The 576,716-nt window shown below is 39.0% G+C and overlaps 9 protein-coding genes and 1 long non-coding RNA gene across 27 annotated transcripts; 4 read left to right on the forward strand and 6 right to left on the reverse strand.

Moving 5' to 3' along the window:
- Positions 1-39,240: 39,240 nt before the first annotated feature.
- On the reverse strand, positions 39,241-175,991 carry LOC126069996 (uncharacterized). Its single transcript, XR_007516102.1, has 3 exons — positions 175,810-175,991; positions 149,298-149,397; positions 39,241-39,302 (listed from the first exon to the last, which is right to left on the reverse strand). It is a non-coding gene; the product is annotated as an uncharacterized LOC126069996 (long non-coding RNA).
- MYOT (myotilin) lies at positions 157,667-174,306 on the forward strand. 2 transcript variants are annotated; one of them, XM_049873723.1, is made up of 9 exons: positions 157,667-157,790; positions 165,166-165,301; positions 166,201-166,305; positions 169,030-169,079; positions 169,947-170,079; positions 171,237-171,444; positions 172,934-173,099; positions 173,416-173,549; positions 173,895-174,306. In XM_049873723.1, exons 3-9 carry the CDS (start codon positions 166,222-166,224, stop codon positions 174,065-174,067), a joined length of 948 nt encoding a protein of 315 aa, XP_049729680.1. In that variant the 5' UTR covers positions 157,667-157,790; positions 165,166-165,301; positions 166,201-166,221; the 3' UTR covers positions 174,068-174,306. The 2 variants fall into 2 exon arrangements, with proteins under 2 accessions (XP_049729680.1, XP_049729679.1); XM_049873722.1 differs by lacking the exon at positions 157,667-157,790 and adding an exon at positions 160,349-160,903.
- A 166-nt stretch (positions 175,992-176,157) lies between the features above and the next one.
- On the forward strand, positions 176,158-231,395 carry PKD2L2 (polycystin 2 like 2, transient receptor potential cation channel). 5 transcript variants are annotated; one of them, XM_049873717.1, is made up of 15 exons: positions 176,158-176,188; positions 176,890-176,991; positions 178,858-178,991; positions 180,447-180,703; positions 192,311-192,532; positions 196,645-196,873; positions 198,154-198,324; positions 198,593-198,774; positions 207,496-207,616; positions 208,610-208,711; positions 210,106-210,170; positions 211,170-211,224; positions 227,046-227,158; positions 227,592-227,699; positions 228,996-229,021. In XM_049873717.1, the coding sequence occupies exons 1-14, from the start codon at positions 176,158-176,160 to the stop codon at positions 227,686-227,688; spliced, it is 1,881 nt and encodes a 626-aa protein (XP_049729674.1). In that variant the 3' UTR covers positions 227,689-227,699; positions 228,996-229,021. The 5 variants fall into 5 exon arrangements, with proteins under 5 accessions (XP_049729674.1, XP_049729676.1, XP_049729673.1 ...); XM_049873719.1 differs by lacking the exons at positions 227,592-227,699; positions 228,996-229,021 and adding an exon at positions 231,344-231,395; XM_049873716.1 differs by lacking the exon at positions 228,996-229,021 and having other exon boundaries at positions 227,592-227,708.
- Positions 229,259-347,196, reverse strand: FAM13B (family with sequence similarity 13 member B). Of its 5 annotated transcripts, none has more exons than XM_049873712.1 (24): positions 347,018-347,196; positions 306,538-306,704; positions 305,050-305,241; positions 304,393-304,605; positions 296,858-297,035; positions 296,444-296,585; positions 291,083-291,243; positions 272,771-272,812; positions 271,934-272,089; positions 269,081-269,213; positions 255,717-255,781; positions 253,508-253,556; positions 252,977-253,124; positions 250,368-250,433; positions 248,747-248,957; positions 247,950-248,079; positions 247,238-247,319; positions 241,245-241,474; positions 239,690-239,773; positions 239,367-239,462; positions 235,030-235,113; positions 234,764-234,936; positions 233,767-233,868; positions 229,259-231,594 (listed from the first exon to the last, which is right to left on the reverse strand). In XM_049873712.1, exons 3-24 carry the CDS (start codon positions 305,204-305,206, stop codon positions 231,471-231,473), a joined length of 2,826 nt encoding a protein of 941 aa, XP_049729669.1. In that variant the 5' UTR covers positions 305,207-305,241; positions 306,538-306,704; positions 347,018-347,196; the 3' UTR covers positions 229,259-231,470. The 5 variants fall into 5 exon arrangements, with proteins under 5 accessions (XP_049729669.1, XP_049729668.1, XP_049729670.1 ...); XM_049873711.1 differs by lacking the exon at positions 347,018-347,196 and adding an exon at positions 339,147-339,473; XM_049873713.1 differs by lacking the exons at positions 250,368-250,433; positions 347,018-347,196 and adding an exon at positions 339,147-339,473.
- Positions 347,197-390,060: 42,864 nt separating this feature from the next.
- Positions 390,061-394,558, forward strand: WNT8A (Wnt family member 8A). Its single transcript, XM_049868674.1, has 6 exons — positions 390,061-390,128; positions 390,220-390,253; positions 390,459-390,597; positions 391,840-391,965; positions 392,686-392,828; positions 394,010-394,558. The coding sequence occupies exons 1-6, from the start codon at positions 390,061-390,063 to the stop codon at positions 394,556-394,558; spliced, it is 1,059 nt and encodes a 352-aa protein (XP_049724631.1).
- A 20,685-nt stretch (positions 394,559-415,243) lies between these two features.
- NME5 (NME/NM23 family member 5) lies at positions 415,244-436,530 on the reverse strand. 2 transcript variants are annotated; one of them, XM_049873736.1, is made up of 6 exons: positions 436,507-436,530; positions 435,919-436,091; positions 430,323-430,528; positions 429,588-429,688; positions 418,554-418,672; positions 415,244-415,431 (listed from the first exon to the last, which is right to left on the reverse strand). In XM_049873736.1, exons 2-6 carry the CDS (start codon positions 436,045-436,047, stop codon positions 415,348-415,350), a joined length of 639 nt encoding a protein of 212 aa, XP_049729693.1. In that variant the 5' UTR covers positions 436,048-436,091; positions 436,507-436,530; the 3' UTR covers positions 415,244-415,347. The 2 variants fall into 2 exon arrangements, with proteins under 2 accessions (XP_049729693.1, XP_049729692.1); XM_049873735.1 differs by lacking the exon at positions 436,507-436,530 and having other exon boundaries at positions 435,919-436,461.
- Positions 436,531-437,477: 947 nt separating this feature from the next.
- On the reverse strand, positions 437,478-446,633 carry LOC126070000 (bromodomain-containing protein 8-like). Its single transcript, XM_049873734.1, has 7 exons — positions 446,353-446,633; positions 445,076-445,345; positions 444,277-444,434; positions 441,327-441,416; positions 440,666-440,734; positions 438,406-438,583; positions 437,478-437,836 (listed from the first exon to the last, which is right to left on the reverse strand). The coding sequence occupies exons 1-7, from the start codon at positions 446,626-446,628 to the stop codon at positions 437,786-437,788; spliced, it is 1,092 nt and encodes a 363-aa protein (XP_049729691.1). The 5' UTR covers positions 446,629-446,633; the 3' UTR covers positions 437,478-437,785.
- Positions 446,634-450,104: 3,471 nt separating this feature from the next.
- On the reverse strand, positions 450,105-484,468 carry LOC126069997 (bromodomain-containing protein 8). 7 transcript variants are annotated; one of them, XM_049873724.1, is made up of 22 exons: positions 484,285-484,468; positions 482,873-482,969; positions 465,222-465,291; positions 464,219-464,268; positions 463,473-463,595; positions 463,270-463,350; positions 462,772-462,836; positions 460,667-460,803; positions 459,902-460,120; positions 459,375-459,519; positions 458,071-458,280; positions 457,395-457,675; positions 456,586-457,035; positions 456,198-456,291; positions 455,946-455,992; positions 454,955-455,169; positions 454,686-454,778; positions 454,422-454,490; positions 453,891-454,068; positions 453,062-453,166; positions 452,424-452,468; positions 450,106-450,814 (listed from the first exon to the last, which is right to left on the reverse strand). In XM_049873724.1, the coding sequence occupies exons 1-22, from the start codon at positions 484,301-484,303 to the stop codon at positions 450,755-450,757; spliced, it is 2,853 nt and encodes a 950-aa protein (XP_049729681.1). In that variant the 5' UTR covers positions 484,304-484,468; the 3' UTR covers positions 450,106-450,754. The 7 variants fall into 7 exon arrangements, with proteins under 7 accessions (XP_049729686.1, XP_049729682.1, XP_049729687.1 ...); XM_049873726.1 differs by having other exon boundaries at positions 484,279-484,354; XM_049873727.1 differs by lacking the exon at positions 484,285-484,468 and adding an exon at positions 484,226-484,244.
- A 108-nt stretch (positions 484,469-484,576) lies between these two features.
- KIF20A (kinesin family member 20A) lies at positions 484,577-494,027 on the forward strand. Of its 2 annotated transcripts, none has more exons than XM_049873732.1 (19): positions 484,577-484,883; positions 485,720-485,905; positions 487,391-487,480; positions 487,583-487,702; positions 488,317-488,455; positions 488,580-488,767; positions 488,854-488,983; positions 489,160-489,354; positions 489,463-489,574; positions 489,669-489,737; positions 489,944-490,087; positions 490,233-490,398; positions 490,505-490,669; positions 490,798-490,937; positions 491,068-491,170; positions 491,483-491,678; positions 492,522-492,613; positions 492,986-493,123; positions 493,462-494,027. In XM_049873732.1, exons 2-19 carry the CDS (start codon positions 485,741-485,743, stop codon positions 493,780-493,782), a joined length of 2,673 nt encoding a protein of 890 aa, XP_049729689.1. In that variant the 5' UTR covers positions 484,577-484,883; positions 485,720-485,740; the 3' UTR covers positions 493,783-494,027. The 2 variants fall into 2 exon arrangements, with proteins under 2 accessions (XP_049729689.1, XP_049729690.1); XM_049873733.1 differs by having other exon boundaries at positions 491,483-491,631; positions 492,520-492,613.
- Positions 494,028-494,498: 471 nt separating this feature from the next.
- On the reverse strand, positions 494,499-537,312 carry CDC23 (cell division cycle 23). Its single transcript, XM_049873737.1, has 16 exons — positions 537,146-537,312; positions 536,986-537,058; positions 521,106-521,243; positions 516,269-516,311; positions 515,630-515,735; positions 515,382-515,514; positions 513,688-513,865; positions 513,506-513,603; positions 513,280-513,361; positions 497,878-498,031; positions 497,637-497,756; positions 497,263-497,338; positions 496,675-496,736; positions 495,890-495,968; positions 495,695-495,814; positions 494,499-495,499 (listed from the first exon to the last, which is right to left on the reverse strand). Exons 1-16 carry the CDS (start codon positions 537,304-537,306, stop codon positions 495,329-495,331), a joined length of 1,794 nt encoding a protein of 597 aa, XP_049729694.1. The 5' UTR covers positions 537,307-537,312; the 3' UTR covers positions 494,499-495,328.
- Between the last annotated feature and the right edge of the window lie 39,404 nt (positions 537,313-576,716).

Raw genomic sequence — 576,716 nt, forward strand, 5'->3', positions numbered from 1 at the left:
ATGGACTGCCAAAAGAATAAACAAACCTGCCTTGGAAGAAGTGCGGCCAGAATGCTCCTTAGAGGCAAGGATGGCGAGACTGCGTCTTACATACTTTGGACATGTTGTCAGGAGGGATCAGTCCCTGGAGAAGGATATCATGCTTGGCAGAGTACAGGGTCAGCGGAAAAGAGGAAGACCCTCAACAAGGTGGACTGACACAGTGGTTGCAACAATGAGCTCAAGCATAACAACAATTGTAAGGATGGCTCAGGACCAGGCAGCGTTTCATTCTGTTGTGCATAGGGTCGCTATGAGTCAGAACCGACTCGACGGCACCTAACAACAACAACACAACAATGGCTAATGATCGTGAGCATTTCCTCATGTTTCTGTTAGCTGCCTGAATGTCTTCTTTGGTGGAGTGCCTGTTCATATCCTTTGCCCATTTTCTAATTGGGTTATTTGTCTTTTTCTTGTTGAGGTTTTGCAGTATCTTACAGATTTCAGAGATTAGATGCTGATTGGATTTCTCATAGCCAAAAATTTTTTGCCAGTCTGTAGGTTATCTTTTTACTCTTTTGGTGAAGTCTTTGATTTTTAGGAGCTCCCAGTTATCTAGTTTCTCTTCTAGTGTTTGTGCATTGTTAGTTATATTTTGTATACTGTTTATGCCATATATTAGGGCTCCTAGTGTTGTCCCTATTTTTTCTTCCATGATCTTTATTGTTTTAGATTTTATGTTTAGGTCTTCGATCCATTTTGATTTAGTTTTTGTGCATTGTTTGAGGTATGGGTCTTGTTTCATTTTTTACAGAAGGATATTCAGTTATGCCAGCACCATTTGTTAAATAGACTGTCTTTTCCTCATTTAACGGACTTTGGGCCTTTGTCAAATACCAGCTGCTCATAGGTGGATGAATTTATGTCTGGATGCTTAATTCTGTTCCATTGGTCTATGTATCTGTTGTACCAGTACCAGGCTGTTTTGACTACTGTGGTGGTAAAATAGGACCTAAAATCAGGTAAAGTCAGACCTCCCACTTTGTTCTTCTTTTTCAGTAATGCTTTACTTATCCAGGGCCTCTTCCGTTTCCATATGAAGTTGGTGATTTGTTTCTCCATCTCATTAAAAAATGTCATTGGAATTTGGATTGGAATTGCATCCTATCTGTTGATTGCTTTGGGTAGAATAAACATTTTCACAATATGTTGAGTCTTCCCATCCATGAGCAAGGTATTTTTTCCACTTATGTAGGTCTCTTTTGGTTTCTTGCAGTAGTGTCTTGTAGTTTTCTTTGTATAGGTCTTTTACATCTCTGGTTAGATCTATTCCTAAGTATTTTATCTTCTTGGAGGCTACTGTAAATGGTATTGATTTGGTGATTTCTTCTTCAACATTCTCTTTGTTGGTGAAGAGGAATGTAACTGATTTTTGTATGTTTATCTTGTATCCTGATACTTTGCTGAAATCTTCTATTAGTTCCAGTAGTTTTCTTGAGGATTCTTTAGGGTTTTCAGTGTATAAGATCCTATCATCTGCAAATAGACACTTGTACTTCTTCTTTACCAGTTCTTTCTTTTTCTAACCTAATAGCTCTGGCTAGGACCTCCAGCACAATGTTGAATGAAAGTGGTGACAAAGGGCATCCTTGTCTGGTTCTCGTTCTCAAGGGGAATGCTTTCAGACTCTCTCCATTTAGGATGATGCTGGCTGTTGGCTTTGCATAAATGCCCTTTATTATGTTGAGGAATTTCCCTTCTATTCCTATTTTGCTGAGTTTTTATCATGAACAGGTGTGTTGGACTTTGTCAAATGCCTTTTCTGCATCAATTGATAAGATCATGTGGTTGTTGTCTTTTGTTTTATTTATGTGATGGATTACATTGTTTGTTTTTCTAATGTTGAACCATCCCTGCATACCTGGTATGAATCCCACTTGGTAACAGTGAATTATTTTTTTTTTTTTTGATATGTTCTTGAATTCTACTGGTTAGAATTTTGCTGAGGATTTTTGCATCTAAGTTCATGAGGGATATTGGTCTGTAGTTTTCTTTTTTTTATTTTTTATGATGTCTTTACCTAATTTTTGTATCAGGGTTATGTTGGCTTCACAGAATGAGTTTGGGAATATTCCATCCTTTTCTAAGCTTTGAAACACCTTTAGTAGTAGTGGCGTTAAACTCATCTCTGAAAGTTTGGTTGAATTCTCCAGTGAAACTGTCAGGGACAGAGCTTTTTTTTTGTTATTGGAAGTTTTTTAATTACCTTTTCAATCTCTTCGTTTGTTATTGGTTTATTTGGTTATTCTACCTCTGTTTATGTTAGTTTAGGAAGGTAGTGTGTTTCTAGAAATTTGTCCACTTCCTCTAGGTTTTCGAATTTGTTGCAGTACATTTTTTCATAGTATTCTGTTATTATTCTTTTAATTTCAGTTGGGTCTGTTGTGGTATCACCCATCTCAGTTCTTATTGGGGTTATCCACTTCCTTTCCTATTTTCCTTTTGTCAGTTTGGCCAATAGTTTATTGATTTTATTGATCTTTTCAAGGAACCAGCTTTTGGTCTTGTTGATTCTTTTGATTGTTTTTCTATTCTCTATTTCATTTAATTGTGCTCTAATTTTTATTATTTGCTTTCTTTTGGTGCCTAAGGGTTTCTTTTGCTGTTCTCTTCCTATTTGTTTGAGGTGCAGGGTTAATTATTTTATTTTGGCCCTTTCTTCTTTTTAGATGTATGCTATAAATTGACCTCTCAGCACTGCTTATGCTGTGTCTCGAAGGTTCTGGTAGATTGTGTGTTCATTCTCATTTGATTCTATGAATTTCTTTATTCCATCCTTAATTTCTTCTATAACCTAATAATTTTTGAGCAATGTGTTTTTCAGTTTCCATGTGGTTGATTTTTTTTTCCTTGCTTTTTCTGTTATTGATTTCTACTTTTAAGGTTTTATTGTCAGAAAAGATGCTTCGCAGTATTTCACTGTTTTGGATTCTGTTAAGGCTTGCTCTATGGCCTAATACATTGCCTATTCTGGAGAATGTTCCATGTGCGGTGGAAAAGAAAGTATACATGGCTGCTGTTGGGTGGAGTGTTCTCTATATGTCTATGAGGTCAAGTTGGTTGATTGTGGCATTGAGATCTTCCATGTCTTTATTGAGCTTCTTTCTGGATGTTCTGTCCTTCACCAAAAATGGTGTGTTGAAGTCTCCTACTATTATTGTGGAGCCGTCTATCTCTCTTTTCAATGCTGTTAGAGTTTACGTATTTTGGAACTCTGCTGTTGGGTGCATAAATATTTATTATGGTTATGTCCTCCTGGTGTATTGACCCTTTAATCATTATATAGTGTCCATGCTTATCCTTTGTGGTGGATTTTACTTTAAAGTCTATTTTGTCAGAAATTAATATTCCACTCCAGCTCATTTTTTATTGTTGTTTGCTTGATATACTTTTTTCTTCCTTTGGGTTTTAGTTTGTTTATGTCTTTAAGGTGTGTTTTTTGTAGGCAGCATATAGACGGATCGTGTTTTTTTATCCATTCTGCCACTCTCTGTCTCTTTATTGGTGCATTTAGTCCATTTACATTCAGCGTAATTATGGATAGGCATGAGTTTAGTGCTGTGATTTTGATGTCTTTTTGTGTGTGTGTTGTTGACAGTTTCTTTGTTCCATTTAATTTTCTGTGCTGAGTCGTTTTCCTTTATTTTCTTTTCCTTTTTTCATTGTTGTTGATTTTGTATTTGCTCAGTCTTTATGTTTTTCTTGTTTTTTATTTTGATGTGTAGGATTGTTTCCTTTGTGAATTACCTTTTTACCCTATTTTTCTAAGTTTAAACCAATCTTTTATTTCTTTATATTGCCTTGACATCCTCTCGACATAAAAGATCTATGACTACATTTTTTAGTCCCTCTTTTTTGTTTTAATGTTTCCATCTTTTACAAAAAGACGCCTCTGTTTCCCTGTTTTGAGTGTTTTAGCTTTGATTTATTTTTGCGATTTCTCTGTCTGGGTTGATATCTGGTTGCTCTGTCCTGTGTTCTAGTTTGGGGTTGTTATCTGAAGTTACTGACTTTCTAACAGGACGACTCCCTTTAGCATTTCTTGTAATTTTGGTTTGGTTTTCTGCAAATTCCCTAAACTTCTGTTTGTCTGGAAATATCCTAATTTTGCCATCATATTTGAGAGACAGTTTTGCTGACAATTTGTTTTCTTCAAGGTTTTATATACGTCATGCCATTGCCTTCTTGCCTGCATGGTTTCTGTTGAGTAGTCCAAGCTTAGTTTTATTGTCTCTCCTTTTTGGTGACTTTTCATTTATCCCTAGACGCTCTTAAAATTCTCTTTATCTTTGTTTTTCGGAAGTTGAATATGTCTTGGTGACTTTCTTTTGGGATCTACCTTGTGTGGAGTTCACTGAGCATCTTGGATATGTATCTTCTCATCTTTCATGATATCAGGAAAATTTTCTACCAACAAATCTTCAACAATTCTCTCATTATTTTCTTTTATCCCTCCCTGCTCTGCTACTCCAATCATTCAAAGGTTATTCCTCTTGATAGAGTCCCACATAATTCTTAGGGTTTCTTCATTTTTGTAAATTCTTTTATCTGATATTTCTTCAAATTTGTTGGTGCCAAGTGCTTTGTCTTCAGTCTCACTAATTCTGACTTCCATTGCCTCAATTCTGCTCTTATGACATTCTATTGAACTAATTCTGAAACTTTATTTTTAATCTTCTGAATTTCTGCTTGCTATCTCTCCATGGATTCTTGCAGCCTATTAAATTTGTCATTATACTCTTGTCTGATCTGTTTAAGTTCCTCTAATGCTTTGTCTGTGTCCTGATTGGCTTGTTCTGCATTTTGCCTGATCTCTTGAAGAGTTCGGTATATTAATCTTCTGTATTCTATCTCCGGTAATTCCAGAAAGTTCTCTTCATCGGGGAGATTTCCTGATTCTTCTTTTTTTTTTTTTTTTTTTTTTGGAGGTTGCTGAAGCCATCATGGTCTGCCTCTTTATGTGATTTGATATTGACTGTTGTCTCTGAGCCATCAATAAGTTATTGTATTTCTTTATTGAATGTTTGTTTACTGTGTTCTAACTTCTTATTTTGTTTTGATATGCCCAAATAGGCTGCTTGAGTGAGCTAGTTTGATTATTGGTGCCTTTGAACCTCTAACGTCCTGTCACCAGGTGGTTAGAGCTGTTACTAGCTAGGTATGTGAACCCAGGAGTCCATTCACTTTTCTTGTATGGATTCAGCTCATGTGTCCAGGTAGTCAGTCACCAATTGTGTGGTGCAGGGCTCTCACCTACAGTCCTAGATGAGCAGAGGTGATTGGCTAGACACAGATAGGGGGTCACACTCTGAGCAAGGCAGGGGGCTGACAGCTGCCCCTGAGTGTCTGTGAGGAAAGCATTTCCCTGTTCCCTAGAGTGGGTAGATGGGTGAGTTTTGCAGCTGGGCTATGGACACCCAGTGCTGTTGGCTGTAAGAACTGGGAGGCACCACATATTCTTGGGCCCCTGTGGCAGGTGGCTAGGTGTCATGGATGGAGCCACCAGTCCTCAGTCCCCTTATGTGGGTCAGTGAGGACCCTGCTTAATAGGCAGAGCAATGTCAAATGTCACAAACCTGCCTCTCCACCATGTTGCTGAAACAGTTAAAGTTAGACTTCAGGTATATACCCTGTTGTACTGTGCTAATGAGGGCCTACACTGTTGACATGGGCTCACACGGGTCTATGCAGGGGTAAAAGGGGCCCATGGACCCCTTATGCCTGTGCCTAGGCAAAGGAGCTGTTTCTGCCCTGAGTTCTTGGCTTAGGGGAGCCAGCAAACTATTTTTCCCTGTTTGTTATTTTCTTCCCTCTCCAGGGCCAGGAGAATTGCTCAGGGCAAGCGCAGTGTCTTTCTTCTAGCCCAGGGGATGCAGCCCAGTGCACAGTGGGAAGAGACCAGGTATGAGGGACAGTTTTGGATCGCAGTAGGTTAAATGCAGGTACTTATCTTTTGCCGATTGAGGGACACTTCTCAATTGTTCTGGAGGGTTGAGCAGAATCTCCACTGCTCATTCTCTCCCGATGTGGAAAATGCATCCTGAAGGCCACTGCTTGCCTCACCGCACTCGCAGCAGCAGAATCAGACTGCAGGGTGGAAATTCCCGCTGGGTCAGGTCTGGCAACTACTCACTGCTTCTGAACCGTTTCTCCCTCCTCCTGCCACTCAGTCCGATTCCTCAAATTTGCCTTTGATGTTCAGGGCTCCTAGCTTGTCACATATAATCAATTCACTTGTTTTTACAGGTCTTTGTTGTAAGAGGGACCACTGGAAGCATCTGACCACTCTGCCATTTTGGCCCCACCCCATCTTCATTCTTGAATGATATTTTTGTTTAGTACAAGATCTAGACTGGCAACTATTTTATACCAGCCCTTTAAAGATACCATTCCACTGTTTTCTGCTGTCTGATTCTACTAAGAAGTCAACTGTCAATATAACCGTTGCTCTTTTGAAAGTAATCCACTTTTTTTTCTCTAGTGCTTCTACATGTTTTTCTTTGCCTGTTGTTTTCTGTAGTTTCTAGGATGTGTATTGTGGTAGATTTCTTTTATTTATCCCACTTGGGATTGTTGGACTTCTTTAATTTGTGTATTGGGGTCTCTCATTGATTGTGAAACATTTCCAGTCATTATATCTTCAAGTATTGCCTCTGCTCATTCTTTCTTGCCTTTCCGTATGCCTTATCCCAACTATATAAAAGATAAATCCTCTTATTCTATTCTCCACATATCCTAATTACTTTTTTTTGTCTCTTTTTGCTGCATTCTGGATAGTATCTTCTGATCTATACTTTAGGTTACTAATTCTCTTTTCAGCTTGCTCGATCTCTGTCAAGCCCTTCCACTGTGAAGTAGTGGGAGGAAGGACTTTCTTTTCAATAAACGGTGCTGAAACAATCAGATATCTCTAAGTACAAAATGAAATCGTACCTCTACCTTCCACCACCACCAGCTGCTGTTGAGTCAACTCTGACTCAAGGCAACCCCATGTGTATCACAGTAGAATTGTGCTCCATAGGGTTTTCAATGGCTTATTTCTTGCAAGTAGATCCCCAGGCCTTTCTTCCAAGTTTATTCAGGGTAGAGCCAGACTTCCAACCTTTCTACCTTACACCATACTAAAAGATAAATTTCAAGTAAAAGTCAAAACTCAAAAGCTTTTAGGGAGCCAACATGGTGCTACAGACAGAAGCATCATGCTGTCCCTCTGCAGAAAAGACCCTAAGTAAAACAGATACAAACATCAGTCCTGGAATCCTAAGCATCAAATGAAGTGAAACAGAACTTGATCAAGCACCGAATGGAAGAAGAAACTGATCGAGAATGAGGAGAGCTATGGAGTGGAAGTTCCCTGCCAGCTAACAGGGCATGGATTTGACATCTTGGACCATAGCCACCAAGGACCCTGAACTGGGAGAACGTCAAGGCAACTTCACAGAGCTCCCAACAGGAGGCAGAGCACCTGTTCTGCACATTACATCCTCTCCCTTCTCTCCTGTCTATCCGCACCATGCACCAAGCACCATGCCCCTGAGCAGCACCAGGGCAGACTCCCTGAACCCCGGACCCTGCCCTGAGCTCCCCCCACCCTTGTACCCCCCAGCCCCATTTTGAGCTTCTAATGACCCGCTCACCCCCTTGAACCTGCCCTGCTGCACCACAGTTCAGTGACTGGCTCTGCCCACCTGGACAAAGTGGTGAGAAGTATCATGCCCGCAGACAAGCAAGCAACAAAACATGCCCAGCCCACCTGTCCAGACATAATCAAATACAACAAAAAAACAAGAAGAAATAAACAAGCCTACAATCAACAAATGAAAAGAATAATTCCTGAACATCCCAGAGACAGCAGAAAATATCAAAACATTAAAAAAAAACACGACAGGATGGCTCCAGGAAGCGACCAAAATAAAACACCAGATGACCTTCTGGTAGAAGAAAAGGCAGTAGAATTACCTGATAGGGAATTCGAAAGTCTGATATTGAGGGCTCTCCAACAGATTAGGAAAGAGATGAAGTAAAACACAGACAAAACTAAAATCATGGAAATTACAGACAAAATCGGAAAACACAGACAAAGAAATGGAAGAATTCAGGAAAATAATACAGAAACAAAATGTCAAAATAAATAAGCAATTGTTGTTGTTAGGTGCTGTCAAGTCGGTTCCGACTCATAGTAACCCTGTGTACAACAGAACAAAACACTGCCCGGTCCTGAGCCATCCTTACAATCATTGCTATGCTTGAGCTCACTGTTGTAGCCACTGTGTCAGTCCACCTCATTGACAGTCCTCCTCTTTTCCGCTGACCCTCTACTCTGCCAAGTATGATGCCCTTCTCCAGGGACTGCTCCCTCCTGACAACGTGTCCAAAATATGTAAGACGCAGTCTCGCCATCCTTGCCTCTAAGGAGCATGCTGGCTGTGCTTCTTCTAAGACAGATTTATTTGTTCTTTTGGCAGTCTGTGGTACATTCAATATTCTCCGCCAACACCACAATTCAAAGGCGTCAATTCTTCTTTGGTCTTCCTTATTCATTGGCCAGGTTTCACATGCATATGATGTGATTGAAAATACCATGGCTTGGGTCAGGTGCACCTTAGTCTTCAGGGTGACATCTTTGCTCTTCAACACTTTAAAGAGGTCCTTTGCAGCAGATTTACCCAGTGCAATGCGTCTTTTGATTTCTTGACTGCTGCTTCCATGGCTGTGCATTGTGGATCCAAGTAAAACGAAATCCTTGACAACTTCAATCTTTTCTCCGTTTATCATGATGTTGCTCATTGGTCCAGTTGTGAGAATTTTTATTTTCTTTATGTCGTGCTGCAATTCATACCAAAGGCTGTGGTCCTTGAACTTCATTGGTAAGTGCTTCAAGTCCTCTTCATGTTCACCAAGCAAGGTTGTGTCATCCACATAATGCAGGTTGTTAATGAGTCTTCCCCCAATCCTGATGTCCCGTTCTTCTTCATATACTCCAGCTTCTCATAGTATCTGCTCAGCGTACAGATTGAATAGGTATGATGAAAGAATACAACCCTGATGCACACCTTTTCTGACTTTAAACCAATCGGTATCTCCTTGTTCTGTCCAAACAACTGCCTCTTGATCTATGTAAAGGTTCTTCATGAGCACAATTCAGTGTTCTGGAATTCCCATTCTTCACAAAGTTATCCGTCATTTGCTATGATCCACACAGTCAATTGCCTTTGCAGAGTCAATAAAACACAGGTAAACTTCCTTCTGGTATTTTCTGCTTTCAGCCAGGATCCATCTGACATCAGCAATGATATCCCTGGCTCCACGTCCTCTTCTGAAACCGGCCTGAATTTCTGGCAGTTCCCTGTCAATATACTGCTGCAGCCGTTTCTGAATGATCTTCAGCAAAATTTTGCTTGTGTCTGATACTAATGATATTGTTCTATAATTTCCACATTTGGTTGGATCACCTTTCTTGGGAATAGGCATAAATATGGATCTCTTCCAGTCAGTTGGCCAGGAAGCTGTCTTCCATATTTCTTGGCATAGGCCAGTGAGCACCTCCAGCACTGCATCTGTCTGTTGAACCATCTCAATTGATATTCCATCAATTCCTGGAGCCTTGTTTTTCACCAATGCCTTCAGAGCAGCTTGGACTTCTTCCTTCGATACCATCGGTTCCTGATCATATGCCACCTCTTGATATGGTTGAATATTGACTAATTCTTTTTGGTATAATGACTGTGTATTCCTTCCATCTTCTTTTTTTTTTTTTTTCTAATAACTTTTATTAAGCTTCAAGTGAACGTTTACAAATCCAATCAGTCTGTCACATATAAGTTTACATACATCTCACTCCCTACTCCCACTTGCTCTCCCTGTCTTGAGTCAGCCCTTTCAGTCTCTCCTTTCTTGACAATTTTGCCGGCTTCCCTCTCTCTCTATCCTCCCATCCCCCCTCAAGAGTTGCCAACACAATCTCAAGTGTCCACCTGATATAATTAGCTCACTCTTCATCAGCGTCTCTCTCCCACCCGCTGACCAGTCCCTTTCATGTCTGATGAGTTGTCTTCGGGGATGGTTCCTGTCCTGTGTCAACTGAAGGTCTGGGGAGCATGGCCGCCGGGATTCCTCCAGTCTCAGTCAGACCATTGGTCTTTTTATGAGAATTTGGGGTCTGTATCCCACTGATCTCCTGCTCCCTCAGGGGTCCTCTGCTGTGCTCCCTGTCAGGGCAGTCATCGGTTGTGGCCGGGCACCAACTAGTTCTTCTGGTCTCAGGATGACGTAGGTCTCTGGTTCATGTGGCCCTTTCTGTCTGTTGGGCTCTTAGTTGTCGTGTGGCCTTGATGTTCTTCATTTTCCTTTGCTCCAGGTGGGTTGAGACCAATTGCTGCATCTTAGATGGCCGCTTGTTAGCATTTAAGACCCCAGACGCCACATTTCAAAGTGGGATGCAGAATGATTTCATAATAGAATTATTTTCCCAATTGACTTAGAAGTCCCCGCAAACCATGTTCCCCAGACCCCCGCACTTGCTCCCCTGACCTTTGAAGCATTCATTTTATCCCGGAAACTTCTTTGCTTTTGGTCCAGTCCAATTGAGCTGACCTTCCATGTATTGAGTGTTGTCTTTCCCTTCACCTAAAGCAGTTCTTATCTACTGATTAATCAATAAAAAACCCTTTCCCACCCTCCCTCCCTCCCCCCCTCGTAACCACAAAAGTATGTGTTCTTCTCAGGTTTACTATTTCTCAAGATCTTATAATAGTGGTCTTATACAATATTTGTCCTTTTGCCTCTGACTAATTTCGCTCAGCATAATGTCTCCCAGGTTCCTCCATGTTATGAAATGTTTCAGAGATTCGTCACTGTTCTTTATCGATGCGTAGTATTCCATTGTGTGAATATACCACAATTTATTTACCCATTCATCCGTTGATGGACACCTTGGTTGCTTCCAGCTTTTTGCTATTGTAAACAGAGCTGCAATAAACATGAGTGTGCATATATCTGTTTGTGTGAAGGCTCTTATTTCTCTAGGGTATGTTCTGAGGAGTGGGATTTCTGGGTTGTATGGTAGTTCTATTTCTAACTGTTTAAGATAACGCCAGATAGATTTCCAAAGTGGTTGTACCATTTTACATTCCCACCAGCAGTGTATGAGAGTTCCAATCTCTCCGCAGCCTCTCCAACATTTATTATTTTGTGTTTTTTGGATTAATGCCAGCCTTGCTGGTGTGAGATGGAATCTCATCGTAGTTTTAATTTGCATTTCTCTAATGGCTAATGATCGAGAGCATTTTCTCATGTATCTGTTGGCTGCCTGAATATCTTCTTTAGTGAAATGTGTGTTCATATCCTTTGCCCACTTCTTGATTGGGTTGTTTGTCTTTTTGTGGTTGAGTTTTGACAGAATCATGTAGATTTTAGAGATCAGGCGCTGGTCGGAGATGTCATAGCTGAAAATTCTTTCCCAGTCTGTAGGTGGTCTTTTTACTCTTTTGGAGAAGTCTTTAGATGAGCATAGGTGTTTGATTTTTAGGAGCTCCCAGTTATCTGGTTTCTCTTCGTCATTTTTGGTAATGTTTTGTATTCTGTTTATACCTTGTATTAGGGCTCCTAGGGTTGTCCCAATTTTTTCTTCCATGATCTTTATCGTTTTAGTCTTTATGTTTAGGTCTTTGATCCACTTGGAGTTAGTTTTTGTGCATGGTGTGAGGTATGGGTCCTGTTTCATTTTTTTGCAAATGGATATCCAGTTATGCCAGCACCATTTGTTAAAAAGGCTATCTTTTCCCCAGTTAATTGACACTGGTCCTTTGTCAAATATCAACTGCTCATACGTGGATGGATCTATGTCTGGGTTCTCAATTCTGTTCCATTGGTCTCTGTGTCTGTTGTACCAATACCAGGCTGTTTTGACTACTGTGGCTGTATAATAGGTTCTGAAGTCAGGTAAGGTGAGGCCTCCCACTTTCTTCTTCTTTTTCAGTAATGCTTTGCTTATCTGGGGCTTCTTTCCCTTCCATATGAAATTGGTGATTTGTTTCTCTATCCCCTTAAAATATGACATTGGAATTTGGATCGGAAGTGCGTTAAATGTATAGATGGCTTTTGGTAGGATAGACATTTTTACTATGTTAAGTCTTCCTATCCATGAGCAGGGTATGTTTTTCCACTTAAGTATGTCCTTTTGAATTTCTTGTAGTAGAGCTTTGTAGTTTTCTTTGTATAGGTCTTTTACATCCTTGGTAAGATTTATTCCTAAGTATCTTATCTTCTTGGGGGCTACTGTGAATGGTATTGATTTGGTTATTTCCTCTTCAGTGTTCTTTTTGTTGATGTAGAGGAATCCAAGTGATTTTTGTATGTTTATTTTATAACCTGAGACTCTGCCAAACTCTTCTATTAGTTTCAGTAGTTTTCTGGAGGATTCCTTAGGGTTTTCTGTGTATATAATCATGTCATCTGCAAATAGTGATAACTTTACTTCTTCCTTGCCAATCTTTCCATCTTCTTTTGATGCTTCCTGCGTCATTCAATATTTTCCCTATGGAATCCTTCACTATTGCAACTCGAGGCTTGAATTTTTTCTTCAGTTCTTTCAGTTTGAGAAACGCCGAGCGTGTTCTTCTCTTTTGGTTTTCCATCTCCAGCTCTTTGCACATGTCATTATAATACTTAACTTTGTCCTCTGGAGATGCGCTTTGAAATCTTCTGTTTGGTTCTTTTACTTCATCAATTCTTCCTTTTGCTCTAGCTGCTCGACGTTCGAGAGCAAGTTTCAGAGCCTCCTCTGACATCCATCTTGGTCTTTTCTTTCTCTCCTCTCTTTTCAATGACCTCTTGCTTTCTTCATGTATGGTGACCTTGATGTCATTCCACAACTCGTCTGGTCTTCGGTCACTAGTGTTCAATGCATCAAATCTATTCTTCAGATGGTCTCTAAATTCAGGTGGGATGTACTCAAGGTCATATTTTGGCTCTCGTGGACTTGCTCTGATATTCTTCATTTTCAGCTTGAACTTGCATATGAGCAATTGATGGTCTGTCCCACAGTCGGTCCCTGGCCTTGTTCTGACTGATGATATTGAGCTTTTCCATTGTCTCTTTTCACAGATGTATTCAATTTGATCTCTGTGTGTTCCATCTGGCGAGGTCCATGTGTACAGTCGCTGTTTATGTTGGTGAAAGAAGGTATTTGCAATGAAGAAGTCGTTGGACTTGCAAACTTCTATCATTCGGTCTCTGGCATTGTTTCTATCACCAAGGCCATATTTTCCAACTACTGATCCTTCTTCTCTGTTTCCAACTTTCGCATTCCAATCACCAGTAATTATCAATGCATCTTGATTGCATGTTTGATCAATTTCAGACTGCAGCAGCTGATAAAAATCTTCGATTTCTTCATCTTTGGCCCTAGTGCTTGGTGCATAAATTTGCATAATAGTCGTATTAACTGGTCTTCCTTGTAGGCGTATGGATATTACCCTATCACTGACAGCATTGTACTTCAGGATAGATCTTGAAATGTTCTTTTTGATGATGAACGCAACACCATTCCTCTTCAAGTTGTCATTCCCAGCATAGTAGACTATATGATTGTCCGATTCAAAATGGCCAATGCCAGTCCATTTCAGCTCAGTAATGCTTAGGGTAAATAAACAATTAGAAATCATATAAAACAGCAATTAGAAATCCACAAGATAAACAACAAGATTTCAGAAATGAATAATGCAATAGAAGGTTTTAGGAGCAAATCTGAAACAACGGAAGAAAGAGATCAGTGTAGTTGAAGATGAATCCTTCAATAACACTTTGAGGAAAAATCGGAAAATAATGAAGAAAGTCTGAGAACTATGTGGGATACCATCAAGAGCAAAAATTTACACTATTGGATTTCCAGAACAGGGGAGAAACTGGAAAACACAGAGAGGATCACTGAAGATTTGCGGACAGAAAATTTCCCTAATATCATGGAAGATGGAAAGCTGATGATCCAAAAAGCTCAACAAACCCCATATAGGATATGGGAACGTTTCAAGATCTATCCTGAAGTACAATGCTGTCTGTGATAGCATAATATCCACATACCTACAAGGAAGACCAGTTAATATGACTATTATGCAAATTTATGCACCAAGCACTAGGGCCAAAGATGAAGAAATCGAAGATTTTTATCAGCTGCTGCAGTCTGAAATTGATCAAACATGCAATCAAGATGCATTGATAATTACTGGCGATTGGAATGCGAAAATTGGAAACAGAGAAGAAGGATCAGTAGTTGGAAAATATGGCCTTGGTGATAGAAACAATGCCGGAGATCGAATGATGGACATTTGCAAGTCTAACAACTCCTTCATTGCAAATACCTTCTTTCACGAACATAAACGGTGACTGTACACATGGACCTCGCCAGATGGAACATACAGAAATCAAGTTGACTACAACTGTGGAAAGAGACAATGGAAAAGCTCAATATCATCAGTCAGAACAAGGCCAAGGGCCGACTGTGGGACAGGCCATCAATTGCTCATACGCAAGTTCAAGCTGAAAATGAAGAAAATCAGAGCAAGTCCATGACAGCCAAAATATGACCTTGAGTATATCTCACTTGAATTTAGAGACCATCTGAAGAATAGATTTGATGCATTGAACACTAGTGACTGAAGACCAGAAGAGTTGTGGAATGACATCAAGGTCATCAGACATGAAGAAAGCAAGAGGTCACTGAAAAGAGAGAAAAGACCAAGACGGATGTCAGAGGAGACTCTGAAACTTGCTCTCGAATGTTGAGCAGCTAAAGCAAAAGGAAGAATTGATGAAGTAAAACAGCTGAACAGAAGATTTCAAAGGGCGTCTCAAGAGGACAAAGTTAAGTATTATAATGACATGTGCAAAGAGCTGGAGATGGAAAACCAAAAGAGAAGAACACGCTCGGTATTTCCCAAGCTGATAGAACTGAAGAAAAAAGTCAAGCCTCGAGTTGGAACAGTGAAGGGTTCTATGGGGAAAATATTGAATGATGCAGGAAGCATCAAAAGAAGATGGAAGGAATACACAGAGTCATTATACCAAAAAGAATTAGTTGATGTTCAACCATTTGAAGACGTGGCATATGATCTAGAACTGGTGGTACTGAAGGAAGAAGTCCGAGCTACTCTGAAGGCACTGGGGAAAAACAAGGCTCCAGGAATTGATGGAATACCAACTGAGATGTTTCAACAGACAGATGCAGTGCTGGAGGTGCTCACTGGCCTATGCCAAGAAATATGGAAGACAGCTTCCTGGCCAACTGACTGGAAGAGATCCATATTTATGCCTATTCCCAAGAAAGGTGATCCAACCAAATGTGGAAATTATAGAACAATATCATTAGTATCAGACGCAAGCAAAATTTTGCTGAAGATCATTCAGAAACGGCTGCAGCAGTGTATCGACAGGGAACTGCCAGAAATTCAGGCTGGTTTCAGAAGAAGACGTGGAGCCAGGGATATCATTGCTGATGTCAGATGGATCCTGGCTGAAAGCAGAGAATACCAGAAGGATGTTTACCTGTGTTTTATTGACTCTGCAAAGGCATTTGACTGTGGATCATAACGAATTACGGATAACACTGTGAAGAATGGGAATTCCAGAACACTGAATTGTGCTCATGAGGAACCTTTACATAGATCAAGGGGCAGTTGTTTGGACTGAGCAATGGGATACTGACTGGTTTAAAGTCAGAAAAGGTGTGCATCAGGGTTGTATTCTTTCACCATGCCTATTTAATCTGTATGCTGAACACATAATACAAGAAGCTGGACTATATGAAGAAGAACGGGGCATCGGGATTGGAGGAAGACTCATTAACAACCTGCATTATGTGGATGACACAACTTTGCTTACTGAAAGTGAAGAGGACTTGAAGTACTTACTAATGAAGATCAAAGACCACAGCTTTCAGTACAGATTACACCTAAACGTAAAAAAAAAAAAAAAAAAAAAATGCTCACAACTGGACCAATGAGCAACATCGTGATAAACAGAGAAAAGATTGAATTTATCAAGGATTTCATTTTACTTGGATCCACAATGAATAGCCATGGAAGCAGCAGTCCAGAAATCAAAAGACGCGTTGCATTGGGTAAATCTGCTGCAAAGGACCTCTTTAAAGTGTTGAAGAGCAAAGATGTCACCCTGAAGACTAAGGTGCACCTGACCCAAGCCATGGTATTTTCAATCACATCATATGCATGTGAAACCTGGCCAATGAAAAAGGAAGACCAAAGAAGAATTGACACCTTTGAATTGCGCTGTTGGCCAACAATATTGAATATACCATGGACTGCCAAAAGAATAAACAAATTTGTCTTGGAAGAAGTACAACCAGAAAGCTCCTTAGAAGCAAGGATGGCGAGACTGCGTCTTACATACTGTGGACGTGTTGTCAGGAGGGATCAGTCCCTGGAGAAGGACATCATACTTGGCAGAGTACAGGGTCAGCGGAAATGAAAAAGACCCTCAACGAGGTGGATTGACACAGTGGCTGCAACAATGAGCTCAAGATTTAACAAGGATTTTAAGGATGGCTCAGGCCTGGGCAGTGTTTCATTCTGTTGTGCACAGGGTCACTATGAGTCAGAACCAACTCAACGGCATCTAACAACAACAACTAAGAGAAACTCACCAAAACATATCATAATCACACTCACCAAAACCAAACACAAGGAAAGAATCCTGAGAGCAGCTCAAGAAAATTGAAAAGTCACATACAAAGGGGAAACAATAAGACTAAGCTCTGATTACTTGGCAGAAACTGTCTTAGTTATCTAGTGCTGCTGTAACAGAAATACTACAGGTGGATGGCTTTAACAAAGAGAATTTTATTCTCTCACAGTCCAGTAGGCTAGAAGTCTGAATTCAGGGCTGGCTCCAGGGGAATTCTTTCTTTCTCTATCACCTCTGGAGGAAGGTCCTTATCATCCGTCTTCCCTTGGTGTGGGGGCATCTCAGTGCACGAACCTCAGGTCCAAAGACGCACTCTGCTCCCGGCACTGATACTTGGCGGTAAGAGGTTCCCAACTCTCTACTTGCTTCCCTTTCCTTCTATCTCTTAAGAGATAAAATGTGGTGCAGGCTACACCTCAGGGAAATTCCCTTTACACTGGATCAGGGATGTGGCCTGAGTAAGGGCGTTACATCCCACCCTAATCCTTTTTAACTACAGGCAGAGATTATGATTTATAACACATAGGAAAATCACAAAATGGAGGACAACCACACATGGACTAACAAAGTTGATGCATATTTTGGGGGAACAAATTTCAATCCATTACAGAAACCATGCAAGCAAGCAATTGATGGGATGACATACATAAAACCTTGAAAGAAAAAAAATTGCCAAACAAGAATAATATATCCTGCAAAACTCTCTCTCAATATGATGGCAAAATTAGGACATTTCCAGTGAAACAGAAATTAAAGGAATATGTAAAAACCACACCAAACTTACAAGAATTATTAAAGGGAGTCCTTTGGTTTTTTTTTTTTTTTTTTTTTGTTTAGAGAACCAACAACATTAGACAGCAACCTGAATCTAGGACACAAGACAGCATCAGCCAGATACCAACCTAGGCAGTAAACTCTCAAGGATAAAACAGAACTAAAAGATTTACAATAGGAAACCAGAGATGTCTATCTGTAAGTGACAACAATGTCAGAACAATAAAAGAGGGAATAAATGGTGTAGGTATAGAACCTTCAAATGGAGAGCAAGTCAAGGTGATATCAAGTAATAAAAGACTGGTTTAAGCTTAGGAAGACAGGGGTAAATTTCAAGGTAACCACAAAGAAAATTAACAAACCTACTCATCAAAATAAAGAAGAAAAACATAAAGTCTCAGTAAACACAAAATCTACAAAAATGAAATAAATGGAAAAAAAAAATTTTTTTTTCCACGAACAAAAGGAATTCAGCACAGGAGACTAACTGGGAGAAAGAAAATGTCATGTCAACACTTACAAAAAAAAAAAAAAAAAAACACTACAAAATGACAGCAATAAACTCACACCTATTGGTAATCACACTGAACATAAATGGCTTAAACGCACCCATAAAGAAACAGAGAGTGACAGAATGGAAAAAAAAAAAAAAAAAAAAACAGGACCCATCAAGATGCTGTCTATAAGAGACACACCTTAGAAACAAACACATAAATATACTGAAAATCAAAGGATGGAAAAAACACCTCAAGCAAACAGTAAGAAAAAAGAGCAGGAGTGGCAATACTAATCTCAGATAAAATAGACTTTAAGACAAAATCCACCTTAAAAGACAAGGAAGGACATTTTATAACAATTAAAGGAACAAGGCACCAGGAGGACATAAGAAATATTTTTGCACCTAATGACAGAGCTCCAAAATAAATAAAACAAACTCTAATGGCACAGAAAAGAGAAATTCACAGTTCCACAATAATAGTAGAAGACTTCAACACACCACTCTTGGTAATGGACAGAACATCCAGAAAGAAACTCAACAAAGATACAGAAGATCTAAAGGCCACAATCAACAAACTTGACCTCATAGACATATACAGAACACTCCACCCAATAGCAGCAAAGCATACACTCTTTTCTGAAGCACATGGAACGTTTTCCAGAATAGACCACATCCTAAGCCACAAAGCAACCCTCAACAAACTCCAAAACACTGAGATAACACGAAGCATCTTCTCTGATCACAACACCATAAAAGTAGAAATTAATAACAAGAAGAGCAAGGAAAAAAAAAAATCAAATCCATGGAAAATGAATAATACCTTTCTTAAAAACCACTAGGTAATAGAAGAAATCAAAGATAGAATAAAAAAATTCCTAGAATCAAACGAGAATGAAAACACATCATACCAAAAGCTTTAGGACACAGCAAAGGCAGTGCTCAGAAGTCAATTTATAGCAATAGATTCACTGATCAAAAAAGAAGAAAGGGACAAAATCAAAATGTTAGCTATACCACTCAAACAAATAGACAACTGCAAAAGAAGCCCACAGCCACTACAAGAAAGGAAATAATGAAGATCAGGGCAAAAATAAATGAAATTGAGAATAGAAAACTAACAGAAAAAATCATCAAAACCAAAAGTAGGTTCTTTGAAAGGATCAACAAACCAGTGGTGAAAGTGAGAAAAGAAAAACAGGAGAGGAAGCAAAGAACCCAAATAAGAAATGAAATGGAGGACATCATAATAGATCCAACTGAAATAAAAAGGATCATAACAAAGTACTATGAAAAACTGTACTCCAACAAATTGGAAAACCTAGAGGAAATGACAAATTTATAGAAAAACAATACCTAGTTTAACATAAACTGAGGTAAAAATCTGAACAGACCTATAACAACAGAAGAGATTGAAAAGGTAATAAAAAAAAAAAAAAAACTCCCAACCAAAAAAGTCCAGACCCAGATGGTTTGAGGTTTCACTGGAGAATTGCACCAAACATTCACAGAAGAGCTTGTGCCAGTATTACTCAAACTATTTCAGAACATAGAAAAGGAAGGGATACATCCCAGTTCATTCTATGAAGCCAGCATAACCCTGATACCAAAAGCAGGCAAAGAACACAAAAAAAGAAAATTACATACCAATATCTCTCATGAATATAGATGCAAAAATTCTCAACAAAATTCTAGCCAATCAGCTCCATATTAAAAAAAATAATAAATCAAGACCACGTGGGATTCATATCAGGTGTGCAAAGTTGGTACAACATTAGAAAATCAATCAATGTAATCCACTAAGGAAACAAAACAGAAGAATCACAAAGCCAACAAACAGCCAACATCATTCTCAATGGAGAGAGGTTGAAAACATTCCGCTTAAGAACAGAAACAAGACAAGGATGCCCTTTATCATCACTGCAGTTTAACACTGTGCTGGAAGTCCAAGCTAGACCAATTAGAAAAAGAAATAAAGAGCATCCAAATTGGTAAGGAAAAAGTAAAACTATCCCTATTCACAGATGATATACTATACATAGACAAATCAAAAGACTCCAAAAGAAAACTACTGGAACTAACAGATTCGGCAGCGTGGCAGACACAAGATAAACGCACAAAAATCAGTTGGATCCCAATGCACCAATAAAAAGAACTATGAAAAGGAAATCAGGAAAGCAATACTATTTATAATAGCCCTAGAAAAATAAAATACTTAGGAATAAACCTAACCAGGGACATAAAACACCTATGCAAAGAAAACTACAAAATGCGACTGCAAGAAACCAAAAGGGACTTACATAAATGGAAAAACATAACCATGCTCATAGATAGGTAGACTCAACATTGTGAAAATGTCAATGATACCCAAAGCAATCTACAAATACAATGCAATCCCAATTCAAATACCAATGGCATTCTTTAACAAGGTGGAAAAACTAACCATTAACTTTATATGAAAAGGAAAGAGTCCCCAGATAAGTAAAGCATTACTGAAGAAAAACCTCAGAACCTACTATACATCTGTGGTAGTCAAACAGCCTGGTACAACGACAGACATATTGACCAAGGGAACACAATCGAGAACCCAGAAGTAAATCCATCCACTAGGGTCACCTGATCTTTGACAAAGTCCCAAAGTTCATTAAATGGGGAAAAGAGTCTTTTCAACAAATGTTGCCAGCAAAATTGGATGCCCATCTATAAAAAATGAAACAGGACCCATACTTCACATCATACACAAAAAATAATTCAAAACGGATCAAAGACCTAAATATAAAACCAAAAACTGTAAAGATCATACAAGGATAAATACAGTCCACACTAAAAAACTAGAGGCCCTAAATACACAGCATACACTGGATACAAACCATAACTAACAATACATAAACACCAGAAGATAAGCTACATAACTTGGATTTTCTAAAAATTAAACACACTCATCAAAAGACTTCATCAAAAGAGTAAAAAGAGAACCTACAGACTGGGAAAAAATTTTGGGGCTATGACATATCCAACAAAGGTATAATCTCTAAAATCTATAGGAAAATCCAACACCTCTACAACAAAAAGAGAAATAATCCAATTAAAAAATGGGCAAAGGATATGAACAGACACTTCACCAAGAAGATATTCAGACTGCTAAAAGATACATGAGGAAATGCTCGAGATCACCAGCCATTAGAGAGATGCAAATCAAAACTACAATGAGATACCATCTCACCCCAACATTACTGGCACGAATCAAAAAAACAGAAAATAACAAATGTTAGAGAGGCTGCAGGGAGATCGGAACTCTTATGCACTGCTGGTGAAAATGCAAAACGGTACAACCATCGTGGAAAACGATATGGCACTTCCTTAAAAAGCTAGGAATACAAATACCATACAATCCAGCAATCCCACTCCTAGGACTATATCCTAGAGAAATAAGAGCAATCACACGAAAAGACATATGCACACCCATGTTCGCTGCAGCATTATTCATAATAACAAAGAGATGGAAACAACCTAAGTGCCCATCGACAGACAAATGGATAAACAAACTATGGTACATACACACAATGGAATACTCTACAACTATAAAGAACAATGATAAATCTGTGAAACATCTCACAACATGGATGAAACGAGACGTCATTATGCTGAGTGAAATAAGTCAATCACAAAACGACAAACACTGTATTAGACCACTATTATAAAAACTCATGAAAAATTTTATACACAGAAAAAAATTTTGATGGTTACAAGGGAGGGGAGGGATGGGGAGAGAAAAATATTCACTAGACAATAGATGGTGGTGCAGTGGTCAAGAGTTTGGCTGCTAACCATAAAGCCAGCAGTTCAAATCCTTCAGCCGCTCCTTGGAAACTCCATGGTGCAGCTCTCCTCTGTCCTACATGGACAGTGTGAGTCAGAATCGACTTGACAGCAATGGGTTTAGTTTGGTTTTAGACAATAGACAAGTGGTAACTTTGGTGAAGGGTAAGACAGTACACAATACTGGGGAAGCCAGCACAGCTTAACCAAGGCAAAGTCATAGAAGCTTCACAGACACATCTAAACTCCCATAGGGATTGAGTTACTGGGCTGCTAAGGGCTGGGGACCATGGTCAGGAGGGACATCTAGCTCAATTGGCATAACATTGTTTATAAAGAAAATGTTTCACATCCTACTTTGGTAACTAGCATCTGAGGTCTTAAAATCTTGTAAGCGGCCATCTAAAATACTCCACTGGTTCCACCCCATCTGGAGCAGGGGAGAATGAAGAAAACCAAAGAAACAAGGGAAAGATTAGTCCATAGGACTAATGGACCACAACTACCACAGCTTCCACCAGACTGAGTCCAGCACAACTAGATGGTGCTCGGCTACCACCATTGACTGCTCTGGCAGGAATCACAATAAACGGTCCTGGACAGAGATGGAGGAAAATGTAGAACAAAATTCTAACTCACAAAAAATGACCAAACTTACTGGTCTGGCGGAGACTGGAGAATGTCCGAGAGTATGGCCCCCAAACACCCTTTTAACACAGTACTGGAGTCATTCCATGGATGTTGACTGTGAATTGAAAACACCATGGCTTGCATCAGGCACACCTTAGACTTCAAGGTGACGTCGTTGCTTTTCAACACTTTAAAGAGGTCTTTTGCAGCAGATTTGTCCAATGCAACGCGTCTTTTGATTTCTTGACTGCTGCTACCATGGCCGTTGATTGTGGATCCAAGTAAAATGAAATCCTTGATAACCCCAATCTTTTCTCCATTTATTATGATGTTGCTTATTGGTCCAGTTGTGAGGATTTTTGTTTTCTTTATGTTGAGGTGTAATCCATACTGAAGTCTGTGGTCTTTGATCTTCCTCAGTAAGTGCTTCAAGTCTTCCTCACTTTCAGCAAGCAAGGTTGTGTCACCTGCACAACACAGGTTGTAAATTAGTCCTTCTCCAATCCTGATGCCCATTCTTCATATAGGCCAGCTTCTTGTATTATTTGCTCAGCATACAGACTGAATAAATACAGTGAAAGGACACAACCCTGACACACACCTTTCCTGTTTTTTGCCAAAGCCTTCAGCGCTGCATGGACCCCTTCCTTCAGTGCCATTGGTCCCTAATCATATGTTACCTCCTTTTTGGTACAGTGACTCTGTCTATTCCTTGCATTTTCTTTTGATGTTTCCTCTATCATTTAATATTTTCTTCATAACTATATTGCTACTCAAGGCTTGAGTTTTTTCTTCAGTTCTTTCAGCTTAGAAATACTGAGAGTGTTCTTCCCTTTTGGTTTTCTATCTCCTGGTCTTTGCACATTTCATTATAATACTTTGTCTTCTCCAGCCACCCTTTGAAATCTTCTCAGCTCTTTTCCTTCATTATTTCTACCTTTTGCTTTAGCTACTCGAGTTCAAGAGCAAGTTTCAGAGTCTCTTCTGACATCTATATTGGTCTTTTCTTTCTTTCCTTTCTTTTTAATGACCTCTTGCTTTCTTCATGTATGATGTCCATGATGTCATTCCACAACTCATCTGGTCTTCAGTCATTAGTGTTCAGTGCATCAAATCTATTCTTGAGATCATCTGTAAATTCATTTGGGATATACTCAAGGCCGTACTTTTGCTCTCGTGGACTTGTTCTAATTTTCTTCAATTTCAACTTGAACTTGCATGTGAGCAATTGATGGTCTGTTCCACAACTGGCCTCTGGCCTTGTTCTGACTGATGATGTTGAGCTTTTCCATTGTCTCTTTCCAAAGGTGTAGTGGATCTGATTCCTGCGTATTCCATCTGGCAAGGTCCACAAGTATAGTTGCCGTTTGTGTTGGTGAAAAAAGGTTGAAGGAATCATTGGCATTGCAATATTCTATCACACAATCTCCAGTGTCATTTCTGTCACCAAGGCCATATTTTCCAATTGCTGTTCCTTCTTTGTTTCCAACTTTTGCATTCCAATCGCCAGTAATTATCAATGCATCTTGATTGCATGTTTGATCAACTTCAGACTGCAGAAGTTGGTAAAAATCTTCAATTTCTTCATTTTGGCCTTAGTGGTTGGTGTATAAATTTGAATGACAGTCATATTAACTGGTCTTCCTTGTAGGCATATGGATATTACGGCATTGTACTTTAGGATAGATCTTGAAATATTCTTTTTGACAATGAATGCAATGCCATTCCTCTTCAATTTGTCATTCCTGGCATAGCAGACCATATGATTATTTGATTCAAAATGGCCCATACCAGTCCATTTCAGCTCACTAATGCCTAGGATATCAATGTTTATGCATCCCATTCCATTTTTGACAACTTCCAAATTTCCTAGATTCATACTTCACACTCTCCACAGTCCAATTATTAATGGATGCTTGCAGCTGTTTCTTCTCATTTTAAATTGTGCCATGTCAGCAAATCATTAAGTCCCAAAAGTTTGACTCCATCCACATCATTAGGGTAGACTCTACTTTGAGGAGGCAGCTATTCCCCAGTAGTGTTTTGAGTATATTCCTACCCAAGAGGTACATTTTCAGGCAATTATCAAACAATGTTTGGCTGTTATTCATAAGATTTTCACTAGCCAATTTTTCAGAAGTAGACTGCCAGGTCCTCGTTTCTAGTCTATCTTGGTCTGTAAGTTCAACTGAAACCTGTCCACCAAGGGTGACCTTGCTGGTATTTGAAATACCAGTGGCAAAGCTTGCAATATCACAGCAACATGCAAGCCACCACAGTAAGACAAACTGACAGGCAGGTGGTGGTTTCTTGCCTTCATTTCCTCTAAATCACTGTGTGTTATAAACAAATTTTTCTCATAATTTGTGTCATATGGCCAGTAAGGACCTAAAAGTGTTAAAATGTAATTGTATTCCAAGTGTATAAAAATTGAATATATTTTCATCAAAAATGAATATTGAAGTGAAAAATCAAAAATTAAAGTTATTGTCATATTCACTTCCAAATACTACTTTTTTCTAAAATATCCAGTTATCTATAAAAATTAAAATGCAAAATACTAATCATAATTAACAAATACCAAATTTCAATATTATAATGAAGTTGAAATTTTACATAATTTTAAGAAAATTTAATTAAATTCTGTTATATATTTTTTTCCTAAGAGCATTGTTGGCACAGTGGTTAAAGCACTTGGCTGCTAACCAGAAGGTCACAGGTTCAAAACCACCAGAAGCTCCTCAGGAGAAAGATGTGGCAGTCTGCTTTCGTAAAGATTTATAGCCTTGGAAACCATATGGCACAGTTCTACTCTGTCCTGTAGCATTGCTGTGATTCAGAGTCGACTCGATGACAGCTGGTTTTGGACATATTTTTTAAAATAAAGAAATACAACTATAGGGTTTGACATTGGCAGTGTCAACAACTGGTATCACACATTATGTGTGGACCTTCATATGTAATTTTAAGAGTAGTATGAACTGTTCAGTATTGCAAAATGTTCCTCTGCTGAATGAGCAGCTATTGCAAATTTCACACTTATTTGTGAGCATCTCCAGAATCACAACTTGGAATACAAAGAGAAACAAGGAAATGAATGCTCAGCTGTACTGAAAAATGATACCTCATTATCCAAGAATCTATTGCATTTGTGCTAAGTTAATTAATTTGTCTTTTCTCTCTGCTAAGAACTCCTACCACTCAAATCCTCCCCACACTCCAAGGTAGTCTCCATTACCAACACTAACAGCCCATAACCTTCATGACATTCAGACATAACTACCTTTTGTTTCAAGGACATAGTGCAAGAAAGAGATGGGGTGAAGAGTGTCTGGGGCCTGAATGGTGTTATTCATTAGAGTGGATGTTTAGGGTTACAAGTTGCATTCTGCCAGTGCCGAGTTCAAAATCCCAAGTGACACTTTTTATTTTTTAATTGTGGTAAAATATATACAGTGAAACCTGTGGGAACCGGAACTTGATGGGGCTGCCTTGTTTTTCTGGGTCTTGCTAGTTTTTTGCCTTTGACAGGGTGCAGTCTTAACACTTTTCTGTTGCTCTCTATTAATGGAAAATATTTGAGTTTTCCTTCTCTGACAGTTTTCTGCTTTACCCCAGCTCCAGCTTTCGCAGGTTTTACTACATAACAAACAAGTTTGCTATTTTAACTATCTTTAAATATACATTCACTGACATTAATTACATTCACCCTGGTGGCGTAGTGGTTAAGAGTTCAGCTGTTAACCAAAAGGTCAGCAGTTTGAATCTACCAGGCGCTCCTTGGAAACTCCTATGAGGCAGTTCTAGTCTGTCCTATAGGGTCACTATGAGTCGGAATTGACTCGATAGCAACTTTTTTTTTTTAAGGTTGTATTATCACATCACTATCAATTTTCCAAGGTTTTACATCACCCCAAACAGAAACTCAGTACCCCTTCGACAATTACTCCCATTCCCTCCTCCCCCCAACCACTAATAAACTTTCGTCTCTATGCATTTGCTTATTCTAGATATTTCATGTATGTCATGGACTGAAGTCTGTTTCCCAAAAATATGTGTATCAATTTGGCTAGTCCATGATTCCCAGTACTGTGCTATTATCCACAATTTTTTCATCTGATGTGATTTTCTGGTGAGTTGTAAATTCTGTCTCTATGATGTTGATGAGATGGGATCAGTGGCAGTTATGTTAATGAGGAAGGACTCAACCTACAAGATTAGATTGTGTCTTAAACCGATCTCTTTTGAGATATGAGAGACAGAAGCAAGACGGGGACTTCATACCACCAAGAAAGCAGAGCCGGAAGTAGATTGCATCATTTGGACCTAGGGTCCCTGCGCTGAGAAGCTCTTCGACCAGGGATGATTGATGACAAGGACCTTCCCCTAGCGCCAATAGAGAAGGAAAGCCTTCCCAGGGAGCTGGCACCCTGAATTCGGACTTCTAGCCTCCTAGGCTGTGAGAGAATAAATTTTTCTTTGTTAAAGCTATCAACTTGTGGTATTTCTGTTATAGCAGCACTAGATAACTAAGAATATATAAATGAGGTCATACAATACTTGTCCTTTTTTGTCTGACTTATTTCCCTCAACATAATGTTTCCAAGGTTCATCTATGCCATAGCATGTATCAGGATTTCATTTCTCTTTGTGGCTGAATAATATTCCACTGTATGTATATACCACATTTGTTTTTTTACCACATTTTGTTTATCCATTCATCTCTTAATAGACACTTGATTGTTTCCACCTTTTGGCTACTGTCAATAATACTGCAATGAACATTGTACAGGTATCTGTCTGAGTTCCTGCTTTCAAGTCTCTTTGGTATATACCTACGAGTGGAATTGCTGGGTCATATGGTAATTGTATATTTAACTTTTTGAGGAATCACTAAACTTTTCCATAGTGGCTGCACCATTTTACATTCCCACAGGCAATGCACAAAGGATCCAATTTCTCCACATCCTCGTCAACACTTGCTGTTTTCTGTTTTTCTGATAATAGCATCCTAGTGGGTTTGAGGTGACAACACTTATTTTTTCAATACCTGTGATACATGGTCTCTCTAAATACAAGATCCAGGTGGGGATCCCTTTTGCTCAAGTCTTAAAGTGGCATGCCAAGCTTGAGTGAGTAAATAGGTCTACTGAAAACTAAGGGAAAAAACACTTAACTCAAGCAGATTAATAACATTTTTTCTTTTCAAAAATTACGTATAATGAGCGCTGTTAACAGAGTCAAGAGAGTCCTTGAAAGAGGTAAGCAGCTGCCATAGGTAAGGAAAACAGGAAGCCTTTCTTTGACAAGCTTCTGGCGTAACATAATACATGACTGGGACTTTCTGAGTTTTGAACATACTACTTGTATAGGGTCGCTATGAGTCGGAATCGACTCGACGGCAACAGGTTTGGTTTTATATGGGTTCAAGAATTACCTAACGCTTTAATTTAAGCTTCTTATGTTAAAGACAATAAAATGTGTTTTCTAACTAAAAATAAAGCATAATAAGAAGGCAGATATCTAAGCTGTAAGGGCTCTGGAGAGATGGGAAAAATGAGGGGGGCTTACTTCTTTCTGTGGATACTTTTATCAACTACATTCCCTGTTACCCACGGCTGTTAACCTATAAACTAATTTTTGCAATTAAAACGAAAGTGAGTATTAACTGGAGGCAAACAATACCCTAATGTTCACTAAGTTTTATGACCAACAAGGACAACACAGAGACACCTGTGCTTCAAACACTGTAAGTTTAAAAAACAAAACAAACCCATATTTTTCCAGCTATGGAAGACTGGGAAAAATTACAGGAAAGTATACAGTATAAAAATCACTCATAATTCTAACTTCAGAGATAAATCATTGTTAACATTTTGGTAAATTTTCCTTATTCTGTGTACTGCCTTGCATACTTGAGACCATACCGTATCCATGATTTTATATCATTTCATATTTTCATTTATATCATAAGAATTTCTCACATTTTATATTCTTCCTAAATAACATTTTCAAAAGCTGCATAATCGTCTACATATGGGTATGCTCTAGTTTACTTAACCATTCTCTTACTGTTGGAAATTTAGGTTGATGTTTGTTTCTATTATAATAACACTGCAAGAACACGTTTGGTATTAACTCTTTACCTCCATTTCCTAATATTCCGTTAGGATAGATTTCTAGAATTGAGAATTACTGGGACCAAGAAAATAAATATCTTTTTAAGGTACTTAGATGCCTGTCCTCAGTTTGTTTCTAAAAAGGTGTTCCATGCTATACATCCACGAATAGTGTTTAAAGTACCCTTTCACTCTCCATAATCAGTATAGGCTATTTTTCTTTTTTACTTTTTTCAATGTTTAATGGTTTGGTAGATGAAAATGATAATTCATTGCTGTTTTGTTTCCATTTTTCCCAAATATTTATTAGTCTTTTATATTTTCTTTTCTGTTAATTTTTCAGATCATTTGCCTATATATCTATTGGGAATTTAGTGTTTTTCTTATCAGTTCAAATATATGCTTCATAAAGAAAATATTAAGTCTTTTGCATCACAGTTGTTACAAACATTTTCCCCATATTTTTGTGTCTTAATTTAGATGATATTGGGTTTTTTTTTTTTTTAATTGTGCTTTAGATGAAGGTTTACAGAGCAAATTAGTTTCTCAGTAAATGATACGTATATTGTTTTGTGACATTGGTTGCCAACCTCACGACGGGTTGACACTCTCCCCTTCTTGACCTTGTGTTCTCCATTACCAGCTTTCCTGTCCCCTCCTGCCTTTCTGTCCTTGCCCGTGGGCTGGTGTGCCCATTTAGTCTTGTTTTGTTTTATGGGCCTGTCTAATCTTTGTCTGAAGGGTGAACCTCAGGAGTGACTTCAGCACTGAGTTAAAACGGTGTCCGTGGAGACACTGGGTTTTTAAAGGAAGACGTTAAAATTTTTTTTTTACTTCAGAAAAAGTTGAATCTATTTTTTAAAAATTTCTTTTTATTGTGCTTTTTGTGAAAGTTTACAGAGTAAATTAGTTTCCCGTTCAATAGTTTGTAAATAAAGTGTTCCATGACATTGGCTGCATTCCCCACAATGTGTCAGCACTCTTCCCATTTCCACCCTGGGTTCCCCATTTCCTTTTGTCTGGATTTTTTACCCCTTCCTGCCTTTTCATCTTTGCTTTGGGCAACTGTTGCCCTTTTGATCTCATATAATCGATTGTTCTAAACAGCATGTTCCCCTTGGGTATTATTGTTTATATTATGGGCTTGTCTATTGCTTGAAAGGTGGTCTCCAGGGATGGCTTCAGTTCCAGGTCAGAAGGGTGTCCTAGGGCCATAGTCTTGAGGGTTCTTCCAGTCTCTGTCAAACCAGTAAGTGCGGTCTTTTTTGTGAACCTGATCTTTTGTTCTACACTTTTCTCCCGCTCTGTCTGGGACCCTCTGTTGTGATTCCAGTCAGAACATTTGGTAGTGGTCGCCAGGCACCATCTATTTCTTCTGGTCTTGGGGTTGTGTACATTGTGGTTCATGTGATCCATTAGTCCTTTGGACTAACTGCTCCCTTGAGTCTTTGCTTTTCTTCACTCTCTTTTGCTCTGAACAGGAGGAGATCAGTAGTTGTATTTTAGATGGCTGCCCACAAGCTTTTAAGGCCCCGGATACTTCTCACCAAAGTAGGATGCAGAACATTGTCTTTTTGAACTATGTTGTGCCAATTGATGTAGATGTCCCCCAAGTCTATGGTCCTTTGCCTTCGAGCCTAGTAACTTCATCCCAAGATGTTTCATTACGTCTAAGAAGTTTCCATGACTGTGCCCTTTGTGTGCTCTATTGTCTATATCAATATACATGCAGCACCTACAATTGTGTAGAAATATCCACAACCAAACGTATATCTGCAAGTGGGTGTGCTCCCTTACACCCTCCCACACCTCTTTAGCATACCTATCTACTAATTGTTGGCTGCAAACACGGGCTCAAGCATAACAATGATTGTGAGCAAGTGCAGGACCAGGCAGTGTTTCATCCTGCTGTAGAGTCACTATGGGTCGGAATCAACTCAATAGCACCTAACAACAACATCTACCTATGTATCCTTTCATAAATTACTGTTCATTAATATTATTGTTGCAGGATTGTCTATGTTGTACATAGTTGCCCTTTATTCTTGCGTTCCTTTGCCTTGGCCATGTTTTGCTGATACCCTCATACTGTGTACTGCCTTTCTCTTCATCAGTATTAACACGTGTCTTCTATCTAGTAATTTTCCCCACCTCCCATCCCAACCCATCAAAGCATTTTTTTTTCTGTGTGTAAACCTTTCCTTGTTTTTTTAATAATAATGGTCATATACACTATTCGTCCTTTTGAGATTGACTCATTTCTCTCAGCCTAATGTCCTCCAAATTTATCCATGTTGTGAGATGTTTTGCAGATTTGTTATTCTTTATCATTACGTAGTATTCCACTGTATGTATGTACCACAGTTTGTTTATTCTTTCATCTGTTGATGGGGGCTTAGGTTGTTTCCATCTTTTTGCTATTGTGAATAATGCCGCAATGAACACAGCTGTGCATATGTATATTCGTGTCCCATCTCATTTCTTTAGGGTATATACCTAGGAGTGGGATGGCTGGATCATATGGTATTTCTATTTCTAGCTTTTTAAGGAAGCACCATACCATTTTCCATAGTAGTTGTACCATTGTACGTTCCCACTAGCGGTGTCTAAGAGTTCCAATTGCCCCACAATCGCGAATATTTGTTATTTTCTGTTTTTTTGATTAGTGCCATTATTGTCAGGATGACAGGGTATCTCACTGTAGTTTTGATTTACATCTCTCTAATGGCTAATGATCACAAGCACTTTTTCATGTGTTAGATAGTCACCCGAATGTCTTCTTTGGAGAAGTGTCTGTTCATAACCTTTGCTCATTTTTTAATTGGATTGTTCATTTTTTTGTTGTAGAGGTGCTGAAGTTTTCTATAAATTTTAGAGTTCCTAGACCCTTGTTGGATATATCACAGCCAAAAACTTTTTCCCAGTCTGTAGGTTCTCTTATTGCTTTTTTGAAGAAGTCTCTTGATGAGTGTGTTTAATTTTTAGGAGGTCCCATTTTTATCTAGCTCATCTTTTGCCGTTTGTGCATTTTTAGTTATGTTGGATATTCTATTTATGCCATATATTAGGACCCCTAGCATTGTCCCTATTTTTTCTTCCATGATCTTTATCATTTTAGGTTTTGTATTTAGGTCTTTGATCCATTTTGAGTTAGTTTTTGTGAATGGTGTAAGGAATGGGTCCTGTTTCATTTTTCTACAGATAGACATCCAGTTTTGCCAGCACTATTTGTAAAGAGGCTGTATGCTCCCCATTTAATGGACTTTGGTCCTTTGTCAAAGATCAGTTGTCCATAGGTTCTCAATTCTGTTCCACTGGTCTGTATGTCTGTTGTTGTACCAGTACCAGGCTGTTTTGACTATTATGGCTGTATAGTAGGTTCTGAGATCAGGTAGTGTGAAGCCTTCTACTTTGTTCTTCTTCAATAATGCTTTACTTATCCACCTTGACTTCCTCTCCATGTGAAAGTTCTATAACTACACCTTTTATTCCCTCTTTTTGTTTTAATTATCATCATTTACAGATAGACATCTCTGGTTCCCCGTTTTCAGTCTTTTAGCTTTGTTTTTACTCTGTCATGTAGGGTTGCTATTAGCCAAAATTGACACAACAGCAACAGGTTTTTTCAGTGTCTATTTCTATCTATGGAAACCCTGGTGGCATAGTGGTTAACTGCTACAGCTGCTAGCCAAAAGGTCAGCAGTTCGAGTCCACCAGGCGCTCCTTGGAAACTCTATAGGGCAGTTCTACTCTGTCCTATAAGGTCCGTATGAGTTGGAATCGACTTCACAGCAGTGGGTTTTTTTTTTTCTACCTATTGTATTTGATTATCCATCTGCCTTTTCTTGACTCAGTATTACATTGATTTAATTATTGCCACTTAATAATATGTTTTAATATTTAGCAGGGTTAATCCTGATCTTCATTTTAATTTCTCCCTTTTTCAAAGCTATTGTGATGGTTAAGGTTGTGTGTCAACTTGGCTGGGCCATGGTTCTCAGTGGTTTGGCAGTTGTATGTGATCACTTCCACGATGAGATTTGACATAATGTGATCACTTCCATGATGGGACCTGCTGTGAATAGCCAATCAGCTGAAAGGGAGTTTCCCTGGGTGTGTGGTCTGCATCAAATATAAGTGGACATTCTGGCAGGGCTCATGGGCTTTTGCTCGCTCTGGATCCTGTTTGTCTGACCTCTGGTTCTTGGGACTTGAGCTAGCAGCTTACCTGCGATCTTGCCTGCCGATCTTGGGATTCCTTGATTTTTTCAGCCTGTGAGCAAGGGCCCTTCTCTCTGACCTGCCGATCTTGGGTTTGCTAGCTCCTGCTGCTACATTAATCAGGAGAAACCTCCAGCCTTACCCACAGACTTGGGATAGTCCAGCCTCTACAACTGCATAAGCCATTTGCTTGATGTAAATCTCTGTCTATATATATTTATATGCTTTACTGGTTTTACTTCTCTAGAGAACCCAGCCTAAGACATTTGGTACCAAGACTGGTTCTAGAGAGACAAAATTGTAAGGATGAGTTTTCTAAATCAGTTCTCAAGTCTGGTTAGTCTTAAAGATATTGATGACTCTGCTTCCACCAGTAAGGAGGGTACTGCTAATCCATGGCATGAGGTGACAATACAAATATGCAAAATATCCCCATCAGCAGATCAGGAATTGGTGAAAGACAAGGCTATGGGTGATTGCATGTGTGATACCTCTCTACAATTTTGACATAATGAGAAGTATATGGAAGCTGATTGGTTGATCCTACTTTCACTAGACAAACTGGTAAAAGAAAGGTGAGCCCAGGGCTTCAGAGTCAAAGCTCAAGTGATGCATAAACAACCTCAAAGTTCCCACTTGTGCCTTGAAAGAAAACCTTATTTCTTGTAGCAACAGAGCTGATACTGCCGAAAACCAAACCCAGAGTCTTATTGTAGGAGTGGCTGAATTACAAGGCCAACTCAGTTGCCAACCATGAGAGTGTCTGCGATTAAAGTGACAGCATTGATTAGGAAGAAATGGGATCCTGAAACTTGGGGTGGAGACATATGGGCAGATAATCAGGAAGCTGGAGATACTGAGCCCCTAAATTCCATTGAATCACTCCTGCCAACTGAACCAGCCCTCCCACTCTCATCAGAAGAGATTATTTTATGATTGTCTACTAAACCACCTACCCCAGTAAAACCATTAGCCCATGTACTCCCATCTAATGAGACTAACCTAGTTGTCTCTGAAGAGCCTGTGTCTGAATCATTGCCTGGGGCATTGCCTGATGCAGCTGCTTTACAAGACAATGCAGAATGTTTTCAAAACACTTCCCCAGCACAGATTTTGGCTTCTACACCTATAACTAGACTTATGTCCCACCAAGCCCCAAAAGGTGTATGCTATACTCCAAAAGAACTGCTTGACTTTTCTAATATGTACAACTGGGGAATATGTGTGGGAATGGCTATTAAGGGTGTGGGATAATGATGCAAGAAACATAAAGATGGATCAGTTTGAATTTATTGATATGGGCCCACTAAGCACAGATTCTTCATGCAATGTTTCAGCTCAAGAAGTCAGGAAAGGATCTAATAGTTTATTTGGTTGGGTTGCTGAAGCATGGATTCCAAGGTGGCCTACACTAAATCAAGTTGAAGTACCAGACCTGCCTTAGTATACTGTAGAGGAAGGTATCCAAAGGCTTAGGGAAACTGGCATGGTAGAGTGGATTTATCAGGTTAGACCCACAGATCCACAATGGAGTGCCCAGAGGACACACCTTTTACCACAACCATGAGGAACAAATTTGTGAAGGGAACTCCAGCACCCCTGAAGAATGCTGTGCCCACTCCTGTCACATTACCTTCCATTTCCCAGTCTGCACCTATGGCTTCATGGGGAGTTCCTATTTTATGTAAGCCAAATTTGACAGTGGAAACTGCCCTAACTGAATTAAGACACCTAACTACAACTACAATGGAGCTGCTTGTACCCTGCAGTAGTAGGAGCCAAGTGGTGGCATTTAATCGATAAAGACAAGGTGGGCATGGTTACTATAATGAACAGCGGGGTCAATGCAGTAAATTGGAACAGTCTGACTCATATGGACTTAAGGTTTTGGCTACTTGGTCATGGTGTCCCTAGGAGTGAAACCAATAGGAAATCTACTATTTACTTGATCTCTACAAGCAGATGAATTCTAGGTCAAATGAACAGCAGTCTTAAATCTCCAGAATAGGCAGTCACGGCCTCTCAATCAATTCCCAGACTTGAGTGAGTTTAAAGACCCACAACTTCTTGAATGAAAGGGAGGTGGAGCCCCTTTGAGGAAGGACTCCAACACACTGCTAAAAATTTATACTGTTAATCTTTCTCCTAGCCTTTCCCAAAAGGATCTATGGCATTTTACTAGAGTGACTGTTGAGTATCGACAAGGAAATAACCAGACATTTTGGGGATTACTGGATACTGGCTGTGAACTGACACTAATTCCAGGAGACATGACTGTGGCCCACCAGTCCAAGTGGTGGCATATGGAGGTCAAGTTATTAATGGAGTCGTAGCTCATGTCTGTCTCACAGTAGGTCCAGTGGGTCCCCAAGCCCATTTTGTAGTGATTTCCCCAGTACCAGAATGCATAATTGGAATAGATGTACCCAGCAACTGGCAGAACCCCCACACTGGATCCCAGACAAATGGAATAAGGACTATTATGGTAGGAAAAGCCAAGTGGAAGCCGTTAGAACTGCCGCTACCTAGGAAAATAGTACACCAAAAGCAATACCACATTCTTGGAGGGATCGCGGAGATTACTGCCACCAACAAGGACTTGAAGGAGGCAAGGGTGGTGATTTCCATCACATCCCCATTCAACTCGCCTATCTGACCTGTGCAAAAAACAGATGGATCTTGAAGAATGGCAGTGGATTACTGAAAACTTAACCATGTGGTGACTCCAATTGCAGCTGTTGTTCCAGATGTAGCTTCATTGCTTGAACAAATTAATACATATCCTGGTACCTGGTACGCAGCTATTGATCTGACTAATGTCTTTGTCTCCATACCTGTTTCAAATGACCGTTAGAAGCAGTTTGCCTTCAGCTGGCAAGGCCAGCAATACACCTTCAGTTGCCTATCTCAGAGCATCATCAACTCTCCAGCCCTGTGTCATAATTTAGTCCACAGGAATCTTGGTCACCTCTCCCTTCCACAAGATGTCACACTGGTCCATTACATTGATGACATTATGCTGATTGGACCTAGGAAGGAGTGTCAATGTCTCTGGACTTACTGGTAAACCACTTGCATGCTAGAGGGTACAAAATAAATCCCACAAAAATACAGGCACCTTCCACCTCAGTAAAATTTCTAAGAGTCCAGTGGTGTGGGGCATGTCAAGATATTCCTTCTAACGTGAAGGACAAGTTATTGTATCTGGCTCCTCCCACAACTAAAAAGGAGGCACAATGCCTAGTGGATTTTAGAGGCAACATATTCCTCATTTGGGTGTGCTACTCCAGCCTATTTATCAAGTGACTAGAAAAGCTGCTAGTTTTGAGTGGGACCCAGACAAGAGGTGGCTTTGGAACAGGTTCAGGCTGCCATGCAAACCGCCCTACCCCTTGGTCCGTATGATCCAACTGATCCAATGGTGCTTGAAGTCTCAGTGACAGATAGAGGTACTATTTGTAGTCTTTGGCAGGCCCTTATTGGTGAATCACAGCAAAGACCCTTAGGATTTTGGAGCAAAACCCTGCCATCCTCTGTAGATAACTACTCTCCTTTTGAGAAACAGCTTTTGGCTTGTTACTTGGCCTTAGGAGAGACTGAATGCTTAACCTTGGGCCACCATGTCACCATGTGGCCTGAGCTGCCCATCATGAACTGGGTGTTGTCTGACCCACAGAGCTATAAAGTTGGATATGCACAGCAGCACTCCATCATTAAATGGAAGTGGTATATATGAAATCAGGCCCAAGCAAAACCTGAAGGCACAGGTAAGTTGTATGAGGAAGTGGCCCAAATGCCCATGGTCTCCGCTCCTGTCACATTACCTTCCAACTCCTGGTCTGCACCTATGGCCATGGGGATTCCTTACGATCAGGTGACTGAGGAAGAGAAAACTTGTGCCTGGTTTACAGATGTTTCTGCGTGATATGCAGGTACACTCTGAAGTGGACAGCAGCAGCACTATAGCACTTTTCTGGGACTTCTCGGAAGGACAGTGGTAAAGGGAAATCCTTCCAATGGGCAGAATTTCAAGCGGTGCACCTGGTTTTTCACTTAGCTTGGAAGAAGAAACAGCCAGATGTGCTACTGTATACTGACTTATGGGCTGTGCCCAATGGTTTGGCTGGATGGTCAAAGACTTGGAAGGAACATGATTAGAAAACTGGAGACAAGGAGGTATGGGGAAGAGGTATGTGGACAGACCTCTCTGAATGGGCCAAAGAAGGGAACATATTTGTGTCTCACATGAATGCTCACCAAACGGTGACCTCAGCGGAGGATGATTTTAACTATCAAGTGGATAGAATGATGGGTTCTGTGGTAACCACTCATCCTCTTTCCCCAGCTACTCCCGTCATTGCTCACGAGGCTCGTGAACAAAGTAGCCACAGTGGCAGGGATGGAGATTATGCATGGGCTCAGCATCATGGACTTCCACACACTGACTTGGCTACAGCCACTGCTGATACCCAATCTGCCAGGAGCAGAGACCAATGCTGAGTCCCCAGTAGGGCACCATCCCTCAAGGTGATCAGCCAGCAACCTGTGGCGCTTTGATTACATTGGACCACTTCCATCATGGAAAGGGCAGCGTTCTGTTCCTGAAGGGTATGGATTTGCCTTCCCACGCAGATGCTTCTGCCAAAACTACCATCTGTGGACTTACAGAATGCTTTATCCACTGTCATGGTAACCCACACAGCATTGCCTCGGATCAAGGGACTCACTTCACAGCAGATGAAGTGAGGCAGTGGGCCCATGCTCGTGGAATTCACTGGTCTTACTATGTTCCCCATCATCTTGAAGCAGCTGGCTTGAGAGAACAATGGAATGGCCTCCTAAAGACACAATTATAGCGCCAACTAGTGGTAATACCTTGCAGGGTTGGGATAATATTCTCCAGGAGGCTGTACATGCTCTAAACCAGCATACAATATATGGTGTTGTTTCTCCCATAGCCAGGATTCATGGGTCTAGGAATCAAAGGGTGGAAATGGGAGTGGCATCACTCACTTTACCCCTAGTGACTCACTTGAAAGATTTTTGCTTTCTATCCCTGAAACCTTGTGCTCTGTGGGTCTAGAGGTCTTAGTTCCAAAGGGAGGAATGCTCCAACCTGGAGTCACATAACTGATTTCACTGAACTGGAGACTAAGAATGCCACCTGGCCACTTTGGGCTCTTTATGACTCTGAATGAACAGGCAAACAGGGAGTTCTCATATTGGTGGTGTGACTGACCCTGAGTACCAAGAGGAAATCAGATTGATATTTCACAATGGAGGTAAAGAAGGGTATGTCTGGAATGCAGGAGATCCCGTAGGGCATCTCTTAGTACTACCATGCCCTGTGATTAAAGTCAAAGGAAATCTATAGCAACCAAATTCTGACATGACTACAAATGGCCCAGACCTTTCAGGAATGAATGTTTCAGTCACCCCACCAGGCAAAGAACTACAACCAGCTGAGGTGATTGCTGAGGGCAAAGGGAATATGGGATGGGTGGTGGAAGAAGGTAGTTCTAAATACCAGTTATGACCAAGTGACCAGTTGCAGAAATGAGGCCTGTAACTGTTATGAGTACTTACGATTTGTATGTGTGCATCAAATATTTTTGTTTTCTTCACTTATAAAATATAAGATGTAAACAGGACTATTGCATTTTCGGTTGTATGTGTGTTTGTTTTATCACGTTAGGCACAAGTATGACTTCAAAGATTATGGATGGTTTAAGGAAATGTGTACAGGTGCCAAGTTGACAAGGGGTGGACGGTGATGGTTAAGATTGTGTGTCAAGTTGGCTGGGCCATGATTCTCAGTGGTTTGGCAGTCATATGATGACGCTGTGATCACTTCGATGATGAGATTTGATATAATGTGATCACCTCCATGATGGGATGTGCTGTGAGTAGCCGCTCGGTTGAAAGAGAGTTTTTTGGGGGTGTGGCCTGTATCATATACAGGTGGATATTCTGCAGGGCTTGTGGGCTTTTGCTCACTCTGGATCCTGCAGCTGGATCCTGTTTGTGTGACCTCCCGTTCCTGGGACTTGACTTAGCAGCTTACCTGTGGTATTGCCTACTGATCTTGGGATTCGCCAATTTTTGCAGCCTGTGAGCAAGAGCCCTGCTCTCTGACCTGCCGATCTTGGGTTTGCTAGCTCCTGTGGCTACATGAATCAGGAGAAGCCTCTATCCTGACTGACAGACTTGGGATGTTCCAGCCTCTACAACTGCATAAGCCATTTCCTTGATATAAACCTCTGTATATATATTTACAGGTTTTACTTCTCCAGACAACCCAGCCTAAGACCACTATTATCACTTATTTATTCTTTTCTAAGTTATTTGTTTAAATCTCCTTTGAGATTTTCATTGGAATTGAACTATTGCTACAATTTTACTGGAAAAAGAAATGAAACCTTAACAATATTTAATCTTTACATCCAAACATGCCTTTTTGTTTTTCAATCTTTCTTGAAGACATTCATATGTGCCAGGTGATTCTGGAAAAAATGAAAGAAATAATAATCAATAGGCACCATTTGCACACTTCCCTTAGTTCTTAAACACACCCAGCCTTGAAGTCAAAGAGGTGTCCTTGGGGAAGAGGAAATAAAAGAGGTATTTTATCACCCCTTCAATATTTGTTTATACCAAATTGTAATAATTTTCTGTTGGCACCTGGGTGATGAAAATGATAAGAATGACCTTTAACCCCAGAACACACGATTGCACCAAACATCCCCTTAAATAAGAAATAACTCTGATTTCTCAAGTTCTGACATTTATTCTAGACTTTCTTTGGGAAGGGAAGCAGGAACAAAATAATAAACTATGCCCTTAACCTGCATTATATACTTTTACCAAGGGAAATTCTAAAAATACAACAATAATGTTGTTGTGTTGTGCACCGTCAAGTTGATTCTGACTCAAAGTGACCCTACAGGCTGGAGTAGAACTGCCCAATAGGGTGTTCTAGGCTGTATACTTTATGGAAGCAGATCACCAGGTCTTTTCTCCCACAGAATGGCTGGTGGGTTCGAAATGCCAACCTTTCTGTTAGCAGCTGAGAGCTTAACCACTGTGCGGTCAGGGCTTCTTACAACAATAATTACTACTACTTATTTAATGTAGTCCTAGTTATACAGTGGTTAAGAGCTACAGCTGCTAACCAAAAGGTCAGTAGTTTGAATCCAGCAGTCACTCCTAGGAAACCCTATGGGACAGTTCTACTCTATCCTATAGAGTTGCTATGAGTCAGAATCAACTCAAAGGTAACGGGTTTGGTTTTCTTTTTTGGTACTTATTTAATGTCTACTTTGGAGATTACACCCAAGAAAAACCTGTGGGGAAGTTCTACTCTGTCACATGAGGTCTCTGTGAGTTGAAATCAACTCAATGACACACAACAACAAAATACTTCATGTACAAACAAGTAAATAAGTAATTAAGGCACTGCTGAAAGGTGACTGGAAAAAGCACAGGTAAAGGCTAATAATCTTAATTACTACTTCAATCACACCTACTCTTTTAAGTTCCTACTGAGAAGGAATTGGCTTCTACTCCTGTGCTACATGCCCCCAACTCACCTACCTTCTACTGCACCCAGCCAGTAATTTGTGAATATGTGTTTCATGGGTCCAAAGTAACTTGGTAGGCACATACACAATTTCAATGTTGTTGACTACCTGAGAATTTTGAGTTTTCACTCGTAAGTTTGATGTATTGGATGGGAGAACAAAATTAGTTTGCTTGGCTTACTTCTAAAATTTGGGTGTGGCTCCATCACTGAATATTCTACAACCTTGTTTCTTAAGTCCTTCAAACACTCTCACTATAAGGAAATATTCCTTATATTTAATCTAAATCTTACTTGTTCAGTCTTTTGTAACAATAAGTACTTTTTAGACAAAGAAAGAGAGCTCATCAGTCCCCGCTTCTTCATTTATAGTCTATAACCAACTCAGTTGTGAGTAGTTTCAGAGTGGTTGATAAAAGTCTTATAGTTCTCTGGGGATTATGGTCTCAGGAGACATCTAGCTCAAATGGCATAACATGGTTCATAAGGAAGATGTTCTACATTCTACTATGGTGAGTAGCATCTGGAGTCTTAAAAGCTTGCAAGTGGCCACCTAAAATATGTCCATTGGCTCCATCAAGTTTGGATCAAATGAGAATGAAGAAAACCAAAGACACAAGGAGAATATTAGTCCAGAGGACTAACAGACCATATGAACCACAGCTTCCACTAGCCTGAGCCCAGAAAAACTAGATGGTACCTGGCTACCACCACCAACCACTCTGATAGGGATCATAATAGAGGGTTCCAGACGGAGTGGGAGAAAAATGTAGAACAAAACTCAAATTCACAAAAAAAGATCAGGGAGGGGGCCAAGATGGCTGACTAGGTAGACGCTACCTCGGATCCCTCTTGCAACAAAGACTCGGAAAAACAAGTGAATCAATCACATACATGACAATCTACAAACCCTGACCAACAAACACAGATTTAAAGAGTTGACCTGAGTGACAGACACCTAGAACGAACAACTACGGGGAAGCAACGACTGTTTTCGGAGCCTGGAGCCAGCATCCCACTCAGGAAACCTTGGCGCTGGGCTTTGGACTGGGTGCAGGGGAGCTGGGCATGGCATGCTGTGACGGCGCAAACACAGGGCGCAGCCCTACCCCCCTGAACTGACCTCGGGAGGGGGCCCAGCCAGTCCGCGCGGGCAGCGTGGCGACGGGGCTGGCAGGAGGAGAAGTCGCCGGGAGGCAGCGAATGGTTTTGGAGCCGGGAGTGCAGCGTCCCAGCCGGGAACCTTGGAGCGGGGCTTTGGACTGTGCGCAGGGGAGCTGAGCACGACATCCTGTGACGGTGCAAACACGGGGCACAGCCACAGCCCCCTGAACTGACCTGGGGGGGGCCCAGCCAGTCCGCACGGGCGGCGTGGCGATGCGGCTGGCGGGAGAAGTCACCGGGAGGCAGCGACTGTTTTTGGAGCTGGGAGTGCAGCGTTCCAGCCGGGGAACCTTGACACTGGGCTTTAGACTGGCAGCAGAGGAACTGACCGCGGCTTCTGAGACAGCGCAAGCACGGGACACAGGCCTGACCCTCAGGGGCAATCTCTACGCAGCCAGCGCACACGGGCAACGCGCCCCTCGGGAATCTCAGATGAAACAGTCATCGCAAGCAAGATAAGTAACTTTGTCTATATTCCGGGGTGCTACTCTCTTCTGTTTTTCTGAACCCTCCCCTCCCCTTCCCAGGCAGCTTCATTAACATTGGAATTTCCTGAGCCAGAGGGAGAACTGCTCCCCGGTTTTTCTTTTCCTTTTTGTTTTTTTTGGTCTTTTCCTAACCCATTCTTCTGGCCTGAGAGAAGCAACCACAAAAAACCCAGGGACCAAAAATCCTTCCCTAATTGGACTAAAAACACAGAACCAGCTCCAGCCAAGCATATGTGATCCACAGTGATCCACAGTCTCGGGCTTTCATCCCTACAGGGAACAAGGTGGCTATTATAATGCAAAGGCATTTCTGATAGGGATCTGACTGCATTTGTTTTAGCGGATTTACTGGAAAGACAAGTTTCCCAGGTCTGATATCTCTGCGTATTCAACAGAGCCCTCACTGACCCACAACGGGGAACTGAGGGCTGAAGCTCCCCCAAGACCACCTAGCCTCCTGCCTTAGGGGTCTAAGGAGGGTGACACCTACCAATCTGTAGAGGTACTTGCATTGGGGGCCTAAGGTACAGCTGCAGAGCCCACCCACCAAGGTGCTTTAGGAATAGAGACACACCCACCTCACTAACACTTGAGGGAAGACTGTCAGCATCCTGCCCCCCTGGAGTGTGAACCCCAGCTGCTACTAGAATCTGGTGCACACAGCTGTTACCACTACTTCTTAAGGTGGATAGGTGACAGTGTGCATCACACACTTGATGACCCAAAATCAGATTCTACTCAAGAATAGTGAATGGACTCAGGCATATATATCTGGTAACAGCCCAAACCAGCTGGTAATAGGTCATAAGTGAGTCAAGGGCTACAACAATCAAGACAGCGCAATCTAGTAGCCCATCTATGTATATTGAAAGAAAACAAAACAAGATAAGACTCAGTGAGCAAATATAGAATAAATCACTACAATATCTTAGTGATGGCTCGGAGACAGCAGTCCATATCAAACCACATAAAGAAGCACACCATGACTGCTTCTACAACTCCCCAAACTAAAGAATCAAAATCTTTCCCAAATGAAGATACAATCCTGGAATTACCAGATGCAAAATATAAAAAAACTAATTTACAGAATGTTTTCAAGACATCAGGGATGACCTCAGAAATGAAATAAGGCAAGCTACAGAAAAAGCCAAGGAACACACTGATAAAGCAGCTGAAGAAGTAAAAAAGATTATTCAAGAACATAGTGTAAAAATTAATAAGTTGCAAGAATCCATAGAGAGACAGCATTCAGATATCCAAAAGATTAACAATAAAATTACAGAATTAGACAACGCAATAGGAAGTCAGAGGAGCAGACTTGAGCAATTAGAATGCAGAGTGGGAAATGTGGAGGACCAGGGAATTAATACCAATATAGCTGGAAAAAAAATCAGATAAAAGAATTAAAAAAAATGAAGAAACCCTAAGAATCATGTGGGACTCTATCAAGAAGGATAACTTGCGTGTGATTGGAGTCCCAGAAAACGGAGGGATGACAGAAAACACAGAGAAAATAGTTGAAGATCTGCTGGCAGAAAACTTCCCTGACATCACGAAAGATATCTAACCAAGATGCTCATCGAACCCCATTTAAGACTGATCCAAAAAGAAAAACACCAAGACATATTATCATCAAACTTGCCAAAACCAAAGATAAAGAGAAAATTTTAAAAGCAGCCAGGGATAAAAGAAAGGTCTCCTACAAGGGAGAATCAATAAGAATAAGTTCAGACTACTCGGCAGAAACCATGCAGGCAAGAAGGCAATGGGATCACATATACAGAGAACTGAAGGAGAAAAACTGCCAGCCAAGGATCATATATCCAGCAAAACTCTGAAATATGAAGGCAAAATTAAGATATTTACAGATAAACACAAGCTTAGAGAATTTGCAAAAAACCAAACCGAAGCTACAAGAAATACTAAAGGAAATTGTTTGGTCAGAAAACCAATAATATCAGATACCAGCACAACACAAGGTCACAAAACAGAACATCCTGATATCAACTCAAATAGGGAAATCACAAAAACAAATTAAGATTAATTTTTAAAGAACGCTCAAAACAGGGAATCATTGAAGTCAATATGTAAAAGATCACAATAATCAAAAAGAGGGACTAAATACAGGTGGCATAGAACAGCCATATGGAGAGGGATACAAGGCGATATAGGACAATACAAGTTAGGTTTTTACTTAGAAAAATAGGGGTAAATATTAAGGTAACCACAAAGAGGTATAACAACTCCATAACTCAAAATAAAAACCAAGAAAAACGTAACGACTCAGCAAACATAAAGTCAAATACCATGAAAATGAGGAACACACAATTTGCAAAGAAAAACGTCTCAGCACAAAAAGTAAGCGCAAAAATGAAATTGTCAACAACACACATAAAAAGGCATCAAAATGAAAACACTAAACACATACTTACTATAATTACGCTGAATGTAAATGGACTAAACGCACCAATAAAGAGACAGAGAGTCTCAGACTGGATAAAGAAACATGATCCGTCTATATGCTGCCTACAAGAGACACACCTTAGACTTAGAGACACAAACAAACTAAAAATCAAAGGATGGAAAAAAATATATCAAGCAAACAATAAGCAAAAAAGAGCAGGAGTAGCAATATTGATTTCTGACAAAATAGACTTTAAACTTAAATCCACCACAAAGGATAAAGAACGACGCTACATAATGATAAAAGGGACAATTGACCAGGAAGATATAACCATATTAAATATTTATGCACCCAATGACAGGGCTGCAAGATACATAAAACAAATTTTAACAGAACTGAAAAATGAGATAGACACCTCCACAATTATAGTAGGAGACTTCAACACACCACTTTCAGAGAAGGACAGGACATCCAGTAAGAAGCTCAATAGAGACACGGAAGACCTAATTACTACAATCAACCAACTTGACCTCATTGACTTATACAGAACTCTCCACCCAACTGCTGCAAAATATACTTTTTTTTCTAGCGCACATGGAACATTCTCTAGCATAGACCACATATCAGGTCATAAAACATCTTCTCAGACCACAAGGCCATAAAAGTGGAAATCAATAACAGAAAAATTAGGGAAAAGAAATCAAATACTTGGAAAATTAACAATACCCTCCTGAAAAAAGACTGGGTTATAGAAGACATTAAGGACGGAATAAAGAAATTCATAGAATGCAACGAGAATGAAAATACTTCCTATCAAAACCTCTGGGACACAGCAAAAGCAGTGCTCAGAGGCCAATTTATATCGATAAATGCACACATACAAAAAGAAGAAAGAGCCAAAAGCAGAGAACTGTCCCTACAACTTGAACAAATAGAAAGTGAGCAACAAAAGAATCCATCAGGCACCAGAAGAAAACAAACAATAAAAATTAGAGCTGAACTAAATGAATTAGAGAACAGAAAAAACAATTGAAAGAATTAACAAAGCTAAAAGCTCGTTCTTTGAAAAAATTAACAAAATCAATAAACCATTGGCTAGACTAACTAAAGAAATACAGGAAAGGAAACAAATAACCCGAATAAGAAACGAGAAGGGCCACATCACAACAGACCCAACTGAAATTAAAACAATCATATCAGATTATTACGAAATATTGTACTCTAACAAATCTGCAAACCTAGAAGAAATGGATGAATTCCTGGAAAAACACTACCTACCTAAACTAACCCAATCAGAAGTAGAACAACTAAATAGACCCATAACAAAAAAAGAGATTGAAACGGTAATCAAAAAACTCCCAACAAAAAAAAGCCCTGGCCCGGATGGCTTTACTGCAGAGTTCTACCAAACTTTCAGAGAGGAGTTAACACCACTACTACTAAAGGTATTTCAAAGCATAGAAAATGACGGAATACTGCCTAACTCATTCTATGAAGCCACCATTTCCCTGATACCAAAACCAGGTAAAGACATCACAAAAAAAGAAAATTACAGACCTATATCCCTCATGAACATAGATGCAAAAATCCTCAACAAAATTCTAGCCAACAGAATTCAACAACATATCAAAAAAATAATTCACCACGACCAAGTGGGATTTATACCAGGTATGCAAGGCTGGTTTAGTATTAGAAAAACCATTAATGTAATCCACCATATAAATAAAACAAAAGACAAAAACCACATGATCTTATCAATTGATGCAGAAAAGGCATTTGACAAAGTCCAACACCCATTTATGATAAAAACTCTCACCAAAATAGGAATTGAAGGAAAATTCCTCAACATAATAAAGGGCATCTATACAAAGCCAACAGCCAACATCACTCTAAATGGAGAGAGCCTGAAAGCATTTCCCTTAAGAACGGGAACCAGACAAGGATGCCCTTTATCACCGCTCTTATTCAACATTGTGCTAGAGGTCCTAGCCAGAGCAATTAGGCTAGACAAAGAAATAAAGGGCATCCGGATTGGCAAGGAGGAAGTAAAATTATCTCTATTTGCAGATGACATGATCTTATACACAGAAACCCTAAGGAATCCTCCAGAAAACTACTGAAACTAATAGAAGAGTTTGGCAGAGTCTCGGGTTATAACATAAACATACGAAAATCACTTGGATTCCTCTACGTCAACAAAAAGAACATCGAAGAGGAAATCACCAAATCAATACCATTCACAGTAGCCCCCAAGAATATAAAATACTTAGGAATAAATCTTACCAAGGATGTAAAAGACCTATACAAAGAAAACTACAAAGTACTACTACAAGAAACTAAAAAGGACCTACTTAAGTGGAAAAACATACCTTGCTCATGGATAGGAAGACTTAACATAGTAAAAATGTCTATTCTACCAAAAGCCATCTATACATACAATGCACTTCCGATACAAATTCCAATGTCATTTTTTAATGTGATGGAGAAACAAATCACCAACTTCATATGGAAGGGAAAGAAGCCTCGGATAAGTAAAGCATTACTGAAAAAGAAGAAGAAAGTGGGAGGCCTCACTCTAACTGATTTTAGAACCTATTATACCGCCACAGTAGTCAAAACAGCCTGGTACTCGTACAACAACAGGCACATAGACCAATGGAACAGAATTGAGAACCCAGATACAAACCCATCCACATACGAGCAGCTGATATTTGACAAAGGCCCAGTGTCAGTTAATTGGGGAAAAGATAGTCTTTTTAACAAATGGTGCTGGCATAACTGGATATCCATTTGCAAAAAAATGAAACAGGACCCATACCTCACACCATGCACAAAAACTAACTCCAAGTGGATCAAAGACCTAAACATAAAGACTAAAATGATAAAGATCATGGAAGAAAAAATAGGGACAACATTAGAAGCCCTAATACAAGGTATAAACAGAATACAAAACATTACCAAAAATGACGAAGAGAAACCAGATAACTGGGAGCTCCTAAAAATCAAACACCTATGCTCATCTAAAGACTTCACCAAAAGAGTAAAAAGACCAACTACAGACTGGGAAAGAATTTTCAGCTATGACATCTCCGACCAGCGCCTGATCTCTAAAATCTATATGATTCTGTCAAAACTCAACCACAAAAAGCAAACAACCCAATCAAGAAGTGGGCAAAGGATATGAACATGCACTTCACTAAAGAAGATATTCAGGCAGCTAACAGATACATGAGAAAATGCTCTCGATTATTAGCCATTAGAAAAATGCAAATTAAAACTACGATGAGGTTCCATCTCACTCCAACAAGGCTGGCATTAATCCAAAAAACACAAAATAATAAATGTTGGAGAGGCTGCGGAGAGACTGGAACTCTTATACACTGCTGGTGGGAATGTAAAATGGTACAACCACTTTGGAAATCTATCTGGCGTTACCTTAAACAGTTAGAAATAGAACTACCATACAACCCAGAAATCCCACTCCTCAGAACATACCCTAGAGAAATAAGAGCCTTCACACAAACAGATATATGCACACTCATGTTTATTGCAGCTCTGTTTACAATAGCAAAAAGCTGGAAGCAACCAAGGCGTCCATTAACGGACGAATGGTTAAATAAATTGTGGTATATTCACACAATGGAATACTACGCATCGATAAAGAACAGTGACGAATCTGTGAAACATTTCATAACATGGAGGAACCTGGAAGGTATTATGCTGAGCGAAATTAGTCAGAGGCAAAAGGACAAATATTGTATAAGACCACTATTATAAGATCTTGAGAAATAGTATAAACTGAGAAGAACACATACTTTTGTGGTTGGGGGGGAGGGAGGGAGGATGGGAGAGGGTTATTTACCGATTAGTTAGTAGATAAGAACTACTTTAAGTGAAGGGAAGGACAATACTCAATACATGAAAGGTCAGCTCAACTGGACTGGACCAAAAGCAAAGAAGTTTCCAGGATAAACTGAATGCTTCAAAGGTCAGCGGAGCAAGGGCAGGGGTCTGGGAACTATGGCTTAGGGGGACTTCTAAGTCAATTGGCAAAATAATTCTATTATGAAAACATTCTGCATCCCACTTTGAAATGTGGTGTCTGGGGTCTTAAATGCTAACAAGCGGCCATCTAAGATGCATCAATAGGTCTCAACCCATCTGGATCAAAGAAGAATGAAGAACACCAAGGTCATATGATAACTACGAGCCCAAGAGACAGAAAGGGCCACATGAACCAGAGACCTACGTCATCCTGAGACCAGAAGAACTAGATGGTGCCCGGCCACAACCAATGACTGCCCTGACAGGGAGCACAACAGAGAACCCCTGAGGGTGCAGAAGATCAGTGGGATGCAGACCCCAAATTCTCATAAAAAGACCAGACTTAATGGTCTGACTGAGACTAGAGGAATCCTGGAGGTCATGGTCCCCAGACTTTCTGTTGGCCCAGGACAGGAACCATTCCCGAAGACAACTCATCAGACATGGAAGGGTTTGGACAGTGGGTAGGAGAGAGATGCTGATGAAGAGTGAGCTATTTGTATCAGGTGGACACTTGAGACTGTCTTGGCATCTCCTGTCTGGAGGGGGCATGGGAGGGTAGAGAGGGTTGGAAGCTGGCAAAATTGTCATTAAAGGAGAGACTGGAAGGGCTGACTCATTAGGGGGAGAGAAAGTGGGAGTATGGAGTAAGGTGTATATAAACTTATATGTGACAGACTGACTTGATTTGTAAACGTTCACTTGAAGCTCAATAAAAATTAAAAAAAAAAAAAAAAGATCAGACTTACTAGTCTGAGAGAGACTGGAGGAACCCCTAAGACTATGGCCCCCAGATACCCTGCTAACTTGGAACAGAAGCCACTCCCAAAGTCCACCCTTCGGCCAAAGATTAGACAGGCCTATAAAACAAACAATAACGCACTAGAAAAAAATAAATAAATAAATAAATAAAACAATAACACACATGAGGAATGTGCTTCTTAGTTCAATCAAGGATACAAGGCCAAATGGACAACATCTGCCCAAAGGTAAAAAACAAGAAGGCAGGAAGGGAAAGGAAAACTGGACAAATGAACATAGAGAACCCAGGGCGGAAAGGGCAAAGGTGAGAGTGCTGACACATTGCGGGGATTGCAACCAATGTCACAAAACAATTTCTACATAAATTTTTGAACGAGAAAGTAATTTGTTCTATAAAATTTCACCTAAAACACAATAATTCTTTTTTTCAATCTTACAGTTCTAGTCCATATGTTGCTTGGGTTTAATTTTTTATTTTAAAAGCATTTTATTAATCTTATAGCAAAATCGGGAATAAAATCCATCTCTTAACATTCTCTAAGAACAACGATTAGTAAACCATTAATGTTTACTAACATAAGTTTCCAGGATTATTTAAATCAAATGTCTAATTTTGGCATAGCTAATTTTTTTTTAAGTATAAATATGTTTATACCAGAAAGTGACACATATTTTCAAGACTTACTTTCATTATGATCTCTACAAGATGTTTGAAAGTGACATTTTGAAAACTTTTTTTTTAAACAGCTCTATCAAATATCATTGCTGCTGAGCTTTCTGACTCCTCCCTTCTAGCTCTTCAGTGGCCTTCAGAGCCTACTGGATTCCAGAGCTTAATCATCTGTATGATGAATCAAACTTTGGGGAGCAGTTTCTAAAATTAAGCTATATATTCTTTGGTGGATAAATAAGCTAAGAAGGAAGGGGAGATATTGTGACTTGGGGAGGTAGCTAACATGTCATCCTTTGACAGAGAAATAAATTTAAAAAATAAAATAAATGAAGATGAAAAGAATAGCCCTGGACTGTGACATTTCCAACAGGTAAGATACTGGAAAACAAACCTCTAAAACGGTAAAGAAAAATTTTGCAAATGTGTTTTTAAACGTGCGTTTCATGTTAAAATATTTCAGTTTTAAAATATGTGAAGAACATTAGAAACTGAAACTGTATACAGTGTTCTCACGCCTAATTATACCAGAGGTCTTCTTGCTTATATGATCTGAAAAAATAATTCACAACTTTAGAATGCACCGTTGTAAGAAAATTGTCAAAAGAAACCACCAAAAACCAGTATTGGCACACTGGGGTTTTAATTCTTGTTGGTCTGTTTGTAAGTAAACTTCAAAACCAGGTACATTCATTTTCATTAGAAGAAATGAGCTCTTCTTTCTGGATGCATTTAATGCATTTTTTTTTTTTTTTAAGAATTAAAAATCTCAACGTTGCTAAAATGAAAAGCTGTGTTATTAAACTTTAAAGAAAATTAAATTCAGACAATCTGTGGTGGCTTGATTTTAAAAGTGACTTATTAGGCTTTGAAAATGAAACATGTACATTTTCCACTAACACATTATAGAGGAGCAGGAAATTGTCAAATTCAAGGAAAAACTTATGAAGCATCTCCAGCAGAGAAAATCAAAGTATATGTAAGAATAGGTGGGTCAAATGTTATTCCCAAATCTTAAAAGACAGCACACTTCTGCATTAGACAGAAGGGAAGTTTGATATTTTGGAATAGGTAAATATTTGACTAGGATAAGGAGTTTACATGATGTTGAATAACCAGGCCAATTTCACGTTTTAATAAGGCTATGAGAGAGTTTTTTATGAGAGAGTAGGCATTTGTTTCTTGATGCTTCTTGTGGTTACTTAACATAGTTCTTTGTTCTTAGGGAAAGCTCTAAGCCGTGTCTTTACAGATAGTCTAGCTCCATTTGTTTTCATAGAATGTAAATAGTTAATTTGACCAGTATATTAAAAAATTAAATGACCAAATAAATAAGAAATATTGCTTTGTGTATGGTTTAGAACATACATGTCTCCTTTCCCTGCTATTAACTATGCAACTATGAGCAAGTCACTGAGTCTTAGTTCCCATGTTTGTAAAATCAGAATTAAAGAATCAGGAGGCCAGGCCAAGATGGTGGAGTAGTCAGAAGCTGCCGGTGATCCCTCTCACAACAAAGGCCCGAAAAAACAAGTGAAATGATTATATACATGACAAGCTAGGAGCCCTGAACATAAAAGGCTAAGTTAGGAAATCAGACTGAGCAGCAGGGGGAGGGAGAGATGGTTCAGAAGCAGCAAGGAGCTGCCCGACCTGACTCAGTGGGAACCCATACCCCTCAGGAACAATCCCCTGGAGTGACCGCGGCAGGGCTGGCAATAGTGTTCAGGACGTGATTTCCTCAGGGAGAGACAGCAAGCCACACAATCTACTCATACCTCTGGAATCGGAGAAGAAAGGTACTCTCAGCAAAAGCTAAGTACATGTGTTTATTTTACCATGCCCCCAGCCCCCAAGCTGGCTTCAGTGGCTGTTGATTTCCATGGGCCTGAGATAGGTCCTGCTGCATGCCCTAAGCCATTCTCCCGGGCTTGGAGAAGGAATAAATTAACAACTGGGGGAAAAGATAACCTGCCAGCTCCACTAAGCTGGAGAGCTTAGGACAGAAGCGGCTCCTGTCCAGGCATGAAAAGTCCATGGACTTTGAATACCTTTCACACCTGCAAGAACCTGTGTGGACCCATTTCAGGGGATTAGGCCCTTGTTGGCAGACTGCAATGCTGTGTATGTGCTTGAGATCTGACTTCAACTGTTTCAGCTGTGCGGTGAAGAGGTGGGTTTTTGAAGTTTGATACCTCTTTGCCTATTGAACAGGGTAGTCACCTACCCACATCAGGGGCCTGAGGACTGGTGGCTCCATCCAGCTAGCCACCGGCGACAGGGGTCTAAGGATAAGTGATGCCTCCGGGCCTAACAACCAAAAGCACTGGATGCCCATGGTCCAGCTGCAGAACGCACCTACCTGTGCATTCTAGGGAACAGGGACGTGCTTTCCTCACAGACACTCAGGGGACAGTTGTCAGCCCCCTGCCTTGTTCAGAGCGTGACCCCCTGCTGCAACCAGATAGCTGTGCCTATACCAATCACCTCTACCCCTCTGAGACTTTAGGACAGCGCCTGTGCCACACACTTGTTGACTAACTACTGGGACACCTGAGCTGAATCCATACAAGCAAAGTGAACAGACGCCTAGGCTCCTATACCTGGTAACAGCTATAGCCATCTGGAGATAGGACGTTAGAGCTTCAAAGACAAAAATAATCAAGCTAGCTCACTCAAGTAGCCTATTTGGGCTTATCAAAACAAAAGAAAGCAAGAAGTTAGGATACAGTAAGCAAACATAAAATAAATTAATACAATAACTTATAGACAGCTAGGAGACAATAGTCAATATCGAGTCACATAAAGAAGCAGACCATGATTGCTTCAACGAGCTCTCAGAACAAACAATCAAGGAATCTTCCAGATGAAGGTGTCTTCCTGGAATTACCAGATGTAGAATACAAAAGATTAATATACAGAACTCTTCAAGAGATCAGGAAAAACACAGAACAAGCCAAGGAATACATAGATAAAGCAGCTGAAGAAATTAAAATGGTTATTCAAGAACATAATGAAAAATTTAATAGGCTGGAAGAATCCATAGAGAGACAGCAATCAGAAATTTAGAAGATTAACAATAAAATTACAGAATTAGACAACTCCATAGAAAGTCAAAGGAGCAGAATTGAGGATATGCAAGGCAGAATTACTGAGACTGAAGACAAAGCACTTGGCAGCAATATATTAAAGAAAAATAAGCTAGAAAAAAATTTTTTAAATGAAGAAACCCTAAGAATCATGTGGGACTCTATCAAGAGAAATAACCTACGAATGATTGGAGTAACAGAACAGGGAGGGTAACAGAAAATACAGAGAGAACTGTTGAAGCTTTGTTGGCAGAAAACTTCCCTGATATCATGAAAGATGAGAAGATATCCATCCAAAATTCTCACTGAACTCCACATAAGGTAGATCTCAAAAGAAAGTCACCAAGACATGTTATAATCAAACTTGCCAAAACCAAAGATAAAGAGAACATTTTAAGAGTGGCTAGGGATAAATAAAAAGTTACCTACAAAGGAGAGTCAATAAGAATAAACTTGGACTACTTGGCAGAGACCATGCAGGTAAGAAAGCAATGGGATGACTTACATAAAGCATTGAAGGAAAAAAATTATCAGCCAAGAATCATATATCCAGCAAAACTGTCTCTCAAATGTGAAGGTGAAATTAGGACATTTCCAGATAAACAGAAGTTTAAGGAATTTGTAAAAACCAAACCAAAACTACAAGAAATACTAAAGGGAGTTCTCTGGTTAGAAAATCAACAACATCAGGTATCAAACCAAGACTAGAACACAGGACAGAGCAACCAGATATCAACCCAGACAGGGAAATCACAAAAATAAATCAAGATTAAAAAAACACTCAAAACAGGGAACCAGCAACGTCATTATGTAAAAGATGGCAACATTAAAAACAATGAAGAGGGACTAAAAAATGTAGTCACAGGTCTTTCAAATGGAGAAGACGTCAAGGTGATATAAAGAAATAAAATTTAGGTTTAAATTTAGTAAATTAAGGTAACCACAAAGGTGACTAACAATCCTACATATCAAAATAAAATAGAAGAAAAACATAAAGACTCAGTAAAACCAAAATCAACCACAATAAATAAGAGGAAAAGACAATATATAAACAACTCACCACAAAAAATTAAGTGGAAAAAGAAACTGTCAACAATACACAAAAAAAGACATCAAAATGACAGCACTAAGCTCATACCTATCCATAATTATGCTGAATGTAAATGGACTAAATGCACCAATAAACAGACAGAGAGTGGCAGAATGGATTTAAAAAAAAAAAAAACATGATCTGACTACGTACTGCCTACAGGAGACGGAATTAATCATTCCTCAAAAAAAAAAATTTTTTTTTCATCTACAGTACAGGACTGCTGGAGAGATCAAGTAAGACAGTCCACCAAGCAAAAGAATTTTTGATAAGTGAATTAATAAATGGGCCAACACTTTAAAAATCAGTAAGCCCTAAACAAGTGTGAGCTGTTACTTGCATCAACAAAACCAAAGAAGCTGTATTCCTAGAAGTTTTAAGGAAAGAGAGAAAGAGCGTTCTATGTGGTCCTACCCAGAAAGAGGAGAGCAAACCAGGGAACCTGGAAAGGAACCCTTCCAACCCCAGGGTTCTTCAGCTACAAAAAGGCAAACTTTGGGGTCTCTTACACACATATCACAATGGGTGGGGGAAAGGAGAACTTTACTCTACCCAAAGTCAAACTGCTTCAATTTACATAAGGAATTTTTTTTTTAATAGAAAAGAAATACAAATTTTTTCTACTTACTTGCTTTTAAAATTAAGAACTTTATTCAAGGAACATAGAACAAGGAGGAGAAGAAAACAGTGGAAAGAGCATGAAACTCTCTGAGAGAGTCGGGAGACTTGGGTTCTGATACCTGTTCTGTAATTAACTGCAAAGCTGCAACATCTGTCAAATGAGAGGGGTATATTAGAAGGCCTCTAGAATCTCTTCCAGCTCCAAACACTACAGAACCAAAGGAAACATAACAAACTAAAATATGTTTTAGTTTTTTTTGTGTGACTGTCAATTAAGGGAAACAAAAGAGGAGAATGGAGAGATGAACAGAGAGAGAGGAAGACAATGAAAGTTGTGATGGTTAAGATTTTGTGTCAACTCTGCTGGGCCATGATTCTCGCTGTTTATATGTGATCATTGTCATGATTGAATCTGCTGTGAGTAGCCAATCAAGTTGAAAGGAAGTTTCCTTGGGGGTGTTGCCTGCATCCAGATACAAGCAGACGACATTCTGGCTTTTTTACTCACTCTGGATCCGGTGCTGCCTCCTGTTCATCTGACCTCTGGCTCTTGGGACTTGAGCTATCAGCTTACCTGCAGATCTTGAAATTCATCGATCTACAGCCTGAGAGCGGGAGCCCCACTCTCAGACCTACCAATCTTGGGTTCACCAGCCCCTGCGGCTACATGTTGAGAGAAGCCTCTATCCTTATACACAGACTTTGGATGTTTCAGCCTCTACAATCACCTGAGCTGTTTCCTTAGTAAAAATCTCTCTCTATATATATTTATATGCTTTACTGATTTTGCTTCTCTAGAGAATCCAGCCTAAGACAAAAAGGAGGAAAAAAATAGAAAGACCAAGGGGTAGGCGTGTACAGAATCTTTCATCCACTCCCCCCTAAATTTTTTTTTTGTATGAATAAAAAGACTCAAATAAAGACACACACTAACAAAAATACATTCATATACAGAAGAAGCATTCACCTAAAGACTTTGGTAGAATAATGCTCTTATTTTATCTTGAAGCTTTTAAACACAAAACCACTGAAACAATTTTAACGTTGATGTACTTTTGCCTTAAAAGGCATAAATGGAGCCAGTTTAAGGCCTCTATCTCATGAGCTAGATACAATCAAGTTGAAGGCTGAAGATAACCTATCTCTGCCATGTGCTACTCACAATTTTGAGCAAAGTATCACTTGGTAAATTGAAGTCTCATACCTTGGGTCATTTCCAACCAAACAAGCCAAAGATGAACTTTCCTAAAATAGAAATGAATCCCAAGAATTTTTTTTATGAATCAGGGATTAACATTATTTTGTTTATAGACAGGCAGGATTTAAATATTTTAATAGTTACCACATATTTAAATTACAAATCCACATTCTCATTTAAAGTCCATATTTGGAGATTTTCACATTAATCTTATCTTGAACGTGTCCAGGGCACGAGACAATGTAACTCCTACACTCCCCTTTGATTCCCTCCAGATGAGGCTCATTTGACCTTTTGGTTTTTCTGAGCTCCACGCCTCTGTGGAATTTCTAGACTATGGAGCTAATTTCTACCATGCCAGTGGTGCAGTGGTTAAGAGCTTGGCCACTAACCAAAACGTCAGCAGTTCAAATCCACCAACTGCTCCTTAGAAACACTACAAGACAGTTCTGCTCTGTCCTATGGGGCCACTATGGATTGGAATCTACTCGACGGCAATGGGATTGTGTTGTTGTTTAGGAACCAGCACAGAGGAGTGTAGAGGGGTCTCTACCCAGTTTCAGACCTACCGTTGCAGGAAGAACTTCTACATTGTGTTCTTGGGGGCTTTATAGTAGACAAAGTTACATGGGAATAATTCCTCATCCACTATAAAAGGCAGCCCAGATTGACAAGAATGGCCAACACAAGGGTTCCCTATCTTTATTCATATCTCTGTTAACAAACTGCTAGGAACTGTGCAAAACTGTGTGAATTTTCATCTCTGTAAAGTGAAAACTTATTCAGACCTATCTTTGCAGCATTATAGGAAGCTCTTCTTTTCTGTAGACAGTAATAGCTAAAAAAAAAAAAGACTTTGCTGGTTTTGTTTGGCTTTAGCTAACATCTTGAACATTTCTGTACTTGGTTTCTCCAACTATGAAATGGAAATATAACAGTCCCACCCCTTTCCACAAAACTTTACACTGGATAAATACAGCACTCATAGCTCAGACCCATTGCCATAAAGTCAATTTCGACCTATAATGACCCTATAGGACAAGCAGAACTGCCCTATAAGTTTCCAAGGAGTGCCTGGTGGATTCCAACTGCTGACCTTTTGGTTAGCAGCTGTAGCTCTTAACCACTACGCCACCAGGGTTTCCAAGGGAACTAAGGGTGAGAGTAAAGGACTTATGTCAAAGTCATACAAACAACAAGTAGTGATGCTCTAAATGGAACCCAACTCCAAGTATAGTACTCTGGCCTCCACAGCACAATCCCCGCCCGTATGACTTTTACAGTCCATTGGAATAAAAACCCATAAACAAACCCATTGCCGTCGAGTCGATTCCTACTCTAACGACCCTATAGGACAGAGTAGCACGACCCCATAGGGTTTCCAAGGAGCGCCTGGTGGATTCAAACTGCTGACCAGACAGGTGGGTGCACATCCAGATGAATGTGAACTGGAAGACAGAAGGTGATGGTGATGGAAACTTATGTTTGAGTTACCCTGTCCAGTTAACAGGTTGCTGTCACGTTTCATGTTTCACTGGTTCTAAAGACTAAACTGATGGGCAAATAAAGCACCTGAAATGAGAGGAGGGCAAGGATACAGAGAAACTCTCTGGCTAATTTAACACTACTAAACTTCAGGTGTTAAAATCGGTATATCTAGCCATTGCTCCCAGGGACACCATTTGACTTGCAGCATCCAAATTTTTAAAAACTCGCATTAAAATTTGAGTTCTGCTTAATTTTTTAGGGTCTCCAGAGCATACTCAAGGCACTCATGTTTACATCAAGCACAGACAGAGATCAAAGAAGATTAAACTCGACTAATTACTCATTGGAAGCCTCAGAACAAAGTGCTTCCCAAAAACTAATGGCCAAAATATCCACCCATAATGCATATGAGTTAAGAAAAGCTCTTCCAACAGCACTGACATAATGGAACTTCCCCTAAACTATTCAGCATCTAACAAAACCATTGCAAAGAGCAAAAACTCTGCATTTTTCTACTTTAAATTCTGTCAACCCCCTTCTCTAGCATTACTCTTATTACTCATAACCTGTACTGTGGCCTTCTGGAAACCTCTCCCTTATCATTATCATCTTTAAGAAGCAGAGAGAAACTCAGAATGTCACCAGTACACTGACTGCTAATCTCCTCCTCTCTGACATCTTGGTGTGCATCATGTGCATTGCTTTTACTGTCATCTATATGCTCATGGACCACTGGGTATTTGGGGATACCATGTGTAAACTGACCTCCTATATGCACAGCGTCTCCATCTCTGTGCCAATATTCTCACTTGTGTTAATTGCTGTAGAAAGATACCAGCTGGTTGTGAATCCCCGAGGCTGGAAACCCAATATATCTCATGTCTACTGGGGCATCACACTGATTTTGCTGTTTTCCCTTTCGTTGTCCATTCCCTTCTTCCTGTCTTACCATCTCAGCGATGAGCCCTTCCACAACCACTCTCCCCGCTGACCTCTACATCCACTGGGTGGCATGTGTAAAGAATTGGCCCTCCAAAATGAGTCAGCTCCTCTTTACCACCTCCATGTTTATGCTACAGTATTGTGTCCCTCTGGGCTTCATCCTCATCTGTTACCTGAAGGTTGTTATCTGCCTCCATAGGAGAAATGGGAAGGTAGACAGGGAGAGGGAAAATGAGACCCAGCTCAGTGAGAACAAAATAATTAACATGACATTGACTTCCATCATGGTGAGCTTAGGGGCCTGCTGGCTGTCCTTAAATATCTTCAACATCATCTTTGACTGGAATCATGAAGTGCTGTTGAGCTGCAACTATAACGTCGTATTCGTAGCTTGTCACTTAGTTGACAGTTTCTACATGTATACACCCTCTCTTTTATGGATTTCTCAACAAAAATTTCCAGAAGGACCTGCTGGTACTTATTAACCACTGCTGGAGCTTTACACCTCTAGAGAAATACGAAAATATCGCTATCTCCACTATGCGCACAGATGAATCCAAAGGATTTTTAAGATTGATTCACATACCAACAGGTACATAATAACTGATGACAATTAATGCTTAAGCTGGTCTTGAAAGTGAGACGAAAGGGTAAGGATGGCTGGGGATAGGAGAAGATACAAAAAGAAGAAACAAGAACCAAAAAAGAGCAACTTTATACTACCCAATTTAGGCCAGGCCTGTCTTTCTTAGCTGTTCGTCTACCATACTTCCCAACACACACACACATACACACCATCCCTTTTCTCCTTTCTTAAGAGAGTAACTCTAAGAACTCAAATCTTCAGTCATTTGTGGCAAAGAGTGCAAGAAAGCAGAGTAGGGAGTGTCATCAAATAGCACTGATGGCTGGGAAGCAAAGTCCTCAGATCCTGTTACTCAACGGCCTATCCACAAAAGTTATCACTAATGATATGCCTGGTAAAAACAATGCTATACCTCATAGTATTGAAGGGATTCCACTTTCAGATACGAAACCTATAACTTTGAACCATGTATTCAATTAATTAGCAAAGTCAGAAAGGCCCCCATCATAATTTATTAATTAGTTAACAAACTGATTAAGTTTGGGTTGGAAGTTGAAGGCACGGTTTTAACTTAATGTTTAAACTAAGCATCATAATTATGGAGCCCTGGTGGCACAATGGTTAAGAGCTTAACTGCTAACCAAAAGATCAACAGTTGGAATCCACCAGCTGTTCCTTGGAAACCCTGTGGGGCAGTTCTACTCTGTCCAATAGGGTCGCTATAAGTCAGAATTGACTTGATGACAACAGGCTTTCTATTGTAATTATAATTAATCTCCATGCCTGAATCAGATTATTCAGTAAAAGGTAACAGTACATTTTCTTCACTGGCATTGCTAGAACTAGCTAAAAACTCTTCAGCGCTCCAATTAGGCTAGAAATCATTTTAAGTAACTTGTTAATGGCTAAAACACAGATGGAGCTTTCAATAAAAAAACAATTTTTTATTCGTAATTCTCTATGTATATTAAATAGGGGTCATTATGACTCTATCATTGAATCTGAGGAACCTTATCAGTAGCACTTCTATAATTAGTTCCAGACTTTTTTAAAACCTCTTGTATATGTTATAACTTAAACATTTAAAAAGTATCCCTCATCCCCAGAGAGTCACTTAGGTAAGGGAATTAACTAGATTATTTTCAAATAGCCATTAGCTCAGTGACTTTTACTAAATCACAACTAGCTTTATTATTTTCTTGGGTAAATCTCTTTGATTCTTATTAATTTCAACTATAGCTTATTTGTATGCTAAAAGTGTAACTGTATCTTATTTCTTTTGAATAAAAGGTAATGTTTCTCTGAATACCTGTGATTTTACTATTGCACTTTTTTCTTGCACATTAGTCTTCGTGTTTTCCCCTCCTGAAATCTTTTCTCTCTCTCCCTTTTCTTTTCAGGATTTCTATTATTTTGGGATAAACGAACAACAAAAGCACTACAGGACACTCAAATGAAATAAAGTGTAACAGCCTGACGGTATCTGCTGCAAATAAAAGCTCTTATCTAAAAACCATCTTCAAATGGTGTCAACTTAGAATCTTAAAGGGCTACAACCCCCTAGCCCAGGGAACAATCACATTCTCCCCTAGATAGACCTTTCTATCTGACAGTGGTTAGTCCTAAAATACTACCAGTTCTATAATTAAGATCCAACATGATATTTTATTTACTTGGTAAAGATATACTGATTCTAGTTTCCATTACCAAAATGATTCTGATCAAACTACTGAAAGCAGGAAGAAGCATCAAACTCTGATATCACCTCCTTCCTCCCCCACTCCCCACACGTATACCCAATATTCTTTGGCTCCCACCCTGAGCATTCAGAAGAGAGTGCCAATATATGATTAAATATTACAGTGTTCTTTCTGAAAACAAGAGCTATTTCCATTGCCTATAAAATTATTTTCTTTTCTTTTAAACTCTTCTTGAACTCTAATGAGACATCACTAATTATTTAACTATCTGTAATAGTTTTTCTTATGTCTACTTTTATCTCAAAAAAGTAGTGAATTAAATGTATATTTTAATGTATGCCTCTACTCTTAAGGGCAGGAGAACCTGTCTGATAGGCAACAGAACACAATTCTACAAGTAGCTACTTAAGAAGGTATAATGGGAATATAAATCCAGTGTTGTGAGGGTCCAGAGGAGTAAAACTCATATGCATGGAAATATCTCAGGATATTTCCCTTTTAGGAATCTGCCTTAGACTGAAACTTCCTGATGTCTGCCAGACATTCCTGGAAACACAAATTCCTCTCACTAGTGCTCCAGAGAGGTGCTCATCTATCTCCTGCATTCAAATCACTTTGGGTTAAGAGAAATTTCTCATATCTTTAAAAGTTTCCAGAAAAGAAGACTATTAATTGGATGAATAACTGTTTATCTAGTCCCTCAAAGAATTAACTGTTCTGAACGTGTCTGTTCAGTGACCCAGAGCTAAATGAGAAAATGCTAAAACATTTTTTTCTCTGCCTACTCCTAAAAGATTCCCAGAAGTAATTCCCAGATAATTTTTAACAGAGAGTCAGCAACACGAATGATTCAAAATAAGCAATACCCAAATGTGGCTTAAATCTGTATAAAAACATATTTTTCTGCAATGGAATATGTGATATTCTGAAAACAACATAAATAACTGATGAAGCAGCAATGCATGAAACTTCAACTCGACAAGGAGATGGGAAGTTGTCTACCTTTCATATTATGCTCCCCACTCTGTACTGAGGATGAACAGCATCCTCTCTCAATCTAATGAAGTCATTCCCTCCTCCGGCAAGCTTTGTTTTTTGGTAAAATAATAAATCAAGAAAAATATATTAAGCACTTGTTAGCACTGTGTTATGTACAGTTTACAATACAGCAGAGGGGTAATTCAATGCCTTGGTTTTGAAGGCCTTACTTCCGGCTGGATTGAAAGCAGGGCTTCAAACCAGTTCATCCCGGTTCGAACCCCTGCTGAGAATCTGCACTTCCATCCCAGATATACTGAATCAGAATCTACATTTTAACAAGATCCCCAGGTGATTCTTATGTATAATAAATTTTGAGAACCACTGCCCTACTAGTGGTTCTCAGAATTGGTCCCTAACCAGCAGCATTAGCATTGCCTGGGAACTTGTTAGAAACGCAAATTCTCAGCAAGGATTCAGACTGAACAAACCAGTTTGAAGCCTAGGTTGAAAGCTGCCTAAAAGAAAATTGACAGTAGCTGAAGAAAGAGTTAATTTCAAAGGAGGACTCAATTTGTCTTTATACCCATAAGTGAGAATATACTGGGGAAGAAAAGATGAAGCATCCTGGATCAGAGGGAAAAAGCAGAATATTTCAACACTGATATGTCCAGCAATTCCTAAAATCCTCTCTGAAATTCCCCAGTGGAAGTGTACCGCTTGTGACAATAAATTGGAGAAAAAAGAAGACGAATATTGCCAGTGAGCTAAGGAAAGCAAGGCAGGTCTCTTTCCCCTGTTTTCTGTGCCCAAATAAAAATGCTTGGTGAACCTAGGATGGTGTGTTTCCTCTGAGGGAGAAGTGAAAAGATACGTGATGCTGATGATAGAAACGCATCAGTCCTGCATCTGGTCATTGATTGCATCCCACTAGTCTCTATTTTAGGTAAATGAATCTGTTCTTCTCAACTGGATTGTTAGCTCTCAGAGACCTTGACCTACATTTTATATTGCTCCATACCAGCCCCCACCCACTCCCAGTGTTTAAGAAAGAACTAGGCAAGGAAGGAGCCCTGGTGGCCTAGTGGTTAAGAGCTATATAGCTACAAACCAAAAGGTTGGCAGTTCAAATGTTCCAGCCGCTCCTTGGAAATCCTATGGGGCAGTTCTATTTTGTCCTATAGGGTCACTATGAGTCGGAATCAACTCTATGGCAACGGTTTAGTTTGGTTCCAGTTTAAAAATATATATATATACAAGGAAAAAGTATTTAATACATGCAGAATTTTTTTTAATGCCAGTTGAATTCAATCCACTTCAAATTTGAAAGCTGTGAATTTCAACTCAATAAGAAAAAACTGAAAGCAAGTTACTTCTTTAAAAACAAGATAGGCAGTACTTAGTAAATGTCTGAATGTTTTCAAGCTTGTGTTTTACTAATTATCCAATGAGAGTACAAGGAGATAATCCTAATCGCATAGAGACTATATCGATGTCAATAAACCACGAAATCCTGAGTCTTTCAGGACTCAAATGTTTTTCAAAAACATTCTCTAACACTCCTCCCCCCAAAGGCTATTAGGATCCCCTAGTCACTGCTCCCATAGCACCTTGTGTATGTCTAACCTTGTTGTACCATAAAGGCCTGTTTACATGTATGCCTCCCACACCAGACATGAGCTCACTGAAGGCAGGGACTGTGTCTTATTCACCAAGTACAGAATCTGGCACAAAGTAGAGGCTTAATAAATATTTGTAGAATACGGATATAGAATAATATCTGGGGATAACAAATCTTTGGAAATGGTATATGGATCTGAATGGTAAATGGAGTCTATACTCCTGTACTCCATATCTGAAGAAGTAGAATGTCAAACTTCCATTTGAAATTTTAGACTTATACCTTATGCCAAATTGAGACTTAAAAAAAAATGAAAATACATGATACATTTTAAAGTAATTTGAGATATGAATTTAAGTTCATTTAATGAGGATCCCATGTATAAGAGCCAGTACTCAGAAAACCTGCACTGGCAGAAGGACAAACAAAAACACACCTTGGTCCCAGGAACACTCAGGGGAAAGCTGCACTTTCATGGCTCAAATGTCATTTGCCATTTGTGCCAATAAGAGCTGTCTAACTAAGCAGGTCCTGGAAGTGGACGAAAATGCTCTATTAACTTCTAATTAACTGAACTGACAGGTTCTTGGAAGAAACAGCTTTTAGAAATGAAATGCCAGTCTTTCAGGGCAACCAGCCTCCAAGAGAGTGGGCCCCGTTACGACTCTTATTACAGAAGAAACCAGACCAAGGCAGGGTGGAACTTTATGTTTTTCAGTGAGTCAAATTCTTCATCTTTGAAGGGAGAACATAAAGCCTAAAAGCAAAAGCTATTGATTTGGAGGAAGTTGTCCTTATCCTGGGATCCCAGAAGACATTTGCTTTTTTACAGTAGCAGTGCCCCTGACTCCTAGACACTGTCACCAGCTAGCCTATCTCCTGATGAGTCAAGTTACACACCTTTCTATCTTCTACGAAGTTTATCAACTTAAAAACAAAGACAAATATCATAATCTTTGTGTGTGTGTGTGTGTACATAGTGCCTAGGAAAATGTCTGAAAGGAAATATCCCAAAATGGTAACAGTGCTTATCTTCACATGCCAGGACTCAGGTAACCTGTCTTTATTTCTTTCTTCCTTGTTCCATCTTCCCTTGGAACCTCCCTCCCCCATCTTTCTTTTTGTCTATTTGCATATCTATATTTTTAATTTTTCTACTAGAAACACGTGTTATTCATATAATTTTTAAATGGATAAGAAAAAGACAAAAACTTAAAATAACTAAGATTCCAAAGTTTCTGTCTATGAGGCAGCTGTGGTATAAGCAATCAAAAGACAAGGGCCTAGTGCCTGGGCCTTGGGAAAACTGCTTATTCTTTCAAAGCTTCAGATTCTTCATCTGTGAAATCCATCCATTCTTCCACTTATTAATCCAGTTGATATTTCAAAAGTACCTATTACATGCTTAAGTACAAGAGTGAGCAAGATTGGCCTGGTCCTGCCCTCCCTTGAGGAGTTTACAGTCAATCAGAGATGATAACTTAAAAAAAAAAAAAGTAACAATAAATTATGATAAGTGCTATTAAAGAGAAAATGCAATATCTTGAATGCACCTAGTGGGAGGAACTAACCTATCCTGGGGAAAGTGAGGACAGGAAGTAGATAAAACTTCCTAGAAGAAATAACTTTTAAACTGAGATCCAAAGAATGATTAGGACATAATCAGGCAGATATGAAGCTAGTTGCTCTCTTAACTCCTTTGTAGTTCTGCATACCAGAATGTGTTACTGAATCACAGCACCCAAAGAGCCATCTGCACTCACCCTGTCCCTCCATTCATTAACTCACTTAATCCTAAAAACACTCTTGTGAGATAGGTGATGTTACTCTACTTTACAGATGAGGAAGTTGAAGCACGATTAGGTAAGCAAGTTGTCTGAAGTTGCAGGAGCAAATCCTGGCCTGTCTAGCTCCAAATCTTATTCTTGTTCATTCATTCATTCAACTATCATTGACCAGGTGCCTGCCAAGTTCTATGCTAAACACTGGGGTTAAAGAGAACAGTAAACTGGGTCCCTGTTTTTGAGGAATGCACTACTTGATGGAGGACTGTCAATAATCCAGATAAATTACAACATGGTTAGGTGTTCAGAAAGAGACAGAGTGGAACTGGGCCTCTCCATCAGAAGCCAATTCCCTAGCTCCCCCAGGAAATTCAGGGAGTACATCATTACTAAAAAAGACTATAAAATTGGTAAATTTGAAAAAAAAAAATTTGAAAAGCTGTAGCTAAAGCCCAGCAACCCTGGCTGGCAGTGACCAACAACTCTGCCTGCTATATCATTAAGCCCTGCCAGTCTATTCAGATGAAGACATTCCAGGGGAATGGTTGCCCAGATGGTACCCATTCATCTTGCTACACAGAATAAGCATGCTCTCAGCCACCCCTAGCTGAAAAATTTCAGTAGTAGCATCATGTACTGATAGACACAGATCTAGGTCATCATGCCTGCCATAATCATGGGCTTGTTTTTGTAAAAATTTTCACATAAAGTCCTTATCACTCCTGTGTCTTCTGAAAAACTCCCTGTTTCTGATTTCAGGGAATTGAGAGAAGAAATACAAACCAGGATTTCAGAATTGCTCCTGGAAGAGCTTCAGCCAGGAGCCCTCAGAGCAGATGTTAAATCTAATTTCAAAGCCTAATGAAAATTCTGGGCATCCAGCTTGGTGGAATGAGTCTGGGACATGGCTCATAAGCGAATAATTCTGTGGAACCTATACCTACAGTATTGTATAAAAAAAATTTGTACGGAGGGACCTAAATTCCTCTCCAGAGCAACTAGTGAGTAACAGTTCATAGATTTCAAATGTTTACTCGCCCTTCTGAAAGGCCACAAGGGTCATCCACTTGCTCATACATTCAGAACTACAACTGTCTCTGGTATTGATGAGACATAGACTGTCACCCAATATCCTGGAAACCCCTGGGATTCTACTTCTATTTCTTCCGTGGACTTATTTTGCATCTCTAAACATGTCATTTAACACCTCTGTGCCTCAGTTCTGCCATCAATGGAAGAGGGATTCCTGCTGTCTCCCTTTCTGAAAGAGACTGTACAGATGACATTGGAATAGCCTTCCCTATTCACCCCACGCTCCAGTAGTTACCTGATGATATTGCTTCTAGGTGGTGAGAAATGAACAGGGAAGTGGAAACAAATTATCAAAACATAGTGGAAAAAGCTCAGGTTTTGAACCATAGAGCACTGGGTTTTAGTCTTGGCTGTGCCACTTACTATGTGAACCAAGGCAAGCTTCTTTAACTTCTTTGGCTCTTGGTAATAATTCCTGCTTTGCTGGAGAGTTGTGAGGACTTGAGCTACTGCATGTACAGAGGCCTAGCACATAGAAAAGACTCAAGAAATAGTGACTTTATCAAAAATATCCGATGCCTACATAAGTCCTAAGAGGCTGCTCTTCTATATGGGTCAGATCCAGCCCACAGATGACAGTTAGACTGAAAATCTATGGAGGGCTCTAATTTCAAGCTGTTTTCAGCAGCATGCTTCCTCAACCCTGATCATGTAGAAAAAGACTCTCCACCTTCACTCATTCATGGCCTTAGTATCTCTCTGAGAATCGCCTCCAGCCATGGGACCAGGCTTCACGGCCTGATTACAAAATACTGCTGGGAAAGGGATGCAGGTTGTTGGAGGGTGTTGCAATTTTAAATGTGTAGCTGGGAAAGGTTTCACGGAGGTGATGTTTGAGCAAAGACCTAAAGGACGTGAGGAAGAAGACAAGCAAATGGCTGAGAGAAGAATGTTCAGGGGGAGAATAGAGCAAGCTCAAGGGCTCTGAGACAGGAGCATACCTGGTGGATTCACGGAACAGCAAGGAGACTGAAGTAGAAACAGCAAGGGGAGAACAGAGGATAAGGTCAGAGAGGCGAGGGTCTCTGAAGTGATAGTTCCCTCTTGGGCCTAGTGTTCTCTTTTAAAACATGGACAGAATGATAACACTGAAGAACAGGAAACTTGCAAGGGTATATATAAAAAAACAACGTAACAGTGAACAACTAATGGACTTGGAATCAAAAGACCTAGGTTCTAGGCTTATACTAAGCTAATTAGCTATATTACCTTGGGCAAGTTACTTCTCTAAGCTTGTTTCCTTAGCTGTAACATGAAAGGATCTGGTCTAAATGACCTCTATGACCACTTCAAATGCTAGCAATCTTTGATTTCATATTTTTTTCCTACAATCTGAAAAATTATACACAAAGTATTTTTCAACAAATGGCTACAACAATTGGATACCCATATGCAAAAAAAAAAAAAGAACTTTGATTCATACCTTACACCATATTAAAAACTTAATTCATAATGGATCACAGACCTAAATGTAAAACTGAATACTATAAAACTTAAAGAAAACATAGGAAAAAACATTGTGACCTGGGGTTAGACAAAGATCTCTTAACACAACACCACAAACACAGTCCTTTAAAGAACACACTGATAAACTGGACTTCACCAAAATTAAAAACTTTTGTTCTCAAAAGACACTGCTAAGAGAATGAGAAGACAAGCCAGACTGGAAGAAAATATTTGCTTGTATCCAAAATATATAAAGAACTCTTGAAATTCAATACAAAAAAAAAATTTTTTAGGGTCCTTAGAGCTTGCAGGAACCCTGGTGGTACAGTGGTTAAGAGCTTGGCTGTTAACCAAAAGGCCAGCAGCTTGAATCCACCAGCCACTCCTTGGAAACTCTATGGGGCAGTTCTACTCTGTCCTATAGGGTTGCTATGAGTTGGAATCGACTTGACAGCAATGGGTAAGAACTTACAAGTGGCTATCTAACATACATCCATTGGACCCAGCACGTCCAGAGCAAAGGAGAGAGAGAAAAAAAAAAAAAGGACACGAAGAAAATATTAGTCCAAAGGACTAATGGACCACATGAACCACAGACTCCACCAGCCTGTGCCCAGAAGAAATAGATGGTGTTCAGCTACCACCACTACCAACTCTGACAGGGATCACAATAAAGGGTCCCAGACAATGTGGGAGAAAAATGTACAACAAAATTCAAATTCACAAAAGAAGATCAGTTACTAGCCTACTGGCGACTGGAGGAACCCCTGAGACTATGGGCTCCAGACACTCTGCTAACTCAGAACTGAAGCCACTCCAGAAGTCCACCTTTCAGCCAAAGATCAGATGGGCCTATAAAACAAACAATAACACACATGAGGAATGTGCATCTTAGTTCAATCAAGTACATGAGACCAAATGGGCAACACCTGCCCAAAAGCAACAAAGAGAAGGCAGTAAAGGGCAGGAAAACTAGACAAACAGATGTGGAAAATCCAGAGTGGAAAGGGAAAGGGAGAGAGTGCAGACACATTTCAGGGATTGCAACTAATGTCACAAAACAAATTATGTATAAATTTTTTTTAATGAGAAACTAATTTGTGCTGTAAATTTTCACCTAAAACACAACAAAATTTTTAAAAATAATTTTAATGGGCATTAAGGGGTTCTGGGTTTCTGTTTAGAATGATTTAAAAAATTGGAAATGGATAGCGATGATGGTTGCACAGCACAGTGAATGTGATTAATGTCATTGAATTGTAACTGCAAATTTTTGTGACATATATTTTACCACAATTTAAAAAATGGGCAAAAAATTTGAACAGACATTTCACCAAAGAAAATACACAGATAGGAAATAAGCACATGAAAAGATGCTCAATATCATTAGATGCTCAAAACTTGTCATCTTTTCTGTTGTTGTTAGTTGCTATGCAGTCAATTCTGACTCATGGCATTAGTTTTAAATTAAAACTACTAAAAACCACTACATGCTTATTAGAATGACTAAGATTTAAAAGTCTGACCCATAACAAGAATTGGTGAGGACATGGAGGAATTGGAACTCATATATTAGCTGCTGGTAGGATATAAACTGACCCCACCACTTTAGAAAACAAGTCAAAGTTTCTTAAAAAGTTAAACATACACCTACCAATTGACCCAGCCATTCCACTCCTAGATATTTACACAAGAGAAATGAAAGCATACACCATACAAAGATTCATACACAAATGTTGATAGCAGCCTTATTTACGATAGCCAAGAGCCAGAAACAAATCAGTCCAATGGAATACTACTCCACAATAAAATGAATGAACTATTGATACACACTACAACATGAATGAATCTCAAAATAATTGTAATGAGTAAAGGAAGCCAGGCCAAAAAAATAAGTACATGCTGTATGATTCCATTTATACAAAACTTGAGAAAATGCAAACTATAGTGACAGAGCAAATCAGTGATTCTTTGGAAATAAGGGAAGGAGAAGAAGAGAGAGATTTATAGGAGCATGAGGAAACTTTTAGGGGTTATGGATATGTTAATTACCTTGATTGTGGTGATGGTTTCATGGATAATGTATGTCTAAACCTACCAAGCTACAACTTTAAATATGTGCAGTTTATTATATATTAATTACATGTCAATAAAGCTATTAAAAAATTTTTTTAAATACATACAAAGTATTCAAGTCAGCAAATATTTATTAAGCATCTATTTTGTGGCAAGAACAGGAGATGCAGAGACAAAAGAAACTAGGTCCTTGACCTCAAGGCTCTTATAGCCTCTAGGAAGAAAGCCTTTAAAGCAATACCGTGTGCACGCTGCACTGTCTCCATCCTCTGAGGGAGAAAATAAGCATAGCCTCTGACAGTGGGGGAAACCAAAAGGTAAAGAATAGATCAGAGACAGCTTTCTTCCCTTTGTTCCTTTAGAATCCTCAACCCCCAAAATGAGAACATTCTTCCACATTCGCTCATCTCAGAACTCTAGAATATCAGGCCTGGAACACTTTATAGGGCAGAACTGAGATTCAGAGGGGAAAGTGACTTAATACCAAGGTCGTCAGTGTCAGAAATGAATCAAATAGTTGGTCTTCTGACTCTCACTGAAAAATATTTTGGGAGTAAATCACATTAAAACAATATTTGTTCTCTAACTGAGCTGACTATAGTGATTAATGATCGAAGGACTCTCAAATTCACACAGAATCTTTACATGATATGTAGCTGGGTAAGCTAAGTTTTCTCTCCATAGCAAACCTTCAATGCAATTCTATGAATATCCAAGATCTGAGCCATTGGAACTTCAATCTCTATAGCTGACCAGGGATTTATCTATTAAGCTTTCTAGATCAGTTTTCTTTCTGCTCAGTAACCACTCAAGGCCTTTTCAGGGAAAAACCTCTCTATGTAGGCCAAGGGGTGGGGATGGGGAAATCTGTAAAGACAGCAACATTTGTAGTTCATGACTTCCCAAGATAGACCATAGCACCCACAAAAATGATAAATAAACTGTACATATTTCAGTTTTCTCTGTTTATCCCTTCTTCTTCCCTCTCCTGCCCTCACCACACATACTCACTTTGCAGCAATTCTATACTCGCTAATGCTGACCAGTTCTACCCTCCCTCCAAAATGTACCTCTGCAACTCATTCATCCCACTCCCTCGAAGTGAACACATGCTTTCTCTAAGTCTCAAAAAAAGAAAGAAGGATAAAGAGAGAAATGAGCAGAACGGATATATTAGTCAGGATAGGCTAGTAAGTATATGCTAATAGTAACAAGCAACATCAAGTTTCTCAGATTAGCCAGGGTCTGAGTCACTCGGGAACCCATGCTAGCTGAGGGTCCACAATCTTGCAGCTGTGCCTTGTGGAATATATGACTTTCTTGGTTATGAAGGCAAAGGGAGAGTTGAAGGATCTAATAACTAGCAATTAAATGCTGTGACTAGAAGTAACATGCATATCACCTTCACTCACAGCTCATTGGCTAGAACCAGTCACACAGCTCCGCCTAACTGCAAAGAGTAGGGAAAAGTATACTCCTGTGTGCCCAGAAAGAGAAGAGAACTACATATAGCTGAGCACCAGAAGTCTCCACAACATTGGGTACTGGATTGAGATGGATCAGCTGACAACCCTTAAAAAGGATCCTGAAGGATTTCCTAATATTGCCTGATTATCATTCTATTTCTAGAATTCTTCATTTTAAAAATCTGAGAATGACAAGTTTGCAGTTGGCCCTTATGCCTTGACTCTTCTCATGAATACCGTTTGTTCCAGGTGACTCCCATTCTGGTGCTCATTTGTTGCTGTTGTGTGTTGTAGAGTTGATTCCGACTCACAGAGACCCTATACGACAGAGTAGAACTGCCCCATTGGGTTTCCTAGGCTGTAATCTTTATGGAAGGGTATCACGTGGTCATTTCCCCCCTCGGAACTGCTGAGGGGGTTCAAACCACCAACCTTCAGGTTAGTAGCCGAGTGCTTAACCACTATGCCGCCAGAGCTCCTTCTGGTGCTTACAGAAGCGCTAATTAATTTACAAAGTATTCTATTGCAGCCTCTGCCCATTATGATGAAAAGGCTTCCTTCCATTCCAACAAAGTTATTTCTTTCTGTTCTCTTACCTTCTTGGCACAACACCCATCTCAAACACACACCCCAAAAGGCAGGCTAGAAAAAGATAACTGAAAATAAAATTCACAATCCTCGAGTCTGGAACAGAAATCCAGAAGAGGACCAGCCACTATGTGTGTTTTTAATGATCTACATTATGTGTGTGTAAAAACGACACAGAGGCAGTGTCTGACTTCCTCCCACCTCACAAGTGGGAAGGAGAACCAGTATCAACAGCATGAGGCTGACTCCCATGAGGTGGAAGCCAGACAAGCCCCTCCTCTCTCCACTATCTTTACTAATTCTGACACCAACCGTCCCGCACACAGCACTCTCTAGTTCTCCCTTGGGTTCGATAATTCACTGCAATAGCTACACGGAACTCACGGACTATACTCACAATTATGGGGTTTATTATAAGGGAAGTAACAGTTACAATTCAGGCTTAGGAACACATAGGATACAGTTCTTTCATCAGACAGCCTCTCTCCAGCTGTGCTCCCAGGCACACCTCTCGCTGGCCCTTGGCCTCTGCCCTAAGGCACTCAGCTTTCTTTATCCGTGGGCCAAGAAGGCCACCACGCTGTCTCCTGCTGCCAGATCTCTGCTGTCGAGTCTCTCCCACCACCACTTCTCACTGTCTTCAAGGTTACAGCTTACTCTCTCTTTCCTGGTTCCCTGCTTCCAGGAGCTTCTCAGCTCAGGGATCCCGGGTCCAAAGGACGTACTCTCCACTCTTGGCTGTTCTTCCTTAGTGGTGGTAAGATCTTCCTCTCTGCTCTGGAATTGGCTCTCTTAAGGCAAAACTGACCAATCCCCTTGGTGGGTCACATTTGGCCCATCACACAGTCCAGCCCGATCACCTGGGTGGGAGTTACAAGACCATGGCTAGAAAGGCCACACAGAAGTAATCGATCTCACCACAGTGTGTTCTAAAATCTTATATTATTAAAAATCAAAGCAATATGGCCCTTCCATTCCAGTTAAGACAATCATTTCTTTTGTCCACAGCATATGGTCATTTCAGTCTTTGGACCTTTGTCCATGATGTTTTTCCTCTGGCCTAGAAAGCAACAACTTTTGATCCATGATTTTCTTCAAGGCCCAGTTGCACAGAAGACACTACAAAGTGCAACTGCACTATAAAAGGGGAGAGGTAGGCAAACCCCACCTTTATCACTAACTGTGTGGCAAAGGTCAGTGTGAATCAAATTCCCAGCTGGAAATGAATCCAGGCCTCACCTTCCCACATCTCTATACCTCATTGCCAGCCACTTTCATGGCAATTCCTCTCTCCCTCTCCCAACCCCTTTTTCAGTTCCCTGGGACTAGGTTACAAGCTAGAAGGATTCTATCCTCCTTCTTCAACTGCCTGCACAGTCTTTCTCTAACACCCAGCCACCCAGAGCTGGCTTTACACAAATCAACCCTGTACTGCTTAGCCTATGTTGGCTCATTGCCCCTGTGGGTCTGTTAATTCTTTATAATGGCTCACAAAATTCACAGAGACTATTACCTATACCTACAGTTACCCACTTATTATAATCACAAAGGATATAAGCAAAGAAACACATCAGGCAAGACCTGGGATAGGTCCCAGCACAAGGATTCCATTGTTCCCAGAGAAATGCCACACCCTTTCCTATACATGGAAGTTCTCACCAATCCCGGAAGCCCCAGAGAGAGAGCTCCAAGGTCCAGAGTCCCCTAGTCACTGGGACCTCAATGAATATGCGTGACTGGGACCTTGATGCATAGTTATGATAGATCCAGTCAATGACTATGCACGACTGCATCATGTACCCCTTCCTTCCTGAAGTTAGTTCACTAGGCATGGGGCTTGTATAGCCCCTACTTGCCTAACTATTTTCAAAAGACAAAAAAAAAAAAAAAAAAACTAGATACAAAAGGCTAAACTTAGTTTTTCATTTCACACCAGTCCAAGACTCAACTCACCTAAAAAGCCTTTCCTTAGCAGACCTACCTCATACTGTCTGTCAAGTCCTTGGGTCCCCTCAGCGTGTATATACAAAGTCAGCATTCTAGCTGCCACCTTCTTCTCCTTTTCTAATTCTACATGTAAGACTCTTCTTCCAGACTACCAACCTAACCCTAACAAGACTATGAGCACCTCACCTGCAGATTCAGGCCTTTAAAATTCAACACTCTCTCTGAGTATCTGGCACAGGACCAGATCTATTTGTTGAGTGAAGAAAAGATTCCCTTGAGATTTCTGATTGGCTAGAGAAGAATCAACCTTTATCAATTACCCAAGTTCCTCAAATCCTACTACACAACAAGATTGAGAATCCCTTTGCCTGGGCTAGGCGTCCTGATCTTCAACAAAGGTCCAAAGTCCACCAAATGGGGAAAAGACAGTCTTTTTAACAAATGGTGCTAGCAAAACTGGCTGTCCATCTGTTAAAAAAAAAAAAAAACAGGACCCATACCTCCCACCATACACAAAAAACTAATTCAAAATGGATAAAAGACCTAAATATAAAACCCAAAACTACAAAGATCATGGAAGAAAAAATAGGATCAATAATAGGAGCCCTAATATAGGGCATACAGGATACAAACCATAATTAACAATATACAAATAATGGAAGATAAGCTAGATAACTGGGATCTTCTAGAAATTAAACACACTCATCAAAAGACCTATGGACTGGGAAAAAATTTTGGCTATGACATATCCAATAAAGGCCTAATCTCTAAAATCTATAGGAAAATCCAACACCTCTACAATAAAAAGACAAATAATCCAATTAAAAAATGGGCAAAGGATATGAACAAACACTTCACCAAAGAAGACATTCAGGCAACTAACAGACACACGAGGAAATGCTCGAGATCACTAGCCATTAAAGAAACGCAAATCAAAACTACAATGAGATGCCATCACACCCTGATATTACTGGCACGAATCAGAAAAAAAAAAAAAAAACAGAAAATAACAAATATTGGAGAGGTTGCAGGGAGATTGGAATTCTTATGATGTACTCTGCTGGGAATGCAAAATGGCACAACCATTTTGGAAAACGATATGGCACTTCCTTAAAAAGCTAGAAATAGAAATACCATATGATCTAGCAATCCCACTCCTAGGAATATATTCTAGAGATGTAAGAGCTCTCCATGAATAGATATATGCACACACATGTTCATGGCAGCATTATTCACAATAACAAAAAGATGGAAAAAACCTAAGTGCCCTGAACAGATGAATGGATAAACAAACTATGGTTCATATACACAATGGAATACTACGCAATGATAAAGAACAATGATGAATCTGTGAAATATCTCACAACATGGATGAATCTGGAGGGCATTATGCTGAGTAAAATAAGTCAATCACAAAAGGACAAATACTATATGAGACCACTATTACAAACACACATGAAAATGTTTCCACACAGAAAGAAATAATCTTTGATGGTTACAAGGGAAGGGAAGGATGGGGAGGGGAAAAAACACTAACTAGATAGTAGATAAGTGGTAACGTTAGTGAAGGGTAAGACAACACACAATCCTGGGCAAGTGAGCACCACTTGACCAGGGCAAAGTCATAGAAGCTTCACAGACACATCCAGATGCTCTCAGGGACCAAGATACTGGGCTGATGGCTGGAGACAATGGTCTTGGGGGACATCTAGCTCAACTGGCATAACACAGTTTATAAAGAAAATGTTCTACATCTGACTGTGGTGAGTAGCATCTGGGGTCTTAAAAACCTGAGAGTGCCCATCTAAGATACATCTACTGGTCCCATCCTGGCTGGAGCAAAGGAGTGTGAAGAAAACCAAAGACACAAGGGAAAGATGAGTCCAAAGAATTAACAGACCACAACTACCACAACCTCCGCCGGAGTGAGCCTAGAACGACTAGATAGTGCCTGGTTACCACCACCAACTGCTCTAGCAAGGATCACAATAGACAGTCCTAGGCAAAAAAAAAAAAAAAAAAAATGTAGAACGAAATTCAAATTTACCAAAAAAAAAAAAAAAAAGATCAAGCTTCCTGATCTGACAGACACTGAAGAAACCCTGAGTGTATGGCCCCCGGACACCCTTTTAAATCAGTACTGAAGTCACTCCAAAGTTCACCCTTCAGCCTAAGATTAGACAGGTCTACAGGGTCAACATCACAAGTGAGGAACATGCTTTGTAGTTCAATCATATATATGAGACCAGTGGGCACACTGGAAACCCTGGTGGTGTAGTGGTTAAGAACTATGGCTGCTAACCAAAAGGTCGGCAGTTTGAATCCACCAAGCACTCCTTGGAAACCATATGGGGCAATTCTACTCTGTCCTTTAGGGTCACTATGAGTTGGAATCGACTCGATGGCAACGGGGTTGGTATTTTTTAATGGGCACTGCAGCCCAAAAGCAAAGACGAGAAGGCAGGAAGGGACAGGAAAACTGGACGAATGGAAACACAGAACGCAGGTGGTGAAGGGGAGAGTGTTAACACACTGCAGAGTTGGCAAACAATGTCACAAAATAATTTGGGTATTAACTGTTTAATGAGAAAAGAATTTACGCTGCAAACTTTCACCTAAAGCAAATACAAAAAGAAAGAAAGAAAATCCCTTTGCCCTACTCATCTTGCTGAGGCAAGAAAATAAAGGATTAATATCCAAGAAGGAAAAAGAAAATATTTATTATTTATTCATCTTCTCTAGAATTTATATACACCATCTTTTCCTTATGAAGGTCCCTCCAGCATCACTGCTTATAATTACTAACAGCTACATAATAATCCACCTAGTAAATATACAATATTTTGCTAACCATTTCTGTGGTTAGATGTTTAGACTACTTTAAAATTCTTCCATATTATAAATAACATTGTGATGAACATCTTTAGGCATAAAATTGACTGTATTTTGGGTTATTTCCTTAGGATTGTTCCCAAAAGTGGATCTGTCAGTTCAAAGTTATGAACATTTTTATTATGTCTAATATATATTGTAAAATCCATGATGAATTCTTAAATACCTTGTAGCTTTACGATATTATAATTTTACTGCTAAGAAATGAAATTTCCTTATATTAAATTTTTTTAGGCAGGCAGGATAGTGTAATTGTTAAGAAAGCAGACTCTAGAATCAGACTGCCTGGGCTCAAACTCCAATTACATAATTTGCTAGCTGTATGGTCTTAAACAAGCTACTTTACCTTTTTGAGACAATATACATAAAGCATAGGTCTGGCACACAGTGAGAGCCCAATAAATGTTAATCATTGTTATTACCTTTGTTGTTGTTGTTAGGTGTCACTGAGTTGGTTCTAACTCATAGCAACCCCGTGGAGAATAGAACGAAACACTGCCCCATCCTTACAATCGCTGTTATGCTTGAGCCTATTGTTGTAGCCACTGTGTCAATCTATCTGCTTAAGGGTCTTCCTCTTTTTCGCTGACCCTCTACTTTACCAAGCATGATGTCCTTCTCCAGGGACTGGTCCCTCCTGATAACGTGTCCAAAGTATGTGAGACAAAGTCTCACCATCCTCGCTTCTAAAAGAGCATTTTGGCTGTACTTCTTCCAGGATGAATCTGTGCATTCTTCTGGGAGTCCATGGTATATTCAATATTCTTCACCAACACCACAATTCAAAGGCATCAATTCTTCTTTGGTCTTCCTTATTCATTGTCCAGCTTTCCCATGCATATGAGGCAACTGAAAACACCAAGTCTTGGGTCAGGAGCACCTTAGTCCTTAAAGTGATATCCTTGCCTTTTAACACTTTAAAGAGGTCTTTTTGCAGCAGATTTGCCCAATACATTCTTTGATTTCTTGACTGCTGCTTCCATGGGTGTTGATTGTGGACCCAAGTAAAACGAAATCCCTTACAACTTCAATCTCTTCTTCGTTTATCAAGATGTTGATTATTGGTCCAGTTGTGAGGATTTTTGTTTTCTATGTGTTGAGTTGTAATCCATACTGAAGGCTGTGGTCTTTGATCTTCATCAGTTAAGTGCTTCAAGTCCTCTTCACTTTCAGCAAGCAAGGTTCTGTCATCTGCATACCACAGGTTATTAATGAGTCCTCCTCCAAACCTGATGCCTTGTTCTTCTTTATATAACCAAGCTTCTTGGATTAGTTGCTCAACATAGAGATTGAGCAAGTATGGTGAAAGGATACAACCCTGACACACATGTTTCCTGACTTTAAACCATGCAGTAACCCCTTGTTCTATTCAAACAACTGCCTCTTGGTCTAAACACAGGTTCCTCATGAGTACATTTAAGTGTGCTGGAATTCCTACTCTTCACAATGTTATCCATGATTTGTTATGATCCACACAGTCTAATGCCTTTGTACAGTCAATAAAACACAGGTAAATATCTTTCAGGTAGTCCGTGCTTTCAGCCATGATCCATCTGACGTCAGCAATGATATCCCTCGTTCCACATCCTCTTCTGGCTTGAATATCTGGAAGCTCCCTATTGACGTACTGCTGCAACTGCTTTTGAATGATCTTCAGCAAAATTTTACTTGTGCGTGATATTAATATTAACAAATGCAGTGCTAACTAATGTTAACAGTACTCACTCATCTATGCCAAGAAATTTGGAAAACTGTAACCTGGCCAATCAACTGGAAGAAATCCATATCTGTATACATTCCAAAGAAAATGATCCAAGAGAATGTGAAAATTATTACCTCTAGATTACCAAAGACAAGATAAATTTATAATTTGAAACGCCAAGAACTGTCCTCAAATAATACAGTATGAATAAACATAAAACAAATGACCTAACAGTCCTCCTGTGATGGCAGTGGGTACCTAGAACACAAGTAAGCAGGTTCATTTACTGCGATACTATTAACATTACTGTGGTTATTAACGACATGCAACTAAAAATAAACACCATTTTATTAAGTGCCTATTATCTTTAGAAACTTTACATATGCTTTCTAATCTAATCCTCACAACAACCCTCTATGGTGGCAACAGTAATCATCATCATTATCATCAGGGGAGGATTAACCAGTAAGCAAGGTATGCACAAGCTTACAGTAAGCAGGTACGAACATCCTTAATTGTGTTTACTTTCTAATCTGTGCACAGTTTCACATGAATTTCACCAAAGATGTGGTGAGCAGCAGGTGAAACTGCACTACGGATTCGTAAGTAAATACAAGTAAACCTGTGCATACCTTGCTTATGGAATAATCTGTCCCTGATTAATCAATAGCAAATTATTCATCATCATCATAGCTTATATTTACCAAGTACATATAATGAATTATACTTGGCTATAGGTATTAATTTATTAATCATTATAAAACCCTATGAATAAGGCCTTTCATTTTATTACCCTCACTTTACAGGCAAGATAGTCGGTACCCAAAGATTAAATGACTTTTCCAAAGTTACATAGCTAACAAGGTAGATCTTATTAGGTAGATTTTATTATCCCCATTTTATAGAGAAGAAAATTGGAACTATAAAAATTGCCTATAAACCTAAGTAACTGCACCAGGCTTTAAGCCAACACCTGTTGGACTCTCAAGCTCACATTCTTTTATTCTGCCATTCTGCCACCTTTATGTGGATTATCGATTGTTGTTGTCAGTGGCCTGTGAGTAGACTGTCGCTCATGGTGACTCCATGTGTGCAGGGCAGAACTGCTCCAGAGTGTCTTCAAAGCGGTGACCTTTCAGAAGGAGACTGTCAGGCCTGTCTTCCCAAGCACTTCTGGATGTGTTTGAACCACCAAACTTTTGGCTAGTAGTTGAACACTTAACCATTTGCACTCCCCAGGGACTCTGGATTAGCAACAGCAAATGTTTAATTTAAGGCTAGTTTTCTTCATTCTTAGGTTGCCTTCCTTTGCCAAAAGCCAAGGAACACTGGGAACGGCCTCATTTTAACATGGACTTCTCTGAAAAGAATATAATTGGGAAGGCAAGCCTAATGCACAAGACCCATCTATTGAAATGTATCCCTTACAATGACGTACCATGGATTATCTTTCCTGAGGAGTTATCTGTTGCAGCCCTTTAGCAAGCATACCTGATAGAGTTTCTAAGGTCTACCTTTCAAATGATCTGCAGGTGCTTCTGGCAGCACCTCTTCAAAAGATTTTTCAAATGGATGCTAAAAAGAGGGTCTTCTCTGCCTTTCCCGCTGCCACAGAAAGTCCTCAAAATTCTCACCGATGAGAGGAACAAAGCTGCTTTAAGCTTCTTGAAACACCTTGAAAACAGTCACATTTGCCAAGGGACCGAACTCATAGGAATAAACCCAGATTGGAGTCTTAATTCATGAATGACCTGATTATTTAATCTTGGATAAATTAAATCCCTTCTCTGTGCCTCTACTTCTTCAGTAAAATGAGCCATTGGAGTAGAGAGTTTTAAAGATCCACTAGAGCTCTGATTCAAGGATGAACATGCAAGTGGGTTTGTAGCAGTGAAATTCCAGGAGGACAATAGTTGTGTGAAAGTCCAAAGCCCAAAACAGGTTTGCGACCACTAAGTGAAAGCCGAAAGGTCTAGTTTAACTTTAGCAGTGAGGGAAGGGTTTACCTGCTCTGGAAGTCTGGTTTAAGAATGTGGGTCCTTTGAGAAACTACTTAATACTGAGCTGAGAGATTTGGTGAAGTGAGAGATGTAGGTAGCGGTAAAAGGAATAGATCTTCTCCACCTTTGCAGAATAGAGCAAAGCAGCATCCAGAGTCCTCTCCCTCCTATTTTCTCCCTGCTCCCACCCAGACTAAAAGACAGTAGCAAAGATAGGATCCTGCTGCCACCTTGTGGCAAATTGGGTGGCCTAGAAAAGAACGGCTTACTTGGTCTAGGTCTCACAGTCCAAACTGCCCAAGGAAACCACATCCTCCTCCTCCTCCTCCTCCTCCTCCTCCTTTACACCTGCAGAGAGCTTGATAACTCACAAAACACTTTCAACTCTGTTATCTCATTTCATTCTCAAGACAACTCTCTGGGAGTAGCAGGACAGGAGGTGTGACTCCATCTTATCGTGGGAATGAATAACTACGCTCAGAAGGACTGGATGATTGGCCTACAGTTATAGTTAGTAACTGGCAGTCAGGAGTCACCTCTAAATCAGGTGACTCATTCACTTTACTATGTAAGGAATGGGGTGAAACTGAGATTTAGGTATGCTCCAGACTTAGAAATTTGGAGGGAGTCTTAAGACAAGGAAAGCTCAATTTCTTCTGCAGATTCAACTGGCCACAGCCCACAGCCAGGCTACATAGCTATAGAAAAAGGCATCCAGATAAGCCTGGATTCCCGCCTTCCTTCCTGGTTTGCACATTCTTGGTTAACATCATAGGCCTCTCCAGCTGTTCTCCCTCCTTCTGCTCCCAACCCCAACCTACCCATCGGGACTCAAGACTTATTTATAGCTAGATGCTGAACACCAAATGGATCCCAGCCAAGGGACCCACAACATCTAGAAACCAGCAGTAACTACTGTGAGAGCTGCTCTGTCCCTGGATTACACCTCATAATATTTGTGGCTCAGCCCAAATTTTCTTACAAGTTTTCGTGCAAAATCCAGTTGGCTAGTCCCATAATGATGTCATGCCCACTAAAACCTGGGAGGGGGGCAATTCTGGGGTTACAAAATTTACCAACTGGCAAATAAGAATGGCCTAAGAATTAATCTGAGTTGCCAGTGTCTCCAGGGCAACTGTAACTTCTTAGGTACAGAAACACAATGTTCAAAGAGGGCCTGAAAGGTCTTTTAGAACTTACTCCTGGCTCTAGACAAGATTCCACCTAAATTACCCTTGACCAGAATATACATGGTGAAGAGTTCTCAAAGACATTTCTTCCCACCCCCACCCCCCACTACCTGCCCTCTCCACCCTCTACCAAAGGTCACTTTTAGCCAGTCCAGCTGCCTAAATTTCTACCACCATAGTATTTTTATTTTCATTTGTTCATTCATTCACAAAATGAGTTGCATACTATGGGGGCTATAGATGATGAACAAGAAATAATCCCTTTGATCAAGACTTTCCAACCTAGTGGTAAACAGAGGGGAAAAAAAAAAGAAAAAAACACAAAAATTATATGTGAGACATAAGTATTAAGGGCTTTGGGGTTAAGAGGAGGAAAAAAAAGATTCCTCTGGCTTGGGGATTGGGAAATTGGGACAGGAAGTAGATGAAAAACAACTTCATGCATGTACAACACATAAAACCCTTTACAAACCTTCCTTGCCTTTTCTCCTGCTACTACCCTGCTCTCACCCTACCACATCCTGAACATAAATTTTCTTCAGTAGTTTAAGTATTAAGGCTTTTGAATCGGATAAATTTTGGTTCTAATTCCAGTTCTGTCACATTAGACAACCTGGGGCAAGTTACAGAAGCTCCCCAAGGCAGTTTCCTGATTTGTAAAGTGGAGATATTAATAATATCCATTTTAAAAGGCTGTTGTGAGAATCAAGTAATGTGTATGTAATGGCATATATGTAAAGCACCTAGCTTTGTGCTTGACACATAGTAAACAGTAAATAGCAACTGAGATTATTGCTAATTACCCTGTGCCTTTGATCGTGTTGTTTTTCTTCATCAGATTCTTTCCACCTTCTCAAACTCTTCCACTCCTATTTCTCCTTCAGACCTGTCACAAGAGTCTCTTTTCTTAAGGGCCGCAGGTCCTGCTAGCTGGTCCCCACTGAGTGCTCAAAACCGTTGTTCATACTTCCTTTATTATATTTGTCTGACATCAACTTCTGTTTGTAAGTCTGTCTTCCAGGTCTGTGACGCTCCAGAGAGCAGAAACCAGGTCTTACTCATTCTGCCCCAGCACCTAGCACAGTATATGACTCATAGTATATGACTCACTAGAGAAATGACTGTGAAATAATTAAGACTGTTTTTGAGCAGGGCCTTAAAGAATTAAACAGTAATGAAAGCATATCTCTGGATGTCCTTTTAAACATGAATGTAAACCTATTAATGTCATACATTAATCCATTGGGACCCACTAGAATCAATTAGCAAGGATTAGCCTTTAAAATGAGCAGATGGACTGGACAAAAGTTGGTCAAAATTTAATAAGTGGAGGTTGTTGGTGGACGGATGGATGAATGGATGGAGCCTGGAGCCGAGGCAGCGCCTCATGAAACAGGTGCAGGCCTTCCTTGGGTAGCCAGGAGTGTCTTGGGAGTATCGGTAGGTGAAAGAACAGAATTGCTTTAAAAGGAAGTAACAGATTCAAATATAGAAAAAAGAGTAAGGCAAAAAGTCAAACATCACAATTTTTCCAAGCTGGGCCTAAGCAGAGGGCAACACAACTAGTCAGGTAGAAGGTCATCATGTAGTCTAAAAAGGTCAGTCTATAAGTTTTCGTTTTCTGCCTGCTTATCACAAAACCATACTCTTTACTTCTGTGGAGAAGCAATCCTGTCTTTCATTACAATAGAAAAGAGCTCTCCAGAGTCTCTTAAAGTGCTTGGAAAGAAATTTCAGCCTTTGTTTCTTCAAATATTTGTCTAGTTTTCCATGCTTCTCAAACTCCACTTACATGTATGTTAGGTCACTTGATGTTGTCCCACAGCTCACTGATGCTCTGTTAATTTTTTTCAGTCTTTTCTCTGTGCTTTATTATGGGTAGTTTCTATTGTTATTGCTTCAAGAGTATTCATTTTTTCTTCTACTGTATCTAAGATGCTATTAATCTCATCCAATGTACTTTTCATCTCAAATAATGTATTTTTCATCTCTAGAAGTTGGATTTAGGTCTTTTTTTTATGTCTTCCGTTTCCCTCCCTGTTATGCTTTCCTCTACCTTTTAAATATACAAAGAATATTTGTAATAGCTATTTTAATATGTTTGCCTACTAATTCTATCATGCGTGTCATTGCTGGTTCTGTTTTTATTAGTAGAATTTTCTCCATGTTATAGGTTGTATTCTCCTTTCCTTTGCATGTCTGATAATTCTTCATTGGACACCAGACATTGTGAATTTGGGTGCTCGATTTTTTTTTCCTTTTCTTTTTTCCTTTTGCATTCCATTAAATATTTTGGGACTTTTTTTCTGGGATGCAGGTAAGTTACATAGAAACAGTTTGATCTGCTTGATGCTTACTTTTAGGCTTTTTTAGGCAGGTCTAGAATTGCTACTGAGGTACCATCCTTCTTAGGGCTCTACTCTAATCAGGCTTTCCACTCTGGCTAGTGGGTACCCAAACTGTTCTCAGCCCTATGGGAAGTCCAGTGATTGTTCCTTCTGCTCCTTTCCAGTGATTCTTTCCCAGCCTCAGTAGTTTCCTTACAAACATATGCTGATCAGTACTCAGTCAAAGAACTGAAAAGACACCCTCTCCAGAACTTCAGTTCTTTCTGTGTGCAGTTCTCTCTGACCTGCAATTCCAGTTACCTTGGCCTTCCCAAACTCCAAACTACCTCAACTCATTAAGACCACTGGGCTTTATTTGGGCTCCCTCTCCCTGCACTGCAGCCTAGAAACTTTCTCCAGGCAGTAATCTGGGGCACCCATAGGACTCATTTATTTCCTTTCTCTTAGGATTGCAGTCCTGTGCTGCTTGTTGCCCAATGTCTGAAAACCATTGTTTCATGTATCTTATTAGGTGTTTTACTTTTTTAAGATGGGAGAGCAAATCCTATTCCTGATATTTCATCATAGCTGGAAATGAAAAGTCTTGAAACCCTTAATAAATTAATGTATCTAGCTAGGCACTGGCACTCCAGTGGCACAGTGGTTAAGAGCTCAGCTGCTAACCAAAAGGTTGGCAGTTTGAATCCACCAGCCACTCTCTGGAAACCCTATGGGGTGGTTCTACTCTGTGCTACAGGATTGCTATGAGTCAGAATCAACCCAATGGTAACTGTTTTATTTGTCTGTTTGTTTAGCTAGGCATTAGGCATCAATGATTGCTAGTATCATAAAAAACAGAGATAATCAGACATTATATGCCTTCTGATGGAGAAACACAACATAACCTGTGAAGCAGTCTTGCAAAAAAATTAAACCTGAATGTGATCAGGTTTCTAGATCCAACTACACAGGAAATACATAAGACAGGAACATCTTAAACTAATAAGATGTTATAATCAAGAAATCCAAACTACAAGGCAACTCGAGGACAAACAACTAGTTTCTTCAAATAAATTACAAGAACAATATGGAAGGAAAGCTATAGATTAAGAGACTTAAAAGCTATATCAATCTACTGTAATGTCTGGAACTTATCTGGATCCTGATTCAAGCAAAAAAAAAAAAAGCTGTAAGAAAAAATTATGGCATTTATGAGACAATTGGGAATTTGAACACAGGCTGTATAGTAAATACATTAAGGAATTTTTATTAATTTTAAGCGTGATAATGATTTTATTACTATATTAAAAAGGATCATTTCTAGAGAGACATTTTGATATATTATAGATAAAATAATAAAATGTTTAGTGTTTCCTTCAAAATAATATGGTAGGTGGGCAAGTGATGGGGTATATATGAAATAATACTGGCCACTAATACATAATTGTGAAAACTGGGCTTTTGAAATTTTCTGTTATAAGAAGTTAAGAATTTTTGTTAAGGGTCATAAAATTGACATGTGGTTCTAAATCTGGCTCTGACACCACTGTATTATATGCCTATGGACCAATCACTCTGTTTAAGCCTAATTTTCTCTATAAAGCTTCCGATTCTTCATCTGTAAAATCTGATGAAAACAGCAGCTAACTTTTAGGACTACTTCATGGATTAAATTGGGTGATGTATGCTAAAACCCTCATCAAAGTGAACATTTAATAAATATTATTATTACATCTTGTTGAAGTAAAACCAAAAGAATGATGAAATACGAAAAGAATATATATATATTTTTTTTTTACGTGAAAGGCCTCTACAGTTTATTGATCCTCATATCCTTTCCTTCCTCCACATCTCTTTTCTTTAGGATAAAGGCAAAAAAAAAAAAAAAAATTCTGAAACTTCCCTTCTAAAATTCTCTGAAACAATGTGCCCAATACCACAAGCCAGAAGAGAAAGAGCTTGGCTCTCCTTCCCAGTGAAAGTCATGCTATGGGTCTGGAAAACCAGGCGCCACTTTGGTCATTTTCAGAATATAGTATGCAGCTGTTCTGTTGGTATGCCACACATCCTGAGGTTGCTCCCAAGGGCTAAAAACAGAGCTCAGGCAATCAGATTAGTGCAGCCAAGCTTAGTCTCCTTCAAGGTGGCCCCATTTCAAATAAAATGACCACTCTTTACATACCCTTTTTCTAACCAAGAGAGTGGTCTTCTCCGTCAGACTGGGAGCTCCTTGAGAGCAAGAACTGCTCCTACCAAAACACTTAGAACAGAGGAGGCACTTAACAAAGTTTATTGAATGAAGGAGTTAACTTTTTCTTTTGTTTTATTTTACATTATTTGGGGTGGGGTGGGGTGGGATTGGGGAAGGAACATTCATAGGTACACAAAGATCCAAGAGTTGGGGGATTTGTCTAGTAATGTTAGAGTACAAACTTGTTCACAACTCCAATTTATTTCTTCTCCTTTTTATAACTTATGCTCCACACTCACGAACTATTTACAGTTCCCCAAATATGCCTGAATAATCTTTCTTCTGTGTTTGTGTTCATTCTATCCCATCCTCCCATTAATGTCAATCCCTGAATCTCTCACTCTCATGCTCTCTCTCTTGCTCACACACACACACTCTCTCTCTGTTTATACATCCTTGAAGATTTGGTCCCAGCGCTTCCTCCTCCATAAAGCTTTTTTCAACCACTATGGCTAATAATTTCTTTTATGGCTAAAGTTGCAACATTGAAGTATTCTACAGGGAAAATACTGAACGACGCAGGAAGCATTAAGATGGAAGAAATACACAAAGTCACTGTACTGAAAAGAACTGGTCGATGTTCAACCATTTTAGGAGGTAGCATATAATCAAGAACTGATGGTACTGAAGAAAGAAGTCCAAGCTGCACTGAAGAGAACGGTGAAAAACAAAGCTCCAGGAGTTGATGGAATACCAACTGAGATGTTTCAACAAACAGATGCGGTGCTGGAGGTGCTCACTCCTTTGTGCCAAGAAATTTGGAAGACAGATTACTGGCCAACCAACTGTAAGAGATCCATATTTGTGCCCTTTCCAAAGAAAGGTTATCCAACAGAATGTGGAATCTATCAAATAGTATCATTAATATCACACACAAGTAAAATTTTGCTGAAGATCATTCAAAAGCGGCTGCAGCAGTATATCGACAGGGAACTGCCAGAAATTCAAGCCGGATTCAGAAGAGGATGTGGAACCAGAGATATCATCGCTGATGTCAGACGGATCCTGGCTGAAAGCGGAGAATACCAGAAAGATGTTTACCTGCGCTTTATTGACTATGCAAAGGCATTCAACCGTGTGGATCATAACAAATTATGGATAACATTGTGAAGAATGGGAATTTCAGAACAATTAATTGTGTTCATGAGGAACCTGTACATAGATCAAGAGACAGTCGTTCAAATAGAACAAGGAGATACTATGTGGTTTAAAGGTAGGAAAAGTGTGTGTCAGGGTTGTATCCTTTCACCATATTTATTCAATCTGTATGCTGAGCAAATAATCCAAGAAGCTGGACTATATGAAGAAGAACAGGGCATAGGGATTGGAGGAAAACTCATTAACAGCTTGCCATATGCAGATGACACAACCTTGCTTGCTGAAGCTGAAGAGGACTTGAAGCACTTACTGATGAAGATCAAACACTATAGCATTCAGTATGGGCTACATGTCAGCATAAAGAAAACAAAAATCCTCACAACTGGACCAACAAGTAACATCATGATAAATGGAGAAAATATTGAAGTTGTCAAAGATTTCATTTTATTTGGATCCACAGTCAATAGTCATGGAAGTAGCCGTCAAGAAACCAAACAATGTCTTTTACAGCATATTTGCATTAGGCAAATATGCTGTAAAAGACCTCTTTAAAGTGTTAAAAAGCAAACATGTCACCTTGAACACTAAGGTTCGCCTGACCCAAACCATGATGTTTTCAATCACTTCATATGAATGTGAAAGCTGGACAATGAATAAAGAAGACATAAGAAGAATTGATGCCTTCAAATTATTGATGTTGGCAAAGAATATCGAATATACCATGGACTGCTAGAATAATGAACAGATCCGTTTTGGAAGAAGTACAGCCACGATGTTCCTTAGAAGCAAGGACAGCAAGACTTCGTCTCATATACTTTGGACATGTTATCAGGAGGGACCAGCAGTCCCTGGAGAAAGACATCATGCTTGGTAAAGTAGAGGGTCAACAAAAAAGAGGAAGACCCTCAATGAGAGGGATTGACACAGTGGCTGTAACAATGGGCTCAAGCATAAACAACAATTGTGAGGATGGTGCAGGATGGAGCAGTGTTCATTCTGTTGTACATAGGGTCGCTATGAGTTGGAACTGACTTGAAGGCAACTAACAACAACAACAACAAGGGCAGGAGGGAAGGGGAAATGGGACGTTACTGGTGATGGAAATATTGCACTGATTAAGGGTAGGGTTGCACAGACAATTATTATAATTGCTGTCGATAAGTTGTACACCTGTAAAAAGTTGAATTGGCACAAGTTGTGTGACAGATACATTTAAAATGACAACAAAAAAAAAGTAGCTGCTGAAGCTGCTTATGCACAATCAAAATCCTCATGCGATTTGGTTCCTTTGTTCGGAGGTTTAGGGCCATTGTTTCATGGGACATCACAGTTAACTGGCCTAATAAGATGTTTAGTACCTCTGTTCTACCTCCTATTTTGCTGTGCAGTGTGTCGGTCTTAAAAGCTTGCAAGTGGCCATCCAAGGTACAATAATTGGTCTCTATTTGCCTGGAGCAACAGAGGAAGAAGAAGAGTTAGGAACAGAAGGAGGATATGGAATGTGTAGCTAACTGCCTCCATAAACAACTGCCTCCTTTGCAATGAGACCAGAAGAACTTGATGGTGGCCGGCTACCATTAGTGAACATCTTGATCAAAGATTCTATAGAAGAATTCTGATCAAAGGGAGAAAATGCACAGCAGAATTTCAAATTCTCATAAACTCCAGACTTTCTGGAGCCATGGAGGCTGGATGAACCCCTGAAACTATTGCCCTGAGATAATCTTTAAACCTTAAACCAAAAATATCCCCTGAAATCTTAAAACCGAATAATAGTTTAGCTTAACTAGTAAAAAAAATCCCTTGAGCATTACGCTCTTTTAAGAACTATCTATATGGGATCAAGTTGATAACAGCAACTCATAAGATTAGACAGGAACCTTAGGGGGCAGTGAATTTACATTAATGGGCCAGGAACAACTCAGAAAAGGAGAATGAATATACAACTCAAAGAATGTAATCAATGTCACTAAATAGTACATGCAGAAACTGTTGAACTGGTATATTTTTTGCTGTGTGTGTTCTTAAGAACAACAACAAAATAAATAAAAACTTTTTAAAAAATCATCTGTATGAGACCAAATGGTCAACAACTGCTCTAAAGCAAAGATGAAAGGGTAGGCAACAAGGAAACCAGATCGCTGGAAACAAAACATCCAGAAGGGAATTAAGGACAATGTTAACACATTGTGAAAAATGTAACCAATGTTTCTGAACAATTAAAAAAAAAAAAAAACCTTTATCAGATACCTAGTTCCCTCAGATTTTCTCCTAATATGTAGACTGTTGCTATACTTCGTTAATAAAGTACTTTGATGCACAACATTTTTTTTTGTTTTGATGAGGTCCAATTTATGTTTGTTTTTTTTTTCTTTTGCTGCTTGTGTTTTTGGTGCCATATCTAATAACCCATTGATAAAAAGTAAGTCCTGAAGCATTATGGTTTTAGCTCTCACATTTAGGTACTTGATCCATTTTGAGTTAACTTTCCTATATGGTGTAAAGTATGGGTCCAGCTTCATTCTTTTGTACATGGAAACCCAGTTTTTCCAGTACCAATCATTAAAAAGGCTATTATTTCCACTGTTGAAAGGGCTTAACACTCTTGTCTAAAATCAACTGACCAGAAATGTATGGGTTTATATCTGGATTCTCAATTCTATTCCACTGGTCTGTATGTCTATCATTATTTACACACCTGGCTTTTTTGATTACTGTAGCTTTATAGCATGTTTTGATATCAGGGAGTGTGAATGCTTCTTTTTTCTTCTTCTTTTTCAGTATTGCTTTGGCTATGTGGGTCCCATTATCATTTTATATAAATTTTAGTATTGGCTTTGCCATTTATGCAAAAAAGACTTAAAATTTTGATGCAGGTTGTGTTGAATCTATGGATTGCTTTGGGTAGTACTTACTACTCTTAACAATATTAAGACTTCCAATCCATGAACCCTTCTATTTGTAGGTCTTCTTTAATTTGTTTTAGTAATTTTATAGTTTTCACCTCACTTATTAACTTTATTCCTGGGTATTTTACCCTTTTAGAATCTATTGTAAATGAAGTTATTTTGTTAATTTCTTTTTCAGAATGCTCCTTGCTGATACATAAACCTGACTGATTTTTCTGTGTTGACCTTGTGCCCTGCCAATTTGCTGAATTCATGTATTAGCTCTAGTAGCTTTCTCCACCCATGTGTCTGTCAGTTTGTCATACTGTGGGGGCTTGGGTGTTGCTGCGATACTGGAAGATTTCCCATCGGTATTTCAAATACCAACATGGTCCCCTGGGTTGACAGGTTTCTGTGGAGCTTCCAAACTAAGTCAGACTAGGAAGAAGGACCTGGCAGTCTACTTCTGAAAAAACTGACCAGTGAAAACATTATGAATAGCAGCAGAACAATCTCTGGTATAGTGCCAGAAGATGAGCGCCTCAGGTTGGAAGGCACTCAAAGTACGACTGAGGAAAAGGTGCCTCCTCAAAGTAAAGTCAACCTGAATGACATGGATGGAGGCTAACTTTCGGTACCTTCATGTACTGATGTGGCATGACTCAAAATGAGAAGAAACAGCTGCAAACATCCATTAATAATCAGAACGCGGAGTGTATGAAGTATGAAACTCAGAAAATTGGAAATTGTCAAAAAAGAAATTGAACACATAAAAACCATATCCTAGGCATTAGTGAGCTGAAGTGGACTGGTATTGGCCATTATGAATCATGAATCAGACAATCATATGGCCTACTAAGCCGGGATTGACAAATTGAAGAGGAATGGTGTCGCGTTCATTGTCAAAAAGAATACTTCAAGATCAATCCTTAAGTACAATTCTGTTAGTGATAGGATAATACCCATACCCCTACAAGGAAGATCAGCTCATACAACTATTTTTCAAATTTACACACCAACCACTAAGGCCAAAGATGAAGAAATTGAAGATTTTTACCAACTTTTGCAGTCTGAAATTGATCGAACATGCAATTACTGGTGACTGGAATGAAAAAGTTGGAAACCAAGAATGACTGGTAGTTGGAAAATATGGCCTTGGTGATAGAAATGATGCCAGAGATCACATGACAGAATTTTCCAAGACCAACGACTTCTTCATTGCAAATACTTTTTTCAACAACATAAACAGCAACTATACACGTGGACCTCACCAGATGGAATACACAGGAATCAAATCAACTACATCTATGGAAAGAGATGACGAAAAAGCTCAAAACCATCAGTGAGAACAAGGCCGGGGGTGACTACGAAACAAAACCATCACTCGCTCTTATGCAAGTTCAAGCTGAAGTTGAAGAAAATTAGAACAAGTCCACAAAAGCAAATGTAAAACTTGCAGTATATATATCTCACCTGAATTTAAAGACCATCTCAAGCATAGATTTGATGCATTGAACACTAATGATCGAAGACCAGATGAGTTGTGGGATGACATCCAGGACTTCATACATGAAGAAAGCAAAAGGTTATTAAAAAGACAGGAAAGAAAGAAAAGACCAAAATCAATATCAGAAGAGACTCTGAAACTTACTCTTGAACGTCAAGCAAAAGGAAGATATAATGGAGTAAAAGAGCTGAACAGAAGATTTCAAAGGACAGCTTGAGAAGACAAAGGAAAGTGTTAGAATGACATCTGCAAAGACCTGGAGGTAGAAAGCCAAAGAGGAAGAAAACACTCAGAATTTCTCAAGCTGAAAGAACTGAAGAAAAAATTCAAGCTTCGAGTTGCAATACTGAAGAACTGTATGGGGAAAATATTAAATGACACAGGAAGCATCAAAAGAAGATGCAAGGAATATACAGAGACACTATACCAAAAAGAATTGGTTGATGTTCAATCATTTCAGGAGATAGCATATGATCAGGAACCAACGGTACTGAAGGAAGAAGTCCATGCTGCACTGAAGGCACTGGTGAAAAATAAGGGTCCAGGAATCGATGGAATTCCAACTGAGATGTTTGAACACACAAATGCAGTGCTGGAAGCGCTAACTTGTTTATGCCAAGAAATCTGGAAGACAGCTACCTGACCAACCGACTGGAAGACATCTCTGTTTGTACCCATTCCAAAGAAAGGTGATCCAGCAGAATGTGGAAATTATCACACAGTATCATCATTACTATCACATACAAGTAAAATTTTGCTGACGATCAATCAAAAGTGGTTGCAGCAGTATCCACAGGGAACTGCCAGAAACTCAAGCCACACTCCAAAGATGACATGGAACCAGGGATACCACCACTGATGTCAGATAGATCTTGGCTGAAGGCAGAGAATACCAGAAAGAGGTTTACCTGTGTTTTATTGACTATGCAAAGGCATTAGACTGTGTGGATCATAACAAATTATGGATAATATTGCAAAGAATGGGAATTCCAGAACACTTACATCTATAAATGTTTGGTAAAATCTACCAGTTGAAGTCATCTGGTCCAGGACTTTTCTTTGTTGGGAGGTTTTTAACTACTGATATAATCTCTTCACTTTTTATGAGTCTGTTGAGGCCTTCTATTTCTTCCTGAGTCAATGCAAGAACTTTATGTTTCTAGGTATTTCCCCACTTCCTCTAAGTTATCTAATTTGTTTGCATACAATTATTCATAGTATTCTCTGATGATTCTTTTTATTTATGTATGGTCAGTGGTAATGTCCCCACCTTCATTTCTGACATTAGATATTTCCATTTTCTCTCTCTTTTTCTTTGTCAGTCTAGCTAATGGTTTGTCAATTTTATTGAACTTTCCAAAGAACCAACTTCTTCTTTCATTGATTCTATTTTTAAATTCTCTATTTCATTTATCTCTGCTCTGATCTTTGTTATTTCCTTCCATCTGGTAGCTTTAGATTTGATTTCCTCTTCTTTTTTTAGTTTCTCATATTGTAAAGTTAGGTTATTGATTTGTGATATTCCTTGTTTTTTAAAGTAGGTATTTACTGATATAAATTTCCCTCTGAGCAATGCTTTTGCTTCGTCCCGTAAGTTTTGGTACATTATGCTTTCATTTTTATTCAATTCTAAGTATTTTCTGATTTCCCTCTTGATTTCTTCCTTGACCCACTGGTTATTCACTCACGTGTTGTTTCATTTCCATGCATTTGTATATTTTTCAGTTTTCCTTCAGTTATCAATTTCTAGTTTCATTCTATTGTGGTCAGAGGATACACTTTGTATTTTTTTTTTTTTATGTTTTTAAATTAAGAGAGGCTTGCTTTGTGACCTAATATATGGTCCATCCTGGAGAATGATCCATGTACACTGGAGAAGAATGTATATTGTGTTATTGTTGGGTTGTTGTCATTGTTGTCAGGCGCCATCAAGTCAGTTCTGACTTATAGTGACCCTATGTACAACAGAATGAAACACTGACCAATCCTGCACCATTCTCACAATTGTTGTTATGCTTGAGCCCACTGTTGCAGCCACTGTGTCAGTCCACCTCATTGAGAGTTTCCCTCTTTTTCACTGACCCTCTACCAAGCATGATGTCTTTCTCCAGGAACAGATCCCTCCTAATAACACATCAAAAGCATGTGTGATGTAGTCTCCCCATCCTTGTTTCTTTCTTCTTCTTCTACTATGCTTTAGGCGAAAGTTTAGAGCTCAGGTTAATTTCTCATACAAAAATTTATACACACAAGGCGGGGCCAAGGAGGCAGAATAGCCAGACACTTCCTGCGAGTCCTCTTACAATAAAGACCAAAAAAAACAAGTGAAATAATTATATTTATGACACATTAGGAGCCCTGAACATCAAAGGCAAAGTTAGAAAACAGGCCGAGTGGCAGGGGAAAAGACAGTTCAGAAGTGGAAAGGAGTTGCTGGACCTGAATTGCCAGGATCCCTCAGGCACCATTCCCAGGAGTGGCTGTGGTAGTCTGGTACCAGTGTTCAGCCGCAGGTTCCAGAGGGAGAAGGAGCCAGCCACACAGCGTACTCACACCTCCGGACCCAGAGAAGAAAGGCGCTCTCAGCAAAAGCTAAGTACTTGCATATATTTTATTGCTCCTCCTGCCCCCTAGCCAGCTTCAGTAGCTGTTGATTTCCCTGGGCCTGAGATAGGCCCCACTGAGCGCCTGGAGCCATCCTCCCGGCCTTGGAGAAGGAATAAATTTGCAACTGGGGGAAAGGATAGTTTGCCAGCTCCATTAACCAGGGGAGCTCAGGACAGAAGCGGCTCCTTTCCAGGCATAAATGGTCCGTGGACTTTGAATAACTTTCCCCACTGCATGGACCTGTGTGGGCCTATTTCAGGAGAATAGGCTCTTGTTGGCAGACTACAACTGTTTCAGTTGTATGGTGGAGAGGTGGGTATTTGATGTTTCACACTGCTTTGCCAGTTAAACAGAGACCTCACCTACCCACACCAGAGGCCTAAGGGCTGGTGGCTCTACTCAGGTCACCCAGCCACCTGCAACAGGGGTCCAAGGATAACTGGTACCTCACAGTCCTTACAACCAAAAACACTGGGTGACCATGGTCCGTCTGCAGAACCCACCCACCTGTACGCTCTAGGGAAGAGGGAAGCACTTTCCTCAGAGATCCTTGGGGGACGATTCTCAGCCCCCAGCATTGTTCAGAGCATGACTCCCTGCTGCAACCAGATACCTACACCAATCACCCCCGCCCCTCTGAGACTGTAGGACAGAGCTTGTACCACACACTTGATGATCAGCTACCTGGATACCTGACCTGAATTCATACAAGAACAGCGAATGGATTCCTAGACTTATATACTTGGTAACAGCTCTAGCCACCTGGTGACAGGATGTCAGAGCTCCAAAGGTAAAAATAATTAAGCTAGCTCACTGAAGCAACACACCTGGGCATATCAAAACAAAGCAAGAAGCTAGGATACAATAAGCAAACATAAAATAACCTAATTCAATAACTTATAGATGGCTCGGAGACAACAGTCAATATCAAGTCACATAAAGAAACATACTATGATCACATCAACAAGCTCTCAAAACAAAGAATCAACAAATCTTCTAGATGAAGGTAACTTCCTGGAATTATCAGATGCAGAATTCAAAAGATTAATATACAGAACTATTCATCAGGAATGAAATTAGGAGGAGATCAGGCAAGACGCAGAACAAGCCAACGAACACACAGAAAAAGTAGTTGAAGAAATTAAAAAGATTATTTGAGACTATAATGAAAAATTTAATAAGCTGCAAGGATCCAAAGAGAGACAGCAATCAGAAATTCAAAAGATTAACAATAAAATTACAGAATTAGATAACTCAGTAGAAAGTCAGAAGAGCAGAACTGAGCAAGTGCAAGGCAGACTTGCTGAACTTAAAGCACTTGGCATCAATATATTTGAAGAAAAATCAGATAAAAGAATTTTCAAAAAATGAAGAAACCTTAAGAATCATGTGGAATTCTATCAAGAGAAATAACCTTCAAGTGATTGGAGTGCCAGAACAGGGAGGGATAACAGAAAATACAGAGAGAATTGCTGAAGATTTGTTGGCAGAAAAATTTCACGAGGAAGATTTTAAAACAAAGTCACCAAGACAAATTATAATCAAACTTGCCAAAACCAAAGATAAAGAGAGAATTTTAAGAGTAGCTAAGGATAAACAACAAGTCACCTACAAAGGAGAGTGAATAAGAGTAAGCTCCGACTACTCGGCAGAAACCAAGGAGGCAAGAAGGCAATGGGGTGACTTGTATAAAGTATCGAAGGAAAAAAGCTGCCAGCCAAGAATCATATATCCAGCAAAGTTGTCTCTCAAATATGAGGGGGAAATTAGGACATTTCCCAATAAACAGAAGTTTAGGGAATTCATAAAAACCAAACCAAAACTACAAGAAATACTAAAGGGAGTTCTTTGGTTAGGAAATCAATAATATCAGGTATCAACCAAAGACTAGAACACTGGGCAGAGCAATCAGATGTCAGTGCACACAGGGAAATCACAAAAATAAATGAAGACAAAGAAATGCTCAAACAGGGAAACAGCGATGTTATTATGTAAAAGAAAACAACATTAAAACAATGAAGAGGGACTAAGAAATGTAGTCATAGATCTCTCATATGGAGAGGAAGACAAGGCGATACAAAGAAATAAAAGTTAGGTTTAAATTTTGAAAAATACGGGTAAATATTAAGGTAACCACAAAGAAGATAAACTATCCTACACATCAAAATAAAATACAAGAAAAAAAATAAAGACTCAGCAGAAACAAAATCAACAACAACAAATATGAGGAAAAGACAATATATAAACTACTCAGCACAAAAAACTAAGTGGGAAGAAAAACACTGTAAACAACACACAAAAAAAGACATCAAAATGACAGAACTAAATTCATAAAGAATTCATACCTATCCATAATTACACACAATGTAAATGGACTGAATGCACCAATAAAGAGACAGAGTGGCAGAATTGATTTAAAAACATGATCCATCTATATGCTGCCTACAAGAGACACACCTTAGAGACACAAACAAACTAAAACTGAAAGGATGGAAAAAATATATATCAAGCAAACAACAATCAAAAGAGAGCAGGAGTAGCAATATTAATTTCTGACAAAATAGACTTTAAAGTTAAATCTACCACAAAGAAAAAGGAAGGACACTAATGATTAAAGGGACAATATAGCAAGAGGATATAACCATATTAAATATTTATGCATCCAATGACAAGGCTGCAAGATACATAAAACAAACTCTAACAGCATTGAAAAGTGAGATAGACAGCTCCACAATAACAGTAGGAGACTTCAACACACCACTTTCGATGAAGGACAGGACATCCAGAAAGAAGCTCAATAAAGACATGGAAGATCTAAATGCCACAATCAACCAACCTGACCTTTTAGACATATACAGAACACTCCATGCAACAGCAGTCAAGTATACTTTCTTTTCTAGTGAACATGGAACACTCTCTAGAAAAGACCACACATTAGGTCATAAAGCAAGCCTCAGCAGAATCCAAAACATTGAAAACTTACAAAGCATCTTCTCTGACCATAAGTCCATAAAAGTGGAAATCAATAACAGAAAAAGCAGGGAAAAGAAATCAAACACTTTGAAACTGAACAATACCCTGCTCAAAAAAGACTGGGTTATAGAAGACATTAAGGATAGAATAAAAAAATTCATAGAATCCAATGAGAATGAAAACACTTCCTATCACAACCTTCGGGACACAGCGAAAGCAGTGCTCAGAGGTCAATTTCTATCAATAAATGCACACATACAAAAAGAAGAAAGGGTGAAAATTAAATTATCCCTACAATTTCAACAAATAGAAAGAGGGCAACAAAAGAAACCCTCAGGCACCAGAAGAAAGCAAATAATAAAAATTAGAGCAGAACTAAATGAAATAGAAAAACAATTGAAAGAATTTACAAGACCAAAAGTTGCTTCTTTGAAAAACTAAACAAAATTGATAAACCATTGGCCAAAGTGACAAAAGAAAAACAGGAGAGGAAGCAAATAACCCGAATAAGAAATGAGAGGGGCGATATTACAACAGACCCAACTGAAACTAAAAGAATCATATCAGATTACTTTGAAAAATTGAACTCTAACAAATTTGAAAACCTACAAGAAATGGATGAATTCCTAGAAACACACCACCTACTTAAACTAAAACAAACAGAGGCAGAACAACTAAATATACCCGTTAACAAAAGAAGAGATTGAAAAGGGAATCAAAAAACACCCAACAAAAAAAAAAGCCCTGGCCCGGACGGCTTCACTGCAGAGTTCTACCAAACTTTCAGAGAAGAGTTAACACGACTACTACTAAAGAGCATACAAAAGGACGGAATACTCCCAAACTCATTCTATGACGTAAGCATAACCCTGATACCAAAACCAGGTAAAGACACCACAAAAAAAGAGGATTACAGCCCTATACCGACGGCACTGGGTATCCCTCATGAACTTAGGCAGAAAAGTCCTCAACAAAACTCTAGCCAGTAGAGGAGGCGGAGCCAAGACGGCGGAACAGACAGATGTTACTGGCGAGCCCTCTTTACAACAAAGACCAAAAAAAACAAGTGAAACGAATATATTTGTGGCAAGCTGGGAGCCCAGAGCTTCAAAGGCAAGCTTAGACAACAAACTGAGAAGCAGGGGGAAGAAGAGACTATTCAGAAGCGGAAAGGAGTTACCAGACCTGAATCACAGGGAGCCCTCATGCACCATTCCCGGAGTGGTGGCGGCAGCGAGCTAGTACTAGCATTTGGCAGCAGTTTCCTCAGGGAGGAGCAACCAGCCACACAGCCCACTCGGACGTTCGGAACCTGAGGAGAATGGTGCTCTCAGCAAAAGCTAACTACTTGCGTACACTTTAATGCCACCCCCCTCCCACACACACACAAACCAGCTTCAGCAGCTGACTTCCCTGGGCCTCAGATAGGCCCTGTTGAGTACCTAGAGCCATCCTCCTGGCCTTCGGGAAGGAAAAAATTTGCACTTGGGGGAAAAGATAATTTGCTACCTCCACTAACTGGGGGAGCTCAGGAGAGAAGAAGCTCCTGTCCAGGCATAAAACGTCCGTGGACTTTGAGTACCTTTCCCTTCTGCATGGACCTGTGTGGGCCTATTTCAGGAGAACAGGCCCTTGTGGGCAGACTCCAACCATTTCAGTTGTGTGGTGGAGAGGTGGGTGTTTGATGTCTGACATTGCTTTCCTATTAAACAAGGTCCCCACCTACCCACATCAGGGACCTAAGGACTGGTAGCTCCACTCAGGTCACCCAGCCACCCAAGACAGGGGTCCAAAGATAACTGGTACCTCCCAGTCCTTACAACGAAAAACTGTGGGTGCCCATGATCCATCTGCAGAACTCACCCACCAGCATGCTCTAGAGAACAGAGACGTGTTTTCCTCAGAGACACTTGGGGGTCAGTTCTCAGCCCCCTGGCTTGTTCAGAGTGTGACCCCCCTGCGGCAATCAGATACCGGTATATATGCCAATCGCCCCTGCCCCTCTAAGACTGTAGGACAGAGCCTGTACCACACACTTGATGATCAGCTACCTGGACACTGGAGCAGAATTCATACAAGAAAACTGAATGGACTCCTAGACCGATATACCTGATAACAGCTCTAGCCAGCTGGGGACAGGATGTGAGAGCTCCAAAGGTGAAAATAATCAAGCTAGCTCACTCAAGCAACCCACAGGGGTATGCCAAAACAATGCAAAGCGAGAAGCTATGACATAGTAAGCAAGCATAAACTAATACAATAACTTATGGCTTGGCAACAGTCAGTATCAAGTCACAAAAAGAAACAGATGATGAGCACCTCAACAGGCTTTCAAAACAAAGAATCCAGGGATGCTCTAGATGAAAGTGCATTCCTGGAATTACCAGATGCAGAATACAGAAGTTTAATATACAGAACCCTTCATGACATCAGGAAGGAAATGAGGTAATACGCAGAACAAGCCAAGGAACACACAGATAAACCAATTGAAGAAATTAGAAAGATTATTCAGGAGCATAATGAAAAGTTTAATAAGCTAGAAAAATCCATAGACAGGCAGCAATCAGAAATTTAGAAGATTAACAATAAGATTACAGAAGTAGACAACTCAAAAGAAAGTCAGAGGAGCAGAATTGAGCAAGTAGAAGCTAGAATTTTGGAACTCGATAAATCACTTGGCACTAATACATTTGAAGAAAAATCAGATAAAAGAATTTTAAAAAATGAAGAAACCTTAAGAATCATGTGGGACTCTATGAAGAGAAATAACCTATGAGTGATTGGAGTACCAGAACAAGGAGGGATAAGAGAAAATACAGAGAGAATTGTTGAAGATTTGTTGGCAGAAAACTTCCCTGATATTGAGAAAGATGAGAAGATATCTATCCAAGACGCTCATCGAACTACACATAAGGTAGATCTGAAAAGAAAGTCACCAAGACATATTATACTCAAACTTGTCAAAACCAAAGATAAAGAGAGAATTATAAGAACAGTGAGGGATAAAAGAAAAGTTACCTACAAAGGAGAATGAATAAGAATAAGCTCAGACTACTCGGCAGAAACAATGCAGGCAAGAAGGCAATGGGATGACATATTTAAAAAATTGAAGGAAAAAAATTGCCTACCAAGAATCATAAACCCAACCCAGTGCTGTCGAGTCAATTCCAACTCATAGCGACCCTATACATATCCAGCAAAACTGTCTCTTAAATATGATGGTGAAATTAAGACATTTCCAGATAAACACAAGTTGAGCAAATTCGTGAAAACCAAACCAAAACTGCAAGAAATACTAAAGGAAGTTCTTTGGTTAGAAAATTAATAATATCAGGTATCAACCCAAGACTAGAACACAGGGCAGAGCAACCAGAAGTCAACCCAGACAGGGAAATCCAAAAAAACAAAGCAAGATTATATATAAAAAAAAAAAAGCTCAAAACAGGGTAACAGCAATGTTACTGTATAAAAGAAGACAACATTAGAATAACAAAGACTATGAAATGTAATCATACACCTTCCATATGGAAAGGAAGATACGGCCATACAAAGAAATAAAAGTTAGGTCTAAATATAGAAAAATAGGGGTAAATAATAAGGTAACCACAAAGGAGACAAACTATCCTATACATCAAAATAAAATGCAAGAAAAAAATAGAGACTCAGCAAAAACAAAATCAACAATAACAAATACGAGGAAAGGACAATATATAAAGATAATCTACTCAGCACATAAAATTAAGTGGGAAAAAGAAACTGTCAACAACACACAAAAAAGACATCAAAATGATAGCACTAAATTCATACCTATCCATAATTACCCTGAATGTAAATGGACTAAATGCACCAATAAAGAGACAGACAGTGGCAGAATAGATTAAAAAACAAGATCTGTCTATATGGTGCCCACAAGAGACACACCTTAGGCTTAGAGACATAAAACAAACTAAACCTTAAAGGATGGAAAAAAATATATCAAGCAAACAACACTCAAAACAAAGCAGGAGTGGCAATATTAATTTCTGACAAAATAGACTTTAAAGTTAAATCCATCAGAAAGGATAAGGAAGGACACTATATAATGACTAAAGGGACAATATACCAAGAAGATATAACCATATTAAATATTTATGCACCCAGAAGGGAAAGACAGCACACAATACAGGTGAGGTCAGCACAACTGGACTAAACCAAAAGCAAAGAAGTTTCCTGAATAAACTGAATGCTTCAAAGTCCAGCGTAGCAGGGGCAGATGTCTGGGGACCATGGTTTCAGGGAACATCTAAGTCAATTGGCATAATAAAATCTATTCAGAAAACATTCTGCATCCCACTTTGAAGAGTGGCATCTGGGGTCTTAAATGTTAGCAAGTGGCCATCTAAGATGCATCAATTGGTCTCAACCCACTGGATCAAAAGAGAATAAAGAACACTAAGGACACAAGGCGATTACGAGCCCAAGAGACAGAAAGGGCCACATGAACCAGCGATTACATCATCCTGAGCCCGGCTACAACTGATGACTGCCCTGACAGGGAACACAACAGAAAACCCCTGAGGGAGCAGGAGAGCAGTGGGATGCAGACCCCAAATTCTCATAAGACCAGACATAATGGTCTGACTGAGACTAGAAGGACCCCGGTGGTCATGGCCCCTAGGCCTTCTGTTGGCCCAGGACAGGAACCATTCCCAAAGCCACGTCTTCAGACATGGATTGGACTGGACAATGCGTTGGAGAGGGGTGCTGGTGAGGAGTGAGCTTCTCGGATCAGGTGGACACTTGAGACTATGTTGGCATCTCCTGCCTGGAGAGGAGATGAGAGGGTGGAGGGGGTTAGAAGCTGGAGAAATGGTCATGAAAACACAGAGTGGAGGAAGAGAGCAGGCTGTCTCATTAGGAGGAGAGTAATTGGGAGTGTGTAGCAAGGTGTATATGGGTTTTTGTGTGAGACTGACTTGATTTGTAAACTTTCACTTAAAGCACAATAAAAATTATAAAAAAAAAAAAAAAAACTTTGGTACAAATCTTACCAGAGATGTAAAAGGCTTATACAAAGAAAACTACAGTACACTTCTGCAAGAAACCAAAAAAGACTTACATAAGTGGAAAAACATACCTTCTTCATGGATAGGAAGACTTAACATTATAAAAATGCCTATTCTACCAAAAGCGATCTATACATTTAATGCAATTCCAATCCACATCCCAAGGACATTCTTTAATGAGATGAAAAAACAAATCACCAACTTCATATGGAAGGGAAAGAGGCCCTGGATAAATAAGGCATTACTGAAAAAAAGAAGAACAAAGTGGGAGGCCTTACTTTAGCTGATTTTAGAACCTATTATAATGCCACAGTAGTCAAAACACCCTGGTACTGGTACAACAACAGATACATACACCAATGGAACAGAATTGAGAATCCAGACATAAATCCATCCATATATGAGCAGTTGATATTTGACAAAGGCCCCAAAACAGTTAAATGGGGAAAAGACAGTCTTATTAACAAATGGTCCTGGCATAATTGGATATCCATCTGCAAAAAAATGAAACGAGACCCATACCTCACTCCATGCACAAAAACGAGCTCAAAATGGATCGAAGACCTAAATATAAAATTTAAAATGATAAAGATCATGGAAGAAAAAATAGGTACAACGTTAGGAGCCCTAATACATGGCATAAACAGTGCACAAAACATTACTAACAATGCAGAAGACAAACTGGATAACTGGGAGCTCCTAAATTCAAACACCTCTGCTCATCAAAATATGTCACTAAAAGAGTAAAAAGATGACCTACTGACTGGGAAAAGGTTTTTAGCTATGACATTTCTGATCAGCATCTGATCTCTAAAATCTACATGATACTGCAAAAACTCAACTACAAAAAGACAAATAACCCAATAAAAAAATGGGCAAAGGATATGAACAGGTACTTCACTAAAGAAGACATTCAGGTAGCTAACAGGTACATGAGGAAATGCTCACAATCATTAGCCATTAGAGAAATGCAAATCAAAACTACGATGAGATTCCATCTCACTCCAGCAAGGCTGGCATTAATCCAAAAAACACAAAATAATAAGTGTTGGAGAGGTTGTGGAGAGACTGGAACACTTATACACTGCTGGTGGGAATGTAAAATGGTACAACTACTTTAGAAATCGATTTGGCGCTTCCTTTAAAAGCTAGAGATGGAACTACCATACGATCCAGCAATCCCGCTACTTGGAATATATGCTAGAGAAATAAGAGCCTTTACACAAACAGATATGTGCACACCCATGTTCACTGCAGCACTATTTATGATAGCAAAAAGATGGAAGCAACCAAGGTGCCCATCAACAGATGAATGGATAAATAAATGATGGTATATTCACACAATGGACTACTACAAATTGATAAAGAACAGTGATGAATCTGTGAAACATTTCGTAACATGGAGGAATCTGGAAGGCGTTATGCTGAGTGAAATTACTCAGCTGCAAAAGGACAAATATTGTATAAGACCACTATTACAAGAACTTGAGAAACAGTTTAAACAGAGAAGAATAATATATTCTTTCATGGTTACAAGATGGAGAGAGAGGGAGGAAGAGAGGGAGAAAGGTATTCACTAATTAGATAGTAGATTAGAACTACTTTAGGTGATGGGAAAGACAACACACAATACAGGAGAGGTCAGCACAGCTGGACTAAACCAAAAGCAAAGAGGTTTCTGGAATAAACTGAATGCTTTGAAGGCCAGCGTAGCAGGGGCAGGGGTTTGGGGACCATGGTCTCAGGGGACATCTAAGTCAACTGGCATAATAAAATCTATAAAGCATTCTGCATCCCACTTTGGTGAGTGGTGTCTGGGGTCTTAAATGTTAGCACGCGGCCATCTAAGATGCATCAATTTGTCTCAACCCACGTGGAGCAAAGGAGAATGAAGAACACCAAAGACACAAGGTAATTATGAGGCCAAGAGACAGAAAGGGCCACATAAGCCAGACACTACATCAGCCTGAGACCAAAAGAACTAGATGGTGCCCTGCTACAACTGATGACTGTCCTGACAGGCAACACAACAAATAACTCCTGAGGGAGCAGGAAAACAGTGGGATGCAGACCCCAAATTCTCGTACAAAGACCGGACTTAATGTTCTGACTGAGACTAGAAGGACTCCAGGGGTCATGGTCCCCCGACCTTCTGTTAGCCCAAGCCAGGAACCATTCCCAAAGCCAACTCTTCAGACAGGGATTGGACTGGACAATGGAATAGAAAATGATGCTGGTGAAGAATGAGCTTCTTGGTCAAGCAGACTATGAGACTATATTCGGCAGAAGCTGGCCGAATGGACACGAAAATAGAGAGTGGAGGGAAGGAGTGTACTGTCTCATTAGGGAGAGAGCAACTAGGAGTATATAGCAAGGTGTATATAAATTTTTGTATGACAGACTGACTTGATTTGTAAACTTTCACTTAAAGCACAAAAAAATAAAAAAAAATTTTATACACACATTGTTATGTGACCCTAGTTGCCATCCCCACGATGTACCAACACACTCCCCCTCCTTTCCACCCTTGGTTTCCCGTATCCATTCACCCAATTTCTATCCCTTTCTGCCCTCCCATCCAGCCTCCAAACAGGAGCCATCCACTTAGTCTCATGTATTTACTTGAATTAAGAAGCACACTCCTCACGAGTATTATTTTATGTTTTATAGTCCAGTCTAGTCTTTGTCCGAAGAGTTGGCTTTGGGAATGGTCTCACTTCTGGGTTACCAGAGAGCCCGGGGTCCACGTCTTCTGGGATTCCTCTAGTCTCAGTCAGACCATTAAGTCTGGTCTTTTTATGAGAATTTGAGTTCTGCACCACACTTTTCTCCTGGTCCATCAGGGACTCTGTTGTGTTCCCTGTCAGGGCAGTCATTTGCGGTAGCCAGGCAACATCTAGTTCTTCTGGTCTCGGATGGTGAAGTCCCTGGTTTATGTTGCCCTTTTGTCTCTTGGGCTAGTATTTCCTTGTGTCTTTGGTGTTCTTCATTCTCCTTTGCTCCAGGTGGGTTGGCACCAATTGATGCATCTTAGATGGCCACTCGTAAGCGTCTAAGCGCCCAGAAGCCACTCACCTAAGTGGGATGCAGAAGATTTTCCTAATAATCTTTGTTATGCCAATTGACCTGGATGTCCCCCAAAACCGTGGTCCCCTGCTACTCTGTCCCGTGAAGTGTTTGCTTGTGTTCAGGAAACTTCTTAGCTTTTGGTTTAGTTCAGTTGTGCTGACTTCCCCTGTATTGCGTGTTGTCCTTCCCTTCATCTAAGATAATTCTTGTCTACTATCTGGTTTTTTTTTATCTGGTTAGTCAATTCCCCTCTCCCTCCCTCCCCAACCTCGTAATCATCAAGAACGTTTTCTTCTGTGTTTAAATCTTTTCTTGAGTTCTTATAATAGTGGTATCATACATATTTTTCCTTTTGCGACTGATTAATTTCATTCAGCAAAATGCCTTCCAGATTCATCCATGCTGTGAGATCTTTTGAGGAGTCATTGTTATCATTGCTTAATATTCCATTGTGTGAATATACCATAATTTGTTTATCCATTCATCTGCTGATGAGCACCTAGGTTGTTTTCATCTTTTTGCTGTTGTGAACAATGCTGCAAATGAACATGGGCGTGCATATATCTATTCATATGATGGCTCTTTTTCTCTAGGATATATTTCAAGGAGTGGGATTGCTGGATCGTATGGTACTTCTATTTCTAGCTTTTTAAGGAAGCGCCAAATCGATTTCCAAAATGGTTGTACCACTTTACATTCCTTCCAGCAGTGTATAAGTGTTCTAGACTCTCTACAATCTCTCCAACATTTATTATTTTGTGTTTTTTGGATTAATGCTAGCCTTGTTGGGGTGAGATGGTATCTCATTGTAGTTTTAATCTGCATTTCTCCAATGGCTAATGATCCTGAGCATTTCCTCATGTATCTGCTAGCCGCCTGAATGTCTTCTTTAGTGAAGTGCCTGTTCGCAGCCTTTGCCCATTTTTTTAATTGGGTTATTTGTCTTTTTGTTGTTGAGGTTTTGTGGTATCTTGTAGATTTTAGAGAGTTGACCCTGATTAGACTGTGACCGGATATGTTGGAGCCCAAATTTTTTTCCCAGTCTGTAGATTGTCTTTTTACTCTTTTGGTGAGATCTTTGACTTTTAGGAGCTCCCAGTTATCTAGTTTCTCTTCTGGTGTTTGTGCATTGTTAGTTATGTTTTTTATTCTGTTTATGCCATGTATTAGGGCTCCTAGTATTGTCCCTAATTTTTCCTCCATGATCTTTATCATTTTTTGTTTTATATTTAGGTCTTTGATCCATTTTGACTTAGTTTTTGTAAATGGTGTGAGGAATGGGTCTTGTTTCATTTTTTTGCAGACAGATATATAGTTATGCCTGCACCATTTGTTAAAGAGACTGTATTCTCCCATTTAATGAACTTTGGGCCTTTGTCAAATATCTGCTGCTTATACAAAAACCCATTGCGTAGAGTCGATTCCAACTCATAGCAACCCTGTAGGGCAGAGGAGAAGCTACACAGGGTTTCCAAGGAGCACCTGGTCAATCTAAACTGCCGATCTTTTGGCTGGCAGCCAAACTCTTAACCACTGTGCCACCAGAGTTTCCTCAGCTGCTCATACGTAGATGAGTTTATATCTGGACTCTCAATTCTGTTCCACTGGTCTATGTTTCTGTTGTTGTAGCAGTACCAGGCTGTTTTGACTACTGTGGCAGTATAATAGGTTCTAAAACCAGGTCGTGTTAGGCCTCCCACTTTGCCATTCTTCAGTAATACTCTACTTATCCAGGGACTCTTCCATTTCCATATGAAGTTGGTGATTTCTTTCACCATCTCATTAAAAAAATGTCATTGGAATTTGGATTGGGACTGCATTGTATCTGTAAATCACTTTGCATATAATAGACATTTTCACAATGTTGAGTCTTCCCATCCATGAGCAAGGTGTGTTTTTCCACTTATGTAGGTCTCTTTTGGTTTCTTGCAGTAGTGTCTTATAGTTTTCTTTGTATAGGTCTTTTACATCTCTGGTTAGATCTATTACTGAGTATTTTATCTCTTGGGGGCTATTGATTTGGTGAATTCATCTTCAAAGTTCCTTTGTTGGTGTATAGAAATCCAACTGATTTATGTATGCTTATCTTATATCCTGATACTTTGCTGAAATCTTCTATTAGTTCCAGTAGTTTTCTTATGGATTCTTTGTGGTTTTCTGTATATAAGATCATATCATCTGCACATAGAGATACTTTTACTTCTTCCCTACCAATCTGGATGCCCTTTATTTCTTTTTCTTGCCTTGCTGCTCTGGCTAGGACCTCCAGCACAATGTTGAATAAGAATGGTGACAAACGGCATCCTTGTCTGGTTCCTGTTCTCAAGGGGAATGCTTTCAGGCTGTCTTCATTTAGAGTGATGTTGGCTGTTGGCTTTGTATAGATGCCCTTTATTATGTTGAGGAATTTTCCTTTTATTCCTATTTTGCTGAGAGTTTTTATCATGAATAGTAGTTGGACTTTGTCAAATGCCTTTTCTGCATCAATTGATAAGATCATGTGGTTCTTATCTTTTTTTTATTTATATGGTGCATTACATTGATTGTTTTTCTCATGTTGAGCCATCCCTGCATACCTGGTAAGAATCCCACTTGGTCATGGTTTTTTTTTTTTTTTTTGGTATATTGTTGAATTCTATTGGCTAGAATTTTGTTGAGGATTTTTGCATATACATTCCTGAGGAATACTGGTCTATAATTTTCTCTTTTTTTTTTTGTGGTGTCTTTACCTGGTTTTGGTATCCGGGTTATGCTGGCTTCATAGAATGAGTTTGAGAGTATTCCATCTTTTTCTATGCTCTGAAATACCTTTAGTAGTACTGGTGTTAACGCTCCTCTCACCGTCTGGTAGAATTCTCCAGTGAAGCCATCAGGGCCAGGGCTTTTTTTTTGTTGGGAGCTTTTTAATTACCTCTTCAATCTCTTCTTTGTCAGTTTATTTAGCTGTTCTACCCCTGTTTGTGTTAGTTTAGGTAGGTGGTGTGCTTCTAGAAATTTGTCCATTTTGTCTACATTTAAAAATTTGTTGGAGTACAATTTTTCATACTATTCTGTTATGATTCTTTTAATTTCAGTTGGGTCTATTGTGATATCACCCATCTCATTTCTTATTTGAGTTATTTGCTTCCTCTCCTGTTTCTCTCTTTTTTAGTTTGGCTAATAGTTTATTGATTTTGGTGATATTGTCAAAGAATCAGCTTTTGGTTTGTTAGCTCTTACAACTGTTTTTCCGTTCTCTATTTCATTTACTTCTGCTCTATTTTTTATTATTTCCTTTCTTTTGGTGCCCATGGGCTTCTTTTGCTGCTCCTTTTCTCTTTGTTCAAATTGTAGGGTTACTGTTTTGATTTTGGCCCCTTCTTCTTTTTGGATGTGTGCATTTATTGCTATAAATTGGCCTCTGAGCACTGCTTTTGCTGTGTCCCAAAGGTTCGGGTAGGATGTGTTTTCATTCTCATTCAATTCTGTGAATTTATTCCAACCTTGGATTCTTCTATAGCCCAGTAAGTTCTGAGCAAGATGTTGTTCAGTTTCCATGTATTTGATTTTTTTTTCCTTGCTTATTCCATTATAGATTTCTGCTTTTATGACTGTATGGTCAGAAAAGATGCTTTGTAATATTTTGATGTTTTGGATTCTATTAAGGCTTGTTTTGTGGTCTTATATGGTCTATTCTGGAAAACGTTCAGTGTACACTGGAAAAGAAAGTATACTTGGCTGCTGTTAGGTGGAGTGTTCTGTATATGTCTATAAGGTCAAGTTGGTTGACTGTGGCATTTAGATCTTCTGTGTCTTTATTGTGCTTCTTTCTGGCTGTTTTGTCCTTCACCAAAAGTGGTGTGTTGAAGTCTCCTACTATTATTTTGGCGCTATTTCTCTTTTCAATGCTGTTAGCATTTATTTTATGTATTTTGGATCCCTATCATTGAGAGCGTAAATATTTATTATGGTTATGTCCTCCTAGTATATTGTCCCTTTAACCATTATATAGTGTCCTTCCTTATTCTTTGTGGTGAATTTTGCTGTAAAGTCTATTTTGTCAGAGATTACTATTGCCACGTCTGTTCTTTTTTGATTGTTATTTGCTTGATATGTTTTGTCCACCTTTGGGTTTTAGTTTGTTTGTGTTTTTGAGCCTAAAGTGTTTCTCTTGTAGGCAGCATACAGACGGATTGTTTTTTAACCTGTTCCACCACTCTTTGTCGCTTTATTGGTGCATTTAGTCCATTTACATTCAGCATAATTATTGATAGGTATGAGTTTTTTTTTCTTTATGAGTTTAGTGCTGTCATTTTGATGTCTTTTTTTTCTGTGTTGTTGACAGTTTCTTTTTTCCACTTAATTTTCTGTGCTGAGTCATTTTTCTTTACGAATTTTCTTTTCATTGTTGCTGATTTTGTATTTGCTGAGCCTTTATGTTTTCATTCTTTTTATTTCAATGTGTAGGTCTGTTAGTTTCCTTTATGGTTACCTTAATATTTACCCCCTTTTTTCTAAGTTTAAAACAATCTTTTATTTCTTGATATCACCTTGACTTCCTCTCCATATGAAAGTTCTATGACCACATTATTTATTCCCTCTTTTTTGTTTTAATATTGTTATCTTTTACATATTGATGTCTCTGTTTCCCTTTTTTCAGTGTTCTAGCTTTGGTTTGTGACCTCACTATCTGGGTTGCTATCTGGTTGTTCTGTCCTGTGTTCTAGCCTTGGGTTGTTATCTGATGTTATTGATTTTCTAACTGAAGGACTCCCTTTAGTATTTCTTGTAATTTTGGTTTGCTTTTTATGAATTCTCTTAACTTCAGTTTATCTGGAAATGCCTTAATTTTGCCACCATATTTGAGAGACAGTTTTGCTGGATATAGAATTCTTGGCTGACAATTTTTTTTCCTTCAAGGCTTTATATATGTCATCCCATTGTCTTCTTGCCCACATGGTTTCTGATGAGTACCCAGACCTTAGTCTTATTGACTCTCCTTTGTAGATGACTTTTCATTTATCCCTAAAAAATATTCGCTCTTAAAATTCTCCATCTTTGGTTTTGGCAATTTTGATTATGTCTTGGTGACTTTCTTTTGGGATCTAACCTCAGTGGGGTTCAATGAGCTTCTTGGATAGATATCTTCTCAGCTTTCATGATACCAGGGAAGTTTTCTGCCAAAAAATCTTCAACAATTTCCTCTGTATTTTCTGTTATCCCCCTGTTCTGGTACTCCAATCATTTGTAGATTATTCCTTTTGATAGAGTCCCACACAATTCTTAGGGTTTCTTCATCTTTTTTAATTCTTTTATCTGATTTGTCCTCAAATAAATTGATGTCAAGGGCTTTACCTTCAATCACACTAATTCTGACTTTCATTGCCTCAATTCTGCTCCTATGACTTTCTATTGAGTTGTCTAATTCTGAAATTTTATTGTTAATCTTTTGGATTTCTGTTTGTCTCTCTATGGATTCTTGCAGCCTGTTAAATTTGTCATTATGCTCCTGTATACTCTTCTTAAGTTCCTCTGTTGCTTTGTCTGTGTGTTCCTTGGCTTGGTCTGTGTTTTATCTGACCTCTTGAAGAACTCTGTGTACTAATCATTTGAACTCTACCTCCGGTAATTCCAAGCATTTTTCTTTCTCCAGGAGGTTTCTTGGTTCTCTGTTTTGGTCACTTGCTGAAGCCATCACGGTCTACCTTTTTATGTGATTTGATATTGAGTGTTGTCTCTGAGCCATCAATAAATACTTATTTTATGTTTGCCTACTATGTCCTAGTTTCTTGTTTTGTTTTGTTTTGTTTTGTTTTGATATACCCAAATAGGCTGGTCATGTGAGCTACTTTGATTATAGGCATCTCTGAAGCTCTGACATCCTGTCACCAGGTGGTTAGAGCTGTCACTAGGTATGTGAGGCCAGAAGTCTGTTTACTTTTCTTGTGTGGATTCAGCTCAGGTGTCCAGGTTGTCGCTCACCAGCGTGTAATGCAGGCTCTCACCTACAGTCCTAGACAGGCAGGGCTATGTAGGGCTGACTGGAGCAGGCACAGGTATAAGGCTGCAGTAGGGGGTTATGTCCCAAGGAAGGTAGGGGGCTGATGGCTGCCCTGAGCACCTGGGTGGAAGGCAGGTCCCTGTTCCCTAGAGCATGTAGGTGGGTAGGTTTTGTAGCCAGACTTTGGGCACCCAATGCTGTTGGCTCTAAGGGATAGGAGGAACCACTTACTCTCAGGCCCCTGTCACAGGTAGCTAAGTGGTGTGGGTAGAGCCACTGGTCCTCAGGCCCCTGACGTGGGTAGGTAAGGACCCTGCTTAACAGGCAGGGTGGTGTCAAATGTCACGAATCTGCCAATCCCCCTTAGCGGTTGCAGTTGAGAACAGGCTTCAGGTATATACCCTATTGTACTGAGCTAATGAGAGTTCACGCTGTTGAAATGGGCCCACACAGTATAGGCAGGGGTGAAAAGTATTCAAAGTTCATGGGCCCCTTAAGCCTGTGCCTGCGCTGAGTTCCCTCCTTAGGGGGGCTGATAGATTATTTTTTCCTGCTTGTTATTTTGTTCCCTCTCCGAAGCTGAGAGAATGGCTCAGGGCTTGCGAGAGTCCCACTTTTGGGAAGTCATTAATAAGTCTTTCTACAATCCTGATGCCCAGTTCTTCTGCTTGTAGTTCAGCTTCTCAGATTATTTGCTCAGCATACAGACTGAAAAAGTATGGTGAAAGAATACAATCCTGACGCACATCTTCCTGACTGTAAACCACACAGTATCTCCTTGCTCTGTTCAAATAACTGCCTCTTGATCTATGTACAGGTTCCTCATGAGCACAATTAAGTGTTCTGCAATTCCCATTCTTTGCAACGTTATCCATGATTTGTTATGATCCATACAGTCGAATGCATTTGCATGATATATAAAACACAGGTAAACATCTTTCTGGTATTCTCTGCTTTCAGCCAGGATCCATCTGACATCAGCAATGATATCCCTGGTTCCAGTTTGAAATTCTAGCAGTTTCCTGTCAATATACTGCTGCAGCTGCTTTTGAATGATCTTCAGCAAAATTTTATTTGTGCGTGATATTAATGATATTATTTGATAAATTCCACATTCTCTTGGATTACCTTTCTTGGAACAGGCATAAATATGGATCTCTTCATCCAAATTTCTTGGCACAGACTAGTGATCACTTCCAGTGCTGCAACTGTTTGTTGAAACATCTAAATTGGTATTCAGTCAATTCCCGGAGCCTTGTTTTTCACCAATGCCTTCACTGCAGCTTGGACCTCTTCCTTCCATACCATAGGTTCCTAACCATATGCTATCTCCTGAAATGGCTGAACGTCAACCAATTATTTTTGGTATAGTGACTCTGTGTATTCCTTCCATCTTTTTTTGATGCTTCCTGTGTCATTTAATATTTTCCCCATACAGTCCTTCAATACTGCAACTGCAGGCTTGAATTTTTTCTTCAGTTCTTTCAGCTTGAGAAATGCTGAGCATGTTCTTTCCCTTTGGTTTTCCATCTCCAGCTCTTTGCAGATGTCATTCTAGTACTTTCCTTTGTCTTCTCGAGCTGTCCTTTGAAATCTTCTGTTCCGCTCTTTTACTTCATCATTTCTTCTTTTTGCTTTAGCTACTTGACATTCAAGAGCAAGTTTCAGAGTCTCTTCTGACACCCATTTTGGTCTTTTCTTTCTTTCCTGTCTTTTTAATGACCTTTTGCTTTCTTCATGTATGACGCCCTTGAGGTCATTCCACAACTCATCTGATCTTCGCTCATTAGTGTTCAATGAGTCAAATCTATTTTTGAGATGGTCTCTAAATTCAGGTGAGATATATTCAAGGTCGTACTTTGGCTCTCATGGACTTGTTCTACGTTTCTTCAGTTTCAATTTGAACTTGCATATGAGCAATTGATGGGTTGTTCCCCAGTCGACCCCTGGCCTTGTTCTGACTGATGATATCGAGCTTTTTCATTGTCTCTTTCCATAGATGTTTCAATTTCATTCCTGTTGCATCTGGCGAGGTCCACGTGTAATGTAATCACTTAGTTGCTGACAAAAGGTATTTGCAATGAAGAAGTCACTGGTCTTGCAAAATTCTATCATGCAATCTCCAGCGTCATTTCTGTTACCAAGGCCATATTTTCCAACTACTAACCCTTCTTTTTAGTCTTCAACTTCTGCATTCCAATCATCGGTAATTACTAATGCATCCTCATTGCATGTTTGATTAGTTTCAGACTGCAGAAGCTGGTAAAAATCTTCAATTTCTTCATCTTTGGCTGGTGGTTGGTGTGTAAATTTGAATAACAGTCATATTAACTGGTCTTCCTTGTAGGTGTATAGATATTATCCTATCACTGACAGCACTGAACTTCAGGATAGATCTTGAAATGTTCTTTTTGATGATGAATGCGACATCATTCCTCTTCAAGTTGTCATTCCCGGCATAGTAGACCATATGATTCTCCGATTCAAAATGGCCAATACCAGTCCACTTCAGCTCACTAATATGGAGGATATTGATGTTTATGCATTTCATTTTTGATGATTTCCAATTTTTCTAGATTCATACTTTGTACTTTCCATGTTCTGATTATTAGTGGATGTTTGCAGGTGTTTTTTTCTCATTTTTAGTCATGCCACATCAGCAAATGAAGGTCACAAAACCTTGCCTCCATCCATGTCATTAAGGTCGACTCTACTTTGAGGAGGCAGCTCTTCCCTAGTCATATTTTCAGTGTCTTCCAACCTGAGGGGCTCATGTTCTGGCACTATATCAGACAACATTCTTCTACTATTCAAAAGATTTTCACTAGCTAATTATTTTCAGAAGCAGACCGTCAGGTCCTTCTTCCTAGTCTGTCTTAATCTGGAACCTCAGCTGAAACCTGTCTGCCACAGGTGACTCTGCTGGTATTTGAATAGTGGTGGCATAGCTTCCAGCATCACAGCAACACGCAAGTCCCATAGTAAGACAAAACGATAGACACGTGGGTGTTCTATATATGTCTGTTAGATCTAGTTGGTTTATAATGTTGTTCAAATCCTCTATGTCTTTATTGATCTTCTTTCTAGATTCTCTATTCATTATTGAAAGTGGTACACCAAAGTCTTTATTATTGTAGGACTGTCTAATTCTCCTTTCAGTTCTGTCAATGTTTCCTTCTTTACATATCCAGAACCCTGAAATTGCTGTATATATATTTATATTTATTTGTTATATCTTTTTAATGAATTGGTCTTTTTAGCATTATATAATGTCCTTCTTTGTGTCTTATAATAGATTTAGACCTAAAGTCTATACTGTCTGATATTAAAAGTGCTACCCCAGCTTACTCTTGGTTAGAGGAATATTTTTTAAAAAACATCAAATGAATATAAAAGAAAAATTCATATTAAAAAAACAAATTCACATCTTTGGGACCTTCATTTGCTGATATGGCACGACTCAAAATGAGAACAAATGGCTGCAAACATCATTAACAATCAGAACTTGGAATGTATGAAGTATGAATATTGGAAATCATCAGAAATGAAACGGAATGCATAAACATCACTATCCTAGGCATTAGTGAGCCGAAGTGCACAAGAATTGGCCATTTTGAATCAGACAATCAAATGGTCTACTATGCCAGGAATGACAACTTGAAAAGGAATGGCGTTGCATTCATAGCCAAAAAGAACATTACAAAATCTATCCTCAAGTACAACACTGTAATAGGATAATATCATCCGCCTACAAGAAAGACCAGTTAATACAACTATTATTCAAATTTATGCACCAAACACTAAGGCCAAAGATGATGACATTGAAGATTTTTACCAGCTTCTCTAGTCTGAAATTGATTGAACATGCAATCAGGATGCATCGATAACTACTGGTGATTGGAATGAGAAAGCTGGAAACAAAGAAGGAGGGCTGGTAGTTGGAAAATGGCTCAAAGAGAATAAAAGGTGAAGATCACTGTATAATCAGATAACCCGGAAGGCCGGGTGCACTGGTCAATGCCTAGCATTCTAAAGAACATCTAGTAATTTTTTTTTCAAGTCTTTCGCAATGGTTCTTCACATGACTCTTGCACTAACTCATTAGCTTAGCAAAAGGCCTCTTCTGTCTCGGCTTGAGGGTCTCATTTGCTTCAAAGGAGGAGTTCTCATAGCCTTCAAAACCGGAGTTGGCCTAGATGACCTGAAAGTCGTCTTCAGCTTCAAACAATTGGCTGAAACTAGAGAGAGAAGTTGTTTGGAACTATGAAACAAAACAAAATAGTTGGCCTACATGAGATGCTCAAGAAAATACTGACTGAGTTGAATAGCTTTTGCATTTTTAAAATTGTATTTTAAGTTAAAGTTTACATATCAACTCAGTATCTCATACAAAAAATTTATATACACCTTGCTATGTACTCCTAGTTGCTTTCCCTCTAATGAGACAGCACACTCCTTCTCTCCACCCTGTATTCCCGTGTCCATTCAGCTAGCTTCTGTCCCTCTCTGCCTTCTCATCTCCTCTCCAGACAGGAGCTGCCCAAACAGTCTCATTTGTCTATTTTAGCCAAAAAGCTGACTCCTCACCAGTATCGTTTTCTATCTCATAGTTCAGTCCAGTCCCTATCTAAAGAGTTGGCTGTGAGAATGGTTCCAGTCTTAGGCTAACAGAAAGTCTGGAGACCATGACCTCTGGGGTCCTTCTAGTCTCAGTCAGACCATTAAGTCTGGTCTTTATAAGAAAATTTGAGGTCTGCATCCCACTGCTCTCCTGTTCCCTCAGGGGTTCTCTGTTGTGTTCTCTGTCAGGACAGTCATCAGTTGTAGCCGGGCACCATCCAGTTCTTGTCTTAGACCGATGTAGTATCTGATTTATGTGGCTCCTTCTGTCTCTTGGGCTCATAATTACCTTGTGTCTTTGGTGTTCTTCATTCTCCTTTGTTCTAGGTGGACTGAGACCAATTGATGCCTCTTAAATGGCCACGTGCTAGCATTTAAGACCCCAGACACCACTCACCAAAGTGGGATGCAGAATGTTTTCTTAATAGATTTTATTATACCAATTGACCAAGATGTCCCCCAAAACCATGGTCCTAAAACCCCTGCCCCTGCCCCTGCTCCTCTGGCCTTCGAAGCATTCGGTTTGCTCAGGAAACTACTTTGCTTTTGGTTTAGTCCAGTTGTGCTGACCTCTCCTGTATTGTATGTTGTCTTCCCTTCACCTAAACTAGTTCTTGTTTACTATCTAATTAGTGATCCCCTCTCCTTCCCCACCCTCATAACCATCAAAGAATATTTTCTTCTGTGTTTAAGCTATTTCTTGAATTCTTATAATACTGGTCTCAGACAGTATTTGTCCCCTTGCAACTGATTAATTTCACTCAGCATAATGCCTTCCAGATTCCTCCATGTTATGAAATGTTTCATGGATCCATCATTGTTTTTTATCGATGCGTAGTATTCCATTGTGTGAATATACCATAATTTGTTTATCTACTCATCCGGTGATGGGCAGCTTGGTTGCTTCCATCTTTTTGCTATTGTAAACAATGCTGCAATGAACATGGGTGTGCATGTACCTGTTTGTGTAAATAGGATATATTCCAAGAAGTGGGACTGCTGGATCGTATGGTAGTTCTATTCCTGCCTTTTAAAGAAAGTGTCAAATCAATTTCCAAAGTGGTTGTACCATTTTACATTCCCACCAGCAGTGTGTAAGTTTCCTGTCTCTCCAGAACCTCTCCAACATTTATTATTTTGTGTTGTTTGGATTAATGCCTGCCTTGCTGGAGTGAGATGGTATCTCACTGTAGTTTTGATTTGCATTTCTCTAATGGCTAATGATCGCAAGCATTTCCTCATGTATCTGTTAGCTGCCGAAATGTCTTCCTTGATGAAGTGCCTGTTCATATCCTTTGCCCATTTTTTAATTGGGTGATTTGTCTTTTTGTTGTTGAGCTTTTGCAGTATCATGTAGGTTTTAGAGATCAGATGCTGATTGGAAATGTCATAGCTAAAAGCTTTTTCCCAGTCTGTAATCTTTTACTCTTTTGGTGAAGTATTTGGATGAGCATAGGTGTCTTATTTTTAGGAGCTCCCAGTTATGTAGTTTCTCTTCTGGTGTTTGTGTATTGTTACTAATGTTTTGTATACTGTTCACACCATGTATTAGGGCTCCTAGTGTTGCTCCTATTTTTTTGTCCATAGTCTTTATCATTTTAGATTTTATATTTAGGTCTTTGATCCATTTTGAGTTGGTTTTTGTGTATGGTGTGAGTTCTGGGTCTTGTTTCATTTTTGTGCATATGGATATCCAGTTAGGCCAGCACCATTTGTTAAACAGACTGTCTTTTCTCCATGTCTTTGTCAAATATCACCTCCTCATACGTGGATGGATTTATGTCTGGATTCTCAATTCTGTTCCATTGGTCTACATATCTGTTGTTGTAACACTACCAAGCTGTTTTGACTACTGTGGTGGCAGAACATGTTATAAAGTCAGATAGTGTGAGGCCTCCTACTTTGCTCTTCTTTTTCAGAAATGCTTTACTTATCTGGGGCCTCCGTCCGTTCCATATGAAGTTGGTGATTTGTTTCTCCATCTCATTAAAAAATGTCGTTGGAATCTGGATCGGAATTGCATTGTATCTATAGGCTGCTTTGGGTAGAAGAGACATTTTTACAATGTTGAGTCTTCCTATCCATGAACACATTATGTTTTTCCACTAATGTAGTCTCTGTTGGTTTCTTGCAGTAGTGTCTTCTAGTTTTCTTTGTACAGGTCTTTATGTCTCTGGTCAGATTTATTCCTAAGAATTTTATCTTCTTGGGGCTACCGTAAATGGTATTGATTTGGTGATTTCCTCTTTGACATTCTCTTTGTTGGTGTAGAGGAATCCAACTGATTTTTGTATGCTTATCTTGTATCCTGATACTCTGCTGAATTCTTCTATTAGTTTCAATAGTTTTCTTGAGGATTCCTAGGGTTTTCTGTGTATAAGATCAAGTCATCTGTAAATACAGACACTTTTAATTCTTTCTTATCTATCTGGGTGCCCTTTATTTCTTTATCTAGCCTAATTCCTCCGGATAGGACCTCCGGCACAATACTGAATAACAGTGGTGATAAAGGGCATTCTTGTCTGTTTCCCGTTCTCAAAGGGAATGGTTTCAGACTCTCTCCATTTAGGACGATGTTGGCTATTGGCTTTGTATAAATGCCCTTTATTATGTTGAGGGGATCTTCTTTCTATTCCTATTTTGCTGAGAGTTTTTATCATGAATGGGTGTTGGATTTTGTCAAATGCCTTTTTTGCAACAATTGATAAGATCATGTGGTTCTTGTCTTTTGTATTATTTACATGATGGATTACATTGATTGTTTTTCTCATGTTAAAGCATCCCTGCCTGCCTGGTACGAATCCCACTTGGTGAATTATTTTTTTGATGTGTTGTTGAATTCTATTGGTTAGAATTTTGTTGAGGATTTTTGAGTCTGAGTTCATGAGGGACATAGGTCTGTAATTTTCTTTTTTTGTGATGTCTTTACCCGGTTTTGGTATCAGGGATATGCTGGCTTCATAAGATAAGTGTGGGAATATTCCACCCTTTTCTATGCTCAGAAACACCTTTAATAGTAGTGGTATTAACCCTTTTCTGAAAGTTTGGGAGAACTCTCCAGTGAAGCTCCCAGGGCCAGGGCTTTTTTTTTGGGGGGGGGGATTTTTTTAATTTCCTTTCAATCTCTTCTTTTGTTATGAGTTTATTTTGTTGTCCTATCTCTTTTTGTGCTAGTTTAGGTAGGTACTGTGATTCTAGAAATTCATCTACTTTCTTCTAGGTTTTCAAATTTGTTAGAGTACAATTTTTCTAAGTAATCTGATATGATTCTTTTAGTTTCAGTTGGGTCTCTTGGGATGCTGCTCATCTCATTTCTTGTTCAGGTTATTTGCTTCATCTCATTTCTCTTTTGTCACTTTGGCCAATGGTTTATCAATTTTGTGAATTTTTTCAAAGAACCAGATTTTGGTCTTGTTAATTCTTTCACTTGTTCTTCTGTTCTTTATTTCATTTAATTCCACTCTAATTTTTATTATTTGCTTTCTTCTGGTACCTGAAGTTTTCTTTTGTTGCTCTCTATTTGTTCAAATTGTAGGGGTAATTCTTTGATTTTCGCCCTTTCTTCTTTTCGGATGTGTGCATTTATTGTTATAAATTGACCTCTGAGCACTGCTTTAGCTGTGTCCCGAAGGCTCTGATAGGAAGTGTTTTCATTCTCATTGGAGTCTATGAATTTCTTTATTCCATCCTGAATGTCTTCTATAACCCAGTCTTTTTTGAGCAGTGTGTTATTCAGTTTCCAAGTGTTTGATTTCCTTTCCCTGCTTTTTCTGTTATTCATTTCTACTTTTATGGCTTTATGGTCAGAGAAGATGCTTTGTAGTATTTCGATGTTTTAAATTCTGCTAAGGCTTGCTTTATGACCTAATATGTAGTCTATTCTAGAGAATGTTCCATGTGCATTGGAAAAGAAAGTATACTTGGATGCTTGTGGATGGAGTGTTCTGTATATGTCTATGACGTCAAGTTGGTTGATTGTGGCATTGAGATCTTCAATGTCTTCATCGAGCTTCATTCGGAATGTTCTGTCCTTCACTGAAAATGGTGTGTTGAAGTCTCCTAGTATTATTGTGGAGCTGCATATCTCACTTCTCACTGCTGCTAGAGTTTGTTTTACGTACCTTGAAGCCCTGCCATTGGGTGCATAAATATTTAATATGGTTATATCCTCCTGGTATATTGTCCCTTTGATCATTATATAGTGTCCTTCCTTATCCTTTGTGGTGGATTTAACTTTAAAGTCTATTTTGTAAGAAATTAATATTGCTGCTGTTCCCGCTCTTTTTTGATTGTTGTTTGCTTGATATATTTTTTTCCTTCCTTTACGTTTTAGTTTGTTTGTGTCTCTAAGCCTAAGGTGTGTCTCTTGAAGGCATCATACATACGGCTTGTGTTTTTTTATCCATTCTGCCACTCTCTGTCTCTTCATTGGTGCATTTAGTCCATTTATATTCATTGTAATTACGGATAGGTACGAGTTTAGTGCTATCATTTTTATGCCTTTTTTTTGGGGGGTTGTTGACAGTTTCTTTTTTCCACTTAATTTTTTGTGCTGAGTAGTTGTCTTAGTCATCTAGTACCGCTGTAGCTGAAATACCACAAGTGGATGGCTTTAACAAAGAGAAATTTATTTTCTCACAGTCTAATTTTTTTTTTTAGTAGGTTATAAGTCCAAATTCAGGTGTCGGCTCCAGGGGAAGGTTTTCTCACTGTGTCAGCTCTGGAGGAAAGTCCTTGTCTTCAAGCTTCCTGTGGTTGAGGAGCTTCTCAGGTGCAGGGACGCCGTGTACGAAGGACACGCTCTGCTCTCGGTGCTGCATTCTTGGTATGAGGTCCCCAACTCTCTGCTTGCTTCTGTTTCCTTTTATTTCTTGAGAGATAAAAGGGGGTACAGGACACATACCAGCGAAACTCCCTTTACCTTGGATCAGGGAGATCATCTGAGTGAGGGTGGTGTTACAATTCCACCCTAACCCTCTCAACATAAAATTACAATCACAAAATGGAGGACAACCATACAATACCAGGAATCAAGTTGAAACACACATTTTTGGAGGGACATAATTCAATCCATGACAGTAGCTCATCTTCACATATTATCTTGTCCTCTTGTTATTGATGATTTTGTTTGTGTTGATTCTTTATGTTTTTCTTGTATTTTACTGTGATGTGTAAAATTGTTAGTCTTTGTGGTCACCTGAATATTTACCCCTATTTTTCTAAGTTTAAACCTAACTTGTATTTCTTTATATTGCATTGACTCCCTCTCCATATGAAAGATCTATGACTATATTAAAAAAAAAAAAATTTTTTTTTTTTGTCCTTCTTTATTGTTTTAATGTAGTCATCTTTTACATAACGACATGGCTGTTTCCCTGTTTTGAGCATTTTTTTATCTTATTTTTGTGATTTCCCTATTTGGGTTGGTATCTGGTTGCTCTGTCCCGTGTTCTAGTCTTGGATTGATATTATTGATTTTCTAACCAGGGAAATCCCTTTAGTATTTCTTGTAGTTTTGTTTGGTTTTTACGAATTCCCTAAACTTCTTTTATCTGGAAATGTTCTAATTTCACCATCATATTTGAGAGACAGTTTTGCTGGATATATGATTCCTGGATGGCAATTTTCTTCCTTCAATGCTTTATATAAGTCATCCCATTGCCTTCTTGCCTGCATGGTTTCTGCCAAGTAGTCTGAGCTTATTCTTACCAATTCTCCTTTGTAGGTGACTTTTCATTTATCTCTAGCCACTCTTCAAATTGTCTCTTTATCTTTGGTTTTGGCAAGTTTGATTATGTCTTGGTGACTTTCTTTTGAGATCTACCTTATGTGGGGTTCAATGAGCATCTTGGATAGGTATCTTCTCATCTTTCATGATATCAGGGAAGTTTTCTGCCAACAAATCTTCAACAATTCTCTCTGTATTTTCTGTTATCTCTGCCTGTTCTGGTACTCCAAACACTCACAGGTTATTTCTCTTGATAGAGTTCCACATGATTCTTGGGGGTTCTTCTTTTTCTTTAATTCTGTTTGAATATATTGGTGCCAAGTGTTTTATCTTCAATCTCATTAATCCTGCCTTCCATTTCCTCTATTGAGTTTTCTAATTCTGTAATTTTATTGTTAATCTTCTGAATTTCTTCAGATTGCTGTCTCTCTATGGATTCTTGCAACCTACTAAATTTTTCATTATGTTCTTGAATAACATTTTTATTTTCTTCAACTGCTTTATCTGTGAGTTCCTTGGCTTGTTCTGCATTTTGCCTGATCTTCTTCCTTATCTCTTGAAGAGTTCTGTATATTAATCTTTTGTATTCTACATTTGGTAATTCCAGGAAGACACCTTCATCCAGGAGATTCCTTGATTGTTTGTTTGAGAGCTTCTTAAAGAGCTTATGGTCTGCTTCTTTATGTGATTTGATATTGACTGTTGCCTCCAAGCCATCTATTAGTTATACTATTTTATGTTTACTATATCCTAGCTTCTTGCTTTATTTTGTTTTGATATGTCCAAATAGGCTGCTTGAGTGAGCTAGCTTATTTTTGCCTTTGAAGCACATGGCTAGAGCTGTTACCAGGTATATGAGCCTAGGAGTCCATTAACTTTTATTGTATGGATTCAGCTCAGGTGTCCAGGTAGTCATCACTAAGTGTGTGGTACAGGCTCTTAGATGGGCAGGGGTGATTGGTATAGGCACAGGTATCTGGTTTCAGTAGGGGGTCTTGCTCTGAACACGGCAGGGGGCTGACGACCATCCCGAGTGTCTGTGAGGAAAGCACATCCCTGTTCCCTAGAGTGCACGGGTAGGTGTGTTCTGCAGCCAGACCATGGGCACCCAATGCTCTTGGTGGTAAGGTCTGGGGAGGCACAACTTACTTTTGGACCCCTGTCACAGGTGGCTAGGTGACACAGGTGGAGCCACCAGTCCTCAGGCCCCTGATGTGGGTAGGTGAGTACTCTGTTTAATAGGCAAAGCAGTGTCAAATATCAAAAATCCACTTCTCCACCACACAGCTGAAACAGCTGAGGACAGGTCTCCAGTACATACACCATTGCATTCTACCAACAAGGGCCTAATCTTCTGAGATGGACCCACAGAGGTCCATACAGGGGTGAAAGGTATTCAAAGTCTGTGGACTGTTTGTGCCTGGACAGGAGCCACTTCTGTCCTGAGCTCCCCAGCTTAGTGGAGCTGGAAGATTATATTTTCCCCCAGTTGTTAATTTATTCCTTCTCAAAGGCCAGGAGAATGGCTCAGGAGATGCAGCAGGACCTATCTGAGGCCCAGGGAAATCGACAACAACTGAAGCTGGCAGCTGGGGTTGGTGGTGTTGTCAAATAAATGCAAGTACTCAGCTTTTGCCAAGAGCACTGTTCTTCTCTGGTTCCGAGCTGTGAGTAGACTGTGAGGCTCACTGTCTCTCCTTGAGGAAACTGGGTCCTAAGCACTGCCGCCAGCCCCACCACAGTAGCTCCAGGGGATCGTGCCTGAGGGGGTCAGTTCCCACAAGTCAGGTCCAGCAACTCCTCACTGCTTCTGAACCGTCTCTCCCTTCCTCTACTGCTCCACCCGATTTCCTGACTTTGCCTTTGATGTTCAGGGCTCCTAGCTTGTCATATATATAATAATTTCACTTCTTTTTTCAGGTCTTTGTTATAAAAGGGATCACTGGGAGCATCTGACTACTCTACCATCTTGGCTCCGCCTCACTTGTGTATTTTTTATAACATGTTCTATACACTTGACTATATATATAGTATGATATTTATGTTTCTCCCTTTTTTTTTTTCAATATTCCATAGCACTCTCCAGCTACTCAGTTCTGGGCATATATTAGATCATCATCCAAAGCTTACTATTTAATCATATAACTTATTACAGAGAGTTGAAGTCTACTTGTCCCAGAAATTTTCAGGTAGGACTTAGCTCATGATAACTAAATTACTGCATTTTAAGTGTATTGATCAATTCTACACAATCAAAACCACATCCCTTCTCTTACTGCATCAGCAAACAGAGGCCTTAACCTTCCAAGAAAAACATACGATGCTTCACAATTAAAAATACCTCTCAGTAAAGATCTACGGCCTTCCATACATCCTCCACTAATAATTAATATTAAGACCTAAGATTAATATTAAAAAAAAAAAACTCTGAAATCAGTAAAGTTGTAATCCTGATCCAAACAACTGTTCACTATCTCCTATCTTGTGTATTGACAGAAGGGGCAGCTTGGATTTCCTTTAAATGCCAAGATCAAAATTCTTTACATTCCAGCTAAAAATGCATTGCTCACCATAATCCTTTGGCTTCCGCCCTGCCTTTTAATTCCTGGTTCCCATTTAAATTTGATGTAAATTATTAGTGGTTAACTCAGGGACACATATTTTCTGTCCTTCTGTGGGGAAAATGGGCACACCCCAAGTGTGGTAAATTGAAGGCTGGGCTGCATCAAATAGAGTGAAATAGTAAGCCCCTTCCCCACCCCTTCGAGTTAATAACTAACCTTCCTGTACACAGCTGTCATTCCAGTTTATGCCCCTGTTTGCCAGACAGCAGAGATCTACCTCAAACAAACTACCCTCAGGGGCTCTTTCTGTGGGGACAACAGGAGCAGGAAACCAGGCAGACAACGTGGAGGCTGTGAGTACCTTTGAAACCAAGGCTGTTGGTTGGCTGGGTTTTTCTCATGTCATACTCACCCTAATAAGAAAAATCAAATGTTCCCAATTCCTTGGAAGCAGGACAGAGAATGCTAATGCTTTTAATTTACAGGAAGTCAGAACCGTGGCTTGCCACCTCTACTCTCAGGCAAACATGTTCACTCACACACTTATTAATAAACACTTAGGAATGTCTATTATTTAAAGCACTAAGAAAAATGCAGCAGGAGGTTAAAAAATATACTGAAACTCATTATCCCTGGCTCCAAAGCTCTGAGGTTGCTAAAATCCCTGTACTCCCCCAGCACACCTCTCTGGTCAGATGTACTTTCTGAGAAGCCAGTGTCAAACTCCTTAAAGTGGGAGACTAGAGAAAGTAGCGATTTGCATATTTGTCCTCTTGTTCTCTTCATGTTATCTGGGCCCTTGATTCTGTCCTGGGGAGGCCAGACAGAACTTAAAGACCTATAAAAGTGCTGCTAATGACTTTAAGGCTGAAAATGACAAAAACCAGGGAAAGATGAAGAGAAAGTGTATTGATATAGCCAGAGCAAAGGAAGATGGTTGTGAGAAAAGAAGAAGCAGAACAGTAATAAAAGGAGAACAGTAAACAGCTGATTTTTGCCAGAAATGGCAATGGAAATTGGGCTCACCTTTTAGACCTTGGCTCTGAAGGTATAGAACCAGTATCTACCATGAACGGTCCCTAGTGAAGAGGCTGGATGAAAACTGTCATGTACATTATGCTAAAATGCAGGGAACAGGGTAAACACAGAATAACTATTATTAAATACCCATTTGATTTTTCCTTCCATCCCATAGATTCAGTCAAAAAACTAGAAGCAAAAAGAAAATCCAAAGAGTTTGCTTGTGTGTAGTGGGTCTATGGTTGATTTGTTTCTTTCTTCTCTCCAATATTTTCCAAGTTTTCAATAATGAGAATGCACTTTTTGTAGAAACATTTAAATAAATAGTTTTATAAAAATAGAACAAACCTCTAGACTTAGAGAGAGTCCCTGGATCAGACTGGACACTGCTGAGTTGACCAAGAAATCCTAGTGGTCCCAAGGCTGTTCTTTGCACCAACTTCTGCCAAGGTCTGTACCTGTTGGCTTTTCTCAGTCTAGCAGTTAACAAACAGGTAATAATATCTACCTTCCCTACAGACTTGTGCTGAAGATCACAAGATAAAGGGTGAGGTATTATTATTCCAGTTAAACTCAACTTATATATTAAAACAGGGTAGGGATATATATAAAGAAAGCAGAGATTTACATGGATTTCCTCCCATTTTAGTTCAAGTGAGATTCACAGATTTCTTCTGACTGGCAAAGGCTCTCTGCTCAGGACATCTGAAGCAACAACAGAAACAGAAACTCAGCAGTAAGAATCCTTACTCAATGGCAGGTGACCTGGATCATTGTGACATCTTCAGGTCCTAGAACTGAGCTCCTGAGAGGACTTCCCACATTTCCAACTCTGGTAGAAACTGATCCCTTAGGGGGAAAACTGAAACCTAACTAACATGGAAGAGACCTACCAAATATATATTCGAAACTAGAAAGATCAAGTGATATCCCCTAAGACTGGTCCTGAGTTTGATTTTGACTACTCACTTTGATGTACTTAGCTATTTCCTAGAGGAGTGAGGGAAACTGATTGAGTCTGGCAAGAAACAATAGGTATATGGTGACAAGGGCTCAATAGGTATATGGTGACAAGGGCTAAGGACTTTTACTGACACTAGTCCATGGCCAAATCTTTTCCTCATTCTGGTTCCTATTTGCACAGAGCAAGGAGAATAGATGATGTCAACCCCAACCAGGAAGACAAGTTATCTCCATACGCAACCCCTGGCAGGAGAACGTGTGTCCTGATTTATTTTTAGTGCTTTTCTACCTTAGCAATTCAGTCAGCTGAGGAAAAGCCAGCAATCTGACTATTCTCTGAGCTCACCACCCTTATTTATCCCTTAGCACTTAGCAAGACATTTAGTCACCTGGGAGGAGAATCTACTAGAAGTTTGGGGTCCTATCATTTGCAAACTTTTAGAGGCCCCATAGAATTATTATCCCAAACCAAGTGGAAGTGTGGGCCCCACTATTTCACTGGTAGCAACTTTTTACTCAAAGGAGAAAGAAAGACAGAGATTGCTAACAAAAACAGGTATCTATAGGCTATCATTCTATCAGCAGGGTGGAGGATGGGGTGAAAAGCAAGACATCTGCTTAACCTTTTATGAAATGTTAGACTTTGGTTAGAGCAGATATTCTGCTTATTTTAAGCTTCAAACTGGACTAGAAGTCTGCAATGAATAGTGCCTTTTCACCAAGATGCCAAAAGAGAAGTCAAAAGATTAATCAGTCACTTCCACATCTTTGCATTTAGATTTAACCCCAAATATTTAATTTTATTTCAATCTCATACAGCTTGTGAGGACAGATTTATCCAACACCAGCTGTCTTCATATTTAAAAGCTGCACTGCAAAGATAAAATTAGAATCTAGTGAGGATCATGTTCCTCAGCAGGAATTTTTGCTCTACGTCCCACTGAGCCATAACTGATAAACCAAATGCCAGCATTATTGTTCTTTTTCTTGGACACTTCCTAAGCAGCCACAGTGTGACAGAAACTGTATAGATCACAAAAAAGACATAGTCCTAAACTCATGGAATTATACCCATGGGTACAAATTTATTTCTGAGGTTATTCCTCACCAGAATGAATGTATGTACAGAATAGGGAGTGAATGAAGTCAGCTTTCACAGACCCACTTTTTTTGGAGCTTACACTTCAGGAATTTACTAACTTGCATGAGGTTCAAATTAGGCTGAAGTCTGGGTAAGGTACAACTGTTTATTAAATCAAACAGGAAAAAACAAATGTCATCATGTCAATGTTAGATATTTGGTGTGGCAACACAGTGTGTAAAAAAATTCCAAAATATTATTTTCCAAAAGATTAAATTAATATTATTCCAAAAGATTCCAAAATATTATTTGCTAAGTATTCACCCTGAATGGGGTCTAATTATAAAAGTGTAGCTATAAAAACACATTGTTAATGTTCATGTTTAGTTTGGGGGACCACATTTCTAAACAGGTATTTTACAAGAAGGAAATCAAAAGTGACCAATATACAAATGAAAAGATTCCCAATCTCATTTATAAGTAAAGAAATGCAAGCCCACAAAATAACGAAATATTGTTTTTCACCTATTAGATTGGCAAATATTAAAAGTATGTCAGGGAGAGCAAGATCATGAATAAAGAAAATGGGGACTTAAACATGTAACTGTTGAGAATACCCCATTTTAGAGGGCAACTGGCCTTCACTATTAAAATTCAAAATTTATATGCTTTTTCTCCCTATAATTCCATTGCTGTAGATATATTTGCACAAGTACGCAAAGAGGTATTTACGAAGATGTTCACTTAAATGTTGTTTGCAAAAACCCACATATTCTTCAACAGGGAACTGATTAAACAAACTCTAGTATACCATATAAAAAACACTATGTAGGAATTTAGGTGAAGTACATTTTTATGTGCTGTTATCAAATGATGACCCAGATACATATTAAGTAGAAAAACAAGGTGTAGAATTACATGTATAGCATGATTCCACTTTAGAAAAAATAAAACTATGAACATAGCTATACGTGCAGATAAATTTTCTGAAAGGATGTACAAGAAAATGTTAACAATGGAAACAGAGAGTAGAAATTGGGGTCAGAATGGCTCAACATATACTTTTCACATTATACTCTCTGAATTTTTAGAATTTTTTCTTTAAGCATCTACTACTTTTATGTTAAAAAATATTTTGGCGCTCACAAGTTTGTCTCAATTTTCTGGAAAATCCATTTGTGTGGAACCCCAAAGTCCCTAAAAATACCTTATGAATCAACAGAATTAAATTATACTCAGAGTAATTTTACTGCATTCTAATTCTCAGAAATGGGTCATTCCTGTATGTTATGTAGAATTGACCAGAATTCCATTTACTTACTAGGACAGATAACAAAAAGGGAACTGTCTTCATAGGCCACCTTTATTTTGAAAGTGGATTTGACCTTTCAGGACACATACATTCATGCCTTGGTGTGATTTAAATGATTAAAAAAAAGAACTGTCCATAAGAGGTAATGTCAGGAGAATATTAAGTATGACAATACTCTGAGCACACTGAATTCCTCCAAGACATTCATGTAAAGGGACCTCTGACCTCAGGTTCAAGAACCCAAGGAACTAACACTGAGTAAAGAGCAGGCAAGTGTGTTCTGATTATTTATGAAAGCGTTACGTAAATTATTACATAAAACAGTAATTTAGATAGTAGAATATTAGTATATTTTGTTGGGGCTACTGCATTACCTGATCTCATCAAACCTCAGGATGGACCTAAGACAACTTAAATTATCTGCATTTTGACATTTTATTGCAGAGAAAAGCTCTCTACAAGTATAGGCTGAGATGAATTTCCTTCTCTTACTGTTGGCAGATCCTCTAGAAAGGATGGATTCTCCATGTTACTTTTGAGAGAGGCTGTGTGTGTGCGTGTGCGTATGTGTGTGGTTCTGGGTTTTTTTTAATGGACCTCAAATGCATAACACATATAATAATTCATATTATGAATTATAAATTGACGTGCATGGCATTTTTCTACTTTATTTTATTTACTAGCTCCTTATTTATTTTTAATGATATAAGGAATCCTCTGAACCCATTACCTGACCCAAGAACTAGAACAATACTAATTATTTTATCTATGTCCTCCTCCCTTATGTCTCCCACTGCCTCCCCCTAGTTGTAACCACAATCCTATATTTTGTATTCATCATGTCCTTGCTTTTTCTAACAGTCTTATAAAAAGTATAGTATTACATCTTAAAATAAGTTAATTAAATAGAACGAATTTTTTCATTCATCCATCAATGTTCATAGAACTAGTTTAAGGGTAGAACCCTGCACTGAACACTTTGGGAAACAAACAGATGCCTAAGATCACAGAGCACTGTACCTGGCACTCAATACATTTTTGTTGAATTTGGATCTAGCAGAGAAATTTATCAAGTATATATTTTATTATTGCATCCTTAAATAAGAGATTGGAAGGGATCTTTTGGAATCTGGGCAGACTACAGAGACTTATGAGCCAAACAGCTCCCCAACCCCTGATCCATGGCCAATCTAATGAATGCACCATTCTAGGGGGCAATTGGCCTTCACTATTAAAGTTCAAAATTCATATTTTTCCCCTATAATTCCATTGCTGTAGATATATTTACACAAGTATGCAAAGATGTTCACTTAAGTGTTGTTTGCAAAAAACCCACATATTCTTCAACAGGGAACTGAGTAAATAAACTCTAGTATACCATATAAAAAATATGTAATTTAGATGAAGTACCTACCATTCATCCCCTCCTCTCTCCTTTCTGCAATCTTTTCTTTCTTTCTTTTAAATAATATTTTATTATGTTTAAAGTGAAAGTTTACATAGCAAATTAGGTTCCCATTTAACATTTTCTACACAAATTATTCAGTGATATTGGTTATATTTTTCACAATGTGTCATCATCCTCATTCACTCCATTCTGGCAGTACCATTTCCAGTATTCTGGTTTCCCTGCCCTCTTACCTTCTTTGTTTTAGAGTAATTTTTGACCATTTGGTCCCATATAGGTGATTTTTTAAAGGAGCTCATTACTCACGGATAATATTCTTTATTTTATGAACTAATCTGTTATTTAGCTAAAAGCCTGTAATCTTTTCTCATTTGGCATTAAGAGCAAGGAGTTGAATTTCTGCTACAAAAGAATATGAAACTTCTAGCCCATTTGCTCTATACAGGATGACAGATAAATCTTCCCTAAGTATAGTTCCTATCAAGTCTCTCTCTGTTATCGTTAGGTGCCATCAAGTCATTCCTGACTCATAGCGACCCTCTGTACAAAAGAACAAAACACTGCCTGGTCCTGCGTTATTTTCATAATTGTTGCTATGTTTGAGTCCATTGTTGCAGTCACTGTGTCAATCCATCTCATTGAGGGACTTCCTCTTTTTTGCTGACCCTCTATTTTACCAAGCATGATGTCCTTTTCCAGGGACTGGTCTCTCCTGACAACATGTCCAAAGTACGTGAGAAAATTCTCACTATCCTCACTTCTAAGGAATATTCTGGTTGTACTTCTTCCAAGACAGATTTGTTCATTCTTCTAAGTCCATGGTATATTCAATATTCTTCTCTAACACCATAATTCAAAGGCATCAATTCTTCAGTCTTCCTTATTCATTGTCCAGCTTTTGCATGCATATGAGGCCACTGAAAATATCATGGATTGGGTAAGGCGCACCTTATTTCTCAAGGTGATATCTTTGCTTTTTAACTTTTTAAAGAGGTCTTTTTCAGCAGATTTGCCAATGCAATATATTGTCTGATTTCCTGACTGCTGCTTCCATGGGCATTGATTATGGATCCAAATAAAATGAAATCCTTGACAACTTCAATTTTTTCTCCATTTATCATGATGTTGCTTATCGGTCCGGTTGTGAGGATTTCTGTTTTATGTTGAGGTGTAGTCCACACTGAAGGCCATAGTCTTTGATCTTCATCAGTAAGTGCTTCAAGTCCTCTTCACTTTCTGCAAGCAAGGTTGTGTCATCTGCATATGGCAAGTTGTTAATGAGTCTTTCTCCAATCCTGATGCCCCATTCTTCTTCACATAGTCCAGGTTTTCCAATTATTTCCTCAGCATACAGACTGAATAAGTATGGTGAAAGGATAAAACCCTGACGCACACCTTGCTAATTTTAAACCACACAGTATCCCCTTGTTTTGCTGGAACAACTGCCTCTTGGTCTATGTAGTGTTCTGGAATTCTCATTCTTCACAATGTTATTTGTAATTGGTTAACGATCAACACAGTAGAATGCCTTTGCGTAGTCAATAAAACACAGGTAAACATCTTTCTGGTATTGTCTGCTTTCAGCCAAGATCCATCTGACATCAGCAATGATATCCTTTATCCCATGTCCTCTTCTGAAACCAGCTTGAATTTCTGGCAGCTCATTCAGCATCATTCAATATTTTTCCCATAAGGTTCTTCAATACAGCAACTTGAGGCTTGAATTTTTTTCTTCAGTTCCCTCATCTTGAGAAATGCTGAGTATGTTCTTCCCTTTTGGTTTCCTAACTCCAGGTCTTTGCACATTTCCTTATATACTTTACTTTGTCTTCTTGTGCTGCCCTTTGAAATCTTCTGTTCAGCTCTTTTACTTCATCATTGCCTCCATTCGCTTTAGCTACTCTACATTCAAGAACAAGTTTCAGAGACTCTTCTGACATTGATTTTGGTATTTTCTTTCTTTCCTGTCTTTTTAAGGACCTCTTGCGTTCTTCAGTGTATGATGTCCTTGATGTCATCCCACAACTCATCTGGTCTTTGGTCATTAGTGTTCAATTTATCAAATCTATTCTTGAGTTGATCTCTAAACTCAGGTGGGATATACTCAAGGTTGTACTTTGGCTCTCATGGACTTAATTTTCTCCAGCTTCAACTTGAACTTGCATATAAGCAACTGATGGTCTGTTCCACAGTCAGCCCCTAGCCTTGTTCTGATTTATGATATTGAGCTTCTCCATCGTCTCTTCTCACACATCTAGTCAATTTTATTCCTGTGTATCCTATTAAAAAAAAATTTTTTTTTCTATATAGTAAGGTCCACGTGTGTAGTCATTGTTTATGTTGTTGAAATAAAGGTATTTCCAGTGAATAGGTTGTTGGCCTTGGAAAATTCTATCATGCGATCTCCTGCATAACTTCTATCTCCAAGGTCATATTTTTTAACTACTGATCCTTCTTCTTTGTTTCCAACTTTCACATTCCAATCACCAGTAATTATCAATACATCTTGATTGCATGTTTGATCAACTTCAGACTGCAGAAGTTGGTAAAAATCTTTTATTTCTTCATCTTTGGCATTAGTGGTTGGTGTATAAATTTGAGTAACAGTCATATTAACTGGTCTTCTTTGTTGTTAAGTGCCAGCGAGTAGGTTCTGACTCATAGCAACTCTATGTACAGCAAAACAAAACACTGCCTAGTCCTGTGCCATCCTACAATCATTGCTATACTTGAGTCCACTGTTGCAGGCACTGTGTCAATCCATCTTGTTGAGGGACTTCCTCTTTTTTGCTAACCCTCTACTTTACCAAGCATGATGTCCTCCAGGGACTGGTCCCTCCTGATAACATGTCCAAAGTACGTGAGAAATAATCTGGCCATCCTTACTCCTAAGGAACATGCTAGCTGTACTTCTTTCAAGACAGATTAGTTTGTTCTTTTGGCAGTCTATGACACTTTTAATATTCTTCACCAATACCATAATTCCATAATTCAAAGGTGTCAATTCTTCTTCAATCTTCCTTATTCAATGTCCAGCTTTTGCATGCATATGAGGCAACTGAAAACATCATGGCTTGGATTGGAAGTACCTTAATCCTCAAAGTGAGAACTTTTTAGCACCTTAAAGAGGTCTTTTGTAGCAGATTTGCCCATTGCAGTATGTCATTTGATTTCTTGACTGCTGCTTCCATGGACATTGACTGCAGGTCCAAGCAGGCATATGATATTATCCTATCACTGACAGCATTGTACTTCAGGATAGATCTTGAAATGTCCTTTTTGATGATGAATGCAACACCATTTGTCTTCAATTTGTCATTCTCAGGATAGTGGATCATATGACTGTCCAATTCAAAATGCCCAATCCCAGTCCATTTCAGCTCACTAATTCCTATGACACCTATCTCCAAGTACTCCATTTCACTTTTTGATGACTTCAAATTTTCCTAGATTCATACTTTATATATTCCATGTTCCGATTATTAATGGATGTCACTCTCTACCCATACAGAAACTCTGTAATGATTCTTTAACACATAATAGCATCTAAATCGTCACCCTTGCATTCAAGGCTCTCTAATATCTGGTCTTAAACAATATTTCCAACTGTGGCTCCTGTCAAACTGACTTACTTGCTATTTCCTATGCATGCCTCATGTTTTAATTAATCAGTGTTAGGACGTGGCTCATGCTATTTGTCAAAGTGTGATCTATGAACCAGCAGCATCAGTTTTACCTGGGAGCTTATGAGAAATGTAGGATCTCAGATCCTGGCTTAGGCTGAGTTCTCTAGAGAAGTAAAAACCAATAAAGTGTATCAATACATATAGACAGAGAGAGATTTATATTAAGGAAATAGCTCATGCGGTTTTTAGAGGCTGTAACGTCTCAAGTTCATGGGGCAGAAGAGAGGCTTCTCCTGACTCACATAGCCACAGAGGCTGGCGAACTCAAGATCGGCAGGCTGGAAAGCCGGCCTGTTGCAGGCTTCTCCAGACTCACATAGCAGCCAAGGCTGGCAAACCCAATACTGGCAAGCCAGAGAGCAGGGATGTTGTTTACAGGCTGTGAAGATCGATGAATCCCAATATCAGCAGGCAAGACCACAGGTAAGCTGCTAGCTCAAGTCCCAAGACCCAGAGGTCAGATGAACAGGAGCCAACTGCAGGATCCAGAACAAGCAAAAGCCCCAGCAGGGAGAGCAGGAAGGACCAGGAGGCAGAGGGCAGAGAGGAGAAGGCTGAGGGGGCAGTGAGCCACCACAGGCCCCCCGCCTCCAGCCAGTAACACAGCAGATTCCATCGTGGAGGTGATCACGTACCAAATCTCTACAGGGAAGTAATCACAACATTATACGACTGCCAAAACACTGAGAATCACAGTCCAACCATCACAGGCCCTATCCCAGACTTTCTGAATCAGAATTTGCATTTTAGGAAAATTTCCAGGTGATGCACATGCACATTAAATTTTGAGAAATACTATAAAACTATCAAGCATTCGTTATCATTACGTATTTCCCTACAAAACGTGGGAGCACCTAGAAAGCAAAGGGTTACCTGAATTTTGTGCATAAAATATGTTGTCCAGCTCTTAGAAACAAAAATATACATAGACACTCAATATCTGTAGACTGACTAATTTATTCCCAGCTCTGCAGCTGAAAAGGTAACAAAAACTGAAATCTTTTACTCTATTGTCTAACAAACCAGGCCTAATACAGACATCACACCCATACAAACACACAGGGGCATATAAACATTGAGTCTTTTGTAGACAGAATTTTTTGCAGGAAAGCAAATTTCAAGAGAGAGTGATGTTAAACCCTTACATGCAAATCACAGCCATTTCTGTATCAACTGGACAATCACTTTGAGTGTTACCTTTAAATGAAAATTGAAGGGCTGAATTTACTTGATGGGCTCCAGAGTCATTGTAGACTCTACTATTCAATGATCCTATGATTCTGCCCTGTCCCAAAAGTGACTATAGGGAGTAAGAACAGTGCTGAACCAGAAGAGCTAGATGGGTCCAGCTACCACTACCAACTACTCTGACTGGGATCACAACAGAGGGTCCCAGACAGAGTGGGAGAAAAAGGCAGAACAAAAAATCAAATTCACGAAAAAGACCAGACTTACTGGTCTGAGAGAGACTGGAGGAACCTCTGAGACTATGGCCCTAAGACACCCTTCTGTCCTGGAACTGAAGCCATTCCTGGAGACCACCTTCCAGCCAAACAATAGACAATCCCATAAAATAAACAGTAACACCCAAGAGGAGCATGCTCCTTAGAACAATCAATTATATGAGATCAAATGGGCAGTATTTGCCCAAAAGCAAGGATGAGAAGGCAGGAAGGGGTAGAAAATCAGGACACAAGGAAATGGAGAACCCAGGGCAGAAACGGCAAGAGTGTTGATACATCATGGGGAATGAAACCAAGGCCATGACACTTCATGTGCAAACTACTGAAATGGAATGTAATTTGCTCTATAAACTTTGACCTAACGAACTATTAAAAGGACGAAGAGTCCTGAGATTAAGTGTGACGTTGCAAAGTCTGACTTCCCCTCTCAATTCTCTCTAACCTACAGCTTCTCTAAAACCTCCTGTCCTGTATGTGTCTACTATTAAGACCTTTCTCCATTTCCTGGCACTTCAAACTGCCCTTTGCCTCATGAACTTGTCATGGTCACACTTTTCTCCCCAACTCTGTACCTCAGCTTCTCAGTCTCCCACAGAATTCAGTGTTGCCAAGGTGACGATTTCATTTTACCTGGATCCACAATCAACACCCATGGAAGCAGCAATCAAGAAACCAAAAGACTCATTGCCTTGGGCAAATCTGTTGTAAAAGACCTCTTTAAAGTGTTAAAAAGCAAACACGCCACTTTGAAGACTAAGGTGCGCCTGACCCAAGCTATGGTGTTTTCAATCACCTCATATGCATGTGAAAGCTAGACAGTGAATAAAGAAGACTGAAGAAGAGTAGATGCTTTTGAATTCTGGTGTTTGTGAAGAATACTAAATATACCATGGAATGCCAAAAGAATGAACAAATCTGTCATGGAATTAGTATAACCAGAATGCCCCTTAGAAGCAACGGTAGGTAGCAAGACTATATCTCATACACATTGCACATGTTATCAGGAGCGATCAGTCCCTGGAGAAGGACATCATGCTTGGTAAAGTCGAGGGTCAGCAAAAAGAGGAAGGCCCTCAATGAGATGCACTGACACAGTGGCTGCAACAATGTGCTCAAGTATAACGATTGTGAGGATGGTACAGGACCGGGCAGTGTTTCATTCTGTTGTGCATAGGGTCGGTATAAGTTGGAACTGACTCAATGGCACCTAACAACAACAACAACAAGGTGACAGTGAGCTAAACTAAACTGTGTTAATGGAAGAAAGAGAAGAAAGATATCCTGCTAACCTCTCCTAATCACCCTCTTCCTCTCCTGTTGTATAATTCCTTAGTGGCTTTCTTAAAAGAACTGAAGTGGGGTATCATTATGTCATCTAGTAAGACTTTGCCCTTTGGGCTTCTCAGATATCTTTATTTACTAAACACACTTTTAGCTCTGGCTCTGCCAAGGTCTCTGGTGCAGAGCTTTGGGGCTTTGACCCAAACCAATTTCACATGCAAAAAATGCAATCAGCACAGTTACCCACACATTTCTCATCCATTTTGCAATCAGTTTTACACATTGTCCAGTTCAATTCATCCCAACATCATATAGATTATTTTATACACCTGAGCAATAAACAGACTGTTGTCAGAGTTGACTTTCTGCCTCAGTGCCCTGTGTATGAGAAGATTATTGGTGAACATCTCTGTTCATATTCTTATAAGGGCCCTCCTTAATCCAAAGGTTAGTTAAAAAGTAGAATTCCAGGCTTTTTGTTAGCACCTACATCCCCTTTCCCTATTTCCCAAGAAGTCCACACAGTGAGATTTACTCTCACAGATCAAGAAAGTACATTTTTTTATAGTAGAGGTTGAGAGCTCTCTGCTCAAGAGACAGGCTGCGTGGATTTTATTCTTGGTTGTACCACTTAGTAGCTGTGTTAGTTTAGGCAATTTGTATAATCTCTCTAAGCTTATGTTCCCTTATTTATAAATGGCAGTAATAATATCCCTACACCTAAGGTTTTTGTAAAGGGTCAATGAAATACAGCATGTAAAGAGCTTACACAGAGTCTGGGTGATTAACCTCATTTTACAGTTTACAAGCTCAGGGAGGATTATTGTGCACAGTGTTTCTTTCTAATTTTTTTTTTTTTAATTTGCAAAGTCTGTTAATGCTACACAGATTCTCCTCTCTAGGACTCTTCTAGTTACACATACATAGTTCTAGCACATGCCGCTGTCCATGTGGTGGGTAATCTGACTCCTGGCTAAAGACAGTATGTGGTCTTAGCTGTCCTTATACAAACAGTATTCCTCTTGGCAATAGCTCTGCAAGTAAGTGTAAGAAAACAGAAATGGATCAGCCTCTTTTAAAAATCAGGCATGATCTTATAACATAAAAACTAACGTGCTAAAACCAAATCAAAGCCTAACCCACTGCCATCGAGTGGATTCCAACTCACAGCAACCCTTCAGGACAGAGTAGAACTGCCCCATAAGGTTTCCAAGGCTGTAAATCTTTATGGAAGCAGACTACCACATCTTTCTCCCAAGGAGCAGCTGGTGGATTCGAACAGCCGGACTTCTGGATAGCAGCCAAGTGCTTTAACCACTGTTCCACCAGGGCTCCTTGTACTAAAGCCAGTGGCATCAAAAAGGATGAACAACCTCTTTCTATTTTAGATTAAATATCAATGGAAATAAAGCTTTTAGGATAAAATCTCAAAGTCATTTCTAAATTTAGTAAGGTGTGAAAGATATTAAAAAGAATCTAATTTCCTTCACCCTCAAGGTGATGCAACAATTGGCTTGTCTGCTTGAGAATGCTACCACTGGATTGAATGTGGCTTGGGGTAAAGGAATGGCTCTCCCTGTTTAAGGATAAATGGAGGGGTGAAAAATATTCATGAAGAAATTTGTGTCTTTGTCTGAGCAAGTCTATCAGGGGAAAAGCATAAAACAAGTCAGTTTTGATGTAGCCTTGGAGAGCTAAGCATCAAAGAACAAAACACTATAGTATGGGAGAGGGTTACCAGAGATGGGACAGACAAAAGAGGTGGGGAGAGCTTGCAAAATACACACTGTCGATTTCGCAATTCTGCCAAAAGTTGAGTTCAAAGTTGTTTATTGGCTCCAAGAGAGTAAGGCTCTTAACTCTAGGCAACTTTTCTCCTGACATTTCTCAGCAGCATGGTCAATGCAGGTGTTGGAAAATGAGGTCCAGGAAGAAATGTAGATTATTCTTCCGGAGTCTGGGTCTTTGCCACTGCTTTTCCTTTGCCCCAAGGCTGGTTCAATTTCAATATTTCACTCAAAAAAAAAAAAACCCTCAAGCCCAATCTCTAGCTAAATTAGAAAGTTCCTTAATAAAACAAAGTAAAAAGTGCCTTGCATATTATTCAACCCAAACATGTTTCCCTTAATATTTGAGCCCTAAGGCCTTTCTTTTTAATATAGAATTCTACAAATGCAGCCTTTTAAACTAGTTCCTTTATTGCCATAAAAGAAGTCATAACAAAATAAACTGAGGAAGTTTTTCTTTAAAAGGGAGTGATAGCTTTTCAAACACTTGCTCTGGCAGCCCTAAGCCTCCATGTGAGAAATCCAACTACCCTGAGTTCACCATGCACTGAGAAACCCAAGCCACATGGAGAGGCCCTGAGGATGAGACATCATGTAGAGAGAGAGAGAAAAAAAAAAAAAAAAGCACCACAGTGCCAGATATGTGAGTAAAGAAGCCATTCGGAAGTACACGCTCTAGCCCCAGTTGACCACACATGGATCAGAGATAAAATGCCCAGCCAGTCCTTCTTGAATTTCTAACCTAAAACATCAAGCCCAAACTCAGCAATTCCACTCCTAGGTATACACCCAAAAGAACTGAGAGCAGGGATTTAAACCGATACTTGTACACCGATGTTCACTGCAGCATTATTCACAAAAGCCAAAAGGTGGAAACACTACAAGTGTTCATCAAAATAAATAAATAAACAAAATGTGGTATATACACATGATGGAATATTATTCAGTCATAAAGAGAAATGAAGTCCTAACACATGCTATGACATGGGTGAACCTTGAAAACATTATGCTGAGTGAACTAAGTCAGCCACAAAAGGACATATATTGTATGGTCCCACTTACATGAAATATCTAGACTAGGCAAGTATATAGAGACCAAAGTTTATTAGTAGTTACCAGGGATTGGGTGGAGAAAGGAGCAAGAAAGGCTCAATGCTTAGAGGACACTGAGCCTCTGTTAAAGAGTGATGAAAAAATTTAGAAATGGATAAGGGTGATGGTTGAATAACATGATGAGCATAATTAATGTCATTGAACTGTACGCGTGAAGACTATTGAAAAGGCAAATATTTTGTTACATATATATTTACTACAAAAGAAAAAAGAGAAATGAGGTTTTGATAATGCTATCACATGGATAAAACTTGAAAACACTATGCTAAGTGAAATAAGCCAGATGCAAAAGAACAAATATTGTATGGTCCCACTTAAATGAAATATCTAGAATAGGTAAATGCATAGAGGGAACAGTAGATTAGTGGTTAGCTGGGACTGGGGGTTGGAGAGACAGGAGTTATTGCTTAATAAATAGTGAGTTCCTGTTAGGAGTGATGAAAAAGTTCTGGAAATATATAAGTGGTGATGGTTGCACAACACTGTGAATGAATTAGCATCACCGAATTATACACTTAAAAATGGTTAAAATGGCAAATATTATGTTATACATATTCTACCACAATTTTTATAAAAATCAATCCATGGGAGAACAGCCCCAGGAGAGTCCCTTAATGAGCAAGAATTTCAAGATATGTCCCAGTTGTTTCCAAGCCCGCTATGATCTCAGCATCAGCGGGAGGAAGTGGTGACATTCATAGCTCATAACCAGGCATCATATCCTTTGATGGAGCACCAGTCTGAGAAAGACCACGAACAATATGGATCTTGACAAAAGGAGAACAAGTGCTGTAGATATCCAAATAGAAATCTGTACGCTACCTAGAGTATAGTAGCTTTTATAATCATTTCATAAAGTAAATGGTTTTATATCAAAACACAATATAGTTACTGGAGGAATCAGGTAACCATGACAGCAAGTATTTTACTCTAACATGAAAAGACAAATGATTGAAAATACCAGGGCAGATTTTCTCCTTGGCACTGGGTAAAATCAAGAAATTTGACAAAATACTGCAGAAGATGCAAAACTCTAGGTGTAACCAAGTAAAATTTCTGGTCATCTAGAAAACAACAGTTCATCCTTGGCATCAATGTGTTGAAAGTAAAAAGAGGTGATTTCTTTTTCTGGAAGAAAAGAAAGGCAAGATAGAAGAGAGAACAAAAACCCAAGACAAGGATGAATGTAGTATAATAAAAAATGAAGAAGCCTCAAAAAATAAAAATCCTCTCTTGCCTGAATGGTCTAGGTGAGAGGAGAAGTGACGTGGAAAAGAAATGCTGAGATGCCTCTTTGGAATTTCCCACGTACCAAAGCTTCGTTAAGAACTTTTCAATATCATTATTAAAATACTCAGTTAATGTTAAATATCATGACCTCGTCTTTTCCAGTAGCTTAAGTATGTTCACAAATCAAATTCGTTCATTTTTTGCAGAGACTGACACCAGCAGGCCACAGACAAGAGCAGAAGCTCACAGACACACTCTGGACTTGTTCAACAAGTGATCATAATCATCACACATATATACAACACAAAACAAAACTCCTTTTCTGACTTAATTCATGTACCGCCTTCCTCAACTGTCTTCTCTCTCCTCTTGCTCTGATACAATATAAAATTTAAAAATGTCTTCCAGTGTCTGTTGTTCTGTGGACACTTCAAATTAATCATCTTTATGTGAATAAAGGTTGCTTAGCATGGCAACTGTCACCAAATAGGAGATAAACAAATATTTAAAATAAATACTAAATCATAAAATAGGCAAGCAAAAGAAAATAAATTAGAGCAGCCCAATAAACTTCTCTATCAAATCAAACAAATAACATTATAAAAGAATGCACTGGGAGAGGAAGCTGGGGAGTTAAAAAAGAAAGGAAGGAAGGAAAGGTCCCTGTATAGTTTGTGTGAATTGTAAGTATTCTCACTAATGTGACATTTTAAAACATTTAAAATATCATACATTGCTAAAACTGCCTTACCTCGCCTCTCTTTTCCCAATTTTTTTCTAATGAGCTACTGTCAGATTCTTCAGTCATTCATTTTTAAAAAGATCTATTTTTCAGGCTAATGAACCTAACGCCTATGTTATATCTATGAAGCTAGTATAAGTCTGCAGACATCCTAGTTACTTAGGCAGTGTCATAAGGGCATCATCATTTTTCATTTGTGTGATCTTTGTGTATCTTGTCATTCTTCCAGGGTAAGACTGCCAAAGTCTTGGACTCTTCATTTGGTAGAGTCTAATTTTGTTCTCTTCACAAAGAGCTAGGGTTACACTCAGCAAAGGTTACCATTTACGTGAGACATGAAGCCTGCTAGCATACATCATCACCAAAGTAAAATCCTCAGCTATTTTTTCTCTCAAGGACATCCATGATGCTACCTAAAAGTAAGAAGGAACACTTCAGGACAGGTCACATGTAGGGCCCGCATGGACTCTGAGTCCACATTTTTACTTTGCTACTCTGGAGTGTGGTATTACTTCTTATCAGTCAAGCAGAAGGGTTTTGTTTGGTTGTTTTCCTTTTGAAAAACTGCTTTTCTGTCCCCTAGAGGAAAATACATGGGAATCAAATATAAAGACTACAGTGGCTTTATAGCAAGAGAGGCAGTATTTAAGGGTGAGCTTTCTTTCGGAAATTATTCCTTTTCTGGAAGTGGGAGGGGGGATTTTTTTACATTTGGTTTTATTTTATCACTTACCCAAATGAGTTCTGTAAAGTTTTACTTCTATAAGCAAATTACATTTTTAACTGTTTAAGTAGTTTCTAAGGCTCAGACCATCATCTTTCAAACCTCTGCCTTCCAGAGTAGCATTCAAAGCCAACGCCCTAAGTGCTGACTGCTTTTGCTTTTAGCTCCAACATTCATTTTCTTTCTCTTATCCTCTGATGGAATTTCATTTATTTTGCTAATTCTGAAAATTAGAGATTTGAAAGCATTATCAAACCCTGAAGTTAAAAAAGAGAGCAAATATTAGAACTAGAAGAAATCTTAGAGACTCTCTCATTTCTCATTAGATATAACTGAGACCTCAAAGGGTCTTGCCCAAGGTCATATAACTAATTAATGACAGATTTAAAACCAGAATCCAGATTTCCTTAATCATGGGCTAGTGTTCTCTCTCTCCTACACTACCTGACCTCTCTATATTTTTATCCATTTCTGTACTATCTTCGGACAGAGATTATTTAAATCATGCATATCCCAAAGTAAGACTCAGGGCATTTCTTGGTTCCTGAACCAAGTTATCACCGTTTCCGTTCATGGTTGGAAGATCAGGGACAGGATATATAAAGTCCTGTCTGCCCCCTACACCCCATGAATTAAATGATAGCATGGACTGTTTTGTGCCTTGCCCACGAAGCTTGATGGTTCATGCTTAGAACAGGAAACACCTGGAACGTCAGGAAGCCCAGTATTACCTTTTCTTTATAAGGGTTCAATTTTTCTCTGTTTTGTTCTCATTAGTCTAGAGACATGGGACAATTTCAAAGTGGGCAAAAACCTGAATCATACCCACCACCGAAACTATTCTGATGATTTCTAGCTTCTCCTTTGATAAGTGCCAAGGCACTTACAGGAAATTTATCTTCTTGCACTTACTGGCCTTGTATTTACTTATAACACATGTTTCTTCCAAGAAGTTCCAAAAGTTTCATACTTATTCTCTCACTTAATTCTTCTCTTCCTATGCGGGGAAATATTTCATTTTTATCCTCCTGCCATGGTCAGAGCTTCCCTGCTGTTTATAGGGCTTCTCCCAGGCTTTGATACTTAGAGGTTAGACTCTCTAGAAGCCATAAACATTCTCAACCAAAGTCCCAGCCAGTATAGTTAGCAAAGCAAATTTATTAATTTAGCAAATATTTACTGAGCATGTCCTATGTGCTCGGCATTATTATAAGCACTAGGGATACAGGAATGAACAAAACAGACCAAGTCTCTGCCCTCATGGAGCTTACATACAGAGTAAAAGGATTGTTGTTTCATTACTCAGTGAGTTCAGAGCCATAAATACACTGTTCTATTCCCCACTGAATTCAGAACCATAGTGCACTCTATCTTGATTAAAAATATATATATATACATATATATATATATATCACTAGAGTCTCAACTACTCAGACATAATTTCAAATTTATCTGGTAATAGAGAGTCCATTTGCTATAGGACTGTATTAGAAGACAGGAGATTTTAATTCTAATCCTGACTCTTCCACCAACAGACTGTATGACCTTGGGCAAATGATATAACTTCTCTGAACCTTAGTTTTGTTCTCTAAAGATGTTAGACAAGAATGTTTCTCATGGCTTCTATTGCTCTCCAATTCTATGATTGTTTAACCTCACCTACCCTGGTAGCATAGGGGTTAAAAGCTATGGCTGCTAACCAAAAGGTTGGCAGTTCGAATCCACCAGGCATTCCTCAGAAACTCTATGGGGCAGTTCTGCTCTGTCCTGTAGGGTCACTATGAGTTGGAATCGATTCAATGGCAATGGTTTTTGGGTTTTTTAAGATGGCTAGTGTGGTGTGAGGACTTACTGCCAGTGAGAGAAGAGAGCTCTTTTTATAGTAATCACTTTTGTTTGTGGGGTAGGATTGAGGGAAACAGCACAAAGTAACACAGTGCATTTCTCTATACAATAATCTGCAGCCCTGGTGGCACAGTGGTTAAGGGCTACAGTTGCAAACCAAAAGGTCAGCAGTTCGAATCCACCATCGCTCCTTGGAAACCCTATGAGGTAGTTCTACTCTGTCCTATAGGGTCACTATGAGTCAGAATCAACTCAACGGCAACAGTTTTGGTTTACGTTTACGTTTATGTAATAATCTACATAATCAATCAGAGGGTATATACCCCACACCTATTGTGTGTTCAACACTGGGCTAAACACTTTGGGGATAGGAGACATATGACAAGATGCCTGATCTTAAGGAGCTTCCAAATGAAAGTCCATGATAGTAAATGATTAAAAACAAAAGTGTATTAAAGGGGTTCTAAGTTCACAAGAGAAGAAAACCAAGGAAGGCTAGATTAGGAACTACTATGGAAAGATGGAATTTCACTTTGGCCTACAAGTAAGAACCACCACTACAATAATAAAAGCAGCTAATATTTATTAAGTACTTGATATGTAGCAGGAACTGGGTTACACGCTTTGTGGAATATCTCATTTAATCTTCAAAACAACCCAAGCAAAAAAACACTATTATTGTGCCTGTTTTACACACAGGAAAGCCGAGGCTTAGAAGGTAATCCCTACATACCTAATAAATGTAAATCCAGGCAATCTGACTTCACAGAGTCCCACACCATGTAATGGTCATGGAATGCTTTCCCCACAAATGAGATAAACGGACAGGCACAGTACATGGCACACAATTTAGGGTTCCATAAATGTTACTTCCTTCTCTACCCATCCCTCACTACCATCCACCACCAAGCCCACCCCATCCCACCCCCTACACACCTCACCTTTTCAAGTTTTAAACACTTGAAGCTCCACCCTATGTAAGAAGTCTTCCTAAACCAGTCAAACTCTGCCTCTTTTGAATTCATAGTACACACTTCTAACAGCCTGAAAGGTGATCAGGTGCTACCTTGTGATGTCACTGGCACTATTTAACATCTTATAACATTAGTATTAAAAGGATATTTACAATATTATTATGAATCTTTTGCACTGCTAAGCCTTTCGTATAATTTAATTGCATCAGCTAACTCCAAATTCCTTTGTATTGGTGGGAAGCTTCGTGAAGTATTCGCTAATTTGTTTGAATATTTATGAAGTTATTATTTGCTCATTGGAAAAATGATCCAAGTTCAAGAAACAAAGCCAACACTTTAAGGTTTGATTCCATCCTGTTAGAAGAGTCTGTGGGTATAGGTTCTTCCTGTTTATACCCAATTTTGGACATAATGGTAATCTGAGCATTTTTTGCAATCCCTTTAGCCCATATAAACACAAACAACTGAAACCATCTTCTTCTGAAAGACTAAAGAGTAATTCTATTTACCTGTTTTTTGAAAATGAAAAACAACCAAAAAACCAGATTTTATTTTAAACATTAATCATGTTGTGTAACCATCACTCATATCCACTCCCAAATTTTCCATCAACATTACCAGATACTCAATGCTTCCTAAACAATGACTCTCCCTCTCTCTCTCCCCTTCCCCCTCCCCGCCCCCAGGCTCTGATAACCACTAATAAACTCTGGTCTGTATACATTTGACTATTCTAGATATTTCATATAAAAGTGATCATATGATGTTTGTCCTTTTGTGACAGACTTACTTCACTATGCACAATGTTTTAAGGTTCATCTATGCTGTAGCACGTACCAGGACTTCATTTCTCTTTACGGCTAGGTAATTCAAAGATATATTTTAATCTTACAAATTTATTATAAAATGTTGTATACACAGAAAAAATTAAATATATGTATACATGTTATAAAGAATAATAAAATCTATACTCTGTAGCCACTAATCATCTTAAAAAATAAAACATGAAGTAGTATTAGTTAATCTTTTACATCACCTAAATTTTAATCTCAATCAAATTAAGCCAAGTACGGTTATCAAGCATCAAGATGGTAAAAAGAATTTTTAAAAAATAGAAAAAGACACAAAGTATTAAAAAAAAAAAAGGGAGATTACATATTGAGATTAGAAGATTAGACAAAGCTCCCCCAATGATGGTATTAAACACTGTATTTAAGGCTTTTAAATGGGAACTTTTTTTTTTCATTAAAGCATTATAGTATATTTAAATAGACCTTAAGACCTGGATTTTCTGTAATTGTTCTGATTTCAAATATGCTACTTCAGAAACCAATGGCTTTCTGGAAATTATATTTTATTATTCAGTCTAGTTTACATCTTCCAGTCTATTTCCTCTACTTCAAAATAACATAAAAAATTCTCTGTGGGGCTATGTGACCTAAACGTTGGTTTAGGGAAATAAATCATCATAGATAATCTGAAAAAAAAAAATCAGGTTTAAGGTTTGATCCTGACTCTAACCTCTGCTGAACTATTGGCTATGAACTAAGCACTAAACTTTCAAGGAGCTAACACAGAGGAAAACATAACCAATACTAAGATTTCCAGGGTCTATAAGGGGGGAAAAAAAAAACTAGTAGCACAGGAGAAACCCAATTATTACTGATAATAAGAACTAAGATACATCTTTTTAGTAAATCATTATAGAAATTACATAAACATTGACAACATCCTTCGTTATAATAAACACAGTAATATGCTTCAATGGATTTCTTATTATAACAAATATGCTGAAGGCTTCAGACCAAAACACATATGTACAGACACCGATCTATGCCCCTTGAAATGACATTTTTAGAAAACGGCTCAGTATCTTTTCTGGGTCCAAGTGCTAAAGCTTTGTAAAGGTAAACAACTGGAGTTTTACAACTGAGAATACTAAGAGAATGTAGTTCCATCCTTAGCCAGCAGGTCACAAGTTCTGGTTGACCTGCTGTCTGTATTTAACTAATTTACTGGTCCTAGTATAAATCCGGAATCGACTCGACGGCACTGGGTTTGTGTTTTTAGTGTAAATCTAGTGTAGTGTAAATACAGAAACCCTGGTGGCATAGTGGTTAAGAGCTACAGCTGCTAAACAAAAGGTCAGCAGTTTGAATCAACCAGGTGCTCCCTGGAAACCCTATGGGGCAGTTCTACTCTGTCCTTTAGGGTCACTATGAGTCAGAATCAAGTGTGAATGCAATATACTTGACTAAACTTTATTAAATCCCAGTAAGATTTGGACAGAATTTCTTTTTCCTGTTTCTTGTAGGTAACCAGTTTTCTCTCCGGGATTGTGCTTGGAATATGCTACAGAAATGTCAGAGTAAGTGCAGAAGAGCTTGGGATATACATTTGTTGTGTATGAATATAGAGGAATTCCATGTAAAAAAAAACAAAGCATCTAGAACAGGATAGGCAGCCGGGGTAGATGGAAGGGAGAGGGAAAGGAAGACTCAGTGCTTAGGGAACAGTGAGCTTCTGTTAAGGGTGATGGAAAATTCTGGGAATGGGTAAGGGTGATGGCTGAACAAAATGATGAACATAAGTTAATATCACTGAACTGTACACGTGAAGAATGTTGTAATGGCAAATATTTTGTTACATATATATTCACCACAAAAAAAAAAAAACTTAAAGTGATTATTTGCTTTATAAATCATTTCTTCTGGACAATTTAAGTGTTTTTTTTAACAGTCCATTGGTTACCTAAGACAAAGGAAATATAAAGTGAAAGTATTCTGAACTATAATCCACTAATAATTAGTCAAAATGGGAAAAAAAACACTAAAATTATTATGTAAATCCAACAGGAAAATAAATATTATAGGCAAAAACATATGATACTTTCAAATGTATACAGTAAGGCATTTTCATAAAAGTCACCTCTTTCTTTCACTGTATTGTATGTGGTTTTGTTTCCCTCACAGGATAAAGAAGAAAACCACTAGAGTTTCTCTTACCATCAGTTCCCCAGTTAATGAAACCACCAACATCAGATCAAGTTATTCTACCTTAGTTCAACCACTGTGTATTGACCCCCAGAGGGTAGGTTCAGTTTTAAGCCTTCAGAGAGTCCCTGTAATAGAGACACAGACCCAGACAGGAAAGAATCAACACAGCTTTCTTGAAAAGTACACATGAGAAAAGCCTCCAGCTGCATGAACTCAGAACAAGAAAAAAATCCATGGGTCTCAGAAATAACTCCATGATAGCTCTTTGGCTTGGCCATTTGTTTCTGTGTGCCCAGACCATAAGAGACAGTTGGTTTCTAGGAGCTCAGTCCCATAACAGAGTATTCCAACTATCCAAGGAATGAATTCTCTTTTAATTAAAAAAAAAAAAATGGAGAGGGGGGAAGCTTTTTTGAAAACCTCAAAGATCCAACTAGAGCAACTGTATAGAGGAGGAAACAAAATCTGGCCAGTAAAATTTAGAAGTTATTTAAACTTTCAATATGCAGCCTCTAAATACTTGCCAATACCCATTTCTCAAATGTAATTGCCCAGTGTTGCATTTCACCATCTCTGCTGGTGGAATGCTTAAGTAAAGAAAGACTGGCATTAGAGCAGACATCCAAACTGGCATTTAAATTAGAAGCATGACACTTTTCAAAAAGTAAACTTAGGGTGTAGTTGGTAGTACTAAAACTGGGTCAGTTAGTTCATGGCCACCATGTACTTGGGTTTCAGAGCCTTAACAATATGGATGACAGTGTCATGTTCTCTTTTATTCCTTAAACCAGATGCAAAGTCCCTGTAGCAGCCTGTCAGGATCCACTTGTGTTGCAGCCCCTGTGTTTACCAAGGTAACCCACCCATACTACACAATGCAGTTTGTATTTTATAAACTATAGATATTATCAAAAGGATAATGAGAAGGAAAGGAAAAACTAGAAAAGGCCTCATTTTATACATAAGAAAACTTAGGCCCAGAAAGGGCAAAACAATTTGCTCAAGTCTATAAAGCAATTCATGGTTTATTCTGTTCTCTCTTGACTTTTGATCTGTGTCAATCCCCCAGCCCTGGCAATGCTTCCAATGTTCTCTCCAAGCAGACTATGCTCTGCCTGAACTCAAAGCTCAGTGAATCCCCCTAACTAGCCATAAGATTCCTTTTTAAAGAAGCCAATGAGCAAAACAATATCTGTTTCCTGCTCAGATCACAGTTAGAGATCAGGATTGCCTGCTCCCTACTGGAAACAACAAGATTCAATCACCTAGGTCAAACCAAACTAGGGTTGAAACCTTCTCTGGTGTCTCTTCCAGCTACTAAACCTAAGGGATTTGGATCCACTGCCCATTGCTGGTCCAAGGCATGAAAAGCAGGGCAAGCACTTAAGGTGTGCCAGACACAGGGGCCAGACACAGGATGGGAGACAGAGAAAATGTTATTAAGTAGTAAAAAGCACTGCTTCCAGTTCAGGAAGCTTGCTTTCAGCAGATATTATCAGACATACATGTCTGTTGTTTCCACATGTCTCTTTTCCTGTTGTATGTCTTCCCTGTGATATGTATTTCTGGGCATCAGGGTTCAGGGGCTGAGCTGGACATTAGGTCTCACCTGATAACAAGGACATCAGCTACTTCTTCAGTCCCGAGGCCAAGTTGTAATTTGAAACGAAATTCTAAATTGTAGAGGATCTTGGAGATGGAGAGGAAGCCTAGGATTTAAGGGGGAAATTTTACCACAAATGCTACCATTTATTTATGCATTTTGAAACTAGTCTAGCTATTGTTAATAAATACTTTTCATATTATCAATGTAACTTCATTCTTTACAAAAAGCTTTCAAATTACTTACCTGAAATGACCCCAACAACCTCAGGGTAGGCTGAGCATTTTATTAGTCCTCTTTAACAGGAGGGGGGAAAAAAACCCTGGGTTCCAGAGAGGTTAAAAGTCTTTTCCACGTTTCTACAACCATCTTTAACCAGCTAATGCCAGAGCTGAGATTTTGGCCCTAACTAAGTCATATTTCAGGGCTCTTAACAAATTACAACACTGCCCATGCTACTGGGACCAATAATAAAAACTAAGTCTATGGCTATGTATGTACTCAATAATCAAATACAACAGAATGAAGTCTTTTCAACTAATTTGTTTCTAATCTAAAAAATGGCTCTAGAAAAACGCATAGCAACTTTCTCATGAAACACAACTGTATGAAGTTCAGATAAAAATAACTTACACCTGACTGTAAAGCATGCTATAAAGTCCAGAAGAATACCCAGCACCTCCATGTTTTGATTAAGTTACAGTCAGCAGTCAATACTCATGATGAAAACACATGCACACTTAACTGAAATTGGCATCTCAAATCATTGTATATAGTACCATCATTTCTTCCGTTCTGTAAATTCTGTGTTTATTCCTCAGCATCTGCAAGACATCTCTACAACCAGAGGTCGGTTTGTCGTGTTTGAGTGCCAAGTCCAGGCCACAGCCACAGTTCAAGTTCACTGGTACAGAGAGCAAGAGCAGATAGCAGACTCAGATGACTTCCGGATTCTGAGGAAAAGTATTATGAAAAGCTTTCCTATTTGCCTTTTATTCCAATTAACCTTGACATCTAATTCATTTTTTAAAGCTTAATAGGTGATTTGTTATAGGCTTAGAGATCTCTATTGTTAAATAATTGTTATTTCAAATCCCAAATGATTTCAACAAAAACAATCAAAAAAGAAAAAAGAGTCTTTTTGTTTTGATGAAACCATAGTTTTAATAGCTGTGAAAACGGTTTATTAATCATACAAACAAAAAAGAAACGGAATGATACACATTTTTTAAAAGAGTAAAACAAATGAAAACTGACGCAAAATTTTCTAAATACTTTATTTAGTAACTTTCTTACCAACTAATCAGTTTAGGGAAGAGTAACAAGTATGATTTATCTACCTCACGCTAAACACTAAGTGATTTATAAACAATTCCTCATGACAATCTTTTGAGGTATGTATTATTATCCCCATTTTCTACGTAAGGAAACTGAGACCCAGAAATGCTAAACACGTTGCTCAAGGACACACAGCTAGTAAATGCAGAAGCCAGGGTTTAAGGCTACGTGTAACTGGCTCCAAAGTCTGTATTTTCCAAAGTTACGCTATGTCATCTCGCTGCTTAGTAAGATAAGTTCCTGTACCGAATGCTAATGTACTCATTAAAATATTAATTCAAGATGGCGAGAACATTTGTATATCACGTTTAGGAAGAAACATCTCTTGTGTTAAAAAAATATGGTATTTTCTTTTAAAAAAACATTTATTACATTTTCTAAAAATAAAGTAATACAAGCTTATTATATTAAATCTGGAAAATATATAAAAACACAAAGAAAAATTAAAAATTGCCCATACTCTCGCCACCAAGACAAAACTACTATTAACATTTTTGTGTATTTTTCCACAGCATTTTTGTAATGTAATATTTACTTTTATTTTAATCGGACAGATTAAGAGAAAGGGATTCTCGGGAGAAAAAGGCTACTTCCGGATTAGAACCACCTCAGGATGGGTAACATTCAGAAAAGAGATACTATCTTATCTAACCTTCAAGGTCCAGAGAAGTAAAGGAACATAAAGTAATATAGCAGTAAAAAAAAAAAAACCAGTACTAAAATCCAGTTTTTCTAGCACCCTGCTAAGCATTCATTCTATTTTACAACTTTTCTGAGTTTCTACAGAAGTTATAATCTGTAACTCCAGAATATAGTCAACTTTCTACTTATTGTAAGTTATTTCTCATATGTACATGGCCCCTTTTGCCAACTAAATCAGTTAAATCATCATTTAAATTATCTCTCTTTTCTCTTGTTTGATCTTTCAGAAGCTTGTTTATCAACTATTCCCGGTAAGTGCAAACTTTCAACATCTTGATGATAAATGATTAAAGCAAATTTAGCATCAGAAGACTTTGTCTCCTAAATTACTTTTGCCTTCTAGAGTTCTTTTGAGGCTGCCCTAGGCCAACTCTTGAACTGACTCAACAGAAGCAGGATAACTAGGATTTATCAATGTATTCAATCATCCATTAATTAATTCAACAAATGTTTACTGAGTATATGCTATGGCCAGGCTGTGTTCACGGCACTGAAGAGACAGCAGAGAACCATATGGTCAAGGTCCCTGCCCTCACTGATGATGCATTATCCCTCTAATTCCCTTTGGCTTAGTATTTGTGACTCATGAGCTATACAAAGAGGCAGTAGAAAGAGATATCCTGACATCAACATCCAAACTGTCGGCTGCCCAGGAAGTAAGCGTGCTGGACATCACACAGTGGTCATCTCTGTACTAAATGTTAGGTCTAAGTACCATGGCAATGGTAGCTTTTAGTTTAGTTCAGAAAAATGTTTTATAGGACCTTTCTGCTAAGCATTATAGCTATGGAAATCCCGAAGCTAGGAAATAAGGTATAATCCCTGCTCTCAAGAGAACTCAGTCTAGTAAAGACATATTTGAGAGGCAGGTGATAAGAACCACGCTGGGATTGTTTTAGGTTGTATTTTTAAGATTTATCTCCATGAGCCCATTCAGAAGGCAAAAAAAAAAAAATTAATCAGACAGCTTTTTAAAAAACTCTCAGGAATATTTATTCCTGGTACCTACTCTTTCCTAGGAGTCCCTGGGTAGCACAAATGGTTAAGTGGTTGACTACTAGCTGAAAGGTTGGTAGTCCAAACACACTCAGAGGTGCCTCAAAAGACAGGCCTGGTGATCTGCTTCCGAAAAGGTCATAGCCTTTAAAACCCTACGGTGCAGTTCTACTCTGCACACATGGGGCTGCCGCCATGAGTCAGAACTGACTACGGCAACTAACAACAGTAACTTCTCCTAACATTCCCTTGTAGTACGGTTGCTGTAGTGGTTAAGAGCTTGGCCGCTAACCAAAAGGTCAGCAGTTCGAATCTACCAACCACTCCCTGGCAACTCTATGGGGCAGTTCTACTCTGTCCTATAGGGTCACTAGGAATCAACGTGACAGCAACAGGCTTGGGGTTTTTTGGTTTAACATCCCCTCCCTCAACTATTTGTTCGTTTGCTTTTTAAATTTTGGGCATCCAAATATGCTGACCAAGTGAACCTCTTCCCTTTCCAGAGGAAGTCTGCACCTTGATCATCACAGAAGTATATCCTGAAGACTCTGGGGAGTTCAGGTGCATTGTAGAAAATGAGGCTGGGACTGCAGTCTCTGCAGCAAGGCTCTCTGTTTCCCCAGGTAATTACTCTTTAGGATTCAGCCCTGAACCGAGAAGAAGATTCTCTGCTTCTATCTGAACCACTAATTGTATTTTTCAGAAGGAAAAGTGGACCAATCAGAGAATTCTCCAAAGTTACCCATGAGGAAATTTTCTCCAAAACTGACCTCCTTTCCCTGGAGCAGTGAAAGCTACACAAAGGACAGAAAGCAAGCCACTACCCCAATAAATCCTATGCCAGCTATTCCTGAACCAGTCAATCACACTGAACATGAGATCCAGGTTCCAAAGGAGGATTTCTGCACCATCCATGAAAATTCTTCTGAGCTACAACAACAATGGTAAGGGGAGACAGACCTAATATTCACTCATTCAACAAGTCTTCTTGGTTCTGTACATGCAAAAAAGAACATGACAAAGCTCTAGCCCTCAGTGAGTTTACATTGAGACAAATCACTTTAACGTCATCACTTCTCCCTTACCTTCCATCATGCGTTTCACCACTGGACTGGAATAGTAATTTATGTGCTTAGGTCCACATTTAAGGGTTTGTTACAGAGACATTAAAGAAAAATCACTAATGCTGAAATAGCACAAGATTTTGAAGAAATAGAGTCTTTTCCCCAAATAGAATTCAGTGTTCTGTCTCAATGTAAATACATAAATTTGGTAATACTGGTTTCTTCATGGTCAGCCTTAAAATACAGATAGAATTGTCCTTATGTTTAAAGGACAAAGTAAAAATGGAAAGATAATTCAGTAAGTGAATTTGCCAACCAGTTACGACAATCTGCCTTCCCTTCACTCACTCCCCCAAACACAAATCTCAAACCAAAATATTGATTACCAAAAAAAAACTACAACTTGGTGCTAAAAGTCATTTAAAAATTTTTGTTCTAACAATATCTAACATAGCCCACTAAATATTTTACCATCCTAAACTGTACCTTTAATAAAACTTAATAAATTAGCATTCTTGACTGCTTACCGAATATAACTAAATGTAACCTCTGTTAATTACACAGTAAAAAGATCTTGGAATTCTTTTTAAGAAGGGATTTCTTCAGTAATATTTAGGCCTATGAAGTGAGAGAAATAGATCATGTTAGCAATGGAAGGAATCAGAGGTCATCTACTTCAAGCTTCTCATTCTACAAATAACTAAAATCGTAGAAGACTGAATCATATTGTTGAGGGATGGTTCCTCATACCTCCATAATCCTGGCATAGGTACTTCTGCAAATCTTTTTTGCAATGAAGACAGTAAAAGAAAGAGTTTAGACTTTGGAGACCAACAGACTTGGAACAATGTATGTGAAGTATACAGTAAGTGTTCAATAAATGGTAGCTATTCATTATTTCATGGAATGCCCTATACACTGCATTGTATTTCATCAGCATCACTATCTCTCCAATAACAGCCTGACTGTGATTTCTGCATCAGTCTTCTGGAACCCCTTTAACTTCTGGGCTCTCTTGTTGCCTGGCAAGTAGCTACTCCTGTAAACAGAGATTCCTAATGTGGTTAATAAAAAATGCATGTTTGGGACAATAGATAAGACTGCAACTTATTCAGCAAACATTTATTAAGCACATTGCACGTATCTGTCAGTTTCCAGGCTAGGCTTGCCTTGGGAAGATAGCCAATATTGATTGCTAAAACCTTTATTTGTCGGTACCTTTAAATGGGCTGTGTTTAGCACTGAGCCTTTTAAGACTTAAAAAGATCTTAATTAAGTTTATAATACAGTATCTTCTATGAGGGAGTCCCATCTTCTTTAATAAAATCATCTGTGGGGAAAACTATTTGGTAAAGTTCCATTAAAGTTAAGTTTTTACCACGTGTCTACAATTAACAACAACAACAACAAAAACCCGAACCTGCTGCCGTCAAGTCAATTCAGCCTCATAGCAACCCTACAGGACAGAGGAGAGCTGCCCCATGGGGTTTCCAAGAAGCAGCTGGTGGATTTGAACTGCTGACTTTTTGGTTAGTAGCCAGCTCTTAACCCATATTATGCAAGGTAAATAAATAGTAAACAGTCTCTCCTCCAGAAAAAATTTTAATCTAGTTGAGGAGATACACTCATATAACAGTTCATTATATGAATTCCCATCTCATTTGAGCCTCTCAGAAACCCTGTGACTTAGGTTGGTAAACCAGGTACTACCTTCATTTTTTCAATATATTAAACTAAAGCACAGAGATATTAAGCAACTCGTCTAAGGTTAACACCAAGTATGTGGCAGAGCGGACACTCACATCAGGTCTCTAAAGTAAGTAATAAGAAAGTTAATGAGTCTAGAGAGTTGCAGAGCATTAGACAAATTAATATTATCATTTTACTGTTTGACTCCAAATCCAGTGGAGTCCATTATTATTATTTCCTACTTGAGAAAATAAAATCACATTAAATTGTATGTAACCTGAAAAAAAAACTTTCTTTGACCTTTAGCTCTTTTATCCTCAATGTGACCTTTTTTTCAATTGACAAAGCAGAAATGAGAGATGACATGCATCTGACCTCTGACTTTAGGAGAAATTCAGAGTACAATTTTTATAGTAGCATATATACTTTACATTTTAAAAAACAAGAGTTATATAGGCATAGGGAATGAATGAGTGACAGTAAAACAGCTACCCTGTTTCCAGCCATGACAGGACAAGAAGGAATTCCCTTAACATGTAACAGGAAAGGTTTTAGTCAGATAGTACATTTTGTGGGGTATTAAAAAGACTTACGAAAGGACCTTACCGATAATTTAGAGACAAAAATCTTTTAGTTTTAGGGTTCTATGATTTTTCTCAAATAAGCAACTAAACCAATCAAATAGCCACATTTGTGAACAAAACATCACTTAAAAAAGCAAGACAAATATTAAAAAGCAGAAAAAGATTCATAATAGATTATTAAATACTGACCATTAACAACTGGGAATAGGGTCATAAAAGAGAACCTACTTAGCTTTCCTAAGTTATCCTATGATCCCCTTATTGTAGTGAAAACCTCGTCTTGATGCACCATGGAGCTATCACACTGCAACTGATGCTATGTCTTAAAAAAGCCTAGGGAAAAGAAGAGGCAAAGCTTAAAGGACAAAGAATAAATGGAACTAAAATTCTTCCTCAACTGTGGTACCTTTAGAACCTGTTCTAGGGAAAACTGGAGATTTACCAGTTTGTCCTGGACATCTTCCCTACTTGGCCAGTGGGGCATATCTGAAACTTTCACGTACAAAGGGACCTCAAATCTAATCTTCCCTCTTCCTTGCCTTAATTAAACCCTGTTCTCGGAAAAGAACCAAATATCAGTCACATATATCACATCTAAAATGCTTAGAATAGTGTCTTGCTCACAGTAAGTGCTATATGTGTTGGCTATTCTTTTTATTTTTAATTATGTCCTTTGCATTTGCATTTTAAGTCTATAAGGAATTCTAATTTGGATAGAAAGGTTTTGTTCCTATTAATGGAATTTGAGATATCAGTGAGCAGATGTGGAGAAATATTTTGGGGGACTCCTGAAATAAGATTTTGTCAGCAACCACCTACTCACCAAGTCTAGTACACTTTTTCTACTACGTACGTAATGGCTGTGTGCCCAGTGGGCAGCTGTCAAATTTTCTCTGAACACCAACGGATGGCACAGCTACAAAGTCGGTTGTGAAGAATTTGATATGGCTCAGATGTGTTCAAACATCTACATTTTGGAGCCTAATGTATGTGGTAATTCAATCAAAATTGGGGTACCCATGAGGGAGGGGAAAAAATAGATACACTTTACACAACAGAATCATACCAAAATTGAAGCCACTAAATGCGGATAATTCCACTCATTTGGCCTGACTCTCACACCACCCACTCCACTCCACCACTTCTTTTGTTCTTTGAAGGTTTCTTCCTCTGTAATTATTTATCTCCCTACACAAAAGTGAAAACCTAAATACCAAGGTGGTCTCCATGGCAAAAAGAGAAAGGAAACTGTACAACTGTTAGGAGTGAAAGGAGACGAAAGCTCTTTGACAGACAGAGCCCTAATTGTATAGATTGCTCATTTAGTTGGTTGTTTTTTAAGTGTTTCAAAGCTCCTTTAGAGTAAAAGTACTGAGTCGAGGGGGCATATGTGATACAGAGTCAGAAAACTCGCTAAAATGAAACAAATCATGTGTTTCCACCTCCCTACCTTTCCAATGACATATCAATATGACACTGCTCTCTTGCCTTTGTCCAGACCACACATCATTTCTTGGAACAAACTACTTAAATTCCACTCTGCCCCCACTCTTATTTGGCAAGACACACAAAAAAAAAATCATCAGATGAAGGGTTATTCAATACAATCAATTTGGAGCTCATTCATTACCGGCCTTATCTCTGGAAGAGTCTTTCTAGATAGAAGCACTTCAGTCTTAGAACACTGATAATTTCTCTTTTAGTTCTTCTCTCTTCAACAGGGACAATTCAAAGCACCCACCACAATAAGGAAATTGAAAGTTTTCTTTTTACTTTTCCCCGCTTCCCAATTCACTACACTTCCCCCTACATAAGCTCACTAAAGCTCATAGTCAAATTCATGCCTAAAATAAAGAGGCCTGGAAAAGAAGCCCGTGTAATCCCACTCCCTAAATATCACTAAGACATCTGAGATATTGTTTAGATTGTGGACTCTTACTTTGACATGCCAGCATAGGTAGATGGACAAGCAAGCACATCAGATGTCACCGTCTGGCAGCTGATAAAAGTCAGTGGTGCTATAATACTAAGCACAGAGCCACTAGATTAGGCTGTGAGGGAAGGGGATGCCTTTTCCTTCCCTTTGATAGTGGGTAAAACCCAGCTGGCACCCTCTGGAACTACGGGTAAGTGTCTTCTTTATTCTTACTACAGTTTTGGGTTTGGGTTGTTTTTTTCACCCCCAAATCAGAGGGGTGTATTCAAAGGTGATCTTCCGATAAACAGTTTGAAAGCCACAACATCGTAATATTATACAAAGATCTGAAGAGAAAATGACTTATTCATTCCACTGAAACTTGAAATCATTATAGAAAGGGTAGAGGAAAAGGTAGCTGTGTGTCATTATTTTTAAATCATCATTTTTCCTTGCAAATGATCTCACGCAATGTGGTGATGCCCTATGGCTTCAAAATATCCTCTCAGTTTTTTTGTAAGTCTGTGTTATATTAGAGATAGGAAAAAAAAAAAAGTCTAAGATTTTTTTAATAGCAGACTGGGTAGTCCTTTATAAAACCTTTGAAATTTATGCAATATAATTTGGAATAAAATGATACTGCCATATTATAGAATCTATTACAGAATTGAGTTGTTGTACAGTACTAAGCATAAAGAAAAGCCTTTTAAAGTTACCTATGTAAATGTCTGTATAAAATTTCATTGAAATATGAATGAAATGAAATGTTGAAAGACTGTGCTTTTAATTGGCTTTAAAATATATTAGTAATTGTTAATTATAGAGGCCAATACCAAAATGTACAAGATAGTTGACATTCTGAACATATATATAAAGAAAAAATGGGAAATCATTCTGGAAAATATTTAATATTTCTTAAACAGATTATTTTTTGCCATTTGAAATAGTCTGAATAATTCACCTGCCCAGAAAGGAATTTAAGAACCAAACTCCAGATTTACTTCTGCAATGGAATGAATACAACTCATGGTTATAAAATTACCTGTCTTGAAATATAGTCTTTTTTGAGAAGATCTCGTTAAAGCCCCCTTCTGGATGTTTTTCCCCAACAATTTAAAAGCCTAATGTAGGTCATTACTGAAATGCACTCTGGTTCAAGGTACTTATATCAATAAACTTGAAATTAGGGAATACATAACTTTTTAAGCATGCTTTTTTTCTCTCCCATTGGAGTTTTTCTCTTGGCTGTTTGTACTTTTGTTCTTTCCTGTAAGTGCTAGTTTTAATTTGACTCAAAAATACATACACAACCCTAGGATGAAGTTGTTTGGATCTGGAAAAGTTCTATTAACAATGATATTTTCTTCGAGATAGAACCCTTAAAGATTACAAGACTTGATTAAAACAATTTGGTTAATTTTATTAGTTAAAATTTTGATTTATCATTAACTCAGTGTTGATTTATATTGTACAAAACAAACTAAATGTATTTTTAACCAAATTACTTGATATTTTGAATGAAGACAGGACCAGTGTTACAATAATTTATATGGCTAGTCTTTGTGTGTAAGTCTATACATACATAGTCCTACTTAGGTTTACCATGGAGCCCTGGCAATACTAATGAAAGAAATCAGGGGCGAACATAATCCTTAAAGGCTGATTTTAGTGGCAAATTATTCATGTAAGGAATGACAGGGATCCCCTGTAGGAAGGCAGGAAGGCCACTGCAGAGTTCACTGAGAGACAAATGTCACCCTCCCTTTCTTGGTAAGGTATGGGTTAACTTCAGGGTTACCTTGCTTCTGTACTTCCCATTTGCCATTTCAAAAGTAAAAGAGGAGCTAATAATAATCTTGAAATTAGTCTAAACTACATACTAAGTAGGTAAAATAATAAAAAATAAAACTAAGTAAGAGAACATCAAAACTTATAACTAGAAAGTATAATCTAAAAATTTCAGAATAAGTTTACAAATGGCTCTGGAATACAGTCAGTAACACAGACACATACATGCTCACACTCCTAATTTATCATCTAGCTTGGTACTATGGTCGATCTGGAATTCAGGCACAATAAAGAGACAGTGAATTGTATAATAAAAAGATTCCACTCGAAGCTGACGACAGTAAATTGTAGTCGTTCACTCTATTTTGCGAAACTGTGAAAAAGTGAAGGAATAAATATGGACATTAAAGCAATGTTCTTTACAGAAGAATATTGCTTTCCTTGTTTTACCAAGATTTTATTCAACACAGATCATCAAGACGTGAATTAATTGATATATCAGGTCTATTAACCTGTTTTGATGAGTGGAAAAGTTCAGACTGAATGAAAACTGAAATGTTATTTAACTGCTATTAATTTTAAATCATAAAATTTCTCTGGCTAATGAAACTACGGCCTCTGGGCAAAAGCTAATCATGAGACTATTAAACTATCAAACTGAGTAACATCACAGAATTTCTTTTCATAATAATCACTTGGAAAATTCCACTTTGCATTCCTACACCTTGAAGTCCCTGAGCATGCTTTCTTAAGAATCACACGGGGACAAACATTACTGAATCCTTTTTCTTATTCTAAGGGAAAAAGTCATTTTGTGCAAAGACAGAGATAAAGGAAGGAGAAGCCTAGAAGCCAAGAAAGTTCCACCTTAAGGCTACCTTAAAAGCATATAAGCTCCAAAAGATGATAAACAGTATTGTTGTTTAAACAAATATCGTGGCTTACATTAATCATATTCTCCTTTTGAAGGAACAATATTCTTCAAGAGAAGCCCAATCCATCAAAGCCAGAATCAAAGTATTCCCAGGATCTCAACAAGGAGGGGCAGACCAAGGTTGCTTCTGATTCCTTGCGACCTTCCGTAATTCCAGGCTTGCAGCCCCAAATTCAGGACCTCACCCCTCCAGGAGCAAATCTCTATACTAATAACTTGCCTTCATCTTCCATATACCAGCTAAACATGTTTAACTATGAACGTCCAAAACACTTCATCCAGTCCCAAAACCCATGTGGCTCCAGACTGCAGCCTCCTGGATCAGAAACTGCCAGCTTCTCTAGCCAGACCAAACAGTCTTCCATTACCATCCAACCCCGCCAGTGCACAGAGCAAAGATATTCTACTTCCTCAACAGTGAGCTCTCACATCACCATGTCCTCCTCAGCCTTCCCTGCTTCTTCCCAGCAGCTCACTAGCTCTAACCCAGGCCAAAGGGTTGCAGCCACCTATAACCAGTCCCCAGCCAGCTTCCTCAGCTCCGTATTACCATCACAGCCTGATTACAGTAGCAGAAAAATACCTTCCACTGTGGACTCCAAGTAAGTGAGTTTCTAAAAATATATATGTGGATATACACTTGCATGTATAGTGAGCTTATATCTGAGTTTTGGTGGTATGCTGCAGTTCATTCTTCACTATCTAAAAAGGCAATGTGACCTCACGGTCTCATTCTGTAATTCTCCAAGAACACCTTGAATGAGGGTACTGGCAGTGAAGGGCCATTTGACTCATTGTTCCAGTGTTCAGGCTGAGTTGAACTCAAATAACTTCTTACTACATCCAATTACTTATTATTTTTCATCTTAAAAAAAATGATTTCTAACACATTCAAGAATAGAGAACTGGTTCTAAGCTAAGTTCCTTATGCTACAAATTTAATTCCTCTGGTTCTGGGCTCAGCTGAGATGAAGAACACCTGTTTGCTCTTCTTCAGCTAGGATTTCCTCTCACATAAGTAGAGACTATTGAGTTTCTTCTGTGTTAGTCTTTTCTTCCTATCCATTTTCCCCTCTGATCCACTTGACTAAAAAAAAAAAATCTGGGATTCAGGCATTAAAGTGTATGAATGTTCCTCACTATGATAAGCAGACTTGAGTAGATGAAGACTCATGACCTTAAGGTTTCCTTTGGTAATTAAAACCACACTGTTCACACTGGCTGGGCTGATCTAAACACAGGGAAGAATACCTGCAGTCTTATGCAAGCTTGTACTATTTCCACAACTCTAAAACTGTCCTAGGAGAACCTGATATGAAGGACATAGTGGTTGTGCTTTTTTTAAAACATGGACTGAATACTTTGTACTTACGCAAACTTAGGGCTATCAGTTTTCCTATTCCTTGGCTTGGCTAGAACATCAGAGAATTAAATCAGAGGCACCTCACAAACTGATGAAATATGTTTTGTTGCAGGATTGACAGATTCCCCGAAATTCTTGATAATTTCTTGGTCTTCTTTAAGTTAATTTTTCTAAAAATTCTACTGGCAACAACTCTGGACACTTAGCTGGCGTTAACAATTCAACTTGCAAAGAAACTTCGCCAATATTTTTAAAAATCAGGAAAGCCAAAAACATTTGTCAGAATTCTATAGATAGTAGGTTGAACCATTTAAAGTGGCTGAGAGTCAACTGACTACAAAAATGGCAATCTCATAGGTTTGACCTAATATTTTAAAAGAATGCCTTAAAGGATTTAGAACCCATTCTCTCTTCTCTTCCAAATCCGCATTATACCATTATTACACATCAGAGATTTTTCCAGGTACACTCTACCTAGATGACCACTTTCCATCAAGCTTCCTATTATTTCCAAGTTTCCTATAATGAGCTTTTTTCCATTTAAAACGACCTTTTCTGATTATAATATTTTTATTAGCAAAGTCTTTCAATTCTATTCTAAATACCTACCCAGAAAATAAAGCTATCAAACAAGTATTTAGTGAGCCTCAAACACATACCTAGCTTTGTGCACAGACCTAAGAAGAAAGAAAAAGTAGAGAGGATAAGAAATAAAGCATAGGAGGTCCCCAAACCAGAGATCAAAGATTCAGCTTTAGCTGTTCCATTTTCAGCAACTATAGATAACTTTTTTAATCTTCCCATAGCCACTTGATACCCGTTCCATGTCCAGCTGTACAGGGTGAAAAGCTCTGGCCCTTTGAACATTTGTGCACAACTCCTTCATTGTAATGATGGGCTTAACTTTGCCCTGTCTTCTAAAATAATCCTTTGATCCCGACCTAGAGAAGTTTGAAAGCTTTATTTAGCTTTTCCTCGGTAGAAAGCCCTTAGACAAGCATTTATTCAACTGATCGAACCAAAGACTGGAAATTGAGGGAAACTCTTTTAATGCTAATTATTCCTTTTCCAAAAGCTTGTTGTGTGGCATTCAGTAAGTACCGTACCTGCTCAGTGATTCAGTTTTCTATCTGTAACAAAATCAAGGATTTGGATAATTAATGACAGAAAAAATAAAGACCTGTAAAGCAATGTGCAAGTAAAATAGGCTTGGTTATGATAATCTTTCAGAACTTCTCATATTATGACCGTCTGAAAAAATTATTTAATGCTAATTTACTTTAACAAATGCGTAACTTTCATAAAGATGGCAGCCTGGTGTGGGGAAAAAAAAAACAATAAGGCTATTATAACTTCATACAGTTGGAGAAATACGAGATACATAAGCCCAAAGGAATTTTGCCACTTTGACCTGAGAATTCAATGTTAGGAAGGAAAAAAAAAAAAAAAAAGCTCACTACTTAAACACTTGGTTTAATTGTTTACTTAATTGGACAAATCAAACTTTAATTAAGGATTAACATAGAGAAACTTGCAGACCTAATGCAGGAGCCCTGGTAGTGCAGTGGTTAAGCACTCGGTTGATAATTGAAAATCTGAGGTTTGAACCCACCAGCGGCTCCTTGAGAGTAAGATGTGGCAGTCTGCTTCTGTAAAGATTTAGAGCCTTGGAAACCCTATGGGGCAGTTCTACTCTGTTCTGTAAAATTGGTATGAGTTGGAATGGACTTGATGGTAATGGATTTGGGTTTTTTGCAGACCTAAAGAGCCCTAAGAAACCCTGGTGGCACAGTATTTAATCACTCAGCTGCTAACTGAAAGGTTGGTGGCTCAAACCCACCAGTCGCTCAGCAGGAGAAAGATGTGGCACTCTGCTTTTGTAAAAATCATAGCCTTGGAAACCCTATGGGACAGTTCTACTCTGTCCTATAGGGTCACTATGAGTCAAATTGACTCGACAGCAATAGGTTTGGCCTTGGTTTGGCAGACCTAAAACGGTAGGAGGGGAAATGTGTATCATCAACTTCTAATACGGAGCATCTTGAATACAATGAAAAAACATTCATTCATTTATACTTAACATATAGTGAGTATCTCCTATCACCAGGCTTTGTGTTAGTGGATATAGAAAATACAACAATGAGTAATAAGACATCCTTTTTCTTTTGGCATATTTACAATCTAGTGATTACTAACCAAGTTCCCAAAACAAGCAAAAACATCTGACTCCACTCAGAGAAGATACATTTCCACTTAGCTCACAAGTCCTTTCAATGATCATGGAGAATATTTGAATAGGAACACGTCAAAGACCAGATGAAGGCTGCCTTGTCTGGATAACTGGAGAACATTTATTATGATAATGGTAACACATTCATTGAGGGCAGTGTCCAAGTTTCTCACATTAAACTGATTGATATAAGCTAGCACCTTCAGGGCCCCAGAATAAACTAGGTAGAAACTGAACAAAGCACTGTGAAAAGTGTGAGTCGCCTAACAGATCTAAAAATACAGGGCTCATTAATACCATCCCTGCTCTCTATCAGAATAAAGATGGGAATGCTGGGAAGGGCAAGAACACTTTAGAAGAAAATTTAGGATCAGAATTTAGAATAAAGACTTGAACCAAACTCTCCGATTACTATTCAAATTTGCCTTCTTTTTGTTCCAAATCCCCTTTTGCAGTTTACATTTTTTTTCTCCTTCCCCCTCTAATCATTCCTTTCTTTCCCTTAAAATCAATTCAGCAATATTGAAGAAACTGTAATTACTTTAGAAGTTATTTGTTATTTAACTTATTTATGATGTACAATTCTTGAATTTTCTAGAATAACATGAAATTAATAGGAAAACCACAGACTGTGTAAACTGTAGACTCCATTCAAAGCAACAGAATATTCACTAAGTACCACTGGTGGGGTGATAAAATTTTAGCAATCAGCTCTGGAGGAAGGAGCCATGATTTGTGGCATTTACTGACTTTCCTGGTATAAATGCCTCTACCACTGCCAATTTCAAGCTGTCAACATGAGATCACAGGGAGCTGAGAAGAAATGCTAAAAATTAACTCTCTAAAGCCCATGTGAGCTCCAGCACACCTATAAATCAAATTTATGACATTCATCTGTAAGATTGGAAGAGTTCTCAAACTGCCATTAGGTAGACTATCATTTACTCTCACATTCTTTAGGGAAGATCTTCAAAGGACATTCTACTTATGCCTAACCTAAATTCTTCCTCCTGCCACTTAATTTTCATTTGCCGAGATTTAGAAGAGAAAAAAAGCTGGTAATCATTCCTATAAAATCCTTCTTGGCTGCTATCAGGGCAATTTTTTTTTTTTTTTTTTTTTAATAACACTAGTAAACTAGTAGTAACTAATAACTAAAATCTATCTAAAAATGATATACAAAATGAGGCCAATGCTATTTTACATACCATATCTTACTTTAAAGACATTCCTTTAAAAAAAAAAAAATCTTTTCTTTCTCGTTTTTAAAGCTATCAACAACCTGTAAATGCTAAGCCCACACCAAGGACTCCTGACCACGAAATACAAGGATCAAAAGAAGCTTTGATTCAAGATTTGGAAAGAAAGCTGAAATGCAAGGACAGCCTTCTTCACAATGGAAATCAAGTGCGCAAGATATCTATTTTGTACAAAAAGCCAATTAAGCTATAAAATCTATTCTGAATAAGAATGTTCTGTCTCACAGATCTACGGTCCATATAATCAACAAGGGATAGGATTATCTAAAAAAGAGGAAATATTTGGGTCTTATTCTACATTTCTCTACATGAAATCACCTCTTGGTTTTCAGTAGTAAAAGAGTGAAGCAAATCAATCTGAATGATTTGATTTTTTGGTTTTAAACATTACCCTTGTATAAATACGTCTGATAGCCAAATACTAATGGGAAATACTAACAACTCAGCTTCTTTTTATACTTTGGTATATAATATTGACAGAAAAATAATAATAGCTGTCATTCTTACTATGCAAAACTTACTGCACAGTCACTTATCTTTGAAAATCCCAACAGTACTACATGCCTTTAATCCAAATACTGTTATATTTGTTGCCAGATTTTCCTATATATTAATATTTCACTGCTTTCAATTAGAAATTAATACAAATATTCAGTCTTCATTTAGTAAAATTACTTCTAAATGTTAGAACACGCAGTATTATATTTAAAGACACAGTAGACTGGAACATGCAGAAAAAGGAGGGAGAATTTCCCTTTACTTGGGAGACCCTTCTTTAAGAGCGACTATACCTGACTTTCCTAGAAGCGAAAAGAAAGCCTAAGTGAATCTTTATTATAGGTGAGGGAAGTGGCACTAGAAGGAAAGGAAAATGCTGTATCACTAAAAAAAATGTTGTTTGTTTTTTTTTTTAATATCTGTAATTCAGTAGATAGAATTATACTTCTTTGGAGTTCTGATTTAGAGTGGTACTTTTAAGATAGAGCTGTACAAAACAACTTTTACTAGATCTCATAACTACCTCCTTAATAACTCATTTCTTTAAAGCGGCTAACATATGAGGAGAAGATGGCTCGCAGATTGCTAGGACCACAGAACGCAGCTGCTGTATTTCAAGCTCAAAATGACAATGAGGCACAAGATTCACTACAGGTAAATTAAATAATCTTTATCTAGTTGGAGCACTTTTCTTTATTCAATTTTCTAAATGTGTATAAGCAGCATTTAAATTTAGTCAATTCCTTCCATGCTCTATTAGATATATAAGGGCCAGGACAGGGTGCAGTATGTAGACAAATAAAAAAAATTACCCCATTTTCTGGTATTTTTTAGATATGAAGTATCAAAAAGTCAAATCACCAGAAGGCTACTAATCTAGACATTTAGGAGTGCATTAGCCCTAGGACTCTCCACTATGTCTGGATTAAAAGAGTTGCAGTTGGGAATCTTTAACAGAAGATGAAACTCTAAACCATAGTAATCAAACCTTTTCTTACAAGCTGTTTATCATTTTAATGTTTTAAAATATACTTGTAGTATTAATGAAATATCCAATTCCTTTTGCCATGTTCCTGTATCCAAAATTGCTTTTTATTAAAAAAAAAAAAAACTCTATTGAGTACTGGTTCTAAGAATGACTGTAAAATTAACAAAAGCATTCTTTCTAAGAAGGGATTAACTTTAAGCAAGGCATAAAGTGAGTATCCCACAGGCTTGTACCTAATCAAGTCAATTTTAACACGTAAACTTAACCCCAAAGAGAAATGTACAGTTGCACAGGCAGACCAAAGTGTTATCGCTCTATCTTTCTGTCTCCCTTTTCTGGATACCTTTCATCCCCTCCCAACAAGCCTACAAGAAACTAGGAACCAGAGGGAAGAAGCAAGTATGGGAAGCTCAAAATAGTTCTTGTTTCTGTTCAATGGGACTAAACCCAGCGCCGTTGAGTCGAGTCGATTCCGACTCATAGCGACCCTATAGGACAGAGTAGAACTGCCCCGTAGTTTCCAAGGAGCGCCTGGCGGATTTGAACTGCCAACTCTTTGGTTAGCAGCCGTAGCACAGGGTTTCCTAAATGGGACTAAAACCCAGTGCCCTAATGGGACTAGACCTTCTAAAAATGATGGAGCAGGGTCTATCAGAATAAGTAACCAGAAACTGAAAACAGAACTTTAATCTACTTGGTTACTGATTATCTCATGTATTCATTTACTCATTCAACTAATTTATATGAATATGAAGCACCCTACTATGTGCTGGGCTCTGGACTCGTATGGAGATTACAAGAAGAATAAGACACAAATCTAACTCTATTGACAGAAATAACACAAAGCAACATTCTATTAATGATGGCTTATAAGTGCACAATATATGATTCCAAGGGAAAGGTTGTATTGTTTTCCTCATTCATTTTTTTAATACCTTTAAAATGAAGGTTACAGTACCAAGAAAAAAGACAGCAACCATATCACTATGAAATCAGAAAAGACAAATCTTACATTTTAATGTACATTTCAAACGCTATACTCAAATAATACAAAAAATGTCAACAAACTATGGTATAACTGAAATATCACCTCCACTATGGAAAAAAGTAAAACACTTAATTAGCATATTTTGAGTTTTCATTGGATTAATTTTATTTTTTAACCAAAAAATTAGTTGATTTGATCACCGAACTGTCCAGTTGTTCTGATATTTTGCTTAACTAGCTGCTGTTGAGTCAATTCCAACTCACGGCGACCCCCTGTGTGTCACAGGAGAGCTATGCTGCACAGCATTATCAGTGGTTGATGTTTCAGAAGTACACTGCCAGGCTTTTCTTACAAGGTACCTCTGGATGGACTTGAACCTCCAACCTTTTGGCTAGCAGCTTAAGCATGTTAACCACTTGCACCACCAGGGACTCCTAAAGAACTTTAAGGCTAGCAAAAATTGTTGTTAAAGAGTTATAAGATTCTGTTTTAAAATGACAAAATACATTAGCTAAATAGATATATCTCAAAATAAATAATTTGTACTCAGATATTCTATGTTCCTATACAGACATATTTCAGTTGTTTGGGAGACAGAGACTATATTTTCCACTTCTTCATATCTCCCATTATGCCAAGTGCAGTGAAATATACAAAATAGTCATTGAATAAATACTTAATCAATTAATTCCATGACGGTTTTCATTAATTTCTGATTTGATTCTCAAATAAAATTTTCTGGTGCTCAGATATAAACCCTAAAAGATGTTTGCTGAAACCTGATATACCTTTATTAAGCAGAAAGTAATTAATACTGTTTTCCCAAGCTTTTTCATAGCTCTACACATATCTTCCATGGTGTCCATCAGTTTTGTGTCATGAGCTAAAAAGGGAAGTATTTTCCAATCCAATGTGTGTTTACTGCTGTCGGTGCCACTTTTGAGCAGTAGGCATAATACCCTGAATCTACTGCCAACGCTAGTGACTTCATGTCTATTCCTGTTTTACTAAAGGACAATCTGTACTCTGTGCTCCCATTTCAAATATACCATGGGGCACGTCACCCTTTGTCATGAAGTCATCATCTGAAAAATGAACCACCATCAATTCAAATTCTGGCTAATTTTCATAAATAATCAATACCCAAAGATTAGTCCCTATTACTCCTGAGACTTTCTTGCTAGAGCAGTAGGATAGTATACTGTACTTTAAGTGCTTAAAAGCTAAATATACAGAACTAACCATAACTATCAAGTACAGCCCAAATGCATCTTTTACTACATATGCAGAAGCAGATCACAGAACAAAACAGAAATGTTCCTTTATACTACAACTACTTAATTCGGCTATATTTCAAGCCAACAACTGCATGTTAACGTTTTCACTTTGTTTTAATTTCAAGCCGCACATCTCAGAACACGCACGACTGCAAGTTCCGACATCACAAGTAAGGTAAAAATAAAATTTTTGTGTACTTAAAATGTTTTCAGTTTAAAAATGTAATATTTACAAAGCCCTCAAGCTTACTTTTAAAACAACATGAATTTTCTAATATCCAAGATGACAACAAAATTTTTATGTTAATTACCAGAACTATCTCAGGGGAAGTTTTCAAACGTTTTGGTCAAATTAACCAGGACCACATTTCTGTGTTTAACAACTTTCCCATGGCCATGGAAACCCAATTCTAATTATACAATCTTTGCACACGTGATAAGAACAGATCACAAGAACAGTGCTCTGCGTTTGAATAGATTGTTTTCTTCGTCTATTTGTGACACTTTTAAAAAGAAATCTAGGTGCATTAATTTGTACCAGATGTTTCTATATTACTATAATTTCTAACAATCATCAAATATCCCACAGCTAAATACAGCCCTAAGGTCTTTTCTCCATTGTTATTATACTACCAGATCAAACAGTAGACTCTGGAGGTTCTTTTTTTTTTTTTTTTTAATGGTACTTTAAGTGAAGGTTTACAAAGCAAATTCGTTTCTGGTTAAACATATTGTTTTGTGACACTCATTGCCAACTCCACAACATGTCAACACTCTCTCCCTGCCCTTTTAGTCTCATTTTGTTTTATGGGCCTAACTCTTTGGCTGAAGGGTGAACCTCAGGAGTGACTTCAGTACTGAGTTAAAAGAGTGTGAAAGAGCCATACTCTCAGGGTTTCTCCAGTATCTGTTATACCAGTAAGTCTGGTCTTTTTTTGGGTGTTAGAACTGGAGGTTCAAATTTGATGGCTAAATTATATTTGTATGAAAGGAAGAACAATGACAACTTTTATGCACAGTTATTGTTAAAATCATTTTGTAGAAGTAGATCATCCTCAAGGGGAGACGTGAATGATCAGGATGCAATCCAGGAGAAATTTTACCCACCACGTTTCATTCAAGTGCCAGAGAATATGTCAATTGAAGAAGGAAGATTCTGCAGAATGGACTTTAAAGTAAGAGAAGATTTCAAAAATATTGGGAGAAAATTAACAACGGGATACTAAGTTTTGCAAAATTTCATCTTCCTACTTCATAGCTTGAGAAGCAGTATGTACAGTAGATAAGAACACAAATTCTGGAGCCAAGTCAAACTCTGGGTTTGAATCCTGACTCTGCCACTTCCCAGCTCTGCAACCTTAAGTTACTAACCTCTCTGTGATTTTGTCTCCTCATCTGTAAATGGGAATAATAAATGTACCCACTTTATAAAGTCATGAAGATTAACTGAGTAAATAGGTACAAGGTACTCACAATAGTGCCTAAACCAAAAAACCTGTTGCCATCAAGTCTATTCTGACCCACAGCGACCCAGGGAACAGAGTAGAACCTCCCCATAAGGTTTCCAAGGGAGGAGCTGGTGGATTTGAACTGCCAACCTTTTTGTTAGCAGCCATATCACTTAACCACTGCACCACCAGGGCTCCCACAATAGTGCCTACGATCTAATAATACTCCATAGAAGTGAAGCTGTTATAACAACAGGATTTCCAATTCTCCTCCATCAAAAAATCCAAGCTGCCCTGCTTTCTCTTGGCCTAGAAGAATTCTTCAAGCTAGAAGAGCACTTTAGGAGAGCCTCTGTTTTTATTATCCTCATTTGGGGAAGGACTTTTTTTTTGTAAAATGTTTTTCCAGATTCCTTATAAATAAAAGTCAGTTTATGGACTTAATTGTTACAGCTTATGTGAAGACATTTAACAAACTGCCATTTATAAACCAGAATTAGATCAGCAAGCCTCACATATGTGTGCCTCTGGGACTTCATTTGCAGTCAGTATTAGCAAGAAAAGCCATATGACCGCCATAGTCCTTGCAGAGACCAATATAACATATATTAATGTTCTAAATACAGTAATTAAAAGATCGTAAATAGCCTGAGGTTGTATGAGAAAGAGCTAGATGTGGTGTGAAATAGTATGAAAATACTATATTAACTTCAAGGGTTTTAATTTCCTTCTGTTCTGTTAAAAATTATTTTTGAGCTCCAACTTTGCGTTTTTAATCACAAACCCACTCAGATACTGAACTGCTAAAATTCATAAACGGAGAAACGGGTTCTAGTAATGTTATAATTTAAAATTCTGTCATTTACTTCTGTTTTTGTTTCTAGGTAAGTGGACTTCCAGCTCCTGATGTGTCATGGTATCTAAATGGAAGACCAGTTCAATCAGATGATTTTCACAAAATGATAGTGTCTGAGAAGGGTTTTCATTCACTCCTCTTTGAAGTGGTCAGAACCTCAGACACAGGGGATTATGTATGTGTTGCCAAGAATAGAGCAGGAGAGGCCACCTTTACTGTGCAGCTGGATGTCATTGGTAAGCCTTCAGAGAGATTCTTGAGAGTTCTTTAAAATCTAGTAGCATTAAAAAATAAAACCTTAAAAAGCTCAGAAGACTCAGTATTTAAGGTTAATGTCTATGCAACCCTGAAAAGCACCAATTTTTATCTATAAACCACATAACAAAAACAAATAAATAAAAAACATGTTTTTGAGGGAAACTCAATGAAACTACAATGACAGATCTCCCACCAAAGTCTTTCTTGAAAGGAAATAAAGAAATGGTACAACATAAGACAGACCTAATAAGGTAGTATAAGCATTTCTAGGCATAACTGTAAGGTTCCAAAGTGAAAAATTCAGTTGAGTCATTCCTCTAGTCTACAGCCTAAAATAACAAATCTGACTCATGTTTTTATAGAACTGTCATAATCTATGCATAGCTTAAAACTGAAGAGTAAATGTCAACTTTTAGCCTTAGACTGTGTTCTCTTCACTAGGAAACCAACCTCTAATTAAAAAAAACTCATGTCTCAAATTTTTCTTGAATAGGGTAGTTCTTATAAACTGACATCTTATTTTAAAATTTCCCAATTTAAGTACTTTAAATATATCACATCTATAATGGTTTAAATCAGAGAGTATTGCATAAGAGATATTTTGCTATAATTCATTGTTTATTATATAAATCTTTATCGAGTTAAAGAACGGACAATTTTCTTGAGTTTGTATTCTACCAAAATCAGTGAAAAATCTTTACAATTACTCTGTGATATACTGAGGGGCCTCAATTTAAGGGAAAAGCAATTGAGCTGGGAATCAGAAAAAGTTTTGGACAAGACCTTCTTGCGCCAACAGCTCCATAAATACTATAATGTTAGAGCTGAAAGAGATCTTGGCAGGTACGTGTCCAACCTCATCATTTCTCCTTTAGAAAAGCTAGATATACAGTACTATAGTATCATTTCCTCTTCTCCCTGAGGTATCTGAAGTAAAATCATAGTAACTACTGACATTTACATATTACTTTACAGTTTACAAAATGCCTCTTCATTCCTATCTCAATTGATCCTCACAATAATCTTGTGTGGTAGATACAGTAGTCACTACTACTGAGATATTATTTTACAATAGATAAAACTGAGGCTCAAATAAGTTACATTTTTCCCAATTTGGCATACCTGGTAGGGCAAACAGGGAACTTAAACCAAGTCATCTGGTGCTCTTTCTACCACTCATACTGTATCTCTGTGAGATGATAACTGAAGATATCAAATTCTTTGCATGAAACATGATTATACATGCAGTGTATCACTGCATTACTGTTTTAGAACTCTGAATGGTATAATAATAGCTTTGTATGTTATTTTACCTGAATCTAAAGCATAAAGTTTTGAAATAGATTTTTAATCTTGTTACTTTCAAAACATTTTTATCAGTGTACAAACTTCCTAATACTCTGGTTTGATTAAATGCTTTTTTTTCCCAATATTTCAAATACTTGCAATCTTTTTCTTAATATGTAGCAAAAGAACACAGAAGAGCACCAATGTTTATCTACAAACCGCAGAGCAAAAAAGTTTTTGAGGGAGATACGGTGAAACTAGAATGCCAGATCTCAGCTGTACCTCCACCAAAGCTTTTCTGGAAAAGAAATAATGAAATGGTACAATTTAACACTGACCGAATAAGGTAGGATGAGTATTTCTAGACTTACATAGAGTTTATTTGGGTCAATCCAGATATACTTCAAAACGCATTAAAAATGGCATGCATTTATAAATTCGTCTAGTTTTACTAACAATAAAGAAAGATGGCTAAGAAAATAAATGACATAAACAAGATTAAAGGAGGACATTTAATTCAAGAAAACCATAGTTGTTTGTCTAGATACAGGCTCAGAATTTTCAAACTTTTTTTTTCTTTTTTCTGTAGATCAGAGACATAACAAACTTTCGTAAGAAAATAAATTCCTGAAATTTCTTTTTTTTTTAATGTTTCTTTTCAGCTTGTATCACGATAACTCTGGAAGAGTTACTTTACTGATAAAAGATGTAAACAAGAAAGATGCTGGATGGTATACCGTGTCTGCAGTTAATGAAGCTGGAGTGACCACGTGCAACACAAGATTAGATGTTACAGGTATGTCATTATAACAAACTAAACCAAATCCACTGTGTGGAGTAGATACCTACTCACAGAGGGGCTGGTAAGTTCAAACTGGTGACCTTTTGGCTAGCAGCCAAGCGTTTTAACCACTGCACGACTAGGGCTCCTTGTCATTCAAACAACCAAGGTGTTATGAAGGACTTAACCAGGAAGATTATCAAGAACTGCAAATCTCAGCTTAGTGTGAAATCTGAGGAATTTTTCCCACACAGAATCAGTTTTGATTCTTTTCTTTTTCCAGTCTGATAATAAATATCTAGTGCAACCAATTTGTTTAGTATGGGTTTTCTGAATTAACTTTTATTTTATCTATTTCAGCCCATCCAAAACAAACTCTTCCAGCTCCTAAGCAGTTACGTGTTCGACCAACTTTCAGCAAATATTTAGCACTCAATGGGAGAGGTTTGAATGTGAAACAAGCTTTTAACCCAGAAGGAGAGTTTCAGCGTCTAGCAGCTCAATCTGGACTCTATGAAAGTGAAGAACTTTAACAACTTTACCAACATTGGAAAACATAACTATATCAATAATAATATAGTCAATTAAATTTCTGAAATAAACCCATAGCTGTATTAACAGATTATTGCTTTAATTAGGTAATATAACTAATATATACTGATAACATTATTTATCCTTTGACTCTTGCACATTCTATATACTTCCTTCTTTAGTTCGTAAAGCCTATAAAAAATCTGGGTGTATGGGTTTGTAATTGTAGATTATCTAAAAATGTGGGATTTTAACATCTAAATCATATACATCTGACAATTACAAGTTATGAACTATTACCAACCTTTTCAACACTCTAATGCTTGTAATGAAATAAGGTTTACTGGTACTGCTTTCTAAATACTATTTTACCTGTTTTTGTTATAGGAATACTAACGTGGTATAGATTATCTGACTGTTCCACAGTTTTATGTCAAAAGAGAATAAAATTTAAAATACTTAAAAACACTGTTTCCTCTTCGCAGAAATCCAAATCTTTAAAATAAAACCTGTTTTATATATATGTATATATACTAGGCAACACTCGGCAAACCTATGAATAACAAATTCCAAAAGTGCGACAATGTATTTTCTAGAACCATATCTTCTTGAAGCTCACTTACAGCTTGGTCAATTCCTCCTGAAACTAGGCTATCGTTTCTTTCCATGGTTTGCACTTCAAAGACAACCCCAATAACTTAAAGCATGACTGAATTGTTTCTGAAACTGTAATTTTGTTTTAACCAAACAGGTCTATAATTCTTCAAGATCTTTGAGTCTATGGAGCTCAAGGGAATAGGTATACAAGAACAGTCTCTAGAGGTTATCTGTATAAACTCCTATATTTAATGCCAATTCAAATACCTATATTTTGGGTACTTCTTTCTACAATTTCAAGTTCAGTGTGCACAAATATCTGTCACATCGGAAAGCATAATTTAGTGAGCATCTAAGAGTCCAAGTGCAGGAAAGAGCAAATCCTTTATAAACTATTCTTAAGCTAGCACAGTAGCCCTTTCTTCTTCTCAGGCCACTTCACCAATGGCTGTTAGCCTTTTGCTAGGCCTCTCCTGTTCCTTTTATCATTGCTAGTTTTTGACTCTCACTACTGTGAGGCCTTGTTTGTTTTTTATCTGCACATGAAACAGCATTTATCAACATCACTCTACATCCCTTCCAGGGAAATAACAAAAGTGTCTATTTTGTACTTTCAAAACAGGTTGGCAGTGTTCCTTGCTGGCAGCCTCCTGGGGTCTTTGAATTGAATTCCGTATTATTTCTCATTTTACCAACATGAGAATCCCTCCTGTCATATCGTGGTGGACTTTTGGCTGTCTTAATTTACAAGCAAATTTGTTTGGCCTTTTCTATAGCTGGTATACAACCTTCTTACCATCTTTGCAAAATTTCTGCACTAGATATGGGTCTGGGTTCCCAAGGACTACTGCTTTAGCCTGACCTTTTACATGATCACGGCAAAGGCAATTTTTTTATTAGTTTTCAGTCTATTTTAACTTTTTTTTTTTAGCCATATTGGGGGAAAAGGGAGTAGGAGCTATTTCCAGCAACAGCTCTCGATTAATAATAACCAGTTTCTGCAAGTAGAAGCTGCAGCCTGGGTTACAGTCTGAAATTCCGGCTTTAGCGTCCAGCAGATCTTGCCTGCCCTGGACTTCAGGTAAGTTATCTAACCTCTCAAAGCTTTGGTTTCTTCAGGCCTGAAAACGGATACAAACCTACCTACCTTTCAAACAGGTGGAAGTGAAGACTAAAAAAAAAAAAAAAAAAAGAGGCAGTAAATGTTAAAGGCAGTCAATGACTGTAATTACTACGATTTTTATGATTAACCCCAGGCCCAAAGCCTGGTTTGTCCCAGAGCTGAGCCCGTGTAGGAAGCAAACACCGCAGTTCAATCCCCATCTCAGGTGAAGTGCTTCCCGAAGAGTCCTCTGTGCGCACGCGCGCCTGCAACTACTCCGGGGAGCTGGAGGGCTCGCTCAGGCGCTTGAGCTCGAGAGAGCGCGCCGGTAGACCACCGCGCAGGCGCAGCAGAGCTGAGCTGGTCGAACGGGAGGCGTTGTCTAGGTCCGCCATGGCTGAGGCCTCCCGGTGGCACCAAGGCGGTGAGGGGTGCTTTTAGGGAGTGGGTGGGACGAGTCTGATTTGGCAATTTCAAATACCCTGGAAGGAACTCTGTAGCTCCAAATTTCTATTCATGTGAAAGAGATGACCACCAGCACATTCAGCCTCCTCTTGAGAAGCGAGCAGGGACAAGTGATCGCGTTTCACTGACAGGGAAACTGAAGCCCTGAGAAAAAACGGCGCTCGTCCCTTGCCGGAAACTCGAGCTTGGGCGCTGTTGTCTGCTGTGCAGTGACCGTCGCTAGGCCGGTCTCCGAAGCCCTTTTTGAGCTAAAGGTGTTGTGGCCTTGACAGAACCCCATTCAGAGTGCTTCTCCCCAATCTGGCAGAAAGAAGCCAGCCTTCCCAAGAAGCAGTCCTGAAAGGCTGAGAAGATTGGGAATAGATGAGGTTTTTATTTGGTTGTTTTGTGTTTTGCCTTTTCAAGACAGCACTGATGAGGAAACACCCGTGTTATAAAGTCTAGTAGTATACAATCATAAAACTACTGCCCATTTGCCCCCAGTGGGAAAACCCTAATTATCCCTGCTTCATAAAAGTGAGAATCAAAAATAGAAGCTATTGGAGCTTTCCTTGGCACAGTGTAACAACTAAAAGTGACTGTCCCTTTCCATCATTGTAAATTAAATACATTATAAATTACATAATAACATAAAAAAAGTTTTTGTTTTGTTTCTCACAGGAACTCCGAAACATAAGCTGAAATACAGGAGGGAAGTAGAAATTAGAACCACACTTCAGGAGTTGTTAGTCTACTTTATTTTTTTAATAAACCTATGTATATGTAAGTACACAGATGTAGGTGAAGATGCTAATTGAGCTACGAAGTAAAAATGAGATGAAAAACAGTGTATAGGCTATAAAAGCATAGGTTGTCAGACTACTAAAACCTCTCAAAAAGTAGTGACACATTTTAGATACGATTATATTCATTTAGATTGATGCAATTTCTGGTTCTTACAGGGCAAAACTTAAAGTCACAAAAATAATGAGAAGCTTCCATAGTAAGCATTGACTGAATATACTTACACCTTTGGGTTGGCAGTTCTAACTTGGTTTCTTTTAGAGGCAATTTAGACAGAAGGCCTGGTGATGTAGTGGTTCAGGGCTATGGCTGTTAACCAAAAGGTCAGCAGTTCAAATTCACCAAGCGCTCCTTGGAAACCCTATGGGCAGTTCTTCTCTGTCCTATATGGTTGCTATGAGTCGGAATCCACTGGACGGCAACGGGTTTTTATAGACAGATTGGCTCAGTTGTGTAGATCAAAGTATGAATAAGGCCAAAGAAAAGTTAGTCTTGGGTCTGCTATTAGCTTTGTTTTTAACAAGTAGCACAGTTAATAGTAAAATATGTTTGTGCTGAGTAACAGAATGTATGGATCGATGGAAATCTTTAAGGAGACCCAGGAAAATGTCACAACCTACATTCCTTCTATCTGTGGGTCAACATCATTGACTTAATATGTGAACCAAACCAGCTGCCTTCGTGTCCACTCTGATTCATGGTGACCCTGTGTGTGTCAGAATAGAACTGTGCTCCATAGGGTTTTCAATGGCTGATTTTTTGGAAGTAGATCATCAGGCCTTTCTTCCAAAGTGCCTCTGGGTGGACTTGAACCCCCAGCCTTTCAGTTAGCAACCAGGTATTTTAACCATTTCCACTACCCAAGGACTCCTTAATATATGAAGGGCAGTATTAAAGAGCATTTTGTTTTGAGTGCCCAACATACATGCAAGTTCACTCACTGGCAGGACTTACATTTGTATGTGCTACATAGTGACAATTAACTAGTTAATTGGTATTGTAGAAGTAAGTCTGAGTCGTATCTTGATAAAAATTACAACTGTAGCCAACCTTATAAATTAAGATCTCTTAGACTGTTGTTTAAAAGCTTCATTATAAAAATAATACATGCTTATTATAAAATATTTGGGAATGGGAAAATATAAGATAACTTATACTCCCACCATTTAGGGAAATAAAAATAAACACTTTTTGTAATAAGGAAGAATTAAATACTATGCAATTATTAAAGAATGGCATAGATATATATGTGCCATGAAATGATGTTGAAGATACATAGTTTTTAAAAACTAAAGAGTTTCTGACCAAAAAAAGTAAAATATTTGGTCTACACCTCTCTCTAAACCCCAACCCACAGCACCCCCAAAAAAGAGCAAAAATGAATAATTTTTTTTTTAACCACCATGCATGTGCCAAACACAGTTGCTTTTCACACCAAAGCTATGCAGTAGGAGGTATTATCCCCGATGGGACTTAAACTCATATCTGTCTGAATTAAAAATAGCTTAACCACTCACCATATTATATCGACTACTCTCAAAGTAGAGAAAAAAAGTCATGTTTCAGAATAGCATGTACAACATGATCTCATTCTTGTAAAAAAAAAAATCTTTATAAATGTATGTATAAAGAAAAATCTGGAAGAATATATGCCAAACCTAACTCTAGGGGTGGGATTACAGAAGACTTCCTCCTGCTTTGTATATTTCTGTTTTTTACTTTAGAAAAAAAGTTATTACTTTTATAATTAGAAAAAACAATAAAATAAAACATAATTGGGAACAAATTGTGAATACATTTATAATCCTGACAAACAATTTTTAAACAAAAAATTCTTCTCTTTAGTGACTTTTGGGATGGTAAACCCACATATGTATTACTTAAACAAAGTTATGTCATCTCTATTTTTGGACACTTCTGTGCCTGGTGATGAAAGAACCAACTTTAAGTCTGTTCGCAGCATAACTGATTTTTGGAAGGTAAGTTATGTGACTGTGAATGATGCAGCTTTAAGTATTCCTTACCAAACCCTTGGCACATAGTAGACACTTAATAAATATTTATTGAAAGCATGAGTAAAAATATCTCTTCAAACTATAAGAATCAACCAGCCAGATAAGTGTTTATTGATAATTTATGTTCTCAGTGTGATAGAGTTTTTGTAACTTGAAAATATTGATAGTTATTTTTTTAACACTCTTATTTGTAAATTAGAAGACTTGCTTCTTATGTGGTGGTTAGGATCTAAATTCAGTCTGTGTATAGTGAAAATTATCCTTAAAGATTTCTTAAGTTGCCCATAAAGTGTAATATACATGGTTTTGGTATACGTCGTGTGTGTGTGAGTGTGTATTACAGTAATGTACAGTATGTAAAGTATATATACAGAATATAATTTTATAATGTTTTTAAGTTCATAAGAGAATTTCTCCTTCAGCATTGGAACAGACTTGTTTTATCCATCACACTTAACATAGCAAGATGATCACATTGTGAGGAAAGAACGTTTGAGGGAACAGCAGGTTCGTGTATCCCATGTCATAAGCATTGGCGCATACAGGGAAGATGCAGTTAGAGGAGGTTTTCCAGAGGTTATGACAATTCAGTTGAGTGTCAGAGGATTAGTAAGGGGAGGGCATTCTAGGAAGAAGAAATAATAGGTGCTTTAAGTAATCTTATATATGGAGCATATGGAGCTATGGTTGGCATTATAGGCATATGGAAGATGAGATGGAAAAGGACAGAGGTCAATCATGAATGCCATGCTAGGAATTTCAAATTTATCAGGAAGACAAAGTCATTTCCTGAGAATGAGAGGGCAAGTATGAGATGAGGGCTAGGTAATCATAGGTCATTTGTTCAGGCCTGGTAAAATATGAAAGAATGAGATGAGATTTTCCCTGAGGCAAAAAGTGGGGTTCACTCTGCCTTTTTTTTTTTTCTTCTTCTTCTTGAGGCAGGTACATGGCCAATGGCAAAGGCAAAGGGAGGGGGGAGAAAAAAAAAAAAAACGATGAACCCTGAGCTTGGAACCTTTAGAATAAGCATTTAGGGGTAGAGTCAGGAGTAGCAGTCACTATGGCCAGAGTTGGGGTGGGAGGACTCGTAACTTTGGGGTGAAGTACTGATATGCAGCTATGACCAGCTTTAAAATTCATGTGTTGGGGGACAATTTTCAGTATACACCTCATATAAGAAATGGAGAAGAAGGGTTATGGAATTAAATGAGATAATATTTATAAATTTCTTAAGCAGTGCCCAGTACCTAGTAAATGCTCAGTAAGTGGTAGCCATCATCATCATTACCATTAATATTAATTTTCATCTTTTTCCCAAAATCTCTGATTTTTATACTCTTGAAGATAGCATTATGAGCGTAGATTCTGTTGACATGAAAATATTTTTCCCATGACATGTATCTTTATTATATAAAGTTTATGGAAGGACCCCTTTTGGAAGGTCTGTACTGGGACTCATGGTATAATAACAAACGACCATATAATTTAAAGAACAGCAGCCGCATCTACTATGAGAACATACTTCTAGGAGTCCCAAGAGTCCGTCAACTAAAAGTCCGCAACAACACATGCAAAGTCTATTCATCTTTTCAGTCTGTGATGAGTGAATGTTACGACAAATATACTTTTAAAAACGAAGACCTGTCTGATTTTGGCCTTAAACGTGACACTGAGTAAGTAGTTTAAGAATTATACATTAACTTTTTCTTGCAGGTTATCACTGTATCTTAATAAAATTGTGAAAATATGTGTATTTTCCAACTAATACCAATAGGGTCTGGCTGGTAAGGAGACTTTCAATAATAGTATAAAAGGAAGGTTCAGAAGTAGAAGCATGTAGAAAGGGAAATTAAAAGTTTACTCACAAAGGCTAGAGGGATCCTGGAGGTCGTGGTCCCCAGACCTTCCGTTAGCCCAGGACAGGAACCATTCCCAAAGCCAACTCTTCAGACAGGGATTAGACTGGACTGTGGGACAGAAAATGATACTGGTGAGGAGTGAGCTTCTTGGATCAAGTAGACACATGAAACTATGTGGGCAGCTCCTGTCTGGTGGGGAAATGGGAGGGCAGAGAGGGCAGAAGCTGACTGAATGGACACGAAAATAGAGAGTGGAGAGAAGAGTGTGCTGTCTCATTGGGGGCAGAGCAACTAGGAGTATATAACAGGTGTATACAAATTTTTGTATGAGAGACTGACTTGATTCGTAAACTTTCACTTAAAACAGTAAAAAAAAAAGTTTACTAACAATGCAAGAGTGCAAGGACTTCGGAAGGTTTGGCTTGCCAAATAAAAGTACTTTTAAAGGGAAAAATGCTGTTACCAAGATTATCAACTTGACATTAGTCTGTTCATGACGGAAAAACAGCTTTCTCACATGATTATCATATTCACATAGATCATGCAATATTTTCAAATATCAATATAGCAAAATTCAGGGAAAAATGTGTTTACTAGAGAGGTCAGGTTTATGGGAAATATGTAAGGTTTTATATTCTTTTGGGGACTAGAACCAGTAAGAGTGACCCTGTTGGGTTTTTTTGTTTACCTTAGGATGCAAAGTGTTTTTTTTTTTTTTTGACTGTGATATGTGCAGTGCTGGGTTATATTAGACATAGGATGAATGTCCAGTTTTGCTTCCACAATAGTCAAATAATCAGCTTTTTTTCTGGCTCTGGCCGTACTCCCTCAAGCACATCCCAAATGCATCTTGGGATTCCTAAGGAATGGTTTAGGTGTACTGTGCCACTTTCCTCCTTTCTTACTGTCTTACTTTAGTGACTTACTCTATTGCTGAAATACTAAACAGGGGCAGTTATACTGTACATGCACTGCGTCTGATGCCTGCCAATGATGCTGTGGCCATTGTTCTCCAAAGTGGCTGAGGGTAATGCTGGTATAGTCATGTATATACTTAATAATGTGGAAGCCCAAAGATACTGGCACACCTCCCCCGACACATAAACTGCTGGTATCAGCGATATCAACACTCTGTGCTTTTAGAGTCCTATGAAAATTGTAGGAGAGGAGAGAATAAATTTTTTAATTTAATTTTTATCAAAGTGATCCAAATATTTACAAAGTTCTACTCCTTCATACTCATAATTTCCACTCTCCAAAAGCAGCCACTTTAGCTCTCTTAGTTGTTTCTTCTTGTATATACTTCCTATTTCTAAATAACATGCTTTTACTGCTATTTCTTGATTTTTACAGTTTTATGTATCTATTGTTTTTTGGTCATAGAAGGTGATCTACCATGTAGCTATCTTCTGCACTCCCTCTACACACACTTCCTATTAGCCTTTCAATATAGATACACCAGAATTTTTGTTAACTCATTAGTCAATGTTTACATTACAAATATGAACTATGGTTGCATTTCCTTTCTTGAACAAACTCCCCTGTACCCTCAGGATTAATAATTGTGTTTTTTTGTTTGTTTTTTCCCCCTTTTTTCCACTTATTTTTTCCTTAAATGAGCTTTTGGGTGTTCTTGAGGAAAACATTTCTGCACAGAAAAGACTATTTACAGTTGATTTGGTTTTTAAGTTAATATTTGGCTTACTAAGCTCAATTTTTTCTTAAGCTTTTAATATCAATGAATCTATTTCTACTAAATTTTAACAGTCACTTCACAGAGGATCTTTGAGAAATGTTTAGAAGCATTTACAACAGTTAATTAAATTTACTTAAACTAAGTTTTAGGTAAACTTTTAAATTGATAATAATAATTAATTAATAATAAGTTAATAATCCAATTTTAATTTTAGAGATTTCAGCTGTCTCACCAAAGTAAAACTTTCCAAAATGCTTGTGTAATTCTTATAACTTTAAAAAATTAAATTCATAAATATAGTGACATATTCTCTTAAATATTATAATACTATTCACTCTTTCCCTCTCAACCTAAAAATTAGAAGATAAGTCAATCAGTTACACATTTTAAATTGGAATCTCTAGATTATTAGATATTCTCATATTCTAAATTCTCATAACTAATACAAATACTTTAAATATCAAAGTTAACAGTATGGGTTTGGTTTATTTTACCATCTCTAAATACTTAATTGGAAGCCCTGGTTGCATAATGGTTAAGAGCTATGGCTCATAACCAAAAGGTTGGCAGTTTGAATCCACAAGGCACTCCTTGGAACCTCTATGGGGCAGTTCTACACTGTCCTTATAGGGTTACTATGAGTTGGAGTCAACTGGACAGCAGCGGGTTTTTTTGGTTTTATACTTAGCTGCTACAGCTGCTAACCAAGAGGCTGGCAGTTCAAATCTGCCAGGCGCTCCTTGGAAACTCTATGGGGCAGTTCTACTCTGTCCTATAGGGTCGCTATGAGTCAGAATTGACTCGATGGCAGTGGGGTTTTTTTAATACTTAATTGGAAGGAACCTGGTGGCACAGTGGTTAAAGCACTCGACTGCTAACAAAAAGGTTGGCAATTTGAACCCACCAGCCACTCTGCAGGAGAAAGATGTGGTAGTCTACTTCTGTAAAGATTTACAGCCTTGGAAACTCTATGGGGCAGTACTACTCTATCCTATGGGGTTGCTATGAGTCGGAATCAACTCCACAGCGGTGGGTTTGGTTTGGTATATTTAATTAGAATTGTAATTCCTATCGACCTAGCAACCAAAATAAGAATCAATGGAGAGAGGTGGAGCCAAGATGGCGGAATAGACAGACACTTCTGTCAAGCCCTCTTTACAACAAAACCAAAAGACCAAAAAAAAAAAAGTGAAAGGAGCATATTTGTGACAAGCTGGGAGCCCTGAGCATCAAAGGCAAGCTTAGACAATGAACTATGGGGCGGGGGAGGAAGAGGTCCTTCAGAAGTGGAGAGGAATTCCCTGACCTGAATCAGGCACCATTCCCGGAGCGGTGGCGGTGCTCTTGGCAAAAGCTAAGCACTTGCGTACATTTCACTGCGACCCCACCCCCACCCCCAAGCTGGCTTCAGTGGCTGAATCCCTGGGCCTGAGATAGACCCTGGTGAGCACTTAGAGCCATACTCCTGGCCTTGGGAAAGGAAAAAATTTGCAACTGGGGGAAAAGATAATTTTCTAGCTCCATTAACCCGGGGAACTCAGGACAGAAGCGGCTCCTGTCCAGGCATAAAATGTCCATGGACCTTGAGCAGCTTTCCCTTCTGCATGGACCTGTGTGGGCCTATTTCAGGAGAATAGGCCCTTGTTGCCAAACTCCAACCCTTTCAGCTGTGTGGTGGAGAGGTGGGTGTTTGATGTTTGACATTGCTTTGCCTCTTAAACAAGATCCTCACCTACCCACATCAGGGACCTAAGGACTGGTAGCTCCACTCAGGTCACCCAGCCACCCGCGACAGGAGTCCAAAGATAACTGGTACCTCCCAGTCCTTACGACCAAAAACTCTGGGTGCCCATGGTCCCTCTGCAGAACCCACCCACCAGCACGCTCTAGGGAACAGAGACGCGTTTTCCTCAAAGACACTTGGGTGTTGGTTCTCAGCCCCCTGCCTTGTTCAGAGTGTGACCCCCTGCTGCAATCAGATACCATTATATCTGCCAATCACCCCTGCCCCTCTAAGACTGTAGGACAGAGCCTGTACCACACACTTGATATCAGCTACCTGGAAACCTGTGCTGAATTCATGCAAGAAAACTGAATGGACTCCTAGACTGATATACCTGATAATAGCTCTAGCCAGCTGGGGACAGGATACCAGAGCTCCAAAGGCGAAAATAATCAAGCTAGCTCACTCAAACAACCCGTAGGGGTACACCAAAACAAAACAAAGCAAGAAGCTAAGACACAGTAAACAAGCATAAACTAATACAATAACTTATAGATGGCTCAGAGACAACAGTCAATATCAAGTCACATAAAGAAACAGACCATGATCACTTCAACAGGCTCTCAAAACAAAGAATCCAGGGATCTTCTAGGTGAAAGTGCATTCCTGGAATTACCAGGTGCAGAATATAGAAGTTTAACATACAGAACCCTTCAAGACATCAGGAAGGAAATGAGGCAATATGCAGAACAAGCCAAGGAACATAGAGATAAAGCAACTGAAGAAATCAGAAAGATTATTCAGGAACATAATGAAAAGTTTAATAAGCTAGAGAAATCCATAGAAAGACAGCAATCAGAAATTCAGAAGATTAACAATAAAATTACAGAATTAGATAACTCAATAGAAAGAGGAGCAGAATTGAGCAAGTCGAAGATAGAATTTCTGAACTTGAAGATAAATCACTTGGTACTTATATACTTGAAGAAAAATCAGATAAAAGAATTTTAAAAAATGAAGAAACCTTAAGAATCATGTGGGACTCTGTCAAGAGAAATAACCTACGAGCGAATGGAGTACCAGAACAAGGAGGGATATAGAAAATACAGAGAAAATTGTTGAAGATTTGTTGGCAGAAAACTTCCCTGATATTGTGAAAGATGAGAAGATACCTATGCAAGATGCTCATCAAACTCCACATAAGGTATATCTTAAAAGAAAGTCACCAAGACATATTACAATCAAGCTTTCCAAAACCGAACATAAAGAGACAATTATAAGAGCAGTGAGGGATAAACGAAAAGTCACCTACAAAGGAGAGCCCATAAGAATAAGCTCGGACTACTCGGCAGAAACCATGCAGGCAAGAAGGCAATGGGATGACATATTTAAAAAATTAAAGGAAAAAATTGCCCACCAAGAATCATATATCCAGCAAAACAGTCTCTTAAATATGAAGGTGAAATTAAGACATTTCAAGATAAACACGAGTTGAGGGAATTCGTAAAAACCAAACCAAAACTACAAGAAACACTACAGGGAGTTCTTTGGTTAGAAAATCAATAATATCAGGTATTGACTCAAGACCAGAACACTGGGCAGAGCAACCAGAAGTCAACCCAGCAGGGAAATGCAAAAAAAAAAAAGCAAAATTAAAAAAAAAAAAAAAAAAGCCCAACACAGAGTAATGGCAATGTTATTATATAAAAGAAGACAACATTAAAGTAATAAAGAGGGACTAAGAAATGTAATCATACACCTTCCATATGGAGAGGAAGATATGGCGATACAAAGAAATGAAAGTTAGTTATAAATTTAGAAAAATAGGGAATAACAAGGTAACCACAAAGGAGACAAACCATCCTACTCATCAAAAAAAAATAAAATACAAGGGAAAAATACAGACTCAGCAGAAACAAAATCAACAACAAATATGAGGAAAGGAAAATATATAAAGAAAATCTCAGCACATAAAATCAAGTGGGAAAAAAAAGCTGTCAACACACAAAAAAAGACATCAAAATGATAGCACTAAATTCATACCTATCCATAATTACCCTGAATGTAAATGGACTAAATGCACCGATAAAGAGACAAAGAGTGGCGGAATGGATTAAAAAACAAGATCCATCTATATGCTGCCTACAAGAGACACACCTTAGACTTAGAGACACAAACAAATTAAAACTCAAAGGATGGAAAAAAATATATCAAGCAAACAACAATCAAAAAAGAGCAGGAGTGGCAATATTAATTTCTGACAAAATAGACTTTAAAGTTAAATCCATCAGAAAGGATAAGGAAGGACATTATATAATGATTAAAGGGACAATACACCAAGAAGATATAAAGATATAACCATATTAAATATTTATGCACCCAATGACAGGGCTGCAAGATACATAAAACAAACTCTATCAGCATTGAAAAGTGAGATAGCTCCACAATAATCGTAGGAGACTTCAACACACTACTTTCGGTGAAGGACAGGATATCCAGAAAGAAGCTCAATAAAGACACAGAAGATCTAAATGCCACAGTCAACCAAATTGACCTCGTAGACATATACAGAACACTCCACCCAACAGCAACCAAGTATGCTTTCTTTTCTAGTGCACATGAAACATTCTCTAGAACAGACCACATATTAGGTCACAAAGCAAGCCTTAGCAGAATCCAAAACATTGAAATGTTACAAAGGATCTTCTCTGACCATAGGCCATAAAAGTGGAAATCAATAACGGGAAAAGAAATCAAACACTTGGAAACCAAACAATACCCTGCTCAAAAGCTGGATTATAGAAGACATTAAGGATGGAATACAGAAATTCATAGAATCCAACTAGAACAAAAACACTTCTTATCAGAACTTTTGGGACACAGCAAAAGCGGTGCTCAGAGGCCAGTTTATATCAATAAATGCCCACATCCAAAAAGAAGAAAGGGCCAAAATCAAAGAACTATCCGTACAACTTGAATAAATAGAAAGAGAGCAACAAAAGAAACCCACAGGCACCAGAAGAAAACAAATAATAAAAATTAGAGCTGAACTAAATGAAATAGAAAACAGAAAAAAAAATTGAAAGAATTAACAAGACCAAAAGTTGGTTTTTTGATAAACTCAACAAAATTGATAAACCATTGGCCAAACTGACAAAAGAAAAACAGGAGAGGAAGCAAATAACCCAAATAAGAAATGAGATGGGCGATATTAAAAATACCCAACTGAAATTAAAAGAATCATATCAGATTACTGTGAAAAACTATACTCAAACAACTTTGAAAACCTAGAAGAAATGGATGAATTCCCAGAAACACACTACCTACCTAAACTAACACAAACAGAAGTAGAACAACTAAATAGGCCCATAACAAAAGAAGAGATTGAAAAGGTAATCAAAAAACTCCCAACAACAAAAAAGCCCTGGTCCAGACGGCTTCACTGCAGAGTTCTACCAAACTTTCAGAGAACAGTTAACACCACTACTACTAAAGGTATTTCAGAGCATAGAAAAGGATGGAATACTCCCAAACTCATTCTATGAAGCCACCATATCCCTGATACCAAAACCAGGTAGAGACACCACAAGAAAAGAAAATTACAGACCTATATCCCTCATGAATGTAGATGCAAAAATCCTCACCAAAATTCTAGCCAATAGAATTCAACAACATATCAAAAATATAATTCACCATGACCAAGTGGGTTTCATACCAGGTGTGCAGGGATGGTTCAACATTAGAAAAACAATTAATGTAATCCACCACAAAAATAAAACAAAAGACAAGAATCACATGATTTTATCAATTGACGCAGAAAAGGCATTTGACAAAGTTCAACACTCATTCATGATAAAAGCTCTCAGCAAAATAGGAATAGAAGGAAAATTTCTCAACATAATAAAGGGCATTTATACAAAGGCAACAGCCAACATCACCCTAAATGGAGAGAGCCTGAAAACATTCCCACTGAGATCATGAACCAGACAAAGATGCCCTTTATCACCACTCTTATTCAACATTGTGCTGGAAGTCCTAGCCAGAGCAATTAGGCTAGATAAAGAAATAAAGGGCATCCAGATTGGCAAGGAAGAAGTCAAAGTATTTCTATTTGCAGATGACATGATCTTATACACAGAAGACCCTAAAGAATCCTCCGGAAAACTACTGAAACTAATAGTTCAGCAGAGTATCGGGATACAAGATAAACATACAAAAATCAGTTGGATTCCTCTACACCAACAAAAAGAACATCGAAGAGGAAATCACCAAATCAATGCCATTTACAGTAGCCCCCAAGAAGATAAAATACTTAGGAATAAATCTTACCAGAGATGTAAAAGACTTATACAAAGAAAACTACAGTATACATCTGCAAGAAACCAAAAGAGACTTACATACGTGGAAGAACATACCTTGCTCATGGATGGGAAGACTTAACATTATAAAAACATCTATTCTACCAAAAGCAATCTATGCATTTAATGTAATTCTGATCCAAATCCCAAGGACATTCTTTAATAAGATGGAGAAACAAATCACCAATTTCATATGGAAGGGAAAGAGGCCCCAGATAAATAGGGCATTACTGAAAAAGAAGAACAAAGTGGGAGGCCTTACTTTAGCTGATTTTAGAACCTATTATACCGCCACAGTAGTCAAAACAGCCTGGTACTGGTGCAACAACAGATACATGGACCAATGGAACTGATTTGAGAATCCAGACGTAAATCCATCCACATACGAGCAGTTGATATTCGACAAAGGCCCCAAAACAGTTAAATGGGGAAAAGACAGTCTTTTTAACAAGTGGTGCTGGCATAACTGGATATTCATCTGCAAAAAAATGAAACAAGACCCATACCTCCCTCCCTGCACAAAAACTAACTCAAAATGGATCAAATATAAATATAAAATATAAAATGATAAAGACCATGGAAGAAAAAATAGAGACAACATTAGAGCCCTAATACATGGCATAAAAAGTATACAAAACATTGTAAGGAACGTAGAAGAAAAACTAGATAACTGGAAGCTCCTAAAAATCAAACACCTATGCTCATCCAAAGACATCACCAAAAGAGTAAAAAGACTACCTACAGACTGGGAAAAAGTTTTTAGCTATGACATTTCTCATCAGCGCCTGATCTCTAAAATCTACATGATACTGCAAAAACTCAACTGCAAAAAGACAAATAACCCAATTAAAAAATGGGCAGAAGATATGAATAAACACTTCACTAAAGAAGACTTTCAGGTAGCTAACAGATACATGAGGAAATGTTCACAATCATTAGCCATTAGAGAAATGCAGATCAAAACTACAATGAGATTTCATCTCACTCCAACAAGGCTGGCATTAATCCAAAAAACACAAAATAATAAATGTTGGTGAGGCTGTGGAGAGATTGGATCACTCCTACACTGCTGGTGGGAATGTCAAATAGTACAACCACTTTGGAAATCGATTTGGCGCTCCCTTAAAAAGCTAGAAATAGAACTACCATATGATCCAGCAATCCCACTCCTTGGAATATATCCTAGAGAAATAAGAGCCTTTACACGAACAGATATATGCACACCCATGTTTATTGGAGCACAGTTTACAATAGCAAAAACATGGAAGCAACCAAGGTGCCCATCAACGGATGAATACCCACTGCCGTCGAGTTGAAACTCATAGCGACCCTAGAGGACAGAGTAGAACTGCCCCATAGAGTTTCCAAGGAGCACCTGGCGGATTCCAACTGCCGACCTTTTGGTTGGCAGCCATAGCACTTAACCACTATGCCGCCGGGGTTTCCAATGGATGAATAGATAAATAAATTATGGTATATTCACACAATGGAATACTTCGCATCCATAAAGAACAGTGAGGAATCTGTGAAACATTTCATAACATGGAGGAACCTGGAAGGCATTATGCTGAGTGAAATTAGTCAGTTGCAAAAGGACAAATATTGTATAAGACCACTATTATAAGAACTTGAGAAATAGTTTAAACTGAGAAGAAAACATTATTTTGTGGTTACAAGAGAGGGAAGGGGGGGAGGGTAGGAAGGGGTATTAACTAATTTGATAGTAGATAAGAACTACTTTAGGTGAAGGGAAAGACAGCACCCAATACAGGGGAGGTCAGCACAGTTGGACTAAACCAAAAGCAAAGAAGTTTCCTGAATAAACTGAATGCTTCGAAGGCCAGTGTAGCAGGGGCAGGGGTCTGGGGACCATGGTTTCAGGGGACATCTAAGTCAGTTGGCATAATAAAATATATTAACAAAACATTCTGCATCCCACTTTGAAGAGTGGCATCTGGGGTCTTAAACGCTAGCAAGCAGCCATCTAAGATGCATCAATTGGTCTCAACCCACCTGGATCAAAGGAGATTGAAGAACACCAAGGACACAAGGCGATTACGAGCCCAAGAGACAGAAAGGGCCACATGAACCAGAGACTACATCGTCCTGAGACCAGGAGAACTAGATGGTGCCTGGCTGCAAATGATAACTGCCCTGACAGGGAACACAACAGAGAGCCCCTGAGGGAGCAGGAGAGCAGTGGGATGCAGACCCCAAATTCTCATAGAAAGACCAGACTTAACGGTCTGACCGAGACTAGAAAGACCCCAGGGGTCGTGGCCCCCAGACCTTCTGTTGGCCCAGGACAGGAACCATTCCCGAAGCCAACTCTTCAGACGTGGATTGGACTGGACAATGGATGTAGTTGAGGAGTGAGCTTCTTGGATCAGGTGGACACTTGAGACGATGTTGGCATCTCCTGCCTGGAGGGGAGATGAGAGGGTGGAGGGGGTTAGAAGCTGGCGAAAAGGACACGAGAAGAGAGAGTGGAGGGAAAGAGCGGGCTGTCTCATTAGGGGGAAAGTAATTGGAATCGTGTAACAAGGTGTATATGGTTTTTTGTGAGAGACTGACTTGATTTGTAAACTTTCACTTAAAGCACAATAAAAATTATTGAAAAAAAAAATCAGTGGGTGCTTGCCTGTCTAAAACGTAAAATTCATTGATTAAAGCCGTTTTAAAATATTGGAAGTTAGGAGAGGGTTGGTGTAGCACATTTTCCAGTTTCAGTCTAACAATCATCTAAGGAAAACACTCAAAAATACAACTATGGTATTGTTATTAAAATAGTCTTTAGTGGTTTCACTGTTTTTTCCTTCTGCTGAAAACAAGCATCCTCTTATTCATAGAAAAACACGTTTAAGCAGTGCATTTTTTAATCACCTTTCCAATTTGTTTTTGGGGTACTAAATAGGGACTGAAATGAGGAATCAAGGCTTTCCTTTTTTTTTTGGTGTCAGAACTTGGGAAGGCTTTTCTTTTTTGAGATCCTGTAATTGAAAGTAAAAGGAATGGAAATAAAATTTAATTATACACATTTTACTTTGATTCATGTACTTTCATTACATTAAAAAGCCAAAAAACACTTGATTTGTAAATGTTCACTTGAAGCTCAATAAAAGTTAATTAAAAAAAAAAAAGCCAAAAAACAATATAGACATTGTCACAGTTTTTATTTACAGAACATTTATAGCTGGTATGTGACCATTAGAAGATAGACTATGAAGCAACAATTCTCCTATACTGAGATAGGTATTTCTGCACCAAAACCCTTGATACTCTTGTCCTACTCAAAGATTAAACATCTCAAAAGACAAGAGTGACAGCATGTTAATAATAGCAGTCACCACGTTCTAGATTTTAAGTTTCCTGAGGCAACAGATGGATTTTTTTTTAATTTTCTCATAGCACCTAGTGTAATTTGTTGCCCACGATAAGCACTAAAAAATAAAAATATATTAAATATTAACCCTTTTAACTTAATCCTTAACTCAATGTCTCGCTTCAAAATTACTGTAACACCTATGAATTTATTACTTTTTTTTTTTAACTACAACATTTGAACCAACAGTTTGTTTTAGATTCTTAGAGTACTTCTCAGTTAGGCTTTCTCATCTCTCGGTTATTCTTTTTATGTCTAACAGATGGAAGTACTCTACTTCTAATTCCAACTCCCCTTGGCATTGGGGATTCATTGGTGTGTACGGAAATGGGGGATATATTTTCACTTTATCAAAATCAAAATATAAAACCAAAGACAAGTTCATTGACCTTCGACTGAACAGCTGGATTACAAGAGGGACCAGAGTTATTTTTATTGATTTTTCATTATACAATGCTAATGTAAATCTGTTTTGCATCATCAGGTGAGTGACTCAAAACCTCTTTATAAGTATAACCAGTTGCCATCAAGTCGATTCCAACTCATGGCGCCCCCATGTATGTCAGAGCAGAACTGTGCTCCATGCGGTTTCCAGTGGATGATTTTTCAGAAGTAGATTGCCAAGCTTTTCTTCCCAAGCACCTCTGAGTGGACTCAAACCTCCAGCCTTTTTGGTCAGCAGCTGAGCAAGTTAACCGTTTGTACCACCCAAGGCCTCCCTTTATTAGTATATTGAATTCAAAAAACATCCAGAGCCCTCATTAGGGTTTTCAGTTTGTGCATACTTGTGCTGAGATTAAAATCATAAGCTTTTAAATAAATGTATTTCTACTGCTAATAATGAAAAAGGTAAAGCAACATCCTGTTTTTTTATTATTGTTTCAGACTATATTCGGGAGCATGAATTACATACAGTATGTTAATTTTGTATTACGTTAAAGATTTGTAGCCTTTTATTGTCATTCTGGAGTTACAGAGATTAAACATTTAGTCTTGATGATTTCTTCCTCTAAATCAGATCATTCAGATTTGTTGGTCTCCTTTCAGAATGGGCTTCTTAAGTTATTCATTTTGTCTCAAGAGTGACCAATTTAAATTTCAAACAATATATAACAGTAGCCAGCATCCCAGAAGTGATTACAGTCTGTGCCTGTGTTATATTGCAAAAATGGCCTCAATTCATGACATTTTTGCCATGTAACTTTGCAGTGTCCTACTACCAAGGGCAGGGTGCACTGCCCCAACCCTTGATACTGGACTCTACCATGTGACTTGCTTTGGTCAATGGGGTATGTTACAGATTGAATTGTGTTCACAAAAAAAAATGTGTGTCAACCTGGCTAGGCCATGACTCCTAGTATTGTGTGATTGTCCACCATTTTGTCATCTGGTGTGATTTTCCTATGTGTTGTAAATCCTATCTCTATGATGTTAATGAGGCAGGATTAGAGGTATTTATGTCAATGAGGCAGGACTCAATCTACAAGATTAGGTTGTATCAAATGCATCTCATTTGAGATATTAAAGATAAAAGCAAGCATAGAGACAGGGGGACCTTATATCACCAAGAAAGAATTACCAGGACTAGGACATGTCCATTGGACTTGGGGTCCCTGTGCTGAGAAGCTCCTAGACTAGGGGAAGATTGATGACAAGGACCTTCCCTCAAAACCGACATAGAGAGAAAGCTTTCCCCTAGAACCGGCACCCTGAATTTGGACTTCTAGCCTCCTAAACTGTGAGAGAATAAGTTTCTCTTTGTTAAAGCCATCCACTTGTGGTATTTCTGTTATAGCAGCAGTAGATAACTAAGACAGTAACCCAATCAGACTAAGGGAAAGAACCCTTTCTCTTTGGTTGGCACTCTCTCCTTACAGATATTAAAGACATATAACCCTAGTTGCTGCTCATTCACAACCATTTTGAGGAAGCTGAAGACATGGCTGAGACAAAGGAGGGCAGAAGACAAAGCCATTTCAAAGAAATGGAGCTAGAGCGCTGTACTTATTGCTATCTCTGGAATTGCTGCTATGTGACAATAATACGTATCTTATTTAAGCCACTTAATTTGGGGTTTTCTGCTACAACAAAAGCCTCCTAACTAATTCAAAGATAAAGAGGTGAGACCCAAGTTAGGCTTTGTATCAATTAAGTTTTGCTAGGTAACAAACCACCCCCAAATGCAGTGGCTTATAATAGATAATTCTTATGTTTTGTACAGTTCAGCTGATCCAGTTGGGCTTGACTTAGCTAGGCTTGCTAATGTATCTGTCATTTGGCTGGACCCACTCATGTGTCTTTGAGTTGGTACCTGTCTCTCATCCTCCTCCTGCATCCAGCAAGGAAGCCCAGGCGTGTCGTTCTCATGGAGATGGCAGAGACGCAAGAGAGCAAGTTCTAATGTGCAAACTCAGTTCAAGCTTCTGCTTGCACCATATTGATAACATCCAGCTCTAGGGGAAGGCTTTCTCTCTCTGTCAGTACTGGAGGAAGGTCCTAGTCATCAGTCTTCCCTTGGTCTAGGAGTTTCTCTGTGCGGGAACCTCAGGCCTGTAGGACTACTCTGCTCCCGGTGCTGCTTTCTTGGTGGTATGAGGTCCGCACTCTCTGCTCACTTCCCTTTTATCTCTTGTAAGATAAAAGGTGGTGCAGGCCATACCCCAGGGAAGCTCCCTTTACATTGGATCCGGGATGTGACCAGAGCAAGGGTGTTACATCCAACCCTAACCCTCTTTAACGTAATCTAATCTTGCCTCATTCACCACAGACAGAGATTAGCAATTATAACACATAGAAAATTATATCAATCACAAAATGGAGGACAACCACACAATACTGGGGATCATGGCCTAACCAAGTTGACACATATTTTTGGAGGACATAATTCAATCCATGACAGTTACCTTACATCACATGCCTACCCTGGACCATGCTAATTGGCTTAGGCCTGGGTTCTTGAACCAAACAGGGCAAGGGAAATAGGATTACCATGATTGGATCCACCTGGGGATCCCTAACTATAATTAGGGTTCTGTTAGAAAGGAGTAATGGGATAATGGCTGCTAGGAAGGCAAACAATAGTTTCTACTAAATTCTCAGTGATCCACTTTTCTTGCACAAGTCTTATTCTGAATGGAATATGGACTTGGGGTTTACTCTAACTAGGGGATTTTGCCCTTGTGCAACAGTAACAGTGAAACACAACCATGGCCTTTAAAATTTGTAAAAATGAATAAAACAAATGAACTACCTTAAGCAGCTAACAGAACTATACCTTTTATAGTTCTTACTTTTCTGTCAGGGAATCAGAGCTTCTTACCAGCATCATTCATCCATCACAATAGTTTTGATCAGGATAAAATGAAGAGTACAAAATCATTCTTATGTCCTAAATAAGAATGGAAGCACTGGGGTAACTGCTTCAAAGGCATATGAAGAACTCCTGGTAATACCAGGTTAGGTCCATGTTTCCTGTCTCTAGGTTTTATGCTTATTCTGTGTTACCTATTAAAATGTTATTTTTTAGAAACTTCAGATTTTGAAACTGTTACCTGGTTAGTATATCAAATCAGTAGTTGTACACTAAGACCTTACCAATTCATTTTTCTTTTTGTGTACAGGTCTGGCGAATTAAACAGAATACTTTTTTTTCTCTCCTTTTTTTTATTAGTCTACAATTCAAGTCATAATACTGAATTTGTTTCACTTCACTCACTCATCTGATATTGAACACCTACTATGTAGGACATCAACAGCTCTGGGTTCTATTTGTTAACTGGGTTTGAGTTTTTCGTTGTTGTTTTTCAGCACCTTATTCCAGTACCAATAATATTTGCTAATATCTTTAAAAATTAGGTAGGAATAATTATATTGTGGTCAAGATGGCTGGTTCCTTAAATTACTACCAATTCTTACTTACCTCAGGTTGTAGAGAATACCAGAAATACAGATTAAACCAGTAAACAACCTCAAAATGATTTTCTGTTTAGTGTTGAAATTAATTTTTATACTTATATTTGCATATCGATCTTTGTATCCACTGTCCAGTGGCTAAAGTAAGCAGAAAATGTTTGCTTTAGTGTAATATGTGGCCTTGACATTTAGAAGCAAGAAGTATCCGTGATAAGCTATAGAGGAGAGTGTATCCCCCCCTGAAATACTCAAGAATTTTTTTTTTTTTGGGGGGGGTGTCCTGACTAATAACAGTAATTAACAGTATAGAATTTTCTTGAACATGATTTCATTTTCCTGTGGAGATAAATTGGTATTCCCAGTTGAATGAGCAATCTGAACACAGAATAGAATGACTGTCTGGCTAAAATCACATCTTACTTCCTCATTTACATTGGTCTTTGACCACTTTGAATACTCAGAGACTTAAATTAAAAAAAAAAAAAAAAAAAGGCTCCATTAAGAAATAAGAGAATCCACCAGAAAATTTTTAAACAAACCCATAACTCCACAGAAACATTTTGTGCAAAATAACTATTACTAAAATATGTATCATCACTGATTAGAAAATTTACTTATATTTAAAAAGTACCAAAAAATAAATGCTTGAAATACACAGTTAATTTTACAAAGCTAATTTTACAGATTGGTGGCAGAATTCCCTGCAACTGGAGGAATACTTACTTCATGGCAATTTTACTCTGTGAAGCTCCTCAGATACGTTAGCTACTATGATTATTTTATTGCTTCCTGTGAAATCACATTTTGTATTTTTCTCATTGTCTTCACGACACAAGAAGTAAAAAAAGTGAAAGAATTTAAGTCTGCCTATTTCAAAAGTATTTGGAACTGGATAGAATTACTACTTTTGGTGGTGAGTATATCTTCATGTACGTGGTGGAAGGGAATCGCATCTGAACTCACCAGTGATTTTCTACTCACCCAAGACTTACTTTAAAAGCTACAAGCATGAATCATAAAATGAACTTCTGTCACAGTACATACTTATCGTGTGCTTCCAAAACGGAGAAGTCTTTTTTTTTTTTGTCTTTGGGAGAACAAGGATAAACCTAGATGACTAGGTGATTCCATAGGCATTATTTTTTAATATGAACAGTAGGCCTCCCCACCCCTATTCAAAAAATATTTTCCTCACAGGACCTCATGTTTCACCAGTCTTAGGTCTTTGGGGGCAAGGTCCTTTAAAATGTGGTCTACTGTGTTGCCTAAATCTGCATTTCTCCTCACACTGAATTTTCAAAGAATAGGCAAAGGACAAGCCCAGGCAGAATACTGAAGGGGGTGGGGAGTTTGAGCATCCACAGGATACCTTGTAGTAACAGAAAGCACCAAACTAATGAATAGTCTCTGAAAGAAACCAAAGACTGACAGTTCTAGTCAATGGAACATATTAAACATAGAGATGTAAGCAGGCTGTGACAAATGGTAAAAGCTTGCTCTTAGGAACAGTCAATAAAGGAACTTTCTGGCTCATGCAATATGATCTTTTACCGTTGTTAATTAGCCCTTAGTTGTAGCCAATCCAGTATTTAAGCCTTATTTCCCCAAACCAGATTAAAGGTTTATCAGAGTCAAAAGTGTGCAACTTACCTCTGTTATCCCCAGCAAAGTCTAAAATAAGGCATAGAATTAAATGTTTACCTGAGTATTTCCAGCAAGGGAAGTCAAAGAAAAAAATTCATGACAGTTTTTTAACTGATACCTGATTCTGAAATTCTCTTCTAAAAGGGTTATTAAAGGGTTCTAAAAAGGTTTGTTTTTTGTAACTGTAAATTAATTTTTTTGTAGTGTTATGTAACATATGAATCTTTTAGGTGTCAAGTGTTTACATGGTGCAGAAACCCTTACAGCCTAGCCAGAGTTATATATAACCATTTAATACATTTGTGATTTGTGACTGAAAGAAACAAACAGGCAGATAGAATATGGTGGCCAGGCAATCAATACTTTTCTACTTTTATAATTATAAAACTTCTGTAAATTGAGGGTTACTTGCATTTGTGTAAAAGCCTGGTATCTCCCTCCCTTTTTGTGAAAATTCTGATAAGCTTTTTTATGTGTTTATTCATAGGCTGCAAGAGATTTGGAAGTAGAAACAGTTTCTAATTTCACCCTTCTTATTTTCTCATTTAGTTATGTTTTATGGCCATTTGCTTCAACATATACTGTAATATGCAGATTTTTCTTTCACTTGGACAGCTTTTGGAAAATACTGAAAAATATTCAGACTTCTATTCTCTTGCATACTGGCACATTTATTACAATAATATAATTGCTATTACCATCTTCTTTGCATGGATAAAGGTATTTATAATGTTTATTACATAATACAACAGTATAATGAGATAATGTGAAACTAAATTACAAAGTTAGGGAAAACCAAAAGGTTTTTTTCAACTATAAAGTAATTTTTGAAGTAGCTTGGCCTTATAATGATTTCTGGCAAATCCTCAAACATCCCATGGCTACCATTAAACACCTCCTTTAATTTGAAGCACATTTCTTCTGAAATTAATTTACCTTACACTAAAATATTCTCTCTTCTATTTCATTTAACTTTGTTCTTTTTCAGATATTCAAATTCATAAGCTTTAATAAGACAATGTCTCAGCTATCATCAACTTTGTCCCGCTGTATCAAAGACATAGTAGGATTTGCCATCATGTTTTTTATAATATTCTTTGCTTATGCCCAGTTAGGATTTCTTGTTTTTGGATCACAAGTTGACGACTTTTCTACTTTTCAAAATTCCATGTAAGCTTTTAGTATAAACGTAATTACAACTTTTAGTTTATAACAAAAAAAATTATGGTAAAGCCTATGATAAGTAGTAACAAGCTTTAATAAATATAAACTTGGCTTAATATTGTCATTGATGACTAAATCTGTCTCACTCATAAAGTAGGGTTTGATGCCGAAAAATCCAAATGGATAGTGGTATCCATTTTTTAAATGCTATTAGGTCAAGTTAGAAAAAATAATTTTTCATTGGAAGTAAGAATTTTATCTAAGATAATGGAAATTGACCACTATGCCTCTGCAATATTTAGTCTGTGAGCAAAAAAAATCCTAAATGTTTTCCTTAGAAGGCTCCATCTTTAGAATCCTTTTATTGATATTCACCTGATTGTCTTTTGCTGATCTGGCAAAGATGTATTTTAAAAATAGCTTTATATCATAAAGCAACAAGAAATAAACTTACAGAACCGATTAGTCTAGAATCCTGAGAAAACTATTCTGGCATTTCTTTAAAAGTGAAATGTTTTCATAAATGTACTATCTTTTTGGAGCAGGTAAAGCAAACTTTACCTGTATAAGAAAAATCATGATAGTCTAAAACATTAATTTTCAAAATATGTTCTCTATAAGGTCCCTGGGTGGCACAAATGGTTTGCACTCATTTGGTAACCAGAAGGTTGGCGGTTCTAATCAACCCAACAGTGCTGTGGAAGAAACAGCTGGTAATCTGCTTCCTTAAGGAAGCCAATTCAACTCTCAAACACACGGGGTCTCTCTAAAGGAACACTTCAACAACACAACAAAAAAATCAACAGCAAAATATGTTCTGTGCAATTCTAGACCAAGATTGTCTAGAGGGGAATAGCTTTATATTTAAATGTTCGGGCAACTTTGCGTCACTCTAATGGAAATGAGGAAGACCGAAGAAGAACTGACGCATTTGAATTATGGTTTTGGCAAAGAATACCGAATATACCATGGACTGCCAAAAGAACAAACAAGTCTGTCTTGGAAGAAGTACAGCCAGAATGCTCCTTAGAAGTGGGGACGGTGAGACTTTGTCTCACATACTTTGAACATGTTGTCAGGACATGTAACCTGGAGAAAGACATCATGCTTGGTAAAGTAGTTGTTAGGTGCTGTCGAGTTCGTTCCAACTAATAGTGACCCTTTGTGCAACAGAAGAAAACACTGCCTGGTTCTGCACCATCCTCACAATCCTTATGTTTGAGCCCATTGTTGCAAACACTGTGTCAGTCCATCTCACTGAAGGTTTTCTCTTTTTCGATGGCCCTCTATTTTACCAAGCATGATGTCCTTCTCCAGGGACTGGTCCCTCCTGATAACATGTCCAAAGTGTATGAGACAAAGTCTCACTGTCCTTGCTTCTAAGTAGCATTCTGGATGGACTTCTTCCAAAATAGATTTGTTTATCCTTCTGGCAGTCCATGGTACATTCAGTATTCTGCACCAACGCCATAATTCAAAGGCATCAATTCTTCTGCGGTTTTCCTTATTCATTGTCCACCTTTCACATGCATATGAGGTGATTGAAAATACCATGGCTTGAGTCAGGTGCACCTTAGTCCTTAAAGTGACATCTTTGCTTTTTAACACTTTAAAGAGGTCTTTTGCAGCAGATTTGCCCAATATAACACATCATTTGATTTCTGGACTGCTGCTTCCATGAGTGTTGATTGTGGATCCAAGTAGAATGAAATCCTTGACAGCTTCAATATTTTCTCTGTTTATGATGATGTTGCTTATTGGCCTAGTTGTGAGGATTTTTGTTTTCTTTATGTCAAGGTGTAATCCATACTGAAGGCTGTGGTCTTAGATCTTCATCAGTAAGTGCTTGAAGTCCTCTTCACTTTCAGCAAGCAAGGTTACGCTATCTGCATATCGCAGGTTGTTCATGAGTCTTCCTTCAATCCTGATGTCGAGTTTGTCTTCATATAGTCCAGTTTCTCGGATTATTTGCTCAGCATACAGACTGAATAAGCATGATGAAAGGATACAACCTTGACGCACACCTTTCCTGACTTTAATCACACTCTATCCCCTTGTTCTGTTCAAATAACTGCCTCTTAAACTAAGTACAGGTTCCTCATGAGCACAATTAAGTGTTCTGGAATTCCCATTCTTTGCCATGTTATCCATAATTTGTCATGGTTCATAGTCAAAAGCCTTTGCATAGTCAATAAAACACAGATAAACATCTTTCTGGTTTTCTCTGCCTTGAGCCAGGATCCACCTGACATCACCAGTAATATCCCTTGTTCTACGTCCTCTTCTGAACCAGCTTGAATTTCGGGCAGCTCCCTGTTGATGTACTGCTGCAGCTGCTTTTGAATGATCTTCAGCAAAGTTTTACTTGTGTGTGATATTAATAATATTGTTTGACAATTTCCCTATTTTGTTGGATAACTTTTCTTTGGAATGGGTGAAAATATGGGTCTCTTCCAGTTGGTTGGCTAGGTAGCTATCTTCCAAATTTCTTGGCATAGATGAGTGAACACTTACAGTGCTGTATCCATTGTTGAAACATCTCAATCGATATTCCATCAATTCCTGGACCCCTGTTTTTCACCAATGCTTTCAGTGTAGCTTGGACCTCTTCCCTTAGTACCATTGGTTCTTGATCATATACTACTTCCTGACATGGCTGACTGTCGACCAATTTTTTTTGGTTCACTGACTCTGTGTTGTCCTTCCATCTTCTTTTGATGCTTCCTGCCTTGTTTAGTATTTTCCCTGTAGAGTCCCTCAATACTGCAACTTGAGGCTTGTATTTTTTCTTCAGCTCTTTCAGTTTGAGAAATGCCTAGCGTGCTCTTCCCTTTTGGTTTTCTATCTCCAGGTCTTTGCACATTTCATTTTAATACTTTCCTTTGTCTTCTCAAGCCGCCCTTTGAAATCTTTTCAACTCTTCATCATTTCTTCCATTTGCTTTAGCTGCCCAACGTTAAAGAGCAAGTTTTAGAGTCTTCTCTGACATCCATTTTGGTCTTTCTTTCCCGTCTTTTTAGTGACCTCTTGCTTTCTTCATGTATGATGTCCTTGATGTCATTCCACAACTCATCTGGTCTTTGGTCTTACTGTTCAATGCATCAAATCTATTCTTGAGATGGTGTGTTAGTTATCTAGTGCTGCTATAACAGAAATACCACAAGTGGGTGGCTTTAACAAAGAGAAGTTTATTCTCTCACAGTCCAGTAAGCTAGAAGTCTGAATTTAGGGCACCAGCTCCTGAGGAAATCTTTCTCTGTCACCTCTGGAGGAAGGTCCTCATCATCAGTCTTCCTTTGGTCTGGGAGCATCTCGGCACAGGAACCTCAGGTCCAAAGGATGTACTCTACTCTTGGCACTACTTTCTTGGTGGTATGAGGTCCCCATGTCTCTGCTCACTTCTCCCTTTTATATCTTAAAAGAGATTGGCTTTACGACACTATCTAATCTTGTAGACCTCATCAATATAATTGCCACTAATCTATCTTATTATATCATAGTGATAGGATTTACAACACATAGGGAAATCACGTCAGATGATAAAATGGTAGACAGTCCTACAATACTGGTAATCATGACCTAGCCAAGTTGACAGATATTTTGGGGAGACACAATTCAACCCATGACAGATGGTTTCTAAATTCAGGTGAGATATACTCAAGGTCATACTTTGGTTCTTGTGGACTTGTTCTAATTTTCTTCAAGTTCAACTTGAACTTGCATAGGAGCAAGTGATGATCTTTTCCACAGTTAGCCTCTGGCCTTGTTCTGACTGATATTGAGCTTTTCCATTGTCTCTTTCCATAGATGTAGTCGATTTGATTCCTGTGTATTCCATCTGGCAAAGTCCACGTGTATTCTCGCTGTTGATGTTGTTGAAAAAAGGTATTTGCAATGAAAAAGTCTTTGGTCTCCCAAAGTTCTATCATGCAATCTCCAGCAATATTTCTATCACCAAAGCCATGTTTTCAAACTACCAATTCTTGTTTCCAACTTTTGCATTCCAATCACCAGTAATTATCAGTGCATCTTGATTGCATGTTTGATCAATTTCAGACCTAGAATTTGGTAAAAAATCTTCAGTTTCTTCATCTTTGGCGTTAGTGGTTTGTGTGTAAGTTTGAATAATAGTCATATTAACTGGTCTTCCTTGTAGGCATATGGATATTTTCCTATCACTGACAGTGTTGTGTTTCAGGATACATCTTGAAATGTTCTTTTTAGCAATGAATGTGACACCATTCGTCTTCAACTTGTTATTCCCAGCATAGTAAACCATGTGATTGATTCAAAATGGCCAATACCAGTATATTTCAGCTCACTAAATGCCTAGGATATCCATGTTTATGCATTCCATCTCATCAATGATTTCCAATTTTCCTATATTCATACTTCTTACAGTCCACGTTCTGATTATTAATGGATGTTTGCAGGTTTTTCTTCTCATTTTTAGTCGTGCCACATTGGCAAATGAAGGTCCTGAAAGCTTGACTCTGTTCATGTCATTATGTCGACTCAACATTAAGGAGGCAGCTCTTCCCCAGTCATCTTTTGAGTGTCTTCCAACCCGAGGGGCTCATCTTTTGGCTCTGTATCAGACAATGTTCTGCTGCTATTCATAAAGTTTTCACTGGCTAATTTTTTTTCAGAAGTAGACTGCCAGATTCTACTTCCTAGTCTGTCTTAGTCTGAAAGCTCAGCTGAAACCTGTCCACCAAGGGTAACCCTGCTGGTATTTCAATGCCAGTAGCATAACTTCCAGTATCATAGCAACATCCAAGCCCCCATAGTATGACAAACTGACAGACATGTGGGGGTGGTAAAATAGAGGGTCAGTTAAAAGGAGGAAGATCCTCAACAAGATGGATTGACACAGTGGCTACAACAATGGGCTCAAGCATAACAATGATCATGAGAATGGTGCAGGACCAGGCAGTGTTTCATTCTGTTGTACATAGGGTCAGTTTGAGTCAGAACCAACTCGACAGCACCTAACAACAACAATGGAAATTTGCAGTGCACTTTAACGTATCTTTTTTATAGAAACCCTGCAATAAATGAACTGTTCAACTTCAGTTCAAAATTCCCCAAACTTATTTGTCAATGAACATTTTACTTGATTTTTAGGAAACTTTGGTCTAAGGAAATGTCTTAGGTCACTCCTCTTTTTTACATCCAAACCCATAAAAACCCATTGCTACCAAATCAATTCTGACTCATAGTGACCCTGTAGGGCAGAGTAGAACTGACCCATAGGTTTTCCAAGGGGTGGGTGGTACATTCGGAATGCTGACCTTTTGTTTAGCAGCCAAGCTCTTAACCATTGTGCCATCAGGGCTCCCATTTTACATCCACATGTAAATAATTTAATCAAAGTGCTGGTTGTATAAAATTTAGAACATTTTTATAACATAACCCTTCACTGGAACAGCAGTAGAAAGGAGTGGACTAGGAACCACAAAGATCTGTATCTACTTTCAGCTCTAGCATCAGCTGCTTAGCTTTTCTAGACCTTGGTTTTCTTATCTGTAAATTGAAGGAGCTGGACTAAATCAACCCCAGATGCCCCTTCCAACTTTAAATGATTATAGTTTGAGAAATCTAATGAGTTCATCCAGAAGTGTGTAATAGATGCAATTCCAGTATCTTCTTGGTCCTTTCCTAGGATCTTAATTCTTTAAAGTGTGATTTAATAATAAAACTTTTCGTAGACTTGAGCACTGGATATAAATGTAATAATTTACAGATCCGTGGAAACTTGTTCTACTTGGGCAGTGGGAAGGAAAGGAAGATATAAGGCAACAGAATAAACAGGTAGAGAATTTTGGAATGGATTAATGAGAGGACCTCTGCTTTTAGTAATAGTGTCCTAGATCATTCAGACCAACCTTCTCTTGAAGACAATTTAAAAAACTAGATGAAATATATGTAACACTGAAGAATGAACAAGAAAGTGAATAACAACTGGGTAAAAGTCAAAAGGCAAGAACCCAGAGAGATAAGTCCAGTACCCAAAGCTACTTTTACCCCAAGGGCATTTTTGCTGATCTAGAAGAAATAGCTGAGAAACTGTTTTTTGGCCACCTCTCAGGGAGAATGACACATAAGGCAAAGCCCAGCACCTGCCCAAGGTGTGTGTGTTTGTGGAGGGAGTGGAGAGGGTGTCTGATAACCTCTCCACATGTAAAACAGTGACTCTGATGTGCTACAGCCTCAAGTTAAAGGTGAATCTTTCACAGTGACTTGAAGCCTGGGTTCAATGGCCTAAAGTGTCCAGGGAACCTCAAGTCTTGAACTCAGATTAAGATGGTGCCAGGCTGGAATGTTGCATACACCTGGTTGACACAAACAAAACATTTCTGGAGGAAGGTATATTCATTCTAGGCCTCAAATTATTTCTACAAGTAATTTTTCAAATATAATGTATTGCTTGCAGTCAAAGATAATCTAGTACATAAAGAGGAAAAAAATCACAGGCAAGAACCAGCATATACAACAGACATGAGAAACAGACTAATACTGGAATAACCTGACAATAATTACTGTATATAGAGAAATAAAGCACAAGTCAGAAAATATCTTCAGAGAACAGGAAACTATAAAAAGTGACATCTTTGAAAAAGAATCAAATAGAATTCTGGGCTGAAAATTATAGTAACTGGGATTAAAAACCCAGTGAACAGGTGTAACAACATGTAAGTCACAGACGAAGAGAGAATAAGTGAAGTGGAAGATAAGTCAGAAGAAATTATCGAAATTGTGGCATGGAGAGACAAAATGTTGGGGAAAGGTATAAGACAAAGGATAGAATGAGAAAGCCTAATATTAACCTGAGTTACAGAAGATGACAGAGTGGTACAGAACAGAAGTAATACTTGGAGAATGCTTAGAAATAGTGGCCATCCAGGCGATGCACCCAAGAGAAAAACTGAGAAGTCATATTAACCACAAATAGCACATTATCATCAGACAGATTTATTTTAATAAGGGAGAGCTCTAGAAAGTTAGCAGGGGTTTCAAGACGTTACAAAACAGCAATTTCATTTGATGTAACTTTTTATGTTGAAGGGTCATAGTGCTCCTTTTAGTTTGCAGTTTAAAAAAAAAAAAGTTCGGATAAATTTAGCTCCAGTCAGGAAAAGAAAGGGGGGACAATCCCATTTACATTATATTTGGAATCTCCAGTCCCTATGTGATTGTAACATTCAGTAAACTGCTTATGTTTTTGTCATTCTCGTTATTATTTACAGAGGAGAGGTAGCTGGACACTTTCCTGATGGAAAGGGGCTAAATAGAAGCATAAATTAATAATTTCTGGAGAGGAGAAAACGATGAGAAAGCAATGCCTTTAACCTACCTTTTCTTTTATAAACACAACTCAAGGATAAAAGATCATGTTAGTAACAAAACAGAATCTCTTTTTTTCTGTGCCAGAGAGGAGAAATTATTTGCTTTGTGTTGAAACTTCTTGTCTCTTTCCAATTCACCTTTTCTCTATCTTTTGTAGAAGAGCATTAAAACCAGTACTGAAGGCAGGATAAGTACTTTTGTTTAATTATGATTTAGTCAGATATCAGGTAGGTTCCAGGGATGAAATTCCAGACAGCTCTGAGTCCTAGAACCAAATAGTCTATTTCCCTGAATACTTTCTTCATTGTAGATAGCCTATGGCCCCTTTATGATTGACGAAAGCAACAGGAGGACAAGAAACCTTCTTCTTTTTTTTGACTGACTGACTGATCAACCATGCTGAGTATCAGCATATTATTACAAATTCCTTCCCAGGTTCCCCTTAAAGAACTCACACACATAACTTATACCTGATATTCCTGATGTGTCTGGTAATGCCACTGCAAATTAATGATGAGAAAAGCGAGATTTCCTACCTCTCCTGCTGCTACATACACTAAATAATACAAGGACGTTAATGTAATTTCTTAGTTTTCTATCTGTAAAACTAGAAAAATAAAGATTTGCAATATTTTAAATGCCATTTCACATCAAAACAAAGCTTTTACAGTTATTGATGAGAATAAATTTCAAAACTATGTTTGTGGGATCATTGCCACCACTTATTTGAGACTAGTTAGTGACAAATTGTTAGTGCCCTGATTTTAGCAGAAGTTAAGAGATGGTTAAAACAAAAATTAAAAACTTCATTGACATTAAAAAGTTTAGGACTCCTGTGTCTAGTACAGTTGAAAAACAGTTGCTGGGCCAAGACAAAGTATTCTGAATCTTAGAAGGGTTCAAGAATGAAACAAGGAGGCCACTGCCAAGACCAGCTAGTAAACAGGTACCTCAAGATTCAAATGTTGTTGGTGAACATAGGGTTCATACTGGTTAAGTAAATTGAAGCCCATAATATCCTGGACTACCTGTTCAGCTACAAAGTACCTCAAGTCTTGCCTTTAGGGCAATTTTCTATATCCAACCCTGGTGGGGTAGTGGTTAAGAGCTAGAGCTACTAACCAAAAGGCTGGCAGTTCAAATCCACCAGGTGCTCACTGGAAACTCTACAGGGCAGTTCTACTCTGTCCTATAGGGTCGCTGAGTTGAAACTGACTTGAGGGCAACAGGTTTTATACTAACATAACTAAAGCCAGAGAACATAACTAGCAAGATAACTTTCTTAGAGACTTTCCATCAGTTGCCAGGTATGATATGAAGAGGTACGATATGAAGAGATATAATTTTTTCTAATGCTTTTCTTTCCGCCCATCAAAGATTTGCACAATTTCGAATTGTTCTTGGAGATTTTAATTTTGCTGGTATTCAGCAGGCCAATCGGATCTTGGGACCTATTTATTTCATCACTTTCATCTTTTTTGTGTTCTTTGTCCTGCTGGTAAGAATGACCATATGTGCATCCTTTAATCATTTTGCTTACACTTTTTAGAATAAAAAATGAAATTACTCATTGAGAAGAAATCGTAATACCACTACTTAGCTATAAGAATACTTCAAATTAGAGTGGCATGGATTCCTACTAATTCAGGTTCTCTAGTCTAGTGTCTAATGTTTTCAAGCTGTCCAATGGACAATGTGATCACAGTAGTTCCCATCTGGGTATTTATTTGGTGTGCCAGGAATGTGCTAAATCCTTTACACATGTAACTTGAGCATCCCAGGTCTCTCCAGGCTATAGGTATAAGTAGGTCATTAATATTCTGCCCATATTGCAATCACTTTTGGCTCTTAAAGGGTGAAAGTGCACGCTTTTATGATTTCTAGGAACCCTCAGGATGGGTATCTCACATGTGCTCAGGACAAGTCTATTTGGTGCCTACTTAAGGCACTGCTACTGTCCTTCATGAAAACATTTTTTGTCATGCACAGCAGTTATCCCCTGGAGGAGGCCCAGAGCCCTCAGAGTAACAAAGCTGGGCTACAGGGAAAAGTGGACTGCCTACCCTCTCCACCCTCCACAATTTTGTTTGTGTTTTCTGGACATTAGTAGTCATAGGAGCCATAGTATGAATGCAAAATATACGGCTTTCTAGAACTAAAAGAAACAGCCCTGTGAACACGTGATTACATTATCCTAAGTTCTTTTCTGATGTATAATATTGATAAATTAATGTATATATATTAGTAACCAGCTCGTCATATATACTACTTTATTTATATTCTGCTTTTCTCATTTATCACAAACATATTTGCCATATCCATCCACACACTACACATTTTCTATTTTATAAAATGGTAGTCTGTATTGTCATTTCCCTGTTATTAAGCATATGAGTTACTTTTAAAAGTAATTTTACAAATCCCAGCACTTGTCAAAGTCACAGTTAAACTAAATTTTTATTGGAATAATTATTTGAATATTTTTCCCCAGAACATGTTCTTGGCAATAATTAATGATACCTATTCTGAAGTGAAGGCTGATTACTCAATAGGCAGAAGGCCAGATTTTGAACTTGGTAAAATGATTAAAGAGGTAAGTCAAGCTTTTCTCAATTGGAATTGTAAGAGAATTTTTGTTCAATTTACATCACTGTAGTTTGAGTAACACTTAAACCCCAAATGATATTTTTTCCAGTGTTCCTCATATTTTCATTATTTCACTACTAGGGAAGTGAGATATGCTCTCTGGCTTTCAAAATGTACTCAAAATTATTTGAGTTCAATATATCAATCAGTAATTGAGCTATTTACTAAGTGCAAAGCAACATTTTAGGTGTTATTAAAAAAACAAACTCGTTACTCCAAAAGCTTTCAATTTAGATGCTGGTAAGCTTCTACAACAATATAAACTCAGAGCTCAGTGTGCCTCTTCTTTCTTAGATTCCTGCTAATGGCAACACTATTCTGTTAAACACCTCTGGCTCAAAAACATTAGGAAGACTTTTTTCCTTAGTTTGTTCCTTACATAGTTCCTTGTTTAGTTTGTTATGAAGGCTTGTGTGTAAAGTGTATCACATTTGTGGAATCCAAGGCAACTTTGAGCTCTCACTGCTAGATTATTACCTAGCCTTCTGTGTAGTTAACATCTTAAACTGCTCTAGCTTGCTCCCCATGCCAGTTCAACTCTGATCACATCACTTCCTCAAAAATCTTTAGTTTCCCTGGGCCTGTCAAAATAAGTTCAAATTGTTTAAGTCTCACAGTCCCAACCTATCTTTATTGACTATCATTTAACTATATATAGTATTTCTCCCTTCTCTGGCTCCATTTACAACACTATATATCCCAGCTGCTCATGCCATTCCCTGCTCCCTGGAATATTCCCACAGCTCTCTCCTCTCTTGCTGACATCCTAGTCTCTTTGACAAGAGTGGACTCTGTCCTGTCTTCCTCTGGACACCTACCTCACTCTGAGTTGTAGCAGAGTCATGCATGTGCCTGTCTCATCTCTTCCTCCGTCTTGCCCATTTCTGTATACTCCATGACTCTGCAAATAGCACTTCACATAGAAAAAGTTCTAGTAGCTGAGGCTTTAGATGGGCTTTAAGAACTTTGTCCAAGAACTTATCTGTAAAAGGAAACTATTAGGATGTTCCTCAATGAGTATTTTTTTTAAATCATTTATCTCATGATTATGTTGGCTACATGCTTTAAAAGTGTTAACATCTTTAATGTAGTAAATGTTAAGAAATGCTTTTTAAATATTTTTACTTTTTTAAAACTCAAGTGTGATGCCCCCAAGAGAACCGCTATTCCTTTTTCACCAGCAGGCAGAAACAATAACCAGAAAAACCATAGCAGCTTGCTTTCACATTTCCTTAGGGTAGCAGTCCCTACAGGCAAGCATTCCATATTTCCTTTATCTTGATCAAAAACTAACACTACAGGATATATTTCTGATGAATTTTCCAACTATTTTTATTACAGAGTTACAAAAATGCTCTTGAGAAACTTAAACTGAAGAAAGACCAAAAGGATAAAGACAAGGAAAAGTAAGATGATTTTTCTTAAATTTTTAACTTACCACATTAAAGTTCTATATTATACAACAATAAACACCATGGAGTGAGGTTTTGAGTATAAAGCCACCACCATCCAATGTCATAGATTGGTGATTCTAAATATGTTGTCAATATATCCAGTGCTTCCTACTTTCTGAGGGTGTCATGAAACTCTAAGCTAATTTTAAATTATTAATATGCTAATTTAAAATTGTTAACATAATGCATGCCATGCTACTTAGAAATAGTTTTAAGAGAAAGCTGGAGGGAGACTATCACAAAGTAACCCATTGCTGTTGAGTTGATTCTGACTCATAGTGACCCTATAGGACAGGGCAGAACTGCCCCATAGATAGGGTTTCCAAGAAGCAGCTGGTGGATTCCAAGTGCCAACCTTTTGGTTAGGGGCCAAGCTCTTAACCACTGCACCACCAGGGCTCCATCACAAAGTAAACCCGCTGCTGTCAAGTCGATTCCGACTCATAGTGATCCAATAAGACAGAGTAGAACTGCCCCATAGCGTTTCCAAGGAGCACCTGGTGGATTCAAACTGTTGATCTTTGGTTAGCACCCATAGCTCTCAACCACTATACCACCAGGGTTTCCATCACAAAGTACCTCTAAAAAGGTAGGAAGCACTTTAGTCTACATTAGTGCATTTATTTAACTATGAAAATAAAAATATTTTTACAGATTATGTTGTTGTTGTTAGGTGTCATCAGAGTCAGTTCTGGCTGGATATACATATTTATTGAATCATTCAGTGTCAAAATGCTTCCGAAACCCAGACCTCTGGCAGTGGGATATAAAATAAATACTACCTACAGGTGATACTCTGGAGAACCTATTAATGGTCACATTTTCCAAATAATTAGCATTTATTATCAGAAATGCAATACATATCCTTACTACAGATCTGATTGTATTCTGTGGTGGTTTTCCCTTTTTACTGTCATATGCCTCTGAATTTTTATTTTATATTCTCAATAGGAAAAGAAGCAGAGATCTGGTTGAACAAGCCAGAAGAGAAGGCTTTGATGAAAACGTAAGATTTTTATTTTTTCATAAACACAAGTGGTGGCTTTAATATTAGTATGCTTATAAAAAAAAGTCCTGATTAACAATTGAAAACATTTCCTTTTTTCAGAGCATAGTGGCCCCCACACCCAGATAAATTTCCCATATCTAGATTCTTTCTTGTTGAGGACAAACTACTTGGATTCCAGATGCTCTCTCTCCAATTGGTACTCCATAAAAACGGCGTGGGGGCAATGTCTGACCTCCTCCAATCCCACAAACGGGAAGGAGAACCAAGATCAACAGCACAAGTCTGATTCCCCTGGAGGCCAGACAAGCCTCCTCTCTCTGCCATCTTTACCAATTCTGACACCAACTGTCTGTCCCTCACACAGTGCACTCTACTTCTCTGCTGGGTTCGATAATTCATTGCAATGGCCACAGGAACTTAAAGACCATACTCACAATTATGGGGTTTATTATAAGGGAAGTAACAGTTGCAATTCAGGCTCTGGAACATTCAGGATACAGTTCTTTCATCAGGACAGCCTCTCCCCAGCTGGGCTCACAAGCTTCTGCCCAGAGGCACTCAGCTTTCTCTCTCCATGGGCAGGGAAGACCACCACACTGTCTCCTGCTGCCAGGTCTCTGCTGTAGGGTCTCTCCTGCTGGTCTCTCCTTCCTTGGCGGTGGGCTTCTCCTTCCTGCTCTGGAACTGGCTCTCTTTTAAGGCAAAACTGACCAATCCCCTTGGTAGACCTTATTATCCTATCACACAATCACTGGGTGGGAGTTACAAGACCATGGCTAGAAAGGCCACACGCAATAGCGATCGCCCCGCATACTCTCAACCAGATATCCTGGTCCTATAGGTGTACACTCCCTGTGGAGTTATCACACTAGGTTATAGTGAGTATACTCTATTGAGATGATCATAAAATTTTTGTCTTGTAACCCACTGTCATGAATTACTTTAATGTCTTTATTTTTTGTAATTTAAAAATTGTGACATATATATTGAACAAATGATTTAAAAACATTTACGTAGAGTTTAAAAAATAATTACAAGGTAAACACCACATACCACTACCACCCAAACACAAAAGTAGAACACTGCTCTACTCCTGGCCAGAAAGAGGCCAAGCAGGGTTGGGAGAATGGAGAAAGCAAGCAAGAAAATACATTAGAGCAAAGTTTCTCATTGCCAAATAAGGGAGTCATAAAAATGGAAAGGTTGAAGGTTAAAATGAACCTTGTGGTGTTGAACTAGAATTGGAGGTGTCAGTCATGGTTTTTAAGGCAGACAGGTAGGTAGGGCGGGAGGTAGATAGATGAGGTAGGTAGTTAAGTAGGGAGACAGGCAGGTTGGAAGGCAGGTAGACAGAAAATTAATAAATACGTGTATGTGTTTGTATATATGTATGTATGTGTATGTACGTACTATGTGTGTGTGCGTGTGTGTGTATACATATGTATATAGTTTTTGTTTCCTAGCCCTGTCTACTGAGAGGGAGGAGCCTTGGTGGCATACTTGTTAAGTGCTCGGCAGCTAACCTAAAGGTTGGAGGTTCAAACCTTTCAGCCACTCCATGAGACAAATACGTGGCAGTGAGCTTCCATAAAGATGTACAGCCTTGGAAACCCTATGGGGGAGTTCTACCCTGTCCTATAGGGTCGCTATGAGTCAGAATCAACTCAACCACAGTGGGTTTAGTTAATGCCAGCTCTTGGCTTCCAAATACATCTCCATCTCTCCATCTCTCAGGGAAACCAGAGCTTCTTGGAGATATGGCTAATTCCAGGGCTGGAAAGTACAAGATGATCCTGGAATATCTTGTTGAGACAGAAGTGCTCAAAGAATGATGGAAATCTGTTAAAAAAAAAAAAAAAAAAAAAAGAGCTAACATGAAGGGGCTCCTACTGGCCAAATCTGGAAATATTTAAGCACCACAATAATGATAGTAACAGATTATAATAAACTGAATAAAATAGGAATCTATGAGTCCATACTGATCTCAACATGTAAAGGAATAAATTAAAAGTCTTATGAGGACATGGAGGAACCTGGAAGGCATTATGCTGAGTAAAATTAGTCAGATGCAAAAGGACAAATACTGTATAAGACCACTATTATAAGATCTTGAGAAATAGTATAAACTGAGAACACATACTTTTGTGGTTACGAGGGGAGGAGGGAGGGAGGGTGGGAGAGGGTTATTTACTGATTAGTTAGTAGATAAGAACTACTTTAGGTGAAGGGAAGGACAATACTCAATACACGGAAAGTCAGCTCAACTGGACTGGACCAAAAGCAAAGAAGTTTCCAGGTTAAACTGAATGCTTCGAAGATCAGCGGAGCAAGGGCGGGGGTTTGGGGACTATGGCTTAAGGGGACTTCTAAGTCAATTGGCAAAATAATTCTATTATGAAAACATTCTGCACCCCACTTTGAAGTGTGGCATCTGGGGTCTTAAATGCTAACAAGCGGCCATCTAAGATGCACCAATTGGTCTCAACCCACCTGGATCAAAGGAGAATGAAGAACACCAAGGTCACATGATAACTATGAGCCCAAGAGACAGAAAGGGCCACATGAACCAGAGACTTACATCATCCTGAGACCTGAAGAACTAGATGGTGCCCGGCCACAACTGATGACTGCCCTGACAGGGAACACAACAGAGAACCCCTGAGGGAGCAGGAGAACAGTGGGATGCAGACCCCAAATTCTCATAAAAAGACCAGACGTAATGGTCTGACTCAGACTAGAAGAATCCCAGCGGTCATGGTCCCCAAACCTTCTGTTGGCCCAGGACAGGAACCATTCCCGAAGACAACTCATCAGACATGGAAGGGACTGGACAATGGGTTGGAGAGAGATGCTGATGAAGAGTGAGCTACTTGTATCAGGTGGACACTTGAGACTGTGTTGGTATCTCCTGTCTGGAGGGGAGATGGGAGGGTAGAGAGGGTTAGAAACTGGCAAAACCGGCATGAAAGGAAAGACTGGAAGGAGGGAGCAGGCTCACCCATTAGGGGGAGAGTAAGCGGGAGAATGGAGTAAGGTGTATATAAGCTTATATGTGACAGACTGACTTGATTTGTAAACTTTCACTTAAAGCACAATAAAAAGTATTAAAAAAAAAAAAAAGGCTTATGAGGAATGGGATGTTTACATACCTCTCCACAAAATACTTATTAACTACAAAAAGGAAAGCAGTAACTTCAAGGTGAAAAAGTCTGACACATATCACCTTAATCAAATACTCAAAGTGGCCATCATCACTACTGGGACAAACTGAAATCACATCTCACCTGATAGGATGCTGTGAGAACACAGTTTCCCTTCTGTGACTTTCCTGCCAAAGATGAATAACCTCAATCTAATCATGACAAAGCATCACACAAAACTAACTTAAGGGACATTCTACAAAATTCTGGCCTGTATTCTTCCAAAGTGTCAAAATCATGAAAATCAAAGTAAAACTGACAAATATTCCAGACTGGATGAGACTAAAATGACATTACAAGTAAATACGATGCATAATCCTGGACTGGATCTTTTTCCTATAAGGACATTATTGGCACAGCTAATAAACCTGAATGGGGGACTGAGGATTAGATGGTAATAATCTATCAATGTTAATTTTCTGATTTTGAGATAAAGAGGAAGAGATTACAAGCTAATCCTGTACTGTGATCATTTATAGGATATGCATACAGACGTAATGGGGGATGATGAGGCATGCCTGTTGGCAAAACTTGTTGCCATCAAGTTGATTCTGACTCATAGCAACCCTACAGGATGGAGTAGAACTGCCCCCATTGGATTTCCAAGGCTGTAAATCTTTACAGAAGCAGACTGCACACCTTTCTCCCTCGGAGCAGCCAGAGGGTTTGAACCACTGATCTTTCAATTAGCAGCTGGGTGCTTTAAACACTGTACCACTAGGGCCCCTCTCATGTTGGCAACTTACTCTGAAATGCTTCAGGGGAAAAAGCAGTATTTGTATTATTATTGTAACCTTTCTGTAATTTTGAGATTCTTAAAACAAGGCAAAACAAAACCCCCCAAAAATCTCAACTATAATCTTTCCTGAAATAAAAGATGTGAACTGAAAAGACACATTGGATACCTGGGCGAAATTACCTAGAACGGTCAACAAGAGACCAATCCAGGTAAAATTTGGATTCACTTAGAAGGAAAAGAAAATAAAGTTAGCATGACAACATTCAACACCATTAATTGATAGAAGAACATCCATAAGATATTCAAGGGAAAAAATAAAATAAACCAAGGATTTTTATATCGAGCCAAGCTGTGCTTCAAATATAAAGCCTACAGTTTTGAGCATGCAAGAAATCAGGGAATACTGTTGCCATAAATTCTCCTGAAGACTGTACTACACAATGACCTTCAGTCAACAAAGAGTTGACTAGAGAAACTTAGTAAAAAGGAAGAAGAGGGAGAGAAGGAATAAATAAGAAAAAGCTGATTTATATATAGCTGAAAGTTAAGAATGCCATCTAGAGTTCATAAACCAAGAAGTAACTTCAGCATATTTAAGAATACAATGGTAAATAAGAAAGATATTGTTTTATTGATTTTAAAACATTTTTTTTTTTGCATGTTAACATCTCTGAAATTAGAATGTGTCATATCAGTTGATAGTTCAACTGGCAGCATTTTTATCCTAAGTGATACATAAAATAATGATGTGTCTTACAACAGACAGTCTAAATATAATGAAATATGGTAATGTTATTAAATATAATTGGGTGGTAGAGGAGAAGGAGGTAAGGAGGAAGAGATTACAAGCTAATTTTATTGTTGATCACAGTAGGGAACCAAAGCAAGAAAGGCAGGACTAAGGGCATATAAAAAGATACACTAAGAAAGGCAAAACAAAAACAAAGCCCCAAACCTGTTGCTTTTAAGTTGATTCCAATTCACGGCAACCCCACGTATTACAGAGTGGAACTGCTCCATAGGGTTTTCTTGGCTGTAATCCATTCTAACAAAAATACATTCCTAAACAGCAAAAGTAACAAAACAAGAGAACAGAAAACAGACCACACGGTAAGAGACTTAAAACAGAATAAAACAATATGACATGGCTGAAAGCAGACATATGTCATATCAATAAATGTAAACGAGCTTAGCTTGCTTAAAAAAATATTTTCAGACTGAATCACAAAGCAAAAACCCAATTCTATGCTGTATGCTAAAATACATACCTAAAACAAAATGATTCAGAAAAGTTAAATATAAAAGCATGGGCAAAAGTACAATAGCAAAACAAAAAGATCAGAGACATAGTTTCAATATAACAGAATATTAGGCAAAAATCTCTAAATGAGACAAAGGGCACTTTATAGTTTAAGTTATTAATATCTATGTACCAAATAATATGGCATCAATGTTCATAAAGTAAAAACTACTGGATTTTAAAAGGAGAAATATATAGGAACACACCAAAAATCAAGAAAAATAAAAGGATTAAAAAGTATAATGAATAATATCTTAAAATTATGTATTAAACTCAGTACTCTCAGAAGATACACTTTCTTTTCAAAAGCTCATTCATAAAAATTGACTATATATTGGGCCACAAAGAAAATCTCAACAAATTCCAAAAGTTAATGTAGAAAACATTCTCTGAAAACAACATAATAAGAAATGTTAATAACAAAATTAGAGAACAAAAGGATTCTCTGACCAAGAAATTTTAACTAATAACAACTCTTGAATCCAAGGAGAAACACAAAATTGTAGAACTCCTAGAAAACAAAATAACAAAAACACTAAATAACAGAATCTATGGGATAAAGCCAAAGAATACTCAAAGGAAAATTAATAACCTTAAATTTACCAATAAAAATCAAAGAATGAGGCATCCAATGTCACAAATTTATGTATTCTTCAATGAGAAACTAATTTGCTCTGTAAACTTTCACCAAAAGCACCAAAAAAAAAAAAACCAAAGAATGAAAATAAATTTTAGCACATGACTCAAAAAGTTACAAAAGAACAATAGTAGAAAACAAATATGGAATTTAATAAAGATAAAGGCAGATATAATGAGTTACAAACAAAAAAAAATACAGTATAAATGAATCAAGAGGCTGGTTCTTTGAAAAAGATCAATGAAAAGAAAATACTAGCTAACTAGTGGAATAAAGCGGAGAAACCATAAATACACAAAGTAAGAAATTACAATGGGGAAAATAATCAAGAAACAGACACCTCTGCATAGCTTTATGCAAATAACATTTGAAAATCAATGAAATGGATAATTTTTCTATGAAAATAAAATTATTAAAACTGAACCCAGGTACAGTCACCATGTTAAACAGTTTTGTGGTTTCTCAAAAAGCTGAACACAGAACTACCAAATGACCCAGCAATACCTATCCTAGTTACATACCCAGGAGAAGTGAAGGCAGGAACACAAACAGAATCCTGTCACCAATGTTCACTGTAGCAGTATTCACAATAGCCAAAAGGTGGAAACAAATGTCCATCAACAGATGAATGAATAAACAAAGTGTGGTATATACACACAATGCAATACTACTCAGCCATAAAGAAAAATGAAGTCCTAATGCATGCCACAACATGGATGAACCTTGACAACATCACGCTGAGCGCAGTCAGTCGCAAAAGGACAAGTATTCTATGCTCTCTTATATGAAATAAGCAAATATATAGAAGTCAAAAATTACTAGTGGTTACCAGGGGTGGGAGGGAAGAGGAAAAGGGCAAGCTTTTGCTTAGCGAGTGTTGAGTTTATGTTAATGGTGGTGGAATGATTTGGAAAAAAAACAAGAATGGTTGCATAACTTGAAGAATGTAATCAATATTACTGAATTGTACATGGGGAAATTGTTGGGATGGTGTGTTTTATGTATATTATCACCACACACACACACACACACACACAAAACTGAACCCAGAAGATATAAAAAGCTTAAACAAAGCTATTCTGAAGAAGAAATAAAATCATCAAGACCTACCTCCAAAATGAATTGGGCCCAGATGGTTTCACAAGGATAATTTTACCACATCTTATAAGAGTAAATAATTTTAAGCTATTTAAGCTATTCCAGAGCAAAAAGAAAATGGGAAACTTCCAAATTATTTGTATAAAGTGGGTATGCATTGATTCTAAAAGACTGTACCAAAAAAAATACAAAACAAATTTCACTTATAAATCTTGATGTAAAAATTCTAAGTAAAATATTAATAAATTTTCTTTTCTTTTTTTTAACATGGTCAGATAGGGTTTATTCTCAGAATGAAAAGATGGTTCAAAATTGAGAGGTTAATTAACATAATTCATTGTATCAATAAATCCAAGGAGGAAAAGTTTCATCTTCTACAGACGCTGGATATTTGATAAGATTCAACACACGCTCTTGAAGGGGAAAACAAAACAAAACAGGAATCAATGGTCGCTTCCTTGATATGATAAAAACATTTTCTCACCTCCTCAGCTAGCATCTTACTTAACAGAAAACACTGGACATGTCAGGGACAAGACTAGGATGTATTGGAGGTATCAGCCAAAGCAATTAGGTAAGAGAAATAAATTAGAGGTAAAAGAATTAAAAAGGAAAAGGTAAAACTACCTCTATTTGAGAAATGATTCCCTTTTTCTAAGCATACAATGAACTGAAGAATTACTACAAAAAGAGAATTCAGTGAAGTAGTAGGAAAAAATTTACATAAATATGCAAACATCAACCAGTTTGTTAAAAATTATGACTATAATAGCAACAAAGTAGAAAATCCCCATAAATTAGCAAAACTGTTCAAAACTAAGAAAAGGTAAAATATTCCTTAAAGACACAAAACTACATTTGACCAAATGAAAAGACATACTACATCTATCAGTCAGGGCCTAGTTGAGAAAACAGAAACCACATTACATGTTTCAAGCAGAGAGAATTTACCACAAGGAATTGGTTACACAGGTGTTAGGAAACAGAAAAGGCAAAAAGAGAACCCTGGGAAACTCATAAATAATAACTCTAAGAAGTGGCTACCACTCTCAGGGATAAGGTTATAAAAGGTGGAGTTATCAGAAACTAGAATCTTGGAGAAGGGGCTTGTGGAGCTTTTGCTCAGTCCTCTGTAGCTGCCTCATACTTCTGAGAGAATGTGATGAGTCTGGTCTAGGTATGCCAAACGCAGCTGTACGCTGCACGTTGGAGCCAACCATTGTCGTTTGAGATAACTAATGCTGATAGAAATCTTAAAACAAGACTTTCTCCTTTACCCCCAATACTGGCAGAATCTAACAGAAATCCAGCTGGCAAAGGAATCTGGACAATGTGGTTTGCAAAGCCTGACACTCAGCATCATACCAAAAAAACCAAACTCTGCAATTAAGTGGATTCTGACTCATGGCGAACTTATAGGAGAGGACAGAACTGCCCCACAGGGTTTCCAAACAGCGCCTAGTGGATTCCAACTGCCGACCTTTTGATTAGCAGCCATAGCTCTTAACTACTACACCACCAGGGTTTCCAAAACTCACTGCCATTGTGTTGATTTGGTCTGAACAGAGTATAAAAAGATAAATTTTTAGAGACATTAGGTAAATAGGCTGCCCAATTAATCTTTTTGGCTATTTAGCACACATTTGAGTGTCCATAAAATATTTCAAACTTCCACCTAATAAGATGAAACTATTCTTTATACAAATAAAGGAACTCTTATCCTATCCCCAAAAAGGGAGAAGCAAAGTCTCAATAGTATCTATCTCTGGGTGATGTTCATACTTCTAGTTGAATCACAATTCCTTAAGATTATTTTGTAATTTAATGCCTAAACTTCAAAGTTCATCACCACCACCATTCCTTAGACAAAATGAGAATGAAGGAATAATACAAATATGCACAGCTGTTAGGCTTTGTTTCTATAATAGGCTGTTGTTGTTAGGTGCTGCTGAGTGGGTTCCAACCCATAGTGACCCTATGCACAACAGAATGAAAACACTGCCCGGTCCTGCGCCATCCTTACAATTGTTGCTATGCTTGAGCCCATTGTTGCAGCCACTGTGTCAGTCCATCTGATTGAGGGTCTTCCTCTTTTCCGCTGACCCTCTTTGCCAAGCATGATGTCCTTCTCCAGAGAACTGATCCCTCCTGATAACATGTCCAAAGTATGTGAGACATAGTCTCGCCATCCTTGCTTCTAAGGAGCATTCTGGTTGTAGTTCTTCCAAGACAGATTTGCTCATTCTTTTGGCAGTCCACAGTATATTCAATATTCTTCACCAACATCCCATTTCAAAGGCATCAATTCTTCTTCTGTCTTCCTTATTCATTGTTCAGCTTTCACATGGATATGAGGCAACTGAAAACACCATGGCTTGAGTCAGATGCACCTTAGTCTTCAAGGTGACATCTTTGCTTTTCAACACTTTAAAGAGGTCTTTTGCAGCCGATTTGCCTAATGCAATTTGTTTTTTGATTTCTTGACTGCTGCTTCCACAGGTGTTGATTGTGGATCCAAGTAAAACAAAATTCTTGATAACTTCAATCTTTTCTCCATTCATTATGATGTTGCTTATTGGTCCAGTTGTGAGGATTTTTGTTTTCTTTGAGGTGTAATCCATGCTAAAGGCTGTGGTCTTTGATCTTCATCAGTAAGTGCTTCAAGTCCTCTTCACTTTCAGCAAACAAGGTTGTGTCATCTGCATAATGAAAGTTGTTAATGAGTCTTCCTCCAATCCTGATGCCCTGTTCTTCATATAGTCCAGCTTCTCAGAATATTTGCTCAGCATACAGATTGAATAGGTGTGGTGGAAGGATCCAACCCTGATGCACACCTTTCCTGACTTTAAACCATCAGACTAGTTGATATTTATAACTTCCTTCTTCTACCCATTCCACATCATTCCCTTTCCCCACAGCCAAGATCTCGACTGGCTGCTTTTGGGTTACCTGAACCTTCATTAACCCAAAAGCAACCAGCTGAGGTCTTGGCTGTGGGAAAAGGGGGTGATGTGGAATGGGTAGAAGAGGAAGTTCTTCATTGGAACTAATGAACCTTCACTCGTTCAAAATCTGAATCCTCAGTGGTCCTGCCTTTAACAGGATATTACGGTTTCCCATTAATTTTTGGACATGGAACTATTAGAGGCACACCAGAGAATCTTCTGAGTTCCAAATATGGTCCTCCCTGGTCCCATTTTGTAGCAGCAATCCAATTTCCCCTCGGTAATTGGGATCAATCACCCCAATCAGTTGAGTAATGATTACAAGCTAATTTTAAATTTATATGCTATCCTAGAATAGCCACATGTTCTCTTACCTCATGCAATATCACTTGACCACTGATGCTTAGCAGTACCTCGATTGTAAAACTCACATAGGCTTTTTTTTTTAACCACCATCCACCTTCAACAGGCCAAGCTCCTGTCTTAGACTGCACATCAGGCATTCTTTCCCCACTGGTTCAGTAGCATGAAGAATCCCCAATAGCCAAGTGGTAGCCTCAAATTTCCATGACACATCTGTCAGTTTGTTGTACTGCGGTGGCTTGCGCGTTGCTGTGATGCTGAAAGCTATGCCTCTAGTATTTCACATACCAGGAGGGTCACCCATGGTAGACAGGTTTCAGTGGAGTTTCTAGACTAAGACAACAAACAAGAATCTGGCGATCTACGTCAAAGAAAATTGGCCAGTGGAAACCTTAAGGATAGCAGCAGAACATTATCTGATATAATGCTGCAAGATGAGCCCCTCAGGTTGGAAGGCACTCAAAATTGGACTGGGGAAGAGCTGCCTCCTCAAAATAGAGTCGACCTTAATGACATTGATGGAGTAAAGCTTTTGGGACCTTCATTTGCTGACGTGGCATGACTCAAAATGAGAAGAAACACCCGCAAAAGCCCATTAGTAATCGGAACGTGGAATGTACGAAGCATGAATCAAGGAAAATTAAAAGTTGTCAAAAATGAAATGGAACACTTAAAGATCGATATCCTAGGTAGGCATTAGTGAGCTGAAATGTAGTGGTATTGGCATTTTGACTGGGATAATCATATGGTCTACTACGCCAGGAATGACAAATTGAAGAGGAATGGCATCGCATTTATTGTCAAAAAGAACATTTCAAGATCTATCCTGAAGTACAACACTGTCGGTGACAGGACAATGTCTATACACTACAAAGAAAACCAGTTAATATGGCTATTAAATTTAGGCACCAACCACTAATGCCCAAGATGAAGAAACTAAAGATTTTTACCAACTTCTGCAGTCTGTGATTGATCAAACATGTAATCAAGATACATTGATAGTTACTGGTGATTGGAATGTAAAAGTTGGGGTCATGGACTGAATTGTCTCCCCCATAAATATCTGTAAATTTAGCTGGGCCATGAGTTCCAGTATTGTGTGATCGTCCACCATTTTATGTGATTTCCGTGTGTTGTAAATCCTATCACTATGGCCAAATAAGATGGATTAGTGACAGTTATATTGATGAGATATACAAGATTAGACTGTGTCTTAAGCCAATCTCTTTGAGATATAAAAGAGAGAAGCCAACAGAGAGACAGGGGAACCACATACCACTAAGAAAGCAGCACCAGGAGCAGAGCACAACCTTTGGACTTGAGGTTCCTGAGCTAAGATGCTCCCAGACCAAGGTAAGACTGATGCCTCCGACCTTCCTTCAAAGCCGACAGAGACAGAAAGCCTACCCCTGGAGCTGGCACCCTGAATTCAGACTTCTAACCTACTGAACTGTTAGAGAATAAACTTCTCTTTGTTAAAGCCATCCACTTGTGGTATTTGTTACAGCAGCACAAGATGACTAGGACAGTTGGAAACACAGAAGGATCAGTAACTGGAAAATATGGCCTTAGAGATAGAAACAATCCTGGAGATCACATGATAGAGTTTTGCAAGATCAACAACTTATTCATCGGAAATACCTTCTTTCAACAACATAAACGGCAACTACACATGTGGACCTCACAGGATGGAATACACACGAATCAAACTGACTACATCTGCAGAAAGAGATGATGAAAAAGCTCAATATTATCAGAATAAGGCCAGGGGCTGACTGTGGAACAGACCATCAATTGCTCATATGCAAGTTTGAGTTGAAACTGAGCCAAAATACAACCTTGAGTATATCCCACCCAAACTTAGAGACCACTTTAAGAATAGATTTGATGCATTGAACACTAATGCCCGAAGACCAGATGAGTTGTGGGATGACACCAAGGACATCATACATGAAGCAAGCAAGAGGTCATTGAAAAGACAGGAAAGAAAAGACCACATTGGATGTCAGAAGATCCTGTGAAACTTGCTCTTCAACATAAAGTAGCAAAAGGAAAGGGAGAAATGATGAAGTACAAGAGCTGAACAGAAGGTTTCAAAGGGCAGCTCAAGAAGACAAAGTATTATAATGAAATGTGCAAAGACCTGGAGTTAGAAAACATTCAGCATTTCTCAAGCTGAAAGAAATGAAGGAAAAATTCAAGCCTTCAGTTGCAATGTTAAAGGAGTCTATGGGCAAAAAAAAGGCATGACACAGGAAGCATCAAAAATGGAAGGAATATACAGTTACTGTACCAGAAAGAATTGGCTGATGTTCAACCATTTCAAGAGGTAGTATATGATCAAGAACCAATTATTCTGAAGGAAGAAGTCCAAGTTGCACTGAAGGCACTGGCAAAAAACAAGGCACAAGGAATTGACAGCATACCATATAAGATGCTTCAACAAACAGAGGCAATGCCAGAAGTGCTCACTTGTCTATGCCAAGAAACGTGGAAGACAGCTACTTGGTCAACTGACTGGAAGAGATCCATATTCATGCCCATTCCAAAGAAAGGTGATCCAACAGAATGTGGAGATTATTGAACAATATCACATGCAAGAAAAATTTTGCTGAAGATAATTCAAAAACTTTTGCAGCAGAACACTGGCAGGGAACTGCCAGAAATTCAAGTCAGATTCAGAAGAGGATGTGGAACGAGGGATATCACTGCTGATATCAGATGGACCTTGGCTGACAGCAGACAATACTAGAAAGATGTTTACCTGTGTTTTATTGACTACATAAAGGCAATCAACTCCATTGATCATAATAAATTACAGGTAACACTGCAAAGAACGGGAATTCCAGAACACTTAATTGTGCTTATGCAGACCAAGAAGCAGTTGTTCTAACAGAACAAAGGGATACTGAGTGGTTTAAAATCAGAAAAGGTGTACACCAGGTCATATTCTTTCACCATACCTATTCAATCTGTATGCTGAACAAATAATCCAAGAAGCTGGACTATGTTAAGAAGAACACAGTATCAGGATTGGTGGAAGACTCATTAACAACTTGTAATATGCAGATGGCACAACCTTGCTTGCTCAAAGTCAAGAGGACTTGAAGCACTTACCGATGAAGATCAAAGACTACCGCCTTCAATATGGATTATACCTCAACATAAAGAAAACAAAAATCCTCACAACTGGACCAATAAGCAACATCATGATAAATGGAGAAAACACTGGAGTTGTCAAGGATTTCCTTCTACTTGGATCCACAATCAATGCCTGTGGAAGCAGCAGTCAAGAAATCAAACGTCACATTGCATTGGGCAAATCTGCTGCTGCTGCAAAAAAAAAATCCATTAAAGTGTTAAAAAGCAAAGATGTCACTTTGAGGACTAAGGTGTACCTGACCCAAGCCATCGTATTTTCAATTGCCTCATATGCATGTGAAAGCTGAACAATGAATAAGGAAGATTGAAGAATTGATACATTTGAAATATGGTGTTGGCAAAGAATATACCATGGACTGCCAGAACAAACAAATCTGTCTCAGAAGAAGTACAGCCAGAATGCTTCTTAGAAGTGAAGATGGCGAGACTTCATCTCAGTTATTTTGGACATGTTATCAGGAGGGACCAGTCCCTGGAGGACATCACACTTGGTAAAGCAAAGGGTCAGCGAAAAAGAGGAAACCCTCAAGGAGATGGACTGACATAGTGGCTGCTAAAAATGGGCTCAAACATAATAACAACTGTGATGACAAAGCAGGACTGGGCAGCGTTTGGTTCTGTTGTACACAGGGTAGCTACGAATCAGAATTGACTCGACAGGTACCTAACAACAACAGTCTCAAATTCTTAGTCGATGGAACTACTATTGTGCCCATTGGTGGAAGCATGTTTAATGTAAGGGTCTGTTTCTTTGGACCTCCCCTACCACCAAGTATTCCATCAAGGTTCAGTCAGAAAAACAGAAATCACTCTAGGTAGTGCAAAAGAGAGATTTACTACGGAGAACTAGTTTCTGAGGCATTGGAGGGCTAAAAGAGCCAGTGTGTAACACAAGGTAATCCAGAGACAACTGCAGAAGGCAACTACCATCTCTAAGGTTAGGGTTAGGGAAAAGTTGGGGGTGACCAGAAGCTACTAGCTTGGAGGAAGTGCCCCTACGGAGTTGATGCTCTGCCTATGAGGAAAGGTATGATTTTCCTATGAATATCAGGAAAGCTTCACAGAGAAAGTGATGCTTGAGATGAGTCTTTTGAAGGATAAGTAAACTTCGCCAGTCTGTACAGCCCATATTAATACCTTCGCATTAGAAGTCATTTAGAAACAGTTTTGGAGTCTACCACTTTTTTAACACTACATTAAATTAGTAAATCTGTCAAAACAAGAGTGCTGTAATATGTCCAAAATAAAATTAGGAAGAGTGAAAGCCACTCTTTCCTGCTTCAGGTATGTTGGTTTAAAGAAAGGTATGATACAACACAATTGGTTTCTCTGACCAGAACAGTACACATTTATCAAGCAAACACAATGTCTTAACTCAGGCATCACTGTTTTCTCTTAGGAAGGTGATCAGAACCCTTATACACAGGGCTTCACTTTGCTACCTGCATTATTGCTGAAGCAGGGCAGTATCATACCCTGACTTACCAAGATGCTTTTGGGTGCACTGCCTTCTCTTTCCCTCTTTTTCTAGGGCTGTCCCTATTAACTTCCACAATGTGCAGGGCTTTTTTCTGAAGTTGGGAGAAAGGTATTTGGACACTGTGAGTGAGTGGTAGTGAGGACAACGCATGGCAAGGACTATTTAGGATCAGAAAAGGCTGCAGCAATAAGAATATTCGTATGTGAGGAGCTTATTTTTGGGTATGTGGACAGATTGAGGAAACCCTGGTGGCATGTGGTTAAGAGCTACTGCTGCTGACCAAGAGGTCAGAAGTTTGAATCTGTCATATAGGGCGCTTCCTTGGAAACTCTATGGGGCAGTTCTATTCTGTCCTATAGGGTCACTATGAATTAGAATCAACTCGACAGCAATGGGTTTGGTTTGGTTTGGACAGGTTGGAGTACACAGGTTCAATAACCAAAGGCAGGAGTAACTAAAGACAGGAGGTACAGGGTTGTCAGGTAGAACAGCAGTAGTCTGACTAAGCAGCAGCTGGGAAGGCAAAGAATAGCTACAGGTTTACTTTGAAGCCTATTTGCTTTATTAAAGTGCAGAGGTATGAAAAGATGTCTCCACCTTGGCAAAGTGAATTGACAAAATTAGGAATAAATTCAGCCAGACATGGAGAAATGAAGAGGCAATGAAATAAGCTGGCATTAGGCGAAACGGTTCTGACACCAAGTCTTCTGAAGTGACTTTGCTAATGCATAGACCTAAAAACCAGGCAGAGCCAAAAGCCAGTAGAGCTCAAAATCAGAGGCCTGGAAAGTAGAGTAGTTTAAAATACTCAACCCTGTGATGCTTGTATGCCAAAGACTTGAGATAAAGAAATTATTTAAAGTCACAGCCTATTTTTTTCTTCTAACTTGACAGGAGATTCAAAGTGCAGAACAGATGAAAAAATGGAAAGAGAGACTTGAGAAAAAGTATTATTCTACAGAAACTGAAGATGACTACCAGCCTGTCACTCAACAAGAATTTCGAGAGTAAGCACTTGTCCTAACCAGGGTATTATACCATAATATAGAGGTTGGGGAAATGAGTCACACATTATTTTCCTGAACCCAGAACCTTATTCTGTTGAGATACCACTTTTTTTTTTTCTCTTTTTTACCCAATTTTAAAACTGAACAGAAAGCAGAAGATTGCATTTGATTAAATGTTAAGGCAACAGTGAGACCAATTTTATTCTTCTCCAAGGAACTGCAATTTATATTTGATACGTACAGCAGATATTCTTCTCCATAGCTTTAGAATATTAGATCCATAATTGGCCACACTAAGCATGTCAGAGGAGCTTACAACACTATCTTCATGCTTAAGGCATTTAACAATAGGCACCAATAACATGCTGTCCCTCTTTAAACAAGAAAGAATATTACTGATTCATTCTCTACGTCCTTCTAAATTACCTTCTAGACTCTTCTTATATGCTGTGGAACTGGAGAAGGAATTACACCATGTCAGTTTAAAACTAAACCGAATGATGAGAAAGTTTTCAGCTCTACAAAACTGAAACAAGTGGAGGTGAGAATCTGCAATGCAATCATTGAACATCTCTACAAAGATATATTCATGTATTGAACTATTCATCCTCATTTTAGGCACACTTTAAGGCACTATCCTCAGGGTCAATGTTAATCATCAAATGATTTCCAGGGATGAAGCACCCCTGAGTGGGACCCACTATACAATCCATACATATTACAACATACTTCCAGGGTATGCACACACTGACACACAAAGAATACTATAATGAGATTTATTATTAAATTCTAGGAATGTGAAGGGAAAGTACAAAATAATGTTGCTTATAGTTCACAGGACAGCTCTCTTGCTAATTAATCGTTCAATAAGTAGGGAAAGAAAAACAGTTTCCTCATAGTTACACAGGATGTAAAAGATCTGCTAGTACTCTCAAGTGCATCATGTTCTGCATTCCTTTGGCAAAAGATAAATTAATAAATGCTTAAGATTCTGGAAAACCAATATATACAACCTCCAAGAAATAATCTCACCTCCAATGTTCCCAATTTTAAGTCTCCTGGAAAAAGAGTGTAGAACAAACTCCCCAACCACCTATAGAAACTTAACCAATATCTTTAAAATGGAAATTCATCTATACAGTTTTTATAGCAGTGCATTTAAAATTTCCCAAGTGTGCTTTCTAAACAAACTACTTTAAAAGCAAAATATATTAAAAAAAAAAAAAATCAGGAGTATCAGGGCATAAGAAGTTATATTTGAAAAGTGTAAAGGAGGATGCTGCAAGCATCCTGCTTGGCTAGTTGGAAAGCTGTTTTTGGAAATTGGAAGGAAACTTGTATTATTTCTACAGGCTACATATGCCCTCTTACAATAGTCACATGAAAGCTGGTAATAGGGAACCCAAGGTCAAGAAGGGACAGTGCCGACATGCTGTGGGGTTGCTAACCATTGTCAGCAAGTAGTATGTGTACTGTTTAAGGAGAAACTAGTGTGTGTTCTGTAACCTTCACCTAAAGTACAATTAAAAAAAAAAAAAAAACTACAATGAGATACCATTGCACCCCAACAAGGCTACCATATTTAATCCCTTCGCCCCCTAAAAAAGAACAGTCACATGTTCTCTGAGCCCAAGCAACATTACTTGACCATGGCCCTCAACTTCCACATTAATGCTTAATATTACCTAGATTTTAAAACTCAAATAGAGGAATTTTTTAATCACTAGCCACCTTCAATAGGCCAAACTCCTGCCTTGGAGATTGCACATCAAGTTTTCTTAGTAGGATAATCCCCCCCAACAAGAAATGCTGACTGTCCTTTAAATCTTCTCCCTAGATGGCCGCAAAGGAATCAACAAGGTGGCCTTTCCCTGCCTTACCACTCTCCAGAGCTGCAGCCAGTCCCCAAGTGGTTTAGTAACCCTGGTCCCCCACCCATGGTCCCTGGTTGAGGTAATTCAAATAAACCTTAAGAATATTAAGGCAAGGGAACACTTGAGGTCTCCATTTTTTTTCTTTTTAACATCTAGGGGAAAAACAAAAACAAAAAAACATTTACAATGACTTAGAACATTAAAGATTAAGTTTTTTATTATAAAAGTCTATACAATGAAGTGCCAGACACAGCAATGCAATTACACTGGTGGACATATATATCTATATATTATTTGTATATAGATATACAGTTTTGACTTGTACTAAAGTAAAACTACCACAAGTCGCCTAATTCTACCACCTACTGCTCAACTATGACACACAATACTGTCACATAGCATAAGTGCTGCCATGCCACTTTTATCTATTCTACTTAACAGTCAAACATTAACATTGAATAACAAACATCATGAAGCAGCTGTTAATTTTAAAATGAAACCAGTCAGGTCACTGACTTATAAAAATATGGTACTCATATAGATTTAAGCATTATAAAGAAGGAATATATTATTTAAAACATTTAAATAGTGCATATGGACATTTCTGCATGTGGTATATAAAACACATTCATAGAAAACAATACACAGTGCACATTAAATCTGATGTCTGAATACACTTCTGTCAAGAGACTGAAAGAGATTAACTGAAATGTACACTGCATGATGGATTCAAATCAAAGTGATACATCTTCTGGTGTTTTCAGTTTTACTTTTCCAGGTATATACTGTGAATAACCTAGCTATATCAAAGGAAACCATGCAAAAAGGGCTGGATTTAGTGCTTGTTTTATTCCCCAACTACCCATTGACTACCACTGGATTTTCCCTCCCCCCCAAAACGGCATTGCACACACGGGTGAAATGTGAATTACTAAAAACACTATTTATTATCAAGCTACTTCATGTGCTTACTATGTAATAGTGCCAGAAATCTGAGGTTCATGCTTCCCTCACGTTATTAGAGGATGTTGCAAAAGTCTGTTTTTATGTGGAACAAATTGTTAATATCAATTAGTAAGAAAATCGTGCATAAGTCACTGCATGCAAAACATGGCCACAGTCAAAATGGGACACTCATCAAAGAAGCACCAGGAAAAAAAAAAAATAACACTTAGATTAAGCCTGACCAAAATCTGCTATTAATGACTACTAGCACAAATAAAGTCACCATTCTGTGAAAGCAATTAGCAGAATACTAGTAGAGTACCTGAAGAAAAGCCATGCAAAGCCAACGAAAAAAAGATATGCTTAAAGTACATGTCAAGGGGCATACCACTACACGTCCTGTAACCAGCTGCTCTGAACAGTATGTGACTTGAGCAAAAGGGTGTTTTTGCATGGATTTTGCTGATTAAAAGGAAAACAACAACAATGCAACCCCCCTGAAGGTACATGTAAAAAATGTAGTGGTATTAGCCCTTGTTAAGAATAAATTTACTTTAGGCATAATGATTATTTTGCCGATTCAGGCCCAGTTGATTGATCATACAAATCTGAGCACCAACACACTTCCTATATACTGACATGGCTATTTTCTCACTTATCTGGAGGTGGATGGGGGGAACAATGCAGATCTGATCCAGACAAATCACATCACCACCAGCTGATACACAGTAACTGAGAAAACAAACAGTAACTTAAGTTCCATAGGCAGCATGTGATATGATTCAGTTCTGTGTGTGATGTGTGGTATATATTTTCAATACACTAAACAAGGTCACTTTTTGGTCTACCCACTGTTATCTTCATCCAGAAGATGTGTGACCACTGAATTATGAAATTTTGCTAACATACTACCTGTGACAAAGTGTCATTTTGGGAATTGAACAGAAAGGTGGTTCCATAGTAGGACTTGAAATTTCAGTCTGATTTTGGTTTTCTAGGAAAAGATAGAACACAGTTGCATATGCGCACTTTTATAGGCTTTTCTTTCAAATTTTCAGTCATTCTGTAAGGAAAAGGCAACCGAAGACTTCAGTATGATGTGAAGATTTTCCTCTCAATTTTCTTCAGTAATGAAAAGAACATAATAAAGTTGGTAATAACAACAAAAAAAAAAACTTGTATTTCCAAAGTTCTTGAAGTTGAAAGGATGAAATTCTAGTCTTTTGGGAATAGGATGTATCTGTAGTACAAAACAACGAAAGAAACTGCATTTTTACTAAAGGTGGAGAGGACAGTCTGTGGTTAATATGGAACATCACTTACGCTCCCTTGAGAGGGCCTACTTACTCTCCCATCATTTCTTTAGTCGCACCACAACTAAGTACAAAATGAAATTCTCTGAGTGTCTGACAAAATGAAATCAAGTACTAGCCAAGAACACATGATGGTAGCTTCAGGGAATAAACTGATTTGATGATGTTTTAAAAGATGTTTTATATGGATTTTGAAGAATCTTGTTTGCTGATAAGAACTTCAAGAAGCCTAAGTTTGGCTTTAATTTTCTTGTATTCCCTGTACTCCTCAAGCACTGGAACACGATCCTCTTTCTGGGCATTCCTAAAGGAAAAAAAGAAAATGTTTAACATTCTAGATTATCTGGAAAATAAAGACCCACAAGTCGTCCAAATGTAAGACACAAAGTTATCAAATACAAGTTCAAATAAAAAGCTGCTCCACAAAAAAAAAAGACCAGGGTTCACTGATGTGGGTGCCACAGTGTTAGGGTGTGGATGGAACAACAGGAAAAGAGGGGGAAAAAAAAAAAGATTATTGGATTAATATCCCCACCCTCAAGGAAGATTCTTAAGATACTGTTTTTGATGGATTCTTCTATAGATAAAGATTAAATAGTATTATACTTCTTATCAGTGATCAAGGTAGATAACTGGAGATAACCAAAATATTTTAATAAGACATCCACTGCTAGGCCCAGCCACGTTTGTCAGTATATATTAGATGCTGGAGGTCTGCAACTGGTCATTTCATAGATTTAGTTAATTGAAATGTAGAAGTAAAACATCTTGTTTTACTCAAGCAAAGAGTTTTCCCATCTTATAATAATAATGACCCAATACAATCCAATTTAATCACTGAGTAAAGCATCAAATCATTGTAACTATGAGTAAAATTTTCTTACAATAAGACAGAAGGTACTCGGAAAATGCAATCCTGCTCTTGAGATTTCTGAAACATATATGCCAGCCTACATAGGAGACTCTCAAAGTAGAGGAAATTATATTACTATTTTTAAATTGGCTTGGTAAAACCACCCAGTTTTGAAAAAAGTTTCTGAGTCCTGAGATCATTTAACCCTCATTTCTGAACTGGAATGTATTCTTCTTACTTTTAAAAGAGCCTAGCATTTTGTAATAGCCATTGTGATGTGAAGATTTTCCTCTCAATTCTCTTCAGTAATGAAAAAATAATAATAAAGTTGGTAATAACAGAAAAAAAAAAACTTTTATTTCCAAAGTTCTTGAAGTTAAAAGGATGAAATTCTAGTTTTCTTGGAACAGGCTGTATCTGCATCCTATCCCAAGGGTCCATCACCAGATGAATGAATAAATAAAATGTGGCACATACATATAATGGAATACTACTCAGCTATGAAGAGAAGTGAAGTTCTGATATGTGCTAAGACATGGATGAACCTTGAAAACATTATGCTAAGTGAAATAAGTCAGATACAATAGGACAAATACTTGTATGATACCATTTATATGAAATATGTAAAATAGGCAAATGCATAGAGATGGAAGTTTATTAGCAGTTATCAGGGGCAGGAGGAAGGAGGAAAGAGGGAGTTATTGCTCAAAGGGCACTGAGTTTCTGTTGAGGATGATGAATAAATTTTGGAAATGTTTATGTGATGGTTGCACATCATGGTGAATGTAATTAATGTCACTGAGTTATACACATAAAAATGGTTGAAACGGCAAATGTTTTGTTATATATATTTTACCACAATAAAAAAATAAATAAAGTTTATTAGTAATTACCAGGGGCTGAGGTAAGGGAGGAATGGAGAGTTATTACGTAGGGTATGGAGTTTCTGTTTGGGGTATAATGAAAAACTTTTGGAAATAGTGGTAATTGCTGCACAACATGGTGAAATGTAATTAATGTCACTGAATTGTACACATAAAAATGATTAAAATGTCAAATGTTTCATTATATATATCCTACCACACACACACAAAAAAGAGCTCAGCTGGGTCAACCAGTTACTAGATAAAGGCACATGCCAAAGTATATTATGAGGCCACAAGGACTGCCACACTCTTACTACACACCTTGGAAACGGGCAGCCTGGAATGACCCAAAATGCAGCCCAAGCAGCAAAGATATCAGTATAAAAATTAAGAATCCAAAGTAGCTGAAGATTTCATTCCTATTATGGAGGCCTTTCTAAAAGGGAGAAATATCTTGTTTTGCAACCTTCCTACAAGATGAGGATGTAGAATTAAAAAAAAAAAAATCACTGTCACTCAACTAGGCTTCCCCTAAAACAGCCCTGAAATATTTTATAAGATATTTTTACTCCAGCTCTGACTTTTTCTTGACATTAATAGCAGGGCTTCAGCACACAGAGGAATTTTTTTTTTTTTCAATGCTAACATCCTTATATGCAGAATTTATGCCTAATCCTCTGTGTTCCATTATTTTAACATATGGGCACCTGTAAACTAAGAGAGAATGACAACTCAATTTTGGAAATGTCCAACAAACCTTCCATTTTGTTGATAAAATGCTTCTTCAAATTCCCGTAATGTTTTACGCAGTTTCTTTTTCTCAGCTCTGGCTTTCCAAAGTTGTTCCAATAATTCAGGCCTAAAAGTAAAATGGGGAGGAAAACATTGAAAGCTCACTACTGATTCTTTATATTCTAGCTACAAATTAAAAGCAGCTTGGGAGCTCTTAGAACATATCAGTGCCTATGCTCTACCACAGACCAATTAAATTAAGAGCTAAAAGTAGCACTCAGCATCAGAACTTTAAAAAAAAAAAAAAAAACTTCCCTCCTGATTGCATAATGCAGCCAGGGTTGTGAACCACTGTCATAGACCACACAGTCCACAGGTAAAGAAGCTGATATAGAGCAAACTAGTAAGTAAACTTTCAGCTGGTTCCTGCACTTTGTCAGGCACCAAATGTAGAACTTTAGATTAAAAAAAAATTTTTAAACACTAACTAAAAAGGAAATGGGAATGAAAACAGGTATTTGAAAATCACATTTTTAAAAAAGGGTATATCTCTTGAGCATTGTATTAATTTCCCTCAAGTGCTCAATTATTTAACATAGAATCTCTTGTTATAATAAACTTTATTATACTATATAGGTATATATGTATATATATATGTATGCATATGTATATGTCTGTGTATATACACACACACATATACATATATATACATACATACATATATATAGATATCTATATATAGGTTAAGACCTTGGCTGCTGACTAAAAGGTTGGCAGTTTAAATCCACCAGTCACTCCTGGTGAAAATCCTATGGGGACAGTTCTACTCTGTCCTAAAGGGTCACTGTGAGTTAGAATGCGCTTGGTTTCTTTTATATATATATATATGTATGTATGTATGTATGTATGTATATGTATATATGTATTTTATATATACATATATAAAAACCCAACCCAATGCATAAAATACAAAATGTAATACATTTTATTATACAAATAAAATCCTAAACCAGCAAACATACATAGAAGCCGCTCGAGTACTTGACAGTCGGAGATCCAGAGCCAATTTTTCCTGGTTTTCTTCAACATCAGATTCTGAGTTTTCCAATGAACTTGAAAAAGACTGTGCCTGAACAGCAGTTTTCAAGATATCGCTTAACTCAGATGACAGACTGACACCATCTTCTTCTTCTTCCTAAAAAGATATCCATGCAGAGAATCAAACAGGCCATGACTTTCAATTTTCCCTTAGGAAAGAGATCAGAGAATGACTTATTTAAATGATTACCTTGATTTCTTCAAAAAAATGTGCAGTTTCTCCTTCTATGATTGGCTGTAACATCTGTCCCCTTCGCTTGGTGGATGGAGATCCCTGTAACAACCAACAAGACAAATGGCTTACATTGTTAAGTATTTCAAGGGTTCAGTGGGAAAACTTAATAAATTTTTGCTTTTATTTCCCTTTCTATGTTTGCACAGAGTAACATATGATAATTTATGTCTAAATAAGTCTTAAATAACTAGTTCAATGAATATTTTTAAAAGTCTAAATGATATAAAGCATTATATACAGTTTAACCGCAAGCATTTTTCTTTTTATCAGCAGCTTTCAACTTTTTTTGGTCTAAGGACCTCTTATACTTTTTTTTTTTTTTTTAATTACAGCCTTATTGGCATAACTCACACACTATAAAATTTATCCACTGAAATTAAAGCACGCACTTTGGTAGTTTTTAGTATATTCACAAGGCTGTGCAAACCATCACCACTATCTAATTCCATAACATTTTCATCACTTCAAAAAGAAGCCCCATACCGATTAGCAGTCACTCTCCATCTGTCTTCTCCCCTCAGCCCTTGGCAAATACTATTTTCTATCTTTTGGGGTTTCTCTATTCTGGACATTTCATATAAATGGAATTATAGAATATGAGGCCTTTTGTTTCTGGCTTCTTTCTTTTAGCACAATGTTTTCAAAGTTCACTCACAGCATTCATCAGTACTTCATTCCTTTATTTTTTTCCCCTTCATTTCTTTTTATGGCTGAATAATATTCCACTGCATGGCTATACCACATTTTGCTTATCCATTCATCAGCTGAGGGACATTTGAGTTGTTTCCCACTTTTTTGGCTATTATGAATGATGCTACTATGAAAATCTGTGTACCAGTTTTCGTGTGGGCATATATTTTTAATTCTCTTGGGCATATGCCTAGGAGTAGGAATTGCTGCTCATATGATAACTCTATGCTTAGCCTTTCGAGGAAATGAGGAACTGCTCTTCCAAGTGGCTGCCCCATTTTACATTCCCACCAGCAGTGTATGAGGGTTCCAATTTCTCCACATCCTCCCCCCCATTTGTTACCGTCTGTCTTCTAACACACATGGGGTCATGGTGAGTCGAAGCTAACTGACACCAACTGTCTAGTGGGTATGAAGTGGCCTCTCAATGTGGTTTTGATCTGCAGTGCCCTAACGCGTGATGATGTTGAGCATCTTTTCCTGTGCTTATTGACCATTTGCATACCTTCTTTGGAAAAATATCTACTGGAAACCTTTTCCCACATTTTAATCGGGTTGTCTTTTTTTTGCTGTCACAGTCCTTTACAAATTCTGGATACAAGTCCCTTATCAGATATATAATTTGCAAATATTTTCTCCCATTCTGTGGCTTGTCATTTCACTTTCTCAGTTTTAATGAAGTCCAATTTATTTTTTCATTTGTTGCTTGTGCTTTTGATGTCATATCTAAGAAACTATTGCCTAATCCAGGACCAAGATCACAGAGATTTACTCCTATGTATTCTCAGAAGGGTTTTGTAATTTTAGCTCTTATATTTAGGTTTATGACCCGTTTTTACTTAATTTTTGTATGTTATGAGGTAGAGGTATGTGGAGTTTACATTAACTTGATTTCTGAGATAATGCCTTAAAAAAAAAAAAAAAAAGACTTGGAATTTCTCTAATGGTTTAAGTGTCCTCTGTAAGGACTCCAGACCTGACAGGTTATGCCAGAGAGGAAACTCTGGGGTAGAGGACTGGCCAGGCCAGAAGGACGTACCTCGTGATGATTACCTCATGGTGGCCAGGCCAGAGATGCCTGCCTCACCATGCCTCATGGTCATCTCGTGATAGCCACTGACTTCAGGGGAATGGGGCTGGAATTTGTGTTACATAACGAGACTCCCAATAAACACTCTGAACACAGAAGCTCTATATTCGGAACGCTCCCAGACGTCACACTGTGTGTCTCTTCCTTATACTGATCCTGCTTCATATACTCTATTGTTGTCGTTGTTAAGTGCTGTCAAGTTGGTTCCAACTCATACCAACCCTATGTACAACAGAACAAAACATAGCCCAATCCTGTGCCATTTCCACAATCATTGTTGTGCTTGAGCTCACTGTTGTATCCACTGTGTCAATCCATCACTTCGAAGGCCTGTCTCTTTTTCACTGACCCTCTACCAAGTCCCTTCTCCAGGGACTGATCCCTCCTGATAACATGTCCAAAGTACGTGAGATGAAGTCCTGCCATCATGCTTCTAAGGAGCATTCTGGTTCTACTTCTTCCAAGACAGATTCGTGCGTTCTTTTGGCAGTCCATGGTATATTCAATATTCTTCGCCCACACCATAATTCAAAGGCATCAATCCTTATTTAGTCTTCCTTATTCATTGTCCAGCTTTCACATGCATATGAGACAATTGAAAACACCACAGCTTGGGTCAGGCACACCTTGGTCTTCAAGGAGACATCTTGGCTTTTTAATGTTTCGGGAGATTTGCCCAATGCAACGCGTCATTTCATTTCTTGACTGCTGCTTCCATGGATGTTGACCATGGATCCAAGTAAAATGAAATCCTTGACAACTTCAATCTTTTCCCCATTTATCATGATGTTGCTTACTGGTCCAGTTGTGAGGATTTTTGTTTTCTTTACGTTCAGATGTAATCCATACTGAAAGCTATAATAGTCTTTTGATCTTTATCAGTAAGTGCTTCAAGTCCTCTTCACTTTCAGCAAGTAAGGCTGTGTCATCTGCATAACGCAAATTGTTAATGACTCTTCCTCCAATCCTGATACCATGTTCTTCTTCATATAGTACAGCTTATTGGATTATTTACTCAGCATACAGACTGATTAAGAATGGTGAAAGGATATTATTAGATTTATTAGAAAGCTGCAATTGTTAAGTACAGCACCTTCCATGAGCTCTGTAGTCATTCTAGCAAATTATCAAATCTGAGGGAGTAGTATGAACCAGCAGGTCAGAGGTGACGGAACTGGGAACCCCTGAGCTTACAGCTGGTATCCTGAGAGGCTAGAGGAAACCCTCAAATTTGTAGCCAGAAGGTCAGGCGTGAGACAGGCTAGGAGATCCCCACCAAGCTTGTGACAGTGGGAAAATCCCAAACTTGTAGCCAGCAGGTCAGAAGGGTGGTGTAACGGGATCACCCAAGTTTGCAGCTGGTGTCTGAAGTCTTAGGCCTATTTGGCAGTCTGCAAGACTGTGTCTTTTAGCTTGTGAGATGTGGCCTAGCTTTGGGTGGCCAGGGTCAGAGAAAGAAGTCGTACATGGGCAGCCGGTGTCAGAACTAAAGAGAAGGAGTGGAAACATGAGGATTTGATTTATGTTGGTTATAATCCAACTTCATTTTTTGCATGTGGATATCCAGTTGTCCCAGCACGATCTGTTAAAAAGACTATTTACTCTTTCCTGACTGAACCATCTTGGCTTAACAATAACCTTCTGAACTCCAAATATATCCCTAAGGTAGATGGTCATATTTAAGAATCCATAGAAAAGCTTCCTAGAGACTCAGTTTTCAAAGACAAACTTGTGGGATTCTAAAATGGTTTTCATAAAGAACTTCAAAGACTATTTACACTACTATGGAATTATGAAAATGGCAATGATGCCCCAAAGTACCTTGCAATCAAAAGGATAATATTTGTATTAAATAAACTGTCTTGTGTGAGAAGAATACATTATTGCACAGGATTCCTTTCAAAGAAAACTGATTCTATCTACATAAAATAGTTATGTAGATAAAATCCTATCTACATAAAATTGCTCTAAATTCTAGGAGCAATATGAAGCTTTTTAGCATTTCAGATTTGTCCTATAAAGGCAAAGACATATAGAAGTATCAGCTTATGTTATTCTGCAATTAAAGGAACATCTTTATGATGGCCATCACAAATTGATGGATTTTTAAAGACATGAAGTTAAATAGAAATAGGCAACAAGTCTGAAAAATGGGGTTTTAAAATTCTTCTGCCACATACAAACTAGGTGACCTTGGGTACATCACCACCTATCTGAACCTCAGTTTCATCATCTGTGAAACAAAGCTATCATCTTCCACCTCTTGTAACTTAACCTGGCAGACTTTAACGATAAAATGATACATAAAAATGCTTATAATGGTGCCTAGAATATAGGAGGCACTTACTATTAGTTTACTGTTCTTTTAAGATCAGTAACTTGATCTTACACATACAATTTTTTCTACCTTGGCTATATATTTCTCCAATATACCACCATAATTTCCTTTTTTTTTTTTTAAAGAGCACTCCTTGGTAAACAAACTAGATAAATACATGTTTGTTTTACTTACAAGGACAGGAGTGATGCTAGCTCTTGTTAGCATCTGCTTTACAAGTCTGTATCTATCATAGAGAGGTTTAACAATGTGCCTTTCTTCCCTGGTCACCTGGGACAAGAAAAAAGGAAACCAACTAGTCATTAGAAATCTAAAATGTCCAAAACATCAAGCAAGATGAATTTTCCCCCAATTTCTAAATATCTATTTTAAGTAAGTAGGAAATCTCCAAGTGTAGAAAACAATGCTTTATGTAACAGCTCTGAAGAACAGCACAGAAATAATTCATGTTCTTTTTTGTGATAGCAATTCAAATCTCTTTAGAAGACAGGCATTACCGGCCTTCCATGTTGACTCTCATAGTATAGAAGACTTTTCTGGAGAGACGTTTTCTCTTCTACCAAATGGTCTTTTGTCATTTTCTGGAATTAAAAAAAAAAAAAAAACTCCCATTGGCACCATTATTATTAACCTCACTCCCACAATGTAAATAATCAGGTCGAAAGGGTAGCACCTTACCAGCCCAGCCCAGGTTAATACAAATGTATCCTTTGCTTATGAATTTGTAGGTGACATTTTCTGGAGTCCTGTAGAATCCATCCTTCTACTATGTAGGAACCAACCCCCTCTGGTGGCTAGATTATTTTATCTGAATACATTATGAATACTGGCTTTGTGAATACTGGCAAGTTACTTAACTTCCTTGTGTTCAATATCTTAATCTGTAAAATGAGGGTATTACATTCTCTGTCACAGGGCTCTAATGAGGACTAAATCAGTTCATAAATGCAAAATATTTAAAACTTAGCACACATAAATAAATGCTTGTTATTCTATTTAATCCTGTCTTTTCTTAGCACCAAGACTAATGGACACACACATACACAGAAAATATACATGCATACACACCACAGGTTTTATAATCTAATGTTTCTCCTAAACTACCAAGAAAACCTGGCAGCAGTACAGTGGATAGATCCCGGAAAAAGCCCAACAATGTTTATTTGTGACCTTGAACTGTGAGGTGGGAAAAGGAGCTGTTCTAACATGAAATTTAGAAACAAAAGAAATGTCAAGGGCAGGGGATTCTATGACTTCAGTTTCCCTTCATCTGGGTTGGCACTTTCTTTACACTATAAAACTCTTCTCAAATATTTTCATATTCTAAATGGTAGAGTAGGGAGGACTTCACAAACTTACTTGCTTATAGAACCTTCCCACTTTGTTCCATAGGATCACCTATTAGGATGCCAATGAACCACTACACCAAATCAACTCTCTACGTAGTCCCAGGAATTTAATATCATCCTGTCTCTCACCAGAATGAAATTATGGGTAAAAAAAATTCAATGGATAATATCCTTCTATAACAAATATCATTTTAGATTATACACATTCAGTAGAGGGTAGCTGAGTATAGTGTCTGTAAAAAAAAAAAAAAATGTGATTTCAACAACCTCAAGCTTGAATCAAACTTTCAATAAGGAATCTGAATAAAGCTAATCCAATCAAAATTATTTACAGGAGAAAAAGGACTGTGAGATGGGAAAAATTGTTCTCACAAGAAATTTGAAAACAAAACAAAACAAAATGTCAAGGGTAGGAGACTAGAATTAGTAATTGGAGAAAGACTCTAATACATAGATCATAAGAGAAGTATACTCTGTTGTCAAGACAGGAATGTACACTAGGCCTCATCACTATGTGGACAAAAGTTCACTTGAGATCACCTACTTCTCTGCTCTCCCAGCAAATTTCATCTGATAAATGATTTAGGTTGCCAAGTGCTTTGACCACAACTGTAGCAGACATGGACTTTACTGAATAACTGAAAAGGTATGTAGCAGGGTTGTTCTACAACTACTACAGGCAAAAACCATAGCTCAAGATTACTTTGATATCTTCTGGAAGACGCCTCTCAACACGTTTTTCTTTCAGTCTTTTCAGAATAAGTTCAAGTGTTGCTTCCTTAGATGGCTTCTTCTCCTTCTGAATGACCCTGGATTCATCTTCATTCTCTTCATCTTCGTGGTCTAGAGAAGAGCCAAAGCTTTTTGGAAGAGTGTTACTACGTGGACGTGTCTGGGGTACAAATTCTCCGTCAGAGCTTTTGTGTTTTGCATCTACATTTCAGAACCAAGAGAAGAGATCAATAATTATGATTTTAGCTAAAATGTGATTAGATTAAAAGTGAAAAAGATTCACAACACAAAACTATACAGTAATAGCACACAGCCTTGGGTATTTCAAAGTCACAATGGATATTTAAATTTTATAAACAGCAAGGGAGATATACTATTCATTCTTTCAACCGATATTCACAGAAAGTCTACTATAAAGCAAGATGCTCTGCTACGGACAACCTGGAAGGTCCAGGAGCCGTTGAAAGTCCAGCCTGCCAGCGACACTGGGTTGCAAAACACCTGGAAAACCACTAAAGGCTTTGTGAGGGTCAGGGTTACTGTTATTTTTAACACAATGCAAAATCACTGTGCTTTTGCCTGGGCCTCGGGTAGAATACAAGACAAGGAAGGGCTTCTTCAATTGCATCCTTATATGACTTAAAATTGTCACTGCTCTACGCTCTTAAAATCTCCAACTACATTTACCTGAAAAAATAAACAGGAAAAGTCTTGAAATGGAGAGGATTTACTAAAAGGCCAATCAACATTTAAGCTGGTCTGGAATGGCAATGAGCCCCTTTTGAATGAAAGCAAACCTGTGATGAATATCTCAACATCAAATGCCTAGTGAAAATACCCAGACAGGTATTATGACTTCAGGGTAACTTACCACAGCAAACCAGATGTAAAACGCACAGAAGGAAAAGAGACACAGATAGGAACAAGGCAGAGACACAGATAGAAACAAGGCAGGCATCTTTCAAAAGCAATAATTCTCTCTAAAACCTCAACTAGCTCTTGCATATTTTAAATGGAAGAGTGATGTAAACTTAGGAAATAATTTAAAAAGGGCAGACACTAATAAGCAATTCATCACTAATTGAGAGAGGCCCCAATCCAAAGCAAAGATTTAAGACAGGATTTTGGCCTAATTCTTCTGAGCAACAACCTGCTACTATTAGTCCGTAAAACAACTCCACATCTGTTTCAGAGATAACAAATGACCTGAGCATTTATTAAGTGCTTGTCATGAATCAAGGTCCCTGGGTGATGCAAATGATTTGTGTTCAATTACTAATCTAAAGGTTGGCAGTTTGGACCCACCCAGAGCTACCATGGACGAAGATCTGGAGATATGCTTCTATTAAGATTCCAACCAAAGGGCGGAGCCAAGATGGCGGACTAGGCAGACGCTACCTCGGATCCCTCTTACAACAAAGACACGGAAAAACAAGTGAATCGATCACATACATAACAATCTACGAACCCTGAACAACAAACACAGATTTAGAGACGGAGAACGAACTAATACGGGGAAGCAACGATTGTTTCCAGAGCCTGGAGCCAGCGTACCAGTCAGGCACGGCACAAGCACAGAGAGCTACTCCACCCCCCTGAACTAACTCCGGGAGGGGAACCAGCTGGTTCCACGGGCGGCGGGGGACGCAGCCGGTAGGAGAAGTCCCCGGGAGGCAGTGACTGGTCTTGGAGCAGAAAGAGCAGCGTCCGAGCCGGGGAACCATCCCACAGGGATTTGGACTGGACGCAGGTACAGCATAAACACGGAGAGTTGCTCCACCCCCCTGAACTAACCCCGGGAAGGGGACCAGCCGGGTCGCGAGGGCGGCGTGGGAAGCAGCCGGTAGGAGAAGTCCCCGGGAGGCAGCGACTGGTATTGGAGCGGGGAGAACAGCGTCCCAGCCGGGACACTCGGTCACGGCACAAGCACGGGGAGCTGCTCCACCCATCTGAACTAACCCCGGGAGGAGGCCCAACTGGCTCTCGGATGTGGCACGGCCACGCGGCTGGAGGGACGAGAAGTCCCCAGGAGGCAGCGACTGATTTTGGAGTCGAGAGCGCACCGTCCCAGTAGGGGAGCCTTGACGCTGGGCGTGGGGCTGGAAGCGGAGGATCTGACCGTGACTCCAGCAGGCCAGACCCCCCGGGGGCAATCTCCACACAGCCAGCACACATAGGCGACCCGCCCCGCGGGAATCTCAGATATAATAGTCATTCCAAGCAAGACAAGCAACTCTGGCTATATTCTGAGGTGCTACTCTCCTATCTCTCCGTTCCCTCCCCCACCCTCCCCAGGCGGCTTCATTAACATCTGAATAGCCTGAGCCAGAGGGAGAACTCTGATAGGGATCTGACTGCATTTTTTTTTAGCGGATTTTCTGGAAAAACTAGTTTCCCAGTGATGGCTCGGAGACAACAATCCATATCAAACCACTTAAAGAAGCAGACCATGACAGCTTCTCCAACCTCCCAAACAAAAGAATCAAAATCTTTCCCAAATGAAGATACAATCTTGGAATTATCAGATACAGAATATAAAAAACTAATTTACAGAATGCTTAATGATATCACAAATGAAATTAGGATAACTGCAGAAAAAGCCAAGGAACACACTGATAAAACTGTTGAAGAACTCAAAAAGATTATTCAAGAACATAGTGGAAAAATTAATAAGTTGCAAGAATCCATAGACAACATGTAGAAATCCAAAAGATTAACAATAAAATTACAGAATTAGACAACGCACTAGGAAGTCAGAGGAGCAGACTCGAGCAATTAGAATGCAGACTGGGACATCTGGAGGACCAGGGAATCAACACCAACATAGCTGAAAAAAAATCAGATAAAAGAATTTAAAAAAATGAAGAAACCCTAAGAATTACGTGGGACTCTATCAAGAAGGATAACCTGCGGGTGACTGGAGTCCCAGAACAGGGAGGGGGGACAGAAAACACAGAGAAAATAGTTGAAGAACTCCTGACACAAAACTTCCCTTACATCATGAAAGACGAAAGGATATCTATCCAAGATGCTCATCGAACCCCATTTAAGATTGATCCAAAAAGAAAAACACCAAGACACATTATCATCAAACTCACCAAAACCAAAGATAAACAGAAAATTTTAAAAGCAGCCAGGGAGAAAAGAAAGGTTTCCTTCAAGGGAGAATCAATAAGAATATGTTCTGACTACTCAGCTGAAACCATGCAGGCAAGAAGGGAATGGGACGACATATACAGAACACTGAAGGAGAAAAACTGCCAGCCAAGGATCATATATCCAGCAAAACTCTCTCTGAAATATGAAGGCGAAATTAAGATATTTACAGACAAACACAAGTTTAGAGAATTTGCAAAAACCAAACCAAAGCTACAAGAAATACTAAAGGATATTGTTTGGTCAGAGAACCAATAATATCAGATATCAGCACAACACAAGGTCACAAAACAGAACGTCCTGATATCAACTCAAATAGGGAAATCACAAAAACAAATTAAGATTAATTAAAAAAAAAAAATACACATAACAGGGAATCATGGAAGTCAATAGGTAAAAGATCACAATAATCAAAAAGAGGGACTAAATACAGGAGGCATTGAACTGCCATATGGAGAGTGATACAAGGCGATATAGAACAATACAAGTTAGGTTTTTACTTAGAAAAATAGGGGTAAATAATAAGGTAACCACAAAAACGTATAACAACTCTATAACTCAAGATAAAAACCAAGAAAAACGTAACGACTCAACTAACATAAAGTCAAGCACTATGAAAATGAGGATCTCACAATTTTCTAAGATTCCAACCAAAACCAACAGTTCAGCTTAACTAGTAGAGAATGTCTGCTTTGAGCACTGTGCTTTTTCAAGAACTATCTATATGAGATGAAACTGACAACAGCAACTTGAAAGATAGGAAACTTAGGACGCGGTGAGTTTATGTTAATTGGGGAGGAACAACTTGGAAAACGAGGGTGAGAATGGTTGCAAAACTTGAGGAATGTGATGAATTACACAAGCAGAAATTGTTGAGATGGTATATGTCGTGCTGTGCATAGTCTTGGCAACAACAAATAAAATAAATTAGTTTTAAAAAATGCTCTACTGAGCATTATAGACACAGTAGTAAATAAAACAGACATGGCATCTTTTCTCATGGAGGGTATATTCAGGGAAAGAAAAATAATAAACAAGTGATCAGGCTAATAAAAGAATTTCAAAGAGTAATAAGTGCTGTAAAGCAGATAAAACTGGATGATGTCAGAGTGGTGAAAGGAGTGTGCCTTGTGAAGGAGCAACTGCAATGCATGGGCTTGAGAGAGAAGGTTTTCCGAGATGGTAACATCTGAGTTGAGCATGAAATGATGATAAGAAGGCACTAACCTAGCACAGACGGTATCAGGGAAGAACATTCCTCCCCAAATGAGGCAAAAGCCTATGTAAAGGCCCTAAGGATTGGCATGTTTGAGGAACAGAAAAAGAGAAGAAAGTGATATAAAATGTGCTAAGGGCCAGAGTGTGCAGAGTCTTAAAGTTCATACTAAGGAATTCAGACTTTATGCTAAGCAGAAAGGGAAGCCCACTAAGGCAATATAATTTTTTAAAAGATAATTCTGGCTGCTATGCAGAGAACGGACTGTAGTACAGTTACAGTAGAAGAAAACTGAGAAATTAAGAGGCTAATGCTAGTCAATTTAATGACCATGTTTAGTAACACAGTCAAGGTAGTGATTTTAACTAATGGTTGGAAACTGACATTAAAACAAGGAAATGCTTAACAGAATTATGGGGGGAAATAAACTAATATCCTAAAGAAGAGTTAAGAGAATTTAGTGTAACCACAGAAATGTAAACTCCATGACAGTAAGAACTATGTTTGTCTTGCTTACAGCTATATCCCCAGTTTACAAAGTACATGAATAGTACCCCAAACCCAAAACCAAACCCACTGCTGTCAAGTTGATTCTGAATCACAGGGCCCTAGAGGACGGGGAAGAACTCCCCCAGAGGGTTTCCAAAGCTGTAAAATCTTTACAGAAGCAGACTGCCACATCTTTCTCCCATAGAGTGGCTGGTGGATTTGAACCACCGACCTTTCACTTAGCAGCCAAGTTTTTTAACGACTGCACCACCAGGGCTTCTTCATGGTACTCATAAGACACTAAAAATATTGTTGAACAAATTCAAATGAGTAAGTTAAAATGTGTTGCTCCATATCATAAACCCATACCTGGCACAGATAATTTTTCAAGTATTAAAAATTATTAAAAAGCATACTTGCTAAACACCCACAAAGTAAATATATGTTAACAACTCTGTACTAAGTTGGAAACCCTGGTGGTGTAGTGGTTAAGTACTACGGCTATTAACCAAGAGGTCAGCAGTTCGAATCCACCAGGCGCTCCTTGGAAACTCTATGGGGCAGTTCTACCCTGTCCTATAGGGTCGCTATGAGTCGGAATCAACTCGACGGCACTGGGTTTGGTTTTGGTTATATTAGGTTAACATACAGAAATATAAGTCCTAGTTTTTGACTCAAGAAGACTTAACAGTCAGTCTTTTAGTACAAACAATTAATTCTGATTAGATATCATCAGTCTTAGATGAAATACCCACCAAAAAATCTTAATGAAATACCTACCAAAAACCGAAACAGCTTAATATTTAAAATAGATTTCAGATAAATGTTATGAAAGTTAATCTACAAATGTACATTGCAGGACATCTTTCAAAAGAATATTACTAATAATACACAGGAAATACTTTGAAGAATACAGTATAATAAATTTCCCATCTCTTAGTATACAACTTTTATTCTAACAAAAGAACAAAAAGAAACTTTATTTTTGCCAAACAACGCCAAAGATGAAAAATCATCAAAAAATTATAACTGTAATTTTCATAGACTGTTATATGGAACATTTTTAAAATGAAAATATATTACAAAAATGGCACATTTTATACCTTTAATTTGCTTCCGCAGTTTGGTAAGCTCTGTCATCCATTTTACCACCTTGGGATTGGCTGTGATATCACTGTAGGAGGGCTGAAAATTTAAGGAAAGGAATCACTGACACCTGTGTGTGGTAAGCAATGCCTATGTTAATTTATGTCCAAAGAGCATTTTACAATTTCCACATCATAGATTTCACTCAATCCTCACTTCATCTTAACTTATTTTAAGTGGGAAGGTTGGAATATTACATAAAGCTCTCCCAGGGTAGGGTCTAAGTAACTGGCAGAACACAGATTTGAACAGGACTCCTTCTACTTCACATGTTCTAATTACTAAACACACATACACATGCCTGCATGCACATGCTCCTCTTAGTATTTGCGGCTTTTGAGAGAATGGAAATAGCATTAACATGATCTGTCAATGTAAAGTATCTGCTTTAAAAATTCTAAAAGTTGTTTTGCCAACGGAAATAAAAAGATGCATGGTGCAAAGGCAAGAATACAAAAAAAAAAAAAAAAAAGCCAAACTCATTGCTACTGGCCTGAAAATCAGGAGGCTAAGGATCTATATGATCTGAGATCCATATGACATTAATTCCCTCAGCATCTCAGATTCCTTATCTCTCTCAGGGCAGAGCTAGACTAATGCTCTCCAAAGACCCTCCTCCCAGTTCGAGTTTTATATATATAGCTCATGCTGGGCAATGTCTGAACTTACCTTGCTATTTCTTTCCCTTTCAAACTGTTCCTCAAATTGTCTGATTTTTTTCTGAAGTTTCTTGACCAACTGATATGGTGTTCTGTCTTCTCTTTTTTCATCTTTTGAACTAAAGGATGATCTTCGAATTCTGAATTAAAATAAGAGGTCAACACTGTGTTACAGTCATATTCTAAAGTATCAGCATCTCTCATGGTCCTGATATAACCTGACACCGTTACCAAGAAGCTTACCTTTAAAGTGAAATTAAGTCCCTAACACTGGGGGAAAGGAAGTAAAAAGAAACTTAGACTATACTGCTAAGAGACCACAAAATTAACTAACACAAAGGTCATGAAAGGAATTTAAAATCATTCAAAAGTTGTTCGGACAAAGGCAGAAAAGAGAGAATGATACCTAGCAACTCAGAGGTGTTTTGATGTTCAAACTGCAAGACAAAGTTCCTGACATTCAGAGTCAATTTAAAGTTTTGATAATAAAGATATTAAAGACTGGTGATATTAAGGACTGGTGAACTCCAACTTTCAGGGTTTGGTAACTTTAGTCATGAATGAATGAATGAGTGAATAAGTACATTATGAGAAGATGTCTTTCTATTAGATAGCAAACCCCAAAAAACTACCCCTCATCAAACTGAGAATTTAATAGAGAGTGGCCAAAAAGCATGAAAGTTACAAAAATATGCTTCATGAAATAGGGGAGAAAGTGTTGAACTGTAGGTGTGGAGGACTATGACTCCCAGAGGGCCTGGGTACTTAATAGGAGCTGGCTCTCATAAGTACCTAAAATTCATATACCTAGCAAAAGAAAGTGCTTTAGATGAGGAATCCAACGTTTCTGGATCATGCAGGAAACGCTGGCTTTGCCCAAAATCTAAACTTCGGTGTGATAATACTGGAGGACAGTCCTCTTCCAAGGGATGATGATTCATTCTTCCAGCTTGTGGAGAGAGCTGAGCTTCTCCAGACTCAGAGTCCTCCTGCCAAGACTTAAAAGCAGGAAATGGATCTGCAAAACAAACACAAAGAACAGTACCGTGAGTCTCTTGATTCCACATGGAAAAAGTCAGAAAGTATCAGCTGTATATTTTCTAAATCATCTTACATGAAGTAGTTCATATAATATTTATATATATATATATATATTTTTTTTTTTAAATAAAGGCTATTAGGATTTTCATAAAGCCTAGTATAATTTAAAATTATCTAAGCTTTATTTTTTAGCCTGGAGATCTATTTTCAAATAAGGAGTTATACTTTAAATTTCTGAACCCAGTGACAAAACAAGTAAAGACACTGTCAAGCTTTTCAGAATTATGTTATTTTTCAAGTAAGGAAAAGTCTTCATTTAGAAACAGTAGACACTCAAGAATTAAACTTAAGAACCAAATCCTGCCAGGTGAGTATATTGTCCCTCACTGTCAAGTAGCATGTTAAAAGGATGCAGAAGCTCTTCTGCACTCAAGAGGCTACGCAGTTCACCAAATGGAGCTCTCTGACTCTAGAATGATTTGAACACTTCCAAATGAGCAGCTAATTCAGCTGACGACACCTGGCCTCTAACATTACACTGGGGTGGTTATCTTCTGTTATGGGATTCCTATGTAATGCCTATGCAACTGAATACTCAACAGTATTATCAAGACAAAACTTAACAGAACTAGTCCTTTTTAAGCACATTTATTTTATGGGAGTTATCCTGTATGTTCTCAAATGAAGTCAAGCTGACATATTTGAAGTCTTTGCACACATAAGGTTTAATTACATATAGAACACATATAGATAATATCCACGATTTATAACATATCCCAAACACAAAATTAAATTCAAGCATCACTGGAGACCAGGATGGGGGGAGGAATTTTATACATAAATGCAATTTAAAAATTTGATGCTATGGCTATTAACAATAGAAAAATGAATTTTTAAGTATTTTTTAATGTAAAGATAGCTTGACAGTGTCAAAATTCAAGAGCGATGTTTTCTTTTTCTTGACAAAATAGCTAAGGACTGTGGTTTTAGTAATTTAGCATTTGTGCATTAGCAATTTAAAACATTACTTTTTTTCGGGGTAATAACATAATTTGGTTAGTTTTTGAAGCCCAGATCAATCTGATAACTAAAAACTGTATACAAAGCGTGCAACCCCACAATAAACCCAGCAATAAAGTGATTTTCAAAGCAACCCTTGTACCTGCTTCCCAGCAAATAAGCAACTGGTAACAAATATTTTATGGGAAATCTCCTGTTTTAAGAAAAGAGGGAAATCACAAAAACAATTTTCTCTGGGTATCATTTTAAACCTGGAACAATGTTCCTAGGATATAGGGGCAGCAGGAGAAGGGCTAATAATAAGGCAAACAAAGTGAACCATAAAAAGGAAAAAAAAAAAAACTAAACTATGGTGAACCATACTTACCCTCCCCATCTCTCTGCAGATGCATTGTTTTGAAATCAATGAGGGGAAAAGTGATAGGGCATGACGCTAATAAAATGGAAAAAAATGGCAAAAAATACTAAAGTGAACACACAGCACAGTCAGAACAAACCATACACATAACTAACACAAAGCCAAAGATACCAAAAACATTTCCCTAAAACCAGTTAAGCATTCTCCTCAAAAACTTTATTCAAAGAAATTACTACTAACCAAACTTTTAAAACACACGCAACATACGTCATTTCCATTTCAGCAAGCAAGGCAAAGAAATCAAAGTAGTGCTGTTTTATTAAAACTCAAGCATGAAACTGAAGAAATGGAAACTCTTAACCAGATACTGTTTGAAGCTTTTCAGTACTCTTGATTTGACTGGGGGCGGGGGGGGGGGGGGGGGACAGGGACTTTTATTTGGTATTTGAAAAGATTCTACTGTATTTCATTCCAGAGTAAGCCGAAGAAAATCTGAAGAAAAGGTGGTGTCCATTTCCGTTAAAAGTCAAGATCTTTTGAACAGCTGCTACCAATTCATGCCGGTGGTAGTAGCCATGTGCTACCTGCTTTTCTATTTAGAATATCCTAACCCCTACATGTGGAAAAATGACTCCTTGTATAGGTGGCGAAGTTGGAAAGAGCTGTCTACTAATAGCTACTCTTCTGAGTACATGGAGGGCTCATGGCTGAAAAGTTCACTCAGTTGTCTACTATCTTTGACTTTCTGAGAGTCACTGACTCTAATTCCTGGAAGAGCCAGCAGGAAGCCTACGTGGACTTGTCACTGCTGTTGAATCAGGTGGATAACAGGAGGGCCCAGCCACTGAAAATTAGGGATCAGTAGTCCATACGTTACCTCTTTTCTCTATCACAAGATGTAGAGGTGGTTTAACAGGGATGCAAAAGAAAGCCCAGTGTCAGGCTCCCTTTCAGGGGCAGCCACCGCCAGAAAGCTAAAGCTACACAGATAACGTCCAATCTCCCTTAGACAATGAAACATAATTGCTCTTCTATGCTTAAAGCTTAAGATCAGGACCTCCAAAGATTGTAAAGGTCTATTTATTATCTGCATCCTCTAAGGGGAAGAAGTATAAGGGCTTTATCAGAATCCCAGCTTCATCTTTCAGTGATTACTCTCCTGCTGAGGCTCCAGGGATGTGCTGTTGGCCACCACCCCTTCTCAGTGAAAATGCTAGGATAAATAACTAAAAAGACATTTGATCTTCACCACCATCAGTACACTAACATATTCCCTAAATCTGGGAAGTATCTTCACGAATTCCAAAAACCCTGAATAAGCCAGAACAAGGCAAAGACAACTTTCCAATTTAGTAAGAGTTAACACACATAATATGCAACTGGGTATACCAAACATCAAGACCAAAAAAAGGGGTGAGGAGAGTAAACAGCAATAAAGATTGGCACAGACAAAGACTTGGTTGGGGGGGTTTAAAAAAACTGACTAAAACTTAAAAGGAAGAAGAAAAACTCCACATGTGACCAGGTAAGTAGACTTAAGGTGGTAAAAGGAGCCCATGGCACTGCAGTTTCTCTTGCTATGGCCACCGCATGTCATCAGACAACTGGTAGAAGAAGAGACAACCCAGGGATTCTCATCCAATCTGCTTAAGATTCCTCAGTTGACTCTTCGTCACTTTACTTAGGAAAGTGAGTGATCCAGGAGGACTACTGGGTCCATGTTTGCTGCTTGTTTTTTCCCCCAACATTTTGAAGTTTACAAATATACAGCAAAGTTGAATTTTACAGTAAGCATCCATACGCCAATCACCCAGATGCTATATTAATATTTTACTGTACTTGTTTCATAACATTTATCCATCCCATTAAGCACCTTATTTTTTTCATGGATTTCAAAGTAAACTGCATATATCAGTATACTTCCCCCTAAACACTGCAGCATGCCAATCATTCACTGGAGTCTAGTATTGTTTACAGAGTTTTTTTCTTTTTTTCCTATTGAGGTAAAAAAAAAAATTATAGACAATGAAATGTAAAATTCTTAGTGTATATTTGTTGAGTTTTGACAAATGCATATACTTATGTTGCTTGCTTCTGAAATTTAAACCTTTCCTCTCCTCTGATTAAACTGTTAGCACCCCTGACCTTCATACCCTAATATGGGGATAAGGAACATGGTACAATATTTGCTTAGAAGTACTCCTGAAGATCATTAAAAAAAAAAAAGAGTACCACTGATGATCGTAACGGTAGCTATAAACTCTCTGTTTAAAATGGTAAAGTCCAAGGCCTTAACAAAGACTGGGAGATGTCTCTAGCATGTGATTTCACAATTAACAAAAGCCTTTCCTAGGGTGATTTTACTTTTTAATTAATCAGTTCCAACATTCATCTTCAAATCCACTGATCAAACAGGAACTTCTAGTTCATACAAGATAGTTGCCCCATAATCTCATTAATATATCTGAATATAAGTAAACACTCATTCATGTTATATGAAAGGAAGAACAGAGATCAAGACAAATAAAGTTGTCCAGAAAAGGCCAATAATTTCATTGCTTTGGATAGCTTGTTACAAACAGCACATTAGGAAAAATAATGTGTGTGGGTAAAATTACCTTCCCATTTATCACCATCAGAAACATTCTTCAGATCTAAATGTGGAATTTGGACACATGCTGCTTCCCCTTGAACACCAACACTTTGACCTCCTGGCACTTCTGGTTCAGTGTTGGCATTCAAATCACATATCTTGCTACTAGACTCCTGTATTTTAAAATAAAGAACACATTTCACGACCACAAGGCTTTTCACAACCAGGTTAAATGACAGCCCACACATATACACGTGCCTGCAGAGCCAACTGTCCCGCACCTATCATCCAAACTATTTTCAAATATAAACTTGCAGTTTTGTAATATGTCTTAGTGGAGGCAAACAAATTTTGGATTCCAAATCGAGGACAGTATTTTCATAACCAACTATCTTATAACCAAAAGGCTGCTGCTTAATGTAAAACATTTGGTAAGAGTAACTATATTTAAATCTCTTTTAAGGCAATTCAACTCAAGAGTTAAGTCTAGATATAATAATTGATATTTTAAATACAGTCAACTTTTTAAGAACCACAAGATAAAAGTAATTCTTACCAGAATCAAATGTGACAATGTATCACTGTCAAATGACAAATATTCTTTCCTAAAAATATAAGTAAAATTATTAGTGTTTTAAGAATAAAATGGTTACTATCATTGCATACTTCTTACCTAGACTCCTCTCTTCCCCAATATAGTTAGCATTTACAACGTCAGAGGAGAAAATGACAATTGGACGTATGCCCATTCTTTGGAGCTCTTTATCTGAAAATCACACAATACTGAAAAGATCCACAGAATTACTTCAAGTTTAAAAAAATTAAGTAATGTTCACCGCAACCACCAGCCAAAAAACAAAAGTTTTTAAAAAGAAAAACAAAATTCGCAATAGAAACCAAAAAGAATGAATGTACAATAGAAAAAAAATTGTAAAAATAAATGTTATTTTTAACCAAACAGCTTTACTCTCCCCTACTATAAAACATTCTTTGTAGTTTAAAGAAGAGTTTTTAGAGACATAGCTATGTCTCTTATTTAAAATCTAAATCCAATTGTGTTCTGTCACAATGAAACACAGGTAATTCTAAACCTCTCCTTTCTCCAAACACTGTCATATAAAAGGAAATTTTTAAGGATTTCAGTTCACCTTTCATTCTCCCACAAAAACTAAACCCAATTTAAAACAAGTATTACAGCAAATTGTCACAAACAGTCCCTACCTATTTTATAAATCAACAGAGCATCTGGTATTACAGTAGGTTATCAATCAATATGCCTACTGTGGGAAATTTCTTTTTCCCAAAGACACTGTGGCAATTTACAATGATACATGCAGGTACAGCTTCTACCTGGCCATACAAAGTGTGAACTCAGAACAGAGACCTTGATCTAAATATGGCAAGTTATCTCCTCATATACTTAACTACCTTATTCTTGCTGAGCGTAAGAAACGAACTAAATTCCCTGACAAGCTCAAAGGCCTTCCTTTGCTTAGAACGGGAGCAAAATGGTGGGCTGAGTTAAATTATACCCTAATAAATGAAAAGACCTAGTCACTTCAATCTGAGAAACATGAGTGCTGAACATGCAAAACGAAATCCACCTTATCAATGTACTCTTTGGATCTAAAAACAAGTTTGCTAACCTACACACAAGCTGAAGAGGAAAGAGTTTTTTCCAAAAAGACTGGGTCCTCACTAAATGGATCCTTATTGTTCTACCAAATCCAGATGTCATCATTCTGGGAATGCCTGTTAATGCTGTTAAATCTTATATCTTCAGCCCATAGCTCCAATACTCCCTGGGCTGGAAGAGGACCATGCCTGCCTCCTGAAAGGAAGCACAAGGAACTGCTGTAAGCAGAAAATCTGTGGACCTTCAGAGTATGGGGAAGCTCCAGAGACATGGCTCCAAAGAATTTACTTACCCTCAGAGAATAGGTTTCCTGCTCGTAATTAAGGGAGACAATGGCATTAACGCAAAGTTTACCCTTGCCAACAGGCTATCATCAATTTAGTAATACCGTTTGGGATTTCTTGATACTTAGAGCAGTTTAGGCCACAACTTCACTACTGATGTGTTTTCAGAATAGGAAATCATTTTTTCTAAGGAAGTTATATTTTTTAACAGAGTCCTAAAGAATGATACAAAGGGTAAATGACCTAAATCCTATTCAGTGAATTTAAATTTTCTAGAAAGCTTCTATTCAAAGGACAGGTAGGTACTGAGATTCTACATATGGTTCCCAGTTGAAATACTCATTGCCTCAGGTATCTCCTTCCCATTACAACTGGCCAAGGAGGTAAACAAGAACCAGGTATATAATGCTGTACTGGGACACACCAACGGTGAGTTCAAAGGGGCTGGAAACATTCTGTACGTTATTTGTTGAAGCAAATGCTACCCATTATCTTCCAGCTAAGCATCAATATTTCCAAGACTATGAATTAACTCACTGAAACATGTATTCGGAATATCAACAAATTCTCAAATCTTCTACAAATCAATTGAAAGTTTGAGTTGTCTCCAAGAAAAGTATTCTTCTTTCTGAAAAGTTTTCCAAGTTATAACTGGTGTTTTTGTCTGAACCTACATTTCTCTGAATATTTAATATTTTCTATGCCTAGGATTAACAAGAAGCTTGATTTTGAGATGATCTAAACTGCATGTTATAATGGATTCATTTAAAATTTTCACTCCAAAATCTGTGAATAGTTCCAATTCTCAAAATCATTTATTAATTAACAGCAAAGAAAATGCTTACCTCTCAAGACAGCCATCTTCACTATCACCACAGTCACTGCATGGCTCTAAGAGTATACCTACAGACTGACAAAAAGAAGGCCACCATTGTATTAATGGAGCTTCCAACAATGACATACGAGAGGAAATTTCCAATCTAAAGTAGGAATATTAGATTACATTTTACAAATGCCCCTCTTTAGCTACCTCTAACTGAAATATTTCTGATTTGGAAAATAATTGCTTCTTATTAAAAACAAAAAAAACACCTTATTTATGTTACCATGAGTTTATTATTTTAAATGAATTAATAATTTTTTTAATTTATCAATTTTAATTTCTAATATGGTAAATACTGAGACATACCTTATAGAAACCAAAGCTCTTTGTAATCCTCATTACTTTTTTTAAGAATATAAAGAAGTGTTAAGACCAAAAGTTTGAGAACCACTGATTTAGAAATCAAGACACCAACAAACTTTATCCTCTAGAGCACTGCTTTACATTTACAAGTATGAAGGTTTCTGAGCACATGAAATAACCATTACCGAGACCCAATATTTAAAATGAGCCTTGGGGTCTTTAATCAAAGAAGTCTCAGCTCTTTCTTCATCACAAAAATGAAAATAACAATCACTTATTTGCCCACCTTACATTATTATGACAGAATCAAAAGAATTAGCTTACAAGAAAAACTATAAAGCAGTATTATAAAAGCATACTATTATACTGCCAACTCTTACTTAACCTACAATTCTTTTTACTATGAAATAATTAAAATAAAGATTAATATAATTAGTATCATACCCGCCAGTCAGAGTTAGGCAACGCATAATTCTTAAACTGAGTTTTCTAATAATGAAAATTAAAATTAGTAAACAAAAGGGTAATTGGAGGCATTATAAAACAAAGATCCAGTGACAGAAAAGCTAACAGTCCAGCAGGGAAGGACACAGATGAAATTCAGAGCCAGGTGCAGAACTGGGCTCTGTATTATGACCCAGGACAAAAACAAAAGTCATTACAGCGAGGTTAGAATATGGGCAGACTTCAATACGACAGGCAGAGAAACATACACAATGCTTTCTTTATAAGTAAGCTAAAATATGTTTCATCACTTAAAGAAATGTTACTTCCTCAGAATTCATTCTAGAGAAAACATTCCTTTGTGTATGGGTAGAGAGGAGCTTGGCTTTTTCTAAAATACCAGCTGGCAATATAACCCATACCTTCTCCCCTACCTCCTCCCAAATTGCCTCTCCACAAATATCAGGGTCTTCAAAAAGAGGCTGAAGGCACTCGGGTCTCAATTCAGGTGGGCTAGGAGAGCTTTGGTGGTGGTGGTGGCAGTGCCGGTACTAGCAGCAGCACTCACAGCACTAAGTAATATCACCGGTATCTTAAGGCCTGTTGGGCTTACTGCCAGGAGCTACTTAAACTCTGGTGGGCATCTGTAGTAATTTCTCTGGTTTCCACCCATTCTTTAGCCACCCAACATAATTGGGGCTTCCACAGCGTTTAATCCTGCATCTTCTCACCTAGTTTGTTGAAGCATGCTAGCTACGTGTTTTCAATAGGCTAAATATCCCCCCCTTCATTTTGCACTTTTGTTTAGCAAACTCTTACCGTTGTTGTTAGCTGCCGTCAAGTCAATTCCAACTCATGGTGACCCTATGTGTGCAGGGTAGAACTACTCCACAGGGTTGTCAAAGCTGTGACCTTTCAGAAGCAGATTGGTAGGTCTCTATCTCAAGGCACCGCCATCTTTGGGCTAGTAGCCTAACACTTAACCGTTTGTGCCACCCAATACAGATCACTCTCTTCCACTGAATTCCTATGGTCAAAATTGATGAGGTCTCATGACAGTGCTTTAGAGTTTCTCAAATACTTCTGGCCTTCTGAGAGGAAGTGACTACACTCTAGCAGTTTCTCAGTATTTAAAAGATATGAATAATTTTAAGTTTGGGGGCACCACCAGTGAAGGCCTGTTAAACCCTGAAATGGATAGATTTTATGGCACGTTTACTGGTAAGTCCAGGTATTTTGATGTGAACTCTTAAAATTAAGCTACTGATCTTCACAGTTTTCCAGCCCCCAAAATAGTCCAAATTATTATACAACATTGTACTTATTTAAAATTTATACAGACCAATCTCTTTTTATTAATACAAAAATCCTAAATAAAATATTTACTACAGAATCCATCAACACATAAAAGTACTATGACCAAGTGGGATTTAATTTAGAAATGAAAGGACAGTTGAATAAGAAAATCTATGAATAGAATTCACCATATTAATAAAGAGAAATAGATTATGATTATGTTCATAGATGCTGAAAAGGCATTTGATTAAAATTCATTGGTCATTCTTGATACAAACACTAATGTGTATCTCAACCAAAAAGCCAGCATCAAAATTAACATGAAAAGATTAGAAATATACATATTTAAAGACAGAACTAAGAAAAGAACGTCCACTATCACGAGGACTATTAAATGTGGTTCTGGAGGTACTAGTCAGCCAATGCAAGCAAACAAGAATAATAAATTAGAGATATGAAAATCAAAAGATGAGAAGGTAAAATATCAATATTTACAGACCACATAATTGTATTCCTAGAAAACCCAATGGAAGAATCAACCGAAAAACTATTAAAGTATGAAGAAAATTCCACTGATAAAACGTTAATAAACAGATGTTAACAGCTTTCACATATACTAGTAAGAACCAACCAGAACCACTACATGCCTACCAGGTTGGCTATAATAACAAAGATTATAAAAAAGAAAATAACAAGAGTTGGCAAGAATGTGGAGAAAGTGGAACTGTAAAATGGTGAAGCAGCTTTGGAAAAGAGTTTGGTAGTTTCTCAAAGGATTAAACGGAGAATTACCATAAGACCCAAACTCTACTTGATCTATACCCAAGAAGGAGCCTTGGTGGTACAACGGTTAAGTGCTCAGCAGCTAACCAGAAGTTGGTGGTTCGAACCCACCAGCCAGTCCATGGGAGAAATACATGGCAGTCTGTTTCTGTAAAGATTAGAGTCTCAGAGACTCTATGAAATAGGTCTACTCTGTTGTCATAGGGTCGCGATGAGATGAAATAAATTCAATGGCAACAGGATTTTTATATACCCAAGAGAACTGAAAATACATGTCTACACAAAACCTTGTATATGAGTGTTCATAACAGCATTTTTCATAATAGTCAAAAGGTGGAAACAGCCCAAATGTCCATCAATTAATGAATGGATAAACAGAATGTGGTATATCCATACAATGGAACATAATTCAGCAAAAAGGAATGGTGTATTGATACATGCTATGACATAGATGAAACCTGAAAACATTATGCTAAGTGAAACAGGCCAGTCCAAAAAGACCACATATTATGTGATTCCATTTATGTGAAATGTCCAGAATAGGTAAATAAACGGAGACAAAGTAGACTGATGATTGCCTAGGGCTGGGGACATTAGGAGAATATGTGGAACGGCAGTTAATGACAGTTTTCTTTTGGGGGAGATGAAAATGTTCTAAAAATTGATTGTGGCAATGGCTGCACAATCTATGAATATACTAAAAAACCATCAAATTGTACACTAGAAATAGCTGAATTTTATGGTATTGTGAATTAAATCTCAGTAAAGCTGTTTTTTAAAAAAAAAAATCCATCAGGAGAATGAAAGAAAAAATACCATTCACCACAATAACAAAACACATCAAATGTCTAGGAATAAATTTAAGAAATTTGCAAGACATATGAAGTGAAAGTTTAAAATGCCCCTAAAAGATATTTTAAAAAATAAATACTTAAACAAATGGTAACCATACCATGCTCTTGGAGAGAAAGACTCAAAATCATAAATATAGTAATCCAAAAATTAACCTATAAATGTAAAGTAATTCCAATAAAACCAATTAACAGGATTTTGTTTCATTTTTAATGAGGCAAAAGTTCATATAAAAAAAAGGGGGGGAACATCCAATAAAATTTTGAAAAAGAGTAATGAGGGAGTACTAGCTCTGCCAGAGACTAAAGTATATTATAAAGCTATTGGTACTGGTACAGGAACAAAAGACAGGTCAACGGAACAGAATAGAAAAACCAGAAACACACCCAAATTTATGTGGTCATTTAGTTTTTAATAAAGGTGACATTTCATCTCAGTGGAGAAACGATAGCTTATTCAATAAATTCATGTATTGGGACAATTAGGTAAACATCTAGAAAAAAAAGCTGGATACATTCATTCTTCATACCTTACACCATGATAAATTCCAAATGGATCAAATATTTAAATGTGGAAATGAAACTAAAGAAGTATTTAAAAAAAAGAAGAAAATTAGTTTCTAATCTCAGAGCGGGGAAGGCCTTTTTAACTATGACTTAAAACCTAAAATCCGTAACAAGAAAAAAAAAAAACTGATAAAATTAAATACGATCAAAATGACCTTAAGCAAAGCCAAAAAACAAATAACTGAAGTCAAATATTTGCAACTCATCACCCAAAACAACAATACATTCCTTAATAAATAAAAAGTGCCTATAAATCAATAAGAAAAAAGCCAACAACCCAATAGATGCACAAAGGATATAGACAACTAGAAATAGAAACAACTCAACGTTCTGGAGCAGTGAAGTTAAAGGCTAGAAAGAACATTTCTGTGGAAATTAAAATTTACAAGTCTCACTTACTAGACTATAATGAAAATTTTGCTATTAGTAAGGGCATAGTGAAACAGGTACTCCTATATATTGCTTAACCATCTGCGATATGCAGATGACACAACCTTGCTCACTTAAAGAGAAGAAGACTTGAAGCACTTACTGATGAAGATCAAAAAATACAGCCTTCAGTATGGATAACATCGCAACATAAAGAAAACAAAAATCCTTACAACTGGACCAATAAGCCAACATCATGACAAACGACGAAAATATCGAAGTTGTCAAGGATTTCATTTTACTTGAATCCACAATTAACGTCCATGGAAGCAGCAGTGAAGAAATCAAACAACGCATTGCACTGGGCAAACCTGCTGCAACAGACCTCTTTAAAGTGTTAAATAGCAAGGACATCACTTTGAGGACTAAGGTGCACCTGACCCAAGCCATGGTCTTTTCAATCACCTCACATGCATGTGAAAGCTGGACAATGAATAAGAAAGACTGAAGAAAAAATGATGCCTTTGAACTATGGTGCTGGTAAAGAGTACTGAATATACCATGGACTGCCAGAACAATGAACAAATCTGTCTTGGAAAAAGTCTAGCCAGAAGGCTCCTTAGAAGTAAGGATGGTGAGACTCCATCTTCCATACTTTAGACACATCATGAGGAGTGACCAGTCCCTGGAGAAAGGCATCATGCTTGGTAAAGTAGACAGTCAGCAAAAAAGAGGAAGGACCTGGATGAGATGGACAAACACAGTGGCTGCAGCAACGGGCTCAAGCATAATAACAATGGTGAGGATGATGAAGGACTGGGCAGTGTTTCGTTCTGTTGTACAAACGGTCGCTATGAGTTGGGACCAACTCAAAGACGCCTAACAACATATATTGCTAGTGACAGTGTAATTTGGTTCGATGGAAGGCAATTCAGCGATACATAATAAAATTACAAAGACATATATACACTTTATGTCCCAAAATCTATTTTTATAAATCATTCCTACAGATAGGTTTATACAACATGAAATGGTGTATGTACAAGGCTATTTACTACAGCATTGTTTCAGAGAAACAACCTAAGGTTTTATCATTGGGAGTCCAGCTAAGTAAAAAGTATGGTTCATCCGTACAATAGTTTACTAAGTAGCAAATAAAAGAGGATAATGAAACTCTTTATGAACTGATATGGAAAGGAAAGATCACAAAGATATAGTAAATGAAAAAAAAAAAAAGGAAGATTCAGAACACTTTTATTATATGCCATCATGGAGAAAGAGAATTAATATGGGTGAACAGAGATGGGAAGAGTGACACTTTTCTATATATCCTTTTGTAATTAAACTTTCATTTATATGAATCTACCTTTTTTCAAAAATAAATATATAAAATCATAGTTTAAAAATCTGTAGAACACCCAGTCAACAATTATTTTAAAACAAAGATGAGAATGTAAGAGGACAGAGAAACTGGAAGCAGAATGAAAATAATGAGAATGCTCACACATTCGAATGTTATCAATGTCACTGAACAACTTCTGTAGAAACTGCTGAATGGGGAACCTAAGCTGTCATGTAAACCCTCACTGAAAACACAATAAAATATTATTTTTTAAAAAATCTGCAGAACAAAAATCAATTATCTATACATAAAGCATTTAGTCACTAAAGATCCCTTAGATTAATCTCTCATTGGCTACACAACTATTGGGGAACAACTATTAAGTGCAAGCAACCAGGCCTCCTTAAATTTCAAAGAAATAATCTTTAAAATTATTTTTGGTAGCTAAAACCTTGACCTCCTTACAATATTTCTAGACCAGGCGCTGGCAAACTACAGCCTCCTGGTCAAATTCAGCTTGCTGCCAATTTCTGTATGACCAATAAGCTAAGAATGGTTTTTGTATTTGTAAATGGTTGGCGGGGGGGGGGGGGGAGGGGGTAAAAAAAAAAAGATATTTTGTGACATGTGAAAGTTATAGGAAATTCAAATTTCAGGGTCCATAAATCAAAACAAACCACACTCGTTGCTGTCAAGTCAATTCTGACTCATAGTAGCCCTACAGGACAGAGTAGAACCGCCCCATAGAGCTTCCAAGGAACGCCTGGTAGATTCGAGCTGTTAACCTTTTGGTTAACAGCCGTAGCACTTAACCACTATGCTACTGGAGTCTATAAGTAGTTTTACTGTAACACTATCAAGATCACTCATTTACATATTTTCTTTAGCATGAAATGCTATATAACAATAGAGTTAAGTAGTTGTGACAAAGGATGGCCCACAAAGCCTAAAATACTTTACAGGAGTATTGACCTCTACGCTATCTAGCCTTAAACAACCCTGGACTCCAGTTACTTTCTATTTAAGCCACATGAATCATGTGTGCCACATTACGTTTGAAACTCATTAATCCTGTCCAACTCATATCCCCTCTTCTGGCAACTTCGTCACCTTGCTCACTTCTACTTAATAGCTTAAAAGCCTCACTTCATGTTTCTAACGCACTGAATACGTACTCTGTACCGCTGAGCAACTACCTTAAAGCTATTTTATCAATTCCCTTACCACTGCAGAACCAGTTTACGATCAGTTTCTGTTATTCAGGCAAACAAATGCTACAAGAAAATGTCACATGTATAACCTCACATATGCAACTCACTATAAACTCATGCCTTCAAAATTCAGCTAGACCTCCACCGGTACTCGAGTACCTGCTGACTCGCTTCTACTTGATTTCTGGTGTACCCATTTTCTCTCCATGAAGGCTCTTACAAAACTTTACCAACTTCTTCAATATCAAACCCTATTCCTATTCCCTCATCCTCTGGAGATGACCTAAGCATCAAAACTCCTCCCACTTCAAAAATATTCTGTATCTCCTCTTTAACTCAAGATTAGCTTTAATCATCTTCCCTCTATACCCCATAATCCCACCCCAGGATCCAGTGTTCCATTAATTATCCTGTTCTTCTGACAATTGTCAATCTCTCCCTATCTAGTGACAGAGTCTTGCTTCTCTATCAAAATGCTCAAATCTTCATCCTATGAGGAAAAAAAAAAAAAAAACTCTTCCACAGCCAGGCTCCCTTCAACTGTTCTCTCTCCATTTATTTTCAATGCAAAACTTGTCCAAAAGGCATTCTATACTTTGCTGCCTCTACCTACTCATTTAATACTCATTCCTCAACCCTTAACCTCTGTTCCTTGAAATCCACACCAAAGCTCCCTTCTCTGAAGTTAACAGCAGTCACTATTGCTAAATCCAATGGTTTTTCCTAATTGAAATTAAGCTTTTATGTTTAGATTATTTGATTATAAATCAACAGGCATTCACTGTCAGAAACCTAAATATAAAAAAAGATATGAAGAAAAGTAAAGCCACCCATAATCCTATCATCCAGAAATGGCCACTGTAAATATTGTTTCATTTCTTCTCAGCCTTTTAACTATGTGCCAGTATCTATTTATTCATACCCCACACCCCCACCACACACACAAACTGGGATTGCATTAGTTCTAGTTTTCTATATATTTTTTTTTCAATATAACTTTACATCGTATTACTCAGGCCTTTAAAGTATAATTTCAAATGACTCGACAATACTGAATGGATATGAACATTTCTCAGTTACTGAAGATTCTGAATGGTTCCCATTTTTTCTTCTGTAAATAAAACCCCAATAATAATTATAGTACACAAACCTTTCCATGTATCTCTGATTTGAGTGTATTTCCTTAGGAAGTAGTTCTGGATTTTAAAATTTCTGGGTAGAAGGCTTCAAGTTTTTTTTTTTTTTTTTAGGCTTAAAGTTTTTTGCTCTTACTGTCAATACGTTTTCCAGGAAGTCTGTAGAAATTTATACTCCCAATATCTGTATATGAGACTGCCTATCTCAACCTTATCCTCACCGACATTAAATATATTGTTGCTGGGTATTTTTTGTTCAACAGTAAGGCAAAGGGAAAAAAAAAAAAAAAAACTACCTCATTAGACTTTTAACCTCACTAGCAAGCAAATAAATGAAAATTAAACATATTCTTCCTACTTTACTTCTGCACATTTGCTTCTCTTTTTTCTTTTAACTTTTTGATATAATTTCAGGTTTACAGAAAACTCACTCTTTTTGACATTCCCAGCTTCTATGGCTGCTTTTTCCTTCAAAGCCCTAGAATATGGAGGCTCCCCAGGGCTTTCTTTGACTCCCTTTTCTTCCCTTACTGAAGCCACTTCTTTGCCAATTCCATTCACTCAGAGCTAAACTGAGCCCTCCACTACGCAACAAAGCATAAGAACCAAATTTCTGCAGTCATATCCATCTTGATATCCCAGTAATGCAAAACTGACCTTCCTTTTTCCAATCTTGTGGTTTCTGTCTGTCTTATCTGAATTAACAGCTAAAGATTAATCATTTTCACCTTTGGAATTTTCTTTCTCTTCCTCCCTCTCCTAGTGCCCATAGTTCAGGCACTTATAACCTCTCACCAAAGCCAGTGCAAAGGCCTTCTGATTATTGTCCTTAACTTCGATCTTCTCTACAATCTGCTTTGTACAAGACTGCTGCCACAGCCTTCTTCCTAAAATACAGATCTGGATACATCATTCCCTTTGTTTCTAAGTCTTCCATAATTTCCTTCCACTAAGAAAATCCACATTCTTTAAGATGGTGTTCTAGTCTTTCCACATGACCCAAACCCACAACTGTCTCCAGAATTATCTTCTACAATTTACCTTTTCAAAACATCCTGCACTCTACAACTAGTGCTGATTCACTACCTCCAACACTGTCCTGTAATCTTTACTCATACTGTTCTCTGAGTTCCACAAATCCTTAACAAAATCTAACCGAGTAAAAGGCCAAATTCAAAAGCCCCCTCCCTCCCTCCCGCCCTCCCAGAAGCCTTCCATAACTTCCCTAGCCCGAAGGTCTTTCCTCTGTTCTGCAGGATCGAAGTGCTTCATTTGTACCTCTAACAGCTTTAGTTACATTCTGTATTATAAACTGAGGGCATGTAATGTAGATTACAAGTCACTACAAATTTATATCACATGTTTTTTTGTTTGTGTTTTCCAAATAACCAGCATAAAGTACATGTATGCTCAAAGGAACTGACTTATTCAAACAGTAAGTAAAAAATGAGTCTTCACCTTAGCTGGAAACAAAAGGGAAATACTGGCTTTCTTTTTAAGAACAAGAACACATCATCCATAAATGTTTCCTAAAACCAGTTTTTGGAAGAGTTAATTCCTGCTCTCTTCAACACAGCAACTAATAACTTAATTCACTGCAAATTACTTACTGACTTGACTAGTATGCTCTTGGTCATACGTGCAATAAATATTTGGTGAATACCTATCACGTGTTCTAGATACTAGGGATACAACAGTGAAAAAAACAGATAAAAATCTCATCCCTCATGAAGTCTATAGTCTAATGGTAGGTGAAACACAATAAATAAATCGGTAATTTACAAGATACGTGCAATTGTGATAACACTATATAAGGGAGGAACAGGGAAGAGGGGAAAAAAAATTCAGGGACTGGAGTGGGGTGGGTTAACAGGAGGGCCTGCTAATACATACAAGATGATGAGGAAACCTGGTCTCATTGAGCAGGTAAAAATACAGAATCAGGTCATATGGATACCTGAGCCAACATCATTTAAGACAGACCTTAAGATTTAGCTGTTTGGAATCACAACAGAGGGTCCCAGACAGAGCTGGAGAAAAATGCAGAACAAAACTCTAACTCACCAAAAAAGGCCAGGCTTACTGGTCCGACAGAGACTGAAGACACCCTGAGAGTATGGCCCCCGGGCACCCTTCTAGCTCAGTAATGAAGTAACTCCTAAGGTTCTCCCTTCAGCCAAAGATTAGACAGACCCATAAAAAACAAAATGAGACTAAATGGGCACAGCAGCCCAGCGGCAAGGACAAGAAGGAAGGAGGGGATAGGAAAGCTGGTAAGAGGGAACCCAAGGTCAAGAAGGGGGAAGTGTTGACACATTGTGGGGTTGGCAACCAATGTCCCAAAACAATATGTGTATTAATTGTTTAATGAAAAACTAATTTGCTCTGTAAACCTTCATCTAAAGCATGATAAAAAGAAAAGAGAGGAGGGAAAAAAAGATTTAGCTGTCTCAGTCATAACTGCCTATCAGTCAGTGTTTCCATTGTGCCTACTGCTATATTTTGATACCTAGACAGTACTGAAAGGTTCTGACAACTGACATCTAATTTTCATTTTAAAAGGATAGCTCTGGTTGCTGTGTTGAGAAAAGATGGTACGGGGGTCCTGCAAGAAGTGGAATCACCTTGCAGAAAGCCATGTGGCCTTTGTTCTGGGTTCGTTCTAGCTTATCAACACCTGAGGCTAGTTAATGCGGCTGACCAGATAAGAAGGAACACCTGATGGCCCAATGCTGACTAAGCCTCACGAGGCATGTGGTGAGGCTGCTAAAGAGCCCTGAACATGGAGACTCAGATGGAGCTTCTCAGCTGATAACCATGCACAGGAGAAGGCAGCATGTCCCTTCTTGGGACATGGAAGCTCTGCGCCATGACCCCTCCCCAACTTCACTCTGTATGTCGCTTCATTTGTATCCTTTGGGTTGTGATAAATCTGTAGTAAGTATTGTATTAAAAAAAAAAAAACTAAACCTGTTACCATCAAGCCAATTCCGACTCACAGTGACCCTATATGACAGAGTAGAACTACCCCCATGGTGGATTCGAACTGCTGAACTTTTGGTTAGCAGCTGTAGCTCTTAACCACTATGCCACCAGGGTACTCTCCATAAATTCTGTGAGTCATTCTAGCGAATTAACAAGGCCACCAGAGTAGTGAGAGCCAGCAGGGGCTGGCATCTGCCTAGCTGGCAGTGTGAAGGAAGGTGGCCTTCTAAGGTATGAGCCCTGACCTAGCTCTGGGTGGCTGGGACTTAAAGACATTATCTAACTTGTGGGCTCTTACCCAGTTCTGGGTGGCCAGGATGAGGGAGAGTACCACGTAAGTGGCTGGTGACAAGGACAGAGAAGTGGTAAGGTGAGAACTGGGTCCATTCCCACACTTTCAGAATTGGATTCATGGTGATCCTTACCACACAGTTAGCAATGAAGGTGGGATTTGCCCACTGTGCCCCTGGCTTAGTGCAGATGCAAAGATGGGGACATCAGACTATAATAATCCAGGTGAGATAACAGTGACTTGGATCTTCATGGTGACAGTGGAGACAATAAAAAGTAGATTTCACATATACTTTGAAGGTACAGCCAATAGGACCTTGTGAAGGACTGGATGTCCACTGTGAAAGGAATCATGGATTAGCCTATGCATATGAAGAAGAAACTGCCCTTTACTGAGATTTTAAAGACAAAGGGAAGAGCAGATGTGTTGAGAAGATTAGGAGTTCGGTTTGGTGCAAGGTAAGTTTGAAATTTTTATAAGATATTCAAGTGGAAATCTTGAGTAGAGCAGCTGGATATAGAAATCTAGAGTTCAAGAGAGAGGTCTAGACTGGAGATATAAGCTAAGTGAAGAAAAAGTATATCAATGTAGTAGGAATGACCAATTGGATCAAGTTCTGCTATTAGGTCAATAGCTGTTTCAGAAAAATGGCAGCAGCTAAAGGCTGCCTTATATGTCAAGAAAGAATGACTGGAGAAGAATTAAAAAAAACAGAGATAGACAATTCCTTCAAGTAATTTCATTATAAAGGGAAGCAGAGAAATGGGAGAGTGGCTAGAGTGAGATGAAGGGTCAAAAAGAGGGTTTTCCCTAAATATGGGAGAAGTAAAAGTATGTTGGTAGGAATGATCCAACAGACAAAGAGGATAATCTAATAATCTGGGATTGAGCAAGTAGACAACTACCGAAGCAGTAACCCTGAATAGGTGAAAAGGAATTAATTTGATATACACAACTAAGAGTCCAGTGAAAGTAAGCGTAGTAGTAAACTGAAATGTTTTCTAGTTTATAAAGTAATTTTTGATATTTTTACTTCTTTTGATCTTTATAATAATCCCCTAATGTATCACCCCATTTATTTATAAAAAAGCAGACACTTGGTAACTTAGCCAAAGTCATATGCTATTAAGCAGCAAAGCCAGAACACAAACCTAAGTCTTCAGACTCTAAATTCCTTTTTTAGGTTTACTTTAGTACAGAAACATGCTGAAGAAAGCTTCCTTATCCATTAATTATAGTATCTTACTTTTTTAAAGTATTATCAAAAATACACTTTGAAATATCTAAGAAAGATGTAGCTTTGTACAATTAATTGTAATTATTTAAAAAAAAAGTTAACATTAACAATGTAACAGTAAAAATAATTTAGTTATTTTTAGAACAATGTTCATGGGCTTTCTCTAATTATGAAAAGATTACATATTCTTCAGAAAAAACCTAGGAAATACAGAAAAGTTTTAAAAAGGAACAAAATTTATTCATAATACCACAAATTCCTCAGTTGACATCATAGTTTACTTCCTTCCAGGAAAACAGTACTTTAAAGTAAGGTGCTTCTTCTACCCAACTTCTTGGTGGTTCCTGACCTCTACTGAGAGAATGTATATCCTTTGATCTATAATCAAGACAAATCTGTCATCAAAGACACTCAACTGTGGTTTCTGGTATCAAAGGAACACATGAAGCAATCAGAGTGGTACATCGAACACATCTACACAAAGATTTTTTTGGTCTTTGCATTTCTTACCTGGTTATTTTCTTCATCCTCAAATACAAAATCTTGCTGCATAACTTCATTGTCTAAATTAGCGCTAGCCATAGGTTCTGAACATTCTCTGTTACTCTCACTGGCATTAATAATATCATCAGCAATATCAACCCTAGTAACAAAGATTAAAAAATCAGATCAGGCCAAATGTTGAATATGTAATGCCTTTAAAATAAATAAATATCAATAATGATCTGAAACTTTCACTTGGTAAAGAAAATGTGCCCTTTTCATAAAAACCCACACTTCGTTTGCTAAGTTAGATTATTACGTTTGCTAAGCTTTTTTTTTTTTTTTTTTAACTCTCTTTGAGATGTTGTGAAGGATCTTGTCTGTTACCCCTGCGAAATTTTCCAAAAGCAAACGAATGGCTTTGAAAGTATTTTATGTGCCAAAATGATTGCCCTTACAAATGCACTCTCCCAACCATACACTTGTTTGTTCTGATTGAAATACAAGTCTAGTGTTATACACCATAGCATTCAACTCCTTATCAGGTACAACAGGAACAGCTTCCTACTGCACACTTTTTATTTTAAATTTCTAGAATACGCATCTTTGCTTACAAAGATGACACCACCTCTGGTGATAGAACGCAAGGTATTTCCCCAGTGATGAGAACACTGTCTCAGCACGAGCATAGGTTTACATGATCCCTAGCTAAGCTAAAGGCCGAGAGGATAAACTCCCAAGGAATATGCTACTATTATATTCTTTGAAACATTTTCCCACTATTTCCACCTTTTAGAGTCTACCTTCTATCCTTCATATTTAGCTGAAATACTCCTCATGGAGTATAGTTGTATCAGTTCTAATCATGGCTTCAAAGCATACAAACCAGGGCCATCACATATAGTTGCACAGGCTGGCAATGCCATCCATGGACACTATGGTGTCTACATGGCACTCCTGCAGTTGTACAATATGGTATTCCTAAAATAAACACAGTCTGATCATTGGTTTTTACATCTGTTAATATTTTTCAGTTTCATTCCATATAAATAGCTATTTTAGTGCACTAGATATATTTAAGGAGTTCCTGGGTGGCACAAACAGTTAGGTGCTGGGCTACTAATCAAAAAGCTGTTGGTTCGAACCTACCCAGAGGCACCTCAGAAGACATATTTAGCTCTTTTAAAATCTTCTTTAAAAAAATCACTCTACTGCTGGGCTGAGGGGCCATGGTCTCAGGGAACACCTAGCTCAATTGGCATATCACAGTTTATAAAGAAAATGTCCTACATCCTGCTTTGGTGAGTAGCATCTGGGGTCTTAAAAGCCTATGAGCGGCCATCTAAGATACCCCACTGGTCTCACCCCTTCGGGAGCAAGGTAGAATGAAGAAAATAAGGATTAGTCCAAAGGACTAATGGATCACAACTACCATGGCTTCCACCAGACTGAGTCTAGTACAACTAGATGGTACCCGGCTACCATCACTGACTGCCCTTACAGGGATCACAACACAGGGTCCCAGACAGAGCTGGAGAAAAATACAGAACAAAATTGTAACTCACAAAAAAAGATCAGACTCACTGGCCTGACAGAGACTGGAGAAACCCCAAGAGTATGGCCCCCGGGTACCCTTTTAGCTCAGAAATGAAGTCACTCCTGAGGTTCACCCTTCAGCCAAAGATCACACAGGGCTATAAAACAAAACGAGGCACACAGCCTAGGGACAAGGACAAGAAGGGGACAGGAAAGCTGGTAATATGGAACCTAAAGTCGAGAAGGGAGAGTGCTGACATGTCGTGGGGTTGTTAACCAATGTCATAAAATAATATGTGTACTAACTGTTTAATGAGAAGCTAGTTTGTTCTGTAAACCTTCATGTAAAGTACAATAAAAAGGAAAAAAAAAAATCACTCCACCCAATCCTATTGCCCCCCTCCTTTCCTTTCAGGTCCATCTTACTCATCTGTCTGTAAAATGAAAGCTGATATATGAAAAATATTAAATCATTACATTGTGGTCTCTGAGGGAATCACACATACATCTTAAAATGTAGGGCTGAAATAACAGGAAAGGAGGTTGAGGCCTTCCTTCATGTAATAGTTAATAGGTCAGAGGAACAGTGAAAGAACCTCACTCATCACAGGTGCATTTAAATTATACAAATTCATCTATTAACAGCTAACCAAAAAAAGGGGGTTGGGGAGTCTAGTGGTAGGGGGATAACAATTTAAATAACAAAAGATGATTCTGCTCACCATTTTACTCAATGATCACATGCCCTAGAGTGGTATCAACCTGTCGTCCCTGTACCTATCTGTCTAGATCAACTGTGTACCTTTCACTGTGTGACTATATCTTACACTAAGTATGAATCTAATTTTTAAAAATTAAGTATTTTTCATATAACATAGTCCCTAAAGGTAAGCTGGAAATCCTGGTGGCACAGTGGTTAAGAGCTACAGCTGCTAACTAAAAAGGTCAGCAGTCTGAATCTACCAGGTGCTCCTTGGAAACTCTATGGGGCAGTTCTAGTTCTATTTTTTCCTATAGGGTCGCTATGAGTTGGAATCGACTCTATGGCAATAGCTGTTTTATGCTAAGTTCAATACTTCACCTGGTGTTTAGAGAGGAAAAACTAGCTGGGTTAGACTCAATAAAAGGTATTATTCACGCTACCTTAATGGAAGATTTACGAGATTTTCAACGTTAATCAGGTATATATAATTTATATACAAAGTCACTTTTCACACTGACTTTCAGAAACCCAGAAGTAAGATGAGACCCCATTATTTAAGTAAACGTACAGTTTTTTTAAGATACCAAAACAATTTTAAAACCCTTAATACATAACAGTAAAATGTTTGAAAAGTTTCTTACTGGTTATCAGATCCTTCCCCATCACAATTAATACTTCCTGCTTCATTATTACACACCAGACTTTGCTGTTGTAAATTCTTAAGATCATGATCTAGGCTGCTCTGCAGATCAAAAAGGTGCTGTTCCACAGCTGCTCTAATTGTTCTTTCTAAAATGCTACAACAGAAAACATTTGAGAAGTAGTCACCTTTATTAGGTATTTGGCCACATAAACATAAATTTAAAAATCAGTACTATTATGGTGATTAAATGGGTAAACTAAAACATAAAAAGAAATATATAAAAGGATACATGATACTGGCTCACATTTTAAAATTAAATTTGCCCAAATAGATGATCCTATACAAATCAATCACAGTGTCACTATTGTTGCTGGGGGTGAGGAGGATCAGTTGTTCCAATAATTCATTCCTCACTACTATTTGGAAACCCATTTAAAGAGATAGACTTTTCAAGGCTACATTTACAAAGCGATGTAATTCACCAACACTCAGCTAAATAATAGAACTATAAAGCTACTCTCCATATATTTTACATGAAGTCTACTTTTTTTTTTTTAAAGAAAACTTAATAAAGAAGGCTCTACCAACATTCTTCAATTATTTCACAGGATCAAAAAAATCATCTTAAAAAAGCTCATCTTTATTTTGTATATTACTTCAATGGGCTTCTTCTTTATTTGTCCCTATTTCCGTACATAAAATACTGCAAACTAGTTTCACTGTCTTACAAACAGTATTTCCTCTAAAATGAGCACAATGAATATACAACTTACTTCTACAACTAAGGAACATTTTAAAAATGAAAAAATGTGTCTTCTTAGAGTATACTACTTACTCTGCAGAAGCTGGTAAGATGCTGATGGGAGACATATGGGCACTGCAATCAAAGAAAGATATCAGCTATAAAATTTTTCAATCTAAATGGCTACAAAATGCGCTGAAAACTGCCACATCCCTATTACCCTGGCACAACCAGGAGAGCATGCACTAAATTTCATGTTTTCTATTACAAACCAGGCTGAAAATATTTTCTGAATCTGATTGTGAAAGGTTCCAAATATTAACCAAAGAAAATAAATGAGATAACGTTATCACTAACAAGATCAAAAAAACAAGTTAATATTTACCGAGTATTTACTATGGGCAAGAAGCTTGATATGCATTTATCTCATTTACTAGTTTTCAATACTCTAGGAATTACAATTATTTTCCCCTTTCCACAAAACTGAAGCTCAGAGATGTTAATTAACCTGCCCAAATGTACACAGCTCCAAGGATGAGAACTGGGACCTGACTCAGGCTGGGGACTCTAAGGCCCCTGCTAACAACTATGCTGTACTGCCTTCTAAAACCAAAAAAAAAGTTACTAAAAACAAAAATACTTACAGCATAGCATGAGCATCTCTAACAGGGTGTGATTCTAATTTTCTAAGGAAACTATTTTCATACAAACCTCCCCCCTTCCACCCCCCCACCCTACCCCCCAACCCCCCCCCCACCCACCCCCCGCCTTCAAGTCAATTCCAACTCATAGCAATCCTACCGGACAGAGCAGAATTAGCCCATAGGGTTTCCAAGGCTGGAACCTTTACGGAAGCAGAGAGCCACATCTTTCCCTCGTGGAGCGGCTGGTGGGGGTGGGTTTAAACTGCTGACCTTTCAGTTAGCAGCCAAGTGCTTAACCACTGTGCCACCAGGGCATCTTCATACAAAAAGACCCTTAAATATACACATTTTATGTATCTATACAGATATCTATTAAAACAAAACCCATTGCTTTTGAGTCAATTCCCACTCATGGCACTCTCACGTGTCACAGAGTAGAACCGCTCCATAGGGTTTTTTTGGTTATAATCTTCATGGATGCAGATCACCACACCTTTCTTACACGGCATCGCTGGGCGATTTTGAACTACCAACCTATAGGTTAGTGGTCAAGCACAAACCATTTGTGCTACCCAGCGACCTTTACAGAGATCTATACAACTGTCTGTATCTATTTCTCTATATATAAATAGCCAAATGTTTGTCTACACCTCTGTCTGCCTTTGGATATACAGATGTTGTTAGGGGCCATGGCGTACATTTCGATGCACAGCAATCCCATGTGACAAAGGAGAACTGCCCCATAGAATTTTCCAGGACGTAATCTTTATTTTTTAATTTTTTATTTTTTTAATCTTTATGGGAGCAGATCACCATGTCTTTCTCCCACAAAGCCACTGCGGGATTCGAACTGCCAACCTTTCACTTAATAGCTGAAGACTTAACTGTGGAGCCACCAGGGTTCCTCGATATAGAGATATACATAAATAGATGAAGCCAACTACATCATCTGGTGCTCACTTGGAGAAATAATGACTTGCTCAAATGCAGGGAAAAAAATCAGTTGTACTGAATTTAATTGAAAAGTAATATTAATGGATACAGGTGATTATTTAAAAAACCATCTATCAGATAAGAGACTAACGTATGTCTAAATGACACCGTATGCCTAAGCACATCTGACACCAGTGCCATCACACAGCCATAAAGAGTGACTCTCATGACAGTGCTGCTTGACCTGTACAGTGACACCACACAACTGTAGAGCCTCCTGTCTCAAAAAACTACTAGCCCAACAAAAGTACTCCATCCCAGACAGTATAAAGACCTCAATGCTGGCCCTATATTCCTCACTAGATACAAAAGCATATGCCACTGGAAAGAGGATGTTCTCAAGCTACAAAGAGAAACATCAAAATGGGTACCATAAAATTCAGACTAACTCATTCACTATGCTGGTAACAGATTTTCCTTGGCAAATTTTGTGCCACAGTATCTACTGATGCTTATAAAAACATAGATCAATCTTAATTTTTACCCAGTTATCAGGGAAATGCAACTTAAATCCACATCTACTTCAAATTAAATTATTTTCAATCTGTTTAAGCAGATTGAAAACAAGTGTTGGTGAGAATGTGAACCAATTAGGATTTTCATATAATGCTGGTGGGAATATAAAATGTTACAAAAACTCTGGAAACCAGATTGGCAGTTTTTTATAAAACTGAACATATACTTAGCCAACAACCTAGAACACCAGTCCTAGGATTTACCCAAAAGAAATGAAATCAGAAGTCAACAGGAAGACTTGTACGAGCACAGCAACTTTATCCATAACAGCCGAAAACTGATAACAACCCAAACAGGAGAATAAATAAAGTGTGGTATATCCATACAATGGAATATTACCAAGCAGTTTTTTATAAAATGAGCAAACAACCGACACAAGCAACAACACAGGTAAATCTCAAAAATACTATGCTGAGCAAAAGAAGCCAGATACGAATGAGCACATACTACGTGAGATTCCATTTATACGAAATTCCAGAACAGACAAAGCTAATCTATAGTGACAGAAAACAGATCAGCGGTTGCCTGAGACCAGCGGCGGGGGGAGATTTACTGCAAAGGAACGTAGGTGAATTTTATGAGGTAATGAAAATGGTCTGTATCTTTTATTTTTAAATTTTTCTAACAGTGCATTAGGTGCAAGTTTACAGAACAAATTAGTTCCCCATTCAATAGTTTATATGCTCCATGACATTGTTTTCATTCCCTCCATGTCAGCACTCCCCCATTTCTGTCCTAGCTTCCCCGTTTCCTTTCATCCTGAATTGCTACCCCTTCCTGCCTTCTTACCTTTGCTTTTGGGCAAATGTTGCCCTTTTGATCTCATATAATTGCTCGTTCTAAGCAGCATGTTCCTCTCAGGTGTTACTGTTTATTTCATAGCCCCGTCTATGGTTTGGCTGAAGGGCTGTCTCTGGCAATGGCTTCAGTTCCAGTTCAGAAGGGTGTGGTCTATATCTTGACTATGGTGTGTTTGTGTGTCTGTGTGTGGGTGTCTGGATGTGTATGGTGTATATCTGTCAAAAACTATCAAAGTGTATACTTAAAATGGATGCATGAAAATTATACTTCAATAAAGTTGATTTTAAAAGGAAAAAAAATTCAGAAATAGAAAAACCTAATTTATGGGTATTGGAAGTCAGGAGGGTGGCTACCTTTGAGAAGAGGGAGGGGGGAGTAGCATTTGAGAAAGAAAAGGAGGGGTTTTTGACCCATGTGGTGGTTATACCAGTTCACTTTGTGATAATCCACTGAGTTCATGGTTTGTAAACTTTTCTGTATCTGTGTTATCCTTCAATAAAACTAGCCATTTTTAAAAAGTAAATTTAAATTAGCTTTTTGAAGATCTTCTCTAGAATGTGCCAGCACAAACTCTAACCAACATGCAGAACAGGATTTACCAGGTCACTAGTCTCAGGGTTCACCGTGGGAAACCAAACGAACATCATTTACCATTCATCCAGCAGCCTTCCGATCTCCCTTACAGCAAGAACGTCGGTAGCAATTTGCAGAACTGTTTTATCAGACAACAATAAACCACCTTGGCTTGGCACATATAAACCCTCCTTGCTTAAAAGAAAAATTAACAAACTGCCAATATTAGTTTTAGAACACTAGATTATTGTTAGCTCTAAAGGCCTTCAAACTAATCTCCTCAAGGAGAGCGCTTAAGATGTTTTCATCTTTATGAAGTTTAGGAGGACCTCTTTTCTGAAATAAGGAATATGTGGGGAGAAACCACATATTCACGCACACAGAATACTGCAGTCGCCAGGCTATTTCAGGTAATTCCATGTGAGCTAAGAGTTAAACAGTGATCCTTGGAGGAAAAGACAAAAACAAAAACAAACAAAAAATGGCTTTCCCTAAAGAGTCCTTATATGTTAGCTAAGATATTAGATCTTTTTCTGATATTTTGCTGTAATAACCTCTTGTTTATATTTTTAATTTCAGTTAAGTTGGTGTTGAATTATAAAATTAAATCTTTATGTGCTCTAATATTATACTTTCCTCAGTAGTATTTGTAATCTTTACTAAACTTAGAAAACTCCTTCCCTATTGAGAAATATTTTTTGTTTTTAATATCTAACTGCAATCCATTGGCAATGTAGTATACTGAATGGTGTGAGGAACATTTATAGATCCAACACTCTTCTCTGCACCATTTAATTTGTGATTTCTAGTGGGCTTTTATCTTTACACCAAATTCTCAAAAAGTTCTAATTCTCAACTACTTATTCCATCAGTCTGTTATAAAAGCTTAACATCATGTTTTAATTTTTGGTAGAGCTTGTATCCTCTCCGAGTTATTCTTTTTCAAATCCACCACAGTTAATCTATTTATTCTCCCACAGGGATTTTTTCACCTTTTTTTGGCAGATTAGATTATTACTAAAATGCTAGTAAATAAACAGACACAAGAAATCTCACAAAAGAAAAATCAAATGAACAAAAGGAAAAATAACCTAACTTGAAATGCAATCAAATATAGGATTAAAAAATTTTTTTTTCTTTAGCTGATGTTAATATACCATGCTGATAAAGGCTATGAAACTCAAACTCCTAAACTGACAGGGGGTAGGAAAATTAAATTAGTAAAACCCTTATGGAAATCAATCTGGCAATGTGTTTTAAAGAACCCTAAAAATGTGCAAGCTCTTTGACTCTATAATTCCACATCTGAGTTTCTACCTACAGGATCTATCAAATCTACCAAAATCTATCCTAAATACAACAACAACAAAAAAACACTTTATACTATAAAGAGTTCTATGTAGTATTTTTTAAAATATTTTATTATAAAAATTTTCAAAACTTTAATATTTTATTATAAAAATTTTCAAAAACACAGTAAAGTTGAAAGAATTATACATGAACACCTACAGATCCTTCATCTAGATTCAAAATTAACATTTTACTATACTTGCAACATTATTTTTTTTTAATAATTTTTATTGCACTTTAAGTGAAAGTTTACAAATCAAGTCAGTCTCTCACATAAAAACCCATATACACCTTGCTACACACTCCCAATTACTCTCCCACTAATGAGACAGCCCGCTCTCTCCCTCCACTCTCTCTTTTCATGTCCATTTCACCAGCTACTAACCCCCTCCACCCTCTCATCTCCCCTCCAGGCAGGAGATGCCAACATAGTCTCAAGAGTCCACCTGATCCAAGAAGCTCACTCCTCACCACCATCCCTCTCCAACCCACTGTCCAGTCCAATCCCTGTCTGAAGAGTCAGCTTCAGGAATGGTTCCTGTCCTGGGCCAACAGAAGGTCTGGGGGCCATGACCACCGGGGTCCATCCAGTTTCAGTCAGACCACTAAGTCTGGTCTTATGAGAATTTGGGGTCTGCATCCCACTGCTTCCCTGCTCCCTCAGGGGTTCTCTGTTGTGTTCCCTGTCAGGGCAGTCATCGGTTGTAGCCAGGCACCATCTAGTTCATCTGGTCTCAGAATGATGTAGTCTCTGGTTCATGTGGCCCTTTCTGTCTCTTGGGCTCGTAATCACCTTGTGTCCTTGGTGTTCTTCATTCTCCTTTGATGCAGGTGGGTTGAGACCAATTGATGCATCTTAGATGGCTGCTTGCTAGCGTTTAAGATCCCAGACGCCACTCTTCAAAGTGGGATGCAGACTGTTTTCTTAATAGATTTTATTATGCCAATTGACTTAGATGTCCCCCTGAAACCATGGTCCCCAGAACCCTGCCCCTGCTACGCTGGCCTTCGAAGCATTCAGTTTATTCAGGAAACTTCTTTGCTTTTGGTTTAGTCCAATTGTGCTGACCTCCCCTGTATTGTGTGTTGTCTTTCCCTTCACCTAAAGTAGTTCTTATCTACCAACTAATTAGTGAATGCCCCTCTCCCACCCTCCCTCCCTCCCCCCTCTCATAACCACAAAAGAATATTTTCTTCTCAGTTTAAACTGTTTCTCAACTTCTTATAATAGTGGTCTCACGATATTTGGCCTTTTGCAACTGACTAATTTCACTCAGCATAATGCCTTCCGAGTTCCTCCACGTTATGAAATGCTTCACAGCTTTGTCACTGTTCTTTATCGATGTGTAGTATTCCATTGTCTGAATATACCATAATTTATTTATCCATTCATCCGTTGATGGGCACCTTGGTTGCTTCCATCTTTTTGCAATTGTAAACCCTGCTGCAATAAACATGGGTGTGCATATATCTGTTTGTGTAAAGGCTCTTATTTCTCTAGGATATATTCCAAGGAGTGGGACTGCTGGATCGTATGGTAGTTCTATTTCCAGCTTTTTAAGGAAGCGCCAAATCGATTTCCAAAGTGGTTGTACCATTTGACATTCCCACCAGCAGTGTATAAGTGTTCCAATCTCTCCACAGCCTCTCCAACATTTATTATTTTGTGTTTTTTGGATTAATGCCAGCCTTGTTGGAGTGAGATGAAATCTCATCGTAGTTTTGATCTGCATTTTTCTAATGGCTAATGATCGTGAACATTTCCTCAAATATCTGTTAGCTACCTGAACGTCTTCTTTAGTGAAGTGTCTATTCATATCTTTTGCCCATTTTTTAATTGGGTTATTTGCCTTTTTGCAGTTGAGTTTCTGCAGTATCATGTAGATTTTAGAGATCAGGCGCTGATCAGAAATGTCATAGCTAAAAACTTTTTCCCTGTCTGTAGGCAGTCTTTTCACTCTTTTGGTGAAGTCTTTGGATGAGCATAGGTGTTTGATTTTTAGAAGCTCCCAGTTATCTAGTTTTCCTTCTGCATTCTTAATAATGTTTTGTATACTGTTTATGCCATGTATTAGGGCTCCTAACGTTGTCCCTATTTTTTCTTCCAAATCTTTATCGTTTTAGATTTTATATTTGGGTCTTTGATCCATTTTGAGTTAGTTTTTGTGCAGGGAGTGAGGTATGGGTCTTATTTCATTTTTTTGCAGATGGATATCCAGTTATGCCAGCACCATTTGTTAAAAAGACTGTCTTTTCCCCATTTAGCTGTTTCGGGGCCTTTGTCAAATATCAACTGCTCATATGTGGATGGATTTATGTCTGGATTCTCAATTCTGTTCCATTGGTCCACATATCTGCTGTTGTACCAGTACCAGGCTGTTTTGACTACTGTGGCGGCAACATTATTTTTAAGAAATATCGGCAAAGATAAAAGTGGACTAGGGTACACACAGTCAATGGATTGTTTTGAAATAATGAAAATGATGTTCATAAAGATAAGGAAGTAACACAGACTTCATGGACCGAACTGTGTCCCTCCAAAATATCTGTCAACTTGGTTAGGTCATGATTCCCAGTATTGTATGACTGCCTACCATTTTGTCATCTGATGAGATTTTCCTATGAGTTGTAAATCCTATCACCATGATGTTAATAAGATGGGTTAGCGGCAGTTATATCAATAAGATCTACGAGATCAGATAGTGTCTTGAGCCAGTCTCTTTTGAGATATAAAAGAGAGAGGTGAGCGGAGAAACAGGGGGACCTCATACCACCAAGAGAGCAGTGCTGGGAGCAGGGAGTGTCTTTTGGACCCGTTGTTCCTGCACGGAGAACCTCCCAGATCAAGGGAAGACTGATGACAAGGATCCTCCTCCCAAGTCAACAGAGAGAAAAAGCGTTCCCCGAATTTGGACTTCTAGCCTACTGGGCTCTGAGAGAATACACTTCTCTTTGTTAAAGCCATCCACTTGTGGTGTTTCTGTTATAGCAGCACTAGATGACTATGACAATGGAAAAGTGCTTTTATACGTACATAAATAATGTGTGCAATTACGTGTCAAGATTGCTATATTTAATAAATGTGGGTTTTTTAATAATTATTTTCACACGGGCTAATGTAGACTAAGCCAGAATATGGGCGCTCTCTTGCTATTCCTAGAGCTGGGTGTCATCCATAGACTACCTGTATTAGGATCTCCTGGAGTGAGAGCATTGTATTATTGGAGGTCTGGATCCTGCCCCAGACCTCAAATACCATAAAAAAAAAAGCCAAAGAAAATCAGACAGTATGGTACTGGCACAAGGAAAGACAAACAACACAAAAGAACTCATGCATATACACTTGATTTAGAATAAAAATGGCACTATAGAGAGCAAAGACAGGACAGTCTTTCAAAAATTGGTGCTGGAACAATAGGATATCCATATGGAAAAAACTCGGCCCCAGCTCACACACCACAGACAAAATCAATTCCAGGTAGACTGTAGACTTAACTGATACAGCTTATAGAAAATAGTACAGGAATGTATATTCTTGACCTCACTTTAGGAAAAGATGTCTTAAACAGGACATAAAAACCATGAAGTGCATTAAACCGCAAAAGCGTTAACCACAGAGGGAAAACAATGATAAATTTCATTAACTTAAAATTAGGAACTATTCATCAGAAGATACAATATGGGAATAAAAAGGCATACCACACAGTGGGAAAATAATATCTGCAACAAACATAAGGGCTTCCAAAGAATATACAAAAAAAAAAAAAACTCCTACAAATCAGTAAGAAAAAGATAATAGAAAAACAGGCAACAGACTTGAATAGACATTTCACAAAACAAGGAATTGACCAATACACATATGAAAAGGGGCTGAACCTTATTAAAACAACAACAAAATATTATTATATACCACCAGAATAGTTAATACTAAGTTAATACACTCAGAGTTGATACACTAAGGTGTGCAGCGAAGGGAACTCTCACATTCTCCTAAAGGGTGTATAAACTGAAACAAGCACTTTGGAAAATAATTTAGCAAAACTTATAAAGTTGAAGACATGTGTATGTCTTCGTATGCACATATATGTGCACCATAAGATGTGGACAAGAACCTACATAGCAATATTATCCAAAAAGTAAAAACAGTCTAATTGTCCATCAACAGTAAAAATGGTAATTGTGGTGTGATCATATAATGGTATACTTTATAGCAATGAAATGAACAAACCATAGTGACATCCAACAATATGGATAAATCTTTCATACGGTGCTTAGCAAAAGACGCCAGACCAAAAATATATAGTCTGATTTCATTTTTGTAAAGCCCCAAAACAGAAAAGGAAGCGATTCCCATAAAAGTCAGCAGAGTGGTTGGGGAGGAAGGGAATCAGGATTATGAAAGCTACTGGGGTGGTAATCGGTCATTATTTCTAGGTCTGGATAATGGTTACATGGATATTTGTTTTTTACTATCTTATTTTGCTCTGTACATTTGTCTTATGCCCATTTCTGTATGTTTTATTTCCTACTTTTAAAAAAAGCTTCATTGACGATTCTTATCCATACTAACAAGTTTGAGAAATGGTAGTCTAGATCTATCTTTATCTAGTCTCCAAAAAGACTAAACTTTAACAGGATTTTCCAGTTATCCTAAGAAGCCAAAAAGAGGCAAAAGTTCTGAGGGTCTTAAATGGGATGGGTGGGCAGGACAGTTGATCTCTTTGCTCCCTAAAACCCATTGCCGTTGAGTCGACTACAACTGATGGCAACCCTACAGGACAGAGCGCAACTGCCCCATTGGGTTTCCAAGGCTGTGAATCTTTATGGAAGCAGACTGCCACATTTTTTCTCACAAGGCAACTAGTGGGTTTGAACCACTGACCTTTTGGTTAGCAGCCAAGCACTTAACCACTGCACTACAATGGCTCTTGGAATATTCAAGTATATATAAAAGTAGTGATCGGCAAGCTAGGTTATTAGTGTAACGGTAAATATTCTTTATCCCTGAAGAATATGCTGGGACAATCAAATAAACAGCTACTTTTTTTAATAAGGACACCGCCACCACTATATGACAAATAATTTCTAACAAACAACTACTCATGAAAAGTTTTGGTGTATTGCCAAAGAACATGCACAACTATCTGAAAAAGCTGTTAAAATTCTCCTTTTTCCAACAATATTTTAATGTGATGCTAGATTTTCTTTACATACTTCAAAATAACACAACGGATTAAGTGCAGAAAGACACGCAATAATCCAGTTGTCTTCTATTAAGCCATACATTAAGAGATTTGCAAAAACGTAAAACAATATCACTTTCTTCACTAAAAATTTTTTCGAGGTGTGGAAAATGTAGCTATTTTTCATTAAAAACATTTACAGTAACAGGTTTATTAAAAACATTTATATTAACATAACAGGTTTATGGCAACTCAACAACAAAGTATTATTGTTATTTTAAAATAAACTAATAAATAAATTTCTCGGTTTTACTTCTAATATAGTAAATAACGACAGATATAACCCAGTGGGGGGAAAATGTCTTTGCAGTTCTCAATGATTTTTAAACATATAAGGGGGTTGTAAGACCAAAAAGTTTGAGAACCACTGATTTAAAACTAATAAGGGAGGAAGTTATCAATAAAAAAACACTAAGTCATAAAGTATATTTTAGCTACAAACATCTTTTAAAGTACAGCTCAATGAAGAAATACTCCCAGTGGTTTAAATATGCTCAGTTTTAATTTCTAATATGATTAAAGGACAACAGATATAAACTTACATTAACAAAACTCTTTGGGGTCCTCAATAATTTAAATATATTTTTTCATACTGTAGATGAAGATTTACAGAACTAGCTTCTCATTAAACAGTTAGTACACATATTGTTTCATAACATTGGTTACCAACCATGACATGTCGACACTCTCCCTTATCGACTCTGGGTGCCCTATTACCAGCTTTCCTTTCCCCTCCCTTCTAGTCCTTGCCCCTAGTCCTTGCCTTCTAGTCCTTGCCCCTGGGTTGGTGTACCCCTTTAGTCTCGTTTTGTTTTATGGGCCTGTCTAATCTTTGGCTGAAGGATGAACCTCAGGAGTGACTTCATTACTGAGCCAAAAGGGTGTCTGGGCCATATTCTCGGGGTTCCTCCAGTCTCTATCAGGCCAGTATGTCTGGTCTTTTTTTGTGTGAGTTAGAATTTTGTTCTACGTTTTTCTCCAGCTCTGTTCGGGACCCTCTATTGTGATCCCTTGTCAAAGCAGTCAGTGGAGACAGCCAGGCACCATCTAATTGTACTGGACTCAGTCTGGTGGAGGCTAGGGTAGTTGTGGTCCACTAGTCCTTTGGACTAATCTTTCCCTTGTGTCTTTAGTTTTCTTCATTCTTCCTTGCTCCTGATCGGGTGAGACCAGTAAAGTATCTTAGATGGCTGCTCACAAGCTTTTAAGAGCCCAGACACTACTAACCAAAGTAGAATGTAGAACATTTTCTTTATAAATTACATTATGCCAGTTGAGCTAGATGTTCCCCCAAGGCCACAGTCCCCACAGCCGTCAGCCCAGTAATTGGTCCCTCAAGGAGTTTGGATGTGTCTATGGTGCTTACCTGACCTTGCCTCAGACAAGTTGTGCTGACTTCCCCAGCACTATGCACTGTCTTACACTTCACCAAAGTCACTACTTATCTACTATCTATTTAGTGCTTTTCCTTTCCCACCCCTCCTCCATAACCATCAAAGTTTGCTTCTTCTTGTGTGTAAACCTTTTCACGAGTTTTCACAGTAGTGGTCTCATACAATATCTGTCTCTTTGTGACTGACTTATTTCACTCTGTAGAATGCCCTCTAGATTCATCCACGTTGTGAGATGCTTTGCAGATTCATCACTGTTCTCTATTGTTGAGTAGTACTCTATTGTGTGTATGTACCACAGTTTGTTTATCCATTCATCTGTTGATGGGCATTTAAGCTGTTTCCATCTTTTTTGCTATTGTGAACAATGCTGCAATGAACACGGGTGCTCATAAATCTATTCATGTGAAGGCTCTTATTTCTCTAGAATATATTCCAAGGAGTGGGACTGCTGGATCATATGGTATTTCTATTTCTAGCTTTCTAAGGAAGTGCCATGTCGTTTTCCAAAACGGTTGTACCATTTTGCATTCCCTCCAGCAGTGCCTAAGAGTTCCAATCTCCCTTCAGCCTCTCCAACATTTGTTATTTTCTGTTTTTTTTATTATTATTATTATTATTATTCATGCCAGTAATGTCAGGGTGAGATGGTATCTCATTGTGGTTTTGATTTACATTTCTCTAATGGCTAGTGATCTCAAGTATTTCCTCCTGGGTCTGTTAGCCTCTTGAATGTCTTCTTCCATGAAGTGTCTGTTCATTTCCTTTGTCCATTTTTAACTGGATTATTTGTCTGTTTGTTGTAGAGGTGTTGGATTTTTCTGCAGATTTTACAGATGAGACCTTTGTCGGATGTGTCATAGCCAAAAATTTTTTTCCAGCTGTAGGTTCTCTTTTTACTCTTTTGGTAAAGTCTTATGCTCAAGTGTTTAATTTTTAGAAGATCCCAATTTTCTAGCTTATCCTTTGGAGTTTGTGTGTTGTTAGTTAAGGTCTGTATCCCGTTAATGCCATATATTAGGGGTCCTCAATGATTTTAATGAGTATAAAGTTTGAGGCCAAAAGTTGATTTAAACCTTCACTCACGGGTGGTTCAATGGTAGAATTCTCACTTTCCTCACAGGAAACCCAGCACCTCATGCGCAGCCACCATCCACCTGTCAGTAGAGGCTTGCATGTTGTTATGAAGCTGAACAAGTTTCAGCAGAGCTTCCAGACTAAGACAGACTAGGAAGGCCTGACAATCTACTTCCAAAGAATGAGTCAATGAGAATTTGTTAGGTCACAACCGTCTGATCCCCAGCTGATCAGGAGATGGCACAGGTCCAGGCAGCATTTCCTTCCGTTGTGCCCGGGGTCACCGTGAGTCAGGGGCTGACTCAACAAGAAAGCATGATCTTAGCATCTAACCTAATCATTTGCATAGGTTTCTGTGTTACTTCTTAATAGAAAATCCAAAGCAGGCAACCTAATACTTTCGGTAGATGTTTGGAAACTAGCTCATAGAAATACTCAAAAAGATGACACATCAACAACAAAAAGACAAACAATAAAATAAAAAAATTAAAGCAAAGGGCTTTAATATATTTCACCAAAGAATATATACAAACGGCCAATGAAAAGATGCTCGAGGTCATTAGTCATCAGAGAAATGCAAATCAAAACCACAATGAGATACCACCTCACCCCCACTAGAATGGCCATGATCAAAAAAATGGAAAATAACAGGTGTTGGTAGGATGCGGAGAAACTGGATCCCTCATTCACTGCGGGTGGGAATGTAAAATAATGCAGCCACTGTGGAAAACACTTTGGAAGTTCCTCAAAATTAAATATAGAAATACTGTACCAAAAAAAAACAAACAAATCCGTTGCTATTCCCACTCACAGCAACCCTGACAGAGTAGAACTGCCCCACAGGGTTTCCAAGGAGCAGCCAGTGGATTTGAACTGTCGACTTTATAGTTAGCAGCCGAGTTCTTAAGCACTGCACCACCAGGGCTCCACAGAACTACCATATGACCCAGCAATTCCATTCCTGTGTATATATCCAAAAGAACTGAAAGCAGGGACTCAGACAGATAGTAGCATATCAATGTTCATTGCAGCATTATTCACAATAGCTCAAGGCTAGAAACAACACAAGTGTCCATCAACAGATGAATGGATAAACGAAACGTGGTATATCCATACAAAACCAAACCCAGTGCAGTCGAGTCGATTCCGACTCATAGCGACCCTACAGGACAGAGTAGAACCGCCCCATATAGTTTCCAAGGAGCACCTGGTGGATTTGAACTGCCGACCCATTGGTTAGCAGCCGTAGCACTTAACCACTACGTCATCAGAATTTCCATTATCCATACAATGGAATATTATTCAGCCATAAAGAGAAATGAAGTTATGATACACGCTACAACATGAAGCTTGAACAATGCTAAGTGGAATAAGTCAAACACAAAACAACAAATATTATGACTTCATTTATATGAAATACCCAGAACGGACACAAAAGTTTATTAGTGGTTACCACGGGCTGGAGGGAAAGGGGGATAGGGAGTTATTACTTGAGGGGTACTGAGTTAATGTTGGTGTAATGAAAATCTTCTAGAACTAGACAGAGGTTTATGGTTGCACAACATGGTCAATGTAATTAATGTCACTGAATTCTACACTTAAAAATGGTTAAAGTGGCAAATTTTCTGTCACATATGTTTACCACAGTAGATTAAAAAAAAAAGTTATCAAAAGTTCCATCTTTCATTTCAAGCAATACAGTATCAACTAATTCATTAAAACAAATTTATTAAGAACTTCCTAGATGCTAGGACCTATGCATTCTGCACATTTTCTTTCACCCAAGGTAGATATACATTTTCTTTTACCCATGGTAGATAATCTAAGAATCTATATTACATTTCTTCTGTCTTAAAAAACTAACATATTTTGCTATATTGTATAATTAAGTTGAGGTCAAGAAAATACTGTCTTAATTCTAAATCCCAATTTATTCAACATTCAGTACTTATTGAACATCTGTTCTATGGCAGACACTAGTTTAAGTGTTGTAAACATGAGTGAACAAAATCCTATTGTCATGTGGCTCAAATTCGAGTGCTAGAAGATAGACGATAACATAATAAACATGTTATAAGGTCATAACTGTTATGGATAAAATAGAACAGGACAAGTGATACCAGGAATGGAGGACATGGAAGCATCATTAAGGAAGTGATATTTGAGCAAAGAAGTGAAAGAGGTGAGAGAACTGCGTAGACATATTGGGTGGCAGGGGAGGGTACATCTACTCAGACAGAGGAAACAGTCAATGCAAAGGCTCTAAGGTAGAACATGCCTAGAGAATTTGCGGATTCGGTCATGCAAGAGGAGAAATTACCAAAAGGAAAGCATTGAAGAGATAAAGTCAGAAAAGTAAGGAAATGTGGAGGAAGCCAGATTGTGTAGACAGAACCTTGGAGGCCATTTTAAGAACTCTGGCATTTAGTTTGAGTAAAACGGGGAGACACTGAAGGGTTTTAAGCAAAGAAGAGACATGATTTGACTTAATTTTTTAAAACATGAACATATAGCCCTTATCAAATCAAATAGATTCAATGAGGTATTTTTGTAAAAAAACTAAAATAAGAAACCTAAGTAATTGCTTAGGATCAGGAATAAAATAGTTTTAAAAAGGTATCTTTAAAAAAAAAAAAAGATCCTAGCATCTAAACCTAATCATTCTTTCTAAAAGGCCATCTGTTCCCTCTAACTGGCTGTATACTTCATTCCATTTTATTTTTTCATCTGTTCCCTCTAACTGACTGTATACTTCATTCCATTTTATTTTTTCATTTGTTCAGCTAAGTTTTGTTAAAAATTTATGAAATGGCATGCATTTTGTTTCTTTTTACTTAAACAGGAGACTCAGCAATAAACAAACCTAATCTTTAGTCCCTAACTCAAGCTGCCGTGGAAAGATAATTTTTGTAAGTTTTTAATACATACATATTTAATAACAAATTGGAGTAAAAACTGAAAAGGTTTAAAAGCAGTACATGCCATGGTTGTTCTTACTTCAAACAGAAAGTTAAAAAACTTAAAACTTGCGTAAGTAAATTTCAACTAAAAACTGAGTAGTTATCGCAACTATGAGATATTTTATATATCTAAAAAGTACTACGCTAAATATGATGTTTTAATTATTGAAGCAACAAGGCAGTTGCCATGGAGTCGATTCCAGTTCATGGCGACTCCATGTGCACCACAGATTTTTCAATAGCTGTAAATTACCAGGCCTTTCTTCTGAGGCAACTCTGGGTAGATTCAAACCTCCAACCTTTCAGTTAGCAGCCAAGTGTGTTAATAACCATTTGCACCATCCAGGGACTACTGAAGCAAGAAGAAAAAAAAAAAAAAAACCAACGACGGCTACCAAAAAAGTAGTCATATATATTTTCAATCTTTATACAATCAATCAGCCAAAACTAAAATAAAAATGTATAAATGTTAACTGAAATATATAAGGATCTTCACTAAATCTAGAAGACCACTGTGGTAAACATTTCTTCCTGCTGCTCAACATTCCTAACCCCTTCTTTTGGAGGTAGGGAAACTAACTCCTGTGGGAAAATAACTCCTCCCGTTTCCACATGGTCGTGGTAGACACGCAAATTATAATGACCAGCCCCACCCTAGCCAAGGGGGTGAACATTTGATCCAATTTAGGCCAGCCTCTCCACGCCTCTCTCAGAAATCCGTTCTTAAGCAGAATCACACACTAAGGGAGACAGTTGGAGCTGTCACAGCAAAAGCCACATGCCAAAGACGTTTCCATGACCTTCTGTTACTAAATTCTCCAGAGCTGCCCATATTCTTATCTTTGCCAAGGCCTGCTTATTCAGCTTTTCCTTTTGACTTTTCAACCTACCCAGCATCCTTCTAATAAACTGCCTTCATTCTTTACTTTAACTAGGGTCTGTTTCTATGACTTGCAGTTAAAGAATCCTGTCAACCACCAAAACTGTAACGAATCAATCCATTGAAAAACGATTGTGTTGGAGGGGAAGAGGATCCTCTACAAAACTAGACAGATATCAAAGAGAATAAACTATCAGTCATTTGAAACACTAATCTTGCTGATAATTAAATAATTAAAAATTCTTAAAGAAATTACCCTCTAGATCAGTGCTGTTCTACAGACATTTCTGCAATGATGGAAATGTGCTACACCTGCACTGCTCAATACGGTAGTCACATACAGCTACAGAGCATGTAAAAAGTGTGGCTAGTTCAATCATGGAAGTGAATTGTGAATTTTATTTAATTTTAATTAAAGTTTACATTTAAATAGCCACATGTAGCTAGTGACTATTAGTAGTACAGCTCAAAATTAACAAAATAAAAAACACCCATGTAAATCTAGTATTGTCAGGTCTTCAAGAAAATATTGCTGATGGCAACGTAAATTGGGTCAAGTCTTTTACATAGTCTAGAAGTGGTTATCAAAAGCCATAGGGAAATTCAATCTTTGGGCCCAAAAAAATTTATACCTGGAAATTTCTCCAAAGCAAATAATTCAAAAGAAGGAAAAAAAGGGCCTAAAAACAAAGATTCTTTAGTAGCAACGTAATACTGACATGCTAGCTGGGAACAACTCAAAGTGTTCAGAAAAAAGAATGATTGGGCAAACTATGTTGTTGTTGTGTGCCGTCGAGTCAATTCCAACTCATAGAGACCCTATATGACAGGGCAGAACTGCCCCATAGGACTTCCTAGGTTGTAATCTTTATGGGAACAGATTGCCAAGTCTTCTATCCAACAAGGCCATTGATGGGTTCGAATTGCCAACCTTTCAGTTAGCAGCCAAACGCTAACCCATCGTGCCATACAGCTAAATATCTTAATACACAGCTAACAAATACCTTAATTATTATATAAAATATAGTTTAACAGGTCATCAAAAAATTGTAAGGTCATGTAAAAACACAGAAAACCATAAACAAAATGCTGAAGGGCAAGATTAAATAAAGGTGTTAATAAACCATTATCAAAAATGTTTGAAAAAACCATGTATAACACGAAGATCTATAGGCCCACAGAGAAATACAATAGTTGTATTTAGCAATATATATTTTAAACTATTCTGTAATTTTTTTAAAGGCTAGTGGAGAGCTCCTCCTTTTGATATTATCAGTAATTTTTTAAAAACATTTTGCTTTCTGACTCTTATTATTTCCTGAGCTTTTTGCCCACCATTCAACTGAATACAAGTTTAATGAAAAATATCTAGTCGATTAAATATATAGCTATGTCCCCCTAATTAGAAAGGCTTAATAAATTCTGGAGTTTTACAAAGAATTAGCACAAAATTGAGCATGCCTAGAGCTATGGGGAATTTTCAAATTCTTCAGAGCTTCCTAAATAGTGTTCCCAATGGTCCCAGATATGTGCTGGGATAGTGCCTACAGCCTACCACATTCATCGAACTGGCCCAGTATTCTATGTAAATATTGTCATTTTATACATGAAAAGGATTGGAAAGCACTACTTTAATGGATCACAGAGTCTTTCTTTACAACTTAGTTCCCACCTAGAAGCTGGCAATACACATCAATTCAGCCACTATATCCTTCTCTAATAATTCTATTTCCCCAGGTTCTGAAATAGCAAGTTAATACAAAAACAAAATGAATAGATTTTAAAAAGAAATGTATGTAAGAAGCTATGAGGGAAGATACAAATACTAAACTAATAACTGAAAATTCCTTAGCAGGGCTGCTCCTTTAAAATTTTCTTCTCCCTCTTTTTCACATACAAATGTCAATCCTTCACATACAGCTATAATTTATACCGTATTACTAGTGGAATGAGTCTACATCGAAAATGAAATAGTACCTTGTTGATGCTGTAACACCATTTGGTTCTAGGATGTTTTCAGTCATTCTTAATTGTACCACCTCTGGCATGTCATTTGATTTTTCTGCACCCTCTTCTGGAAGCTCTTCTATATGTTCTAGCTTTTCATCTTCCTCTTCTTCCTCGGAAAGTTCATTAACCTATATAAATAAAAAGGAACTAAGAATAAGAATTTAATAAAACTTTTGACATATTAAATCATACTACTCTAATAAATTTTTAAACACAAACAACTCCTTTTTTTCCCTCCCTCATTTCCCAGGACCAACTCTCATAGAGTAATTCTCAAATTTTCCATATCAAAATACAATTGCAAACCAGACAAAAAATACTTGGAAGCAAGAAGTGATGCTTACGTTAATGCAACACTAGGAATGTTAACAAGGCTGCAAACTATGAAAAAGCCTGCACGCCTTAATTTGCATTAAGAAAGTTCCATTTTCTAACCAATTAGTTCTGTAAATCTTAACAGTTAACAAAAGACTTCTAATTGATCCCTCCGGTTTCTTGGTGCGTTACAGAAGTCATTTTAATATAGAGTAAGTGTGAAAATAGGCAGAAGGGTATAAAAATTTTGCCTTAAGCTGTTAGCTTTGTTTTAGAAAACATCAGCTATTTTCTAAATGATTCAGACTAAATTTTTCATGAAGAGATGGGACCCTACACCAAGAGAGAAGTCACTGTTTTGACCATTAAGCACAACTCAAGGTTACAATTATTTTTCTGGCAGGGTTATAAACTGTCTCTATTATCAAAGTAGATGAGAACTCTTAAGTAGATAATCACTCCAATAAACAGACCCTGAAATATAAGAGCAAAAGCCAATAAAATATTTTCAAGAGAGAAATATCTTTTGTTACCCCAAGAAGAAACTGCCCACATACGGCCTTAACATTTTATAAATTAATACTAGTACTTAAAAACAGGTAGCAGTGAAAATATACTCCTGTCCATTCTGGCCAAATACACTGGCAATACCTAGAATCAGTTAGTTTGCCACTGTCACGTAGCAGTGGTAGTGTTTTTCCTGATGGACTTGCAAATATAGTTGCTAGAATACTATCAGAAAGTAAAACTGCAACCAAAAGAAAGGTAATCACAATATTATATTCATCAGATTCTTAATCAACAGGTACAGGTTGCCTGCTCTCAAGAATAACGCAGTAGTTAATAACTAGGCTTTGAAGTCAGAAAGATCTCTGGCATCTTCTCCAAAACTTTTGTGTAAATGGAGCTGGTTGAAAGTATTAAAAATTACATAAAATTCCTCAGCAGTATCTATACATAATAAGCAATAGCTATTATTTTAACTAGAACTAGAGTATAGATCCTAGTTTCTACACATAATGTTGCTATTTACAAAAATGAACTCATTATCTGCCATCCAAACTACCTGAAGCAAGGGGCTGTCAACAACTGATGTAGCAAGAAAAAAACTGGCTAGAAAATACTGCTTTCAGAAGTATAAAATGGGAATTATTGTGAATGATTACTAAAAGCTTGGGCACCACAGCAAAATATTTTAAAAATTTTAAATACGGTTATTTAAACTGAAAATAAATGAATATTTACTCAGTCCACAAATTTTAGGTATAGGGGTACTATTTTAACATGTTATATCAAATGTTTTAAAATCAGTTTGTATCTACAGTCAATAGCTCCTAGGAACTATGAAAGTCTTATACTCATATTCAATATTTTATATTCAATTCAATAAGCTTTATGAAAATTAACTGACTTTTTCTAGTATTTTCACCAATGATCACCAACAAAGATGTGACATCAACTACTAGTAGCCTGTGGGCTGTTCTCCCTTCTTCCAACTCCCAGGCCTCCCATATGTAACTTCCTGCAGTTAAGAGTTGACTCAATTACTTGGGCAAGAGTAAACATTAAAGGCTTAGATAAAAATGCTCTCTCGCCCCATACTAATCTCTAAGAGTTCCTCTTGATCCTCTACTTGTTAACCCGCTTTTCTTATCAACAGTCTATTCTGTTCAGAAGTTATTCTGAACCTGCCCTACGTATGCAGCTTCCTCAACTCCACTTATTGAAAACCGTCATCCATACTTAAATCTCTTTGACTGCTGTAATTCCCTTCTCTACACCCTCATGAAATGCCTACTTTCCAGACTCCAGCTTGCGGAGAACACTGCTACCTGCCTTCTCAAATGTATAAGAAACATAATTATCACCTCCATCTTCAAGCCACTCCACTGGATTCTCACTCATTTAAGGATCCTAGACAAAGAATCTATCCACTTGATTCTGGGTCATTTCTCATACACTTCCTAGTCATCATCTCCATCCATCTCTCTCATACTATTAGTAGGAATATCCACTACCTTGAAAAGGTTTTAACAGCCAAATACCTGCATTAATGGGATGAGACTCCAAAAGAAGAGAGAGCTGAATAAAGTTTGCTTCTTTTAAATACCAAAATCAGGAGAAAAATCAAAGCACTGCCATGATTATACCTTTGCGAACAAATATCTTTAAATATGTGGATAAGAAATCAGCAACACTTAAATTAGGCCAACCTTAAAATACCACCAAAGTGTGCTGAGCTTGAGAAAATTTTACTTGTATTCAAATACCTTATCAATTCTGCCTCATAAATCAAACTGAAGTTATCAAATGTTTATAAAAAAAAAAAAAAACTTCCAGAAACCTGTTCTTCTATTACTTGCAATCTACTTATAATTCAGAAATATAATTAAAGCAGATAAAATAGATTCAAATAATTAGTAACATGGATCAAGATAATTAAATATACATCATTGTCTCTTTGGACCCACTGCACCACTCCATTTACTGAGCATATTTTGCTCAATAAACTAGTATCCTTACTTCCATCGGCAAATCAGCAGAATTCAGTATTACCTCCTGGTGTTGCTTAATTTAATTACCATTCTGTTTAATGTAAAGCACAATATATATTAACTCAATTTTTCTAGTGCTTAAAAAAAATACAAAAACACTAATGCAATACAGGTAAGACATGGCTATATTTTAGCATACATAAGGAATCCATAGGATAACAGAAATTTCACAGGATCACAGATGTAACAAAAGCATATCCTGCAGACTTTAAAGGAGTCAAAGTCCAAATTCAAATATTAGGTGAAGCTAGTTTCATCAGTTTCTTACAAGTCAAATCATCTTAGAAATATAGAAAATGGATGACATAAATGTATTCTATTTTACTTTGGACAGTAATTGGTTTTATTTTTAAAAAGTACTGGACTAAAACATAATTTAGGGAAAAGAAAGAAGGTACACAGAATTCCCCAACAGATGAGATTTCTTATGGGCATCAAAAGTCATTAACAGTTTAAGATGTATCTAACTACTTGTCCTCTTCTTGTCATTTACCTTTAAGCAAGAATAAGTTTGAAGAGATGTATCAGTTCTTTATTTTAACTAAATTTTTAAGTCAGCAACTATATATGACAATTGGAAAACTTCAAAAAACATATCAAAAGTTCCATATGTCACTAACTCAGGCTACGAATTCTACCCATTTGATTTATTTCACATATATATGCACACTGACTTCATCCTCAGTTCGACACTGCAAGCTGCCATCTGGTATCTACTGCTGTTTCTTTAAAGTCCCTGATATATGAAAAAAGAGACAAAGGGAGAGAAGGAGGAAGAGAGGAAAGAAGATCCAGTCCATCTTTTAAGCAAGATGCAGGAAAACAGACAAAGATAAAAATGCTTATTTGAAGAAAACATTGAACACTGAGGAAGGCACAAACCCCAAATATTAAACAGTTGTATTCATAAAAGTTTACAACAGTATAGAAACCCTTTTAAATAAAGGTTAGCCTACCCAGAAAATAGAACTCTAAATTCACATCATCAGAGCCAAGGCCTATCAGAGCTGGAGAAAATCTGTGTGGTAAACTACCTTTTAAGAGATGCTGCTTTATAATGTAATAGGAAAAGAAAGGTAACAATCCAAATGTCCATCGACGAACAGTATGACAATATAATTTACCATCCCAAACTGGATACATTTGAAAGGGGAACTATTCGTAATTATACCAGAAAGCAGACAAACTAGGACTGTTCTGAGAAAACCAGGATATACCTTTCAATTGGAAACTGGTACTACAAATCAAATAAATTATAAGGTTACACATTCATCCAGTAGGGAACTATGCAGATGGAAAAACAGAAGAATATGCTCTCTACAGTCTGATAAGAAAATATCTCTAAAATACAATATTAGTTGATACAAAACAAGGTATAAAAACAGTGTGCATGGTATGCTACTTTTCCTACTAAAAACTGTGAGAAAATACATACTTGCATTTGCATTAAAAAAAAAATAAAACCCCTCTGGAAAAACATATAAGAAACCAATAAGGGAGGGAAAGGGCTGGATACGGAAGAAAGGGGTATAGGTGAGAGGCAAGACTTTTTTTTTTTTTTAAAGGCAAGACCTTTTACTGCACATTTTATTTTTTTTTAAAAAAAGGGGGGGTGAATTATTACCCATTAAAAGAAAAGTTGTAGCCCCACCCCATGCCCAAATCAAATAAACTTACCCCTTAATCAAATAACAAGTTTGCTCAGCAAACCACTTTACTCAAGGGCAAAGGCAAAACCTCCACACAGACCTACATCACAAATTCTAAACCTGAGTTATCTGGATTAATGTAGCTTTACAATAAATTTCACAACGGAGAATGTAACTAGGATCTTTGTACAGTCTCAACCATGAAGCATAGCAGTAACAATAAAATATCATAAAGTATCCTGAGAAATGGGTTTTAATATTCAGGAGTCACCTGCAACCTCAGCTATGACTTCTCCAGGTACTCCTCATTTAGGACAATGACTGCACTGCTGTATTAGCTAGCTATTTTAATCAAGAAACTCTCTAAGAATGAAATTATTACTAATAACAATCCACATGCAAAAATTCATTTTCTCTTATATCAGCTGCTGAACATTTTCATCTTTATTTTTCCATACTACATATATTTTAAGAATCTTGGGGGTGGGACGGATACAACAAACAAACAAAAAAAAGCACGCTATTCTTATAAAACAAACCATGCCTGAGTTAACAGAAGGAAAAAAACCTCTACCATATATTCTGGTTTCAATATCTTTTCCATATTATCCAAATTAAGGACAAGAAGTGATTCAGAAAAAATAGAACATTCATATACTATATGGGTAAGTCATTTACTGATTATATATAATAACCAGGAGAATTATTTCCAGTTAAATTCCACATAAATTTATGTCAATCTCTTAATTAATATATTTAAAAACAAAAAAACATTTTCCCTCCAAGTAGAATATTTAAAATATTCTCACCTGTTCAGTAATTGAACTCAAATCATTAGATGAAAACTCTTCCTCTTCATTCTCAAAAAACTCATAGTAATTTTCCAGAAGCCCGGCCATTATCCTGCTTACTATTTCTTGCTCTTTCAGATCTTCCACATCTGTGTAAATGCTAAGAACAAAAGTCCACATTGAACTGACAACCAATGAGTCACTTTATGAATCTGAGCAATTTATGTCATCATTCTATGCCTCAGTTTTCCCATCTGTAAATTCTACCTCATTTGTACCCTGCTCACAAAAATGCTGGATTAATCAGATCTATTATAATAAAAATAATGGTTCACCAAGGAGCCTATGATTCTTAGGAGACAATATGATTCTATTTCACCAATCCTGTTTGTTTTCTTTTTTCATTAAACAAAAATTTATGAAACAACTTACTGGAAGACATCTGGACCAAAGACAGCAGCCAAAGAATTAGCAGACCAGATTTCTTCATGATGTGATGCTACGTTGGCTAAAAATTTACACAGAAACTTTAACAAACTGTAATTAACAGGTGGGAGCTGTTGCAAGAGGAACCTCAACTTTCTTCCAAATTCATCTTCATTATTATAATCTATAAAACATAATGACAGGCTTTTTTAACGAAGTAAAAACAGAGCTCAGATATTTTGCCAGGTTCACATTACTCCACCCACATCATCTTTTTACTATAACAATTCAAAACCCCTCCACTTCCTCTACAAGAGGTCAAATACCTTAAGGCTTTGCATTTCACTTATTAAGTGGGGGAGAAAAGCTAGAGACAGGAAGGTGAAGAAAAAGAATTCAAACCCTCTTAAGTCCATTCGATGGGGGAAAGAAAAGTCTCTTCAACAAATGGTGCCGGGAAAACTGGAATTCCACACGTAGAAAAATCAAACAGAACCCATGCCTCACATCATCCACAAAAACAAACTCAAAATGGATTAAGGACCTAAATGTGCAAACTAAAACCATAAAATTCTTAGAAGAACAAGCAAGGGCAATGCTGTCAGGTCTAGCTTTCAACAATGGATTATCTAATATAGTAACACAAGCACAAACAGCAAAAGACAAAATAAATAAGTGGGGCCTCACAAATATTTAAAACTTTTGTTCATCAGAAGACTTTGCCAAAAAAGTGAAAATAAAAGCTACAGACTGGGAGAATATCCTCAAAAACTATATCCAAAAACAATCTAATAACCAAAATACATATAAAACTTCAACAGCTTAACAAGAAAGACAACCCAATCATAAAATGGGCAAAGGACTTGCAAAGACATTTCACCAAAGAGGACATTCAAATGGCCACAAAACACATGAAAAGATGCTCAGTATCATTAGCCATCAGACAGGTGCAAATCAAAACCACACTGAGATACCATTTTACTCCCACTAGGACGGCTAAGATAAAAAAACAAACAGAAAGTAAAATTGTTGACAAGAGGTGGGGAAACTGGAATCCGTATCCACTGCAGGTAGAATTGCAAAATGCGGCAGCGCTTGTGGAAAATAGTGTGGCAGTTCCCCAAAAAACTAAAAATAGAACTACCATATGACCCAGCAATTCCACTCATAGGTATATACCCAAAAGACTTGAAAGCAGTGACTCAGAGACTTGTACACCAGTGTTCATTGCAGCACTATTCACAATAGCCAAAAGGTGGAAACAATCTAAATGCTTATTAACAGATGAATGGATAAACAAAATGTGGAATATATGTACAACGGAATACTACTCAGCCAGGAGGAAAAATGAAGTCTTAATACATGCTACAGTATGGATGGAGCTGGAAGACATTATGGTTAGTGAAATAAATCAATCACAAACGGGAAATGTTGTTACAACCTCATTTATATAAAAAGACAAGAGAACAAACCAAAGTTTATTAGTGGTTACCAAGGGTAGAAGGGAGGGGGAAAAGAGGGGTTAACGGTGATGGAAAAATCACATTGATTAAGGTTTGCAAAGCTAATCAATATAATTGCTGTCAATAAGTTGCACACCTGTAAACAGTTGAATTGGCCAAAAAAAAAAAAAGGAATTCAATCCCTCAATTGCTGGAGGATGTTTCCTCATCTGTTTCTCACTGGCCCCAGTTTATATTTTCTATGTATATAGGAGTCTTCGTGGTGCAGCAGTTAAGCAGCTTGGCTGCTAACCAAAACGTCGGCAGTTCAAACCCACCAGCCTCTCCCCAGAAGAAAAGACGTGGCAGTGTGCTCCCATAAGGATTTAGAACCTTGGAAACTTTATGGGGCAGTTCTACCCTGTCCTATAGGATTGCTGTGTGTCAGAATCAACTCAACAGCAACGGGTTTGGTTTTGGTCTTTCAGTCTTTACAAAAACAGATCACAGGCCTTTCTTCTAAAGTACTGCTGAGTGGGTTTAAACCAGTAACCTTTAGATCACTAGTTCTGTATAAACCCACACTGACTGGTGAGGCCGGCATTTATTAGAAGTAATTTCTCACAAGTAGCCTCAAAATGGGATGCAAACAGTTAAGCACTGAATTACTAACCAAAAGGTTGGCGGTTCAAACCCACCTACAGTCACTTCAGAAAACAGGCCCGGCAATCTGCTTCCAAAAGGTCACAACCTTAAAAATCCTATTAAGTGCAGTTTACTCTGCACAAAATGGGGTCACCATGAATCGGAATCAACTTGACAGCAACCAACAACAAGCCTCAAAATGAAGTAATTATTACTTTAATAGTGAAAATCAACCCCATTATATTTCATTTTATATTTTTCTGCAGTCTCAAAATTAATTTACAGAAAAATTATGGCAAAAAGATATGGTCATAATATTGGCTATCTCTGCAAAATAACACAAGTCTACTAAGTTTATCAGGAAAGGCTAAATAGTCACATGAGTTTTACTTAAAATTTACAATGCAGCCAATAACAACTCTTCCATACTTTGTAGTTTTACCAAGTGTCCATTCGAATGTACCAGTACTTTGATTTTATAATTGGCATGGAACAGTCCCTGGGTTAACTTTTTTTTAATCACTGTGCCTATAACTGGTAGAAATTTTTTTAACAACCTAAGCATTCCAGAGAAAAGAACTGTTTAAGAAAATCATGTATACCAACTCAACTGTAAGCAATTATCATCACTGTGATGCCTAAATCAACACTGACAAATTCTACGTTATAGCCTTTCTAGCTTCATCATCATTTAACAAGATCATTTATCTGCTCATTTATCATCCGTTTCTCTGTCTCCCATCCCTGCAGAATTCTACTCTGTAAGGACAGGGATTTTTATTTAGTTTTGTTCGCTGCTGCATTCTCAGCATCTAGAACAGCACCTAGCATACAGCAGGTGCTCAATAAATATTAGTCAAACAGTTGAATGAATATACAAAAATCAAAAAAAGATGCTAGTCTACTAAAACGTTCCATCTGATGAAGTAGTAAGATTGTGGGCAATACTGTATTTATTTGAAATATTGTTAACGTTGCTTACCTTTGTGTACATAATTTCTACTGCGTAAAAATGTTTATATCTACACCAGGCTGCTTCTGAAGTCTCTTCAAAAAAGGCATTTCAAAAAATACAAACATATAATAGACACTGTCTTACATTTTTCTTTGAGTCTACTTCCTAGTTAAATCATATCTAGGGAGATTATATGTATATATCAAAGAATTTCCCCGACTGGCAATTTTTTCAAGCACTGCAACTTTTTTTTGGAAATGTTAAAAACAATTCCACAAAACTGGGAATTATGTTTTCTACCAAAACATAATGTATAAGTAGTCAGACAAACTACTATGATCTAAACCAGAGGTTCTCAACCATAGGCAATTTTGCTCCCAGACATTTGACAAATGAGTGGAAGCTTTCTTTTTATTGTCATGACTCGGGTGAGGAGATACTACTGGCATTTAGCAAGCAGAGTGCTGCTCAACATCCCACAATTCACAGGACAGCTCCCACAACAATTATCCAGTCCAAAATGTGAGTAGTGCCAAGGTGGTGAAATCCCGGTCTAAATAAAAGGTCTAATCACACCAGTGAATGGCACATTCAAGCATCCTCCTACCACAGAAGAATGAAAAACCACTTTTAAAAAAACACAAGCTCAAATGCAACTTCAATAATGCTATCCAGCCTCCATAATCTTAAAAGCAGTAACTTTCTCACGTGTTTGTGAATATCAATTAAAATGCTGACATAATATTTATCTACAATAAGTAGAAAGGGGACTGTTCGTCCAAAGACCTAGACACCTTCCCAAAAGAAGGACTAAAGAATGAACAGGTTATATTACAACAGAAAGGCAAATATCACCTCAAGTGCCATGACATCTATCTGTATAGCTTCTAAAGAAATGTGTGTATGTGTGTGTATATGCATGCATAACAACAACGAATGCTAATATTACAATAGTGAATTAATAAGATACATACTGTACTCCCACGAATGTCTACACAGTGCATGATGCTGTCATCATTTTAAATGAACACCAATCAAAATGACAATCCTGGTGACAAAGGAAATAGTTTCTGATAATCCACTGCCGTCAAGTCAGTTTCAACTGATTGCGACCCTACAAGACAGAGTATAACTGCCCCACAGGGTTTCCAAGGAACAGCTGATGGATTCAAACTATCAATCCCTTGGTTAGCAGCCAAGCTCTTAACCACTGTGCCACAAGGGCTTCTATCAATGAGATTCAATGACTTTAAACCAAACCAAACCTGTTGCCCTCCAGTCGATTTTGACTCACAGTAACTCTACAGGACAAAGTAGAACTGCCCCACAGGGTTTTCAAGGAGCAACTGGTAGATTCGAACTGCTGACCTTTTTTGGTTAGCAGCCAAGCTATTAACCACTTTGTCATGAGGGCTCCTTCAATGAGTTTACTACCATTAAATCCTTTTTTTGCTTTTTATAATTTTTATTGTGCTTTAAGTGAAAGTTTACAAATCAAGTCAGTCTCTCACACAAAAACTTATATACACCTTGCTACATACTCCCAATTACTCTCCCCCTAATGAGATAGCCCGCTCTCTCCCTCCACTCTCTTCATGTCTATTTCGCCAGCTTCTAACTCCCTACTACCCTCTCATCTCCTCTCCAGGCAGGAGATACCAACATAGTCTCAAGTGTCCAACTGATCCAAGAGGCTCACTCCTCACCAGCATCCCTCTCCGACCCACTGTCCAGTCCAATCCATATCTAAGAGTTGGCTTCGGGAATGATTCCTGTCCTGGGCCAACAGAGGGTCTGGGGGCCGTGACCACGGGGGTCCTTCTAGTCTCAGTCAAACCATTAAGTCTGGTCTTTTTATAAGAATTTGGGGTCTGCATCCCACTGCTCTCCTGCTCCCTCAGGGGTTCTCTGTTGTGTTCCCTTACTACCGTTAAATCTTATTCCAATTATCAATTTATAAATTTCCATTCACGCTTGAAAGATCATCTGATCCTTGTAGCTTTAAAGGCTTATCTGCAATTCAGCTAATACAGGGAACATGGAAACATCACTATAAAAACAAAAAAGAATAGCTCTACAAAAAAACCCAGAGAACTCTAATATATCAGTTCCACCAAAAAAACCAAACTCACTGCCATCGAGTCAATTCCGACTCATAGCGACCCTATAGGACAGAGGAGAGCTGCCCCATAGAGTTTCCAAGGAAAGCCTGGAGGATTCTAACTGCCTAACTCTTGGTTAGCAGCCATAGCACTTAACCACTACACCACCAGGGTTTCTGTATCAGTTCCAATACATACTTAATGGATGCAAAATGCTTCCTAGGTGACTCAGTATAAACACTTGAAAAAACTCCTACAAGAAAAAGAAGAACTGGATTTAGAAATTCAGAACTAAAAATGTTTGTTAGGCAGAGAACACAACAGAGTCCCTGACGGAGCAGGAGAAAAGTATGGTGTAGAACTCAAATTCACATAAAAAGACCAGACTTAATGGTCTAAGTCTAGAGGAACCTCAGAAGACATGGCCCCTGGACTCTCTGTTAACCCAGAACTAAAACCATTCCCAAAGCTAACTCTTCAAAGACTAGACTGGACTATAAAACATACTGCTCATGAAGAGTGTGTTTTTTAGTTCAAGCAGATACACGAGACTAAATGGGTGGCTCCTGTCTGGAGGAGAGATGAGAAGGCAGAATGGGACAGGAGCTGGTTGGATGCACACAGGAAACCCGGGGTTGAAAGGGAGAGTATGCTGTCACATTATAGGGATTGCAACTAGTGTCACACAACAATATGCGTATAAATTTTTGTACAAGAAATTAATTTGAGCTGTAAATCTGCACCTAAAGCATGAGAAAAAAAAATTTTTAATGTCAGGAGAGAAAAAATAAAGTGACACTTTGAAAAAAGGTGACATTATTTATGACACTTTGTTTTGAAACCTGTTTTTCCATCCAGAAGCCTCAATAGAGGAAAAAAGTTCAATCAGGCTAATCATTCCTGAATATAACAGCAAGTTCAAAGTGAGCCCTACCATCTGTCATAATAGAAAACATATGTAAAAGGGGTACAAAATGTTTTTGTATTGACCTTTAACACATAAATCAGAGACACTCAATAATTTAAGCTAATCGTTGTTTCTAAAATTTAAGGCAAATAGGATAAATAAAACCAAAAACCAAATCTGTTGCCAATGAGTCGATTCTGACTCATAGCAATCCCATAAGACAGAGCAGAACTGCCCCACAGAGTTTCCGGGAGCACCGGCTGGAGTCGAAATGCTGACCTCTTGGTTACCAGCCATAGCACTTAACTGCTATGCTACCAGGGTTTCTGCAAGGTGAATATACACTCTCAAAAGGAAATATTCTTTCTCTGACTACATACAGCCTTAAGGATACACACACACAAATTCTAAAATGCCCAGTTATGACAGTGATAGGCATAAAGGAAGTAGTTATAATTTCTTAACATCTCTGAATTTCCCCAGAAGCCCAAATTCAAAAAACAAATGTACCCCATAATACCAAGAAAACTCAGAAAAAATACAGACATTCAAGAGAGAAATAACGCTATGTGCCAACTTTATAAAAAAAACTATCCTATGTAATGGAACATGTCACCTCCATTACATACCCATGAATACCATTATCTAGGAACAGAACATTTCCTCACTTCTTGGTTCCTTTATCTCTCTGTCTTCCTCTATTTATTTTCCTGCCCATGTTCTATTCCAGATAAGCCTTACCAAAAGAGTAAAAACCAAAAAACTCACCAAAAAACTAAACCAGCGAGGACCAGTCAATTTTTTCTTTCTTTCTTTGGCTTGGAGTCTATTTTTATTTCCTTTAGGCAAGTGTCCAAGAATAAGCTTTAGGTATACTCCAAGTCCAGAATCAAAACTTGCCTTCTGACTTTTGCTAGGAAGTTCTATCAAACCAAGGATAAGCATCCTATAGTAATATCACCATTAAGCAACACCTCTGGCTATCAGTGGACATCCTGCTGCACATGGCCCTTTATATATATTTTTCTTCCTACTTTCACTACCTTCCTGCTCCTACCGTTCTATTCCTTGTTCTTGTCTCCTCCCTCTTGTCCCTCTCCTTTCACCCTCATCTTAGGCATAGAACGACCAATCACAAAAAGTAAATAGGACTACAGGGGTTTAAGAAGTTGCCATTCCCTAGACTAGACCCTACAGGCTCTAAGAGTAATTGATAACATAAATTAATATCAGAACCATTATAATTACATTTTACATGTCAAGATTTCTAAATGGTTGTTACTGTTGTTGTGTGCCGCTGAGTTGGTTTCAACTCATAGCAACCCTATAGGACAGAGTAGAACTGCCCCATAGGGTTTCCAAGAAGCGGCTGGTGGATTTGAACTGCTAACCTTTTGGTTAGCAGCTGAGCTCTTAATCACTACGCCACCAGGTAAGGACTTTGAAATTAATAATAATGACTGACTGATTTAAGAGTCAAATTATATTACCTTGAGAAAGCTGCATCAAGTGAATATGCAAACTGCCAGGGATAACAGGTTCAGGAAGTTCTTGAAGGAAAAACCTAAGAAGACTAATAGCTGAGGGAACATCTGCTTCCTTAACCAAATCCACCTCTTCTCCATTGTCGTATCTCTGCCGAAGCCACTCCACTGTCTCAGCGTTTCCATTGACTTGAAAAAGTCCTTGTTGCTCCAGACCTCCTACATTAGTTCAAGGCAAAAATTAAACAAGCTACAATTTCCACTATTTGGCCATATACATTCATTCTCCAATCAATTTAAAATTCTCAGACTTTTGGAAAGCCATTCTTGGCTCCCCTTGTTTGGTTAAAAACCTTCAAATTACACATCTAGAAATATACTCTCTCTATTATCCTGGGGGATATTCTATTTTATCCCACCCCCTATATCCATTAAAAATATTCCTATCACCCCCACTAAAAAATGTTCTAGGCTTAGCAACTATCATTTTAAGTATACTGAGTAAAAAACAAACTAAAATCTTTTAAAAAAAAAAATCTTTTTCTATTGTTTTTTTCTCATTATATTTTGGACTTTTGATACTAAAAAAAAAATCCAAAGTCAAAAAGGGAAAGTTGTGTTTATTAAAACAAAGGCTAGCCTTCGAAGTAAGGAAATGTATACCATGTTCCTCAATATAGTCCACAACGTGGCGGACTATGAACGGAACCTCATTGTCTGGATGTCCTCCCTGCTGCAGCTCATCAAGTGGAATTCCAAATATTTTGTTAGCAAGAACGGAGTTGCAGTTACTCAAGGAAGGGGAGGAGCTCTTCCTCATATCTTTTTTGCAGCCAGAAATCAAAGCTGTCTTTTCTGCCAAATGAAAGACAAAAAAAAAAGACTACAATGATTAACAGGTGGCAATATGACTAAATACATTAAAGATAGACGCTTTACACCTGAATGTGTTGTCATCTATTAAAATATTTTCCAGTTATCAGGCCCATAGCGTATTCTACAAATAAAGCTCTATACCATTATCTAAGTATTTCTATACTACAAAGAGTTAGTTGTGAATGCTTTCTTGAGTGTTTGCATATTTATCAAAGAACACAGGTAAAACTGATTTTTCAAAACTTAGCAAGAGGCATTAAAGTGCCAAGGACATATTAAGGGATAAATCCAGCCCCAAGAGGGTCTTTCTGACCAAGTTATTAACATAGGTAAATAGCCAAACACAATCTATCTCTGGACTCTGCTACATGAAGCTCATCTAACCCCTCAATTCATAAGCATCCAAACAGGAGAGAATTACGTCTTATAAAGTGATGGGTTAACAATCACTTTTTATAAACGATGGTCTAATAAGAACAGGATTAACTGGTTCTTACTTCTGCATGACAGAACAGCCAAATACGTTCTTATAAACAAGGCATTTTTCCAGTTCTGGACATCAACTTTCAAGCAGAATGCCTTTTATCAACACTGCTGTTTCATAATTATTCTAAAGAAAAATTTCCATAGCCAGTGTAGTTCAGAAAAAATAGGTTCTTTGTCTTAGTTTCGTAGGAAATTGTGATCAGTAAAGAAAAGCAGTGGGAAGAAACAATGTCTCAGATGACTGTTTCCAATATCTGAAGCATCAGAGAACAAACAATCCCAAGAAAAATCCATTTTCTAAAATAAACACTTATTACCTTTTTATCTAGGAAAGGAGCATTTTTAAAAGAAAAAAAAAACTACTTTTCAAAAGTTGAGAATGGACAAAATGACACCAACTGGGCTTTTTTTTTTAAATCACCCCAGAGAAACAATTCCTTTTGCACTGCAAGAGAAAGATAACAGAGCACCAAGAAAAATCTACTCAAGAGTCTAAACAAGGCCCACATGTAGTTATAATAGGTGGGCCCAATGGTTCAAGGGAGTATCATAACGTGTGACTGGGAAACAACCCAGCCAACTCACAGAAACGGTAAAAATTAACTTAGGGGCAGTCATAAATTTACATAGTCTTAGACAAGCAACAGCCATTACTAAACAGATCGGATACCAGCTAATAACTACAAAATCTCAGGTTAATAATTAAGCAGCAGCTACAATAAGAGGGGGCCACACTCCAAAATCTCTATAGATTTACAGCATTGGATAGTTACCATTTTGAAAACTTACCTTTGAGTACTTAAACACCTAAGTTTAAAAAATGGTTTCTGCACCAGCTACCCTCACTGAGCAAGCATTCATTTGTCATTTATGGCTGTTTGAGGTTATGGCAGAAGATCAGCCTGTAGTTCCTCATTGAAGAAACGCAGAACTCGATCAGTACTTCAGCAGTTAATCTACAAAGAAAAAAAAAAAAACACTATTTCAATTTCCCACAATATCTTCAACTGTCAGAAGAGACTAGAATAAGCAGTGAAATCCATTAAAGAGGTTACCTATACTGAAAGGCACTCTTCTGCCTCAAAAATCTGTATGTGACCTCGTTAGAGGCAAAATCCTATATAAGGTTTCAAGTTCTTATGATGGCTAAACTGGATAAGAATCTCTCAGCTAAAAAATAAATAGATATGTACAGCAATTACAAAGGAGAATCTTTGACAGTACACATCTTCAAGAACTACACCACTGAAATAATCCATTTCCCTTAATGGACACTCAATTTGCCTTTCTCTCATTCTTTCCTCATTTCCTCAAATGCTCAGAACTAAACATGGAAGTATTTTCAGAAGATGAGAGAATCAAAGACATGATTTAAACTTGGAACTGCATTTATGTAATTTATTCTTTTCTGTGTATACAAGAGCGCTTGTCTGATCTTTCTCATTTGGAGAGGCATTAGCACATGTTGGAAAAGAGCAGTTACCAATCCAGAAAAGCTTGGTTTCAAATAACAACTCTACCATTTTGTATGTATCTAGGTTTCCTTATATAAAATAGGTTATATACAATAAGAATAATAAATTCAACTGAGATAGTAGATGCATAGAGTGGACCAGTTTTCTTTCACCTCTTTCCGTGTTAAAAGACCAGAAAGCAGAGGGAAAAAACCTGTTTGGCAATGTGTTTAATATTTGGTCTCATGATCCTCTGTGAGTTCCAAGAATCTATTAACAAATCTTTCAATAAGCTATACTGCAGCACTCTGCTCAAGAGGGTTCAGGTAAGCAGAACCCATTCAATAGTTTTTAAAAAACTCTTATTAGTAACATATACCTAAGGGAGGAACATTAAAAACTGAGAAGGAAAACCACATTCCCACATCAAATCTTTTAGGAGATGATCACTCCCACAACATCCTTAAATGCCTGCCAAAATATGGAGTCTGTTCTTCTGAAGGAGCCTTGGTGGTACAGTGGTTAAGAGCTACGACAAGCTATGGCTGCTAACCAAAAGGTCGGCAGTTCAAATCCATCAGCTGCTCCTTAGAAACCCTAGTGGATGGTTCTACTCTGTCCCACATGGTCTCTATGAGTCAGAATCGACTCGTCAGCAATGGGTTTAATAGGTTTCAGGTTCATCTGAAGAATATCTGCAAAGGTAAGTTATATTAAAGATCCTCTGGAGAGTTTAACTTCTCGGGTAAGATGCTTAAAGAAATTAAAAGCCAGGTGATACCCAGGAAGGGGGATTTGCTTGATATATACTAAATGAGGACTCATTAGAAGAATCTGTCAGAGGTTAAGTTCTACATACATCACTAAAATGGCTAGCTCAGTGTTTAGTGAGCCTTGTTAATAAAACCTGGAACCAGTTATCTCATCCTGTGTCCTCTGCTACCCCCAACCACTAACTAGACAACCTGAAAAGCATATCTTTCCTAACATGAGGCTGGGTAGGACTCTCTGAATTCATCAGTATAAATTCATCCTCACTATGAGGAAAGCAATCAAAGGATACATCTTTCAAGTGATGAGTTTCTCTCCCTCCTGAAGAACAGCATCGATGAGGATGAAAACAGCAATTAAATGAGCAGTTATTATGTGTCAGGCACAGTTCTAAACATGTTACATGTATTAAGGTATTATTACATGTCATAAGATATTATTACTATAATCCCTATTTCAAGGAGATACTCCATAGAGATCCACCAATTTACCCACAGTCCACTCAGCTAATTAAGGTCAGAGCCAGAATTTGAACCCAGGCAGTATGACCCCCAAAGTCCTTGCTCTTAATCACTATATTATCTATGTAAATTCTCACAACTTTATTATCAAAGAATCTCACATTCTATGACTCAAGCTGACCAGAGTCTTGTATACATTTTAAAAAGTCACTTATTCCTAGCCTGTTAACAGGTACATAAAGAGGGTAGGTCTATGCTCCAAATCCTATTAGGTAACAATTATTCACTTGGAGTCTCTAACTAGAGCACACTGCTGAGAGCATTCTGACTGGAGAGTGACCCAAAATTACATTTCTGCTAATCGCAAAGTAGTTTTTGACATCACTGACTTAGTTTTATTTCATACCGCTTTTCAGAGCTTAAATCATGTAAACACTCCCTTCACATCTGTAGGCTGAATACCAAAAAACCAAACCCATTGCCATCAATTCTGACTCACAGTGTCCCCAAAATATTACATCCCCCCGAAAATCTCAGAATGTGACCTTATTTAGAAATAGGGTCTTTGCAGATGTAGTAGTTAGGATCTCAAGGTGAAATCATCCTAGATTTAGGATGGGCCCTTAACCCCAATGACTGGTGTCCTTATACGAGGACAGAACACAAACAGAAACAGAAGGCCATGTGAAGACCAGGCAGAGAGAGAAGTTTTGCTGCTACAAGCCAAGGAATAGAGGAGTCACCAGAAGCTCGAAGAAGGAAAGATTCTCCCACATAGCCTTCAGAGAAAGTACGGCACTGCCAAAACCTTGATTTTGGACTTCTGCCTCATGAACAATGAGAGAATAAATTTCTATTGTTTTAGCGCCAGTTTATGACAATTTGTTACGGCAGCCCTAGGCAACGAAAGCAACATGTAAAATACGATATTTGATTATCAAAAAAGCAGAAAAGAAAACAGCAGCAGGTACCACAGAAAGATGTGCCAAAGAGGTCTCATGAAAAGTCTTAGCATACAAAACCAAAAAATACAAAGAAAGCCAATAACAAATAAAGGACTTGACACAAGAAAACACAATGTATAGGCTTTCAAACCAACCCAGGACTTGTAAAAGCATAATTTTATTATAAATCAAAACAGCAAAATCATTTTAAATACAAGTGACAGTGCTTAGCATGGTGGTATTGACAATGAAGAAGAAATCATTTTGAAATTAACATCACATACTTCACAATAAGACAAGAGTGATAAAAATAATACAAGTAAATCCCTGTTATCAATGATGCTGGCTGACAGGTACATTAAGAAAAGTGTACTTTCATGCGCCAGCTATTAGTCTGGGTCTGCTAAGGCTCCAGGTACTTTTGCACTTCATTCTGCTTTATTAACAATACATATACATTACAGCAACAAACACATTTCTCAATAGGATAGAATCTTTAAATTTTAAAAGCTTAAAAAGGGATAAAACCTCAACATCAATACTATTAGATAATAATAGTAGATAACATTAACTGAGCTCTTACACTATGCCAGGAACTATTTTAAGAACTTCAACTGTACTAACTCATTTAATACTTACAACAACCCTATGGAGGTAGAGTGTTTCATTACACCATTTCACTGATGAGCAGAAAGCGAAACTGAAAAGCAGAAACTATTAGTAACCTACCTAAAGTTACACAACTAATAAGAGGCAGTACTGGAAAAAAAACAAAAAAAACCATTGCCATCAAGTCAATTCCGACTCATAGCAACTCTATACAACAGAACAGAACTGCCCCACAGGGTTCCCAAGGAGCAGCTGGTGGATTTGACTGTCGACTTTTTGGTTAGCAGCGAAGCTCTTAACCACTGTGCAACCAGGGCTCCTTATGTAGTATATGGATACACTATTGAGTTATGAATTCATTTATCACAGTGAGAAGCTAAGATATATTTAATGTTGTTAAATCAAGAAACAGCAGTATGAATATGAAATCTCTACAACAGGCAAAGGCACACAGACAGAAGTCTATTAGATGTTACAGGGGTGGGGGAGAGGAAAGTGGGCTTATTGTTTAAAGGGTTACTGAGTTTCTGTTTGAGGTGATGAAAAACTTTTGGAAATAGTGGTGATGGTTGCAAAACATGGTGGATATAATTAATGTCACTGAATTGTACACTTAATGCTTAAAATGGCAATTTCTGTTATATATATATATATATATATATATATATATAAAACTTTTCCAGCGGGACAGTTCTACTGTGTCCTATAGAGTCATTGTGAGTCGAAATTGACTTGACAGCAATGGGTTTTAAAAGTAAACCAGCCCTCATAGAGACTGGAGTCAAGCTTTACCACAGCTAGACAAAATGGAGCAAAAAAGTCCTGGGCTGCTAACACTCCCAAACACCTAACACAACCAAAAATCCTCTCTGGAAATAGGTAACATATCTAAAAAGGAGACACATCAAATTTGAAAAAAGAACCAAACAGATCAGTACTACTTAACAATAGAATAACTGAAATTAAAAACTCAGTAATAGATGGACTGAACAGAAGACTAAACAGATGAAAAAATAATGAACAGAACGACAGGTGAGATGAAACTTTGGAGCCATGGAAATCTTTTACATAACTGTGCAACAAAATTAATTTTTAAAAAGCTAAAAATCACACACACCAAAAAAATAATAATTTATGCACCTCCTCAAGGAATTACAAAATACCACCTTTCAATTAGACTCACCACAAAAAAAAAACCTGAATCTGATCAAGTCTCTAGTTATAACTATCAATTTATAGAAAATAAGTACAGAAAATAAAAGAACATGTTAAATGACATCATAGGGATCCAATCAGCCAGGATCAGACAGCCAAAAACAAAGATACAGAACAAAAACCCAATTTCTTCCACAAACTGCAAAAAAAAAAAAAAAAAAATGGAGAAGGAATCTACAAATTTAGAGGCTTAAAAAACAAATTAACTGCAGTATATAGACCTTTCTTGGATTCTAAGGACCCCTGGCAGTGTAACAGTTAATCGCTCCACTGCTAAATGACAGGCTAGCAGTTCAAACCCACCCAGGCACTCCGTGGGAAAAAGACCTGGTGATCCGATCCCATAAAGATTACAGCCTAGAAAACCCTATGAGCAGTTCTTCTCTGTCACAGAGGGTCATTATGAGCTGAAAATCAACTCGACAGCACCTAAGTACAACATTTGGATTCTAATTCAAACAAGCAAAAAAAGAGAGAAATTACATCTTGAATATTCACTAGATATTTAATCATATTAAGAAATTATATTGCATTAGGGGGAAGTGAGTTTATATTAATGAGGGAGGAACAACTAAGAAAAGGAGGGTGAGAACGGTCATACAACTTGAATGTAATCAATGTCACTGAATTGTCTATACAAAAACTACTGAATTGGCGTATGTTTTGCTGTGTATATTCTCAACAACAAAATAAATAAATGAAATTAAAAAAAAATTTACATTGTGTTAATTCTGATTATGGCAGTGCAGTTATGTTTAAAAAAAGTTATTACGTCTACATAGTGAAAAAAATGTAGAAAAGAAGAAAATGAACATTACCCTTGAGAATCGGGAACTAGACAAGAATGCCCTTTATCACCACTTTTACCCGACCCTGTGCTGCAGGTCCTAGCCACAGCAATTAGGCTAGATAAACAAAATAAAGTGTACCCAGATTGGTAAGAAAGAAGTAAAAGTATCTCTATTTGCAGATCACATGAACTTATACACAGAAAACCCTAAGGATTCCTCAAAAAAACTACTGAAACTAGTTTGAAGAGTTCAGCAGAGTACCAGGATACAAGATAAACAGAAAAATCAGATGGATTCCTCTACACCAACAAAAGAACATTGAAGAGGAAATCACAAAATCAATACCATTTACAGTAGCCCCCCAAGAAGATGAAATACTTAGGAATGTATCTTACCAGAGACGTAAAAGACCTATACAAAGAAAACTACAAAGCACTACCGTGAGAAACCAAAAGAGACCTATGTAAGTGGAAAAACATACCTTGCTCATGGATAGAAAGACTTATATTGTAAAAATGTCTATTCCCCAAAAGCCATCTATAGCTACGATGCAATTCCGATCCAAATTCCAATGACATTTTTCAATGAGATGGAAAAACAAATCACCAACTTCATATGGAAGGGAAAGAGGCCCAGGATAAGTAAAGAATTACTGAAAAAGAAAAACAAAGTAGGAGGCCTCACTCTACCTGATTTTAGAATCTATAATACCGCCACAGTAGTTGAAACAGCCTGGTACTGGTAAAACAACAGACACATAGACCAATGGAACAGAATTCAGAGTCCAGACAAAAATCCATCCATATATGACCAGCTGACATTTGACTAAGGTCCAAAGTCAGTTAATTGGGGAAAAGACACTCTTTTTAACAAATGGTGGTGACATAACTGGATATCCATTTGCAAAAAAATGAAACAAGACCCATACCTCACAGTATGCACAAAAACTAACTCAAAATGCATCAAAGACCTAAACATAAAGTCTAAAACAATAAAGATCATGGAACAAAAAATAGGGACAACGTTAGGAGCCCTAATACATGGCATAAACAGAATACAAAACATTACTAAAAATGCAGAAGAGAAACCAGATAACTGGGAGCTCATAAAAATCAAACTCCTATGCTCATCCAAAGACTTCACCAGAAGAGTAAAAAGACTACCTACAGACTGGGAAAAAGTTTTTAGCTATGATATTTCCGATCAACATCTGATCTCTAAAATCTACATGATTCTGCTAAATCTCAACCACAGAAAGACAAATAACACAATTAAAAACTGGGCAAAGGACATGAACAGGCACTTCACTAAAGAAGACATTGAGGCAGCTAACAGATACATGAGGAAATGCTCATGATCATTAGCCATAGAGAAATGCAAATCCAAACTACAATGAGATTCCATCTCACTCCAACAAGGGTGGCATTAATCCAAAAAGCACAAAATAATAAATGTTGGAGAGGTTATGGAGAGACTGGAACACTTATATACTGCTGGTGGGAATGTAAAATGGTATAATCACTTTGGAAATCAATCTGGGGCTTCCTTAAAAACCTAGAAATAGAACAACCATACGATCCAGCAACCCCACTCCTTGGAATATATCCTAGAGAATTAAGAGCCTTTATACAAACAGATGTATGCGCACCCATGTTCACTGCAGCACTGTTTACAACAGCAAAAAGATGGAAGCAACCAAGGAGCCCATCAACAGATGAATGGATAAATAAATTATGGTATATTCACACAGTGGAATACTACACATCGCTAAAGAACAATGATGGATCTGTGAAACATTTCATAACATGGAGGAATCTGGTGAAATTAGCTGAGTGAAATTAGTCACATGCAGAAGAACAAACATTGTATCAGACCACTATTATAAGAACTTGAAAAATAGTTTAAACAGAAAAGAAAATATTCTTTGATGGTTATGGGGGGGAGGCAGGGAGCGAGAGGGGTTTTCACTAATTACATAGCAGATAAGAAGTATTTTAGGTTAAGAGAAAGACAATACAGGAGAGGTCAACACAACTGGACTAAGCCAAAAGCAAGGAAGTTTCCTGAATAAACTGAATGCTTCAAAGGCCAGCAGAGCAGGGGCAAGGGTTTGGGGACCATGGTTTCAGGGGGCATCTAGGTCAACTGGCATAATAAAATCTTCTAACAAAATATTCTGCACCCCACTTGGAGAGTGGTGTCTGGGGTCTTAAATGCTAGCAAGTGGCCATCTAAGATGTATCAAATGGTCTCAACCCACCTGGAGCAAAGGAGAATGAAGAACACCAAAGACACAAGGGAATTATGAGCCCAAGAGACAGAATGGGCCACATAAACCAAAGACTACATCAGCCTGAGGCCAGAAGAACTAGGTGGTGCCCAGCTACAACCAATGACTGCCCTGACAGGGAACACAACAGACAACCCCTGAGGGAGCAAGAGAGCAGTGGGATGCAGACCTCAAATTCCTGTAAAAAGACCAGACTTAATGGTCTGACTGAGACTGGAAGAACCCTGGAGATCATGGCCCCCAGATCTTCTGTTAGCCCAAGCTACGAACCATTCCCAAAGCCAACTCTTCAGACAGGGATTGGACTGGACTATGGGATAGAAAATGGTACCAATGAAGAGTGTGCTTCTTGGATCAAGTAGACACATGACACTATGTGGGCAGCTCCTGTCTGGAGAAGAGATGACAGGGCAGAGGGGGTCAGAAGCTAGCCAAATGGACATGAAAATAGAGAGCGAAGGGAAGGAGTGTGCTGTTTCATTAGAGGAAGAGTAATAGGAGTATACAGCAAGGTGGATATAAGTTTCTGTATGAGAGACTGACTTGGTTTGTATACTTTTACTCAAAGCACAATTTAAAAAAAAAGATTAGATAGGAAACTTAGAGGCAGTGAGTTTATGTTAATGGGGAGGAGCAACTCAGAAAAGGAGGATGAGAATGGTTGTACAACTCAGAGAATGTAAAAAATGTCACTGAATTGTACATGTAGAAATTGTTGGGTTGGAGTATGTTCTACCATCTATACTCTCAACAACAATAAAAACAAAATAAATTAAGTATTAAAAAAAGAAGAAAATGAAGAGAAATCCCATACTTAAAACTTCATTAATCAAACAGAATCAAGTGTGGTAAAAAGGATCAATAAACCCAAGAGCTGGTTCTTTAAAAATGCTAATAACTTGAGGTGGGGCCAAGACGGCGGAATAGCCAGATGCTTCCTGCAAACCCTCTTACAACAAAGACTTGCTAAAACAAGTGAAATGATTACATTTATGACAACCTAGGAGCCCTGAACATCAAAGGCAAAGTTAGAAAACAGACTGAGCGGCAGGGGGAGAGATGGTTCAGAAGCAAAGAGTTGCCAGGCCTGATTCACCAGGATCCCTCAGGCAACATTCCCGGTAGCAGCTGCGGTGGGCTGGTGGTAGCATTCAGCCCCAGCTTTCTCAGGGAGAAGCCGCCAGCTGCACAGCCTACTCACAGCACCGCAATCAGAGAAGAACAGCGCTCTCAGCAAAAGGTAAGTACTTGCATATACCTTACAACACCCCCTCCCCCCGCCCCCAAGCCAGCTTCAGTGGCTGTTGATTTCCCTGGACCTGAGTTAGGCCCTGTTGTGCTCCTGGAGGCATCCTCCCAGCCTTGGAAAAGGAATAAATTCATAATTGGGGGAAAAGATAATTTCCCAGCTCCACTAACCTGGGGAGCTCAGCACAGAAGTGGCTCCTGTCCAGGCATAAATGGTCCATGGACTTTGAATACCTTTCTCCACTACATGGACCTCTCTGGGTCTATTTCACAAGAATAGGCCCTTGTTGGCAGACTACAACTGTTTCAGTTGTGCAGTGGAGAGGTGGGTGTTTGATGTTTGACACCGCTTTGCCTATTAAACAAGGTCCTCACCTACCCACATAAGGGCCTAAGGACTGAGGGCTCCTCTCAAGTCACCCAGCCACCCGCAACAGGGGTCTAAGGATAACTGGTACCTCCCAGTCCTTACAACCAAAATCACTGGGTGCCCATAATCCGTCTGCAGAACACACCCACCTGTAGGCTCTAGGGAAAAGGGACGCACTTTCCTCAGAGACACTTGGGGGACGATTCTCAGCCCTCTGCCTTGTTCAGAGGATGACTCCCTACTGCAACCAGATACCAGTACCTACACCAATCACCCCTGCCACTCTAAGACTGTTGGACAGAACCTGTACCACACACTTTATCAGCTTCCTGGACACCTGAGCTGAATTCATACAAGTGAACAGATTCCTAGACTGATATACCTGGTTACAGCTCTAGCCATCTGGGGACAGGATGTCAGAGCATCAAAGGCAAAAATAATCAAGCTAGATCACTGGAACAATCCACTTGGGCGTATCAAAACAAAACAAAGCAAGAAGCTAAGATACAGTAAGCAAACATAAAATAAACTAATACAATAACTTATAGATGGCTCGGAGACAACAGTCAATATCAAGTCACATAAAGAAACAGTCAATGATCGCCTCAACGAGCTCTCAAAACAAAGAATCAACGAATCTTCTGGATGAAGGTGCCTTCCTGGAACTACCAGATGCAGAATTCGAAAGATTAACATACAGAACTATTCAAGACATCAGGAATGAAATTAGGAAGTAGATCAGGCAATACGCAGAACAAGCCAAGGAACACACAGATAAAGTAGTTGAAATTAAAAAGGTTATTCAAGAACATAAAGAAAAATTTAATAAGCTGCAAGGATCCATAGAGAGACAGCAATCAGAAATTCAGAAGATTAACAATAACATTACAGAAACAGACAACTCAATAGAAAGTCAAAGCAGAACCAAGCAAGTGTAAAATAGAATTGGTGAACTTAAAGATAAAGCACTTAGCACCAATATATCTGAAGAAAAATCATAAAAAAGAATTTTAAAAAATGAAGAAACCTTATTAAGAATCATGTGGGACTCTATCAAGAGGAACAACCCATGAGTGACTGGAGTACTAGAATAGGGAGGGACAACAGAAAATAGAGAGAGAATTGTTGAAGATTTGTTGGGAGAAAATTTCCCTGATATCGTGGAAGATGGGAAGATATCTATCCAAGATGCTCATCGAACTCCACATAACGTAGATTTTAAAACAAACTCACCAAGACATATTATAATCAAACTTGCCAAAACCAAAGATAAAGCAAGAATTTTAAGAGCAGCTAGCGATAAAGGAAACGTCACCTACAAAGGACGGTCAATAAGAATAAGTTCCAACTACTCGTCAGAAATCATGCAGACAAGAAGGCAATGGGATGCCTTATATAAAGTACTGAAGGAAAAAACTGCCAGCCAAGAATCATATATCCAACAAAACTATCTCTCAAATATGAAGGTGAAATTAGGACATTTCCAGATAAACAGAAGTTTAGGGAATTCATAAAAATCAAACCAAAACTACAAGAAACACTAAAGGGAGTTCTTTGGTTAGAAAATCAATAATATCAAGTATCAACCCAAGACTAGAACACTGGACAGAGCAATCAGAGCTCAACCCAGGCAGGGAAATCATAAAAATAAATCAAGATAAAAAAGTTCAAAACAGGCAAACAGTGATGTTATTATGTAAAAGAAGACAACATTAAAACAAGAAAGGGGGACTAAGAAATGTAGTCATAGATCTTTCACATGGAGAGGAAGACAAGGCAATACAAAGAAATAAAAGTTAGGTTTAAATTAAAAAAAAAGGGGGGGTAAATATTAAGGCAACCACAAAGGGGACAAACTATCCTACACATCAAAATAAAACACCCTGGAGGTCATGGTCCCCAGACCCTTTGTTAGCCCAAGACTGGAACCATTCCCAAAGCCAACTCTTCAGACAGGGATTAAACTGGACTATAAGACAGAAAATGATACTGGTGAGGGGTGAGCTTCTTGGCTCAAGCAGACACAAGACTACATGGGCAACTCCTGTCTGGGGTGACATGCAAAGGAAGAGGGGGGACAGGAGCTGGCTGAATGGACTTGGGGAAAACAGGGAGGAGAGGAAGAATGTGCTGTCTCACTGTGGGGAGAGCAGCTAGGAGTACATAGCAAGGTGTATGTAAGTTTTTGTATGAGAGCCTGACTTGATTTGTAAACTTTCACTTAAAGCACAATAAATTTAAAAGAAAAAAAAAAACTGGGCAAAGGACCTGAATAGACTTTCTCCAAAGACGACACATAAATGGCAATAAGCACATGAAAAGGTGATCTCAACATCAGGGAAATGCAAATCAAAACCACAGAGGGATACTACTTCACACCTATTAGGATAGCGACAATAAAAAACAAAACAGAAAATAATAAGTATTAAAGAGGGGGATGTGGAGAAACTGGGACCCTCATACACTGCTGGTGGGAATATAAAATAGTACAGCCACTTTGGAAGTTTGGCAGTTCCTCAAAAGGTTAAACACTGAGCTACCACATGGCCCAGCAATTCCACTCCTAGGTATATGCCTGTCTTACTTATCTACCACTGCTGTAACAGAAACACTACAAGTGGATGGCTTTAACAAAGAGAAATTTATTCTCTCACAATCTAGAAGGAAGTTTGAATTCAGGGTGCCAGCTCCAGGGTAAGACTTTCTGTCGGCTCTGGGAAAAAGTCCTTCTCATCAATCTTCCCGTCAAGGAGCTTCTCAGCACAGGGACCCCAAGTCCAAAGGACAGTATTCTCTTGGCTCTTGTTTCTTGGTGATATGAAGTCCCCCTGTCTCTCTGCTGGATTCTTTTATTTCTCAAAAGAGGATGACTTAAGACACAATCTCATCTTGTAGACTGAGTCCTGCCTCATCAACATAACTGCTACTAACCCCACCTCATTAACATCATAGAAGTAGGATTTATAACACATAGGAAAATCATATGAGATGACAAAATGGTGGACAATTATACAATACTGAGAATCATAGACTAGCTAAGTTGACACACATTTTTTTGGGGGGGGGACACAAGTCAATCCATAACAATACCCTAAGAACTCTGTTGCCATCGAGTCGATTTCGACTCATAGCGACCCTATAGGAAATACCCTAGAGAACTGAAAATATATGTCCACACAAAAACTTGTACAGGAATATTCGTAGCAACATTAATAATAATAGCCAAAAAGCTAAAACAACCTAAATGTCCACCAACTTATGAACTGATAAACAAAACGTATATATCCATAGAACAGATTATCATTTAGACATAAAAGAAATAAAGTACTGATAATGCTACAACATGGGTGAACCCTGAAAACATTATACTAAATGAAAAAAGCCAGACACCAAAAAGCCACATATTTATGATCCCACTTATATGAAATGTCCAGAAAAGGCTAGAGCCCTAATGCACAGTGGTAAGAGCTCAGGCTGCTAACCAAAAAGGTCGGCAGTTCAAATCCACCAGCTGCTCCCTGGAAACCCTATGGGGCAGCTCTACTCTGTCCTATAGGGTTGCTATGAATCGGAATCTACTCAATGGCAACAGGTATGGGTTTTTTTTTTTGGGGGGGGGGCAATAGGTACAGGATGTCTTCTCTTAAGGGGAATGAAAATGTTCTAAAATTGGATGAAAATGCACAAACCTGTGAATAACACTAAAAACCACTGAATTTTATACTTTAATTGGGTAAATTGTACAGTATGTGAATTATAGCTCAACAAAGTTGATAAATTAAAGAAAAAAAAAAAGATACTTGTCTCCACGGCCATGGCAAGAACTAAGAGAGAAAATATTGTTTTCCTTCAACATTAAAAAATTTCTGTGGAAGGATCAATTTGGGAAGATTATATTTTAAAAACAATGAAATCCAGTTATTGGTGGCCCATACCTCAAAATTAGATGTGACTAAAATGTGACATGGAAGGAAAACAGAAACTCATCTAAAAGCTCTACAGAGATTTGCTGACTACCAAACACTGAGGCAAAAGAGATCTAACAAAAGTGAAGGAATGTAAACTAGAATACCTTGCAGTCTAGTAGAAAAGCCAATCCTTAAAGGAAATTTCAGTAAAATGTATTAAATTCAATAAGGAATCTGAATGTACACGTGGGAGCAAATATATCTTAAAACCTCTCAGAAGAAATGTGTTTATAGAAGAGGAATGGTCTAAAAGACGACAGTGAAGAGAAAAAATGACTCTACACATCATCAGCACTGTTCAAAGAACATGGACCCTGAGCCAGGCACAAATACCAAAAGGTAGGTACATTCATGCAACTATTTCCTTTTTAATTACTACGTGGCAAGGTACTATACTAGATGCTGGGAATATAGGAGAGAATAAAACAAACAAACAAACAAAAACCTGCCTTTGACTCAGTTTATATTCTAGAAGGTTGGTGACAGAGGGACATTTAACAAAATAAACGTTTACATTAGATATTAAGTGCAATTGAGAAAAGGCAAGATGGGGCTAGGAAGTGAAATGGCAAAATAAGTGGGGAAAGGATAATCTTTTCGATAAATGGTGCTAGAACAATAAATGTCCATATGCAAAAATAAATAAACATCAATTACCACCTCAGAGCTTACCTACAATTAACTCAACATGAATTACACGCCTAAATAATATTATAATTAACACAATGATCTTACAGCTAAGATTATAAAACTTCTAGAAAAAAAATAAGAGAAAATCACTAAGAATTCTTCGAAAGCGAAGCATGAATTACACACACAAAAAACGATTGGACTTCGTAAGAATTAAAATCTTTTGCTCTTCAAAACACCCTTTTAAGAGAACAAAAAGACAAAACACAACTGGGAGAAAATATTGGCTAAACATAACTAATAAAGGTTTTGTATTCAGAACATATAAAGAAAGAACTTTACAACTCAAAAATATGACAAACAATAAAAAAGCAGGGCAAAAGACTTAAACAAACATTTCATCCAAGAAGCTATATGGCAAATAAGCATATGAAAAGTCGCTCGACATTATTAGTCACTGTTGTTCTTAGGTGCCATGGAACAGATTCTCACTCACGAGAACCCCATGTACAACAATACAATACCTTGCCCTATTTCTGTGTCATCTTCGTGATCATTAATACACTCAAGTTCATTGCTGAAGCAACTGTATATTTTGACTGCCTTCCAACCTATGAGGATCATCTTCCAATACTGTATCAAACAATATTCTGCTGTGATCCATACAGTTTTCATCGGCTACTTTTCAGAAGTAGATCACCAGCCCTTTCTTCCTACTCTTAGTCTAGAAGCTCCACTGAAACCCGTCCACCATTGGTGACCCTGCTGGTATTTAAAATTCAGATAGCATAGCTTCCAGCATAAGAGCAACAAGCAAGCCAGCCACAGTAGTTGACAAGCTGAGAGATGATCATTAGTCATTGAGGAAATAGAAATTAAAACAACAATGAGGTACCACTTCACATTCAATACAATTACTGAAATTAAAAAGGCAGGTAAGAACAAGTATTGACAAGGATGGAAAACAACTAGAAATCTCACACACTGCTGGTGGGAATACAAAACGGTACAGCCACTTGGCAAAATTGTTCGGTAGTTTCTTATAAAGTTAAAAAAACATATACTTACTATATGATCTAGCAATTTCACCCCTAGGTATTTAACCAAGAAAAGTAAAAATTTATGTTCACAGGAATATTCACAGCACCTTTATGCGTAATAGCCAAAAACTTAAATCAACCCAAATGAGCACTAACTGATGAAAAGAAAAACAAACTGTATAATGGAATATCACTCGGCAACAAAAATGAATTAACTACTGATGCGTCCATAACATGGATGAATCTCAAAAGCATTCTGCTAAAGGAAAGAAGCCAGATACAAGCAATTACGTATTGTATAATTCCATTTATATGAAATTCTAGACAAGGCGAAACCACAGTGACACAAATCTGACTGGTGATTGTCAAGGGCCAGGGATGAGGGAAGGAAATTAAACATAAAACAACAGTAGGAAACTCTGGAATGTTATGAATGTTCTATACTGTGACTGTGGTAGTGGTGGTTATACTATAAACATTTGTCAAAACTTACTGAGCTGCACATTTAAAACTGGTCAATGTTAAAACATTCTGCATCCCACTTTGAAATGTGGTGTCTGGGGTCTTAAATGCTAACAAGCGGCCATGTAAGATGCATAAATTTGGTCTCAACCCACCTGGATCAAAGGAGAATGAAGAACATCAAGGTCACACGATAACTATGAGCCCAAGAGACAGAAAGGGCCACAGGAACCAGAGACTTACGTCATCCTGAGACCAGAAGAACTAGATGGTACCCGGCCACAACTGATGACTGCCCTGACAGGGAGCACAACGGGGAACCCCTGAGGGAGCAGGAGAACAGTGGGATGCAGACCCCAAATTCTCATAAAAAGACCAGACTTAATGGTCTGACTGAGACTAGAGGAATCCTGGCGGTCATGGTCCCCAAACCTTCTGTTGGCCCAGGACAGGAACCATTCCCGAAGACAACTCATCAGACATGGAAGGGACTGGACAATGGGTTGGAGAGAGATGCTGATGAAGAGTGAGCTACTTGTATCAGGTGAACACTTGAGACTGTGTTGGCATCTCCTGTCTGGAGGGGAGATGGGAGGGTAGAGAGGGTTAGAAACTGGCAAAACCGGCATGAAAGGAGAGACTGGAAGGAGGGAGAGGGCTGACCCATTAGGGGGAGAGTAAGTGGGAGTATGGAGTAAGGTGTATATAAGCTTACATGTGACAGACTGACTTGATTTGTAAACGTTCACTTAAAGCTCAATAAAAATTATTAAAAAAAAAATTGGCGAAATGTTATTGTATGTAAGCTATACTTCAATAAAAACGAAAATTTTAAAAATAAAGAAAACTGCATTAATAACTGATTCATAAAGGTATAGTGTCACTTTAATAAAATATTTAATATCAAACTGCATTTATTATGGATTGGCTTTTAAAATACACTTTTCCACCCACAAAAGGAAAATAAAAGATTTCTTTTAACCATGTTTCAAGAACTCATGCTCTTTGGCCCTACTATGCTATCCGGCACATCCATTTATCTGTACATATACATTTTTTTCCTGTATAGCATAACTAAAAAAAAATTAAAGTTGCAGTGAAAACATTATAAATTTGAGACATCAGGATAAAGACTTTCAAAGCAAACAATTGATCAAAGCACTATAATTGTAATAAGATTAGATCTGCAATATACTTTAAAAAGTCTTATTTTACAAATAAGGCAGTCTGCTGTAAAAGCAGCATCTACCAAAATGGTCACTGTCATGTGAAAAAGTTCTCTCTTCAAGTGCAACAGAAAGTAACAACAAAACTCACTTTTGCCCAAAATGCTCTGACAAAAAAGATTTTAAAAAAGAATTGAGAGTCATCTTATCAGCTGTTTAAGCCAAAAAAAAGCGCATTTTACTAATACACAAAGAGAAAAACCAGCAGATAACTGGGTCTCAATGAAGATAATAAACACTGGCAACAGACTTGTTTTTAGACTACTGCTGTGTCTGACTCTAAGTTAATGAACCAAAGCTTAAGAAAATAAATTTACCCTTGCTCCCCATACATTCAGCTTTTCATTAGCTCTAAACAATTCACCGAGGCAAAGTAAAACACGCCTCTTTCATTCTAATTGAACAAGGATGGTCTTAAAAAGTTGCCCATATGCTAAATCAATGGTTCCTACCTGACCTGAGTAATTCGAACAAAATTTCAAGGGTCTGAAATCCTCAACAGCACCAAACAAACTGTTAGAAAGACTGAGCAAATGTCTTAACAGCATTTAAACTTATGTGTCAAAATCTACTTTGATCAGGAAAACACCAAGACATTAAATCTATTATTAAATTCACACTGACCTTGTCATTAAGTAATTCATTGGCTACAACAGCTAACTAAAACAGAATTCAGAACGAAAATTTTAAAACTGTAGTTTTTAAATTAAAGAGGACTCTCACACTCAAAAGTTTTTAGTAACTTTTTGCCTTAAAAAATAAAACAAGAGTATAAAGTATTTCTTGCAACAATGAGGGAATAATCCTCCTCCACGGTGATTCCACAAAACTACAATTAACAATGGAATCCAGCACATTTTGTAGGACTACAGTAGCCGAACTGTGGTACTAGATATAGTATATATACTTCACTATTTTTTTGCCTTAAGGTACCTCATTATTCCTCTCATTCAAAGTGTTCAGGTAAAAACTAGTTATCACTAATCTACTGGTCCATCCTGTGTCTGTAAGTTTATCATACTGCGGTGGCTTGCATGTTGCTGTGATACTAGAAGCTTTGCCACCAGTATTTCAAATACCAGCAGGGTCACCCTTAGTGGACAGATTTCAGCTAAGCTTCCAGTCTAAGACAGACAAGGAAGAAGGACCTGGCGGTCTACCTCTGAAAAAACTGGCCAGTAAAAACCTTATGAAGAGCAGTTGAACACTGATATAGTGCTAGAAGATGAGCCCCTCAGGTTCAAAGGCACTCAAAAGACCGCCGGGGAAAAGGTGCCTCCTGAAAGTAAAGTCGACCTCAATAACGTGGATGGAGTCACGTTTTTGAGATCCTCATTTGCTGATATGGCACGACTTAAAATAAGAAGAAACAGCTGCAAACATCCATTAATAATCAGAATCTGGAGCGCACAAAGTATGAATCTAGGAAAATTAGAAGTCATCAAAAATGAAATGGAACATATAAACATTGATATCCTAGGCATTAGTAAGCTGAAATAGACTGGTATTGGCCATTTTGAATCAGACAATCATATGGTTTACTATGCCGGGAACAACAAAATGAAGAGGAACGGCGTAACATTCATCATCAAAAAGAACATTTCAAGATCTATCCTCAAGTACAATGCTGTCGGTGACAGGATAATATCCACACGCCCACAGAGAAGACCAGCTAATGCTACCATTATTCAAATTTACCCACCAATCACTAAGGCCAAAAACGAAGAAATTAAAGACGTTTACCAACTTCTACAGTCCGAAACTGATCAAATATGCAGTCGGGATGCATTGATAATTAGTGTCAACTGGAATGCAAAAGTTGGAAACAAAAAAGAAGAATAGGTAGTTAGAAAATACAGCCTTGCTGACAGAAATAATGCCGGAGAGCACATGACCGAATTCTGCAAGACCAACGACTTATTCCTGGAAATACCTTTTTTTCAACAACATAAATAGTGACTATACATGTGGACCTCACCGGGTGTGGAATACACAGGAATCAAATCGACTACATCTGTGGAAAGAGACAACAGAAAAGCGCAATATTACCAGTTAGAACAAGGCCAGGGGCCGACTGTGAAACAGACCATCAATTGCTCATATGCAAGTTCAAGTTGAAGTTAAAGAAAATGAGAACAAGTTCACAAGAGCCAAAGTATGACCTTGAGTATATCACACCTGAATTTGTAGAGCATCTCAAGAAAAGATTTGACGCGCTGAATGATAATGACCAAAAACTAGACGAGTTGTGGAAGGACATCACAAATGAAGAAAGCAAGAAGTCATTAAAAAGGCAGGAAAGAAAGAAAAGACCAAAATGGATATCACAGAAGACTCTGAAACTTGCTCTTGAACACAGAATAACTAAAGCAAAAGGAAGAAATGAAGTAAAAGAACGGAAGATTTCGAAGGGTGGCTCGAGAAAACAAAGTATTATAATGAAATGTGCAAAGACTGGGAGATGGAAAACCAAAAGGGAAGAACATGCTCAGCATTTCTCAAACTGAAAAAATTGAAGCCTCAAGTTGCAGTACTGAAGGATTCTTAGGGGAAAATACTAAACAACACAGGAAGCATCAAAAGAACACGGAAGGAATACACCACGGTATCACTATACCAAAAAGAATTGGTTGACGTTCAACCATTTCAGCAGGTAGTATATGAGCAAGAAAGACGGTGCTGAAGGAAAAGGTCCAAGCTGCACTGAAGGCATTAGTGAAAAAAAAAAAAAAGGTTCCAGGAATTGACGGAATACCAATTGAGTTGTTTCAACAAATGGGTGCAGTGCTGGAAGTGCTCACTTGTCTATGCCAAGAAATTTGGAAGACAACTACATGGACAACTGACTGAAGAGATCCATATCCATACCCATTCCAAACAAAGATGATCCAACAGAATGCAGAAATTATCAAACAATATTATTAATATCATACACAAGTAAAATTTTGCTGAAGATCATTCAAAAGGGACTGCAGCAGTACATCCACAGGGAACTGCCAGAAATTCAAACCGGATTCAGAAGAGGACATGGAACAAGAGATATCATTGCTGGTGTCAGGAGGATCATGGCTGAAAGCAGAGAAAGACATTTACCTGTATTTTACTGACTACACAATAAAAAACAAGACTGGTTGTATCAAAATTAAGCAAGGACACCACCTTAAGTAACAAAACTAAATATTTAAACCATCAATAGTGACTGTCACATCTATTTCCAACAATAACCAAAGGATAATCAAATCAAGGAATGGGAAAGCAACTATCATTTATGGAATATCTATAAGCACTTTGGTTAGCAGTTCGAATCCACCAACGGCTCCCTGGAAACCCTACAGGGCAGTTCCACTCTGTCCTTTAGGGTCTCAGTGAGTTGGCATCAACTCAACAGCAACAGGTTTGGTTTTGGGGGTTTTTGGATAAGCACCTTTTAAGTTATAAGGCACTGTTCCCCTTTTACATATGTAAAAACTGAAAGTATTTTCAGCCTCAAGTTACAAAGCTATACATCAGAATTTGTAAATGGTTATGTTAAAATTTGCAGCTGAATCTAACTGCAAATCTTTCTAATGAAAGCAATCTAAGTCTCAAAAAACCAAAGTATATAGAATGAGCATTACTACAAGGGCAAAAGATTTACTCTCACATTCAACTGGAGACAAGCACCAATTTTAATTCAGAAAGCCAAAGAGACAATAAGGTACCTGGATTTAGTCTCTCAGGCTAGCTGAAGAAATCTGCCCAACGTATGACCTCTTGAGATATCTGCCAACAGTCAGATCTAGAGTTCTACATGGTTCACACCATCAATCAATGCATGAAAACAGAAAACAATGGTAGACAGATGTATGGGCATCAAAAAAAAATCAATTTATTATTTATTTTGTCCCCCTCTTTTCTACTTCTGTCCAACACCAGCTGCACATGCAGCACTTCCTATGACCCTAACCACCCAGAGCTAGGTCAGATCTCACAAGTTAAAGGGCACAGTATTCCAGATTGTGAAGCCCGCCAAAGAACTCAGATGCCAGCTACAAGCTTGGGAGTCCCCACAACACCCTCATTTCTGACCTGCTGGCTATAATTTCAGCATTTTCTCACTACCCCTTCAGCTATAAACTCAAGTGGTCACCAGAGCCCCCTCATTCTGACCTACTGGCTTCCAGTACTCCCCTATGTTAGATAATCCACTAAACAATTCACAGAACTCGAGGAAAGCGCTACACTTACACTTAGTTTTATTATAGCAAAAAGGATACAAATGAAAAGTCAGGAAGGGTGAGGTCTGGGAGGGTTCCCTACATCCCAAGGCAGAGCTTCCATGTACCAAAAAAGGATACACTACCTTCCTACATGCATCCATGTCTTTTACTAACCAGGAAGCCCATGGAGCTTCAGTGTCCAGAGCCTTTACTGGGTCTCGTTACAGGGGCATGATTGACTGAATCAACCTCCTTCCCCTGAAGTCCAAGGCTATCAGGCCATGGTGGTCCTTTACTGGTTCTTTCGGGCCAGCACCTACCCAAGAGTCATCTGATTAACATAACCTGTTTAGTTTGCTCTGGCAGCCTCATCAAAGACACTTCAATCAATGGGGAAATTCCAAGGACAAAGACCAAATTCTTTGGGTAAAGTTAACTCCACAGGGGCATTTAATCCTACTTCTGAAGGTGTAAGGAAAATCTGAAAGGCCTGTCTCCTGATTAAAAGCCTGTAATGTGCTAGATAAATGATGACTCCCAACAGGTTCCCTTCCCCCACATACATTCCAATGTCACTGGTCCACCAATTTAGCATATTAAGTCAAAGTGAATATCTTCTAAATTAGCTCTTCTCTCTCAAAATCAGCACACTGACTGATCCCTCTTAAAAAGCTCTATGGTTTTCACATTAAGGGTAAATGCTGCATAGCTGATTAATGTAACTCACGTCAATAAGCTTTACACCTGTAAAAAGTTGAATTGGCAAATGCCGTGTGAGAGATATATTTAAACAACAAAAAAAGAGCAGCTGCTAAGGCTGCTTATGTACATCTAGATACCTCGTGTGGTTTGGTTGCTGGATTTGAAGGTTTAGGGTCATGGTTTCAGGGGACATCCCAGCTAACTGACTTAATATTGTGTTTAGTGCTTCTGTTCTACCACCTGGTTCACAGTGTAGTGCCTGGGGTCTCAAAAGCTTGCAAGTGGCCACCCAAGGCACAACAAGTGGTCTCTATTTGCCTGGAGCAACAGAGAAAAGAAGGAGACTCAGGAATAAGAGGAGGAAATGATGTGTGGCTAACTGCCTCCGTGAACAACTGCCTCCTTTGCCATGAGACCAGAAGAACTGGATGATGGCTGGCTACCATTACCGAACATTTTAATCAAAGATTTTATAGAAGGATCCTGATCAAAAGGGGGAGATGCTGGACAGAATTTAAAATTATGATGGAATCCAAACTATCTGAAGCTATGGAGCCTGGATGATCCCCCAAAATTATTGCCCTGAGATAATCTTTAAACCCGAAACCAAAAATATCCACTGTAAGTCTTCTTTAAACCAAACAACAGCTTAATCAGTAAAGAATGCCTGCCTTGAACATTGCACTCTCTTTAAGATCTATATGGAATCAAATTGACAACAACAACTCAAAAGGTTAGGAAACTTAGAGGCAGTGAGTTTATGTTAATTGGGAACGAACAATTGGGAAAAGGAGGGTGCGAATGGTTGCACAACTTGAAGGGTGTGATCAATGTCACTGAATTGTACATGTAGAAATTGTTTAATTGCTGTATGTTCTACAATGTATATTCTCAACAAGAAAAATAAATTATTTTTAAAAAGCACTATGATTTAGAAGATGACACAAAATATCTGAGAAGGTACATTTGCATAATAAAGACCAAATATTCTAATTTGTCATGTGTGCAGATAATTTCAATTTTTACAAATTTTGACTCTTTAAAATTCTCCATTCTAGTAACCTTTCACCTCTTCTCTATTTAAAACATGTAAGAAACAAAGTGACAGGAGCAGAACCCTAAGAAGACTAGCTTACCATTTCTTATGGCTCACTAATACAAACTAAGGTGCCCTGGTGGGTCACTGGTTAAATGCTCAGCTGCTATCTGAAAGGTCGGCAGTTCAAACCCACTAGACGCTCCACAAAAGAAAGATGTGGCAGTCTGCTTCCGTAAAGATTACAGCATTGCTGTATGTAAATTTTCGTATGAGAGGCTGACCTGATTTGTAATCTTTCACTTAAAGCACAACAAAATTAATTTAAAAAAAAAAAAGATTACAGCCTTGGAAACCCTATGGGGGCAGTTCTACTCTGTCCTATAGAGTCACTATGAGCTGGAATCAACAGTGACGGGTTTAATACAAAACTACAACACACTTCATTTTTTTCAGCTAAGGAGTGTTGTGTGCTGTCAAGTTGACTCCAACTAACAGCAACCATATAGGACAGAGCAGAACTGCCCACACGGTTTCCTAGGCTGTAATCTTTACAGGAGCAGTTCATCAGGTTTTTCTCCTGCAGAGCTGGGTTTGAACCAACAACCGCTGGGTTAACAGCTAAGTGCTTAACCACTGTGCCACAAGGACTCTTAGGTAAGGAATACAGTGGGTAATTCCACAACTTCTTCCATCAAATGGTTCCCCTGAGATCAGAACTTTTTTTTTTAAGAGGCCCTGTAAAGGCTGCTCTGAAGACAGGAAGCTGACAAATCACATAAAAATAGCACTGATTATACTTATTGTCCTTGTTTTTCCCACTAGATTGTGAACTTTGAGAGCAAAGAATACGACTTCATCTTTGCTTCCCAAGTTCTGAATACTAAACAATAGCATAATCCCAATATTTGAACTGATGTTATCACTTCCAGTGTACTTGCCAGTTCACTATCCAACTGAATCCTCACAATAATTCCCTGAGATAATATGCTAGGCTGATTATCATTCCCTTCCTCAAAAAGGAAAGCAAAAGCTGAGAGAGCTGAAGAACCTGGTTCAAAGTCATGGAAAGAGTATCAGAGCCAGGAGTAGAATAAGGTTGCTGTCTTTCAGGGGGATGCTCTTTCCAAACAATGACCACGGTTATAACTGAAAATGTTAAATTTCATTGAAATGTATAAAGCCATACACAGGGTAATTCATGAAGTGCTTAAAATATTTTATAGTTGCTGATCAAATTTCATTATTCAAACACTAGAATACCCCTTCTCATCAACATCAACAAATACATATATGAGATTAACAGCTTCAAAGTGATTCTAAAACCAACCATAAATAGTCTGCTTTTCTTATTAAAAAAAAAAAAAAAAACTCTGATCTTACCTGATCCTAAATTTGAGCTCCTTTACATCTCCAATTTTTTAATCCAGTAAAACTGGTGTTTATTCTAATTAAGGACCACAAAGGACCTCCCCCCAAAATTAAGTACCTATTATACCAATCAGTAATTGATTTTTCAGTTTTATTTTTACTTTTACTTTTCAACTATACAGAATAACAGCTTGATATACAAACGCAGAAACACAGAAATATTTTAAGAATAGATAAAATGAACTTAACTTTTCCTCCTATTTTTCTGTTCCTGAAAAGGACAATACAAAAAGATGATAGACATCTCTCTAAAAACTGTTTGAAATGCAAAGAGATAAGAATCATTACACATCATATACACAAAAAAAAAAATGTATACATACTAGAAGCTAGATAATAACCTAGCATAAAACACTTGCAAAATTTCCTTCTCTAATAGAAATCCAGTAAATTCTACTAAATTATCTCGTCAACCCAGCACATTTTCCTCAATCTAAGGCTTTTTTATTCAAATAGGCTCATCTACCTAAAACACTCTCCCCTGCTGCCTCCTACTCTGTGGCTCTCACTCAAGTCTCATCCTTGGAGGGACCTTTTCCATCCACTCAATCTAATGATCTTCCCCCGTTAATCTCTCCCGGAGTGTATCATTCCTTTGCTCCAAAACATGCACCACAAGTTTTATTATATATTCATTTATAAATCTGTTTAATGTCTGTTTCTCCCAGAGTATAAACTCCTTGAAGTCCACTGGTGATTTTTTTTTGCTTTATTAAGGTATAATTTACATACCATAAAATCTACTGGTTTCAAGTGTACATTTCAATGATTTCAAGTAAATTTAGAGTTATGCAACCATCACCACATGATCACTTGTGTTTTGTTCCTCAATGTATCTCTGACACAAACCAAAAAAATCCACTGCCGTCGAATCGATTCTGACGCACAGAGACACTACAGGGCAGAGCAGAACCACCTCCACAGGATTTCCAAAGCCATGATTTTCACAGAAGCAGACTGCCACATCTTTCTCCAGAAGAGAGGCTGGCAGGCTCAAACCGCCAATTTTCACTTAGCAGCCAAGCGCTTAAGCACTGCACCACCAGGGCTCCTTCTCTGGCACTTAGTAGGAGCTAAATAAATATCTGGTGAATGAACGAACCAATCTAATAATGAGTCAATCTTGTAATCCCATTACTACTAATATCTAGTGTACCATCTGAAATGAGTTGATGCATAAAAACAGCTTTATTCCATTCAATTCCAAATATCCATTATTTCTATTTGCAAAGCCAGCTCTCCTGTGAGGCTCCAAAATGAGCCTAGCCAAAAAAACAATTGTCATCAAGTACATTCCAACTCATGGTGACCCCATAGAACACAGGAGAACTGCCCACAGGGTTTACAAGGCTGTAAATCTTCACAGAAGCAGACTGTCACATCTTTCACCCCGCAGAACAGCTGGTGGGTTAGAACCGCCAACCTTTCGGTTATTAGCCGAGTTGCTTAACCACTGTGCCGCCAGGCTCCTCAAAATGAGGGTACACACCTATTAACCCACTGCCTCTCTTGAGGAAGCTCCCACTCCTCTTACAGTTGAGGAACACTGACTAGCCAAATTCATGTGGGCAGACTACACTTCCTTTTTATCAAGTAATCCACTCCTCTGCCTCTAGCCAAGTTGACACTTTATAAACAAAACAAAGTTCTTTCAGGAACTGCAATCTTATTCAATGGTGAGGATAGTGTCTTTGTTTAATACATGAGCCTTTGTAATATCAAAATAATGCAAATAAGTTCTTGATCCTGCTATATGTCTAACTGAGACCTAAATATAGCGTTACCTACTAATTGGAAACTTTTTTCGAATAGAAAAATCATAGCTTCTTTGCTGTTTATCCATCTTTAAAATAGGAATTTTCTGTTTCTATAACAGGAAAAAAAATTTTCAGTATGTCACTCATTTTGCAGAATTGTTAGGTTTTCTGGTAAAAGATTCAACTCATGTACAAAATGACTTTAAAAACTGTAACTACAGAACTTTCTATTTATATATTCCCCAATATTAAAATTAGTGTCCAACAAATGGGGACCCACGCACAGACTGAGGTTATTCATAAAATGATAATAAAAGTAGTTGTTGTACCCAAACTGACTCAAGAAGAAAGAGAAAAGTCTCAATAAACCCATAACAAGTGAAGAGATCAAATAAGTGATCAAAAAACCTCCTGACCAAAAAAAAAAAAAAAAGTCGTGGACCAGATGGCTTCACTGGGAAATTCTACCAAACATTTAGAGAAGAACTGATGCCAATACTGTTTAAACTATTCCAAAAGATAGAGAAGGAAGGAATACTCCCTAATTCATTCAATGAAGCAAACACAGCCCTGATACCAAGCCAGACAAAGACCACAAGAAAACTAAAGACCAATATCTCTTATAAACACAGATGCAAAAATCCTCAACAAAATACTAGCGAACAGAATCCAACAGCATATTAAGAGAGTCAGAGACCATGACCAAGTGGGATTTATTCCAGGGATGCAAGGATAGCTTAACGTTAGAAAATTAATCAACATAATACACCACATCAATAGAACAAAGGAAAAGAGCTACATGATCATCTCTATGGATGCAGAAAAAGCATTTGATAAAATCCAACACCGTTTCTTGATGAAAACCCTAAAAGAAGAATGGAATATGAAAGAAACTCCTCAATATGACTCAGGGCATATACAAAAAGCCAACAACCAACATCACACTTAATGCAGAAAAAGTGAGAGCTTTGCCCTTGAAACTGGCAACAAGAAAAGGGTGCCCGCTCTCACCACTTTTATTCAATATTGTGTTTGAAGTCCTAGCAGAGCAATAAGACAACGAAAGAAGCAAAAGGTATCTGGATTGGGAAAGAAATAAAATTCTTCCTCTTCAAGGATGATATGATCCTATATATATAAAGTCCCAAAGAGTCCACAAGAAAACTTCTAGAGCTAACAGAGGAATTTAGAAAAGGTGCAGGGTACAAGGCTGTCTTAGTTATCTAATACAGAAATGCCACAAGTGGATGACTTTAACAAACAGAAATTTATTTTCTCACAGTTTAGGAGGCTAGAATTCAGGGCACCAGCTTTGGGGGAAGACTTTCTCTGTGAGCTCTGAAGAAAGATCCTTGCCTCTTCAGCTTCTGCTTCCTTGGAAATCTCCATGTGTCTTGGAATCAATCTTACCTGTTCTCTGCTCTGATGGCTTTTTTAATCACTTTTATATCTGGAAAGAGATTGATTCAAGATACACCCTACATTATCCCACCTCATTAACATAACAAAGTCAACCCATTCCCAAATGGGATTATAACCACAGGCACTGAGGTTAGGATTTACAACACACAGGGGACATAATTCAATCTGTAACAAAAATCAACAAACAAAAATCAGTTGGGTTTTTACACATCAGCAATGAAAAATCTGAAAGGGAAATTAGGGAAACAATTCCATTTACAATAGCATCTAAGAGAATAAAATACCTAGGAATAAATCTAACCAGGGACATGAAGGACTTACACAATGAAAACTATTAAAATACTGATGAAAAGATTAAACAAGACTTAAGTGGAAAGACGTCCCATGTTCATGGATTGGAAGACTTAATACTGTTGTCAATACTACTCAAAGCCATCTACAAGTTCAACACAATCCCAATAAACAGCATTCTTTACCGAAATAGAAAAACCAATCCTCAACTTTATATGGAATAGCAAGAGGCCTGAAATAGCTAAAGCAATGCTGAAAGAGAAGAACAAAGTAGGAGAACTCACCCTTCCTGATTTTAAAACACACTATACAGCCACAGTAATCAATACAGCCTGGTACTAGTTTAACAACAGATACAAAGAACAATGGAGTTGTACTGAGGGTCCAGAAGTAAACCCACACATCTACAGCCAACTGGTTTTTGACAAGGATGCTAGGTCCATCTGATGGGGAAAGAAGAATCTCTTCAATAAATGGTGCTAGGAAAACTGGATTTCCACATGCAGAAAAACCAAACAGGATCCATGCCTCACACTACACACACAAACAAATTCAAAATGGGCTAAGGACCTAAATGTGTAAACTAAAATCATAAAATTCTTAGAAGAAAAAGCCAGGGCAATAGTGTCAAGCCTAGCTTTTACCAATGGATTATCTAATATAATAGCAAAAGCACAAACAGCAAAAGACAAAATAAATAAGTGGGACCTCATAATAATTTAAAACTTTTTTCATCAAAAGACTTTACCAAAAAATTGAAAAGAAAAGCTACCAACTGGGAGAATATCCTTGAAAACCATATATTCAACAACAATCTAATAACCAAAATACAGATAAAACTTCAACAACTTAATAACAAAAAGACAACCCAATCCTAAAATGAGCAAAGGACTTGAATAGACATTTCACCAAAGAAGACATTCAAATGTCCACCAAACACATGAAAAGACGCTCAGCATCATTAGCCATTACCCCACCCCATTTAGAGAGATGCAAATCAAAATCACAATGAGATACCATTTCACTCCCACTAGGATAGTTAAAACAAAAACAGAAAATAACAAACATCAGCAAGGATGTGGGAAAATTGGAATCCTTATCCATCGCTAGAGGGAATGCCAAATGGTACAGCCCTCATGGAAAAGAGTGTGGCAGTTCCTCAAAACACTAAAAACAGAACTACCATATGACCCAGCAATTCCAATTTTAGGTATATACCCAAAAGCTTGAAACCAGAGACTCAAAAAGAGACTTGTACACCAATGTTCACTGTAGCACTGTTTACAACAGTCAAAAAGAAGAAACAACCTAAATGCCATCAGCAGATGGATAAACAAAATGTGGTACATATATACAATGGAATACTACTCACCCAGTACGAGAAATGAAGTCTTGATACATGCTACAATATGGATGGATCTGGAAGAAATTATGCTGAGTGAAATAAATCAATCACAAAAGGAAAATATTGTGTGACCTCACTTATATAAAAAGACAAGAAAAAGCAAATGTATAGAAACCAAAGCTTATTAGTGGCTACCAGGGGCGGGAGGGAGGGGAAAGGAGGGGAGGTTAACGGTGATGGAAATATCACACTGATAAAGGGTACGATTGCACAGCCGATTACTTCAACTGCAGTAAATAAACTCTATGCCTGTAAAAGGCTGAATTGGCAAACATTGTGTGACATATTTAGAAGACCAAAAAAAAAAAGAGTAGCTGCTGAGGCTGCTTATATACCACCAAAAACCTCATGGGATTTGGTTCCTTTGTTTGGAGGTTTAGGGTCATGGTTTCATGGGACATTCCAGGTAACTGGCTTAATAACATGTTTAGTGCTTCTGTTCTACCTCCTAGTTTGTTGCATAGTGCCTGGGGTCTTAAAAGCTTGCAAGTGACCATTCAAGGCACAACAATTGGTGTCTCTTCACCTGGAGCAACACAGGAAAAAGGAGACTCAGGAACAAGAGGAAGATATGGAATGTGTGGCTAACTGCCTCCATGAACAGCTGCCTCCTTTGCCATGAGACCAGAAGAACTTGATGATGCCCAGCTACCATTACCGAACATTTTGATCAAAGATTCTATAGAAGAATTCTGATCAAAAGGGGCAAATGCAGAACAGAATTTAAAATTCTCATAGACTCCAGACTCCTGGGAGCCATGAAGGTTGGAAGAACCCCTGAAACTACTGCCCTTAAATAATCTTTTAAACCTTAAACCAAAAATATCCCCTGAAGTCTTCTTAAAACCAAACAGCAGGTTAGCTTAACTAGTAAAAAATGTCTGCCTTCAACATTATGCTCTTTTAAGAACTATCTATGTGGGACCAAATTGGTAACAACAACTCTAAAGGTTAGGTAGGAAACTTAGGGGGCAGTGAATTTATGTTAATAAGTGGAGGAATAACTCAGAAAAGGCAGGTGAGAATGGTTGTGCACCTTGAAGAATTAATCAATGTCACTAAATGGTACACGTAGAAACTGTTGAACTGCTGTATTTTTGCTGTGTATATTCTCAACATCAACAAAATAATTAAAAAAAAAAAAAGCACTAACCACAAAAGAAAAAAAAAAGTAGCTGGCATTTTATTGGTGGGAGAAAAACTGACAAGTCACTATGTATTTATTCCAGCTGCTTTCTCTGTCCTAAAACAGCATTCTAACAAAAAATACAATGTAATAGTTACTTCATCCCATGAAGAATTTTATGCCATTGTGATGTGCCCTTCTACTCCTTTCCAAGGATTTATGCTGTGTCACAGAAATCCCTAATTGGTAACGGACAATTAAACTGTGAAAATACCACCACAATTTTAAGAGGCACAGCTTAAGAAAGAAGGGGCTCCAGATGGATATGCAAATATGTCGAGTTCATTCAATTCCATTCAACAAGTGTACCAAAACCGTTTGCTACTGAGTAGATTCCGACTCACACAGACCCTAGAGGACAGATTAGAACTGCCCCTAGGTCTTAAATGCTAGCAAGCGGCCATCTAAGATGCATCAATTGTTCTCAACCCACCTGGGACAAAGAAGAATGAAGAACACCAAAGACACAAGGGAATTATGAGCCTAAGAGACAGAAAGGGCCACATAAACCAGAAACTACATCAGCCTGAGCCCAGAAGAACTAGATGGTGCCCAGCCACAACCGATGGCTGCCCTGACAGGGAAGCAACACAGAACCCCTGAGGGAGCAGGAGAGCAGTGGGATGCAGACCCCAAATTCTCGTAAAAAGACCAGACTTAATGGTCAGACTGGGACTAGAAGGACCCTGGAGGCCATGGTCCCCAGACCTTATGTTAGCCCAAGACAGGAACCATTCCCAAAGCCAACTCTTCAGACAGGGTCTAGACTGGAATAGGGGACAGAAAATGATACAGGTGAAGAAAAAGCTTCTTGGATCAAGCAGACACATGAGACTACGATGGCATCTCTTTTCTGGAGGGGAGATGAGAGGGCAGAGGGGGGCCAGAAGCTACCCAAATGGACATGAGGAAATTAGAGGGAGAGCAATTAGGAGTGTACAGCAAGGTTTACATAAATTTTTGTATGAGAGACTGACCTGACTTGCAAACCTTCACTTAAAGCACAATAAAAATTAACTAAAAAAAAAAAAAAAAGAACTGCCCCCTAGGATTTCCAAAGAGTGGCTGGTGGATTCGAACTGCCCAGTTTTGGTTAGCAGCCAAGCTCTTAACCACTGAGTGCATGACTAAGCCTCCACTTCTAAATGCACCAAAAAAACAAACACGTTGCTGTCCAGTCATTTCTAACTCACAGCGACCCTATAGGACAGAGAACTGCTCCACAAGGAGTGGCTGGTGGATTCCAACTGCCAACCTTTTAGCTGCCGCCAAAGCTCCCTCTAGGTGCACCAAACCAAAACCAAACCCGTTGCCGCAGAGGCAATTCCGACTCATAGTGACCCTAAAGGACAGAGCAGAACTGCTCCATTGGGTTTCCAGGGAGCAGCTGGTTGATTCCAACCGCCGACCTTTTCCAGCCACAGCTCGCTGTAACTCTTAACCACCGTGCCACCAGGGCCCCTCTAAAGTGCACAGTACCTGTGAAAAACTCAGGTCAAAAGTATTGCAGGGTTGCAAAAAGGAATTAAAGACATAGCCTCACATTAACCCAGCCACAGAAATTCAGTAATACCTAAATTATCCTATAATGGCTGCCTCTAAAAGCAAGCAAGTGAACCCCAGTTATTTAATGTTCATAGTCTGCCTTACCGTGATTCCGGCTGCCATTTTTAGACTATCTGCCCAACTCTGGGTACTTTTTTCACTGATTAAAAGGTGTGTGTGGAAACCGAATAAAATTATGCAACTGCTCTGTAAAAGTCAGTCTGGTTTCTAATTGATTATAGCCAGAAGGAGTTTACCAATTCCCCTGGGCAAATGTGCCAACCGATTCAATTTCCTATAATCTTATTTTGGAAACCAGGCGCCCCATCTGAAACTTAACGCTATACAAAGCGTCCCTCTAGCCTGGCCCCTAGGGAGCGCATTCTAGACAAGTCCTCAGTGCACCAACAGCCCAATTTTGGCTATATTCTGGGTGATTTAAGGAAGTCAGCAACCACTCATCTCACGTGATCTTAAAAAGGGGCGCAGTTGAGCCCTAAATAAACCACATTCTTTTTTCTGCATCAACTTCAGTGTCCAGCATCCAGCATGAGGGAAGTGGGCAGGGGCACCGCGCAGGGTTGGTGTGCAGGGGAGGTCCCCAAACAAATGTAGGCTGCTGTGCCTAATACTTTGGAAGAGCTAGGAGGTGAGAGGGCACACCCGCTCACGCGCACTGCAGCGGCTAAAAACCGCTGCCACACCCCCCCCCGAGGCATGTCTTCACCTTCCTCTTTCACCAAACAGAAAGCCGACCCTTTCCATGGAATGCCCCATATGCAGGGCACTGTCCCTGACTCCCCACCACCACGACACAGACACCTCTAAGCGCAACGCCCTTGAGCCTGGCGCGGGTGGGACACGGCACTAGGGGGCTGGGGGGGGGGCCCGCGGCGATGGGCAACACGCGCATGCGCGGATACGGGTACCCGCCCGTTTACCTACCGTTGGAACCTCGGTGCCCCGTTCCCCGGCCGCGGCCGCTTCTCCAGGACCCGCGGCGACGGCAAGAGGGCGAGAACTGAGGCCCCAAGTGGCTCCGCAACCGGCGAGCCTCCTCCCGGGGCGGCCGCTGACAGGCTGCTGAAGCGACGGTGGTGGCGCGGGGCCAGCCCGGTAAGCGACCCTCAGGTCCCCCCGGCGGCAGCGGCGGCAGAGGCAGAGATGCGGGAGAGGGGCGGGAGCGGGGGCGGGAGTGGCGGCGGAGGCAACGTCTGAGGCGCAGAGCCTCCCTAACAGCAAGCGGGAGCAGAGCTGAGGGCGGAGGCCGGGCGGAGGCCGGACCGGACGTGACGTGCAGGGGCGGGGCGAGGCCCGCGGGCGGGGGAGGGGCAAGCGCACCGTGAATGCGGCTGGCCGTGCCCCATACCGCCTGCCAGCGGTATTGGAGTCTGCGGGTTTGAGAGCCGTTGTGCTTATTCTACGCCAAATTTGGGCCTCTGAGTTAGGGTGCGAGAAGCCAGGCGGGGGCCTGAGGGAGGTTGGGAAGGAGAAACGAAACTGGGGAAGGGACGTAGGAGGGATAAAGGAAAAATCCCGAAAGACTGAGGTAGCTCCTGGTCTCTCTGTGCCTTAGAAGGTCGGAAAAACCCGGGATGCTCTTATCAGGGGGTGGAGCACAGAGACAACAGAGACCTGCTGGGGCGGACCTGAGCGATGACTCATGTTCCCATTCCCAGCGATGTGGGTTAGATGGGGACGTTGAGGCTGCACCTGCCCGCCCTTTCCCTTCACCTAAGGGCCTAAGGACTTGAAGACCTCAGAGAGAACATAAGTCTTTGGCGCCGAAAGGGTCTGGGAATATGAAAGTCGATAGGCTACATGCTCACAATGAACTTCATATACCAAACAGAGCTTCAGGGGCTGAGCTGAAAGGAGGCAGAAAGAATGAGGAGCTCTCTGAGCTGAGTCTACTTGCTTACATAGCCGCCCAGACCAACCCTGCAATTCTCTCGGGCTCACAAAGGTGTGAATATTCAGCCAGTCTCTTCTTTGCTATAGTCTGTTGAGGGCTTTGAAATTCTTCCACTGAGTAAAATGCAGTATTCTGCCTTTGGACTCCTTAGCGGCGGTTTAGAGCCACACCTGCCCAAAGAACTCAGGGTATCTGTAAAGATATAAACCACCCCAATCCGGTTGTCCCCTACCTGCCTGGGCCGGAAGTCAGTAACCCGTAAAATGTAAAACAAGAACCCTCATAGAATTTGGGACAAGATTTTCTAAAAAGTCACCCTATGAGATGATCTGTAAATGTGTTACAGAGGCCAGGATGGCCTCTTAGAGAGACTAAAGTAAATCCTCTGTAACATAAGTGCCATATGCCCAGTTGATGCTGTCATAATACAAGGGTGGGGTCCACAAAGAGTCTAGAACCAGCAGTCTGGATAAGAATGTATCTGTCCAGGAGCGAGGCTTAATGAGCAGCACTAATACCCATCATCAGGGCAGTTAAAAAGCTTAATTCAGATTCACTTATTCATTCAACAAATATTTATTGAGTGCTTGCTCTGTTCTAGTCTCTTAGGATACATCAGCAAGTAAGATCCCTGCCCTCATGGAGCTTACATCCTAGGAAAACCAAATCTGGATATCCTTTAAGAACATAAAAAGGTCCATGTTCTGATATTTATCAAGTAATTTTTCAAAGGGTCTCCAGAGTAAATTAACACAGCCAGCAAGAGGCCATTGTCCAAGGCACATGACTGGTACTAATTATACTTAGTATATAAAAAAATATATAGTCTTTGTCAATTAATAAATTCACGTTATAGTTTATAAATCATCTTCTATTCATTTGGTTGAATTACAAAGTTGTTTTATTCAAATTAATTTCCCAGAGCCTGATTAAACTTGAATGAAGTGAAATGTAAGTTTCTGAATCTGCCAAACTGAGAACCAGACAGACCCTGGTTTCGTAGCAACACAGTCACAATGCAGCCTCTGTATTCAGCCTGGAAATTCTCTTTAAACATCTTAAATGGCAATTTTACCTGTGATTTCATGCTTGGAGATCAGGGGCGACATGATTGCTTCCAAAGCTTAACTATAAGACAGTAAAAATCATAAGAGTTAAAAACCCTCCTGAACCTACCCCACCTATGCAACATAGGCTCTTGTTGACATAATTGACTGTAATAGGTATCTTACTTCAAGTATGAAACCCAAGACTGTAAGCTCTCAGAGGACAGCGACTCCCCTGCATTTATCCACTCTACCCCAAAATGTGAGCTCTCAAAAAGCAAATAAATTGATTCAGTGACCATTTTTCTCTGTAGAACTTGTCCTTGAAAGGTATCTTTTCCAGATCCTTTATAATATGTAACCAGTATGTTCAACATGCAGGACTCATGGGGTATTCAAACAAACAAACCAACCCTTTATCTTTCACCATCCCTCTAAACCTGTGCAGAGGGAGTAGAGATGTCATGCGCCTGACTGAAAACTCAGGCAGGTTGTATGACTTTTGTGCTTCCTCATAAGTAATAGAAAGTCCTTTGGTCATCAAGTCACAAACACACAGACTGAAACTTTTCCCCCTTCTCCAGCTAGGGACAGCTGGTCTCAGCATACTCTGAAGAGGGGATTATAGTCCTCTCTGAGCCTGCCTGGTCTTTCTAGTTCTTACCCATCTTACTAACCAGACTCAAAGGGAGGGGAAGCAAGGGAAGCAGAAATTTTTTTGACTTTTACTTCAGTGTGATAGATTAACACTCAGTAGGCCTAGCAGATGTTTAACACTGACTTTCTTCTTGTGGATACTTTTATGTTCAGGGATCACTACCATCCATTCTCTGGTGGTTTCTTATCCACTGTTCCCTTCATCTGAGTGGAAGAACTCTAATTTTGTAAGTTCTTTACTGCCTCTTCAGCCTTCAGCTTCTTGTCTGTTTAAGCCTTTTCATCTTGTATAGGACCCTGTTAAATATGATTTAAGATACCTCTCACACTGGCCCATTTGCAGGTGGCCCTAGGGCCACCCCATATGGCTGTACAAGATTGTGCCTTCCATAACCCTTCTACCTACCTACCAGTTGAGTCAACTCCAACCCATGGCAACCCTGTGTACGTCAGAGCGGAACTATGTTCCATAGGTTTTTCAATGGCAGATTTTTCAGAAGTTAGATCATCAGACCTTTATCCCAAGGCATATTTGGATAAAACTCCAACCTCCAACCTTTGGGTTAGCAGCCAAGGGTGTTAACCATTTGCACTACCCAGGGTTCCATAACCCTAGCCAGTTGCCATTAGGTTGACTCCAACTCATGCCAATCCCATGTGTCAGAGTAGAACTGTGCTCCATAGGGTTTTTCAATGGCTGGCTTTTCAGAAGTTAATCACTAGGCCTTTCTTCCAAGGCACCTCTGGGTAGACTCAAACCCTCTTAAAAAAAAACAAACCTGTTGCCGTCGAGTCAATTCCGACTCATAGCGACCCTATAGGACAGAGTAGAATTGCCTCATAGAGTTTCCAAGGAGCGCCTGGTGGATTTGAACTGCCAGCGCTTTGGTTAGCAGCCATAGCACCTAACCACTACGCCACCAGGGTTTCCCCAAACTCTCTAGAAGGTGCCAATCATTGTAGATTTGTTTATCTATTTTGACAGTTTTCCAGCAGGTGGCAGTAAAGTTTTTTGTCCAAACTAAATAAGTATATTATGACTATTTTCCAATAAATCGAAGCAGAGTATCTGGACCAAGGGGAGCTTTTTTTCTGATGGTGTTATTTTGGCTAGTAGCAGCTGTGTATGACCCACACCTGGTCCACAGGAGGCTGTCACGAAATTTTGTGCCCAAACAAACATGGGAGTACAGGCCTACCCCAGTTCAACTTCAACGGTCTGCTGCTCTGCTGCCAAAACAGCTGCCAGCCCTTCTCTTTTCCTCTATATTTTCCATGCAGGTGTAAGACACAGGTCCACTGTGTCCCTCTAACTGCACAAGACACATCTCAAAGCACTCTGAGTAGTTCTTTCGAAGGCCCCTCTCAGTGGGCTTGAGGTCAGAGGCAGGCAGGCAGGCACCTATCACAAGGCTCACAGCGTACCAGCAGCAGTCCCCAAAGAAATCCTCCTTGACCTTTCGTGACTTGCTGTTATCTACCTGCATTTTTCTAAGTCCTTTGAAATTTCCAGAAGGGGTCCATCTCAGAACTCACTTTAGTGATTTTTTGTTTTTCTTTTGTTTTGTAATATCTTGGTGCTTCAGTTAAAACAGTAGTTCTCAACCAGGAGTGATTTTTTTGGGCAACGTCTGGATTTTTTTGGTTATCAAAACTGGGGAGATGCTATTGGAATCTAGTGGGTAGAGGTCAAGGATACTACTGAACATCCTGCAATGCACAGGACAGTACCCTCCACTCAGCCCCCCAGCAAGGAATTATCTAGCCCAAAATGTCAATAGTGCTGAGGTTGAGAAACCTTGAGTTAAAACTTCCAATTTAACATCTTGTAACAAATAGAATTCCTAAACTTGGCAGTCACTAGGAAACTGCCTCAGAATTACATCACTCTTTCTTCTTTTTTCCGAAAAACGCTTTACCTGCACATGTAGAGGTCACATTTTAATATGTCACTAGAGTAATAAACATCATTTCAGATAGCTGCTTGGCCAGGATGAGAAGTGACCTGTATAGGCCAAGCCTGTGTGTTTCTATGACTCCCTCTGGAGGTGAGGCTGTGCCAGGAAAATTATTACTCAAAGTGGGATTTTTTTCCAGTTCTTTCTTTGCAAGATTACTTATTTTGACGGGGAGAGGAGTGTTAAGAGAACTTTTCTGTGTGGTAAAATATACGTAACAAAACATTTGCCATTTTAACCATTTTTACATGTTCAATTCAATGATATTAATTATATTCACTGTGTTGTGCAACCATTACCACTATCCATTTCCCTTTTTCTTGTCTTTAATAGAAGCTCAATGCCCTTAAGCAATAGCTCTCCCTTCCTCCCCGCATCCTCACAACCTGCCCTTGGTAACCGCTAATAAACTTTGGTCTCTATGCATTTGCCTATTCTAGATACTTCACGGAAACCCCGGTGGCGTAGTGGTTAAGTGCTACAGCTGCTAACCAAAGGGTCGACAGTTCCAATCATCAGGCGCTCCTTGGAAACTCTATGGGGCAGTGCTACTCTGTTCTATAGGGTCGCTATGAGTCGGAATCGACTCGACGGCACTGGGTTTGGTTTTTGGTTTTAGATACTTCATAAAAGTGAGATCATACAATATTTGTCCTTTTGTGGCAAAATGATTTTTAAAGCCCAGAGAAGCAAGCATTCTACCTAACATCTGAGCAGACACTTTATGCCTCTCAAAAGTAAGGTCATTTTGGTGAGTAGCATCTGTGGCCTTAAAAGCTTGTGAGCGGCTAAGATACATCTATTGGTCCCATTCCATCTAGAGCAAAGGAGAACGAAGAAAACTAGAGACACACGGAAAATATTAGCCCAAAGGACTAATGCACCACATGAAACATAGCCTTGACTAGCCTAAGCCCAGAAGAACTAGATGGTGCCCGGCTACCACCACCAGCGGCTTTGACAGGGATCACAATAGAGGGTCCTGGACAGAAAAGGAGAAAAATGTAGAACAAAATTCAAATTCACAAAAAAAGACCAGACTTACTGGTCTGACAGAGACTGGAGGAACCCCTGAGACTATGGCCCCCAGACACCCTGCTAACTCAGAGCTGAAACTACTCTTAAAGTCCACCCTTCAGCCGAAGATTAGGCAGGCCTATGAAACAAACAGTAACACTCATGAGGAACATGTTTCTTGGTTCCATCAAGTATACCAGACCAAGTGGGCAACACCTGCCCAAAATCAAAGATGAGAAGGCAGGAAGGGACAGGAAAACTGGACGAATGGACACAAATCTGGGAAAGAGTGTTGACACGCTCCGAGGATTACAACAAATGTCACAAAACGATTTGTGTATAAATTTTGAATAAGAAATTAATTTGCTCTGTAAACTTTCACCTAAAGCACAATAAAATTAAAAAAAAAAAAAAAGTAAGGTCATGATCAAATCACTGTAGAAGGAATGTACAATAAAGCCTGCAAAAACCAGAAAGTGTGTAAGGCAGAAAGCTGTCAGAGAAGGAAAACATAGATTTTCCACTAAAACGAGCAATAGGAAAGTGGTAAGACTATACCCTGTCAAAAGGAGAAAATGTGCGAGACTCGGAAAAATAAGGAAATGTCGAGGAGTTCCAGTTCTCCCAGGTTTCACTGTATACTTGCTACAACCCCAGACAGTAGTCTAAATGCCAGGGACAACCTCAGCATGGCTGCCTCCCCAGGGTGGCAGGCGTCACTGGGGTGAGACTTGAGTTCAGGGAGCAGCTGTCACTTCACAACTTGCCCCTCATTATTCCTAGAGAATGCACATGTACTTCTTTCCTCCCTTGTCACTAATGTGAATTCAGCTCTTCCAGATGTAACAGGCTGTTGACCCCATCTCTTCTTCCATCAATAAGGAAGCTTTCTTTACTCAGGTGTCTCATTACACACCTTACTGACCTTCATCTCTGACCAAGGCTGTTTGAGTACTAGGATATGGATTAACTTTCGTTTAGTCAAGGCTGCCATTATCTTTTGTAATACAATGTTAGTTAATAAGGAACTGGAGCCGTAGTAGTCAGCAAAAGCAAAAAAGGACACATCCCATTCCCACCAATCACTTAAAAAGTAAAACAGATAACAACAAACATTTAGTACTGATAAATGTTGGATTTGGACTGTTGTTGTATTGCTGTTAGTTGCCGTCAAGTTAATTCTGACTTATGGTGACCCCATCGGTTACAGAGTAGAACTGCTCCATAGTTTTCTTGGCTATAATCTTAACGGGAACAGATCACCAGGCCTTTTCTTCCACGGTACTGCTGGGTGGGTGAGCAGTCAAACACAAACCATAAGACCAGGCTGGACTTAAAATAAAAACATTGAACTTGAAATAAGAAAACCTATATTTGAGCTCTAGCTCTACCACTTACTAGCCATGTAACTCTGGTCAAGTTATTTAACCTAATAGCACCTTAGAGTAAATGAAAATAGGAAAAATAATATTTAAATACTTTATATGCATAAAAGTATTCCATAAGCTGTATACTACAATTTTTTCACTATCCTCTCCCATGCTGCTTTTGGAGGCCTAAAGAAGTCTCTGAAAATGTTTTGCCATCGTATCTAGATTTTTATTACTAAGGATGAGGTCCCATGTGGAAACTTTTCTTTGCAGGAGTTGCTCAATACTTGCCCATTTATTTCTAAATGAAAACCAACAACCCCCAAACACTTGCAGCTGTTTTTAAGATCTTCTGAACCTTGTGAATTACAATAAATACAGTAAACCTGTGAAAGCCAGAACTGGTATAATGTGGAAACCTGTCATAGAAGGAAAACTCAAATATTTTCCACTAAAACAAGTGATAGAAAAGTGGTAAGACTGCATCCTGTCAAAGGCTGAAAACTTGCAAGACCCAGAAAAACAAGGCAGTCCGGTCAAGTCTGGCTCTCATGGGCTTCACTGTACAAACACACCTCCTCCCTAGTTAGAACCATGTTTACACTCCCCACTTGTAGAAAAAGACATGATGGATGGGAAGATATATCTAGTCTTGTGCAGGAAAAAATAACTGCGCAAGGGAGATGAGGTAGTAACTACTCTGACTCTCTGAGAGCACTAAAATTCTATCACATTCAATCAAACTCGGCTAATTAATTTTCTCTTTCTTCAAGTACTCATCTCTACCGGGAAGAAAGAAAGGACTAAAAACCCAACAAAGTTGAAACCTTCTGATAAAGGAGAAGCAACTCACCATTAAGGAGTGGTGTCACCGGCTGTTCTGAGGAGTGCAATGGAAATCTCTACCACTTTCCCTGGAACCATTGTGCCAGTATACAAGAATGTGTGTTCTTCATAAACAGAGAAATATTACTAGCTGCAAAGAGAAGAAACTGTTCCAGGGTGTTCACATTCCACGCCAACATCCAAAATAATGGCATATACTGTTCTGATCATAGCAACCCAAAGTAACCTTTGTGCCATTTATTTATGCAGCACATATTTCTTGAGCAACTATTACGGGCCAGGCATTGTGCTAGAGGATATAATTATGATCCCTGCCCTGACAGAAACCTTCGTCTTACATACCTCTGGAATAGAATGTTTTTGGAATAGAACCAAAGTTAACATAATGTTGATTTCAGCTTCTGTATACAGTCACACAGCCACTGGTGCCAGTCACATCCAGTTTGGGGAGCTGGAACAATTGACAGTACCTCTCATCTTTGCCAAGACCACATTTTTAGCCCAACAACTTGGAATTCATTGTATGACAATGTGAGCCAATGTTATCATCAGCTATAAGACTAAGTTGTTTTAGTTTCTTGATTAAATTTCTATAATTAACTGGATATTTTTTCCACAATCAGAATTTCTGTTGTTTTTTTTAAAAAAAAAGGTAAGAATAGATACCCTCTTTCCCCCTTCTTCTTTCCCCTCTCCCTGTATCCATGTAGGAAAAAAAAAAAAATGCTCCAGGATTCAATAAGATTATGACCTTTACAAAACCATGAGTCTTCTGCTGTTCTTTTAGCCACAAACCCAAGTAGTACAGTCTAACCATTCTACATATCCTACCTCTTCCTTAGGGGCCTTAGGCCTTGGGCCTTCCTACCATTTAACCAGCCAGGCTCTATCTCAGACTGCCCTCATTAGGACCACACTTCCTGTGGCAAACTGAAGCCCAGGGCTTTGCATATGGCAATCTAACTAAACCATATTTTTGCTAAACATTCACACCTGACTGCTCTGTCCCACTAAAGACAACAGTGTAATGATTTACAGAAACATTTCATTTTCCCAATCTCCAAGACACTCGAGCATAAAAGCTCATACTCCTATGTTAGGATTTCATAGTGAAAGAGAAGCCAATATATGTACACGAAGGAGAAATGTTATAGTTATTATGCATGTGTCTTATTATCACTATTAGAGTATGGCATTGTCTGTGTCCTAAACAAGCATCTTACTGAAAACAAGTACTCTAAAAACACTCTTCAGAAAAGAAAATGGCCCATAGTTTAACCAAATTTTTAATAAGGTTTTATTATTTGTTTTTTCTTGTTTGCTTTATATGTATCATAAATTAGAACACTGGGATACTTCTTACTCATTCATACACTAAAAAATACTTACTGAGCACCTACTATGTGCCAGGTACTGTGTTAAGCACTGGAGACACAGCAGTGAACACATTGAACACATGATTCCTGCCTTGTGGTGAACACAGTCTAATTATGCCCATGGCACGAGAGGCTCCCACTTATTGTTTGATAAGCTTAAGTTCAGCCTAAATGTCCCTAAGTGTCAGAATAGGCTCTTGTGGGTGCTCACAATGTTCTCCGTTTTGATTTGAGTGGTGATTATATGGCTGTTTGCTATGTACTAAATTATTTAGTTGTCTATATCTTTGGGACATTTTTCTATATGAATGTTTCACAATAAAAAGGATATTTTAAAACAAGATTTTAAGAAAAGAAAGATAATATAGAAAAATATCTTAATGATCTTGTTAAACAAAACACAAACCCTGTACCCACAGGGAAAGCAGTTGCTGTCAAGTCAATTCTGACTCATGGTGAGCCCATGTATGTCAGAGTAGAACTGTGCACCATAGGGTTTTCAATGGCTAATTTTTTGGAAGTAGACTGCCAGGCTTTTCTTCCAAGGCACTTCTGGGTGGACTGAAACCTCCAACCTTTCAGATAGCAGCCAAGCACATTAACTGTTTATACCACCCAAGGACTCCAGCCAGAGAGAAAGGATCACTAAATTTAGCTACGTTAAATTTGACAACATAAAAAGAGTGAAAATCAAGCCAGAGAACTGAAATATTTATAAAACATTCAACCCAAAAAGGACTATTGTCCATATTATGTAAAGAACTCCTAGAAATAAGTTAAAAATAAAAAAAGACAATTCCACATAAAATTGCACAAAATAACTTTCTCATAGGGACTGCACAAAAGACGAAATCCAAATGGCCAATAAATGTATAAAAATATTCAACCTTATCAGTTATCAGGGAAAAGCAAACTAAAATTGAATACAACTATACATCTGCCACAATATACCCACCATAATGGCTAAAATTAATAAGCCCAACAATGCCAACTGTTGGCAAGGATATAGAGCAAGAGACTCTCTCATTCATTGCTGGTAGGAGTGTAAATTCATACAACTACCCTGGAAGACAGTTTAATATTATCTACTAAAGTTAAAGACATAAAAACTCTTATAACTCAGCGGTTCCACTGCTCCGTATACACCCTGGAGAACCACGTGCACGTATGTACCAGAATACATATGCAAATATGCTCATAGCTGCATTAATGTAATAGCCCCAAATTAGAAACAATACAAAATTCTAGCCATAGAAGAATGGACCATACAGTGAAACACTAGGCAGCAATGAAAAATGAATGAACTAGACCTACACGTACAGGTAATGGCATGCTTGTATTTTACAAACAAAATGCAAAAGAAACATACAGTCTGACTCTTCTATGCAAAGTTCAAAATCAGACAAAACTCAACTATATTATTTAGAGGTTCATACCTAGGTGGCAAAATTGCCAAGAAAAATCAAGCAACTGATTACCATAAAAGTCAGGATAGTGGTTTGATATATAAGGGGAGGTAGGGGATATGTGATTAAAAAAAAAAAAAAAAAGAGCCATGAGGAGAACATTGGAGAAGAGAGGTTGTCAGTGTTCTATTTCTTGAATTGAATGGTGGTTATACAGGTGTTTACTTTATACTGTAAATTTGTGCTTTTTGCCCTTTTTGTACATGTATTTATCTTGCAATTTAAACAGTTGGAAACAACAAGGAGCTTAAATGGTAGTATTCAAATTAGTTTGCTCCTAAAGCTCAAGTTGGAGCTGTTGATAAATGCCCAGAGTTTAATGTCCAGAGAATACATTGAATAGTCCCTTTGTATCCACCTGCTGTCATTATATCATAATAAGGGCATTTATTCTTATCACTCTCTCAGAAAACAACTCAGATTTGACAAATATAGGATGAGCTATTTGTAAAAAGAAACAAAGGATGATACATAATTTTAGATGGTAGTCAGAACAAGCATGCAACAAAGGAGTATGTAAAGATGGCAGTGGTAGGCAGAATAATGTCACCTACCCCTGCCAAAGATGCCCACATCCTACTCCTTGGAACCTGTGAATATGTTAGGTCACATGGTAAAGGGGAATTGAGGTTGCTAATCAACTAATTTTGAGATAGGGAGATGTCTTAGTCATCTAGTGCTGCTGTAACAGAAATACCACAAGTGGATGGCTTTAACAAAGAGAAATTTATTTCCTCAGGGTAAAGTAGGCTAACAGTCCAAATTCAGGGCATCAGCTCCAGGGGAAGGCTCTCTGTCTCTGTCAGCCTTCTCATCAATGTTTCCCTAGACTAGGACCTGCTCTGCGCAGGGACCCCGGGTCCAAAGAACACACTCTGCTCCCAGCACTGCTTTCTTGTTGGTATGAGGTCCCCTGTTTCTTTGCTCACTTCTTATTTATCTTAAGAGACTGTGTCAAGACACAATCCAATCTTATAGACTGAGTCCTGCCTCACTAACACAACTGCGCCCATCCTCCCTCATTAACATCATAAAGGCAGGGTTTACAACATATAGGAAAATCACACAATACCAGGAATCATGGCCCAGCCCGATTGATACACACATTTTGGGGGGAACATAATTCAGTCCATGACAGGAGATTACCCTGGATTTTGACTGGGCCCAATGTAATCACAACAGTCTTTATAAATGGAAGAGGAAGGCAGAAGGGAAAGGTCAGAGTCTGACTCAACCAGCCATTGCGGTTTTAAAGATGGAAGGGGGCCATAAGCTAAGGAATGGGGACAGCCTGTAGAAGCTGGAAAAGGCAAGGAAACAAATTCTCCCCTAGAGCTCCTAAATTTTTCCAAAGAGCCCTGCTAGCACCTTGATTTTAGCCCAGTGAAACCCACGTCAGACTTCTGGCCTACAGAGCTATAAGATAGTGATTGTGTTGTTTTTGTTTTGTTTTTTAAATTTATATATTTTTTGTGTTTTAAGTGAAAGTTTACAAATCAAGTCAGTCTCTCATGCAAAAAGTTATACACACCTTGCTGTGTACTCCTAGCTGCTCTCCTCCTCATGAGACAGCACACTCTTCCTCTCCACCCTGTATTCCCTGTTCCATTCAACTGGCAGTAATTGTGTTGTTTTAAGCCACTAAATTTGCAGTAATTTGTTACAGTAATAATAAAAACCTAATACAATGGCAAATGGCATTTTAGGAAGGAAAAAGGAGCGGTAGATAGTTTAGGAATACATGCATAAAAAAAAAAATACATACATGTGGTAAAACTCTAGAGAAAAACAAGGGAATAATTAATCCAAACCAGTATAGTCGTTACTTCTAATGGAGAGTATGAAGCATACGAGTGGTACCCCCATGAACGTGGCTGCACTGGCCAAGAAGCAGACTCTATGTGAACTAGAAAAAGGCTCCTTCTCCAGACAGATGACTTAGAAGAAGACATTCCCACTAGGTGGGTGCAGCCCAATGGGTTCACAGTCTGACAGCAGATGGTGCCATTGTATGGAAGGAAAAGGCCTTATCGTCCAGGTGGAGGCGTACTCCTCTACCCTACTCCCCACCCTGCCATTGCAAGGCACCTTTGTACAGTGCCCAAACTGTATCTGCTCGCAGCCTGGCCAGGGACCTTTCAAGGTTTTGTGATATTCTGCTTCTCAAGCTGGGTAAGGGTACATAGGGTTTGTTTTTCATAATCATTTTCTAAATTGTGTATATATATTATATACTCTCTTTTGTATAGATGATATTGTTCACAATAAAAATGTCAAATATTCAGCAACAAGACGAAATGTAATGCCGGCGCACCCCATGCAGACCTTTACTAGTATGTCGGTCCTCTGTGTACGTGGAAAAATCAAGGAGTTCTGAAGGATATTAGTTATGCTTCATTAATTACCCATGAGCAGGAAAGCAGGATTCCCCTTCTTTCAGCTCCTATTCCTATCTTAAATAAGAGGTTTTGCCTGTTTTCTTACCAAACCTACTCCAAAGCAACTTTATGAATTTATGTTTAGACTTTTACCAAAAATGGGTATTATATATATTTTTATAAATATTGTATACAGTGTTGTTGTTCCAACTCATAGCGACCCTGTGTACGACAGAATGAAACACTGCCCGGTCCTGCGCCATCCGCACAATCCTTGCTACATTTGAGCCCATTGTTGCAGCCAGTGTATCAATCCATCTCGCTGAGGGTCTTCCTCATTTTCGATGACCCTCTGCTTTACCAAGCATCATATCATTCTCCAGGGACTGGTCCTTCCTGATAACATGTCCAAAGTACACAAAACAAAGTCTCACGATCTTCACATCCAAGGAACATCTGGTTGTACTTCTTCCAAAACAAATTTGTTCGTTCTTCTAGCAGCTCATGGTGTATTCAGTATTCTTCACCAACACCACAGTTCAAGTGCATCAATTCTTCAGTCTTCTTTATTTGTTGTTCAGCTTTTGCATCTTTATTTGTTGTTCAGCTTTTGCACACATATTAGGCAACTGAAAATACCATGGCTTGGATCAGGTGCGCCTTAGTCCTCAAACTGATATCTTTGCTTTATAACACTTTAAAGAGGTCTTTGGTAGCAGATTTGCCCAATGTAATGCAGCATTTGATTTCTTGACTCCTACTTCCATGGACATTGATCGTGGATCCAAACAGAATGAATTCCTTGACAACTTCAATATTTTCTCCATTTATCATGAGGTTACTTATTGGTACAGTTGTGAGAATTTTTGTTTTGTTTATGTCGAAGTGTAATCCGTACTGAAGGCTGTGGTCTTTGATCGTCAGTAAGTGCTTCAAGCTCTCTTCGCTACTTTAAGCAAGCAAGGTTGTGTCATCTGCATATTACAGGTGGTTAATGAGCCTCTCTCCATTCCTGATGCTGCGTTCTTCTTCATACAGCCCAGCTTCTCGGATTATTTGCTGAGCATACAGATTGAATTAGTATGGTGAAAGCATACAGCCCTGACACACACTTTTCCAGGCTTTAAACCATGCAGGATCCATTTGTTCTATTTGAACAACTGCCTCTTGGCCTATGTACAGATTCTGCATGAGCACAATTAAGTGTTCTGGAATTACTATTCTTCCCAATGTTATCCATAATTTGTTGTGATCCACACAGTTGAATGCCTTTACACAGTCGATAAAACACAGGTAAACATCTTTCTGGTATTCTCTCCTTCCAGCCAAGATCCATCCGACATCAGCAATGATATCCTTCATCCTTTATCCTCTTCGGAATCCGGCTTGAATTACTGGCAGCTCCTTGTTGATGTACTGCTGTAACCGTTTTTGAATTATCTTCAGCATAATTTTACTTGCATCTGATAATAATGATATTGCTTGATAATTTCTGCATTCCGTTGGATCACCTTTCTTTGGAATAGGCATATATATGGATCTCTTCCAGTTGCTTGGCCAGGTAGCTGTCTTGTAAATTTCTTGGCACAGACAAGTGAACGCTTGCATCCATTTGTTGAAATACCTCAACTGGTATTCATCAGCTCCTGGAGCCTTGTTTTTCACCAGCGCTTTCAGTGTAACTTGGATGTCTTACTTCTGTACCATTGATCCTTGATCATGTGCTACCTACTGAAATGGTTGAACATTGACGAATTCTTTTTTGGTATAGTAACTCTGCATTCCTTCTATCTTCTTTTGATGCTTCCTGTGTCTTTCAGTTTTTTCCCACAGAATCCTTCAGTATTACAACTCAAGGCTTGACTTTTTCTTCAGTTCTTTTGGCCTGATAAATGCTGAGCATGTTTTACCCATTTGGTGTTCTAGCCCAGGTATTTGCAGATTTCATTATATAATACTTTACTTTGTCATCTCTAGCTGCCATTTGAAATCTTCTGTTCAGCTGTTTTTCTTCACCATTCGCTTTAGCTACTCTACATTCAAGAGCAAGCTTCAGAGTATCTTCTGACATCCATTTGGGTCTTTTCTTTCCTAGCTTTTTAATGACCTTTTGATTTCTTCATGTATGATGTTGTTGATGTCATCCCGCAAGTCATCTGGTCTTCAGTAATTAGTGTTCAATGCATCAAATCTATTCTTGAGATGGTCTATAAATTCAGGTGGGATATACTCAAAGTCGTACTTTGGCTCTCATGGACTTGTTCAAATTTTCTTCAGCATCAACTTGAACTCACATATGAGCAATTGATGGTCTGTTCCACAGCTGGCCTCAGTCTTGTTTTGACTGATGATATTGGGCTTCTCCATCGTCTCTTTCTGCAGATGTAGTTGATTTGATTCCTGTGAATTCCATCTGGCAAGGTCCTCGTGCATAGTCACCGTTTATGTTGTTGAACAAAGATATTTGCAATGAAGAATTCTTTGGTCTTGCAAAATTCTATCATATAATCTCTGGCATCGTTTCTATCACCAAGGCCATATTTTCCAACTACTCATCCTTCTTTGTTTCCAACTTTTGCATTCCAATCACCAGTAATTATCAATGCCTCTTGATTGCATGCTTGATCAATTTCAGACTGCAGAATTTGGTAAAAAATGTTCAATTTCTTCATCTTTGGCATTAGTGGTTGGTGCATAAATTTGAATAATACTCGTATTAACTGGTCTTCCTTGTAGGCATATGGGTATTACCCTATCACTGACAGTGTTGTATGTCAGGGTAGATCTTGAAATGTTGTTTTTGACAATGGATGCGATGCCATTCCACTTCAGTTTGTCATTCCCGGCATAGTAGACCATATGATGGTCCAATTCAAAATGGCCAATGCATCCCATTTTATTTTTGACAACTTCTTGTATTCCTTGATTCATACTTCATACATTCCACATTCCAATTATTAATGGATATTTGCAGCTGTTTCTTCTCATTTTGAGTCATACCATATCAGCAAATGAAGGTCCCGAAAGCTTTACTCCATCCATGTCACTAAGGTTGGCTCTACTTTGAGGAGGCAGCTCTTCCCCAGTCATGTTTTGAGTGCCTTCCAACCTGAGGGGCTTATCTTCCAGCATTGTATCAGACAATGTTCTGCTGCTATCCATGAGGTTTTTCACTGGCTAGTTTTTCAGAAGTAGATCACCAGGTCATTCTTCCCACTCTGTCTTAGTCTGGAAGCTCTGCTGAAACCTGTCCACCATGGGTGACCCTTTTGGTGTTTGAAATACCAGTGGCATAACTCCCAGCATCACAGCAACATGCAAGCCAGCACAGTACAACAAAGTGACAGACAAGTGGTGGATTTTATACAGTGGTGGGACCTAAATGCACAAACCACAGAGAAGTCTGTATGCACCTGTAGTCCAAGAAATCTCTCTGCGACCTAAAGAGAAGTTTTACCATTAGGGATCTGACATGTTTGATTAAATCTGATGTGCCTACCTGAAGGGAAGGAAAGAGGCAGACAGATGAATTCTGAAGGTCTGTGCCAGCCCAGAAGTCCTGGATTTTGAGATACTGCAACTCTGGGATTGGTTTGACCCTTTCAAAGAATCCCAGGACCTTTCTTTCTAAACATTGCACCTTGAATAGGATAGAACGGTACTGAAACAGCTCTCCCTCACTCCCATGCAGTCCTGCAATCTTCAGAAGGGATTTCTTGGGTTCACTGTTGCAATAATTCAAGCCCAAAACCATGAAGAGGAAACTTTGCTTCTAAAATATAAGCTCTTCCCACCCTCCCACCCCAAGAACTGCTTGACTCTACCCAACTATGATGTTGGATCTAGAGAAGTACTTACAGAGGGACTTAAAGATGGTCCAGTTCATCACCACCACTCTTTTTAATTGTTTTCTTTAAAATACAAAAATAATATGTGATCGTTATGAAAATTCAAATAATTTAGAATAAAGAATAAAAAGCAAAATTCTCCCTTCACTTCTAATCTTATTCCTCTGCCCAAAAGTAAACATTCTTCAGTGTATATCCTCCCAAACTTTTTTCGTATGTTTATAAAATACACACTCACACAATGATTTTTCTTAACATAAATGCGATCATACAATAATGTTCTGTAATATGCTTTATACAGTTAATATTCTATAGAAATCTGTCCATATTAGCAAATTTCTGTGGTTTCCAGTTTTCTCTATTAAAAACACTGCTCCAATAACTGCTTGTATATTCATGGGTATATTTGTATGGAACAGATCCTTAGAAACAAAACTGCTGAGTTAAAGAGTAGCACATTTAAATTCTGATGGACACTACCAAACCTACCTCCAAAGAGATTTTATAAATTTATGCCCACAATAGCAGTATATGAGAGTGCCTACTTGCTTAAACTTTAACCAACAATGGATATTAAAAATATTTTTATTTTTTTGCCACTCTGATGAGCAAAAAAAAAAAAAATGATACCACATCATTTAACTCTCATTTCCCTAATTACAAATGAGGTTGAGTATATACTTCCTTGCCATTTGTATTTCTTATTCAGTGAATAACCTGCGCAACTCCATTCCCTATTTTTCTGCTTACAACTTCCTCATTTTATTATGAGAGTCAAAAAAAAACCATTGCTGTCAAGTCGATTCCAACTCACAGCGACCCCATAGGACAGAATAGAAGTGCCCCATAGTGTTTCTAAGGCTGTAATCTTTATGGAAGGCAACTGCCACATCATTCTGTGGAATGACTGGTGGATTCAAACTGCCGACCTTATGTTTAGCCGCTGAACATTTAACCACTGTACCACCAAGTTACTATGTATTGAGCACTTGCCTATGTTGCAGCCGCTGTACTGGGTACTCTAACAAACATTATTCTCAAAACAACCCATTTTGCAGATGAGAAATATGAGAAACATATGGAGATAAAATTCAAACCCTGGTCTTTTTTACTCTAAAGTTGTACTTTCTCTACTATATCACTATACCAGAGAGCCTTGTTTTCTCCAAATTTGAAAATCCCAAAGGGAAATGACTCACCCAGACACTCCCAGCCCTGTAGATGCCCATCTCAATCTGACCAATGGTGAGCTTTTCACCAGGCTGCTCTTCCTGGGTAGAAAAGGTCAAAAACTACCCAAAGGCTGTTAAGACAAACATACCAGACTTGGCTGCTTATTATCTGTGTCCTTAGAGATAAAGAACCAACTCACAGGACAAGGGGTCAAAGATAAATAAAACAGAAACACCAAGAAACATGGAGACCTTGGCCCCATTCCATCCATATTCCAGCCAGAAAACATGGCCAATGGCCCTAGAAATCAGCCCTAGGGACTGGGATGGTTTCTATTCACCTCTCAACACCCACAAGCCAATGCTGCAATTAAAAAAAAAAGGAAAAACTCTGAGGCTATGCAAATTTTTAATCCCTGATATGAGTAGTCAGTTTGATGCTCTGCTCTTTATAAAATCAAAATGATAATTTTATAATTCTTTTATTAAATAACCAAGAATGTAAGGGAGGTGTCCCTAACAATTTCACCTCTGTTTTTCTGAAATGTAATTAACCTCGTCGGAAGTACAGGAAATGTGATTTTCCAACTGAATTGTTTGTATCGATCATAATCTTCTAAAGAAAAGGAGAATGAGGCAAATTATGTTTAAGGAGCTGCCAAACTCCCTTCCTTTCCTCCAAAAACAAACGGCTATGTAATGAGTTGGTAATAGTTTGAAATGGGATGATGGGTACATGGAAACAGGTTATACTATTCTTTGTACTTCTGAATAATTAAAATTTTCCAATAATAAAAGTGAAAAAACAAAAACCAAAGGCTTATATGCCAGGCACCGGATCCTTGGAAACCCTATGGGGCAGTTCAACTGTGTCCTGTAAGGTCGCTGTGAGTTGGAATCGACCCATCTGCAATGGGTTTCAACAGGGCTGGGCGCTGGAGGTCCAGAGATGAATAGTACATCGTTTCTGTTCTTTTGGGGAGTGATAATCACTTTCACTATCATGTTACAGCTTACAGAGCACTTTCACATGTATTATCTGATTCATCCTGTAAACACACATACTGTATTACAATTGCAGATTCAATCTGGAAGCTTCCTGCTTTTTATTCCTTTTCTTCCTGGTCTCTTGTTGTTTCCTATAGATTTATCATAGGGACCACCAGATTTCTGTCAGTTTAAGAGGGAGCCATGGCAGGGAGGGAGGAAGAGAAGACCTTTATCATGGGTGGGAGCCTGGGTTGGGTTAGTTTCAGGATGCTTCAGACAATATTATTGGAGTCTTAAATGCTATCTCCAGCCTTTTAGACTTAAACACTTTCACTCACAAAATCATCCTTCAAATTCAGGGTGATTCTCCTGGTTCAAGACATATAGACTAGGTCACAGAAATCAAGCCACTTTCACAGGATTACATAGCAGGATGGAATAAAATTACATTCCTCTCAACTCCCAGAATCTCATTCTGTGAAGCTTAATCGTGAGGGGCGGAGCACTGGTACAACTAAATTATGTTTCAAATCAGACTGATCACGTGCTCCACAGAACACCCCATTGCCACTGAGTCAGTTCCAACTCATAGTGACCCCATGTGTGTCAAAGTGGAACTGTACTCCATAAGATTCCTTCAGTGGTTGTAATCTTATAGAAGTGGATCTCCAGGCCTTTCTTCTGCAATGCTGCTGTGTGGATTGAACCTCCAACCTTTCAGTTACTAGCCCAGAACTGCTCAAGCCTCTCTGTTTACCTTTGAAATGCTGTTACGCTCACCTCTCAGAATCCACAGAATCTATTCTGCTTCAGTTCTTTTTTAGACACATCTACCAATTTTTCCCATGTGATTATAGGGTCCCATTTATGTACCTAAATGTCTACCTCTTTTTCAGAGAGTTCAGCCATACTGGGTGTGCCCTATTTCTTCTTTGTTGTCTAATTCTTAGAATGTGAAATGGAACATTAGTTTATGGGCAAAGACTAGCCTGGATGTCAAGAGAGAAGCAGTTGCCTACTACTGCCACCCTACCCACAATTACTTTATGTTCCTAGCTTCAGTTTCCCTATCTGTACATAGTCTACAACCTGATGCCTCCTCCCTCCTTCCCAAGATTTTTACATGAAAGCAGGACCATTGGCCCTTGAAGCTCATTCGGGGACATAGGTAAAAAGTTGTTTCTTTGTCAAAAGACCCACACCTGCCACTACAATGCAAACAATAGTTTCCCAGACTGGAGGTAGATAGCAATGGACAGAAGAAAGGTGGCTGGAAAGAAGCCCCAGTTTCTATCACCCCTGGATCTTTGTGGGGGAGCTAAAGAAGCAATTAGGCTGACTCACAGCCAGTGTTACTACTCACATACCAAGGAGGGTTAAGAAGTGAAACACTCCTGGGTCCCAAGGTCCCTGGATGCAGGGATGGATTATGCAATAACCAAGGTACACAGGGGCTTATTTGTGCTTACTTACTAGTCTATACTGCACAGTTTCACTAGTTTTTCACCACATCAAAAGACAGGCAAGCTTTTTTCTCAGTTCCTCAGGGTTTAGCGTCAGCCACATCGCACTCACGTACTCAGTGCTGAGAACTCTGAGAGCTAACAAAGGGATGGGAATAAAGTGCCCGACAAGAAGACACTCTTACAGCCCCAGGCAGAAGAGTGGACTCAGAGTTGCAGGACGTCTAATTGTTCAAGAATAGAAAACTGTTTTTGTCCTGGGTGACTCCAAGTACGTCTCCAAGCATGGCTTATTTCCAGCAACTTTATGCACCAGCTGTGCTTCTGGAAGATTCTGTAGAGCTGGGGAAAAAAGCTCCCAATATCCCTAAAACGAGCTCATTTCACTATCCAGCCTCTGGGAGAACACCAAAGAAGAAGACGAGCAACCAATGAAGCATGGCTAAAAGCGTTACCTCATCAGGGTGAGTCCCCATTGGCTGAAATTACTCTGGGTGAGGCTTGTACACCAGTAAATTAACCCTCGTCAAAACCATAAACCTCCATGTGAGACCCTTCCCCTCCCCCACTCCTCCTTCCTTTCAAATTAGGAAAAAGGATGAATGGGAAACAATATACCTTTCCCTAACATTTTTCTTAGCCATATGTACTTAAACGACTGTTATATCGTCAATGCCTTTTGGACCAAAACGAAGCTACTTGTGACAGATTGATATACTTGGGTTAGGGAGAAGGAGGCGGTGGCAAAGAGAGTGAATGAATTATCAGTCTTATTTTATACCTGCAATGGAATTGTCAGAGAGCCAAAAACCAAAGCGAATAATAAAAATCAGAACATCTTGAGACTGGTAAGAAACTGACCTGATTTAAAATTTAAAAAAAAAGGCAAGTAAAGCAGCAGACAAAAGTTCTAGTTTATGACTTGAATAATAAAGTGCTCAGTAAACCTGTCTTCCTACTATCAAAATTCCGTATTCAACAAAACCAAGAACAAAAGGTTGTTTTAAATGTGCTTCAAAAACTGTTTGCACTTAGTGATTACAGTCATGGGAAAAGAAGGCACATCAAAGACTGACATGCTTCCATCAGGTAGAAGTTCATGGCTCTCAGCTGAGAGCTGATGTGCAAACAAGGCAGGAAAACCATTCTAATTTTTTTTTCTTTTTGTAATTGTGCTTTAGGTGAAAGTTTACAGCTTATGTTAGTTTCTCATACAAAAATTTATACACATATTGTTATGTGACTCTAGTTGCTATCCATATAATGTGACAGCACACTCCCCCTTCCTACCCCGGATTTACCATGTCCATTCAACCAGCTCCTGTCCCTTTCTGCCTTCTCATCTTGCCTCTGGACAGGAGCTGCCCGTTTAGTCTCTTGTGTCTACTTGAACTAAAAAGCACACTCTTCACGAGTATTATTTTATAGACCAGTCTAATCTTTATCTGAAGAGTTATTCAGGAATGGTTTTAATTCTGGGTTAACAGAGTCTGGGGGCCATGTCTTCTGGGGTTCTTCTAGTCTCAGTCAGACCACTATGTCTGGTCTTTTTATGTGAATTTGAGTTCTGCACTCTACTTTTCTCCTGGTGCATCAGGGACCCTCTGTTGTGTTCCCTGTTAGGGTAGTCACTGGGGGTAACTGGACACCAACTAGTTCTTCTCGTCTCAGGCTGATGGAGTCTGCGGTTTATGTGGCCCTTTTTGTCTCTTGAGCTAATTAATATTTTCCCCGTGTCTTCGATATTCTTCATTCTTCTTTGCTCCAGGTAGTTTGGGACCAATTGATGCATCTTAGGTGGCCACACACTAGCTTTTAAGACCCCAGGTGCCACTCTCTGAAGTGGGATGTAGAAAATTTTCTTAATAAATTTTGTTATGCCAATTGACCTATATATCTCCCAAAACCATGGTTCCCCCCCCCCCCCCCCGCTATTCTGTCCCTCAAAGTGTTTGGTTGTGTTCAGGAAACTTCTTAGCTTTCAGTTTAGTAGAGTTGTGCTGACTTCTCCTGTATTGTGTGTTGCCTTTCCCTTCACCTAAGATAATTCTTGTCTACTATCTAGTCAATTCCCCTCTCCCTCCCTCCCCACCCTTGTAATCATCAAAGAATGTTTTCTTCTGTGTTTAAACCTTTTCTTGAGTTCTTATAATAATGGTCTCATACAATATTTGTCCTTTTGTGACTAACTAATTTCATTCAGCATAATGCCTCCCAGATTCGTCCATGTTATAAGATGTTTCGTAGATTCATCGTTGTTCTTTATGTTTGCGTAGTATTCGATTCTGTGAATATACCATAATTCATTTATCCATTCGTCTGTTGATGGGCACCTAGGTTGCTTCCATCTTTTTGCTATTGTAAACAGTGCTGCAGTAAACATGGGTGTGCATATAGCTATTCATGTGATGGATCTTACTTCTCCAGGATATATTCCAAGGAGTGAGATTGCTGGATCATATTGTACTTCTATTCCTAGCTTTTTAAGGAAGCACCAAATCGATTTCCAAAGTGGTTGTACCATTTTACACTCCCATCAGCAGTGTGTAAGTGTTCCAGTCTCTCTACAACCTTGCCAATATTTATTATTTTGTGTTTTTTGGCTTAATGCCAGCCTTGTTGGGGTGAGATGGTATCTCATTGTAGTTTTGATTTGCATTTCTCTAATGACTAATGATCACGACCATTTCCTCATATATCTGTTAGCCACCTGAATGTCTTCTTTGGTGAAGTGCCTATTCATATCCTTTGCCCATTTCTTAATTGGGCCATCTGCCTTCTTGTTGTTGAGGTTTTACAGTATTTGTAAATTTTAGAGATTGGACCTTGATCGGATATGTCGTAACCAAAAGTTTTTTCGTGGTCTGTAGGTTCTCTTTTTACTCTTTTGGTGAAGTCCTTTGATGAGCATAAGTGTTTCATATTTAGGAGCTCCCAGTTATCTAGTTTCTTTTCTAGTTTGTGTATTGTTAGTCATGTTTTGTATTCTGTTTATGCCGTGTAGGAGGGTTCCTAGCATTGTCCCTATTTTTTCTTTCATGATCTTTATTGTTTTAGATTTTATATTCAGGTCTTTGATCCATTTTGAGTTTGTTTTTGTGCATGGTGTGAGGTATGGGTCATGTTTCATTTTTTTGCAGGTGGATATCCAGTTATACCAGCACCATTTGTTAAAAAGACTGTCTTTTCCCCATTTAACTGGATTTGGGCCTTTGTCAAACATCAGCTGCTCATATGTGGATGGATTTATGTCTGGATTCTCAATTCTGTCCCATTGGTCTATGTATCTGTTGTCATACCAGCACCAGGCTGTTTTGACTACTGTGGCAGTATAATAAGTTCTAAAATCAGGTAGTGTGAGGCCTCTCACTTTGTTCTTCTTCAGTAATGGTTTACTTAACCAGGGCCCCTTCCTTTTCCGTATGAAGTTGGTAATTTTTTTTTCTGCATCTTGTTAAAAAATGCCATTGGTTAAATGTCCGGTTAAGTAAAGAAGACATTCAGGTAGCTGACAGATACATGAGGAAATACTCACAATCATTAGCCATTAGAGAAATGCAAATCAAAACTACAATGAGATTGCATCTCACTCCAACAAGGTTGGCATTAATCCAAACAACAAAAAATAATAAATGTTGGAGAGGTTATGGAAAGACTGGAACACTTATACACTGCTGGTGGGAATGTAAAATGGTACAACCACTTTGGAAATCGATTTGGTGCTTACTTAAAAAACTAGAAATAGAACTACTATACGATCCAGCAATCCCACTCCTTGAAATATATCCTAGAGAAATAAGAGCCTTTACACAAACAGATATATGCACACGCATGTTCACTGCAGCACTGTTTACGATATCAAAAAGATGGAAGCAACCACGGTGCCCATCAACAGATGAATGGATAAATAAATTATGGTATATTCACACAGTGGAATACTACACATCAATAAAGAATAATGATGGATCTGTGAAACATTTCATAACATGAAGGAACCTGGAAGGCATTATGCTGAGTGAAATTAGTCAGTTGCGAAAGGACAAATACTGTATAAGACCACTATTATAAGAACTCGAGAAATAGTTTAAACAGAGAAGAGAATATTCTTTGACGGTTACTGCGGGGGGAGGGAGGGAGGGAGGGATCGGGTTTTCACTAAGTAGATAGTAGATAAGAACTATTTTAGGTGAAGGGAAAGACAACACACAATACAGGAGAGGTCAGTACAACTGGACTAAACCAAAAGCAAAGAAGTTTCCTGAATAAACTGAATGCTTCGAAGGCCAGTGTAGCAGGGGCAGGGGTTTGGGGACCACGGTTTCAGGAGACGTCTAAGTCAATTGGCATAATAAAATCTGTTAAGAAAATATTCTGCATCCCACTTTGGAGAGTGGCATCTGGGGTCTTAAATGCTAGCAAGCAGCCATCTAAGATGTATCAACTGGTCTCAACCCACCTGAAGCAAAGGAGAATGAAGAACACCAAAGACACAAGGTAATTATCAGCCCAGGAGGCAGAAAGGGCCACATAAAGGATAGGCTACATTAGCCTGAGACCAGAAGAACTAGATGGTGCCTGGCTACAACCCATGACTGCCCTGACAGGGAACACAACCGAGAACCCCTGAGGGATCAGGAGAGCAGTGGATGCAGACACCAAATTCTCGTAAGAAGACCACAGTTAATGGTCTGACTGAGACTAGAAGGGCCCTGGAGGCCATGGTCCCCAGACCTTCTGTTAGCCCAAGCCAGAAACCATTCCCAAAGCCAACTCTTCAGACAGGAATTGGACTGGACTATGGGATAGAAAGTGATACTGGGGAAGAATGAGCTTCTTGCATCAAGTAGACACATGAGACTATATTGGCATCTCCTGTCTGAAGGGGAGATGAAAGGGTAGAGAGGGTCAGAAGCTGGCTGAATGGACATGAAAAGAGAGAGTGGAGGGAAGGAGTGTGCTGTCTCATTAGGGGGTGAACAATTAGGAGTATATAGAAAGGTGTTTATAAATTTTTGTACAAGAGCCTGATTTGTTTTGTAAACTTTCACTTGAAGCACAATAAAAATTAAAACAATAAAAATGTCATTGGAATTTGGATCAGGGTTGCATTGTATCTGTAATCTCTTTGGGTAGAATCGACATTTTCACCATATTGAGTCTTTCTATCCGTGACCAAGGTATGGAAAACCACCTTAATTTTAATTACTGAGAGCTGAGTATTTGAAGAGAGAGTCCAGCTTCCATATTATACCTGTTGCCGTCGAGTCAATTACTACTCATAGCAGCCCTATATGACCAAGTAGAACTGCCCTAAAGTGTTTCCAGTGCTGGAATCTTTACAGAAGCAGACTACCATATCTTTCTCCTTGTGGAATAGCTGGTAGATTCGAACTGTCAACCTTTTCATTAGCAGCTGAATGCTTAACCATTGTGCTACCAGGGGTCCTTTTCCAAACTATAAAACTAAAGCCAAACCTGTTGATATCAAGCTGATTCCAACTCATAGCGACCCTGTAGGACAGGATAGAACGGTCCCATAGGGTTTCCAAGGAGTTCCTGGTGGATTTGAACTGCCAACCTTTTGATTATTAGCCATGGTTCTTAACCACGATGCCGCCAGGGTTGCCATTCCAAACTATACTATAGGCAGAAGTTATTTTGGAATATGATCATATCTTTTATTCTAAATTGATTTGAGACTCTTAACTACGTCTGGTACCCAAGATGTGTTCCCTCACAAGTTTAATGTATCTCATGGTGGTACCCAAGTGAGTTCACTACAGAGCCTCAGGGTGGCTCAGCACACAGTTTGGGAACCATGGATGTACACTATCTCATTTAATCTTCATAACAGGTCTGCAGTGTAGACACTGCTACAATTTTATAGATATGGGAATTGAGGCTGAAGACAGTTAAATTTACAGAGTTCAAAAAGGTAGTAAGTGGTGGCACCACCTAGGTCTGCCTAACTTGATATCCATATACTCTTCCTGTTAGCCATACTACCTGTCTCACCACCTTCACAGGAGATTAGAATCACAGATATCAGAGCTGGAAGGGATCTCAGGGATGACCTAGTCCTAGCACCCTGGTTTTACAGATAAAGATGGTTACTGAGAAGGGAGGTTATTTAATCAAGTCACACAACTGGTTAAAGGCAGAGCTAGAGGCCAAGCCTCCAGACTCCTGGTCTAGAGCTCTTTCCATTCCATCAGCCTGACTCTCTATTAAATGAGTATAAGGAGGGAGAAAGTGTCTACAAGAAGCATCTGCTCCCAGAGAGCAGTGGGATGCAGACCCCAAATTCTCATAAAAAGACCAGACTTAATGGTCTGACTGAGACTAGAAGGACCCCGGAGGTCGTGGTCCCCAGACCTTCTGTTTAGCCCAAGACAGGAACCAGTCCCAAAGCCAACTCTTCAGACAGGGATTGGACTGGACAATGGGTTGGAGAGGGATGCTGGTGAGAAGTGAACTTCTTGGATCAGATGGACACTTGAGACTATGTTGGCATCTCCTGCCTGGAGGGGAGATGAGACTGTAGGGGGGTTAGAAGCTGGCGAAATGGACACAGAAAGAGAGAGTGGAGGGAGAGAGCTGGCTGTCTTATTACGGGGAGAGTAATTGGGAATATGTAGCAAGGTGTATATAAGTTTTTGTGTGAGAGACTGACTTGATTTGTAAACTTGCACTTAAAGCACAATAAAAATTATATATATATATTAAAAAAAAAAAAAAAAAAGAAGTATCTGCTCCCTAAGAAGTTTCTGTGCTGGGGTTCATGTCATCCTGAGAGGCAAGGGCTAGGCCTCCAAAGGTGAGAGGCTGCTCTCAGGCCCAGTAGGTACCTCTGCTGCATTCTCTCTAGCATCTTCCATCTGGAACCAACACCCCAAGCTGACCCACAGCTCCCACTGCTCTTCTTAGGCATCTTGTCACAATCAGATAAAGCCCTACCTCCTGAGATCACGCTCCTTTTAACCTTTGTCCAGCAGTCCAAGACAGGATCTTTGAAGTACCTAGGAGGATGATGGCTCTTCTCATTAGTCATCTTTGCAGTTTTTGTTGCAACATTAAATCAGTTGTGCAAGAAATATATCCACAGTTCACCTGATTTAAAATAAACAAGCTGCCAACAGGTTAGGCCATGCACATTCTTCATGAGAACAACTCCCAGAAAACACCTGCCTTGGTTCCAGGTTCACACTGAGCTACTAATAAATACCAACCGCAGGTAAGAAAGGAGACATCGAAGATAGCAGATCTTCCCATCCCACTGTTCACCTGGCAGCTATAATAGAAGCAGAGGAAATAGAAGGTATCTTAACTTTCTGCTAGCAATAAGTTTTCAGAACAGGAAGCTCTGGGTCCAGTTTTTTTGTCAGTGCAAAGATAGAACTACTTCCTGGCCAAGCATTAATCTTTTTGCATGCACTTCTGGAGAATATCTCACACCTTTTTTGAAGAAAGGCCTGCAAAGAACTCAAGAGCTGAGAGCGCTTGTTCAGGATATGATGATGATAATGATGGTGATGATGTTATTCAACTAACGTTTATTAAACATGTGCTGTGTGCCAAGCCATGTACTATACTGTGGATTTTACATTTATTGTTTATTTTAAAATATAACATACACACAAAAAGGGGTATAAAACATACACACACAGCTTAAATTGTTATAAAACTATTTGCAAACACCCACATAACCCTCACCCAAATCAGAACAGAACACTGCAGCACCTCAGAAGCTCTTTCCCTCACCCCAGTCCCAACCCCTACCCTCCTTTTTAGAGGTAATCTCTATCCTGACTTTTATAATCATCATTTCTTCATTTTTCTTTATAATTTTACCTACTATTAATATAACCGTAAACAATATGGTTAGGCATTTGCCTGTTTTTTTTAACTTTACATAAATAGAATCCTACAATATGTATCCTTTTCAATGTCTTGCTTTTATTTTTCTCTCAGCATTAGTTTTTAAGACATCCATATATGTTCTTGCAGCTGTAGTTCTTTTATTTGTGTTTGTTTGTTTTACTGCTGTATAATAACCTTTTGTGTGATTATATTACAGCTTATTCTTTTTACTGTTGCTGGATATTTGGTTTGTTTCCAGACATGGCAGTTACGAACATTCCACAATGTGCATTCTTGTACATGCATCCCAGTGAACACATTTCTCTAACATATACACCCAGGTAGAATTGCCAAGGCAAAGACTATGCAAATCTTTAACTTTACTAGATGATAAGCTGTTTTCTGAAATGGTTCTCACAGCTATAATAATGTACATTCCCACTGACAATTAATGAACATTCCTGTTACTTCATATACTAATGAACACTTGATTTTTCAGATTTTTTTAACCCAGTATGATGAGCATGTAGTCGTTTCTATGGTTTTTCATGATTAGTAATGAAATGAGCATATTTTCTTTTGTTTATTGGCCATTTGGATGTCTTCTTCTGTGAAGGGCCTGTTAAATTTTGCCTGTTTTACTGTTGAATTCTCTGTCTTTTACTTATCGATTTGTAGACTTCCTTTGTATATCCTGGTTGCTAGTCTTTGGTGTATTATATGTGCTGTGAAATCTTTTCCCATTCTGTGGCATATCTTTTCACTATTTTATTGGTGTCTTTTGATTTTAAGGGGCCCTGGTGGTGCAGTGGTTAAGAACTCCGCCGCTAACCAAAAGTTCGGCAGTTCAAATCCACCAGCCGCTCCTTGGAAACCCGATGGGGCAGTTCTTATCTTTTCTATAGGGTCACTCTGAGTCAAAATCAACTCCATGGCAACAGGTTTGGTTGTTTTGTTTTTTTTTTTAAGCGGTCAAAATTTCTATCATTTCCTTTACAGTTAGTGCTTTTTGTATCTTGTTTAAGAAATCTTTAACCACCCTGGGGTTAGGAACTTACAATTCTTTCTCCATTACTCTATTATAAGTGCCCATATAACTTTGGATTTGTTTCTGGCTTCATTGTTCTGTTGCACTGATTTATTTTTCTATCCCTGTGTCAATAACATGCTGTCTTAGTTACTATAATTTTATAAGCCTTGATACCTAGTAAATTCAGTCTTGCCTCATCCTTCAAGAGTGTCTTGGCTCTTCTTCATCTTTTACATTTCCATATAAGTTTTAGAATCAGCTTATCAAGTTTCATAAAAATCTATTGGAGAACAACTAAATAAACCCATAACAAAAGAAGAGATTGAAAAGGTAATTTAAAAACTCCCCACAAAAAAAAGCCCTGGCCCAGACGGCTTCACTGCAGAGTTCTACCAAACTTTCAGAGAACGGTTAACACCACTACTACTAAAGGTATTTCAGAGCATAGAAAAGGATGGAATACTCCCAAATTCATTCTATGAAGCCAGCATATTCCTGATACCAAAACCAGGTAAAGACATCACAAAAAAAGAAAATTACAGACCTATATCCCTCATGAACTTTGTTGCAAAAATCCTCAACAAAATTCTGGTCAGTAGAATTCAACAACATATCAAAAAAATAATTCACCATGACCAAGTGGGTTTCATACCAGGTATGCAGGGATGGTTCAACATTAGAAAAACAATTAATGTAATCCATCATATAAGTAAAACAAAAGACAAGAAGCACATGATCTTATCAGTTGATGCAGAAAAGGCATTTGACAAAGTTCAACACTCATTCATGATAAAAACTCTCAGCAAAATAGGAATAGAAGGAAAATTCCTCAACATAATAAAGGGCATTTATACAAAGCCAATAGCCAGCATCATCCTAAATGGAGAGAGTCTGAAAGCATTCCCCTTGAGATCGGGAACCAGGCAAGGATGCCCTTTATCACCACTCTTATTCAACATTGTGCTGGAGGTCCTAGCCACAGCAATTAGGCTAGATAAAGAAACAAAGGTCATTGAGATTGGTAAGGAAGAAGTAAAAGTATCTCCATTTGCAAATGACATGATCTTATACACAGAAAACCCTAAAGAATCCTCAAGAAAACTACTGAAACCAATACAAGAGTTCAGCAGAGTATCAGGATACAAGATAAATGTACAAAAATCAGTTGGATTCCTCTACACTAACAAAAAGAATATTGAAGAGGAAATCACCAAATCAATACCATTTATAGTAGCCCCCAAGAAGATAAAATACTTAGGAATAAATCTTACCAGAGACATAAAAGACCTGTACAAAGAAAACTACAAGACAGTTCTGCAACAAACCAAAAGAGACCTACATAAGTGGAAAAACACACCTTGCTCATGGATAGGAAGACTTAACATTGTAAAATGTAAAGAGGTCTATTCCACCAAAAGCCATCTATAGATACAATGCAATTCCAATCCAAATTCCAATGATATTTTTTAACAAGATGGAAAAACAAATCACCAACTTCATATGGAAGGGAAAGAGGCCCCCGATAAGTAAAGCATTACTGAAGAAGAAGAACAAAGTGGGAGGCCTCACACTACCTGATTTTAGAACTTATTATACCGCCACGGTAGTCAAAACACCCTGGTACTGGTACAACAACAGATACATAGACCAATGGGACAGAATTGAGAATCTAGACATAAATCCATCCACATATGAGCAACTGATATTTGACAAAGACCCAACGTCAGTTAAATGGGGAAAAGACAATCTCTTTAACAAATGGTGCTGGCATAACTGGATATCCATCTGCAAAAAAAAAGGAAACATGACCCATACCTCACACCATGCACAAAAACTAACTCAAAATGGATCAGAGATCTAAATATAAAATCTAAAATGATAAAGCTCATGGAAGAAAAAATAAGGACAATGCTAGAAGGCCCTAATACATGGCATACACAGTATACAAAACATTACTAACAATGCGCAAACACCAGAAGAGAAACTAGAAGCTCCTAAAAATCAAACACCTATGCGCATCCAAATACTTCACCAAAGGAGTAAACAGATTACCTACAGACTAGGAAAAAGTTTTTAGCTATGACATTTCCGATCAGTGTCCGATCTCTAAAATCTACATGATACTGCAAAAACTCAAATATAAAAGGACAAATAACCCAATTAAAAAACGGGCAAAGGATATGAATAGGCACTTCATTAAAGATGATATTCAGGTAGCTAACAGATACATGAGGAAATGCTCACAATCATTAGCCATTAGAGAAATGCAAATCAAAATTACAATAAGATTCCATCTCACTCCAACAAGGTTGGCATTAATCCAAACAACACAAAATAATAAATGTTGGAGAGGTTGTAGAGAGACTGGAACACTTATACACTGCTGATGGGAATGTAAAATGGTACAACCGCTTTGGAAATCAATTTGGTGCTCCCTTAAAAAGCTAGAAATAGAACTACCATATAATCCAGCAATCCCACTCCTTGGAATATACCCTGGAGAAATAAGAGCCTTTACACGAACAGATATATGCACACCCATGTTCATTGGAGCATTGTTTACTATAGCAAAAAGATGGAAGCAACCAAGGTGCCCATCAACAGATGAATGGATAAATTATGTTATATTCACACAATGGAATACTACACATCAAGAAAGAATAATAATGGATCTGTAAAACATTTCATAACATGGAGGAATCTAGAAGGCATTATGCTGAGTGAAATTCCACCATGGAGTGAAATTAATCAGTTGCAAAAGGACAAATATTTTATGAGACCACTATTATAAGAACTCGAGAAATAGTTTAAACAGAAAAGAAAATATCTTTGATGGTTACGAGAATGGGGAGGGAGGGAGGGAGAGGAGTATTCACTAATTAGATAGTAGACAAGAACTATTTTAGGTGAAGGGAAAGACAACACACAATACAGGAGAGGTCAGTACAACTGGACTAAACCAAAAGCAAAGAAGTTTCCTGAATAAACCAAACGCTTCAAAGGCCAGTGTAGCAGGGGCAGGGGTTTAGGGACCATGGTTTCAGGGGACATCTAGGTCAACTGGCATAATAAAGTCTATGAAGAAAACATTCCGCATTCCACTTTGGAGAGTGGCGTCTGGATCTTAAATGCTAGCAAGCGGCCATCTAAGATGCATCAACTGGTCTCAACCCACCTGAAGCAAAGGAGAATGAAGAACACCAAAGACACAAGGGAATTATGAGCCCAAGAGACAGAATGGGCCACATAAACCAAAGACTACATCAGCCTGAGGCCAGAAGAACTAGATGGTGCCCAGCTACGACCGATGACTGCCCTGACAGGGAACACAGCAGAGAACCCCAGAGGGAGCAGGAGAGCAGTGGATGCAGACCCCAATTCTTGTAAAAAAGACCAGACTTAATAGTCTGAATGAGACTAGAAGGACCCCAGAGGTCATGATCCCCAGCCCTTCTGTCAGCCCAGGACAAGAACCATTCCGAAAGCCAACTCTTCAGACAGGGATTGGACTGGACTATGGGATAGAAAATGATACTGCTGAGTAGTGAGCTTCTTGGATCAGGTAGACACGGAGACTATGTGGACAGCTCCTGTCTGGAGGGGAGATGAGAGGGCAGAAGGGGTCAAAAGCTGGCTGAATGGACACCAAAATAGAGAGTGGAGAGGAGTGCGCTGTCTCATTAGGGAGAGCAACTAGGAGTACATGGCAAGGTGTATATAAATTTTTGTATGTGAGACTGACTTGATTTGTAAACCTTCACTTAAAGCACAATAAAAATTTAAAAAACATCCATTGGTATTTTGACTGGGATTGCAGTAAACTATAAATCAGTTTGAAGAGAAAATTGACATTTTCACAATATTGAGACTTTCTAGTCACAAATATATTTCTCCATTTATTTAGGTCTTATTTAATATCTTTTGATAAAGTTTGTGGTAGACAGCCTTCAAGATGACCTCCAATGACTCCTTCAGCTCAAACTGGTTTGGTATTTCAGTTTTTTGTCTGGCTGCAAACCATTGTGGTATTCATTTCTGGCACAGCTGAGGGGTTTTTCACTACATATACTAAGTCCCGAACTTCCTGAGTAAGGAAAGAAGAGCAGGGCATCAGAGTGGGTAGGAACACAGGAGCTGAGGATACAACATGAACACAGTTTCCACTTTCTCTCAGTGCAAGCCATGTTATTCCTAATGACAGTAAACTGATTATCCTGCTGCAATGGACATTGTGCCTTAAGATATTATGGCATCCACTCAAATGAAACCTGAATGTTTCTACATGAAAGCTTCTGAAAAATACTGGAAGCAACTGGTAACAAAAGAAAAGAGAGAGAAAAGTAAGGCAGGAAACAGTGCTTTCTCTTCTGACAAAGATTTGGTACTTAATTTTATTGCCAGCAAAGCTCATGTGACATTGGAAAGCTTCCTTATTCTCTCTGGACCTCAGTTTCTCCTTTGTAAAGTGGAAGGGTTATATTAGATAAATCCCATGGGCTCTAAAATTTTCATGAATATTTTGCACTAAACTTCTATTCCCAAGACATAAAACATCACTCAACAAATATTTATTGGATACCTGCTATGAGCCAAGGACAGTCCTAGACCCTGGGATATAGCTTCCAAAACCCTTTGCCATTAAGTCGATTCTGACTCATGCCAACCCTATAAGACAGAGTGGAACTGCCCCATAGGGCTTCCAGGGAGCGGCTGGTGGATTCGAACTGCCGAGGTCTTAACCACTGTACCACCAGGGCTCCAGGATGTAGTTTAACAGTGAACAAAACAAGAAAATCCCTGTGCTGAAGAACTTGACGTTGCAATAGTACCTTACATAGTGCTTATCCTGTGCCAAGCAGTGTTCTAAATGCTTCAGACATATAAACTCATTTAACCCTCATGAGAGTCTTGTTAGGTAGATACATACTATTATTTATCATCATCCCCATTTTACAGATGAAGACATGGAAGCTCAGAAACTATAAGTCACACTAATTTGATACAGAGCTGAGATGTACCCAAGCAGTCTGGCTCCAGGGTCTAGACTCTTAGGCTACCACTCACTCTGGAAAAGCCTAATGGAACTACTTTAGAAATTTATTGGTTTTGGAATTCTTGCCAAAAGATGATGACCTTGTAAAGCTGGCATAAAAAACCACTTTCAGAACAGTATGTACTTAAGAGATTTACAACAGAGAGAAATGTTTTCTATTTGATGTTGATAGAAATGTAGAGACAGAAATCATTCTTCTAGTAGTCAAGTAAAATTCTGAATACAAATGATAGCCATGTATCATTCCAATATGATTGTAAAGGCTATAATTGAAATGAATATAGTGCCAACTTGAAAGTTTGAAAAATTTATTATTACTAAGTTTCTTATTTTTTGCTTACATATTCCTTGAAACAATCTGAACACTAGGAATACTCATTCTTCAACTTATTTTGTAGGTGACAACTAATAATTATAATACAGCTCCTTGCTAATATTAACTAACATCACTCACAGAAGGAGAGGGATCCATAAGAAAGGAGGGTCCCTATAAGAAGAGTGGAGGTAGTGGTAGTTCAGTAGTCGAATTCTTGCCTTCTATGCAGGAAACTCTGGTTCAATTTCTAGCCAATGCACAGGAGGTGCAGCCACCACTCATCTGTCATTGGAGGCTCGCATGTTGCTATGATGCTGAACAGGTTTCAGAGGAGCTTCCAGACTAAGACGGACTAAGAAGAAAGGCCTGGTGATCTACTTCCCAATGAAAACCCTATGGATCACAGCGGTCAAGTCTTGTTGTGCATGGGGTCACCACGACTAGAGGCAGCTTACAAGGGCATAAGAATACCACGTTTGTCTCTGAACTCTCAGGTGCCCTCTGGTGGTGAAACTGGTTCTGCCCAAGCTCACAGCAAGCTCCAAGAGTATATCAGAGCAACCTGGGCAATTTCCAGATTGTTCCCCATCAGAGCTGGAAGTGCTAGAAGGGTTCTTAGATATCATCTTATCCAGGTGCCCTTCTTTACAACTGAGGAAGAAACTAAGGTTCAGAAAAACAAAACCCATTGCCATTGAGTCAATTCCAACTCATAACAACTCTACAGGACAGAGTAGAACTGCTTTATAGAGTTTCCAAGGAGCAGCTGGTGGATTCGAACTGCTAACCTTTTGGTTAGCAGCCTGAGCTCTTAACTACTGCACCACCAGGGCTCCGAGGTTCAGAGAGGAAAGGAATTAATGACAGATGCAGAGCTAGAGCCCAGGCTCCCTGACAGGGTGACCAACTGTCTTAGCAGAAATATCACAAGTGGAGGCTTTAACAAATAGAAATTTATCTTCTCACAGTTTAGAGGCTAGAAGTCCAGATTCAGGGCGCCAGTTCTAAGGAAAGGCTTTCTCTCTGTGTCGTCTCTGGGGCAAGATCCTTGTTCCTTGGTTCCTTAGTGATCTTTATGTGGTGCGGTATCTATCTTCCCTCATCTCTCCTTCCTTCCATAATCTGCTTCTTTTCTATCTCTTTTAAAAGAAATTAACTCAAGATACACCCTACACTAATACTGTCTCATTAACATAACAAAAAAATTCCCAAAAAGGTTTATGACCACAGGTATAGGGGTTAGGATTTACAACACATATTTTGGGGGGGCACAATTCAATCCATAACACCAGCCATCCCAGTTTTCCCAGGACTGAGGAGTTCCAGGGATACGGGACTTTCAGTGTTAAAACCAGGAAAAGTGCAGGGAAAACTGGGATGAGTTACTCTACCTCTTGGTTCTGGCTGTCCGGTGCTTTTTTAAATATCTCCAGGGACGTGCATGATTCCCTGCTGGTCCCCAGCTCAGGAAGATAGCCTTTTGAGTTTTACACATAACCAAACATGTCCATTGGACTCTGCTGCCATTACTTTTCTCACCAAATGGGACTCTGACTTCCATCGCCCTTCTTCCTGGTCACACAGACTAGAAAATGCTGAGATTGGGAAGAAAGGTAAATTAAGTACCAAGGCCTAACTGGCTCTTCTTGAGAGAAATCTCTCATTCTTTCTTGCCTCTCCAATTCATTGTTCAGCCAGAGTGATCTTTTAAAAATGTAGACTCATATACTTAAAATTCTGCAGTTACTTTCTATTGTGCTTAAACTAAAGTGCCTGCGGGATTGCCTGCCTTCTGCCCCACCATCCCAGCTTTCACAGTGGGGTAGGTAGGCTATGGGTACCTCAGCTTTCTCTCTCCTGGGCTTCTCAGAACATTTGTGCTTGGGGTTCCTGAGCCTGGGACCCTTTTCCCTCTACTCTTTGCATGACTGACTTCTTGTCCTTCATTTTTAACTCAACTCCTGAGTATTTTAAGAAATGCCAGATGGGCACCTTACCTCTCATTTAGAAGGTTAAACTTGAGCTCATGCCTGAAGTGACCAACTGTGTTCTCCTCTTTACTCAGTCCCTTGTTTGTCCTTCATAGCCCAGCCAATACCACCTGAGCCTGAGCCCAGGGAAATACCACAGAATTTAGGATCGGATCCATCATTCAATACTTATTAGACCTTCCCTTTGTTTCAGTATTCTTAATTGTAAAAAATGTTTTATGTATATTGTTCTATTTTACAAATGTATAATTTCCTCCTTGAAGGCAAGAACCATCTTTATATCCTGAATTGCAACAAGCCCATTGTACCTAATATATTTGTCTAGCCCTTAAAAAATTGTTTTAAGTGAATGAATAATCTTTTTTAATTGTAATGATTTTTAATGGACAATAATTTACATTTGAAAGATGAAACAGTATAAAAAGCCTTGAAAATTCTTGTTCCCACCTTCACATCTACCCATATCCTACCTATCCCATCTGTGAGCCTTCAGACCACTTTTATTAGTTTAGTATATATTATTCCTATGTTTCCTTATGCAAATGCAAGCAAATACTAATGTATATTTTATTACCCCCTGTATTTATACAAAAAGAGCACACTATTCACATCATTCAGCATCTGGTGTTTTTATTTTCACTCAGCGGCATATCCTGGAGAACTCGCCATAATAGTACATAAAAAGAAACGAAACCAAACCCATTGCCATCGAGTCAATTCTGAACAATGCATAGAGAAGAGATCTTGCTCATTCCTTTTTTAGGCCTGCAGAGTATACTGTTATGTGGGTAGTTTATTTTACCCATTCCCTACTGCAACTTATTTTCAGTCTTTTGCTCTTGTAAATAATGCTGCAGTGACTAACCTTTTACCTATGTAATTGCATACTTGTGAAGTTGTATCTGCAGCTAGATTCCCAGAAGTGGAACTCTCCATCAAAGGGCAAATGTGTCTATAATTTCAATAGATAGTTCCAGATTCCCCTTCTTAGGGGGGTTGTCATTTTGCAGTCTCATCAGCAGCATAAGAGCCTGAATGTTTCTCCTTAGCCATGGTAACATAGGATGTTATGTTAAACTTTTGAGTTTTTGTCAGTATGATAGGTGAGAAATGGTATTCTGGTGAGTTTCAACTTGCATTCCTCTTATTATGATTGAGCTTGAACATCTTTTCATATATTGAAGGGACATTTGTATTTCTTGGACTACTAATGGTCTGGAGCCCTGGTGGTGCAGTGGTTAAGGGCTTGGCTGTTAACCAAAAGGTCAGCAGTTTGAATCCACGAGCCACTCCATGGAAACCCTATGGGACAGTTGTACTCTGTCCTATAAGGTCGCTATGAGTTGGAATCAACTCGGCAGCAATGGGTTTGGTTTTTTTTTTTAATTTTTTAATAGTCTATCCGTGATCTTTGTCAATTTTTCTACTGAGTTGAGGTCTTTCCTCACTTTCTAGGCTCTAGGTATATTAGGTATATTATCGTTCATCGGCGATATGAACTGTAAATCTTTTCCTCCAGTTTTTCTTTTGATTTTGCTTATGATATAACCGATTATACTTGAGGAAAACATTACCAAAAGTGACTGAAAAAATGGCAGAAAATATATATAGATCAATGACCATAGAAGAAATTAGCAGCATTTTCAAAGCTGTGTTTTAAAGAGGGCACCAGGTTCAGAGAGTTTTACTGGTAATTTCTATAGAATTTTCACAAAACAAATAATTCTATATTATTTAAACTGTTCCAGACCACAGAAAACAATGGGAAACTCTCATTTCAGGTTATGGAACTAGCAAAATCCTATGACCAAAATTTGACAAGAATAGTGTGAAGGGAAAAAAAAAATACCAATCTTATTTGTAAATCTCAAATAAAATATTAGCAAAAGTCACTCCAAAAGTATATTAAAAGAAAAACAAACCATGATCAATTGAGATTTAGCCACGATTCAAAGATTGTTCACTCTTAGGAAATGTATTAATGTAATTCATTATATTACTGGAATTGATGGTAGTACTGGGAATAGATTCTTTATATGAAAAAGACCATAAAAATTTTCTGAAAGGCATGGAAAAAATTCTGAGTAAATGGAAAGTCCTACCATGCTCCTGGATTGAAAGATTAAATCTTATAAAAATTTCGATTTTCCCCAAATTTATAAATGTATAACAATTCTAATCACAGTCCCGATGAGCTTTATTTTTAATTTGACAAGTTGATTATAAAGTTCATCTGAAAGATATAAATGTTTTAGATTACATAAGAAAATTTTGAAAAAGAATAAGGAGGGACTCGCCCTAAAAAAGAGCCCTGGTGGCACAGTGGTTAAGAGCTTGGTTGCTAACCAAGGGGTCGGCAGTTCAAATTCACCAGCTGCTCCTTGGAAACCCTATGAGGCAGCTCTACTCTATCCTATAGGGTCTCTATGAGTCAGAATCAACTTGATGGCAATGGGTTTGGTTTGGGTTTTGATGCCATGTTAAATATTAAAAAATGTTATTTTATTTACAAAAATGCTATGATTATGAAGTAATAAAAGGTATACCAGTTGCCATCGAGTTGATGCTGACTCATGGTGACCTCAAGTGTGTCAGAGTAGATGTATGCTATAATTTCAGTAAGTAGATCACCAGGCCTTTCTTTCAAGGCATCTCTTGATAGACTCAAACCACCAACCTTTCAGTCAGCAGCCAAGGATATTAACTCTGCACCACTCAGGGATTCCAGATAAAAAGTGTATTATTAGCAAAATAATGGACAAAGATATATGGACTGGAATAGAGATTCTGACAATAGACCCATGGATATATGGGAATTTAGTAGTTCGCATTTCAAACCAGTGTGGAAATTACAAATTATTCAATAAATTCAGGGACAATTGTCTACATATGAGGAAGGGAGACTAAAAATCAAGCTTCATATGATACAAAAAGTAAACTATATATGTAAAAGATATACAGTTAGAAAATAACATCACAACAAGATAAAACAAAATATAAGAGAACGTTTTTGTAATATTTAAGTGGAGTAGTCCTTTCTATTCATGACTTAAAACCTAGAAGTCTTAAAGGAAAAAATTGACCAATAACATAGAAAAATTTAATTTCTATAGAAAAAGAAGACAACATATCCAAAATTAAAAGACAAACAATAAACAAGAAAAAATATTTGCAACATATTATGTTAACAGGCAGGTGTTTGGCTCCGATAAATGGCTCTATAAATCAATAAGAAGGACAAAATAAAAGGGGGCAAAATATGTATAGAATCATTTCATAGAATAAAAAATATAAACAGATAAATAACATATGAAAAGATCCTCAACTTCACTAATAATGAAAAACACTCTAACATGATAGAAAAAGGAACTTGAAAGAAGAAACAACTATAGAAACAAAAGAAAGCTTTTTAAAAGATTGTATCCTCAGCGAGTTAAGAGAAGATATTCCAAATGTGAAACAAGAACAGAATACTATAAAAGCGAATGTTCAAAGAACAAGGGGAAACTCTTAGGTATTAAATTTTTTTATGAGAAAATAAAAATTAAGTATAACCATTGGAAGATAAAGCTGAGAAAATCTTTAATATAATAGAACAACAAGCTTTTTTAAAGATGGAAAACATGAGAGAAAAGATAAGAAAATCAAAGCATCAGTCCAGGAAGTCACATATCCCTCTTTCTCTCCCCCTAAAAGAAAAAGAATTGTAAAAACAGAGAACATAGAAAATGAAGGAGAAGAAATTATCAAAGAAATAATACAGAAAAGTTTTCCAGAACAATAAGATTGAAAGATTCCATGAGTATTCAATATGGGAAATGAAAAAGTTCTACACCAAAGTGTACCATTGTGAAATTTTGGTATTATGGGGATAAAGGAAAAAATTCTAAAAGCTTCTGGGGGTTAGGTGGGGTAGAGGAACAGATCACATACAAAAGATCAAAAATCAAAATAGCATAATACTTCTCAACAGCAACACTGGAAGCTAGAAGGTATCGGAGCAATGACCTCAACATTCTGAAGGGAAATTATTTCCAACCTAGAATTCTATATGCTACCAAAATATCAATCAAGTGTGAGAGTAAAGATTTTGGTGAATTGGGAGTGAAAAGAAAGCTAAATCTTCATCCTCCACAGTGGGAAGTCAACCAGAAATACCTAAAAATAAAAAAATAGCAATCAAAATGTTTTTTAGAAATATGGAGATAACGCCAATAATATCAGATAAAATAACTGAAAGTTTTTTGCCTCCTGAGAGGAAAATGGGGGTATAGTTGAGGAAGGGCTGCTGTTTTTCTTAACAAACCTTGTAGAACTATTAATTCTTATAAGCACACTTAATTTTCATTAAATATAAAAATTAAGAAAAAACAAGGTAGATTGATATGTGTGTCATGGAAAGGGGTCCATAATATAAAAGTTTAAAAAATAAGTTGGGGAATAATAGTGCAATCCTAATATATTAATATATATGTGTGTGTGTGTATGTATATATATATACACATACATACACACACACGTATATATAATAACAATATATGCAGAAAAAAGATCCACACCAAATTGTTCAAAGTGGTTAGTTTACAGAGTGTGGGATGGAGGGGAAACTCTCATTTTTTTATATTATATAATTTAATTATTATTTTGTAACAAGCACGAATCACTTTTGTTGTTGTTATGTGCCGTTGAGACGATTCCAACTCATAGCAACCCTATAGACAGAGTAAAACTGCCCCATAGGGTCTTAACACCTTGTGAGCAGCCACCTCAGATACTCCACTGGTGTCACACCATCTGGAGCAAGGGAGAATGAAAAAAACAAAGACACAGGTGAAAGATTAGTCCAAAGGACTAATGGACCACAACTATCACAGCCTCTACCACAGTAAGTCCAGCACAACAAGATGATGCCCAGCTATCACCAACTGCTCTGACAGGGATCATAATAGAGGGTCCCAGACAGAGCTGAAGAAAAATGTAGAACAAAATTCTAACTCACACACACACAAAAAAAGACCAGACTTACTGGTCTGACAGAGACTGGAGAAGCCCCAAGAATATGGACCCCGGACACCCTTATGGCTCGGTAGTGAATTCACTCCTGAGGTTCACCGTTCAGCCAAAGATCAGAATCAGGCCCATAAAACAAAACGAGACTAAACAGGCACAGCAGCCCAGGGGCAAGGACGAGAAGGCAGGAGGGGACAGGAAAGTTGGTGATGAGGAACCCAAAGTCGAGAATGGGAGAGTGTTGACATGTGGAGTTGGCAACCAATGGCACAAAACAATATGTGTATTAATTGTTTAGTGAGAAACTAGTTTGCTCTGTAAACCTTCATCTAACGTACAATTTTTTTTTTTTTTAAATATGGTTAAAATTAAATAAAATGAAACAGGCAACAAATAGAACAAGCCCGGTTGTTACCTAACTTCACCATTATTTCATAAAAGAAAGAATATTTCAATATCTAAATGTAGTAGGGAAATAATCTTGGAATAAAGAATAGTTCTTTGCATATAAATTTAGCTTTCCGATGGAAGGAATACACAGAGTCACTGTAGCAAAAAGAATTGGTTGACATTCCACTATTTCAGGAGGAAGCATATGATCAAGAAATTATAGTACTGGAGGAAGAAGTTTAAACTGTACTGAAGGCATTGACAAAAAACAAGGCTCTAGGAATTGACAGAAAACCAACTGAGGTGCTTCAACAAACGAATGCAACACTGGAAGCACTCACTTTTCTGTGTGAAGAAGTTTGGGAGACAGCTACCTGGCCAAGTGACTGGAAGAGATCCCTATTCATGCTCGTTCCAAAGATAGGTGAGCAAATAGAATGTGAAAAATTATTGAACAATATCATTAATATCACATGCTAACAAAATTTTGCAGAAGAAAATTCAAAAATGGCTGTAGCAGTATATCAACAGGGAACTGCCAGAAAATCAAGCCAGATTCAGAAGAGGATGTGGAACGAGGTATATCATTGCTGATGTCAGATGGATCTTGGCTGAAAGCAGAGACTACTAGAAAGATGTTCACCTGTGTTTTATCAACTATATGTAAGCATTCAACTGTGTGGATCATAACCAATTATGGGTAACATTATGAAGAATGGGAATTCCAGAACACTTAATTGTGTTCATTCAGAACCTATACATGGATTAAGAGGCAATAATTTGAATAGAACAAGGGGACACTGTGGTTCAAAATCGGAAAAGATGTGTGGCAGGGTCATATCCTCTCACCTTACTTATTCAGTCAGTATGCTGAGCAAATAATTTGAGAAGCTGGGTTATATGAAGAATGCAGCATCAAAACTGAAGGAAGACTTTCAACAATCTTCAATATGCAGATGACACAACCTTCCTTGCCAAAAATGAAGATGACCTGAAGCACTTATTGATGAATATCAAAGACTACAGCCTTCGGTATGGATTACACCTGAACATGAAGGAAAAAAAAAAAATCCTCACATCTGGTATGATAAACAACATCATGATAAGTGGTGAAGAAATTGAAATTGTTGGGATCGCATTTTACTTGGATCAACAATCAATGCCCAGAGGAGCAACTGTCAAGAAATCAAATGATGTATTGCACTGGGTAAATCTACTGCAAAAGATCCTTTAAAACTATTAAAAAGCAAAGATGTGATTTGGATGACTCAGATACACCTGACTCAGCCATGGCCTTTTCAATTGCCTCCTATGTATGCAAAAACTAGACAATGTAAAAAGAAGACTGGAGAAAAATTGACACTTTCAAATTGTGATGTTGGAGAAGGATACTGAATATACCATGGACTGCGAGAAGAACAAATAAATCAGTCTTGGAGAAAGTACAGCCAGGATGCTCCTTAGGAGCGAGGATAGTGAGACTCTGTCTCCCTTACTTTGGATATGTCATCAGGAAAGACCAATCATTAGAAAAGGAAATCATGTTTGGTAAAATAGTGTCAATAAAAAAGAGTGAAACCCTCAATGAGATGAATTGACACAATAGCTGCACCAATGGGCTAAAACATTTCAGTGATTGTGAGAATGGTCCAAAACCCATCAGACAACATTTCGTTCTGTTATACACAAGGTCACCATGAGCCTGAGATGACTTGATGGCAACTAACAATTATCATTTCATGTATGTTTTAGGTGCCCATCACATTTTTCTTGACTCGTATGCAATGTTAACGTTGGATATTTCTTGGAAAGCTAATTCCATCTTTCTTTGTGCAACTCAATATAAAAGTTAGAATGAAAGTTGCTCATGAAAGAGAGCTCATTGCTTCAAATTCACTCTCACGAAGATGTAGATGATTGACATGATATCTTAACCTAAAAGAGGGGATAATAAATTTCTGATGGGAGGGAAATGGGAAAAAACTGCAGGAGCAAGAGGCTGGTTGCTGGTGAGCATGTTGAGAGAACTAAAGACAAACATTTTGCAAAAAGGTTGGCACTGATAGTTAGATCCATCTGTAGTTTGGCTAAAGTTAAAATTTCTAGTTCTCTCCCCTTATCAGATCTTTAAGTTCTTCCATCAAACAGCTTCTGAATGAAATTCCTTTAACGCAATTTAAGACGAAGTTGTGTTATTACTGGGGGAAAAAAAAAACACTGCCGCATGGGGTTTCCTAGGCTGTAATCCTACAGGAACAGATCTTTTCTCCCACAGAGCTGCTGGTGGGTTTGAACCAAGCGCTTAATCATTGCAGCACCAGGGCTCCTTGAATCACATGTGCTTTTTTAAACAGCACTTATGTTGATGTGTGCACTTTCAAATATTTGTTGCTTGGTTGCTTGATAACTTTTCCAGCTATGCTTTATCTTCACAAGCATACTTCAAGTTTCTCAAGAACAAAGATCATTTTATAAGGTTTACTGTATACCCACCACAGTGCCAACGACGGGGCTCAATGAAGGTGCTCAATGAAGGTTGAAATTCCTGTATTAAATACTACATCAGGGCAACAAGGAGCCTGTTGTGCGATTCACTGCCACCAGATGGCAGGTCTCTATCAGAAGTCCTCTTCCTTGGAATTTCCTCATTGATACCCACGCCCCTTCAACCTTTCTAGAGCACTTTATCTCACTGTATTGTTATAAATTGCTTAAGTTTTTGTCTCTCAGACCCCGTGCAGTGCTTCTTCAGGATAAAAACCCACTCCAACCCACTACTGTCGAGTCGATTCTGACTCATAGCGACCCTATAGGACAGAGTATCTCCTAATTTACTTATTTTTTGGAATGAATAAATGGATAAAAAAAAAAAAATGGACACTTGACTATATATTTCTCTCAGGACTAAGAAAACCCCAAAGTTAGCTCCATATTTGCTTCCCCAGTAATCAATCAGGAAACTTCTTCTATGTCCTGTCTTCAGTGTCCAGAGATGGAAGTTAAGTAACAGAGAATAAAATAAAATAAAATTTTAACCAACTGAAATCCCTCCTTGGAAGAACCCCTCAACCCTTTCCAAACCAACGATGAAGATGCAGCCTCTGCCATCTGGGAGGCTCAGTCTGATGGAAGAAATATGCTGCTATCCTTGGGGAGGCTCCCTTGTAGTTGGGATTGACAAGGCCTAGCTTTGGGGAGCTTCCAGATTGATGAAGGAAATACGTCTTCAAACGTGAAACGAATCTTGTAGATTGACATACCCTCCCCTGCACGTTCCCCAGCCCTCACAGTCCATGTGTTCAACAGACCACCAGTTGCTCCCATTTTCCACACATAAAGGCCTCCTATTGTCCCCCCATACCTGGAACCCAGGATCTGAAAAGGGAAACTGAAGTGTTCCCTTCTTCCTTCCCTGAGGATATTCTTGAGGAACTTTGCAAATCATTGAGGCTAAATTGGGGGCCCAAAGAGAGGAGCAAAGGCTTAAGCAGCTGTGGCATTTGGACTGGGAGTCAAGTATCCCCAGGAGGTGAGAAGAGAGACTGAAAATCTCTGAGCTCTGCTCAGTGTCACAGCTCAGAGGAATATGCATCGGAGCCTCATTCTCCCCCTTCCCACCCCCCTTATCTAATTAGCAGAGAAGTGTAAAAAGTCAGAAATCCTATCTCTTTCTCTTCTGTCACCTCCACCCCCTTCCCCATGTCTGCTCACTACTACCCCGCCCCCCCAACACACACACTTGCGCCACAGTCTGAGCAACCCCTATCGACTCAGAGCTTTAGAGGGAATCTAGAAAAGAAGTGTGGGGGAACCGCGGATTTGGGAAGTTTAGTGAAAGCGTACATTTGGAAAGAAGCATTGGCCTGGGATGTAAGCAGTCATAGGCTGACCAACCATCCGGTTTTGCCCAAGATTATCCTTCTTTTAGCACTGGAAGGCCCACACTGTGGGAATCCTCTCAGTCCCAGAAGAGCCAATATTATGGGACCCAGGCTCGTTGGCCCCAATTCATCGTGTGATCTCTTTAGGCCTCCATTGCCTGCTGGTAAAATGGGACCCTCTAGCTCAGACACTCTGTGGTTCCATGAATTGGTCTCTAGAGTCCCTAAAGCTGGGCACAGTAGTAGTGGCTCTGGCTTATTCCTCATTGATTACAGCCCAATGTTTCCCTAGGACTCCTGGAATCTCATCATCCTGGAACATTAGAGGTGGAAGGAGCATTCAGGATTACCTAGCCCTGCCTCATCTCTAGCTCTGTGGATACCTTTCATTCACTTATTCACTGTATTCCACCTACCACTTTCTGCCCTACATTATGTTGGATACACACTTTATTCCCTATTTACTAGACAAGTAAACTCCCTGAGGGCAGGCAAAGCCTAGGGCTCAGCAAAGATTAAAGCCTTTCGCAAAACTGGAACAAATATTTGTTGTTAAATTCTATAGAGAAATCTTTTGCACTTTATCTCCCGGTGGCATTGAGAGAGGGCAGAGGGATCCAGTAGTGTGCTAGAGGGGGCTTGTCCTGGCTCCTGAGAGCTTATTGTTAAATATTCAGGGATTTTGCAAGCTGGTTGTTAAACATAGCCATTATTTAAATTAAGTTATATAAACTTACAATTAAATAAATTATACTTAAAAACAAAGATAATAAATACTCAAATACTTTGTAATTATTTTACTACATTTTGTTATTATCTATACTCCTGAAGTATGGTAGAAATATATATGCTACTGTACGTCTCTTCCCATGTCCACACTGGTAGTTTGAAGTCAGCCATGATGGCAGTATTTATACCACAGTAATCAGCAAATGCTACCAATCCTGGCCCCCACCACTATTAAACATTAAACATTTACCAGCACATTACTGCTTCAGAGACACTACTATTCTGTCATGTCATGGGTCCACTCTCTCTCCACTGTCAACTTCTGCTCTTGTCTTCAGTTCCAGACTAAGAGAAACCGAGAGTTGAAAAAAAATCATCACTTAAAAACTATTAACATGTTTAGTGCTTCTGTTCTACCTTCTAATTCATTGAGTAGTGCTGGGGTCTTAAAAGCTAGCGAGCAGCCATCCAAGGTACAACAATTGGTCTCCATACATCTGGCACAACAGAGGAAGAAGGAGACTCAGGGATAGGAGGAGGAGAATATGGAATGTGTGGCTAATTGCCTCCATGAACAACTGCCTCCTTTGCCATGAGACCAAAATAACTGGATGGTGCCCAGCTACCATTGCTGAACATTTTGATCAAGGATTCTACAGAGGAATCCTAATCAAAAGGGGGAAAATGCAGAACAGAATTTCAAAATCACATGGACTCCAGACTTTCTGGAGCCATGGAAGCTGGATGAACCCCTGAAACTATTGCTCAGAGATAATCTTTAAACTATAATCTAAAAATATCCCCTGGTCTTCTTAAAACCAAACAGTAGATTAGCTTAACTAGTAAAAAAATGCCTGCCTTGAGCATTGTGTTCTGTTAGAAATTATCTATATGGGATCAAATTGAAAACAGCAACTCAAAAGATTAGATAGGAACCCTAGGGGGCAGTGAGTTTATGTTGCTGGGGGAGGAGCAACTCAGAAAAGGAAAGTGAGAATTGTTGTACAACTTGAAGAATGTAATCAATGTCACTGAATTGTATGTGTAGAAACTGTTGAATTGGTGTATGTTTTGTTGTGTATATTCTCAACAACAACAAAATAAAGTAAAAAAAACTACTGGGATAGCAAGAATTGTTGCACAACTGAAGAATATAATCAATGTCACTGAAATGTACATGTAGAAATTGTTGAGATGTTTTGTTTTATATATTTTCACCACAATAATATATTTAAAAAAAGAAAAACTAATAAAGCTGGAGATAAGAAAATTGATGCTTAGGCTGGTTGCAAATGATTTGTAGACTATAGTACGAAGTACCTATCTCAGGCACTTCTCTCCTTTCAGTGGAACGTCTGTCTTTGGTTAGTCCAGCACAGGCGTCTTAGGCAGGCAGACACCCAAAGGACTCTGAAGAAGGCTTTGGTTGTCCTCCAGCCATCTATCATAAAGGTCCATCTTGATGACCAGCTGAAGGATGCTCACAGGTGGAAGAGACAAAACTTTCCCATTTCATATCTGCAATCACTCTTGAGATTAATAAATTCTGTAAATCTTGGGTTTAGAATCACAGCATTTAAGAGAGCTGGGTGGGTCTTTAGGGATAATTCAACATTTCTCCCGCTCCTTCATTTTTCAGGTGAAGACACTGAGTCCACATGGTAGTAAATAGCTTGCCCTAGGTCACATAACAAATTAGTGGCTAGAACCCAGGGTTCTTGATACCTGGATCAGGGACCTTTCCTTAACATCCTAAGTGTCTTTTAGAGAACTGTATCCTGGGAAGAAAGGCCTGGTGAGTACTACCTCTGAAAAACCAGCCATTGAAAACTCTATGAAGCACAATTCTACTCTGATACACATGAGGTCACCATGAATTAGAATCGACTCGCCGACAACTGTTTTGGTTTTATATGCTCCTTAGAAAATCTAAGCAGGAGCAATCACAAAGTTCACACACAAAAACTCACTCAGTACCTTTCCGTCTGCTTCCTAGTAAATAAAAGAATGTTTTTTATAGAGTACCAACTAAACACCAAGTGCTGTGGAGGACACAGAAGAAGATCTAATCACTCATACCCAGGAAGGAAGGGTGAAGTCATTACTAAAACTCTGTCAAGGGAAGGGTGGGGGAACTCTCTTGGTTCTAACACTGTTCTGACCTCACAGTGAATGGCATGGAAATCAGCCCTGCTGTCTTAAGAATGGAAAGTTAAACTTTAAGAATTCTCAATTAGGAAAAGTAGGAGACAGAGAAAAGACCACTGAGGTACTTTTTCCCAAGTGACTCAAGTCCAGGGCACCTTTTTTACCTGTGCTATATAACATTTGAGGAAACCCTGGTGACGTAGTGGTTAAGTGTTACAGCTGCTAACCGAAAGGTTGGCAGTTGGAGTCCACTGGCACTCTTTGGAAACTTTATGGGGCAGTTCTATCCTGTCCTATAGGGTCGCTATGAATCGGAATGAGACAGCAACGGGTTTAGTTTGGTTTTTGGTTATGTAACACTTGAAATATTCGGGTCTGTCTGGGCTGATGATGCCATGGCCTCGGGTAGGCAGAGAAGAGAGGCCTCTAGGAGCTGGCAGGCAGAGCTTTAGTCCTTTAAAGACATTTTGCGTTTACATTTACACCCATTCATTCTCTTAGGAAAAAAATGAAACCAAATAGGAGCCTAAATTTCTTATTAGTAGATTCAACAAACCTAAATTACTTCATCAGATTGCTATAAAAATTTGTAAACAGTTTCAGTTTCTACCCTTACCTGTTGCAGAAGGATAATCAGTTCACAGCCCAGCACTGATCCCGGCCCACACTTTGAGTATGATGCCTTGGCCCCTGGAGCCCCTTTGGTGAGGGGATGGCTAAGCTCCCCTTGCTGTCCAAACCAGGTCCAGAGTGCTGGGAAGTGGTCTGGATACTACAGTGGTCACAGAATAATGAGTCAGGACTATGATTGACTTTCCCTTTGTACTTCCCTCTGAATATTTCTAGCCTTCCTTTGAGCCCTAGGAAAGAGTTTTTTAGGAAGGCCTGTGCTCCTTCATTGTAGTCCCTAGCCATACCTAATGGCACCTGGAGTCAATACTAGGAACCTCAAGTTCTTCAGTCATTCATCCAGGCACCTTGTTAAGCACTAAGAATGCAAAGTGAACTTAAAACACTTATTCCTGCCTAAGAATGCTGACTTCCCAGCAACAAAGTGGTGTCAGAAAGAATGGCATCAGTCTTTTCAAATATAGCCCTGGGTGACACAGAGATTGGTACTTTACTATACAGCAGTTAACAAATTGGAGATCTAACCCTCAGATACAAAACATGCTCTAGAGAATCTGAGCAGGAGCAAGCACAAAGTTTGCATAGAAGAGACTCACTTACAACCTACTAAGAATGAAGGAAATTTCTTTGGTGGAATGTGGTAGAAGACACTGTTGAAGAGATGACCTCTGAGGTGTTTCTGCTCGGTGGTCCCAGATAATTCCATGGATTTACAGTCACCCAGGGAGGAGGTTGGAATGGTGCAGTTGCTTGCCTGGATAAAATGAACAGGAGGGGACCCCCAAAGAGAGGTCCTCTATAATTATTAATACCTTGGGGAGGAAGGCAGGGCAGGGAGTCAGGTCTCACTGACAGGTGAGGACACTGCAGCTTAGAGGGATACAGGCCTTGACTGCGGGGTTAGGTGGCTAACTTGCCCTTGAGAAATGGGCCCTCAAGCAGGAAGAGACAAAAGTCTGACTTACAGAGGAAATAAACCCTAAAAAAAAAAAAAAAAAAAAAAACCCTAAGGATAGAGGAAAACCTTCAGCCCTTCTTTCATCCTGGGAGGGAGGGAAGAAGGGCTAGCTGGGCTGGCCAGGGTGGGGCGGGGCTTTCCTTGCAGATTTTGGGCTGAGTCCCTCCTCCCTGGTCCCCCATTGGGTCAGTGGCTTCTGCAGCCCTGCCAGGGAGGGACAAATGAAAAGAGCTGTTGATTTTCCCCCCTTGGCCATCCAGAATTTCCCCCACATAAATACTGAGAAAGGCCCTGCTCTCTCCTCACTCCTTCCCTGGACTTGGCCCTGGACTGGACCTGGTCCTCTGGGATGGGCAGGGCCATGGGGGACCTGATTATGCTCTGGGTGGCTGTGGGCATATGCTGGGCCACCCTCAGTGCTTCTGCCTGGTAAGTCCTTTCCTCTCACCCCTCTTAACTCCCAAGGCAGCCCTATTGTCTCATCTCCATTCACCTGTCTTGTCTACTCTCTTTTTGGTAGGTCAGTGAACAACTTCCTGATAACAGGTCCCAAGGTATGATGGTCTCTGGCTCCTTTTTTACTCATCTGTGTTCCTTAGAGGACTCTTTAGGAGAAGAAAAAGAGGGGAGGGGAGAAAGTACCAGAGGAACCCCCAATTATTCCTTAATGAAGAAGTAGCCCATAGGACCCCTGCCTGTTTCCTCCACCCCAGAGACCTGAGCTGGGGCAGAAGCTCACAGCCCTTTCCCCTTTGACAGGCCTATCTGACCTACACCACCAGTGTGGCCCTGGGGGCCCAGAGTGGCGTTGAGGAGTGTAAGTTCCAATTTGCTTGGGAACGCTGGAACTGTCCTGAAAATGCTCTGCAGCTCTCCACTCACAACAGGCTGAGAAGTGGTAAGTGTGTGCAGGACCACACCTGTAAAAGGGGGTATATGTGTACGTGTAACATTTATGTGCACAGTGAAATGAAAGGTTACCAGTAATTTGCTGAACTGGCACTTCTGTGCTGTGTGACCCTGAGTTGCTTCCCTTCTCTCAGTCTGTTTTTCCTCATTTGGGCCAATAAGGCCAGCTCTGTTTAGCTCACCCAGGGTATTGTAAGGATTCAATAAGGTGGATACAAAGGTATCTCTATACAAATGTAATACATTACTATATTTTGTGATTGCATGCCTGTATTCATGTGTTTATACTCACCTCAAGCTGATTTGCATGAACTAAAAACAGGGAAAGGGCTCTATGTTTGCAGCACCTGAGGGAGTTGCACATCTGCCCAGCTGTCACAAAAGCCCAACAATAGAGAAGCTGAGAGATCACACTGAGCTGTACCTCTGGTGGTGTCTATTTGTGTGTGTCTGTGTCTGTGTGTCTGCGTTCACTTGTATACCTATGTAGCTGTTTGTAACTGTGTGTAGCAGTCTGCATAAAAGTCCTCTGTGTAGAAACAGTAGAGTTGCTTGACAACAGTTGGTGGGAGTGGGCTTAGGGGACAGGGTAGAAATAAATATCTTCCTGTGGGGTAGACAGATGGGGTATGTGGAAATGAAATATGACAATATTGGGTCAGTGGCTCCTGCAGCCCTGCGACTGAGGGGCAAATGAGAAAAGCTGTTGATTTCACCCCTTGTCCATTCAGAATTCCCCCAACATAAATACTGAGAAAGACCCTGCTGTCTCCTCACGCCTCTGTAGTTTAGTAAGTGGTATCCAGGGTCCTTATTATTTCATGACCAGGATGAAGAAATGTCCTTCTCTCTCGAGCCAACCCCATGGCCCCGAGGCCTCACTGTCCATACCTAAGCATGAGTAGCAGTGTCTAGTGGGTAGAGCTCTAGGCTGGACTTCAGGAGAGCAGAGCCCTGGTTCCAACACCACAGCTGGTGAGGAGAGTGGTCTTGGTCTCATTCACCATCTCTCTAGGTTTTACTTTCCCCACCTGCAGCATGGAGGAGCTCATTCCTGCCTGGATACAGTCAGAATGCTAGAAAGACATTAATTGTTCTCTCGAGTAGAAGAGCATTCTTCTCTTAAACTCAAAGTGGGTGGGGGACAGAGGAGAGAAACTGCATTGTTTCTGTAAAGCTGTGTTTTATTTTATTGGGGTCCAAGTTTCCAGTTCCCTCTTTCTCTCTGAAGCCACTAGGGAGACTTCCTTCATTCACGCAATCAGCTCTGCGGGGGTCATGTACACCATTACCAAGAATTGTAGCATGGGAGACTTTGAAAACTGTGGCTGTGATGAGTCAAAAAATGGAAAAACAGGTAAGTTGTGATCTCTGATGGGGGTGGGACGGGGTGAAGGACTGCAGAGCTGAGCACACGTTAGAGTCTTTCAGGGAAAGGCTGAGGAACACAGTTCCCTCAAACCCCTCAACCCCAGAAGTCCCTTCATTTGTGGGAAATCCTGGATCTAGACTCTCCTGAGAGTTGAGCCTGGATCCATCAGTCCAGAGATTAGCAAGTACCACCAAGCTCCATTTCTAACAAGGCAGCTAGGAATAAGGAGACCAAAGACAGTCTAAAGCTAACTCTGGTATTCAGGCTTAGAATGGGTTATCTGTAATCCAGAGCTTCTCCACTATTTGCAGGCCACCTAAGAGACTTAATAATACAGATTTGGCACTAATGAAGGAGGAGGAGGCTCTGACAAGACTACTGTAGAATAATAGTACAGAAACCCGGAACGTTTGAGCTGGGCTGAACCTTTGAGATCATCTAGTCCAGCCCCAGTGTTCTTACCTTTACTATGGGTATAGAGACTAAGGCCTACAGCTAGAATTACCTGAAGCGTGGGCCACTGGGCATGGGAAAAGGACTCCCTCCACCTAACCTCATCACCTCTATTTCCCTGTCTCACCTTGAGCTTTACAAGGTTTTAGGGCTCTTGGGTATGGTTTGGCTCTATCAGCCAAAATAACCACAATGTTTCTCCTGGGACTTAACAGAAAGCTGATGCAGAGCTTATTCTTTCCTTATGTATAGGAGGCCACGGCTGGATCTGGGGAGGCTGCAGCGACAATGTGGAATTTGGAGAAAGAATCTCCAAGCTCTTTGTGGACAGCCTGGAGAAGGGGAAGGATGCCAGAGCCCTGATGAATCTTCATAACAATAGGGCAGGAAGGCTGGTGGGTATAGGAGTCAACCAGTGAGCCACAAGGCTCAGTATTGGCAGCAGCCTCACATCTGCAGGTCTTTACAACTTACCAAGAGCTGTCTTATGCCCACACATTTCATCCTCATGCCACCTATAGGACTGGGATGGTTACCCCCATTCTCTGGACGATGAAGCTAGTTAAGCCCGAACTAAGTGGCTTGTCCAAGGCAGCACAACTAATAAGCATCAGAGCCAGGCAATGAACTTAGATCTTCTAACTCCCTGTCTAGTTCTCTTAACACTAAATCCTCTGTTTTGGCCCGCTCCATAGGCAGGTTTCTGAGAATAGAGACCAATGCAGAATCAAGGCCTTGCTTCTGTGACTTTAATTTTCGGTCATTTCAACTGTGTGCTCTAGGAAATGAACTGAGGTTTATTTTCCAGTCTTGTGTCCTCAGGTCTGTATGGACTGCCAGGGATTGGCAGGTCCCTCTGGATCCAGGTTTCTCTAGAAGAGGCTACTCTCCCCCTAGGGTTATAATTCATCCCCAGGCTTTTGTGGGGTAGCAGTCTCAGGAGTATTCTGAACTCAAATCTGAAAATAAGTTGGATTCAGAACCAAGAACATAGAAATTTCCTTGTGAACCTGTACCTAGATGTCCTAGTTGCCTGGGCCGGGGGAAGAGATTTTCAAGGAAATAACAACCAGGTGTTAGGGCTGGGGGCACAGACTCCAGAGGCTTCCTTACCTGTGGGGAGGGAAAATTCAAACCTTCACAAATACCCCAGACTCCAGCTTCAAGACAGTAACAGCGACACTGATCTTATTTCCTGTTATAATTTACAAGGTACTTTCTTGATCATTATTTTATGTGAGTCTTCTTCCCATTGGCAGATAGAGAAACAAGCCCAACAAGTGACAGAGCTGGGCCAGGAGCCTAGGTTGGCTGGCTCCAGTCGCCTTCTCAGCACTTGCTTGGCTCTCCATCAAAATCATCTGGGGGAGCTTTAAAATTGCCAGTATCAAGGCCATTAACCCTCTGCATATGCTAATTGAGAAGATCTGAAGTAGAGCCCAGGAATATTTTTCATCAGCTTCCCCAGAACTTCCTCTGAAGCTAAGAAAAACAGCTCTAAAATATTCCATTTAATCACTAGCCCTTGGTCTTCCCTACCCTCAGCCATTCTCTCTTTCATTCTCTCTCTCTGAAGGCAGTGAGAGCCACCATGAAGAGGACCTGCAAATGTCATGGCATCTCGGGAAGCTGCAGCATCCAGACATGCTGGCTGCAGCTAGCTGACTTCCGGGAGATGGGAGACTACCTAAAGGCCAAGTATGACCGGGCACTGAAAATTGAGATGGATAAGCCGCGGCTAAGGGCTGGGAACAGTGCTGAGGGCCGCTGGGCACCCACCGCAGCCTTCCTTCCTAGTGCAGAGGCTGAGCTGATCTTCTTGGAGGAGTCACCAGATTACTGTATCCGCAATTCCAGCCTGGGCATCTATGGCACAGAGGGTCGAGAGTGTCTGCAGAACAGCCACAACACATCCAGGTGGGAGCAACGCAGCTGTGGGCGCCTGTGCACCGAGTGTGGTCTGCAGGTCGAAGAGAGGAGAACAGAGGCCATCAGCAGCTGTAACTGCAAATTCCAGTGGTGCTGCACAGTGAAGTGCGACCAGTGTAGGCACGTAGTCAACAAGTACTATTGCATGCGCTCCCCGGACAGCGCCCGGTCCCAAGACAAGGGCAGTGCCCGATAGCACCCCACACAAACTCACTTGCTCTGTTGCAAGACAGAGCAGGGGGACACAGCTTCTCTTTTGGAGAGAGTAGATTGGAAAACAATTGGAAAATCACACGGTTGGCCTATAGTCCTCATGATTACTGATAATAAATGGGAAAACAGAGGCCTAAGATTATACAGGCATATTCTTGTCAGAGCTGAAGTTGGAACCTGGGCCTTTTGACTTAGGTAGACCCCATTTCATGTCTCCTTCAAGTTACTTCCTAGTCTTTGTGCTTATATTTATGCAGCTTGCTAATGGGAGACTTTTGTTTAGGGTCCATATCCAGAGGGACCCTCAAAGTACTGGTTCCCTTAGGGGAACAGAGGGAATGGAAGCAAAAATCAAAGGAATTGGTTCAGACTCCTGAAGGAGCAACCTTTCCCTACTCTGGCCGTCTCCAGAAAGACCAACTACAAGTTCATGCAGATCAGCGGGGCTGAGACCACCTATCTGGGAGGTTTTTAGGGTGTTGGGTTTTTCACCTGAGTCTGCACTTTTGAAAATTCTTCCCACCCAACCCTGGGGAACACAGGTCCCAACACAACCTAAGGACTTCTCCATCTCATAAACCATCTCTAGAGCCATGGAGAGGGAATGGTCACAGTAAGCGGACAGGTGATTACAACTTACCCAGACAAGGTCCCACAAAAGGGAACCCCCCCTCCCCAAGAGCTGTAAAATGACCCGTTTCATTATTTTCCCAGATTGGGAACTTCAACTTCATTTTACAATAAATGTTTCTAGAATATATCCAGATGGGTCCCTTTTATTTTTCCCTTTGGAAACCTAAAGATCAGAAAGAGAACAGGAAATCCTGCTTCTGTATCCCAATTATCCACCAGCCTAAGAGGGAAACTGGAAATATCCAAACCTCTTGATTTCAGTGTTTGACAGATGATAAAATTGAGACCCAGGCACTAGCCAATAGGAAAACAATCCAGACTCCCAGATTTAGGAGGTATTACTTTAATGCACCTCAAGCAACTTGGGGAACAAGGAAGTCCTTTGAACTTGAACCATATTCAAAGTGTGTTCACTCTCTTAACTTTGGCTTCCTGGGGTGCCTGTACATCAGGGCTTGGGCCCCAGGACAAATGACTGGGAGAGTTGTGGATTCTGCCTTTCTCGTTTGCACTTCTACATCTTCCCATAAAGAGAGCAGTGGGGGCACAGTCATTGGTCTAACTCTGAATATCTCAACCTTGGGAGTCTGCCTGTCTGCACAGGCCAGCACCTTGCAGGGAAGAAATATTTCAGATACGTTGAATAAACTAAGTAAAATGACTGATCAACAAGAGTGGGTAAAATACCCCCAGCTCATTGTTTTAAATTAGAAAACAATTTAAATGTTCAATAGTAGGGTAAACTAGTTAAATCATGATCTTACACGGAATATAATTTAACCATAAAATACTATTCATGAGAAATATTGGTAAAATGGGAAACATTTATGATTAACTGAACAAAGCAGATTACAAAACAGCATTTTTAGGATAAATGCAATTTTGTTAAACAAATACATGAAAATATTTGCCATCATGTAACACCAAAGTACAGTGGCTTTTGCTTTCCTTTTTGTTTTTCTGTATTTTTAATTTGTTCATAATAAACAAGTGTTCTGTCATCAGAAAGAATTCATAATAAATGTTATTTTTAAAATTCCAAAAGGGAATAACCTATTTTTTGAGTGAAAACGAGGGTGAAATGTTCATTCAGGAAGTTGACATCTTAAGAGAAACCTAAACAGGTGACTTGAAAGTCTACTCTGATCTCTATTGCTTCCAGTACATTTAAAACAACCACAGATGCCAGAAAGGAGCCCTGGTGGTGCAGTGGTTAAGTAAGTGCTCATCTGCTAACCAAAAGGTCAGCAGTTCAAACACACCAGCGGCTCCAAGGGAGAAAAGACCTGGCGATCTGCTCCTGTAAAGATTACAGCCTGGGAAGCCCTATGGGGTTCTACTCTGTCCTATAGGGCCTCTGTGAGTTGGAATCGACTTGAAGACAAACAACAACAACACAGATGCCAGAAACCAGAGACAACGAGAAATCCATAAAATGCAACCTATGTCAAGGAAACTGAAAATCCTACCTCCTTCCTTCTAAGGAAGGTAAAAGCACACTAAATTTAGTGGCAGAGAAAGAAAGTGTGTGTGGTATGGGGGTGTGTGTGTGTGTGTGTGTGTGTGTTTGTGTATGTGGTGGTGGTGGAGGGGGGAATGGAAAAGATCCTCTAAGCCCCAAAATTGTGGTGAAGAAATAGGCAGCCAAAGTTAAAGATCATTTCTCTGGGGCTCCAAGAAAAAAAAAAAATTATCTGTCCCTGAGGTTACACACTCAATAAATACAGATGCCAAACTGCCCATCATGGAACATGAGTTGTGACACTGTGACAAGTGAGTGAATAAAATAGATTTTTTTCCTTTATTCCTAACTGAGTCTCCACCCAAAGAACCCAGGCACCTGCTACTTTGACATCTTCCCCCAGGACCTTGCTGACATACCCAAATAGTCTTAGGAGGGATTTTCAGAAACAAAATTCTCCCTGCTGGCCTATTCAAATGGTCATTCATGGAGAACAAGCCTTGTTTTTGCTGTGGGCTTGTATCTGAGGTTTTCACTGATAAAACTCAGAGCAATGGAAATTTCATGAAAAGTGAAATTCCAAAAAAACTTGTATCCCCTAGTCTCTACTGCTTCCAAGCCTCTTTCATCTTCATCCATCTTCCCCTCATGACAATCAATCACATCAACAAATCTTCCCACATGGACCCTGGGCCAGAAGCTAAAGGAATTTGGGTTTCCCTACATCAATCACCTTCTTGTCAGAGATTCATTCGAAGGCATTGCAGAGTCATTCAGATTCATTAGTTACTACTCCACACCCCTTTCCTTTGGTTCATCAGTAACAAGCTGGGTATCATTAAGGTGACAGAACTGTAAAAACCCCATGTTTGATACGTTCAGGGCCCAAGACGGGCAGATTGGCCACAGTCTGATGGTGCAGCTTGAAAATCTGCTGAAAGGGGATCAACTCAATGAGGGAAACCTGTCCATGAGCCCATTCCCATATTTCAGTAAATCTAGATACTACATCAGCTCACCTGGAGAATAGAAGGCTACGTTCTCTCCGTTGAGATTTGGGAGGAAAATATGCTCTTGCTTGCCTAGCTCCTACAAGACTGCTGCTGCTCTTCCTCCTTCTTCTAATCCCATATAATGTTTGAAGCAGACAGAATTACGGACTCCTAAGAAAATCCTGGCAGTGCAATGGCTAAAAATTCAGCTACTAACCAAAATGTCGGCAGTTCAAATCCACCAGCCACTCCTTGAAAACTCTGTGGGACAGCTCTGTACTCTGTCCTACAGGTCAATCGGAATCAACTTGACAGCAACAGGTTTGGTTTTTTTGGTTAAGAAAATCCTAGATAGTGCAAACCCAGGCCACTTCGCTGCTAAGCGAAAGATTGGAGGTTCAAGTCCACCCAAAGGTGCCTTGGAAGAAAAGCCTGATGATCTGCTTTTGAAAAATCAGCCATTAAAAACCATATGAAGCACAGTTCTACTCTGACACACACGGGGTTTCCATGAGTCGGAATCTACTCAAACGCAACTGTTTACTGGTTAAGAAAATCCTGATTGTGGGGGAGATAGGCAGTGGTGGTTCAGTGGTAGAATTCTTGCCTTCTGTGCAGGAGACCCAGGTTCAATTCCCAAAAGGAAATAATTGAACACCTAAATGTAAGAGCCGTGGTGGTGCAATGGTTAAGCATTTGGCTGCTAACCAAAAAGTCAGCAGTTCGAATCCACCAGCAGCTCTCCTTGGAAACGCTATGGGGCAGTTCTACTCTGTCCTATAGGGTCACTATGACTTGGAATGGACTCCACAGCAACAGGTACATATATATATACAGGTATCAAGTGTCAGTATATGTTATCTCCTTCAATACTCAGAACAATTCAGTTAAAATAATAAAAATATATTATTATTCAGTTAAAGAGTTATTATTCCCCCCTTACTACTGAGGAAACTGTTTTTTTTTACTACTGAGGAAACTGCAGCTCAGAGAGGCCACCCATGGTTAAACAAGAGGAGGTGGATTTGAACTCAGACCTGGCACATTGTAAATACATACTTTTTCTTCTAAGACGCTTACATTCTGGGAGCCTAGCAATCTCAGGCAACATTCCTAACCTGCCTGCCTGCTTTGTAGAATGACCGCCATTCACATGCAGTGAAAGGTGTCACATTTCTCAGCCCTCCTCCTGAATGAAAAAACTAAACTTTTGCCTTGCAAAGACCTTCCCTAGAATGATAAAGCAGATAACCTGGCTCCTGCTGACTTGGGAGGGCCGAATCCTGGTTCCTCAGGCGGTACTAAAAAAAAAAAGTTAACTGTAATGGTCTCCACTGAGGTCAAAGTTTCAAGAGGGAATGTCAAAGAAGTGTTTATTTTGGAGGACAAAGGAAAAGAAAACAGGGTCCAGAATGAGTTGAATAAATTCCTAGCCCCAAATCACAAACTACTCATAATCTCCATTGATGACAAAAGACCTGAAGCCCAGATAAAGATGTCTGGGTTTGGGGAAAATGAAGTGAAAGCAAGTACAACAGTAAAGGCTTCTGAGAGAAGTTAAAGACCTTTGGGTAGGAAAAGAGCTCTAAACCACCTAATCCAATTGCATTCCCTACCAAAAAGGAGGTAAGACTAGATTCCAGGGCCCTGGACACTCTCCGTAGCACCAGCTGCTTTTCTCAAGGAATGAGAGAAAGAGAGACCAGGAAAGGGACGTGATGAATCACTGACAGCAGTGAGAGAATTAGGCCAGGGATCTGGGTCAGCAAGGGAATAGGAAGGATATAGGTAGTAGGATAAGTGGAGATATGAGTAGGGAGTGGGTGGGATGTGGATGTGCCATCAAGTGGATTCCGACTCATAGCGACCCTGTAGGACAGGATAGACCTGCCCCCATAGGGTTTCCAAAAAGCGCCTAGTAGATTCGAACTGCCAACGTTTCGGTTAGCAGCCATAGCTCTTAACCACTATGCCACCAGGGTTTCCGCTAGTGAACCAGGCACCCAAATTCCCACATTACTCTCAGGTTCTCAAGGACTTGTGTAAACCTGTGATGGAACTCAATAGCTTTAAGAAGGTCCCTTGTCATTTTTTGGAGACCTGGTGGCACAGTGGTTAAGACCAAAATGTTGGCAGTTCAAATCCACCAAGTTGCTCCTTGGAAACTCTATGAAGCAGTTCTACTTTGTTCTATTTGGTCACTATGGGTTGGAATCGTCTCAATGGCAATGGATTTGCGATTTGTTTGTTGTTGTTTTAATAGTTTCTTATGAGCTTCTTGCAAACTAGCAAGAGATCACTTGATTCAGCCACCTGTTCTCAACAGGAGTGCTCTTATTGCAAGACCAAAGGCAGATGGGCATATTCTGCATCCTGTTTAGAAAGATTGTCAGGGAGGGAGAAACCAGTGCCTACCAGGAACAAAGTGCTTACCATGGAGTTTGCTGTGTCTTACCTGAATCAGTACTGTTGTATCTTAATCCTACCAAATCTTCTAGGATTTCTCATTATGGACTCAAAGCCTTCAAACACTCCTTTTCTCCAAGCTTTGTATCCTCAATTACTCTAGTTTTTCGCTAGTTCCCTCTCACATTCTTTTTCCTAGACTGTCTTGAAATGTGTTGACTCTGTAAGGAGGAGTTAGATGGAGTATGAGTCAGATGCCCTTCTCAAGACCCATCCTCCATCACCTGTCACCTCTTTCCCCTCCTGGTTCTGAAGAATCTCTTCTTTGCTGTCCCAGAGCTCTGATAGCTCCATCAGACCCCAGTTCCATTTCTCCTGGCCCAAGTTCATTTCTCACCTACCCGACTCAGCTAGGAGATTGACTGAGTCCCTGCTCCACTTAGGTTAGTCTAGCTAGGATTGGCCAGCAGAGCAGCCTCAATCATCAAGGTCCTCTCCTGCTAGGTGCTTGTGGTGGTGCTATGGCAAAAGCACAAAACCAACAATCAGGACACCCAATCCCACGATTCATGACCTGAGCTCTACAACCAGAATATTGTTCTGAGTCTACCTTACTTCTGACTCTGATGCCTGCTCTAGCTTTCCTTTATCTGCCAGGTTCTGACCTGGCTTGGACCTTGTTCCCTCTTTTGGAATCTGGCTATGCCCCAACCCCAAGATGACCCCTGACCTCTGCTTTCTCTGCCTTGCCCCAGATCCAACCTGCTCTAAAACCTCTCTCCTGTCTGATATACCCACCTTCATCATATACTAGTTCTCCTCATGATGGCTCCTGGCTGTGTTCGTGAAAAGCTGTTGCTACATCCCTACATCCCTAGCCTTGATCCCGATTTATCAACTACTGTAGTCCTTTCTCCTCCTGATTTTACTCACTTGACTACTCAGGTTGGGCGATGTTCATTAACTTCATCACTACTGAAGAATTCCTCACCCTTCTGACCACCCATCAAGGTTACCTTGACATTTTCTAACCACGGGTCATGTTAACCATTGTTTTCTACCCCCTGCCTCTTCTGGGAACTCCCCTCCCCAGGTCCCTTTAATCTACATTTCTCTGTTGCCCTTGGCCTCTCTGTCTTCAAATATGCAAGGGGCTTACCTAAAATAAGGAAAGAAAAAAAGGAAAAGGAAAAACTCTTTCCAGATCCTGCAGTCCTTTCAAACTTACATTCTTTTTTTTTTCTTTTTCACCACTTAGTCTCTTATATGTTGTTGTTGTTAGGTGCCATCGAGTCGGTTCCGACTCATAGCAACCTTACGCACAACAGAATGAAACACTGCCTGGCCCTGAGCCATCCTTACAATCGTTGTTATGCTTGAGCTTATTGTTGCAGCCACTGTGTCAACCCACCTCGTTGAGGGTCTTCCCCTTTTCTTCTGACCCTGTACTCTGCCAAGCATGATGTCCTTCACCAGGGACTGATTCCTCCAGACAACATGTCCGAAGTATGTAAGACTCAGTCTCGCCATCCTTGCTTCTAAGGAGCACTCTGGTTGTACTTCTTCTAAGACAGATTTGTTCGTTCTTTTGGCAGTCCATGGTATATTCAATATTCTTCGCCAACACCACAATTCAAAGGCATCAATTCTTCTTCGGTCTTCCTTATTCATTGTCCAGCTTTCACATGCATATGATGCGATTGAAAATCCCATGGCTTGGGTCAGGCGCACCTTAGTCTTCAAGGTGACATCTTTGGTCTTCAACACTTTCAAGAGGTCCTTTGCAGCAGATTTACCCAATGCAACGCATCTTTTGATTTCTCGATTGCTGCTTTCATGGTTGTTGATTGTGAATCCAAGTAAAATGAAATCCTTAACAACTTCAATCTTTTCTCCGTTTATCATGATGTTGCTCATTGGTCCAGTTGTGAGGATTTTTGTTTTCTTTATGTTGAGGTGCAATCCATACTGAGGGTTATGGTCTTTGATCTTCATTAGTAAGTACTTCAAGTCCTCTTCACTTTCAGCAAGTAAGGTTGTGTCATCTGCATAACACAGGTTGTTAGTGAGTCTTCCTCCAATCCTGATGCCTGGCTCTTCTTCATATAGTCCAGCTTCTCAGATTATTTGCTCAGCATACAGGTTGGATAGGTATAGTGTAAAGAATACAACCCCGACGCACACCTTTCCTGACCTTAAACCAATCAGTATCCCCTTGTTCTGTCCAAACAACTGCCTCTTGATCTATGTAAAGTTTCCTCATGAGCACAATTAAGTGTTCTGGAATTCCCATTCTTTGCAATGTTATCCATAATTTGTTATGATCCACACAGTCAAATGCCTTTGCATAGTCAATAAAACACAGGTAAACATCCTTCTGGTATTCTCTGCTTTCAGCCAGGATCCATCTGACATCAGCAACAATATCCCTGGTTCCACGTACTCTTCTGAAACTGGCCTGAATTTCTGGCAGCTCCCTATCAATATACTGCTGCAGCCATTTCTGAATGATCTTCAGCAAAATTTTGCTTGCATGTGATATTAATGATATTGTTGTATAATTTCCACATTCGGTTGGATTGCCATTCTTGGGAATAGGAATAAATATGGATCTCTTCCAGTCAGTTGGCCAGGAAGTTGTCTTCCATATTTCTTGGCGTAGACGAGTGAGCACCTCCAGCCCTGCATCTGTTCATTGAAGCATCTCAGTTGATATGCCATCAATTCCTGGAGCCTTGTTTTTCCCCAGTGCCTTCAGAGAAGCTTGGACTTCTTCCTTCAGTACAATCAGTTCCTGATCATATGCTACCTCTTGAAATGGTTGAATCACGTGTCTGTCAGTTTGTCGTACTGTGGGGGCTTGCACGTTGCTGTGATGCTAGAAGCTATGCCACTCGTATTCAGATACCAGCAGGGTCACCCATGGTGGACAGGTTTCAGCTGAGCTTCCAGACTAAGACAGACTAGGAAGAAGGACCCGGCAGTCTACTTCTGAAAAGCATTAGCCAGTGAAAACCTTATGAATAGCACCTGAACATTGCCTGATATAGTGCTGGAAGATGAGCCCCCCCAGGTTGGAAGACACTCAAAAGATGACTGGGGAAGAGCTGCCTCCTCAAAGTAGAGTCAACCTTAATGACATGGATGGAGTAAAGCTTTCAGGACCTTCATTTGCTGATGTGGCATGACTCAAAATGAGAAGAAACAGCTGCAAATATCCATTAATAATCGGAACCTGGAATGTACAAAGTATGAATCTAGGAAAATTGGAAATCATCAAAAATGAAATGGAATGCATAAACATCAAGATCCTAGGCATTAGTGAGCTGAAATGGACTGGTATTGGCCGTTTTGAATCGGACAATCGTATAGTCTACTATGCTGGGAATGACAACTTGAAGAGGAATGGTGTTGCATTCATCGTCAAAAAGAACATTTCAAGATCTACCCTGAAGTACAACTCTGTCAGTGATAGGATAATATCCATACGACTATTATTCAAATTTATGCACCAACCACTAGGGCCAAAGATAAAGAAATAGAAGATTTTAATCAGTTGCTGCAGTCTGAAATTGATCAAACATGAAATCAAGATGCATTGATAATTACTGGCGACTGGAATGCAAAAGTTGGAAACAAAGAAGAAGGATCAGTAGTTGGAAGATATGGCCTTGGTGACAGAAACAATGCCGGAGATCGAATGATAGAATTTTGCAAGTCTAATGACTTCTTCATTGCAAATACCTTCTTTCACCAACATAAACGGCAACTATACACATTATACACATGGACCTCGCCCGATGGAACACACAGAAATCAAACTGACTACATCTGTGCAAAGAGACAATGGAAAAGCTCAATATCATCAGTCAGAACAAGGCCAGGGGCTGACTGTGGAACAGATCATCAATTGCTCATGTGCAAGTTCAAACTGAAACTGAAGAAAATCAGAGAAAGTCCACAAGAGCCAAAATATGACCTTGAGTATATCCCACCTGAATTTAGAGGCCATCTGAAGAATAGATTTGACACATTGAACACTAGTGACTGCAGACCAGACGAGTTGTGGAATGACATCAAGGACATCATCCATGAAGAAAGCAAGAGGTCATTGAAAAGACAGGAAAGAAAGAAAAGACCAAGATGGATGTCAGAGGAGACTCTGAACCTTGCTTCCGAACATCGAGCAGCTAGAGCATAAGGAAGAATTGATAAAAAGAACTGAACAGAAGATTTCAAAGGGCGGCTCGAGAAGACAAAGTGAAGTATTATAATGACATGTATAAAGAGCTGGAGATGGAAAACCAAAAGGGAAGAACATGCTCGGCATTTCTCAAGCTGAAAGAACTGAAGAAAAAAATTCAAGCCTCGAGTGGCAATACTGAAGGATTCTATGGGAAAATATTAAACGATGCAGGAAGCATCAAAAGAAGATGGAAGGAATACACAGAGTCATTATACCAAAAAGAATTAGTCAATTAATCTCTTATGTATGGGACCTATAATCAGGGCTCCAATTTCCTTAAAAACTTATTGCCGTTGAGTAGATTTCATTCCCAAGGCTATAATCTTTACACGGGCTCTGGTGGCACAGTGGTTAAGCATTTGGCTGCTAACCAAAACGGAGGCAGTTTGAATTCACCATGGGAAACCCTATAAGGCAGATCTACTCTGTCCTAGAGGGTCGCTATAAGTTGGAATCAACTTGAAGGCAACAGTTCTGGTTTTTGGAATCTTTAAGGAAGCAGACTGCCACATCTTTCTCTCATGGAGTGGCTGGTGGGTTCAAACCACTGACCTTTAACCTTTGGGTGTTCAGCATTTAACCACTTTGCCATCAGGGCTCCAATTTCTTTACCTTCCCTTATCCATGGGCAGTGCAAAGAGTTAAGAGCTCAACTACTAGCCAAAAAGTGCCATAAAAGAAATAAGTACGAGTCTTATAATAAGGCAGCAACATTTTTAGAAGGAGTAGTCAGAGAAGGTTCTCTGCGAGGTTAACATTTAATGGATGAAGAGAAACCAGTATAAGAGCTTTAGAAAGCCTATTCCAGACAGAAGTAATAACAAGTAATAAGCCCAATGTAGAAAACAGCTTGGAAAATTCTGGGGAACTGATCAAAGACTGATTTGTCTAGAGCATGGTTTTTATGTAGTGTCATAAAGTGAGCTTACAGAAGTAGACAGGGGTCAGCATGGTCTGGTGAGCCATAGCAGAGAGTTTAGATTTTATTCTAGAAAAATGGGAAGTCATGAAAAGGTCTTAGGCAGGGTGCTGATATGATCCTAATTACTTTTTTAAAAACCTCATACTGGCTGCTTTATGGAAAATGGACTGGAGAGGAGCAAGAGTAGAAGCCTGAAGACAGAGCGGGTGATTGTATTAGTCCAGGCAAGAGCTGATGTTGGCTTGGACTAGGTTAGGGACTGAGGGGAAAGAGAAAAAGGGGAAGATGAGCAATATGTATGAAAGATGTAGAACCAACAGATTGGCTGATGGATTGGATATTGTGGTTAAGAGAAGTGGAGGAATCTAGGACGATTTCCAGTTTCCAGCTTTAGTAACAAAGTGGTAGGTGGTACCATTTATGGACATAGGCAAAATGAGAGAGGACCAGGTTGGGGCTAATTGAAATTGAGAGTTCCATTACAAACATGTTAACTTTGAAATTTTTCTGAGATGTTTAAGTGGAGATGTCAGGCAGACAGTTGACTATTAAGTCTGTGAAATCTGGCTAAATAAAAGAAGTCTGAGCTGGAGGTGCAAATTTGGAAGTCAACGATATAGAGATAGTTTCTGAAGCCATGGGAGTAAATGAGATGACCTAGGAAGAAGAGTAGGAAGTAAAGGGCAGAGCATTCTGGCCTAAGTTCTAAGAGGCCCCACATCTTCCCCAGTGATAGAAGTCCCACAAGTGTCTGATAAGGAAGCTGAGCAACTGAATCTCTTTCTGATTCTATGAAAAGATAGGTACGGACTTGCTGTTAGTTGGGGGAGTAGGTGAGATAACTTTTGTTGTTCTTAGGTGCTGTCAAGTTCATTCCAACTCATACTGACCCTATGTACAACAGAACAAAACACTACTCAGTCCCCTGTCATCCTCACAATCATTGCTTTTTAAGCCCATTGTTGCAGCCACTGTGTCAATCCATCTCACTGAGGGTCTTCCTTTTTTTTGTTTACCTTCTACTAAGCATGATGTCCTTCTCTGAGGACTGATTCCTCCTGGTAACGTGTCCAAAGCATGTGAGATGCCGTCTCACCATCCTCACTTCTAAGGAACATTCTGGCTGTACTTCTTTCAAGACAGATATGTTCGTTCTTCTGGCAGTCCATGGTATATTCAGTATTCTTTGCCAACACCATAATTCAAAGGCATCAATTCTCCTTTTGTCTTCCTTATTAATTGTCCAGCATTCACATCCATATGAGGTGATTGAAACACCAAAACTTTGTGGGAAGGCCCCATCAATTTATTCATTCACTGTATGACTTTTTTGGGTCAAGAAATACACTAGGTGCCAGGAACATAAAGATGAAGGGACATAATCCCTCCCAAGCAAGAAAGAAAACACACCTGTGCCCATAACAATTTGGCATGATGAACATTCTAATCCAGGCTTGCACAGGAGCAGTGGGAACACAAGGATGAACACACTGACGTCTGCCTGGCCAAGGACTGAAGCAAAGTTAACCTAAGCAGTGAGAGGAGCTGAGCTTTACAAGAGTGCTCTGAGGCCAGAATGGCCTTTTCCCCCTTCTCTTGTTTGTTTGTTTTGTTTTAAAACAAAATATTGTGCTTCCTAGGATAAACGTAAAATCATGACAGGTTGGTGGGGGCAAAAAGGAGGCTTTGGTTCTCTAACCATTGACAGTAGAGAACAGCCCTTTCCAATAAGCATGAATCAATCAGGTGTGGGTGTGGAATAGGGGTTAGGGTTAGAAGAAAAAGTGGAAGGAGAGAGTGGTTTATTGCTGTTCACACACACAAAAAAAGGCAATAAAATACTTTGCCCTGAACTGCATAAGGGTCATAGTCGGTATGATAAACTATCATTTAACATGAGGAGGAAATTGAAGTTTCATTTCCTTGCTTTTGTGGCACCCCTTGAATTCAGTTGATGACACCATTCAGTCAGTCAGCATGAGGCCTGCCTTACCAATTTTGTTTTGCAAAACAAAGCTAGTCACGGTCAAACTCAGTTGGTCCATTCCATAGATTAACATGAGAGGTCCCAGGAAAGCAAGACAGCTGGGCTAGATCTGGCTGGGAAACGTTAGGTTAATCCCAGGCCAGCCTGGTAGGGAGCTTCATCAGATCTTTCAGGCGCCCTGGCACCGTCCCACTCCTCACCCCTCCAAGAGCTTCTCACACTCACCAGTGTCCTAGGGTTGACTCTAAATAATCTTGAGAGTTTGGAGGACAGCTTCTTCCTTCTCAGGCTGATTTCTTTATACCCAGGCTGGGTAACATGATGTGGTAGAAAGAGCTTGGCCTAGAATCTATATGAGTACGAACTGGGAAGAAAGGAAAGTTGAAATAAATGACAATAATACATAATTTCTCTCAAATCCTGGCCTCTAACAGGTACACAACCTAAAGAAAACAGTGAGGCTGAAAATACTGTTAAAGTTCTACTGAACAGCCAGGCATTTCTTGTTGGCTCTGTAGCTAACGTATTTGAAAAGAATTGTTGATTCTCTTGGAGAATGATCCGAGCCCATTTCTCCATGTCCAAAATTTCCTGAAAAACTGAGACCACAACATGGAGCTCTTCAAGGTTCCCATTTAGCAGAGATAAATTCTATTGTCTCTGTCTTTCTGAATTCTGATTTCTCTTGTGAAAAAGAATCAACTCTGCCAATAATGCATAAGGACTGTTGAAGAGCCAAGGAAATCTGCACGTGCACAGAAGCTACCAGAATAGTAATGGGGCCCATGTTCCAGAAGAGGTTAAGGTGATGTTTTAGTTCCCTGAAGGTTGTATTGCAAGTTTCCAAAAGAATTTATTCCTGCAACCTTACGTGACTATCAATACAGTTTAATTTTCAGGAAATCAAGAGAGGCAATTCAGTATTGTGGAAAAAGTGGTGCTGACTTTGCCATGCAAATAACTTTCTGAATTTCAAAATATTATAAAAAGAAAAAAAAAAAAACATTGCCATCGAGTCAATTCTGACTCATAGCGAGGGGGCTGAATTAGTTTATTTTAGATATTCACAAAATTTTTTTCAAATTCTAAAATTCTATTTTGAGCCTCTATGTTTTTCTATCCTGACAGTTCTGGCCTTCATGTAATGACCCATGCCAACTGCCATACAGAATAATTTAGACCTAGTTCTACTTTCTAGAAACTTATGCCCATAAAATAACAATAGTCGGATGTTCTTGATGTACAAATAATCTTATGGTTAGATTTCATTAATTTGAATTTTGTGCTGAAGGAATCTTATTTGTATCTTACATTGAAAAAGGGTTTACTATTACTACCACAAATAAGATTGCAGGTGGAGGTTTTTAACTGCTCAGGACAACCTTTTCAAGCACTGCTTTTCAAGGGGCTATATGGCACCTAGCACATGAGAGCAGCACTCTGAATGTGAGCCAAAAATCTGAGTCTAGTAGAGGTTCAGTCATTAGCTTGATTGGTGACTGTGATCATGTTTCTCAGCCACCCTGAACCTCATTTGCTTCAACTATAGATGAAGGGTCTGGACTACATGGTTTAAAATTAATTGACAAGACTTTTTTTTTTTTTTTCCAGATAGATACGTAATCAACTAGCGGCTAAACGTAAATAAAGGCATTAGTGTCTTTAATGACATGATGAATAAAAAAGGATTTGGAGATGTTTTCTGAGCAATGAGAGAAGAGAACCTATGATTGCCAGCCACAAAAAGCAATAGCATAGACTGAGTATAAAGCCCCAATATCTACTCCGTTGGTTTATACACAATAAACTCATTAAATGAATGAACATGGTTTGTACCCAAGGCTTAGTAGGCCCTATAGGAGAAACAAGAAGTTTCCCATGTCTGTGAAAAAGCACCATGAACTAGGAGAAAGGCTTCAGAGCCAAACATAATCGAGTCCAAACGTTTAGCTCTACTAATTAATTCCTTGCTATGACCTCTAGGCCAATATCTAGATATATACATAAATCAGTTAAATAAAAATATTAGAAGTAAATAATAATAGCTAATATTGAGGGTTTATTCTATGCTACCGGGCACTGTCAGTCATTTTTACATATATCATTTAATCCTCAACCTATGACATAGGTACTAATACTATCTCCATTTTATGTTGTTGTTGTTGTGTGTCAAGTCAATTCCGACTCACAGCAACCCTATAGGACAGAGTGAAACTATCCCATAGGATTTCCTAGGCTTTAACACAGTGGTTAAATGTTTCGCTGCTAGCCAAAGGGTCAGCAGTTCAAATTCAGCAGCTGCTCCTTGGAAGCCCTGTGGGGCAGTTCTCCTCTGTCTTATAGGGTCACTATGAGTCGAAATTGACTTGATGGTAATGGGTTTGGATTTTTAATCTTTACAGGAGCAGATCTCCAGGTCTTTTCTTCTGAAGAGCCACTGGTGGGTTTGAACCTCTGAGTTTTAGTTAGTAACTGAATGCTTAACCACTGCAACACTAGGGTTCCCTCTCCATTTTATAGATGAAGAAACTGAGACTTAGCAAGATTAAGCACAGCTACAGAGTTAGAAAGTCATTAAATAAAAACTACTCTGCTGCCTCCAAAGACCAAATACTAAACTATTACACCATACTGTCCACTACGTTATGTCAAGGGAGTATATTATTAAGTGCCAGACAAGTCAGAATTAAGCAAGAGTAATTTACCAATGAGGGGCCCTGGTGGTGCAGTGGTTAAAGCGTTCAGCTGCTAACCAAAAGGTTGGCAGTTCAAACCATTGGAAACCATACGTGGAAGTTCTACTCGGTCCTATAAAGTCGCCATGAGTTGGAATCAGCTCAACAGTAACGCGTTTTTTTTTTTTTTTTAGTTTACAAGCAAGTAGCCCTGGTGACGCAGTGGTTAAGCATTGGGCTGCTAACCAAAAGGTCTTGGCAGTTCAAACCCACTAGCCACTCTGTGGGAAAAAGATATGGTAGTCTGCTTCCTTAAAGATCATAGCCTTGGAAACCCTATGGGGAAGTTTTACTGTGTCCTGTAAGATCACTGTGAGTTAGAATCAACTTGACAGCAACAGGTTTACAAACACAGAGACAAGATTGTATTAGAATAAAATTACAGAAAGTTATCTCCCAGGCAAAGAAGTAAAGGAGAGTAGGAGAGTCTTCCAGGGTTTGTGATGTGGGGTAGAGGGAGGAAAGGAGGGGAACTGCATTAGCAAGTGACCACTGAAGTTAGAGCAGAGTCCCTAAAAGCAGGTTCTGGGGAGATAAGCTTGGAAAGATCAGCACTGGCCAGTCTGTGTCAGCCCTGTATGACAGGCCAACAAATAAAATTTTTTTAACCGTATTAGGTACACACTAGACGCTCAATAAGTATTTGATTAAATGTCAAAAAGCAGAGAGGAATTAATTTCAAACGTAGCTACCCAACGGAAGTAGAAACCTGTTTTTGACAAGAACAATATCCATTCAACTTGAGTTGCCTGGCCAATTGGAGCAGCAGCAAATCACATTAGCGCACCGTTCTCAGTATCTCCACTCTGTAATATGCTTCATAATTTCAAAATCTTCACAGCAGCTTATGTGGAAGTCAGGGGTGTTCCAAACCTACTGATAAAGATGAAGGGAAGAGATCAAGATGAAGGCAGGAAAAAAGACTTTTAAAAGAGTAGAGTTTTAAAGAGGGAGAAACTTATGATAGGAAGACACAAGGGCATGAAGTCCAATGAAAAGGCAAACTCCAGTGGTTTAGGAGATCCCAGGGTCAGACCTCAGAGTCAAGTAATTACTGAAGAGCTGAGAGAGGAGGACTTGGAGGCTCCTAGAGTATATAGGAAACTGGACAAAGAAAGGGTCTAGCTTCTTACATGCAAGAGAGTGTTCAGGTTGGGAACTGCCACATTCGCAACAGAAGGAGGAATGTGATTTCACCAATGGGATATTCCCTTAATGATATTACATTTTTACTTAATTTAGGGTATATATTGTGTTTCTCACCACAAAGATCACAATGATTTCAGATATTACATTTTCTCTAAACCATCCCTGAGAGGCATAAAGGAGCTCATAATGGTTTCCACTTGGTGTGTTGACCCTACAGTTCTGAAAGGTGCAAACAGGCCAGGTTAATGGCATGAACTTGACGAGAACTTGGGAGTCCTACTAGATAGAGTACTTTATTTTAATTGAGCTCAAAACAAAAGACTGAAGCTTTAAAATCTAAAAATTTTCATTTGGATGTTTAGTCTGTACTGAGTTAGATGGTTAGAAGCTTGGCATGACTAATTCTTCACAGTCCATTTGCTAAATGACACATTATAAAAGCACCACTGAAGGGGATGTGCTTGTTTCCAAAGCTTCAACCTCATTGCAGACTGATTGCTTTATATTGGTCCTTGTCTAACCATTTTATGGTGCAAGGAGGCTCTAACCACATATATATGTTAAAGATTCCTTCAAATGTTCTCACATTGGCAAGGACCAGAAACACTAGATAAAGTCCAGAGAGCTTGTCATTCTGGCTCCAACATACAGGCCACCCAGAAGGATCAGGGTTTTACAATCCTATACAAGACTTATTAACCCCTGAGATGCTTATTCTTATAAAACAGCCTAACCCTGTCCATCCTACGATAGATACCTTATACTGAAAAGAAACCAGCTTCTAGTAGAACTAGCTTACCAATTACGTAAACTCAGTAAGGCTACACCAAAATTTCAAAACTGAACATTGAGAGAGACAGATCGAAATTCTGGCGATAGAAAGTTTAAAGATGCAGAAATTGTGGTTTAGATTGACATAATGTTGGTAGTTTGTATTTTTCAAAGGCTTTGCTCATTTCATCTAAGTTTTTGAATTTATAAAGTTGCTCATAATATTCTCTTATTATCCTTTTAATATCTGTAGGATCCTTAGTGATCTGATAACTGTGGGCTGAATGAGCATAATTGGCTTAAGAAAAAAAAAAAAAAGGAAAAACTTTTGAAGCTGGTTTGACAGACCATATGAAGTCATAACTTTTCCAAACAGCATTCCCCCACCTCAGCCAAGGAATGCAGATGAGGTGGTGGGGGGGAAGGGTAGAAATGGAATTTTTTTATGGTTCTAGTGATGGGCTGTTGGTCTGATTAGTTGCCCATTTGTCTGCAAGCTGCTTTCTCCTCCCATTCGTGCTCCTGGCCATCACAGTGCAGCTGCTGGCCAGGAAGCCTGAGGAAGGGGCTCCCTCTGGAGTTGATGGCAGTGGCACTTTGGGAAGTGCTGGCAGGAGGTGGGCTATAAAAAACAATTTGGCCTGGGAACAAAAGGCATCAATCACAGCACTGTCATCAACCCCTGATTTGGATGGGGAGAGAATTTTCTGGGTCACCCTGGAAGCAGGAAAGGAACAGACATCTTTTTAGTCATCTCCCCTTTCCAATGGACTAAAGGTACTGATCACAGAGTCTAATTAATTTAATAGAAAAGCTAATGCCTCACTGCTTCAAAAACATCTTTTTCTTTACTCATGTACTTTGGTAAGGTGGGAGAAACCTATCTCAATTTGCAGTCTCCATCTGAAATCACTATTGGACTTTAAAATCAAATTTCTCTGTGAGAGGCTCTCATAAGCCTGGGAATTTCTGAGGTTTAATTAACCTTTGGAAAGCAATTACTGTATGGCTCTTCAGTGAGGAGACTAACAAAAATAAGTAACCCCAAAAAAGAAGCAACTGCAGTCACAGAGATAACAAATGAGGAAGAGAAAAACTGGGCCATCCCTGAATAAAAAATCAAAGCTTAATCTAAATGTTCTTATAAAGAGTTAATTACACAAGAGAAGTGGCAGTATTTCTGAGCTGGGAGAAAAAAAAAAGGAGCGTACGTCTCAAATACATCTGTGACACTTTCAAATCAAGCTGGTCTAAGGCACCCTGAAGCCAGGGCAGACAAGGTATTGCCCTGGGCTCTTAAGCAAGAGCTACATACACTTCAACCCCCCCAAAATAAAAGCTGAGGTAGGAGTGCCCAGTTTAAACATGTACCGTATTTACCATTTCTTGGCTAGCTACAGGAAGGCTGGTAAGAGGCCTGGGGAGAGAGGCAGTTCTAGGTATCTCCCCAGATCCCTAAAAGATGGATTCAAGAATCTAAACTTCTGTTTAGTTCCATGTCATAAATGAGCTGCATGCATGTTTGTTTCCTTCTTTGGTTCTCTTTTGTTTAAATCCTGGAAAAAAGGGACTAAATGAAATTATGTATCTTGATTAACAAGGATACCACACTATTATTCTATGTCAAAAAGATGCATTAATTAAATGACAAATATGTCTGTAGCACCCAGTGGCACCATGGAAGAAAGTCCTGGCAATCTGCTTCCATAAAGATTACAGCCAAGAAAACCCTATGGGGCATTTCTTCTCTGTGTAACACATGGGGTTGCCATGAGTTGGAATTGACTCAACAGCAGCAGGTTATTTTGGTACCACCTCACAGGTTATGTCAGAAGGCAGACTTCTCTTCCTAGTTACCTAAGAAGGCAGTCTTAAGAACGTAGTTTATATCTTAAGTCTCTTTTAATCTAAAACATTTCCTTTTCTCATGATGTCAATTTGTTGAAAAGACCAAGGTAGCTGTCCTGCAGTATATCTGATCTTCTGTATTTTTCTGGTTGCTTCTTTAAGGTGTCCCTTAGATGGTCATTCTATCGCCTATATTACAGTAAGCTAGATGTTTGACCTAAAGGCTTAGTAATTTTAAGGTATATACTTTTGGCTAGAACACATCATAAATGAGTAGTATATTTCACTCTATATCAAATCAGGAGCTACATAGTGTCTAAATGTCTCCCCATCAATGACGGGAGAAATTGATCACTACATTATGGTGATGGCAGCCAGATCTTTACTCTTTCATTTCCCCTAACTTTATTTTATGAAAATTTTCAAAATAGAGAAAAGTTGAGAAAATAGTACAGTGAATACTCAGTACTTACCACTTATATTGAACAACTGTTAATATTTTGCTACCTTTCTTTTTCTATACATGTATAAAATATTTCTTTTTTGCTGTACCATGTGAAAATAAGTTGTAAACACCATAAAATTTATCCCTAAGAAATGCATCACCTAAAAAAAATGGCATTCTCCTTTTATAGCCATATAATTTTCACTCTAAGAAAGTTAGCAATTATTCCCTAAGATCATCTAATATTTAGTTCATATCTAAATTTCTTCAATTGCCTTCCACAGATCTTTTATAGTTTTTTTTTTTTTTTAAGCCAGAATCCAGTTAAGATTCACTCATTGCATTTGGTTGACTCTTTAATCTCTTTTCATCTAGAACAGTTCTTTCTTACCTCTACCTTTTGTTTTATAAATGAAATCGACTTTTTGAAGAGACAAGGCCACTTTAAATATTTACTTTTAATAAATATGTTTTACAACTTGAATTTTTTTAAGTAAATTAAAATTTCTTTGAGAATTCAGTATTTTACAAGATTTTTTTGAAATTAGCAACTTTTCACAAAAACATAATTGGGGAACACCTAGACTGTTTGGTAGGGAAACCAATCACTCCTGTTTGCTTGTGGCTGAGGAGGCTCCAGGGATTTAGGACTTTCAGTGACACAACTAGGAAAGTCCCAGGCAAATGGGGATGTATTATCACCCTACCAATTGGTCACCCTTGGAGGGTACTTATTAATATGCAGAAAATAGCTATGTAAACAAATAAAATCATCCCTGGGTTCAGATCATTTTCATTATACCAATTATTTGTATACTCACACCTTTTTAACTATCTGAATTAATTATGCATCTAGATATACGGTATATGCTAAAATATAACTGAAATTCTATCTTCTCAACCTTAAGAAAAAAAATCTAGAAGCATCTTACATCAGCCATTTATTACTTAATTTTACGCCATTGTTAAAAGCATACCCTAAATATATTTTTTACTTTAGATAATATTATCTGCTGCTTAAAATACAGTGATTCTTTAAAAACTTTAATTTTCAAAAAGTAATTTATTTCACACAGTCACTTAAATCTTAAGAATTAAGTTTTTTTTTAATTTAAAGTAGAAGCACATCCTTTTGTGATAAGATAGTTTATAATTTGTTCTTCAGAGGACTTCATTTTAATAAGGTTCTTCTGTAACTGGACGGTGAGAAAGTTTAGGTTTGTTGGGATTATTTTCCAGCAGCCAATCAGCTAGCCAAATCTATGGGAAAAGAAAAAAATCCTTAAATTAATAAACGTTTAAATATTTCATTTCAGTATATATCAATTGAAAACTTAAACAAGTGTCAAATCATTTTAAGGATAACAGGAAAATGACCATTAAAAATAGAAATACTAAGTTTTACATTATGCAAGTTTGTCAAGTATATATGGCAGTCTTGAAAATAATGTTAAAAGCAAGTATTTACTGTAGAACTTCATTAGAATATACAGATCCATATAACAGAATACATGCCCAGATTTAGAGTTTAATATGTGATAAAGGAGGCTTCATAAATCAACACTCAAGAGACAACTGGTAAAGAAAAAAATAAATTTAGATCATCAACTTGTGTTATACACAAAAATAAATGCCATATACATGAAAAAGTTAAACATAAAACATCTAGAAATGAACATTTAGCAGTACTTTGGATGGCATAGAACTTTCTAAACTTAGATGTGAAAGGAAAGCTCACAATGGGGGGGTAGAATGAAGGTATGACTTACTGAATACTTTTAAAATGGCAAAATTGAAAATTAAACAACACAAAGGGAAATATTTTTGCAGCAAATAATATCAAATGTTGATATAACTAATATATAAGAATTCTTACAAAACCCCAACAGAAGAGTGGACAAAACCTAAACACATAATTCACAAAGAAGGAAATACAACATAAGGAGGAATGTTTAACCTCAGTAGTATAGTAAATATATACAAGGAAATTAAAACAATCAAATACCATGTTTCTTTTGCCTATTATCAAATCCCCCCACCCCCAGATATTTTTAAACCTATACCTAATATTAGTATGGATGGGGTAAAATGGGAATTATCATACATTGTACAATGTGCGATACACATACACTGGGGGAACTCCCAAATCTAATGCCTAGAAATAATCTTTAAACCTTGAACTGAAAGGATCCCAGGAAACCATCGTTAAACTAACAGTTTAGCCCAATTAATAAAGAATGTTTGCCTCGAGCATTAGTGCTATTACAAAGAATTATCTATATGAGTGTAAACCAACAACAGTTGATCTAAAGCACAGATGAGAACTTTTAAGTGGCTGAGAACCTAAATTAATGGTGATGAAATAATATGAGTAGAGATAAAATGGTGACACAAAGTGAAGTATGTAACCAATGTTATTGAACTGTTCATGTAGAAATTGTGAATGGATGTATGTTTGGCTGTATATTGCCACCAAAAATAAATAAAATATTGTTTAAAAATGTGAAATGACAGTAGGTATGATAACCTGAAAATATTTATATTAAAAATGATAATGAAAAAAGGCAAGAAAATTCTGAAAAAGGAAAGTAATTGGAAGGTCTACAACTACCTGATTTTAAAATATATTTATAAAGCTACAATAATTAAAGCAGCGTGGTACTTACAAATGAACAGATGCATAGATAAGTGAATCAGAAGAGAAAATACAAAAATAAATCTAAATGCATGCATGAATTTAGTATATGTTAAGAGTGGAATCTTAAATCTGTGAAGATAATATGGATTGTTCAATAAGTGGTGTTGGTCAACTGGGTAACCAAGTGGGAAAGAAAATCAGATTGGCTCCCTATCTCACTCCTTACAACAGAATAAATTCCAGATGGAAATGGAACCATGTAATGTGCTAGTAGAAGGCAACATGAGAGGGTGATTTTATAATCTTAGACCAGTAAGCCTTCTTTAAACTTGCGAGAAACCCAGAAGCCATAAAGGAGCTGGATAAATTAAGCTACATTAAAATTTTAAAAATTTACATGGCAAAATACGTCATGAATATGGTCAAAAGACAAGTGATAAACTGAGAAAACTACTGGAAAATACACATACCAGAAACAGTTAATTTCCCAAACACACAGAGTTCCCATATAATAGGGAAAATAACTAGCCCCCAAAAGAAAAATCGGCAAAGGGCACAAGCAAGAAGTTCACAGAAATGGAAACGGAAATGGCTGTAAGTAGCATATCAGAAAAGATGCCCAAACTCATTCAAATAAAAGTAATCACAAATTAAACTGTGAGGTACCATTTTTCACCAATCAGTTTGGCAAAAAACACAAAGCCTGAAAATATATCAGATACCCTCTCATTCACTGCTGATTGGCATATAAAATAGTACAATCACTGTAAAAAGTAATTTGGCAATATTTACCCAAATAAAAAATGCAAACTTGACTCAGCATTCCCATTTCTAGGAATTTTTTTTTTACAAATAAATGGTATGCTGACACATGAATGAGGATATTTATTGTAGCATTGCTTGTAATAATAGAAGAGCTATGAAAAACCAAAATGTTGAACATTTTGATATTCAAGTATATCTCTACTTCTTTCATTTGAATTATTATATAAATTATACACAAAAACAATGGTTAGCAATTGAAAGATACAATCACTGAAAACACATTTAAAGACGATGCTTTTTTTAAGAGTTAAAAACAGCAAGAAAACAAGTCACCAAAAGTTATACATGAGGCAACAGAGAATCCCTGATGGAGCAGGAGAAAAGTGGGATGCAGACTTCAAATTCTAGTAGAAAGACCAGACTTCATGGTCTGACTGAGACTGGAGGGACCCCAGAGATCATGGCCCCTGGACTCTCTGTTACCCAAAACTAAAACCATTCCTGAAGCCAACTCTTCAGACAAAGATTAGACTGGACAATAAGACATAAAATAATACTTGTGAGGAGTGTGCTTCTTAGCTCAAGGAGACACATAAGACTGTGTTGGCAGCTCCTGTCTGGAGGTGAAATGAGAAGGCAGAGGCGGACAGGAGCTGGTTGAATGGACACGGGAAATACAGGGTGGAGAGAAGGAGTGTGCTGTCACATTGTAGGGAGGGCAGCTAGGGTCATATGACAATGTGTGTATAAGTTTCTGTATGAGAAACTGACTTGAAATGTAAACTTAAAGCACAATTTTAAAAAAAGGGAAAAAGTTACAGATAAGAAAGATCTAAAATGGAAAAATGGACATGAAATCATTTTTTAAGACTTAATTTTAAAATTGCTCTCAATTCTTTTACCATTTCAAAGAATACAATGTCTTAAACATGAAAACTATAGACAATACTTCTTTAGAGCAAATAAAAAAATTTCTTACATAAGGATCTTCTGGTTTTTGCTTACAAAGCTCTGTGAGTCCTTCAAGCAGAGTTGGTGTTACATATAAATTCAGATAATCCTTAGCAGCTTGTCCAACTGGAATTGGCTCAGCTATCACTGCAAATACAAATATATTCTCATTAAACATAAATAATGAAATATTATTCAGTTGTTAAAAAAGGATGCCTTCAAAGAATTTTTAATGGCATAAGAAATGTCCATAATATAAAGTTAAAGTTAAAAGAAAAAAGGAAACACAACTATATACATAGAATAAAAAAAAACCTAAACCCATTGCCCTCCAGTCGATTCTGACTCACAGCGATCCTATAGGACAGAGTAGAACAACCCCATAGGGTTTCCAAAGAATGGCTAACCGGTGAGTTCAAACTGATGACCTTTTTTGGTTGGCAGCAGAGTGCTTAACCACTGTGTCACCAGGGCTCCTCATAATAAAAAAAATAGTTTGGTTAAAAACACACAAGTATACACATACAGAGAAACAGTAAGCCTAGAAAAGACAAGCAAGAAGCACATCAAAATGTGAATAGTGATCATCTGTAAGATTCTAAATTTGTTTTACACTTCTTCCTTTTTTGCATCTCCATGTTTTCTACAATAAATATTATTTTCATACTGAGAATATTATAAAAAAGAAAAATATGAATGAATATCTAAAAACTAGATTAATGGAATCATTCAATAAATATTATTCAGAGCTCACTATATAGCAATCACTTTTCTACATGGTGCAGACAGAATAGTGGATAATAGCTAGTTCTTGTTTTCTTATAGACCAGTGAATACACATATAAAATCTACTTCTTTACGTATAATACGTATTAGCATTTCTGCTCTATTTTATTTTTCAGGTTTTTAAATAAATTATGTAACACATTGGGAGACTTAGTCTTTTTTAGCTTTGAGTACTACGTAAGTAAACTAGACTTGCAATAAAAATATATATATATTTATACACAAAAGAAAGTATTTTATAAGTCTTAGTAGGTCTTTTAAAGTTGATTTACATCAATGTGCCACTTTTGATAAAGTTTAAAGAGTGAAGCTACTGGTCTCATGTCTTCAGATCTAAATTCTCACTGGTCCCAGGAGGAAGGAGGGTGAAAGGACAGATTTCATATGACTGACTAGTTTGTGGACTCAGTCTCAAGGAAACAAAGACTGACAATGGGAGGAAAGATGACAGAAAAAGCTGGGAGAAGCCTGGGTAGGTATTGGGTAAAAGTCTCTGTTATAGCACCTTTCACAGCACTGATCACTGTCATAATTTTTGTTTTATTTTGGTTAAACATTTCTATCTCCCGTATTCTGTAAGTTCCACAACAGTCAGGACCGTATTTGTCAGGTTCACTGTTCCTCGTGCCTAGGTCCTTTGTAGCTTTTTTTTTTTTAATAATATTTTATTGTGTTTTAGGTTAAACTTTACACAGCAGATTAGATTTCCCTTTAACAATTTTTATACAAATTGTTCCGTGCCATTGGTTTTTTTTTTTTAATTGGTTACATTTTTTACAATGTGTTAGCATTCTCATTCTTTCCATTCTGTTTGTTCTGTTTCCATTGATTAGCTTCCCTTCCCCTCCTTGCCTTCTCATCTTTGCTTTTGGGTAACTGCTGACCGTTTTGTTTCATATAGTTAACTGTTTAAGAGAGCTCCTTACTTGCAGGTGATATTGTTTATTTTACAAACCAATCTATTATTTGGCTGAAAGGTGACCTGCAGAAATAGCTTCAATTCCAAGTTTAAAGGGTATCTTATGGCAATAGTCGTGGTTCCTCTAGTACCTATTGGTCCAGTAGGTCCATTAGGAATTTGAGTTTTGTTCTACATTTTTCTCCCATTCTATCTGGGACCTTCTACTGTGTCCCTGGCCAGAACAGTTGGTAGTTGTAGCAGGGTACCATCTAGTTCTTTTGGTCTCAGGTTTGAAGATGTTGTGGTTCGTGTGGGCTGTTAGTCTTGTGGACTAGTTTCTTCTTTCAGTCTTTGATTTCCTTCATCGTTTTTTGCTCCAGACGAGTAGAGACCAACAGTTGTATCTTAGACGGTCATTCTCAAGCTTTTAAGTGCCTAGACGCTACTCACCAAACTCAAATGTAGAACATTATCTTTGTGAGCTATGTTATGCCAATTGACTTAGTTGTCTCCTGAGACTATGGTCCCATGCCTTTGACCCAGCAAACCAATCCCGCAAGTTGATGCATAAAAGAAAATATTGATAAATTGGACTGCATCAAAAGTAAAAACTCCTGTGCTTCATCCATGGATCATGTGTTTGGTGTCATATCTAAGAACTCTTTGCCCAACACAGGGTCACAAGATTTTCTATGTTTTCTTATAGAAGTTTTATAGCTTTAGCTCTTACATTTAGGCCTATGACCCATTTTGAGTTAATTTTTTTATATGGCGTGAAACAAGATTGTAGGTTCATGTCTTTTGCATGTAGAAGAGATATCCATTTGTCCCAATACCATTTGTTGAAAAGACTATCCTTTTCCCTATTGAATTACACAGGCATGTGTGTCAAAAATAAATTGACCATAAATGCAAGGATCCATTTCTAAATTCTCAATTCTGTTCCATTGATCTATATGCCTATCCTTATGTCAGTACCATACTGTTTTGGTTACTGTGGTAGTTGAAATCCTATTTGTTCTTCTTTTTCAAAATCACTTTAGCCGTTCTAGGTACTTTGGAATTCCACATACATTTTAGAATCAGCTTGTCAATTTCTACATAAAAGCATACATGGGCTTTGGTAGAAACTGCATTAAATTTATTGATCAATTTAGGGAGAACTGCCATCTGGACAATATTGAGTCTTCCAATCCATGAATACAAAATATCTATTTATTCTTTAATTTCTCTCAGCAGGGTTTTGTGGTTTTCAGTGTACAAAAATTGTACTCTTGTGAAATTTATTCCTCAATATTTTATTCTTTTTGATGTTATTGTGAATGAAATTGCTTTCTTAATTCCATTTTTAGATTATTCACCACTACCTGCCTTATTTAACTAGTGCTGCTACAACAGAAATACCACAAGTGAATGGCTTTAACAAGGAGAAATTTATTCTCTCATAGTCTATAAGTCCAAATTTAGGGCACCAGCTCCAGGGGAAGGCTTTCTCTCTCTGTCAGTTCTGGGGGAAGGTCCTTGTCATCAATCTTCCCCTGGTCCAGGAGCTTCTCAACACAGGGGTCCCGGGTCCAAAGGACATGCTCTGCTTCAGGCACTACTTTCTTGGTGGTATGACGTCCCCCATGTCTCTGCTCACTTCTCTCTTTTATATCTCAAAAGAGATTGATTCAAGACACAACCTAATCTTATAGATTGAGTCCTGCCTCATGAACATAACTGCCTCTAATCCTGCTTCATTAACATCACAGAGGTAGGATTTACAACACACAGGAAAATAATATCAGATGACAAAATGGTGGACAATCACATAACACCAGGAATCATGGCCTAGCCAAGCTGACACATATTTTGGGGGGTATACAATTCAATCCATAACACTACAGCATCTACTCTTTTTTGTGGTAAATATATATAATGAAACATTTGCCATTTCAACATTTTTAACATGTACAATTCAGTAACACTAATTACATTCGTCATGCTGTACAACCATCACCACTATACATTTCCAAATTTTCACATCATCCTTAAAAGCAGCTCAGTGCCCCCTAAGCAATGACCCTCTCTTCTCCCCTCCCTCTCACCTGTCCCTTGGTACCACCAATAAAATTTAGTCTCTATACATTTGCCTATTCTAGACATTTCACGTAAGTGGGATCACACAATATTTATCCTTTGGTGACTGACTCACTTCACTCAGCATAATGTTTTAAAGAGATTCACCCATGTTGTAGCATGTATCAAGACTTTATTTCTTCAGTGCAATTCTTGTACGCTGAATAATATTCCATTCATTTAAGTAGTTTCTACCTTTTGGCTACTGTGAATAGTGCTGCAATAAACATTAGTGTACAAGTATCTGTTTGAGTCCCTGGTTCAATTCTTTTGGGTATGTACCTAGGAGTGGAATTTCTGGGTCATATGGTAATTCCACATTTAACTTTTCGAGGAACTGCTAAAGTTTTTTCCATACCAATGGAATAAAATTGAAAGGCCAAACATAAACCCATATATCTATGGTCAAATGATTTTTAACAAGGGTGGTAAGTCTACTCAATGGGAAAAGAATAGTCTCTTTAATAAATGGTGCTGGGACAACTAGATTTCCATATGCAAAAGAAGGAAACTGGAGCCACACCTCAGATCACATAAAAAAATTGAATCAAAAGCTTAAATATAAGAATTAATACCATAAAACTTTTTTTTTGAGAAAGCATATAAAGCTTTATTGATAAGGATGCTCAGCTCTGTATTACTTATGCTAATGAACAATTGGAAACAATGTAAATATTCAATAGCAGAGGCTTGGTTAAAAATGTGTGTTACATTCATATGAGAAAATATACTAAAAATGAAGGTATGCAAGACTTAAATGTTATGGAAAATGCGATAGGAAAAAGCTACAAAAGAGTATATACTGAACGCTCCTACTTTTTGTGAAATACATAAATGTAAAACTATGCACAGAAAACAGACAGGAGGACATTCGCCAAAATATTAACACTGGCAGACTTAAGATTTGCGTACTTTGCTGTTCTTGTGAAATCAATTCCAACTCGTGGTGACCCCATGTGTGCAGAGTAGAATGGTATTCCATACGGTCCCACAAAACTCTTGAAGAAAACATAAAGGTAGTGTTTCAGGACCTAGTTTTCCCAAAATGGATTCTTAGATATGGTGGCAAAAGCATGGTCTACAACAGACAAAATCACATAAATGGAGCTTCACCAAAACTTAAAACTTCTGTTTATCAAAGGACTTTATCAACAATGTGAAAAGACACAACCTACAGACTGGGAGAAAAATTCTGGGAACCGTATGTCTGACAAGGGTTTAATATCTAGAATATATAAAGAACTTCTACAATGTAACAACAAAAAAAGACAAACAACCCAGTCAAAAAAGTAGGCAAGGGACTTGAATACACATTTCACCAAAGAAGCAGTACAAATGGCCAACAAGCACACGAAAAGATGTTCAACATCATTAGTCATTAGGGAAATGCAAATCAAAACTACAACAAGATACCATCTCACCACCATAAGAATGGCAATGATCAAAAAAAACATAAAACACTAGGTGTTGGTGAGGTTGTGGAGAAACAGGAACCCTCATCCATTGCTGGTGGGAATGTAAAATGGTAGAGTCACTGTGGAAATGTTTGGTGTTTCCTCAAAAAGTTGAACATAGTTCTCTCATATGACCCAGCAATTCTACTCTTAGGTGTATACTCAAGAGACCTGAAAGCAGTGATGTAAACACCAATGTTCATTACAGCACTATTCACAATAGCCAAAAGGTGAAAACAACTGAAATGTCTAACAACTGAAGAACAGATAAGCAAAACGTTGTATATACATACAATGAAACATTACTCAGCCATAAAGAGGAATGAAGTCCTGATACATACCACAATATGGATGAACCTTGAGGACATTATGCTCAGTGAAATACGTCAGACATGAAAGGACAAATACTGTATGATATCACTTATATGAAATAAGTAAATATATAGAAACCAAAAGTAATTAGTGGTTACCAGGGGTCGGGGGAAGGAGAAACAGAGGGCTTTTATTTAGAGTGCATTGAACACATGGTAACGGTGGTGGGATAACTTGGACAAAAGTGAAAATGGCTCTACAACTTGAAGAATATAATCGATGTCACTTAAGCGTACATGTAGAAACTTATGAAATATTTTATGTGTTGTGTGTATATTGCAATATTTTTTTTAAAGTACTTTGAAAAAGAAAAAAAAAAAACAATGAGGTATCATTTACTCCAACTAAGATGGCTATGATCAAAAAACAGAAAACAAGTGTTGATGAGGGTGTGGAGAAACTGGAACCCTCATCCATTGCTGGTGGGATTCTGTGGATTCTTTGGGGTTTTCTATATACAGTCATGTGTCGCTTAATGCCCACAGTATGTTCTGTGAAATAGGACATTATGTGATTTGGATGTCGTGCAAATGCCATATTATATACTTAGCAAATTACACGCTTAAATCTCAAGCAATAGCATTCACTGATTTTCCACCTTCATGTTGTTTAACCTTTTGTTTCACTTTCAAATTGATACTTCTCCTTTGCCTATTTCTGCTGCTATCATTAGAACTGGTTTTGCTGTATTTGGAAACCATGATGCACTTCATGGTAATATTTTTGGAAAAAAACTAAACAAAGAGAGAACACTACAACACTCAAGACATGTGCAATACACAAGATTGGATTCCGCTGCCTACTACCAGTCGAAGCATACACTCTTATATGGTAAACTTTTTATTTGTAAACAGGGAAAGTTCACATTATAATAATGATAGAAAGTACAGTACATACATAAGCCAGTAATAGAGGCATTTAGTATGACTATCAAGACATATGTATTATAGGTTATATATGTACTGTACCATTATACGACTGGCAGCACAATCACTTTGTATACAAGAGACATAAGACACATGTGTTGCATGCAGGAAGTTGTTGCATTCACTATATCCTGTTCTCCAACAGGGATTTCTGAACTCTATTATAACCTCATAGGACCATGGACGCATATGCTGTCGGACACTGCCTGAACAGGCATCATGAAGTGTATGACTATACATATGATCATGTCATCTGTGAAAAGGGATAGTTTTACTTCCTCCTTCCTGATATGGATACATTTTCTTCTTGCCTAATTGCTCAGGCTAGGACTTCCAGTACAATATTGAATAGCAGTGGTGAAAGTGGGCATCTTTGTCTTGTTCCTGATTTGAGGAGAATACCCTCAGTCTTTCTCCACTGAGTATGATGTTAGTTGTGGGTGTTTCATAAATGCCCTTTATCAGATTGAGGAATTCCCCTTCAATTTCTAGCTTGTTAAATAATATTATCATGAAAGGGTACTGGATTTTGTCAAATGCCTCCTCTGCATCAACTGAGATAATCATGTAGCTGTGGATCTTCTCCTTTGTTCTATTAATGTGGTGTATTACATGGATTGATTTTCTAATGTTGAACCACCCTTGCATTCCTGGGATAAATCCTACTTGATCATGGCATATAATCCTTTTAATATGCTTTTAAATTCAGTCTGCTAGTATTTTGTTGAGGATTTTTGCATCTATATTCACCAAGGATATTGTCTGTAATTTTCTTTTCTTGTGGTATCTTTGGCTTTGGTATCAGGGTAAAGTTGGCCTCATAGAATGAGTTAGGAAATATTCTCTCCCATACTATTTTTTGAAAAAGTTTAAGGGGTCCCTTTTTTTTTTTTTTATTGGCTTTAGGTGAAAGTTTACAGCTCAAGTTAATTTCTCATACAAAAATTTATATACATATTGTTATGTGACATTAGTTGCAATCCCTATAATGTGACAGCACATTCCCCCTTTCCACCCTGGGTTTCTTGTGTCCATTCAATCAGTTCCTGTCCCTTCCTGCCTTCTCATCCTGCCTCTGGACAGGAGCTACCCATTTGGTCTCATGTATCTGCTTGAACTAAGAAGCACACTCTTTATGTTTTATAGACTAATCTTTGTCTGAAGAGTGGGCTATGGGAATGGTTTTAGCATCCAGGGGCCATGGCTTCAGGGGTTCCTCCAGTCTCAGTCAGACCATTAAGTCTGGTCTTTTTATGTGAATTTGAGATCTGCTCTGCACGTTTCTCCCGCTCCGTTAGGGACTGTCTGTTGTGTTCCCTGTCAGGGCGGTCATTGATGGTAGCCGGGCACCATCTAGTTCTTCTGGTCTGAGGCTGATGGGGTCTCTGATTTATGTGGACTTTTCGCTTCTTGGGCTAATATTTTCCTTGTATCTTTGGTGTTCTTCATTCTCCTCTGCTCCAAGTGGGGTGGGACCAATCGATGCATCTTAGATGGCTGCTCACAAGGTTTTAAGACCCCAGATGCCACTCAACAAGGTGGGATGCAGAACATTTCCTTAATAAACTTTGTTATGCCAATTAACCTGATGTTCCCCGGGGTTACTTCTTCTATAAATGTTTTCCAGAATTCTCCAGTGAAGTCATCTGGTCCAGGAATTTTCTTTTTGGGGGAGATTTTTTATTACGAATTCAATCTCTTCACTTGTTATGGAACCTCATCTATTTTTGCAGACTATCTTTTATTTGTCTCTAGCATCTAGGGTTAGAGAATTAATGAGAAAATAAAAACTGGTTTCATGTTTCTTATGTAGATAAACTTCCATTACACTTTTTAAAGCTTTTTTTTATGACACTTATAATTTTATAGCTTGCATTGTATATTTTTATAGACTTAAAATATGAGCATCTTGAGGGCAGAGACATCTTCTTATTCATTTTTGTATTTCTAACCCATAGTAGGTAACTCAAGAAATTTGTTGAATGAATAGAATATAGCAAAGCTTTGTGTTAGCCATTCCTATTAAAAGAGAGGTGTCCCTGGATGGCACAATAGCCAAAAGGCTAGTGGTTCAAAACCACCCAGAGATGCCTCAGAAGACAGGCCTGGCAACTGGCTTCCAAAAGGTGAAAGCCTTGAAAACCCTATGGAGCAAGCAGAACTGCAGTTTTCCTCTGCACACATGGGGTTGCCATGAGTCGAAACTGACTTGAGGGCAATTGACAACAACAACATTAAAAGAGAAAGGGGAGTGTCTCAGGGGGAAACTCAGTCAACTGGGATAACACAGCTCACAAAGACAATTTCTACATCCGAGTTTGGTGAGTAGCGTCTGGGGTCATAAAAGCTTGTGAACAGCCATCTAAGATATAAGCACCGGTCTCTATTCGTATGGAACAAAAGAGAATGATGGAAATCAAAGGCTCAAAGAAGAAACCAATCCACAGGACTAACAGCCCACCCGAACCATAACCTCTTCAACTCGGAGACCAGAAGAACTAGATGGTTCCCGGCTACCAATACCAACAGTTCTGACCAGGGACACAACAGAAGGTCCCAGATAGAATGGAAGAAAAATGTAGAACAAAACTCAAATTCTTTAAAAAGGCCAGACCTACAGGACAGATAAAGACTAGCGGAACCTGCAAGAGGCTATCGCCCTAAGATAACCTTTGAACATGGAATTGAAGCTATTTTTGTAGGTCACCTTTCAGCCAACTAATAGACTGGCTTATAAAATAAACATTATCACCCATGAGCAATGTTTTCCCTTAAGCAATTAACTATGTGAGACCAAACAGCCAACATTACCCAAAAGCAACGGTGAGAAGGCAAGGAGGGGAAGGGGAGCTAGATCAATGGAAACAGAACAGAATGGAAGGAATGAGAATGTTGACACATACAAAAATTGTAACCAATGGCACAGAACAACAATATATATAAAAATTGTGAAAGCGGAACCTAATTTGCTATGTAAGCTTTCACCTAAAACACAGTAAAATATTATTTAAAAAAAAAAAGAGAGAGAAGGGAAAGAGCTACCTCTTTCAAGGGTTAGGAACATGTCTTTAATATTTTTATAACTTGCCTAAGTGTTTCATCATAGAGAGTTTTCCACATAGTTACTGATCATTTGTGAAGTAAGAAGCAGCTCACACAACAAACTCTGAGACTGTGCTCCAGAGAACTTCACATTCCCATAGCAAAAGATCTACAGCATGGTAGTAGCTAAGGGTTTATATTCATCCCACAATTTGCTGCTTCTCAAATATCTAAGTACATATCTAAACTCATGTCTACAGGCTAATTAATGGGGGGAAAAAAACCAATTAAAGTAGCAGTTTAAGAATATAACCCTATGAATAAGAAGAGCTTCTAAATACACCTTCTACTTAAGATAATGAGAGTTTTTATTCTGTTTTAAGGATAAATTCAATTCACTAGTAGGACTAAACCTACAGTGCTACCACATTAGAAAAACATCTCATATTGAAATGTACTTCAAAATAATATGGGAGCAGGAAGGGGAAGTAGGAGCTGGGGAAGAGAGGTGTATAGATGAAACAACACTGACCACAACTGCCAAGGTTGGGTGATGGGTTAATTAGAGGTTTATTATACTGTTTACTTCTACGAATGTTTCAAATTTTCCACAAAAAAGAATTATAAAGAAAAAGATACTGTAATGGAATGGATATGTGACAAACTAAATCTGATCAGTAAGACTAAACCATATAGGTGGGAAAATCCTTTAATGTACAAATATCTATAAAACAGTAGTGTGGGGAGTTTTTGTTTGTTTATGAATCAAGGACTTCTAAAGTCTCCAAGACAGGTTTTAAATTTTTTTTATTTTAATGAATCATTAGTAGAAAATACCGAGGAACAGCACTAAATGACTTTAGAGAAAAATAATATGCAAAAAAAAAGGAGAAAATCAAAACTGCCGAGTGCTTTATATTTTTTTCTGTATAATGAAAATCACCAAATTTTCTTTCAGCTCTAAAAATACTCAAGACAAACAAGAAACTTTAGTCGGCTACTGCTATTCCTCTCTAAGTCTACTTCTGAAAGAAGGTTTATCACTTCCATAACAGGATGGAAACAAAAACAGGGTCTGAGAATTATTAATTACACAACTGCATGAGACTTTGTTAGGCAAAGAGTAAACTGTTAGGGAAAAGAGTAAATCAATCATAATTTTCAAGAGAAATTTTCAAGAAATAATACAGCTGGAGAAACCTAGATCCTAAATGTGTCTAGTCCAAGAGAAAAGAAAGAAACAAACTCTTCTCAGATTTCCTAGAGGACACAACTTGGTTCTGAGGGAAATGCTGAGTTCTTCATTCTTGGCTTCAAGTTTTTAAGTAACAATGACTTGAATCTGATAAAATGTACTGGAGAAAAATCCTATTATCACCTTTCCCACCTACATCCCCCAAATAAAAGAGAAAGCAAATAATAAGCAGATGGAATTAACCAATTATTCATATGTAACTCACCTTCAGGAAACATGAATCGAATTTCTCTTTCTGCTGCAGCAAAGTCATTACTCCCATGAAGTGCATTCCTTAGATCATCTGTGCCATAAATTGCTCTCAGACTAAAAGCAAGTTAGAGATGATGACCGTTCAACCTGATGTCCTTTCCTCATTTTCTACATATGTGTTCTATTTAGGGATTTTACCAAGGCATTGTCACTTCTCACATATGGAAGCTTTAACCTATTTTGAATTTCAGCTTAAATCTATCTGGATGAGGGTCAAATATATTTAAACAGTAGGAGAGATACACTAGGAAAATAGGAGTTCTCTGGGTGAAAAAGAGGTGTTGTTTTAGAAGTGAAAAAACAACACCTATTCAAAAGTGCAAGAATTCACTGGCCTCGTGTTCTCAGACATTAGCGATAATGCTGAAACTTTGTATTTCTGGTCCAATATTACCAATATTCTTTTAAACTACTGTACCAATTTTCCCAGGAAAAACCCTACTTTGGGGTAGGATGAGAGGAATAAGGAAAATCAATCATAATCAGACATTCTCTGAGGTCTTTTTTGATATATGGATTAAAATACACATTTAAATTGTTAAAATCTAAAATGAATTCCCCCTTTAAAAAAAAAACTTACTTAGAAAAACTTCCAAATGAAAGGAAATTCATATTAAAATAAAATCAAAATTCTTTTTTTTTCATTTTCACATATAGATTACATATATTTTTCCCCTAGGAAAATTACCTGTCTGGATGTGTTTCCTTAGCTACTAAGCTATTACTTGGTCCCAAAAGTTCTTTCCAGTAAGAGATGGCTTTATGTCTAGCTAATATCATAGCAACAAGTGGTCCAGAACTCATGTAAGCTGTTAAATTGGGGAAAAACATTTTCCCATACTGTTCCACATAAAAGTTACTACAGTGTTCGGGGCTGAGATGTAGTTTTCTTCTCTATAAGAGAAACAAATTCAACAAAAGCATTTAAAATGACAGTCCAATAATACCTCATTTAGTCAACTCCTACTCACAGCCACCGAATAGGACAGAGTAGAACTGCCATAGGCTTTTAGTCATTAGTAACTTGAAATTAGTACCAATCTGATTATAAATTTGAGGTTTATCTTTGTATTAAGAAAGGGAATGATAAGAAAATCAAACAATTCCTGTGAATAAGATTATAAGAGGAATTATTTAACCTAATCAAGAAAAACTATTCCAGTTCAGTAGCCACTCTTAGCATATGGTTTGCTAATAACGAATTCATATCTCCTTAAAGTAACACTCCAATTAGCAATAATTTGTTAATGTATACTTTGTATGCATTAAAGTAGCAAAAGTGGGCTTCAGAATTTTTCAAATTTATCTTTTCCCTATCTATTGTGAAATTTTCCTACACTATTTCAGGATCTGGTCTCATATGGTATTTACAAATAGCATGCAGTGTAACAATGCAAAAAAAAAAAAGGGTTTTTCACTTAAACATGAAAACTGTGTGTTCTTTTTTTCTGGTTCTGTCATAAATATGTAAATTTACTGTGACCTTCAGAAAAATTAGTTGGTGCTATGTTTCTCAATTTAAAAGATTATGAAACATTTATTTTGGACAGATATTTTCTTTACAAATGAGACTACAAAAATGAATCATTAAATTAAAAAAATCATGAAAGCTGAGTGAATCACTCTCCCAGTTTCAAAGTATCATGGTTTCCTCAGAAGCACCTTTTTTTTGAGTGTATACTGCTGTTTTCCAATTCCACTAAAAGTGGACCAGGCAGGAAAATATAACGGAGGGATTCAAAGTAGATATTAAGGAAGAACTTCTTGCTAGAGTAAGGATGGGGAGATACTGGACTAAGTTGCTAGGCTTAGGCTAAAAGTCTCCATGATTAAGGCAGAAATCCATCTTGCTAAAACAAGTTAGATTTTCCTGAGAGTACAAGGTGAATTTTACCAAGTGACCTATTTCTTAAAGCCCCTTCCAGAACTATGTTTCCTCAGGGTTTAGAAACTTGGTAAAATTGTTTGCTTTGTACCAATGGGTCTAAATGGCCCAGAGCAAGAAATTTGGGAAGATGCTTCGCTAGGTGGCTCAGCACTGCTGTGAACAGTCTGATGGACAAGCGTAACATTCTCAACAGTCAAAGGACCAGCTACTATGAAAAACGTGCTGACATTTGTTCTCATACCAAAATTCACATAGTCAAGAAATTTGAGAAATTATAGCAGGATGTGATTTATTTCAATCTTTGATTCTATTATTTAAATGGAGACATGGCAGTACTTAGGATTCTTATTGAGATTGATGGGTTTTTCCCTTTGGTAAGTTTAAAAATAAAATCCTATCTGTGGCAATGCAATGCCTTATCTGCCACAAGCCCCTTACTATAAGCAAGGAAAGTTACCTTAGCAGGTGTGCTAGCTAAAGCTAGCTGATACTGAATCAATTATTCCATTGGTTGCTTTAAACTTATTATCACGTACAATTTTTTGGAATTAGGTTAAATATTTTCACAGAGAGAACTGGTGACAATCAAATACTATCAGGAAGTGCAATGGTTAAGAGCTCAACTGCTAATTAAAAAAGGTCAGCAGTTCCAATCCTTGGAAACCCTACAGGGGCAGTTCTACTCTGCTCTACAGAGTCACTACAAGTCGGAATTGACAGCAAAGGGTTTAGTTTGGTTTATCAGGAATGGAACCCTTGGTTTGTAACAAAGGAAAGACTGCCACCTATTGAAGGGATGCATCATTTTTCAAGAGGTTTTTCCTATATGGGACAAGAAGGCATCAAGTTCAATGGATTCGCAACTACAATGAAGTCTATTTTAAAAGCATACAATACACCCTGGACTTTTAGTATAAAATTTATTGCTGACTAGGGAAAGTGTTAAATATTGGTATTTATACTAATTTATAACTAATTAACATTAATCATTTAACAAGTTTGCCACCACTCTTAAAATGTAGACTTATCTTTTTTAAAAAAAACTTAAAGGGTCACATTTATCTTATTTGTATACTTCGTTTTTTTCTATGATTCAAAAAATAAATGGGTAATATACTTATTTGTTGCCCTGGTGGCCCAGTGGTTAAGTGTTACACTGCTAACCGAAAGGTCAGCAGTTTGAACCCACCAGCCACTCCTTGGGAGAAAGATGTTGCAGTCTGCTTCCGTGAAGATTACAACCTTAGAAACCCTAGAGGGCAGTTCTACTCTGTCCTACAGGGTCACTGAGTCAGAAGAGACTCCATGGCAGTGGTTTTTTTGATACTTGGTAGCTGCCATTGAGTCAGACCCTGACTCGTGGCCACCTCACGCACAACAGCTTAAAACACTACCTGGTCCTAAGCCATTCCCATGATCAGTTGTAGATCTGGTCGTTGTGATCTGTCTTAGTTATCTAGTGCTGCTAATACAGAAATACCACAAGCGGATGGCTTTAACAAAGAGAAATTTATTCTCTCACAGTCTAGGGTGCTAGAAGTCCAAATTCAGGGTGCCAGCTCCAGGGCAAGGCTTTCTCTCACTGTCAGCTCTGGGGGAAGGTCTTTGTCATCAATCTTCCCCTGGTCTAGGGGCTTTTCCATGCAGGAACCCCAGGTCCAAAGGACTCGCTCTGTTCCCAGTGCTGCTTTCTTGGTGGTATGAGGTCCCCAACTCTCTGCTCACTTCCTTTTTATCTCTTGTAGGATAAAAGGTGATGCAGCCCACACCCCAAGGAAACTCCTTTACATTGGATCAGGGATGTCACCTGAGGAAGAGTGTTACATGCCACCCTAATCCTCTTTAACATAATCTAATCTTGCCTCATTAACCACAGGCAGGGATTAGGATTTACAACACATAGGAAAATCAAACCAGTCACAAAATGGAATGCAACCACACAATACTGGGAATCATGGCCTAACCAAACTGACACACATTTGAGGGGGGGTGCACAATTCAATCCCTGACATGATCTATAGGGTTTTCATTGGCTGATTTTCAGGAGTAGATTGCCAGGTCTTTCTTACTAGTCTGTTTTAGTCTGGAAGCTCCACTGAAATCTATTCAGTATCATAGCAATGCGTAGGCTCCCAGTGCACATGAGGTACACTGACAAGAAATTGAACCTGGGTCTCCTGCACGGAAGGGGAGAATTTTACTACTGAACCACCAATAACAAGGTTCAAAAAACCAAAACAGTATAAAAAGATATGTACTGAAAAATCTCATTCTAATCCACCCTGTTTCTCTCTCACCTCAATAGGCAACCTTTTTTTAAATTTATTTCTCAGTACTTCATTTTGCAAATACTGGCAAACAAGAATGTTACACTTCCTCTTTCACAAAAGGTTGCCACACACAGTTCTGCACCTTGCTTTTTTCCATAACAGCACACACACAGGTTCTTTATTCTTTTTACACTGAGTTGCACAGTACTCAATTTGGTGGATTCACCAGGGTTTGTTTAACCAATCTCCTACTGCTGGATTGTGTTCAATCTTTCACTAGTAAATAAAACAAAAAAATTGAACCAGCTGCTGTTGAATCAATTTCAATTCATGGCAACCCCATGCGTGTCAGAGTAGGACTATACTAAATAAATAACACTGCAAAAAATAACCTGTATGCATGCCATTTCATGTTAACACAAGAGTTTCTATAGGAGGGATTCCCAAGAGTAGGACTACTGAGTCAAAGAGTAAATGCATCTGTAATCTTGGTAGATAATTGCCAAATTCCCTTCAAGAGGGGTTGTGCCATTTAGAGTTTAGCCAAATGGTATCTCAGTATAGTTTTAATTCACTTTTTCCTACTAAGAGGTTGGGCATCTTTTTACACATTTAAGAAACCCTGGTGGCACAATGGTTAAGCACTCGGCTACTGACCAAAAGGTTGGTGGTTCAAACCCACCCAGCAGCTCTGATGAAAAGACCTGGCAATCTGCTCCCATAAAGATCAGAGCTTAGAAAACCCTATGGGGCAGCTCTACGTTGTCACATGGGGTCGCTATGAGTCGATTATCAACTCGGCGGCACCTACAACAAAAACCATTTGTTTTTCTTTTTTCTGTGACCATCCATGTGCTCTATGCATCTTTCTACTGTTAATCTTTTCTAGGAACACATTATACATTATGGAGATCGGTACTTCATGATACGAGTTGCAAATCTTTTTTCCAAGTTTGTCATTTTGTGTTTTGACCTTGCGTATGGGGTTTATTTGGCCATGCAGAAGTTTTCAAATTTTATGTAGTCTTACCAAGCTTTTCTCTTATGGCTCCTAAACTTTAAGTCATAGGAAAAAAGGCTATCCCACTGCAAAGATAAGAAGAAATTCATCCCTCTTTTCTTCTAAACCTTATACGGTTTAAGTTTTAAATATTTAAATCTCAGATCCATTTGGAGTCTATCCAAGTATATAATATTTGAATTCTACTTTTAAAAAAATGGCTACCCAGTTTTCCTAACACTGTTTATTAAAAAGTTCTATTAATTATATTACATATTTCCTTACTGTTTCCTGTACTGTTTCCTTACTTTTTTCTTACACCACCCCTACTTTTGGCCTCTATACCTATTCTTTGAAGCTCAACTGAAATCCTATATATTTCCTGAAAACTGAAGTTTTCTCTTTTTTAAAACACTGACTAAACAGGGAACATAACACTGTATAAATGTAAGAGAATAAAAAACTGGAAATTCAAGAAAGGATGGAACAAAAAGGAAGATTAAAAATATTCAATTCTATTTGATAATCTTCAGCAATACTCTTTTTATATTCATTTCCAAGTCTCTAAAATGACAGTGTTTACCAACTGCAGAACAAATACAAGGCTTTAAAACCTTAAATGTTTGTAATGAAAAATACTAACTGAAGAAATACCAACAACCTAAGAGACCATCAACAGAGAACTTTTAAAAGTAAATAAATTACGGTTCATCCATACAGAGGAATATTACACAGAAGTTGTAAATAGGACGAATGAGATAGATTCAGATATATATCCGGAGTGCTAAGGGACTTTGTTAAGGGGGTCAAGGGAAAGAAACTATTCCCTTTTAAGAGGGAAAAATATTTGTAAATGCATAGATAATCCCTGGAAGAACAGAAAGTGTTAACAGTGGTTGCCTCTGGAGACTGGGACTTGGGGTTGGAGGGAAAGAAAACCGACTTTTATTTCTCATTTTATATCCTTCTGAACCATGAAAAAAAAGCTTTTTACAACTATCACGTGCTACTTTTATAACTACAAAAATTAATGCTAAGCACTAAGGATCTAAATGGATTAGTGTTATTTACATAAAAAAAAGGATAAAAAAGAGCCAAAAGCACGATCACCCTGCCCAGAAGTTACCTGAACAATGGTGAATCCAGATCTAAGAATAATGTCTTGTATCTCCTCCTCTTTGTCAACAATATCTGGTTTGATAATGGCCAGAGTTTTTTCTACATATATCTGAGGTGGGGGCATTGATATCTCCATCTTGGCTTTTCAGAGTAATTTAATAGTTTCTTGACAGGTATCAACTGCAATGACAGTACCCCACCCACCCCAAAATTAATGTAATTGTGATTAAGAATAGCAATATCAGGTGCTTGATTTTCGTTTATAAAGTCCGAAATGGCCATATATTTTTCTATAAGCATTGTTCCAGTGATATTTCTATTCTGCGTCCAGGTCATGCCTTGGGTTTTTGTAAGGCATTCACCGAGAGAAGGACCGAGGGGCTGCCCGAAGGCCTGGGACTGTGGCAGACGCGCGGGGCGGAGGCCAGGGGCGGGAGCGGGAGCAGGGGCATGGAAGGGTGGGCAGCCTCTACTGGCTGGCTGCCTGAAAGAAGCAATTCCTCCCCACAGGGAGGACTGCTTATTTAGAGCCAGGACTGACTGAAAAGCAGGGTCCTCAGGACCCCTCTGGGCTGCACCCACCGGAGGCACTCACCACAGCACCGCACCCAACTCAGTGACCACAAGTTGTTGCTAGGAGACCAGAAGCCCCAGCTCCCGGATGGTGGCTGCAGAGGGCCAATTCTAGCAGTTCTTCCACGCTTGCCTGGTTTCTTTTAACCAAGAAAGGGAACTAGCCCCAGACGTTTTTGTAGGTCTAGCCCTCTGACTTGAGGCTGTAGAAGAAGGACCTCCCGTTCCTGAAGGCTTTCCACTGCTGCCTGCCTTCCTGTACTACTTCACTTCACAACTTATTAGTGCTGGACCTACTGAGGCTCAGGGCTTTCCAAACCAGTAGGCACAATGTCAGTCCTTCAGGGCCTTGAATCACCCCTAAACACAAACTCTGGGAACACAAGGTCATCTCAGTATCATCCTTATTTTCAAAGACTCAGAAATCAGATTCCAGAGGCTATACTCCTTTTTTCCTGCAGTTCTCCACATACAGTACTTGAATCTGTTCCAAGAGCACTACACTTTTTGGGTTTTTTTTTTTTTTTTTTGCTGTTGTTTTTACATTTTCTTCATAATTATCTTATTTCTTCTTCCTACTTATTTGAGGGATGCTTCAATTATTCTAACTTTACAAATGAGGAAGAGCGCTGGTGGTGCAGTGGTTATGAGCTCGGCAGTTAACTGCCACAAGAGAAAGATGTGGCAGTCTGCTCCCGTAAAGATTATAGCCTTGGAAACCCCATGGGATAGTTCTACTCTGTCCTACAGAGTCACTATGAGTCGGAATCAACTCAACAGGTTGGTTTGTTTGTTTTTTGGTTTTACAAATGAGAAGACAAATCAAAGATCTCCCCCAACCCCACCCCACCCCGTTCCAGACAGTATATGTAAGAAAACCCCTATCAAGTATCTTCTTCATTTCACAGACTGTGCTATCCTCTTTATCCTGGTTTCTTTAATCATTAAAATAGTCTGAGGTTTGTGAAATAACATTTATTTATAGATCAGCAATAACAGGCTTAATCTAGTTACCTCTAAATTAAGCTTGTAGAACAAAGTTGTAGGCAACAATTGTGGCATAAACCCAAATTTCAGCTTTCCTCTTTTCTTTATAGTATGTTCACAGGCATCTTTGACTCCTTGGTAATGAGTTAAAGGTCTTAATTTTATTAGAAAAGAAAATGGAGAAGTGGTAAACAACTACTGAAATCTTCTCTGGATCAGAGTCTTAAGAAGAGGTCCAAACTCCAGAAGAGATCAGGGTAGCAGCTCCAGGTTAACAAAATAGGTTTCCCATCATCCACCAGGTTGGTTGGTTGTCATTCCAGACTACTTAGATCTCTTCTTTTATCTAACCAAATACTCAGCACCTACAGGGTCAAGGCACAGAGAGCAAGCTATGAATCTTAAAAGCTACAGAGATTTAAATGCAATTTATTTCTTCTTCTGCATATAAATTTGACTGTACTTCTTTCTTTAAAGTATGATGCTGCCCAGAAAGAAATTCTCAAATGTCCTCATCTGGCTACTATGTCTTATCTGCTAAAGATGGGACAGTGTGAAAGTACATTAATATCAACAGATGTAGTAATCCAAAAATGGCCAGTGACTCTAGCCGCTGGTTTACACATCTACGCCTCTGACTTGAGGCTCTAGATGCAGGATCTCCCATTACTTATCTATCCCCAGCTCTCCTGAGAGCTCTTCGCTGCTGCCTGCCTTTCTGGACTACTTCACTTGCTAATTTATTAGAGCTCGGGGTGTTCCAAGTCAGTATGCACAATGTCAATCCTTCCTTCAGGGCCCTGATTTATCCCTAAAGATAAATAAACTCTGGGAACACCAGGTCATCTCAGTATCAACCTTATTCTCAAAGACTTTCTGAAATTAGATTCCAGAGGCTATATTCCTTTTTCCTGCAGTTCTCTAAATATAGTACCTGAATCTGTTCCAAGACTTCTCGCTGCATCTCCACAGCCATGTGGTACACATGATGGTCAGAGTCATTGTACATCACAGCATTTTGGAACATCAGCATCAGATCCCGCTGAAACTGGGCCATGGTGCGAATCTGTCCCTTAGACAGATTTCTCTTCAAGCTAGTTAAGTCCATGGGTCTGCAGGTGGCCAAGAGAAACCAGGGGAAATCAAACATTCATGTGGAATATGTGGAACCTAACATGTTCTCTTGGAGAACTAACCAGCTCTTAATGAATAATAGTAAAAATAACAAACCCACCAGATAATAAAATAACAACAGCAGCTAATATTTGACTGCTTTCAAGAGACCAAGCATTATGCTAGGCGCTTTATATATTAACTCAATCTTCTCAATAAACTTATAAGGTAAGTATTATCCCCACTTGACAGATGAAACTGAGATCTAAAGAGGTTAAGTACTTGTCCAAAGTCACATAGCCTGGATTCCAGTTCAAAGGCAGCCTGACTCCAGAACCCACAAGCCCAGGCGTTTCACTCAACTATCATAGCAGAATGGAGCCCTGGCGGTGCACGTGGCTGCTAACCAGAAGCTTGGTGGTTCAAACCCATCTCGTGGCTCTGCAGAAGAGAAGCCCTGGCAATCTGCTGCCATAAAGATTATAGCCAAGGAAACCCTATGAGGCAGTTCTTCTCTGTTATGTATGGTCGCTGTGAGTCAGAATCAATGGCACACAACAACAACAGCATCACAGCAGGAAAGCTAGCCCTAGGTACCAAAGCTGTAAAGAATCCGATGGTCAGTTTGTCACATACTAGTTACTGACTGACTGTTTACAATGTACAATCTTATACTAGGTAATTAATCTACTTTTATTATTGTATAAATCAAAGCTAATTTTTTTTTCTCCTTTCATGGGAGTAAAAAGAATGAGAATCAGGTAAATAAGATAAATTATTATTCAATGAGGCAGAGATAGTGGGTATGTAAGAGAAGGCACAACAGTGTAGAAAGAGGACTAAACTGGGAGGTAAGAATTTGGGGTTTAGTTCTAGCTCTGCTATTAACTATAAGTCAGGACCACCTCTAAGCCTTAGTTTCCTTACATTTAATATGAAGTGTTTTTTTCCAAAGGTCCCTTTCTGATCTTCTATACTCTATTAATAAACACACTGGTTTACAACAGTGCTTTAAATATACTATGCTATCAAAATTCAAAATACTGCAAACAACCAGTGTTAGTAACATCCCTTTGGATTACCGTATCTGCCTTAGAATACTTATATAACTGCCTGGTCATACAGCTTTCCTTTTCAAGTTCTGCTCCAAAAGAACACTATCAAAATCTACCAAAGGCTAATGGTGAGATTATAATAAATGGATCATATTACTTAAAAATATGGGGGAAAAAAAACTCCAAAAAACAAAAATTAGAGTATCCTTTTGTTCCCTTCATTCCTTCTCAAATGAAAAGACCAAGCTAACCATAACTTTACGTTTTTAGCTGAAGTAAAGAAATTATCTAATAGATGAGAAATGAAGAATGAAAAGACACTATCCAAGGCACAACAATTGGTCTCTATTCACCTGGAAAAACACAGAAAGAAGGAAAGTCAGGAGTAGGAGGAAGAAACGGAATGTGCAGCTAACTGCCTCCATGCACAACTGCCTCCTTTGCCATGAGACCAGAAGAACTGGATGGTGCCTGGCTACCATTACTGAACGTTTTGATCTAATATCCTATAGAAGAATCCTGATCAAAATGCAGAACAGAATTTCAAATTCTCATGGAATCCATACTTTCTGGAGCCATTGAGGCTAGATGAACTCCTGAAACTATCGCCCGGAGATAATAGTTAAACCTTAAACCAAAAATATCCCCTGAAGTCTTCTTAAAACCAAATGATAGTTTAGCTTAACTAGTAAAGAATGTCTGCCTTGAACCTTATGCTCTTTTGAGATCTATCTATATGGGTTCAAACTGATAACAGCAACTTGAAAGATCAGATAGGAACCTTAGACGGCAGTGCGTTTATGTTACTGGGGGAGGAACAACTCAGAAAAGGAGAGTGAGAATGATTGCACAGCTTGAAGACTATAATCACTGTCACTGAATTATACATGCAGAAACTTGAACTGGTGTATGTTTTTGCTGTGTATATTCTCAACAGCAGTGACAACAAAATAACTTAAAAAAAAAAAAGGAATTAAAAGACAGATATAAAAGCAACCAACCTTTCTTGACCCCTTTTCCACTGACCTTTTCACCACATCTTTGTATCCTGGGGCCTGCCTATCTGACACAGGCTTCAGAAATGGACTGCTGAACCTGGTAAGAGACAAATCCAGAGAGGATGAAGAAACTCTGGCAAGTTATTCTGAATAAGAAGAGCAGCTATGAACTAGAAGACAATATTTAACCTACAGAGTGTGGATCACTTCTTATAAGACTTTCCTTAGGGAAATGCAGACTGAGTGCCATTATGGAAGACTATTAGTTTATTCTTGCTGAACAGAAAAAGAATTTAAAAAAAAAAAAGTATAAAATATTTAACTACAATTCTAATATACTGATTAAACGCTCAGAAATTTGTTGAAGGCCCTGAGGCCCTATGTCTGTGGAAAAGGAGGCGCCACCATATTGGAAGGAAGCATATATTTTAAATACTAATTTTATCATGTAATAGGAACCAATTTCTATAGGCAACTCAAATGACACAGCAACTATATCTTATACAGACCTGTGAAAGCAGCTGTGAGGACTTATGGATAAAACAGGCTTAGATATAGGATTTGCCTCTATCTAAGCCTATCATATGGATCATATGATGGGATGAACACATCTTCTTTTATGCTTAATCCCAAATCTGTGTCACCGATTCAGCTCTGAACATAATCCCATCACCGCTCTGGATACCTACCTGTGACTGGCAATCATCTTCCAGACTGGCAGGAGAGTCTTCTTAAATAGTAAATGATCCTGAACAGGATCATTCTGGCCTAGGTCAGACCTATGGGACAAAACATGACAGAAAAGAGATAGTAACTTCATAAATGGTATTCTACCTCCCCCAGGTGTGAGGTTTTCTCAAGCCATAGTAGGAAAAAATATCCTGAAAAAATAGAACACCATAGGAACAAAAATATGTTTAATACTTCTAAAAGGGATCCCAAGCTCAATAAATATTCTCTTACCTATTACTGTTATTCAGTGAAATGGTTACTTTCTTATAATGTAAACTACAATACTACAATTGTCTGTGTCTTTTCAACTCTTGTTGATTTGCTCTTCAGCACCTGTGACTGACCCGGTGCATGAAGGTAGTCTTTGTCCACTGATGCTTCCCAAGTACCTGTAACAGTAAGTGCCTGGCACATATTAGATGCTTAATATGTATTTGATGAATGAATCTGGTCTTGTTTTTATGCAGGAATATGCCACATTGGCAAGTATCTTTCCCATATTTCCAGAGAAGGAAATACTGGTTTCACATTCTAAGGAATTCACTTATGTTTTACCCTAATGCTACACAATTTAAACATCTTTTCCTTTTTGCTCTTCTCTATACAGAAGTAATCCTTAAAATACAATATTCATTTCTCCTCACGGCCATTCCTTCCTTGGACTAAATTGTTTAATTTACTTATATTTTCTTTGGAAGTACAACTTGTACACTGTTTTATTTCATTCATAATTTTCCTAGATTTCCAAGTTTTCTGCTTAAACATTAAATTACAAATCCCACCTTATGTAGTGCATTTTCCCTCTAAACAGGCTCTCTTCACATCTAAGGTTGCATACTCTCATTTTGCTTTATATACCATACCGTGTGTGTCTACTTGAGCAGTACAATTCACATCTCATTATCTGTTTTGGACTGAATTGTGTCCCCCCCAAAATATGTTATAAATCCTAGCCTTTATGCCTGTGGTTATAATCCCATTTGTTATGTTAATGAGGCAGGATTAGTGTAGGGTATATCTTGAATCAATCTCTTTTGAGATATAAAAGATATTAAACTAGCAAGCTAGCAGAGATGGAGGAAGAGAGATGCTAAGCCTCATGAAGGCTGTCCAGGAGCAGGAGCTCAAAGAGAGCTCCTTCCTCCAAAGCTGACACAGAGAGAAAGCCTTCCCCTAGAGCTGGCGCCCTGAATTCAGACTTCTGGCCTCCTAACTGTGAGAAAACAAATTCCTCTTTCTCAAAGCCACCCACTTGTGATATTTCTCTTATAGCAGCATTACATAACTAAGACATTATCTTTCTCCCATATAAGCATCTCCATGTAACTATTCATTTTAATCATATAAAATCTCACTTGCATCTAAATCACATGACAAAAATCATATAAATTTCCCTACTATCTATAGTTAACTTATCCTTAAATCTTATTATTTATAGAATTCTATAGAACAAGGCACTTAAAATCCAAAATAAACTTCTTCCTCTGTTTCTGGTTAGTCAACCTGAACATACAATAGTTCCTTGGTACTGGTGCATCCATTCATCCATGCAACAGATATTTATAAGTTTCCATCAAATGAAAAGTACTGTGTCAGGTTCTGTAACCTCAAAATCCACCAACTTTGCAATATTTAAAAAAATAATCCCTTGCTTACATCTATTTATACCTATTTGGAAATGCATGCCAAGTAACCACAAGTGAAAGTGTGGGAGTGGAAAGGGCTGTACACTGGGAATAGAGTGCTCCAGAGGCTTTACTTCCCTTTACTCCTGAGAATCAGTACAGACCGAGGGAGAAGCTAGAAAAGTGGAACCTGGAGAATGTCTATGTTTCAAAGTAGTTTTAAGCTTCTCAGATAATATGACAAGAACTCCTCTTAAAATATCTGGTCAATCAGACTCAATTACTGGTATCTACTGCTTTCTAATAAAGAGCTCATGCTTAACCTAACTTCCAAGATAAGGGTGTGGAGTTTGCCATTCTACAGGGTGAAATGTCATGAGATAAAATGTCTCAGATTGCCGGTGTCCTGCTTTTTGGATATTCATCATATGACATCTCGGCACGCTACGGCTCATACTTACACAGGGAGTTATAAAAAGCAAATGAAGTGATTCTTTACCAACCAGGGTTTTAAGTTGTATTCTATTTGTATAATGAAAATTAAAAACCTGCTAATTTAAAAAATATATATGTGCAGTTCAGCTGTATACCTTAAACAAAAGAACACTAGAATAATTACTGATTTTGCCTTCCTATAGACAGGTATGTGGATCTAGGATGTGAAGAAAAATAACAATTCATACTGTACTTGCTCAATAGATAGATACAAAGCCACGCCCATAAAAAAGAACTATTTATTTATTGCCATAACAAAAATAACTATTTTTGATTAAAAAATTCACTTCATTAAAGAAATAAAATTCTAAAATGTGTCCTTCAGCACCATAATTATTTTTAAAAAGGAAAGACAATTATATAACCATCTTCCCAAGATTTGTGAAAAAGAAACGAGAGATTATATCCTCAAAATAATTTTTAATTTCAAGTTATTAGGAGCTCTTTTAGTATTTTTAAAAAGAAGTACAGTTTGTATAACATTAAACTTGAGGGACAATCTGACTCAGCAATGATTCCTGAATAAATGAAGGTCATAATTAGACAGAAGGGTTATTTATGAAAGAGATTCTTAATGTAGATGAAACAGACTTGTTTTATGAGAGCATACAGACTTCTATCTACATGATAGTAAGATTACATAGAATTCTATTTTTAATGTTTTCCAACTCTGATTTTCCCTTTTTCTAATGATTTATAAAAGTAATCCATGTTCATGGTGACAAAATCAAACAGGCATAAACAGAAGTATGAATCTTAACAACCTTGGACAAAAATTTGTACTTACAGCTTTGAAGAGGTGGTACGGTTGAAAAGGATATCCACCAGGGGTGTTTCCTGAATGTTGAAGCCATCGTCACACTCACCTGAAGGGGGTTGGTCTTCCATCTCTGACACATACCCTTCACCCTCATCTTCCTCTTGTGATTCTGGCTGAACATTCCCCTGGGAATGCCAGGAAACACAGGACATTTACAAAGAGATTTACTATCTGCATGGTAATTTTACTTGCATAGAGTAAATTCACACTGACCTTAAGGAGAAAAGAGGCCAGTTACATAAAGTTATAAAAGAAATTATAGAAAGCAGGCTTAACTAGACCTAAGTCAATGAATTCTTGTTAACAGTCTTGCTGGAGAACTTTGAACCTACACCCCAAGAAAAAATTAAAAAAGTAATATTTACTCAATTCTAGATGGATGCTGTCACCTTTAAAAATTGTTATCGCTTGTGGTTCTGGAACTAACTGGCCTAGCTGGTCAAATAACACAGATAATGATAAGTTTACTGATTGCTTACTATGGGCCAGGTGCTGTGCCAAGTGCTTTACATGATTTGTCTTATTTAAAGTTCACAGAAAACCTACAAGGTAGGGCACTCTTATTCTGCTTCAAAGGAGAAAACTGAGGTTCTAAACAGCTCATTAATATGTCTAAGGCCACACAGCTAATTGGTACTAAAACTAGGATTTGAACTCAGGTAAACTATAACTTTCAGGAGACAGCCTGTACTCTAACCAAACACTCTGCTTCTGCCTCCCTGTGCAAAGGACCCAACCAGACAGCTGGTTTATGTTATTTACTTACCTCTTCATTCTCTGTGGGTGGTCCCTGAACTACATAAATATTTGAGGGAGCTGGAGTTACCTCTTTCTTTCCATTTTCTCTCACTGGCTTCTTCTCAGCTACCAAGGTGTTTACCTTAGCTGAAAGCTCTTCAGTCTCTCTGCAGGGCTCTCCTTCTCCTTCAGTAGTTTCAATTTCCTTTTCCTTTTGTTGCCTGGTGCAAGATGGAAGGTAGCAGCCTTCGCTCGAATCTTTGCTGCTAATGCACAATGGCTCCATTAAATAAGCTACCTGCAATCATAGTTTATTATTAGGAACACCAATGGAAATCATCATCCATATATCGACAATGCCAAATGCTTACATGTGACTGAGTATGAGATGGCAAAATAGGCTTAATGTATTCATTCACTTAAAATTTATCAAACATGCTATATACACATGGCACTAGGCAACTTGCTGGAGACTTAATGATAAACATATTTCTTGTCTCTTCAAAGTGCATGTTCAAATTTTTCATCTGAAATGTCCACTCTGAGCAATTGGGAGTGGTTGTGTAGAAAACTGTTAAAAATATTGTCTGCCACAGACACTGTAGAGAGAACTGGCAACATATGAACTGTATACAGTGAAAAGTCAGAACCTGTGTAAGGCAGAAACCTGTCAGAGAAGGAAAACTCAAATATTTTCCACTAACAGAGACCAACAGAAAAATGGTAAGGTTGCACCTTGTCAAAGGTGGAAAACTTGAAACCCGGAAAAAACAAGGCAGTTCCGTCAAGTTCCAACTCTCACAGGTTTCACTGTACTTGCTGAACTAAATCTAAATTCTCCTGAATGTGTCCAGTTCTAGCATAAATATCAGCTCTCTGTCCAGTTCTGTTTATTTCTGGTCTTCAGCCCCTAACCACGATAATAAGGACACTTAAAAATATTGCCTTGAGGTCCTAACAACATTATAAGCTTCAAGAATAGTTTGGGCAAGTGTAACCTCCCATGACTCTGAAAAATGTATTGCAAAGATACTCGTAAGACAGTCCTGCATACAGGAATTCCACTTCCTATGACTCAGGTCCCTAATGACTGAGGTATTAGAACATTCAGTCAAAAAGTACGTATTTAGCACATATTCTATGCCAGCACCAAGTGCTGGGGACACAGTAAAGAATTTAGTCCCTGCCACTGTGTTATTTACATTCTAGTCAACAGAATTAAGAGTGGTAGAAACAAGGAAGAGCAAGCATTCTCTTAGACAGTTGAGGCATTTCCAGCTTTCGGGAATAAAGGCTCACCATTACCTCAGAGAGAAAGTGAAGGAGGTTCTGGTGGCTGACTTGCTCTGCCTCTTCCTGAGATTCCTCACTGCCTCCATCTCCAAGAAGCTCACTAGGTTCTCTCCCTGGGCTGCTTTCCTCTAGTTCCTCAGCCCCCGGCTCCTCAGTTTCCCTCCAGCTGCCCACATCCAGATCCAGACTAGAGTCCCATGAGCTGAAGAGGGACCTGCAGTCGTTGCTCAACTCAGAGTCATTGGGATAATCTTGTTCAGAATTCAACCAAACCCACTCATGACCCATCTGAAAATACACAGGAAAAAAAAAAAGGCATTAAATTAACTCATTATTCCTAAGACACCTCCATCTTCCTAGTTCAATAGAAAGATTAAACCAAACCAGTTGCTGTTGAGTCAAATCTGACTTATGGCAAACCCATATATGGAAGAGTGGTACGGCTCCATAGGGTTTTCAAGGCTATGATCTTTCAGAAGAAGATCACAAGGGCTTTCTTCTGAGGCACCTCTGGGTGGGCTCGAACTACCAACCTTTTAGTTAGTTTAACCATTTGCTGCCACCCAGGGAGTCCTAGGGGCCAATATTTCTTTCTACTAATTATTAGGAAGAAAAAAGCTAGTTGAAGAAGGAAAATAATCAGAAGACTAAATGATGTTATCATTGGGAATGAAGCAGCGGCCTGATATCTAATAGTGTAAAACAGAGATTACCCAATAATGAAATATTTTTACTTGGATTTCCTCATACCCCAAAAGAAGGGAAATAATTGGAGGATAGCTGGGTTAACAGAATTCCTCTCCCCCCCCCAAAAAAAAGTACCCCTTAAATTCAACTATAAGACTCTGATCAGCATTTGATCTCCAAAATCTATGATACTGTAAAAACTCAACAACAAAAAGACAAATAACCCAATTTAAAAATGGGCACTTCACCAAAGACATTCATGCATCTAACAGATACATGAGGAAATGCTCACCACCCTTAGCCATCAGAGAAATGCAAATCAAAGCTACAATGAGATACCATCTCACTCCATCAAGGTTGGCATTAATCCGAAAGACACGAAATAATAAATTTTGGAGAGGTTGTGGAGAGACTGGAACACTTATACACTGCTAGTGGGAATGTAAAATGGTACAGCCATTTTGGAAATCGATTTGGCGCTTCCTTAAAAAGGCAGAACTACCACATGATCCAGCCATCTCACTCCTTGGAATATATCCTAGAGAAATAAGAGCCTTTACACGAACAGATATATGCACACCCATGTTCACTGCAGCACTGTTTACAATAGCAAAAAGATGGAAGCAACCAAGGTGTCCATCAATGGATGGATAAAAAAATTATGGTATACTCACACAATGGAATCTTACACATCAATAAAGAATAAAGATGAATCTGTGAAACATTTCATAACATGATGGAATCTGGAAGGCATTATGCTGAGAGAAATTAGTTGCAAAACAACAAATATTGTATGAGACCACTATTATAGGAAATCAAGAAATAGTTTAAACACAGAAGAAAATATTCTTTGATGGTTACAAGCGTGGGGAGGGAGGGAGAGCGATATTCACTAATTAGATAGTAGACAAGAACTATTTTAGGTTAAGGGAAAAACAACACACAATACAGGAGAGGTCAGCACAACCAGACTAAACCCTGAATCAAGTGAACGCTTCAAAGGCCAGAGTGCCCGAGACAGGAGTCTGGGGACCATGGTTTCAGGAGACATCTAGGTCAACTGGCATAATAAAATCTATTAAGAAAACATTCTGCATCCCACACTGGTGTCATCTGGGTCTCAAACGCTAGCAAGCAACCATCTAGGATGCATTAGCTCATTTCAAACCACCTGGAGCAAAAAGGAGAATGAAGAACACAAGGTAATTATGAGCTCAAGAGACAGAAAGGGCCACATAAATCAGAGACTGCATCAGCCTTAGACTAGAACTACATGGTGCCCGGCTACAACCGATGACTGCCCTGACAGGGAACACAACAGAGAATCCCTGATAGAGCAGAGCAGTGAGATGGAGACCTCAAATTCTTGTAAAAAGACCAGATTTAATGGCTTGATTGAGACTAGAAGGACCCGGAGGTCATGGTCCCCAGTAGGGTTAGCCCTCAACAGGAACCATTCCCAAAGCCAACTCTTCAGACAGGGATTGGACTGGACTATAAGATAGAAAACGATACTGGTGAGGAGTGAGCTTCTTGGCTCAAGTAGGCACATGAAACTATGTGGGCAGTGCCTGTCTGGAGGGGAGATAAGAAGGCAGAGGGAGACAGAAATTGGCTGAATGGACATGGGGAGTACAGGGTAGAGAGGAGTGTGCTGTCTTGTCTCATTAGGGGGGAGAGTAACTCGGAGTACAAAGCAAGGTGTATATAAATTTTTGTATAAGAGAGACTGACTTATTTGTAAACATTCACTTAAAGCACAGTAAAAACTCAACTATAAGGCAATAAACTCGAGGGGACAAGGAATATCTTTCTCAATGTACACACATTTTTAACCAATCAACCATCAAACCCTCGAAACACACTTTGTTATCCCTCTAATCAATCCTTGTCTTCTGTTTTTGTTGGGTCCTTTGCTTATTAACACATCCTCAAAAATATATATACTTTGAAGTTTCATGTTTGAATTCTATTCAGATATCTCCCAAATCTCTCCACCTTTACCTTTTATATGACTTCTGGTCTCAGATCTCTATGTACCCAGGTCAATATCTTTTAGATATCCCACCACCTGCTTCAACATTTCCAAAACTAAAGTCGCTTTTCTCCTGAATGTCTCCAAAACTTATTTTTCCAAATTTCCTCACCATCACTATTAATCTACAGAACTCAAAACCTTGTTTTGATTCTTCTTTTTCTTATCTTTAGTAAGCAAGTTCTCCTTTCAATTCTTTGCAAGATAATTTTTCTCACTTGTTACTGAACAAATGCTATCGTCTCCTGGTTGGTTTCTCTATCTTCCATCGAAGCTGCTCTCAACAAATTGTCTCCCTACTCAAGGTCTTAGAATGACTATCATCCTTACACGTATTAAATATGAAATTTTAACCTGCCACTCATGCTGTCCTATTTTGTCCCCCTGACCTGGTACCTCACTGTTTCTTAGTATGTTCTTAATTACATTTGCCTCCTTATTGTCCCAACGAAGATGATGCTTTCAACTCAGATGACTGCCTACCAGCTCAAAACCTATATCCCTTAACACCCACCTCTTCCAAAAACTTTTTCAAATTTAAGTCCTTTCAGTGCTTACATCATATGCCTGTTTGTGGATTGCTTTGGGAATATTCTCTAGTTATTTATTTCCAAAGCTTTAACTCCTGGATTGATTGAACTTCTTCCTAACACCTCAAAAACAATGTATCTCCTACTTCCTTAGCATTCTAAGGTTTATAAATCAATCTATTTAAGGCAAAAAAGATCTGTAACTTCTTTCCTAAATATATCTTTCTCGAGGAGGTTCAAAGTATAAGACAATACCCTATTAATCTCTATAGTAAAAGTCTTATTAACTAGTTCATTTCACTAATGAGTTAACAGAAACTGGAATAGAACTCAGATAATAAATTTGGTAACTCAAACTGACTTTAGTATTCAAAGAGCAATGCAAAGCATTCTAAAATATCCAAGAGTCCTACGCATAGAAACAGATGGAATGAAAATGGTAATACTCTAAAAATATCATCTGTAAATGTAGTATTAAATGGCACCTATGCTCCTGAAATAAAGGTCAGTGCTATCAATGACCATACTCTAGTCTTCTTTAAGCAATGCCACGAACAGAACCTTAAAATCTGAAAACCTTAAGTTTTCCCAAACACTCATGGAAGGCTGCATAGGGTAGTCTTTATTGCACAATGCCAACACATTTAAACATTAATTACAAATTAAATCTTGGTTACTTACTTTCCATAAGCTGTAGTACAACAGTTCATATTTATAACATCACATTTCCCCTCTAACAATCTCATTCCCACAAATGATGAGACAGTTACACAGAAGAAATCACAAAGTAAATCTCTCTCTCTCTCTCTCTCTCACACACACACACACACAAAGAACACATCAAAAGCTAAAGTTTTCTTCCAGAGTTTATTGTATATACACACTTCACAGGTTTTTAAAAAATCTGTACACTTCACAAGACAGTACGAACTAGCCACAATCTGCTAGCTACATATAAGGACATTAACACAGCCCATAATTGTTGCCCTAAAACAGGCAATTGGGCTACTCCAACTCTCTGAGAGAGATTTTCCTAGCTCATGTCACGTGGCCCAGGTGCCTCCTCTTCTGTAACTTCCACTTCTGGATCTGGGCCCAGGAGCCCAAGCTCTATCTTGTTTACTTCTATTCAGGTTCAGCTCAAAGACAGTCCTCTGAGGCTTCACTTTTTCATCTTCATATCTGCTTCGATGGCACAGCGGCGCCCCCTGGTTCCCCCATCCTAGATGGCAGGCAGACAAAGAAAGGGAGCATGAGTGAGTTGGTTAGGAGTTAAGAGAGAAGATGCAACATGAAGAATGCTGGGGATTTGGTTTCTTGGGGAGGGGAGAGAATCAGCAGAAAAGTCCGGGGGTATGAGGGGGCATATTTCTGTCTTTCCAAAGATTGGTTAAAGAGCACCTGGTAGTTTGTGAGATGAAATGTCGGACAGAGTATCTTGCTCATACCAACCAGAGGCTGCCTGAATTCACCTGGGGTCCCCCAGAATGACTATTAGTCATCCCACCCAGGCCCCAAATCATGTGCAAAGGAACAGGAAGAGTAAAAGAAAGGTGGGAGAGTCAGAAAGGGCAGTAGATAGTGAGATTCTTGGCTAACGTACCTGTCCAGCTGTTGGTCCCTATAAGAAAGGCCTTTCCTGCAGACTGACCCTGGCACTAGTTCCCTAGCACCTCCTGACAGTTGCTTTCCATGAGATCAGGACAATCAGAAGGCTTCTTTCCATCTGCTGCTCTCTCCCTGAAGCCCAGCTCCTTCATCTTGTGCAATACTTTGCTGTCTTCAATAGATAAAAGTTAGATCCTATTAACCAGCCTCGCAACAGCCAGCCAACTGCTTGGGTGGTCCAGAGTCACTGTTGCAGGCCAATAAGAAAGAACAGAGATTATAGTGTTCTGCCTGTGGTACAGGCTAGAGGCCTGTAAGCAAGATGAACTAGTGAACACTTTTGCTGGGCCAGGCCATTTTTATATGCAAGGATTCTAAAATTTTTAGAGTTCAAGAACACAAGTTGCCTGTGAGGCAACAGTAAGAACAAAAATACCACCTTGCATTTGTACAACACTTTAATTTTTTTTCCAAGTCATTTCCATACCTATTATTTTATCCTCACAACATCCCTGTGAGGTAGGCTGGACAGGTACCTCATTATATTAGCTCTATCACACAGATGAAAATAAGGCCCCAAGAGATTATGTGATAAGCTTAAGATAAGCAGTTTTCTAGCCTGATGCCCCTTCCACTACATCATGCGTCACTGCCCCATAATGAGCAACACAGAGTCAGAGGGTGATTTAATTCGTGCAGGAAAAGAAAATAAGTCTTTAGAATAGCTCTACTAAGCTTCTCTCTAATTCTACCAGCCATTACTGTATGCAGTGGTCATTGTTACTGAAATCTTTAGTGTAAATTTTACTGCGTGTTTGTGTATCAGTCTTTTAACTTAATTTTAAGAGAAGAGAAAAACTAAGAAGCACTTTTAAAAAACCAGCTTAGCAGCTGCTGCTCTGAGCAATCTTCTGTTTTTAAGATTAGAACTGGCAAAAGGCGGAGTCAAGAAATGAGAGGCAAACGCATCCTAGATCCTTTACCCCAATACCTCACTTTAGCCCAGTAACCTCATAAATAATCCCTACCCAGCCCACACACACACACATGCAGAAAGAACAGGAATGCAGAAGAACAGACAGTTTCTTATTCAAGGAACTGAATAAACAGATGTTAAAGACACTGCCACAGTCTGCATAATTGGATTTCCCTCTGTACCCACCCCCAGCAGGAGCTGAGTATCTTTGTGGCAACACCACCTCTTGCAGCCATTCAATACTTACAAAGAGAGAGAGAAGGAAGGCAGGAGAGCCCATGGGGACACTGTCCTGTTAGAGGACAAACAAACACTGATCAGGTTCCACGGAAACTCTCAGCCACAAGCAACCCAAACCTCAGGACAGAGACACAAGCACCATACACACAAAGACAAAATTTAAAAACTCAAGAACAAGAGGAAAGAGATCAAAAGCAATCTGGTCATTATGTCTTTGGAATAGAAACTGATGGCCTCCAACAGCTGCAAGCTAAGTTATTTCCCCCATCTTGAGAGCATTCTCCCAGAGGAATTAATAATTCATTCATTCAACTCAGTTCCTCCTGTGTGAGTGGGCCCCCCGTCAGAGCAGGCTTCTTCAATGTTTGGATGGGAGCAAACAACTACCATGCTAAAGAGAACGCCAGGGATTTGGAGACTGGCCTATATAACACCCAGACACCTGAAAGTTCCTAACAGAAGTAACTTCTAAATCAGTCAGAAATTCATCTGATTATAAGTTACTAAATTTCTAAAGACCTATGTGTCTGTACACCACTCAAATATAGAAGCCTGGCAGAACCAAGTAATAACATAAGGTTCTTGGAAGTTTCAGACTTCTACCACTGGACCACAGGCCAACAGGCTCTTCCCTGGTCTCCTTACCTTCTCTGAAGAATCCTGTTTACGGGTAGAATCTCTCCCTCGAAGACTTTTTGCACTGATCCCAGATTCAGATGTTTGCATAATCAATTGTGTGGCCAGGAATTGCTGTAGGGAGAAGAAATAGGATTGGCTCTAAAGACTTGATTGAGTAGGGAAGAATTAAGACACTTTAAGCTTTGTAAAGAGGACTCTGCATGGTACCCTTTTACAAACAGCACTCAAATACTTCTTAACTGGAAGTTCAACATATTAGGTTTTAATTCTAGTTGTCACAGGCATGTTAAAGAATCTGAAAATCCCAAATGGCCCTAACTTCTTTGGGCTATAATATGGTATCAAAATCTCTTTACTCTAAAAATGGGAAAAGGAATAAAAACAGGATGAACTTAAGATCATTAAGCAATTTATCTGGCTGACTCTGAGAGATAAATAACATTTCTTTAATTTCAATCTCCCAAAGGGTGACTTGCCTGGTAATGCAACTATAGGACAGTAGATTATATGTGACAAAAGGGTAGGGAGAAGAAACTACATATTCATTGTCTACGATGTACCAGTGCTTAACATAATTTAAAAACTACATGTTCACCATTTTATAAATAAGGAAACTGAAGTTATTTGCCCAAGAAAGACAGAATACTCTATCACAACTCTTTTACCAAATCGAAGAAAACCAAAATGAATTCAGCAAGAACAAAATTTTAAGCTCTTGTGTCCTGATGGCTATTTCAAGTAAACGCCACAGAACCCCTTCCTATCACCAACATGAATCCTTCTCATGAACATTTCCTTTTCATCCTTGCTAAAACACTAAGGATTTTCCAAGTACCTGGATCTGCTCCAAGACATCTCGCTGCATCTCTACCGCCATGTGGTAGACATCATGGTCTGAGCTATTGTACATTACAGCATTCTGGAACATCAGCATGATGTCACGCTGAAACTCAGCTGTGCTGCGGATCAGGCCATTTTCAATGTTTTTCTTAATAGTTGACAAATCCATAGGCCTAAAAGGGGAACAGGGATAAATGACAGTGGAGGAGGGAAGAGGACTCACCTCAATCTCTGAACATATTGTCACCAGCTGGCAGGACCGAAAACATCAACCCCTTACCCCCAAAAATACACTTAACCCAAAAAACAAAGTCAGTCTGTATAATAGGTATTGAGAAAGGTAATAAGAGGGTTAATTCTTTTAGACTATCAGTGGTTATCCAGCCACTAGAATGGTTTGTTTATCACTTGGTCACTCTTACTCATATCAAAAACATTTGCCCTAAACTATCTAAAAGCAAAATTCACTAAGACTTGACAACTTACAACCCGGGCAAGTCAGCATGTTGGAGAGACCATGGCTTACCTCTGCACAATGCTATGGTAGCCAGGTGCTATGTCATCTGTTACAGGCTGAAGAAAGACATTGGCATACCTGTCCAAAAAGAATACGACGGAATTACTGACCCATTCTCCAAAAGCACAGATGAGGGAACTTTTCTAAGTAGCTGAAGGTTTTAAGAGACAACTCTAGTAGTTCCATATAAGCCTACTCAGACTTTTTTCTAGTCACCAATAATGAGGAGGAGCAGGAGAAAATGTTCATACTGAATTGGGAACGTTCCCTCACCTGTGATTAGCTGCAGCTCTCCATACAAGCATGATGGCTTTCTTCCAGATTTTCTGTGCCTGAATGGCTTCCTGGTCCTCACTACACACAGAGCTGGAATAAAGACGACACAGGCAGAAGTTAAAAAAAAAATTCCTAATCATTTCTCGTCAACTATTTATTTCAGGCCAAGAAAGGGAAGATGAAAAAGTTAAGACTGAAGAAAAGATTCTCTCTCCCACTTCTCACTTTCAGTGCCCTGACCTCAAAGAAAGAATTCAGATACTCACAACTGTGAAGAAGCAGGGCTGCTGGGGATGGAGTCTGCCAGTGTGTGGGACTGCAGTGTAGCATTGTGGATGCTAAAGCCATCATCACTCTCACTCACGGGAGGTTCATTATCCATTTCTGACAAATAGCCTTCCCCTTGATCTTCTTCCTTGGGCTCTTCTAGGCTGGCTGCTTCACTGACTCCATCTTCCTCCTCATCCTCACCTGGGGCATCCTTAGACACAGTGTTCTCCAGTCAACAAATGTAAGCCAAGCTATCCCGCAAAGCATCACTAAACATGTCTGTCTTTTGGGTTAGATCAGTTCTAAAAACAGCCTCACACTATGTTTTCTGACTGAGCCCTCTATCACTTTTACTATCAACTATTTACAGATACTAATGGATCAAGTAAGGTAATTTGGAACCTGGGCAAAGAGTAAGACCCAGGGTTTTTTTAAAAAGAAGGGAAAAAAAAAAAAGCTACTTACTTAAGGCTAAGCTAAGAGGTGTTCCTTCTTTCCCCTTGCTCTTGAGAGGAACTCTGACCCTGGGTACAAAGTTATCAAAAATAATTTTTATTTCGTGTCTCATCTGATGGAGCAAGCTCACAATGCACTACTTAAAGTCTGTTAACTACAGCTTTAGTAATTCTAAAAAGAAAATTTTAGGTGCTTCTGTATGGACAGTCCTAGTTAATATTCTGATTTCTAATAGTGTTGTTCTCCCTGGCTCTACTATTCCAATTCACTCTGGGTTTATCAAAGCTTCTTTGTGCACTATACGCAAAGAAAGGTCTGTGTGACTTTCACAAACTCTTTCAGATGGAAAGCACATGTTGCCGTGATACTACCACTGTGCCTGACTGTCCACTACTCCTTTTCCCCATGCAACTCCTAAACCAATCTCATCTTGAAGAATAAAGATGTGAATTTACTGGAATTCATTAAAAAGGTAGTGCTATAGGGAAATCTAGTCACATGACAAGAGGAATAAAGAAAAGTCTGAAATACCTTTATCTGGCTTCCAAAAATAGTCCCTGATTCTTCTTTCAATGAGTCTGCAGAGGAGAGAAAGACTACCTGAAGATTTTTCCACCTTAGCCTTCCCCTTCCTATGGACCATAATCCCCTGCAGCTCTCCTTTCCATGCTGACCTGCTCTAACTCCTCTACTTGCCCACAACCCACAATCCCTCAGAAGCCAAAGCGAATGACCTCAAGTTAATTAGTTACAGAGTAAAAATTTCCTTGCCTTACTATTTACCTGACATTTCAAACTTGTGCTGAGTCTCTGCCTCTAAAGGATCTTCAATAGGATTTGAGCCATGTGATGGAGACAACATGCTTTCAGGAGATGCCTGAAGACCAAAGAGAACATACACTCTTAAGTACTGGTGACTACTACAGCTCACAGAATTTTATGCCTTAATGACAATGAGACTGGAGAAGAAATTCTAAGTAAATCTAAGTAATATGATTCTAATGGTCACCTTAACAGGAAGAGGACAAGTAAAACACTGATCACAACCTATGAGCTCTGGACACATCAAACACGTCAGAACTCAGGAATGTAACAGGAAAACCAAAAGCCTGAAGTGTCATTTCTTACCTAAGGTAGAACCCTCCATCTTTCCAGCCCCTGAACTTAATACCTCTGCCTTCACAGTTGTAAGCTGGGTCTCATCGCCTTTCCCACTGGAAACATCTGCTTCAGCAATCTCTCCAGTTGCAGTACTTCTGGGATCCTCATCTAAGTCTTGACTCCTAAGCTCTGGTGGCTCCATACTTAAGGCTGGAACAACCCCAGCTATTTCAGCCCTGGAAATGCCTTGCTCTGGTTCTGTAGGCTCCACTTTGATCTCAACACTGGGCTCCCTGATGTCCACCAGTTCATGAATTGCTTTGTTTTCTGTTTCCTCAAAGTCCAGCCTCTCTTCCTTGACCGTCATCTCCGGTGCAGGGAGAGGTACTGGCTTGTCCCGCTCCTGTTGGATAGGGTGCTCCCAGGGGCCAGGCAGGGACTGAGGATCATCGTTCTCTTCACAGAATGATAGTGCTGCTTCCACTGCTGCTACGTCCAGTACTTCAGGATGATCATCTACCTGTCCCATAATACACAGACTGTTGAAGTCACAGAAGAAAGCAAAGCCCAGGTCCCTCAATTCTGTTAGCACCAAATGAGATGGCCTAAATCTGCATTTTCTCTCTCCACCTCCTCCATGTAGTGGAAGCAACCAATGGATAAGGACCTGTCCTGTGAAAGCCAGTAACATAGGATGGCTGGGGAGATGACTAATATGTCAGTATCAAAAGACTTTGGAGATAATGAGATGGAGATGAGCAGGAAAGTTTGCTTTTTGTTTGTTTAAGTAATTCTTACTACCAGAAGCAAGGAGAGGCTAAGGAGGGAAGCCTATGTAGGACCCATGGGAGATTCTTTTGGGCTTTGCTGAATAATTACCTTGTCCTCAATGATAGCAATGATGTCTCCAACAGTCTCAAAGTCCAGCTCTTCGCCTGTGTAAGACACAGCAATATCCATCTTCTCGGCCAGATCTAAATCTTCCTTTCCATCAATACTGGGAGCCTTTGATCCTCCAGGGGCTTCTGCTACCCCTGATCGAAAACACTCTTCTTTGATAGAATTGATGATCATGGAGATCTCATTGCTATCCATGGAAACAGTCACAGTATGTGGATCCCCCACGGCCTCCATAGGAACACAGGTGTCAGGCTGACTCACTTAATAACAGGAAGAGAAAAGCATCTCAAAATCTTATTAGGTCCCAAGTGACTACATGGAGATCACATCCAAGCTGTAGACAGACATCAAGTACCCATACATTTAGGCTCAGGAAAAGTTATCTTATACCTGCCTCTGTCTTCTTTTCCCCAGTTTTATCGAGAAAGTAAGGTAAGAATCACATTCTTTAGCCCTCTCATATTTTCCCTCAACACTTAAATGCCCACCCACCTCTTCTTACAGCCTCAGTTTTTCTAAGTATAAAGATGACATATGTCTACGGAGAACAGAAGCATCTAAACTAGAACTGATGCTCTTGGTCATCTTTCTCTGACTAAAGCTCAAAATTAAATATGGACCTAGTGGCTGCTCAGGGCGTGGGTCAGGGACGCACCTGGAGCTACACTCTCAGGAGTGGAGACAGCCGGAGCAGAGGATGGTGCTGGCAGCGCAGGCATCATGACAATGGTAGCCTGGGACACAGACTCTACAGGGGGTGGCACAAGTTTAACTGGAGGCTCACTGGCAACAGTACTGAAGGAAGCAAGAGGTGTGGTAAACTGTGTAGGACCAGCTTCTAAAAGCCGGGAAAGAGTGGGAGCACCTAACAGACAAAGAGGTACACAAAATGAGGTAAGAAGAAAGCACATGAACAAGAAGAAACAGCCACTTTGTTTAAGGCTCAACTAAGAAATTTTTTATAGACTCAAAGGATGAAAGCAACTCTCATGTTGAATAAAATAAGCTCATTATCTGCATCCTTACTTTCTCCAACTTTACTCAAGAACTACTTCTTCTAAGTTAAGAATGAGCCAAAACACCAGAGCATACAACGTTGTAATTTTTCCTCAAAAAAAAAAAAAAAAAAGAACTGGTACAAATAAATCTGCCACTTCTGCAACATGCTGTAAGCCATCCAAGTTCAACATGATTCAAATACCAGTATCTAAAGTTTAAGAGGTATTTTGTAAAGCTTTCTTTTTTTTTCTTTTTCATTTTCTACCTCATTTAATTCTTCTTAAGAATTAAATGTGATGTATACACTGAACATCTGCAATTAATAAAGAGGAAACTGAGGCTCAAGAGTTAAGTTACCTATTCAAAGTCACGAATCCAATGGGTGGCAAGCCCAGTTCTCTGGTTCCAAATCTTTTGTCCCCCTGTTCTATATGTAATCTTAGGTAACTCTAAGCACCCTTCCGTGATTTTGCAAGCCCCCAAAAAGCAGCCATTAACTTCATTATTCCTCTCATGAATATCTATACTGTGGTCACACAGGCTATCAATGTCTTTTTTTTTTTTTTAATTGTGCTTTAAGTGAAAGTTTACAATTCAAGTCAGTTTCTCATATGGACACTTATATACACACAGTTGTGTTACCCTAGTTGCTCCCCCCTATAATGTGACAGCATACTTCTCCTCTCTACCCTGTATTTCCCGTGTCCACTCGACCAGCTCCTGTCCTCGTCTACCTTCTCATCTTGCCTCCGGACAGGAGCTAGGGCTATCAATATCTTACGGATGGAATGAATTTACAATCCGTAACACTACGTGGTGTAACAGGCAAAGTACAGCTCCGAGGTTGGGCTTTAAATCTAGGATTGACAATTGTTCAGTAACAAATGCTAGCAAACCCAGAGTCAATGCCAAGTTCAACATCTCTAAAGTAAAGGAGATAAAAGAAAAGCGGTGACTTACCTGAAGCGGCAGGGGAGGCTGCAACAGTGTTGGGTGTTTGCTGCATCTCCCCACCATGTATCACGGGAAGGACCCCGCCTACCTCCAAGAGGACACCTGTACTGTTCAGATGGCCAGTAGTCACAGCCATTTCATTCTCACTGACCTACCAGGGAAGAATAGAGGTGAAGGCTACACTCAAGGTTTCTATTACTACCACTTCCCAAAAGAGCTCCAGCAGTTGACCACACTTCATGAAAATTAAAAGTTAATATCCATAGAGAATAATTTCAGACCCAAGGGAAATTCTAAACTATAATTTTCAAAACTTATTTGACAAGAGTTTTCTAGAGAAGAGAACCAAAGTAATTGTGGTTCAGGTACCTCAGGACCCAAGGAGACTTTTTTCGTTTTTTTAATTAACAGTTAACTAAGATTTTTTCCTTTTTTGGAACTTTCTTTTTCCCATGTCATATTTTAGGTCCCAGGCACTCCCTTCCAAGTACTAAATCACCACAGCTCTCAAACACCCACAGAAGTCTCCATACCAGTCTGGGGCTAGTAGGCAGGAGGCTGCCCTTCTTCAAGAGCTCTGACAGCAGAGGGGAGGGGGGTGGAGTTGCTTTCTGTCCAAGCATCTTTTTCTGGGGTGAATCATCTGTTACTGGGGTCATGGGGGCTTCTAAGGGTGCAGAGCCTGGAGGAAGGGTGTCAGGAATCCCAGGAAACGAGGTGACTGGGGTACTCGGCAAAGTCCCAGGGGTTACCTAAGAGACAACAGAGAACCTTTATCTGACTTCTCAAACTCTGGAAGGTTCCCTACTAATCTGGTTGGGTTAGTGTGTCTAACTATTACTTTATTAGTCCTAAGTGGAATTGCCCAGAAACCCTCTACCTTCCCTGCTCTCAGCCATACCTTTCTAACTGCTCCCCTGCCAATTTTTCTATCCACCCACTCAAACCCACAATGATCCAACCATTCTACCCAACTTGCCTTGTACAAATTCCTTATCCACTACCAGTACTATATTTACAAGGGAATTGTCCCTTATTTTAGCAGGAATTTCACAAGACTAATACTTAGGAAATAATACCTTAACATCACCTTTTACATATTTCTCTAAAGGTCACAAACCTCAATGTTTTTAGGTCCACCCTTATCTTAGAGCACAAAACATAGTAAATTAAGTCTTTAGCATTCAGACCAAGAGAGGAAGTTGCCTCTAAGCCATAAGTGGTTTCCTCAAAACTCAGATCTCTGCTGGCTTATTGTCCCTTTGCTGGTCAATTCCTGAGGATGGAAATACACTCACCCCAGGGGTAGTCTCGTCCATAGTGGCTGAAGTCAAGTCCCCAAGTGGAAAATCACCTCCTGGGGAAGCAGAATCTATAGGAGATCGGACCATCACGGTTGGCAACCTCCGAGGGGGTGTTTTTACTGCTTGACGAGCTAGAACAGGAAAGAAAACAATGTCTAAATCTTCACGATTAAATAAAACACCACTCTGCTGTTACATAATAATGGACAAGTAGGGATGGCACATTACCAAAACACAGTAAGTTTGGATTAGAAAGCTTTCTTTATCCCTTCTTAGAGATGGATCATTTTTAGCCTAATGTTTGCTAAAAGCAATTCTCATACCACCACTAAACAATGTGTTTAACCTATTTAACTATCAAAAAGGTCCTTGGAGTGGGAAACTCGTTTAAACACCCCTCTATATCCTTTTTCAGCAACTTATTAAGATTCTGCTTTTAACAAGATGCAAAGACTTCATTTGGCTCAGAGCATGTATTCCTAGAGTCGCAAATGCTTAAGTTCCTCCTCTCATCCAATGACTGAGGTTTTTTTTTTTTTTTTTTTATTGTACTTCAGATGAAGGTTTACAGAGGAAACTAGCTTCTCATTAAACAATACACGTACTGTTTTGTGACACTGGTTGCCAAACCCATGACATGTCAATACTCCCCCCTTCTCAACCTTGGGTTCCCCATTACCAGCTTTCCTGTCCCCTCCTGCTTTTTCATCCTTGGCTCTGGGGTGGTGTGCCCATTTAATCTCATTTTGTTTTATGGGCCTGTCTAATCTTTTGCTGAAAGGTGAACCTCAGGAGTGACTTCATTACTGAGCTAAAAGGGTGTCCGGGGGCCATACTCTCAGGGTTTCTCCAGTCTCTGTCGGACCAGTAAGTCTGGTCTGTTTTTTGAGTTAGAATTTTGTTCTGTATTTTTCTCCAGCTCTGTCCGGGGCCCTCTATTGTGATCCCTCTCAGGGCAGTCAGTGGTGGTAGCCAGGCACCATCTAGTTGTGCTGGACTCAGTCCGGTGGAGGATGCGATAGTTGTGGTCCATTAGACCTTTGGACTAATCTTTTCCTTGTATGTTTAGCTTTCTTCATTCTCCCTTGTTCCAGATGGGGTGACAAGAGTGGAACGTCTCAGATGGCTGCTCACAAGCTTTTAAGACCCCAGATGCTACTCATCAAAGTAGAATGTAGAACATTTTCTTTATAAACTATGTATGCCAATTGAGTTAAACGTCCCGAGACCATGGTTCCCACAGCCCTCAGCCTAGTAATCTGGTCTCTCAGGGAGTTTGGATGTTTCTATGGTGCTTCTATGACCCTGCCATAGACAAGTTTTGCTGGCTTCCCCAGTATTGTGTACTGTCTTACTCTTTACCGAAGTTACCACTTATCTATTGTCTATTTAGTGTTTTCCATCCCTGCCTCTTCCCTCCCTCGTAACCATAAAAGATTGTTTCTTTTTGTGTGTAAACCTTTTCATGAGTTTTTACAGTAGTGGTCTCATACAATATTTGTCCTTTTGTGACTGACTCATTTCACTCAGCATAATAATGCCCTCCAGATTCATCCATGTTGTGAGATGCCTTGCAGATTCATTACTGTCCTTTATCGTTACATAGTTTTACATAGTACCCCATTGGGCTTATGTACCGTAGTCAGTTTATCCATTCATCAGTTGATGGGCATCTAAGTTGTTTCTGTCTTTTTGCTACTGTGAACAATGCTGCAATGAACATAGGTGTGCCTATGTCTATTTGTGCTATGGCTCTTATTTCTCTAAGATATATTCCTAGAATGACTGAGCTATTCTTAATCTTTCTACAGGCTTTGACATCTAAAACCTTAATTATGCTTGATGTCTTATTATCAAGCCTTTATGTTCTAAAAGTCAATTCAAAGTCTAGAGAGATCTGAGCAGAGCTCATTTTCTAAGAGATTCCTCTTGGATATTGAGGGATGTTTTTATTCTGGTAGGAAAGAATATGAGAGAGGAAAGTATGCCAATAAATTCGAACTAGTGAACTCTACGTTGCAAAATAGTCTTCTTCCACTGTCATTAACATGCAGTACTATATAGTGAACTGCTGAACAAGATTACTAGTTTCAGTTTACCCTGATATGCGGCATCTGTAGCTTTCCTCTTTACTTCAGCCTCCTCTTCCTCCAACTTCTTCTTCCTGAAGAGGGAATTAAGGGTTAGATCCTGGCCAACTCTTACTCCTCCATAGTTCACAGTGCCCTCACAAAGAAATATGCTGCCAAGACAGCACTCTCTGGGGAAAAGCCCTAAATAATAATTCTTACCAGCAAAACAGGGAATTTGGGTGTACTGCCTAAATCCCAGTTCTTCACCCAGGCAAATTTCGGCAATTTTTAAGCTAGAACTAAATTTTATTCTCACATGGAAATGTTCTATCATATTATTACCTTCTAGGACTTACTCCCCTCCCCAGTCATCAGCCCACTCAGTAGCTTTCCCCTTCCAGAATCTGTCTAAAGTCTAAAGGGGTGATGGGGGGCAGGGGAATAAACCAAATTACTTGATATGGGGGGGGGGTAGGATAAACAGAGGAAGGAGCACAGATAGAAGAACAATATAATATAACCCACATTGCAATGTCATTGCAAAGCTCATCCAGTCTGCTGTCCATGTGTCCAGCCTGAATTAATTCTGCGTCTCTTTTTAGCCGTCTGTAGGAAAAAAGAGAGGTAATACTGGGTTTTTTAATTTGCCACTTAGAAAATTCTGACCAGTATCAGAAGTCTGTTCCTTTTCTCTTTCCCAATCATTTGGCATTCTCTCTGGTAAGTACCTATATTTTTCCTGAGTTTCCTTTATTACTTTCTTCAGTTCCTCAACTCGTTCAGCAGTCAGTTTCCGAACAATGACATCTTCAACAGTTTCCACCACTTCGCCCTTTTCACCTCGTTTCCGTCTGTGGAGTAATAAAAATCCACGTTTGAATAAGAGAACATTTGTTCCCACTCCCGCTTGCTTTCCAGCATCTTCTCTACCACCTAATCATAGATAACTTCTGCTATACTGTAGCTTCCCTTATCCAGTTTTGCCTTCCAAGATTTCAGTTACCCAGGGTCAATCACAATCCAAAAATGTTAAATGAGTAGCACGATGAAATCTCGTGCCATCCTGCTCTGTCCAACCTGGGAACCACATTCACATAACTTTTATTACAATATATTGTTATAATTTTTCTATTTTATTATTAGTTATTGTTGTTAATCTCTTACTGTACCTAATTTATACATTAAACTATCATAGGTATGTGCGTATATGACAAAACAGAGTGTATATATAAATATATATGGGTGTATGGGTGTGTGTGTGTGTGTGTGTGTGTGTGTGTGTGTGTGTGTGTGTTTGTGTGTGTGTCTGAGGTTTCAGGCATCCACGGGGGGTCTTGGAACATATGTCCTGCAGATAAAGAGGGACTACCGTTCTTTTATTACGCACTTATATAAAACAAACATCCTCAGTAAACACTCTCCACAGAGGTGATTTAGCTGCAAACACTTGGTAAGTGTCTAGTTTTGTACTCACTTTGGGGTCTCTGTAGTTTCTAGAAGCTCTGAGTACTGGGAAGCACAATGCTATGGAAAAAAAGTGGAAATGTGATGCACAAGCCTGGAAGACAAAGACTTTTCAAAGTTTTAACAGATTAGACTAAGGTTCAGAGAGCTGTATGTAAGATGTGAGTGGTTTCTAGAGGGCAAATTACTTTTCAATCAAATCAGTTCAATACACAGGTAATCCCTAACTTATGATGGGCTTCTGTTCCAATGACTCCATCATAAGTTGGTTCTGACAAAAGTTGAAAACCTTGGGTTTTTTTTTTTTTAGTTTTCACTACTATTGCCTTTTATTATCAGTATCTTTATAAATCTTTGTTTTTTGGGATTGGAAACATTACATATGAACATACGCAAGTGATAAACATATGCTGATGATAACATCAGCAAATTACGCACTGTAACATCGTATGCAGTGAAAAACAGAGGACAGTAAGCGTGGTTCTTCGTAACTTGAATGTCCTAAGTTGGGGATTACGTGTACTAAGTACCAGGACACATAAAAAGGAGTCTTCTGGCCTGAAATGTTTATATTTGGGAGAAGACAAATTAATAGCCAATGTTAATAACCAATACCTACTGAGTAGTTAATCATATGCAAGTCCTTACATTTATTGCTTCAATTAAATCTTCACAACAGTTCTGAAGTAACTCTTACCTCTATTTTACAAATGGGAAGACTGAGGCTCTGATCCAAAGTTTTTAAGAAGTCGATTCATATGTGAACCCAGATCTATCTAACTCCCAAGCATGGGCTCTTAACTATTAGACTACATTGATAAGAACATTTTGTAATATGAGCATACATGGATATACTGGCAAATAGTAGGAAAACGGGAAACGCATTCTCAGCTATTTTCCCTTGTCATGGTATAAAATCCTAATTATACACCATGACTAAAGGGCAGGGCCTGGAAGAAAACCTAATTCACATCTCAAACACTGCTCAAAAAAGCACCTGCTGTGGAACTTACTTTTTGAGAGAACCAGTCTGGAGGGCGGCCAGGTTCAGCAAAGGGCTTGATTGCTCTGCTAACTGATACCCTACAAAGTGAGAAAAGCCTCATTACACACAAAATAAAAGGGAAAAAGGGAGGTACGTTCAAAGTTCAAGGTTTGGAGGTTATGAAAAGCATTCTAGAATAAAAAACTGCAGTTGGAAAGTATTCTGTAATATCTGACTGAAAATGACACAACTACATCAAAGTTATTTAGAGGGAGTCACTGCTAAGCAGTTTTTCCTGGGTGATAAAAGTAGGTATTAGAAACTAGTAAACTATCAATTCTGTTTATTTGGGATGTCGATTTTGCTCTGCTTTGGTTTTTTCAGAAAAGATCTGTCTTTTGAAAAGCAACTTGTAATACATTTCAAAAACAAAAATATGTTACTATCTTTTAACCCACTAACATATCTCCTAGAACTGTAAGCGAATATTTCAAAATAAAAATACTCAGAAAACTAGAAATAGTGGGGAACTTCCACAACATGATAAAGGGCATTTACAAAAAACCCACGGCTTACATCATTCTCAACAGATGACATGATCCCAAATATAGAAAATCCCAAATGATACACAAAAGAGCTGCTAGAGCTAATAAACAGATCCAGCAAAGTTTCAGGGTATATAACAGCATGCAAAAATGTGTTGTGTTTCTATACACCAGCAACAGACAATCCAAAAAGGAATAAAAAAATTCCATTTACAATAGCACCGAAAAGAATAAAAAAATTAGGAATAAATTTAACCAAGGAAGTAAAAGACTTCTACACTGAAAACTATAAAACACTGTTATAAAAATTAAAGGCCTACATGGTTTCAAGGGACATCTAAGTCAATTGGCAAAATAAAATCTATTAAGAAAAAATTCTGCATCCCACTTTGGAGAGTGGTGTCTGAGGTCTTAAACGCTAGCAAGCGGCCATCTAAAATGCATCAATGAGTCTCAACCTACCTGGATCAAAGGAGAATGAAGAACACCAAGGACACAAGGTAATTACGAGCCCAACAGACACAAAAGGCCACATGAACCAGAGACTACATCATCCTGAGACCAGAAGAACTAGATGGTGCCCGGCCACAACCAATGACTGCCCTGACAGGGAACACAACAGAGTATCCCTGAGGGAGCAGGAGAACAGTGGGATGCAGACCCCAAATCTCATAAAAAGACCAGACTTAATGGTCTAAGACTAGGAGGACCCCAGCAGTCACGGTCCCCAAACCTTCTGTTGGCCCAGGACAGGAACCATTCCAAAGCCAACTCGTCAGACATGGATTGGACTAGACAATGGGTTGGAGAGAGATGCTGATCAGGAGTGAGCTACCTGCATCAGGTGGACACTAGAGACTATGTTGGCATCTCCTCCCTGGAGGGGAGATGAAAGGGTAGAGGGGGTTAGAAGCTGGCAAAATGGTCACGAAAAGAGAGACTGGAAGGAGGGAGAGGGCTGTCTCATTGAAGGGAGAGTAATTGGGAGTATGCAGTAAGGTGTATGTAAGTTTTTATGTGAGAGACTGACTTGATTTGTAAACTTTCACTTAAAGCACAATAAAAATTATAAAAAAAAAATAAAAGGTCTAAATAAATGGAAAGACATCCCATGTTTATGAATTGGAAGACTTACCATTGTTAGGATATCAATACTACCTAGAGCAATATGTAGATTCAACATAATCCTTATCAAAATGCCAATAGTCCTTCATACAGAAATAGAAAAGTTGATCCTCTAATGCATATGGAATTGTAAAAAGCAAAATCCATTGTCAATGACTCCAACTCACAGCAACCCTACGGGACGGAAAAGAACTGCCCTATAGGGTTTCCCCAAGGCTGTAATCTTTACGGAGCAGGCTACCACATCCTTCTCCTGCGGAGCAGCTGGTGGGTTCAAACCACCGACCGTTGGTTAGCAGCCGCAATCAAGCACTTAACTATTATACCACCAGGGCTCCTCATGGAATTGAAAGGAGTCCCCAAAAGCCAAAACAATCTTGAAAAATAAGAACGAAGTTGGAGGACTCACGCTTCCCAAATTCAAAACTTACTACAAAGCTACAGTAATCAAAACACTTTGGTACTGGCATAAGTATAGACATATAGACCAATGGAAGAGAATTAAGAGCTCAAAAATATACTCATATTATCTAGGGCCAACCGATTTTCAACAAGGGTACCACGATAATTCAAAGGAGAAAGAAATAGTCTCTTTAATAAACGGTGCTGGGACTTGATTTCCACATGAAAAAAAGAATGAAGTTGGACCCATACCTCACTCCATATAAAAAAATTACCCGAAATGAATCAAGGACCTAAATATAAGCACTAAAACCATAAAACTCTTAGAAAAAAATATAAGGGCAAGTCTTCATTGCATTGAATTTGCAATGTATTCTTAGATACAACACCAAAATAACAAAAGAAATAGATAAATTGTACTTCATCAAAATCAAAAACTTGTACATCAAATGGCATTATCAAGAAAGTGGAAAGACACCCTACAGAATGGGAGAAAATATCTGTAAATCATATATCTGATAAGGGCGAGATACATAAACACTCCTAAAACACAACAACAAAAGACAAAAAAAAAAATTAAAAAATGGACAAAGGACTATAATAGATATAGAAATGGCCAATAAGCACATGAAAAGATGCTCAACATCACCAGATAATTAAAAAAAAAAAAAAAAATCAAACCCACTGCTGGCGAGTCGACTCCAACTCATAGCGACCCTAAAGGACAGAGTCGAACTGCCTCATAGGGTTTGCAAGGAGTGCCTGGTGGATTCGAACTGCCGGCCTTTTGGTTAGCAGCTGTAGCTCTTAACCACTTTGCCACCAGGGTTTCCCATTAGCCAATAGGGAAATGCAAATAAAAATCACATGAGATACCACTTCATACTCACTAGGATAGTTATCTTTAAATCTGAAACCAAAAATATTCCCTGAAGTCTTCTGTAAACCAAACAAGTGTTCAGCTTAATTAGTAAAGAATGCCTGCCTTGAGCACTGTGCTCTTTTAACTATCTATTGGGATCAAATTCACAACAGCATCTGAAAGAGGAAACTTCAGGGGCAGGGAATTTATGTTAATGAGGGGGTACAATTCTGAAAAGGAGAGTGAGAATGGCTTTATGACTTGAAAAATGTAACCAGTCTCTGAACTGTACCCGTAGAAACTGCTGAATTGGTGTTTGTTGTGCTAAGTATGGAAACCCTGGTGGCACAGTGGTTAAGAGCTACGGCTGCTAACCGTGAAGGTCGACAGTTCAAATCCACCAGGCGCCCCTTGGAAACCCTATGGAGTAGTTCTACTCTGTCCTATAGGGTCGCTATGAGTCGGAATCGACTCGACAACAGTGGGTGGCGGTGGTGTGGTGATACAAAGTATTAGGAGCGCTGGAGGTGCAGTGGCTAAGGCGCCTGGCTGCTAACCAAATGGCTGGCCTTTGAACCCATCAGCTGCTCCGCAGAAGATACGACAGTCTGCTTCGGTAAAGATTTACAGCCTTGGAAACCCTTTGGGGCAGTTCTACTCTGCCCTACCTACAGGGTCGCTAAGAGTGGGAATCAACTTGGCGGCAGTGGATTTGGGTTTGGTGCTCTGTATATTCTCAACAACAGCAACGAAAATAAACTTAAAGATAGAAAATAAGTGTTGGAGAAGACATGGAGAAACTGGAACTCTCATCTAATGCTGGTAATAATGTAAAATGGTGGAGCCATTTTGGAAAATAGTTGAGTCCTCAAAAAGTTAAATATTATCATAAACCAAACCAAACTCACTGCCATACAACTCAGCAAAAAGAACTGAAAGCAGGCATTCAAATGGATACCTGCAGTATTACTGACAATAAACAAAATGGGGAAACAATCCAAATATCTATCAACACATGGATAAACTAAACGTAGTATATCATGAGTTGGAATCAACTCAACGGCACTGGGTTTTTGTTGGGTAGTATATCCATATAGTGGAAAATTATTTGGCCATAAAGAGAAATGAAGTTCTAATGCATGCTATGACTTGGACCTTAAAAACATTATGTAAAATAAGTCAGACAAAAATGTACAAATACTGCATTATCCCACTTATATGAAATATCTAAACTAGGCAAATGCATAGAGACAGAGAGTAAACTAGTGCTTACCAGGGGCTGGAGTCAGGAAGATGGGGAATTATTGCTTAACAAGTACACAGTTTATGTTTGGGACGATGAAGAAGTTTTGGAAATAAGACAGAGGTGATGTCTGTACAACACTGCAATTAAGCAATGCCTCTGAATTATATACTTAAAATGGTTAAAATGGAAAATTTTGTTAAATTTTACCACAATTTTTTAAAAAATGACATTGAAAACTATGTATGTATTATACCCCTATTTTTACTTTATTTTTTAAAGAAGCTTAAATATAGACATACCATGCATACAAAAACATCTGAAAGGACACATCTAGACTCCTCTACAGCAGAATGGAAAGCCTTGGCATGCCACCAAAGGGAAAGTTTACGTTTTGAGCACTTTATTGGGTTGGTGTAGTAATTATCTTGATTGTGGATAGTTTCATGGTTATATACGTATCTCAGAAATCATATTTATACTTTAAATGTGTGCAGTTTGTTTCACATCAATTATATCACAATAAAGCTGTTAAAAAAAGGGATGAGGGTAAGGGGCATGACCTTACTTACCACCACTCTTCCTCTTCTTCTTCTTCTTGTGTGGAATAAGGATGTGAGGGGTAAAGCTCAAGTAGCTACTGGGTACTTCACAATCAAATTTACATTAAAAATAGATATTTTTGCTTTTATCTCAAGAAGGCTTTTCTTATCCATGAACTTAAAAATTCCTGACCCAAAATCGCCAGTGGTTTTTTCTCTCACCCAAAGAGCAGACCATAACAAACCCAATAACCTGCGATTAAATGAGAAAGACTAGGTCTTCTTTCCCCCACATCTGTCAGTTTGTCATACTGTGGGGGCTTGCATGTTGCTGTGATGCTGGAAGTTACGCCACTGGTGTTCAAATACCAACAGGGTTCCCATGGCAGACAGGTTTCAGCTGAGCTTCCAGACTAAGACAGACTAGGAAGAAGGACCCAGCAGTCTACTTCTGAAAGGAATTAACCAGTTAAAACCTTATGAATAGCAGCGGAACACTGCCTGATATAGAGTTGCAAGATAAGACCCTCAGGTTGGAAGGCACTCAAAATATGACTAGGGAGGAGCTGCCTCCTCAAAGTAAAGTTGACCTTAATAACATGGATGGAGTCAAACTTTCAGGACCTTCATTTGCGGATGTGGCATGACTCAAAATGAGAAGAAACACCTGCAAACATCCATTAATAATCAGAACGTGGAATGTACAAAGTATGAATCTAGGAAAACAGGAAGCCGTCAAAAAGGAAACGGAACGCATAAATATTGATATCGTAGGCATTAGTTAGCTGAAATGGACTGGTATTGGCCATTTTGTGTCAGAAAACCACATGCTACCTTGCCAGGAATGACAACTTGAGGAGGAATAATGTTGCATTCATCGTCAAAAAGAACATTTCAAGATCCATCCTGAAGTACAATGGTGTCAGCAATAGGATAATATCTATACACCTACAAGGAAGACCAGTTAATACGAGTATTATTCAAATTTACGACCCAACCACTAAGGCAAAATATGAAGAAACTGAAGATTTTTACCAACTTCTGCAGTCTGAAATTGATCAAACATGCAATCAGGATGCACAGATAATTACTGGTGACTGGAATGCAAAAGTTGGAAATAAAAAAAAATCGGCAGTTGGGAAATACGGCCCTGGTATAGAAATGATTTCCAAGATCACATGACAGAATTTTGCAAGACCAAAGACTTCTTCATTGCAATTACCCTATTTCACCAACCTAAATGGCAACTATACACACGTGGCTCTCCCCAGAAGGAATACACAGGAATCAAATCGACTACATCTGTGGAAAGAGACAATGGAAAAGCTCAATATCATCAGTCAGAACAAGGCCATGGGTTGACTGCAGAACAGACCATCAATTGCTCATATGCAAGTTCAAGTTGAAACTGTAGAAAATTAGAATAAGTCCACGAAAGCCAAAGTACAACCCTGAGTATATCCCACCAGAATTTAGAGAACACCTCAAGAATAGATTTGACACATTGAACACTAACGACTGATGACAAGTTGTGCAAAGACATCATACATGAAGAAAGCAAGAGGTCATTAAAAAGACAGAAATGAAAGAAAAGACCAAAACGGATGTCAGAAACTTGCTCTTGAACGTTGAGTAGCTAAAGCAAAAGGAAGAAATGGTGAAGTAAAAGAGCTGAACAGAAGATTTCAAAGGGCAGCTCAAGAAGACAAGGAAAAGTATTACAATGACATGCACAAGCACCTGGAGACGGAAAAATAAAAGGGAAGAACACACTCAGCATTTCTCAAGCTGAAACAACTGAAGAAAAAAATTCAAGCTTCGAGTTGTAATACTGAAGGATTCCACAGGGAAAATATTAAATGACACAGAAAGCATCAAAATAAGATGGAAGGAATACAGAGTCACTATACCAAAGAGAACTGGTCGACATTAAACCATTTCAGGAGGTTAACATATGATCAGGAACACAATGGTACTGAAGGAAGAAGTCCAAGATGCAATGAAGGCATTGGTGAAAAACAAGGCTCCAAGAATTGAGGGAATGTCAATTGAGATGTTTCAACAGATGCAAAGCTGGAAGTGCTAACTCGTCTATGCCAAGAAATTTGGAAGACAGCTACCTGGCCAATCGACTGGAAGAGATCCATATTTATGCCTATTTCAAAGAAAGGTGATCCAACCAAATATGGAAATTATCGAACAATATCATTAATATTACATGCAAGTAAAATGTTGAAGATCATTCAAATGCGGCTCAGCGGTATCTCAAAAGGGAACTGCCAGAAAGTCAAGCCAGATTCAGAAGAGGACATGGAACCAGGGATATCGCTACTGACATCAGATGAATACTGGCTTAAAGCAGAGAATACCACAAAGATGTTTACCTGTGTTTTATTAGCTATCCTAAGACATTCGACTGTGTGGATCATAACAAATTATGGATAACACTGCAGAGAATGGGAATTCCAGAACACTTAATGGCGCTCATGAGGAACCTGTACCTGCATCAAGAGGCAATTATTTGAACAGAACAAGAAGATACTGCATGGTTTGAAGTGAGGAAAGATGTGCGTCAGGGCTGTATCCTTTTCACCATACCTGTTCAATCTGTATGCTGAGCAAATAATCCGAGAGGCTGGGCTATAGGAAGAACGGGGCATCAGGACTGGAGGAAGATTCATTAACAACCTGCATTATGCAGATGACACAACCTTGCTTGCTGAAAGTGAAGAGAACTTGAAGCACTTACTGATGAAGATCAAAGACCACAGCCTTCAGCATGGATCACACCTCAGCATAAAGAAAACAAAAATCTTCACAACTGGACCAATAAGCAACATCATGATAAACAGAGAAAAGACTGAAGTTGTCATGGATTTAATTTTACTTGGATCCACAATTAACACCCATGAAAGCAGCAGTCAAGAATCAAGACAGACTGCATTGGGCAAATCTGCTGCAAAAGACCTCTTTAAAGTGTTGAAAAGCAAAGTCGTCACCTTGAAGACTAAGGTGCGCCTGGCCCAGCCATGGTATTTTCAATCACGTCATATGCATGTGAAAGCTGGACAAAAAGGAAGACCGAAGAAGAACTGACGCCTCTGAATTGTGGTATTGGTGAATAATATTGAACATACCGTGGACTGCGGAAAGAATGAACAAATCTGTCTTGGAAGAAGTACAACCAGAATGCTCCTTAGAAGCAAAGATAGCGAGACTGCACCTTACATAGTTTGGACGTGTTGTCAGGAGGGATCAGTCCCTGGAGAAGGACATCATGCTTGGCAGAGCACAGGGTCAGCGGAAAAGAGGGAGACCCTCAACAAGATGGATTGACACGGTGGCTGCAACAATGAGTTCAAGCATAACAACAATTGTAAAGATGGCTCAGGACCAGGCAGTGTTTCGTTCTGTTGTGCACACGGTTGCTATGAGTCGGAACCAACTCGATGGCACCTAACAACAACAACAATAGTAGCCATTAAGTAGTTTACCACTATGGAAACCTGTATTATTCAAACAAAAGTTACTGGTATTTTAAGTCTCTGTAAATGCCACATTCTCTACAAGGGGCTTTCTCTTGCATGAAGGAACGTTCCTCCAGCTTGTAAACTGTTTATTAAACCACAGAGTAATCAAATATTGTTATTCCTTCAAATTAATACATAACTATTTTTTAATTTTTTATTGTGCATTAGGTCAAAGTTTACAGAGCAAATTTGTTTCCCATCCTACAGTCTGTATGTATTCCATGACTTTTGTTTCATTCTCCAGGATGTGTCAGCACTTCCCCTATTTCTATCCTAGGTTCCCCATTTCCTTTTGTCCTGAATTGCTATCCCTTCCTGGCTTCTCATGTTTGCTTTTGGGAAAATGTTGCCCTTCTGGTCTTATATAATTGCTTGTTGTAAGGGAACATGTTCCTCTTGGGTGTTACTATTTTATGGGCCTGTCTATGCTTTGGCTGAAGTGTAGTCTCTGGGAATGGCTTAAGCTCCAGTTCAGAAGGGCATCTCAGGGTCATAGTCTTGGGATTCCTCCAATCTCTGTCAACCAGTAAGTCTGACCTTTTTTGTGAATTTCATTTTTTGTTTCGCAATTTTTCGCCAACTCTGTCCTGGACCTTACTTTGTGATCCCAGTCAGAGGTGTAGGCGGTGACAGCCAGGTACCAACTAGCTCTTCAGGTCTCAGGGTGTACAGGCTGTGGTTCATGTGGTCCATTAGTCCTTTGGACTAACTGGTCCCTTGAGTCTTTGGTTTTCTTAATTCTCCTTTGCTCCAGGCAGTAAGAGACCAATAGTTTTATCTTGTGATTATATTTTTTAAGAGGACCATAAGGTAACCTTCAGAATGGAAGTAATGTGATGAGGAATGTGGAGCAGAAAGATAGGGCCTTGTCTCCCTGACATCGCCATGAAGCTGTTCTACCAGCTGTGGACTGCCTATCTCTAAATTTCCTGTATGTGTGAAAGAAATAAATGCAAGTTTTTGATCCATTTCTTTGTTGCTGTTGTTTTTTTCTGTTTGTTGTGTTTTTACAATAGCTATGCATTACTTAAAAAAAAAAAGATTAAAATATGCTAGAAAGTAGGACAATCAGCAGAGTGTGGAATTATGTTAGCAAGTACGGCAAGCGAGACAAATTCAAAGTGGATGATAAAAAAGGGGGGTTGATGCAGAAAAAGGTTAAGATGATGACAGTTCTGAACTGTGTCCAGTGCCAAACAGTTGCTCAGAGCAACTGCACGCAACTAGACTTACCCTGATTGGTCCAGCTAGACAAAAAGCAGGCCTAGCTTAGGATTCCCTTGGTATCTAGGTGCCAAAACAAAGGCATCACTTAGGGAGATGCATTCTGCTGGGGCACCTGGAAAACCCCCAAGAAATACATTTTTAGTCTTAAACAATTTTTGCTGAAACAGAGAAAGAACAAAAAGACATAATTGAAAAGGCAAAAAAAAAAAAAAAAAGAATAAAGAGGGAATAATTACTTGCCTCACTTATGCCTCTCTCTTAAGTTTTTTTTTTTTGATACAGATTCTGCAGCTGTGGCGCCCTGGTGGCACAGTGGCTAAGCTTTGGCTACCAACCAAAAGATCGGCAGTTTGAATCCACCAACCACTCCTTGGGGCAGTTCTACTCTATCCTGTTGGTCGCCATGAGTCAGAATCAACTCAACGGCACATAACAACAACAACATGATTTGTTTTGATAATAACTCTAGTTAAGTGCCACCATTTTTTTAAAAACTGTGCTTTAGGTGAAAGTTCACAGCTCACGTTAATTTCTCATACAAAAATTTGTACGCGGTTATGTGACCCTAGCTGCAATCTCTATAATGTGACAGCACACTCCCCCTTTCTACCCTTGCGTCCATTCAAGCAGCTCCTGTCCCTTTCTGCCTTCTCATCCTGCCTCCGGAGAGGAGCCGCCCACTTAGTCTCGTGTATCTACTTGAACTAAGAAGCACACTCTTCACAAGTATTATTTTACGTTTCACAGTCACGTTTAATTTTTGTCTGAAAACCTGGCCTCAGGAATGGTTTTAGTTCTGGGTTAATAGAGAGTCTGGGGGCCATGTCTCCTGGGGTTCCTCTAGTCTCACTGGGACCATTAAGTCTGGTCTTTTTACATGAATTTGAGTTCTGCACCACACTTTTCTCCAGCTCCATTAAGAACTCTCTGCTGTGTTCCCTGTCAGGGTGGTCATTGGTGGTAGCTGGGCACTATCTATTTCTTCTGGTCTCAGGCTGGAGTCGCTGGTTTATGTGGCCATTTTGTCTCTTGAGCTAGTATTTTCCTTGTGTCTTTGCTGTCCTTCATTCTCCTTTGCTCCAGGTGGATTGGGAAAAATTGATGCACCCTTTTTTTTCCCCTCTGTCCTGGGATTTCATAAGAATTGATGTCAGCTGGGTTAATTTTAAAAGGTAGTTCTTAGAACCTCACAATTTAAATCTAAAAAAGCATTTTCTTCTACCTAGTAATCAAGTTGTATAAATATACTAGAACACTGAGGAAACCTAATTCATAATCTTGCCTAACAGAGAAAGAGTAGGCTCTGGTTTGAATCTATATTCATTAGTTCAAGTACCTCAGACTAAGCAAACGAAAGGGCTAAATCTGATCCACTGAATTAAAAGAAATGTTCATGTTTTTCCTTAGTCCTTCTTGCCAAATTAAAATTTTTTGCAATTAAAACGTTACTTTATAATACACTGTGGGACAAAGAACTAAGTCTGGCTTTTGTCTCTGGTTTCAGAAAATAGCCTGAGCAAGTAAGGTGTTCTTTGTCTAAAACAGCCAGGCCAAACTTAAAAGATAAACAAGTAGGGGGCTACACCGATATCACCCTGGCAACAGGCCTCAGGAAGAGGGGATGATCCATGATGCAGTCATGCACATTCATGGTTGGATTGATCAAAACTATGCATTAAGACTCTGGTCATGCATATTTACTGAGTCCCAAAGACTAAAAAACCCTAGGCCTTGGAGCTCTCTCTTTTTAGAGCTTCCAAAATTGGTGAGAACATACATGCACAGGAAAGGGTGGCAGAACCTCTCCCAGATCTTGCCTTGCGTGTCTCTATGTTTATATTTTTTCTGGTTATAATAAACGGGTAACTGTACATATAGGTAATAATTTCCATGAGTTCAGGGTCATTCCGATGAATTATCAAACCCACCAGGGGCAATGACAGCCAACAGGAAGGCTAGCATTTGACTACTCGCCAGTAGCTAGAAGGACAGAGTTCTAACTTTGGAAACCCAACTCTGGGTGGTTACCGTTAGGCAGAAAGCACCGCATGGGTGGCTGGTGTCAGAATGATGACGTGGATAAGTGAGGATACGAGTTACCTTCACGTTTTGGAAATTAGCCTGTGTTAGCTACTATTTATGCATTCACTAAGGCATTTCAAAGAGATTTATATACAATTTCAAGTAAAGAAGCTCAGTATTTCTCCAATTTTATATGAATGATCTTAGAGTGACATGATACAGAAACAAGATAAACAGCAGTGAATCTCTGCCCTTGAATTATTAACTGAACTAAAAAAAAAAACACTAGATTGTTTTAATTCAGGGTCACCTTTTAAAAGTTTTTTTTTTTTAAATATTATTAGATAATATTATATAAATACTATATACAAAAATGCAGAAATGCTCAGTGCAACTAATAATGTGGCTTTGTAAACTCATTAGAACAGTTAAAGTAGTAGAAATATACCACAGAAACACAAATTTATATATTAAGTAATTATAAGGCTTAAAACAATCAAAGATACCTTTAGATCATGAGGAAAAACAAAGGAAAAAAGACAAATGGTTGCCAAAAAAAAAGGTACCCCTGGTGGCAAAAAAAGATTGGAAAGCAAAGTCCTATTTTCTGGTAGTTAAAAACAATGACTGCAAACCAAGACAATTCAATAAGGAAAGAATACTGTTTTCAACAAACAGTTCTAGGACAGTTGGATAGCCACACACAAAAGAATGAAATAAAATCGCTACTTCATCACAAAATTAACTCAAAATGGATCACAGAATTACACGTGTTGTTGTTAGGTGCCATCCAGTCAGTTCCAACCCAGAACCACGCACTGCCCAGACCTGGGCCATCAAACTTTGCTATCTGAGCCATCGTTGCAGCCACTGCGTCAATGCATCTCAATAAGGGTCTTCCACTTTCTGGCTGACCCTCTACCAAGCATGATGTACTTCTCCAGGGACTGGTCCCTCCTGATAACAAGTCCAAAGTGCATGAGACAAAGTCTCACCATCCTCGCTTCTAAGGAGCATTCTGGCTCTACTTCCTCCCAGACAGCTTTGTTCCTTCCTCTGGTAGTACGTGGTATATTCAATATTCTTCGCGAACACCATAATTCAAATGCATCAGTTCTTCTTCAAAAAAATTCTTCTTCAGTCTTCCTTAATCATTGTCTACCTTTCACACGCACAGGGGATGATTAAAAATACCAATTAATCAAAGGAGAATGAAGAACACCAAGGACACAAGGCGATTGCGAGCCCAAGAGACAGAAAGGGCCACATGAACCAGAGACTACATCATCCTGAGACCAGATGAACTAGATGGTGCCCAGCTACAACTGATAACTGCCCTGACAGGGAACACAACAGAGAACCCCTGAGGGAGCAGGAGAGCAGTGGGATGCAGACCCCCACTTCTCATAAGACCAGTCTTAACGGTCTGACTGAAACCGGAAGGACCCCAGTGGTAATGGCCCCCAGACCTTCTGTTGGCCCAGGACAGGAACCATTCCCAAACCCAACTCCTCGGACATGTTTTGGACTGGACAATGGGTTGGAGAGGGATGCTAGTGAGGACTGAGCTTCTTGGATCAGTTGGACACTTGAGACTATGCCGGCATCTCCTGCCTGGAGGAGAAACGAGAGGGTGGAGGGGGTTAGAAGCTGGTGAAATGGACACGAAAAGAGTGGAGGGAGAGAGCAGACTGTCTCATTAGGGGGAGAGTAATTGGGAGTGTGTAGCAAGGTGTATATGGGTTTTTCTGTGAGAGACTGACTTGATTTGTAAACTTTCACTTAAAGCACAACAAAAGTTATAAAAAAAAAAAAACTTAAAAAAAAAAAAAAACAATCATGAGTAGGCACACCTTAGTCCTCAAAGTAACGTCTTTGCTTTTGTACACTTCAAACAGGTTTTTTGCAGCAGATTTGCCCAATGCAATACATTGTTTAATTTCTTGACTCCTGCTTCCATGGGCAGTGATTGTGGAACCAAGTAAAATGAAATCCTTGACATTTTCAATCTTTTCTCCACTTGTCATGATGTTGCTTATTGGTCCAGTTGTGAGAATTTTTGTTTCCTTTATGTTGAGGTGTAATCTATACTGAAGGCTATAGCCTTTGATCTTCATCAGTGTTTCAAGTCCTCTTCACTTTTAGCAAGCAAGGTTGTATCATCCGCATATGGCAAGTTGTTAATGAGTTTTCCTCCAATCCTGATGACCTGTTCTTCTTCATACAGTCCAGCTTCTCGGATTATTTGCTCAGCACACAGACTAAGTATGGTGAAAGGATACAACCTTGACGCACACCTTTTCTGATTTTAAACCACGCAGCATCTCCTTGTTCTGTTCAAACAACTGCCTCTTCGTCTATGTAGAGATCCTGCATGTGCACAATTAAGTGTTCTGAAATTCCCATTCTTTACAGTGGCATCCATAATTTGCTATGATCCACACAATCAAGTGCCTTTGCACAGTCCATAAAACAGAAGTAAACATCTATCTGTTATTCTCTGCTTTCATCCAGGATCCACATCAGCAATGACATTCCTTATTCCATATGATCTTCTGAGTTCTGCTTGAATTTCTAGCAGTTTCCGGTCCACGTACAACCGTTTTTGAATTATCTTCAGCAAAATTTTATTTGTGTATTAATGATACTGTTTGATAATTTCCACATTCTGTTGATTGCCTTTCTTTGGAATGGGCACAAATATGGATCGCTTCCAGTCAGATGGCGGTTAGCTATCTTCCAAATTTCTTGGCATAGATAAGTGAGCACTTCTAGCACTGCATTTGTTTGCTGAAGCATCTCAACTGATATTCCCTTAATTGCCGGATGCTTGTTTTTCACCACTGCCTTCAGTGCAGCTTGGACTTCTTCCTTTAATACCGTCGGTATTTAACATGACCAATTCTTTTTGGCACGGTGACAGTGTACTCTTTCCATCTTTTGATGCTTTTTGCATCATTCAGTATTTTGCCCATAGAATCTTTCAATACTGCAACTGGAAGCCTGAATTTTTATTCAGTTCTTTCAGCTCACGAAATGCCAAGCATCTTTGCACATGTCATTACAATACTGTCTTCTCAAGTGCCCTTTTAAATCTTCTGTTCAGATTTTACTTCATTACTTCCTTTTGCTTTAGCTACTCTATGTTCAAGACCAAGCTTCAGAGACTCTTCTGACATCTATTTTGGTCTCTCTTTCTTTCCTGTCCTTTTGATGATCTTTTGTTTTCTTCAAGTATGTCATCTTTGATATCATCCCACAACTCATCTGGTGCTCAGTCATTAGTGTTCAATGTGTCAAATGTACTCTTGAGATGGTCTCTAAATTCAGGTAGGACATACTCAAAGTTGTCCTTTGGCTCTCATGGATTTAATTTTCTTCAGCTTCAACCTGAATTTGCACATGAACAATTTATGATCTGTTCACAGTCAGCCCCTACTTTTGTTCTAATGGTGTTGAGGTTCTCCATTGTCTCTTTCCACAGATGTACTTGATTTTATTCCTGTGTATTCCACCTGGTGAGGGCCACATATATGGTCATCATTTATGTTGTTGAAAAAAGGTTTTGCAAAATTCTATTATGTGCTGTTTGGTGTCGTTTCTATACCAAGGCCGTATTTTCCAACTACTGATTTTTCTTTGTTTCAACTTTTGCCTTCCAATTACCAGCAATTATCAAATGCATCTTGATTGCATGTTTGATCAATTTCAGACTGCAGAAGTTGGTAAAAATCTTCAATTTTGGCATTAACGGTTGGAGTGTAAATCTGAACTGGTCTTCCTTGTAAGCATATGGGTACTATCCTGTCATTGACAATGTTGTACTTGAATGCAATGAATAAATAACAATGAATGCAACGCCGCTCTTCTTCAATTTGTCATTCCTAGCAGAGCATACCATATGTTTGTCAGATTCAAAATGGCCAATACTAGCATACCATATGTTTGTCAGATTCAAAATGGCCAATACTAGTCCATTTCATCTCACTAATGCCTAGGATATCTATTTTAAAGCTTTCCATTTCATTTTTTACTTTCAATTTTTCTAGATTCATACTTTGTATATTCCACGTTGATTATTAAATAGATTTTGCAGCTGTTCCTTCTCATCTTTAATTGTGCTGTCTAATAAGGTACTTGTGTCTAGAATTAAAAACTCTTATAATTCAATAATAAAAAAAAACTTAAACAACCCAATTAAAAATGGGAAATCTGCATGCTTTTCTGTGGAATTTTTCTTGTGATGCGATAGATCGCTTTTGTGTGGCCTTTCTTGACACAAATAGGGTAATTGTGGCCCACCAAGGAGATTCGCCAATTCTGCCTTAAAATAGAGCCAATTCCAGAGCAACGAGAGGATCCCACCACCACCAAGAAAGAACAGCCAGGAGAGGAGAGCACATCCTTTGGACCCGGGATCCCTGTGCTGAGAAGTTCCTGGAACCAGGAGACATAGAAAGAAAGCGATCAAGTTGTAACCCTGAAGATGGCAAAAAGTGGTGGCAGGAGAGACCAGCAGTAGACTGTGCAGCGGGCTTCCCAGTTCATATGGCAAGAATGCTGAGTACCTGGGTGCCTCTGGGATTTATGGGTAGGGGCTAAAAGAGCTTTGTAACCCTTGCCTGAGCAGAGCAGAGGCCCAGGGCCAGAGGGTACGACTGCAAGCACAGCTGAAAAGTGGCTGTCCTGATGGAAGAACTGTATCCTGAGTGTTCCTAAGCCTGAATTATAACCTGTTACTTCCCTTATAAACCCCCAAATTGTATGCATTGTCTGTGAGTTCTGTGTGGCCACTGCAATGAACTATTAAACCCAGGAGAGAAGTAGAAAGTGCTGTGGGAAAGATGGCTGGTGACAGAAATGGTATAGATGGCAGATAAAGGAGGCATGACTGACCTCCACCTCATAGCAATCAGCCTTGGACTGTTGATCTTGATTCTCCTTTCCCCTTGTGAAAAGTGAAGAGGTCAGAGTCTGCTCCCATGCCATTTTTACATTCTACAAACCTAAAGCTACTCTAAAAAATAAACTGTATTAATAAAAAAATTGGGCAAAGGACTTGAATAAATTTCTCCAAATAAGATAGCCATATGTCTAATACCAAAGTAAAACCTGTTGCTGTAAAGTCAATTCCGACTGATAGCAACCCTACAGGACAGAGTAGAACTGCCTCACAGGGTTTCCAGGAAACAGCTGGTGGATTCGAATTGCTGACTTTTTGGTTAGCAGGCAAACACTTAACCACTGCACCACAGGGGCCCCATCATTATGTCCAATAAGCACCTGAAAAGATGCTCAAAATCATTAGTTACCAGGGAAACTCAAATCAAAACCACAATGAGATGCCACTTTTTTACCCTTTAGGATGGCTATAATCAAAGACAACAGCAACTGTTGGCGAGAATATGATAAAAACGCAACCTTCATATATTGCTGATGGGGATGTAAAATGGTACAACTCTGGGAAACAGCTTGGTAGTTGCTTAAAAAGTTAAACATACAGTTACCCAGCTATTACATTCCTACATATATAGTCAAGAGAACTGAAAACACGTCTACACAAAAAATTGTACAGAATGTTCAAAGCAGGGCTATTCAAAATAATCAAAGTTGGAAACAACCCAAATGTCTACCAACTGATGAATGGATTAAAAAAAAGGTAGTATATCCATACAATGGAATATTACACAACCATAAAAAGGAATGAAGCACTAATACATGCTACAACCAGAATAAACTTTAAAAGCATTATGCTAAGTGAAAAAAGCCAGTCACAAAAAAAGACCACATATTATATGGCTCCATTTACATGAAATGTCCCAGAATAGGGAAACCTATCAAGACAGAAACTATGTCAGTGGTTGCCTAGGACTAGAAGAGATGAGTGAAGGTGGGAATGTGGAGTGACTGTTAAAGGGTTCCTTTTTTGGGGTAATGAAAATGTTCCAAAATTAGACTGTGGTGATGGTTATACAATTCTGTGCTTATACTAAAAATCATTGAATTGTATATTTTACATGAATTAATTTTATGGTATATGAATTTCATCTCAATAAAGGTGCTTTTTAAAAAGAAAAATAGTACTTAAAGGTTAATATGATTAACTATATAAATCCACCAGCATGAAAAAGTATCCTACAGTTTTTAAGACCTAAAAAAACATACCTCCTAGATACCTTACCAATTTTGATCTCCACTCCTCATAACAGAAGATGCCAAACACAGCTTCTCCCGGATGGACCATGGCTCTGTGGGGCCAGTACTCAGCAGCTTGTGTTCTAAAAGGAGAGAAGGCTTAGCACAACCACTGAGACACTAGTTCTAAGCCCCAAAGGGAGAACTAAAGGCCTAATACAAAACATCCCAACGTGTTAGAACAAAATGGGCTACTATGGTGCAGTGGATAAGCACTGGGCTGCTAACCTAAAGGTCCATGGTTCTAACACCCCAGCTGTTCACGGGATAAAGATGTGGCAATCTGCTCCTCTAAAGGTTACAGCCTTGGAAACCCTATGGGGCAGGTCTACTTTGTCCCATAGGGGCACTATGAGTCAGAATCATCTCCACAGCAACAGTATTCCCAAATCTTGATATCCACCCATACAGTGAAATATCACCACTAGAGAGTGGTACTTATCCATTACATGGTAGCTGCACTGAGTATAAGGTAGAAGGAGCCCTGTTGGCACAGTGGTTAAAGCACTTTCTTGCTAACTGAAAGGTCAGGCAGCTCCACAGGAGAAAGATGTGGCAGTCTGCTTTTGTAAAGATTATAGCATTGGAAACCCTGTGGAGCAGTTCTACTCTGTTGTATAGGGTCAGTATGAGTCAGAATCTTCTCAATGGCAATGAGTTTTTAATAAGGCAGAAGAACACTTTACTTTCTTAAAGGCCACAGCTTCAAGCTTCGCTTCATTAAAAAACAGAAAACGTCAGATTAAAACATTAATGTCAGATTAAAACATTAATGTCAGATTAAGCAGTTCTCTCGAAAGGCCTTATTTCACTCATATTTTCTTCCAATTTTAAAACAAGGGCTTACTTCCCAGAATCTGAACGGCCACCTCCTCCTGCCGCCCCGCCTCCTTTTTAGCATAAACTTGCTTATTTCTGTCAGTCCACCCCCGCTGTTTACTGTGGGACTTAAAAGACCTTTTCTATCCACCAAACGGAGGGAAATGGCTGAGCTGCACGAAACGCAATTACCCTAAAGGCAGAAAAAGCTCCCGGTTAAAACATCTTATTTCCAGTGCCTCACAAACGTTCGTTAAAAAATGAATGATTTTTTGAGATGCCGGCCACTCCGTAAGGCGCACAACGTCTCTTTGTCTGCACGCCCAAGTTTCTTAAGGGCCTTTATCCCTTTAGGATTCGTTGAGATGCTTCCCTCACACCCTCTCTCCCAGAGACACAAGACGCTGCACTTCTGGGCCTCTAACCGTTGGCCTTCACGACGCCGTACAGCGCAGGTCTCTGAAGACCCTGGGCTCTCAGGCAAACCACTCCTCCCACTCTCTAAGTGTGTGACAGAAACCTGGTGCCTATCCTCGGCTCTACTAAGGCTTTCCACGCAAAAGAAGCACTGACACTCACTGCCCGTTCCCGCCGCCATCTTAGCTTCGAAGTCTCCAAGCTCCGACGAGGGTTCAGCCAAAGCGAACCTTGTGGAAGTCTGGGAAATAGAGTACGGGCGCTTGTTCGCGGTGGCTCCTGGGAAATGTAGTTCTTTCCCGGGAGGAAGCAAGCACAATAATCCAATCCTCTGGAGCGCTCCTCAGAAGGTGTTGCTAAGGAAGGACAGGAGATGGCGGCTGAAACCTCAGGCTTTCCTTTAGACTTCTTAGGAAAGAAATGTCTAGGGTTCAAGAAAACAGTTAAGGGTGACGAATCCCTGGGGACCCAACAACAGATTCGCGGCAGTTGGTAACCCGGACGCGCAAAACCGAAGCGAGGTCGACCTAAAGCAAACGGTCTCCTAGTCTCGCCCGCCCTCCTTCCATGCTCTGATTGGTAACTGCAGGCTTTGCTATCTGATTGGTCGAACGAACGCAGCGCGTAATTTAAAACATTGTATCAGTAACAAAGCTGCGCCTCGTGGGCGGAGTCGTGGTCCTCCGCGGCGCAGGTCCAGGTTCGGCTGCTGTGTGTGAGCAAGCTGGTACCGGAGCGGGAGCGAGTGTCTCGGCTTTCGGGTAAGTGTGCGCCTGGGCTGGAACCGGGGTTAACAACTCTTGCCCTCCCTGAACGTGTTTTCAGGAGCGGAGCTGCTGCCATCTCTCTGTTTCTGAACACTTCTACATTCACGATTGGCCTTGGGGCGAGTTTGGAGAAGCAGCCTCCGGATCCTAACTCTGGATTCCGCCCGTGTTTCACAGTATCGGAGGGCGAGGCACTGCACTTGGAGCGTGGCTCTCTGCTTTTAGAGCCAGATATCTCTGTTCTTTTCTGTTAAGATGGAAATGCCGCCTGAGACTGGGTTAAGGAATTAACTCCTCCCACCCCTTTCCCTCTGCAAGACTTTGGAAAGAAAAAGCAAAAAAAACAAAAACAAAAACAAAAAAACCCAAACTCGTTGCCGTCGAGTCGATTGCAACTCATAGTGACCCTGTAAAACAGAGTAGAACTGCCTCACGGGTTTTCCAGGGAACTCCTGGTGGATTCCAATTGCCGACCTTTTGGTTAGAAGCCGAACTCTGAACCCTAAGCCACCAGGGTTTCCTTGGAAAGAAAAACCGAAACCCAGTGCTGTCCAGTCGATTCCGACTCATAGCGACCCTATAGGACAGAGTAGAACTGCCCCATAGAGTTTCCAAGGAGTGCCTGGCCCATTCGAACTGCCGACCCTTTGGTTAGCAGCCGTAGCACTTAACCACTATGCCACCAGGGTTTCCTTGGAAAGAAAAGGCAGTAGGAATTCAGGCGTCCAGACCAGGTGTCCTGGGGCAAGGGCATTGTTTCTTACCTAGAAATTCACAGGCCCCTTCTGTCCCTAAGGTTCTTCTCCCTATCCACTCTTGTCTCTTTTTAGACCAAACCTGCCCTTGCTGTCATGTCTCAAGGGATCCTTTCTCCGCCAGTGGGCTTGCTGTCTGATGAGGAGGTTGCAGTCTCCCCCATGTTTGAGTCTACAGCTGCAGACTTGGGGTCTGTGATACGCAAGGACCTGCTTTCAGACTGCTCTGTCATCTCCACCTCCCTGGAGGATAAGCAGCAGGTAAAGGAGCTGTTTGGAGGCAGCAAGTGATAACCCCAGCCTACTAGTCCATACAGGGGTCTGAGAGTTTAAAATTAAGTGCCAGGACAAGTAAAAAACATAGAGGTATGTATCCGTGTTGATGTTGTTGTTAGGTACTGTCGAGTTAGTTCTGATTCACAGTGACTCTATGCACAACTTAATGAAACACTGCTGGGTCCTGCACCATTCTCACAATCATTGCTTTGTTTGAGCCCACTCTTGCAGCCACCATGTCAGTCCATCTCATTGAGGGTCTTGCTCCTTTTTGCTGGCCCTCTACCAAGCATGACGTCATCCTTCTCCAAGGACTTGCCTCTCCTGATAATGTGTCCAAAGTACATCAGATGAAGTCTCACCATCTTGCTTCTAAGGAGCATTCTGGCTGTACTTCTTCTAAGACAGATCGGTTCATTCTTTTGGCAGCCCTTGGTATATTCAATATTCTTTGCCAATGCCATAATTCAGAGCCATCAGTTCTTCGGTTTTCCTTATTCATTGTCCAGCTTTCACATGCATATGTCCATAAGAACTAGTATTTGTTTTGCATCAGTGAAATGTTATGTGCATGCTCTTAGTTCCTCCTGTGAGGGAGGTATAATAGTTATTTCTCTTTTACCATGAGGCACATACATGTTAAATTATTCACACAAGATTATACTACCATTAAGTAGGTGGAACTTATACTCATGTTTTAATAATATCAACCATGTTATTGTTTTTGGTTGCCCCATAGAGTTTCCTAGGCTATAATTTTTACAGAAGCAAGTCTTTCTGCTGCAGAGCTGCCGAGTAGGTTGAAACCGCCAACCTTTTGGTTAGCAACTGAGAGCTTAACTGTTGCACCACTAGGGCTCCTTTTATTGAACCCTTCTTTCTGTTAGGCCAGGGTTTCTCAACCACATTATTGTTGGTAGCTGGATAACTCTTTGTTGTGGGGGGGGGATGTGCTGTCCTGTGCATTGTAAGATGTTCAGCAGCATTCCTGGCCGCAACCCGGTAGATGCCAGTAGCACCTCCCCAGTGTGACAACTAAAAATGTTTCCAGATGCTGCTAAGTGTCCACAGGGGCAAGGGGACAGGGAAAGGCCTTGGTTGACAGCCATTGTACTAGACCCAATGTTAAATGCTTAACATATGTTAACATGTTTTGTCTTCAGAAAAACTCTACCCAGAAGCCTCCTCTCCTATAGAGAGATTCATGAGGCAGGGATCTTGATGTCTCTCACTGTAAACTACCAGACTATCCTGGTGCACCACTTCTAACTCAGATAATTGGTGTAGCAATTATCTTGCAAGCTAGTTTTGCAAGATACTGATGAGACAGGGAAGGGTGACAGATTAGTGAAAAAGTCCGTAATTTTGGGGTAGTGCCAGCATGATTCCTAGGAACTATGCTGTGTTTGTCCATCTGCTCAGAGGTGACAGCTGAGATTAATGTGGTTCCGGGCTGGAATTCTGCCACAGGTTCTATCTGAGGATAGTACAGAGAAGGTGAAAGTATACCTGAGGATCAGACCCTTGTTACCTTCAGAGTTGGAACGGCAGGAGGATCAGGTAAGTGTCTGAGGAGGGACAATTCAAGATGGAATGATACAGTACAGAAGAGGTTCCCAGGAATTTTTCCTTCTGTGACAACCATGTTTCCCCCCTTCTCAGAGTTGTATCCACATCGAGAACGCAGAGACTCTTGTTCTACAAGCACCCAAGGACTCTTTTGCCCTGAAAAGCAATGAACGTGGGATTGGCCAAGCTACCCACAGGTTCACCTTTTCCCAGGTATGGAAGTACTGGGCTGTGAACAAGAGACCAGCATGTAGAGGCAACTTTGTTTTCTCTGGAAAGAAAGCTTTTCTTTCTCTCACTCTCTGTCTGTGGGTATTCACACACACACACCATTATGAAACACCGTTATACACCCCTACAATTTGGGGGGTCTGTGTTATCTGCTAGTTCACTCTGTCAAGTACTATATGTGCATTTATTCACAACTCTATTATTGTCCCTGTTTTCCTGAAAAGGATGCTCTGGCACAGTGAAGGTAAGTAACATTACCAAAACCATGTAGCTAGTTGGTGGTAGAGCTAGGACTTGGATCCAAATCCATCCATCTTCAAAACTCGCCTTTGTGACCGTTACACTACCCCATTGTGTGTGCAGCATTGCACCTAATGTACAGCGTTCCTTAAGTATCTGTTGATTTGGCTGAAAGATGTAGTAACAGAGACTGGTTGAATCTTCAGTGTTGAGGGAGCAGCTGGTAGCAGTGTAGGAGGAAGCTGCTTAAGTGGACTCCAGAGCCACCACCCAGGAAGGAATGAATCTGCTGGGTTTGCATAGGAGACAAGTGGTAGATAAAGGATGGGCCTTTGAAGAACTGGTTCTGTCTCTAGATCTTTGGGCCAGAAGTGGGACAGGCATCCTTCTTCAACCTGACAATGAAGGAGATGGTAAAGGATGTACTCAGAGGGCAGAACCGGCTCATCTATACATATGGAGTCACCAACTCAGGGAAAACCCACACAATTCAAGGTAAGTGGTAAGGCCTCACAGGATTGCTGATTGTCCTGTAATGGTGTTGTCTTTGCTTTCGATGCTGTGAGTTAGGGGGAGAAAGGCACTTACCTCAGCTGTCCATCTTTCACATAACCTCTAGGGACCATCAAGGATGGAGGGATCCTGCCCCGGTCCCTGGCTCTGATCTTCAGTAGCCTCCAAGGCCAACTTCATCTGACGCCTGATCTGAAGCCTTTGCTCTCCAATGAGGTAATCTGGCTAGACAGCAAGCAGATCCGGCAGGAAGAAATGAAGAAGCTAGCCCTGCTAAATGGAGGCCTCCAAGAGGTGAAGTGTTGGTGTCTATAGAGGTGGGGTAGTGGTACAAATCTCTGGAAAGTTTTGTGCTTAACCTTTTCCCCGGGCCTCTCCAGGAGGAGCTGTCCACCTCCTTGAAGAGAAGTGTCTACATTGAAAGTCGGATGGGTACCAGCACCAGCTTTGATAGTGGCATTGCTGGGCTCTCCTCTACTAGTCAGTTGACCAGCAGTAGCCAGTTGGATGGTACGTACCATAACTGGGTTCTTGGCCAAGTAACAGGAACCCATTCCCTGTTCCCAGCAGCTGCCAGGGGTACAAACCAGAGGTTGCAGCCTGAGCTCTGCCTTCCAAGGATCCCCAGGCCAAAGGGGAGATGGACACTCTAGGGTTGATGCTCTGTACGTTGGCTTCTTCCCCAGAAACAAGTCACCGATGGGCACAGCCAGACACTGCCCCAGTAAGTGTCCCAGCAGACATTCGTTTCTCCATCTGGATATCCTTCTTTGAGATCTACAATGAGCTGATCTATGACCTGTTAGAACCACCTAGCCAGCAGCGCAAGAGACAGACTCTACGGTTGTGTGAAGATCAGAACGGCAATCCCTACGTGAAAGGTGTGGGAAAGTGGGGAGGCTGGCATGAACCCTGTAGTGGACTTGAGGGAAGAACTAGGGAAAGAGTTGGGTGCTCCCATCTTATACATTTTTTTCCTTTGGCCTCAGATCTCAATTGGATTCATGTTCAGGATGCTGAGGAAGCCTGGAAACTCCTGAAAGTGGGTCGTAAGAACCAGAGTTTTGCCAGCACCCTCCTGAACCAGAACTCCAGCCGCAGGTGAGGGGGTTCTGAGAGTCAACCTTCACTGTGTTCCAGTAAACGTATGTCTTCCGTCTAGTCATGGAACTTTTCCCCTTTTCTTAACTTTCAGTCATAGCATCTTCTCAATCCGAATCCTGCATCTCCAGGGAGAAGGGGATATAATCCCCAAGATCAGCGAGTAAGTTTGACTATTTAGAAATTTGGGCTTCGTGGCCCTAAATGGTAGTGTGAGGGAGGCCCTCAGAATTACTTGTGGTAGATCCTATGCTCTCCTTTCTTTGGTACAGAGACTTTTGGTGGCCCTCCCCTCTCCAGAACTATATAAAGGGCTGGAAGGCACATAACATATAGGATCCTTATGTTAAATCTTGTCCATCATTCCAGGTTGTCACTCTGTGATCTGGCTGGCACAGAGCGCTGCAAAGATCAGAAGAGTGGTGATCGGCTAAAGGAAGCAGGAAACATTAACACTTCTCTGCATACTCTTGGCCGCTGTATTGCTGCCCTGCGCCAAAACCAGCAGAACCGGTGAGCTCCTGACTGTAAGCTATGGGTTAGGATGGCCTGAAGCTCTGCAATTTGCTAAGACACTTCCTGGTCACCACTGGGGATAGTGCTGGGATACCCAAATGACTAGAATTCTTCTCAAAACACTATTCTGTTTCCCTGTCAGGTCAAAGCAGAACCTGGTTCCCTTCCGTGACAGCAAGTTGACTCGAGTGTTCCAAGGCTTCTTTACAGGCCGAGGCCACTCATGTATGATTGTCAATATGAATCCCTGTGCATCTACCTATGATGAGACCCTTCATGTAGCCAAGTTTTCAGCTGTTGCCAGCCAGGTGAGAAGCTGTAGGTGTGATGGTAGTACCTACTTTGGGCTGGTACCTTTGTTCAGAAAACTACTAGGGAGTAGTTATGGATTCAACTAAAAATTTTCCCTTCTAGCTTGTGCATGCCCCACCTGTGCAACTGGGATTACCACCCCTCCATTCATTCATCAAGGAACACAGTCTGCAGGCATCTCCCAGCTTAGAGACAGGGGCGAAGCCAGACCCAGGCCTTGACGATGACATAGAAAGTGAAACTGACATCTCCATGTACAGCAAGGAGGTGAGAATGCAAGGCGGCTTTGGTGCAGCAGCTTGATGGCTACACATTTTCCATGCTGTCTTTCAAGCGGGCATGTGTCTTTTTGGAGCACAGACGTTTGATGACCTCTGGCCTATGTGTTCCTTTAGGAGCTCCTACAGGTGGTAGAAGCCATGAAAGCACTGCTTTTGAAAGAACGGCAGGAAAAGTTGCAGCTTGAGATGCAGCTCCGTGACGAAATTTGCAATGAGATGGTGGAGCAGATGCAACAACGGGAACAGTGGTGCAGGTACTGACTCTTGTTCTGTCACCTGGGTCAGAAGGTAGAGCATGGGGTGGAGTTGGGCCTCAAGATCTGTCCTCTAAGCTCACCCCTCACAGAGAATCTTCATTCACTTTTTTTTTGTCCTCTCTAACAGTGAACATTTGGATACCCAGAAGGAACTGTTGGAGGAGATGTATGAAGAAAAACTAAAGATTCTCAAGGAGTCACTGACAAGTTTTTACCAAGAAGAGCTTCAGGTGAGTTGCCCTGAACCATCCTCCAACTAGCTGCTCAGATTCCCATCCCCAGCTTGCCTGAGGTAAACAAAATTTTATAAACTGATGAGGGCAGGAATATACAACTCACTTAACTCTCTTCCCCTTAGTGCTAAGTATGTTTTCAACCTATGTTTGATAAATTGATTTAAGGGTTTAGTTGGCCAAGAAATGGGTAAGTGCTTAACAAACAGGTTTTCAAGGCCTAAGTGTCAGGAAGGTTTTGTTCATTTTTTCAGTCATCTGTTCCTGCAGTATCTGTCTATGGAAGTATGTTTTCTGCTACCCTCTTAGGAACGGGATGAAAAGATTGAAGAGCTAGAAGCCCTCTTAAAAGAAGCCAGGCAGCAGCCAGTGGCCCACCAACAATCAGGGTCTGAATTGTCTCTACGGCGGTCACAACGGTTGGCATCTTCCTGCACCCAGCAGCTCCAGGAGGTTAAAGCTAAATTAGAGCAATGCAAAGGAGAGCTAAGCTCCACCACTGAAGGTGAGGAAAGAGAGAAGGCAGGAGGCATAACAGTGGTTCAGGGTAGAAATTCTGGATTAGTACCTTACAGGTTCCCATTTAGAGAGAGCCTTTACATGTTCTCTTCACAGCAGTTACCCTGTGTGATAGGTGTGCCCCCCACACCCCTTTTGGAGATATGAATTGCATATGATAAAATCTTAAATGAACAACTCAGTGGATTTTCACATATGTATTCACCTATCTAATACCACCTGGATCAAGATATAGAATATTTTCATCACCCTAGAAACTTTCAATGTTTTAGCCCCGATCTAAAGATGAACTACAGGTAGTGCCCATCTTACAATGTATTTGAGTTACAACAAAATGTACTTACAACCATATTTTTTTTGGTACGTCTTATCAGTAGTGTTATGTACTACATATAATGCTAAAATATATCTGAGTGTATATGCAGTGTTTCCAACCCCAAAGACAAATAAATATCGCATTTATAAAGACATTGATAGTAGAAGACAATAATAATGAAAACTTAAAAAAAAAATGAGGTGTTCAACTTACGTCACAACTGACTTACAGTGGAATCGTAATTTGGGGACTGCCTTACTTGAAATCCAGATATTAAATGATCTGCCAATCACAGAGCTGGCAAAAGAGAAGATGTTCCTCAAACCTGGGCCTTCTGACTCCAAGTTCAACATAATTTCCTCAACTCCAAGCTACATCCCTCTGACTTCTCACTCTAGGATGCGTGTGACCTCACCTTTTATATTTTTTGCAGGCTACTGCTAAAGAGTTAAGGAGGTTATGTCCAAGCATTAGAAAGCGTACATATTTAAATTTCTGGTTTCCTTCCCTCAGAGCTACATAAGTATCAGAAAATGTTAGAACCACCACCCTCAGCGAAGCCCTTCACCACTGATGTGGACAAGAAGTTAGAGGAGGGCCAAAAGGTAATTACCTCTCTGTTACCAAAGCTCCTACTTAGGCAATTTCCAATACTTTTTTTCCCCAAAAAGCATCGTTTCTATTACACCTGTCGATCTTTTTTTTTGTTTTGTTATAAAAACTATATATAACACAGTATTTGCTAATTGAAATTTTTTACATATATAATACGGTGGTACAAATTATTATCAATTTTCCATATAATTTTTTTCTGGTTTGTGTGTGGACAGGACGTTTTGCCCAGTCTTCGGGATTATTTCATTGTCAGCTAACTAGCCTTTCTAATTTTACTTCTCTTCAAATGGCTACCCAACCCCTTCAGATCATTATCCTGTTTGATCTTGGCCACAATCTGATTCCTATTCCTGCTTTTTTAGAACATAAGGCTGCTGCGGACAGAGCTTCAGAAACTTGGCGAGTCTTTCCAGTCAGCAGAAAGAGCCTGTTGCCACAGCACTGGAGCAGAAAAACTTCGTCAAGCCTTGACCACTTGTGATGACATCTTAATCAAACAGGTTAGGGCAGCCTATATACTCCTTCCTTCCCCCACCCAGCCCACTCCAGTGTGTATTTGAGAAGAGGAATGAGGATATTTAGGCTGATCTCATAGTGGGAGGATTTTCTTTTCCTTGCAAAATAAAAATAAGCATGCTTTCTTAAACATTTAGTAAGTACCAGGCACTGTGCTAAATGACTTTTAGGCACTTTGTCTGTCATAACAAAAAATTCATCTCAAAGGTAAAATCTTGAAGAAACAGTTGTTGGTTACTAGCAGTGGATGATGTGTATTATCTTGTCCTCTTGTTTCTCTATCAGAGGGAAATGTATTTTCTATCACTTTATTGATCTTTAGGATCAGACCCTGGCTGAGCTGCAGAATAACATGATGCTTGTGAAACTGGACCTTCGGAAGAAGGCAGCATGCATTGCTGAGCAGTATCATACTGTACTAAAACTCCAAGGCCAGGCTTCTTCCACCAAAAAGCGCCTTGGTACCAACCGGGAAAACCAGCAACCAAACCAACAGCCCCCAGGGAAGAAACCATTCCTTCGCAACTTACTTCCCCGAACACCCACTTGCCAAAGCTCAACAGACTGCAGCCCTTATGCCCGAATTCTGCGCTCACGGCGCTCCCCTTTACTCAGATCTGGGCCTTTTGGCAAAAAGTACTAAAGCTGTGGGGAAGGAGAGAATAGCCATTGCCCAGAGGTGGGTCAGCTGCTCAGCTTAATAGCTCTCTTAAGCTTTACCGTATACCTGGAACACTTTGCAGAATGCAATACTTAGATACTTGTTTTCCTGTTTTGTAATATAATCATCTATGTAATCTCTTTTTTTTACTTAAGGTTTCTATCTATGCACACAAAAAACTTATATTAAATAAAGATATTATTGTTCACGTGTTTATCTGAATCCCAAATTGAGCAAAATCATTAAAACAAATTATAATAGGGACAGAAAGACTGAGATTCAAATATCATTCAAGCCCATGAGACCCTTGCACAGGAATGGCAGTGGAGACCAGTAATTAGTTACTGCTAGCCTAAGAAGGCTCGGTAAGGAATAAATTCAAGGGTGATTAGATTTTCTAAACCTTCCTTACTATAAAATGAAGTATCATAGATTAGGAGGTGGATGTGTAATAAACATATTCTGGGAACAAGAATAAAGGAAGACTGAGCCCTGAGCTCAGAATGATCTATAGCATCTACTGCGTAAATTCATTACAGTAGACATAGTCATCACATATTACCTCCTACTGAACAAAATGTACAGATCTGAACACTGTGACACTGAGCACTGCAAGAATGATCCCTTTGTCTAAACAGATGAAGGCTGAGAAATCATTCTCTTGCAGATGAAGAAAAAAAGAAACACAATTACATCAAAAGTGTTTATTAAAACAGGCTGGCTTGCAGTGAGTTTATTCTCAGTATGTACAGTCACAAAAGTATCATTCCCAAATGTCCATGAATTATCTGTATCCCTGTTTCCTTGCTTTGCTTTGGTTGGGGTACAGCCAATGCAATGGGAGACATCTTTTTCCCTAAGTAAGGCCATCAGCTGTTCCACGCTCTGAAATTCTTTCTGCCTTTCTTTTATTCAACTCCAGTAACTTACTTTTAATTTGAAAGCTTCTAGTAGACTCATCAAAATTGTGTTTTGAAAAAATGCCTCCCTAGAGTAAGAACAAATGCATCACTTCACACCATTTAAACCTAATCTCTGACATCAGGATAAGGAACATGCTTAGCAAATCCAAAGAGGTCACGTCCCTCCAGTGCCCTGACCTCTTCCTGAGGTATTCAATGCCCCTACTGCCAGCAGGGGGTAGAGTGGCAGGCCTTTTTCCTTTCCTTGCCTCTCTAAAGAAATCCCCTCCTACTCCCAGCAGCATTAAACTTTGTTCCTGTAGCACTGCCCGTGCTAAAGTGCTGTTTTTTAGGGGGAAAAAATGTTCTGGGAAGAAGGCCAAGATCTACAGCCACTCTCTGAAAAAAAGTGAGATAGAAGTGCTTTTAACTGGCAAAAGACAATGTCTGTTCCTGCCGGGGTTTTTTCTGTCAGTCAGCCTCTGGAGGTGATTCTATAAACTGTCCCCAAGGAGGTGTTTCCATCTGTAGAAACAAGAGTTGAAGCCCTTGAAGACAGACGTGGCCTTTATATGGAGGTAAGGCGTAATCTGAGCCTGGCAGTTTGTTGGCTTGAAAGTAGCCAACTATGGTGTGACTGAAGAAAGGTTTAGTGGAGAAACTCTGCGTGTAGGGGTGGTATTGGCAGACAGTGAAGCAGGGAGGAAAAAGGGAGCAGGCATCTCAGTAGTGGGAGTCTCGCCTTGGTTCCGAAGCTGTAGGATTTGTCGGAGCAAGGCCTTACCTTCTTCCCGGGTCTGAAACAAAGTCAGGCAACCATTTAAAAATATGCCCAAGGCTATTCTCAAACAGTTCGTTAAAATAACTGATACGTAAGTTGCACAGATCAAGGTAGCCCTTCCACTCACTATCTGTCTCCCATCCCCAGATCATGTAAAGATCATATGTTCTAGCCAAAAATCCAAACCCTTTATTAAAGAACTGATACTTACATCATTGAATGCACAACATTTTTGGGCACAAGCTGAAGCTTCATCCCACAGCTTGCACTTAAAGTAGTACTGGGCCAGATAACGGAAAGCAGTGCTCTCCTCCAAGTGTTCCACTATTTCCTAGATAGGGAAAGCAGGAATGACTCGGGATAAGAATAAGATCACCAGTCCAATTCCCATGTTCATGACACATACCCCACAGGAATAGATATCCTGGATATATTTGATGTAGCACTGGGCAGCCTGTTCTGACTCAGTCAACTGTTCATGAAGCCTACAAGAGAAATCAGCCTTTAAGTACAAATCAGAGCTCAACACAAGTTAGCAATAGAAAAAATAAAACCACACAACACCAAAAAATGATAATATATAGAAAAGTACAAGTTTTGATATAAATGGCATATAAATGAGAATCAGCACAGTATTAGTGCCCCCCAGATGTAATGGTTACTGTCATTAAACCTTAGAATCATTACTCTGCACTGGTAATACTGGGAGAGTTAATAAATACTTATGTTGGAGAACACACCTTTGCAAAATTCTCTGGTAATACCCAGAGTGAGAGAAAAAAAGATACCAAGCAACTCAGAGTTTTTTGTAAGAATCCAGAAAAGAACTAGCAGGAATGAAATTGCACATGAGAACCTCTTTGCCTACTATTTCTGAATTATTCCTATTTTTCCTGGCCCTTATAAGGAGCTGATCAGTACTTAAAAAGTAGCTTTTCTAGCCTGCTCTGACATGGAAATTCTAAATTTTAATTTCAAGTCATTCTTGATCCCTTGCCTAATAGGATCCTTCAAAGAGAAGTGGCATTCTCTAGACCCTAGATTACTAAATTCCCAGATCAACATTCATAAACCCTGCTGCATCTCCTATATTCAGGCAGGATGATAGACAGAAGGCTCTAGAGCATGCAGGACCCACCACACGAGAGAAGCCAATAGATATATTAACAGTGTTTCACTCCTTTCACTCACTTTGCCAGTTTCACCAGAGCCATTTTCTCCACATCTCCCACGGCGTAAGCTCTCCAATAACACTGTCAAAGAAAGAAACTGGTCACTTGACCATTGCCCCATGTGCCATGACTCATCATATAAAGGCTCAGGCCCTACAAGCTTCCCAGAAGTCCAGAATTACAGAATACAAGGGCAGCTCTTCAGTTTTCACTAGTGCAGGTAAAACCAAACCAAACCAAACCAAACCCATTGCTGTCAAGTCAATTCTGACTCACAGCGACCCTATAGGAAAAAGTAGAACTGCCTGCCCTACAGGGTTTCCAGGGAGTAGCTGGTGGATTCCAACTGCCAACCTTTAGGTTAGCAGCTGAGCTCTTAATCACTGCACCACCAGGGCTCCGTCTAGTGCTGCTAGGTTGGCTACTGAAATACGACATTCCCACTGAAGATTTCAGTCCAGCTTTGCTTTTAGCCTATGCACCTGTAAATATTCATACTTTCCTACGTATATAGATCATAATGAAGAAAAAATTAGAGCAGAGATAGCTCAACCTTCATCCAAACAGCAGATTTGACTCAAATTCTCTAGGACCCAATTTCAGGTACCTTTTTAGCTTCCACTAGTTGATTGAGTTTCTCATAACATTCTCCTAAAGCAACCAACATTCGAGAATCATTGGGCCTGAGAGAGAAGAACAGCAGTCTGAGCATGAGCAAAGACTTATTAATAAAAGTCGCCCTCCCTTGAGGAACCACCACCACCATCCAATGCTTCATACAATATTACTTTGTGTTCAAAATGTTACTATTAACATATTAATGGATACCCTAAAATAAAAATACATAGCAAGTTTAAACTTAGGCCTCCAAGAGTCAAAACCTATTCACTGCGATTCTGCAGCAGCTATCAAAAGAGGAAAAAAACATATATATATCACCTTTTCCCACACCCAACACACTCCCCCAGTGGCCAAGCTTACCGGAGCTGATGGGCCCGTCTATAATAATAAAGGCAGTAAAATGGCATCTTGAGGATTTCATAGGTCTGCCCAAGGCCATACCAGGCTCTGTAGTCCCGCTTATTGACCTCAATGGCATGTCTAAGAAATGGAAAAGAGAGACTGGTTAAGAAGGCATTATCAAAGTTAGCAATTTGCAGGCTCAACAGAGGCTCTTAACATCACAGCCATCTGCATCACCTCATGCTAACCAGAAGCTCACCTATAAGCCTGGATAGCAGCAGACGTGTTCTTCATCTCCATGTACTCATGTCCCATCAGTGTCCAGGCCCCAAGATACCGAGGATTCAACTTCAGGGCTCTCTGGAAATACAAGGCTGCTTTCTCATGCTGAGAACGCAAACTATAATAATTGCCTGGGTTAAAAAAAAAAAAAGAATAACTAGGAAGGTAAAAATAGAAGTCCACTGAAATGGACAGCATTCCACCAAGTGGGCATGAAATCATAATCCATTCCCTCTATAGTCCTGGCAGAAAAGGCAACTCAACACATGGTAGATATCATCATCCCTTAGGAAATATATTTCATTTATCACACATTCTGACTTTAAAAAAAAAAAAATTTAGCAAACACTGTAAATTTTTCTTCAGTTTATTTCATCTTGATATAGAATTTACACACACATTTCCTTTAAAAAGGGTAGAAAATTTCTAGACCGTGCCTTAAATTGGTGGTTTTCAAATTAAATCCCTTGAACCCTAAGTTTCTAAGAAAGTACCTCAAGTACAAAAAAAAGTAAAGTTCTGAGCTCCCCTCTTCCATAAGAATCAAAGCAGTTCTATTATAATCAGTCTGAAAGGATCAAGTGAAAAATTTTAGGCTCCTGTGAAAGATTTTATTTGAAGAGTATAAAAGCCATCTGTTTTACATCAACTGTCAATGAATAAACAAAACACAGCATATCCAAACAATGGAATACTATTCAGCCATAAAAAGAAGTATTCATACATGCTACAATATGGATGAACCTCAAAAACACCATACCAAATTTAAGAAGCCAGAAAGTGAGATTACATAATGCCCAGATCTCATTTACATGAAATTTCTAAAAACTATGGATAGAAAGCAGATGAGTGGTTGCCTGGGGTTGGGGGATGGGAACAGGGCATAAGGGAATTTTTTGTGGTGACGCGTGTTCCAAGCTAGATTACTGTGATGATTGAACAACTGTATAAATTTATGAAAACTCACTGAACTATAAACTTAAAATGGGTGAATTTTATGATACATAAATTGTACCTCTATAAAGCTGTTCAAGAAAGGAAGAATGGGGGAGGCGGGGCCAAGATGGTAGAATAGGCAGATGCTTCCAGCGATCCCTTTTACAACAAAGACCCGAAAAATCAAGTAAAACGATTTTATTTATGACAAGCTAGGAGCCCTGGACATCAAAGGCAAAGTTAGAAAACGGACTGAACGGCACGGGAGGGAGAGTCGGTTCAGAAGCAGAGAGGAGTTACCAGACCAGAATTGCTGGGATTCCCTCAGGCACCATTCCTGGGAGCAGCTCCAGCGGGATAGCAGTAGCATTCGGCCACAGCTTCCTCAGGAGAATAGGGCCTATTGAGGAGAACAGGCCCTTGCTGGCAGGCTGCAACTGTTTCAGCTGTGTGGTATAGAGGTGGGTGTTTGATATTTGACACTGCTTTGCCTGTTAAACAGGGTCCTTACCTATTAACATCAGGGGCCCAAGGACTGGTGGCTCCACTCAGGTCACCCAGCCACCCATGACAGGGGTCCAAAGATAACTGGTACCTCCCAGTCCTTACAACCAAAAGCATTGGGTGCCCATGGTCTATCTGCAGAACCCACCCATCTGTATGCTGTAGGGAACAAGGACATGCTTTCCTCAGAGACACTCAGGGGATGGTTCTCAGCCCCCTGCCTTGTTCAGAGAGTAACCCCCTGCTGCAACCAGATACCGGTACCTATGCCAAACACCCCTGCCCCTCTAAGACTGTAGGACAGAGCCTGTACCACACACTTGATGACCAGATACCTGGACACCTGAGCTGAATCCACACAAAAAAAGTGAATGGACTCATAAACTCATATACCTGATAACAGCTCTAGCCATCTGGTGACAGGACATCAGAGCTCCAAAGGTGAAAATAATCAAGCTAGCTCAGTCAAGCAATCCATTTGGGCGTATCAAAACAAAACAAAGCAAAAAACTAGGATACAGTAAGCAAACATAAAATAAACTAATACAATAACTTACAGATAGCTCGGAGACAACAGTCAATAACAAGTCACATAAAGAAACAGACAATGATCGCTTCAACAAGCTCTCAAACAAATAATCCAGGGATCTTCTAGATGAAAGTGCCTTCCTAGAATTACCGGATGCAGAATTCGAGAGATTAATATACAGAACTATTCAAGACATCAGGAATGAAATTAGGAAGATCAGGTAATACGCAGAACAAGCCAAGGAACACAAAGATAAAACAGTTGAAGAAATGAAAAAGGTTATTAAATAACATAATGAAAAATTTAATGAACTGCAAGAATCCATAGAGAGACAGCAATCAAAAATTCAGAAGATTAACAATAAAATTACAGAATTAGACAACTCAACACAAAGTCAGAGGAGCAGAATCGAGCAAGTGGAAGGCAGAGTTGGTGAACTTGAAGATAAAGCACTTGGCACCAATGTATTTGAAGAAATATCAGATAAAAGAATATAAAAAAATGAAGAAAACTTAATAATCATGTGGGACTCTATCAAGAAAAATAACCTACGAGTGACTGGAGTACCAGAAGAGGGAGGGATAAAAGAAAATAGAGAATTGTTGAAGATTTCTTGGCAGAAAACTTCCCTAATATTGTGAAAGATGAGAAAATATCAATCCAAGATGCTCATCGAACTCCACATAGACTTTAAAGTTAAATCCACCACAAAGGATAAGGAACGACACTATATAATGATTAAAGGGACGATATACCCAGAGGATATACCCATATTAAATATGTATGCACCCAATGACAGGGCTGCAAGATACATGAAACAAATCCTAACTGCATTGAAAAGTGAGAAAGACAGCTCCACAATTACAGTAGGAGACTTCGACACACCACTTTTGGTGAAGGATGGGACATTCAGAAAGAAGGTCAATAAAGGCGTGGAAGATCTAAATGCCACAATCAACCAACTCAACCTTATAGGCATATACACAACACTCCACACAACACAGCCAAGTATACTTTTTTTTCTAGTGAACATGGAACATTCTCCAGAATAGACCATATATTAGGTCATAAAGCAAGCCTTGGCAGCAACCAAAACACCAAAAGCATCTTCTCTAACCATAAGGCCATAAAAGTAGAAATCAATAACAGAAAAATCAAGGAAAAGAAATCAAATACTTGGAAACTGAACAATACCCTGCTCAAAAAAGACTGGGTTATAGAAGACATCAAGGATGGAATAAAGAAATTCATAGAATACAATGAGAATTAAAACACTTCCTATCATAACCTTTGGGACACAGCAAAAGCAGTGCTCAGAGGTCAATTTCTATCAATAAATGCACATGTACAAAAAGAAGAAAGGGCCAAAAATCAAAGAATTATCCCTACAACTTGAACAAATAGAAAGAGAGCAACAAAAGAAACCTTCAGGCATTAGAAGAAAGTAAATAATAAAAATTAGAGCAGAACTAAATGAAATAGAAAAACCACTGAAGTAGTTAGTAAGACCAAAAGCTGGTTCTTTGAAAAAATTAACAAAATTGACAAACCATTGGCCAAACTGACAAAACAAAAACAGGAGAGGAAGCAAATAACCCGAATAAGAAATGAGATGCAAAATATTACAACAGGCCCAACTGAAATTAAAAGAATCATATCAGACTACTACAAAAAATTGTACTCTAACAAATTTGAAAACCTAGAAGAAATGGATGAATTCCTAGAAACACGCTACCTACCCAAACTAACACACACAGAGGTAGAACAACTAAATAGATGCATAACAAAAGAAGAGATTGAAAAGGTAATCAAAAAACTCCCAACAAAAAAAAGCCCTGGTCCGGACGGCTTCACTGCAGAATTCTACCAAACTTTCAGAGAAGAATTAACACCTCTACTACTAAAGGTATTCCAGAACACAGGAAACGATGGAATACCGCAAAACTCATTCTATGAAGCCAGCATATCCCTGATACCAAAACCAGGTAAAGACACCACAAAGATAATTACAGACCTATATCCCTTATGAACTTAGATGCAAAAATCCTCAACAAAAATTCTAGCCAATAGAATTCAACAACATAGCAAAAAAATAATTCACGATGACCAAGTGGGATTCATACCAGGTATGCAGGGATGGTTTAACATTAGAAAAACAATTAATGTAATCCATCACATAAATAAAACAAGACAAGAACCACATGATTTTATCAATCCATGCAGAAAAGCCATTTGAGAAAGTTCAACACCCATTCATGACAAAAATTCTCAGCAGAGTAGGAATGGAAGGAAAATTCCCCACATAATAAAGGGCATTTATACAAAGCCAACATCCAACATCATCCTAAGTGGAGAGAGTTTAAAAGCATTCCCTTGAGATCGGGAACCAGACAAGGATGCCCTTTATCACAACTCTTATTCAACATTGTGCTGGACGTCCTAGCCAGAGCAATTAGGCAAGGTAAAGAAATAAAGGGCATCCAGATTCATAAGAAAGAAGTAAAAGTATCTCTATTTGTAGATGACATGATCTTATATACAGAAAACCCAAAGAATCCTCAAAAAAACTACTGAAACTAAGAGTTCAGCAGAGTATCAGGATACAAGATAAACATACAAAAGTCAGTTGGATTCCTCTACTCCAACAAAAAGAACATCAGAGAGGAAATCACCAAATCAACACCATTTACAGTAGCCCCCAAGAAGATAAACTACTCAGGAATAAGAACAATGATAAATCCGTGAAACATTAAATAACATGGAGGAATCTCGAAGGCATTACGCTGAGTGAAATTAGTCATCTGCAAAAAGACAAATATCGTATAAGAACACTGTTGTAAGAACTCGAGAAATAGTTTAAACAGAGAAGAGAATATTCTTTGATAGTTATGAGAATGGGGAGGGAGGGAGGGAGGGGGTTTTCACTAATTAGATAGTAGATAAGAACTATTTTAGGTGAAAGATAACACACAATACAGGTGAGGTCAGCACAACTGGACTAAACCAAAAGAAGTTTCCTGAATAAACTGAATGCTTCAAGGCCAGCGTAGCAGGGGCGGGGGTTTGGGGACCATGGTTTCAGGCGACATCTAAGTCAACTGGCATAATAAAACCTATTAAGAAAACATTCTGCATCCCACTTTGAAGAGTGGCGCCTGGGGTCTTAAATGATAGCAAACAGCCATCTAAGATGCATCAATGGGTCTCAACCTACATGGACCAAAGGAGAATGAAGAACACCAAAGACACAAGGTACTTATGAGCCCAATAGGCAGAAAGGGCCACATATACCAGAGACTACATTAGCCTGAGACCAGAAGAACTAGATGGTGCCTGGCTACAACGGATGACTGCCCTGACAGGGAACACAACAGAGAACCCCTGAGGAAGCAGGAGAGCAGTGGGATGCAGACCCCAAATTATCGTAAAAAGACCAGACTTAGTGGTCTGACTGAGACTAGAGGGAGCCCGGAGGTCATGGTCCCCAGACCCTCTGTTAGCCCAAGGCAGGAACCATTCCCAAAGCCAACTCTTCAGGCAGGGATTGGACTGGAGCACGGGATAGACAATGATACCAGTGAAGAATGAGCTTTTTGGATCAAGTAGACACATGAGACTATGTTGGCATCTCCTGTTTAAAGGGGAGATGAGAGGGTAGAGGGGGTCAGAAGCTGGCCGAATGGACATGAAAATAGAGAGTGGAGGGAAGGAATGTGCTGTGTCATTAGGGGGAGAGCAATTAGGAGTATACAGCAAGGTGTTTATAAATTTTTGTATGAGAGACTGACTTCATTTGTAAACTTTCACTTAAAGCACAATAAAAATTAAAAAAAAAGAAAGGAAGGAAGAATGAATTAGAACTATACCAAGACTATGAGAAAATTTTAGGCAGTATTGTTCAGAAAGAAAAGTAAAACGCAGAGAAATGCAAAGCAAACAACCATTAAAACCTGCATATGCATACATCTGAAAACCCTGGTGGCGTAGTGGTTAAGTGCTACAGCTGCTAACCAAGAGGTCAGCAGTTCGAATCCACCAGGCGCTCCTTGGAAGCTCTGTGGGGCAGTTCTACGCTGTCCTATAGGGTCGCTAAAAGTCAGAATCAACTCGACAGCAGTGGGTTTGGTTTTTTTGGTATGTATATGTCTACTTCCTCACCTATTGGCTACCTTGTTATCTGACATTTCACAGTGTACAATAGTAAAAAATCTATCCAACTATTTTACACATTAACAACATATGTCTGGCAGTAACAAACACCAAGGTGTGAGGCAAGAGTAACGCTGGCTGTGATGGCTAAGGCTGAGTGTCAACTTGGCTAGGCCATGATTCTCAGTGATTTGTCAGTTATTTGATGATGTAATTTGTCAGTTACGTAATGAGGTAATTTGGCAGTTACGAAATGATGTAATTTCGCAATTATGTAATGATGTAGTTATCCTCCATTTTATGATCTGATGTGGTCATCCCCCATTTTTGCATTATGCCGATTTACACATGATGACCTGGTCTTTGGAACTTAACCATGTCAATAAGTGAGGAGAAGGTGTATACCTACATATACTTTTTTTTTTTCCTTTAAATATGGTTGAGAGTCCTGGTCGCCCAATGCTTAAGAGCTCAGCTGCTAACCAAAAGGTTGGCAGTTCAAAGCCACCAGGTGCTCCTTGGAAACCCTATGGGGTAGTTCTACTCTGTCCTACAGGGTCGCTGAGTCGGATTCAACTTGATGGCAACAGGTTTGGTTTTGGCTTTGCTTTGTGGTACGATAAGAACACGCTAACACAAAAAACTTAAGGAGGAAGGGACACAGCAAAAAGAAAATTTAACTTAAACACATCCCTTTTAAGAAAAGCATTATTGAAAAAGAAGAACAAAGTGGGATGCCTCACTCTACCTGATTTTAGAACCTATTATACCGCCACAGTAGTCAAAACAGCCTGATACTGGTACAACAACAGATATATAGACCAATGGAACAGAATTGGGAACCCAGACACATATGAGCAGCTGATATTTGAAAAAGGCCCAAAGTCTGTTAAATGGGGAAAAGACAGTCTCTTTAACAAACAGTGCTGGCATAAATGGACATCCATATGCAAAAAAATGAACCAAGACCCAGACCTCACACCATGCAGAAAAACGAACTTAAAATGGATCAAAGACCTAAATATAAAATCTAAAATGATAAAGATCATGGAAGAAAAAATAGGGACAACGCTAGGAGCCCTAATACATGGCATAAACAGTATACAAAACACTACTAACATTGTACAAACACCAGAAGAGAAATTAGATAACGGGAAGCTCCTAACAGTCAAACACCTATCTCATCCAAAGACTTCACCAAAAGAGTAAAAAGATTACCTACAGATTGGGAAAAAATTTTTAGCTATGACATTTCTGATTAGCGTCTGATCTCTAAAATCTACATGGTACTGCAAAAACTCAACAACAAAAAGACAAATAATCTAATTAAAAATGGGCAAAGGATATGAACAGGCACTTTACCAAAGCAGACAGACAGATAAAAAAGGAAATGCTCACGATCATCAGCCATTAGAGAAATGCAAATCCAAACTACAATGAGATTCCATCTCACTCTAACAAGGCTGGCATTAATCCAAAAAACACAAAATAATAAATGCTGTCAACTGGTCTCAACCCACCTGGGTCAGAGGAGAATGAAGAACACCAAGGACACAAGGTGATTACGAGCCCAAGAGACAGAAAGGGCCACATGAACCAGAGACTACATCATCCTGAAACCAGAAGAACTAGATGGTGTCCGGATAAACTGATGACTGCCCTGACAGGGAACACAACAGAGAACCCCTGAGGGAGCAGGAGAGCAGTGGGACGCAGACCCCAAATTCTCATAAGACCAGACTTAACGGTCTGACTGAGACTGGAAGGATCCCGGTGGTCACGGCCCCCAGACCTTCTGTTGGTCCAGGACAGGAACCATTCCCGAAGCCAACTCTTCAGATATGGATTGGACTGGACAATGGGTTGAAGAGGGATGCAGGTGAGGAGTGAGCTTCTTGGATCGGGTGGACATCTCCTGCCTGGAGGGGAGATGAGAGGGTAGAGGGGGTTAGAAGCTGGCGAAAAGGACATGAAAAGAGAGAGTGGAGGGAGAGAGCGGGCTGTCTCATTAGGGAGAGATTAATTGGGAGTGTGTAGCAAGGTGTATATGGGTTTTTGTGTGAGAGACTGACTTGATTTGTAAACTTTCACTTAAAGCACAATAAAAATTATTAAAAAAAACAATAAATGCTGGAGAGGTTGGAGAGACTGGAACACTTATACACTGCTGGTGGGAACATAAAATGGTACAGCCACTTTGGAAATCAATTTGGTGCCTCCTTAAAAAGCTAGAAATAGAACTGTCATATGACCCAGCAATTCCACTCCTTGAAATATACCCTAAAGAAGTAAGAGCCTTCACACAAACAGATATATGAACACCCATATTTTTTCAGCACTGTTTACGATAGCAAAAACTTGGAAGCAACCAAAGTACCCATCAATGGATGAACGGATAAATAAATTATGGTATATTCACACAATGGAATCCTATGCAACAATTAAAAACAACGATGAATGTGTGAAAAATTTCATAACATGGAGCAATCTGGAAAGCATCATGCTGAGTTAAATTAGTCAATTGCAAATAGACAAATATCATATGAGGCCACTATTACAAGAACACCAGATAAAGTTTAAACACCGAAGAAAATATTCTTTGATGGTTACAAGGGTGGGGAGAGAGGGAGAGGGATATTCACTAACTAGATAGTTAGATAGTACACAAAAATTTTTTTAGGTGAAGGGAAGGACGACACATACCACAGGGATAGTCAATACAACTGGACTAAACCAAAAGCAATTTCCTCAATACAACCAAAAGCTTTGAAGGCCAGAGTAGCAGGGATGGGGGTCTGGGGACCATGGTTTCAGGGGACAGCTAGGTCAATTGGTATAACAAAATGTGTTAAGAAAACGGTCTGCATTTCACTTTGGTGAGAGGCATCTGGGGTCTTAAACACTAGCAAGTAGCCACCTAAGACGCATAAATTGGTCTCAACCCACCTGGAGCAAAGGAGAATGAAGAACACCAAAGACACAGGTAAATATGAGCTCAAGAGATAGAAAGGGCCACATAAACCAGAGACTTCATCAGCCTGAGACCAGAAGAACTAGATAGTGCCCGGCTACAACAGATAAAGGCCGTGACAGGGAACACAACAGAGAACCCCTGAAGGAGCAGGAGAGCAGTGGGATGCAGACCTCAAATTCTCATAAAAAGACCAGGCTTAATGGTCTGACTGAGACTGGAGGGATCCTGAAGGTCATGGTCCCCGGACCCTTTGATAGCCCAAGATTGGAACCATTCCCGAAACCAACTCTACAGACAGGGATTGGCCTGGACTATAAGATAGACAGTAATGCTAGTAGAATGAACTTCATGGCTCAGGTAGACACATGAAACTATGCAGGTGACTCCTGTCTGGTGGCGAGATGAGAAGGAAGAAGGGGACAGGAGCTGGTTGAATGGGAATACAGGGTGAAGAGGAGGAATGTGCTGTCTCATTAAGGGGACAGCAGCTTGGAGTGCACAGCAGGGTGTGTATGGCTTTTTGTATGAGACTGACTTGACCTGTAACCTTTCACCTAAAACACAATAAATTAATTAAAAAAAAAAAATCCCTTTTATGTGTAAATTGTGTACACATAAACTGGATAAAAACATAGATTTAGATGTATATATACTAACTTGTAGAGATCATGATATGCTGTCAAGTGAAAAAGCAAATTGCAGAAAAATTACCTATGATTCCAGTTTAGTAAAAACAACCAAGTAATAAAACCTCCACATATTTTTTTTAAAAAATCCAGATCCAGCTTTTCTCTTGTTTCAGGAGAAGTTATCTATATCAACTGTCTGTATCCCCTACCTGATCATTAAAGCTCAAATTCAATTTCATGTGCATCTAGAAAAAAGCAAGATGCAGGGGTTTTATGTCCTATACAAGGATATCAGTGCTTCTGCCATTGACTCAGACAATCCTTAGAGATAGAAAATAGCAGACTTTAGGCAGAATGCCCAAAAGTTAACCTTTCTAACACAGTAGAAGAGAAGTGAGGTAGTGGTAGAAAGGTATAAGTCCTAACCGCTAGAAGAGTCAGAATGGCAAAGGAGATGTTAAAGAAGCCAGACAGGCAAGTTCTGGGCAAAGATAAACAGATGAAATTTTTTGGCCAGTTGGATCAGAAGTGTATTCAGTAATTACAATGCTGTAAGTGCTTTATAGGGCCGCTGTGAGTTGGAATCGACTCGATGGCAGTGGGGTTTTTTGGGGGGTTAAGTGCTTTATACATATTCATTTACTTTATCCCAACAACTGCATGAGGTATGTTCCACTATTATTCTCAAATTAAGGATGAGGAAACTATAGCATAGGGAGGTCAGGTGACTTATCCAAAATCACACAGACAGTTAATAGCAGAACCAGGATTCAAACTTGGGAAGTCTGGCTCCAGAGTCCAAGCTCTTAACTACTATGCTATACTATATATAGTATAAGCTGTTTAAAGAAAAAACATACATATGTATTAAACGTTGCCTCTCGGAGAGATTAACACCTGAAAGGGTACAAAAGGAAGTAATCCACATCAGGACATAAAAGTGGAGCAAAAACTAAACAAGTGGGAGATTCTTGCCAAACTCTAAAGTTGTCTCATTCTCTCTCAGGGCCTCAGTTTTTCTTCTCTCTCTTCTTTCTCACTTCCTCTGAACTAGCTCTAATGTAAAAGCTGAAGAATATTTTTTGTCATACCTAATGCTCCATGGCCTTAACTTTTAAGGTGTTGATCTCAGCTGCCATCAACTTGGCCCCCAACTTATGGTGACCCCAAGCACAACAGGATTGGACCATTGTGATCCATAGGGTTTTCATTGGCTGATTTTCATAAGATCACCAAGCTTTTCTTCCTATTCTGTTTTAGTCTGAAAGCTCCACCGAAGACTGGTCAGCATCATAGCAACTCACAAGCCTTCACTGACAGACAATTGGTGGCTGTACTTGAGGCGCATTGGCTGGGGATCAAACCTGGGTCTCCTGCATGGAAGGCAAGAATTCTACCACTGAACCATCACTGCCCTCTAATTTTTAAGGTAGGTGGGCTGAGTTCAACAAACATTTATTGACTGTATGCCAGGAACTTTGTTGGGCACTAAGGATAAGCTAGGGGGAAAAATCAGGTATTTAAGGAGTTCACTTGAAATGATTATTAAAAAACAAGAAAGTCCTAAATTAAGCTGCAAATTACTCTTCATATGTGTCTCCTTTGATTTTAAGTGGCTGTGAGTGGATACGTTAGAAAACGAACTGTTAATTATCTCCTCTTGCTCTATTTTGTTTCTTCACGCAGAGGGCACTATTATCAATCTGGTTACCCAGTGACCAACTCCTATTGGATCTACTTCCTAAACAGCTTCTAAATCCATACTCCTCTCACCATTTCTCCTGTCAATACCTCAGTTTAGGCTCTCATCACTCCTAGAATGAATTACTGCAACAGCTTCTTAGCTGGTCTGCCTATCTCTAGTCTTGCTCTTTAATATCTTGCCCCTTTATTTACATTCCTGCCTCCCACACCATGCTTCAGGTACACTGAACTATAGTTCAAGCACATTGTCTGTTTCATACTCAATGCCTCTGCACTGCGATGCCCTTCCCCTGGGTCATCCTTCACCTCCCTTCTTGAACTCTTTCACTCCTGTTCATCTTTTAAGTATTACCTTCTCCAAGAAGTCTTCCTTAGTCCCAGATTGGACTGGATACCCTTCCTATGTGTCCCTCAGCAGTCTATGTTTACTTTAATCATAACACTCAACCCACTGAATTACAGCTGTTTTCTAACTGGTCTTCCTCAAAAGGCAATGAGGGTAGGTGCTCCAATACAAAGCACAGTGCCTGGCACACAGAAGATGATCAATAGGTGTTTTGCGAGCAAACTGGAGCTTCACCCTCACCTCAATGGACTTTATGGTTTATTAGTAATGCCCTGATATTAAAAAGATCATTTGTTCCTTCCCTTACCTATGTTCCCATAGAACTCACTACATTTTTATTAATGCTTACTTTTCATACTAGACCACAACTTCTTCAAGGACTGGAAGTATTTACTGAAGGAATGATGAATTGAAATGCCATCAGTTTATTAACAATATTCTGATCTAGAAAGGTACAAATGTATGATTCTAAAAGAGTGTCAACAAAGACCCAAGAACCAGTATTTTCCTTTCATCTCCAGGGAATCTAGGCTTTTAATCACAATGAATCAAGCTTATTTCTTTCCAGGAGAGGCCATTAATCTATCTATGTCAACCAATTATTAGGCCACATAGCGTGGCCAGGAATATAGGACAATAGTTCTCAACTGGAGGTGATTCTACCCCCAGAAGACACTTAGCAATGTCTGGAAACATTTTTGGTTGACACAACCTGGGGGAAAGGGTTATTGGCATCTAGCTGGTAGAGGTTAGGAACATTACTAATATATATAATGCACAGCATAGCCCCTCACAAAAAAAAAAATTATCCAGCTCAAAATGTCAATAGTGCCAATGTTGAGAAAACCTGATACAGGGAAACAAGCATTCTCATCTCTTTTCATAGGACTGGAGGCTCTTAGAAAATTTTTAATTAAGGTTTTAAACATACATATCTTTGACCCTGCCTTTCACTGCTAGAAACTTATTACACAGAAATAGTTGCATAAGTATGCAAAAATAAATGTACATGTACAAAAATGTTTCTTGTTTCTGTATTAACAAACACTAGCCACAACTTACATAACAGGAAATGATTAAATAAAAATGATGGTACTTCTATTTAATAAAATGCTACACAGTGATAAAAAATAATACAAACCTAACAAAAACAGACACATAGATCAATGGAACAGAATTGAGAATCCAGATATAAATCCATCCACATATAAGCAGCTGATATTTGACAAAGGCTCAGTGTCAGTTAATTGGCGAAAAGATAGTCTTTTTGACAAATGGTGCTGGCATAACTGGATATCCATTTGCAAAAAAACGAAACAGGGCCCATACCTCACACCATGCACAAAAACTAACTCCAAATGGATCAAAGACCTAAACATAAAATCTAAAACGATAAAGATCATGGAAGAAAAAATAGGAACAACGTTAGGAGCCCTAATACATGGCATAAGCAGAATACAAAACATTACTAAAAATGCCAAGGAGAAACCAGATAACTGGGAGCTCCTAAAAATCAAACACCTATGCTCATCCAAAGACTTCACCAAAATAGTAAAAAGACCACCTACAGACTGGGAAAAAATTTTCAGCTATGACATCTCTGACCAGCACCTGATCTCTAAAATCTACATGACTCTGCTAAAACTCAACCACAAAAAGACAAACAACCCAATTAAAAAATGGGCAAAGGATTTGAACAGACACTTCACTAAAGAAGACATTCAGGCGGCTAACAGATACATGAGGAAATGCTCTCAATTATTAGCCATTAGAGAAATACATATCAAAATTACAATGAGATTCCATCTCACTCCAACAAGGCTGGTGCTAATCCAAAAAACATAAAATAATAAATGTTGGAGAAGCTGTGGAGAGACTGGAACACTTATACACTGCTGACGGGAATGTAAAATGGTACAACCACTTTGGAAATCGATTTGGCGCTTCCTTAAAAAGCTAGAAATAGAACTACCATATGACCCAGCAATCCCACTCCGTGGAATATATCCTAGAGAAATAAGAGCCTTTACACAAACAGATATATGCACACCCATGTTAACCGCTGCACTGTTTACAATAGCAAAAAGATGAAAGCAACCAAGGTGCCCATCAATGGATGAATGAACAAATAAATTATGGTATATTCACACAGTGGAATACTACACATCGATAAAGAACAGTGATGAACCTGTGAAACATTTCATTACATGGAGAAACCTGGAAGGCATTATGCTGAGTGAAATTAGTCAGTTGCAAAAGGACAAATATTGTATAAGACCACTATTATAAGATCTTGAGAAATAGTTTAAACTGAGAAGAACACACACTTTCGTGGTTACGAGAGGGGGGAGGGAGGGAAGGTGGGAGAAGGGTATTTACTAAATAGATAGTAGACAAGAACTACTTTAGGTGAAGGGAAGGGCAACATTCAACACAGAGGAGGTCAGCACAATTGGACTAAACCAAACCAAAGAAGTTTCCTGAATAAACTGAATGCTTCAAAGGTCAGCAAAGCAGGGGCAGGGGTTTGGAGACCACTGTTTCAGGGGACACCTAAGTCAATTGGCATAATAAAACCTATTAAGAAAACATTCTGCATCCCACTTTGAAGAGTGGCATCTGGGGTCTTAAACGCTAGCAAGCAGCCATCTAAGATGCATCAATGAGTCTCAACCTACCTGGATCAAAGGAGAATGAAGAACACAAGATAATAACGAGCCAAACAGACAGAAAGGGCTACATGAACCAGAGACTACATCATCCTGAGACCAGAAGAACTAGATGGTGCCAGGCCACAACCGATGACTGCCCTGACAGGGAACACAACACAGAACCCCTGAGGGAGCAGGAGATCAGTGAGATGCAGACCCCCAATTCTCATAAAAAGACCAGGCTTAATGGTCTGACTGAGACTAGAAGGATCCCGGTTATCATGGCCCCCAGACCTTCTGTTGGCCCATGACAGGAACCATTCCCGAAGCCAACTCGTGAGGCATGGATTGGACTGGACAATGGGTTGGAGAGGGATGCTGGTGAGGTGTGAGCTACTTGGTTCAGGTGGACGCTTGAGACTATGTTGGCATCTCCTGCCTGGCAGGGAGATGGGAGGGTAGAGGGGCTTTGAAGCTGGCAAAATGGTCACGAAAAGAGAGTGGAAGGAGGGAGAGGGCTGTCTCATGGGGAGCAGAGTAATTGGGAATATGTAGCAAGGTGTATATAAGTTTTTATGTGAGAGACTGACTTGATTTGTAAACTTTCAATTAGAGCACAATAAAAATTATTAAAAAAAAAAATAATAATAAAAGAAACCTAGATGTACTAACATGGAAAGATGGCCAAGATATACTGTTAAATTAAAAAAAAGGAAGCTATAAAGTACAATGTATAATGATTTAGTTTTTGCAAACTACACACACACAAACATACATTTTTAGTGTGCACACAGGAAAATTCACTGGAGTCATGTTCACCAAACAATCTTAGGGGAAGGATAACATTGAACTTTGATGTTCTATAGTACGTAATTTTGTTACCTTTGACACTCTTATACTGTTGTTATTTTTACATTATGAGTTAGTTACAATAAAGATAAATGTAGTAACTCTTACCAATTACACAGCACGTTTCTACACGATATTTATCAATCTCACAGAGGTTATGAGCCAAATAACTCAACTCCGATTTCATACTCTAAAAGAAGAGAAAAATGATCTAAGCATGAAAAAGAAACTCTAAATTATTTTTCTTGCAGCTAGTGTAACTGGGTGACAATCCAGCCTAGGAAATTATAACACAAAAAGGTTTAGTCAAGTCCAAGCAAAAGGAGCAGCTCACCCGGACATAAAGAAGGTTGGAGAATGTGTCCATATTTTCAATTCTGTAAGGATCTTGTTTCCTTAGCTCATTAAAAATAGAGAGGGCTTTGTCGATATCTGCAGAAAGGAGATACAGTTCAGAAAACAATGCAGTGCACCCTTTCAGGGTTTGTTGGTATTTCGTTACCCTTATTCACTCACCTCTAATATTGTGATAGGCAACTGCAATTTGGGAAACAATATATGAGCTCTTAGAGAAACCCACATCAATGAGATTCTGGTACTTCTGCAGGGCCTCTTCTATCAACTGCAACTCTGTGTATATATGAGCCAGAAAAAACTCTTTCATCCAGGTGTCTGGCAAAGACAGGAACTTCAGCTGGCAGTAGGAGAGAGACATTCTTAATATACTTTGACCTCTCTCCCAAATGAATATCAAGGAACTATCTTTATTGCCTCAAAGAATTTATCATTCAGATTGTATTAGAGCACCTAATAATGAGCACAGAACAGTTCAGTTAAGTGCTGAAATTGAGCAATATGACTTACAAGCACAATAGGGGAAAATGGCCTCCTTAGGGAAGACTTCAAAGAAAAGATGGGATTTGAGATGAGTCTTGGAGGATAGGTAGAATTTGAATAGAATAAAGGGAAGGGACGAGAAAGAAGACAACATTCTAGGCAAGGGCAACAATATAAGTAGAGGTAAAATAAACATGATGAGTGTGGGGATGGTATGATGAGGAAACTCATTTGGTTTGAGGGGAGGCTATGTGCTGAGAAGTAACTGAAAAATAAGACTGAACAAATAAGGTGGGTCCTATGGTGCAATTGGAAATGAAATGCAACAGGAAACCAATGCAAAATTTTGGGAAGAGAATGACATGATTACATAGGTGTTTTAAGGATAGTTTGAAAACAGTATGCAGGATGGCTTGGAAATGGTAGTGTGAAAATGAGAAAGCTTATACAAGTGATCCAAATATGAGATGATAACCAAGATAGCAAAGGAAACCAAGGGAAAGAGATTGCATACAAGAAAGTAACCATGGTAATGTCTTGTGCCTGATAAGAAAAAGGGTCAAGACAAATAGGACTGTGAGGCATCAAGACTGGGCATCTTAAGAAATAGTGATGCTAGTGAAAGAGCCTATCAAGTTCGGAAGAAGAAGGAGAATTTGGTAAGCAAGGTGAGAAATTTGGTTTTGTATATTTCAAGTTCAGCAATACAATAAGGCTTTCAATGAAAGTCTAGTAATCAATTAGAGATAAATGAATACAAGTAAACTAAGATATGATTTCAAGAACAGGTTTAGTAGTTATTAGCATGTATAATTATCAGGGGAATGAATCAGGCTTTGGGTCTTCAGAACCAACAAAAGGAAGTATGTTGTTGTACCCATTAACTACTAAAGAATGACAAAATTAACTCTACAATGTCCTCTAATAATGATTAATGATTGTAGTTTATAAAGCAAATTCATCAAAAAAACAAATCTCCATATCTTTATGGAATCCCATGACAGCTCTGACGAGACCTGAAAATGTTTTTAATACAATTCTTGGTATCAGAGAAACCTCTCCTATAGCATCTTTGGAATTAATGGGGAAACTGTAATAGCATTTAGTCCATAAAACTAGTTACAGTAAAACTTGAATATAAAAACAGGAATATAAAAAAAAATTTTAACGACTGGATGCAAATCCAACAGCAACTACTGAACAAGAGCTAGACATTTGAACACCTAAGTCCTACAGCAGTGAAATAGACTGGAGAAGCAGCAGAAAGCTAGCTATAGTCAAAGATTTAGCAAAACTCTCTCCCCTGGCCCCCTTATTACAGAATTAGTAAGCCTTAGACCAGAGGGTTTTTCACTTAGCTCATCTCAATTTACCATCTCTTTGTCTGTGATCAGGTTACAGAGTTCTAGCCAGGCTCCCCAATGCAAAGGCAAAACATGAGTAGCCTCCACAAAAACATCAATGGCCTCTTTCACCAAATCCAGTTTTCGAAGCACCACACCATACCTAGGAAAGAAGGAAACAGTTGCTGGAGAAATTAACCCCTTTGGGTCTGGGTTAACATCTCCCTTCTACTCAGAAGAACATATTATACAAAGTTCCAAATGTTTGTAACACTTACAAATAAAGGCCAAATCCATCAAGTTCCCGAGCCTGGTGTTTTTTGCTGAGCTCCACTCTGAGTTCTCTAAGAGCCTCGTTTTTTACTTGTCCTTTCTCCAGGGGACCTAAGCAAGGAACAAAGTCTCTGATATAAAAGAAGGCTGCCAGCCTTCATTTGCATAGGCTTCAACTTTCCCTTAAGCACCAACCATCTGGAACCTCTAGCAAATACTCAAAAGTGGCCAGTGGTATCTTACACAATCCATTTACTTTATTCTAGAAATCACAAACTGATACCTGGTCTACAGTCATATTTTATTAGACCCACACAATTTTTAACAAAATTTTTAATTAGTTATCAACATTTAAAAATCAGAAGTTTCAACTAAAAATCTGAAATCCCAGCTTCAGGTTGCAGGGTACAGGGCAGGGCTGAGGGAAGAAAGCCCTGACAACATCAGGCCCATATTCCCGAAAGGCGGCTGTCAGTCAGAGGTGAGTGACAGCTAGCCGAGATGAACTATGTGCTCTGCAGATTGCAAAGTCCTCCTTGGCCCACTTCACACATTTACATTATCTGCCTGGTTCCTGGCTCCTGTTGGCATTTGAGTTTGCAATCTCTGCTTTATTCCAAAAGGTAAGAGAATGAACTTCATACCTAGGCTATCAACTGTTTCATCATCCTTCTTCTTTTCTCCAGACTGTAAGGGAAAACCAACAAATAGGTCTTTTTTCACTTGTTCTGAAACAAATCTAAAACTAAGAAGACAGATCCTACCCTTGATGCCCAAGTTCAACCAAAATGGTATCTGCTTTTGGTTATTAATTTTAAATAACCATTCAGGGGCTCCCACTGGCCAAATCTTAGACAATCTGAGCACCAAATAATTAGGTAGAGCAATGAATTATAAACAGTTTAAAAACAAAAGGAATCCATGAGTTTTTACTGACACTGAGAAAAGAGATAAGTAAATGAAAGGACGGGAAGGCTCTTATTTAAAATAGAATGCCAAGTGTTGACTGGTAAATGTAGAGACTGTGCTATAGTTGGAAAATCATCATCTTGCAGTATCATAATAAAGAGTGGTTCAGGTGAGTATTAACAATGGATATTATATCTAAAGGGAAATTTCTATGAGGAACAGGATATTTGTATGGTCTTAAAGTTATCCCAACAGATTGTTTATTAACTGCAAGGAAAATAATAGTAACTACACAGTGGAGAAAATAGACGTCTTGACTGGGTGATCAAAATTTTCATTGGCAATGAGGGGCAAATGGATAACATGTACTACCAAATGCAATGCCCTGAAAAGGACATACCACTTGCATACTATTCTGGCCATGTATGTGTAAATAACCTGAATAAAATCATAAGGAAATATCCAAAATGAAGAATGTTCTCTTTTTAAAAAGGAGGGAGTACTGTAAGCTTGGAAAATTGTCAATGTCATAAAAGGCCAAAAAAAAAAAAGGCTGTGGAAATGTTCCAGGTTAGAGGAGACTAGAGACATGACAACTAAATTCAACCCGATTCAATATTATACTAACCAAAAAATCCAAACCCACTGCCGTCGAGTCGATTCCGACTCATAGCGACCCTATAGGACAGAGCAGAACTGCCCCATAGAGTTTCCAAGGAGCGCCTGGAGGATTCAAACTGCGGACCTTTTGGTTAGGAGCCGTAGCACTTAACCACTACACCACCAGGGTTTCCCAGTTTTGTACTAGAGGAGAAAAATGCTATAGAAGACACCGCTGGGCCAACTGACAAAATTGGAATTCAACAGTAAATTGAAGCATGGTATCAGTGTTAAATGTACTGAAGCTGGTAACTATACTGTGGTTATTTACTAGAATATTCTTATTCTAAGAAAACATATATTGAAGCTTTTATGGGTGACGTGCCGCGTTATCTGGAACTTAATCTCAAATGGTTCACAGAAAAAAAATACTGTGTTTCTATAAATATGTGTATGGAGAGAGAGAGAGAAATGATAAAATTAAATGGTATAATGTTCACAAAAGGTGAATCTGGATAAAAGGTACATGGGTGTTCTTTGTAGTATTCTTATTCTTGGAACTTTTCTGACAGTATGAAATTATTTTCAAATAAAAAGTTAAAAAGTAAATATTCAGATTTTCTTTCTTTTTTCTTCTTTAAGTTTTTATGTAATTTTCCTAAAGATCTCAAACTTTTTCTCCCAAACTTCAGCAAATGCTTCTTCTTTTCCTGCTATAGCTTTTTCCAAATTAGTGCTTCTACACAAATATGGGCTCAAGCATAACAACGACTGTGAGGATGGCACAGGACCGGGCAGCATTTCATTTTGTTGTACATAGGGTCGCTGTGAGTTGGAACCGACTTGGCGGCACCTAACGACAACAACACAAAGAAAGAGTATATGTAAAAAAGTAATTTTTAAAATCTCATAATTTCAAAATATCTTTCTTAAAGCTCACATCTTATGTTAACTACATGACAACCCCTTACTTAATTAAACAGACCATGAGGAGTACTTACTCCATAAAGAAAAATGATCAGTAGGTTCCAAATAATCCCATTTCAATGTCAAAAATCTAAGATACATAGGGAAAGTATCGACAGTAAAACATAATAGTTATCAGAATATTTTCTAGGACTTAAACAAATTATGTAGAAAAATTTAGTCTTAAAACCATTAGGTAGAACAGAGCAAAGTAGGCATCTCTGAGGGTGAGTGGGGGAACACAGAGGGATGGGGGAACAGCAGTGCCCAGAGCAACATGTCAGAGTCCAAGTGGTATAAAGAAAGAGTCCATGTTGAGAGAGGAGGGCAACATGGCACAGGGTGTTGAAGCCAAACAGGAAGAGGAACGCATCCCACAGAGAGATGGCCTGGCCAGTGGGGTAAGGAAGGCATCCACATGGGGGAGGGGAGGTAAAGGCAGTGGAGATGGCCATTGGTTATATACAGGGCGGCTGATTAGTAAATATATAATATTAAGGATAATGGGAACCAAGCTTCTCATTATTAGAAAGAGAAATTACAAACATGGGAAAGAAAAAAGCTAGAATGAACCTTGTGGGGTTGGATTAGAATTTGATCACTGTAAACTCACAACTTTTAATACATATAGAATTACATATAGATGTAAATGTATATGCATATATATATAAGCATTGTATATATGTATATATGTATCCATATTCCCTATCTCCATCCATTCAGAAGGCCAGGGAACAACACACTCCAATAGCAATGAGCACATCTATTACCCAATGCCTAAAAAAGAAGTGAATGATTAAGCTTTTAGAGTATAATAGATGAATTCAACGAAGTCTGTAACCACAAGAATCTACAGTACTTGACAGTTACAGACTATGCTAATACATGAAAACAAACACATGAAATGTTTTTTAAAAAGCAGTTTGTATAGACAGCTAAAAGTAGTAAAATACATTCACAATGTTCCAAAATAAAATAATAAATTATAGTTCAATTATTAAAATAAAAAACTCAACGCAACTTCATGAGTATCAGAGTAGAACTGCACTCCGCAGGGTTATCAGTGCCTGTAATCTTACAGGATTAGATCACCAGCCCTTTATTCCGAGGCATCACTGGGTGAATTCAAACTGCCAACCTTTCAGTTAGTAAATTATTTGTGCCACAGTATTAAATTATTTCACTTTCATTATCCCTTATATTCATAATTTTAATAGCTATGAAACAAAAATAACAAATATACTATAAATAAAATGATCACGGAGTTCATAACTTTAAAAATCATCTTGACATTAGACCCAGACTTTTTAACTTAATTCTGAAACAACATCAACTCTCAGGCATAAAGAAACTTGTATAACCTGAAGCAAAAGGTCAGATTGTTACTAATTATCCAATTGCTCGTTCCTGAGACTTCTTCACATTTTCCAAATCATAAAGGAATTTTAAAGTTGTTGTCTTTTAAATTACTTAAAAAAAAAAAAAATACATAAGAATACATTTCGGAAACAATAGTACTGAAAACAGAACAACCAGAACACAAAGAGAATACTGACATACTGTGCAAAATATGTCATTGAACAATACGCATAGAAATTGTCAAATGGGAACCTAGTTTATTATACAAACTTTCACAAAAAACATAATAAAATATTATTAAGAAAAGAAAAAAAAAGAATACATTGTTATAAATATAAATGATATAGAAAATTATAGAGGGTCAAAGCCCCCGAGTTCTTCTCCCATCAATCTTTCCCCTCGAAAGGTAACAACTGAAAATCACATACTTCCACACTTTTTATAATGTGTTTACCTATGCATATATACATAAACATATATACACTTAAAATTTCATATTGCTGTTTTTATATAAATAGGATCATATTTTAGGAGCCCTGGTGGCTCAGTGGTTATGCAGTTGGCTACTAATCAAAATGTCAGCGGTTCAAATCCACCAGCCACTCCACAGGAGAAAGAGGGGGCAATCTGCTTCTATAAAAATTACAGTCTTGGAAACTCTACGGGGCAGTTCTACTCTGTCCTACAGGGTCGCTATGAGTCGGAATTGATGCTATAGCACACAACAACAGAATCATATTTATGACTTATCGGCAGATCTTAGAGCTGTGTCCACTTCCATATATATATATATACATGGATTTATGCCATTTTTTATTTTTATAATTTAATTTTTGAATAGGCAATACAATGATTCAAAACCTAAAAAGTATAAAAATGTATACAGTGAAAGTTTCTCATCCTTGCCTTCATTTATCTAGTTTCCATCCTCACCATCCATAGCTAACCTTCCAAAGTTTCTTTATGCATATACAATATGCTTGTTCCTTTCACTCCACCGAATATTCTCTACCATAATTTAAAACCACTTCTTCACTAATGGATATTTAGGTTGCTGATATTTTTTGGCTATTACCAAAAATACTCCAATGAACAACCTTATACATAGATCCTTGTGCACATATGCAAGCCATTTCTATTGGACAGGGTCCTTAAAGTTAGAAGTGTTTGGTTGTAACATTTCAAATTGACTAATCTGCCAAAATTGACTTCTAAAAAGGCTATACAAACTCATTCCTGAACCAACCAAAAAAACCGAACCCGTTGCCATTGAGCCAATTCTGGCTCAGCGATCCTATAAGACAGAGCAGAACTGCCCCATGTGGTTTTCAAGGAGCAGCTGGTGGATTTAAATTGCCAACCTTTTGGTTAGCAGCCATAGCTCTTAACCACTGTGTCACCAGGGCTCCTATTCCTAAAACAGAGGGTCAAATGCCCCACACCTTTAACAATAATAGATATTATCGATGTTTTAATATTTTCTTCTATATTGTCATTTTTTATATTTTATTTGATATCTTTTTTATTATTAAGTACATTCACCAAATGGTCCATTGCTAAGCTATTTAAGAGAGTAAACTTTTTCCATGTGGTTCTAAACATGGATGCTTCACTGAAGGTAAAGTAAAATACTAAAATGGCCCTCACCAGGTATCTGGAATACATGTATAGGAAATAGGCCTTCTTGCTATTGCAGCCATGTAGGAAATGTGCTGCTCGATCATATTCTTTAACATCAAAGTAGGACTTGGCCAGGGTGTAGGCATCCATATCCTGGGCATCTTCCTAGAAAAGAAAGTTTATGGAAGTGGTTGGGAACAGGACAACAGAAACTCTCAATTCAAGATGCACATTTATTAATTTTAAGACATAAGAAAATATGATTATTTTCCCTCCTCCCAAAAACCTAACCTGCCTCTATTTTTTTAATACCAGGTAACGTCATAAAATTACTAATTCCTCTTTTATTCATATCACTAATTCATTTTATTTATTTTAAGACAGTTAAAAGCGTTTAAAAAGAAAAAAGTATATACACTTATTAGCATATTTACCAAGAGGGAGGCTCTTTATTCATTTGCTTAACAAGTATTTGTTGACCACCTACTAAGTGCCAGACACTGTTCTAGGTGTTATGGATACAATAGTGAGCAAAACAAAATTCCTACTCTCAAGCTTACTTTTTAGTAGACAAAGATAACAAATTAATAAAATACATAATGTTAGGTGGTAACAAGTGCTATGAAGAAAAATAAAGGTTAGAGGGATGAAGAGTGCTGGAGAATGTTATTTTCTACGAAGCAAAGACCTTTTTGTTAACATTAGAGCTGAGACCTGTAGGCAGTTAAGGAGGAGATTTGGAGGAAGAACATAACAGATTTGGAGCAATGGGAAAGCAAGTGCAAAGGTCCTGAGACATACTTGTGCTTGTCATGTTGCAAGTACAGCAGGAGGCCATTGTGACTAGAGTGGAGTGAGAAAGGGACAAAACAGTAGGAGATGATGACATCAGAAGGGGAGCAGGGGGACAAGAGCATAGCGTCCATATAAAAGGGCTGCCATCATTTTGTGTACCAGTGTAGTAATAAAATTGATAACTACATTAAATTTAGTTTAAATAATGTTAATGTCTTCAAAGGAGGAAAAAAAAGCGGGAGGACTATAGATTAAGGAATACTAAAGAGATACGATGACAACTAAATGCCATTCATGATTCTTGATTAGATCATGGAGCCAACAAAAAGAGTCACAAAGGACATTATTGGGATAATTGGAGGAAATTTAATTTGGTCTGTATATTAGATAACATTATTGTATCAATGTTAAAATTTTCTTTAATGTAATAATGGTAATTATATTAAGTAGAATGTTCTTGTTCATCAGGAGATACCTGCTGGATATTCTAGGGGTGATCTTGTTTGCAACTTTCTCTCAGATAGTTCAGCAATATATTTAGAGACAGACAGAGAAAAAGCAAATATAGTAAAATGTTAGCACTGGGGATTTTAGGTATATAGAAGAAGGGGTTTAACTATTCTTTCAACTTTCTTGTAGGTTTGAAAGTTTTCAAAATTAGCTGGGAAAAAAATAAAAATTTAAAAAACAAACCCAACACACTCAGAATCTTGTTTCTGCAAATGTAGCAGAAAGTTACATGGCTTTAGTGTTATGAACTTGGATCCAAATTCTGACTCCTTGATGTCCTAGTTTCATGACATTAGTGGGGAGGTTACTAGCTTCTCTGAGCATCCATTTCTTATGTGTAAAATGGAGCCAATAATACTGATTTTACAGCATTGACATAAGGAAAAAGTAAAATATCTGGTATTAACATCTGGCATTCCCTTCCTTCTCCTGTCACATTCCTTAATATTCTTTTAAATTCCTAAATAAATGTAATATGCTGTGCTATTAATTATACTTTTTCTACTTTAAGAAAGTTTTGACATAAGTTAGTATTGCTGAAAGCATAGGACACAGCAAACTAAAACCATAAAATTCTTAGAAGAATAAGCAGGGGCAATGCTGTGAGGTCTAGCTTTCAACAATGGATTATCTAATATAATAACAAAAGTACAAACAGTAAAAACAAACTACATAAATGGCACTTCATAAAAATTAAAAACTTCTGCTCATCAAAAAAAATCAAATTCACAAAAAAGTCCAGGCTTCCTAGTCTGACAGAGACTAGACAAACCACTGAGACTGTGGCCCTGAGACCCTTCTGACCTGGAAATGAAGCCATTCCCAGAGACCACCTCCCAGTCAAACGATAGACAAGCATATAATAATAACACCCAAGAGAAAGTACTCCTTAGAACAATCAATTATAAGATAAGAAAGTAGGAAGGGGTAGACAATCAGGATGAAAGAAAACAGGGAAACCACAGCGGAAATGGGAAGAGTGTTGACACATTGTAGGAATGAAACCAAGATCCCGAAACACTTTAAGTACATACTATCAAATGGGAAACTAATTAGCTCTGTAAACTTTCACCTAAAGCACACAAAAAATTTTTTTTTTAGTTTTTATTCACTGAAAGACTTTACCAAAAAAGTGAAAAGACAAGCTACTGACTGGGAGAATATCTTTGCAAACCAAACACCCAACAAAAATCTAATAGCCAAAATATATACAAAACTTCAACAACTTAACAACAAAAAGACAAATAACCCAATCATAAAATGGACAAAGGACTTGAATACACGTTTTACCAAACAGGACATTAAAATGGCCACCAAACACATGAAAAGATGGTCAGAATCATTATCCATCAGAGGGATGCAGATCAAAACCACAGTGAGATACCATTTCACTCCCACTAGGATGGCTAAGATAAAAAAACAGAAAACAACAAATGTTAAGGATGTAAGGAAATTGGAACCCTTATCACTGCTGGTGGGAAAGCAAAATCATACAGCCCCTGTGGAAAACAGTGTGGCAGTTCCTCAAAAAACTAAAAACAGAACTACCATATGACCCAGCAATTCATGCCTAGGTATATAACCAGAAGACTTGAAAGCAGAGACTCAAAAAGAGACTTGTACACCAATGTTCACTGAAGCATTATTCACAAATCCAAAAGATGGAAAGAACCTAAATGGCCATCAACAGATGAATGGATAAACAAAATGTGGTACATACAATGGAATACTATTCAGCCAGTAGGAGAAATTAAGTCTTGATACATGCTACAGTATGGATGCAGCTTGAAGACATTATGCTGAGCGAAATAAGCCAGTCACAAAAGGAAAAATATTGTATGGCCTCACTTATATAAAAAGATAAGAAAAGGCAAGTATAGAGACAAAAGTTTATTATTGGTTACCAGGGGTGGGAGGAAAGGTGAAAAGGGGGGTTAATGGTGATGGAAAAATCACCTTGATTAAGGGTAGGGTTGCACAGCCAATTACTGTAATTGGGGTAAATAAGCTTCACCCCTGTAAAAAGCTGAATTGGTAAGTGTGGTAGATATATTTATAACAATGACAAAAAAAAAAAAAAGAGTAACTGCTGAGGCTGTGTCATGGACTGAATTGTGTCCCCCAAAATATGTATATTAATTTGGCTAGGCCATGAATCCCAGTACTGTGTGACGTTTACCATTTTGTCACCTGATGTGACTTTCCTATGTGTTGTAAATTCTCTATGATGTTAATGAGATGGTATTAGTGGCAGCTAATGAGGCACTACTCAATCTGCAAGATTAAATTGTGTCTTAAACCAATCTCTTTTGAGATATAAAAGAGAGAAATGAGCACAGAGACAAGGAGAACCACATACCACCAAAAAACAACAGCCAGGACAATAGCACATCCTTTGGACCTAGGGTTCCTGCACTGAAAAGCTCCTCGACTGGAGAAGACTGATGACAAGGACCTTCCCCCAGAGCCAAAAGTGAGAGAAAGACTTCCCCTGGAACTGGTACCCTGAATTTGGACTTCTGGCCTCCTAGAATGTGAGAGAATAAATTTCTCTTTCCTAAAGCCATCTCTTTGTTAAAGCCATTTCTCTTATAGCAGCACTAGATAACCAAGACAGGCTACTTACATACAACCAAACACTTCATGGGATTTGGTTCTTTGGTCTGGAAGTTTAGGGTCATGGTTTTATAGGACATCTTTGTCAACTGGCCTAATAACATGTTTAGTGCTTCTGTTCTACCTCCTAGTTTGCTGCGTAGTGCCTGGGGGTCTTAAAAGCTTGCAAGTGGCCATCCAAGGCACAACAATTGGTCTCGATTCACCTGGAGGAACAGAGGAAGAAAGAGAATCAGGTACAGGAGGAGAATATGAAATGTGTGGCTAATTGCTGCCGTGAACAACTGCCTCCTTTGCCATGAGACCAGAAGAAATGGATGGTGCCCAGCTACCACTGCTAAACATTTTGATCAAAGATTTCATAGAAGAATCCTGATCAAAAAGAGGAAAATACAGAATTTCAAATTCTCATAGACTCTAGACTTTCTAGAGCCAACAAGGATGGATGAACCTCTAAAACCACTGTCCTGGGATAATTTTTAAACCTTAAACCAAAAATATCCCCTGAAGTCATCTTAACACCGAACAATAATTTGGCTTACCTAGTAAAAAAGGTCTGCCTTAAACATTACACTCTTTTAAGAACTACCTATATGAGATCAAATTGTCAACAGCAACTGGAAAGATTAGTTAGGACCTTCAGGGAGCAGTGAGTTTATGTTACTGGGGTGGGAACAACTCAGAAAAGGAGGGTAAGAGTAGTTGCACAACTCAAAGAATGTAATAAATGTCACTAAAACTGTACATGTAGAAACTGTTGAATTGGTATATGTTTTGCTGTGTATATTCTCAACAACAATAACAAAATAAATAAAATTTAGGGGGAAAAAGTATAGGACATAAGACAGAAAATGAGGCGGGGCCAAGATGGCAGACTAGGTGGACGCTACCGCGGATCCCTCTTGCAACAAAGACTCGGAAAAACAAGTGAATCGATCACATACATAACAATCTACGAACTCTGAACAACAAACACAGATTTAGAGATGGAGAACAAACAAATACGGGGAGACAGCGATTGTTTTCAGAGCCAGGAGCCACCATACAGTCAGCGGATTTTCTGGAAAAACTAGTTTCCCAGTGATGGCTCGGAGACAGCAGTCCATATCAAACCACATAAAGAAGCAGACCATGACAGCTTCTCCAACCTCCCAAACAAAAGAATCAAAATCTTTCCCAAATGAAGATACAATCCTGGAATTATCAGATACAGAATATAAAAAACTAATTTACAGAATGCTTCAAGACATCACAAATGAAATTAGGCTAACTGCAGAAAAGCCAAGAAACACACTGATAAAACTGTTGAAGAACTCAAAAAGATTATTCAAGAACATAGTGGAAAAATTAATAAGTTGCAAGAATCCATAGAGAGACAGCATGTAGAAATCCAAAAGATTAACAATAAAATTACAGAATTAGACAACGCACTAGGAAGTCAGAGGAGCAGACTCGAGCAATTAGAATGTAGACTGGGACATCTGAAGGACCTGGGAATTAACACCAACATAGCTGAAAAAAAATCAGATAAAAGAATTTAAAAAAATGAAGAAACCCTAAGAATCATGTGGGACTCTATCAAGAAGGATAACTTGCGAGTGATTGGAGTCCCAGAACAGGGAGGGGGGACAGAAAACACAGAGAAAATAGTTGAAGAACTCCTGACACAAAACTTCCCTGACATCATGAAAGAAGAAAGGATATCTATCCAAGATGCTCATCGAACCCCATTTAAGATTGATCCAAAAAGAAAAACACCAAGACATATTATCATCAAACTTGCCAAAACCAAAGATAAACAGAAAATTTTAAAAGCAGCCAGGGAGAAAAGAAAGTTTTCCTTCAAGGGAGAATCAATAAGAATAAGTTCAGACTACTCAGCAGAAACCATGCAGGCAAGAAGGGAATGGGACGATGTATACAGAGCACTGAAGGAGAAAAACTGCCAACCAAGGATCATATATCCAGCAAAACTCTCTCTGAAATATAAAGGAGAAATTAAGATATTTATAGATAAACACAAGTTTAGAGAATTTGCAAAAACCAAACCAAGGCTACAAGAAATGCTAAAGGAGATTGGTCAGATGACCAATAATATCAGGTACCAGCACAATACAAGGTCACAAAACAGAACGTCCTGATATCAACTCAAATAGGGAAAGCACAAAAACAAACAAATTAAGATTAATTCTAATAAATAAATAAAATAATACACATAACAGGGAATCATGGAAGTCAATAGGTAAAAGATCACAATAATCAAAAAAAGGGACTAAATATAGGAGGCATTGAACTGCCAGATGGAGAGTGATACAAGGCGATATAGAACGATACAAGTTAGGTTTTTACTTAGAAAAATAGGGGTAAATAATAAGGTAACCACAAAAAGGAATATGAACTCCATAACTCAAGAAAAAAGCCAAGAAAACGTTAACGACTCAACTAACATAAAGTTAAACATTATGAAAATGAGGATCTCGCAATCTACTAAGAAAAACGCCTCAGCACAAAAAAGTATATGGAAAAATGAAATGGCCAACAACACACATGAAAAGGCATCAAAATGACAGCACTAAAAACTTATTTATCTATAATTACGCTAAATGTAAATGGACTAAATGCACCAATAAAGAGACAGAGGGTCACAGACTGGATAAAGAAACACGATCCATCTATATGCTGCCTACAAGAGACACACCTTAGAGACACAAACAAACTAAAACTCAAAGGATGGAAAAAAATATATCAAGCAAACAATAAGCAAAAAAGAAGAGGAGTAGCAATATTAATTTCTGACAAAATAGACTTTAGACTTAAATCCACCACAAAGGATAAGGAAGGACACTAAATAATGATAAAAGGGACAATTGATCAGGAAGACATAACCATATTAAATATTTATGCACCCAATGACAGGGCTGCAAGATACATAAATCAAATTTTAACAGAATTGAAAAGTGAGATAGACACCTCCACATTTATAGTAGAAGACTTCAACACACCACTTTCAGAGAAGGACAGGACATCCAGTAAGAAGTTCAATAGAGACACGGAAGACCTAATTACAACAATCAACCAACTTGACCTCATTGACTTATACAGAACTCTCCACCCAACTGCTGCAAAATACACTTTTTTTTCTAGTGCACATGGAACATTCTCTAGAATAGACCACATATTAGGTCATAAAACAAATCTTTGCAGAGTCCAAAACATCGAAATATTACAAAGCATCTTCTCAGACCACAAGGCAATGAAACTAGAAATCAATAACAGAAAAACTAGGGAAAAGAAATCAAATACTTGGAAAATTAACAATACCCTCCTGAAAAACGACTGGGTTATAGAAGACATCAAGGAGGGAATAACGAAATTCTTAGAAAGCAACGAGAATGAAAATACTTCCTATCAAAACCTCTGGGACACAGCAAAAGCAGTGCTCGGAGGCCAATTTGTATCGATAAATGCACACATACAAAAAGAAGAAAGAGCCAAAATCAGAGAACTGTCCCGACAACTTGAACAAATAGAAACTGAGCAACAAAAGAACCCATCAGGCACCAGAAGAAAACAAATAATAAAAATTAGAGCTGAACTAAATGAATTGGAGAACAGGAAAACAATTGAAAGAATTAACAAAGCCAAAAGCTGGTTCTTTGAAAAAATTAACAAAATTGATAAACCATTGGCTAGACTGACTAGAGAAAAACAGGAAAGGAAACAAATAACCCGAATAAGAAACGAGAAGGACCACATCACAACAGAACCAAATGAAATTAAAAGAATCATTTCAGATTACTACGAAAAATTGTACTCTAACAAATTTGAAAACCTAGAAGAAATGGATAAATTCTTGGAAATACACTACCTACCTAAACTAACACATTCAGAAGTAGAACAACTAAATAGACCCATAACAAAAAAAGAGATTGAAACGGTAATCAAAAAACTCCCAACAAAAAAAAGTCCTGGCCCGGACGGCTTCACTGCAGAGTTCTACCAAACCTTCAGAGAAGACTCAACACCACTACTACTGAAGGTATTTCAAAGCATAGAAAAAGACGGAATACTACCCAACTCATTCTATGAAGCTACCATCTCCCTGATACCAAAACCAGGTAAAGACATTACAAAAAAAGAAAATTATAGACCTATATCCCTCATGAACATAGATGCAAAAATCCTCAACAAAATTCTAGCCAATAGAATCCAACAACACATTAAAAAAAAAATTCACCCTGATCAAGTGGGATTTATACCAGATATGCAAGGCTGGTTTAATATCAGAAAAACCATTAATGTAATCCATCACATAAATAAAACAAAAGATAAAAACCACATGATCTTATCAATAGATGCAGAAAAGGCATTTGACAAAGTTCAACACCCATTTATGATAAAAACTCTTACCAAAATAGGAATTGAAGGAAAATTCCTCAACATAATAAAGGGCATTTTTTTATGCAAAGTCAACAGCCAATATCACTCTAAATGGAGAGAACCTGAAAGCATTTCCCTTGAGAACGGGAACCAGACAAGGATGCCCTTTATCACTGCTCTTATTCAACATCGTACTTGAAGTCCTAGCCAGGGCAATTAGGCTAGACAAAGAAATAAAGGGTATCCGGATTGGCAAGGAGGAAGTAAAGCTATCACTATTTGCAGATGACATGATCGTATACACGGAAAACCCTAAGGAATCCTCCAGAAAACTACTGAAACTAATAGAAGAGTTTGGCAGAGTCTCAGGTTATAAAATAAACATACATAAATCACTTGGATTCCTCTACATCAACAAAAAGAACACCGAAGACGAAATAACCAAATCAATACCATTCACAGTAGCCCCCAAGAAGATAAAATACTTAGGAATTAATCTTACCAAGGATGTAAAAGACCTATACAAAGAAAACTACAAAGCTCTACTACAAGAAATTCAAAAGGACATACTTAAGTGGAAAAACATACCCTGCTCATGGATAGGAAGACTTAACATAGTAAAAATGTCTATTCTACCAAAAGCCATCTATACATTTAACGCACTTCCGATACAAATTCCAATGTCATATTTTAAGGGGATAGAGAAACAAATCACCAATTTCATATGGAAGGGAAAGAACCCCCGGATAAGCAAAGCATTACTGAAAAAGAAGAAGAAAGTGGGAGGCCTCACTCTACCTGATTTCAGAACCTATTATACAGCTACAGTAGTCAAAACAGCCTGGTACTGGTACAACAACAGGCACATAGACCAATGGAACAGAATTGAGAACCCAGATATAAATCCATCCATGTATGAGCAGCTGATATTTGACAAAGGACCAGTGTCAGTTAATTGGGGAAAAGATAGTTTTTTTAACAAATGGTGCTGGCATAACTGGATATCCATTTGCAAAAGAATGAAACAGGACCCATACCTCACACCATGCACAAAAACTAACTCCAAGTGGATCAAAGACCTAAACATAAAGACTAAAACAATAAAGATCATGGAAGAAAAAATAGGGACAACCCTAGGAGCCCTAATACAGGGTATAAACAGAATACAAAACATTACCAAAAATGATGAAGAGAAACCAGATAACTGGGAGCTCCTAAAAATCAAACGCCTATATCCATTTGCAAAAAAATGAAACAGGACCCATACCTCACACCATGCACAAAAACTAACTCCAAGTGGATCAAAGACGAAAACGATAAAGATCATGGAAGAAAAAATTGGGACAACCCTAGGAGCCCTAATACAAGGCATAAACAGAATACAAAACATTACCAAAAATGATGAAGAGAAACCCGGTAACTGGGTGCTCCTAAAAATCAAACACCTATGCTCATCTAAAGACTTCACCAAAAGAGTAAAAAGACCACCTACAGACTGGGAAAGAATTTTCAGCTATGACATCTCCGACCAGCGCCTGATCTCTAAAATCTACATGATTCTGTCAAAACTCAAACCACAAAAAGACAAACAACCCAATCAAGAAGTGGGCAAAGGATATGAACACACATTTCACTAAAGAAGATATTCAGGCAGCCAACAGATACATGAGAAAATGCTCTCGATCATTAGCCATTAGAGAAAGGTAAATTAAAACTACGATGAGATTCCATCTCACACCAGCAAGGCTGGCATTAATCCAAAAAACACAAAATAATAAATGTTGGAGAGGCTGCGGAGAGATTGGAACTCTTATACACTGCTGGTGGGAATGTAAAATGGTACAACCACTTTGGAAATCTATCTGGCGTTATCTTAAACAGTTAGAAATAGAACTACCATACAACCCAGAAATCCCACTCCTCAGAATATACCCTAGAGATACAAGAGCCTTCACACAAACAGATATATGCACACCCATGTTTATTGCAGCTCTGTTTACAATAGCAAAAAGTTGGAAGCAACCAAGGTGTCCATCAACGGATTAATGGGCAAATAAATTGTGGTATATTCACACAATGGAAAACTACGCATCGATAAAGAACAGTGACAAATCTCTGAAACATTTCATAACATGGAGGAACCTGGAAGGCATTATGCTGAGCGAAATTAGTCAGAGGCAAAAGGACAAATATTGTATAAGACCACTATTATAAGATCTTGAGAAATAGTAAACCTGAGAAGAACACATACTTTTGTGGTTACGAGGGGGGGAGGGAGGGAGGGTGGGAGAGGGTTTTTTATTGATTAATCAGTAGATAAGAACTGCTTTAGGTGAACGGAAGGACAACACTCAATACATGGAAGGTCAGCTCAACTGGACTGGACCAAAAGCAAAGAAGTTTCTGGGATAAAATGAATGCTTCAAAGGTCAGCAGAGCAAGGGCGGGGGTCTGGGGAACATGGTTTAAGGGGACTTCTAAGTCAATTGGCAAAATATTCTATTATGAAATCATTCTGCATCCCACTTTGAAATGTGGCATCTGGGGTCTTAAATGCTAACAAGCAGCCATCTAAGATGCATCAATGGGTCTCAACCCACCTGGAGCAAAGGAGAATGAAGAACGCCAAGATTACACGATAACTAAGAGCCCAAGAGACAGAAAGGGCCACATGAACCAGAGACCTACATCATCCTGAGACCAGAAGAACTAGTTGGTGCCCGGCCACAATAGATGACTGCCCTGACAGGGAGCACAGCAGAGGACCCCTGAGGGAGCAGGAGATCAGTGGGATAAAATGAGTGGGAGTAGGGAGAGAGATGTATGTAAACTTACATGTGACAGACTGATTGGAATTGTAAATGTTCACTTGAAGCTTAATAAAAGTTAATTATAAATAAATAAATAAATAAAAAGACAGAAAATGATACTGGTGAGGAGTGAACTTCTTAGATCAAGTAGACACATGAGACTATGTGTGCAGCTCCTGTTTGGAGGGGAGATGTGAAGGCCAAGGGGGACAGAAGCTGGCTGAATGGCCATGGAAGTAGAGTAGAGAGAAGAAGTGTGCTGTCTCCGAGGGACAGCAACCAGGAGTATACAGCAAGGTATATACGTGGTTTTGTATGAGACTGACTTGATTTGTAAACTTTCACTTAAAGCACAATAAAAAAATTTTTTTAAAGTATAGACACAATTAGAATTCTCTATGTAAAAATATGAGATAGTACAAAAGTTAAAAACATACTAGCTCTCTCAAAAAATGCTAGAAATAAATTGATTAAAATTTGGGTAACTTCATTCTCCTCACCTTTCTTGTCAAACATCAACAGCACAAAACTGGAACCCAAAACATATTCAGTGCTTTCTTCATGACTCAACGTGTCCTAAACATGCCAATTTAGGTTAGGAATCTGGTGGCCCTTTTCACATCTGTTCACCATTTGCTTATTTTTATCTCTTTTTCCCCCTCATGTGCATTATATCTGTACGAAGTAACAAACATCATTGCTTTTGAATGGAAGAAAAAAATCAAGAAATTGCATCTTCATTCTGGACAGAGGCTGGAGAAAAATGTAGAACAAAATTCTAACTCACACACACATAAAAAAAAAAAAAAAAACCTGACTTACTGGTCTGACAGAGACTGGAGAAACCCCGAGAGTATGGCCCCCAGATACCCTTTCAACTCAGTACTAAGTCACTTCTGAGGTTCACCCTTCAACCAAAGATTAGACAGGTCCATGAAACAAAACGAGACTAAATGGGCACAACAGCCCAGGGGCAAGGACAAGAAGGCAAGAAGGGACAGGGAAGCTGGTAATGGGGAACCCAAGGTCGAGAAAGGGAGAGTGTTGACATGTCATGGGGTTGCCAACCAATGCCACAAAACCATATGTGTATTAATTTTTTAATGAGAAACTAATTTGCTCTATAAACCTTCATCTAAAGCACAATAAATTTTTTTCAAAATTAAAAAAAAAAATTGCATCTTCAGGAAAAACAAAATGGCTTATGGATGAAAATCATTCAGACTACAGACTATGTCCCTCTACTCTCTACTTCCTGCTTTCATTACTCAAGGGCAGTCTGAGCTGAGTCTGTTACTGAAGATTCAGGAGTATTGTTATATGACAACATTCATTTCATGAAAGCTTTCCAGAAAATAGTGGTGCTTTTTTATAAAGCTGAAATCCTGAATGAAGAGGCCATCCTGAAATGGTATAAAGATGCATATGTTGCAAATGCGAAAAGTTTCTTCCTCGAGCAAATGAAAAAGTTTGTACAGTAGCTCAAAAATGCTGAAGAAGAATCTGAGTCTGAAACTGAAGAAGGTGACTGAATTTTGAAACTACACCCTCAGTAAAGCAAATGGAAGTTGTAGATAAAATGTCAGGTCTCATGTATGCTGGTTCTTACATCTTCCTACCTCCCTGTATCAAGCATGATATAAGGGCTTTCATGGCAAATTTTAACTGTTTCTATGGTTACTGGAAATGTTGGGTTTAGTTTCTAAAACCATGTTTTAAGTAGCTACAGGAGCTATAGATTACAGACTACGTAAATATACATGCTAGATATAATACAAGGAACCTTGGTGGCACAGTGGTTAAAGCGCTCTGTTGCTAACCAAAAAAGGTTGGCAATTCAACTCACCAGCCGATCTGTGCGAGAAAGATGTGGCAGTCTGCTTCCATAAAGGTTTACAGCCTTGGAAACCCTATGGGGCACTTCTACTTTGTCCTGTACGGTCACTATGAGTCGGAATCAACTCAATGGCAGTAAGTTTGGATAGATAATACATAAAATATATTCCTAACTCTTCAAACACATTTACAATCTATAAACCTTTGCTGCTTGGACTACATGGCTGTCGTGGATTGAACTGTGTCCCCTAAAAATATCTGTCCACTTGACTAGGCCAATTCCCAGTATTGTGTGATTGTCTACTATTTTGTCATCTGATGTGATTTTCCTATGTGTTATAAATCCTATCTCCATGGTGTGACGAGATGGGATTAGCGACAATTATATTAATGAGGCAGGACTCAATCTACAAGATTAGATTGTACCTTAAACCAATCTCTTTTGAGATACAAAAGAGCCAAGAAAGCAGAGAGACATGGGGATCTCATACCACCAAGAAAGCAGCACCGGGAGCAGAGCATGTCCTTTGGACGTGGGGTCCCTGTGCCTGAGAAGCTCCTTGCCCAGGGGAAGATTCATGGCAAGGACTTTCCTCCAGAGCCGACAGAGAAAGAAAGCCTTCCCCTGAAACTAGCACCCTGAATTTAGACTTGTAGCCTACTAGGCTGGGAGAGAATTAATTTCTCTTTGTTAAAGCTATCCACTTGTGGTATTTATTTACAGCAGCACTAGATAACTAGGACAATAGCCTTTAAAATTTTGGTTTTATTCTTGCTTAAAGGAAGCACCTAGAATATTCTATTGAAAGTTACATATAACGTCATATAGAGGCATTTAGCTGATGACAGTCACATCCTAGATTCAGAACAGACAAGCTTAAGCTCCAAGACAGATTATAATAAGTTTAAAAATTTCTAATAAATATATCATGGTGGCACAGTGGTTAACAGCTTTGCTGCTAACCAAAAAGTCAGCAGTTCAAATCCACCAGCCACTCCTTGGAAACCCTATGCAGCAGTTCTGCTCTGTCCTGTAGGTTTGCTATGAGTCGGAATCAACTCGGAGGTGTTAAATATATCTTTGGTAATATTTACATAACAGGGAGAGGAAGCTTTAAGAAACATCAACCACACAGATTTGAGCACAGCACAACAATCTTCCATTTCAGTAGCTCTTTAAAGACAAAGTTTTAAGATTTATTCTAGTTTAAATTTACCAGATCATGGCTGAATTGTCAGATATGTCTAAAAATCATAGATCAAAATGTTTTTCTAGCAACTTTCAGAGACATTCCTTAGAGAGGACACAAAAACACTAAACACACAGTAAATTAGCAAAGAGGCTGTTAATATACCTCATATCAATTGGAAAGCTACCAAACAAACCAATATCTGATACTTTCCAGTAATTCAATAATCCTCAGGCTTCCACAATGTCTGTAAAATCCCCATACATTATACCAACCCTTAGGGGAGGGGAGTATTCACTGATGCTCTACTCTACACAAGGAGTCCATGGGTGGTACAAATGGTTAAGCACTCATGTACTAGCCGAAAGGCTGGTGGTTCCAACCCATCCAGAGGCACCCTGGAAGACAGGCCTGGTGATCTGCTTCCAAAAGGTCACAGCCTTGAAAACCCTATGGAGCAGTTCTACTCTGCACACATGGGGTCACCACGAGTTCAATCCACTCAACAGCAACTAACAAGTACTCTGCACAGGCACTGTGCTTTATTTAACTCATTCAACAATTATTTATCCTACTAAGGACCAACAGCGTGCCAAGACACTATGAAAGCAGGCATAAGAAAGCAAAAGTTAGTAAGACAGATGTAAATCACATTGACTCAAAAAATTTAGGTAAGGGCAATGTGTCCTCTACCCTTATTATCTTATTTAATCCTCATTAAAACCCAGCAACAATTAATATTATCAATAGATAATAGTTTCTCGTTTTGGTTTATGATAATAGAAGTCAGTTGCCCCCATTAATTCTACTAGTAAAGAATGTGACTGGAATATGAATGCAAATCTATCTGAAAGTAGAATATTACGTCCACCTTACCATGTCATTTCTCCCTTATTAATACCAGTACCCGATTTATAACAGAGTTCTGATTCACCACTACTCTGTCATAAATTGGTTCTGATGTAAGTTGAATACTTTTTTTTTTTAGTTTTCATTATTATTGCCTTTTTTTATTATTATTATCAGTATCTTTATAAATCTGATCTTCATCTTTGAGGGTTGGTAACATTATATCTGAGAACGATAACATCAGCAAATTACATGCTGCAACATTGTATGTAGTACACATTACTAAAGATAAGCTGTGCAAAAAAACCAAAACTGGGACAGGTCTAAGTGCAGTTAGCAGTAAGTCGACTACGTGGTAAATCAGGGCCTACCCGTATTCAAAATAATTATGAGGAATAGCTAATTATACTAAGTCCTATGCACCTGGTGCACTTCTATTATGTTATTTTACATTATCTCAAAATGTAAATACTATTATTACGCAGATGAGGAAACTGAGCCTCTGGAGGTCAACTGTCACAAGTGTATAGATTTGAACCCAGAGCCATCTGAATCCAAGGATCACACACTTAGCCATTTTCCTGTATAGATTCAGACAACAGTGTAGAAACAGTTTCACATTGTTGTAAAACCCTCTGATTCTTCCCATCGTTATGACTATTGCCTAGATTGGGCTACAAAACCTAAAAAGTGGTATTTTTGGCAAGAATTCTTCACAAAATCTCTCCACCAATCCTTCAAGGGTCAACAAAACCACACACATAAACCCCTTAAAACACTCAGGTCTTTAAATATTTTAATCTCATCTTCAAACATTCCTGCTAAGCAGTATGCTCCCCTCCAGTGACCCGGCGGCACTCAGTACTTCTAGGGGCACACCCTTCCACTGATACGGAGCGCTCGCTATGAAGATGCCCTTACCTCTGTAATAGGAGGCGGCGGCTGCAGCTCGGCCAAAGGCAACGGGGGTAGGGAGAAGGCCAACTCCGCAGACCTGGAACACCCACACAAACTAGATCAGCTCGACAAGCCCCCAAGGCCAAAGGCCAAAGCCTGGCCCCTTCCGAACCCGACATCTCACCATTTGCTACTGTGCAGTAGGCCCCGCTCCCGAGTAAGGCCCGCAATAAGTAACAGCTGCTTTTTAATTTCCCGCAAATCTGAGAAATCACCGCTCGCTGTCAGGACAGGCACCACGGCAGCCGTCACAGCCCCTGGGACTACAGAACCGACCGCAGCCATTTTCGAGCCTCAGCCCACTCCAGCCAATCCCCAGCGACAATACTAGCTGGCTGTCCGCACCCAAAAGGTCTGTCTATTATTGGCGGCTTCGTGCTCCGGAAGAACCAATCAAAGATCTGATTTTGTCGAACGTCACGCGAGGGCCGGGAGAAAAGAAAACTTTACCTCTCCGATTGGCCAAGAGCTACTGAGGCGGGAAAGTTAGAACCAGGAAGGAAAAAAAAGCCACGACGACTGGACGGAGGAGAGAAGAGTGTGAGACTAGGAATGGTGGACCGGGAAGCTGGGGCTTTTGTAAAGGGTGGAAAAGGAGAGCGTCCTGCACCGTAGGGGTGATGTGATTGGACCACAAATAGAAAGGATGTAGTTTGTGGGCAAATTATGTGCCAGAGATCACAAAGGATGTGGTCTAGGAAGGATGCATGGTGTCCTCTGGGTTTTTCCTTAAAGTAGCCATATGTAAACAGAAGCTCAGAGAGGTTTTAGCACTCTTCGAAGGTCAGAGTCTGGATTAGAACCCAGTTCTGACTCTAAAATCCATTGTTCTTAAGCATTACTTGAGTGTTTTCAATCTTTTTTGCTTTTAACCCAAGAGCCCTTTTCCTGGTAATACACAATCTTACAAAGTCCCTTGGTAATTTTTAAAACCATTTTGTCCTTTTTCCAGTGTTATATGATATAGAAATGATTTTAGGTTCTTCTGGTCTCATGGCAAAGAAGGCAGTTTATTCACGGCAGCAATTCGCCACACATTTCATTTTCTCCTCTTTTTCCTGACTCTCCTTCCTTTATTGCTCAAGGTGAATAGAGAGCAACTGTTGTGCTTTGGATGGCCATTTGAAAGATTTTAAGACCACAGGCAGTATTCAACAAACTAGGAGGTAGAGGAGAAGCACTAACCACTTATTAGGCCAATTGACTAAGCTGTCCCATGATAAACCATGACCCTAAACCTCCAAACCAAGGAACCAAACCCAATGAGGTGTTTGGTTGTACACAAGCTTCAGCAGCTACTCTTTCTTTTTTTTTTTTGTCTTTATTGTAATTATATCTATCACACAACTTCTGCCAGTGCAACCTTTTACAGGTGTACAACTTATTGACAGCAATTACATTAATTGGCTGTGATAACCATAATTTTTAAAGCTGTATAATACCTAACAATATAAACAATCATCTTTTAGTTTTTCATTTGCTTATTGTTGAACATTTATATTATTTCTGATTTCTTATTGTTTTAAATTACAATACAATGATCGTCTGTGCATGAATTTTTTTCTTTAGTATTATTTCCTCAAGATGAATTTCTTGGAAAAATTTTTTTTCAGTATGAAGTGCCAATTTTATTGAAAGGTTTGGAGGAAAATCTACTTATATATGAAGATAAACATATACCCTTGAGTAGAATGAAAAATTCACATGGCTTTTTTTAATAACAGCTTTGAGATGTAATTAATATACCATAAAAGTTTACCATTTGAAAGTACAGTTCTGTGGTTTTTGTTATATTCATGTAGTTGTGCAACCATACTTATTGTGAGCCAGTGGAGTATAGAGCTTCAGAATGTGGTCTCTGAGCCAGACTACCTAGATACAAGCCTCAACTCTACCATTACTGGTTTTTGACCTTGGGGAAGTCATTTATTCTATGTCCTTTAGGTAACTCATTGATAAAATGAGGATCATAACAATTCCTGGCTTTAGGTTGGGGTGAGAATTGAACAAGGTAGTACATGTAAAGTGTTAAAACAATTTTAACACATGGTCAGCACTAGATACATGTAAGCTATTCTTCAGCACTTACGCCCTGCTAGGATCTTTACATATTTGATCACTAATTCTCCTGACAAGGAGCACTGGGCCCTTAACTGAAAGGCCAGCCTTTTTAACCCACCAGCAGCTCTTCAAGAGAAAAGACCCGACCATCTGCTTCTATAAAGATTACAGCCTAGAAACCTTATGGGCCAGTTCTACTCTGCCATATAGGGTTGCTATGAATCAGAATCAACTCCATGGCACACAACAACAATTTTCATGACAACCCTGCAAGGTAGGTGTCATTATCCCCATTTTACAGAGTAGAAAATAGAGACTCAGGAAACTTACCTGAGGTGACCTTAAATTCTGTCTGACTAAAGCCAGTATGTTTCCACTACATTATTAGGGTGATAAAAATTAATGATCCTTATTTGTATGTTTGTCTATTTAGAAACCATTTTCAAAAGTTATCTTATTGAATCCTGTGAGGTAGATATTATTCCAACCTTCAGATGCTAATAATAGCTATTTTACAGAGTTGTTATGAGGATTAGAAATATGTGCACTTAGTAGCCACTGTTATTTCTATCAGGGAAGAGAGAGCATGGTCTAGATGTCACCCAGCTATCAGAGTTAAAGAATCCAGGACTCCACATTTCTAGTTCAAGCCTCTTCCCCTGATACACAGCTGCCACCTCAAAGAAGCCCAAGATTGGGATCTAAACAGTTGCCATCAAGTTGATTCCAACACATGGTAACCCCATGTGTATCAGAGTAGAACTGTGACCTATAGTGTTTTCAACAGCTGATTTTTGGGAAGTAGATCACCAGGCTTTTCTTCTGAGGCATCTCTGGGTGGACTCGAACACCAGCCTTTCAGTTAGCAACAAGCATGTTAACTGTTAGCACCACCCAGGGACTCCAGATTGGGATCCTAAAGAGCTGAACTCTGCCATGATCTAAATACACCTGAGCAAATCTCCCCACTCCTTCACTCCCACCCCATTGGGCCCCAGATTTACCCTTGTAAAATGACAGTTTCCCCCTTATAAAATGACAGAGCTGGGCAAGATGACTTCCAAGATCCGTTACCTCTGATAATCTCCAATTGGAGTTCAGATTGCCTCCATGAGAGTTAGAGGGGAGGAGTGATCTTGTTTCTGGTTTATTAAAAGTAAAGAAATCAAAAGATAGTCTCTTAATTATCTAGTACTGCTGTAACAGAAATAGCACAAATGAATGGCTTTAAAAAAGAGAAATTTATTCTCTCTAGTTTTTTTAGTAGGTTAGAAGTCCAAATTCAGGGTGTCGGCTCCAGGGAAAGGCTTTCTCTCTGTTGGCCCTGGAGGAAGGTCCTTGTCCTCAATCTTCCCCTGGTCAAAGGGCTTCTCAGGCACAGGGAGCCAGGATCCAAAGGACACGCTCTGCTCCTGGTGCTACTTTCTTGGTGGTACGAGGTCCCCAACTCTCTGCTTGCTTCCCTTTCCTTTTTATCTCTTGAGAGATAAAAGGTGGTGCAAGCCACACCCCAGGGAAGCTCCCTTTACGTTGGATCATGGATCTGACCTGGGTAAGGGTGGTGTTACAATCCCACCCTTATCCTTTTTTTTTTTTTTTTAACTTTTATTGAGCTTCAAGTGAACGTTTACAAATCAAGTCAGACTGTCACATATAAGTTTATATACACATTACTCCATACTCCCACTTGCTCTCCCCCTAATGAGTCAGCCCTTCCAGTCTCTCCTTTCGTGACAATTTTGCCAACTTCCAACTATCTCTATCCTCCCATCCCCCCTCCAGACAGGAGATGCCAACACAGTCTCAAGTGTCCACCTGATATAAATAGCTCACTCTTCATCAGCATCTCTGTCCTACCCACTGTCCAGTCCCTTCCATGTCTGATGAGTTGTCTTCGGGAATGGTTCCTGTCCTGGGCCAACAGAAGGTTTGGGGACCATGACCGCCGGGATTCCTCTAGTCTCAGTCAGACCATTAAGTCTGGTCTTTTTGTGAGAATTTGGGGTCTGCATCCCACTGATCTACTGCTCCCTCAGGGGTTCTCTGTTGTGCTCCCTGTCAGGGCAGTCATCGGTTGTGGCCAGGCACCAACTAGTTCTTCTGGTCTCAGGATGATGTAGGTCTCTGGTTCATGTGGCCCTTTCTGTCTCTTGGGCTCTTAGTTATCGTGTAATCTTGGCGTTCTTCATTCTCCTTTGATCCAGGTGGGTTGAGGCCAATTGATGCATCTTAGATGGCCGCTTGTTAGCATTTAAGACCCCAGACGCCACATTTCAAAGTGGGATGCAGAATGATTTCATAATAGAATTATTTTGCCAATTGACTTAGAAGTCCCCTTAAACCATGGTCCCCAAACCCCCGCCCTTGCTCCGCTGACCTTTGAAGCATTCAGTTTATCCCAGAAACTTCTTTGCTTTTGGTCCAGTCCAGTTGAGCTGACCTTCCATGTATTGAGTGTTGTCCTTCCCTTCACCTAAAGCAGTTCTTAACTACTAATTAATCAGTAAACAACCCTCTCCCACCCTCCCTCCCTCCCCCCCTCGTAACCACAAAAGTATGTGTCCTTCTCAGTTTATACTATTTCTCAAGATCTTATAATAGTGGTCTTATACAATATTTGTCCTTTTGCCTCTGACTAATTTCGCTCAGCATAATGCCTTCCAGTTTCCTCCATGTTATGAAATGTTTCACAGATTCCTCACTGTTCTTTATCGATGCGTAGTTTTCCATTGTGTGAATATACCACAATTTATTTAACCATTCGTCTGTTGATGGACACCTTGGTTGCTTTGAGCTTTTTGCTATTGTAAACAGAGCTGCAATAAACATGACCACCCTAATTCTTTTAACATAAAATTATAATCACAAAATGGAGAACAACCACAGAGTACTGGGAATAATGGTCTAACCAAGTTGATACACATATTTTTGGAGGGACATAATTCAATCCATGACAGATAGTGATATACTAGCCATTAGAAAGATGCAAATCAAAACTACAATGAGATACTGTTACCAATCGCCAATCTGACACAAAGGGTCCTTGTCTTTTCCCGAGTAAGAATACACCTGGAAGACAAACTTTATGTTCAGCAAGCTTTATTTTGCTTGAGTCAGGCAAAAGGAGTCAGCAAGGATCTAAGCCTCTCCAAAAGACTGACTCAAAAGGGAAGCAAGGCTAGGGCTTGTAGCTTCAGCGGAGACAACAGAGTAATGAATATTTAGTGAGCTTCTTTCAAAGGTCGGGCACTTCTCAGAATGGCGGTGTATGTTATTTATTTTGCAGTCTGGAACCTAAGAAGGAACTCGCTGATATTCAAGATGGAGTCCTCTCGGAAGTCCTTGGCATCACTTATTATTGAATATAGTGCAAGCACACTTGATCTTCAGCACTACATTGCTGTCCTCGGAGGGCTAAGGAAGGTTAAACAGCAGTCACACTTCATTCTTCTGCGCATGTAAAGGAGGAGGGGACTAGAAAAATACTAAGAAGGAGATAGTAATTCATGGGTTTTTCAGTCTTATCTCATGTTGATAGGGTGGGTTCCTGTCTACCCAGCTTCTAGATAATTTTATAACAGCTCTTTTGTTCAGCCACAGGCACAGTTAACATTACCTGTCTCAACGCTATCTCACCCCAACATTGGGGGCACGAATAAAAAAAAAAAAAAATTTAACAAATGTTGGAGAGGCTGTGGGGAGATTGGAACTCTTATACACTGGTGGGAATGCAAAATGGTGCAATCATTTTGGAAAACGATATGGCGCTTCCTTAGAAAGCTAGAAATAGAAATACCGTATGATCCAGCAATCCCACTCCTAGGAATATATCCTAGAAAAAAAGAGCTGTCACGCTAATAGACACATGTACAACCATATTCATTGCAGCATTGTTCACAATAGCAAAAATACGGAAACAACCCAGGTGCCCACAAATAGATGGATGGATAAACAAACTGGCACATGCACACAATGAAGTACTATGGAACGATAAAGAACAATGATGAATCTGCGAAGCATCTCACAACATGCATGAATCTAGAGGGCATTATGCTGAGTAAAATAAGTCAATCACATAAGGACAAATACTGTATGACACCACTACCATAAAAACTCATCAAAAGGTTTATACACAAAAGGAAACAATCTTTGATGGTTAGGAAGGACGGGAGGGGTGGGGATGGAAAAACACGAAATAGACAATAAGTAAGTGGTAACTTTGGGGAAAGGTAAGATAGTACACAACACTGGGGAAGCCAGCACAACATGTATAAGGCAAGGTCATGGAAGCTTCATAGACACATCCAAACTCCCTGAAGGACCAAATTACTGGGCTGAGGGTTGGGGACCATGATCTCGGGGAACATCTAACTCAATTGGCGTAACATAGTTTATAAAGAAAATATTCTACATCCTACTTTGGTTAGTAGCATCTGGGTCATTAAAAGTACGTGAGTGGCCATCTAAGATACCCCACTGGTCCCACCTCATCTGGAGCAAGGGAGAATGAAGAAAACCGAAGAAACAAGGGAGGGATTAGTACAAACGACTACTAATGGATCGCAACTACTACAGCCTCCCTGAGACTGAAACCAACAGCAACTAGATGATGCCCAGCTACCACCACTGACTGCTCTAACAGGGATCACAATAGAGGGTCCCGGACAGAGCTGGAGAAAAATGTAGAACAAAATTCTAACTCACAAAGACCAGACTTACTGCTTTGACAGAGACTGGAGAAAGCGTGAGAGTATGGTCCTCTGACACCGTTTTAACTCAGTACAGAAGTGATTCCTGAGGCTCACCCTTCAGCCAAAGATTAGACAGACCCATAAAACAAAATGAGCCAAAATGGGCACACAGTCCAGGGACAAGGATGAGAAGGCAGGAAAGGACAGAAAACTGGCAATGGGGAACCCAAGGTTGAGAAGGAGAGAGTGTTGACATGTTGCAGAGTTGGCACCCAATGTCACAAAACAATATGTGTATTAGTTGTTTAATGAGAAAATAATTTGCTCTGTAAACCTTCATCTAAAGCACAATAAAAAGAAAATTAAAAAAAAAAGATAATGAGGTAATGAGGAACTGCAGAAGGCATGTTATGGTTGAGATGAACAGCTCCTCTCAGTGGAAGTCTGGGAGGTCCCTCCATAAACAAGGCTCCATTCAAAAATCAAAGACCTCAGCCTCCTCTTAACTCACCTATTTTACAACCAGGACCCTTCCCTCTGCATATTATTAACCAGGTCCCATGAAGTGGAGGAGAGGTCACAGGAGACCAGAGTCCCATTCTCCTGCTCCATTGCAGATGCCTGCATTACAGTTATAGACTGTATCTTCACTTGTGAGTGAGCCCCTGTTGTGTTTATGCACTGGTCAAGATGCTCCCTTTTAATTCTGCACAAGGACATAGAGCCAAGCTCACCTAGTATGTGACTTCCACACCCAAGAGACTGGTTTCCAAGATCAGAGCTGTGCCCATACCTATAGCCCATCCAGGATCCCTTGCCCGGGGATCCAACATTAGAAGGAAGATGACCCTAGAACTTCATTTCTTCCAAGGGAGTTGGTGCTGTGGGCCTAACAGCACACTAGCCAGGAAGGTGCTCCTAATCACCTGGTGGGGGAAGGATAAATACTTGCTGAACTGAATCCAGGGTTCAGAAGAAACTACCACAAGCACACAGTTACCCTTCATGTCCTTCTTGGGAAGAAAATCTACTCTATCAGAAGAAAAAGGAAGAAAAGGAGAGAGGAAGGGAAACATTTATTATGCATAAAACATGAACATTTATTATGCACCCACTGTTTACTGGGCCCTTTATATAAGTCATTTCTTCTCGTTCTCACAACAACCCTATGTAGTTGATTACTGACTGCCAGTATCATCACCCTCATTTTATAGATGAAGAGGTTGCATTACTTGCATAAATTCACACTACGGGTATATGTTGGGACCATAATTTGAACCTAGGTCTCTCTGATTCCAAAGTTCATGCCTATTTCCTCCAAATTGAATGAAGAAGTAAAACTGTCTCTATTTGTGGATGATATGATACTACACATAGAAAACCCAAAAGACTCCACAAGAAAATTACTGGAACTAATAGAAATATTCAGCAGAGTAGGAGGATACAAGATAAACATACAAAACTCAGTTGGATTCCTATTCACCAATAAAGAGAATGAGGAAAAGGAAATCAGGAAAAAAATACCATTTATAATAGCCCCTAAAAAAAAAAATACTTAAGAATAAATCTAATCAGGAATGAAAAAGACCTATACAAAGAAAACTACAAAACACTACTGCGAGAAACCAAAAGAGATCTATGTAAATGGAAAAACATACTATGCTCATGGATAGGTAGATTCTACATTGTGAAAATATCAATTGTACCCAAAGCAATCTGCAAATACAGTGCAATCCCAATCCAAATACCAACAGTATTCTTTAAAGAGATGGAAAAACTTAATCATTAACTTTATACAGAAAGGGAAGAGGCCCCAGATAAATAAAGCGTTATTGAAGAAGAATACAGCTACAGTTGTCAAAACAGCCTGTACTGGTACAACGACAGATACACTGACCAATGGAACAGAGTTGAGAACCCAGACATCAATCCACCAACCTACAGTCACCTGATTTTCAACAAGGGCCCAAAGTCCTTCAAATGGGGAAAAGACAATCTTTTTAACAAACGGTGCTGGTAAAACTAGATGTCCATTTGCAAAAAAAGGAAATAGGACCCATTCCTCACACCATACACAAAAACTAATCCAAAACTCATGCCTATTTCCATTATACTACAGAGTTCTTCTGCTAGACTAGAATTCATTTTAAAATAATAAAAATATAAACAGCTTCTATTTATTGAGTGCCAACTGTATGCCACGGTTGTTACTAAGGTTTTACACAGATTATCTCATTTAACCCTTACACAAACATTATCTCATTAAAGCTTTCAATAAGCCAGTGAGGTAGGGATTGCTATTACCAGTTGGCATTCTGTCAATTCTGGCTCATGGCAACCCTATGTGTGTCAGAGTAGAACTGTGCTGCATAGGGTTTTCTATGGCTGATTTTTTAGAAGTAGATCTCCTGGACTTTCTTTTGAGGTGCCTTTGGGTGGACTCAAACCTCCAACCTTTTGGTTAACAGTTGAGCACCACGCGAGGACTCCAGGTATAGCTATTATTATACCCATTTTATAGATAAAGAAACAGAAGCCCATAAGGCTAAGGTGTCTTGCTCCAGGTTTCACAGCAATAAAATGTGGCAGAATGAAGGGGAAAAAAGGAGGAAGGAATTATTTAACAGGAAAACAGTAAAGCACAAAAGGAGGAGAAGAGAAAAAGCAAAGGAAAAGAGAAAATAGAGCTGACGGTGTAACTGTGTCACAGGAGGATTCTAAAGAACTGGTAATGTTCTATTAACCTGAGTAGTAGTTCATGAAGGTTTCCTTTAATATTATTCTTTAAACTGTACTTACATACTCTATACTGTATATATATTTGTATACTTGTATTTGTATGTAATATAAATATATATTTCACAAATTTTAAAAAAGAATAAGAAGGAAAGCATTTTAACTGGTAAGTAAAACTCCAGGCCCTAACCCCAAGCTTGTCACACATGACAGCTTCATTAACAATTTTATCTAGTCACAAGCTGCTCCACTTAAAGTTCCCCAGCTGCCCTTGAGGTATGTGGTCAGGTCAGGTCAAGGCTGACATACCTAAGGCCCTTCCCAGAAAGGACTCCATTGCCTCCTCCTGCTGTGATCCTAGCTTCGGCCGACAGATGGAGTCATTCCCTCCCTCCCCTGACTTCTCAAAGGGCTTAAATAGAGCTGTTGCTCAAAAGCTTCAAGAGACCAGATGTGAGAGGCAAAGGAGGGGGAGGGCTGACTAACGCCAGGAAGAACTTGTCAATGCTTGACCTTGTGAGGACTGAAAGAACAGTCAGTTCCCAACAGGGCTCCTCAACTTTGGGGCAGATAATTCTTTGTTGTGCAGGCTGCCCTATGCATTGTAAGATATTTAGCAACATCAGACACCAGAAACATGCCCCTAGATTGTTAAAACCAAAAATGTCTCCAGACATTGCCAAATGTTCCCTGAGAGACAAAATCACTCACAGCTGAGAACTACTGGTTTCCAGCTACTGATAGTGTTATGGAAGTGGCTTGTATAGAAGGGACTCCTGGTGACTTTGGGATGTGTACCCTGAATCCTATCTACCCTGAAAGCCCAGTTTCCAACGCTTAGGGGTGGCAGCAAAGCCTTTAAAACAAGGAAACCAGCAACCCTCACCTAGATGAGTAGGAAAAACCAAGAAGTCACAAAGAAAAGGCGAAAGAGTGAACATGGAGTTGGAATTCTCATAATTAAGACTGGACTGTAAGGTGAGGTTTAGTTTTATTCCTACTTTAAAGATAAAGAAGGAAACTTGACAGCACAGTGGTTAAAGCATTCAACTGCTAACTGAAAAGTCAGCAGTTTGAAACCACCAGCAGCGTCACAGGAGAAAGATGTGGCAGTCTGCGTGCATAAAAATTTACAGCTTTGACTTGTATCAGGTGGATACTTGAGACTGTATTGGCATCTCCTGTCTGGAGGGGAGATGGGAGGGTAGAGAGGGTTAGAAACTGGCAAAACGGTCACGAAGGGAGAGACTGGAAGAAGGGAGCCGGCTGACTCATTAAAAAGGAGAGTAAATGGGAGTATGTAGTAAGGTGTATATAAGCTTATATGTGACAGACTGACTTGATTTGCAAACTCTCACTTAAAGCACAATAAAAATTATTTTAAAAAAAATTTACAGCTTTGGAAACCCTATGGGGTCACTAGGAGTTGGAATCAACCTGATTGCAGTGAGTTTGGTTTGGTTAAAAGATAAACTGAGGCTTAGAGAGGTTAAGCAACTTGCCTAAGGTCAGCCAGTTAGGAAGTGATGGACTCAGAATTCAAACCCAGGACTACCTTCAAAGCCCTATGTTGTATCTTTGGAACTCCCGGAATCTTATCTTTCATTTATTTATTTATTCATTCATCCAACCATCCATTCATTTAACAAATATTTGTTTAGCCCCTGTGCGTCAAGCCCTGGGAGACTGTCAATCTCTATACTCACAGACCTTGTCTAGTCAGGGAGAAAGACAATAAACACACAAGGAATTATTAAATAATAGTTATGATAAGTGCAGAAGAACCCTAGTGGGATGGTGGTTAAGCACTCAACTATTAACTGAAAAGTTAGTGGTTGGAACCCAACAGCTGCTCCACTGAAGAAAGATTTAACAGCCTGCTTCCTTAAAGATTACAGCCTTGGAAACCCTATGGAGCAGTTCTACTCTGTCCTGCGGGGTCTCTATGAGTTGGAATTAAATCAGCTTGATGGCAATGGGTTTGGTTTGGTAATGGGTATGATAAGTGCAGGGAAGGAAAAGTTTAGGGAACTACAACAGGAGGCCTATGCTAGGCTGTGAGCAAAGACAGCCACACAAGTTCTCCCACCCCTGGATGTGAGCCCCTTTGCAATGTGACTGCTGCTCCTCCCGTCAAATTGTTAGGTGCCATTGAGTTGGTTCCGACTCACAGCAACCCTATGTACAACAGAACGAAAGGTTGCCCAGTCCTGTGCCATCCACGGTGGTTGCTATGTTTGAGCCCATTGTTGCAGGCACCATGTCAATCCATCTCATTGAAGGTCTTCCTCTTTTTTGCTGACCATCTACTTTACCAAGCATAATACCCTTCTCCAGGGACTAGTCCCTCCTGATGACATGTCCAAAGTACGTGACAGGAAGCCTCGCCATCCTCGCTTCTAAGGAGCATTCAGGCTGTACTTCTTCCAAGACAGATTTGTTCGTTCTCCCATCAAGAGGTGAATCTATTTTCCCTGCCTTTGATCTGTGCTGGCTCTGTGACTTGGTTTAGCCAATAGAATGCAGTGGAAAAGCATTATGGGGCTCTGAGCCTCTATCTCAAGAGGTCTTGTAGCTTCAACTCTCACCATTTTGCTGCCCTGAAGACACAAAGTAAGGAAGCCCAGGTTAGCCTCCTTGAGGATGAGAAACCTTATGGAGACAGTCGCCTATTTGCTCCCAGATAGTCTAGCTGTCCCAGCTGTTGCTGTCATCCTCACTGAGTCTCCAGACATATGAATGAGACCTGACCCAAGCTATGATGTTTTCAATCGCCTCATATCCATGCAAAAGCTAGACGATGAATAAGGAAGACTGAAGAAGAACCGACACCTTTGAATTGTGGTGTTGGCGAATATTGAATATACCATGGACTGCCAAAAAATGAACAAATACGTCTTGGAAGAAGTACAACCAGAATGCTCCTTAGAAGCACGGATGGCAAGACTACATTTCACATAATTTGGACATGTTATCAGGAGGTATCAGTCCCTGGAGAAGGATATCATGCTTGATGGAGTAGAGGGACAGTGAAAAAGAGGAAGATCCTCGATGAGATGGATTGACACAGTGGCTCCAAAATGGGCTTAAGCATGACAATTTTGAGGATGGTGCAGGACCAGGCAGTGTTTCGTTCTGCTGCACATAGGGTTGTCATGAGTCAGAACTGACTCAAAGGCATCTAAAAACAACAACATTCAGAACCAGATAGCATCCAGCCAGCACAACAACTGGCTGCAGCTACAGAGGTGACCCCAGGTAAGACTGCGATCAGCTAAAATTACAGAATCAGGAGCAAATACATGATTGGTATTTTAAGTCACAAAGTTTGGCAGTAGCTTGTTATATAGCACTAGATAAACAATGCAAAACCTAACCCAGTCTGGGGGTGGGAGAGTAGGTCAGAGAAGGTCTCCTTGAAGACATTAGGTTCAAGCTGAGATCTGGATGGTAAGTGGGAGTCATCCTGGTAGAGCAGGGGGAAAAGCATCCAAACAGCAGAGATAGCATTTTTTGAGGGCCTTGATCTACAAAAAAAAACGTGTATGTCTAAGGACCTAAGCAGAGAGTGAGCCAGAGCAGCCAGCACAATGTGGTCTAAAGAGAGAGCATTGTGGGCAATGACCAATGAGCGGGGTGCTTTTTACTATTACTCAGACCCCAATTCCATCCCCAACTGACTTCCAGGTTTTTTCATATTTTAGATACCCCCAAAGAGTCCGTGGGTGGCACAAATGGTTAACCACTTGGCTACTGACTGAAAGATTGGCAGTTCAAACTCACCCAAAGGTGCCTCAGAAGAAAGGCCTAGACATCTGCTTCCAAAAGGTCATTGCCATGAAAACTCTACAGAGCACATGGGGTCGCCATGAGTTGGAATTGACTCAACAGTAACTTGTCTGGTTTACTGGTTTAGATATACTCATGGGTTCTGTAATGCATGTAAACTTCTTCCTCCACATATGTTGAAGGATTAAAAAGTTGAAAATTAAGGATCAAAGTTAACTACCCCCCGGGAAGCCTGGGAAAGGCTGAGTCACAGTCTTCTGGGAATAAATGATGGAAAGATGACAAGGCAGCCTGAGCACAGAGGGAAAAATGTATTTTTAATAGCCGTGATGACCATCAGAGCTATTACGGCCCCATCTTCACTCATTTAAGCTCATGCTTAAATGGAAATTTACTTGAAAAGCCCTTTCTTTGCATAATTGAAAGGCAGGCTTGTCCAATTCCATCTCCCTAAGGTAATGGCCCTGGGGTGTAATGGGAGGTCTCACTCCCAGTCCTACTCATCAGGGGCTACCAGCTTGGGTACCCCCCTTCCCAGTGTCCTCCACCCCTATTATGCAATAAAGTCCCCCTAAGGCTGCAACACCGTCACGGTCACTGCTAAGAACTGGTAGAAAGGGAGAATTGATCAAGCTGACATCGTTGTATTGCTCAATGTCTTAGTTGTCTAGTGCTGCCATAACAAAAGATACCACGATTGGGTGGTTTTAAAGATCAAATATTTATTTTCTTACAGTCCTGGAGGCTAAAATTCCAAATCAGGGTCTTGGACGTGTCAGTTCCTTCTGTGGGCCCTAATTTCTGGTGATCACCAGCAATTCTTGGCATTCCTTAGCTGCTTATTGATGCATCTGTGGTTTCTTCCCTTGTGTGTGTCTGTGTGTCTAGTCTGCTCCTTTTGTGAGACACCACTTAGAAGTGATTAGGTTTAGGATCCACCCTACTCTGATATGCTCTCATTAACATAACAAAAGAAAACCTCCTTTCCAAACATGATCATATTTATAGGTACAGGAGTTAGGACTTCAACATAACTTTTTGGGGCACAATTCAATATATAATACTCAGCCTCTTCATCTCAGGGAAGATGCTCCAGCAGGAGCTCCCTGTGCAGGGGCAACAGGCTGAGCCTGATCTCAGCAGGCTTCCCATCATGCAGGCCAGATATTCCCTTTCCACAGGATGACCTGACCACATGCCTCACACCCAGGCCAGCCAAGGCAGGGCCCAGTTGGTTCCAGCGGGCTGAGGAAGGAGGGTAGGCTAGCCCCACCACTGAGTTAGCTGGTTTGGCCCTATCCTTGTCCAACCTGGAAATTCCTGCTTTCTCTCTTGTCAGGAAAAGGGTTCCATGGCGAGCTCCTACTGAAGAGTGGGGTATCTTACTTTAAAAAATATGTATATTTATTTGAAAAAATAAAAGAGATCACAACAAATTACATGTTTAAGAAAACTGATTGTTACAAAATCCGGAGGGGAAAACCATATTTTTGTAAAGTAAATACACTTTTCCCTACATTTTAGGTTGCAAAGTCTTTTTTCTAATTTGAACTCTTTCACTTTACCAACCCTGACCCACAAAATTTCCTTTTTGTTGAGGCATAAGACATATAATAAAATGTGAAAAGTACACTGATCTTAAGCGTATAGTTCAATGATTTTTTACATATGCATACACCCATATAACCACTACCTAGATCAAGATATAGAACATTTTAACAGTTGTCTATTTTTAACCCAGTGTTGTTTTTAACGTTGCCTGAGTTCCAGGTATTAGGCTAAATGCTTTACGTGCATGATATCATTTGATCCTCACAACAAAGTGCTATTATCATTTCCATTTTACAGATGAAAACATTGAGGCTTTGAGAACTTAGATGCCTTGCAAAAGGTAACCCAAAGAAGCAGGAACCAGAGTGGTACTCAAACCTAGGTCAGCTGGACTCCTAGGCCCAGGCGCCTAACCACGCAAAAGCAAGAGGTGTCTACTAGTACCACTTCAGTGTAACCTGTTGCCTCCTCATTTTTATTTCATTTTGCTTATGTTATCCAGAAACCTCTGGACTCCCCTTCAAAACTTGGAAGGAAGAATCCCCACTCTGACCATACCCTCTCCTGTGAGATCAGTGCCTGATTCCTGCCACCTGAGGGAAGACAACAAAGACCCCTATAACAGCTGCTGTTTCTCGAGGTCATACAGTTGGCCTCCAGAAAGGCCACTCAGTGGGATTATGGTCGCTGCCTGAGAAAACAGCACAGGTCTCACACTTCTCTGGAGTCCATGAGTATAGGAAGTATAGCTCAGGCCTGAGGACCTCTTTATCTGAACTCAGAGTGGGTAGAAAATGCAGGGCATTGGAGTCAGACAGACCACAGTTCAAGTCCTGCTTCATGTACTTCCTAGCCAAGTGACCATGAGCAATTTATTTTACCTCTAGAATGACAGTTTCTTCAACTGGACTAGGAGGATATTAAGAGACGTTTGCTCTCAAGGTTGTTTTGAGGAAAAGATGAGATCATGCCGTGTGCACAGTAGGTACAGGAAGACTATTTGAATTTCCAACAGGCAAAGGGACCAGGGTCTTTCACACTTGCCAGACTTCCAACTGAGCCCAGGTCAGGAAGAAATCAACCACAGTAAATTTGAGAGTAATGGCAAAGAAAAAAAAAAAAGGATGTAGGGGAGAAGAAGGGACCCAGGAGCTAGGTACAGAGAGAGAGAGAGAGGAAAAAAAAGATGAAAGAGCTGGAGCTGAGAGACATGGACAAGCTGGGAGTCCTAAGCCTACCCCTCCCACGGGGGATTCAGCCTTTGCTGGGGCAGTCTGGCTGCTGAGCATACAGGCCTCATGTTTCTAGGCGGCCTCCCCAGACAGCTTACAACTGGGACCTGCCTGCTCCAAGGCCCGACTAGACGTTGAAGGTTAATGAAATCCCCCTTCCTCCCTCCCCACTCTGCTCTTCACTCTTGAGCTGGTCCCAGGCTGACCCAGGTCCCACAAACATATCTCCCTGATGGTGACATCATGCTGGAGGTGTCTTCGTGACCCTCCCTGAGGGGCTAGTTGATGGCATCTGGCTCAGTTCAGGCTCCTTTTGTCAGAGGACACATGGAGACATGCAAACTCCCAAGCTTCCCCCCCGTATATGCACACGCACACACACACACACAGGACCTCAGCAAGAGAAAGTACATCTTCTCCCCGTCTCTCTAACCTGGAGAGGTGAACAAGAACAGTAAACCCACCCCTATCGTTACCACCCTAAGACAAACAATCATAAGAGCTCCCATTTATTGAGCAGCTCTCAGGTGTGTGTGTGTGTGTGTGTGTGTTTGCACACTCACATGCATGCAGACAATAAATGTTGTATATGCCTAATTTTCTCTAAACCTCACATCAACCCTGAGAAGGAAGTATTATTTTCTCCTTTCCACACGTAAGGAAACTGAGGCTCTGGGAAGTTAACTGCAATGGCACAAAGCCAATGAGTGGCCAAGCCAGGATTCAAACCCAGATTTATCTCTAAAGACTTGTATTTTTAACCAGTACATTTCCATACAAATTAACTTTATGTAGTAATCTTGAAGACAATGGGTTCGGTTTGCGTTTAGTGAGCTTTAGTGTTCCCAGATCACAGACGAAGAAGCTCAGGCTCAGAAATTTAGTAACTTGCCTACAATTGAGCACACAATTATTCCTTGGCCTCACTGATCTCTTTTTGCTGATCTTCCACATCCCTGTGGATTACCCTTATGGAGCCTGTCACTTGCTGCCTCAGATCAGAGCTGGCTAGGTAAGTGTCCCAGCCTCCCTATTTGCACCCCATGGTGTTGCTGGCGTCTATGTTTAGTCAGTGCTCACTAATTAAAACTAATCCTGAATGGTTGTTACAGCCTCTCTCCAGCCTCTGTGCCTTGGGCCCAAAGAAGTGTGATGACCTCAGGTTGGGCCAAAGGCAAATAACCAAGAGCTACAGCCAGAAGGCCCTAGAGCAAGCCTGATTTAATCCCATAATGGAATGTAACTCAGATAAGGCTTTTATCAGCCCTTCTTGGACTGTGGAACAAAAGGACTGTTCCAGAGTCTTGGAGGAAATCTTTCCCAGTGTCCTGGAGCTCCCCAGGGGTCCCAGAAGGCCTGGCCCTACTGGAATGCCCAGGGGAATCAAGAGTCACATGGAAGGATTTGATCCAAATTTTCAGGACTGAGAAAACAGAAAGGAGAGGAGGAAGCTGGGGAATCACCAGCATCAGGCAGAGAGAACCTCAAACCTTAATAACACTTAAAACAATTACAATAATAACAGTTATCATTTATGAGGCACTAGGCACTGGGTTTATGCTAAGCATTTAAATGTGCAATCTTACTAAATCCTCAGAAAAAGATAACTACCCCAAACCAAACCAAACCCATTGCTATTGAGTCAATTCAGACTCATAGAGGCCCTGTCAGACAGTGTAGAACTGCCCCATAGGGTTTCCGAGGCTGCAAATCTTTATGGAAGCATATGGCCACATCTTTCTCCCACGATGGGTTTGAACTGCTGACCTTTTGGTTAGCAGCCGAGCGCTTTAACCACTGCACCATCTGAGCTCCTCTGTAACTGTCCACTAGGTATCAGTACCTACCCTCATTACAGAAAAGGAACTCAGACTCAAGCAGATACATTACCTGCCCAAGGTCACACAGTTACTAAGTGGGAGAGCTGGGATTTACATCCAAGTCACCCTGACCCTAGGGCCTCGCCATGGGTGCTGTCACTGGTGCACAACCAACACTCTGGCTCACTCACTGCTTCACCCCTGAATCTTTGTTTGCCAGGACCACACACGCTTCCCCTTTTCATGGATGAATTCCAGGAAGCTTTATGTAACCACAAAATGCAGCCTCCGCATCACCCCCAAAAGGGAGGAAATAAAGGATAAAGCAAGGTGACTTGACCAATCAGGAGTAGAGGGGCTATCCACAACCTACCTCCAGACACCCAGGGGCAGCCACACCAAAGGCAAAGTGGAGTTTGGCCTTCAGCCAGCTGCTTTCCTGCCCTCTCGCCTCCTGCCCCAGCTCCAACATCCCCACCCTCACTTTTCATTTTTTCCTAGATTAACTTTCCCAGTCCCAACCCCAAGGTCTCATCATTCAAGAACACTTCTAAGTTCCCACTGTTAGCAATAGACCAGGACTTCCCCTTGCCAGAAAGGAACATGTACAATGCAATATTAATAGTAATAGTAACTAGCACTTACTGAACACTATGTGTCAGTCACTGTTCTCTCATTTTGAGCTTTAGACTTCACGCAGAAAATGCAACAGCTTTTTATGTCAATTATGATGAGACTAAGGCAGATAAGATCATGGATCTAATAACCCATGAGTTTTCTCTATGTGCTAAGGGCAGTACCCTCTCAGGAGGCAGAAGAGCATGGTAACCAAGGACTTGGGCTCTAGGCTCAGGCAGAATTGGGTCTGAGGTCCAGCTCCATTACTGACTAGCTGTGTATTTATGTTGTTGTTAGTTGTTAGGGGCCCTAGAGTTGATTCTGACTCATAGCAACCCCATGTGTGTTTACAGACAAGCTAATTTTCTGAGTCTCAGTTTCTTCGTCTATAAAATAGAAATGATAGCAGCTCTTATCTCCTAGCATTGCTGAGGGGATTTAAAAAATGATGTTTGTAAAGTGATTAGCAAAGTCCCTGACCCATAGAAATTAATCAACACATTGTTGTTGTTGTTGTTAGGTGCCATTGAGTTGGTCCTGACTCATAGCAACCCTATGTACAATAGAATGAAACACTACTTGGTCCTGCGCCATCCCCACAATCTTTGTTAGGCTTGAGCCCATTGTTGCAACCTCTGTGTCAATCCATCTCATCAAGGGCCTTCTTCTTTTCCGCTGACCCTCTACTTTACCAAGTATGGTGTCTTTTTCCAGGGACTGGTCCCTCCTGATAATATGTCCAAAGCGTGTGCGATGAGGTCTCACCATCCTCGCTTCCAAGGAGCACTCTGGCTATATTTCCTCAAATACAGATTTGTTCGTTCTTCTGGTGCTCCATGGTGTATTCAATATTCTTTGTCAACACCATAATCCAAAGGCATCGATTTGTCTTCAGTCTTCCTGACTCATTGCACAACTTTCCTACGCATATGAAGCAATTCAAAATAATCATGTTTTGGGTCAGGTGCACCTTAGTCCTCAAAGTGACATCTTTGCTTTTGAACTCTTTTTTTTTTTTTTATTGTGCTTTAAGTGAAAGTTTACAAATCAAGACAGTCTCACATACAAAAATTTATATACACCTTGCTATATACTCCCAGTTGCTCTCCCCCTAATGAGACAGCACACTCCTTCTCTCCACTCTCTATTTTCATGTCCATTCAGTCAGCTTCTGACCCCCTCTGCCCTCTCATCTCTCCTCCAGACAGTAGCTGCCCGCATAGTTTCATGTGTCTACTTGATCCAAGAAGCTCACTCCTCACCAGCATCATTTTCTATCCCATAGACCAGTCCAATCCCTGTCTGAAGAGTTGGCTTTGGGCATGGTTCCTGTCTTGGGCTAACAGAAGGTCTGGGGACCAGGAACTCCGAGCTCCTTCTAATCTCAGCCAGGCCATTAAGTCTGGCCTTTTTACAATAATCTGGGGTCTGCATCCCACTGCTCTCCTGCTCCCTCAGGGGCTCTCTGTTGTATTCCCTGTCAGGGCAGTCATCGGTTGTAGCCGGGCACCATCTAGTTCTTCTGGTCTCAGGATAGTGTAGTCTCTGGTTTATGTGGCCCTTTCTGTCTCTTGGGCTCATAACTACCTTGTGTCTTTGATGTTCTACATTATCCTTTGGTTCAGGTAGGTTGAGGCCAATTGATGCATCTTAGATGCCGCTTGCTAGTGTTTAAGACCCCAGATGCCACTCACCAAAGTGGGATGCAGAATGTTTTCTTAATAGATTTTATTATGCCAGTTGACCTAGATGTCCCCTGAAACCATGGTCCCTGAACCCCCACCCCTGCTATGCTGGCCTTGAAGCATTCAGTTTATTCAGGAAACTTCTTTGCTTTTGGTTTAGTCCAGTTGTGCTGACCTCTTCTGTATTGTGTGTTGTCTTTCCCTTCACCTAAAATAGCTCTTGTCTACTATCTAATTAGTGAACACCCCTCTTCTTCCCTCCCTCCCCAGTCTTGTAACCATCAAAGAATATTTTCTTCTCTGTTTAAACTGTCTCTCAAGTTCTTATAATAGTGGTCCCATACAATATTTGTCCTTTTGCAACTAATTTCACTCAGCCTAATGCCTTCCAGATTCCTCCATGTTATGAAATGTTTCACAGATTCGTCATTGTTCTTTATCGATACATAGTATTCCATTGTGTCAATATACCATAATTTATTTATCCATTCATCCATTGATGGACACCTTGGTTGCTTACATCTTTTTGATATTGTAAACAGTGCTGCAATGAACATGGGTGTGCATATATCTGTTCATGTAAAGGCTCTTATTTCTCTAGGATATATTCCAAGGATATGGAAACCCTGGTGGCATAGTGGTTAAGTGCTATGTCTGCTAACCAAAAGGTTGGCAGTTCAAATCCACCAGGCGCTCCTTGGAAACTCTATGGGGCAGCTCTACTCTGTCCTATAGAGTCACTATGAGTCAGAATGGACTTGACGGCAGTGGGTTTTTATATTCCAAGAAGTGGGATTGCTGGATCGTGTGGTACTTCTAATTCTAGCTTTTTAAGGAAGAGCCAAATCGATTTCCAAAGTGATTGTACCATTTTACATTCCCACCAGCAGTGTATAAGTGTTCCAGTCTCTCCACACCCTCTCCAACATTTATTATTTTGTGTTTTTTGGATTAATGCCAGCCCTGTTGGAGTGAGATGGAATCTCATTGTAGTTTTGATTTGCATTTCTCTAATGGCTAATGATTGTGAGCATTTCCTCATGTATCTGTTAGCTACCTGAATGTCTTCTTTAGTGAAATGCCTGTTCATATCCTTTGCCCATTTTTTAAATGGGTTATTTGTATTTTTGTAGTTGAAGTTTTGCAGTATCATGTAGATTTTAGAGATCAGGCGCTCATCAGAAATGTCATAGCTAAAAATTTTTTCCAGTCTGTAGGTAATCTTTTTACTCTTTTGGTGAAGTCTTTGGATGAGCATGTTTGATTTTTAGGAGCTCCCCGTTATCTAGTTTCTCTTCTGGTGTTTGTACATTGTTAGTAGTGTTTTGTATACTGTTTATGCCATGTATTAGGGCTCCTAGCATTGTCCCTATTTTTTGCTTCCATGATCTTTATCGTTTTAGATTTTATATTTAGGTCTTTGATCCATTTTGAGTTAGTTTTTGTGCATGGTGTGAGGTATGGGCCTTGTTTCATTTTTTTGCAGATGGATATCCACTTATGCCAGCACCGTTTGTTAAGGAGACTGTCTTCTCCCATTTAATGAACTCTGGGCCTTTTTCAAATATCAGCTGTTCATATGTGGATGGATTTATGTCTGGATTCTCAATTCTGTTCATTTGGTCTATGTATCTGTTTTTGTACCAGTACCAGGCTGTTTTGAATACCATGGCAATATAATAGGTTCTAAAATCAGGTAGTGTGAGGCCTCCCACTTTGTTCTTCTTCTTCAGTAATGCTTTACTTATCTGGGGTCTCTTTCCCTATGAAGTTGGTGATTTGTTTCTCCATCTCATTAAAAAACGTCGTTGGAATTTGAATCGGAATTGCATTGTATCTATAGATCGCTTTTGGTAGGATAGACATTTTTATGTTAAGTCTTCCTATTCATGAGCAAGGTATGTTTTTCCATTTATGTAGGTCTCTTTTGGTTCCTTGCAATAGTGTCTTGTAGTTTTCTTTGTATAGGCCTTTTACATCTCTGTTAAGATTTATTCCTAAGTATTTTATCTTCTTGGGGGCTACTGTAAATGGTATTGATTTCGTGATTTCCTCTTCGATGTTCTTTTTGTTGGTGTAGAGGAAGCCAACTGATTTTGTATGTTTATCTTGTATCCCGATACACTGCTGAACTCTTCTATTAGTTTCAGTAGTTTCCTTGAGGATTCTTTAGGGTTTTCTCTGTATGAGATCATGTCATCTGCAAATAGAGATACTTTCACTTCTTCCTTACCAATCTGGATGCCCTTTATTTCTTTATCTAGCCTAACTGCTCTGTCTAGGACCTCCAGCACAATGTTGAATAAGAGTGGTGATAAAGGGCATTTTTGTCTGGTTCCCAATCTCAAGGAGAATGCTTTCAGACTCTCTCCCTTTAGGATGATGTTGGCTGTTGCCTTTCTATAAATACTCTTTATTATGTTGAGGAATTTTCCTTCCATTCCTATTTTGCTGAGAGTTTTTATCATGAATGGGCGTTGGACTTTGTCAAATGCCTTTTCTGCATCAATTGATACGATCATGTGGTTCTTGTCTTTTGTTTTATTTATATGATGGATTACATTTGTTGTTTTTCTAATGTTGAACCATCCCTGCATACCTGGTATGAATCCTACTTGGTCATGGTAAATTACTTTTTGATATGTTGTTGAATTCTATTGGCTAGAATTTTGGAAGATTTTTGCATCCATGTTCATGAGGGATATTGGTCTGTAATTTTCTTTTTTTGTGGTGTCTTACCCTGGTTTTGGTATCAGGGCTATGCTGGCTTCATAGAATAAGTTTGGGAGTATTCCATCCTTTTCTATGTTCTGAAATACTTTTAGTAGTAGTGGTGTTAACTCTTCTCTGAAAGTTTAGTAGAACTCTCCAGTGAAGCAGTCCAGGCCAGGACTTTTTTTCATTGGGAGTTTTTTAATTACCTTTTCAATCTCTTCTTTTGTTATAGGTTTATTTAGTTGTTCTACCTCTGTTTGTGCCAGCTTAGGTAGGTAGTGTGTTTCTAGGAATTCATTTATTTCTTCCAGGTTTTCAAATTTGTTAGAGTACAATTTTTTGTAGTAATCTTGTAAGGGGGAGAGGGAGAGCTTGCACTGGACAAGAGGAAGAGGCAGGGAGTGATGACATTCCTCAACAAGGTAGTTCCTGCAGAGGAAGAGGCAGGGAGTGGTGACATTCCTCAATAAAATGGTCCCTACACAGTTAAAACTTAAGCCAAAGAAATAGTTTCCATAGGTGCTCCTGTCCTGGCTTTTAAATGTTAACAGAGACAGATAAGGGACCAGAAGGGTATAAAACCCTGAGAAAAGGACTATCGGGGCTCTCAGATTCTCTCTATATCTGAGTAGCCTGTGTGACGCTTCCTAGTCAAGTGTACTTTTACTACTAACCCTCTGCTTGCTAATAAACCTCTGCTTGCTTGGCACTATTTGTCTCAGTGTTTGAATTCTTTCCTACACCAAAGACAAGAACCGAGGCCATTTTGCAGTAACAATCTGATATGATTCTTTCAGTTTCAGTTGGGTCTGTTGTGATATCGCCCATCTCATTTCTTTTTTGGGTTATTTGCTTTCTCTCCTGTTTTTCTTTTGTCAGTTTGGCCAATGGTTTATCAATTTTTTTAATTTTTTCAAAGAACCTGCTTTTGGTCTTGTTAACTCTTTCAATTTGTTCTCTATTTCATTTAATTCTGCTCTAATTTTTATTATTTGCTTTCTTTTGGTGCCTGAGGGTTTCGTTTGTTGCTCTTTCTATTTGTTCAAGGTGTAGTGATAATTCTTTGATTTTGGCCCTTTCTTCTTTTGGTGTGTGTGCATTTATTGATATAAATTGACCTCTGCGAACTGCTTTAACTGTGTCCCAAAAGTTCTGATAGGAAGTGTTTTCATCCTTTTTGGATTCTGTGAATTTCTTTATTCTATCCTTAATGTCTTCTATAACACAGTCATTTTTGAGCAGGGTATCTGATCTCTCTTCCCTGCTTTTTCCGTTATTGATTTCTACTTTTACGGCTTTTGAACTCTTTAAAGAGATCTTTGCAGCAGATTTGCCCAAAGCAATACGTTGTTTGATTTCCTGACTACTGCTTCCATAGGTGTTGATTGTGGGTCCAAGTAAAATGAAATCCTTGACAATGTCAATCTTTTCACCATTTACCAAGATGTTGCTTATTGGTCCAGTTGTGAGAATTTTTGTTTTCTTTATGTTTAAGTGTAATCCATACTGAAGGCTGTAGTCTTTGACCTTCATCAGTAAGTGCTTCAAGTCTTCGCTTTCAGCAGATAAGGTTATGCCATCTGCATATCGCATGTTGTTAATGAGTCTTCAACCAATCCTGATGCCACATTCTTCTTCATATAGCCCAGCTTCTCAGATAATTTCCCAGCATACAGATTGAATAGGTATGGTGAAAGGATACAACCCTGACGCACACCTTTCTTGATTTTAAACCATGCAGTATCCCTTTGTTCTGTTCAGATGATTGCCTCTTGGTCTATGTATAGGTTCCACATGTACACAATTAAGTGTTCTGGAATTCCCATTCTTTGCAATGTTATCCATAATTTGTTATCATCCATACAGTCAAATGTCTTTGCATAGTCAATAAAACACAGGTAAACATCTTTCTGGTATTCTCTACTTTCAGCCAAGATCTATCTGACATCAGCAATGATATCCTTTGTTCTTCTGAATCTGGTTTGAATTTCTGGTGGCTGTCTGTTGATGTGCTGCTGCAAAATCTTTTGAACAAACTTCAGTAAAATTTTTCTTCCATGTAATATTAATTATATTATTCAATAATTTCTGCATTCTGCTGGATCAACTTTCTCTGCAATGAACAAATGTGGATTTGTTCCAGGGCTGCATCCCTTTGTTGAAACATCTCTACTGGTATTCCCTCAATTCCTGGAGGCTTGTTTTTTGCCAGTGCCTCCAGTGCAGCTTGGATTTCTTCCTTCAATGCCATTGGTTCTTGGTCACATGCGACCTCCTGAAATGTTCGAACGTCAACCAATTCTTTTTCGTACAGTGATTCTGTGTATTCCTTCCATCTGCTTTTGATGCTTCCTATGTCATTTAATATTTTGCCCATAGAATCCTTCAAAAATGCAACTCGAGGCTTGAATTTTTTCTTCAGTTCTTTCAGCTTGAGAAATGCCGAGCATGTTCTTCCCTTTTGGTTTTCTAACTCCAGGTCTTTGCACATTTCATTATAATACTTTTGCTTTCTCCATGTGTGATGTTCTTGAGGTCTTCCCAAAACTGGTATGTTGTTCAGTCATTACTGTTCAATGCATCAAATCTATTCTTGAGATGGTCTCTAAATTTAGGTGGGATATACTCAAGGTTGTATTTTGGCTCTCGTGGACTTGTCTTAAGTTTCTTCAGCTACAACTTGAGCTTATATATGAGGAATTGATGGTCTGTTCCAGAGTTGGCCCCTGGCCTTGTTGTGACAGATGATATTGAGCTTTTCCACAAATGTAGTTGACTTAACTCCTGTGTTTTCCATCTGGTGAGGTCCATGTGTATAGCGGCCATATATGTTGTTGAATGAATGTATTTCCAATGAATAACTTATTGGTCTTGCAAAATTCTATCATGTGACCTCCAGCTTGGTTTCTATCACCAAGGCCATATTTTCCTTCTTCTTTGTTTCTAACTTTTGCATTCCAATCACCAGTAATTCTCAATGCATCTTCCTTGCATGTTTGATTGATTTCAGACTGCAGAAGTTGGTAAAAGTCTTTAATTTCCTCATCTTTGGCATTAATAGTTTGTGCGTAAGTTTGAATAACAGTTGCATTAATTGGTCTTCCTTGTAGGCATAAGGATATTATCCTATCACTGACAGGCTTGTACTTCAGGATAGATCTTGAAATGTTCTTTTTGATAATAAACACCACACCATTCCTCTTCAATTTGTCATTCCTGGAATAGAGACCACATGATTGTCCAATTCAAAATGACTGATACCAGTCCATTTCAGCTCACTAATGCCTAGGGTATTGATCTTTATGCATTCCATTTCATTTTTCAAGGCTTCCAATTTTCCTGAGTTCATACTTCATACATTCCACATTCCAATGATTAATGGATATTTGCAGCTGTTTCTTCCACCTCAGTGTAATTTCCAAGGGCCCAGTGGTGTGGGGCACGTCGAGCTATTCCTTCTAAATTGAAGGATAAGTTATTGCATCTGGTATACAACTGAAAGCTCACTACTCCTGTTTACACCTTATATTTATAAGTGAAGAAAACAAAAATATTTGATGCACACATACAAGGAAGAAATACACATAACAATTACAGTCCTCGTTTCTGCAACTGGTCATGTGGTCATAGCTGATATTTAGACCTACCTTCTTCAATCATCCATTCTGTATTGCTTTTACCCTCAGCAAGCACTTCAGCTGGTTATGGTTCTTTGCCTGCTGGAGTGACCCAAAACTTCATTCCTGAAAGGTCTGGGTCATTAGTAGTTATGTCATAATTACATTGCTGTTTTTTTCCATTGACTTTAATCACTGGACATGGTATTAGTAAGAGATGTCTTAAGGGATCTCCTGTATTCCAGACATACTCTTCTTTACCTCCATCATGTAATATCAGTCCAACTTCCTCTTGGTCATCAGGATCAATCACACCAGCCAATACAGTAAGTCCCTTCTTTTCATGTTGATCCAGAGTCATGAGTAGTTCATACTGGCTAGGTGGTATTCTTAACTTCTAGTTCAATGGAATCAGTGTTGTGTCTCCTGGTGGGAGCATTCCTCCCTTTGGAACTGAGATCTCTAAATCCACAGAGCATAGAGTTGTGGGGACAGGAAGCAAAAATGTTGTGAGTGGATCACTAAAGATAGTAGTGAGTGGTGCCATTCTCATTTCCACCCTTTGATTCTTGGACGCATGAATCCTGGCATTATATATTAGACTCTGGTTTACAGCATATGCACATTCCTGCAAACTTTCAAGATATTGTAACTTAGCTTGTATTCTAATTGTGTCTTTAGAAGGCCATACCATTGTCCAATCAAGCCAGCTGCTTCAGGATGATGGGGAACATGTAAGACTAGTGAATTCCATGATTGTGGGCCCACTGCCACACTTCATTTGCTGTGAAGTGAGTCCCTTGATCCAAAATAGTGCTGTGTGGGTTACAATGACAGTGGATCAGGCATTATATAATCCACAGGTGGTAGTTTTGGCAGAAGCATTGAGTGAAGGGAAGGCAAGTCCGTATTTAGAGTAAGTGTCTACTCCAGTAAGGACAAAACACTGCCCTTTCCATGATGAAAGTGGTCAAATGTAATCAACTTGCCGCCAGGGTGCTGGGTAATCACCTTGAGGGATGATGCCATATCAGGGACTCAGCGTTGATCTCTGCTGATGGCACATTGGACACTCAGCAGTGGCTGTAGCCAAGTCAGCATTGGTGACTGGAAGTCCATGTTGCTGAGTCCATGCATAACCGCCACCCCTGCCACCGTGGCCATTTTGTTCATGAGTCCATTGGGCAATGACAGAAGTGGCTGGAGAAAGAGGATAATCGGTTTCCACAGAACACATTGTCCTATCCACTTGATTGTTAAAATCCTCCTCTCCTGAGGTTACCCTTTGGTGAGCATTCACACAAGACACAAATATCGTCACTTTTTTGACCCATTCAGAGAGATCTGCCCACATAACTCTTCCCCATACCTCCTTGTTACCAATTTTCCAATCATGGTCCTTCCAGGTCCCTGACCATTCAAACTATTGGCCACAGCCCATGAATCAATATACAATAGCACATCTGGTCATTTCTCCTTCCAAGCAAAGTGAACAACCAGGTGCACTGCTCGAAGTTCTGCCATTATGAGGATTTCCTTTCATCACTGTCCTTCAGGGAGGTCTCAGCAAAGGGCTACAAGGCTGCCACTGCCTACTTCCGAGTAGTGCCTACATATTTAGCAGAACCATCTGTAAACCAAGCATGAGTTTTCTCTTCCTCGATCAACTGATCATAAGGAACTACCCAGGAGACCATAGGTGCAGACTGGGAGGGGGCAGATAATGTGACAGGAGTGGAGACCCTGGGTATTTGGGCCACTTCCTCATGCAACTTACTTGTGCTTTCAGGTCCTGCTTGGGCCCGATCTCGTATATACCACTTCCATTTAATGATGGAGTGATGCTGTGCACATCTGACTTTATGACTCTGTGGGTCACACAACACCCAGTTAGTGATGGGCAGCTCAGGCGGCATGGTGATTTGGTCACCCATGATTAAGTGTTCAGTCTACTAAGGCCCACTAACAAGCCCAAAAGCTATTTCACAAAAGGAGAATAGTTATCTGCAGAGGATACCAGGGCTTTGTGCCAAAATCCTAAGGGTCTGTGCTATGATTCACTAATAAGGGCTTGCCAAAAACTCCAAACAGCGTCTCTAACTGCCACTGACACTTCAAGCACCATTGACTCAGCCAGATCACATGGCCCAAATGGCTCAGCAGCTTGCACAGCAGCCTTAACCTGTTGTACAGCCATCTCCTGGTCTGGGCTGCACTCAAAACTAGCAGCTTTTTGAGTCATTTAATAATTAGGCTGGAGTAGCACACACAAATGGGGGATATGTTGCTTCCAAAATCCAAAGAGGCCCACCAGGCATTGTGCCTCCTTTTTAGTTGTGGGAGGAGCCAGATGCAATAACTTATCCTTCACTTTAAAAGGAATATCTCGACATGCCACACACCACTGGACCCCTAGAAATCACACTGAGGTGGAAGGTGCCTGAATTTTTGTTGGATTAATTTCCCACCCGTTAGCATGCAAATGTTTTACCAATAAGTCCAGAGTCATTGACAATTTTTCCTTACTAAGTCCAATCAGCATAATGTCATGAATGTAACAGTCCAGTGTGGCATCTCGTGGAAGGGAAAACGATCAAGGGCTGGAGAGTTGATACACCCTGAGACAGAACAGTGAAGGTGTATTTTTGGTTTTGCCAGCTGAAGGCAAACTGCTTCAGGTGGACCTTTGAAATAGGTATGGAGAAAAAGGCATTAGCCGGATCAACATCTGCATACCAGGTACCACCCAAAACCAAACTTGTTGCTGTCAAGTCGATTCTGACTCATAGCAACCCTATAGGACAGAGTAGAACTGCCCCATAGAGTTTCCAAGGAGCACCTGGTAGATTCAAACTGCCAACCCTTTGGTTAGCAGCCGTAGCTCTTAACTACTGCTCAAGCAATGAAACTACATCTGGAACAGCAGCTGCAATCGGAGGGACCACCTGGTTAAGTTTCGATAATCCACTGTCATTCTCCAGAATCCATCTTTTTTTTGCACAAGGCCAATGAGACGAGTTGAATGGGGATGTGGTGGGAATCACTACCCCTGCATCCTTCAAGTCCTTGATGGTGGCAGTAATCTCTGCACTCCCTCTAGGACTGTGGTATTTTGTTTGGTTTACTATTTTCCTAGGTAGGGGCAGCTCTAATGGCTTTCACTGGGCTTTTCCTACCATAATAGCCCTTACTCCACTTGTCAGGGATCCAGTCTGGGGTTTCTGCCAGTTGTTGAGTATATCTATTGCAATTATGCATTCTGGAACCAGAGAAATCATTACAGGATGGTTTCGGGGACCCACTAGACCCACTGTGAGCCAAAACTGAGCTAAGACTCCATTAATAACTTGACCTATTTACACCCCATATCTGACTGGTGGGACACAGTGATGTTTTTGGGTCTCCTGGGATTAGTGTCAGTTCAGAGCCAGTATCCAGTAATCCCCCAAAATTCTGATTATATCCTTTCCCCAGCGAACAGTCACTCTTGTAAAAGGCCATAGATCCCTTTGAGGAAGGCTGGGAGAAAGATTAACTGTACAAATCTTTGGCAGTGTAGCGGGGCCCTTCCTCAAGGGGACCCAACCTCCCCTTCGTTCAAGGGGTTATAGGTCTGTAAACTGGCTCAAGTCTGGGAATTGATTGAGGAGCATTGACTCTCTATTCTGGTAATTCAAATTAGATTGCCATTCACTTGACCAAGGATTCTTCTGCTTGTACAGATTAAGTAAATATTTAGTAGATTTCCAATCTATTTCACTCCTAGGGACACCATGACTAAGCAGCCAATGCCATAAGTCCTTATGAGTCAGACTGTTCTGATTAATGCTTTGACTCTGCTGCCCATTACAGTAATCACGCTCACCTTCTGTCTGTTGACTGAGTGTAGTCCCTTGGCCCTACCACCACAGAGCCCAGTCAGCTACATTATAGTTAGATGTCTTAATTCAGTTAGGGCAGTTCCCGCTGTCAAACCTGACTTACATAAAATAGCAATCACAACAGTCTTCAGGGATGCTGGGGCTCCCTTCACAAATTTGTTCCTCACTGTCATAAAAGGTATGTCCTCTGGGCACTCCATGTGTGGGTCTGTGGGTCTAACCTGATAAATTCACTCTAACATGCCAATTTTCCTAAGCCTTTGGATTTCTTCTTCTACAGTATACCAAGGCAGGTCTGACACTTCAGTTGATTTAGTGTGGACTACTGCATAATCCATGCTTCAAGGAACCAACCAAATAAACTATTAGATCCTTTCCTAACCTCTTGAGCTGAAACATTCAATGAAGGATCTGTGCTTTGTGGCCCCATATCAAATAAACCCAGAGTGATCCAACTTTATGTTCCTTGCACCATTATCCCACACCCTTAATACCCATTCCTACACATATTCCCCAGGTTTCTGTTTTTACACATTAGAAAACTCAAGCAGTTTTTTTTGAAGTGTAGCATACCTTCTCCTGGGCCATGCTTTATACTTCACCTTGTGGGGCTTACTGGGACTTAGGTCTAGTTATAGGTCTAGAAACAAAAATGGATGACGGAGATGTGTTCTGAGAACAATCAGCATCTTCTTGTAGGGCATCTGCCTCAGGTGATATCCCAGGCAGTGACTTAGATGTTTCCCTAGGGGATGATTTAGGCAAAGGTTCTTCAGACCCAGCTGGGTTAATCTCATTAGATGGTGATGGGGCCTAATTGCTTTACTGGGCAGGGTGGCTTAACAGGCAAAGATGGAGTAATTTCTTCAGATGGGAGTGAGAGGGGTGGTTCTGTTCACAGGAGTGATTTGACAGAATTTAGGAGCTCGGTGTCCCCAGCTTCTTGATTATCTGGCCATATGTCCCCATCATAAGTTTCAGGGTCCCATTTCTTCCCAATCAATGCCCTTTCTTTAACTTCAGACACCATTTGAGGTTGTGAGTAAAACTGGCATTGTAATTCAGCCACTCTTGCGATAAGACTCTGGGTTTGGTGTTTGGCAATATCAGCTCTGTTACAACAAGAAATAAGGCTTTATTTCAAGGCACTAGTGGAAAATTTGAGGCTGTTTATGTGACAGTTAAGCTGTGACTCTGAAGCCCTGAGCTCATATCTTTCACCACTTCATCTAGTGAAAATAGGACTAACCAATCAGCTTCCTTATACTTCTCATTCTAAAAAAATTGAAGAAAGTTATCAAACATGCGACCACCCAGCGCCTCTCCTCTCACCACTACCTGATCTATTGGTGGTGATATTTTGTGTATTTCTATCGCCACCTCATGACATGGATTAGCAGAACCCTCTTTACTACTGGAAGCAGAATCATCAACATCTTTAAGACTAACCAGACTTGAGAATCAATTTAGAAAACTCATCCTTACAATTTTGTTTCTGTTGTTTCTCTAGAACGACTCTTGGCACCAAATGCCTTAGGCTGGGTTCTCTAGAGAAGTCAAACCTGTGAAGCATGTATATAAATATACATGTATATATCTATATACAGAGAAAAGGTGAGAGAGAGAAATTTATAACAAGGAAGTGGTTCACACAAATGTAGAGGCTGGAAAGTTCCATGTCCTTGGGTCAGGCTGGAGGCTTCTCCTGACTCACGTAGCTGCAGGGGCTGGTAAACCCAAGATCAGCAGGTAAAATGACAGGCCGTGGGCTCACAGGCTAAAGAAAATCAAGACGGGCAGGTAAGCTACTAGCTCAAGCCCCAAGAATTGGGGGTCAGATGCAGGATCCAGAGTGAGCAAAAGCCAGCGAGCTTTGCCTGAAATCCACATATAATGGATGCAGGCCACTCTCCCAAGGAAACTCCTCTCATAGCAGATCTCATCACGGAGGTGATTACATTTTATCAGATCTCATTATGGCAGTGATTACATCATTACATAGCTACCAAACTACATCATAACTGCCAAATCACTGAGAATCATGGCCCAGCCAAGCTGACACACAGCCTTAAACCATCACATTCGATAAGGTAGATGGGTCAGCAAAAAAGATGAAGACACTCAGTGAGATGGATTGACACAGTAGCTGCAACAATGGCCTCGAACATAGCAAAGGTTTTGAGGGTGGCACAGGACCTGGTAGTGTTTTGTTCTGTTGTACATAGGGTTGTTATAAGTCAGAATCAACTCGACAGCAGCTAACAAAGAAAAACAAGGAAAAATAAATCATTCTAAACTTAACTTTTTTTGTTGTTGTTTTAAACTCTTCGGACCTGAGCAGGATTTTTTTTTTTTTAATTATGTAGTTTTAGTTTGTTGGACCTAAAACTACTATGCTCAGTGGAACTAATCCATCAAGGACTTTTCACATCATTCTGTTTGTTGCTTGGAAGCACACTTGGCAGCAGGAACTGTTACGATAGAAATGGTTCCAGGTAAACACGGGTAGAACTAAATATCTGGACTTGGAAGTAAGTTACCACTGAGAGAGCCACAGAGGCAGCATTTTTGGATGTGTTTGCTTCAGGACATCTAAACTAAGCTCATGACCTCAAGCTCTGAAGAATTTAAGAATTTGTGGATGTTTCTTCCTTTGGCCATGCTGAGCTTCTAGGTTCATTGGCCCCTCCTCAGGTTACCCAACTGTCATGGATTGAATTATGTCCCCCCAAAAATGTGTGTATCCATTTGGCTGGGCCATGATTCCCAGTATTGTGTGATTTTCCTATATGTTGTAAATCCTCCCTCTATAATGTTAATGAGGGAGAATGGGCAGCAGTTGTGCTAGTGAGGCAGGACTCAATCTACAAGATTGGATTGTCTTGAGGCAATCTCTTGAGATAAAGAAGAAAGAAGTGAGCAGAGAGTGGTAGTGGGGGACCTCATACCACCAAATAAGCAGTGCTGGGAGCACAGTGCATCCTTTGGATCCAGGGTCCCTATGCAGAGAAGCTCCTAGTCTGGGGGAAGATTGATGAGAAGGCCGACAGAGAGAAAGCCTTCCCCTGGAGCTGACACCCTGAATTTAGACTTTTAGCCTACTTTACTCTGAGAAAATAAACTTCTCTTTGTTAAAGCCACCCACTGTGGTATTTCTGTTATAGCAGGGCTAGATAACTAAGACACCCATTTTCAATACTTCTACCCCAGAATAAGAGTCATCTTGGAATGTGAGAATCACCATTTTACTTTCCAAAGCTTTCAAATTGTTTTTCAGACCATACTGAGGGCTCGATATTTATTTAATTTTTAAAAACATTTTATTGAGCTTTAGGTGAAATTTACATAGCAAGTTAATTTTCCAATCAATGATTCTTACACAAATTGTTTCAAGACATTTGTTGCAATCCCTGCAATGTGTCAGCACTCTCCCCATTTCCTCCCTGGGTTCCCTGTTTCCATTAGCCCAGTTTTCCTGTCCCTCACTGTCTTCTCATCTTTGGTTTTGGGCAAGTGTTGCCCTTTTGGTCTGGTATAGTCAATTGTACTAAGGAACACATTCTTCATGGGTGTTATTGTTTATTTCATAGCCCCACCTAATTATCTGGCTGAAAGGTGGCTTCCAGGAGTATCTATAGTTTCAAGTTAGAAGATTGTGTTAGGGCTATAGTCTTGGGGGTCCCTCCAGTCTCTTTCAGACCATCAAGTCTTGTTTTTTTTTTGCTTGTTTGTTTTTTCAATTCAAATTTTGTCTACATTTTTTACCCTTTCTATCCTGGACCTTTTATTGTAAACCCAATCAGAGTAGTCAGTAGTGGTAGCTAGGCACCATCTAGTTCTTCTGGTCTCAGGTTAGAGAAGGCTGTGGTTCACGTGGCCCTTTAGTCCTTTGGACAAATTGCTTCCTTGAGTCTTTGTTTTTCTTTGTTCTCCTTTGTTCCAGGCAGAAAAAGACCAGTAGCTGCTTCTTAGAGGGCTACTCGCTAGCTGTTAAGATTCCAGATGCTACTCACCAGGCTAGGACATAGAACATTATCTTTATGAACTGTGCTTTGCCAACTGACCTAGATGTCCGGAGACTATGGTCCTTAGCCTTCATGTCCAGTAGTTCAGTACCAATGTCTAAGTAGTTTCTTTAACTGTGCCCCCTATATGCTCTATTACATATCTGAGAATACATGCAGCATTTACAAATATGTATGTAGAAATATCCACAACTGTACCTAAACATGTACACTGGTGTATTCCTGTACATATTAGCCTACATATCTACTCCCAAGTTAATGCTATTACTGATGTTGCAGAATTATATGTTATAGCATTTACCATACCCCACTGCCGTCAAGTCGATTCTGACTCATAAGAACTCTATGGGGCTTCCAAGGCTGTAAATCTCTATGGAAGCAGAATGTCACATCTTTCTCCTGCAGAGCCACTTGTGGTTTCAAACTGCCAACATTTTGGCTAGCAGTTGATCAATTTAACTACTGTGCCACCAGGGCTCCTTAGCATTTACCATAGTTGCTGTTTATTCTTGCATACCTCTCAGAGCCTTCCTTTGCCTTGGTTACTGTCTTAGGCTGGTGTGATGGATTGAATTGTGTCCCCCAAAAATATATGTCAACTCAGTTAGGCCATGATTCCCAGTATTGTGTGGTTGTCCTCCATTTTGTGATTGTAATTTTCCTGTGTGTTGTAAATCATAATTTCTGCCTATGGTCAAAGAGGATTAGGGTGGGATGTAACACCCTTGCTCAGGTCACATCCCTGATCCAATGTAAGGGGAGTTTTCCCAGGGTATGGCCTGTATCACTTTTTATCTTACAAGAGATAAAAGGAAAGGAAGAGGAGGAGGCCAAGATGGTGAAGTAGTCGGACACTTCCTATGGTCCCTCTTACAACAAAGACCCGAAAAAAACAAGTAAATCAATTATATATGACAATCTAGGAGCCCTGAAGAGCAAAGGCAAAGTTAAGGAATCAGCTTAGTGGAAAGGGGAGGGAAAGACAGTTCAGAAGCAGCGAGGAGTTGCCAGACCCGACCCTATGGGAACCAGCATGCTGCAGGCTGGATCAGCTCATGTGTGCAATGAGGCAAGCAGTGGCACTTGGGACATGCTTTTCACATGGGGAGAAACTGAGTGGTGGAGAGTCCACTCAACCCTCCAAAACCAGTGAGAAGCAGCACTCAATCAACAAAAGAGAAGTACATGCATCTAACCTACCACACAGATCAAAAAAGACCCTCTTTGAGAAAAATCTCTCTGCCATTTACCTGCCCCCTCCCCACTCTGCACAGGTTCCTGGCAGGCTTCAGCAACTGTTGCATCCCCTGGCCTGAAGTAGGACCTGTCGAGTGTCCTGAGCCATTCTCCTGGCTTTGGAGAGAGAACAAATTAACAAACAGGAAAAAATAATCTGCCAGCTCCCCTAAGCTGGAACTCAGGGCAAGCACACATAGCTCCTTTGCCTAGGCACAGGCATAAGGGGTCCATGGACTTTGAATGTTTTTCATCCCTGCATAGACCTCTGTGGGCTCATTTCAGCAGTGTAGGCCCTCATTAGCACAGTACAACAGGGTATATACCTGAAGCCTAATTTCAACTATATCAGCTATAAGTGGACTGGCAGGCTCACGATATTTGACACCACTCTGCCCATTAAGTAGGGTCCCCACCTACCCAAATCAGGGGCCTGAGGACTGGTGGCTCCACCCATGCCACCTAGCCACCTGGAACAGGGATCCAAGAATAAGTGGTGCCTCCCAGTCCTTACAGCCAACAGCACTGGATGTCCACAGTCCGGCTGCAAAATCCACCCACCTATGCGCTCTAGGAAACAGGGACATGCATTCCTCCCAGACACTCGGGGGCAACTATCAGCCCCCTGTCATGTTCAGCACATGACCCCCTACTGCAGCCAGATACCTGTGCCTACTCCAGTCACCCTTGCCCATCTAGGACAGTAGATGAAAGCATCTACCACACACTTGGTGACCAACTACCTGTACAACTGAGCTGAATCCATACAAGAAAAGTAAGCGGACTCCTGGGCTTACATACCTAGTAACAGCTCTAAGCATCTGGTAACAAGGCGTGACAGCTTCAAGGGTGTCAATAATCAGACTAGCTCACATGAGCAGCCTATTTGGGAATATCAAAACAAAACAAGAAGCTAGGACACAGTAAATAAGCATGAAATAAATTAGTAACTTATTGATGGCTCAGAAACAACAGTCAATATCAAATCACATAAAGAGACAGACCATGATGGCTTCAGCAAGTGCCCAAAACAAGGACTCAAGGAAACTTCCAGAGGAAGAGAATTTCTTCAAATTACCAGAGGTAGAATTCAAAAGATTAATGTACAGAGCTCTTCAAGAGATCAGGAAGGAGCTTAGGCGAAACACAGAACAAGCCAAGGAACACACAGGCAAAGCAATAGAGGAACTTAAGAAGGTTATACAAGAGCATGAGGAAAAATTTAACAGGCTGTAAGAATCCACAGAGAGATTGCTAAGAAATCCAAAAGATTAACAATAAAATTTCAGAATTAGACAGCTCAATAGAAAGTCATAGGAGCAGAAGTGAGGCAATGGAAGAGTCAGAATTAGTGAGATTGAAGATGAAGCACATGACACCAATTTATTTGAGGAAAAATCACATAAAATAATGTTTTAAAGATGAATTAACCCTAAGAGTTATGTGGGATTCTATCAAGAAGAATAACATATGAGTGATTGGAGTACCAGAACGGGAGGATGACAGAAAGTACAGAGAGAATTGTCAAAGATTTGTTGGCAGAAAAGATATCATGAAAGATGAGAAGATATCTATCCAAGAAGCTCATTGAACCCCACACAAGGTAGATCCCAAAAGAAAGTCACCAAGACATATTATAATTGAACTTTTCAAAACCAAAGATAAAGAGAGAATTTTAAGAGCAGCTGGGATGAACAAAAAGTCATCTACAAAAGATAGTCAATACGACTAAGCTCGGACTATTCAGCAGAAACCTTGCAGGCAAGAAGGCAATGGGATGACATATATAAAGCACTGAAGGAAAAAAATTGCCAGCCAAGAATTATATATTTAGCAAACTGACTCTCAAATATGGTGGCAAAATTAGTGCATTTTCAGATAAAGAGATGTTTAGGGAATTTATAAAAAAAACAAACCAAAATTACAAGAAATACTAAAGGGAATCCTCCCGTTAGAAAATCAATAACATTGGATAACAACGCAAGACTGGAACACAGGACAGAACAACCGCATACCAACCCAGATACGGAAGTCATAAATAAATCAAAGCTAAAAAAAAAAAAATTTTTTTTTTTCAAAACACTGAAAATGGGGAAACAGAGATGTCAGTATGTAAACGATGATGTTAAAACAAAAAGGAAGGGCTAAACAATGTGGTCATAGATCTATCATATGGAGAGGAAGTCAAGGTGATATCAAGTAATAAAAGATTGGCTTAAACTTAGAAAAACAGAGGTAAGTATTAAGGTAACCACAAAGGGAACTAACAATCCTACACATCAAAATAAAAACCAAGAAAAACATAAAGACTCAGAAAATTCAAAATCAGCAACAATGAAAAGGAGAAAAAGGAAATACATAAAGAAAAGCAACTCAGCATAGAAAATTAAGTGGAACAAAGAGACTGTCAGCAACACACACACACGCACACACACAAAATACACCAAAGTGACAGCACTAAACTCATACTTATCAATAATTATGCTGAATGTAAATGGACTAAACGCACCAATACAGAGACAAGAGAGTGGCAGAATGGATTAAAAAAGCACGATTCATCTATATGCTGCCTACAAGAGACATACCTTAGACTTAAAGGCACAAACAAACTAAAACTCAAAAAACTCAAAGGATGGAAAAATATATATCAAGCAAACAACAATCAAAAAAGAGCAGGAGTGGCAATATTAATCTCTGATGAAACAGACTTTAAAGTAAAATCCACCACAAAGGATAAGGAAGGACACTATATAATGATTAAACGGTCAATACACCAGGGGTAAATAAAGAAATATTTACACACCCAATGGCAGGGCTCCAACATACATAAAAAAAAACTCCAACAGCATTGAAAAGAGGAATAGACAGCTCCACAATAATAGTAGAAGACTTCAACACACCACTTTTGGTGAAGGACAGAACATTCAGAAAGAAGCTCAGTAAAGATACAGAAGATCTAAATGCCACAATCAACCAACTTGACCTTATAGACATATACAGAACACTTTACCCAACAGTAAAAAAAAAAACCAGTAGCCAAGTATAATTTCTTTTCCAATGCACATGGAACATTCTCCAGAATAGACCACATATTAGGCCACAAAGCAAGCCTTAAATGAATCCAAAGCATTGAAATATTACAAAGAATCTTTTCTGAACATAAATCCATAAAAGTTGAAATCAATAGCAGAAAAAGGAAGGAAAAAAAAGGAAACTGAACAACGCCTTGCTCAAAAACTACTGGGTTATAGAGGAAATTAAGGATGGAATAAAGAAATTCATGGAATCAAATGAGAATGAAAACACATCCTACCAGAACATTTGGGACACAGCAAAAGTGGTGTTCAGAGGTCAATTTATACCAATAAATGCACACGTCCAAAAAGAAGAAAGGGCCAAAATAAAAACATTAACTCTACAACTAAACAAATAGAAAGAGAACAGCAAAAAAGCCCTCGGGCACCAGAAGAAAGCAAATAATAAAAACTAGAGCAGGATTATGTGATATAGAAAGTAGAAAAACAACTGAAAGAGTTAACAAGACCAAAACCTGGTTCTTTGAAAAGATCAACAAAATTGATAAACCACTGGCCAAACTGACAAAAGAAAAACAGAAGAGGAAGAAATAACCCGAATAAGAAATGAGATGGACGCTATCACAACAGACCCAAACGAAATTAAAAGAATCATAATAGAATACTATGAAAAATTGTATTCTAACAAATTTGAAAACCTAGAGGAAATGGAGAAATTTCTAGAAATCCACTACCTACCTAAACTAACACAAACACAGGTAGAACAACTAAATAAACCTATAACAAAAGAAGAGATTGAAAAGATAATTTAAAAATTCCCAACAACAAAAAAAAAGCCCAGGCCCTTATGGTTTCACTGGAGAATTCTACTAAACTTTCAGAGAAGAGTTAACACCTCTTCTACTAAAGGTATTTCAGAGCATAGAAGAGGACGGAATACTCCCAAACTCAGTCCACGAATCCAGCATAACCCTGATACCAAAACCAGGTTAAGACACCACAA

This window comes from Elephas maximus, chromosome 2 (genome assembly GCF_024166365.1).
Source record: "Elephas maximus indicus isolate mEleMax1 chromosome 2, mEleMax1 primary haplotype, whole genome shotgun sequence".
Taxonomy (NCBI): domain Eukaryota; kingdom Metazoa; phylum Chordata; class Mammalia; order Proboscidea; family Elephantidae; genus Elephas; species Elephas maximus.

What these genes read in the sequence shown, in the direction of transcription:
- CDC23 (XM_049873737.1), bottom strand. Translation starts at nt 537,306, where the DNA reads ATGGCTGCGGTCGGTTCTGTAGTCCCAGGGGCTGTGACGGCTGCCGTG. An exon ending in AACTAGTGGAAGCTAAAAAG is followed by an intron (nt 496,737 to 497,262) that starts GTACCTGAAATT and finishes TTTCTTTGACAG; the next exon opens with TGTTATTGGAGAGCTTACGC. An exon ending in AGGATATCTATTCCTGTGGG is followed by an intron (nt 495,815 to 495,889) that starts GTATGTGTCATG and finishes TTCCCTATCTAG; the next exon opens with GAAATAGTGGAACACTTGGA.
- LOC126070000 (XM_049873734.1), bottom strand. Translation starts at nt 446,628, where the DNA reads ATGGGTCATGAGTGGGTTTGGTTGAATTCTGAACAAGATTATCCCAAT. An exon ending in CACCCACAGAGAATGAAGAG is followed by an intron (nt 444,435 to 445,075) that starts GTAAGTAAATAA and finishes TGGCATTCCCAG; the next exon opens with GGGAATGTTCAGCCAGAATC. An exon ending in TACAAAGATGTGGTGAAAAG is followed by an intron (nt 438,584 to 440,665) that starts GTCAGTGGAAAA and finishes GGCCACCTGCAG; the next exon opens with ACCCATGGACTTAACTAGCT.
- KIF20A (XM_049873732.1), top strand. Translation starts at nt 485,741, where the DNA reads ATGTCTCAAGGGATCCTTTCTCCGCCAGTGGGCTTGCTGTCTGATGAG. An exon ending in TTTACCAAGAAGAGCTTCAG is followed by an intron (nt 491,171 to 491,482) that starts GTGAGTTGCCCT and finishes CTACCCTCTTAG; the next exon opens with GAACGGGATGAAAAGATTGA. An exon ending in ATGACATCTTAATCAAACAG is followed by an intron (nt 493,124 to 493,461) that starts GTTAGGGCAGCC and finishes ATTGATCTTTAG; the next exon opens with GATCAGACCCTGGCTGAGCT.
- FAM13B (XM_049873712.1), bottom strand. Translation starts at nt 305,206, where the DNA reads ATGAGGAAGAGCTCCTCCCCTTCCTTGAGTAACTGCAACTCCGTTCTT. An exon ending in TTTGGTCCAGATGTCTTCCA is followed by an intron (nt 296,586 to 296,857) that starts GTAAGTTGTTTC and finishes TTTTGTTCTTAG; the next exon opens with CATTTACACAGATGTGGAAG. An exon ending in GGGGAAGGATCTGATAACCA is followed by an intron (nt 269,214 to 271,933) that starts GTAAGAAACTTT and finishes CTTTGTTACTAG; the next exon opens with GGTTGATATTGCTGATGATA.
- LOC126069997 (XM_049873724.1), bottom strand. An exon ending in TCCTGAGAGTGTAGCTCCAG is followed by an intron (nt 457,676 to 458,070) that starts GTGCGTCCCTGA and finishes CCTGTTATTAAG; the next exon opens with TGAGTCAGCCTGACACCTGT. An exon ending in AGCCCTGCTTCTTCACAGTT is followed by an intron (nt 454,779 to 454,954) that starts GTGAGTATCTGA and finishes TCTTTATTCCAG; the next exon opens with CTCTGTGTGTAGTGAGGACC.
- NME5 (XM_049873736.1), bottom strand. Translation starts at nt 436,047, where the DNA reads ATGGAGATATCAATGCCCCCACCTCAGATATATGTAGAAAAAACTCTG. An exon ending in CTGGATTCACCATTGTTCAG is followed by an intron (nt 430,529 to 435,918) that starts GTAACTTCTGGG and finishes TTTCTCTTATAG; the next exon opens with AGAAGAAAACTACATCTCAG. An exon ending in AAGGAAACACATCCAGACAG is followed by an intron (nt 429,689 to 430,322) that starts GTAATTTTCCTA and finishes ACTTGCTTTTAG; the next exon opens with TCTGAGAGCAATTTATGGCA.
- PKD2L2 (XM_049873717.1), top strand. Translation starts at nt 176,158, where the DNA reads ATGGCTGAGGCCTCCCGGTGGCACCAAGGCG. An exon ending in TTGGTAAAATGATTAAAGAG is followed by an intron (nt 208,712 to 210,105) that starts GTAAGTCAAGCT and finishes TTTTTATTACAG; the next exon opens with AGTTACAAAAATGCTCTTGA. An exon ending in AAGGATAAAGACAAGGAAAA is followed by an intron (nt 210,171 to 211,169) that starts GTAAGATGATTT and finishes TATTCTCAATAG; the next exon opens with GAAAAGAAGCAGAGATCTGG.
- WNT8A (XM_049868674.1), top strand. Translation starts at nt 390,061, where the DNA reads ATGGGGGACCTGATTATGCTCTGGGTGGCTGTGGGCATATGCTGGGCC. An exon ending in ACCCTCAGTGCTTCTGCCTG is followed by an intron (nt 390,129 to 390,219) that starts GTAAGTCCTTTC and finishes TCTTTTTGGTAG; the next exon opens with GTCAGTGAACAACTTCCTGA. An exon ending in GTCAAAAAATGGAAAAACAG is followed by an intron (nt 391,966 to 392,685) that starts GTAAGTTGTGAT and finishes CCTTATGTATAG; the next exon opens with GAGGCCACGGCTGGATCTGG.
- MYOT (XM_049873722.1), top strand. Translation starts at nt 160,548, where the DNA reads ATGTTTAACTATGAACGTCCAAAACACTTCATCCAGTCCCAAAACCCA. An exon ending in TTCTTCACAATGGAAATCAA is followed by an intron (nt 165,302 to 166,200) that starts GTGCGCAAGATA and finishes ATTTCTTTAAAG; the next exon opens with CGGCTAACATATGAGGAGAA. An exon ending in GTTCCGACATCACAAGTAAG is followed by an intron (nt 169,080 to 169,946) that starts GTAAAAATAAAA and finishes ATCATTTTGTAG; the next exon opens with AAGTAGATCATCCTCAAGGG.